This window comes from Geotrypetes seraphini, chromosome 2 (assembly GCF_902459505.1).
Source record: "Geotrypetes seraphini chromosome 2, aGeoSer1.1, whole genome shotgun sequence".
Taxonomy (NCBI): domain Eukaryota; kingdom Metazoa; phylum Chordata; class Amphibia; order Gymnophiona; family Dermophiidae; genus Geotrypetes; species Geotrypetes seraphini.
The window spans coordinates 398652976-399160184 of NC_047085.1; the positions used below are offsets into that span (position 1 = coordinate 398652976).

The 507209-nt window shown below is 41.6% G+C and overlaps 3 protein-coding genes and 1 pseudogene across 18 annotated transcripts; 2 read left to right on the forward strand and 2 right to left on the reverse strand.

Annotated features, from left to right (window-relative positions):
- Positions 1–22193: 22193 nt before the first annotated feature.
- SP8 (Sp8 transcription factor) lies at positions 22194–79092 on the forward strand. Of its 4 annotated transcripts, XR_004538109.1 has the most exons (3): positions 22194–22292; positions 23185–25112; positions 79045–79092. XR_004538109.1 is itself a non-coding variant. In XM_033930905.1 (2 exons), exons 1-2 carry the CDS (start codon positions 22272–22274, stop codon positions 24742–24744), a joined length of 1581 nt encoding a protein of 526 aa, XP_033786796.1. In that variant the 5' UTR covers positions 22194–22271; the 3' UTR covers positions 24745–25923. The 4 variants fall into 4 exon arrangements, 3 of the variants coding, with proteins under 3 accessions (XP_033786796.1, XP_033786797.1, XP_033786798.1); XM_033930905.1 differs by lacking the exon at positions 79045–79092 and having other exon boundaries at positions 23185–25923; XM_033930906.1 differs by lacking the exons at positions 22194–22292; positions 79045–79092 and adding an exon at positions 22401–22628 and having other exon boundaries at positions 23185–25923.
- Positions 79093–85619: 6527 nt separating this feature from the next.
- ABCB5 (ATP binding cassette subfamily B member 5) lies at positions 85620–230250 on the reverse strand. Of its 4 annotated transcripts, XR_004538110.1 has the most exons (29): positions 230131–230250; positions 223488–223584; positions 215043–215103; positions 207605–207755; positions 197048–197090; positions 193318–193509; positions 193041–193212; positions 187620–187744; positions 187353–187527; positions 185468–185581; positions 177481–177591; positions 172874–172999; positions 169984–170187; positions 168030–168200; positions 163105–163266; positions 160570–160725; positions 158136–158279; positions 155233–155337; positions 148218–148295; positions 144995–145078; positions 137191–137394; positions 134192–134292; positions 123657–123797; positions 116109–116265; positions 112710–112907; positions 110033–110239; positions 108636–108782; positions 100470–100652; positions 86258–86385 (listed from the first exon to the last, which is right to left on the reverse strand). XR_004538110.1 is itself a non-coding variant. In XM_033930908.1 (28 exons), the coding sequence occupies exons 1-28, from the start codon at positions 230174–230176 to the stop codon at positions 86188–86190; spliced, it is 3870 nt and encodes a 1289-aa protein (XP_033786799.1). In that variant the 5' UTR covers positions 230177–230250; the 3' UTR covers positions 85620–86187. The 4 variants fall into 4 exon arrangements, 3 of the variants coding, with proteins under 3 accessions (XP_033786799.1, XP_033786800.1, XP_033786801.1); XM_033930908.1 differs by lacking the exon at positions 100470–100652 and having other exon boundaries at positions 85620–86385; XM_033930909.1 differs by lacking the exon at positions 100470–100652 and having other exon boundaries at positions 85620–86385; positions 223484–223584.
- Positions 230251–239520: 9270 nt separating this feature from the next.
- Positions 239521–401081, reverse strand: LOC117354083 (ATP-dependent translocase ABCB1-like). 10 transcript variants are annotated; one of them, XM_033930912.1, is made up of 32 exons: positions 400953–401081; positions 399634–399739; positions 396940–397171; positions 394561–394723; positions 376349–376447; positions 365334–365421; positions 365185–365236; positions 363260–363413; positions 361586–361646; positions 349454–349645; positions 340952–341123; positions 334768–334892; positions 327869–328046; positions 318474–318587; positions 312423–312533; positions 307908–308033; positions 306094–306297; positions 304482–304652; positions 296183–296344; positions 290682–290903; positions 280871–281020; positions 274974–275078; positions 272522–272599; positions 269986–270069; positions 267012–267215; positions 264895–264995; positions 261331–261471; positions 256005–256161; positions 251240–251437; positions 249986–250192; positions 243327–243473; positions 239521–241075 (listed from the first exon to the last, which is right to left on the reverse strand). In XM_033930912.1, exons 5-32 carry the CDS (start codon positions 376395–376397, stop codon positions 240878–240880), a joined length of 3951 nt encoding a protein of 1316 aa, XP_033786803.1. In that variant the 5' UTR covers positions 376398–376447; positions 394561–394723; positions 396940–397171; positions 399634–399739; positions 400953–401081; the 3' UTR covers positions 239521–240877. The 10 variants fall into 10 exon arrangements, with proteins under 10 accessions (XP_033786803.1, XP_033786804.1, XP_033786807.1 ...); XM_033930913.1 differs by lacking the exon at positions 400953–401081 and adding an exon at positions 400750–400944; XM_033930916.1 differs by lacking the exon at positions 394561–394723.
- Positions 397288–418268, forward strand: LOC117354913 (annotated as a pseudogene).
- The last annotated feature ends 88941 nt before the right edge of the window (positions 418269–507209 follow it).

Here is a 507209-nt window from a genome sequence, read left to right on the forward strand (position 1 = left end):
TGTCTTGATGTATGATGAGTATGGCTGGGAGGTCATCGTAGACTTCAAAATGGTGGCATTCCTAATAGGTCTCCAAGACAGTTTTGCCAAGTTTCCCTACTCTCTGTTCCTTTGGGACAGCAAGGATAAAAGGCTCACTACCAAAAACGGAACTGTCCGCAGCTGACCATGTTCTCTGTGAGGAAAAACAACATCAAATGGGAACCGCTGGTGGACCTCCCCCCCCCCCCCCAGAAAGTGCTGATGCCACCACTGCACATCAAATTGGACCTAAGGAAACAATTTGTCAGAGCTCTAGATAAGGAGTCAACAGCCTTCAAGTATCTTCAAGTCACCTTCCCTAATCTGTCTGATAAATAGCAAAGCTGGTGACGTCATCAAAACACAGATAAAAACGATCCTATAGTGCAAGAAATTTCCCAAGAAGCTAACTGGGCTTAGAACAGCTTTGTCACAGTGGTTTGGGGCTTCCTGGGCAACTACAGGGCCAAAGACTATGTAGAGTTGGTGAAGAATTATAGTAAAATGGCATTTGGACATTTGCCCCCTCTTTTACAAACACATAGCGCAGATTTTAGCGCCAGCAGTAACTGCTCTAACACTAACACATTAATTTAATTTTCTCATTCACAGGTTTTCAACATAGCATTGTCATAGCGATAATCTAATATTGAAAATGTCCAAAAGAGAAACAAGACTGCAAGTTTGGACTCATTTACATCAATTTGGTGGGATCAGGCAGAGAACTACCTGTAGCTGAACTACCAGCTGTCAGGAGTCTCATTAGATATGGGTTGTATTTGAGAGACAGACAAAATTACAGCACTGATGAACTGGTCAATGGCCTAACTACTGGATTATTTGCTCAGTGGTATAAAGCAAATCCAAACTTCTGTGGTTCTGTTATAAACAGCCATGTTAGAATTAAAACAAAGTTGAAATTCATGTAGGAACAAAGCCAGCAAAGTTTATGTGGGCAGAGCAAAACTAGATTTATGGAGCTTTTTATACACTTATAGACATACTTAACTCTAAGTGTGTAATAAAGAGTTATACTGATGTGGTATGGAATTCTACCTGTGTCAATGGAATATACATACTTTGTGACTGCAGAGAGAAGAAGATTCCTGTGATTTTGTTAGGCTTTATAAAAAGTCAAAGAGAGAAAGTTGGGAATGTTGGACCTCTTCAGATTGGACCAGTCAACCTCCCTGAGACCAGAAGACAAGAAGGAGGATGAAGAAAAGCAGAGAATGAGATGAAAAAAGAACAGCAGAAGAGCAAGAGATTATGGAGAGATCTGTTCTTGAAGTGGAACAGGGAGATTTGGATGATGTAGGGGGAAGAACCAATGGAAGAACCTCAAGTTGCTCTTGAGAACATTAGGAAGAGACCAAAATATAATACTGAGGATAAAATAACATAGCCATTGTCAGTATAAAACACCATCCTGGACTGAAAGGACAACAGAGATTGCAACTGCTGCCTGGAATGATGCAGGATTCAACACTCGCTGGGACACTGCTATGGTGATTGATCAAGACAAGATGAAGAAGACTCAGGCAAAAATCATGAAAAAACTGGATGTACAGTTTAAGAAGGAACTGCAGCAGAATGGCATCAGTTGCATTTTCTTTGATGGTCATTGTGATGATACCAGGGTCAAATTTCAAGTTTAATAAAATTTGATATACCTCTTAAAAATTGTCTAAGCGGTGTACATTACATTTAAAAATTATAAAGACTTTGTGGTATATAATTAAGACGTGAACCAAAACAAGACAGACTGAAACAAATAGGAAAGGAGGGTAGAACTATAGTCCTAATAGGAAAGAAAGATAAAAAAAGGGCAACACAGTGGGGGAGGGAGGCTATGCTCTTCTGTATTTAATTTTTAAGGGGAGTTGGAGTCTAGAACAGAAAGGATATCAAATGTCATAGGTGTCCTTAAATAAAAAACTTTTGGAGTTTGTTTTAAATTTATTTATATTTTCTTCCTCTCTTAAGTAGAGTGAAAGTGAGTTCCAGGGTACAGGCATGGTAACTGAAAAATACGTTTTCAGGTAGTATCGTAGAAAAGGTGTCTTAAAGATGGAACATGGATTGCTGGATCTTAGAGTTCTTGAAGAGCAATAGGGGACAAGTAATCTTTCCATAAAACCCGGTGTATGTAAGATTTTTGTTTTGAATATAAGCAGTAAGATTTTATAGGTAATTCTGTGGGTGATTGGTAGCCAATGAGATTTTATAGGTCATGTTAAGGCAGAAGTGAATGGTAGAATGTATTTTAAGGAGGAGCATTATACAGTTTGTATGGAGCCAGGAAGCAGCTATCTGTGGCAAGTAAAGAGAAGACTCATGCAGAAATAATTGCTGATAATTTGGTTGCATGGTTGAGAGAAAGAGAAGACAAAGCTCTTCGAGCTATTGCAGATGATTCCTGTAATATAAACACTGGTTGAGAGGGAGGAGTGATGCATTATGTTGAGGAGAAGCTACAAAGGAAGTTGGTGTGGGTTATCTGTAACCTGCACACAGGCAAACTATCATTCAGGCACTTGGGCCCTGATACTATAAAAGACGCCTAAAGTTAGGTACCTAGATAGGCATGCTTAGCCGATCTAGGTGCCTAACTTAATTTTTTAATTAGCTTAATTCAGTGCCTAACTTAGTTGCACTATTTAGGCCAAGAAAATCCTGTACCTGTACCATGAAAAGCCCTTGATAGATCCAGACTAGCCATCACACATCCAGTCCATAGAAAGGTGTGTAAAAATGACAACTGAGGCTGTTAGTCATGTGTACAATCAGGAGAAGAAGGAACATTGTATCAGGGGTTAGCTGGTCAGCACGGAGCTCATGAGCTGAAACAAGCAAACAAGATATGGCCTTTTTGCTGGATTAAAAAAAAAAAAATAACATTAAGGCCCTTTTTTTTTTACTAAGCTCATGGCCCATGGCTCAGGGTGCTGAATGCTCCAACGCTCACAGAATTCCTATGAGCATCAGAGCATCCCACTCCAAAGATATGAATGAAACAGTACCAACCTGTCTGTATGACAGCTTCAGATGTTATGGCCAGATCTAGTAGAACAGAAAGCAGGTCTCTGGAGTAGCCTAGTGGATTTAGACTTTATATTGAAAATGCCCCTCTAAGTGTATTAGAACAGGTTAAGATTTATATTCTTAATATATCAAAAATTGTGATTGCACTTGGAAAAAACACTTTTTAATTGTTAGGTATTCAAGTTTGCATAAAATTATAAACATGAAACTTATTCTAAACTAAGGGGATAACTAGTATTTTCACATTTCCAGAATGTGTCCTTTCCAGTGGCTTCGTTGTCTTAGAAACTCAAATAATACTGTTGAAAGTATTTTTATTAGCCTTTATCTGCAAAACATCATACTAGCTTTTGAAAGTTAATGATGGTTACAACTCTGACTTGTACTTCCTTTGACCTATTCTATATAGAAGGCATTGCATGGGCCTAGTAAAATCTTAACTATAGAATAACCTGGAAAGAGTGCTTGATGTGGACAGGGTGGAAAGATTCCTTTTCACTCAGCCTCTCAAGAGTTTAATGCACTTGTGCTTTTCTTTTTAGACTTCCTCACACAAACATATGCTTCAGTAATCTTTTCAAACACTAAAATGTTTGAATAACTATTCTGTACAGACATCTGTGTTTTCTGGGCATCTTTTTAAGGGTTACACCATGATAGTCTAATTTACTAGATCATTTGAAAAGAGAACTATGCACAAAATACAGCAAAAAATTTGTCCAACTGTATGCAGGTTATTTTAAATTGTGACCCCTAAAGGAGACAACATTGCCGAATTTGGAGACTTACTATTGAATAAGTGCTAAGATTTCTGTGTCACTTAGCACAGAAGCATACACACAAAAATGGCTTGCTTCTAAGAACTGATTCTGGGGTTATTTAGCAGCAGCATTAAAGACTGGAAGAATGGCAAGTGCTCATGTCACCTTCCTTATACTTTGTAAGAACATGGGGTGGGCACTAAAATATGTTTTAAAAAAGAGCATTTAAAGTACATGCATAGCATTAACAAAATGACACAATGGGAGACTGTGTAAATTTAGTACTATTTAAAACCTAGGGCAAACTTCAATTTGCAATCTTTTGAAATTGTATGTAGGATGGAGAGATCAAGAGTGAGAAGGAATAAGAGTGTAGGGGGAGGGGGAATGCAAGTAGGAGAGAGTGTTGAATAAGGCAGTGATTCCCAACCCTGTCCTGGAGGAACACCAGGCCAATCGGGTTTTCAGGCTAGCCCTAATGAATATGCATGAGAGAGATTTGCATATGATGGAAGTGATAGGCATGCAAATTTGCTTCATGCATATTCATTAGGGCTAGCCTGAAAACCCAATTGGCCTGGTGTTCCTCCAGGACAGGGTTGGGAACCACTGGAATAAGGGGATGATGAGAAGGGAGGGAAGAGCAAAAGTAGGAAGAGGAGGGGTGGAAGGAGAGAGGGGCGGGGATTGCAGGATACAGAGAGGACCCTGGATTGGGAGAGGAAGAGGAAGGAGTCCATAATGAGGAATGGAGGAGATGGTGCAAGAGAAAGAGAACAGAAGATGGATGATAGAGACTAGTTAAGAAGAATAGGAAGACAATGAAAGCAGAAAAAAATAAAAAGGGATTAAAATATCCACAGAAGAAAGAAAGAAATAACTGAAATAGAAAAGAGGAATAATGACAACAGGGAGAAGCATAAAACAAAAAAAAGGATAGAGATAAAGTGGAAAGTATGAAAAAAAGACACAGAGACAGAAAATCAAGTCAAAGACACCAAATGTTATCAGGAAAGGAGTGCACACTGATTTAGAGTGTGCTCTTTTTTCTAAAGGAGAGTCCGAGAGTCTCGTCTCGATGGGCGGCTGTAACGCGGGGATGGAGGGCCCGCGCAGCCTCCCATGGAAACGAGCACTCCGCGCGAGAGGGGGAGGTATAGACGAGCAGGAGGCAGCTCAGCAATAGACGGGTTTGAAGTTCCCGCCGCGGGGCTGCCTCCTGATAGGAGAAAGGAATCGGGGCGGAGTTCATAAAGCCGGGACCTCGGAGGACCCAGCGTCTTCCTGGATCCTCCGAGGCGGCTTTTCCTGCCCGCCCTCCCGCCCTCTATTTGTCTGGTTTAGCAGAGTTTAGGTAGGCGGTTATCCTGAGCTACGGTATGGTACAGCTCATCAGGTGATGAGCGGGGGGGGCCGGCAGGGAGCCGTGCTCGGGTTCTGGTACTCTGGTTAAAGGGGCATGTTGGGACATGCCACCCCCCAGACCCTTGCTGGCATGGCAGGATCGGGGGCCGAATATTATTGGTATTGGTTTAAGGTGTAGCTCGGGAAACTGTTTTTTGTTATGTAAGTGTTAAATTAATGGTTTGTTAATAAACAGAGCTGCGGCTATTTATCCATATACGTGAGTGGTGTGATTATTGAGGGGAGTTTAGGTGTGGATGGGGTGGGGGAGAGAGAGCAGGCCAATACATATCCCGTAGTTAATAATGCACCCTTTGATCTCGAGAAACAAAAAAAAAATTAGCCAATGAACATTCCCAGAATTGACATGGGAAATGACATGGAACTAAAGGTTTTTGCTTCCAATCCCTAATGACCGTCCTGGTTGCTGTGTCTGGGTGTAACTATTGAAGGCTAGCTTGCTTTAAATAAACAGGAGGTGGGAGGCATAGAGGTCTCAAAGTACATGCCACAAAATTGCAGAGATGAGCAGAGTGATGAAAATGCAGTGTAGCTCTGGAGGTAAAAAGTATTTATTTGTTTATTCAATTTTCTATACCATTCCCCCAGGTGAGCTCAGAATGGTTTACTTGAATTTATTCAGGTACTCAAGCATTTTTCCCTATCTGTCCTGGTGGGCTCACAATCTATCTAATGTACCTGGAGCAGTAGGGGTATTAAGTGACTTGGCCAGGGTCAAAAGGAGCAGCATGGGCTTGAACCCACAACCTCAGGGTGCTGAAGCTATAGCTTTAATTACTGCACCACACTCTTCCATAACTACAAGTAAATGGTGAAGAACAGTCTTTCTCAACATGTGGTATGCGTACCCTTAGGGGTACATGGGCCAAGTAACTGGGTTGGCTTCAGGGGGGGGGACAGGCAGGGAGGGGGGAGGGATCAATCCCCAGAAGTAGCTTCAAAGTAGTTGGGCAGGCAGGGACCCTCAGCATACAACTTAATTTTGGGACAAAAGCAGAAAGGCAGGGAAGGGGAGGGGGCATGAACTTGACACAGAAAGAAGGGAGGCGGCATGAACATGAGACACAGAAGAGAGGTAGGAAGGAGGCACTAACTTGGGACATAGGAGGGAGGGAATAGAAAAGCAGAATTGTTGGCCATGAGTATGTGAGTGAGAGATTGTGCACATGGGGAAAGGAAGAAAGGAAAATTGGGCAGAGAGAGAGAGAGGGAGGAATGAGGTAGAGATGCATGGGGAATAGAAGGATGAGAAGGAGAAATATTGAATATGGTGGTGGAGAGGGAACAGAGGGACAGATTAAAGGGGATGCAAGGTGGGGGAATATTGGACATAGTGATGGAGGGAGAGATGTGGCATGGTGCTGGAGAGGAGTGATAGGAATGGGCATGGGGCTAGTGGGAGGGGTGAAAAATGCTGCACATGATCCGAGGAATAAGAGAGGGAAAAATGTTGGATGTGGCAGTAGAGGGTGTGGGAGAGATGCCTGGATCTCTCAAGACAGATGGACAGTGAGAGAGAGAGAGGGAGACATGTTGCCATTAGGGGTGGAGGAGAGAGGAAGAAAAGTTGGACACAAGGAGGGATAGAGAGAGATGTTGGTTTGGGGAAGTGAATGAGGTCTGAAGGAGAGGAAATGTGCAGGAGGCAGAAAGATAGAAATATTGGATGCAGTCAGAAGGAAGTCCAACCAGAGACTCATGAAATCACCAGACAACAAAAGTATGAAAAATTATTTTATTTTCAATTTAGTGATCAAAATGTGTCAGTTTTGAGAATTTATATCTGCTGTCTATATTTTGCACTATATTTGTCTATTTTACTATAGTTGCTACTAAGGTGACATTGCATATTTTAAAGTCATCTGCCTTGACCTCTTTGAAAAAAAAACTGAATATAAATGACAATTGACATTTTCTCTGCATACAGTGTGTTTTGTGTTTTTTTAATTTTGTGGTTACCATTATGTATTAATAAGATTATATTGTGTGTATATGAAAAATGGATGGAAGAAATTGCACTACAATTAGTACTATTGTAATAGTGGTGGAGTCAAGGGCAGAGCTTGGGCAGGTCTGGGGCAGAGCTTGAGCAGGTCTGGCGTGGAGCTTGGGCGGGGGTACTCAGTTGGTATTTGTTAGGCTTTGGGGGTACTTAGCTTGAAGAAGTTAAGAAATAGATTGAGAAGAATAAAGACCTCCCCATATGCTCGAAGCAAAGATGAGAGCTGATGCAAAGACTCCAAAGGTCGTGTCAAGGTAAGTAACACATCATCTGCAAAAAGCATGATTTTATGTTGAATATCCCCCACATTCTATTCCTACGATACCAGAGTGAGATCGAACCCTCTGAGCCAAGGGTTCTAAAGATAAAGCAAATAATAAAGGGGAGAGCGCACAACCCTGCCTGGTCCCCTGAAAGAGCTCAAACTCCATAGTATAGCTGCCGTTAACCAACAAAGGCTGATTATATAAAGAGCGAACCCAGCCAATATATCTAGCGGGGAATTTGATCTGTTCAATAACCTCAAACAGAAATGCCCACCCCACCCTATCAAAAGCTTTCTCCATGTCTACTGCTAACAACAAAGCCAGATCTGCAGAAAGACTGGCCTCATGTAAAATATGCAATATATATCTAATATTATCTTGCGTTTGTCGCCCTTGAATAAAACCAGACTGATCCTGATTAATTAAACAGGGGAGCACAGTTTGAAGGTGATTAGCCAAAAGCTTAGTAAAAATTTTATAATCTGTCCCCAATAATGATATAGGACTATAGGACGAACAACATTGGGGATCTTTACCTGGTTTTAAAATCAAAGAAACCCCAGCCAAGTGCCAAGAATGTGGCAAAACTGTAGTATCAACTATATCATTATAAACTTTGGTCAAAAGGGGCGCAAACAGAGTACCAAACGTTTTATAAAATTTATTAGTATACCCATCAAGCCCAGGCGATTTCCCCACAGGTAGATTTTTAATAACTAACAAGACCTCAGACACTAAAATAGGTTGTTTTAAAACTAACTTTTCAGCTTCCTTAAGCTGTGATAAGTGGGCTTCAGATATAAAAGCTGAAATGTCATTCCCAGAAGGGTTCACAGCAGCATGGTATAATTCCTGAAAAAAACCAAACAAACTCAGAATGTATAGCTGCCTCATCAGTTAACAAAGTCCCTGTCCACGACTCTGTCTTAGAGATATGATTACATAATCCCTGCTTACACAATTGATGGGCTAACAGTCTGCTAGATCGATTACTAAAGTCAAAAACTGCTGTTGAGTAAGATTAAGCTGATGCTGAATATCACCTAATTCCAGAGCAGATAATCGGAGCAAAACTTGATCTGAAGTAGGGGTCTGAAGTCCCTGTTTTTTGTCCCACTGTAAAACAGCCAACTGTTCTCTAAGTTGCCCCTCTTGAAAGGATTCCTCCTTACGAACATGAGCCTGTAAGGATATTAGGGCACCACATAAAACAACTTTCAGACCCTACCACAAAACAAAAGAAGAACTATCAGGAGTATCATTGAATTCAAGATACTGTAAAATTTGTTGACTTATAAATTTCACATTATTCGGGACATTTAAAAGCACATCAGAAAATCTCCAATATCTATTCCCAACTCTAGGCTCCCTAGGACGCAAAATCATCACCACTAGGGAATGGTCAGACCAAGTTTGCAAACCATTATCAGCTGACTGCACTTCCTCAAACAATTCCACTGCAACCAGCCACATATCTAGACGAGAATATGTACGATGTACAGAGGAATAATAGGTATAATCTCTCATCTTAGGGTGAAGATCCCTCCAAACATCCACCAATCTCCATTGTGTACAAAAAGCAGCTAAACTCTTTCCGCCTGAGCATACAGGGCAGAACTCATAGAATTATCCAGCAATGGATCCAGGGTTCAATTAAAATCACTGCCTATTAACACAGGACCCTGAGAATGCTTTAGTAAAAGTTCTGACAATTGATCAAAAAAATCTGATTGAGCACTATTTGGGGCATAAATATTCAATAAAGTACAGACCAAAGATCTCTGTTGAATAACTAATAGACGATACCTACCCTCTCTATCTTTCACTACCTTGGAGATTTGCCAATTTAAAGAATCAGCCAAGATTATTCCCACCCCATGTTCCTTTTTTTGAGCTAATGAATAAGATGCTAAATATATTCTGTTATATTTATTATGAGAAAGAAGGGATTCTCCAGATGGGAGTAGGTGGGTCTCCTGTATAAAACATACATCAATCTTCAATCGTAACATTTCTCTAAATAAAGATCACATTTTTTGTGGAGTATTAAGGCCTCGCACATTAAAAGACATCCATACAGTAGCCATTAAATCATCTGGACAAAAGAAAAGCTATACCTGGGCATCCACAGTGTACCTTGATATCTACATAATCCAACATACAAACATATAATAGGAAAAAAGTACAGTTGAGAGGGCACCAAAGGTAATATCATCAGTGCCATAAACATAAATGACACTGAATACAATAAAGAAAAGAAAAAAACACAAAATTTCCATCCCCCCCACTCCCCCAATACCCACCCCGTAAACCAAAGGCATAGGAAAAAGGAAGACCAAAACATATACTTCCCTGCCATGCCAAACAGAAAAAGTGATGTCAGAATACTAGGTCTTAGAAACATTTAAGCCAGGGGTGTCCAACCTTTTGACTTCCATGGGCCGCATTGGCCGAAAAAAATGTTTCTGGGGCCGCACAAACGCTGCAGCAAGACAGAAGAGGGAGCCGGCAAGACGGTAAACACCCGGGGGCAGCAGAGGAAAACACTGCATCGTCTTTGACCAGGGCCACACAAAATATTCATGGGGCCGCATGGGGCCCTCGAGCTGCAGGCTCCACCCCTGGAATTCCACCCCTGGAATCCTGCACATTTATATTTCAAAAGCTATCAGCCAATATTAACAGATTGGGTGCCAATAATCTCCACTAAAACCAACATTGGCAAACTATAACTCAAGGGTGACCGCAAATCTGATTTTTGGCATGTCAATCGCTTTTTACCACCTTCCACCCACTGCCACTTAGGTCACGGCTTCAGGGTAGGTACAGGTACTGCAACATCCGGTGGCGTGAGTCCCTCCACGCCTTCCAAGATAAGATGAGCTTCTGCACAGGTTTTAATAGAGTGAAGTTTGCCTTGATAATAAAATGATAGTGCAAAAGGGTATTTCCACTTATACTTAATGTTATGAGCCCGTAGATGTGTCACGGACCACAACTCATATCTCTGCTTTGATGTAGCTGCAGCCAAGTCCTGATAAACTTCCATGGAATAAGTATCCCAGATAAAAGACTCCAGGCTGCGCACTTTAGCTAAGACAGCTTCTTTTAGCTTGTAATCTGAAAAACAAGCAATGATATCTTTAGACAAATTAGATCGAGTATTACCCAAGGCTCGATGAGCACGATCAGTTTTTATTAAATCAGGCTCCATGGGTACACCATTATCAGCTAAAAGCTGACCACCAGCTTTTTCACAACTGACTCCACATTCTTATATTCCGAGGTTTCCGGAATACCTCGAAAATGCAAATTCGACCTTCTGCTTCTGTTCTCCAATCTTCCAACTTTTCAGCTAGTGTCACCTGGGAAGCATGTAGGTCTTTCACCGTATCACATAAAGTGGCCACCGCTCCATGTTGTTCGTCCATATGCGTTTCCACTTCCTCCACTCAGTTCCCCAAATCTTTAATCTCTGATCTGAGGTCCGATGCTAACAACGCCAACTCTCATCGAATAGCCCCCGTCATGCTCTCCAACGCCATAAGTACAGGAGAAGGCCGTGAGGGCCCTCATCAATATTAAGCAAGGATAACACAAAATTTCATGCAAGTTTAATGGAGTAATTCCCCTCCTTCAGTACAGTATATTTCGCTAGAAGTCGGCAAAGGTGAGAAAATGCTGAGAGTCTTTATGTAAGTGTTCAACGCTAGGGGAAAGTACCTCTATGACATTTTAGCGCTGACAGATCCTAATGCTTTTCCCTCCCTATGCTGAGACTAGCGGCAAAACTTTTGCCCTGAGGTCTGTGCCACTTTTAGTCTCGGCATAGGGAGGGAAAAGCATTAGGATCTGTCAGCGCTAAAATGTCATAGAGGTACTTTCCCCTAGCGTTGAACACTTACATAAAGACTCCCAACATTTTCTCACCTTTGCCGACTCCTAGCGAAATATACCGTACTGAAGGAGGGGAATTACTCCATTAAACTTGCACGAAATTTTGTGTTATCCTTGCTTAATATTGATGAGGGCCGTGCACAGCTACGGGTAGTTGAGGTATGAAGGACTATTAAATGTATATGGAGAGAGAGGCCTTAGATTTTTAAGGACCTCAGATTTTTAAGGACGTGCGGTTTTAGATCCGCGAGGTCCATAAGGTCCGTGTTTTACCCCTTCCCTACAATGTTTGTTCATCCAGAATTGCTACCAGTTTCAGCTTCATCTCCTCTTTAAAGTAACCCGACTCACCTAACCAGTTCAAATACAGGAAACTCCACTGTCTTTATAGGCTATATCAGGGGTAGGGAACGCTGATCCTCGAGAGCCATACTCCAATTGGGTTTTCAGGATTTCCCCAATGAATATGCATTGAAAGCAGTGCATGCAAATAGATCTCATTGGGGAAATCCTGAAAACCCGACTGGAATACGGCTCTCAAGGATCGGAGTTCCCTACCCCTGGGCTATATTCACTGAACAGCAACATTTAAGATGAGATGATCCACCGTTTGCATGTTGAGGTTTGCAATGGCAAAATCCTGTTCCCATTTTGCTTTTCCATTTGGTTTACTGAGGAATTGTCGTTTCCATCTCCCCCTTTTAACTTTGTAGTTTTAAGAGCAAGCATCAAATGTAACTCGGTAAAAATAAAAACTGACAAAATGACTTCAGTAAAAGTGACAAAAACTTTTAAGTCCAGCAATTAGTTACATTTGCTTAGTTACTATTCAACACTAGCAGGTCACTCGTTATTTGGATCTGGCAAGAGAGTGTAGTACACTTCCCCCTCCGTATTTGCTGTGATAGGGGATTAACAGACCCGCGACTACAGAAAAACCGTGAATAACTTTTTCATATGTTATTCGCTGTTTTCTATTCAAAGCCATCGTGAATAGGGTGAAACCGTGAATAACAAGGTGGGAGACCTGGCCTGTTCCTAAAGGAGAGGCAAAACACGGTGAAGAAAGTGCCGGGAATCGGCGGTTTTCTCTGTAACCGCTTGGAATGAGCGATTTATCTGTGCAAGCTGATGTAATTTGGGGGGAGGAGCCAACAAGCTAAAAAGCACGAATAATCAAAACTGCGATTGCTGAAACCGCGAATATGGAGGGAGAAGTGTACTGTCAGATCGCAGTGGGAATTCTGGGTCAACTAACATTCATCTGAATACATTGTGACAACTGGTTTCTCCTTGTTACTGCAGGGAAGGGATTTTTTTTTTCCCAAAACAAACTAAAACTAAAGAAACCTGTGGCAAAAATACATAACAGTATTTCAGCTTTTCCATTGAAGGAGCGTAGCAAAGATTTTGAATAATTGATGTCTTAATATTGCCCACACACAAGATATCTTTCAGCCCAGAGCTATTAAAATGCAATATCTCAAGCATCAGCATGTTATTTGATAGTCATTGTCGAAGTTTCCAGATTTTAGAAGGTGAAGGGCACATGCATTGGAGCTGCAGGCCAAGAGAAATCGAAAATTGATACAATATTTAAAGCCGTAAAACTTTTCAGTAAGCTGTATGCTTCTCATAATGTAGTAACTGTGTCTGATAATAATCAGACCAACACAAAACCTATTCAAGGTGCCTCGGGGTTTTCTTCCATATTAGGAGGGGCCGCTGAAAAGTTTTCAGCCAACCTACAAAGTTGGGGCAGTCTCCATCGAGGGCTAGTCCAGTAATTTTCCACTTTTTTTTTTTTCGTTCTGTCGGAAAAATACGGAACGAAAAAAGTGGCCAATCGCCCCAATTTTGTTGGTTGGGCTGAGAACTTTTCAGCGGCCCCTCCTGTTCAAAAATTGCAACAGTCAAGCATAGGTGGTTTAGTTAAAATCTAGAGACTGTATGACTTCAGTTGATTCAGACAGAAATGAAAAGACAGACTTTGATCTGTTCTAGCAAAGTAAAATTAAAAAAAAAAAAATCTGAAACCGGAAAGTACCTGATTTGCATTTATTTTGCAGCAAACCTTGCGTTTTTCTTTAAATATTTTCAGCTGCACTAAGAATTAAAATTGTATTGGATTCAAGATCTGTTACTCAGAATTATATATATATATATATATATATATATATAAAAAACCCACATCGGGTCTAAGTAATAAAAGCTACGAGTATTTCAAGTTTGCTTTGGAAAATTAATCTTTATTTTTGGAAGAAAATGTATACTTAGAACATAATCATCCAGCGACGTCGCCCTGCAACCTTGAAATACATTCATTTGCTTTTGGAAATTAAATACCGGGCAGAGAAAGGGCAGAACAATAGAGAAACTGAAAGAGGTGAGGTGAGGAGAAAGTAGAGGAAATTCGGAGAACGCGAGACCTGTCACGCACTATTTGAATAGTGCTATGGGGAAGCAAACCTGAGAGGGGTAACATCCATTCCAATTGATTTACATCAGGATCAATTACAGCAAAGGAGGAAATTGCATCTAGGCAAAATAAATTCGGACAGATGATAGCAGAGATGCGGCCAGAAAAAGAATGCCAGCTTTTTAAAAAAATGGGACATAAAGCTGCATTGTAAAAATCATCTGGAAAACAGGTTTCCCCATTGAAGTGTTAATTGCTGTGGAAGAGTTCTGCGTGTAAAGTGCCTGGAAGCCGACTGTCACCCCGCATATGCAAATGCACTAAAGCGTTGAATGCCAGCCAGAGGGGTTCATGTTCCGATTTATTTCCAGGCATGCCGAGACATTAATATGTGTTCTTGGAGGGTTCGTACAGTACGAGGTGTTATTTCCTTATAAAGAAACACCAGATCTCGCTTTCCATTCTCCTTACACAATTATCCGCATTATTTATGCTACATCGAGCGATCTAATTTCTGCGTGATAGTCAGCTAATTGCTCTGGCAGGTAATTAGAACCGGTTTACAACGCAAAGGGCTTTCGCAGTGCCCCCTAGATTATTAAAGTTGCTCTGTAAATTATCACAGATTTGGGGCACACATACACACAAATCTCTTTTGAGTAAGTTCTCAGCCATCAGAGCTGGGATACTGCTTTTTTTTTTTTTTTTTTCTGTATATTTATTATTATTCCTGGACCCAGAGTCGAATTTTTCTAAAGCAGGCGATATTAAATCCAGGTTTTTTTGTTCGTGTTCATTGGTCCAGAATAACTTGGGCCATTATGGTCGGGAAAGGGCCAGGTTTGAAACGAGATTCCAGGATGGCAGTATACAGCAAGCATGTGGGGGAAAAGAATGGCTTAAACTGAGACATCTGTTCAGCGTTGCTCATCTGATTCTATACAAGCGGGTCGGGCTAGCAGAAGAACCTGTTCGCCACTTTTTCTTCTAAGTTAATGGGACCATTAGGAGGGGGGTGGGGGGAAGCTAATTGAGCAGCAATAAGTAAATAGCTAGAAAAAGGGTACCTGCCGTGTTGCAAAAGGAACAGTAAATATATAAATATTTAGCGTATAAAAAGCTTGCAGGCATGGGTTTCAAGAAAAAAATAATCTTACAGCCTCCAGGACACAGAAGTATCGCAAGGGAGCCATAATGAGATCGATGTGCTACTGTTTTGAGAAGAATGCACAGGCCTGATTTGCATTTCCTTTCTTATATATATATATATTTTTTTGGTGCATATAAGGCACCATAGTTTCCCTTACAATGATTTGTTTTTCCACTAAGTCATTTCGATGAAATTCCAAGAGTGGGTGGCAGTCCAATGTGTCAATGTTTCCACTTGCTGTCTAGGCCAGGGGTAGGGAACTCCGGTCCTCGAGAGCCGTATTCCAGTCGGGTTTTCAGGATTTTCCCCAATGAATGTGCCTTGAAAGCAGTGCTTGCGAATAGATCTCATACATATTCATTGGGGAAATCCTGAAAACCCGACTGGAATACGGCTCTCGAGGACCGGAGTTCCCTACCCCTGGTCTAGGCTAATATACAGAATATATACATACGCCAGGGGTGTCCAATGTCGGTCCTCGAGGGCCGCAGTCCAGTCGGATTTTCAGGATTTCCCTAATGAATATACATGAGGTCTATTTGCATGCACTGCTTTCATTGTATGCTAATAGATCTCATGCATATTCATTGGGGAAATCCTGAAAACCCGACTGGATTGCGGCCCTCGAGGACCGACATTGGACACCCCTGACATACGCCCTTTGCTTTCCCCTATTTCTTATATTTTGAGAAACTGAGCTTTGGTTTCAATTGTCCACCGAAGAGCATCATATGTTCCCCTCGGAGTTATCAAACATTTACTGTATCACTCTCCCACTATTGTCACAGGCATCGTCCCTGAAGCTTGTGCAGTGGCTTGAACACATGTGTGGTTAAAAACCAGAGGACCCGGAGCAGCTTCTAGATTATTTGTAATTAAACGCAATTCCCAAAGTAACATTTATCTTCCCGAAAGTGCGATTGCAGTTGTCAGCCGTCTGGAGGAGACGCCGGGGTGATCTGGGAGCATTAGCTCTGCTGGTGACAGAACAGAAGGAAAAGAAATCAATAGTGCTGAGGATAGGAATTTAGTCGTTTAAGTGTAAGACCTAGCTGAGAGAAAGTGAGATATAATAGTAAATCAGCGAAAACAAATCTGTTCTTAAAAAAAAAAAAAGAACAGCTCCCTAGTTCTCTCTCTCACACACACAGGGCTCCTTTTACAAAGCCGTGCTAACGGTTTAATACGCGTAATAGCACGCGCTAACCGCTTCCGCCTCCTCTTGAGCAGGCGGTAGTTTTTGGCCAGCGCGTGATGAAAAGTCACGCGCGTTAAACCCGCTAGCGCGGCTTTGTAAAAGGAGCCCACACACACTTTATCATATACAGACTTTAGCCGCTCGGTTTTCATTTTTGCTTACCCGATTAGCCTTGTAATCCGAATCTAGCCCATCTGTAAAATTCAGTATATTAAATGCAGTGATTTAATTTGGATATATATTGAAGCACATTACAAATGCATATTGCATGATGCATCTGTACAGCGCTGTGTGCGTCTGGTAACGCTACAGAAATAGTAGTAGTAGTAGTGTATGTGTGTGCACGTATGCACATGCTTCTGAGTTATGCACTCACACTCATGTCGAGGAAACCTTGTCAATATTTTTTTTAAAATCTTTATTGATTTTCAAACTTTGACAGTGCAATATAATTAATTGAACATAAAATACTGCATAAAATGCACTATTAACTACACAAGTAATGCATAAAACAATCATTTTCTCCCATATGTTAATTTTTGCTTTTGTACTTACTCTGCCAGAAATAGAAAGATTCCCCATATGTGATCGTTTCAAATGCTGCAGTAGGCGAAGGCCACTCAAGTCTATAAAGAGCGATGACACTTTTAATAATTACTTATGGTTGAATGGAGACAATGAGCAACATCTTTCAGAAGGGGGAAAAAAAAAATCACCTCCTCGATTTTACAATGATATTGTCACACGAGGATGCTATGCCTAAAAAGGATAGAAAAAAAAAATAAATCCTAATATGTTATGTGAAAACCGCCTTGCACGTGGTAATAAGAGATATAGGTGTTGGAAAATAAAAGGCACTTACTCTCTGCCAAGATCCACGCACTGTGCCGAGCCGGAATCAACAAATTTCTTTCATTTTGCAACGAAGCCGTTTTCATCCAGCGGAACTGGTAATGTTTAGATACTGTAATCTTTTCTGCATTTATTTTTCCCTGCCATCTTGCCATGACCTGAAGTTCCCTCGCATTCACCAGACAGTAACCTGATGCATCTTCCCGGCTGCTTGAGCATAACTCATACCTGCAAGTATGTTAAGAATCCCCCCACCCCCACCCCAGTCGTACACATCCTTCCACTGGCACCTTTGCATCCCATGCAGAGGCATTCTTATTATTTTCAGCACGCTTTTGGAAACTAAAGCAAAACGGGGGTGGGGGTGGGGTGGGGTAGAAAGCTTAAAACCTGGCTGTGATCAGTCAAAACCAACCTTTAGCCGTGTTTTGTTTAACAAATCATTTTAGTACAGAAAAGTTTTCACTAGAAGTGACAATGAAGTGAGAAGGTCGGAAGCCAACCCAGTTGAAAAGTGGAAAACCGAATTTCCTCCAGGTTCCAAATCATACCTATCTCAGCCTGTTTTCCAATTATTTTATGCGCCATTCGGTGTGGCTATGTCTGTGCATGATTATTTTGCCCTTTACTTGTAACAGCTTTTTTTTTTTAATGTCAACTCAATGTTCCTGAACAAGTAGTACACTTCTCCCTCCGTATTCACGGTTTTAGCATTTGCGGTTTTGATTATTCACAGTTTTTAGCCTGCTGGCTCCTCCCCCAAATTACATCAGCTTGCATAGATAAATCGCTGATTCCAAGCGTTTACAGAGAAAATCGCCGACTCCCAGCACTTTGTTCACCGTGTTTTGCCTCTCCTTCAGCAACAGGCCAGGTCTCCCACCATGTTATTTGCGGTTTCACCCTATTCACGATGGTTTTTAATAGAAAACAGGAAATAACATATGAAAAAGTTATTCGCGGCTTTTCAGTATTTGCAGTTCTGTTAATCCCCTATCACAGCAAATACGGAGGGAGAAGTGTACTTAATTTTTTTATTTATTCAATTTTCTATACCGTTCTCCCGGGGGAGCTCAGAACGGTTTACATGAATTTATTCAGGTACTCAAGCATTTTTCCCTGTCTGTCCTGGTGGGCTCACAATCTATTAATTTTCTGAAAGGATATATGGAATAGTCCTACCTAAACCCATTGTGGGTGAGATAACCCTTTCCAGTGTGGGATTTCACAGTTTCACAAATTCAGTGCCAGCGCTTGAGTCAGTATATCATGACAGGAAACAAGGGTTACCCTAAGCTAAATCTGCTCAAAGTTCTAATTGCTAATGGATAGTGTAGCTGCAAGGTGTTACGTATACTTGGACAGGTTGCTCCCAGGATGTAAATTAGGTCCCGAAAGCTGTTGTCCAAATCGAAGAAACAGAGAAATTAATCTGGGAGACTATCCATCATAGCCTGTAATAAAGGGAGCGACATGGATGAGACAGATGATATGATTAAGGAGCTGTGGTCGTTTTAATTAACTTTTTGCTGTCCTGTAATGATCAAACTGGTCAACAGACCCGGTCAATAAGCATGTTAATATCAAACAAATAAAACCAGGGATGATTAAAAACCTCCTGGTTTATTAAATTTGAAATTCAAATGAAATTTATGCTGCAGATGCAGACTGAATGCTAATAGATTTAAGCTTTATTGAGACTGAATCTCACAGGTTTTCAAGAAACAACACAGACATTCATCTAGTATAGTGCATTAAACTTCACAAGGGAAAGAAAGTTTTAATTAATTTCGAAGGTGGGAGAAGAGAACAACTTGTGTGCCGTTATTTCCCAGATAGTTGCAGAGGAGACATGATAGAGACTTTACAAAATCATAGAGAAGGTGGAGAGGGGCAGATTCTTCAACCTATCGGGAACCACAAGAACAAGGGGGCACTCGGAGAAATTGAAAGGGGAGAGGTTTAGAACCAATGCTAGGAAATTCTTTTTCACCCAGAGGGTGGTGGGCACCTGGAATGCGCTTCCGGAGGCTGTGATAGGACAGAGTACATTACGGGGTTTCATAGAAGGATTGGATAAATTCCCGATGGATGCAGAGATTGAGGGATACAGATAGAGGTATAGATAGGATTATGTAAGGGTATAGACAGAGGGATAAAGGGGATTGAAGGGTTTTAGGCAAAGGATCTCCTTACAGGTCATGGACCTAATGGGCCACCGCGGGAGCGGACTGCTGGGCACGGTGGACCTATGGTCTGGCCCAGCAGAGGCAACTTCTTATGTTCTGTGGCACTGACGCAAAGGCAAAGCGGAATAACTTTCCTTATGTGATCTATGAAGGGGTGCTGAAATGTTCTCAGCCCAACCGAACAACTTCCTAAATTCTGAGGGTTATTTTGCCACTGTAGCTCGTAAAGAGTGTTATCTTATTTCATTAAGTGTCAATTTGCAAAAATGAAATTGTGTTTTTTTAAACATTGTTTCTTTATTTTTTTTAAAAAAATCTTTATTGATTTTCAAACTCAGTGCAATACAATTAATTGAACAAAAAATAATGCATAAAACATACTATTAATTACACAAGTAATACATAAAACAATCATTTTCTCCCACCTCCTCCCAATTATAAACATTGTTTCAAATCATTGATTGAACATATTCAGTCATTCTCTTCTTGGTTGGGCTGAGAAACATAATGCCAGTGATTTACTAAGAGCTCCTTTTACTAACCTGCGCTAACAGTTTTAGCGCACGCTACACACTAATGCCTCCCTAGAGCTGGCATATTTTCCATGTAGCGTGGGGGTTAGCACGCGCTAATCTTCAGTGCGCGCTAAAAATGCAAGCATAGCTTAGTAAAAGGAGCCCTAAACTCCTCTTTCTTAGATTTAGAGCAGCAAAGTGGGATGGAATGGAATAGAGAGGCATGTTACTCAAAGCAGTGATCCAGAAAGGGTACAATAGATTTGGCTTTATTTCTATTTTCTGCACATATTACAATTATTCAGCCTTCAAATTCACTTCAAATCAACACCACACTAAGTTGAATATTTTATATATAATTGATCTAACACTGTGACTTTTCTTTCAAAAGAGGCTTCTGATTGGCTGCAAAATTTTAAAATGAAGAAACTCATTTAATCTTTACCACAGATACGAATGAGATTAATGTTTGGTCTTGATAATGAAAAAAAAATGCTTCTTCAGTACTATGAACAAAGTAAAAGATTTGTTTTTATTTGGATGAATATAAGCAACTTCCAAATAATTAGTCCTGAGTAATAAAATGCATAATCCTTTTTGTGATTTCCCGGTCTAGTGTAAAAATATAATGTAAAAACGAAATAAACTTTTCATAAAATATTTAGCATAATATTTAAGTAGCATCCTAAGTGAAAAGTTTTATATATATCTATTACGGCTCAAATATTAGGAAGAAAAAACCCAAATATATGCAACTATCTAGTATCTGTCATACACATACATAAGGCATTTTTTTTAAACAAGCAACTGTATTGATCACAAGAAACCTGACATTTAAACAAGTGTGCATTAACTCTGGGAAATGAATATCATTACAGAAAGAGACCAAAGCAATGGAGTTAATTCTTTTTTATTTGTTAAACGGAGTTCCCTCCTTCCCCCACCCCTTCCTCCTCCTGGGCTGTCCTGTCACGCCTTCTCAACAGGCTAAAATCATTCAGAACAGCTCGGAGAGATAAACACGACATTTATGTTAACCGTCAACCTTCAGAGAAAGAAAGCAGTTCATTAATTTACTTCACACTTTCTTTAAAGTATGATAACATGTGTTATATACCTCGCCCCCTTAATAGATATGATGTAGAGTTAGGGCAATCAGACTAATAAAACGGATAAAACACCGACAATTTTGACTATCTTAATAAAATGTAGACGAATGATAACACCCGACTTTCCAGTTCATGAGATAGAACCAATAGTACCTAGCTAGATTATAGAATACTGCAACACCCTTAATAATTGAAAACGTGTTTGGGCAGTCAATACTGCATATTTATCTGTGGTACAGGGTCTTTACTGACGGAAACATAATGCTTGCAATCGGGCGGTAAAGATCATCTATTAAGACTCAACAAGATTATAAACGTATGGGAAAGCAAGCAGATCTCAGGTCCAAGTATTCTACAGAATCTACTTGAAGTGAACTTTAAGAAGAAAGATTATCACCTGGACTGAAATTTTAAAAGTATCTGAATCTCAAAAATTATGTTTATAGATATTTTAGATATATAAATATAGTTACACATAACAAAACACCCCCCCCCCCCGAGAATAGTCAAGACTGTGAAGGTTTTACGTGTCAGAAAATCTAGAGAAAAAGAACCCCCCCCAAAAACAAACTACTTGGGAAAACAGCGGAGGAAACGTGTGTGGTCTACCTGTTGCAAACGTCTTCAGTCGATAAATGTGGAAGACGTATCGTGACATTTATTAAAGAATATTTGTGTATGTTTTCAGTAACAGCTGTCCTTTTCTCCAAGAAGTAAAATCTACGCAAAAAGAAAAGTAAATCCCCTCCCCCCTTCCCCTTTGGATAAAATGAAGATTTATTTCATCACAAATTTACTCCGTCGATTAAGGGACAGAGATGCCAAAAACAATCCTATGGAGACAAAACTGCCCTCTCACGACCTATGTAATTTCTGTTCCGCTGGATCAGCTTCTAGAATGGGAAGACAAAAAGGGAAACTGCTGGAGACAGGAACCTGATGCACGAAAGAAGTGACATCCATACTGCAGAATTTGTAGACCGAGGCTGTGAGATAGGGATTGGAAAAAAAAAACAACAACAACCCTAAGAAAAATAAACGTTTTGTAAATAACTGAGTATTTAACTACTGTCCCTTAAAACTCTTTCCGTCTGTCTGTCTGTCTCTCTCGTTCTTTCTATCTCTCTCCCCTCCCCCACCCCTCCTTTTGGAGGCGGTCGGAGAGGGCTGCAGGGTACTGGAGCTGAAAGTGTTCAGTGTGTTGATGACCTCACGCAGCAGCGTGTCTGAGCGGTCCTGCGAGTACGCCGATTGGCTGGCTGGGACTCAGCGGTACTTCAAAGCCTGAGAGGAGCTACAATTGTGGTGGAATGGGCGGAACTGATCATTGTATTGCACACCTCTAAAAAAAAAAAAAAAAAAAAAACCCACTGCTCTGATTTATAAATATAAAAAAGATCCTCTGAGGAGGGCACTTTTGTGATGGCAACTTCACTTCTAGGGGTGAGTCTAAGGATTTTCTTGCTGGTTTAATTAGTTCCTTTATAGCCGATTGGAGGGGTTAAAATAGCCCCGGTCAAGACAGGGCTATCAGTCTCCTATTGAGTTTTTAGCACAAGCAACTGAAGAAAAGAAAGCGAAAAGGGGGCAGAGTCACTTCAGTCAGGATAAGGTTTTAAGGGCATTTGTACAAACAACCTACAGCGTGTTCCTACGGAGAAGCGGCCTGTTACGTGACTGCTGAAAGCTGCCCTGTGAATTTCTTTTTTTGTTTGTTTATTTTTTAAAGTCTTATCAATCTATCTATATATTATATATCTCACCCGTCTCGTTTTACAGGTATGTTCACCTCGTCGTTTGTACGTATTTTTCTATATCTAAAGTTTGTTTCAAATATATATTTTAGATTGGCCTTTCAAAGTAAAAATTTTAAACTCAGAATATGATTGTTATTAGAGGAGAAGAAGGTGGTAGTGGGTGGTAGGACTCCAGAAGCCTGGGAATGACATTTGGAGAACTGCTCGGGATAAAAATTATCCAACGCTTTCTGCTCCGGCTACACTCACGATTTCTTTCTATTTATTTGTTTGCTTCGTTTGCAATGCATTTGAAGAAAAAGGGCTTGGCCTTCCAAAACGAAAATGCCGAAGCAGAACTGCGTTTTATTAGTAATTAACCACGCTTCCAATGCATTGAGCTGGGTTTGCTTCTTGAGGGTGGGTCGGTTGCAGTAAGTTCTCTACTTGTGCGTACAACTAGAATCAGGGTGCGCCGTATTTTTGTTGTTCTTTTATTCTGCACGTTTTATTTTCCCTCTCCCCTCCCCTCCCCCCCCCACACACATTATTATTGTTGCTTAAACATCTTTCCTTTTTTTTTTTCCTTCTTTCCCCAGGAAGAACCGAGGTTAGGCTCGACTCCTCTGGCCATGCTGGCAGCCACCTGCAACAAGATCGGCAGCCCCAGCCCGTCGCCCTCCTCGCTGTCGGACAGCGCGTCCTCCTTCGGCAAAGGGTTCCACCCCTGGAAACGCTCCTCGGCGTCCTCCTCTTCCACGGGCGGCGGCGGCAGCTGCAACCTGGGCTCCAGCCTAGCGGCGGGCTTCGGCGTGTCCTCGAGCTGCGGCGGCGGCGGGGGCGGAGGAGCGCGGGGCGGCTCGGCGGCGGCGGCCGCGCTGGTCTCGGACTCTTTCGGCTGCGGCGCCTCCCCGGCCGGCTCCAGCGCCTTCTCGCTCACGTCCAGCAGCGGCAGCGCCGCCGCCGCCGCCTCCTCGCACTTCGCCAACGACTACTCGGTGTTCCAGGCGCCGGCGGGCAACTCGTCGGCGCCGCAGGAGGCGCACCAGCCCGTCTTCATCTCCAAGGTGCACGCGTCCGTGGACAGCCTGCAGGGCATCTACCCGCGCGTGGGCATGGCGCACCCCTACGAGTCCTGGTTCAAGCCGTCGCACCCGGGCGAGGTGGTGGGCTCGGCGGCAGCGGGCAGCGCCTCCAGCTGGTGGGACGTGAGCACGGCCACCGGCTGGCTGGACGTGCAGAACACGGGCGGCGCGGCGCTCCAGAGCTCCCTGCACTCGGCCGCCGCCGCCGCCGCTGCCGCCGCCGGCCTGCAGGCGTCGCTGCACTCGCCCCTGGGCGGCTACGGCACGGACTACGCGGGACTCGGCCACGCGGCCTTCGGCGGGACGGGGGGAGGAGGGGGCGGGGGAGGCGGCGCGGGGGCCGGGGGAGGGGGGGCTGGCGGCGGCGGCGGCACCCCCTCGCACCTGTTGGGCCCCGGCCATCACCACCACCACCACCACCACCTCATGGACGGCTTCAAGCCCGTGCTGCCCGGCGCGTACCCGGTCGATCCCCCCCTGACGGGCGGCACCATGCTGGGCGCCGTGCCCTCGGCGCCCCTCGGCGCGTCCCCGCGCTCCTCCTCCTCGACGTCCTCGTCCTCCGCGCGCCGCTACTCGGGCAGGGCCACGTGCGACTGCCCCAACTGCCAGGAAGCCGAGCGCCTGGGGCCGGCGGGCGCGAGCCTGCGGCGCAAGGGCTTGCACAGCTGCCACATCCCGGGCTGCGGCAAGGTGTACGGCAAGACGTCGCACTTGAAGGCGCACCTGCGCTGGCACACGGGCGAGCGGCCCTTCGTCTGCAACTGGCTCTTCTGCGGCAAGCGCTTCACGCGCTCCGACGAGCTGCAGCGGCACCTGCGCACGCACACGGGCGAGAAGCGCTTCGCCTGCCCCGTCTGCAACAAGCGTTTCATGCGCAGCGACCACCTCAGCAAGCACGTGAAGACCCACAGCGCCGGCGGAGGAGGCGGCGGCGGAGGCGGCGGCGGCGGCCCGCTGGGCAAGAAGGGCAGCGACACTGACAGCGAGCACAGCGCCGCCGGCAGCCCGCCCTGCCATTCCCCGGAGCTGTTGCAGCCGCCCGAGCCCGGCCACCGTAATGGGCTGGAGTGAGAACTGCTCTGGCGCGGCCGCCTTGGACTCCCTCTTGCGCGCTCTGCTCCCCCCTTCTCCTAGGCCGGGACTTTCTGATCTCTTTGCAAAAGACGCGGCCTTGTAAGTAAAACAAGACGGCGGCGGCAAAAGTATGACGGTTTCATGGATAACTTCGGAGTTTGGGCTTCTGCAAAAGAAACCTGAGAATAACAGCAAACGTTAAGGCTGGCATTTCGTGGAAGTTGTCAAAACATTTGCCCTCTTATTTGCCTGGTTGAAGTAGCCGAGGAGGTACCTAAGGACAAACTTTAATCTGTTGGTATATCTTGAAAGAGAGTGAATCCAATAGCCAAGTCCCAGTTGGGTTAATTTAATTCGAAAAAGAAGTATGCCTTATTCTGTTTTTTCAAGTATTTAGTTTAAATGAACATCAACATTGCTTTTCTTTTTTTTCCTTTTTGTTCTATTATTAAAATCAGAGGACCTACACACAAATGGTTGTGAAGCATGAATGTTTTTTCAACATATATTCTGAAAACCAACTCTAGCTGCTAATCCATAAAACGTCAAATAAAAATTTAAATCAATCAAAATGTGAAGGATCTCTTCCTTTACATTGTTTTAAACTGTGTGATTATCCGTATGAAATTTTGTGGATTAAAAGCTATAATGACTTTGATCTAAGAATGAAAATAAACAAAGGCTGTGAGATTGCTCAAATGCTTTGGATCATATTAGTCATCTGTGAAGCTCTGGAGATGAAAATGTTCAAAACGATATTTCTAGAGTACTTACATTACAATGAATTACAAAGAAATCTTCCTTTCAAAAGTCTGGTGAACCCATGGGCTTAAATTGTGCTTATTGGTTCACATCTGAGGTTAAGAGAAAGACCCAATTTTTTTCTGGTGGGACTAGACCGAGTGAGTGTATTCCGTGCAATTGTTTGCACTATCTGTCTACACGAATGACTTTTTTTTTCCACCAATGAAAACTTTTAATCTCTGCATCTGTTGTCAATAGAAAGCTATCCATTTATAAAGACCCTTCTGTACAGTCATGCAAAAGGTATTTGAAAAGGTTAAAGATGAAACTTTTATGTGATCTGAACAAATTAAACAAAACTAAAGAAGCTTTCGGTTACTTTCAAACAAAGCTGTCCTAACAATGCCAAAAAAGATCCTCCACCCCCACCACCATCATCCTTTTTTTTTTTTTTTTCCCCGAAAAGCAGCCTTTGATTTCTACGACGGGAGACCTAGATTTGTTTTAATTAAATATGTAACTCCACCAATAAATGAGTATGAGATGCAGTTGTCCAGGAGATGATTTTGGACAAATTTGTATAGTATTTTTCTTGTACATTACTTCCAGTAAATATTTGAAAATATATTAAAGTACTTTTGAGGGTTTTTTTGTCACAAGAAATTATTATTGTTGAAGCCCTAGTTAACTGCAATTTTGGGGCTTGTTTCTTGAGGTGTATATCAAAATAATCGCACTTTCAGGATATAGTTTTTGCTTCAATATGAATTTAGATAGGTATAAAACTGTAACTACACAAACGATATTGATAAATGTTGAATGACATTTAATTTAATGGAGCATGTACTTATTTACATTTGCAGGCCATTCAGTTTTAGTAAAAGTGAGAGTATTATTTCTTAAATGGGTTTGCCAAAACCCATGCATTAAATAAACTGTCAAGTGAAACTGAACTGACTGGCCTATGTGTATTTCCTGGAATTTTAAAAATATGAGAGAAGAATATTGGTAATTGTTTGTAAACACTCCTGATACAACTTTTATGGTTTGCAAATGATGCAAACTGTATTTCTCATTGTAATGCTGAAATAATTTGGATATTTCACATTGAAATGGAAAACCTTTTGCTGGAACATTTTAGATTGCATTTTAAATGCATGAAATGTAATTGGATTATTTGTAATATTTTAAATAATGGTATTAATAAACTCCAGATTTAAAAAAAATCTCAAGTGTAGGTCAGTTAATTGCTGATTTTTTTTTTTCACAGTAGCTCACGGAATGTTGCCAATGAGAATTTACTGCTCATAAAATAAAAACCATAAGGAATTTTATAGGTTTAAAATGATAGGGTGCTAGTAGAATCAACCCCAATAGCTTTTTAACATTTACCAAACCACAGAACTTACAAACCAAATGAAAACTAGGGACTGCTATTAAATCTGCCTTGAATGTATTTCACAGTGGTACTTTGTACTGTAAGAATATGCCAAAATATTAAATTTGAAAATTGCTATATTTATCATTTGAGATTTTTGCAGTGATTAAACTGCAAATTATTCAATTGTAAGGTCAGTTTTAAAAGACAAGTTATTTTTACTGGAAAGATCCATAATTATGCCCCCTCCTTTTTTATTAAGGGCTTTCTATCACTTTCATGCAGAACTGGGATCCCTTGAGCTTTTGGACTGTGTAGATGATAAATGATCCAAGTGATACCACTTAAGATGATATGCAATACTGAAGCAAACTGTGCCTGGAAAATCGGTTAGTTTTCAGCAATAGGAGTTTGGTTCCAGGGCCTAGGGACTGGGGGGAGTGAAGCTACAGCAAGTTGTGAGAAAAGGGTTGGGGGAGATAAACAAAGCACCACTTCGTTATTTATTGATTGCAAATTTGGCGCATGTCCCACAAACTATGTTATTTATTTGATTTGATCATCTTTAAAAATTATAAACCTGCAAATAAATTATTATTATTTTTATGTAGTTGGAATTGACCTCCTTCAAGTTAATTATCAATTCTGTGAAACTAATAAAGAAGAAAAATCCTAGAATCTCTATAGATTATAATATCTTTTATTGGTTCACTGCATTAAGTAGAAAGTTAGTGTCCCATCATTTATTGATAAGATTTCAGTGTGGGAATGTGTTGCTTCACTATCGTTCTTATCAGGCCTTAGGAATATTTTAGAATTTCAAAATATACCATATATGGTCACATTCAAAAATGTGTTCGGTATAACTGGTAGAACACATTATGGAACCAGATTTTGCTTGTTTATAGCTAGTAACCTTTAGTTTACTGCAATACTTCTGTTTAAAGTTCCCCAAAGCAAAATCCATTTTGCCTTACTTAAGTATAACATTTCATCCTAAAACGAATGTGGTATATGGTTAGGTAAAAGCTTTTTTTTTTTTTTTTTTTTTTTTTAGAGAGAGAGGGTGAAACGTTCTACTGCAGTTCATGAGTTTAGTAGATGCTGAATTGTCGCTGAACGAAGCTTATCATTTAAAATGTGTTCTTACCGAGGACTAATTTTAGGTGAAATTGAACGTGTTCATAAATGTATTCCAAATAGGAAGACTGTTTCTCTGATTTTATATCTATCATATCCTTTTTGGAGGGAGGAGATGCACTGCACATGCAAACAACTTTTGTCCCAGTTCTGCGGGATTAGATGCTTTGATGATGAGGGCAACCAGGATGTACATTTGTTCTGGCTGTTTTTAATCCGCCTTTTTTTATTTTCTGGAGTAGCTAACAGGTTTGTATGATTTGGAGAAGTATGAATAGGCCATTATTTTCCTACAATGTTAACGCTTTTACTTTCTTTTTCTCTACATACATCCACTGAGAGGCACTGAGCTTGTCTATAATTCAACATGATTTCATTTCACTTTAACCTAAAGGTTCTGTAGATCAAAATAGAGTTAAACTAGTAGTTGACCTCGAGGTCATACTGGTGTCCATCAACCGTTCGTTCTTATCCGGACCCTAAAATTACTGTTGCTAAACTTGTTGTTGTTATGTGCTTCAAACTTGTATCTATTTACACTTTTTGTTTTCCATATTTTCATAGTCACATTTCTTTGAATTGCCCCCATCTGATCCTTGAAAATGATTATAATGTGCCTGTTGTACTGGGAATGGCACAATACTGTCACTGATCCATTAGAGTACATCAAGCGTTTCAGCATTTATTAGAATGTTAAAAAAAACAAACCCCAACAAATTAAAGGTGAATCTCTGTACTTCCCTCATTTATGGCTATGGTGGTAATTTGATTGGAATTGTTTGAACGGTACCAAAACCTAAGCATGCTTTATACAGCAAGGCCAGTGGGCAATTCACCTATTAATATATATTTAACTTACTTGACGCATATTGCAGAGGGAAGCATTAAAAGTGTATGTATATCTACACAATTTATGATCGTTGAATGAATTTAAGTCTTTCCCCCGTCATTTGTGAAACTTAAAATATTAGTTGCAAGTGGAGCCACTTAATATACCAATGTTCTTTTGTATTAGTCTTTAGTAATTTTTATGGCACAAGACAGCCCTGAAAGAAACAAAGTGGTTGATATCCATCCCTAAAGGAATAAGTCCATTACATTTTTATTGTATTATACTGAAAAGTTGTTTTTTTTGGTCAAAAGGATACCTTACTGAAATATTAATTCAGAAATGTAAAGTATAATTTTAATTTTCTTTAACCTACTTCATCACTCCAGAGCACTTCCAGATTTATTCAAGCCTACCTTTTCCCTGAATAATTTTTATTTTAACCTTTAAGAAGTTTTCATACTTTAAAAAATTCTTGTAACTAAATCGCATTAAGAAAATAGGATGTCGGGGTTTTCTTTGGTTCACGCAATTAATTGTTTCTCCTTAAGTTTAAGGAGGGGGATGTCTTTGACATTTGACATCAGTGTACAAATCTTAATGCCCTGAGAGACGGGAGCTGACGGTCTTTCGCCTATTACTTCACTAAAGGCCCTATTCAGCAGGGCTTTCTCCTAATCTGTGCCCACGGGGAAAAATCCATATTGAAACAGATTTGTACAGAGCAATGTAGTAAGTCTTACTGGCTATAGGTAGTACTTAATATAATTTGACAGTTTTATATCCATAAATTCGTTTGAACTGAATTTGTTGTTGGTAACCCACCCCTGTCGCATCCAACAATTCTGTAACTAAAATGTAGATCAAGCTATTAGACTTTATAAACCCTTTCGTGAAATCCCAAGTGCAACCCCTGCCATTTTTAGATATGTTTTTCCCTGCCAGAATTGTTAGAGCATAATGCAAGTTTTTTTATTATAATGTCTACTTCTAATATATAAGTTCTTATGGAGATCTGAACATAATCACACCGCATTCACCAGAGTCTGCATCCCTGCGCTGGTCTAATTCTAAATATCTGGCTTCGGATAATATTTCTTATACTTTTCTAATGAAAAAGAAAAATATTCTATTACAGCTAATATGTCTTTGAGTGAATTTATATAAAAATAGGCACACTTAAGGCATAGTCCACCTGATAATCATTTTGTTTACTTGTCCTTCAAAAAATGAGAAAGACGGCTATTATTAGATCAGTTAAAAACAATTGTTTTTATTACGAACGATCCATATTTTTTGCATAAATCATGTATATGCATATGATGATATAAGGGTAGGAAAATGCTAATCCTGTTTTCCATGTTTTTTTTTACCACCTACCTACTATATACATTGCAGTGGTACGACAGCGCCACCCTATGGCCCCTATAGATTCTATATTTCCGTGCTCCTTAAAGTATTTACTGAGATATTTAATTGTATATAACAGTGACTTCTGTGCTTTTTATTTCTTCACAGATTCTGTGTTGTTGTTTTATTTATTATTTATAAGAGAGGCACGCTTAGAGTATGGTACGCATAAAGGCAGATAAATATAACAAGCTTCTATGATTCTTTGCACAGACTCATTGAAATGAAGAAATTTAGTAGAATTGCTGGCTATCCTCTTGCGCCATTTGTAAAATATCTTTTTATTAGATAGATAGATAGATAGAGCCAATCTTCTTGTGTTATGAGCCCTAATGAAATAATGTAATCCCTGGATATGGCTAGGCTCTATTAAATTGTAAATTGCATTTATTAGAGATCCATATAGAGAGGGTGGTTGAAAAGTTTGGTAAAAAAAAAAAATCAGGTTTAACAATCTAGCCTCCATGGACTGGGTGCTGAAAAGTTCTCAGCCCAAGAAGAGAATGAGGTGGCTATGGTTCAATCAGTGATCTGAAACAATGTCAAAAAACATTGAATTTAGTTTCTGCAAATTGGCATTTAACAAAGATAACAACACTCTTTTCAGCTGCTCAGAATTTGGGAAGTTGGTTGGTCGGGCTGAGAACTTTTCAGCACCCCTTGGTATATACTTAGTCCAGTGAGTTTCCAGGTTGTGGGGATGGTTTTTTTTCTCCTTCGTATGGTAGGAAAATTAGCTTATGAAAAAAACCTGGAAACAGCTGGACTTAGTATATAGGGATAGAGACTACGGTAGTTGTTTAACTTTTTTTTTTTTAAATCAAACTTAGCTGTGCACCTTGGCTTTCATATTAAAATTAAGGTGGACCTGATAAATGCAATTTAGAAGAAGAATTTGTACCTGCCAAGCCTTCTGCCGACTTCAAAGTTAGGGCTGTCAAAAGAGGATCATTTGTTCTGAGAGATTTAAAACACATCCTCCACTTTGATATATGTTTAAGTGAGACATTCAAAATTGTCCATTTGGGGTAGTTTTTGTAGGCTCCCTCTTTCTTTAAAAGCAAATGAGTTAAAAATTCTTCTTATTCCCCCACCTGTTCTTAATCTGCTTGGTGGCAGAGACCAAAGTAGAACTACAGACAGGCCAACAATAGTGCTATATAGGAGGGACCTGAAAAGTTCTTAATCCAACCAACATAGTTGGCGCAGTCTCCATCGAGGGCTGTACACTTTTAGTCCAGCAATTTTTCACTTTTTTCATTCCATCTTTAATATGGAATGAATAAAGTGGAAAATCTCTGGACTAGTGTATATCCCTGGACGGAGGAGACTTTGTTGGTTAGACTGAGAACTTTTCAACGGCCCCTCATATGATTAAACCCTAATTATAATTTTAACGCTGGAGAGCTGTGCAACTCTATTATAGATTGCTCTAAGTTGTATTCTGCTTCGCCCCATGCTACATTAGAGGCTCCCCTCTCTTATCTGTATTCATCTCCTGCCAGCTTTATACTGTTACACTATTTATTCGTATCATGTTTTTTTTTAACAGACATTGATTTCTATTTCCCATATGCCAGTAAGTAGTGCAGTAAACATCTTAGATTCTCCTCCAAGATATACCAGATTGTTGTACACTTTAAGCTTGTGGAATGCAGATAATAACCTTAATGCTAAAACCAATAGGGGAATTACTCGTCGTTTACACAAAACTTTATCAGGTCAAAATTTTCATGCACTTGTTTTCTGGTGTTATGGACTGTTAGAAACTCGATTATCTTTGTAGTCAGTTAACTGACGATTTCTACGCATGCGAGATCAGTTACTTTTCATATTGCCCTTTTAATGTGGTGTGTGTTTTTTAATGTTCAATAATTTTTATTGAGTTTTAAAAATAAAATATACATAACAAAAATCTTACAAAAGAATATCATCTCAACTCAGTTAATACATTGTAGCTATATAAATGCAAAGAAATCAGCAATCAATTATCATCACACTACAAACATGATAAAGTACCTCCCAACACTTCCTCCTCCCTTCCCATCCCCTTTCTCCCTTCCACACATCCCATTTCCAAATATTACTAATAAATTGTGTTTCACTTTATGAAAACAAATGTAATGAGTTCACTACAAAACTGGCGGGTGTTTTTAATGTGTTCTAGTGGGCTGTTGATGTTCTACTGTCCTGCTCTTGGTCCCTGTCGTACCGAACATTTCTGCTACCTTTCTACGTATAAGGACCTTTGAAGCCAGTAGGAAGGATAGGTCCAAAAACTGTCTAAATACCGTTGAAGCAAAAGCACGGTCTTTTTATTAGTTGTGCTTAAGTCCCTCCTGTTGCAGCTAGCAGCTATTTACTGCTGTTTTAATGTACTCTGTAGAGACATCCAATAGCAATGTCTTAAGCGCTTGGGAAAATGGGGCACGTATGTGAAAAAAGTAAGAACAAAACAACAATAAATCAAGCTCCAAAAGAAATCGATCCAAAATAAATAAGTAGGATTGTGTGTGTGTTGCTTCAAAGCTTTAAAAAAACCTTGAGTTGCAACGGAAGCGAATCTTTGCACTAACTGCTGTGACCATACATTCGTCAACAACTTGAATGCCGATATGAATCATTGTAATAAAACTAGTACCCAGTCTAGGAACGTAGAGCTCTTCCCCCACCACCATCTGCGAGTACTGTCCTTCAGACACCTTTTGAATTATGCTGGTGGCTTGCTAATTAAATTTCTTTCTTTGCGGATCATTTCTAATGGGGCCTAGGTAAGAGAATAATTATGCAGTAACATTTCATGGCTTGCTGGAGTGGGAATTCCCAGCGAGCTGTTTGTCAGGTCTCATAGTCCCAGGCAAAACTCCCCTGCCTGCCCGAGCACTAAATGAGACGTCACTAGCGGCCACAGGGGACAGGGCGCAATTACAAGAGAAGAGAAACAGGACTGGTACCCAAAGGGGGGAGATGTGATGGTTGGGGAGGCAGGGGTGGTGGTAGTGGGGAAAACGCTCGTGTTGCATGAGTGCTGGGGACTTGACGCAGAGGTCAGCTCTTCTCTCTCTTATGCTTTATGCCTTTCGTAGCCATTGGCACAGGCAGAAACTTTAGTGTGCTCTTAAAATTCTCAAGATGTTATTGCAGTAGCCTTGCAGATCGTACAGATTGTGGAAGGCCTCTTTTCTGTCATTTCAGGCGTTGTAGGCGTTTGTAGGTGTTGCAGCAACCCTGCTATTAAAAAAATGTTTCCATTCCCTTTGACCTCAGGCACTACTTGCATGGATATTTCTATAGGCTCGCTCGCTCTCTCACATTGGAAATTTGTACCAGGTTGCCACTCTACCCCCCTCCCCCAACAATTTTAAGAAAACTCTTTTAATAGAGCAGATAGAAAAACTGTCTGCAAAGGAGTTTGAAACAATTTCTCCAATAAGGTGAGACAGTAGCCATTTCTCTCTGGGAAGGACGATATATAATACCAAATTAAAAAAATATATAGATATATTTCTGCTTCGGATAGCTTGTCTTATCTTGGGCAAAGATGTCCAGAAATGTAATTATATAGTATTTTTTATGAGCCATATTTGACCAAAGCAACGTGGAACTGTTTTCAAGTCGTTCTGTAGATCTGTTGCAAACGTCTTACCAGAAGCAACGGGTAAAAATGTGGAACATTGCAAGTCTTGATGAAACTTAGAAGAACTAATACAACAGAATTCCCCCCCCCCATAAGATATTTTAGCATGTGGAGCTCCACACATTTTGGTACGTGTGTGTTTGCCATTGTTCAGGTAGGTAAACAAATTTTAAATTTGCGAGGGAGACTAGACTGTATCAAACGTGGTTAAAGCTCAATTCTATTTGTGATATGCAATACGTTGTAGAACCCAAGCCATGTACCCCTCCCCCCCAGCTCTGTGCACCTGAATTCAATTCCCAATTGCATGGCAGAGCAAAACATTACTATACAGAAAAGAGACTGAAGACTATCGAGTATTTAACCAGAAAAACAGTACAGCAGTCGCCCACAGTTAAGCAATCATACAATACATTTAGGGCTCCTTTTACTAAGCCACATTAGGGCATTAACGCGCAAGCTAAATTGCCGCGCGTGCTAGATGCTAACGCCAGCATTGAGCTGGCATTAGTTATAGCCGTGTAGCGCAGGTTTAGCGTGCACTAAAAACGCTAACGCAGCTTAGTAAAAGGAGCCCTTAGGGTTTCTTTTGTTGATGTTGTAACCTTTCCTTGCTAAAAATAGTAACAGCATAGTGTTACGGTACAATAAAGTCTTCTAAAGGTAATCAGAGCGTGTTAATACATTTATCCCAGGACAAGCAGGCAGCATATTCTTAACGCATGGGTGACGTCACCGAACGAGCCCCGGTACGGACCTTTTTAACTAGAAAGTTCTAGTTGGCCGCACCGCACATGTGCGAGTGCCTTCCCGCCCGATGGAGGAGTGCGTGGTCCCCAGTTTCTTTGTTTCCGCGGAGCGAAGAAGACGCATGTGTTTTCAACGGCCATTGAAAAACTAATTTTTGCCTTCCCGCTCGCGTATTTTCTCACTTTTTTCCTATTTTTCTTATCGGATTCCCTTATTTTTGTTTAAAAAAAAAAAAAAAATCGTCGAGTTTTCCTTATTTTTTCAGGCCGGCCCCGGCGGGGCCTGTTGCCACCATACAGGCCTCCGGATTCAATTTTGCGGAGGCCGTGTTTCCCTTCATGCCCCCTCAACTGGGTTTTAAGAAGTGCCAGCGGTGTCACGCCCGATCTCCCTCACCGACCCACACAATTGGTGCCTCCAGTGCTTGGGTCCAGAGCATCGGGCTGACACCTGCACCCGCTGTGCTACGCTTAAAAAGCGTACTTTGAAAAATCGGCAGATCCAGCAAAATATTTTGTTTGGTACCGGATCTGCCATGGAACCGGCTGCGACGTCGACGGCACCACAAAAGTCGGCACCGACGATTTCGACACCACCGGACCCTTCCTCGGGGTCGTTGGGCCCAGGTAAGCCGGCTAAGAAGCCTCCCACTTCCCTTGAGCGCCCTCCTGCCACGGTTGCGACATCGGCCCTCCCGGCACCGCACCGGCCCCGCAAACGCTCCGCTCCGATCTCGGTGAGTGCCTCATCATCGGCCTCCTCATCGCCGGAGCGTAGAGCGGCACCTATGGTACCGAAGAAGAAAAAAGCGGTACCGGTGCCTCCCCTGGACGACCGCATCGCGGCCATACTCCAAACACAGTTACAGGAGCAGCTGCAACAACAGCTCCAACAACTGTTGCCGGCGTTGCTGGCACCGCACCTTCCGGTACAGGACCGGTCCGAGCCTCACACTGTCCCATCGGTGTCGACCCCCCTCGGTACCGATTAATACTTTCATGCCGGTGCTCTTGGCAGAAACACCTACAGTACATACCCGTGATGCTGCCGACCCTGTCCGGTCCCAGGAACGACATCGGTCTTCCTCACCCGGTACCGCCTCGGTGCGGTCAGGCAAATCTCTTTCAAAGACCCGCCATGCCGAGTCCTCCACACCGATGTCCAAACGTACGCACCCCGACGTTAGGGACCCAGATTTGTGGGAAGACTCCCCTCACGGTACCGAGGAGGACGCTTCATCAACCGATGAAGAACCCTCCATGACCGACACCATCTCAAAACCAGAGCAATCCTCTTTCTCCAAATTCCTTAGGGAGATGTCAGCAGCTCTTTCCATTCCCTTAGAGTCCGACTCTAACAAGTCTCAGGCTTTCCTCGATGCCCTAGACTTTGAGCAACCTCCCAAAGAATTTCTGAAGTTGCCCGTCCACGACATCTTACGGGAAACTTTCTATAAAAACTGGGAAGCTCCCCTCACGGTTCCTGGAGCCCCTCGTAAATTGGATAGCTTGTACCGGGTTATTCCAATCCCAGGGTTTGACAAACCTCAATTGCCCCACGAGTCCCTCCTGGTGGAATCTACTTTGAAAAAATCTCAGGGTTCCAGTGTATATGCCTCCACTCCTCCTGGCAGAGAGGGAAAAACCATGGATAAATTTGGTAAGCGCCTTTTCCAAAATGCCATGTTAGCCAATAGAGCCAACAACTACACCTTCCACTTCTCCTACATGAAGCATCTGGTGCAACAGCTCTCCTCCTTACAGAAATATCTTCCTGAACGTAAGGTCCCTCTTTTCCAGCAACATATTTCCAGCCTCCTCCAACTCAGGAAATTCATGGTTCGTTCCATCTACGACTCATTTGAGCTGACCTCTCGCGCATCTGCCATGGCGGTGGCCATGCGCCGTTTGGCATGGCTGAGAGTCTCTGACCTAGACATTAACCACCAGGACCGCCTGGCTAACGCACCTTGTCTGGGTGATGAACTCTTCGGAGAGTCCCTGGACTCAAAAACCCAGAAACTCTCAGCACATGAGACCAGGTGGGACACTCTGATTAAACCTAAAAAGAAGACTCCACCTGCTCGCATCTACAGACAGCAGTCTTCCTACCAGCGCAGGTTCTCGGCCAGACCTCTCAACCCGCCTCAACAGCAGCCACGCCGACCTCGGCAACAACATCAAACTCAAGCTCGCTCTCAGTCTCACCAACCTGCCAAGCCTCTACCTCCGTCAAAACCATCTCAGCCCTTTTGACTCTTTTCTCCAGGGCATAGCCAGTCTCCCAACATCATTGCCTCTTCCTCAGCCTATCGGAGGTCGCCTCCAACTTTTCCTCAGCCATTGGGAGGTCATCACATCAGACCAATGGGTCCTCAACATCATTCGCCACGGCTACTCTCTCAACTTCCAGACTTTTCCACCAGACAATCCTCCCGTAGAGTCTGCTTCTCACTCCTCCCAAACCCCCCTCCTTCTGAGGGAGGTCCAATCCCTCCTTCTTCTCAATGCCATCGAAGAGGTGCCTCCGGACCAAAGGGGTCAGGGATTCTACTCCCGCTACTTTCTGGTTCCCAAGAAGACAGGAGACCTCCGCCCCATCCTCGATCTCAGGGACCTCAACAAGTGTCTGGTCAAAGAGAAGTTCAGAATGCTCTCCCTGGCCACGCTTTACCCTCTTCTCTCTCAACACGACTGGCTATGTTCCCTGGACCTCAAAGAGGCCTACACTCACATCCCCATCAATCTGAATTCACGTCGCTACCTCCGCTTTCAGATTCAGCACAGCCACTATCAGTACAAGGTACTACCTTTTGGCCTCGCATCATTGCCCAGGGTGTTCACCAAGTGCCTTATTGTGGTAGCGGCCTTCCTCAGGTCTCACAACCTCCAGGTGTTCCCCTACTTGGACGATTGGTTGGTGAAAGCAACTACGTCTCCACTTGTGCTGCAAGCCACTCATCACACCATCTCTTTCCTCCATCTCTTGGGGTTCGAGATCAACTACCCCAAGTCGCATCTGCTTCCCACACAGCGACTTCAGTTCATCGGAGCAGTTCTCGACACCACTCTGATGAGGGCGTTTCTCCCCTTCGACCTACACCGGACCCTGCTCCACCTCTGTCGTCAGGTGCTCCTTCATCAAACCATCCCAGCTCGACAGATGATGGTCCTCTTGGGCCACATGGCCTCGACAGTCCATGTACTTCCTCTGGCGCGACTCCACCTCAGGACACCTCAGTGGACTCTAGCCAACCAATGGTCACAGACCACGGATCCTCTTTCTCATCCCATCTCTGTGACATCGTCTCTTCAGCAATCTCTTCAATGGTGGTTGAACTCCTCCAATCTTTCCAGGGGTCTACTCTTTCATCTACCCCCTCACTCCATGATCATAACCACGGATGCCTCCCCCTATGCGTGGGGAGCTCACCTGGGAGATCTACGCACCCAGGGACTCTGGACCCCTCAGGAGCGTCAACATCACATCAATTTCCTGGAACTCAGAGCCATGTTCTATGCTCTCAAGGCCTTCCAGCACCTTCTCTGCCCTCAGGTTCTTCTCCTGTGCACAGACAATCAAGTCGCCATGTACTACATAAACAAGCAAGGCGGCACCGGATCTCGCCTCCTCTGTCAGGAGGCTCTCCGCATCTGGACCTGGGCCACGGACCACAGTCTCTTCCTCAAGGCTGTCTACATCCAGGGCGAACAGAACTCCCTGGCCGACAATCTCAGCCGCATCCTTCAACCTCACGAGTGGACTCTGGACCCCCCAACACTCCGCTCCATCTTTGCTCGCTGGGGCACTCCACAGGTGGACCTCTTTGCAGCTCCTCACAACCATCAGCTGCCCCAGTTCTGTTCCAGACTCTTCTCTCCTCACCGTCTGGCCCCGGATACATTCCTGCTCGACTGGACGGATCGGTTCCTCTATGCCTTTCCTCCACTCCCTCTGATGTTGCGGGCGTTATACAAACTCCGCAGGGACAGGGCCACCATGATTCTCATCGCTCCTCGGTGGCCTCGCCAACACTGGTTCTCCCTCCTGCTTCAGCTCAGCTCCAGGGAGCCCATTCCTCTTCCTGTGTTTCCTACTCTACTTACACAGCAGCATCAGTCTCTACTACATCCCAATCTGTCTTCGCTCCACCTGACAGCTTGGTTTCTCTCGGGCTGACCTCTCCAGAGAATCTGTCTCAGCCTGTCCGTCGCATTTTGGATGCCTCCAGGAAACCGGCCACTCTCCAATGTTACCATCAGAAATGGACCCGGTTTTCCTCTTGGTGTCTCCTGCATCATCACGATCCCACCTCATTGGCGGTGGAAACTGTACTGGACTATTTGCTCTCTCTATCCGATGCTGGCCTCAAGTCTACCTCAATCAGAGTCCACCTCAGTGTCATCACTGCGTTTCATGAGCCTATCCTCGGAAAACCTCTCACGGCTCATCCTCTGGTTTCCCGGTTCATGAGAGGCCTCTTCAATGTCAAACCACCTTTTAAGCCTCCTCCTGTCGTCTGGGACCTGAATGTGGTTTTATCAGCCCTCATGAAACCTCCTTTTGAGCCTCTTGCCACAACTTCGCTCAAACTTCTAACATGGAAGGTGCTTTTCCTCATTGCCATCACCTCTGCCAGGAGGGTTAGTGAGCTGCATGCACTGGTCGCCGATCCACCGTTCACTGTTTTTCACCATGACAAGGTGGTTCTGCGTACCCATCCTAAATTCCTCCCCAAGGTGGTCTCGGCTTTTCATCTCAACCAGTCCATTGTGTTGCCTGTCTTTTTCCCTAAACCACATTCTCATCCTGGGGAACAGGCGTTGCACACGCTGGATTGTAAGCGTGCCCTTGCATACTACCTTGACCGTACCAGGGCTCACCGCTCGTCTCCTCAGCTCTTTCTGACCTTCGATCCTAACCGTCTAGGTCGTCCTGTCTCTAAACGGACGCTTTCCAACTGGCTTGCTGCCTGCATTGCGTTCTGTTATGCTCGGGCTGGTCTCTCACTGGAAGGTGCTGTCACGGCCCACAGGGTCAGAGCTATGGCTGCTTCTGTGGCTTTCCTCCGTTCCACGCCCATCGAGGAAATCTGCAAGGCTGCCACTTGGTCCTCAGTTCACACGTTCACTACTCACTACTGTCTGGATGCCTTCTCCAGACGGGATGGACACTTCGGCCAATCTGTGTTACAAAATTTATTTTCCTAATGGCCAACCATCCCTCCTCCCTCTCTGTTAGCTTGGAGGTCACCCATGCGTTAAAAATATGCTGCCTGCTTGTCCTGGGATATTCTTACGTCCCACCCTCCTCCCCGGGTTGGCTTCTTAGCTGGCTTATCTTAACTGGGGACCACGCACTCCTCCGTCAGGCGGGAAGGCACTCGCGCATGCGCGGTGCGGCCAACTAGAACTTTCTAGTTAAAAAGGTCCGTACCGGGGCTCCGTCGGTGACGTCACCCATGCGTTAAGAATATCTGCCTGCTGTCCCTGGATATCACCTGTTACGGTAAGTAACTGTGCTTTATTGTCGACATATATTAAACTATACAAAGTAGGGTAAATATAATCAATTACTGATATTCAATTCATTAAAATGCTATACCGAGAATGCCAGTACCTGTAGCTTTTCCCAGCCTATGATTTCGCCATTAGTTGCACTCTGCACTTTGTATTGCTTGTTATTGAAGATTTTAAATGTAGATGAAATAAATTTTCTTAGTTTTTAGGATATGAATTGAATTAAATAAATTAATAAAGCAAATATTTAATTAAATTAAATATTTAATTAATTGTATGTTTTGGTATAGCAACATATATTAAACCACAAATACAATACAGTAGTACATTCTCGGACAAAGATTACAAGAATTTTGAGTAGTGCTTTCATAAATATCCATCGATCATGGAAGGGAGAAAAATGAAAATGGGACTTTCTTTCTACTCACTTCCCAACAGAAGCTCATGACTTGAAGTTGGTTTTCTCAGATCCACCAGATCTCTCTCCACTCCCCCCCAAAGCAAACTATAACTTTCATAATTTGTAACACAGATTGCATGAATTCTAAAATTCTATGCAAGCAAAACAAAATAATTTAAATGAAAACAAAAGTTAAAAAAGATGTTACCATTACATACCAAATTAACATGTATCTCTCACCCCCCCCCCAAAAAAAAAAAATTAAAACAAATTCCCAGTGGGAGTTCAGATGGGGAAACCATGTGCATTTGTACGTTTTTGCAAACAGTTTTACTAAAACATATGAACACTTTTTCTCGGTACAGCAATTTTCCCTACTGGAATTAAAAATGTCACTAAAATGATGTCGCCTAAGCAAAGATTGTTATTTTTCTAGTGGCAAGAACTTGTGCTCATACAAATGTTTCTTTCAATTCCAAATGTACATATCTAAATTCTGTAGGACAGATTTATTCGGTGCATAACGTTTGCTTTTTTTTATATTGTGAACATTTAAAAGTTCTTTAGATTGTTCTCTCTACAAGATTGTGTTTGTGCTGTTATTTTCCTTTGAGAAGTGTATGATGAGATTTTCACTTTCCTTGCCTCTTGTGTGTATCCACTTACTACATTATAGTATAGACCCCAGTAAGTCGTAAGTTGTTGAGGCGTCCTCTGTTTTTTTTTTAAAAAAATTGTTCACAACACTCACATGTACCATAAACAGCCGAAAAGAGTAATCTCTAGGCATGACCTTCATTATTTAGCACAATGAAAGCCCTGCTGTATAGTCTGAACAATAATTTAATGCACTACATAGTTTTACTATGTATGCCTAGTCCAGTTAATATTAATTTTTTTGCATAAATTTTTTTGCATAAATTAGTACATTATCATTGGATTTACAGCATGCAGTTTTTTTAAAAGCACATTATTAATTGCTCATAATCGACCCTTTCTAATAAACTTTAACCTTCATCCATTTAGTTCTCTCACCTGTAGCTATTAGAGGCTGCTGAAAAGTTTTCAGAGGGCCATAGTCCAGCAATTTTCCACTTTTTTTTTGTTCCGTATTTTTCTGACTGCCCCAACTTTGTTGGTTGGGCTGAGAGCTTTTCAGCGGGCCACTGGTAGCTAGCCAAGTTTTGAAAGTTTCTCATGAATGGAATGGCCACTGGTGCACTCATAGCAGTAAAATATGGACTGTAATATGGATACAGTTGACAATAATTAAACTGAGAGACTCATAGAGATGATATATGATCACCCAGTAGCTCATCTGGATCAGATGGGAGCCTGGGAAAAAAAAAGAGAATTCTACCTAAACCAGGTAGACTACAGTACATTTCAAATTGTGCTAAAATTTCTCATTTCCTCCTCCCCCCTTATATTTTATTTGTCCTTCCTTTGCTTTTCTTTTAAAAATATGGTTGCTGTTGGGGTGTGCCCTACAAATAAACCTTTTAAATGATCTGTAACCATCATTATATATTTTTGAAAATGCAGTTGTCATTGATGTGAAGGCCTAACACTCCACAGGATTGCAAGAAGATCTGAACAATTACAGTAAAGCTCGACAGAGCAAGATAGACGTCTAACATAAAATGTAATTAAATTACATTGAAGTAAAATATGATTTATGACTTTCTTCAAAATAATAAGTTTAACTCTCAGAAGGCATTATTTTATTTATAGGATGGTGTCTATTTTGTTCAGGTTAGTATTGAAGTGGTCTAAAGGTTCTAATTTCTGGAATACAGTTTTCTTGAGATGGTTTTGTGGTTTATAGGAGCCTGAGACCCCCGTGTTGATGGACAGAATGTAATACGGGGCTGGTAGAGCCCTCGTGTCGCCCATCGGTCGGGGTTTGTTAGGTTAGTTGGGGGGAAGTAATCGGGTGAGGATTGGATGGTGGGCCTGTCATGTTAGGTAGTTTAAAATGATTGGTGAGAGGCAGGGAAGGTCTTAAAGCCGGGACCTTGGAGGACTCAGCTCCTTCTGGGGTCCTTCAGGGTGGCTTTTGTCAGCGCATCGGCAGTTCCAGCTGGTGTGCAGTAGTAGTGGCATGGCGTCTTGGGTGAGGGCAGAGGAGGTGTCGTCGGGCAGCGAGGCTGAGCTCTCTTTTCAAGCGGGGGATTCCTTCATGGAGGACCCGGAGGAGCAGATGGGTGCCAGTAGAGCAGGGAGGCAAGGCAGGTCGAAGTGGCGATCTAAGACTGAGGCACTTTCAGCCCTCGTGATCGCCGGCTCAGTTCGGGGTGTGCGGCGGCTTTCTCTTCAAGTGTGTGCTGTGGGGCCAGTATTATCGCGGTGAGGGCAGGGTAAGTTGGGCGGGAAAGGTTCTGCCCAGCCGGTGGGCCGTAGCTTGGGTGCTCCACATGTTGAGCTGGAGCGGGAGGGGTTTGTGGTGGAGGCTGTGCAGGTTCCTGCTGAAACTGCCCGGGGGAGAGAAGAGCAGGCTGGGTTTCCTCTGAGTGAAGCAGGGTTTCTGGCGAGGGAGGTGCAGGCTAGGCCCCCCTTGGGAAGGGGAAGCTGGTGGTGGGTAGGGGGTGCTGCAATCCCAGCCCCCTCTGGGAGGGGGTGGGGCCCTGGTATCCCAGTTATTCGGGACAGTGGAGAGCTCCCTGGAGCCAGCCACTTTGGTGGACTGGGCCGCTTGGCTGGGGGCCTGGTTCAACTGGCCCTGCTTGGGGGGTCGGGGTATTCCCAGGGTGGTCAGGAAGCCCGGTGTCAAGCGGGGTAGTGGGTTAGGTTGGGGATCACCTGGGGGAGGTTTCCTGGGTGCTGCTCCTGGAATTTGTTTTTTCCCCAGGGTCCTGCACTGGCACCAGAGAGACCTGGCAGCATGGCGGGGATGACATGGGGCCCTTTATTCAGCGGTGGTAGAGGAGTGAGCGAGCGGCGGCGTGGACAGCAAGAGACTCCACGTCGAAGGTGGCAGCTGTTGGCTGTGGTGCTGCTGGTTCAAAGGTGGACATGGTGGCTTCTGGCTGTGGTGCTGCTGTTTCTGTGGTGGACATGGTGGCTGTTGGCGGTGGCGCTACTGGATCAACGCTGAGGTCGAGGATGGATGCAGGGATTGCTGCAGGTGGCGTCTCTGAGGTGGTGGATTCTGCTTTGTGACCTTCAACTACGGGTAAAGTGGCGCCTGCTATGGTTGCTGGGGGAAGAAGTCTAGGAGGTGGGGAAGGGATAGGCGTAGGTGGCAGCGGGAGTCGTCATCGGGGTCTACATCTTCTTCCTCTTCTTCTGTGGCTGCACTCGGCAGGGAGGGTGGTTCCGCAGGGGGAGGGCTGGGGTGCCCTGTGTTAGTGCTGTTGACAGAACTTTGGGAGAAGGTTCCGTGTGACCTATGGTGGAAAATTTGGTGCCACTCCTGCTTAGATATTTTTCAGCTGATAGAGGGCAGGGCACACCAGCGCAGTCGGAAGAAGGCAAAATGTGCGGCAAGCAAGACCAAACCGTTGCCGGTGGTGATGTCCATCCTCAATTGGATATTTTTCTTTATGCGGTTGGTGAGTGTCTGGGGGCGTGCTCATCCGGGGGACTATGGCTTGTTATTGGTCTATGAAGACTCCATGCTCGATACTTACCAGTGCTTCGGGGGTTGGGCGTGGTTGAACAACGACGAGGCGTTCAAGGACAAAATGGAGGACGCATGGGGCATGCAGGATGCCAACCTATGGCTCACTCATATGTCCTCCAAGTCCATGAGTGTTCCCGGGGTGGGCGGGCGAGCTTCACAGGGGATTGTGGGTGCTGGACAGTGTTCCCGCTAAGCTGCGCTGGCCTGCGCTCGCGCACAAAATATTACATCGCAGCGCACAAGTTTCTCTTCACAGCGCACACACGCGTCGCAAAGGTAAGGGGAGGTAAGGTAAGGGGACGCATTGGGGGGATTGCACTTCCCCACAATTGCCATGCTTCGGTTCCTCTTCTTCCTTCCTTCCTCCCCCCCCGCGGGACCCTGCGGCACCATCAACTCTTACTCCCTCTAATGTCGGCCCTGCAGCTCCAGACTTCCTTGCACCTTCTCCCCTCCCCCTTTGGATCGCTATTATTTTAAATGTTATAGCCGCGGAGCTGTATCCATCAGTGGAGATGTCTAACCTCGGCCTGCCCCGGAACTCTTACTGCAACAGTGACTTCCTGTTCCTGCCTAGACGGGCGGCTGCTGCAGTAAGAGTTCCGGGGCAGGCCGAGGTTAGACATCTCCACTGATGGATACAGCTCCGCGGCTATAACAGCTCCTGCAGCTCTGCACTTCCCCACAATTGCCATGCTTCGGTTCCTCTTCTTCCTTCCTTCCCCCCCCCCCCCCCCCGTGGGACCCTGCGGCACCATCAACTCTTATTCCCTCTAATGTCGGCCCTGCAGCTCCAGACTTCCTCGCACCTTCTCCCCTCCCCCTTTGGATCGCTATTATTTTAAATGTTATAGCCGCGGAGCTGTATCCATCAGTGGAGATGTCTAACCTCGGCCTGCCCCGGAACTCTTACTGCAGCAGCCGCCCGTCTAGGCAGGAACAGGAAGTCACTGTTGCAGTAAGAGTTCCGGGGCAGGCCGAGGTTAGACATCTCCACTGATGGATACAGCTCCGCGGCTATAACATTTAAAATAATAGCGATCCAAAGGGGGAGGGGAGAAGGTGCGAGGAAGTCTGGAGCTGCAGGGCCGACATTAGAGGGAGTAAGAGTTGATGGTGCCGCAGGGTCCCGCGGGGGGGGGGGGAAGGAAGAAGAGGAACCGAAGCATGGCAATTGTGGGGAAGTGCAGAGCTGCAGGGAAGAGTGTTGCGGTACCCAGCTGGAGGGAGAAGGAAGATGAGGGAGGGAATTAAAGGAGATGCCAGGGCTTGGAGCGTAGGAGGAAGGTATGCCAGTCTAAGGGAAAAGGAAGGGGGAGATGTGAGAGCATGGAGGGGGAGCGAAAGATGGAAGAAAAGGAAAGGAGAGAGATGCCAGAGAATCAGGGAAGGGGAGATACCAGACTATGAGGAGAGGTGTGGGAGAGGGAAGGCGAGGAGAGAGATGCCAGACCAATGGGGTGAAAGGAGAGATGGAAGGGGGAGGCATACAGTTTCTGGAAGGGGCATAGAAGGAGAGAAGATGCCATATAGGGGAAGAGAGACGGCAGACAGTGGATGGAAGGAAGAGAGTTACAAGAAGATGAGGAAAGGAGAAACCACAGAAGACAAAGATAGAAAAAAATTTCTATTTATTTATTGCTTTAGGAGACATGTGTCACTGTTTCTGTGAAGCATTGTATGCAGAGTCCAGCTTCTTGCTGGTTCAATTTAACCTTTGTCTATGTATTTTTATTTTATCCCCCCTTTTACAAAACTGTGAAGCGTTTTTAGCACCAGCCTTGGTGGTAGCAGCTCTGATGCTCAGAATTTTATGAGCATCAGAGCTGTTACCTCCGTAGCTAAAATCCACACTACAGTTTTGTAAAAGAGGGAGGGGTTAGTTTGTGATTACATATTCCTTACTAGGCGAAGGTGTTTTCTATGTTCTGTGTGTTTTCTGTTAGGATTGACGGTGTAGGATTGATCTGTGCTGGTCTGGCTTGTTTAGTTTTACAATGGGTGTATTGATGTACTGCTCACTGCAATATGTAAGATGCTGCCTTTTCCTAGGTACTCATGTGTGACGTGTGGTTTGTTACTAAAAATCATGTTTTTCTTACAGATGGGGGGGGTGCCAAAAAATGATGGGCCCCGGATGTTACATATGCTAGGTACGCCACTGTATGTAAAGATACCAGAAAGCTGGCGTAGCAAAAACTTCTAAGTTTTGAGTATTTAACCCTCCCACAATCTCACGGGCACTCGTTTCAAGTTTATTGAGATTTTGATTTAAACGCAATATCAAATATTTTCAATGCGTATAACAAAAATAAATTTGGGGAAATAAATAAAACCATTTGAACCAGTGTTCCCGCTAAGCTGCGCTGGCGCACAAAATATTACATCGCAGCGCACACGTTTCTCGTCACAGCGCACAATCGGAAGAGGCGTACGGCAGATGGCAGGGCGGCGAGAGGAGAATCGGGCGAGTTGGCTCATAACTTGCTGGCGCCCGATATTTTTGGCTCACGGTGAAAAAAGTTTGCTCACAACACCCGCCCGCTTAGAGGGAACACTGGCCACTGCTGGATAGCCATTTTGGGTGGGGGTGGGGGCGGGGACAGGAGTCAGACTTGTGTGGTCTGGTCTAATGTTATTCCCCACCCCTGGTGTCTGGCATCTCGCCATTGGACCAGGGGGCTGGCAAAGTTTAATTGGCAGGTGGGGAAGTGGGTTGAGTCAGATTTTGCTCGACTGGGTAGATGTGGCTTGCGAGGGTCTTTATCATAGGGACCAGGTTCATCTCTCTGAGATTGGTTAGGATCTCCTTTTGGATGATTTTGCCATGTGCTGTGAGAGGGTACTTGGGTTGGGGGGTAGTCGCAGTTCTGCCTATTGGGGGGGGACCTGTAAGGTTACAGGCCTGTGGCAGATCTCCCAAGCTACTGGGTCATGGGGCTCATCAGATGATGAGCAGTGGGCCGGCGGGGAGCCATGCCTGGTGGGTCAGGTGACCCGGATAAAAGCGGCATGAGGGACAGGCCACCCCTCTGACCTTGTTGTGGTGGTAGGGTCAAGGACACTGAAACTATGTATTTTTTGGTAGCGCGGGAGGAGCTCTTTTGGTTATGATGTTAATTGAAGTTAAGATATGTTTTATATGTTATGGATTATTAAACTGAGCTGCGGCTAATTTTTACCATCATAAAGACTATAGTGTGTTTGTGGTAAAAGTGGGTGGTGAAAGGTTATGATGGTAAGGGTGTATGTGTGAGTATATGGGCAAACAGCAGGGCCTATCCAGATCCCGCTGTTAATATATCTTTGCTTTCACTTTCTATTACTAAAACAGTCCAACTCAGTTGAATTTTAAAATGTTTTAAAACTTTTTATACATTTTTCAATCAAAGGCTCCTGGAAATGCCAGTCTAAAAGAAAGCAGAATTACATTATATTTCCAAAAGCACACTTCCTCCAGTACATTTTTCTTATACATACCTGAAAACAGAAAGACATAGCTAGCCTATTGTCATAATTCAAATTCAACAATATTTTCATTGCATGGGAACATTAATAATTCAACTTGAATATTAAAATTTAAAAATCTACAAAAAAATTTCTAAAAATAATATTAAATAATTAAGTTATTAAAAGTTATATGAATTTTAGTATCAGTTCCTCTTGGCCAATGATTGGAGCAAGGAGCAAAGCTACTACGCTGATCACTTGAGTTTGTGATAACACTACTGCGCGTAGGCTCCAGTTCTGAGGCCTGTGTAGTGAGATGCACTTCTTGGGTTGAACTGGTATGTTAGATTGCTACAATCTCAAAGGAGACATGAGTTGCCGTTCTAAATAAAGCCAATCCAGAAGATGTTCCATGAGCTCAGGAAGGATCCAATACATACCCTGTCTCATGATAAAAGCTTGATGGTATCTGTAGAAATTGGGAAAATTTACCCGACCCTCCACAATTGGTTTTTGCAAAGATACTAGAGCAAGGGTGCCCAATAGGTCGATCGCCAAGGCAAAGTGAGTCGATCGCAGAGCCCATCCCGGGCTCCGTGACAGACTCACTTTACCTTGGCGATCTACCAGGCCGATCAGCCTTCTTCTCCCCGACGTCAATTCTGCCGTCGGAGAAGAAGTTCAGGCCAGCCAATCGCTGCCTGGCTGGGCCGGAACTTCCTCTCCGACGGCAGAATTGACGTCGGGGAGAGGAATACTGGTCAGCCCAACGCAGGGAGAGCTTGGGGCAGCGGTGACTTTGGGGCCTGTTCCCCGATGGCAGTGGCGCCTTGGGGGCCTGTTTGAACATCTGAATCATATCTCCCCTGTCTCTCCTTTCCTCTAGGGTATACATATTCAGGGCTTCCAGTCTCTCCTCATACGTCTTCTGGCGCAAGCCTCCTATCATTTTCGTCGCCCTCCTCTGGACTGCCTCAAGTCTTCTTACGTCCTTCACCAGATACGGTCTCCAAAACTGAACACAATACTCCAAGTGGGGCCTTACCAATGACCTGTACAGGGGCATCAACACCTTCTTCCTTCTACTGGCTACACCTCTCTTTATACAGCCCAGCATCCTTCAGCCACTGCCTTGTCACACTGTTTTTTCGCCTTTAGATCTTCGGACACTATCACCCCAAGGTCCCTCTCCCCATCCGTGCATATCAGCTTCTCACCTCCCAGCATATACAGTTCCTTCCTATTATTAATCCCCAAATGCATTACTCTGCATTTCTTTGCATTGAATTTTAGTTGCCAGGCATTAGACCATTCCTCTAACTTTTGCAGATCCTTTTTCATATTCTCCACTCCCTCTTCGGTGTCTACTCTGTTACAAATCTTGGTATCATCTGCAAAAAGGCACACTTTTCCTTCTAACCCTTCAGCAATGTCACTCACAAACATATTGAACAGGATTGGCCCCAGCACCGAATCCTGAGGGACTCCACTACTCACCTTTCCTTCCTTTGAGCGACTTCCATTAACTACCACCCTCTGGCATCTGTCCAACAGCCAGTTTCTGACCCACTTTGGTCCTAACCACTTTGGTCCTAACCACTTTGGTCCTAACCACTTTGGTGGTTCACCACTTTGGGTCCTAACTTCAGCCCTTCAAGTTTGTTCAACAGCCTCCTATGAGGAACTGTATCAAAGGCTTTGCTGAAATCCAAGTAAATTACATCTAGCATATGTCCTCGATCCAGCTCTCTGGTCACCCAATCAAAAAATTCAATCAGGTTCATTTGGCACGATTTACCTTTTGTAAAGCCATGTTGCCTCGGGTCCTGTAACCCATTAGATTCAAGGAAGTACACTATCCTTTCTTTCAGCAAAACTTCCATTATTTTTCCAACAACTGAAGTGAGGCTCACCGGCCTGTAGTTTACTGCTTCATCCCTGTGACCACTTTTATGAATAGGGACCACATCCGCTCTCCTATAATCCCCAGGAATAACTCCCGTCTCCAGAGATTTGTTGTTTGTGGAGGAGTGGTAGAGTCCCAGATCGAGATGCAAAACACAACCAATGCTGTTCCATAGTTAGATGGTTGATTTTGGCCGGGCCTAAAGTAAAAATAGATAGACATAAAATTTCCTCTACCCCTTCCTTGCCCCTTCCCATGTAACGGAGCTTCTTTGTAGAAGATGGCAGGGATCTCCAAGCTTTGCTTGTTAATTCCTCCCCCAAAGGCACCCAAAACTTTGCAGTCTAGCTCAGCAGTTGGCAGCAGCTCCATGTGCTCAGTTTTCAATGCATGTTAAGTTTTAGGTGTGAAAACTGAGTATAGCAGTGTCAAAAGATCAAAGAAATACCACTGGATATCAAACTGGGCAGCAGAATTTTGAATGCCTTGGGGATCCCCAGCAGCTACCATCATGGTCCAACACTACTGGCTAGGCCTGAACCCAAAGTAGGTGAACCTCTTCTGACCCAGGCCCAACTGTGGCTAAATCACTGGTGCTCTAAGGGAAAGTAAGAAGAAAAGTAAACATAAGAGAATGGGATACTCTGGATCTTCCTAAGGCCTAAATTATCAAAATTTCACGTTAAAAACCGATGGACCGCTGTCACAGCTGTTATAGTAGCGATTTTTTTAAAAGTGAGTCATTCTCCAAAAAATGCTCATGGAAATGAGGTTGGGGAAAATTGCAAAGATTTGCTAAATTTGCATGTGCCCATCACTGGTGATAACAATAGGTACATGCGCAGAATAAACGCAAAAAACAACAACAATTCGAGCTGCTGATGTCAAGCAACTCTACCTGACAGCAGGAGAGATGCCCACTTTCTCCTGCCGCCAAGCAACATCCCTCCAACACCCCCTCAGCAGCGGGAAAGATATCTACTTTTGCCCGCCGCCAAGCAGCACCCCCAAGGCAGCGAAAGAGATGCCCACTCTCTCCTGCCACCAAGCAACACCCCCCCCAATACCCCATCAGCAGCGGGAAAGATGCCCACTCTCTCCCGCCACTACACAATTCCCCCCCTATGCCTCTGACAAACCCTGCCCTCTCCCCCTTAATTAGATGGCTGGCCAGCAGGCCTGCCTCTTCAAAATGGGCCTTCCTTTCCCGGTGCATACTGTTTAAGGCTCCTCCTATGGGAGGGGCCTTATGCGCCTGGACCAATCAGAGCCTTAGGCCCTCCCCAGATGCATCAGAGAGGGGAAGGCCCACCATTTTTAAGAGGCAGGCCTGCTGGCCAGAGGGAGTCACCATCCCTCTGGCAAGCCATCTAAGTAAGGTCGGGGGGTTGCTTGGTGGCGGGAGAGAGTGGGCATCTCTTCTGCTGCCTGGGGGGTGTTGGGTGGTGTGTTGCTTGACAGCAGGAGAGGAGATATAACGTTGGCTTTTAACAAGTGTGCATAATACATGCCTTTTCTCTTGCAAAAACTACTATAATTCATAAGACATGACTTTAATACACATGCTCAAGAAAAGTGCTTTTACTACTCCTCTTAAAAAAAAAATACTATAATTTAAGTGAATCATGTAAATTTTTTTGTTGTTTCATTAGCTACAGTCAAAACACATGCCATGAGATGCACATTTCACAGTGCTGGCAATGTACTGGCACCCTTGGACCAGTTTCTGATTTTTTGTCATCATAAGTCCATGCCGTTCTTGGAGAATGACTGCAATGTTGAAGAATCCACTGGAGTGCTCATTTAAATATTGAAGAGCCCATTTGAATGGCAGCGTTGGAGACTGCTAGAAAGCTCGCAATAAACTGTTTTGATAATCTGCCGCTAAAATGCATGCTGGCTAAACCGGCTGGAACCGGTTTAATGACCGGGTTAAAGGCAACCTTAAGTTTTGAGAATCTGGCCCTCAGTGATCTGCACCACTGCCCCTCCCTCTACCAAGTAAGAAATGTTTGTATCACTGTGGTGAGAGTACCGTATTTTTCATACCATAAGACAAACTTTTTCCACCCCCATAAGGGGGTCTTATGGACTGAATACACTGCATGCCTCCCCCCCCCCTTTTTTGTGCTTCCTGTCTGGTTGCGCCACTCTATGATTGACTGCAGTCAGTTACTGACTGCAGACAATCACAGAGTGGGGCGGGACCAGGCAGGAAGTGCAAAGGTCACACTCCTGCGTTGTGTGTCGCTCTTCTAAGACAAAGACAGCCATCCAGGAGACCACACTGGACCACCACCACTAAAGAAGGTACCGGGGGAAGGGCTTTGGGCAGCTTCAGGCGACTTCTGGCTGCAGGCTTCCCAGCATCAGACCACCAGATGCACCTAGGTGTAGAGGAGGAAAAACCAAGAAGAAAAAAATTCTGAACCAAATTTTTTTTCTTGGGTTTTCCTCCTCTACAGGTGGGTGCGTCTTATAGTTCAAAAAATACGGTAGTTAAAGTATTTGAGATGTATTTGCAGTGTCAGGTTTCGGTGATCTTAGAATGGGGATTTATTTGGGTTTCAGATACCTTCTACAGATCAGATTATTAATAATGTGATGAAGAATCCGCTATAATAAAACCTTTAGCACGCATGCACACTTCAATCTTCGTGATCCCTGCATCCGTGATCCGTGCCACACATGTGCAGTAGAGGTGTGCGACGCATGCAGCGGTGGAGCCTGTGCTGGTTTGCGGCATGTGTGGCGGTTTGCAGCGGGTGCAGTGGTGTCCTCCAGGTGACTTAAGTTTGCATACCACGGCGGTTTCCTTGATACAAGGAGCCTGCATTGAACCCTTCCAGAGCTGCTTCATTTTTACAAGGCAGAAGGGGGCTGGAGCTGAAGTGTCTCAGGAGAGAGAGAGACAGAAAGTGGCCAGAGAGACAGAAAGAAAGAAAGACCGACAGACAGCGGCCAAGGAGAGAGAGAGACAGAAAGAAGAAAGACAGACAGCGGCCAAGGAGAGAGACAGAAAAAAAGAAAGACAGACAGACAGCGGTCAAGGAGAGAGACAGAAAGACAGACAGCAGCCAAGGAGAGAGAGAGAGAGAGACAGAAAGAAGAAAGACAGACAGACAACGGCCAAGGAGAGAGAGAGAGAGACAGAGAGACAGAAAGAAAGACAGACAGAAAGCAGCCAAGGAGAGAGACAGAAAGAAAGATGGACAGCAGCCAAGGAGAGAGAAAGAAAGAAACACACACAGACAGTGGCCAAGGAGAGAGAAACAGAAAGAAAAACAGACAGACAGCGGCAAAGGAGAGAGACAGAAAGAAAGACACACAGACAGTGGCCAAGGAGTGAGAGAGACATAAAGAAAGACAAACAGTGGCCAAGGAGAGAGACAGAAAGAAAGACAGACAGACAGCGGCCAAGGAGTGAGAGAGACAGAAAGACAGACAGCATCCAAGGAGAGAGACAGAAAGAAAGACAAACAGATAGCGTCCAAGGAGAGAAAGAGACAGAAAGAAAGAAAGACAGATAGACAAACAGAAAGCGGCCAAGGAGAGAGAGAGAGAAAGAAATAAAGACAGACAGACAGCAGCCAAAGAGAGAGAGGCAGAAAGAAGAAAGACAGACAGACAGCGGCCAAGGAGAGAGACAGAAAGACAAACAGAAAAACAGCGGCCAAGGAGAGATAGAGAAAGAAAGAAAGAAAGAAAGACAGACAGACAGCGGCCAAGGAGAGAGAGAGAGACAGAAAGATAGACAGACAGCGGCCAAGGAGAGAGACAGAAAGAACATAAGAACATAAGCATCGCCTCTACTGAGTCAGACCACAGGTCCATCATGCCCAGCAGTCCGCTCCCGCAGCGGCCCCCCCAGGTCAAATGACCTGTAAGTCATCTATTACTCTAAAGCATTCCGTATTGCATAGTACCCCTCTATTTGTACCCCTCAATCCCCTTTTCCTTCAGGAACCTGTCCAGTCCCATTTTGAATCCCACAATCCCCCTTTGTTCTACCACTTCCTCTGGAAGCGCATTCCAGGTGTCCACCACCCTCTAAGTGAAGAACTTCCTGGCATTTGTTCTGAATCTGTCTCCCTTCAACTTTTCTGAGTGCCCTCTAGTTTTTGTTTCCCCAGCCAGTCTGAAGAATCTGTCCCTCTCTACTTTCTCTATACCCTTCATGATCTTGTAAGTTTCTATCATATCCTCTCTAAGTCTCCGCTTTTCTAGAAAGATGGACAGACAGCGGCAAAGGAGAGAGACAGAAAGAAAGACACACAGATAGTGGCCAAGGACAGAAAGAAAGACAGACAGTGGCCAAGGAGAGAGACAGAAAGAAAGACAGACAGACAGCGGCCAAGGAGTGAGAGAGAAAGAAAGACAGACAGCATCCAAGGAGAGAGACAGAAAGAAAGACAAACAGACAGCGGCCAAGGAGAGAAAGAAAGAAAGAAAGACAGACAAACAGAAAGCAGCCAAGGAGAGAGAGAGAGAAAGAAATAAGACAGACAGACAGCGGCCAAGGAGAGAGCGAGACAGAAAGAAAGAAAGACAGACAGAAAGAAAGAAAGAAAGAAAAGAGGCAGGGAGAGAGAAAGAAAGACAGACATACAGAAAAAAAGAAATGCCTAAGTCTACACATCTATTCTAGCACCCGCGGTGGTTTGCGTGTGGCGGTTTCCCTCTCGCTACAAAGAGCCTGCATCGGACCCTGCCAGAGCTGCTTCAGAAAACGGGAGACTTTTCAGATAAGCCAAAACCTGTGTGCTTGGGGCAGGGAGCAATTTTGCTTTGGTTTGGGGGAAGGAGTGTGCTGGGGGAGCAGTGACCGATCTTGCATTGGTTTGGGTGAAGGGGGTGTGCTGGCCAGGGAGCGATTTTGCTTTGATTTGGGGGAGGGGTGTGCTGGGGAGGGGGGGCAGGGAGTGATCTTGCATTGGTTTGGGTGAAGCCTGTTTAAAGCCTGGAAATCAACCATACAAAGGCTATTAATAATAATAATAATTATTATTTTTATTTTTATATACCACCTAATCAGCAGTTCATAGCGGTTTACACAATAGGTACTCAGCATACACTATAATAATAACATCGTACATAATAAAATTCTAAGTAATTAATAAAGGCATTAAAACTAATAAATAAGGAAAACACAATATAACTAAAATATGTATAGGTAAAAAGATTAAAAGTACATTATAGCCAGTTGATTTTGTGGCCTGTTAAGTCTACACATCTACTCTAGCACCCGTTAATGTAACGGGATTAAACACTAGTTCTCCATATTTGTTGACTGCAAGGGATAGTGGCAAAGAAGTTATGTAAGGAATTGTCATTAGGTAGAATTGTGGGGGATTCTTTGATTTATCTCGATGGGGTATCTGGTAGATTGGAATTCATGGGTCCACCTAGCTATTAATATGGTGAGTAGACATTTAGGGTTTTGATGATTATTTCCTTGTCTAGTGGCTTGTTCTGTGGTCAAGTTTAACCATATTTTCTACCTTAAATAGTATGTTAGTCCACTTATGTAGCAATAACAGGTAGCAAACCTATTGTTAGGCAACACCTTTTTAATTAGATTGACTCTAAACTTCTGTAACCAGTGTGCTTCCCTTCATCAATTCAATGATTTCCTTCTGAACACTTCAGCCTGGAAATCTTATGTGATCTGTTTCCTAAATATTATACCTTTGGGAAATGAGGTAAAACAAATTGTTCTAAGAATTGTGTATTCAAAACATTATTGCTGTGTTCTCTATCTATGTTTGATTTTTTTTTTAATTGTGCTCTTTCTCCAATGTCTGACCCACATGAACCTGAAAGCAGAACAAAAGACTGAGGTAAAAGTGATGAATGGGTGACCCCCAGTGGAAATGTGACAATTCCGAGAGCACCGTACAGTGTTCTTTGCTAGGATGGAGTACAGGTCTACTTACAAAAATCCTTCTTTCCAGTTATTAAATAAATTGTATTTTTTCCTCCAATCTTCTTATCCCAGATACCTAGAGTTTCTTTCTTTAGGTTTTAATCAATAAACACTAACCAAACACCTCTGATATATCTGTTCCCCCTCCAACTTACTTCACCTTGGAATCTACAGCCTGGAACATTTTTTCTTATCTGGTATCTATGGAATGCTCTTCCTCACAATTTAAGAAATTAGTGCTCTTATTTGCATCAAACATGGGAATAGTCAATGGCTTTTCATGCAGCACATGGCAGTAGAGAGATAGCAGCCAGGTTGTTTGTTCAACCCCTGACTGTACTGCTCCTTTCCCTGGTCCTCTTCTCCCTTCATGTATTCAGGTCGTTCCCTTCTCTGTTTGCCTCTTTCTCCTTTGCTGTTATTTTCCTTTGTTCTGTATATCAAGTAATGGTGGTATATCAAGTCAATAGACTAGACCAGGGGTAGGGAACTCTGGTCCTCGAGAGCTGTATTCCAGTCGGGTTTTCAGGATTTCCCCAATGAATTTGCATGAGATCTATTTGCATGCACTGCTTTCAATGCATATTCATTGGGGAAAACCCGACTGGAATACGGCTCTCGAGGACCGGAGTTCCCTACCCCTGGACTAGATTAATCTGAAGTAATCTAAACTAAAAGAGGATTCTAAGAAATTACAATTTGTGTCAGACCAAAGGAAAATCAAGCGCTACATGCAGTTTCTGACAGTATGGGAATGGGAAGACAGAAGTTTTTATTACGCTTTCCTTGTATCAAATCAGTAAGATTATACAAATTTCACAATAATAATTTATCTTATCAGTTAGCATCTACATGGAATTCTCTTCCATGTTTTGTAAATTGTTAAAAACATATTTATTTAGGAAATCTGTGCTGTGAGTAGTTAGATATGGATTTGATGGAATTCCTGATGGCTGTTCAGTCTTTCTTTTGTTAACTGTTTTGATCTCCAGGTGGTATTATGCGGTTTACAATTTCCTTTAATGTAATATACCCTGTTTGGGTTACTGGGAGGTACTTGGCAGAAATAAGAAGGGAAGATGCAGAAGTCTATATGGCTAACACATTCTCATGGACCTGTCCTAAAGCAACTAGTCATATTTGAGGAATGTGTGGCACAGTGGTTGGATCTACAGCCTCAGTACCCTGGGGTTGTGGGTTCAAATCCGCGCTGCTCCTTGTGACCCTGGGCAAGTCACTCAGTCCTCCATAGCCCCAGGTACGTTAGATAGATTGTGAGCCCACCGGGACAGATAGGGAAAATGCTTGAGTACCTGATTGTAAAAACCGCTTAGATAACCTTGATAGGTGGTATATAAAATCCTGATAAACTTGATTTGTAGCAAGAATTCAATAGCTTGACTGCAAAAAAATATTTTGTGAAACTGGTTAGTTTTATGACCTCAACTCATAATGAAAAATTATGTTCTTACCTGGATAATCTTTGTTAAGCTATTACGGGTTCTGTACTTGTGGTGATCAACCAATTTCCATAAACTGGACTTGCAGAAGCTTTGAGCACCTCCAATATGAAGGCAGAGCCCAGTGCACCCTCCAATTAAGTCCCAGAGCAATCGATCTCCACTGAAACAGAAAACAAAGAAGGAGGGGAATGGGGAATTTCCCTGCATTCAATAAATAATTCTGTTCTGTAACTCAGAAAACAAGAATTAGAACAATTCAACATAACAATCGGAAAACAACCATAGAGAAACAACTTGCTATGTACAACGGGCATGAACATTAAGTGAATCAGAGGAGGAGGAATACACTTACTCATACTTCTTCACCGAAAGGGTGATTGATCGATGGAATGGTCTTCCACGCCAAGTAGTCGAGGCCAGTAACGTGCTCGACTTCAAGAGACGTTGGGATAAACAAGTGGGGTTACTACAGAGTTATGCTTAAAAGATGGATTCTCATGGGAAAGGGGATCCTAGAGTGGGCAAATTTGCTGAGGGAGGGTTCTTGAGTGGGCAGACTTGTTGGGCCGCTGGCCCTTTTCTGCTGTCATACTCTATGTTTCTATACCGGATTTCTTGGCATTAACCATCTGGCTGACAGGAGAAGAATTCCAGACCTGGAATACAGAAATATCCGAGGCAGAAAAAGCAGGCGATTCAGAATAGACAGAGGGCGGGCTATACAGAATCCATAGTAGATTAACAGAAAAAATATTATCCAGGTAAGAACCTAATCTTTCATTCTCCGGATTCTGTTACTGTGGTGATGTACCAAAGCAGTGGCTGATGTCTAGGGTGGGACAGAAGAGCCTGCCCACAAGACTGAGGAGCCAAAAGTGGCTTCCTCCTGAGCCACCACATCCACTCTGTAAATTTTTTTTTTAAAAGTATGCAGAGTAAATCAAGTAGCTGTCTGACAAATCTCTGAGAGGAATTGTCCAAGTCTCCACCCAGGAAGAGGCAGCACTCCTTGTCTAGTGTGCCTTGAGAGAGACTGGTGGCTGATTCCTGCAAGGCAATGTACACCGAAGAGATGGCCATGTGAATCCATTTAATAATAGAGGCCTTAGGTGCTGGCTTGCCAAATCTGGAGTGAATGGTAAGCATGAACAGATAGTCAGAAAGACGCAAGTCATTTGTCCTTTCCCAGTACTGGAGCAAAACCCTATGGATATCCAGCTTCTTTAAACTATGTCCTATTTGGCAGACCCCAAGGATTTAAAAGCAGGCAGATGAGCCTCCTGGTTGATGTGGAAAGCCAACTCCACCTTTGGAAGAAAGGAGAGCACAGCACGGATAGTGATGTCTTCATCCATGATTTTGAGGAAACAGCCTGCAGCTCCAAGCAGTATTAACTGTGAGGTCCAAAAGGAAAGCATCCTTGAGGGGCTCATATGGAGCTTTAGTGGCCTGGCCTACCATGGGCCAAGGAGGGACAATGTAAAGGAGACCAGCTCGTGGTCAGGGCTGAACCAACATGTCAAAACCCGAGCTTCCTGGTTCTACTCTTCGACTGAAGAAGCGTTTGACCTTTTCTTTCTTGGCTGAAGTCATCAAATCCATAACTGCTCTGCCCCAGCATTGCACAATTAGATTGAATGCCCTATGCGAGAATGACTATTCTATCAGGTCCAGGAACTGTCAGCTTAGAAAGTCGACTTGAACATTTTCCACTCCGGCCAGTGGGCAGTGGAAAGAGCCTGAAGGTGTACTTCCTTCCAGTGGAAAAGCATGTGAGCTTTCTTGTACCTGTTCACGTACGTCACTGCTGTGATGTTGTTGGAGAACACTCTTACAGTTTTTCCCCTCTAGGATGATTTCTAGAGCCTTTAGGGCTAGTCAAATAGCTCTGAGTTCCAGACGGTTTATGGGCCACTTCGTTTGATGTGGGGGTCCACTGGCCCTGAACTAAGTAGTCTCACAAAGAGCTCCCCAGCTGAAAAGGCTGGCATCAGTTATGAGAGTCATCCAGTTTGAGATCCATAGAGGCATGCCTTTCGATAAGGACACATCCTGAAGTCACCAGTCAGTCATCCAGATAGGGGTGAACTTGAATCCCCATGCACCAGAGATGAGCAGAAACCAGCACCATAACTTTGATTAATCTGCAGGGGGGTGTTGCCAGTCTGAACAGGAGAGCCACAAACTGGAAATGCTGCTGAAGTATGTGGAACTGCAGATATCTTCTGTGATCTGGAAAGATGGGAATGTGCAGATATGCTTCCGTGAGGTCCAGAAAGACTAGAAATTCTCCAGGATCCACTGCCACAATGTCTGAGCGACTCATCTCCATGTGGTCATTTCCATGTGGCCCTCAAAAACACATTCACTGCCTTCAGATAAAAAATGGGCCTCCAGTCTTCTGTGCCTTTCTTTAGCACAATGAAGAATCTGGGGTATCTGCCTGAGCCCAAGTTGTCATTAGAAACAGGTTCTATGGCTCAAATGTCCAGAAATCTCAAGAGAGTATCTTATATCTTGATCTCCTTTTCCAGCCATCCAGGCAAAGGAACAAAATCTCGATCTTGTGACCCTCTCAGATGATACTCAAAAAGAAAAATGTGGAAGAAACGATGAAAGTAAATGAAAAATCCTTATTGCAAAAGGTCACAGAAATGTGTGAGCAATGGAACCTATTACATCTGTCTTGCTGGGGGAGAGTTCAGACGGTTAAAATGATGATTTTGCCTGTGGTTTGCTACCAAATGGGTATGTTACCAGTGTTTTTTCAGGGGTCCTTTTACAAAAAATTAAATAGTTTTCTTACAAAATTTATTTGGCTGGGGAAAGCAGCAAGAATTGCCTTAGTATCTTTACAAAAGCCAATTGTGGAGGGTGGGGTAAATTTTCCAAATTTTTATAGGTACCATCAAGCCTATATAATGCATCAGGATATGTATTGGATCCTCCCCAAGCTCATGGAAAATCTTCCAGACTGGTTATGGTTGGAATGGCAACTCCTGTCTCCATTGAGATTGTGTCACGTTTTGAGTATCAAGCTACCTAGGTTGTATAAGGACAATAAAATCTTATTGGAGACATTAAAATCTATAATAATAAAACCCTAAGCACGCATGCGCACTCCCACTTGCGTGTTCCGTGATCAGTAGGTCCCTGGCAGGTAGGAGTGCGCATGCACACCTTGGGTTCTGTTTTCCTGTAAGCCAGTTCATCCCCCCTCGCACCCGAACCTCCGTTGACCCTCCCACCGCGAGACGACCACAAACCTCCCGCCTCCAGCAGCGTCCACAGCACTACAAACATGCTGCTTCGTGGCCTTCCACCGTCCTGATTTCCTCTGCCGCGTCCCTGATGACATCAGCGGTAGTGGCGGGGGGAATGGAAACATGCTTCTCAAGGATTATACTGCAAATGGGGATGGGAAGGAAGCAGGCAGGCAGGCTGGCTTCGGAGGGTGGGGGTGGGACAAAGTCTGGAAGTCAGTGAGGGGCAGTGGCGTACCTAGGGTATGTGGCACCCGGGGCCCATCATTTTTTGACACCCCCCCCCCCCCATGTAAAATTTTTTTTTTTTTTTTTTGCAATAACCATGAAATGGAATAAATGGTCAGAATAGAAACGGCACCAAAAAAAAAAAAAAAAAAAAGAAACAGGCAGTGAAAATTTTCTTTTATTGAACCTCATTTATGTAACCATTATTCCAAACATAACATAACATAAATTATGTCGGAATTGTCATGACATCAGAAGTACATATGGAGTAGTTGCAGGTGATGCTTGGGACAGTTCTGATTATGTTAGTTTGGTTTTATGTGTTTTTTGAATAGAAGGGTTTTTATTTCTTTTTTTAAGGTTTTGTAGTTTGTGGTCGAGGTCAATAGGTTGTAGAGTTGGGGGTCAAGTGTTGCAGCTCGAATGGCTAGGAGGTTGTCGAACAGTTTTTTTCTTTTGACGTTTTTGGTTGGAGGGTGTGTGAATGGTGCGTGAGTTCTCCTATGTCTGTTTGAAGTGGATTGAATTATTTAGCTGAAGAAATTAGTTACCCCCCCATTCCACACACATTAATTCTCTTCCATTTTTGTTCCCATTATAAAAAAACACTGATAAGTTCCCAGGAAAAAAATACATTAAAATAAGAAGTGAAAACAAAGGCCCCTACAGATGAGAACATAACATAAGAATAGCCTAACTGGGTCACACCAATGGTCCATCATGCCCAGTAGCCCATTCTCATGGTAGCCAATAGTGCTGCCCGATTCAGAGAAAAATATTTCATTCGATTCGATTCACCCTGTTTTCGATTAGATTCACTGTTAATGACACCGCTTTTTAAGTTTAAACAAAGTATAACAATAAATTTCACAAAAACAATAAATTTCACAAAGTACTTAAAAAAAAAAAAATCACATTTTTCCATTAAAGCAGTTCTGGAGACATTTGCTTGAACAGTCTTTTTTCCCAGTCCATAAGCAAGCAATATGAAAAAGATTTCCTTAATTATCTACTCAAACATTTTTGCTATTTACTTTCATTGTACCTAGACTATTATTCAGTAGAAAAAATTGTTGCTGCTGAGTGCACCAATCCAGGGCAAGCAGACGCTTCCCCCATGTCTTAATAACAGACAATGGACTTTTCCTCCAGGAATTTGTCCAAACCTTTCTTAAAACCAGCTACGCTATCTACTTTTAACATAACTTCTGGCCACTTCATTTTTAAGCTTAGATCTTTCCTTCCAAACAGAGACCTTGCTAGATGTCAAATACAGCACAAGGTAACTTCACATGGACTTAACTGTGCAGGAAATGAATCTCCTCATACACCCACCATATAGTGCAAAAATGTGCAAAGGTCTGTTTTTTTCTTTCGATCACTACATAGCCTAATGCCACACAAGCAGCGCTGTTACAAACATATTCTGAAGGTCAATGCTAAGGTTGACAAAGTTTCCTTCCTTGGACCAGAAGGAGATACTGACAAACCACTGGAAGAGATTCTAAAACAACTACCCAGAAATAACACCCAAAGACCCACTCAGTGTGTGAACCAGTTGAGTGGAGTGGACTAACTGGGGGTGGAAATGGGCCCAGAGTTTGCTCAGCAGAATTTCCCAGACTACCTCTTCCTCTCAACACACTGACATGCTACCACCACCACCAACACTAGGAACACCTCACCGAGTATGCCAGCAATGCTTATAAACTTTATAAAACACATTATTATATTTTCTTATAAAGCATATATTTTAACTGAACTCAGCCTTGCCATTCACAAAAATAGAAAAGTTCCCATTTCAAGCTGTCTCATGTACACTTTTCAAATCTAACATATTGTAATCACAAAACAGAAAATAAAATTATTTTTTCTACCTTTTGTTCTCTGATCAATATTCAAATCTTGTTGGTCCCAGGCTCTTGTTGTCTTGCTTGCCAGGGTCTCCTTTCTCCGTGCTAACCATCCGTCTGCCATCTCTGTTCTCCCCTTCCGTTTCCCTTCCCTCTCCCGGAGATCTGGCATCTTTCCTTTTTTTTGTCTCCATCCACAGATTCACCTTTTCTCAACTCCCCCCCACCCCAGGATCCACCATCTCTCCCTTTCTGTTCCCAACTATCCTCCTATCCAGTATCTCTATCCCCCCTCCACACCATCCCCTGTTTCCAAGTTCTCTCCCTTTCTGTTCCTTCCCTCCCTAAATCCCATTATGCACCATCTCTCTCCCACTCCTCTGTTTTTAGACCCATTATTTCTAACCCCCAAAGTCTGGCATATGCACGTATCTTTGAACCCCCCCTTCCCTCTCTCCCTCTGTGTACTTTTACACCAGGACCCCCCTCCCCCGAAGGTCTGTCCCCCCTCAGAAGGGCTACACCCCACCCCTGAAGACCTGCACCCCCCGAAGGACTTTACCTCCCACCCGAAGGTCTGTCCCCCTCTGAACGCCTAAACCCCACCCCTGAAGGCCTGCACCCTCCCCGAAGGATTGTACCCCCCACCCGAAGGTCTGTCCCCCCCTGAAGGCCTGCACCCATCCCGAAGGCCTGCACCCACCCCGAATGCCTGCACCCACCCCGAAGGCCTGCACCCACCCCGAAGGCCTGCACCCCCGAAGGCCTGTCCCCCCCCCTTGAAGGCCTGACCCCCCCTTGAAGGCCTGCCTGCTTGTCCCCCCTTGAAGGCCTATCCCCCCTTAAAGGTCTGCCTGTCCCACCCCCTTGTAGGCCTGTCCCCCCTTAAAGGTCTGCCTGTCCCACCCCCTTGTAGGCCTGTCCCCCCCTTGAAGGCCTGACCCCCCCTTGAAGGCCTGCCTGCTTGTCCCCCCTTGAAGGCCTGTCCCCCCCTTGAAGGTTGGCACCCCCCCAAAGGCCTGCACCCCCTTGAAGGCCTGTCCCACCCCCTTGTAGGCCTGTCCCCCCCTTGAAGGCATGCACCCCCCTGAAGGCCTGTCCCCCCTTGAAGGTCTGCACCCCCCCCCCGAAGACCTGCACCCCCCCTTGAAGGCCTGCCTGCCTGCCTGTCACCCCCCTCCCACTGAAAGTCTGCCTGCCCGCCCGCCCGCCCCACCCTGAAGGCCTGATGCCCCGACCCACCCCGAAGGACCATTCGCCCCCCTGGCCTCCCCGCACTACCTATGAAGCAGCCGCAGCAAGATCGCGACGTCAGCTATCTTTGCGCTGCTTAGGAGCTGCTTCCTGCGCCGGGCTACCTTAAGCTACTGCCCCCCCCCACGCCCGAAGGACCGCTCGCCCCACTGACCTTCCAGCACACCTATGAAGCAGCCCGCAGCAGGATCGCGACGTCAGCAATCCCTCAGCTGCTTGGGCGCTGCTTCCTGCGCCGCGGTCCCGCCCCCTCCTCTGACGTCAGAGGAGGGACGGGACCGCGGCGCAGGAAGCAGCGCCCAAGCAGCTGAGGGATTGCTGACGTCGCGATCCTGCTGCGGGCTGCTTCATAGGTGTGCTGGAAGGTCAGTGGGGCGAGCGGTCCTTCGGGCGTGGGGGGGGACTGAGCGGCAAGGCCGGGAACACCCCCTCAGGGCTGGTACCCGGGGCGGCCCGCCCCCCCGCCCCCCCCTAGGTACGCCACTGGTGAGGGGGACATAGGAAGAAGGCACTGGGGCACTAAGGACATAGGAAGAAGGCACTGAGGCACTAAGGACACAAGACAGGCACTGGGGGCACTAAGGACACGGGAAGGAGACACTGGAGGCACTAAGGACATGGGAAGGAGGCACTGGAGGCAATAAAGACAGGATGGAGACAATGGGGCACTAAGGACACAGGACGGAGGCACTGGGGCAATAAGGACATAGGAAGGAGACACTGGGGGCAATATGGACAAAGGACAGAGGCACTAAGGATATAGGAAGGGGCACTAAGGAAACAGGAGGCACTGAGGGCACTAAGGATGGGGCACTAAGGACATAGGAAGGAGGCACTGAGGGCATTAAGGACATAGGAGGCACTGAGGGCACTAAGGACATAGGATGGGACACTAAGGACATAGGAAGGCAGAACTGGGGGCACTAAGGACATAGGAAGGCGGAACTGGGGGCACTAAGGACATAGGATGGGACACTATGGACATAGGAAGGGGGCCATGGAGAGACAGGCAGGCATGGCGCAACAAAGAAATACAGACAGGCAGGGGGCCAGGGAGACAGAGAAAGAAAGACAGACAGGGGGCCAGAGAGAGACACAGACAGAAAGAATGACAGACAGACAGCATCCAAGAAGAGAGAGACAAAAAAAAACCCCAGACAGACAGACATCTACTCTAGCACCCGTTAATGTAATGGGCTTAAACACTAATTTATTAATAATTTAACATCTATTCCAATTCATAAATCCGCATGTCAGTCTCTTTGGCTGAACTCCAAGATTCAAATTGGCAGGTTTAAGGTAATCTGGAAGCACTAGATGAAGGCGGGCATACAGACTCTAGATGATGTAATTTTTGAAGGAAAACTGCCAAATATTCGGTATTACTAAATCTCAAAGTTATAGGGGTTGCCGTTGAAGCAGGCCATTCAGGAGGGGTTCCCTGATTGGAAAAATCTTAACTCGGTATAGTTTGCCGTTCCTGTGCTTCCAGGCAGATTTCCTGGGTCACCAGGTTGCTCAGTGGTATAAATTAATATCTGGATTTTTGAATAAGAAACCCAAAACTGGTCTTTGTGACATTTGGAGCATTGAGATAAAGTATCAGATTACTGCATCTCAATGGCCACGAATTTGGATTTGGAGGATGAGATGTACGGTGTCTGCATCTTTGAGACAAACATGTTTTTTCTTGTTACATTTGGACTCCGGTTAGATTACAGAAATTAGATAGTTCCAAGTCTAATAGATGCTGGCACTGTCATCTTGAACCTGAGACATTGGATCATTTATTGCCCCTTGATATTTCAATTTTGGAGATCCATTTGGGATCAGGTGAACAAAGTAATGGAGAATCCAATGGCACTAACATGCGACACTGTGCTATTTGGCACTTTGATGAGAGCTAAAAGCCAAATATCATCTCACAATAACAAACTTCTCTTTATTACAGGGGTTGCCAAACAGCTTATTTTAAGGAATTGGAAAAACTGGGATCGATTGAACTATACCTTTTGGTGGGAGTCTCTGTGTCATGTCTTTAAAATGGAACGTATTATGGCTATACAACAGGGACATTATAAAAAGTTTCTGAAGATTTGGGAGCCATTGACAAAATTTGCCAACAGGTCTGAGCTCAGGCATTGACAGGAAAGTAAGGTCTGACAGCTCAGAACCCCCCTCCCCCCAGTACATAAATAAAATAAAATAAACAAATTGAAGATCACGTAAATACCTTATGATTTTCATATGTTGGTGCAAACATTAATATTAGGAAGGTTAGATTATTGTAATGCACTTTATTTGGTTGTGGTGAAAACGAAAAGTAGGGCATTGCAAGTTTTGATGAATTCTGCTGCAAGATTGATTGTGGGTGCTTCACAGATGGCCCATATTACACCAATTCTGAAGCAGTTACATTGGCTTCCTGTACAACAGAGAGTTCAATATAAAGCGCTCTCTATTGTACATCAGGTTTTATATCACACAGCCCTTGGATGTTTTCAAGATTTGTTGGAGTTGTATTGTCCAAGAAGCAAATTAAGATCTGCACAGGATAGATGAGATTGACATTGATGAAAGAGAGAAATGTGATACATAACAGGGTTGGGAAATCAATGTTTTCAATAGTAGGGGTGAAATTTTGGAACTCATTGACAGGTTAGTTATGATTATGTAAACCTAGGGATACTTTTAAGAAACTTTTGAAGACAGTTATTTGTCAATGTATTTATATGAACACAAATACAGTATTTCTGTAATACTTTTAAAAACTCAAAGATTTAGTTATAGGACAATGCATTTATATGAACAAAATGAGTAGTGGAGGATGGAGGAGGGTCTATAAGAACTCTATATGTTGTATTGTTATTATTTATTTTGTAAACTGCCTAGACTTTGGGGGGTCTTTTACTAAGGCGTGCTAGCCAATTTAGCGCATGCTAAATGCTAACACGTCCATAGAATATAATGGGCGCGTTAGCATATAGCGCACGCTAATATTTAGCTTGCACTAAATCGGCTAGTGCGCCTTAGTATATTGCCCTTTAGGCAATATATAAATTTTTAAAAAATAAATATTGGAAAAGGAGGATTGACGAAAGGATCTTCAGGGAGGCCTCAGGTTTCCAATACTGATTTCCAAGTAAGGTCGATTAATAAAGTTGTGTAGCCTTTTGTTATTCTGCTTTATTAGTGTCTTGTATGTTGGGGTTAGAGCAGGAGTGGGCAACTCCAGTCCTCGAGGGCTGGAATTCAGTCGGGTTTTCAGGATTTCCCCAATGAATATGCATTGAAAGCAGTGCATGCAAATAGATCTCATGCAAAATTCATTGGGGAAATCCTGAAAACCCAACTGGATTCTGGCCCTCGAGGACCGGAGTTGCCCATCCCTGGGTTAGAGGCTGGGCTGGGTTTCCTATCTTATATCTGACATAGCATTACTTTACTCTGTTTACCTCTAATCTCTGTATCATTTTGAAAATGCTATAGTTGATTTTTTTTTTTTTTTGCCATTCATTCTTCAAGATCTTTTGGCATCGTGTGCTCTGTATTCTGTACTTCTCTTTTCCTTCTTTCCCTAATACTGGTCTTCCTAGATTCAAAAATGCAAACTTGGGTTTTCTGAAAGACAGATCCTATGAAATGATTCTTCTCCTTTTTCCAGTCACTGGCACAGTATGTAGCTATAGAGATATCAGAGTGGCCATTTAAAGGACCACTATCCTGACAAGTCTAAAAATGATAAACCTCTATAACAACACCTATTAAATAGTATTCAAGTTTATACACTCTTCTTCCTTCAGTTGTGATGCCTCATGACCTCGTCAATGTCTGTTGTTTGAGAACAGTAATAATTACAGTAATTCTATACAATTTACAGGAACATGCTTGGTGCAGAGTGCCTGTGCAAGTGTAAATAATTTAGCAGCAGCAAGAGTGAACATTAATTACTTTGTAAAAAGTTCTGAGAGATATGAGAAGTGCAATGGATTAGTTTACCTGCCACTGAAAACACTGTAGTGGTTACAAGCAGATAAGATCTGTCACGAAATACACAGCCTCAATTTAAAAAAAACAAAAAACAACTTGCCCCCCCCCCCATCACTCCTTTCACTGATGCAGTGTTTGAACATTTTTCTTGAATATAGTTATTACAAATAATTTTTTTTATTATTAATTTCAATACAGTATTTCAAAAGATGGCAAATTGGACCTGTCTTTGAAAGCAGTTATTAATTTTTTTTAAAGAAAAATTATTAACCACATCTGTCACTGAATGTCATCAACATGGAAACTGTTGTTAAATGCTATTTTTTTTCTGTATCTATTGACATTTGATAATAACTGTAGCTAAGATTTTGCTTGAATAATGTTTTAAGAAAATTTATTTGAAAAACATAAAACCAATTGACAAGTTGCATCAACAGATGTAACAGCAAGTAAGACATAATGCTATTATTATTGTTTGCATTTCTTTAGAAGCCATCTCAGCACTTTTTATGCTTGATATTTTATAAGCTTTCAGATGGAGCAATATAAGTGGTACATAGATCAGGGCAATTAACTTCCCTAAAAACACTGATCTTCCTTTCTGAGCACGGTGCTAGGACCCTCATCACTTCTTGCCTAGACTACTGCAACCTGCTTCTCACTGGCCTTCCGCTAAACTGGTGGTTTCAAACTCGCGGCCCGCCAGGTACTATTTTGAGGTCCTCGGTATGTTTATCATAATCACAAAAGTAAAATAAAACAGTTTCTTGATCATATGTTTCTTATTATTATTAAGCCACAGCCAAAAGGAAAGATTAATAAACTATAAAGAGTTTTACCTCATGCAAAATTGTAATTTCTTTAATAAGACATTAACTATTTTTTCTGCGGCCCTCCAAGTACCTACAAATCCAAAATGTGGCCCTGCAAAGATTTGTTTGAGACTACTGTACTAAACCATCTCTCTCCCCTTCAGTCTGTTCAGAACACTGCTGCATGTCTCATATTCCGCCAATGTTGCTAAGCCCATATTACCCCTTTCCTAAAAGTCACTTCATTGGCTCCCTATCCGTTTTTGCATACATTTCAAACTCCTCTTAATGATCTATGAGTGTTTTCATGCTGCAGCTTCTCAATATCTCTTCTCTCTCATTCCACACTCTCCCCCAGGCACTCCGCTTATCAGGTAAGTCGCTCTTATCTATACCCTTCTCCTCTACAGCTAACTCCAGATTCTGTCCCTTCTACTTTGCTGTACCGTATGCCTGAAACCATAGGCATCAGAATGGGGAGGACACAGGGGCCATGGCCTCCCTAAACATTTTCAGTTGCCGATTGTTGCTCACACTCCCTCCTGTCTCCCAGTGTTATGATTTTAAATATTTGGGCAGCCACCACGCAGCATCAAACAGCAGGCCTGTCCCAGAACCCTTCATTCCACTTCAGAAGGCAGACCTGCTCGTGGAAGCTGTGCAGCGGCTTCCCAAAGATTTAAAACTATAGTGCTGGAAGGAGGTAGATGGGGGGGCTCAGGAGCTACTGAGAGGTCATGCACTAGGGTGGAGCTCCTGGCCTCCCCCCCTCCCCCCAAAGCTGTGTTCCACTGCCTATGCCTGGAACAAACTGCCTGACTCAGTACATCTAGACTCAAACTCCACTCCTTCCCCCCCCCACCACCCAAGATATTTATTGAAAAATATATGAATAAAGAAATACAACAACATATTTCAGTAACATATTTGAACATAAATACATATAATACAAGATAATATTGCGATAAATAATATAAAATACAAAATATGGAAGCATAGTGCATATAAAAGAAAAAAAGATTACACACCTCTTCATAAAGAGAAGAATTCAGTGTATCCCATAAGGACTGCAAGGTTAATTTTGTTGTGTTAGAGAAAGGTCACAAAATATAGATAAAAGGGACCAATATTTGTAAACTGTTCTAGATGTTCCAAGTTTTTCTGCTATCGCCATTTTGCATCTCTGGTGAAAAGAATTGAATTCCACCATACACTGGTATTAAGAAGATGCAAAGTTTTCCAATTGGAAAAGATTAATTTCTGGGCAATGGTGATTAAACTATCAAACAATTTCCTGTTCTTGGCAGAAACACTAACGTCTGGAGAATGTGATTTGAATATAACAATTGATAAAGATATCTGGGACGAAATGTCAAATACCTTTTGGCACCGGTTAGAGAATCTGGCCCCCAGTGACTAAGCAAGAGACACCCAACCAGCCATACTCCACGCCTGACTCCAAGGACTCCTTTTACTAAGGTGTGCTAACGTTTTTAGCGCACGCACAAGATTAGAGGCGGTAGTGGCTAGCGTGCAGCATTTTAGCACGCCTTTTTAAAAGGAGCACCAAATTGCGGCAAGCAGCCAGCCACAAAAGCTCTATATATGTTACCCATTTGAATTTTTCTAAGCTTAATATCATAAAAGAACAAATCTAACACAGCAATGTGAATATTTATACATGTACAGAATAGGACAATGCATTCAAGATTAAATATGAAAGAAATATGAATGGGAAGTAGGTTGATGGAAATAGGTATGGATAGTGTACTGATATGCACTAGGCCAGGGGTGTCCAATGTCGGTCCTCGAGGGCCGCAGTCCAGTCGGATTTTCAGGATTTCCCCAATGAATATACATGAGGTCTATTTGCATGCACTGCTTTCATTGTATGCTAATAGATCTCATGCATATTCATTGGGGAAATCCTGAAAACCCGACTGGATTGCGGCCCTCGAGGACCGACATTGGACACCCCTGCACTAGGCAGTAACTATCAATTGATAAGCAGTCTGAAATGACTGCTATTAGTTGTTGTTTAAAAAACTTTTTTCCTGGGACTTTTTGTTTTTATTTGAATGGGATAGATAATGGGGCTCATGTTCAAAAAAGAAAAACATCCAAAAAGTGTCACAAAGGGATAGATAATGACAACACAAAGAAAGGGATCTACAAATAAACAAAAAAAGCAAATAACACAAAAAAAGTGCACAAGCCTACCAAACTGGGACCAGAAATTCTTTATTTAACAAAGACCCGATACTGTCAGTGTTTCAGCCCACAGTCTGCATCAGGGGTCTTTAAAATTATCTGTCACATGATGCTTTTCTAGAAAAAGTTGGCCCAATACAAAGTAACACCTGTATAGAAATAATTAATAGCAGTAGTAGTAGTACTCGTGTCTGGTGTTCGTCGCTGATCCACGTTTGTTTTATACGTTATAATGGCAATTAATGATGATGTAAGCAATAATAGAGAATTCTAGAATGCTACCAATTTATCTCTTAATATCCATTTAAATATCCCCATGGTGATGCAGACCATGGGCCGAAACACTGACAGTGTTGGATCTTTGTTAAAGAATATCTGGTCCCAGTTCTGTAGGCTTTTGCACAAAGGGATAGATAGACATTTGTCTTGTCATAAGAATATTTGCCATACTGGGACAGACTGAAGGGACATCCAGTCCAGTATCCTGTTTCCAACAGTGGCCAGCCCAGGTCAAAAGTACCTGGCAAGATCCCAAGAAGTAAAAACGATTTTATGCTGTTCATCCTAGGAATAAGCAGATGTCCCCAAGCTATCTTAGCAATGGCTTATGGACTTTTAGGAAATTATCCAAACATTTTTTTTAAATCCTTCTAACAGCTTTCACCATATTCTCCAGCAACAAATTGCAGAGTTTAATTACCATATTTTTCGCTCTATAAGATGCACTTTTTCCCCTCCAAAAATAGGGTGGAAATAAGGGTGCATCTTATGGCGAGAATACCACCCCCCCACCCCCACCCCATACTTTTTTTTAGTCCTTTGGGTCCAGCGCTGTTGGTTGTTCGGCGATCCGCTCTCTATGCCTGCTCTCCTGCCCCATTTCTGCCACGCACTACTAGTGGGACCCGCCAGATGCAAAGGTACTCTGCTCTCCAGCAGAGTACAGCTGTCACGACTCGAGCCACTATCGCTGCCGGATGTAATTTTAAAACGCCCACTCTTTTCAGCCTCACCCCGACAGGCGTTCTGAGGATGCCTCACCCCAGCACGCATTCTGAGGACGCTGCTGGCTGCAACGTGGACCTGACACGCGCTTCAACTGGACATGCAGACTGTTCATTCTTTTTTTCTCTGCCGCTGGGGCTCTGCCTGCTCTGCTCTCCGGGACCGAAGGCCGAAGTTAAGCAGTTACAGATGCCACTTAATTAAAGCTCCCACCGCTCCTCCCCCCCACCTATCCCCAACTAGCTCCTTTCTCTCCGATCCTTCCCTGGTCCCCCGGAGCCTCTCTATCTTGTGGCAGCCCTTCACTATTCGCTCTGTGCTTCTTCTTCCTTGGATTCTTCCTTCTCACTTCCTTCTTATTTTATTTTTCCTTATTTCTCATTCAGTTTGCCTGCCCATACAGTGGAGTTGGTTTTACAAGTATTTGCAGAATGCCAGTTCTTCTGCATTTTATGCAGAATAGAATATCCCATCTTGCACTCACATTAAGGAAATAAAAGGACCAGGTTAACTACAACACCAGCTCTCAAGCATTTTCATTTGGGGTTCACTTTCATAAAAGACCTGAGTACAGAGGTATCTATGAGTCAGATCTTTCCTATAGCTATAGAGCAGGGGTCTCAAAGACCCACCTTGAGGGCTGCAATCCAGTCGAGTTTTCAGGATTTCCCCAATGAATATGCATGAGATCTATGTGCATGCACTGCTTTCAATGCATGTCCAAAAATGGTGAAGAAAGATAGATGCACCAAGGCCAAACACATCTAGAAATGGTCATTTAAAAAAAAAAATGTTTTGCGGTTTCAAAAATGGCCTTTTTCTCTACCCTATTTTTGGACGCATTTCTAAAAATATCTAAACTCAGATTTAGACATCATATTGAAAATGCCTCTCATATAGGAAATTATATGTCAAGGGTCAACTTCCATGACTTTCCATGGAAGGAAAATAAAACAGAAACTCATTTTATTCCTACAGAAAAAAATTGGAATTGGAAGGAAGGGGCAATTGCAAAATTGACCACATTTGCTTTGAACCACAGTAAAACTATTCCAGGTAGAGGTTTCAGGTTGATAAATGAACTTGCATATCAATCTGTTGACAGGAGAGGTGGTGGAGAGGAACTTGCAATTGAAAAGTATAAGAGGGTTTCACCTTCTATTTCATTTGAGCAACTTTATTTTTGGCCCTTACAAATATTTTTCGGAGAATTTGAAGAGTGGCAATAATACATAAAATATTTAGGTTAAAGTTTCTCTTTTGTCTTTTGGAAGCCAGGGATGAATCCACGTGATACTTTTAGAATTTTTCACTTTGTCTTTCCTCCTCCTTTGCACAAAACCTGTAATGTCATCTCTGGAAATGCTTGTTATCCTTTTATGGACACAGAAAACCGAAGGACTAATACTCTTATTATGTGGATGAATAAGTCTGTAATTTGATCTCCTGACTCAGCAAATCACGTAAAATGTCAGACAGACATTGTACACGGTCTAAAAAGTTTTCCACTGCACAGTGGTGTGCGCATGACCTCGCTTACAAGATCTGACTCATTCTTTCTATGGTTCCTAAAATTGAGCACTAACTGCATCTCAAAGGACTTAGTCGGAAATGTGCTGGTCCAGAATTTGATCTTTAGTCTCAGTAATTCTTTTTTAGGCTCCATAGGAGCTTGAATTTGTCATTGTTTATAAATAACTGGTGAGACTACAGTTCCACCAATTGAAGAAAATGCATAGTATCCATGCAGACAATACAATAACTGAGTTATGGACTTTCAATGGAAAAGCAAAGTAGCGGGTTTTCAGGAATTATTAATAGCTGTGCTAGAAGCAACTCCAAATACCATCACTGCATATTTTAAAATGTATCTAGTCAATTTATATGCATCACAGTCATTATCTGTTTACAATGCTGGACAGATATATTCAATGCCAATATCTAGACAGGCTGCAGCACTGAATATATGTGGACAGTGTTGAATGCTGCCACCAACACCCCACCCTGACACCCCCAATACCCCCTCATGCCTGTAGAGGAAGAGGCTTCCCTTTCCCGGTGCATCCTTTAAGATGCCCAATATCCTAATATTCTATAATGAAATATGAGATATCCATGGTAAACCCTATCTAGCCAGCTAGCACCATTTTCCTGCATTTAGTAAGATCTTCACATAGGTGTTGAACACTACAAACCAATCTAGCTTTTTAAGGTCATGGTAAGAGGAAGTAGGGATGTGCAGGCCACAAATTTTTATTTTGTTTTATTTCCAAAGTATTTTTGCTTTAGATTCAGTGCCTTTAATAGCACATGCACTATTGCTTTTTACTGTTCAAATAATATGTTCTGTTGCTCAAGAGAGTGCCATATCAACCAAATAGCACATACTATTTTTCTTATGAGGTTATTTACTGCTCCCAAGCCTAAATACAGTGTGGATGGTTGACAGGAGGTCACTCCAGTGCCATAAAAATGCAAAACAAGACAATGGCTGGAAAGACCAAGGAAATATGTGATGGTTCAATAGTTGTCTGGGTCAAGAGGAACATTCCGGTGTGTTAGGGGCTGTAGTGATAAACATACTACTAAGTACTGAATTAAAGAATGGGAGAAGTAGTTAAAATAATGAGAAGAGAGTGAAAAGGAGAAATCACCATCATAGAATGGAATGTGAGGACACTCTACCATGCTAGAAACTACAATCTATTACATCACATTACATTAGTGTCTTCTATTCCACCAATACCTTTCGGTTCTAGGCAGATTACAAAAGAATTGGTCAGGGCATACCCAGTGAAATTACAAGACAGATAATTAGAAGAAGCAGTAAAGTAAAGAGCGAGAATCACGATATGTATATGATAGGGTGGGGTTGTCCAGATTGGAACTCCAACTGCAGTAGAGAGACCAAGTTCCTGGATGCTGTAGGCAATTGCTTCCTGGAACAACTTGTCATGGAAAATACAAGAGGAAATGCAATTCTAGACTTAATTCTAAATGGACTACGAGGACTAGCACAAGGTATAGAAGTAGAAGGGATGCTGGGAAACAGTGATCATAACATGATCCACTTCAACTTAGACACAGGAACATAAAATTGATCTAGAACGACACCATGGCACTGAACTTCCAAAAAGGGAACCACGAAGGGATGAGAGTCATGGTGAGGAAGAAGATTAGGAGGAGGATAAGCACTGTAAATATGCTAGAGCAAGAATGGTCCCTTTTTAAAGACACAGTCACAGAGGCACAAAATTTATATATACCGCATATCAACAAGGGTTCCAAGAGGAAGAAGAACAAGGAACCGGCGTGGCTCACTGTAGCGGTGAAGGAAGAGATCAGAGACAAGAAGACTTCGTTTAAGGAATGGAAAAGGACAAAAACAGAAGAAAACTGGAAAAAGCACAAACAACATCAAAGCAAGTGCCATAAGGTGGTAAGAGGGGTCAAAAGAGACTAAGAAGAAAAAATAGCCAAGGAGACCAAAAACTTTAAGCCATTCTTTTGATATATTAAGGGGAAACGACCCACAAGGAAGTGGTGGGGCCGTTAAATAACCCGGGAATAAAGGGAGTACTAAAGAAGGATAAAGCCATCGTTGACAAACTGAACACATTTTTTGCATCTGTATTTATCGAAGAGGATATATCCAATATACCAGAAGTGACAGGCTATACACAGGAAATGAAGACAAGAAACTGACAGAGATGACGGTCAGTCTAGAAGAAGTATGCAGATTGATAGGCTTAAAAACGATAAATCCCCGGGATCGGACAGCATCCATCTGAGGTTAATCAAGGAACTGAAAGGGGTTATAGCTGAACTGCTTCAACTAATAGCCAATCTGTCGATCAAATCAGGAAAGATTCCGGAAGACTGGAAAGTGGCAAATGTTACGCTAATCTTCAACAAAGTTTCGAAGGGAGATCCAGGAAACTATAGACCAGTGAGTCTTACTGCGGTAACGGGAAAGATGGTAGAGGTGCTGATAAAGGACCGCATCATCGGACACAAACTGATGAGGACCAGCCAGCACGGCTTCAGCAAAGGAAGATCTTGCTTGACAAACTTACTGCACTTCTTCGAAGGAGTAAATGGGCAGATAGATAAGGGCGACCTGGTCAACATCATATATCTTGATTTTCAGAAGGTGTTCGACAAGGTTCCACATGAATGCCTACTTCGACAAATTGCAAGCCATGGAATCGAGGGTGATATACTCACGTGGATTAAAAACTGGTTGGTGGATAGGAAACAGACAGTGGGGTGAATGGACAATACTCAGACTGGAAAAGCTTCATGAGTGGAATGCCGCAGGGATCGATGCTTGGGCCTGTGCTCTTCAACATATTTATAAATGACCTAGAAACTGGCACGAATGAAGTGATTAAATTTGAAGACGATACAAATTTATTCAGGGTAGTAAGGACACAGTAGGATTGCGAAGACCTACAAAGAGACATATATACGCTCAAGGAATGGGCCGTGAAATGGCAAATATGGTTCAACGTGGATAAGTGCAAGGTGATACATGTCGGTAACAAAAATCATATGAGCGAATGCAGGATGTCCAGAGCTATACTCGGAGAGATCCCCCAGGAAAGAGACTTGGGAGTACTTGTAGACAAGTCAATGAAACTGTCCAAGCAATGTGCAGCGGCAGTGAAAAGGGCAAACAGAATGCTAGGAATGATTAAGAAGGGGATCACAAACTGATCTGAAAAGGTTATGATGCCGTTATACCAGGCCATGGTACACCCCCACCTGGAATACTGCGTCCAACATTAGTTGCCGTACATGAAAAAGGACATAGTACTACTTGAAAGGGTCCAGAGAAGAGCGACAAAAATGGTTAAGGGACTGGGGGAGTTGCCGTACAATGAGAGGCTACAGAAACTGGGCCTCTTCTCCCTTGAGAAGAGAAGACTGAGAGGGGACGTGATTGAAACATTCAAGATATTGAAGGGAATTGACTTAGTAGAGAAACAGAGACTGTTCATCCTCTCCAAGGTGAAGAGAACGAGAGGGCACTCGCTACAGTTAAAAGGGAAAAGATTCCGTACAAACATAAGGAAGTTCTTCTTCACCCAGAGAGTGGTAGAACTCTGGAACGCTCTTCCGGAGGCTGTTACAGGTGAAAGCACCCTTCAGGGATTCAAGACAAGGTTGGATAAGTTCCTACTGGAACAGAACATATGCAAGTAAGACTAGACTCAAATAGGGTGCTGGTTTTTGACTTAAGAGCCGCCAGGTGAGTGGACTGCAGGGTATGATGGATCACTGGTCTTACCCAGCAGCGGCAATTTTTATGCTCTTAAAGTTGGAGAAACTACTAACTGAAGTTTTTCTCATGAATTTGTATGTGCTTGTATGTGGTATATTGTATTATATGCCCCTATGATAAATTATATATTGGTCATACCAAAAGAAGCATCAAAATTAAGTTAGTGGAACATTTAAGTAATATTAGTTGTGGCCACATGTCGGCTCCTCTGGTCTCCCATTGGATAGATAAAGGTCATGAGAGTGAGGATTTATGTTATGCTGTACTGCTACATTTGCCCACATATAGGGGGGACGTCACACAGATTTTAATGGAGAAAGAACATTGGTTCATTTTTAATTGGCAAACATTAAGCCCTAGAGGGCTTAATAATGAAATCGATTGGTTCCAGATGTAGATTGCAATCCCCCTTAGATAGGACTATAAGTCGCTGACTAGCCATGAGTTAGAGGGAGGAGTTTAAGCATGTGATATCTGACATCTTAAATTATAGATTGTGGATCCGGGTTGATAACATTAACCCGGATCCACAATCTATAATGGTAACAATTGACGTATGCTCTTTATATACAATAATTCCACATAATGAGGCAGTCGATGTCATTAAAGAAACTTTAGACAAAAGAGTATGCCCTAAAGTACCTACGGAATTTCTTGTTCAATTAGCTAACACGGTTCTCACTGAGAGTTTCTTTATGTTTGAGGATTCCCTATTTCAACAAAAAACAGGTATAGCCATGGGGATCACTATGGCCCCCTCAGTGGCCAATTTATTTATGGATAAGTTTGAACGTTTATGGATATATCCTTCCAAATTTTTTGACAAGATTAAAATATGGATAAGATATATAGACGATATATTCATAATCTGGAATGGAGGTGAAGAAGATCTGGTGCAATTTCTAGGATTTATCAATTCATGTCACCCGAAAGTGAAATTCACGTACACATATAGTGATAAGGTGATTTCTTTTCTAGATGTCCAGATCACAATAAAAGACGGTAATTTTTACACTGAAGTATATTTTAAACCTACAGACTGTAATTCTGCCCTCCTTTTTTCAAGCGCTCATCCTCCTGCATTAAAGAAAAGTCTACCATATTCTCAATTCTTGAGAATTAGGAGAATTTGTTCCTCTACAGTAGAATTTAAACAGCAAGCAAAGATATTGAAGAAAAGATTTTTACAACGTGGTTATCCCCTAAAAACTGTTAATACAGCATACAAAAGGGCGTTGTTTAACCATCGGGAACACCTGCTGCTTCCAAAAACCCATAAATCTTTGCAAACTGAGGAACGAGTGATGACCTGTGTTTTAACTTATTCAAATAACTGTTATCAGACTGTACGTTCTCTTAGAAAACACTGGAATATCCTTAAAATTTCAGGAGTGTTTCAAGATTTTCATCTACGAATAGCGTACTGTAGAAAGCGGAACCTTAAAGAAATCCTTTGTCCCTCTATTTTGTCTGCTAAATCTGACTATACCGAAAAGGTTTCTCAAGGGCATACCAGCTGTGGAGGGTGCCAAATGTGCACTATTATGATGAGTACAGATACATTTATTAATCCTAAAGATAATAAAATCTATCAACTAAGACATACCTCCAACTGTAAAACACAAGGGGTAGTTTACATTCTACAATGCCCCTGCAATCTACTTTATGTAGGGCAAACTTCTAGGAAATTCAGTACTCGCCTGGTAGAACATAAGAGTAACATTAAAAATCAAAAAATAGGAGCCCCTTTAGCTCGGCACTGTTGTGAAAAAAATCATGAGTTTTTTTCACTTAAAGCAATCATTATAGAGGTTGTTACCCAAGTAATAGAGGGGGCGATTTCAAACGCTATCTAGCCCAGCACGAACAACCGCTGGATAAATCGTCTAGGTACAGTAGACCCTGAGGGCCTCAATGTTAATTTAGAGTGGCAACATTTCTATTAAAAGTTTAAATTGTTGCTTTTTTCTGCTAGCGAGTTATTTTATGTAGCCTTTTCCTCTGAACTGGTATATGTGCTGTCACTTTAATGCGTGAACACGTGTTACCATGGTAACGCGTGACGTATTACGATGTCGGAAGTGTATAAAATGGACGTCGGTGCCATTTTGCCAATGTTTGAGAAATTTGGCAGTTATAAAGCATTCAGTAAGTACCTCTTTGTGTTTTGTCAAAATCAAGTTTTGATATGGTATTAATTACTTTATTTTGTTGTAGATATCTTTTGGCTATTGGCCCTGACGCAGTGGACCAACAACGGTGTCCACGAAACGCTGGCCGCGTCGGCTTAGCCATTAAATAGGCTAAATAAAGAATCAGACGTGAAAGCCATAAAGAAAAACTGCTTGAGATAAGTAACTCAGCTGCCTATTAAATAAATAATACACTTTGTATATGGTTCAATCTTAAACTTTATACGATTGAATTTTAGTATAGTATTTAAGTTTCACTTGTAAAAGTTTTGGACTTTTAATCACAATATTTAAGCTTAAGAAAAGTATCAAAAAATCAAATTTAAGTTATTTGGTCTATGACTGGAGTATGGAGCTGTAAGAATACGCTGACTGTCTAGTCCATGATAGGACTTTGCGTATGCTCCGAATCTGAGGCCCGGTTTCCTGAATAGGATTATGATACCTACACAGTGTATTTTTCATATTAAGTGGTAATTACTTTGTATATGAGTATGCAGTTGAAGCAGGCCATTCAGAAAGGGTTCCCTGACTGGCGCAACTTTAAAAATCAGTACAGCTTGCCGGGTCTATGTTTCCAGACAGATTTCCAAGGGTATCAGGCTGCTAAGTGGTATAAATTAATATCTGAATATTGGTGAAAAAACCTAAAACAAGCTCAAGAGACATTTGGAGTATAGAAACAAAGTAGCATATTTCTGCTACGCAATGGCCACGGATTTGGACTTGGAGAATAAGATATACACCATCAGTATCTATGAGACAAATTTGGTTCTTTTTGTTATATAGAATATTTTGGACCCCCAGTTCATATACAAAAGTTGGATAATTTAAAATCTAATAGATGCTGGCACTGTCAACTTAGACCATCTGCTATTTTATTGTCCATTAATACTTAATTTTTGGAAGTCAATTTGGGCCAAAATTAATATGGTATTAGGTGTCTCTATTCCATTGTCTTATGATGTGGTTTTATTTAGGACATTGTTGAAACTTAATAGGCCAATTGACAAACATAAAACAGACTTTTTCTTATGACTGGGGTGGCCATGCAATTAATAACTAGAAATTGGAAAAATTGGGATAGGTTGAATTTTTCTTTTTGATGGGAAACATTGTGTTTATACTATAGATTTGAAAGGATGATAGCGGAACAATCTGGAAATAGTAAAAGTTTCAGAGAGATTTGGAGTCCATTGGAGGTATTTGTCAAGCAATAGAAAGATTAAATCCTTAGTTCATGGACTTATTAGATTTTTACACACATCCAGGTAGGGAGGAAAAGGGAGGGTGAGGGGAGGGGGTAATTTGTTTCAAATGTTTGCAAGAATTTAAGTGTTGTTATTTGTTATTATTGTGTGTATAGTTGTTACACTTTTTATAAGTTTTGAAAATCAATAAAGATTTATAAAAAGAAAAATTGAGCTTTATGTAATCAGTGGCTTTTTTTTAATCCATTTTCTGATCAAGCACAATCAAATTCATGGGAAAAATTTCACATTGCACAATTTTTCCAACTTTAGGTTTTTCTGGACAACCCTCAAGTGTGAAATTACAGGAAGAAAAGGAAGTAGTGAGGAAGCATATACAGTATTCTGTAAGCAGCAGCAACTAGAATAGAAGAAGCAAGGAAGCCAAGGAAACAGTGGCTGAGCAGAGAATCATTGAGGTTGGTCGAGAAAAGGAGTGAATTAAAGAGGCGAGTTGGAGCTGAACCAATATTGACAGGGAAGTATAAGGAGTTACACAAAGCCATCAAAAGTGCAAGATCAGATAAGAGGAAGATTGAACAGTAGTGTGATGCAATAGAAAAGAAGCTGTAAGACATGAGAAGCATTCAATCTGATTATGAATATGAAAGAATTCAATTAAGTCACGAGATCCATCCAGACAAATCAGGAAAAGTTCTCACAGACGATGATCAGATACATAGAAGAGCTCAGTACACATATGAACACTTATGGCAGCAGCATTTTGGAGGAGCTGAAGAAAAGAGACAGCAGACCAAAGAGAATTAATAGCTTCCCCATATAGATGGTGGCGTTCTTTTAATTTAAGTATGCAAAAGGAGCTTAAATTTAGTCAACTTATTATAGAAGGAGGGAAATACTAAATAAATGTAAGGGGGGGGAGACATGGGAGTTGCAGTAATTTACAGTATATTGTAATTTACGCATGCCCGTACCACTTTTAGGTGACTGCAGTTACACCAGGATATCCTAAATGTTTGCATGGCTTGTTCTTCCATTGTTTGTTAATTGTTCTAGGTAAGTGGGAGATGAGTGAGTGCAAGCTTGATATGGTCTCTCTTTAACAGACCAGTTAAGAAACACTATAGTTACATTTAGTTTTAAAAAAACTAAACAGTTCAAAGGGCCTGTATCTAATAATGAAAAAAGCGATTGTATCTTTCCAGCTTTATCTGCTAGCCTGCTATATTATATTATATTCTTGCTCAGGTAAATCCCCTCATTTTTTTTAGTTCCTTCCATGATAATTCATACAATTCATTATCTACCCAAACTTGGTCCAGGAGAGAATAAAATGTTCCTACTATTATTATATTATATTCTGCTGGCTTTATCTGCTAGCCTGAGGAAACATGACAGCAAGTGATCTTCAAGATCCAATATGGTATAGTCAAACAGCAGCCCAAACAACCCCCCCCCCCCCCATTTAACAATTTATTTATCACAACATGTACCATATTTTTCGCACTAGAAGATGTATCTGACCATAAGACACACCCTAGATTTAGAGGAGGAAAACAAGAAAAAAACCATTCTGAACCAAACTGTGTACTTATACAGATTCTGAACCCAGCCCCCCTCACTCCCTGCCAGGCTCTGCACCCAACCCCACACACCTTGGCAGGCTCTGCACCCTGTTTTCCCTCCCTGCCAGACTCTGTACCCCCTCTGGTGGTCTAGTGGTAGGCAGTCCCAGCCCTTAGGCAGTATCCCCCCCAGTAGTGTATTGGCAGGAGTGAACTTTCCGAGCTCCTGCCCCTCCCTCGCTGGATGGCTGCCTCCTAATTATTTCGGGGCCAATGGCGCACAAGGCAGGAGCAAACTTTTTGTGCTCCAGCCTGGGCCTGCACCACTCCCCGAATAATTTGGCTGCCGTCAGTTCTTGCGGGACTTGCGAGAACTGACAGCAGCCATTCAGGGAGCGGCACGGGGACTGGAGTTGGATTTGATTTTCATTTTGCTGTGTCCAAAATTAAACAAAATGAAAAAAATCTGCAAACACTAGGAATTTAAAACAAATGAAAATAAACCAAATTATTTTTGCTTACACACCCCTAGTGTAAATTTACCAATCATTGTGTACTTGCCATGTAACCTTTGCAAAATGCCCTCCCACCACAACCACATCTGTGCAGATGAAAATTATGAATCAAAGTTTAAAAAAAATAAAAATACAAAAACTGCAATGTTTCTGCTAAGCAATGAAGTTCTTCAAGGAAAAACCTAAGATCTGCCACTAGATGTCAGCATAATCATTAAGAATAAATGCTCTTAATGCATACAATGTAGTATTCACAATAAGTGGAAAAAGAGGCGTCAATATCCATTATTAAGCAATGGACTAGATTTCCTTTTTGGTTAGCCACAGCTGAAAATATTGAAGTGTACCAGTCAGGAGAATTAAAGAACACTTTTGTTATGTACTTATTTTAGCTTACATTAGTTTAAAAAATTTATGTATTATTAAAGTTAATTGATTTTTTTCCACGTTGTGATAGCTTTTCAGCCTTCACTCTTCCTCACTCCCCCACCCCAGCAAAGTCATTAGCTTTAAAGAGTCTCAAGAGTGGGAACAATAAAAGGACATGGAGCATACTGGTGTGGAAGCAGTCACTTGGGTGTATGTAGTTCCCCAAAGAAACAGAGGGGTTGATTCATAAGGATTTTTACTGGGCATGAGACACTCCTGCCCAATTAAACTCTACTGAGCTAGCTGGCTACTAATATTCAGTGACACTTAACTGGATAATGTCATTGAATATTTATTTATTCAATTTTCTCTACTGTTCTCCCCAGGGAGCTCAGAATGATTTACATGAATTTATTCAGGCACTCATGCATTTTTCTCTGTCTGTCCTGGTGGGCTCACAATCTATCTAATGTACTTGGGGCAATGGGGGATTGAGTAATTTGCTCAGGGTCACAAGGAGCAGTGTGGTTTGAACCCACAACCTCAGGGTTCTGATGCTGTAGATTTAACCACTGTGCCACACACTCCCCCATATCTCTATTAGCCTGCCATTCCAGAGCTGGTTAAGTCAGAGGTGGTCTTAAGAGGTGGTAGATATCCCACATTAATTCCACATAAACCAATTAGCACAGTTATTTTAATTTGCCGCAGCACACTAATGTGCCCTGGAAGATTCCAGGTGTATCCCGAGATGCCGGCGAGGAGGAGAGGCGTTGGCACTGGCTGACTGCTAACAGGATGTGCCTCTCCTCCTTGCCAATGCTTTTGCTCCTTCTCAATGCCTTTGTTCCTTCTCCTCACCTCTCCTTCTGCAGCATCCCCCACTGGTGATAACAGGAGGCTCAAGGCTGCGACTGGAAGACATCTGCGCATGCAAGTGATGTCATCGCATCGACATCCACGCATTTCCAGGTGCCCTCCAGCCACAGCCCTGAGATTACTGTGCCAGCAGCTTGAAATGTTTGTGGCACACTGTACTAGCTGGTTAATTCTCCCACGCTCATTCCCTGCCCATGACATATTACTTCCAAAAAGTACAGTAGACTCTCAGTTAACCGGCATCCATGAGGATTGATAGATGTCAGTTAAATGTAGTTTCTGGTTGCTTGAGAGTTACTGTTAAAAATAGGCCTAACTAATACTATACCCCATAGTATGCCATACCATAAACTGTTCCAGACAAACTTCCAGACATGTGGTTGGCAAAGCGTGAGCATTCTCAGGTGTGGTGTGCCAAGTTTACACTTAAAATTCTGCCAGAAATTGATTTTATTTTCATTTTTATTATGTCTTAGATTTTTTTTTCTGGTTGCTTGAGAGTTCTGGTTAATTGAGTTCTGGTTAACAGAGAGTCAACTGTATTTTGAAAAATCTGCCAATTTGCCAGTGTTCCCTCTAAGCTGTGCACACATGCAAGTCAGAAAGGGAGTGCACACATCTAGCAACTGCATACACAAAAGCTATGTTGGCTTTATTCTGAACACAGGATATATAGCATACACATCGAGTAGAGGCTGGAAGCATGCACAAAAGATACTTTTCAGAGAATGCATATAAGGTGGTTACTCCTTTTAGGTTACACAATATGTTTCCTTCAGTTTCTGATTGCTGCTAGTGATGTGGGAAGGGGTAGATGGGGACTTTCATATATGATTGTCTTGTAAACCTTTGCAAGATTTTTGGAAGGGAGTGTGTAGAGATTTATCTGCAGTGCTGTGTGTGGAGGCTTCCCCCCAGGAGTGTTTGTTGGTTAGGACTAATGCTTGGGATGCTGGTGACAACAATGGATTAAACGTCTGAGTCTACCTGCAGCATGATATGTTATTGAAACATATTGGAAATAAAGATTATTCTGGACCCTCTTTGCAGGATTGGAAATTATGAGTGAGGGAGTGAGAGAGCACCTTACAGCTCAACAGAAGGGACTCTCTCTCATGTCCCAACATGCCACTCTTCATCCTTCCCTCCCTCTATTCTGTGTCCCAAGTTTGTGCCTCCCTCTCGCGGCTGTTTACCTGTTCTGGCTGTCTTCCTTCTCCCAGCTGCAATTCTCTTCACAAAACCTCAATGGTGGTTTCAACAGGTGACCCAAGGGTGACCTGGATCAGTCGCGGGGAGCGTGTAGGAGCCACTGTTCGTGGCTTTGTGAAGAGAAGTGCGGCTGGAAAGAGGGAGCTGGCCAGAACCCAGGGACTGCCTGTAATGTATATAAAATTAAAATTTCTATGCGGCTCGGTTCAGCACAGCCCACAGCCCAGTACTAGTCCATGGCTCAGTGGTTGGGGATCCCTGAGCTAGAGTATTTATATTTTATGTTTACATTAGAAGCTCTGGTAGATACTCATTTACAAAGTATGCATTCTTCCCAATCAATATGTCCAAATTAATAAAATGTCTTTGCTTATTTGGAAATGTTAATTAGAAAGGATACATAATTTGTAAATTGGTCTCTAACAGAGCCTCTAAAAGTACTTCAGTAACATAATTAAATGCAATAACTACTTCTGAAATTTATAGGGATGGGCGCAGATGGAAGAGATTACTTGTGGGGACAGGTGAGATAGAATGGATCTTAGCGAAGACGGATGGGAACAGGTTTGATTTCAGTGGGGTTGGACGGGGACGGGTTTTATTTCTGTCCCCATGCAACTCTCTAATGTAAATTATTAGAATACAGGTTATATATATATAGAAATGATTAGAAATAAAGGTTCTATTGTATATGTCATGGAACAGGGTCAGGGAGTAGATTTAAGGGGCATGACCCATTAGCTTCTCTTATCTATTTTTCTTTAGCTTTTCATGCTCTTACACTATTTTTGTAATAGTTTTGTTCTTTCTGAATTGTTGAGTATATTATTAGTCTCGTTGATACATAGCAAAGGGAAGAATAAGAAGTTTTTAATAATCATAAAAATAAACATATGTGCCAATGTGTGCACATACACTTGTAATTGCCAAAAAGTCAATTAAGCACTTTTCTGGATCAAGTGCATAACTTACAGGGCATCTGTTGGACAGGTAGGCATATACATGGGTATTTTCAGATGTCCACATGCTTCAAAAATAAGCCCCAAAGCTTTAAGCCATCTAGGCAGCGTGTACTAAAACAAACAATAATGTGATCAGCAGCTGATGTTGCCAGAATTAATGCCTCTGAATACTCCCTCATTATGTACATATGATTGATGTGCCACTATTCTATCTTCACAGGAACAGGCAACCTTATCATTTCAGTGGAAATAATTTCAGTTGACAAACACTGCAGCTCTCAAGTGGTTTCCAGTGCTAGCAGCACCAGCTGTACAAGATGTAGGCTTCCTTTTTTTTTTCTCCCATCTCTGACCATTATCCTTGCAAAGCTCTGCATTTGGCATGGTCTGCTACACAAATATTTCTTGTGTTTGTGCAAGTTTCCTTTGAGAACTTTTGCTGAGATTTCCGGCGTTCAGCCCATTGTTTGTGCGTTCACCAAATTAAAGTATTGTCCCTGATTTGCAATGAGCTGTTGATGAGTCCCTTGTTCTACTATTCTTCCATTGTTAATCACGACAATCAAATCTGCATTCTGTACAGTAGAAAGTCGGTGAGCAATCACTATGCATGTCCTCCCTTTCCTGGCTTGGTCAAGGGCCTGCTGTACAACCTAAGGGCAGATACAAAATGATTATGAGCAAAATTATTTTCACAACTATTGATTCAGATAAGTGTGATAAAAATATTTTCATTAGACAATTAGCACCCAGTGCCATCTGTATTTGTTAATTTTAACTATAATTTCTGTATTTTTTTAAATGTACATCGCCTAGAAGTTTGATTAGGCAGTATAACAAATTTTTAATAAACTTGGAAACTTTTAATACTACCGTTATTGTAATAATTTCTAGCAAAACATCAAAACTTTCTCTTGGCCTCAATCAAAGCTTTTTGTTTATGGGATGAGAAAATAGGATGAGGCTCTTGAAGCCACTTTGGGCTATATTCACTAACCTCTGATCCATGTCCGTTTGCATGCAGGCCGACAAATTCACTAAAGGCCTGCATGCAAATGGAGACAATCGTTGGCATGCCCCCAGCCAACTGCACAGATCGCTAAAGCCCTGACAATAGGGACAGAAGAAATAGCTTCCTTCACTGCTGTCAGTGCTTCTACCGGCTTTTTTTAATCGGGCAGATATTTTGCGTGTATTACACACGTAAAATAACTGCTTGGTTAAAATAAAAAATCCCTCCCAAAGTGCCTCCTCTCTCCCCAAACCCCTAAAAATGCCCTGCGCGCCAATGCCCCCGCCCTCCCCCATGCCAATGCCCCGCCGAACACAAGGCAGGAGGGATGCCAACTCCCTCCTGCCATCTCAAATGCCTCCTGGCCGGGCCCGGCCCACTTCCCTCGCTGTAGTATGCCATCCGGCTGGCTGGACCCAGCCCACCCCCTTCCCATACCTTTAGAATCATTGGGAGCAGGAGGAATGCCCAGTCCCTCCTGCTCCTCAGGCCTCCTGTGATTTTTGGGAGCAGGAGGAAACGCAAAGTCCTCCTGCTGCTCTGCTGCGATATTGATCTTAGGCCATGCCCTAATCCATCATCTGATAAATGGGGAGGGGCCTAAGGCTCTGATTGGCTGAGGCGCCTTGGGTTCCTCCTTTGGGAGAGGCCTGGGGGTGCCTCAGCCAATCAGGGACTTCCTTAGGGAGGAGTCCTTTCACTCAGAATTCAGCTTGAGGCATGTGGCACCTTTAATATTGGACACTTGCAGCCACCCCAATGTTAATACTACTATAAAGGGTCAGGATAAACTAACTTTGATTGATGCAGGGATCAGGATCAGTTGTACAGATAGAACACCTCCTACTGGAGATCAGTATGAGATTCAGGGTATAAATGACACAGCTTCAAAGTGCGTGTCTATCCCTGTAGAAAAGGAACAAATGAAAGACATTGTAGAAACTACTGCTAGCACGAGTAAGAATGCAGAGACAGAAATAATGGATGTGGCTGATCTTGCATTGTGGTAGGACACAGGAATTCCAGTTCATGAGGTTATTCCTGTGCAGTTAGCCATGCAGTGTAGCATGCCAGCACAGCATGACCTTAGTGTTACTCACTCAGAGGCTACAGATGTTTCAGTTTGGGCACAAGAGAAGCTAGATTGTGGGAAAAGGCACTCTGAACTTTTGTTAACAAAACTGGTGCCTAAGAAGGAGGAAGGGGGTCTGAGTGGACCTATCTCTTCAGCATGTGGCTCTCCAGCCTGGTCATTTGCTAAACCAGGGTGCTCCAGTAGGCTCACTATAGGCTCCAGGCCCTAAATCAGGTTTCAAAGTCTATGGTACCAGTGGCAGCCTCTTACTCTGAAATTACTCTGAAATTTAACCCCAAATGTGCATTTTTCTCTGTCCTAGACATGTCTAATGATTTTTGGAATCTGCCCCTTGCCTCTGCAGCTGTGGCTCCATGTTACTGCCTTTGTGTCTCTGAGCATATTTTTGAATTCGAAGTGAGTGTTCCAGAAGTAATAAATTCTATTATTACATCTATTGAGTGATTTTTTGACTTCTGTATGTTTCCCTTCAGTCACTCTTCTTAGTAGAGTACCAGTTTCTTGGTTTCCCCCATATATATATTTGGACTTAATAATGTGAAAATAGCATAAAAGGAACAAATGTGGGGCTTTCCTCGGAATCAATCGCACGCCGTAAAGGGATAGTCCCATGATTGGCCTAGTCCATCAGCTGCCTGAAAAGGAGATTCCAGCTGTGAGGAGTGGTAGTGCTACAATCATGGTGAAGTTGTTCTAAATCATTTGGGCTTTGTATTTTACTGCTATGCAATTTTATCATTTGGGTTTTATATATTACTGCTATGCAATTTATGTAATAATTAAATTAGTATAATAAGCATTACCTTGTGTATGTCTTTTTGTATGCCGTGAAGTGCTGACTACCTAATGAACTCGGCATTACAGAATTTATGAATTGGTTTGAAGTTTTATTTCTGCCCTTGGTTATATTAAATATCAATTTTCAAACATGATGTGCTCATAGATGAATACTTCACAGAGGCGCCATGCGGTAATAGAATATTACCTGTGGTGCGTCAAATTCTGATCACATCACATTATAATCTAAGCACTAAGGGGCTCATAATCAAAATGGAAATACATCTAAAAACTGGCCTAAATCAGCACTTGGACGATCAGTAAGACAAGTCATCCAAGTGCCGATAATCAAACCGGGTTTTGGACGTATCTAAAAATGACTTAGGCCTTTTCAGTGCTGCTGTATGATCAGAGCTAAAAGGGGCATTTTAGGAGGTGAGGGATTTGGGCAGGATGTGGGCTGATCTAAACTTAGACGTACTGCAAGTATAACTGAAAGTTTAACAAAGCTGCCTGGATGGAACTTGTACGTTGTGACTTAGGCCATGTAAAACCAGGTCTAAGTGCCAAAAAGGTATCCAAAGTGACCAGATAACCACTGCAGACACAAAGTACAGACACACACACACACTGCCCCAGTGATCACTGACCCCCCCCCCAAATACCATAAACACTGGAATAAAAACGTACATACCTGCCTCCAGAACATCAGCACTTGGCCTAGCAGAGCAGCACAGAGGTGGCTTAAGTAGTGTGGAGGGTGGGCTAGTGAACCATAGAGAGGAGGACCCAGGCCCATAAGCCACTCTAACCACTGCATTTATGGTGGAACATGTGCACCCCCAAATCCTACTGTACTGCCATATAGGTGCCACCTACAGCTGTGAGGACTATTGGGGTGGTAGACAGGTGGGTCTAGTAGGTTTTGGGGGGCTCACCATGACCTATAAGGGAGTTATGGTGAGATGTTTATGTGGCACCCTTTTTGTGCCCTGTAAGGTTCCCACTACTTTGTGCCCTGTAAGGTTGCCATGCCTAGCTGTCCAGTCCATTACTTTTCTAGCCCCTCCCATGTCCAAAAGGTCCTTTTCTAGGCGTTTTTTGACATGGACAAATTTTTGGACAAGAATGGGGTATAAAGATAGATGACTTAGCAGTCTGGGCAATCAAACTACTGGATGTACAGTTAGACGGTTTTTGAAAAACAAAATATTTTGGACGTATTTTTCGAGAATGGACTTTATACACTGCCGACTTTGGGCGACTAAGGCCCACAATGGACTTAGATGTTTCTTTCGATTATGCCCGTCTATAGCTTCTGGTAGCATATTGAATAAACTTATTGATGTTACTAAGGTGAAACTAAAGCACATATCTGCTGATAAACCCTGGCTTCCTTTTTAGCATTGCATGGTGCCTGTGAAGAAACAATATGCTTTAAATATGCTTTGAATTAATCATACCAAAAATTCCATACCACTTTTATCTATAACTATAACTTTATATGTAAACATGGGTTAACTGGAAGGTACCTCAGTCCTTTGACCATGGCACTGTTGTATTTGAGAAAGCTAAGACGCCCCGCAAAACTAGCGCCAAACTGAGGCTAGAAAACCAGCAGCGGTGATATCACTGTAAATGCTGTGGGAGTGCATAGAACGTCTGACATGATAAGCATCAAAAGAAAAAGCTGGTATGCGAAAGAAACTATTTCAAAAATAAAATCTAAATGATGCAAATGGAAAAAGAAGATGAAAGAAAACAAAAATTCAAAAATTCCAGAGCTAAGCAGTCCCTGCGAGCGACTCGTGGGAAACAATCAAAACAAATCATAAAAACACACACCATTCTATCTCTCTATTGAGTCCATTGGGTTACATAGAATTAAGATAAAAAATCCAACATTGCTCAAGTCTCCTTAAGGCTCTGGCCAAATCCCCTCCCTGTAGCAATGAGACAGTCTCCAAAACCACAACCCTAGGCACCTTAGAACAGTTTTTGTGCTTTGTAATTGTGTTCTTAAAAAGCGTGTTTATGGAGCATGCCAAAGATATGATGGACCATTTCTTGGAAAGAGGGTACCCAGCTGAAGTGGTTAAATGGGTTTACAAATAGCCTCTGTTTGCACCCCATAAATGGTTATTACATCTGACAAAAGCGACCACCAATCCAGATTTAACCTGTGTGTTACCTTATTCTGTACAAGCCTTTGTATTGAAAAAGATTATTAAACAACATTGGCATGTGATGGGAATACATAGGGTGTTTAAAAATCCTCCGTTTTGCCTTTTCACACCACTGGAACCTAAGGGAACGTCTGACCAAATCTCAGTTTAGGTCAACTCCTACTAATGGTTTGGAGCCAAAGATGCATTGGGAGGGGCCGAAGGTTCTGATTGGCTCAAAATCGCCATTTTAAGTGAATCAGGGCCTTCGGCCCCTCTCACTACATCCCATGATGCAGTGTGAGGGGGAAGCTCTGGTCATTGAAGTATGTGGCCCTGTAGGCAGGAGGGAGTGAGCTTCCCTCCTGTTTGCTCTTCCAAAGGTATTGGGGGGGGGGGGGGGGCGGAGATATCAGGGGAGGTACGGAATATCGGGGGATATCAGGATGTCAGGGGGAGAGGTGTAGGGCTCCATGACTCAGCTGATCCTAGCAGGGAGAATCCCCATCAGCTGAGCCAACATGAATCCCCTGAAACTGGCTCAACTGATAGGGATTCCTTTTGACATAATCAGACAAGGTAGTTGGTGGGTACGTCTACAAAACTTGCTTTTGTATATTTTTCGCATGGATGTTTTTATTTCTGAAAATGGGTGAAAAAGGTAGATGTCCTAAGGACCAAAACTTACTCCTTGCTCATTTTCAAAAATAAAAGATAGACATTTGGCAGCTTTGAAAATGGACACTTTTCCTGCTGGGTTTGTGGACATTTTGCACAAAAATGTTCAACCTCAAACTTAGGTACATTTTTGATTATGCCCCTCCACGCTACCAGAAGCCGTGGAGGGGCATAATCAAAAAAATCGTCTAAGTCCCTTTTTGGCCTAAGGCCTTAAACATTAAAAGCAGAAGCAGGGAAAGTGTCCATAACCAAAACAAACGTCCTTGTTTTAATTATGGCCTGCCTCTACCTTCAGCTGTTTAAACGCCAGGCCAACCACTACGTCTACAAGTACAACCCCACGACGTCTACACTTATACCCCATAATGAACCAAAAAAACGCATAAGCCCAAAACGTCCAACACAAGGTAACCGCAAGGTATAAGCGGAATATAAATCACTAATGTAATGTAATGTAACAAGGGCTTTTAGGCGAAGGAGGAGCCAGTCCTTCGCCTAAAAACTGGATTCTATAACCGGTGTCTGTCAAAAACAACACCGGTTACAGAATCCACACCAACCCCCCCAACCGCACACAACATCAGGGCAAGAGGGAGCCCAAGCCCTCTTGCACTGGCGATCGTGCTTCCCCCCCCCCCCCCCCCCGCCGTGTACGATTGGGCCAGGAGGAAGCCCAAACCCTCCTGGCCCCTGCGACCCCCCCCCCCGACTGGATCTGGCCAGGAGCAAGCCCAAGCCCTCCTGGCCCCTGTGACACCCCCCCCCCCCCGACTGGTTCTGGCCAGGAGGGAGCCTAAGCCCTCCTGGCCCCGGCGACCCTCCTACCCTCCACCCCCCACTACAATATGGGTAGGAGGGATCCAAGGCCTTCTGCCCTCGACACAACCCCCTCCCCCAATGACCGCCCCCCCCGATTGGCCCCCCCCGGCGACCCCATGACGCCCCCCACCCCCACCCCCCTTCCCCATACCTTTCAACGTTGGCCAGATGGATGGGTGCCAAGCCCGCCCGTTCGGCAGGCCAGCCGGCTCCAGAATGGGGCCGGATTGGCCCAGGCAGCTGAAACCCCACCCACATGTGGGGCCTGAGGCATCTGGGCCAATCAGAGTAGGCCCGGGGGCCTTAGGCTCTTCTGTGGGCGGGGCCTTAAGCACATGGGCTGGGTTGGTCCAGACGCCTCAGGCCCCACCTGTGGGTGGGGTTTCAGCCTCCTGGGCCAATTCAGCCCCATTCTGGAGCCAGCTGGCCTGCTGGACAGGCGGGCTTGGCACCCGTCCGTCTGGTCAACATTGAAAGGTATGAGGAAGGTGGGTGGGGGTGGGGGGGTCGTGGGGTCAGCTGGGGGGGTCATGGGTCAGCGGGGGGGCCGATCGGGGGGAAGGGGGGGCGGTCATTGGGGGGAGGGGGGTTGTGTCGAGGGCAGGAGGGCCTGGGATCCTTCTTGCCTGTATTGTAGGGGGGGTGGGGGGTAGGGGGTTGCCGGGGCCAGGAGGGCTTGGGCTCCCTCCTGGCCAGATCCAGTCGGGGAGGGGTCGCCAGGGCCAGAAGGGCTTGGGCTCCCTCCTGGCCAGATCCAGTCAGGGGGGTTCACCGGGACCAGGAGGGCTTGGGCTCCCTCCTGGCCAGATCCAGTCGGGGCGGTTCGCCGGGCCAGGAGGGTTTGGGCTCCCTGGCCCGATCGTACTCGGTGGGGGGGAAGCACGATCGCCGGGGCAAGAGGGCTTGGGCTCCCTCTTGCCTCGATATCGGGGTTCGCAGCTGCCAAGGGGCAAGAGGGCTTGAGCTCCCTCTTGCCCCAATGTTCTGTGTGTGTGTGTGGGTGGTGATGTATCGTGGCAGGAGAGATGCCTCATCTCCCCTACCGCGATGCCATCACTCCTCTACCTGAACTTACGTGACCCGCGTCAGGAGAGATAGGGCATCTCTCCTGCCGCGGGTCGCAGCAATTCGGATAGAGGAGTGATGGCATCGGGTAAGGGGAGATGAGGCATCTCTCCTGTTGCGATGCTTGCGGTGGAGGGGTAGACAGGTTGCCGGGCCGCTGAACTGATCGCGCCAGTGGCCATCAACTCAGCGGCCCCTTTTTCGGCACTTAGACCTGGTTTGACTTCGTCTAAGTCAAAAAGGTATAAGTGCCGACTAGGCAACCTGCCTAAGGTTTTGTTTATACCTGCTACACGCCTAGGTGTAGATCGGCCCACCTCCCGCCAACCGCCCGCCCTTTCCCCTCCTCTAAACATGCCTCTTTTCTCTCTGTGCGTTTAGAGGCAGGGGAAAGGCCTAAGCTGGTTTTAGATACGTCTAAAAACCAGCTTTGGTTATGGGTACTTGGACGATCAGGCTTTTTGATCGTCCAAGTAGCCATTTAGGACACTTTTTAGACGGTTTTTTTTTTTTTTATTATGAACCCCTTAGTGCTTAGATTATAATGTGCTGTGATTAGAATTTGACACACCACAGGTAATATTCTATTACCGCATGACACCTCGGTGAAGTATTCATCTTTGTGCACATCAAGTTTAGAAAATTGATATTTAATATGTTTTATTGAAGAAGAGCATTTTCAAGAATGTAGGAATTTTTGTTGAAATGTGTCTCTTTTTGTCCCAACCAATTCAGTTGTTTGAAATGTAATTCCCTGTCAAATCTCTTCTAATAATAATAAACTTTTGCTCATTAGGACAGGGTTTGCCATACAGCAAATTATGAAAAACTGGAAAAATTGGGATTGGCTGAATTATAATTTTTGATGGAATTCATTATGCCAGATCTTTAAAATGGAACGGGTAATAGTCATACAGCAGGGGCATTTTAAGAAATTTAGGGATGTTTGGGAGCCATTAACAAAATATTGTACAGAATGAATATTATTTTTTCCCTTTATTCTTACACGTCCAGGGTGGGGAGGAGGGGAGGGAATATTTTTATGATTTATTATGCTTAAGTACAATTGTTGGGTATAAGGGGGGAAGGGATATTTGATGTGAGTTAAACTTTGATGGTATATTAAGTGATGTTAAAGTATAAAATGATTGTATATTATGTTACACTTGTTGAAAGTTTTAAAAATGAATAAAGATTTAAAAAACAAACATACAATAAATTCCCTCTTTGATCTTGATTATACTATGGCAAGTTGCCTCTGTCACCATTGGGGTAAATATTCAAAGGGATTTAAATGGCCAGAAATAGCTCCTGACCTGTTAAATTGCCTATTCAGGGCTAGCTGCTAATTTTCCATGGCACTCAGCCGGTTAATACCACTGAAAATAATTGGTTAGCACCAAACTGAAAACTGGCTATTTTAGCGCATTCCAGGGGTGGAACCTAAGAGGTCCTTTTATCAAGCTGCGATAAGGGTTTAACGCACAGAATATTGCGCGTTAAACCACCTGCCGCGCTAACCACTAATGCCTGCATTGAGCAGGCGTTAGTTTTTTAGCCAGCCACGGGGGTTAGCGCGTGATGAAATTTCCGACGCGCTAACCCCGCTAGCGCGGCTTGATAAAAGGACCCCTCAGTGGCCAGGTTAACCACATAAATAGGACCACATAAAAGTCAGTCCTATCTTTGGCCCTTCTTTACAAAGCCGCACTAGCGTTTTTAGCACTGGCTGTGGCAGTAAGACCTATGAGTGTCAGAGTTCTTACTGTCATGGCCAGTGCTAAAAAAGCTAGCATGGCTTTGTAAAGAAGGGGGGTTATGTGGTAACCCATAACTGGCTCACGTGCTTAATATCACACTGTTTATTAACATAGCTACCATTCTATTTTATCCTAAGCTAAAAATAAAATTAATTTTTCAACATTTTGTTGTCTGGCCATATGCTTTTTCTAATTGTGTTGGTCCTGGTCTCTGGTTTCTACTTTCCTTGTCCTTTTTTAATTCTCTTGCCAAGATTTCCTAGTTGTCATTTTTCTCTCCTTTCTTTTCCTTTTCCTTTCACCTTTCTTCAATTTATTTTTCTAATTCTTTCCATATTTACCCCCTGTTTTATCAAGCTGCAGTACTGAGTAGTGAGAGCTAAATGGCAAGCCACCCATTCTATTGCTATGGGCAGCAATGTATTTAGCTCGCGCTGCTTGGCAGCACAACTTGATAAAAAATAAAAGGGGTGGGGTAATTCTTTCCTACTATTCCATCTTCAATTCCCCCCCCCCCTTTTTTTTTCTGTGTCTACCTATAACTTGCCATCTCTTTCACTCACTCTGGCTCTCCTATTTCACTTCCTGTTATTTTCCAGTTTCTTACTAACTATTCTATTTCTTCTCCCTCCCATCCAGCATTTGTCCCCTCTCTTTCCCATTTCCATCCAGCCTGTGCCCTCATTTTGTTCCCTTCCATCCAGAATATGCCTTCCCTCTCCCCTTTCTCTCTTTGTCTGTCCTCTCTCTCTCTCTCCCTACTTCCATCCATCATCTTCTCTTTTTTTCTGTATTCCACCTCAATCCAGCATCTGCCCTCTCTCTCCCTTCTTCCATCCAACATCTGCCCTTTTTTGGTGCTCCCCTTACATCCAGCTCCTGCTATGTGTCTCCTTCTAGATCCAGTGTGTGTCCTCTTAGCATTTGCTTTCTTCCATCTATCATCTGCCCCCTCTCTCCTTCCCTCTTCCATTTAGGATCTGCCCCCCTCTCTTTCTTCACCTTCCATCCAGCATCTTTCTTCCCTCTGTCTCTTTGTCTCTCCCTATTCCATATAGCTTCTGTATCCCCCTCCTTTTCATCCAGCATCTTCCCCCCTCTCTCTCCCAATTTCCAACCAGTGTCTCCTCTCTTTCTCTGGTCCCTTCCTTCCAGCCTCTGCCCACCTGTTTCTCTCCCTTCCAGTAGGTATCATATACACACCCTTAGGTAAAAATATATTATTCACCGTTTAGGACCTCAGCGGTGCAAGCTGTGAGAGCAGTTCATTCACAGGATTATTTGCACTAAAGTCTTCATCGGTCTTGTTTTATATATATAGTTTTAAATATTTTTAAATCTTTAAGTTAGTTTAAAAAAAACTAACTTAAAGATTTAAAAATATTTAAAACTATATATATATAAAACAAGACCGATGAAGACTTTAGTGCAAATAATCCTGTGAATGAACTGCTCTCACAGCTTGCACCGCTGAGGTCCTAAACGGTGAATAATATATTTTTACCTAAGGGTGTGTATATGATACCTACTTGAATTTAACCTTAGAAAAGAAAAATATTTTCTATTGCCTTATCTTCTTGTATCTCTCCCTTCCAACCATTATCTTCTCTCCCTCTCTCCTCCTTCCATCTAGCATTGCTCCATCCCTCCTCCCCATATCCAGAATCTGCCCTCTTTCTCTGGTCTCTTCCATCCAGAATCTGCCCCTTTCTTCTTACCCCACATCCAGGTCTCCTCTCTCTCCTTCACATCTAACATATTCCCCCTCTCTTTTCTCACATTCAATTCCCTCTCTCCCTCTAACATCCAGGGTCTGCACCCTCTTTCCTCCTTTCTATCATCAGCACCTCTACTGCTGTTGTTGCTGCTGTTTCTGTAGACCACCAGTGGTGACAAAACTAAAGTAAAGAAATCATGGGACTGTTTTCTTCATATTTGTGGCTGCCAGTCTTATGACCCATTGAGGTCCTGATTAAAATAAGTTATTAATTTCATGAATGTTGCACAGAATATGCGCATATCTAGTGTGTAAAACAAATGCTCAAAATAATTGCTGACCGATGAGAAGGCTCGCTACAAAAACTCAAACTTCACATGAAATACGCTGTTCGAGTGTAGCTGCTGAGATCTGGTTGTGAAATGCTTTTGAATCATTTTGAACTGCTTTAAGTGATATATTTATAAAGAAATTATGAAGAATTTAGATATATTATACAAATTTGCTATGGAGTGAGGCAATGTTGGATATTATGAGTCCTATGACCCTGACATCACTTCCCTTTCCAGGATAGAGCCAGCAGCTGCGATTAAGAACAGTGTGGCTCAATAATCACTTTTCCTTTATTTTACCCTGTCCTTCCACAGATGCAGTGGTGATGGAGTGTGGAGGGAGTAGGGAGATCCTCTATTTCTCTGCTATAGTCTCCCACAGCTAAAGTAATTTATTTTTGGGGGAGGGGACAGCCATGCTTCCCCCTATTCCAATACCTATGAATTGTTGTATTTTTTAAAATATGTATGCATACCTATAAACTGCCCATAATCTGTACAAACTCCACTTCTGTACATTCTTACTGGCAAAGTACATGCCATCGTGACTTGGTGCACACTTTTATGCTTTTCAATATTTTATAAGAAGCCACATTCACATGATAATGACCTCCATTGCAGCTTACATATGTAACCAAAAATTGAGAACTTGTTACTAGGTTATTTTAAGAACATAATACTTATATATTTAGCACCCACTGCTGTCCAAATATGTGCTTTGAATATTGAGCCCATGGGATTCTAGACCAGGGGTGTCAAAGTCCCTCCTTGGGGGCCGCAATCCAGTTGGATTTTCAGGATTTCCCCAATGAATATGCATGAGATCTATTAGTATACAATTAAAGCAGTGCATGCGAAAAGATCTCATGCATATTCATTGGGGAAATCCTGAAAACCCGACTGGATTGCGCCCCTGAGGAGGGACTTTGGCACCCCTGTTCTAGACCAAATGTATACAAATATCTAATGAACATTCATTTTAGTTGTCATGAAATCTATACTGGTTGTAGTCAGGGCAGGATTAATTCTTTGAAGGCCCCTAGGCACACAAGTACACTGGGCCCCCTAGCCTTGCCCTCGCCCTGCCTCACCCCCATTTATTTATCTGTTTTATTTACTTCTTTGTTTCCACTTGTATTTCTTTTTTTCTTTTATTATAAAATTCAAAACAAACAACAAAGATTACTATCAGTGCCAGCGTACAGTTTTAGTTCTATGCAAGCCCCAAACATCTCTGAACAAATCCCGCCTTCCTTCCCTTCCCACCTACTTGCCCAGGACTTTAACTCTGAACCTTTTCCATACATATATAAAAGTGTTCAAATGCATTATACAGCAGTAATACTATCTAAAACATAAGTCTATATTAATAACCATCCAACTTTAACCCATATGTATGTATAAACAACCAAATCTGTAACTCCTCTGGTACATTCCACTCCATGTATGTTAATTTGCAAAAAAACAACAAGGCAAGCGGGTCCATCAAATAACCCAACGTAGAACAAAAGAATATGGGCAGACAATAAGGAGATTCAAATCAGGTTTATTCAAGGTGCTCCCAGGAACCATGCCTGATGTATTTCGCCAAACATGGCTGGTCAATACTAACAGAAAACCATGTCTTTCATACGCACAGGACAAAGAGCTACCCTCACTCAGTATGGAATAAGTAATCACAAACTAACCCCCTCCCCCCTTTTTACAGAGAGTGGTAGAAAACTGGAATGCTCTTCTGGAGGCTGTAATAGGGGGAAACACCATCCAGGGATTCAGACAAAGTTAGACAAGTTCCTGCTGAACCGGAATGTATGCAGGTAGGGCTAGTCTCAGGGTTCTGGTCTTTGACCTAAGGGCTGCCGCGTGAGTGGACTGCTGGGCACGATGGACCACTGGTCTGATCCAGCAGCGGCAATTCTTATGTTCTTAAAAGCACGGAAGAGGTTTTTAGCACTGACTGGCGGGCTGAATGCTCTGCACTATTCTGACGATCATAGGAATTCTATGAAACTTCGGAGAAGTGCAGAGCATTCAGCATGCTGGCTTGTGCTACAAACCGAAGGAATGGTACAATTTAGGGGATGAAGAAATAGTGGTGCATTTCCCCCAATACTGAACAAAATATAAAGATAGCAGATGTAAATTTGAAAAAAAGAGAAATAAATCATTTTACAAATTAACAAATAAAACAAAAAATGGAAAATAAAATAATATCATTTTATTGGACTAATACATTTTTTTAAATTAGGTTTCAAAGGTCAAACCCTCTTTCCTTAGGTCAGTAAAGTATCCTGTCCTGACCTGAGGAAGGAGAATTTGGCCTCTAAAAGTTAGTCAAAAATGTATTAAAATTAGTCCAATAAAACGATCACCGTATTTCCATTTTCTATTTATAAACATTTATCAACAGCTACAATACTACTTTATCCTTTAACAAAATAATTAAAAAATAGAATCTTTTTTTCTACCTTTGTCATCTTGATTTTCATATAGGCTCTCTATCAGCTGAATTATTTGCACTAGCGTTCTCCATAGTTTATTGTAATCCACACAAAAGGTTTGCTGTAGTCAATGAAGCAAAGGTATAGGGGATTTTGGTATTCTTTGCTGTTCTTCAATATTCATCTTACATTGGACTAGGACTCCAGCATGAGTTGATGGCACCTAACAACCTTTGTCTCCCAATTTTCTGCTTTCCTCATCTTGTCATTTTCTTCCTTCCAACCACTTTCTGCCCCTTCCAGAAACTGTCTGTCAACCCCCTTCCATCTTTCCATTTCTCCTCCTGCCCTCTCCAGGCCCCCTTGCTCTGGCATCCATCGTCTTCCCTCTGTTCCCCTCATGGTCTCTCCTTCCATTTCCCTCTCTCTTCTCATTCCCTCCACTAAGATCTGATATTTCTGTCTCTTTCCCCCTTTCCTCCATGCTCTGGCATCTCTCTCTTCTCTATTTTCTGATTCTGTCTAAATTAAATTCTCTCTTATTATTCAGTCCTCAGTTTCCCTCTTTTCACTTTGCCTACCCACAGATTGCCACCCCTTTCCTTCACCCCTCCACTATCTCACTAACTCTCTTCTTCCCCCCATCCAGCATATGCCCTTTTTCTTTATCCCCTCCTTTCATCCAGTATGTGTTCTCTTTCTCCACTTTCATTCAGCATCTGGTCTCCCCTCTCAACTGACATCCGTCTGTCCTCTTCTCTCTCTCCCTTCTCCCCACTTCTCTCATCTGCCCCTTTCTCTCTCTCTCTCCCACTCCACGCCTTCACCCCAGGCCCATCTTTCTCCCTTCCTTCGCGGGGGTCACCACTTACATTATTCATTATTCTTTGGAGGGTTTGCAGCCTGTAACCCTCCCCAACACCACCTTCTCCTGTTCCTCCGAGGGTTTCCGACCTCTGCTCCTCCACTCCTCTCCCTCAGCTCCTCGGGGTGCTTGCAGCCCGCACTCCTCTCCAGCTCCTTCTTCCCTACTGCATCCAGGCCCTGCATTCACTCTAGAAACATAGAAACATAGAAGATGACGGCAGATAAGGGCCATAGCCCATCAGGTCTGCCCACTCTACTGACCCACCCCCAAGTCTACTATCCTAGGGATCCCACTCCTGGTGACAGGTTCCCTTGGCTTAACCCTCTAAGGGATCCCACATGGGCATCCCATTTGCTCTTAAATTCTTGCACGCTATTTGCCTCGATCACCTGCATTGGGAGCTCGTTCCAAGGATCAACCACTCTTTCAGTGAAGAAATATTTCCTGGTGTCGCCATGAAATTTCCCGCCCCTGAGTTTGAGCGGATGCCCTCTTGTGGCTGAGGGTCCTTTGAGAAAGAGAATCTCTTCTTCCATCTCGATACGGCTGATAATATACTTAAACGTCTCGATCATGTCTCCTCTCTCCCTACGTTCCTCGAGTGAGTACAGCCGCAAATTTTTCAGCCTTTCCTCGTACGATAGATCCTTGAGCCCCGAGATCATCCTGGTGGCCATCCGAATGTCTATGGACTCCTCGGAGCGGCTGCAGTTTATGGTACCCTTCGCGCCACCAGCTACTTCTCTTCCTCCTTCCCCACTGCGCCCAACATCTGCAGCAAACACCCCTCCCGAACTCCCTCTTCACGTATCCCGGAGCCGCCCCTCCCACGGCACTCACCTGCTGCGAAGGCTCCTACTTCCATCCCATAGATGCAGCGAAGAACGCTCGTACAGCCAGCGGGCAGCAAGATTGCCCTCCCCCTGGCATTGACAGCAAGATCAGCCACAGCACATGCAAATGGTGCTCAGCCCAAAGCTTCCCTCTGATACGACCTGCCCAGGCAGAAACAGGAAGCTGCGTCAGTGGGGAAGCTTTGGGCTGAGCACCGCTTGCAGGTGCTGTGGCTGATCTTGCTGTCGATGCCAGGGTGGGGCTGGATCTTTCTGTCATCGGGGGGAGGGGCCTGATCTTGCTGTCATTGGGGGGGAGGCCCGATCTTGCTGTCATGGCCATTTCAAAAAATAAAAAATGGAAAGGTGACGGTGAGTGGGCCCCCCTTCACAATTTCGGGCCCTAGGCATGTGCCTACTGGGCCTATCCTTTAATCCGGCCCTGGTTGTAGCTGTCAAGATGAACCAGACTTGCTGCCTCTGAAGCGACCCCACCCCCTATTGTTTTATTCCACAGCCTCTTACCTCCCTTTTTCTTTTTTTAAATCTCAATATATTTTTATTTTCCTGCCCCCCTTCCCCCAATGTTTCAGTAAGTGCAAACGTCTTGGCTATCCCCCACTTATTTTAACCTTTAAATGTACCTCTTTTTAAAAAAATTAGTATTGTGACCCATTTAAGTATTTTTTTATATAGCGGTATATCAAGCACTGAATAAACTTGGAAACTTGGGGCTCCTTTTACAAAGGTGCGTTAGGGCCTTAACACGTGGAATAGTGCACACTAAATTGCCATGCATGCTAGACTTTAACGCCAGCATTGAACTGGCGTTATTCTAGAAGCATACCGCGTGGTTTGGCTTGCGGTAATTTTGTGCGTGCGCTAAAACCGCTAGCGCACCTTAGGAAAAGGAGACCTCGGTAAGTAACCCTGGGTTTCATATATTTTCATCCCCTCACATTAAGCAGCATGAGTTTGAGTTTTAAAACAGAAATAATGGTCATCCAACCTATAAACAAAATACACTGCATGCCTTTAATGATTGCGATATTGTTGAATATTGCCTCATTTGAATAAGAATTCTGCTACGGGCTATAATTGAATTATAGAACAAAAATATTGCCATTATAATTTGTGCAAAGCTGGTGCAAGAGTACTGAGCGCCCCAGGCAAAATCTCAGCTTTATGTCTCCTCCCTATTAATTTTCAGGTCCCTAGAACCCATTGGCTCCCCCTCCAAGATTTTGATAATTAAATTCTACAAACATGATCACCCTACAGCAATTCTATAAGACACATAATTGGATATTGCGCATTTAAATATAAATGTTGCTTTGAAGATAAAGGTAGGTGCTGGTGGTTCTTTGAGTTCTTCTGGCAGTCAGGATTTTGCAGATACTATTGCTGCCCCCTTCTCCCACCCAGAAGTTACTGTTATAGTTAACCGACTAGTCTTGAGATGGCCCTGAATTCCTGGCATCTATTATGAAAATTACAGACATGAAAAAGTGTTCTAAGTAGTCTCATTATCCAAATTCTCATCAGGAAAGATAACTTTTCCTGTGGGACACACTTCAGTCATGATGGTGGTAGGCCTACTGTATGAATTATCTTTGTCAATCACATTAGAGAACTTTGATATGATCACAGCATGGAACGGTCTAAAAGACAATAGTGAGAGGAAAAATTTGCCTGTGAATCATCTTCTGTAAAAACACAGTGGCAACCTGTGTTCCACCCTGGATTTTAACTTGCTTCACTAGTCAGAACAAGTGTGGTCTTTCTTTGTGCTCTCAGACACTTGTAAAAATACTCTAAAATGTTTAACCCTTTAATTGGCAGATGGTGAAGCAGCTGTTATACGTAACTTAATGTTGAACGTGAGCAACAGTGCCAAGTAAACAGGCATTTGGAAATGCAGATCTCCCATAAGAGCCATAGAAGACACATGTTGCTTCTGAGCAACACTGCCAAATAAAGGGTTAATAGAAGAAAAATCAATTGTTATGTTTCCAACTCATCAAGTAGGCAAGTATGAATTTGTAGTGTTGAGTCATTACAGCTTGGAACAAGGCTGACACATTAAAATAATGGCATAATTATAGATGTAATTTTGGTATTAGTTTGCAAATATAAAATGGGCGGCATGCTTAGGGGCTTACTCACTATGACATTTCTCCTATTGTTTTTCCATTGGAAAAAGCTTAGTGAACCAGGCCTTTAATGATTGTTTGCATCTATGTAAACCCCAAATTTAACTTTATTATGTTATCATAAGTGTCTTTTCCCTTTTTATAATGGTAATTCTTTTAAAAAATGTATTTATAATTCTGACCAGAATATTTAATCTTGGAATCTATGGTTTTATCGTATTTTGTGGCTTTACGGAAAAGGATTACCACATAAGGCAGTTGTCTTTGCTAATTTTTAAGTTATGGCCATTTTGGGTCCAAAAGAGCTAAAGGAGAACTGACAAATATCTTCCTCTTTGGGGCCATGACATGAACCAATGCTTCTTGACTTTCATCCCTACCAGAATATGTGGCCTTGGTCACACATGCAGAAAACAGATAACCCCTCTTCAAATTTATTTATTATTTAAAAAATGTATTACCCTTGCCATCTACTAATTCGGAGCGAGTTGCAATAAAAATATATATACAATAAAAAATACAACACAAAACAACAAATGTAATAAATCATCAATCATATAACTGAAAGTACTAAAACATTTCTCCCTCTGTATTCGCAGGGGTTAGGGGCAAAGCCGGACCGTGAAAAGTGAAAAATTGTGAATAACTTTGTGCCAACTCTGACCCACCCCCGGACCTTACCTGGTGGTCTCCGCCTCCGATCACCTCCTTTTGTGTATGTTGCGTGTTTGCAGAGGCCAGTGTAGGTGCTTCGGTCTCTTCTTTCCCTGCTTCAGTGTCGGGCCGGGCAGAGCGAAGATCGTTCCTCTCTGGGCTGGATAGCCTGTGCCAGCCTTACCTGGTGGTCTAGTGGGCTTTCGGGGCAGGAGCGATCTTCCTATGCTCCTGTCCCTTGCAGATCGCCAATAGGAAATGGCTGCCATGAAGTCCCGTAGTCTCTTGAGACTACAACGGGAGCTCACTGCAGCCATTTCCTATTGGCGATCTGCACGGGGCAGGAGCATAGGAAGATCGCTCCTGCCCTGAAAGACCGCTAGACCACCAGGTATGGCCGGGATGCTGGGTAGAAGGTGGGAGGGAGGCGGGGAAGGTCTGAAATGAAGCTTTTTTCTTCCCCCCCCCCCCAAAATCGCAAATAACCGAATCTGCGGATGCTGATACCGCGGATTCAGAAGGGGAAGTGTATATACAAATGAAACCCTAAGATGCTAGACCACATACAGCACAACACCAGAGAAATAGAAAGAAATGGGTTTCTTCATGAATGTATAAAATATATAAAATATAAAAACAACAGCTGTAAATTCTCAGAACTGACATATTTTAATTACCATATTGAAAATAAAATAATTTTTCCTACCTTTGTTGTCTGCTGATTTTATTTTTCTGATCATATTGTTCCCAGTCTCTAGTTGTACTTCCCTCTGTCTGTCTACCTTTCCATCTCTTCCCTTCCTATCTATCCATGAACAGCATTTCTTCCCTCTCTTCCCTTCCCCTCCATCCATGTGCACCTCTTTTCCCTCTCTTTCCCTCCTTTCCCCTCTTCTCTATCCATGTGCAGAGTGGGTCTTAGGTAGGTGCAAGAGGTGTGGCTGCACAGGGCCCCATGCTCCCAGAGACCCTGCGGCTAGGGTTGCCAAGCTGCTAGTTTTAAGCCACCTTTCTCCCTTCCCCATGCTACTTTAATCTTACAGGTTGGTGCTGGCAGCATCCGTCATCAGTCAGTGGCCTGGAAGTTTTTACTCTCTTGTATTGTCAGGCCTCTGTGGCGACAGAAAGTTACAGCAGAGGGAAAGCTTCCAAGCTGCTGAAGACTGTTCAAGCTGTCTGACGTTGCCAGCATTGGCCCAGAAGATTAAAAGCTTCAGCATGCAGGGAGGAGAAAGAAGAGAGAGGTACCAGATCTCAAAGGGGGAGGGGATGGAGGAAGAGAGAAATGCTGCTTTGGCTTGAGACAGGGTAAGGAAGAAAGAAGCCAAATTGCAGGGGGGAGGGAAAGAAGAGAGAAAGAGAGGCCAAATCATTCATTTATTTAAAAATTTTCTATCCCGCTTATTAACTAAGTGAGTAACAATTCTTACATACATAAAATATTGACAAATGCATCAATACGATAAAAAGACAGGTTACATTTGACTACCAGTCTCCTGTTCCTAAATTGCCCAAGGAAGCTGAAACTTCTGCCAATCTTCGGACAATCAGTTATGAAAAGCTCTCACAAATTGTCTTTAACAATCGTGAGGAAGGAGAAAGAGGCCAGACTATGGTGGAGGAGAGGATAAGGGAAAGAGAGGAGAAAGATGCCAGATTTTTTTTTTTTTTTTTTGGAGGGTGGAGGGGAGAAAGGAGAGGAGAAAGACTGGCTTTCTGCCCTATTTTCAAGAAGGAATTCTTCATCTTCCTGCCACACCATCTCCCTCATGTTCAATTTTACACCTCTGTGTCTCTGCCCCATTCCCTCTTTCTTCCCCTCCTAAGGCAACACTACCCTGTGGCAAGGGGGAAGGAAAGGAGGTGTCAGTCTATGAGGGAGGATGGAAGAAGGGAGAAATGGAAGTGAAGGAGACAGAAATGCCAGACCTGGGGGTGAAGTGTAAGGGAGGGAAGAAAGAGAGAGAGATGACAAACCATAGGGGGGAGGGAAGGGAGGGAGATGCCAAACTACCGTGGAGAGGGGAAAGAGAAAGAGGGAGAGATGCTGGCTGCAGGGTTAGGGTGCCTTAGGAGGGGAAGAAAGAAGGGATGGGACATAGACACAGAGGTGCAAAGTTGAACATGGGGGGATAAGGATACTGAGATGAGGAACATGCGATGAAGACAGAAAGAGGAACATCCTGAAGATAGAACAGATAAGGGACACAAAGGGATGATGGGTGGTGGGCATGGCGTGAGAAGACTTGTCAAATGGACAGGAGACCCAGCAAGAGAATTAGGGAAAACAGAGAAAAACAGAAGAGAGACACAGGGAAAATGGAAAAAGAAAATGCTCAGACAACAAAGGTAAAACATGTATATTTTATTCTGAATTTAGTAATTGGAATGTGTCAGCTTTGGTAAATGTTTTTCTCTGATATTTTGCATTTCAGTTTCTATTTTTCTACTAGTGCTGTACATCCAGAGTCTGACTTCTTGAGGTTTCCAGTTCAGTTTTTTGCTTTCATATCTCTCTTACTGATGTATGGCTCCTAGTTTTAGATTTGTTGAGGGTGTCATGTTTTGTGCATACGATCAAGGTGCAGTATTCTGTTAGCATATATTTTCTGTGAGGTATTCTGCTAGTGTTTAGTTTCTAAGTAGGACGCTATAACAGACTGATTCACCAGTAAGGACTATTGATATTGATATTTTAGAGCAGGGATCTCAAAGTCCCTCCTTGAGGGCCACAATCCAGTCAGGTTTCAGGATATCCACAATGAATATGCATTGGAAGCAGTGCATGCACATAGATCTCATGCATATTCATTGGGGAAATCCTGAGGGTAGGGTTGTTGCTATTTGAATCCTGAATATTATTATGCCAGGTCCCTCTGCTGTGGTCTGCTTAGGAAACAGTATGTTGCATCAGAGAGAAGCAGGCTGCAGTAGAGGGACAGCACCAGGAAGGTCATCAGTAGTGTTTCAGAGTCACTGGCACCAATGATCCCCTGCTAGGGTTTCCAAGACACCTGCACAGCAAAATACCTTTTTGAAAGTGGAGCAGGAAGGTGAGGAGGATGGGGGTGGAGAGAAGGGGATGACATGCCAGATCAGGAGTGTGGAATGCAAGATCAGGAGTATGGAAAGGTAAACGGGCAGAAATGATAGGCTTGGAAATAGAAGAGAGGGAGAAAGATGGTGGACAATGGGATGGAGCGAGCAAAGAAAAAGGAAGAGAAGGATGAGGAGTGGTGTGGAGGGAGAGAAGGGAAAGAAATAATGGATGGGAAGGTAGTTGGGAAGAGAGTGGACCCAGGAGAGGTAGGAGTAGGAGGAGGAAGCGATATGGGATAGGAGGGCAGTTGGGAAGAGAAAAGGAGAGATGATGGACCTGAGGATGGTGGGGAGGGAGGGAGAGAAGCTTGATGGGAGGGCATTCTGGAAGAAAAAGAGAAAAGTTGTACCTGGGTAGGGGAGGAAAAGAGAAAAATGTTTGGTCTGGAAGGGGTAGGAAGGAGGGAGAAATGCAGCACCTCTTTCCATCCCATTGTTCAGCATCAAAGAGGGGCAAAGAAGAAGTGAAAAGAGAGAGAGACCATGGGGGATAGGGAGAAAGATGAAGAGAGGTAGATACACGGGGGGCTGGAGGGAAGAGAGATGGGACAGTAAGATGCTAGGGGTTGGAAGGAAATGGAGAGGGAGGTGTCAGGTAATGAGAATGGGATGGGTTACAAGAATAGAGAAAGGGAGAGGGAATTCTGAAAATGGTGGAACCATGTGGGAGAGTTCAAAGGAGGGGTGATAAGAAGATAAATGAGAGGAGAATGGTGAGTATAGAGGTAGAAATGCAATAATGGAGAGTAGATGGAAGGAAATAAGAGACTGGGAAAGGAGTGAGATGGGAAATGGGAGAGCTAGGGACTGAAGAGATGGAAAATGTATAGCTGAAAATTAAAAAAAAGAAGGGTAAAAAAGAAAGTGAAATTTGGGTGGACAGAGGCAGAAAAAAGGGAGGAATGAGCTAAAAGAGAAAAATGAATGTTTTAGAGATAGGCGTAGTAAGGGAATGGAACATGAAAGAAAAGAGGAGTAAAGAAAAATGGGTAGCAGACATTGGAAAGAGAATTGGCAGAAGACATGTAAATGTGAGTGATTAAGAGCAACAGTGATTACCGTAGTCTGTAATGTACAAATGAGAGCGCCAGCTAGTACAGTCTGTGCTCCACTCCAGTGTATGCCCCCCTTAAAAATATGTGCTATGTAACTTAAGTGGGAGATGATGTTTTATTAAGACATCTTCTACTGCCACTGGAAGGGGAAGCTGCTCAGCGGGAGATCCCGGCAGGACATGATCCACAAAATGTCCTACTTAATGTGAGAGACTTGGCAGGTCTGTTATAGGCACACAGTTAAATAATTACATGCTAGGTGCTCAATAAGGCACATTAACCCCTTAACGTCACATAGTCTAAATTTTTAGTGAACCCCCTGAACTGTAAATTAATGCAGCCATCTGTAACATGATCTTATATTCAGTAAAGTCACCTTTTCACTTTCATTGTCCAGCGCAGAAGTGGCTTCGTCTAACAACAAAAGCTTTGGCTCTCGAAGAAGAGCTCTTGCAATAGATATCCGTTGTTTCTGGCCTCCTGAAAGCTGCGTTCCCTTGCTGCCAACATAGGTACTGTATTTCTAGCACAAAGACCAAGAATTTTAGAAAATAAATTTTGAGATATTTAATTTTTAACATTTCACAACAGTGTGGATTTCCATGTAAGTAGAAATTAACTGAACACTTTCAAATTTTGAACATAAGCAGTGCCTCTGCTGGGTCAGACCAGAGGTCCATCATGGCCAGCAGTCCGCTCATGCGGCGGCCCATCAGGTCCAGGACCTGTATAGTAATCCTCTATCTTTACCCTTCTATCCCCTTTTCCTTCAGGAAATTATCTAATCCCTTCTTGAACCCCAAAACCGTACTCTGTCCTATCACACCCTCTGGAAGCGCATTCCAGGTATCCACCACCCTTTGGTTGAAGAACTTCCTAGCATTGGTTCTGAATCTGTCCCCTCTTAATTTTTCTGAATGGAGAATGACACGGTGACAGAATTCATCACTATTCTCATCGTTGTGGATAACCGCAGGAAACCATCCCATGTCATTCTTTAGTGTCTATCTCAACCTCAGTCCTTTTACACCAGCATTCTTCAATGCAATGCTTGAGGGTCAGTGATTGTGCCCATTCATACTCTGACTCTTATTTGAGCCAAGTATAGGATAATGAAGCCATTGAGACATCACTGAAGAGGTTGGCTCTTAGGCATTGGTGGAATGAAGCATTATGACATCACAATATCTGCTCTCGATACCAGAGACTGTCAGTGTCTATCTTAACCTCAGTCCTCCTATACCAGCATCCTTCAAGGCTTGAGGGTCATTCATACACTTGATTCTTCCTTCTCTCCTTAAAGAATGACATGGGGATGGTTTCCCGTGGTTATCCGCGGGACGGGAACAATGATGAATTCTGTCACTGTCATTCTCTACTCAGAACATAATAAAGAAGCATTACAAGAAGTCAACTATTTAGTTCATCTAGATCAGCTAAATTTGTTTTTGCAAAAAATATTTTTAGACCATGCCACAAATGTTTTAATTACAAGTAAACTCCAATGGTAATGCAAGAATGCAGTATCTTAAAAACTCTAATTAATAAAACAAAAAAAGCATTTTAACATAATATTCTGCCTTCTCTGAGCTAAATGAATCTGAAATTAATTATAAACATTTGACCGTTAACCATGCAATTTTCAAAGACATTAAAAAACAATTTATGTACATAAATTTGCTGTCTAAAAATTACTTTCCCTCAATACTACAAACAAATATGCATCAAGAAACGAAAAATATACAGTAGCCAAATTTCGAGCTAGTCTATTACCTCAGGAAGTTCTTCTATGAAAGAATGAATATTTGCTGCTTTTGCTACTCTTTCAATCTCTTCCTGTGACACGGTCCGACTGTGATCTCCGTATGCAATATTTTCAGCTATACTGCTGTCAAATAGCACTGGCTCCTGGGAGACAATCCCCATTTGAGAACGAATCCACTGTACATTCAATTCTTTTGCATCCAAGCCATCAAAAAGCTGCAAAGAAAATTTTTTTATAATGTTATAGAAAGTTCTAGTACTAATGAATGATTGCCACTGAACTATGAACAGTGTACATATTAATATTTCTACAACCTCAAGTACAGATTAGAAAAAGGTTCACAATTAAAGTAAAAATTGTAAATAATGTCATTTCAACAGCATTAGACTTTGAATGAAGCATACTACTTTACACCAGTGGTTTTCAACCCTGTCCTGCAGGACCACCAGGCCAATTGGGTTTTCAGGATAACTCTAATGAATATGCATGGAGCAGATTTGCATGCCTGTCACTTCCATTATATGCAAATCTCTCTCATGCATATTCATTAGGGCTAGCCTGAAAACCCAATTGGCTACTTTACACCACTAGCATATTACGAGAGGGTGCTGAAAAGTTCTCAGCCCAACCAACTAACTTCCTAAATTCTGAGTGTTATTTTGCCACTGTACCTGAAAAGAATGTTATCTTATTCTGTTAAGTACCAATTTGCAGAAACAAAATTCTATGTTTTGGCATTGTTTCAGATCATTGATTGAACCATATCCATGTCATTCTCTTCTTGGCTGGGGTGAGAACTTTTTAGCACACACTCCCACCCCTTCGTATAAATATCCCCTATATTGTCTCATTAAGGCTTTGTTTGTAGAGATATGCATGGAACTCTAAATCACGTTTACGATTGCGAGTCCTGCCCACACTCTGCCTATGCGAATGCAAAATGCACATTTATTGAATAGCACTTATGTATATATGTGCATACATATATATATATTCATATGGTTGATTTCAATTTGCTATACCACCCTTCCTATACATATCACAGGGTGGTTCACAATCCAATAAAATTAAATTGGGATGTGGAGAGGAATGCCAAATAATCATAGCACAGTCAGCAATCATTCCAAGCAAGAGAGAAAATAAGAACTAGAAACAAAGGTAAAATAAAGTAAAAGAGAGTAAAGGATTGTCATTGACCTCTCAGTACATTACTCTAATCCATTAAGACATCCATTCGAAAAAGATGCATTCTTTTTTTAAAGTTCAAAAAGTTTTATTTATTTTCAAGCATAGAATGACCAACAAGTACACTTCTCCCTCCCTATTCGCGGGGGTTAGGGGCAGAGCCGGCCCGCGAATAGGAAAAAAAATCGCGAATAACTTTTGGCTGGCTCTGACCCACCCCCAGACCTTACCTGGTGGTCTAGCGGTGACGCGGGGCAGGAGCAATCTTCCTACACTCCCTCCCCGTGCAGAGCCGTGCTGTGAGTTCCCGTGGTCTCACGAGACAACAACAGGGAGTTCCTTAGCATTTAGCACATGCTAATCGTTAGCATGCGCTAAATCGATTAGCGCGTGCTAAATCGGTTAGCGCGTCCTAGTAAAAGGACCCCTTAGTATAAGAGAGAAAGTAGGCAACTACTTAGGTACTATTTTATATGGTGGACATATATAATTTACACCTGCCCTGGAGCAGTTGTCAATGTCTGTACCTATAATATTTAAGTAAGCACATTAATTAATGCATTTTATAATCTGCACATGCACTTGCAAACTCTGCTCACATCACCAAAACTTCACCCTTATATATACCTGCCAGCAAAGTACCAACCATAATGTCATGGTTTGAATTGTTAAGCCAATTGCTATTTTATATGAGGCCATTTACATGCATATGTGGCCATACACCCACAAAAATGATTTTACACAATCAGCTCTTTAGTGTGACACAATGGTATACTACTTCTTGAACTATAGGGCCAAAGGAAATGAAAACAAAGAGCAGATTCCTTCCAAAATAACTCTCCCACATTCTCTTACACACATATTTTCATTAAAGTAGAGTCTGGTTGGAGAAGGGGTGGGTCAAGATGACTCTTGAGTAGGATGCTGATGTGTAGAGCGCTCTCCTTATCTTGTTTGTATTTTTCCTATTTTGTAATTTCTTGATTATCAATGCAAAAATGTAAGGGTAAACTGAGAGGATCTCTCTCTGCAAAGTTGGATTCCCTGGAGATATGTCAGTCTTTGAATACTGAATATGTTAACTTTGTGCCCGTGGGGGGAAAAAAAACCCCCAAACAACCTAGAAAGCAAAGTTTTGCTCAGTCCATACAGTCCCTCAGATTAACCAGCAGCACAGGGCTCTGTGGAGCTTGAGTCATTAGGAAGGGTTGGGGATCCTTTCCCTCTATGATCATATAAGGACAATTGACATCTGGCCCTGTGTGTGATTAATCTACAGTACTGGATATGGAAGCACTTTAATCGGAGACTCTTTCTCCAGCGCCATTGATGGCTGGACCTTTAGGAGGACATGGAGATATTTGGGCCCATCCCAGATCCTTCCTCAGGAGGTAACCTTAGAATCGCTTTGGACAGCGTTAGAAACCCTTCACAAGGTCTGTGCCACTTTTGCTATTATCTCTATCTAGTTCCAGGAGCAGTATCCCATGTATCACTTACCACTTGTCCTTGAAAAGGGTCATAGAACCTTTGTAAAAGTTGAATAGAAGTGCTTTTTCCACATCCACTGCTGCCAACAAATGCCACAGTCTGTCCTTGATGAATCTTTATGGACAAACCTCGAAGAACAGGAACATCGGGGCGAGCTGGATACCTGAAAGAGATATCATGGAATTCCACAGTGCCGTTGAATGTGTCCTGTTGAGAAAAATGAGCATATCGGTATTCCAAATACACAAAAAAATTTCAATTAAAAATGTGATGCTACCACTACAGAGCACAGATATACAGTAAATATAATTATAGGACTAGAAGTAGTTATAAAAACAAATGCCCCATCGTCTTAGGGAGGGCAGTGGCGACAAAAGGGCCAAGGCCTTTGCCTGTGGGAGGGAAATGTGAAGGGGATGGTCAGGAGGGGACGAAGGAGAAGGGGCAGAGTGAGACAGGCAGGGGGAGGCCAATCAGGGATAGGGACGTAGGCACAAAGGGTAGGGAAAGTGAGGGTAAGGTGGAGGCTGCAGTTCGGCCTTTATCAAGGGAGTGTTGCAGCATTTCCCTCCCTCCTGCCCCAAGGAAAACCCATCGCAGCCATAAATGTAGCAGTGGGTGATCATAGTGGGGTCATAGGCACAGCATATGGCCAAGAAAGAACACAGCGTTACATTTGTTGATAGGAAAAGAAGTGGCAAGTGATGTAAACACTCAGAGGCTTGACTCCTTACTTGGACGGCAGGAAGGCCATCTGGCATGACTTCAACAACTGACAGGTGAATGGCCCCTTCCTTGAACGGGATGGGGAGAATGCAGGGCCAGCTTGAACGGCTCTCCCAGGAGAATGACAGTAGCCCAGCCTGATATACTGGGCAATCTACGGATGAGTTGCTGGTTATAAGAACAGATATGCAGCAATATGATGGTGTGCAATGGTATCTAAAATGTTCATGGTTAATGTTTTGGTATGTTGGTATTTGCTGTTTGAAGATGATTGTAGTTGGGCATTTATGGCTGTGGACATTTATAAATCCACATTTTGTCGAAGAGCAGCGGGTCTGTGCGGTACCTGCAAGTGTCCTGAGAGGAGGTGTGAGGGGGCAAAAAGTGCTGAGTGCCATTTTTCCTGGATGATTCTTGTAAATTTGAGCCTTGTTATTACATTACATTAGAGATTTCTATTCCGCCATTGCCTTGCGGTTCAAGGCAGATTACAAAAGAATTACAAAAAAGGTATTACATGAAGAAGATATCTGGTAATTTCTAGAGGAGATACGGAGTAGATGAGGTTGCTTTGGGGAATCGGGAAGGTATTAGGGAGTAGTATTGGGAAGTGGGAAGGAGCTAGCGGTATTAATTCATTTGCAGGAATTTCTTGAAGAGTGGAGTGGGGCTGTGCCTTTCACCAGTGCAAATGAAATGCATATAAAGATGAATGCTGATATGCTGGGGCATAACAAATTATTTAAATTGGTTTGGGGCCCTTTGACATCCTTTGTTACTTCAACATACTTGTCTTTGTTTAAATTTTTTGTTTATTTTTATACATAACCAGGATGGGATAGATGTGTGGGGGGAGATATCTTTCTGGTTTATTTTTTGATTAAATGGTTGGATGGGAGGGGAGGGGTTTTTTTTTCTTCTACATTGTTACTAATGGAATTTAAGTGCTTACGTTGATTATTAATGTCTGTATAATTCTTGGCACTTTGTATTAGTTTTGAAAATTAATAAAGATTAAATAAATAAATAAATAAAGGAAGGCAGAGGCAGAAAAAAAAAAGAAATGCATATGCAAATTTTCTGTTCACTTTTGGATCACTTTCCAACTTTCCCCCAAATTTAAAAAAAAGTCAGTTGGTTTTACACTTTTGTTTTAATAACATTTTTAGCAAGTGTTTGAACTTGATGATGCATGTTAACTGACAACTTATATTGATTCTTTGGTTAACATGCACTACAGTGACTCACTGTAGAGTAAGGGGGACAATTTTATGCAATTTTATAAGTGGGCACCACCATTTTGGTGTCCCAGTGCCATGCAGGGAGGCCCTGGTTCTAAAAATGGTGCCTGAAGTTAGTCCCCTAGATTGGCACACCTAGCCAATCTAGATGCCTAACAGAATTTTCTTAATTGTCTTAATTGGTGCTATTAATTGAAAGCACCATTATAAAACAATTAAAAACCATTAGAAATTAATTAGCAGGTAGGTGCTTAACTTAGTAGACGCTTACCACTTCGAAGTAAGCATCTACACTGAGGCGCCTACCTGCAAGTAGGCAGGTTAGGGGCAGATTATGGGTGGATTTTGGGCATAATTTAGGCACAGTCATTTAGGTCAATAAAACCCTGGCATAAATGAGAGTGCACTTAAGGTTTCAATGCCTACTGGCACCTAAAACTGCTTTGGTGCCGCTAAGTGAGATTTTATAAATGGTGCCTAGCGGATGATTGACAATTGCACTAAATGGGCCCTAGGAGTTAGGCATTGTTTATAGCAGTGTATCTCAAACTGTGTGCCATGGCACACTTATGTGCCCCAAAGAGATTCTGGGTGTGCCATAAGAGATTCCAGAATTTTACTTTATTTAAAAAAAATTCCCTTCACAAGTATACACTAGAATAGATGACGTACATCACGTATGCAAGAGCCTGTCAAAGTTATGAGCGTCTAAGTGCCTAAGATTACAACTGCCCAGAAAAGCATCATTCTTTGACATGATTGGTCCTTGGAAAACTAACAGCAAGTCATTTTCGTTTTATTTTTTAATGCAATAGTTATCCTAACTTGAGCAACAAAGCAATCAAGGCTTTGTTACTTTTTGGATTTTCTTATCTTTGCAAACTTGGATTTTCAGCTCTGACAGAAATTAAATCAATAAAAAGAGAATGGCTGCAGGAAGTGGATGATGAAATGCATGTTTTCATGTCGACTTGAGCCACGTTTTGAATTAATTTGCACTACAAAAACCAAGCAGGTCCATCACATTGATAAGCAATTCTATTCTATCTACCTTAGTTTCACCATTGTTACAAATATCCATACATAGCTTAAAAAAACACTTTAAATAAATAACTCTCAAATTGTATTTTTTGTTGGTTTTGCAATTTTATCATTTCAATTATAATGTGCCATGAAAAACATTAGCTCCGTTTGGTGTGCTGCGGCTAAAAAAATTTTGAGAGACACTAGTTTATAGAATCCGAGCCTGAGAGCCTATTCTACTGTGGCACTTGGGCACCCAGATTTCTTGATAGAATACTAGTGTAACCAATGTAAGTGTATTACTTATCCTGTTATGTTTTGATTCTTTTGTTATTTTTTTGCTAAGAAGAAATTCAGATCAGTATAGCTAGCTACCATAATAGGGATCAGAACTGACTGAAGCCTCAGTTCTGCGTACCAGTTTCTGTCCTTCTTGGCTGTAGCTGTCTATAGCTGGAATTCTTTCAAACAATGCAAATAAGTGTGCGGCTGCAGATTTGGCTTTTGCATAGTCAGGGGCAAAGGACAATGTTTGTCCAGCTGCCATAGCTCCATATGCCAATAAAGAGAACACCCTATAGAGAAAAAAAAGAGAGTTTCAGGCTACATTGGCGTCTCATAAAACCTAAACTAAGAAGAAACTAATACAAGAGCAATGTGCAAAAATGACTTTTATCATTATCTAAAGATCTATTCCTCTGCCTTCATCTGTTTGTCCAGTTATTATTATTATTTTTAGTTCTAAGCTTTTAACAATATAACCAAGTGAGAAACTTGTACAGTAAAGGGATCCATAAGAGATTGAAATACAATAATTTCTCGATAAAGGGAAAACAAGCCTAAAGGCTAGGAAATAAATCACTCAAGTCCACAAACAGGTAATCTAAAATTTAAGATAAGAATTTAGGACACCTGTTTGTGGACTTGAGTGACTTATTAATGGTGGTAGATGCATCGTATGCCCTCCCTTGGAAGGTGGTAGAGATGAAAGCAGTAACTGAATTGAAAACTGTTTGGGATAAACATAGAGGAATCCTATATGGAAGGCATAGAACCAAAGAAGCTTAGCGGTGATTAGATGGCTACACTAGTAATTGAGCAACAAAGCCAATGCTGGGCAAACTTCTACAGTCTGTGTCCTGAAAATGGCAAGGACAAATCAAGTATGCGTATGTACGTAATATCACATCATACTTTATGAATTTATCATACTGGGCACACTGGACGGACCATACAGGTCTTTATTTGCCGTCATCTACTGTTACCTTAAAGGTAAATATTCAGCCAGTGTCAGTGAGCAGAGTTTTAGCTGCCACCAGCTTTATGCCCCAAAATTTAATGCTGGGCCATGTCTTGGCACCTGCATTGAATATCTGGGTATATGTGTTTGTCCAGTTAATCCAATATTCAGCCCTGAAACAGGTAGGTGAACCCAGACAAAGGTAGGACATTGCTTTATGTGGTACAGCTTATCTGGTTACATTATGCAATTAAGTGCTGAATATCAGCACTTAACCACATAGTTGCTCCATCTGCAGACCCCCCCTCCCCCCTCCCCACACACATACACACAATACAGCCCGTTTCAGCTTAGCTGATTAAAGGGAATATTCTACTATTACTACTACTTATCATTTCTATAGTGCTGCTAGACATACACAGCGCTGTGGCACTATCCACTTGAGTGCTGCAGAATATCAGCAGATAACCCTGCATAGCCACTTTAATCATCCAGGAGCCTCTTCTTCCTTGTTAAATTGCTTTCAGTATTGATCCCTTAGGCCAAGATTCCATAAACAGCACCATTAGGTACCCTCAAGGTACTGGATTTAATTGGTTTAATTGCCTTTAAGCGATTCAATAATTGATTGTGCCGTTTAAAAGCAATTAAAATGTCATTTGCTATGACAAACCACATAAAGATAGGACTGGATTTTATGTGGTCCTATTTATGTGGTTACCTTGGTTGCATAAATAGGACCACATAAAATCCAGTCCTAACTTTATGTGGTTTGCTATAGCAAGTTAAGGACTGAATATGGTTTCACTGGTTCCATAAACCTGGAAGTTTAGTGCTGGAGCCTGGACATGGCCCAGCACTGAATTTTTGGTAGCAGTCAGTAAAATGCTGAGTGCCATTGGCTGAATGTCGACCTCTAAATTTATACCTAAAGTAGTGGAGCCATCATGGGATTTGGACAAAGCTTCTCTTGTTCCTAGGATAAGATCTCAGAGTAGGGGACAATGCCATAGTTAGCAATGGTTCTAATAGAATAGAGGTCATTAATTCTCTCTCACATTCCAACCACCTAAGAAGATTGCTCAGGTGCTCAGAACCATTAGCCTGTGTCTTCATTCCATTTCCTATGATATGTTCTCAGCTTAGCACATCCTGGCCCACATGCTGATAACGTCATGCCTCGACTACTGCAATTCTGCTTACTCTGGAATCAGGTCCATTCAGCTCAAATAACTGCAGAATTTTTAATTATAGCAATTAAGATTCTCTCCAACTCACCTAAATTTGACAATGTGACACCACTTTTTTACTTCAGAACTGTTGGCTCCCTGTTTTCTTTCAGGTTCATTTTAAGATTCTCCTTCTAGGTGATAGGACTTCCGTCCACTCTCCTTGTCCAACCTACTTAATTTTTATACCCCCATTGTTCCCTTTGGTCTCAGAGCTTCTCATCTATGCCCTTGGTTACCCACCCAAATCTCAACATCAATAGATACTAAGCTGTCTTTATTGTGGCCATTTCTCTCTTTATTTTGGAGCACGTTATCTTGTAAGAATTTGAAAGTAGACCTTAAAAATTATCTTTTTGATTTGGTTCTCAGTGGTTATGGCTCAACAGGAGCTTCTGGTCCCCACAGGCAGGTAAGATAGCTATATAAAGTGGAACCTTTATCACACATAGCTTCTCTACTCTTTCCCCCTTTTTTTGTCTCTAATTTGATGGACTTCTCTGCTTTTTCCTCATTGTTATTATAATTTTGCAATATGTTTATTAAATGTAAACCGATATTAAGGCCCCCTTTTATCACGCTGCATTAGGGTTTTGATGTTAATAGAATTCCTATGAGCGTCGGAGCTTTTACTGCCACGGCCAGCGATAAAAAACCCTAATGCGGCTTGATATAAGGGGCTTAAATCAATAAAAAAAAAACAAAGCAAATAATAGCAAAAACAGCAAGAAAACTGAAGGGTACAGAGAAATGAGGCATTAATACAAAATACATTATGTACTTAATAATTAGTACAATTTACATGAAAGCATTCATAGGTTCTCAAGTTTTATAATTTGACCTCCATCAACCATGATTTTCCACTGCAAATGATTCATATTTAGCCACAAGACAAACCAAATTTCACTATACACAGGATAAGCTGTAAAACTATTGCAAAAAGAAGATAAAAAATTGTTTATATTTCAACATACTTTGGCGAGGAGCTACCTTAATCAGTGGCACTTCACAAATCTTATCCCTACCACCTTTAAGAAACTTGTAAATTGGCATAACAAAACAACATACGAGATAAAGTGCCTACTTTCTGTGCACAAAATCAATATTTATTATTAGAGTTAGCAACTTTACATATAATCCAAATTGCCCTATGGAAAACATAAAATAGAATTTGTGTTAGTGAGACAGAAAGACCCGAGACACACCATGCTAGTATATTATCCATACATCATCAACCACTGTGTTTCCCAGGCTATTTCAATTCCAGCATCTCTCTTAAAGCATACCTGTTACAGCAAATTATAAAAAGTAGAGGCCAATCTAGGTAATGACAGATTGCAACACAGCTGGGTTTGTCAAGAAGTGCCTGAAAGCTAATACCAGAGGTAAGGAGACAATGCTTCAGTTAAAGCCATTGGCAAGTTATACTTCTCTTTAATACAATGAAAAGTCATAATTTTATGCCATCCAAAATCTACACTACTGACCAACCTGCCTCCAAGACCAATTAAAAACGTTAGACTGGATCTACAAAGCAGCATTCTCCCAAACAGACATATTGGCAGTCTGCAACCACTTAACTTCTGGCAGCTTATTCAAGACTTGAAAAGCTTCCAGAGTCAATGCCAGTGTCAGATGCAGTCTCAGAGTATAGGGAAATGTCATAGCCAGAATGGTTCAAATGGAATAGAGGTCATTAATTCTCTCTCGCACACCAACCACCTAAGAAGACTGCTCAGATACACAGAACCCCAAAAAAGGCAGATGATACTCATACAAATCATCTCATTGTTCTTAGTTCCCTTAAGCCTATGTAGGACTGTGTGAGGAATCTTAAGGTGCTACAGGAATTTTACAAAGGTCTGCTTATAAAAACATTGATGAAACAGCAATGGCAGGATGCCCAAAATACAATTGAGCTTAAGAAATCTATCATTTTTATAGCCTCTAGCCAACCCCATTAGATGAACTAAAGCAGAGGCCATTGACAAACCAGCTCCTGCACTTTATCCAGAGTAATTCAAGGGCCATGGTCCCAGGCATATGCTAAAAAATTACTAAACCAGGCCCTCCGATAGAGGATACCCTGGGATGACCAATTACAGGCATAAAGCTGTATCTCTTACCTCAATACACTTAAGGGGCAACACTGGTTTGTGATAAGATTACTTTGTATCCCACACTTCTGAGAATTCCTCAGTGGTCCAGAAGACATGTGCTACGGAGAATGGTATAGCAATATTCGCACATATGGATAATTTATTCTCCGCTGACCTCAGGTATGTCTGGATAATGCTAAACTGCAGTGGCCAGAGATTCTAATGTGTTACAGAAATAAAGGGGGGGGGGGGAGAGAGAGTGGGCATCCTTGTGGGTCACCCTCAAGAGGGAAAAAGCAAGTTAAAAGTTAGTTATTAACCTTAATGCTAGTTGTTGGGGCTGTATACAGTTCTTTAACCATAAGAATACACTGCAGATTGAACCTAAACTATTTATGCATGTGGAATAAATATAGCTATTCCATCCAGTGGAAGGCCATTTCAGCATCTAATGGCAGGGTAACTTGCTGTACACAAAATGGCTGAGCTACAGATAGAATAGTATACAACAATCAAGTGTTATCAGCAGACAGCCTACCAAGCATGATTCTTTTCTGGCTTGCATGATCAAGACTTCTTGTAGTGCAAAATTCTGTATCAAAATTGGTGATTAATGATAATCTGTGGCATAGTAAGGGGTGTGTAAAGTACCCTGGATGCCATCTTAGACAGAATGCCACTCAACAGCAGCACAATAGTGATGTGGCTGGCGGAGATTCCCAAGCCCCACCAGCTGAAGACTCCCAGCAACTCTCCTCTCCCCTCCCAATGATAGGGGGAGGTCTCTTAACTACACTCCCTGGTACCTCTTAAAGCTTTCTGTCCTTCATTGGCTCCCACTGCTCATGCTGGCTCCAAGCCCTCACTCTGACATAATTTCCTGTCCAAAGAAGTATATAGCACTGGATGAAGAGATAGATATAATAGGCATCTCAGAGACCTGGTGGAAGGAGGACGATCAATGGGACACTGCATTGGCCAATCAGGGACTTCCTTAGACTCCTCCAAGGGCCTAATCCCCCCCCCCCCATGCATCACATGATGCACCGGGGCGTGGCCTAAGGCCGGTATTACATCGCGGACATGCAGAAGCAGCAGGACTTTGCGCTTCCTCCTGCTCCCGAAGATAACTGGAGGCCTATGGAGTAGGAGGAACTGGGCACCTCTCCTGCTCCCAACATTTTTAAAGGTACGGGGGTTCTGGTGGGCCAGTCGGGGGTGGTGAGGTAGGCCTTTTGGAAGTGGGACCCTCGCGTTGGGTCAATTTTTTGGTTCGGGAAGGGAGAGGGGAAGGGGAACTTGTCGGGAGAGGGAAGGGGGTTTAATTTTTTTTTTTTTAAATCGGGCTGATATTTTGTGTGTGTAAAACACGCAAAATATCTGCCCGATTTTAAAAATATTTAAAAAGCCGTCAGAAGCCCTGACAGCAGTGACAGGAGGCTGCTTCTCCTGTCACTACTGTCAGGGCTCTAGCGATCCATGCAGTCATTTGGGGGCATGTCTCCAATCGCCCCTATTTGCATGCAGATGGTTGAGGAATCGGTTGGCCTGCCTCCAATCGCATACGGATTGGAGGGTTAGTGAATCTAGCCCATAGTTTGAGAATCTGGCCCTTAATTTAAAAAGTTGATAATTGGCAATTCTCAACTTGTAATTAGGGGCAAGATTGTGATTGGGCATGATTAGGGGCCACCATGAGAATGGGCTACTGGGCTTTATGGACCATTGGTCTAACCCAGAAAGGCTATTGTTATGTTCTTATGTATTTTACATGTAGGTGCCTGTTTTGGACTTAGGCCCAAACAAACCCCTGGCATAAATATGGTGTGACTAAGGTTAGGATGCCTATCGATGCCTAAGACCACTTTAGGCACCACTAGGTGTGATTCTATAAAGTACGCCTAACTTTTATAGTGCCTATATTTTAGGTGCTATTTATAGAATCGGGCCCACTGTGCAAGTTAAGTGAGTATTTGCAGAATAGTGCTTAGGCACTCTGTTACCATTTACATAGTCATATGTACATAAGAACAAGTATATGACCACCAGATACTAAACTATTTCGATACATGACTGAGCTCCCTACAAACCGGGAAAGTGACACCCATACCAGAACCCGTAATATCCAGACAACAATACCAAATACAGCCAATCTTTTCTCCAAACCATATGCCATAATCATACGCCTACACAAACACAAACCAAGTTATCTGTGTCATGAATCCTAGTGAAATAATGTAATCCCTGGATATGGCCAGGCTCTTCTAAATTGTAAATCACATTGAACTCCTGGGGCATATTAGCGATCCATAAATACTAACGCTGTGTAATGTAATATTCTAGACATTTGTGCAGGTAACGTGTGTAAATGGGAGCACCTAGATTAGAAGATCGCCCTTTCAGTAGCGTTGAGTGACATGATTAACCCCTCCACATAATGTAGAAGACTATAAGGTGCTTGTTAGAATAGTCAGACCTACCCCAAGTGACTGCCCCTTTGCAGCTACACACTAGACAATTTATATACAGACGGCCTGATTCTCAAAATGTGCGTCCCGAATGCAGGTGGCGGTAGGCATCGTACCACTCTCTGGCAGCCAATTGGGACTCACTTTTTTATTTTTAATTGTGTGATGAAGGACTCCTAGATTGCAGGTGTCTGTAGCACATCTATGAAGATGTGTAGGGATGCTTAAGCACGCCCAAAGCAGGTTTCGTCTGGAAATGGCCTTGGGCAAGCTTAAGCATCCCTATGCATCTCCTTAGGTGCGAGAAAGATGCCTTAAATAAAGGCCTGCAAAATGCAGGCCTACATTTAAGGTGCCCGCTCAGCAATACAGCTGCGATTCTCTTTAGGATGCCGATGCATGATTGATATGCGATTGGCGGCCACCTCCTAGGTGTCCGCCGAAATCGGCATCCTATGGATAATCAGGCCAACATTTTATAGAATAGGTTTACACACATAGCTGCAAATTACTGCCAACGAATGCTAGTTAAGAACATTTATTGTAGTTGGCATCATTTAAGCACCAATTAACAACCAATTAAGTAATAAAGTTATGCATGTAAGTGGTACTATTCTATAACTACTCATGCAGTTAAGGAATAGGGGAATAAGACTTCTCATTCTCAAGCAAAAGGCCAAGAAGGGGCTTTCCTTTGTTCATAACTCAGACCTTGCATTTCACACTCGCCTAAAGAGAAGCAGCTGCATGTAAACAATTCAAACTGCTCTTAACCAAGAGTTTATTGATGGTATTTGATTAAAGTGCAAAGAATGAGCTCATGATTTTAAAGAGGGAAAGCAATGTCTACTTTACAATGTCTACTTACAAAGCAATGTCTACTTTAATAAAGTGTGCTAGAAAAATGTTGCATTTAAATGCAAGACTTACAAGAAAATGTTTTCGGCATTCATTCTTCCAATGGACATCAAGTAAGCTCCAAAGCTATAACCGGCTGCATAGGCGAAGTACACGAATGACTGGCTGAATGCAAAGCAGAAACCATAGATCTGGGCTTTCCTTTGAGCATTTCTGTAACACAGAGCACCCATCACAATTTTTAGTTGCTAAATAACTAGAGAATTACAACTTTTATTATGACAGACATACTGGCACCAAAAAGATCTTCAGCATATCCTGGGAAAAGCAAATTAAACAATAATAGTACTTAACAAATAAAGGGATCCTTGTAGTAAGATGCAGTAAGCACTAACGCATGCTTACTGCAACTTAAAATGTCTTAAATGTGGAACGCTCAGGAGGCATCCAGTGATCATTTTGGCATCAGTGCACACTAGCCACATGCTAAAAAAAATAGATTGTACTTTTAGCGCTGGGGGGCGGAGAGTAAGCCTGTATTATGCTAATCACCAAGTGCAGCCATATTGCTGCAAACTAACTGATTTGCATGTGGTTAGCACGTGAACCCTTAGGGCCATATTCTGTAAACAGTGCCATAATTTAGGTGCTGGTAGCTGCCTTGATTGTGTCTACTGTCCCCTAACTTAATTGCTTTAATTGGCTTTAATCAGCACAGTAACTGACAGTATCGTTTTTAAAAAAGTAAACACCACTAGGCACCTGCCAGGGTAGATGGAAGAATCACACCTACAGCATGGTGATTATCAGTGCCTAAGGTCAAAGTCGGCAAGGTTAGGGGTGGAGATGACCTTAGGCGCCATAGGTGCCGAACCGAGTCGAGCTCTACCACGAGATGACCTGGTATATAAACCAAAGATTAGACTAGACTAATGTAGTCTTTTAAAACCCTGACCTACATTATTGGCGCCTAAGTTTTTTCTTATGCAAACAAGAGAGCTATTCACAAAACCAAATCACAATCATTATCATAAAATTTATCTTTATTATCACAATATTTATTACCCATAAATAAACAGTAAAATCACCTTATCCTACAAATATATAATCAGTGATAGGACTGGATTGTTGTATTCAAACTGAATCTGTTATGAGCTGTCAAGTACTTGAGTAGACGTTTGAAATTGGAGGATTTTTGATAATCAGCCATTTTGGACATTGGCAACAAAGAAGATCATGCCGTCTTGATGTTGATAATTGATTCACAGGATATTAGCATACTTTTTTGCAGGGATGAAGATATATGGTTGTGAGTCTCCTATCACTGATTATATATTTGTAGGATAAAGTGATTTTATTATATTTTTATGATATTGTGATAATAAAGAGAAATTTTATAATGATTTGGGTTTGTGAATAGCTCTTTTGTATGTATAACCTGTATGTATCTTTAAAAGTGGGGCTATATTGTTATTTTGAGTACCCTGAAGAATGGGTTTTAAGTTTTTTCTTAGGCGCTGGTAGCCACGATTCTGTTAATGGCGCCTAAGCGTGATTGACACACGACCAGCGCCGTTTTTCTAGGTACCAGCCAATATAGGTGCCATTTACAAAATCTGGGCCTAACTGCCGATAAAATAGGTGGTGGTAAGGGCTCATGTGCTAGTGAGAAAATTAATGTGTGGCCATTAACAGAAAATAGTTCACACAAGAATGATGCCCGTAAGCAAATGCTAAGGCCACTTTTTTCTACAATTTGTTGATGTATTTTTTTGATATTTTATGTATGTTCTAAAATTCAACAAAAATTATTGAACTAAAAAAAAAAAAAGGGGCCCAGAGAGTGCTGGTTTTGCATATCCAGTTTAGAAAGAGATAAAGGGTTTGGGCAACGATGATAGAAATCTGTGCTGTGATTATAGTGACAATGTATTTTCTTTTCTATCATATACTGTATTTCCTTCTCATTTTGGTTTTTATAGTATTTTGTAAACTGCTTAGAAAGCACTCTGAAAGGGTATTAAGGCCCTCTTTTACTAAGCTGCGGTACATGTTTCTACCGCATCCCACGGCGTTAAAAGTTCCAACGCTGCTTCATTACTCATAAGAATTCTATGAGCATCAGAGCAACGTCGGAGCATTTAGCGCTCTGGGCCGCAGTAGAAACCTCTACCATGGATTAATAAAAAGGGGGGGGGGGAATAAGTTTTTAGTAAACACAGAAACATAGGGCTTCTTTTACAAAGGTGCGCTAGCGGTTTTAGCGCGCGCTTAGCATTCGCTAAAATGCCGCACACGCTAGCCGCTACTGCCTCCTTTTAAGCAGGTGGTAATTTTTCAGCTAGCGTGCGCTAATCCGGTGCGTGCGCTAAAAACTCTAGCGCACCTTTGTAAAAGGAGCCCATAGGCTTGAACGTCAGCCAGGGTGACATTTTAAATTACCATTTTCCAGCTGCTCACTGTTAAATATTCTTGCTGCTGAGATAGTTCACCTTATCCCTACCTGGATTCAAGACTTTCCAGTCAGGCCACAGTGAGTAAATGCTTTCAAGAATTAGGGGAGGAGGAAAAGTACTTAGCTTTTTAGGCAAATTCTTAAAATCTATCTGTTCTTTGAATTGTTTGAAGATAGAAACATAGAAACATAGAAGATGACGGCAGAAAAGGGCTACAGCCCATCAAGTCTGCCCACTCTGCTTACCCACCCCCTATCTAAGCCCTAATGACCCAATTTTCTTATCTTGACCCTCGTAGGGATCCCACATGGGTATCCCATTTATTCTTAAAGTCTGGCACGCTGTCTGCCTCGATCACCTGCACTGGAAGCTTGTTCCAATGATCAACCACTCTCTCTGTGAAGAAATACTTTCTGGTGTCGCCATGAAATTTTCTGCCCCTGAGTTTGAGCGGGTGCCCTCTTGTGGCCGAGGGTCCCTTGAGAAAGAAAATATCATCTTCCACTTCGACACGTCCCGTGAGGTACTTAAATGTTTCGATCATGTCTCCCCTCATGTCTGATCTATACTTTTCCTATGTGATGTTAGAAGTTTTTGGTTTGCTGTTAGGGTTTGATGATTTTCAGATTTTAGCTATATGAGGTTTTATTTTGGGTACAGTTTGTTATGTAATTGTTTTTATTTCATCTTAACAGTATCCTTGATTTTTGTTTATGTTTTGGTAATACTCCAAGAGAAGGATTCTGGGCTCCTTTTACTAAACTGCGCTAGCGTTTTTAGCGTGTGCTAAATATTAGCATGCGCTAAGCCCCGCGCTACGGAAAAAACTAACTCCAGCTCAATGGGGGCATTAGCGTCTAGCATGCACGGCATTTAAGCGCGCGCCAAGCGTGCGCTAAAACCGCTAGCGCAGCTTAGTAAGAGGAGCCCTCTGTCTTGGATAAATGGACTGTAAATCTGAGAGATGGATAGGAACACAATATCATGCTCTTTTCAAAAGGTGAACATTTTATTTACCTATACAATAGGAGCAATTTCAATAAATATGCTAAAAATAGCCAACTTGTGTATCACCTTTACAGAAAAGAACTTCATTGCGAAAAACTTCTGTCTTATGTTATGTGCAACCTTATATCCCACTAACCAAAAATGTGAGGTGTGGAGGAGGATAATGACCACAAATTAAACAAAATCACTCCACAAAAGATAGTCAAATTTAAACACCAAAGGCATTAGTGCACATGAAAGAAAAAGCCTCAGTACTGGGTGAGTCTTATGACCCTACCTCCTACCCATCATTGGCATAAAAAACCTTCATGAATGCCCTAACTGTCCCTTAGTACATCTTTTGAAAGAAAAAAAACCCCAAATACTTTTCTATTGACGATACACTAATCTGTTATGAATTCAGGTTTATTTAAAATTTGATTGTAACGCTTATAATACTTCTAAGCGATGTACAGTTTAAAAATAGGGCTACAATACTACAAGTTAAGAACATATACCAAACCACAAAAGGGACCAACATGATACAATAGGGGCAGGGGTTGAATTACAATAAATATAGGAAAGAAAACCAACAAAGGAAACACAAAATGGGCTACCAGGGAAAATGTCTAAAGCCTACTGAGGTTCGTGTTTCTTTAGAAAGAAACATCATACATTTAATATTTAAGTTTGAAAAACATCTTTAGATAGAAAGGACTTAAGGGAGCTCTTAAAGCGATCAAGATTTTGTTCTTCTCTGAGATAGGATTTCAAGGTTCTAATCAAAAATAGGTCAACAATCATTTTGTGGCATTCTACTACTGCCTCAGGGCCACTGAACCTGACTAACCAGTGCCATCAATTGATCAGTAAACTCTCTGCTTCCTGGTGGACAGTTTAATTTGTGGTCAATCTTATATCCCACCAAATTTTCATTAATTAGAGTGCTAGGCAGATTACAATCAACATATTGTTACATTGAATTTTGTATAGAGTTAAATATGTTACAAAAAATTATAATTCTATATTGAGTTACCACATTGTTATCAAATTATACATACAGTATAGTCTGAGGTAATATTACTCTTCTGAACATTTACTGATTTTGGTCAAGATTCTTACGTACTGAGACAAGTTTTCAAAGATAAAGGTGGCCACCTTATGTTAAGCACATATCATTAATAAGAACTTGGAGTACATTTTAAACAATAGATGCTGAGTTTTCCACCTCTGAAGCAAATGAGTTTTACATCTTACATTTTGGATTTAGCTCATGTTTTTTTCCCATAATAGCTCCAGGTGAATTACACTCAGGTACACTAGGTACTTTCCAGTTCTCAGAAGGATTAAAGCCTCAGTTTGTACCTAAAGCAATGGAGAACACTGCCTACATATGTGCAGACTCCAGGAGTAGTTTTTACCCATGGGGCTTACTGCAGTTATCAAAGGAAGAGTTGATGCAACCATCTTAAGCCATTTAAACAGAGAAATAAATCTAAATCAATGAACAAATAAATATGCACATTGTGACAAACCTGTAGCCAGCTTTGTCTCTGTAATGGATTAAAGCAGAGCATAGCCCCTGGTCAGGAGAGCTGACCAGGTTAAAAGTAAGGATTTGGAAAGGGTTGACTACCCCTCAGACAATGAGGTAGAGCAGGAAGAGTTCAAACCTAAAGGTATCCAACAGAGAATGCCATATCAGAGTAAGTTCATCAGTAAGCCTGTTAGGACTTTTACTGAGAAGTGGAGACCTAGTCCTGCAAGGTATTCACGGAGAAACCAGAGTTATTTCCCTAGGGATTTCCTGCCCAACCTCCCTGCTCCTAGGAGAGAGGGATGGGGCTATGACACACATAAAAGCAGAGCCCTGAATCACAGAGAGGAAGGCAGGGATGGAAGTGAAGCAGGGGAATCCAGGCAAAGGCACGAGCAACCAAGCAAGCAAGAAGGTGAGGAGAGAAGTCTCTCTCCTCAGCCTTACAGCAGTGAGGACTGGACATGGCAGAGGCCTTCCCAAGCCTAAGCCCAGCTTCTGAGAAAGCTGAGGCAATGGACACCACTGAATTGCTTCTGGAAGCTGGCTATAACCCAGAGGGAATGGAGGGTAGTCCATGAGGGGAAGTGCAGCAAGGAAGCTGTCTTTCTAACCTGCGTTTGTGTGCTGGCTCTCTGTAACCTGAGACCAGCTGGCCTTGATTAGGGAATGAAGGAAAACTTCTCCATTTTGCTCAGAGACTGCCCGGAGGTGATTGTGTGATAAAGGAACTGTATCTGTGAACGTGTGAAGCCTCTGTGTTAAAGCCTCAGTAAAACTAAGGGCTAATCCAATACCCTGCTGTGCTCCGACGGCTGGAAAGCTCAGCTGATGCTGATGAGCTGGAGTGCAAGGCAGAGATCTGTACGGACCCTGAGCTGGGGAACTTTATTTTTAAAGTTTGCTATTCTTTTCTACTGGATAAGTTTATGCAGTTTACTTTCATTGTTTGGAAGTTTATTTTCATGGCTTTTCTGTTTATTTAAACCCTGGTGAAGAGGACTATCTTTAAAGCAGAGAAAGTCCAGGGAACTGGAACTGTATGCCATACTTGGTTCTCAAGCCATTCTGACAACTGTATGATATTTTTGTTTTGTGCTTAATTTATGCATTCCACAAGGGTGGCTGATAGTGTTTAGAACCTCTATCAAATAAAGCCTGAGAATGAGATTTTGACCATACCTGAATTGTGTCTCCCTTTTATTGGCAACGTATCTCAGTGTGGCCTGGCAGACTAGGCAGAAGCCTAGGTCTGTTTTACCTGAAAAGCCTTCTTCTTTCCTGGGGGAAGCCACACCGACAGGTCAGGATTCGGCACAGCTAAACCGCCTGCCGGTCAGAGCAGGGGACAGCTGTGTGACAACATATATTTTCTTTCATTATGCATCATGACAAAACAATTGCACATATTTGAATCTGTCTTTTATGAATATACTTTTCTAATGCAAAACTATGAGACCCTTTTACTAATATATGTTAAGTTTTGGGCTTAAATACATGATTTTAACACAAGGCAAGCTCAAAACTAACTCCATCAAGAAGGGGTATTCTTATTATTTTTTTATTGCAGGTTGAATGCTTAGTACCTCATCCAGGTTAATGCAGAAACAATTACCCTCCTAAGGTGCACATGCAACTAAATTGGCACAATTCAATTGACACCAATAATTGGGTCCTAACAATCAATTATTGGTTTTCATTGTCAACATTTTGGATTTTCACACACATCTTGCTAAGCGCTATTCTATAAAGATCCACATACAAATCTTATAGCATGCAAATCAGAAAGGGGCTTAGCCACGGGAGAGCCATAGGCGGGTTAGGAACATTTATTAAAGATGGGTGCAATATTACTGAATACCAAGAATCCACATCTAACTTATGTGCCAGGATTTATATCAGGTTTCAGTTGGTGTAAATCCTCGCATCCAAAGCTTGGGGTGGAAATCAGATTTAAGCGCCAGTCTATAAATGGCAAGCAACTTCAAGCTCAGTTTAGAGAACAATGCTCTGCGCAAATTTTTTCTAGCGCTGTTTTATCAATCTCGTCAGACTGCTGCTGAAACTTGCAGCAGCCATTTTTAGTACAAAAACCACACTAGCATGAGTGTAGGAGAATTGCTCCTGCCCTAGTTCAACACAGGACCAGCAGGGCTGTAAGGTAAGTCCAGGGAGGGTTAGTGGGTCAGAAGGGTTCTCATTTTTACAACAGGATGGAGTGAATGAGTGGGAGTTTCCAGTTTGGGAGGGGGCTGGGGGCCGAGCGGTTGCAGTAGAACATCTCAAGGGAGGGAGAGAATGGCAGGCGTGCTGGATGCTTATATTCAAATAGAGGTCACTAGCCATGCGCAAAGCCACAAGGCATGAGCACTAGACATCCATAGTGTCTCCCCCACGGTGATTACATTCACACGATAACAGAAAACAAATTGTTTTACCGGCCATAAACATCAAAACATTAACTAATGGATAACCTGAAGATTCTGTTGTAGTATTTTTATTTCTATATACTTTTTAATTTTTTAAGGTTGCAAAAGATGTCTAATATAAGAATAATCTGTGGTTCCCCTGTACATCAGTCACGGCTCCCCAGGGAGCCATGGCTCAGTTTGGGACCCACAGCCTTAACACCTAATTCAGGTCAGTTGCACTGTTAGCTCTCCTTCTGGCAAAAACAAAAAATAACTTTTTCTTTTAAGATAGAAAGTTTGAGCCCTTGCACTGCTACTTTCTTATTTATACTCCAGACATAAGCAACTCTGGTCCTCGAGGGCCGGAATCCAATCAGGTTTTCAGGATTTCCGCAATGTATATGCATGAGATCTATTTGCATGCACTGCTTTCAATGTATATTCATTGGGGAAATCCTGAAAACCCGAATGGATTCCGGCCCTCGAGGACCGGAGTTGCCCATATCTGCTCTAGACTATTACAGTTAAGTTTCTACCTCTAGGCAGAAAGATTCCATTTCAAGCTATGGGGAAAAGGATTATAAACTTATAGAAACTAGTAAATTAAGTTTACCTATTTGTGTTTGATTTTTTTTAAAGATTGAACTAGGCCCTGCTTTGTCTTCTAGAGGCTATCACAACAATTATTCTGTCTTCTGATGTTACAATTTGAAATTGATGCAGGACTTTAGATGTTCTTTGTATTAGCTATATTCCTAAATTTGCCATTCATGATTATAGTTGTTTTTTGCATCAATTAAAAAAAATTTGTTTGATCATAAGTTTCTATCTTTAACCCAAAGCTTAACTATAAAACTATGGGCAAAACTATAATAATAATAATAGTTTATTTTTATATACCGCCAAACCATCGGCACATGGGCCCAACCCGACCATGTGCCCAAGGTCCCACCCCCAGGAGGGACCTAAGGCTCCCGGGCCTATTCTGATTGGCCCAGGCGCCTTAGGCCCCACCAGTAGGCGGAGCTTTGGGACGGATGGGCCAATCCGGCCTCATTCCGTCGTTGGCTGCCTGCCGGACAGGCGGGTTTGGCTCCCGTCTGTCCGGCCAACTACACAAAAGTAAGGGGAAGGGGGGTGGGGGTGTCGTGGGGGTCGGCCAGGGGGGTCGCGGGTTGGCTGGGGGGGGCGGTTGGAGGTTCTTGGGGGGGGGCGGTCATTGGGGGGAGGGGGTTTGCGTCGAGGGCAGGAGGGCCTGGGATCCCTCCTGCCCGTAATGTAGTGCGGGGTGGGGGTAGGGGGTCGCCGTGGCTAGGAGGGTTTGGGCTCCCTCCTGGCCCGATATTGTCGGGGAGTTGGGGAGTCGGCAGGGCAAGAGGTCTTGGGCTCCCTTTTGCCCCGATCGTGTCAGGGGGGGCAAGAGGGCTTGAGCTCCCTCTTGCCCCGATCGTGTCGGGGGTGCCGCAGTTGGCTGGGGCAAGAGGGCGGGAGTGCGTGCGAGCGGTCCTTCAGGGTGGGGGTGTGGGTGGGAGTGCGTGCGAGCGGTCCTTTAGGGTGGGGATGCGGGTGCGGGTGGGAGCGTGTGCGAGCGGTCCTTTGGGGTGGGTGTGCGGGTGCGTACGAGCGATCCTTCGGGGTGGGGGTGCGAGTGGTCCTGCGGGGGGAGGGTGAATCGGACGTCGGGGGGGGGACTATGTAAAAAAATTATTGTACAACGCGCAAGGTTATGCACGGTTTGTAAAAACACGTATAATGCGCGCGTTATATGCGTGAAAATATGGTAATTCTAACAAGTAATTAAAATACAGATCCAAATAACAGTGTTTTATAAAGGAAAATAACACAATTCAATAAAAATACTGACTAACAAAATGTGACCCTAACTTATTCAAAGTAAGATATGCACAATACAAATTATTTACACTAAAGTAGGTAAAAAACTGTAAACATTATTCCATAAAATAATAAAAATAATCCACTTATGATAATTTTAAAATTGATTAAATTTTGTATTGTTTGAATAGATAAGTTTTAAGATCTTTCCGAAACTGATAATAAGTAAGGACTGGAGAAATAATAGCAGTCAAACATGAATTCATTACTCCTGCTTGAAACGCCAGAGTCCTAACTATGGAAACTAACCAACACATATAAAATCTGTGGGCATTTGCTTTTATTCAAACTGTCTTTAGCAATAAACCTACACTTTTCTCTTTATCTCTTTATTCCCGGAATTTAAATCAACAAAACACAGAGCAAAGTTTTTACTTACCCAGAGAAATGTCCTCTTCTCCTAGAACTTCTCAGAAGGAAGGTAACCTGGGATCTTTCCTCTCTTTATAGTTTTGATTCTAAGGGGACTGCTTCAAAATGACCCTTTGAGGTTAATCAGATTGCACTAGTAACCTTTGCAGCTATTCTGTATTGGTCTATTCAGATGGATTTTTCAGCTTACTGCTAACCATATGAGGGCTGAAAATCCAAGGCTAGTTTAGCTATACATTCACCATCTGCCAGTGAATGCATAACATTATTTGAATATAAACCTTATAATTCCTATCTAAGCTTTTGACCATATAGCCAGAATTTACGAGAAGGTGCTGAAAAGTTCTCAGCCCAACCAAGAAGAGAATGATGTGGATATGGTTCAATCAACGATAGGAAACAATGTCAAAACATAGAATTTTGTTTCTACAAATTGGCACTTAATGAAATAAGTTAACACTCTTTTCAGCTACAGTGGCAAAATAATGCTCAGAATTTAGGAAGTTGGTTGGTTGGGCTGAGAATTTCTCAGCAGCTCCTTGAATGTAATAAAAGTGAGCCAACGAAAGGACAATCTAGCCTTTGTGACATCACTGATGCAGTTGGCTCTTATTGGTGGAATGAGGCATTATGACATCACAATCAGCTCTAGTTACCAGAGACTGAAAGTCTTCACACTATGAGGGGGTGCTGAGAAGTACTGAGCCCAACCAAGAAGAGAATGATGTGGATATGGTTCGATCAATGATATGAAACAATGTCAAAACATAGAATTTCATTTTTAAAAATTGGCACTTATTGAAATAAGATAACACTCTTTTCAGCTACAGTGGCAAAATAACCCTCAGAATTTAGGAAGTTGGTTGGGTGGGCTGAGAACTTTTCAGCGCTCCTTCATATTGTGAGCATATATTACTGAGTTTGATAGGACAAGCCAAATTCACTTCTCACTTGAATGGCTCCTGTAATTGTTCATTGTACATTTCTTCAAAAGCTCTTTCTCTAGTTAAGGAAACAACTGTCCGGATGTTTTCCACAGCTTCAGTTGCTATCTGGTTGTAAGAAAGAAAGGAAAAAAAGGGAAATTTGATGCAGTGTTCTCGACCCATGTCAAGTAGTGATCAAATCAACTTGCATAACGATTTTGGCAAGGTTCATTTAAATCTGATTTAGAAGATATACCAGATACTGCATACCTGAGAACATACAATTAAACTATTGATCCAAACAGCAACATGTAATTATGTACTTTAAAAACATTCTTTTGCTAGCATTGTATTTATAATTACTATGCCCCTGTGTCTGACAGTTTAAGAAACTGTAAACCTTATATGATTTCTTAAAATAGCACTATCATAATATTCACTTTTCAGCAAATGACAAAATTAACCTCAATTTTGATTAGTGGTTAATTGTCAATATCCAATGGCACTACTGCCTGTTATTAGAAGTCCTAGCAAGCAGACTTGGATATTTTGTGCTGACCCCTATCCAATACCAGCACTCAACATCCAGATCTGAGGTAGCCACCTGAGGCTTCCAAGCATCGCTGATATTCAGTAGCGATATGTGGATAGCTACCTAGCTAACTTAGGGCAGCCTTTTTGTTGTCCGACGTTAACATACGAGTAGCTATCCAGATGCTTAGTTAAACCATTCTTAATATCGACCCCCCTTCCTCTTCACTTCATTATCATCATATGTTTTAAGGGCATTTCTATGTCTCTAAGGGCTCTTTTTACAAAGCCTCGATAGTGATTCCCAGTGCAACAAATGTGATGAAGTGCATAGGAACTGAATGGGCATCGTCTCAATTGCTGCACTGGGACTCGCTATCACAGCTTTGTAACATTAGATTTAAATAAATAATTAAAAATCACAAATATTTATTTTCATTTGTATGTTGCCTAATCTATTAGCTTGACTTCTCAACTCTTGACTAAGATTCAGCTGCACTGTGTGAGTCATTGTGTGTATGTATGCGTGCTTTTATGTAACCTACTATTAATATAGTCTCTTTTTGTTAAGATAGAAAAATTTTAATGTGTAGGGGGTTAACCCCTGCCACCTTACTGGACACATAAATGTCTTCAGATTAAAGTTAACAAAGGAAGTTGTGATGTCCAATTTTATATTGATAACATAGGATGGAAAAGGGACGGCCAAATTGGAACAAAAAAATTTGTGACTTATTTTATAAGGGCACAGGAAAAACATACAAATTTTGGTTACACATATAGCAGGAACATCCAGTTTACAAAAAAAAGTTTAAAAAAAATAGCATCACTCAGATTTGTGTGTGTAAATGTCAGAATTTACACTACAATATGTTACAACCGAGCACAAAATTTCTTCAATAAAATATCAATCTTAAATTTTTACTATGTCAGACCTCTGCATTTCACATTTCACACAGGGAACACAGCCCCATGACTCGCTTAGTTCATCACTGGTCTTATTGCTTATTTAAATTATTCCCAAATCACATCTTTGGCACTGTTTTTCAGGACTAAGCCCTGATGCAGTTTAAGCTAAGCATGACCCATGCCGGCCTGTGGTCCTCATATTAAAAAGATAAGTAAATTGTTAAAAGATTTTAAATAATTGATCAAAATAAGAGGAATACCAATTAAAAGATGTGATTTGGGAATAATTTAAACAAGCAATAAGACCAATGATGAGCTAAGTGTGCTGTGTTCCCTGTGTGAAATAAGTTGCTGCAGAAGTCTGAAATAGTAAAAGTTTAAGATTGATATTTATTGAAGAAGTTTAGTGCTGGGTTGTAACATTATTTTGATGTAATACCCACTACCCCCTTTGTAAGAGTGAGACATCATAAATGTTGATTTAGCGTTCACAGCAAAAGCAGAAGAGTTTGCAACCTACACGTGTTTAAGTACCAGAGTTTGCAAGTCCAGGGGGAGCCAATTAAGGAACTGAACTCCAAAATGTCATTTGTGTGCATTTGAGTTTGTTTTGAATACTACAGTAGAAAGTAAGCACAATTTCTCTCTCACTCCTCCCCCACCAAAAAAAAGGAGTTCCACATGACCGATTAAAGAAATAAACATTTCCAATAGCCCATAACAAAAGTAATATCTTCCACCCACTTTCTATAATTTTTATCAAAATATAACAGGATACTAGTCCCGTCAACTATACTGTCTCTACTGGACTACTGCAATACACTACTTTCAGGAATTTCTGTGAAACTAGTGAAAAACTCCAGCTGATGCAAAACTTCAGCAAAATTCATATATTACACATCAAGATTTGACCATGTCACACTGCTGCTCATGGAGCTGTTTAGAATTCTAAATGCTAATAGCTTCCTCAGGTTTATTGAACTATTAGGTAGATTTCCTGATCATCATAACTCTAACCGCTTGATCCTATCATTCCCAACTCTGAAAGATATAATATAAAAGATGCCTCATAGCAAGTCATTTAACTACCAAATTGCAAAAGTGGGGAACTCACTCCCCATCAAAATTTGTGCAACAAGTGTATATGAACTGTTTCACAAAAACCTATAAACATGGCTTTTCAAGAAGTCCCAGTTACTGTATAGAATGATGTTAGTAGTTACTTAGGGTCTCTTTTACGAAGCCGCGCTAGCAGCTGTGCTGCGCTAATGGCCCCGAAGCTCATAGAGATTTAAAGGGCTTCAGGGCCGCTGCCGTGCGGCTTTGTGAAAGAGGCAGATACTGTTTTAGATTTCTTATCTTACATTGCATGTATAACTCTATGTAGCTATATGCTTCTTGTAACCCACCTAGAACTCCGATTTGAGAGGATTCGTTGGCATATGATTGCACACAGCTTAACAATTTTGCAGGTGACTCCTTTGTCATGTACCTGGTTCACATCTACATCTCTTACATAATCCAGAAAGCTTTTTTTTTCTGTGATTGTACCAGGAGTATTAAAAGCTATATATCATGTCTCACCTTTCCAGCACTTTGAAGCTGTTTTTTATCACGGTTGGCAAATCCAGCCAAGGCTCTGACCTCCAGCATTCCAGCTACAGCAAGAACAGGAGACATTACCATAATCAGCAGACTCATCTCCCAGCCATAGATAAATGCGATTATGATTGACAGTCCCATGGTGGAGACATTCTGTGCTATTAAACCAAGTCTTGAGCCTGTTGCCTGAAGCGAGAGATAGGAAGAAGCCGCACTGTTTAACCTGTCTTTTAAAAATAACTCTACCAGAATGAAAACATTCAAAAAAGTTAATGAATAAAAAGTTACTAATTAATAAAGATCCCAATTGTTTGTTTGTATATTATATTGCACTTTGTATTTATTTCAAAATTAATAAAGAATTAAAAAAATAAAGTAAATAAAGATCCCTGATCTTTAAGCACTTTTTTGTAAAAGGTATCTCCAATCTCATATATCTTAAATTGCAAAGTTTCAGAGATACAGTTCTGCTACTGTCTGGATCTGTTTATTTATTTATTTATTTTGCCTCTTTATATGAGTTGTCTACTAAGTAGGATTGCCAGAAAGATCCAGATTAGCCTGACAGGGTTGATCCAGTCCTGGGTTTACATCATTGCATGCAGGGTCTTGAACTTCTCATTGAATTTTTGGGAAATTGATTGAATGGTGGGGGGGGGGGGGGTGACAAAGGGTAGGGGTAAATGTTCATGCTAAGAAAAGGGGTATTACTGGTGGTGTGCCAGAGAGATTAGTCTATGGTCTAGCTCTTTTCAATATTTTCTTCAGCCGTACTGTAGAAAGAACCGCAGGGAAACCACATTTGGAAACAGAATAGATACTCCAGAAGATGTGAAAAACACGAGTAGGGCTCTGACAAAGCTCAACAAATGGTCCAAAATTTAGCAACAAAGATTTAATATTAAACTTGTAGTCATCCATTTTGGGTTGGATAAGAAGGGATAAGTTCTGTGCATAAAACAATAGCAGCATCTGGGGAGCCAAACAGATAAAGCAACAGTAGAAGTCAGGAGGATGCTGGAGTCCAAACAGAGAAGAATGACCAGCAGGAAAAAAAATGACGAGAATGTTTCTGATAACTATAGTCTTTGGCAAGACCTCATTTGAAGTCCTGCATGCAATTACAGAGACCACACCATCAAAAGTATATGAAGAATCACATTAGAGGGTGGCTATTAAAACATATGGGGATGGTCTTTGAGATCTCAATATGTATACTTTGGAAGAAAGGCAGAAAAAAAGGGAGATATGACAGTGACAAATACCTCTGTGGTATAAATGCACAAGAACCGGGCTTTCCTTTCAATGGAAAGGGGAACTCTGGAGCAAGAGGGCACAGAGTAAGGGGATAGACTCAGGAGTACCCTAAGGAAATACTTATTTTCAGTGAAATGGTGGTGGATACATAGAACAGCCATGGAGATGGTGGAGACCAAGGCACAATCCCCCTGATATTCAGCCAGTGGTGGTCAGCATTTTTTTAAACACTAACCATTGCTGGACATGACCCAGCACTGAATATTGGGGGCTAAGTTTGGGTGGGTGGGCTTCCAGAGTTTTTTTTTTTTTTAAAGAAGCATTTGGACAAGATTTAATTCAATCTGATATTACTCATATATTCTAAATGTTCTAGATCTTCAGTTAGCAGTCTGGTGAAACTTTAAAGCTTAATGGTATTTATACAATTTTACTTAGGAGTGAATGCTTTTTGTAAGAGTGAATGTTTCTTAGTACGCCTGCTGTATATATGGGTACGTCTATACTATCTAATAATGGAGTTCTTTTTTATATTTGTTTTATTTTACTTTTATTGTATTTTGTAAACCGCTTGGACCAGTAAAATGAACGAGCGGTATAACAAGCTTAATAAACCATAATCCATATACAGGCTTGGCCGATATTCAGTCAGGCTTAGTGCTACCAGATTTTGCAACAGTAAAATCCGGACATGTGGCCCCACCCAGTTCTACCCAGCCTTGCGCAAGCCACACCCCATTCAGCCCCAGCCCTGCCTCCCAAACCTCTTCTCCTCGAGCTTGCAGCCATGTGTGGAAGGCATCCGAGCATGCACCGGTGTGATGTGATAAAATCACAAGCATGCATGTGACATCATTACTTTGCATCCGTGCATGCACAGATATCCTCCAGCCACGGCCCCGAGCTCAAAGCTTTTCAAAACCCAGACAAAGTGCCAGGTTTTGAAAAGCTGTCCGGACACCTGTACAGTCCTCTAAAAAGAGGACATGTCCAGATAAATCTGGACATTTGGTAACCCTAGCCAGGCCCACATAAGTGAGTTGTTTCTTAAATACCCTCCCCGAGCCTACAATTTCCCAATTCCCCTCCCACCCCCACCTATGTTCCCGTTAAGTGGAGCGCATAATCAATCACTCATACATTTTACATGATCGCTCACAAAATTACCGACCCAACCTGACTTTCAATCAAAATTAAACTATAAAAAAATTAAACTAAACTAATTCAATTACTAAACGTGTGATGATTTTGTGTGCTCTATACAGAGATGCATTGCTAATACTGGTAAAAAATTGTTGGGTTTTAGAGTTTTTTTGCTTATATGAAAAAAAAAAAATTACATGCGCTCGGCCACTCTTTAGAGGGAGTATTGCCCTCCACCCTTGCTTAAATCGCTCTGAATATCTTGGCAGGAAAGATAAATTAGTTCCAGGCTGAGGAAAGAGAGGGTGGGGTCCTGAAGTAGCTCACTGCATGCATTAAGGAATTGTATGAAAAGATTGGGGAACATAATTGAAGTGTTTCTGAAGTGACTTTATCATAAAGAGCTTGTAAAACAGTTTCAGTATTCACCCCAGATGAAATTGGTTTCAGTTATCAATTGCACCTTGGTCTCAGCTTGATTACTTAATAAGTGGTAAGGTAATGACTGAGTGATCCTTTGGCCTAGTGGAGTAAGTCCGGCCTTGGCCTACACCCAGTTCAGAGACTTATAAATAGTAGCAAATAATTTTCTTTTTGTAAGCCCTGATTGTGGGTACCTGACCTGAAGAGCTGGTTGGTGCCCTTGGACTGTGTGTAAGCGGGACCAGGGGTTACATAGATATCCCATTATAGCAGTGGTTCTCAACCCAGTCCTCAGGACATACCTAGCCAGACAGGTTTTCAGAATACCCACAATGAATATGTACAAGGGTCCTTCAAAAAGTTTCTGTATTTTTATATTTTTGCGGGAAATGGTTGGGGCGGGAGAAGAGATAAGAGGGTGTGTCATAGAATGACATTTGACTAGTCAATCTGGCAAGCTGGCTCACCTTGCAGGTAGTGATGTAATTTGCTTTTGAGATATTTAATAAATAGTGTTTAAAAAAAATAAAATGCAGAAACGTTTTGAAGATCCATCATATGAGATAGATTTACACACAATGGAGGTAGAATCCTCAATTTATAAAATTGTGCTCTTGCTTCTGTCTTTCTTGATTGGTCAAATACTTCTATTATTCTCTTCCTCCCTGCTGTACATGTCCAAACAGTTTCACTCCCATTTATACATTTATGTTCCATTTGCAGCCCTTGGTTCCTCCTTCATCAGCATTATAGACTAAAGTTGTGCTATCTTTATGGCATATACAGCATCCCAAGTGCAGAGTGGAAGTCACATTGTACAAGACAGAGCAAGTTCAAGAAGAAATTTAACACACATGCATGATTCAGAGTGAGAGTGCTAGAGGAGAGCCAGTGGATGACTGACAGATTTAAATCCTTACCAGGAATGTTAGACATTTCCTACAATGCACTTTATTCATGCTTGCTACGGAAATATTTAAGTTTCTTTTTGGCAAGCTTTATCGGAACATGTTATGGATTCTAGTCTAAGTAATAAATATTGTATAATTGTCAACAACTTGAAGATGAGAGGCAATTGATAGGCTTATAATTAAGTGATACTATAAACATGCTGATGGCATTTTTCCTACGAGCATTCAAATATTGTTTAAATGAACCTGTTCATCAGTACTAACATGCTTTATTTTGCTTACATTTGTAGCCTGATGAAAAATGTCTAGGAAACAATATTAATTTTCTTTTGTTGGAAAAATATAATTATACCTTTCATTAAAGAGTTTGTGGTGAAAGCAGATAGAGTAGCTGGTTTTAAGAAGGATTTGGACAATTTCCTGGAAGAAATATCCATAGTCTATTATTGAGAAAGACATGAGGGAAGCCACTGCTTGCCCTGGATCGGTAGCATGGAATGTTGCTACTCTTTGAGTTCCGGAATCTTGCTACTCTTTGGGGATTCCAAATGGAATATTGCTACTCCTTGGGTTTTGGCCAGGTACTAGTGACCTAGATTGGCCACCATGAGAACGGGCTACTGGGCTTGATGGACCATTGGTCTGACCCAGTAAGGCTATTCTTATATTTTTATGATTTTTGACCATACAAGCAATAATAATTGTTGTGACTTTAGAACAATGTCTTTCTTCATGGGTTTTGTTTTGTTTTGGAGTTTTGAATCATTTTCAGTTTCTAGTAATAAGAACATAGGACATGCTGAGCCAGCCCAACATCCATTGAGCCCACAATCCTGTCTCTGACAGTGGCCAGTCTGAGTCACAAATACATGGCGTTTCCGGAGAAGTAGATCTACCGTATATACCGTACTTGCCTATAAGTCAATTTCCTGTATAAGTCAAGGGCAGTTTTAGGACCAAAAATGGCCAAAATTGCTTTGACCAATGTACAGTATAATTTGAGGCTAGATTCTTCATTTCTCCCTCTCTTCCTCCCGTCCGACATCTCCCCTGCCTTTCCCAAATCGAACCCCTCTTCCTATAGCCCACAACTTCACAAATTTCAAAAGCCAACTTAGCCAATTTCAATTAGCAATATCAGTGCTAAATGGCTTGTTATTTAATTTGTGCACATAAATTGGGTACACCCCCAAATCTGGAAGTGCAACTCAAAGTACCATATGAAGAATTGGGGGGGATAATGCCAATCTTCTAGCTAGGTGCCTAAATGTGATGGCTCATAGTTTGAGGCTGGGTGTTCGAATAGGCGAAGCACAGGCAGAACACACAGAACTCAAGTTATAGAATAGTATAATCTAAGGGCTCATAATAATAAAAAAAAAAAAAGTCTAAAAAGTGGCCTAAATGGGTACTTAGACGATCAAAAAGCCAGCTTAGAGGACTTTCCTTTGCCTCTAAATGCATAGAGCGAAAAGAGGCATTTTTAGAGGAGGGGAAAGGGCGGGAGGTGGGCCAACCTAGACCTAGGCATCCAGGAGGTTTAACCAAAACTTTAGGCAGGTTACCTAGTCTGCACTTATATGTTTTGACTTAGACCGAGTCAAAACAGGTATAAATGCTGAAAAGGGGCCAATGAGCTGATGGCGGCTGCTACCATCAGCTCAGCGGCCCGCCAACCTACCCACTCCCCAGCGCAACCATCGTGGCAGGAGAGATGGCTCATCTCCTCTGCTGCGATAGCGATACCACCAAGTGCTGCCATACGTGGCACTTGGCTATCGCGACAGGAGAGATGAGCCATCTCTCCTGAAGTGATCCACCCATCCCTCCCCGCCCGATAATGATCATGGCAGGAGGGAGCTCAAGCCCTCCTGCCCGCCAAAACCCCACCCGGCCAATCCGATCGGGCCAGGAGGGAGCCCAAGCCCTCCTGGCCTGGCGACTGCCCAACCTCCGACTACAATCAGGGCAAGAGGGAGCCCAAGCCCTCTTGCCCCGGAGACTCCCCGAACTCCCGACTAAGATCGGGGCAAGAGGAAGCCCAAGCCCTCCTGCCCTGGCGAACCCTCTACCCCCCCACCCCCACTAAAATACGGGCAGGAGGGATGCCAGGTCCTCCTGCCCTCGACGCACCCCCCTCTTGGATGTTTGTTTTTTTTATAATGGACATTTTCCCTGCTTCTACTTTCAACATTTAAGGCCTTAGGCCAAAAGGGGACTTAGACTTTTTTTTTATTATGTCCCTCCATGCCTTTTAAAAAATTATGTATTTCTTTATTTTTGCGATTTAGGTGTGATCATTTACTCCAGCTCTACAACTAGTGGAAGTGATCGCATTTTAATTCTAGGCACAAGTTTGGCATGTAACACTGGTACTCTAAAACAAAATATATCCAAGATGAATGTTAAAATATCAAAACAAAACACATTAAAAAAACTGGCTGGTGAGAGAGATAAACGCTATAGATCAAATATAAGTGGAGATAAAGACTAATTATGCAATTTTTGAAAGTATCAATATGTTTTTTTATGACCAGGGATGTGTCTTTTTCTTCAAAATTTCTTTTGAAGTTGGATTGTCTCCTGGATATGCTACTTGACTTATCCTATGTGACACTGAGGTCTTTTTCTCTACTTATATTTGATCTATAGAGTTTCTCTTTCACAATCCAGTTTTTTAATGTGTTTTGTTTTGATACACTGGTACTCTATTCAGAAAGGTACATATATCCTTCTCTTTATACTGTAGAATAAGCTCCAAACAGACCTAAATGTAGGTGCCCCTTTATATATAGAGATGCTCTCCACAAAAGCCTCTTTTTTAAAGGCAAATTGGCATCAGTACAAAATAGGCATTCTTGTACTTATTTATATGGCTGATAATTGTATTTATTTATTATGATTTATTCACCATCTTTATGAAGAGAATCACTCAAGACAGGTACAGCTTGACATAAATTTTACAATTTAACAGCAAAACATTAACATGACCAATGAGATCCTAGTAATAGGACTTAATAATTCAAATAATTATAATAGGGTCAAGTAATAGGGTCAATAATTCAAAGCTATTTAAGCAGGAAAGGAAGGCTTCTGTCTCCTTATATCTTACTCTGCAGCCTGGCTTTTGATATTTAGTGGCACTTAAATGGGCAGTGTAGCTGAATATCAGTCCTAGGTAGCCATTTAGAAATGGGGCTAGAAAGAAGCATCCTGAGGGCGGAGTCAAGAAAGAGCTGGCAGCTCTGTAGATGCCACAAGGAAAGATTAGGTTCTTACCTGGATAATCTTCTTTCTGTTAACCCTCTCAAGAATCTGTATATATGGTGATTAAGCCATTCCTACAAACTGGACTTGCAGAAGTGAGAGTACTTACAACTTTGAGTACCTCCATCATGGAGGCGGAGCACAGAATCCCCTCTCAGTTATATCCCAAAGCAATCAAGCTCCAGAGGAACAGAATACAAATAAGGAGGGGAATGGGGAATGACCCCGCATACATTGCACAATTCCGTTCTGAAACTTAGAAAACAAGAATTAGAACAACAATGAACAGAAATTTGTATAAAACAACCTTAGAGAACCAACCTGCTGAGTGTAACTAGCACGAACAATAAGAAAGCCAGAGGCCATCCTGAGACCATTGTTCCACCTTCTTTTTGATTTTGTTTACTTACCCACTCCTCCTTTTTACAAAACCGTAGCAGTAACAGCTCTGACACTCATAGGAATTCTATGAGCATCGGAGCTGTTACTGCTGCAGCGGGGCTAAAAATCATGCTACGGTTTTGTAAAAAAAAAAAAAAAAAAAAGGGGAGGGAGGGGGAAGGTTAATTAATGCATGGAATACAGGTCTTTTTCTTTTTTGTTGTTGCTTTGGAATTGAGTTTGTGGCCATTTACCCAGAAATTAAGTAAATGTTTTTATTTAGTTCAAAGGGAAGAAATCTAGTGCTAAGTAAACAAAGTCCTCCCCCCTTCTCCCCACTACGGTTCACTGTAATTGTAAGCTTTATTCACAGTCACTAATCGGATATGAAAAGTGTTACCTACTGTCTGAACTTGTGATGCATCTGTTGCTAGTCTTGTTGTCAAAGCTCCTGTGTTATTTTCATTATCATCATACCACGATATTTCCTAGAGAGAGAGAGAGTCTTAATTTACTCAAAATAAGAACTTAAATTCTAAAAGAAAGTACACAGTGAACCAGACAAAAATGATGCATTTCACATTAATAAGGGTTCAGCAACCCTACATATCTGAAAGTGCCTCATGAACTCCTGGCCACTTTTCATGGCTTTCTAGACTGAACTTCACTTGCAATAGTAAATATTTATTTCGTTACAGCATATAAGACTGTTATCTAGTGCATAGGCATTGGAACAGGGGTAGCCACAGGGGCCATGGCCTCCCCAAAAATTGGCACTTTGATCCCTGGTGGTCCAGAGCTTCAGCAGGCAGGAGCAAGCTTTCCGCACTCCTGTCCTGTTGCTAACCTGGTTGGTGGCAGCAGCCGCAGGATCTAGTTTCTTCAGCTGCTGAGCGGCAGTGAGCAGGAGCATGTTTGGCGCTCCTGCTCAGTGCTGAGAGGCTTCTTGACTAGCTCCTGCAAATTCTTGTGAATCGCAAGAATTCACGGAGCTAGTCAAGAAGCCGCTCAGCGGCAGAAGAAACCAGATCCCACGGATGCTGCCACCGACTGGGTTAGCAGCAGGACAGGAGTGCAGAAAGCTTGCTCCTGCCCGCTGCACCTCTGGACCACTAGGGATCACCAGAGGAGGTAGGAGGACAGGGCAGGGAGGGAAAACAGAGTGCAGAGCTTGGGCAGGAAGGGGGCTGGGTGCAGAACCTGACAGGGAGAGGGGGGCTAGGTGTAGTGCCTGACAGAAGGTGGAGGGAAGGGGGCTGGATGCAGAGCCTGACAGGGAGAGGCTGTGTGCATAGGATAGAAAGTTGGGAAGGCAGGGAGGACAGATGCTCAGGGGGTTGGGAAGACAGATACTGCACATACTGGGAAAGGGTTGGGAAGAACAAATGCAAGAGCTTGGGGGGGGGTTAGGAAAGGAGGAAAAGAGAGATGCTGAACAGGTGAAATAGTGGGAAGAGAGAAAGAAATGTTGTCTATGGGGGAGGGAAAAGGAATGGAGAATTGTTGGACATAGATGTGTGGTGTGAGAGGAAAAAGAGATGATGTATATGGGGAAAGGAAGAAAGAGGGAGAATTGTTGGACATGATAGTGGTGAAGAGGAGGGAGGGAGAAATGTTACACTGGGAGGGAGGAGAGAGGACCCAAATAAGGGAGAGATGTCAAACCACTGAAATGGGAAGGAGAGAGAGAGAGATGCTAGATCATAGAATGGAAGGGAAGGAAGGGAAAGAGAGATGCCAGACCGCAGAAAGGAGGAGAGAGATATTAGACCTCGGGAAGAGGGAGGGAAGGAGACAGAGATGCCAGATCATGGGAGAAGAGAGAGATTCCAGGCTATGGGAAGGAGAGGAGAAAGATGCCAGACCATATGAGAGGGGAAGGGGGAAGACAGAGATGTCTGACCATGGGAGAGGGATGAGATGGTACACATGGATAAATGGGAAGGGAAGGCATGGAAAAGTAGATTTTGAGAAGAAATCAGAAAAATGGAAGAAAGCTGAATGTTAAAAGTTAATGCTAAAGATGGATGTAAGGCAGAAAGTGAAGGAGGGAAAAACAGAAAATGGATGAGGTGGTCATGGATACACAGTTAAGAGTACAGACAGAAGGAAGTGCAGCTAGAGACTGGGAAAGATGGTTTGAAAACCAAAATCATCAGGCAACAAAAGTAGGGGAAATGATTTTATTTTCAATTTAGTGATCAAATTGTGTCAGTTTTGAGAAATTACATCTGCTGTCTATATGGGGGTAGTACTATTATGGAAGGGTGGTCTGGGGTGGAGTTTGTGGGGCCCCCGAACAAAAAAGTGTTCCGCTGCCTATGATCTAATGTTAAAATCAGCACAATCAACAGCAGCATCAAAAAAGGCCAATTAACCACACTTTGGTCATCATTCTGCCACATACAAAGATGCTCTCAGAGTCTTACATATTAGTGGGTGATGATTACACTTATGTTACAGGCAGTCCCTGGGTTTTTAAAACCGTTCTTAAGTTGAATATGTATGTAACGCGGATCATGTGAGAATTTGTGTGTATTTATGTTCTCCTGTACAGTATACAGTCTATAAAAACATTAAAGAAACAGTCCTCAAAATAAAGTGCTGTAGTTTAAATGGAAAGAAAAGATAGGAGATTGCTTCATAAAGCTGTGGGCAGCATTTCTTACATGTTGCCTGTGACTGACCCAGAAGCCTTCCTTCCAAATATAAAGTAGTGTAAAATTTTATTTTTCCCTCCCAACGTCTGATCCTAGTATTCTTCCCACCTTCTCCACCTTCTTGAGACCCCTCTTGCATCCCTTTCCATCTGTCCCACTGTTCCCTCTCCACCACCACATCCAACATTTCTCCCTCTCATCTGTGGCTTCCCCATGCATCTCTACCTCACTCCTCTCCCACCACCACGTCCAAAAATTATCTTTCCTTCCCTATGCCCAGCAATTCTCCTCTTTCTTCATTTCTCTATGTGTGCCATCTCTCTTTCCCTCTCACTCTGACCATCATGCCCAACAATTCTCTCTTTCTATTCCCTTCCCCACTTCAGCATCTCTTTCCCTCCATTTTTTTCATCCTATGTCCCAAGTTCATGATCCCCTCCCTCCTTCCTTCCATCCTTTGTCCAAAGTTTGTGCTCCCTCCCTTTATTGTGTCTCAATGCACTCCTCTTCCTTCCTTCCATGTCCCAATGTGCCCCTCCCTCCCATATTTAGAAAGAATGATAAGCCTATTTACTTCTTACTTGTTTTTAAAAAGAATATCACTAACCCCCCTCCCCTTTTACAAAACCACGCAAGAGTTTTTAGCACCGGCTGTGCAGCTCTGATATTCATAGAGTTCCTATGAGCGTCGGAGCAGAGGAGAGTATTCAGCAGGCCAGCCGGTGCTAAAAACCTCTTACGTGATTTTGTAAAAGGAGGGAGTGGGTAAAATTGGTGAACATTTTATTAAACAGTAAAAAGCACACATGGACCTCATTACACACGTCTTTTGTGATAAGGGAACTCATTCTATATGATAATTTGTCTTTCTATAGTTTGTCCAATATTGTAATTTAGGCAAAAACATTTGAGAAGCATGAAAAGGCTATTCACCAAATGGATCACATGCTAGAGATTTTGCACTAACCTGACGCAGCATAGCTTTGAATGCCAAATGCCTCAGCTTCATAGTCAGAGCTTCTCCTGATCTTCCATAGAGGAATCCCTGGAAATGAAATAAGAAAGAGATGAAAAATATACAGGCATTTTTTGTATATCATTTTATATATTGTACATTTGGGATCAAGCAATTCAATTTGATTGAAAAACATTTTTTAAAAAATTTATTATGATGCAGGTATATTGGAAAGTACTGCTCTTTTTTCATCTGTGATTTGTACTTTAATTTATATTTGTACCTATATGAAATAGGCATCAAAAACTCATTTCGTTTTTAGGTTCTCTGTTATGAAATTTTCATCACTATGGGCAGTGCTGGGCAGTGGTCTTCGCTAATTTTTAAGCGAGGGCTGTTATGGGTCCAAAAGGGCCGAAGGAGAGCCGACAAATATCTTCCTACTCTAGCCCATGACACCAATAATACGTCTCAATATTCATTTCCATCAGAACACACGGCCTTGATCACACATGCAGAACACAGATAAACCTTATGGAAAAATCAGGGTCACAGACTAAAGGCTTCTTCTATTAAACCGCGCTAGCAGTTTTAGCGCCGAGAGCCACGCTGAATGACCCACACAACACTCATAAGAACTCTATGAGCATCGGGAGCAGCGTGGGCCATTCAGCGAGGCCCCCCCCGGTGTGGATAACTAAAACAGTAAAAGAAGCGATAGGCAATAAGAAAAATTCATTCAGGAAATGGAAAAAGGACAAAACCGAGGGGAACTAGAAAGAGCACAGGAAGTACCAAAAAGAATGTCACCGTGTGGTTCGAAAAGCCAAAAGAGAGTATGAAGAGAGGCTAGCCAGGAAAGCACAAAATTTCAAACCGTTCTTTAGATATGTTAAAGGGAAGCAGCTGGCTAAGGAGGAGGTGGGACCGCTGGACAACAGAGACAGGAAGGGGGTGGTGAAGGAGGAGAAAGAAGTGGCAGAAAGACTTAACATGTTCTTTTCATCTGTATTTACAATTGAAGACACAACGAACATACCGGAACCTGGGCAAATTTTCAAGGGAGATCAAGCAGAAAAATTAAATACATGGAAGTGAGCCTTGAAGACGTTGCAGGCAGATAGAAAAATTAAAAACTGACAAATCCCCGGGTCCGGATGGAATCCATCCAAGGGTTCTGAAGGAACTAAAGGAGAAAATAGTTGAACTACTGCAGCAAATTTACAATCTATCCCTGAAAACAGGCGTGATCCCGGAGGAGTGGAAGATAGCCAACGTTACGCCCATCTTTAAAAAGGGATCAAGAGGTGACCCGGAAAACTACAGATCGGTGAGTCTGACCTCTGTTCCAGGGAAAATGGTAGAAGCACTGATTAAAGAAAACATCGATGAACATCTTGAAAGAAATGAACTACTGATAACCAGCCAACATGGTTTTTGCAAGGGGAGATCGTGCCTAACAAACTTATTGCACTTCAAAGGAATTAACAAACGGATGGACAGAGGAGACCCCATAGACATCATATATCTAGATTTCCAAAAAGCCTTTGACAAGGTACCCCATGAACGCCTACTTCGGAAACTGAAGAACCATGGGGTGGAAGGAGATGTACATAGATGGATCAGAAACTGGTTGGCGGGCAGGAAACAGAGGGTAGGAGTGAAGGGCCACTACTCGGACTGGAGGAGGGTCACGAGTGGTGTCCCGCAGGGCTCGGTGCTCGGGCCGCTGCTATTTAATATATTCATAAATGATCTAGAAACAGGGACGAAGTGTGAGATAATAAAATTTGCGGACAACACCAAACTATTTAGTGGAGCTCGGACTAAAGAGGACTGTGAAGAATTGCAAAGGGACTTGAACAAACTAGGGGAATGGGCGACGAGATGGCAGATGAAGTTCAACGTTGAGAAATGTAAAGTATTACATGTGGGAAGCAGAAACCCGAGGTACAACAACACAATGGGAGGGATGTTATTGAATGAGAGTACCCAAGAAAGGGACTTGGGGGTAATGGTGAACATGACAATGAAGCCGACGGCACAGTGCGCAGCGGCTGCTAAGAGAGCAAATAGAATGCTAGGTATAATCAAGAAGGGTGTTACTACCAGAACGAAAGAAGTTATCTTGCCATTGTATCGGGCGATGGTGCGTCTGCATCTGGAGTACTGCGTCCAATATTGGTCACCGTACCTTAAGAAGGACATGGCGTTACTCGAGAGGGTTCAGAGGAGAGCGACACGTCTGATAAGAGGTATGGAAAGCCTTTCATATGCTGAGAGATTGGAGAAACTGGGATTCTTTTCCCTGGAGAAGAGGAGACTTAGAGGGGATATGATAGAAACTTACAAGATCATGAAGGGCATAGAGAGAGTAGAGAGGGACAGATTCTTCAAACTTTCAAAAGATAACAGAACAAGAGGGCATTCAGAAAAGTTGAAAGGGGACAGATTCAAAACAAATGCTAGGAAGTTTTTCTTTACCCAACGTGTGGTGGACACTTGGAATGTGCTTCCAGAGGGCGTAATAGGGCAGAGTACGGTACTGGGGTTCAAGAAAGGATTGGACAATTTCCTGTTGGAAACGGGGATAGAGAGGTATGGATAGAGGATTACTGCACAGGTCCTGGACTTGTTGGGCCGCCGCGTGAGCGGACTGCTGGGCACAATGGACCTCAGGTCTAACCCAGCGGAAGCAATGCTTATATTCTTAATACCGCTAGCGTGGGTTTAGTAGAAGAGGGGAGGGGGTAAAAGTCCTAATATAGACAAACGGAGCCCTAAGATGCCAGGCTCTGCATGCAGCACAATACCAGAGAAACAGAAACAAATTCATTTCTTCCTAAACAGTGCAAAATATAGATAACAGATGTAAATTATCAAAACTGACACATTTCACTAACTAGATTGAAAATTAAAATAATTTTTTCTTATCTTTGTTGTCTGTGATTTTATTTTTCTAATCATCTTTTTCCAGTCTCTGCTTTCACTTCCTTCTGCCTGTGATCTTTTCCTCTGTTTCCAGGACTTTCGGTGGCCTTGGAGGCTTTCCCACAGCTTTTCACCTATGTGGGGACAGGAAGCCATAGCAGAGAGAAAGCTTCTGGGGCCATTGAAGGCAGTGGCATAGTAAGGGGGGAGGGGGGAGACTGCCCCGGGCATCATCTTGGTGGGGGCGCAGGCAACTCTCCTCCTCTTCGCTCCCCTCCGCACCTTCCTTGCTGCTCCCCCATCGTGCATGCACCTTGCTTCCCCTCCCCCCATGCCTCTAGCTCTTCCCTGGCACGAGCAGCAGCTCCAGCCTGCTGCTTGCGCCGGCCTCGGCTCTCCCTCTGAAGTCAATTACTAGGTCACAGGAACGAAGTTAAAGAGACACGGGGGAAGGGAATGGAAGGGATGTGAGCACACAGCGGGGGGAGGGGGGAGCGGGAAAGGAGCAGGGGGAGGAGAAGAGGGAGGGGAGTGCCGCCATAATGGGCGCCTTCCATCCTCACTAAGCCACTGGCTGAAGACTGTGTGTTTACTTCACTCAAACTGCCCGCAGCCCGAAGAGGGAAAGAATGCAGCCCAATGTTCCCTCTAAGTTCATGTGAGCAAAACCTTTTTTTTCGCAAGTAAAGAACTGAGTTGTTGTGAGCAAAAATTTTCCATTATGTTATCCTGATGGTATTTTGCGCACTGTACATTATAAATGAAGGTCCCCTTTTTTCAAGCCGCTTTAGGGTTTGTTTTTTTTATCACCAGCCGCTGCAGTAAAAGCTTTGACACTCAGAATTTCCATGAGTGTTGGAGCTTATATCGCAGCAGCCGGTGATAAAAAAAACCCTTCATACAAGGGGGGCCTAAGAATTACAAATATAAATTTAAAAAATAGTAAATAAGATGATATTTCATTGAAATGACTTTCTTTCAGTTAGCTTTCAGAGACCAACACCTCCTTAAGAACATAAGAATAGCCTTACTGGGTCAGACCAATGGTCCATCAAGCCCAGTAGCCCGTTCTCACGGTGGCCAATCCAGGTCACTAGTACCTGGTAAAAACCCAAGGAGTAGCAATATTCCATACTACCAATCCAGGGCAAGCAGTGGCTTCCCCCTGTCTTTGTCAATAACAGACTATGGCCTTTTCCTTCAGGAACTTGTAAATATGAGAAAATGAATGCTGACATTCTGGGGCATAATAAGATATTCAAATTAGTCTGTGGTTCATTGACGTCTTTTGTAGATTTGCTATAGTTGTCCTTATCGTTATCTTTATTTTCCGTTGTTTTTCACCCACACATCTGGGGGAGGGGGTAGCAGGAGGGGGGTATATCTTATGTTTTTGTATTATTCCTGATGGTAATGATGGATAGGGAGGAAATTTTTATCTTTTGTATAGATACTGATTGATTATAAGTGCTTGGTTGATTATCATTATTGGAATATAAATTGTATTGCACTTTTTGTTGGCATTAAAAACTAAATAAAGTAAATAATAATAATAATAATAATAACAGACTATGGACTTTTCCTCCAGGAATTTGTCCAAACCTTTCTTAAAACCAGCTACACTATCTGCTCTTACCACAACCTCTGGCAATACATTCCAGTTATCTTTCAGAGGCCAACACCTCCTTCCCCAGGTCAAGACAGTAAGCTGTCCTGACCTGAGAAAGGAGGTTTTGATCTCTAAAGGTAGAAAATATATTAAAATTAGTCCAATGAAAAGATATCATCTTAATTCTGTTTTCCATTTATATTTATTAACCTTTATAAATACTGGTATCATATTGTTTTATCCCGAATTATAAATAATTTTTTTTTTCTACCTTTATTTTCTGGCCATTTACTTCTCTGGTTTCTGCTTTCCTCTTGCCAAGATTTTCTCCCATCCTTTTCTTTTCAGCTTTTATCAGTTTATTGTCCTACCTCTATGTCCAGATTTAACTTATTCTTACTATCTAGTCTTCAAGTTTCCTCTTTTTTATGGTCTACCAGCATCTTTCCATCTCTTTTCCGCACCCTGGCTCTCCTATTTTATTTCCCCTTATTCTCAGTCTTTCACTAACTCTGCCCTCTTCTTCTCACTCTTCCATAAAGTATTTGCCCCCCTATATCTGCCCTTTCTTTCGCCTTCCATCATTATCTTCCATATTTCTGTCTCCTTCCCCAAAATATCTGCTCATTACTTTTCCCTCTTCCATCCAGTATCTTCCCCCTTCTATACAGTGTCTGCCTCCTTTCTCTCCCTTTCTAAAAGTGTCTCCACTCTTTCTCTCTCCCCTTCCATCAGTATCAACCTCCTCTGTCTCTTCCCCCTTCAAAACAGTCTGCCACCCTCTCTCCCCTTTCACTTCCATCATCTCCTTCCTGTCTCTCCCCTCTTCTATCCAGGCTTCTGTCTCCCTCCTTCCATACATCTTATTTTCCCCTCCCCTTTCCAACCAACATTCCCCTCTCCCCTTCCATCAATATTTTCCTTCTCTTTGTATCTTTCCCCTTCCATACATTTGCCGCCTTTCTCCCCCTCAGCTTCCATCCAGCATCTCCCCTTTCACTTTCCCATTCCATCATAGAAAACATAGAAACATAGAAAATGACGGCAGAAAAGGGCCACGGCCCATCTAGTCTGCCCACACTTGTGACCCACCCCCTAACTTTCTCCATGAAGAGATCCCACATGCCAGTCCCATCTTTTCTTAAAATCTGGCATGCTGCTGGTCTCGATTACCTGTAGTGGAAGATTATTCCAGCGGTGTCGCCATGAAATTTCCCACTCCTGATTTTCAGTGGATGCCCTCTTGTTGCCGTGGGTCCTATAAGAAAGAAGATGTCTTCTTCCACCTCGAAACGGCCCATGATATATTTGAACGTCTCGATCATGTCTCCTCCTTCTCTGCGTTCCTCTAGTGAGTAACGCTGTAACTTACCCAGCCGTTTCTCATACGGGAGATCCTTGAGTCCTGAGACCATCCTGGTGGCCATTCGCTGAACTGACTCAATTCTCTGCACATCCTTTTGGTAATGTGGTCTCCAGAAGAAGAAGTGATGTTAGATAGGGTTGTTAGATAAGTGATGTTAGATAAGTGATGTTAGATAGGCAGCTGCAAGTATGCATAGGAAGGTCCCGCAGCTGGTCTGTTTCAATTTGCTCTGCTGCTGTTTTGGGAAAGCAGCAGCAGTGGCACAAGGTAGGAGAGTGGTACCGGAGGGAGAAGGTACTGGTCCACCAGATGAGGCTGAATGGCTGCGCAAACATGCAGCTTAGCGGGAACATTGGAGGGGAAACTAGTACAAGCTATGCGGGTCACCCAAGAGGTCTCAGAGGGCTACTGAATATAGATAATACTTGATTTCTGTACTGCTCTTATGCTTGCTATTTCATGCTTTCTTTTTTTCCTTATTTGATTTAAATATCTCTCTAATTATATTGGATTCCCATATTTGAGGACGTGAACATTTTCTGTTTAGATATTTTCTTTGATAAAACGGATGAATTTCCAATTTGCTAAAATTAATTTTATATAATGTCAAAAAAACTGTTTATATCCAAGAATTAAAAAGTAGCTAAAAGCAACGTATTACTTTCACAGTAACTTAACATATTACTTTCATAAAACAAGTAACTAGTAACTGTAATATATTACTTTTTCCTTGCAGTAACTAATAACTTTAATATGTTATTTTTACAAAGTAACTTGACCAACTCTAACTACGGAACCCTTTTAGTAAGCAGTGCTAAAAATTGGACTGTGCTATCCCTTGTGTGGGTCTTTCCCACATGCTAAGCCACTTTTAGCATTGCCAATAAATGGTTCATTTTCCTATTTCTGAAATACTAATTTTCCCATTTTTCCACTCACTAACCGATTAACATAGCCACTCCCATTTTCTGTCCTCAAACACGCCTCCAGTGTACTCCCATGGGGCATCAGTACATGTGCTAGTGCTCACCACAACTTAGTAAAAGGGCCCCATGTTTAAACTGAAACTGATATACTGTAGAAGTACTAAGAAATAATTATTTTATTATGGAAGAGATTACCTGCATGAAATATGTAATAAAGCAAACAACACCAATAACCACAAATATGATGGAGAATATATTAGTTTCGTGTCTTATCTGGTCATTATCATCACTGGCAAAAATCTATGAAAAGAGAATTAAAAATAGAATATAGGTGTTAATGTACACATAGTCTGAGAAACAGAAACAGAGAAAATGATGTCAGACAAGAGCCATGAGGTCACGATTACAATTTACTTCTTTTCTCAGTCCTCTGATATTAGTTTATTCCTGGTTCTTAGTGATAGTCCTTCACTTTTTTTTTTTTTTTTTGCATCTAGAAAACATTCTGGTTATTCCATGCTTTTTGACATTTAGGGGTCCTTTCATCAAGCCGCGCTAATGGGGTTAGCGCGTCAGACATTTTATCACGCGTTAACCCCCGTGGCCGGCTAAAAAAATAACCTGCTCAATGCAGGCGTTAGCGGCTAGCGCGGCAGGCGATTTAACGTGTGGTATTACGCGCTTTAAACCCCCCTACCGCAGCTTGATAAGAGGACCCCTTAATGCGAGCTGACGCATGCGGGAATGAGGAACCGGAACTATAGCTATGTGATGCAGGGTTCCACATTAGGAGTCATTGCCCTGGGAAAGGATCTAGGTGTCATCACTGAGGATATGTTGAAACCCTCAGCTCAATGTGGGGCAGTGGCTAAGAAAGCAAATAGAATGCTAGAAAATATCAGGAAAGGAATGAAAAACAAAGATAGAAATGTTATAATGCCCTTCTATCACTCTATGGTACGGCTGCACCTCAAATACTGTGGTTGCCATATCTCAAAAATGATTTAGCAGAATTAGTAAAGGTGCAGAGAAGGGCGATGAAAATGACAAAAGGGGTTGGGATGACTTCCCAAGAAGAAAGGCTACAGCGGCTAGGGTTCATCAGCTTGAAGGAGAGATGGCTCAAGGGTGATTTGATAAAGGTCTATAAAATACTGATTGGAATGGAAAGGGTAGATGTGATTCGCTTGTTTACTCCTTCCAAAAATACTATGGCTAGGGGGCATGCAATGAAGCTACTAAGTAGTAGATTTAAAACAAACCGGAGAAAATATTTCTTTAACATGTAATTAAACTCTGGAATTCATTGCCAGAGAATGCGATGAAATCAATTAGCTTAGTGAGGTTTTTAAAAGGCTTGGCTAATTTCCTAAAAGAGAAGTCTATAGGCCATTATTGAGATGGCTTGGGGAAATTCACTGTTTATTCCTAGGACAAGCAGCATAAAATCTGATTTACTACTTGGGATCCAGCTAGGTACTTGGGACCTGAGTTGGCCACTGTTGAAAACAGGATACTGGGCTTGATGGACCTTCGGTCTGTCCCAGTATGGCAAATCTTATGTTCTTAAGTGGGATACAGTACTATAAACTGCGCTTAAAGTTAGGCACAGTTTATAGAATAGTGCTTAAGTCTGGAAAGCACACCTAACTTTAGGCACAGCCACTTGCACCAGTGATACTGTGGCACAAATGTCCATGCCTGAATTTAGACACAGATGCCTTTACAGCAGGGATCTCAAGGTCCCTCCTTGAGGGCCGCAATCCAGTCGGGTTTTCAAGATTTCCTCAATGAATATGCATCGAAAGCAGTGCATGTCAAAGATCTCGTGCATATTCATTGGGGAAATCCTGAAAACCCGACTGGATTGCGGCCCTCAAGGAGGGGCTTTGAGACTCCTGCTTTACAGTATAATTATGTGCATGACTTAAGGGAACACCCCCGATCCACCCATGACCTGCCTATTTCTGCACTCTTTTTGACTCGTGTGTAAAATTTAGACATGGATGCCACACCTAAATTTATACAGAGAACTTGGAACTGATTCTAATCGGTGTCAATGATTTTTTTTGTCAAAACGCCAATTATTGGCAGTAATTAGTTTGTTACTGAATTAAATTGCACAGGTAAGTTGGGTATATGCCAAATGTGCATGCACAATTTTCCGTGCTTTTCATAGAATTTGGAGGAGAGTGCCTGATATCCAGTGGGAAGAAATTCACTTAAAATTAACTGAATCCTTATCTAGTTAACTTTTAACACATTTGCAGCCGATTTGTCTGCTTAAGTTAGGCTGTTGAATGTGGTCCTAAGCTTAACAACAATTTTTCTATATCAGATGACTATATTTGTATATGGATGCTCTGATGTTTTTATCTACTATGCTACCGATACCTGTTTCGAAATTTTGAGCTGCTCTTATTCTGTTCTTGTTTTGCGCCTGTTGTGCATATGTTTCTTATGTGTCCAGTGTGTTCCCTTGGGTGACTTTAATAAAAATGATTTGCAAAAAAAAAAAAAAAAAGGTACTGCTACCACTTTAGCATAACATTAGCATTCACACCTTGCCGCCTCCCCCCAATCAACCTTTCAAGCTAAGCCTAAAACAAATAGTTACACTTAACCCATAAATGTGGAATAATAATTTTGGAGTTTTCAGCTCTGATACGCTTTTACAGCACATTTCCGCATTTTCACTTCTACACACTTCTCACATTCCTTCCTAACAACTGATTAGCTCAGCCAATCATTGTTTACCTTGCATCCCATATCTATTCTTCCCTCCCCACATCCCCCATCCATACTCCCTGCCTATTACCCTATTTTTACCCCCACATCCCCCCCATAAGAGGTATCAGGCTCAACTAATGTTATCAACTCAATCCTTCCTTGTCACACCGAGCACTGCTTACAGTATGTTGGGCATTTGCAGAGCAGACTGATAAGAGAAGTTTCAGGCCTTGCCTGTTAGGATTGTATTTATCATGAGTTCTCATGTGTCTTTACTTGTGGTGAACTTCTCTCAACAGCAATCAACTTTCGGCTAGTTTTATAGTATTTATTTAATGGCTAAAATAAGAATGAATTATCAAACTTACTGTTATAACTTTTGCAAATATGATGCAAAAAGCAGGATGGGAACCACCATTAATGAAGGCTGCCATTGTCCCTAATGTTATGGAAGGCCACTTTGATTTGTTCAATTTTAGAAGCCTGAAGAAGGAAACTTTAGGAATATTGTCCTGTAAAATAATAGTAATAATTATAATTGTCATTATCGTAAGAAGAAGTGATCAATATTTGGAAGACAACACATTTTTATATCACAGTATTCGAAAACAATACTAAAGAACAAAACACAAGAATTAAAGACAAAAAAATGGGAAAAATTAACAAAGTATCAAGACCTGATAATAGAAATGGCAAAACTCTGGAACGTCATATCCCTATTGTTATCCCTATTGTTGTAGGAGCCTTAGACAGCATTATACCATGTCTAGACAAATCTCTTCAAAACCTTGATTTGTCAGATTTGTCAACAGCAGACTTACAGAAAAAGTTATATTTTACAAAGAAAGCTAGGTAATTCCTAAGCTTCAGAACGAGCTCAAATTTTCCAGTGATAACAGACCCCCTCTTTTACTAAGTTGCGATAGCATTTTTAGCGCACGCTGCGCCCCGCATTACGCACCAAGAACTAACGCCAGCTCAATGGTGGCATTAGCGTCTAGCGCACGTGACAATGCAGCACATGCTAAGCGTGCACTAAAACCACTAGCGCAGCTTAGTAAAAGGAGCCCAAAGTTTTGTTTTTGATATATACCATGTATCATATTAATAATAATCATAGTAATAACACCCTTGCAAATACTCTTCACATTTCCTTCTATTACTGAATTAAATTTTATATATTGAAAGGGGGCCACTGATCTTACAGAAATCACTGAGGTTTAGAATGTACCATTTTAGCACATGTTACACAAACTGGACAAATATATATTAAGGACACTTTGTTGATAGATTTACAGCAGTGTTTCTCAACTTCTTCAAGCCAAATACCTCCCAAGTCTAACAAATATCAATCAAGTACCCCCACCCAAGCTCCACCCCAGTCCTGCCAAGCCCCGCCCCTGATCCCACCCCATAATAATAGTACAAATTGTAATGCAATTTCTTCCATCCATTTTTCATATACGCACAATATAATCTTATTAATACATAATGGTAACCACAAAATTTGTAAAAAAAAAAACACAAAGCACACAGTATGCAGAGAAAATCTTAATTATCATTTATATTCAGTTTGTTGTTTTTTTTTCAAAGATGTCAAAGCAGATGACTTTAAAATATGCAATGTCACCTCAATAACAATTCTAGAAAAATAGACCAATATAGTTCAAAATATAGACAGCAGATATAAATTCTCAAAACTGACACATTTTGATCACTAAATTGTCTGGTGATTTCATGAGTCTCTGGTTGCACTTCCTTCTGACTATGGGGCATCCAATATTTCTTTCTTTCTGCCTCCTACATGCCTCATCTCCTCCAGACCTCATTCCCTTCCACAACCAACATCTCTCTCTGTCCCTCCATGAATCCAACTTTTCTTCCTCTCTTCTCCACCCCTATTGGCAACATTTCTCCCTCTCTCATCCCCCGGATCATGTGCAGCATTTTTCACCATTGCCCACCAGTCTCATGCCCATTTATCCTTCTATCACCTCTCTCCAACACCATGCCACATCTCTCCCTCTATCACTGTGTCCAATATTCCTCCACCAAGCATCCCCTTCAATCTGTCCCTCTGTTCCCTCTCCACCAGCATATCCAACATTTCTCCCTCTCATCCTTCTCGCCCTATGCATCTCTACCTCTTTTCTTTCTATGCCTAATTTTCCTTTCTTCCTTTCCCCATGTGCGCCATCTCTTTCCCTCTCACTCACAATTCTCCCTTTCTATTCCCTCCCTCCTATGTACCAAGTTAGTGCCCCCTTTCTCCCTCCCTTCTGTGTCCCATGTTCATGTCCTGTCTCTTCCTTTTCTGTGTCATTTGTGCCCTTCTCCCCCTCCCTGCCTTCCAGCCTTTATCCCAAAATCATGCTCCTCCCATGTCCCAACGCGCTCCTCTCACCCCCTTTCTCCCTTTGTCCCAGAAAGATCATGTCCCCTTACTTATTCGAGCTGCACTCGCTCCTTCTGCCTTCAGTGGCTCTTATTGCAGGCAGCGGTTCACACACTGCATGTGGCTGACCCACAAGCCTTCCCTCCGACATCAGCTCTGAGAAATACTGTTTTACAGTGATTGCTATTTAATAAAATTCTGAGTAAATCATGCATAGGTCTAAAGCCCTATTCGACACAGACAACCAACTCCTGAGATGGCTCAAATATCTACCTTGCCACATAACAAAATAGGGATAGGCTTGCAAATTTCACATAGCAAGATACAGATATGAGTTACAATATGTTCTCATTTTGTGAGAAAAATTATTCTTGAGGAAATCTAGGAACACATTTTGCACTGCTTACTTCTTCGCTCTTGATTTCTTCTTCTTCATCCTTTTCTGTCACACGTTTTATGCTTAATTTCTTCAAAAGCAATCCATTTATTGGAGATGCCGCCTTCTGTTCATCCAAATCAAGGGTGATGACTGAGTGCTCCTTATTATTTTCTATAGCTATAGACTAAACACAGCATAAGCACAACATTAGATCATCGCATATTGCTCAAGAATTATTTCATACGGTCTAACCGTACTGCAGTGCAGTATCATTACAAACTGTAATCCCTACTCTAATTCTACAAATGGTGCAGCATCCCATTGTCTGAAAGAGGACCTTTAGCTTTCTTCTACTCATGGCCATTGACAGTACATGTTTGTTTATGTTTATTAGGTGTCTTAATATACTGCCCTTCCAACTGGCAATCAGAGCTGTTTAGATTCTACTGTAGGTATAAGATAGGATAGAAAGGGACAACAATTTCATGGTCAGGAAAGGCAGATAGTGAAGGAAGAAGGAAAAGGGAGGGTAGATTAGAAGTTGAAGGAATTAGGGGTTGCTGCCTGCTCCAGTCACTGGGGTTACTGCTGTATTTCAGCCACCATTCCAGGGAAGGCAGGGGAAAAAGATATATCTTTCGTTAGGCCTTAAATCTGGAATAAAATAACTCACTACGAAGTGAGAGGGATAGGGAGTTCCAAACAGAGTGAGACACAGAAGAAAGCTTTCTGTCTGGTTGAGGCAAATTGGGAGCAAAAAACATAGGGGATGCCAAGCTGGTGTTCAGTTCCAAATCAAAGGATTCTGATGGGGATATAGGGTGAGATGGCAGAGGTAAGGAAAGGGGGTGGGGGTGGGGAAGACGGATACAGAGTACATTTTAGATCAAGATGAGGAGCTTGTGTTATATGCTAAAAGGACTCAGTAGCCAGTGATAGGTATGAAAGAGAGAGGTTATAATGTCAACAAGGTTGACCCTTGCTAGTCCAATGGATGTTTTGGACTGTCTGTAAGCATTTTAGAAGATTAGACTGGAGTCCATCATAAACTGAATTACAGTAATCTAGTCTGCTCGTGACAAAGGCACAGAGAAGTTTAGCACAAGCCAAATCATCTAGACAGCTACAAACTGAACAAATGAGTCTTAATGCATTACAACACAATTTTGAAACTGTGAAAACTTGAATCTAGAATAATAGTTGATAGTTCAAGTACACTTCAAGGTAACAAAAGGAGTAAACAAAAATCAATGGGAAGAAATCAATGGGCTGCAAAAGATGAGGGCGGTTATAGCCTTATTGGGATTCAGAACAAGATGATGAAAATATAACCAGGGTTAGACTATAGAAAGGTAGGATTAGATAGTGGAAAGATTAAGGTTATCTCGGTCTTGTGGGGAGATTAGAAGAATATTGTCAGAGTAAAAGTAGTCAGTGGGGAGAGTGTGGCGCAGTGGTCAAAACTACAGCCTCAGCACCCTGGGGTTGTGGGTTTAAACCCACGCTGCTCCTTGTGACCCTGGGCAAGTCACTTAATCCCCCCATTGTCCCAGGTACATTAGAGAGATTGTGAGCCCACCGGGACAGACAGGTAAAAATGCTTCAGTACCTGAATAAACTCATGTAAACCGGGGACATGGATGATGGGAGGGAAACGGAATTAAGTGGATTTTCAAACATTTTAGAATACCTTCACAGCTGTGTGTTTTACCAGACTTCATAGCTGTTTCCATGAAGCACAGCAGAAGATGAAATGCTTATAAGGACATCCTTAGACTTCAATACCTGCTGTACCCATGAGGTACTCTTGGCCTTGAGAATATTATTTCCTACCTCTTCAATAATTAGCATGATAAATAGATTTCCTGGACCATCCTCAGCTATCCAACATTCAACATCTGATTCTGGAAATCCCTCCCATGATGATTCATCAGATTCCGAAACTACCAAAATCTGCTATCCTACTCTGTTGGAAGCGGCTTTACCTGCTTATTTATTTATTTAAAAAAATTTGTCAACCTAGGCAGAATTACAAAAGTAAGTAAGTTCATGTAAACCTTTTTTTCCCTTCAATTCCTATATTTTAAGTTCTTGTAAACTGTGCCGAGCTCCACATCCGTGGAGATGATGCGGTATATAAACTTAAGGTTTAGTTTAGTTTAGTTTAGGTGCAGTGGGCAGGAGTGAGCTTTCCACATTCCTGCTCCACTGCTAACCCGGTCGGTTGCTGCCGCAGCTGCCCCGAATTCTGGCTTCTTCAGCCACTGAGCGGTACCGAGCAGCAGCGCACTTTGGCACTTCTGCTCGACGCTGAGTGGCTTCCTGAATGGCAATTTGGACATTTCAAGCACATGGATATGCATCTGGGCATTCTGAGATGTTCATATGTTTCGAAAATAAGTGCCATTGAGAATCACTAATAGATAAAAGTATTGCTCAAGCACTGCTAGGACAAAGGAATAAGAAGAATTAGGAGCAAGACAAAAAGAAAGCAACAATGAGCTAAGAAATAGACAAGTTGACATTCTTACAAGACAAACGTTTGAGCAAATCTTCAATTTACCTGTGCTGTGGCAAGGGAATAGTATAGGCCTTTTATCTTCATTAATTCAGAGTGCGTTCCCTTTTCAACCACAGATCCATTCTTTAACGCCACTATCAGATCTGCAGTCCAAATGGTGGAAAGGCGATGAGCTATAACAATAGTAGTGCGACCTTCACTAGCCTGCAAAACAAGGATCAAGATTTATACTGGGATCATTTAATACGAAAAGAACACATGCCAACATATATTTTAAAAAAACAGAACTGATCTCAGGAAGGAAGATATTATAAATGATGATTGTTTTCTAGGTCCAAGCCTATTTACAGTACTAAAGAAATACAGAATTTGATGACACATAAGGACCAAAAGGTCTACTTGTTTGTCTAATGCTTCCCAAACTTTAAGTTCACTTTATCAGTTGAAAATGTGTATGAACCTAGATGACTTCCAAAACAAATTCCCAGAGTTAGGAGGAGGCAAACATCTCTCTAAAAATCTGACTCCCCCCCCCCCCCCCACACACCTACTCTATTGACATTCCTGTCCTAAAACATTTATTATGTTTCTAACATTTGGAAAATTGTGTAATACATAAGAACATAAGAAACGCCTTCACCGAATCAGACCTTTTTGGTCCATCCAGTCCGGTGACCCACACACGCGGAGGCCAAGCCAGGTGTTCCCCGATGAAAACCTGTTTACCCGTATCCATCGATGTGATTTGCAAGAAGGTGTGCATCCAACTTGCCCTTGAAACCCAAAATGGTGGTCTCCGTCACAACCTCCTCCGGGAGAGCATTCCAAGCGTCCACCACTCGCTGCGTGAAACAGAACTTCCTGGTATTGGTCCTGAGCCTGTCGCCTCTCAACTTCAGTCCATGACCTCTTGTCTGATTCACATTTGACAACGTGAATAACGATACTTTTCGCTCTATTTTGTCGAATCCTTTTATTATTTTATAAGTCTCTATCATATCCCCTTGCAGTCTTCTCTTCTCAAGGGTAAATAAGCCCAGTTTTCTGAGGCGTTCTTTGTAGCTCAAATTTTCCATACCTACTACTAGCTTCGTAGCTCGCCTCTGTACCCTCTCCAGCAGGGTCACATCCTTCTTTAGGTAGGGAGACCAGTGCTGGACACAGTACTCCAGGTGTGGTCTGACTATTGCTCTGTAAAGCGGCATTATGACGTCCGCCGATCTACTCGTGATTCCCTTCTTTATCATGCCCAACATCCTATTTGCCTTCTTCGCCGCCAATGCGCACTGTGCCGACGGCTTCAGGGTCCTGTCAATCAGTATCCTCAGATCCCTTTCTTGTTCGCTCTTGCCCAATGTCACACCTAACATTTTATATTCATGTTCCTTGTTTTTCCTTCCCAGGTGTATCACTTTGCATTTCTCTATATTAAACTTCATCTGCCACTTTTCCGCCCATTTCTCTAGCTGGTTCAAATCTCTTTGGAGTTCTTCAATGTCCATTAGTGACCCTACTGTCCGGCATAGTTTCGTGTCATCTGCAAACTTGATTATATTACTCGTTGTTTTCTCTTCCAGGTCATTTATGAAGATATTGAACAAAATGGGCCCAAGAACCGAGCCCTGGGGCACACCGCTTGTCACCTTTTCCCAGTCCGAGAACTTCCCATTTATGCTTACCCTCTGCAATCTGTTCTCCAGCCATCTACCTATCCATCTTAGGATGTCCCCCTTTATTCCATGGCATTCTAGTTTTCTCATAAGCCTTGCATGTGGGACCTTGTCGAATGCTTTCTGAAAGTCCAAGTATATTATGTCCACCGGGTCTCCTCTATCGATGTGTTTGTTCACCTTCTCAAAAAATTGTAGCAAGTTCATCAGACATGACTTTCCCTTCCTGAAGCCGTGTTGACTGGTTCCAACCACATCTATTTAAGTTGACTGCTTTCCTCAATTCCTTCCCTCCAACTGGTCTCTTCTCTCAACTTCCCCTACTCAAGCCAATCTTCTTGGTCACCCTTTCTCACTAACCACTTCATTTTCCCTATCCAAATGTTTACAAAATACTTAGTTCCATAATGATCACCTGCATTTACATGCTCCTTGCAGGGGTAAATTTACAGAATACTAGTGCTTTAGTGGGTAAATGTACACTTACGTGTGTAAGTGCCAGTAGGATGGAGGTGACTTGAACAGGTCTAGAATAAAATATCCCTTTTGGTCATTTTTTTCCCATTTGAAAATCACTGTTGGACATCCTAATTTTGGGCTCTCTTTAGGCCTGCCCAAAACATACACACACCACATACTCTTCGGCAGTTGTGAAGACATTACAGAGTCTGGGATGGATTGTGAATTTTTGAAAGTCACCTACTTACAACACAATCCCTGGAATATCTGGGGGTCTTATTCAACACAGCAAAGGGTGCATGGTAGAAGTCTATGCTACAAAGGAACGTAGGCACCTACTTTTCTTTATAAAATAATGGCATAATCAGTGACATCTAACATTTAGGTATGAATACATGCAAGCCAAAGAACTGGGTGCCTATTTATGGCAAGGAGGCACATAAATTACAGTATTATGTAAGTTATGTGTGTAAGTTATGCATGTAAGTGGGAGCCCCGCCTATGTCCCACCCATGCTCTATCCCATGTACATAAGTAGCTCTTATTGTGCATGTGACCTGAGTAATGAACCTATTAGTGCCAAAAATTAGAAACAAATATAAGAACATATGAGAGGAGTTCCATCCCCTTTATCATCTTGGTCGCTATTCAGTTATATATTTCTTGAGATGTGATCAGAATTGAATGCAATACTCAAGGTGAGGTTGCACCATGAAACGATACAGAGGCATTATAACATTCTTAGTCTTGCTAACCATCCCTTTTTTAATAATTCCTATCATTTTGTTTGCTTTTTTGGCTGCCAATGCTTATTGGGTGGAAGGTTTCATCATATTGTCTACGATGACACTCAGATCTCTTTCTTAGGTACTAACTCCAAAGGTGGACCCTAGCAACTGGTAACTATGATTTGGGATATTCTTCCCAATGTGCATCATATTGAATTTGTCCACGTTAAATTGCATCTGCCATTTGGACACCCACTCTTCCAATTTCCTAAGGTCTTTCTGTGGTTTTTCACAATCTGCAGCTAATAACTTTGAACAGTTTAGTTTCATCTGCAAATTTAATCACCTCACTCATCATTACAATTTCCAGATCATTTATAAATAAGGTACATAGCTCTGGTCCCAGTACAGATACATGTGGCACTCTACTATTTACCCTCCTCTAGTGAGAAAAATGGCCATTAAAGCCTATCCTTTGTTTTCTCCCGATAACCAATACTCAATTCACAATTGAACATTGCCTCCTATCCCATGACTCTTTAATTTTCTCAGGAGCCTCTCAAGACGAACTTGGTCAAATGTCTTCTGAAAATCTAGATACATTACATCAACCAGCTCACCTTTATCCATATGTTGATTCACACCTTCAATCAAGTATTGGCATTAATTAGCAACAATTTAGATTTACACATGCATCTTCCTAAGTGTTATACAAATGTGTGCAACTGGAAAAGCAGCATGACCATGGGCAGGGGCATTCACTAAAGATGCACGTACTATTATATAACTTGGAGGATCCGTGCCTAATTGAGTGCAAGGATTTACACCAGGGTTCAATCCTGAGATAAATCCTTGTGCCTAAAAGTTGGGTGCAGATCCAGGCAGTAGCTGCTGTTCTATACATGGCATTCAACTTGGAGGACTGTATATAGAATAGTGCTCAGTGTGCACCCAAATTTACTGAATTTAGTTTTATATGGGGGAAGCCACTACTTGCCCTAGGATCTGTAGCATGGAATGTTGCTACTATTTGGGATTCCACCAGGTACTTGTGACTTGGATTGCCCACTGTGGATACAGGATGCTGGATTCGATGGATCATTGGTCTGACCCAGTATGACTATTCTTATGTTTTTCTGTAAATTATGCAGGCATTTGTAGAATTGCGCTTAGGCAGTGTACTAACATCCATGTGCATTAGGGTAAACATACAGTACCCATGTATGTTATAGTATTGTAAACATTTACAGACATAATGCTTGCAGAAGTATTAGCATCTTGTTTATAGAACTGCTCATTTACATGTTACAAAGTAACATAGTAAATGACAGCAGATAAAGATCCGGATGGTCCATCCAGTCTGTCCAACCATACACACTATAAATTAACGATTTAAATAAATTGTTCTTTTTCTTAGATATTTCTGGGCCACAAATCCAGAGATCTGCCCGGTACTGTGCTTAGGTTCCATCTACTGGAGTCTCCGTCAAAGCTCACTCCAGCCCATTTAAACCATCCCAGCAGTCAAAGCCCTCCTTATCCCATTCTCAACTGAATGGCCATATAAGGGACACAGACTGGTCTAGTCTGCCCAGTACTGGCCTTGGTTTAATATATGCCCATTATTTTCTGATTAGAAATCCTCGGTGTTTATCCCATGTTTTTTTTTAACTCTATCACCATTTTCCTCTCCACTACCTCCCTCAGGATGACATTCCAGGCATCAACCACCCTCTCTATAAAGAAGAATTTCCTAACATTACTCTTGAGCCTACCACCTCTCAATCTCAAATTATGCCCTCTGGTTTTACCATTTTCCTTTCTCTGGAAAAAATTTTGTTTTATGTTAATACCTTTTAAGTATTTGAATGGCTGAATCATACTCTTATCTCCCCTGTCACGGAAACTTACACTTTTCTCAGAGCAGGTGTAGGGCTTTTGGGGTAAGTTATTTTTTAGAGACACATAGGTCATAGGTTGGCTTTAGAGTATACAACATATGTGCCTTTTCTACCTAGCTGCCTTGCTAGAAAACTACCCTTTAAAAGTAAATATATGATGTAACATGAAAAATACAATCATTCATTCAGTATAGTACCACATTTCTTACTTTTTCCAAGGCAGCCTGAACTATTGATTCACTTTCTGTATCCAGAGCAGATGTGGCTTCATCTAGCAGGAGAATCTTGGGGTTTCGGACCAAAGCTCTGGCTATGGCTATTCTCTGTTTCTGGCCACCACTCAACTGTGCACCTCTTTCTCCTACAAGTGTATTGAATTTCTAAAGAAAATTAAGAGATCTAGAATTAAAATATGGTTTTATATTTATTAAAAGTTGTGAACAATGGCAGCTCAGATAAAATACTTCCACCCCTATCCTTGCCTCCATTCTTCATTTCCTTTTCCCTTCCAAAGTTGTCATTAGTCATATTCTCTCCTTCCAGTTACTCATCATTCCCAACACTGCTGCAATTCCTGCCTGCTCTGTCACCTTGAATCATATGGTGCCTCAAGTCCTGCAATTCTCAGTGATCATCATGAAATAAATAAGTGACTATGGGCACTGCATGACTCAAGCTTCCTAAGGGCCACACAGAACCTTGAGTTGACAGCAGAATGCTGAAATTGCTGCACTTTGTCTCTCCCTACCAAAACAGCTGGAACAGGCATAAGGATGAGAAAGAGAATGAAACAGAACCAGAGTCATGCCCTAGTTACTGATGTGCCATAGCCTAGTACTGGGTTGTGGTTCTCAGTTTGACAAATAGAGCTTCAAACTCATGGCTGCCAAAGACTGGGTTCATTTGCTACTTATCAGCATTATGCAATTATACATGATACCTTATTGGAGATAGTTTATTTATAGAACCATCATTTATTGTTCCACCTTCAATTCTCATCCGGATAATTTCACATCTAAATTCTACTGACCCTCAGAAACACTACCATCGACTCCTATAATTCATTGTCTTAGGCTTTAAGTGTTGTTTATTCATCGGATCCTGATTGTATTAACAGTGCTGTTTAGATATATAAATAGATTAGCTTATGCTTATTAATAGCATGACTTATCTTAAGTATGGTCTTCCTTTCCGAGATAACTTTGCCAACATGTTTCACTAAGAAGATTTTTCAAGGCCATTCATCCCTTAAGAAGCTCAGTGCTACTCCAACCGACCAGTTAACTCATGTGGTGTTTCTGAGGGTCAGTAGAATTTAGATGTGAAATTATCCGTTTGAGAATTGAAGATGGAACAATAAATGATTGTTCTATATATAAACTATATTGATTGTTCTCATTCAAAATCAAATTCCCAAAACTGGTGCTTTATTAACCTTATTGGAGATGACATATGCTCAGCCTAGTAGTAAATGAAAACAGTTTATAATCTCCAGCCAGATTCCCCTTTTCCTACCTTCCACTGGGCTCCCAATGCTAATTTATTGATTGTGGATTGATTGGTACTCCTGAAGAAAGCTATCTGCCCATGTTGGGTCCTTAATTTTTTAATACTATACGAATATTTCTTACATTGGATGCTTTGATTATGAGTCCATTGTGTTAATAAACCTTTTTGTGTTCATCTGGATACTGGATCTTTTTCCCCACCTTGTTGTGTTTGGTTTTTCCTTCTCTGTGGGACTTTGACCCTTTTCTTGTGACTCATAATAATATGAAACATGGGGCTCCTTTTACTAAGGTGTGGTAGCATTTTTAGCGCGTGCTGCCGATTAGCATTCGCTAACCCCCGCGCTATGTATAAAAATTAATGCGAGCTCAATGGTGGCGTTAGCGTCTAGTGCACGTGGCAATTTAGCGCACGCTAAAACCGCTAGCACAGCTTAGTAATCTGTTCAGCCAAACTCAGTGATGCCATAATGAATAAGTGTCTGCATCACCATTCCATACAGTACCATTGCCATAAAGCACTAAGACTCTTTGGCATGGCTAACTTCAATAAAAGCGACAAAGAAGGGTAAGTTTGAGAGAAATTTAAGCTAAGCTTGAGAGAAATCTATTGAAAATCTACCTTGAAATTCTCCATGTTGGGTTATAAACTTACATCAGGTAGTTCCATGATAAAATCATAAGCGTTTGCTTCTTTTGCCGCTTTCTCAATTTCTTCATCACTTGCATCTTCTCGCCCATACCTTATATTGTTTTTAATTGTTGTCCCAAATAAAACAGGCTCTTGACTGACCACACCAATAAGTTCTCTGTGATGCTTTAAATTAAGGGTCCTTATATCATGGCCATCCAATGTTATCTATTGATAGAAGCAACACCAATTATTTCACCATGAAGATACAGTGATTAGGGAAAAATTGGAAGTTTTTGATTTAGCTCCTATGTCTTTCGGTAGCAACTCATAGAAATTTATATTCAGGTATAATTGATATTCTTTTTTCCTGGGGGGGGGGGGGGTTATAGTCTAAAAGCTTACTATTTGTTGCTAATAAACAGGGTAGGAAAAACTCCTACCCAATTAACTAGTGCTGACTGGGTCACCAGAGGATCAGCAGTACATAACTGGATAGGACTCCTAAATATCCTGTCTGACCACCACAGCACTCACCTGTTAGATGGGCAGTTCTATAAAGTGGACATACACAATTAGGTTCCAAGTTCACATGCAAATACCCAGAATACTGGCATATATTTGCATATGTGTGGACATATATGCATAAATGCTAAAATTTCAACTATGTGGTGAAGGTGAAGGTGCCTAAATATAATGGTGTATAGTTTGATGCTGGGCTTACACATGGGTAGAGCCTGAGTACAGTCTGAGTAGGTTGCACTTTTACACACATAAATGGTAAAAGAGCATTGTTTAAGTGCATATTTTAGCAATTTAGGTGTGAGCACTTATACCAGTTCTATGTCTGGCATAAATGCTTGTGCCTTAATTATATGCACATATCTAACCTAATCTACACAAGTATTCTATAAAGGAAAGTTGGCACCTACTTTATAGAATAAGCATTACATGGATTCTTCTTAGCTCCAAATTAGTGGTGTATCTGTTTTAGACATGCCCTCCATGTTAGAGCATTTCAGATTAGAGTCAGCATGGAACTGGGAGTAACTCAGGTAATATCAATATTCAAAATAGTGCAATTTCAGAATAATTATCCAATTAACTTATTGTGTGTTAGGTGCCATGGACTCATGTTTGAGTCCTAGTAACTGATTAATTAAAGATCTAAAAAGAAATTGGTTTTGTGATAGTCCTCTAAGGTCCTTCAGCGTCAACCCCATGGTTGTTTAAAATGTGTTCGGCCATCTGGTTGCAGGTTGTCCTCTTCGTCTAGTTCCTTTGATTTTCCCAAACATGGTGTCCTCCAATGATCTTTCTCTACTGACGGTTTGACAAAAATTAGACAATCATAACTTCATCATTTGGGATTCAAGTGACATAGCCAGTTTGATCACTTCCAGAATTGTTTTCTTAGTTCTTCTGGCAATCCACGGCACACATAAAATCCTTCTCCAGCACCAAAGCTCAAATGAGTCAATGTTCTTTCTGTCTTCTTTTCGTAGTGTCTAGCTTTCACATCTGTAATTGACCACAGAGAAAATGATTTCATGGACAAGTCTGATCTTCATTAGGAGTATTATTTCCTTGCCTTTGAATACTTTGTCAAGAGCCATCATTGAAGGATGACCAAATGCTATTCTGTGGAGCATTTCTTCCATGCCAGTTGTTTACAAAAGAGCCCAGGAGGGTTCATGATCTTTGTCTTATTTATGTTCAGTTCTAATCCGATGTTATGACTTTTGGCTTTGACTTTTCTCAGTAGATACTGCATGTCTTCTTTGCTGCTGGTGATGAGTATTGTATTATCTGCATAGCGCAGGTTGTTTATATTTTGGACACTAACTTTGAAACCAATGCTCTCTTCTTCCAAATTTGCTTTTCTGAAGATGGCTTCACCGTAAATGTTAAACAGGTAAGGTGACAAGATGCATCCTTGCCTGATGCCATGTTTTATTGGAAACCAATCAGTGTTCCCATATTCAGTTCTCACTGCAGCTTCTTGATTTTCATAGAGCCTCTTTATCAGCTGAGTTATGTGTTTGGGTATTCCCATGTGTGCTAGAGTTCTCCATAGTTTATTGTGATCCACACAGTCAAAAGCTTTTCTGTAGTCAATGAAGCAAAAGTATAGAGGCTTTGGCATTCTTTGCTCTTCTCCAATATCCATCTAGCATTGGCAATAATGTCTCTTATTCCTCAACCTTTTCTGAAACAAGCCTGAACTTCAGGTAAGATCTTGTTTAATGTATGATTGTAGCCTTCATTGTATTATTTTCAGCAATATTTTGCTGGTATGTGGAATTAATGCAATCGTTCTGTAGTTGTTATAGTCTTTGGCGTCACCTTTCTTCAATATAGGTAAGAACAGTGATCTTCTCCAATCGGTTAACCATGTTTTTTCCTTCCAAATATGTTGACCCAGTCAAGTGAGGGCCATGATGGCACTTTCTGAGACTTTGATTAATTCAGTTGGAATGCCGTTGACACCAGGTGACTTGTTTTTCAATAAAACTTTAATTGCTTTATCGAAAAACAAGTCACCTGCATTCACGGTATTCCAATTAACTTAGTACAGTCTCTGAATGTTGGCGATACTCTGGCAACTCCCAACAGGCCGCTGAACACTCAGAAATTCAGTGCTAGTATCCAGCTAGGGACCAGTGCTAACTATCCAAGTCTAATTCAGCTGGCAGCAACCAGCATTTAGAGAAACACTGACCACCACCAGCTGAATATTGTCCCCTAAGTTTGTAACTGAGGCAATGGAAGATTAAGTGACTTCCCCAAGGAGCAGCAGTGGGATTTGAACTCGGTTTCTTTGGTTCTTATCCCACTTCTTTAACAATTATGCTACTCCTTCATAGGTAGTTATTTAGTAATTTTGGTAGATTGATATGAAATTTATTCTCACCATGCCCTGTTGTGGATCATATAATCTCTGTAATAGCTGAACTGTTGTACTTTTTCCACATCCACTGCTTCCAACCAGTGCAACTGTTTGCCCACATTTAACCTGCAGACTAAGATCATTTAAGACCTGGAAGCAGAAAAAAGTAAATGCTGAATGCAATTTTATTCCTAAAAGCTAATCTTTGCAGATGTTGCCATTTGAAGGCATGATATGGCACCTAGGGCCCCTTTTTCAAAGCTGCGGTAGCCAGTCCCAGCGCAGCAAATGTGATGCAGCCCATAGGAATTGAATGGGACGCATCACATTTTCCATGCAGAACTGTGGCTTTGAAAAAGGAGCCCCTAGGCCAGACATGGGCAACTCCGGTCCTCGAGGGCCAGAATCCAATTGGGTTTTCAGGATTTCCCTAATGAATATGCAAGAGATCTGCCTACATGCACTGCTTTCAATGCATATTCATTGGGGAAATCCTGAAAACCCAATTGCCCTCGAGGACCAGAGTTGCCCATGTCTGCCCTAGGCTCTTATTTTAAAAACATCTCCATTTACACATCAAAATCCATTGACTATTCCCTCATTAAGATACATTTACACTATGAGAACCAGTATTTTTTCAGTTACGGCTAATACACTCTGGAATGCGGCATCTAGCCATTTATGAGAGCTTGCATCCCTTGACAAATTCAAAGCTAGTTTAAAAGCATTCCTTTTTAAAAACCCGTATGGTCGTCCTTTTAAGGACATGCTAAGGTAGTTTATGTGCTTTCTTAATCCAAGCCCCTCTGGCTGATGTACCTGCTTCCCCCCCCCTTTGTTTTTTTCCTTCCCGTTCTTTTACTATCTAAATATTGTAGTTCTCCCCAGTTTCCTTTTGTACTAGTAAGTCATTGTTTGCCAGTTGGTATTTTTATTGCTGTACTGATAATTATTTTCAATGTCTTTTTTATACTCTGTAAAACCGCTTTGATATTTGATAAGGAGGTATATGAAATTTTTTTTAATAATCTTTAATGATTTTCAAACTTTGATAGTGCAATACAATTAATTGAACATAAAATACTACTATTAACTACCTACACTATTAACTACATAAATAATACATAAAACAATCATTTCCTCCCATCCGCCTCCCAGTTATTAATACAATAATACACATGATGTGATTACAATATTATAATTAAGTAATTTAAATCCTCAAAATACATTTCCCTCCCTCCACCCATCCACCCTCCCTGGATGTGTAAGGAAAGCTAAGAAAAGGAAAAACACATGACCCTTATTGCGATGCAACAAATGTAGTCAATGGACTCCACACTTTTAATCTAATATAATAAAACCCTAAGCCGCGCATGCGCACTCCCACCTGCGTGCTCCCGTTTTCCATGCGCTGTAGGGCATGCGCGCAAATCTCTCTCTTTTTCCCCGAGGCGGATGTCAGCTGCGGCAGCTCTCGACAGCTGCAGGCTGCGGCGGGCGAGCACAGAGCATGGAGCCACCAGCAGCGGGTGGCGGTCAGCCCGAGAAACCCCTGACCTACAGGCCGGGCCGAAGTTTAAAGTAGTGAGAGTAGGAAGGGCAGGAGAAGCTAGACTGGGAAAAAATGATGATGCACAGGGAAATGGAGGGAGAGGAAATGCTGCGGCTGCTGCACATGGAAGTAGGGAAGGAGATAGGAAGAAAGACACAGGGGCAGGGAGAGAGACAGAAAGACAGACAGACAAAGGTGGCCAGGGAGGGAGAGAGATAGAAAGAAAGAAAAAGACAGGGGTAGGGAGAGAAACAGAAAGAAAGACAGACATATATTCTAGCACCAGCAGGAGGAAGGGAGACAGAAAGAAAAGAAGAAAGACACAGGGACAGGGAGAGACACAGAAAGATAGACAGACAAAGGGGGCCAGAGAGAGAGACAGACAGAAAGAAAGACAGCAGGACAGAGAGAGAGACAGAAATAAAGACAGACAGACATATATTCTAGCACCCGTTAATGTAATAGGCTAAAATACTAGCTTTTAATAAACTTGAAACTTAAACCTAGATTGCAAACATGTGCAAACAGTGATTACAGAGTTACCATTTGCAAAAGGAGATCTGCATCACACAGATATCTGTACTACATCTGTACACTGCTTTCATTGTATGCTAATAGATCTCATGCATAATCATTGGGGAAATCCTGAAAACCCGACTGGATTGCAGCCCCCGAGGAGGGACTTTGACACCCCTGAACTAGTTGAAGTTGTTGTTTGCAGCGGTCAACAACATGCTCCTCGTGACCCCGTCGGCTCTCCCTCTGATGTCACTTCCTAGGTGCGGCGTCCGGAAATGATGTCAGCAGGAGAGCTGACAGGGTCATGAAAAGCACGTTGTTGACCACCGTGGACAACAACTTCAACCAGCGGTATGGGGGAAAGGGGCATACGCATGGAGGGGAGGAATGGGAAGAGGCGGGGGAATTGCAGAAAGGAGGAGGAGGGGTGCCGGCACCCCCACCAATATGATGCTAGAAGTGAACCTCCCCCTTGTACCCCCATACTCAGCCACTGAGAAGTGGCATCTTAAGAGGTACATGTGCTCTACCACACTTTTCTTTACCCAAACAAACTACCGCTAAGGGAATTTTTACGCACATCTATAAATGAGTCTCCTCAAACAAAACTGTTGCACATCATAGAGCCTCTTTAATCATTTTTTCCATGCCTCAGAAGGTACACAACATGGCATTTAATCTTGTTCTAAGGTATTGGCATAATTATATGGAAGGCTGACCCCCTAGTGGTAGCACCCGAAAACTACTACTAGGGGTCAGCACTGCCATTTTGAGACCTGGAGCCAACAGAGGCTCATCCCACTAGACACCAGAGATCACCCAGAGGTGAAGCAGGTACTGGGGACAGAGTGCAGAGGTCAGACTGGGAAGCATAAAGGATTGGAGCAGAGTAGGGGAGGGGGAATCAGATAATAGGAGCCATATCAGGAAGCTGGGGGGATTAGAAGAGAGTGTGTGTGGGGGGGGATTGGAGAAGAGATGAGATTTGAAAGCAGGAGAAGCTCAGAACTGAACGGAAGAATCATGGGAGGAGGCAGAGATTTTATGTGGGTCCTGTCTGAATGTTAGCTGGTACCCATATAAGTGCCAGTGGCCAGTACATGTCCAGTCATAAGGGAGAGTGTGGCGCAGTGGTTAGAGCTACAGCCTCAGCACCCTGAGATTGTGGGTTCAAAACCCATGCTGCTCCTTGTGACCCTGGGCAAGTCACTTAATCCCCCCAGTGCCCCAGGTACATTAGATAGATTGTGAGCCCGCCAGCATAGACAGGGGAAAATGCTTGAATACCTGAATAAATTCATGTAAACTGTTCTGAGCTCCTTTGGGAGAACGGTATAGAAAAGTGAATATTCAATGTCAGTGCATGGGTGTGGCCTGGCATTGAAAATCTGGATCTAATTTAGTAGGAGATGGCCAGTGCCTATAAAATGATGACCACTGCTAGCTGAATATTGACTGGTATGAGATCTGTTGTGTAGTTCATGTAGACATTTACACTGTGGTGTTTTATGCGTCATTTTATATATATATATACAGGGCCGGATTTTCCTATAGGCTAACTAGGCTTCAGCCTAGGGCCTCAAGATCAAGAGGGGCCTACATTCAAATTGTTAGCAAAATTAAAATTACATTATTCAAAAAACAGTGAACACTAAAACACTGAACCGAACATAAGGAGAAATTCTACGCTTCGGGATCGGAACCGGCTCCGGCCGCAACGGGGCGCCGACTCGGCTTCTCCCTTTCTTTTTCTTGCCCTGGGAGGAGGATCGGGGAGGGAAAGACGTCAGTCCGGAAACAACTGGGCAAAGCCCAGCCCCACGGGGAGAGAGGTAAAACGTGGATCCATCAGGACAGGGCGGCCCAGACTGGCATCGGAGGGTGGGAGGGTGGGGGGGTTTAATGGAAGGCAGGCAGGATGGCATGGGGGGATGTTCAATGGAAGGGGGATGGGAGGCAGGCGGGCATCGGAGGGGGGTGAGGTGAGGAAGGACGCAATGGGGGCACTATGGACATAGGAAGGGGCAATGTTGTGTGTTATGTTTGATTAGTTATTGTTACAAGTAGTATATATGGTGCTGAGAATAAATGTCCAAATAAGCGTTCTCGACTTTTTTTTATTTATTATCCGTGTCACATTTTTTATAAAGGTTAGTACCAATAACAACATGTTTCATTTAACATATTGATATATATCACAGTAATGATGTATTTTATTATCTCTCATGTAATTTACAAACTTAAAAATGGGAGGTGAAAGGGCCTCATAAGTGGAATAGCCTAGGGCCTCTTTTCATCTGAATCCGGCCCTGTATATATATATATATATATATATATATATATATATTTATTTTTTTTTTTTAAATAACTGGCAAGAATGATATAAATCCTGTTGCTTTTGTGCTGAAAATGAAATAGAAAGCATACATCCATCTCATCACCTCCTGATAGATCTATCATAATCATAATAAAATGTCATCTCACACTTATGGTAATATCTGAAACTTTTATGCTAATGATCCAAAAACCAACAAAGGAGGAAGTAAGGTTTGTTCTGTACCTGAACATCTGGTCTTGAGGGATAACAAAAGTGCACATTCTTAAATTCCACTGTTCCCTTTACAAAATCAAGTTTATGTCCATCCACTGCAAAACTGTCTATATAAGGTTTCTAGAAAGAAAACCAGAAAGAATAGCAGTAAACAGTACTGTAGCAATAAAGCTGTGAGCCATGAACAAGAAATCATTAGTCATGATTTTCATTTCAGCTAACTTCTATTTGGTAGATTTGATATTTTTCTGCATGGGGGAAGGGGACACACAGAATTGCCCTAGCAGTCCATTTTGCCTAGATCAGTGGTTCCCAACCCCGTCCTGGAGGTCCACCAGCCAGTCAGGTTTTCAGGATAGCCTTAATGAATATGCATGAGAGAGATTTGCATGTAATGGAGTGACAGGTATGCAAATCTGTTCCATGCATATTCATTAAGGCTATCCTGAAAACCTGACTGGCTGGTGGACCTCCAGGACAGGGTTGGGAACCACTTGTCTAGATGGTTTGTATTTGTGAGTGGATAAAGGTTTGATGCAGCATCTGCATATCTCATCTCCTGGGCAAACTATTAGCCAAAAAAAAGGGGCAGTGGTGATTAAACATCATTATTCTCCCCCCAAAAAACTCTGTGTATAAATATAGTCACTGTGCATATATAATCAAAACTTATTCATCACTTCCTAACAAATCTTTGCAAACAGCTGGCAACTAAAGGTGGAAAGAGGAAGAGCCTCAGAAATTATCAGGGTTAACTATTTATATCCAGTACTCCTTCTTTCGATCATCAGCATAAAAACCTCCTTCTTTCCACTTTAAACGTCTTGAATGTCGCACTTTGAACCACAGGGAATATCATTGTATCAATCAGTTCACACAGCTGCACAGGAAAAGAAAGCAGGTCTTAGCACCAGTGTTTTAAGGAAATCTGGACTCACACACATGGGGGTGTGAGTTAGAGAACAACACGGAGACAAATTTTTCCCTGTCCCCGCAGGAATCATTTTCCCGTCCTGTGCCGGCAAATTCTTTTCCTGTCCCTGCCCCATTCTTGAAAGCTCTGTCCTCATCTGCACAAGCCTCAAACACTTTAAAAACATAAGTGTTCGAGGCTCGTGTGGTTAAGGCAGAGCTTAAAGGAACGGGGCAGGACAGCGACAAAGCTTGCGGCGATGGGAAAATTGAGTTCTTGCGGGGATAAATTTGTCCCCATGTCATTCTCTAGTGTGAGTATGGTTTCAGTGAAGGTCCTGATGAGGGGATTTGTAGGAGAGATGTACCAGCTAGTCATCTTTGCCATTTTTTGTGTATAAGAAAGAATTTTATGGGAAGGGTTGAATGTTGCAGTCCTTTCTGTTGTCATAGAATCATAGCAGAGCGAGTGTACTCTCCATCTCCATTAAGAAAAAAACCAAAATCAACCCACAACTTCTGTCAAATCATATTTTAATTCTGCAATGAAAATTAAAAAAACTAAAAGTAACTTGATGACAGAAAAAGATCACAAGGCCCACTTAGTGATGCTTTATGAACCACATTATTGATTTTCTGAATGTATAAAACCCAGTGGAGGATACGGAAAAAGTAACAATGCTATTAGAAATATTTGTTCCAATATGGGACTGTAATAGGAGATCTTCAAGAAATAATTAGAGCTAAAAGCTTCTTTGTTCTTTAGAAACATCATCTCAAGGGCACATAAAAAGGCTTTGAGCAGAAAATCAATATTTGTGTGTAGCTACAAACAGGCTAGTAAGGTATAGAGTGCATCACAGAAACAAAAAAAGGCCATTGTTGAGGATCAGAGGATAGGAAGAAATATCAGAAAGCGCCACAGATCTGTCAGTCAATTTTGAAATAAACATCATTAACTCAACATTTAAAGATTTTTTTGCAATTTTGGAAAGAAAAAAAAAAAACCCCAAGAGAAAAAGACCTTGCAAGTGAAAGCTGTGATTTTTTAATTTGAGGGGAGAGGGAAGGGTGGGATCTGGCAGATGAAATTTAATGTGGACAAATGCAAAGTGATGCACATTGGGAAGAATAACCTGAATCACAGTTATTCGGTACTAGGGTCCATCTTGGGAGTTAGCGCCCAAGAAAAAGATCTGGGTATCATTATAGATAATACGATGAAATCTTCCGCCCAATGTGTGGCAGCGGCCAAAAAAGCAAACAGGATGCTGGGAATTATTTAAAAAGGGATGGTTAACAAGACTAAGAATGTTATAATGCCCCTGTATCGCTCCATGGTGCAACCTCATTTGGAGTAATGCGTTCATTTCTGGACTCCTTATCTCAAGAAAGATATAGTGGCACTAGAAAAGGTTCAAAGAAGAGCGACCAAGATGGTAAAGGGGTTGGAAATCTTCTCGTATGAGGAAAGACTAAAACGGTTAGGGCTCTTCAGCTTGAGAAAGAGACGGCTAAGGGGAGATACAACTGAAGTCTACAAAATCCTGAGTGGAGTAGAATAGGTACAAGTGGATCGATTTTTCACTCCATCAAAAATTACAAAGACTAGGGAACATTCAATGAAGTTACAGGAAAATACTTTTAAAACCAATAGGAGGAAATATTTTTTCACTCAGAGAATAGTTAAGCTCTGAAAAGCATTGCCAGAGGATGTGATAAGAGCGGATAGCGTAGCTGGTTTTAAGAAAGGTTTGGACAAGTTCCTGGGGGAAAAGTCCATAGTCTGTTATTGAGAAAGACATGGAGGAAGCCACTGCTTGCCCCTGTATTGGTAGCATAGTGCTACATCTTGGGTTTTGGCCAGGTACTAATGACCTGGATTGGCCACCGTGAGAATGGGCTACTGGACTTGATGGACCATTTGTCTGACCCAGTAAGGCTATTCTTATGTTCTTAAGTTCTAAAATAACAGCACTTAAGTAGTTGCAGACGATCCCTATTATCTACTATCTTTTTTTTTCCATTTCAGAAGCACCAATTCAAAACTATGGGCCCCTTTTACAAAGCCAAAGTAGTGAGTCCCAGTGCAGCAAAACAGTCCATAGGAATTTAAAGGGTTACATTGCATTTGCCATGTAGGAATCGCTTCCATAGCTTTATAGAAGGGTCCCTATGCTATCATTGTAAAGGAAGAAAAAATTAGTGACTTGCTATATTGTTTTGTGTTGTTTTCTAATCCAAAATGAATTTTTAGAAACTTGAAAAATTCAGCTTTTATGAATTTTTTCCTTATTAGCAGGTGCCAAAGCTCTTAAGCACATGCTGTTAGCAAAATTTAGTGAATCAACTGCATTGGAAAATGTGTGCATTGTAAGGGTCAACCCTAGCCAAATGAAACAAACAATACAGATTGATGATATACACATCCATAATCAATTGATGATTTTCTGTTCACAGGCCTACGGTGCAGCTAGATCTATTGCTTCCTGTACGTTGGATTGGGAAGGGGCAGTTTCTAACATGTATTAATGGAATAATTATAAAATTTGTGCAAAATAACATTTGTAAAATGACAAAAATGTGAATTATTTTATCTTAAATCAAGTCATTTTACTAAAATGAAAAGTAAATATTAATGAGATGCAAAACAGCAAATCAGATTATTATTATGCATACCAAATAATACAGCTTCTGCTTAACTTTGCAAGCACAAATACCATGCCACACCTGGTTACTGGTCTAGAAAATTATATGAAATTGAGGTTACTTCTTTGTCAAATTTTAGACCCCACATTAGGGGTCTTTTATCGCCAGCCTCTGTGGTAAAAGCTCTGATGCTCATAAAATTACTATGAGCATCGGAGCTTTTACCACAGTGGTCAGTGATAAAAAAAAAACCCTAATGCAGCTTGATAAAAGGGAGCCTTAATGACTTATTAGCTAAGGGGCTCATAATAATTTTTTTAAAAAAGTTTAAAAAGTGGCCTAAATGGGTACTTGGACGATCAAAAAGCCTGATCATCCAAGTACCCATAATCAAAGCTAGTTTTAGACGTATCTAAAACCAGCTTAGGCCTTTCCCTTGCCTCTAAACGCAAAGAGAAAAGAGGCATTTTTAGAGGAGGGGAAAGGGCGGGCAGTGGGCGGGATGTGGGCCGACCTACACGTACAACACGTATAACCAAAGATTTTGACAGGTTGCCTAGTCGGCACTTATACGTTTTGACTTAGACCAATTCAAAACAGGTATAAGTGCTGAAATAGGGGCCGCTGAACTGATGGCGGCTGGTGCGATCAGTTCAGCGGCCCGGCAACCTACCCCCCCCCACCACAACCATCGCGGCAGGAGAGATGCCTCATCTCCCCTACCGCAATGCGATCACCCCTCTACCCGAACTGCCAAGACCTGCGGCAGGAGAGATACCCAATCTCTACTGCCGCGGGTTGTGGCAGTTCGGGTAGAGGAGTGATTGCATCACAGCAGGGGAGATGGCCAATCTCTCCTGCCACAATACATCACCCCCCCCACACACTATCGGGGCAGGAGGAAGCCCAAACCCTCCTGCCCTGGTGAATCCTGCCACTGACATCGTGGAAAGAGGGAGCCCAAGCCCTCTTGCCCCATGATCCCCAACCCCCCCCCCCCCGCCGAGTCCGATGGGGCCAGGAGGGAGCCCAAGCCCTCCTGGCCAGGCGACACCCAACCGGCCCATGTGCCTAAGGCCCCAGCCACAGGAGGGGCCTAAGACAACTGGGCCGATTCCAGTTGGCCCAGGCACCTCAAGCCCCACCTGTGGGCTGGGTTTGAGCTGCCTGTGTCAATCAGGCCCTAAGACCAGCCATTCCCATGCTTGTTGGGAGTTTTCATTGTCTTTTCTCCTTGACCGACTCCTGCAAAGTGATCGTTGTGTTAGCGTAACTCTCCCCGGTTAAGGTTATCTTGTATGGCATGAAGTTCAGAGGCAAAAGTTCATCATCCCAGAAGTTGCCGTGACTTTGCCTGGATGAAAAGTTTTTAAATGAAAAATCCAATATTTTTCCTGCATCAAAAGGTGTGTGGTCTTGACACCATTAAAGGTTGCGGGAATTTGTTCTATAACACCCCATTGCAGTTGAGAAAATGTGTGATTATTAATAACATTATGAGATACCATTGGTGCAGAGTATTTCTTGGTGTTCAAGCAACTACGATGTTCAATTAGTCTCTTTTTAATGGGTCTTGTAGTGCAACCAACAAAAATCAGACCACACGGACAAGTAATTCTATATACTACAAAAGAACAAGATGTATTAGATCTCAATTTATATGTATAGCCTGTACGTGGATGAGTCCATGTGCTCCCTGAACATGAAGCATCACACACAGTACAGTGGCCACAAGGGCCATAATGGCCTGTTCTGTCAGAATTTTACAGTCTGAAGTAACGAGATGGTCCGATAAATTCTTTCCTCGGGTGTAAGCAGCACACGGACTCTCTGAAAATGCTTGATGTAATTGCAGAACATGCCAGTGCTTATAAATACTTTTAGCAATCATATGTGACTGAGTAGAATGAGACAAAACACAGACCTGACCTTTGTTACCTTCCTTGGGTTGATCTGACAGAAGTAAATCCCGATTAGCATAGAGGGCTCTTAAATATGCATGACGCACTGTTCGTTCCGGATATCCTCTAGCCAGGAATTTATTCTGTAATACCTTTGCTTCTCTCTTGTCAGAATCTTCTCTCTCAGTCAGAATCCGTGGTAATGATTCTTCTAACCCGTAGAAATTTACCAATTGGGATAGCTTTTTTCAAACGTTTAGGATGACAACTGGTATAAGCAGTTATTTCATTGGGAGCAGAGTATCAGTTAAGATTTCCTTGTAAATGTTTTGTAACTTATTAGGGTAATACTGTAGATATATTTTATATGATCCTGCTCAAATGTAGTTTTTTCTAGAGGGTAAAGGAGTCTCTATGACAACCCATGGTGAACCATAATAATTTGGTTCTAATATCAATATTTGTTAGATTCTTGCTCTATTTATTAAGTTAATTTTTTTGAATACATCCAATTCCAATGGATTTTTTTCTTTCTTATCCCCTCTAAAGTAGTGGACTATAATTATTAGAGTTTTTATTCTTTGTTATTGCTTGCTAATGATGAAATTGGCTTTAAAAACTTTGTAATTTCTTTTCAAAGTTTGTACTTTGAATTATTAAGTAATAACAGAAAATAAAAATAAATAAAAAGCTTCCCTACTGCTATTAGTTTAGTTTAGAATTCAAAGCATTGTACATTAAAATAAATGGGGGGGGGGGAATAATAGTAAGACAAACATGACTTAGCACCAATCTACTAACATAACATAGAGTGGGATATAAAACAAGAGGAAAAGGAGGGAGAACTTCATTATTAAAGAAAAGAGAACAACAAAGGAAATAACATCAAGGAAGGGAAGGGGATAAGTTAAAAATGATAAAAATATGTCCTTGCTTATTAACTGCAATATATACAACTAGTCTGTTTCATGTTTCAGTTATCTTTTGTATATTTATAATAATTATCTGTATACTTTGTATATTTATTTTGAAAAAATAAAAACGATTCTTTGGAAAAAATATAACTAAAAAAAAGATAAAATATCAAAATGGTAAATTACTTTGCTGCTTATGCCAGTGCTGCACTGCTGCCATCTCATACTTCAAAGCCTGTAGGCCTGTACGTTCCTTGGGCTTCTGCAGTGAATGGTAGGATATGGAAGCAAAAACAGCGCAAGAGAGCATGAAAAGGAAAAAGATCCTGGATACCTGGCAGTGGAGAGCAAAATAGGGAGATGGACACTTTGGGAGAGAAGAGAGGAGGATAGGGAGGAGGGAGGGAAGGGGAGATGTTGGACTATTGACTAGGTGTGTGTGGGGGGAGGGAGGGATGGAGGAGGGCACATGTTTGTTGGGTCACATAGGGCGTCTGATACCCTTGGGCTGGCTGTGCATATCTGAATTTTTATTTTTTATTTTTTCCTACAGCTCAGTTTTCTCTCTGTCTTCGAACTAGTGACAAAGTGGCTAGTTCAGTATTGGTCTTTCAGTTGTTGTGACACCAGTACTAAGCTACCGTAATGTTTAAGTTTTTCATTCTTAACAGGGCGGATGATATCTCTCAACTTAAATCTGCTACATTTCTTCAAAATTTAAAGTCGTAACCAGCTTTTGAGTTGGATGTTCCTCAAGGTAAAAATGTTACCAAGCAAAATCCTAAGGGACCTGCAGAGAGTAATATGTGATCTCCAGAGATTCAAGTATGTTTCTGTTGAGTAAAAGAACCACGGAAACTGATGCTAGCTCTCTGTCACAGTAACATGATTCATCAAAGGTTTGTGGGGTGAATGCTCAACCTATTCGGACAAAATTATGATCAGTTTCAGTAGAAAAGGCTTAGGGCTCCTTTTTCAAAGTCGCACTAGGGCCTTGACGCGCGGAATAGCGCACGCTAAATTGCCGTGCGCGCTAGCCGCTACCGCCTCCTTTTGAGCAGGTGGTAGATTTTCAGCTAGCGTGCGCTAATCTGGTACGTGCGCTAAAACGATTAGCGCAGCTTCGTAAAAGGAGCCCTTAATATTAAAATTATAAATTAAGCACAAGAGTTTTCAAGTGATCTTCTTTGCATGGAAGTTTGTCTTTTATCCAAGGATTTAGTGTTATACAATTTTAGGATAGGAAACACAAGCAAAGAAAACCTTGAGCTAGGGCAGATATCTGCAAACATTTTCAAACAACTTTTCAATCAGAACCGAAAAATAATAATAATAACTTTATTTTTCTATACCGCCACAATCAAATGACTTCTAGGCGGTTCACATTGAAAGAAGGCTGGACAATCAGCGAATTACAGAATGCATTAAGAGGAAATGTTACATAAGAGATTGGGGTAATATGGGGAAGGAAAATACGAGAGCTTGGAGATACCTGAGAGATTTCTTCAGGAATTGCAGCGGGGAAATAACATAGTAGGAGAAGGTCATCTATTTAGGTAATACATTTGTCAAATAGAGTGGTTTTAATTAATGGGATGGAGGTCAAAGAAAATGCACTACCTGGTCGATTATTTTAAAAATGTTAAAAGCTGCACCTCTGGCAATGGAGAAGGCTTCAAAGTGAGGGGATGCCTGTCCAATACAATAACTACTGAACATCACACAGAACAAAACCTACAGAAAGAAAGAAAACTTAATTACAAAAAAAAAAAATAATCAGATCTTTATCAGAAATTCAATATGCATAGTTATGATTTAAAAATATGTACAAAAAGAATGAGTTACTTGAAAAACAGATGAACACTTAAGGCTCCTTTTACAAAGGCACGCTAGTGGTTTTAGCGCACGCTTAGCGCGTGCTAAAATGCCACGTGCGCTAGCCGCTACCGCCTCCTTTTAAGCAGGCGGTAATTTTTCAGCTAGCGCGCGCTAATCTTGTGCGTGCGCTAAAAATGCTAGCGCACCTTAGTAAAAGGCGCCCTTAATTTTTCATATGTCATAATACTGTGTACATTATATGGTGGTCACGGTTCTTATGCACAGAGAGCCTTAATTCTCACTGGTGCTGCCATTTTGTAGAATTCAGACATACGCCCAGATTATTGATGAGTAACTTTCCATGGATCCAATCCGTACATCCTCCAAATCAAGTAAAATATCATTTCTGCATCGTTTGTACAAACCTATTGCATATAATGTTTCCATCTAGTTCTCTGGTCCTATAACTGGAGCCTACCAACTAATCCACACATTAAAATGGGCAGGTGGTGTGCGATTTTAGCACCCGCAGTAACAAACATCTTAATCCAGCAACTGAATGAGATGCAGAGTGTGGCTGCATAAAATGATCATATTAACATGAGCACAATCATTTTAACACAGCTGCCGTCTTTCCTACAGCTTGCATCAATCGATCTGGAGATAAAGGCTTGATTTGTATGGATGGTTTAGATCAGGCACAAACAGGATAGGTATTGCAAACATAATAGATAAAAGATAAACATAATAGATCCCCCCGATGAAAACAGATCCCCAGGCCTCCACATGTGAATGTTCCCAACTCATCCTATGAAAACTCTGCCGCACCACAAACCTTGCACTCCTCACTCCCACCAATCCCATTTGGTCTGTCCCAGTATGGCAAATGTTATGTTCTTACACTTCCTCCATCCTGGCAGTGTCTTCATATTTTCAGCTACTGTATTTGTTTAGAGGAACGCCCATGCTCTACCCTTTCTTCATCACAAAACTATCTTGATATTGCTGACTATATGGAGAGTTGGAAGAATGCTCATACTTCACCAGGGACCAGCCTTGATATGGCTATTTGTAGGGTTTAGATTACAGGAACCCCCATTAGTCAGCCTTCCTCCACCTGGGAACTGTGTTGGTACTGCTGTTTCTTTGTAGAGTTTAGAGGAAACCCTCGATACAGCCTTCCTCCAGCTAGTGCTGAGGTGATCTATAAGAATTTTCAGTGGTCTTGAATATTGAGCTGGTTATATGCATAATTTTTGCAGTAATCATTTATACTTAATCATTCTTACCTTATGTTCTCAAAATGATGTTTTAGTTTTTAACCCAATGTTATTATTTAAAGTGTGTATAGTATTGTTGTTGTTTTTTTTTTAAATAATGAATGTATTCTAAATTGTTCATCGCTTTGAAATATGATTAATCAAGAGAATTATTAAACTTGAAATTTAAACTTGAAACTCGATAGGATAGAAGAAAGATTAGCCTAATTTAAAATACATACCTACATATGGATAGTGGTTGATGATCGCGGCAATCTGTAAAGTTAGTGGTGGCCACTACTATTGATGTGTATTAAGAGACCCTCAATATCTAGGTAGCATTGCTGAATACACAACATTAAAAAAGCACTGAATTTCTAGAATCACACATTTTAAGGATAAGTCTTTTATTAGACTTGAGAACTTACCACAAGAACAGACCCGATAGTATAACCATTATTTCCAAGGATCAAGGTAGTTCCATACCAAAATGCGAGCCCATAGCATGCATGTATAATTAGATATACAAAACCAAGGGAGAGTTGAGCAGCAATAGCTTTCTTTATGCCAAAGTTTTTTGCTTCACTCAGATTGCTTGTGTATCTATTTTTTTTAAAAATGACAGAGGTGTGTAAGCTATTAGCAGTATTAGGTAAGCAATGCAAATAAATGTTTTTCCTTTCCCGGGTATTTACCTGTTGATCTCTTTCTCTTGTCCCCCAAAGGCCACGACTGTTCTGATTGATGAGAGAACCTCCTCTGCCACTGCCCCTGCTTTTGCATAGGCTGTGAGCTCTTTGTTGGTCAATGAGACAAGCATCTAGTCAATCAATACATGTTGCATTTAACAATAACGAAATGCCAAGATTATTAGCATCAACCTTTTCTCCAGTCAAAAGCTTTTATTCTCGACAATAATTCCCTTAATGTATTAGTCCATTCTCTAGTAATCTCTAAATTGGATTATTGCAATTCTTTATTAAAGGGGGCATATTTAAAAGATATAAAACATCTCTAACTTATTCAAAACACAGCAATTAAGATAATTTCAGGCTCAAAGAAATTTGACCACGTCACCCCATTACTACAAAAAGCTCATTGGTTACCTGTTATACATAGGATAACATATAAAATTGCTCTTCTAGTTTTCAAGACTTTACAAACCAACACCCCAGCATTTATAGATAAACTTTTGATTCCGTATGACCCCTCGAGAGTTCTCAGATCTACTTCTCAGTTTACCCTTAACGTCCCTTCCCTGAAAATAATCGGAACTCGCCGTGCTCTTATTTTTTCTGTAACCACTCCAATGACTTGGAACTCTCTTCCCCTATATTTAAGAATGGAACGAAATTTGCAGAAATTTAAAAACAGTTTAAAGAGCTTTCTTTTTAAAGATGCCTTTAACTGAAAATACAATGCTTTTAGCTAAAAACATATTACTTATCAATTTTAGCAATTTCTAAAATTGATAATTTTAGCAGTTTCCAAATTTGACATATATCTTTTCCAGCAATCTTTCTTTTCCCACCTCCCTTATGTATTTTCCTTCTATGTACTTTTTCTTTAAAATTGTAGTTCTCCCCCTCTTTCCAATTGTTTCTTGTGACCTTACAAAGCAGTTACCCAAGTATGTCTCATAATGAATCATGTACGTTTAATTTCTTAAAATGTTAATGTTCTTTTATTTTTTATTTTATTTTTTTTACTCTTTGTACAGCGCTTTGCATCTTTGGATAAGCGTTTAATCAAAAACATGAATAAACTTGAAACTTGATATAGGTTTATCCCCCTCTTCTACAAAGCCACGCTAGTTGCTGCAATGCGGCAACAGCCCCAAAGCCCTTTAAATCTCTATGGGTTTCAGGGCCATTACCGCGCAGCTTTGTAGAAGAGGGGGTATGTTTATTAAAGAACTTATATACATAAGAACATAATAGACTTACTGGGTCAGACCAATGGTCCATCTAGCCCCTTACTGCCTCCCAAATAAAAAGTCCTGCTCCTTAATGCACTCCTTTGTGCGCTTCCTTGGTGCGGTTCCCTATAGAAACTAACATGTTCCAAGATAAACCTTTCTCTGCTTATTCTAATCTCCCTTCAGCTATCTCTAATACCAATGGAAAACATAGCTCTTCTGATCCCAACCTTCTGGGGTAATAGACTATTGAAAGAGGGTAAGTTTCTATCACACCGACCAGCATATACTGAAATCCCTCTGACTCCTTTATATTTCAATCAAACAACAAATTTAATTAATGTAAGATCTATTAAAATCAAATCTCATATAATTAATGATTTAATACTACAATCCAATTTGGATATATTTTATATAATAGAGACTTGGCTCTCTACGGGAGATGAGGTATATCTTTCTTTCGCGTGCCCTCCAGAATATTCTTACATTTATAATCACAGAATAGGAAAAAAGGGTGGCGGATTAGCTGTCATTTTTAAACATGAGACGCAATATCTTTGACTCCTTACAAGCACTATTATTTGATTTTAATTCATTATCAAATAATGTCATACTACTTGGTGACTTCAACATACATTTAGATGACATATGTAATCCTTTTACAGAAGAATTTCTAGAATTAATCTCAAATTTAAATCTTACTTCTTTGATCAAAGTACCAACTCATTCTGCTGGTCATACATTAGATATGATTCTTACTTCTACATCCCTTAATGAAGCCATTTCAAATCTCAAAATTACCTCTGTTCCATGGTCAGACCACTCACTAATTACCTTGAATCTTCTTTTTAAAACTGTTAGGAACAACTACTGTTCAAAATCAATCACCTATCGAGACTACAATAAAATTGAACTTTCCTCAATTATTGCATCATTCAACTTAAAAATAGAAGACTTTTGTCTTTTACCAATCAATGAACAAATCAAAGCTTGGTCCACTGCAACAGAAGAACTAATGGGAAAGTTAGCTCCATTATGCACAAAAACTATAAGTCAAAAGAAAAGAAGAAACCCTTGGTATACAGAAGAACTCACTCCAATCAAAAAACAACTTAGGGCCTTAGAACGGAAATGGAGAAGAACTAAATCACAAGAGAATTAGAATAGCTATAAAGAACAACTGCTATATTATAAAACCAAAATAAACTTAGCAAAATCAACATATTAATTCTTAAAAAATTGAAAGCGTTAAAAATTCCTCTGCCCTTTTTGCCATTTTAAAAAATCTTACAGCGCCAAAAAGAATAGAAAACCCAGAATTAGAAGACAAACCAAAAGCACAAAATCTAGCAAACTACTTTGTAAACAAAATTAATAAAATTAGAGATAGCATTAGCTCAAAAAGTAATTTTAATGTACATATGGAACCAATACAAACTTTGCCCATTTCAAAATGTACCAATTTTCAAATACCAACCTTAGAGGTCCTTAAACAATTGCTACAAAGTATCAACATCAAAGGTGCAGACTCTTACTCAATTTCTCCCTTTTTTATAAAACGTTTCTTTTCCTTCTTTGGTCCTTTCATTCGGACAATGATTGAAAATAGTTTAACAACAGGAATTATACCAAAAGTATGGAAAGAGGCAATCATCCGTCCAATAATTAAAAATCCTAAAGACTCAATCTCATCTGAATCAAATTATCGACCCATCGCCAACTTATCATTCATCACTAAGCTAATAGAAAAAGTTGTTTTCAATCATGTAAGCAACTTTATTGAAAAAACTCATACACTATATCCTAACCAGACAAGTTTTAGAGCCAATTATTCAACAGAACATTCTATGATAGGTCTTACAACCAACATTCAATACTATTTGGATCACCATAAATCGGTACTTTTGATTTCAATTGACCTATCTGCAGCATTTGACACTATTGACCATCATTTACTCATTAAGAGACTATCTTCCATTGGTATTTCTGAACAAGTCCTAAACTGGTTTAATTCATATTTTCAGGACAGGTCAGCTAAAGTTATTTTCAATAATTCTTCATCAAGTAACTATGCAAACTCTTATGGTATTCCTCAAGGTTCTATTTCTCCCCCCTTTATTCAATATTTTCTTAGCTCCACTTCTCACACTAAGTCATTCCATTGGATTTTCTGTTTTTGCTTACGCAAATGACATCCAGCTTTTACATCCATTAAATACTGCCAATTCTAATGAGATAATGAACATAAACAGTAAGTTAAAACAAATTAGTCAATGGCTAAAAGACAACATGTTGGCTCTGAATCCATCTAAATCTTCAATAATGTTTTTTCCATGGTTAAAAGATCTTACATTTGCAGCACAAATTTTCTTGGACAATTTCCCACTACAAAAAGTGATGACGACAAAAACTGTTTCTATAAACTACGTCTCATTAGATACTTAGCCAAAGTCTTAGAACCCAAAGCTCTTAATGTCCTAATTCACTTTTTGGTTATTTCCAGGCTGGATTACTGCAATACATTATACCATGGCATAACTCAGAAAGAAATAAGAAGGTTACAAATTATACAAAACACAGCAATAAAAATTATTACTAACTCCAAAAAATATGATCATGTTACTCCTCTTTTGCAAAAAGCACACTGGCTACCTATCTCACATAGAATAATATATAAAATTGCATTGCTAACATTCAAAATTCAGCAAACTAATACACCAACATCGTTATTTAATACCATATTCTCCAGCTAGATCTCTAAGATCAACAGATCAGCATCTGCTGACTATTCCATCTCTGAAAATAATAGGCACTAGAAGAGCTACAATCTTTTCTATCTTGGGACCCCAGCTTTGGAACAAGCTACCAATTTATCTATGCGCTGAAACCTCTTTAGAAAAATTTAAAAGCAGACTAAAAAGCCACCTATACAAAGATGCATACGAGTCATAGATTGGATAACTTTTTCTATCAACAATCTTAGGACTAAATATTTAAATTTAACCTTAAATATAGGTCATAAATTCTCCTATTCACTTTTAGATCTAGTCTTATCTAAATATTTTTAATTACCCTCCTGATGCTGTTTCTCCCTAAATGTTTTTCTATTTTCTTAAACAATTGTAGTTCACCCCTTCCTTCCTCATGTATCACTAATTAATTATGTATATCGACTGTATGTTTATTGGTTTTAAATTGTTTTATTTGTCTCCCAAAATTATTATTGTTATACGCATTGAAAATACTTGATATTGCATTTACATCAAAATTTTAATAAACTTGAAACGATAAGTAGTCACATGTTAACATCTTGCAGGCAGTGGCATTGTAAGGGGGTGGGGAGTGGACTGCCCTGGACTCCATCTTGGTAGGGGCACCGGCCCCTCTCCTCTTCTCCACCTCCACCCCTTCCCCGCCGCACACGCGCCTTCACTTCCCTGCCTCATGCTTCCATCTCCTTGCCAGCACAAGCAGCAATTCCAACCTTGGCTCTCCTTCTGATGTCACATCCTGGTCACCTGGTGGAGGTGGAAGTTGGTGGAGATGAAGGCAGGGATGCACCACCGCCCCGGGCACCTGCCAACCTCGTTACGCCACTGCTTGCAGGTTAATGCTAATGGCTACATTCATGCATGACCTAAAATAAAAACTTGACATAAAGATCCCAAAAAGTGCTGTATTAAATCTTGGCTTTGTGTACAGTAGAATCCTGCATTGCAGTGCATTAAGCCCAGATTTTATTGAACTTCAGTAAAAGGGCACTCGATGAAGTTATAGGGAAATACTTTTAAAGCCAATTGGAGGAAATTTTTTTTCACTCAGAAAATAGTTAAGCTCTGGAATGCGTTGCCAGAGGATGTGGTAAGAGCAGATAGTGTAGTTGGTTTTAAGAAAGGTTTGGACAAGTTCCTGGAGGAAAAGTCCATAGTCTGTTATTGAGAAAGACATGGGGGAAGCCACTGCTTGCCCTGGATCGGTAGCATGGAATATTGCTACTCCTTGGGTTTTGGCCAAATACTAGTGACCTGGATTGGCCACCGTGAAAAAGGCTATTCTTATATTCTTATATGATATTGTATTAATTATAAAATATTCTTTACCAAATTAAAAGGTAGAAAGGGTCTGCTTTTTCTCCTTATACCCAAATATGAATTTCAGTTTGTAATATACAGAACCTATTTTTTTCAATCTCACCTACCTTAGAACAGAATCCAGCTGATATAGCTACAAGGGGACTGGTGGCTAAGATGGCGAGTGTGAGTTGCCATCCTTTTATAAATCCAATGATGATACCTGCTACAAAAGTTGAAATATTTTGGAACAGATGTCCAATCTTGTCTCCAATGCCATCATTGATTTTGTTAATATCTCTAAATGAAGTGAAAGAAGAAATGTTCTCAGTTTCCAGTAGAACAAGAGAATGAACATCAAGCTCTTGTTTTTACTACTATACCAGCAGGAAGATAGCCACTCACTCAATAATCCGGGTGTTCAATTCTCCTGGTTTGTTGACATCAAACCAGCTGATCTCCTGGTTCAGAACTGAATGAAAGAATGCTTTCCTGATTTTCCTTGTCTGCCGCGCTGCGGTCAATACCCAAAGCGAAACCTGTGCATATCCAAAAATTAAGACCGCGACTCCTATTCCAGTATAGTACAGTGCAAACCTGAAAAGAAAAACATTTTTGCAAAATCTTATATTTATAGGGAAGGACATTTTCTTTTTTCTTTTTTCTAAAGATGCTTTGAATAGCATCTGAACTGTAAAAACTGTCTGTATTATTATTGATTGATTATAAGTTCTTATTATGATTATTATTAAATGTATGTATATTGTTTTGCACTTTTGTTGGCTTTGGAAAATTAATAAAGATTATAAAAAATTAAAAAAACTGTAGCCAAGTATTTATTTAAAAGGTTGATTTTAAATGCTTTGCATGTGCCAGAAACTGTGTATATGCAAATTATCTTATGCGTATTTATTCAGTATACTGAAAAGTATATTGGCTAGGGAGCTACCATGTTTGGGAAGCCTTGAGATAGAAACCAAGTGAGAGTGAAGAAAAACCGCACAGAATTGACAAGAAAATAGCACAGTGCTTTTTAACATAAATTATTTTTTTAGATGACTTTGTTGTGGAATTTTTATTTTCCAGAATCTGCAAGAAATTGCAAGTTCAGATATAAGATGGTCTATTTCAAAATTATACAAATATACTAACTTGCAGGCTTTCTATCCATCCATCTATCTATCTATCTATCTATCTGTCTATCTATATGGGACAAATATCGAGGTGGGGAAATATCCATTTTCAAAACCTCAAGACATCCACATTTGTTTTTTTGAAAATGACCTATTTGGACGTCTTGGCCCTTAGGATGTCTAACTTTATTGGCCATTTTCAAATACAAAAATGTCCATGTTCAAAACATTCAAATCAAACCCTTTTGTCGTGGGAGGGGCCAACATCTTAATGAATTGGCCATGCAGACATCCCAATCCAGGGCAAGGAGTAGATTCTCTGATGTCTGTCAAAATAGTAGACTATGGACTTTTCCTCCAGGAACTTGTAAAATCCTATTTTAAAACCAGCTATATTAACTGCTCTTACCACATCTTCTGGCAATGTGTTCCAGAGCTTAACTATTCTGAGTGAAAAAATATTTACTCCTATTGGTTTTAAAAAGTATTTCCCTGCAACTTCATCAAGTGTCCTAAATTCACCCACTTATCTCAAGCGGGCCTAGCTGAATATTTTAGCCGGGGCCTGCATGAGCATGGCCCTCTCCTGGCACCCCATTGCTGCCTCCTCCCTCTGCCCTCATCAAAGCACCCCTCCCACCTGCCCACCATGTTCTATGTGTATGTAGGTCCTCCCCTGCACCTACCTAAATACCTGGTGGTCCAGCAGGGGTCTTCGGGAGCAGGAGCACAGTTCCCTCACTCCTGCCCCCTCATGGTGGCCTTTCAAAATGGCTGCTTTGACCTCTCATGGAAGCTCATGTTGTACCACAGCAGCCATTTTGAAAGGCTGCCATGAAGGGCCAGGAGCAAGGAAGCTGCGTTCCTGTCTCCCGAAAAGCCCTGCTGGACCACCAGGTATGTAGGCAGAGGGAGGAGGAAGGAGGCAATGTTGAGGTGGCAGGAGAGGGCACATTTTTTTTTTTTACTACTCATGCTGGCCACGGCCCAATATTCAACTGGGCCCGCTTAAGATAAGTGGGTGAATTTAGGACACCTGTATTCAGTGCTGCTGATTATCTGGATAACTGTATTGAATATATGCAGAGAGATAGGTGGGGGCATTGGCATCTCTCCTCCCCCTTATAGTTTGGAGGGGGACTCTTAAGGCATTCCCCCACCTCCCTCCCGGTATCTCTTCTAGATATTCTGGACTGTGAACAATGTCTCCTCCCCACTGCTCGCTTCAGCCTCAGCCTTCCCTCTAACGTCTCTTCCTGTTTGTGGGATCAGGAAGTGACAGAGGGCAGGCTCAATCAGTGCAAGCAGCAGATAGGAGACCTTGCTCGCTGCTGGAGACATCTAGAAGAGATGGTAGGGTTACCAGACATCCGGATTTCCTCAGACATGTCCTCCTTTTTGAGGACATTTCCGGGTTCCAGATGGCTTTTCAAAACCCGGCACTTTGTCTGGGTTTTGAAAAGCTTCCTCAAATCATATTGGGCAGGAGGGCATTGGCACATGAGCGGATACCCTCCTGCCCAACGAGAACAGGCAGTGGGAGGCTGGGCTGGGTTAGGGCTACGGCGGGATTGGGGTGGGACTGGGGTGGGGATGGGTAGAACTGGGCGTGCCTGGGAGTGGGTCTAGGGGTCAGGATTTTACTAAAGTAAAATCTGGTAATGCTAAAAGATGGGGAGGGGACGAATGCATTTAAGAGAGACTCCCCCACGAGGGAGGGGATGCTGGGTACCTCTACAGCTTCCCTTGCTATGCTACTGTATAGCCATAAAAAATTCCTGACACTAATGAATATTGACCCAATATCTGTTTAAAGATAGCAAAAATGGCAAAGAGGCTTGTGGCATCTAGACTAACCTATATTTTGAAACTAAACTAAACCTTAGGTTTGTATACTGCACCATCTCCACAAGCGTAGAGCTTGGCACGGTTTACAGAGTTAGGAAGAAAGGAACTCCAATGAAGGTTTATAGGAAAAGAACAAGAAGAAAGAGAGGGACAAGGGTCCCAGAGAGCAGGAGGTGTTAGATTTTTGAAAAGAGCCAAGTTTTCAGGTGTTTGCGGAAGAATTGGAGGGAGTTTGAATTTCTGAGCGGGGATGTGAGGTTGTTCCAGAGTTCTGTGGTTCTAAAGGGGAGGAATGTTCCTAGTTTTCCTGCGCGGGATATACCTTTTGTAGAAGGGAATGATAGTTTCAGTTTTTGGGAAGATCTGGTGGAGTTAGGGTTAGAGGAGTTCCAAAGGAGTGGAATAATGGGAGGATTCCGTGTAGAATCTTGAAGGCTAAGCAGGCACATTTAAAGAGGACTCTGGAGTGTACTGGAAGCCAGTGGAGCTTGGACAGGAGTGGAGAGACGTGGTCGAACTTGCCTTTTGCAAAAATAAGCTTAACCGCGGCGTTCTGAATTAGCTGAAGTCTATGGAGGTTTTTCTTAGTTAGGCTTATAAAGATGGAGTTGCAATAATCCAGTCTAGAGAGGATGGTGGATTGAACAAGGACGGCGAAGTGAGAATGATGAAAGCAGGATCTCACTTTCCTCAGCATATGAAGGCTCAGTCTTCATATGAAGCATCAGTCTTTGAAAGCCTATGTTCTAAAAAATCACTTTAGTCTATCAGGTACTACCACAGATTAGCTTTCTATTCATGTTCACTGGGGCTGGACTTAAAATGTTGGCACTCATAGGCATGATCTGACCACAGATACCAGAGAGTGGGGAGAGGAAATGAGCAGAGCAAGGCCACAGTGCCACAATGGTGCTGTTTAGAAACAACACATGCACATAGCCCTAAATGAAGTAGAAGCAGGCTTCTATTTGGCTTGGGCTTTTGCCATCTTCAAAATCTGGTGCCCAGGGCAGTTGCCTGTGTTGCCCCTGTCTAAATCCAGGCCTGATATTCAGAATATTCAAATCAACATGGCCCTTCACAGTACCTCTGCTATACCCTTAGACTGCACCAGTAAATATATAACTTGGTTCACAAAGCTGCCTTGAACTTACTCTGTCATTTGTTCATCAAAGGGCTTGAATTGAGTACAGTTTGCTGTTGAAATAAAAAGGTCACAGATGGAGTTAATTGCTGCAGACTCCACCCTTCCTCCTGTTAATGATTTTTTGTTTGTTTGTTTAAATCTTTATTGATTTTCAAACTTTGATAGTGCAATACAATTGGCAAATCATAAATACTGCATAGAACGCACTAATAACTATACAATTATTGCATTAAACAATCATTTACTCCCATCCTCATCTTAATTATTAATATAATAATACATATGATGTGATTTCAATATTATAATTAAATAATTTAACTCCTCAACGTATATTTTCCTTCCCCCGCCCACCCACCCTCCCTGGATGTTTTAAAGAATCTAATGAAAAGGGAAGAAACATGACCCTTATTGTAATGCAACAAAAGTAGTCAATGGACTCCATACATCATTAAAGGACTTACTAGTCCACAAATGTTCCACCATCATTCTTTCATACTTATATGTGGTACACACATTTACCCACCAAAAAGTATAATTAATCCTGTCATGGTTCTTCCAATTATGTATTAATGATTTCTGTCATCACCTGTTAGTAATCTTGCCAATGGCAAAAGTGAGATAGTTAATTGTACTTAAAGGGAAAAGTGGCACAAAAATGTTCCTGTTTAACAAAACTTAACAATAATAAAAGCATACCTAACACAAAGAGGTGGATTTTTTAAAAGATGATTCTGCATCAGGGTGTATTATTTATCATAGTCCCAGTTTATCCAATGGGAACTATTTACTATATCCCCTCCCCACACACACACACACACACACACTTTAATCAAGCTGTGCTAGAGGTTTTTAGCATGGGATGGCGAGGTAAGTGCTCAGACGCTCATAGGAATTCTATGAGTGTCAGAGCATTTATTTATTTTAATTTATGTATTCAATTTTCTATACCGTTCTCCCAGGAGAGCTCAGAACGGTTTACATGAATTTATTCAGGTACTGAAACATTTTTCCCTGTCTGTCCCGGCAGGCTTACAATCTATCTAATGTACCTGGGGCAATGGGGGGGGGATTAAGTGACTTGCCCAGGGTCACAAGGTGCAGTGTGGGTTTGAACCCACAACCCCAGGGTGCTGAGGCTGTAGCTTTAACCAATGCGCCACACTCTACCGCACCAGACCACTTTAATGCAGCTTGATAAAAGAGGCCTTATATGCATTATTTGCGATGGCACACTTTAGTAAATCCAGCTCATATTTATTTATTTATTTTTAAAAAATTTTATATCTTGCTTATACCTAACTGGATTACAGAATACATACAAAAATATAACATAGAAACAGCAATATTCAAAAAATTTTAAATAGAATTTGCTTCTTCTTTGTCATGCACCTCATATCTTTAGTTACTGCTTCTGATTTACTCATAAAAAGCCTCAACAAATAAAGCTGTTTTTTAAAAGTTTTTTAAAACTCAACATATTTTGTTAACCATCAGAATTAATTTAGAACTATATCTTCTAAAGTAGTGTTTTCCAAGTTGGTATTGGAGTACCGCTCGCTGGTTGGATTTTCATGACATCCACAATGAACATGCATAAACTTGATTTGCATTTACTGCCTCCTTTTTATGCAAATCAATCTCATGCATGTTCATTGTGGATATCCTGAAATCCTGACTGGCAAGGGGTTACTCCAGGACTGACTTGAGAAACATTTTTCTAAAGCATAAGCACAGAAATGTCTGCACTGCTGGCAGATGTGCATGATTTTAATTTTTTTTTTTCAGTAATACATGGAAACATTTATGCATAGTGCATAAGTAGTATAAAAGGTCAAAATTATTTTTAGTATGGCCCTAGGAAGCTCCTTTTATTAGTGTGTTAAAAGTTTTGCAAGTTAATAACCAATATTAATGTATGGTAACTTCAAAGCCTTTCTGTTACGGTTTGGGGACATTCTCAACATCTTCATAAAAACTGGACACGGAGACAATACACTCATTGTATATTAACAGGATTGCAGATGTGGATGCAGCCAACTACCTGATGAATGGGTTGAAAAATATGCACATAAAGGGCTCCTTTTCCAAAGGTGCGCTAAGCGTTTTAGCGCACGCACCGGATTAGCACGCGCTAGCCGAAAATCTACCGCCTTCTCAAAAGGAGGCGGTAGCAGCTAACGCATGCAGCAATTTAGCGCGCGCTAATCCACATGTTAAGGCCCTAACACGCCTTCGTAAAAAGAGTCCAAATTCAATTGACGCATAAAGTCCTCTAAATCTACTCTCATCTGAAACTGATCATGATGTACTGAAGGGACAAATGTCAGGCAAAAAATAGTAAATTCATCTACATTTAAATATCTTGAAGATAAATTCACCACTGTTGATTTTGTATCCTCTGAGATTTTGTTTGTGGTCTTCTTTGATATGTTCCTTTGCTTTCTCAGCAGAGTTGAAATCCAAGCTAAAGGCCCACTTTTTTGAAATGGTTTTCAACTCTTAACTCCCATTCACTGCTGTCAGATACTTCCCCAACCCTGTAATGTTCTGCCTAAATTAGATTGTAAGCTCTTCTGAGCAGGGACTGTCTATTGTATGTTAAAATGTACAGTGCTGCGTACTCTTTTTCAGCGCTCTAGAAATAATAAACAGTAGTAGTAGTAGTAGCAGCGCCAAGATCCTCCTCTTCAGATGTCAAAGATTTATCTATGCTTCCATTACTAGATGAATCTGATAATGCACTGATTTATATGCATTATATGCATATAATGCATTTATATGCATTATATGCATTTCTCAAGGGGAATATATCTACATGAGCATACACAAAGATAGCCGTAACTAAGTAAAGATAACAATTAAGCTCTTGAAATAAAATTAAGAAGACTATGGGCTCCTTTTACGAAGGTGCGCTAGCGTTTTTAGCGCACGCACCAGATTAGCACACGCTAGCCGAAAAACTACCGCTTGCTCAAGAGGCGGTAGCGGCTAGCGTGCGTGGCATCTTAGCGCAAGATATTCCGCGTGTTAAGGCCCTAACGCGCCTTTGTAAAATGAGCCCTATAAAATTTAGAAAATCAGATACAGTGACGATTGGACACATAAATCTTAGGGCAATGAGAGATGTTGAGCCCTATGCAACACGCTGAGGATCTTTACAAGGGTTGACTATATGGTAGCTGAAAAGTTACGGCTATCTTTGTGTATGTCCATTCCTAGATGAACATGTTGTATCCATATGGTTAAAACACAGTGCTAGAGTGGCAATCATTTTTTTGAAGATATTAAGAATTCATTATAGATTTTAAAAAGCTGAATTCATGGTTATGATTTGTGTACCCCCACGTGTGTGGTTTGTTTTGCTTGTTTTTCTGCGATTAGAAATTGAGAAAAAAATTGAAGTTTGATGACATCATCATTAACCACCTCTTCTACGAAACCACGCTAGTGGTTTTTTTTAGCACAGAGAGCTGCGCTGCTCCCGACACTCATTGAGCTTCTTTGAGCATCGGGACCAGCGTGGCTCCCTGCAGTAGAAAACACTAGCATGGTTTCGTAGAAGAGGGGGTAAGTGCTTTCAAATAATGGTATTTTTTTGTAGTAGCCACACCCATTTTGGAATAGTGCTGATGAGCCGTATGATGTGCTGAATATATATATTTTTTGAATTATATTTTCCCATGATGCAGCTCAGTGTTTGAGTGAAACAGGAGTGCTTATGTCAGGAGATTGGTTAGAACAGAAGATCGTTTTGAAGCAACGAGAGAGAAGTGATATTTTTTGGCTATGTATGATTGTTTGACACATTGTAGAGTTTGGTAGCTTGTTCTTACCTGTTTTATAGCACACTGTGAAAAATTCATCAAATGAGTTTTTGAAAATTGGGAGTGTATTATTATGAACAATACATAAACTCAACATTACTTATCAAAGAAATAATATTATTTATAAATGAATAAGTGAGAAGAACGTGAATAATGTAAATGTGTAAGTGGAGGGTTTTTTTTTTATAATGACCAATGATGACAAGAGTCCTATAAGATTAATTGAAGATGTACAAGCAATATTATTGAGGTCTATTTTCTCTACTTTTTTTGCATGATTAAGAAGACCTCTGTTTTTTTAACAGAGGGAGGATGAAATTGGAAGATCCTTCCATTAGTCCGGAGGGATGGGGGTAGTGAAGGTATAATGGTAGGTATAGTGGTAGGAAGGATAGTTATATATTAAAAAAAAAAGTGGGAAGGAAGGCTAAAGGTTGGGAGTTGGGGGAAATGGAAAGGTGGTCAAAGTTATAGGTTGTGAAAGTAGGAGGAGAAAGGGTTACAAGAAGCAATTGGAAGCTAGGTTGGAAGAGGGAAGATGGTGATTGGTTGTTTCCTGTGGAGAGTGTAAGGGAGGAAAGGGATTGGGGAAAATGATAAAAGGGAGCATGATTAAGGGGATAGAAGATAGAAGGAATTAGGCGGGAAGGGATTTTTTGGAGGTGGAGAGGGTGACGGGAGGCTGTGGCGAGAAAAGCTGTGTCACCCAGTCTGCCTCCCTTTTTGTGTGAGAGGTTTTAGAGGAGGGTTGGATTTGGTTGTAGCATGTGGAAAGAAAAGGCTAAAGGGCAAGTGGTTTTCCTTGATTTATTTAGTAAAATACATAGTTCAGGGTGGCAAGTTGGGGCTCATGTGCAATACCGCCATGAGACGGAATATGACCTTGTGGTACTGCAGATCACTGCATGTCATGTATTTTGGGTGAAAGAATTAAAGTTGAGGGGGAAGAACTAGTGTGATATCGCCTGGCTGTGTGGGGAAGCAATTTGTATTTGCTATGATGTCGTGTTACTATGACTATTAATTAATTAATATGTTATTGAATAAAGCTGTGGCTAATGTTTTGCCACTATTTAGTTGAGCTGAGGTAATTATTTTTATTTTATTTGGTGGGGGGGGAGGAACGAAGAAAGTAAGGGCAAGTTGAAGTGTGACTAACAATGTTATGATGAATGTTCATTTGCCCCAATAACACTTCATAAGTAGAGGAAGATTATGATGGTTTGTGAAACTTTTGATCATCTGCGTCTAAAATTTGGGTTGGTACCTCTAAGTGCCAGCTTATAAAATTGCCCTGTAAGAGGGTAGTTCTATAACAGGCACTGCTAAAAGGCTTGTTTATGCTGCTTATTTTAAGCCTATTCTATATAGGTACAAAATGGCCAAAAACACATGCAAGGCCCAGTCTCTTTCACCAGTCCTATAGCTAGGTTACTGTACACTAAAGATGGTGAGTGAGACCAACCAGAAAAACTCCAAACTGACAAAAAGAATCCCACTCTTCAAAGCATAGAGTATAAACAGGGGAAGGAAAAGGATCTCAGAAACCTGCTTGAAGACCAGGGAATAAACCTCAGCCAAGTCTGACAAGGTTCCACATTTAAGATAAGTACCTTGAAGATATATTGAACACTATTCACATGAATATAGTTTTAATGAAGATTCAATGGAGAAGTTTTTCAGATAAATCATTAATAAAAAGATTAAAATTACTGTAAGAAAAAAAAAAAAAATAGGAAGGAGGAGGTTTTTCAAGATCAATGAATGAAACACAGAACCTTGTCACACTTGGCTGAGGTTTATTCCCTATCACCAAGCAGGTTTCTGAGTTCCTTTTCCTCCCCCTGTTTATATTCTCACACCCCATTGTTAGCATATTCGCAGGGGTTCCGTTCCAGGACATGCAGCTCCTGATTAGTGAGGTCTGACTTTAGTACAGGAAGAGGCGGTCGGAGCATACTGCGAGTGATTTATTTTACTCGTCGGCGCTCCGGCTGCCCTCTCCTGCCTCTCCGGCTGCCCTCTGCTGCCCGGTCATTCATGGTCGGAAAATATCACGAATGACTGGGACCACAAATCGCGGACTGCAAATTCACGGGGGAGCCCTGTATACATATTCCCAACAGTGACGTTCATGTCAATAAATCACAACACTCACTTTTCTGCTGGTCAGCATTCTATGAGGTCATTTACTTTTCTATATTGTCACTAACATAACACATGAAAATGACTAGAGTGCAGCCATTTACATGCCTTCCTGCCTCCTAAAACTAGATGGCTTCATATAGAATTATTCCCTGTGGGAATAATTTAATAAACTTTTTTATGTGTGTAAAACCATGCTTTACATGTGTATAAGGACTAGCCTAATGATTACGCACATAAAAGTATGTACTTTGAAGGAAGACATGATCAGAGGCAGACTCTGGATGCAGCATAGGTGGAATCATGAATCACATTCATTTTTATAACAGACTAACCTAAGTCAGAAGACACTGAACATGATGGGATTCTAGTGATATTGTGAAATCAGGACAACGTCATGTATACGATGACTGGTGAATGGGAATATTATTTGCTCTCCATGGATAGGTGAGACTGCTTCCAGGACACTCATTTCAAGAAACTATCGTCAGACTAAGCCACAGAAGTTGATACAACACTTTTAATACATAACAGTTGCTGGAGGAGTAAAAAATGCAAAGCCCGACTTAGCTAAGTTTCGTTTTGATGGGCTGATTCATGGTCTATAAAACTTTTCTCTCCTCACAATACACACTGTTGTTACTTATACTCTAAGGGAGAGAAAAGTTGTATAGCCCCTAATAGTGGCGTACCTAGCATATGTGACACCCGGGGCCCATCATTTTTTGACAACCCCCAATCTATATGAAAAACAGTGAGCAGTAGAATATCAATACACCCATTGTAAAACTAAATAAGCCAGACTAGTACAGATTGATCCTGCACAGTCAATGCTAACAGAGAACCATGTCTTTCATACACACAGAGCACAGAAAACACCTTCGCCTAATATGGAATATGTAATCATAAAACTCCCCCCCCCCTTTACAAAATTGTAGCGCAGTTTTTACTACCAACCACGGCAATAACAGCTTCAACGCTCATAGACTTCCTATGAGCGTCGGAGCTGCTACTACCATGACCGGTGCTAAAAACCGTGCTACAGTTTTGTAAAAAATAGAAATATGTAGACAAAAGTTGAACTGTAACACCAAGAAGCTGGACTCTGCATAGTATGTAACACCACAGAAACAGTGACATAAGTCCCCTAATATTATGCAAAATATAAAGATAGCAAATGTAAATTTGAAAAAAGCTGAGAAATAAAACCAGAAACATGATGCCAGATAAAGGTCATATAGCCCATTTAGTCTGCCCATCAGCAGTAACCATTATCTCTTTCTCTAAGAGATCATCATTTTACAAATTAACAAATATCCTCACACACACACACCTTTTATGAAGCTGTTTTAGGGTTATTTCAGGCCATGGAAGTAAAAGCTCTGGCGCTCAAAGAATTCCTATGAGTGTCAGAGCTAATATCATCACGGCTGGTGATAAAAAAGCCTAATGCAGCTTCATAAAAGGGGGCAAGGGGGAGGGGAATAAAACAAAAATGGAAAATAAGATAATACCATTTTATTGGATTAATACATTTTTCAATTAGCTTTCAGAGGCCAGAACCTCCAGGTCAGTAAAGTATACTGCTGTTACATCAGTGGTGTACCGAGGGGAGGGGGGCGGTCCGCCCCAGGTGCACACCTCAACGGGGTGCACAGCTGGCTACCCACCGGGGAATAGGCTGCCGCCAGGGAAAGGCTTCCACTGCCGTCATCGGGAACAAACCGGCCGAGTTCTCCCTTTTTTCCTTCCCTGCAGGGCCGACCAACTCTCGCTGCCCGACGTCAATTCTGACGTCGGAGAGGACGTTCTGGGTCAGCCAATCGCTGCCTGGCTGGCCCAGAACGTCCTCTCCGATGTCAGAATTGACGTCGGGCAGCAAAGAGTTGGTCAGCCCCGCGGGGAAGAGAAGCAGGGCGAACTCGGAGGCATAGGGGAGGGGAGGGAGAAAGAAAGAAACGGGGGAGGGGGGAACAGGGAGCTAGAAAGAAAGGGGGAAGGGTGAAACAAAGAAAAAATGGGGTATGGAGAGAGAGAGAGAAAGACAGACAGAAAGAAAGAGGGCATGGAGAGAGAAAGAAAGATGAGGGCAGGGTGAAACAAAGAAAGAAATGGGGCACGAAGAGAGAGAGAGAAAGACAGACATACAGAAAGAAAGGGGGCATGGAGAGAGAAAGAAGGGGGCAGGATGAAAGAAAGAAAAAGTTTGGGGAAGAAATGAGGTCTGGAGGAGAGGAAGCATACAGGAGGCTGAAAGAAGGGAAGAAATATTGGATGCACAGTCAGAAGAATAAAGTGCAACCAGAGACTGATGAAATTACCAAACAAAGGTAGGAAAAATGATTTTATTTTCAATTTAGTGATCAAAATGTGTCCGTTTTGAGAATTTATATATGCTGTCTATATTTTGCACTATGGCCCCCTTTTACTAAACCGCAATAGCGGTTTTTAGCGCAGGGAGCCTATGAGCATTGAGAGCAGCATGGGGCATTCAGCGCAGCTCCCTGCGCTAAAAACTGCTATCGCAGTTTAGTAAAAAGGGAGGGGGTATATTTGTCTATTTTTCTATAGTTGTTACTGAGGTGACTTTGCATAAAGTCATCTGCCTTGACCTCTTTGAAAACCCACGGAATATAAATGATAATTAACATTTTCTCTGCGTACAGTGTGCTTTGTGTTTTTAAAATTTTATTGTTGGTAGATCATTTTGACTTGACCACGAAGGTAAGTGGGAGGGAGGGAGGGGAGCTGCTGAAAGACATCTAGTAATCTTTGCAGGCTTGACCGCAGGGAATTATTTTAGTAAAATCATGTTTTGTTATGTGACTGGCATTATTTAGACTTTAATTTCTATGAATGAATAGAATGAAAATGATATAAAATTACTTGCTTGTTTTTATGTGCGTGCGCTGAAGGAAAGTGGAGAGAGAGTAGGCTGAGGACGCTGAAGGGAAATGGGGAAGAGAGAGTGGGGAGAAGACGCTTATTTATAAATTGAAAATTGTACAGAATATTGTTTCTTTTTATACTTTAATATAATAAGTTCAATATAAAACAATTCAAGGCTTGTGTGGATGGAATCAATAATAATAATAATAATAATAATAACTTTATTTTTCTATACTGCCATAGTCAAGCAACTTCTAGGCGGTTCATATTGAAAGAAGGCTGGACAGTCAGCGAAATAACAAGAAGTCTAGAATAGAAAAGATACATATTAATTGGGGTTCCATGGGTAAAGAATACATGAAAATTGGAGCTTCCTGAGAGACTGAAATAGCGTTTAGAAAAGGGAATATCATAGTGAGAGAGGGACATCTGTTTAGTCAATGAATTTGTCGAATAGGGCGGTTTTAATTGATTTTCGGAATGCGTTGTAGGTCAGTTTGGGTTCATTTATGCAGTTTCTCAGCCAGACTTGCTGTCTATTCGCTTGGAACATGAATGTTCTATCCAGGAAGGATTTGTATCTGCAGCCTGTGATCTTTGGGTATGCGGGGATAGGGACCGAGTTTACGGGGATTAAGTCCAATAAAATGGTATTTTCTTATTTCTCATTATTTGTTTTATTTTTATTTGTTAATTTGTAAAGTGGTGATTGTTATGTATCAGTTTTTTCAAATTTACATCTACTGTCTTTATATTTTGCACAGTATTAGAGGACATGTATTACTGTTTTTGTGGCGTTGTAGTGTTGCATTATATGCAGAGTCTGGATTCTTGGCGGTTCAGTTTAACTTTTATCTACATATTTCTATTTTTAGTTTGTGATTATTCCATATTGGGCGAGGGTGTATCTGTCTGTGTGTATGAAAGGGACATGGCTTTCTGATAGCATCGACTGTACAGGATCAATTGACTGTACAAGATCTGGCTTGTTTAGTTTTACAATGTATGTGTTGGTGTTCTAGTGCTCACTACAGTGTTTAAGATGCTGCCTTTTCGTAGGTACACTCTTGTGCGATACGTGAATTGTTACTAAAAATCATATTTTTCATATAGATGGGGGGGTGTCAAAAAATGATGGGCCCCGGGTTTCACATATGCTAGGTACGCCACTGTGTTACAGTATCCTGTCCTGACCTGAGGAAGGGAGCTTTGGTCTCTGAATTAGTCAAAAATGTATTACAATTAGTCCAATAAAAGGATCACCTTATTTCCATTTTCTATATATAAATACTATACTACAATACTACTTTATCCTAAAGCAAAAAAATAAATAATTTTTTTTTCCACCTTTGTCTTCTCTGGTTTCTGCTTTCCTCATCTTCTTATCACTCTCTTCTTTCCATCCACTGTCTATCCTCTCTCTGCCCCTTCTATATGGCATCTTCTCTCCTTCTATTCCCCTTCCAGAAACTGCATGCCTCCCCCTTCCATCTCTCCCTTCACCCCCATTGGTCTGGCATCCTTCCATCTTCCACCTCTCCTCCAATGGTCTAGCATCTCTCTCTTCTCCTTCCCATCCCTCTCTCACACCCCCATGGTCTGGCATTTCACTCTCTCCTCTCCCTTCCCTTTTCTTTTCTTCCCTCATCTTCCTTCTTAATTTATCATACATGGTAGACAACGTTAAGAAAATAATATTTTCATACAGGAATGAGTTGAGGATGAAATATTGCAAATAAAATTATCGCTCATATCACCGAAAACAAGCATCATTATAGGAAGACAGCTTCCATTTCCAAGAGCTCCGATTGTTCCTATTATCATAAGAAAGATATCCATTCCATCTGCGTATCGAAACTGAGAAGACAATAAATAAAGTATGTAAATAAAAACATTAAACCCTCTACAGATTATTTCTGTATTCTTTGTAGAGACAAACAGTAGCATCAGGCCAAGAATAGATTACAATACTGGAATTGAATACTGGGGATAAAAACAATCTGGCCGATATTCAGCCGGCAGGTGGTGGTCAGTGTTTTAATTTCTGCTGCCAGTGTTTTAATGTCTGCTAGGTCATGTCCGGGCACCAGTTTTAAGTTGATATTTAAATCTTATGGACCAAATTCTATAAACGCACCACTAGTTATGCGCATTAAGCGCCCTAATGGCACCAGTTTTAATTAGTTTAATTGCCTTTAATCAATGCGATAATTGATCATATTGCTTAAAAGCAATTCAAATGTCATTTTAAAAAATATGGTGCCTCCATAAATGGCACCAGAACCACAATTACAGAGGTGCCTTTCAGCATCTGAGGGTAAAATAGGAGTACTGAATGCCAGAAATACCTTTAGGTGTCGGTAGGCATCCCCATAGTCACGATACTTATCACAAATAGGCATTGGAAATGTAGGCCTTGAAAACCATAGCCTACATTTCCGATGTCTATCGGTGATATAGCTGCAATTCTATAAACGGCGCTGCCACGTGATTGACATACGACTGTCGTCGCTTTTGGGGGCAGCTGCCGATCACAGCATTATTTATAGAATCCGAGCCCATGTGGTTAAGTGCAATATTCAGCCCTTGTCCACATAAGCTGAACCACTTAAAAATAGGACTGCTGTATATGCAGCCCAGTTTAAGTGCATAAGTGCCAACTCCACCCTAAATGCCCACAAGTTAGCCAGCTTCAGTACAGGTGCTAACTGCAAATATTCAGTGGAGCTAACTGGTTAAGTGTCACTGAAAATCGGTGGTTAGCCTCTTCTGCCTGCTTTAATAATTTTGAATATTAACCAGAATTTTACCCAAGAAATTCAAGCCTCTGTGAAACAATTTGGCTCAAAAGAGTCTAAAGTACCCCCCCCCCCCTGAAAAACAAGGGGGAGGGGAACTATTCCGATTCTAACACAAGGATAGTGTTTATTATGCATCCATCAAAAAAGACTTTATACAGAACTGCGTTTTGGGGCAAATCGCCTCCTTCAGGAGCCAGAGTCAGTTTTGATGGAACTATTCAAAAACCTATACAAGAGTATACCGCCCAAAGTATCATGAATATGCAATAGCAGGAATAACAGAAACATCAGGAACACACTGTGGCAGTGTGCAGTTGCGTACATGACACCTGGGCCACATCATTTTTTGACACCCCCCATCTAGTAACAATCCACATATCGCACAAGAGTGTACCTAGGAAAAGTCAGCATCTTAAACACTGCAGTGAGCACTAGAACACCAACACATACATTGTAAAACTAAACAAGCCAGATCCCACACAGTCAATTGATCCTGCACTGTCAATGCCAACTGAAAGCTATGTCCTTTTCATACACCCTCGCCCAATATGGAATAATCACAAACTAAAAATAGAAATATGTAGACAAAAGTTAAACTGAACCGCCAAGAAACCAGACTCTGCATACAATGCAACACCACAACACCACAACACCACAAAAACAGTCACACATGTCCTCTAATACTGTGCAAAATATAAGACAGTAGATGTAAATTTGAAAAACTGATACATAACAATCACCACTTTACAAATTAACAAATAAAAATAAAACAAATAATGAGAAATAAGAAAATACCATTTTATTGGACTAATCCATTTTTAAATTAGCTTTCAGAGGTCAAATCTTTCTTCATTATACTGCTGTTATGGTATCCTGTCCTGACCTGAGGAAAGGGGTTTAGTCTAAAAAATTGCCTTATTTCCATTTCCTATTTATAAACTTTTATCAATACAGTTACAATACTACTTGATTCTAAGTAAAGCAACAAAAAAAAAACCCTTTCTACCTTTTGTCGTTTCTACTTTAATCATCTTCTCTTTGCTCTCTTCTTTCTATATAGCGTTTGTCCTCTCTCCCTTCCATGCAACATCTGTCCTCTCTTTGCCCCTTCCACCCAGCTTCTGCCCTCTCTCTTTACAAGTTTCAAGTTTCAAGTTTACCTTTATTTGATGAATCGCTTATCACAATACCTAAGCGATGTACAATTAAAAACCATCAGAGTGTGGCAATACATTTAGTTAATAAAAATCAATTAAGATACATTTAGTTAATAAAAATCAATTAAAAGACAGACATACATTTAGTTGACAAAAATCACTTAAGAAACTGACAAAGATTGACGAACATGAAGGGGTGGGAAGCAAGGGAAGAAGTTACAATTTTGTTATCTATTAAAGTTTAACATCCAAGGGTAAAAACACATTGGGTGAAGATGGGTTAAGATGAAAAAGAAGGGTATGGAAACCTAAAAAAGACTATGTTTTATAGGTCAAATGCGTCCTGGAATAAATATGTTTTTAAAATTTTCTTAAACGCAACAAGGTCTTTTTCGTTTTTAATAAAATTTGGAAGGGAGTTCCACAGTGTGGGCGCTTTTACAGAGAATATATCATTGCGTCTTGTGCCTATGATTCTTAATGAAGGGACTGATAACAAATTTAATGAAGAGGATCTTAGTGAACGAGCAGATTTGTGTGGGACAATCATTTTTGCAATAAATTGGGGTTCATTGAAGCTTAATGTTTTGAAAACCAAAAATAATATTTTAAAGGTAATTCGGTGGGTTATAGGAAGCCAGTGTGATTTAATTAGTAAGGGGGTCACATGATCAAATTTCTTTGCATTGAATATTAATTTTACTGCTGTGTTTTGGATGATTTGGAGACGTCTATTTTCTTTTTGAGTTATGTTAATAAAGAGAGCATTGCAATAGTCCAGTTTGGAAATGATAAGAGAGTGAATTAAAATATTGAGTGATTTTGCTTCCAAAAAAGTAGAAATTGAACGTAAGAGACGTAATCTATAAAAACATGATTTAACTATTGCGCTGATATGGTCATGAAAAGATAGATCAACATCGATTATTACCCCTTCCATCTACTGCCCACACTCACTCTGCCCCTTCCATCTACTGTCTACCCTCTCTCTCTTCCATATGGCATCTTCCCTCTTTCTATGTCCCTTCAATAAACTGTATATCCTGTGTCCCTTCTCTCTTTTGCACATGATTCATTTCGGCTTCACCCCTCTCAGTTTTTCTGTCTCCACTCCCTCCCCTATGCTTTGGCATCTCTCTCTTTCTCTTCTCCTTTCCTTCCTTCCTTTCCACTCCACACCATGGTCTGGTATATCTACCTCCTCCCCTTCCCTCCCCCTATGCCATGGCATCTCTTCAGGATTGTACACCTAAGGAAACCTGACAGTAACTTTGTAGGCTCATTCTCAGATAATGCCGAACTACTCAATAGCTACTTCTGCTCAGTCTTTACCTGTGAAGTGCCGGGATCCGGACCGCAGCTACAGACAAGGGGGTGCTCGGAGGACCCATTCCGGGATTTTGAATTTATCGCGAGCAATGTCTACCACGAGCTATCGAGGCTAAAAGTGAACAAAGCATAAGACCGGATAATCTACACCCCAGAGTACTTTGGGAATTGAGCGATGTCCTGGCAGAGCCGTTAGCTGCGCTTTTCAATCTTTCCCTAAGCAAGGGAAAAGTCCCCTTGGACTGGAAAACTGCTAACGTCATTCCACTACACAAAAAGGGATGCAGGTCAGAGGCTGAAAATTACAGACCGGTGAGTCTCACATCAATAGTGTGTAAACTTATGAAAACGTTAATTAAAAACATATTGGATACGATTCTGGATGACGAGAGACCGAGGGATCCCCACCAGCATGGATTTACGAAGGGAAGGTCTTGTCAATCCAATCTGACTGGGTAACGAAACATCTGGATAGGGGAGAGTCCCTGGATATCGTGTATTTGGACTTCAGTAAGGCTTTTGATAGTGTCCCACACCGTAGGTTATTAAACAAGATGAATACGAAGGGACTAGGAGAAAAATTGAGTGCATGGGTTAAAGACTGGCTCAGTGGTAGACTTCAGAGGGTGGTGGGTAAATGGTACTCCCTCAGAAACGTCGTAAGTGACCAGTCCGAGTGCCGCAGGGCTTGGTCTTGGGTCCGATACTATTTAATATCTTTGTACGAGAGCTGCCTCAGGGACTTCGAGGTAAAATTACATTATTTGCCGATGACGCTAAGCTATGCAACGTTGTGGACAGTGCAACCATGCCCGACACTATGAGGCAGGACCTACTTTTACTGGAACAATGATCTAATACTTGGCAACTGAGTTTTAATGCCAAAAAGTGTAAGGTTATGCACCTTGGTAGCGGTAACCCCTGCAGAACATACACCCTGAATGGTGAAAACTTAACAAGAACTGTCACAGAATGGGACCTGGGTGTAATCATTAGTGAAGATATGAAAACTGCCAATCAAGTGGAGAGAGCTTCAGCCAAGGCTAGACAAATGCTGAGTTGCATCTGAAGAAGTTTTGTCAACTGAAAGCCTGAAGTTATAATGCCGTTGTACAGGTCCATGGTGAGACCTCATCTGGAGTACTATGTTCAGTTTTAGAGGCCACATTATCAAAAGGATGTGAAGAGAATGGAATCAGTTCAGCGAATGACCACTAAGATGGTCTCAGGACTCAAGGATCTCCCATATAAAGAACATATAAACAGGCTGCAGTTATATTCTCTCGAAGAACGCAGGGAGAGGGGAGACATGATAGAGACATTCAAATATCTTACATGCCGTACCGAGGTGGAAGAAGATATCTTTTTCCCTACAGGTCTCACGGAACAAGAGGGCATCCGCTCAAACTCAAGGGTGGGAGACTTCATGGTGACATCAGAAAATACTTATTCATCGAAAGGGTGGTTGATTGCTGGAATGGTCTTCCATGTCAGGTAGTTGAGGCCAGTAACGTGTTCAACTTCAAGGGACGATGAGATAAACATGTGGGTTCGCTCCGAGGAAATGCTTAGGGTGAGGGTTCTTTTAGAGGGAGGGTTCTTTGAGTGGGCAAACTTGTTGGGCAGACGGCCCTTTTCTGCCATTATACTCTATGTTTCTATGTTTCCTACCCCTCCATGGTCTGGTATCTTCTTTCCTTTTTTCCTTTCCCTCCCTCCCATGGACTTGGCATCTCTGGTTCCTCTCCCTTGTCTTCCTTCTCCCTCCTTCCCTCTCTCTCCCCAATTGGGTGCTGCAGTAGCAGCATTTCTCTCTCCCCTTGCCTGTGCAGCAGCAAAAGTTCTACACCCCCTCCCTTCTATGTGCAGCAACATTTCTCTTCCCTGTCCAGCATTTCTGGCCGGTTCCCCTGCTCAAAACCCTGAGCAACTACACCTCACACAATCCGCGGCTGCGTCAGAAGCCTTCTCTCTGATGTCATGATATCAGAGGGAATGCTTCCGACGCAGCCGCGGATCACGCGAGGAGCTGACGTCCGTGGCTTTGAGCAGGGGAGCCGTCCAGAAGCTAAAGAACCGCCAGAGTGAGCACCTGCAGACACCACTGTTTTCTGCCGCTGCTGCTGGTTAAGGAAAGCAGCAGCGGCAGAATAGGGAGAGTGGCCAGCTGTGCATCCCCTTGGGGCGTGCACCCGGGGCGGCCCTCCCCCCCCTTGATACGCCACTGGCAGTGTGTTTCTGGTATTTAAATCATTTCTGCTACTGCTTATTCAAGATATTGTGGGTGGTTCTTGCTACACTCTCTTGTATAGGTTTATGAACAATTCCATCACAATTGTGGGAGGTGCTTGTTACACTTTCTTATATAATAAACATTACCCTTGCATTGGAATCAGAGTGGACCCCAAAGTTATGCAGTCTAGCCCTTAATGGTCACAGTAACAATATTGTAGAATTAAGAAAAAAAAGAATAGTCAGACTAGTGTGCTAAAATGGCAAGAAGCCAAGACTCAAATGTGTCCTGGTGTTACATGCAGTTCATGGATGAACTTATCGGGCCCAACAGTCAAAGCCACTTAGGGCTCCTTTTACTAAGGTACGCTAGTGTTTTTAGCACATGCAGGAAATTACCGCGCGCTACACTTCTAGAACTAACGCCAGCTCAATGCTGGCGTTAAGGTCTAGCGCGCGCTAAAGCCCTAACACGGCTTAGTAAAAGGAGCCCTTAATGTAGTCAGTAGCAGAATGCTCACATAAAAATCTTTTAGAAAATATTCAGTAGCTATATATATATATATATATATGCTGGTGTTTATCTATAGAAAAAAGGATGGAGTTGAGGGCAGTTCACTTGTCTGCACAAAAGTTAAAGTGGTGTAGTAGTCATTTTAGTCATTTTTGTCTCATTTTTAATTATTAGCTCAGAAGTTATCAATCACTGTTTATATAAACATTTTAGACCAGGGGTCCCCAAAGTCCCTCCTTGAGGGCCGAAACCAGTCGGGTTTTCAGGATTTCCCCAATGAATATGCATGAGATCTATGTGCATGCAATGCTTTCAATGCATATTCATTGGTGAAATCCTGAAAACCCGACTGGATTCGGCCCTCAAGGAGGGACTTTGGGGACTCCTGTATTAGACCATCAAAACGACAAGTCTGACGTATCCACTGAAGCAGAAATATGGTTGCTGCTTACACATATATTCAGCTGCACTACTTAAATGTATAGCACAACTAAATATATAAAGAGCTACCTTCACAGAGGAATATCAGAGCTATAGTGTCCTATGAACTACAAATCCATCCACACACTGGAAGTAAAGCCGAGACTGATTTAGGGCTCCTTTTACTAAGGTGCGCTAGCGTTTTTAGCGCACGCACAAGATTAGCGCGCACTATAGCATGCGCTAGACAAAAAATTACCGCCTGCTTAAAAGGAGGCGGTAGCGGCTAGCACATGCAGCAATTTAGCGTGCGCTATTCCGCGCGTTAAGGCCCTAACACACCTTTGTAAAAGGAGCCCTTAGTTTGTCCCTTTTTGTCATGGGGTTATGGATACCCACTGGATATAGATTTTGCAAGTCCTAATTAACACCCCCCCTCCTTCCTTTTACAAAACCGTAGTGCAATTTTACATGCCGGTCACGCGCCTTTGACGCTCATAAAATTCCTATAAGCGTCAAAGCTGTTACCGCCGCAGCTGGTGCTAAAAACTGCACTACAGTTTTGTAAAAGGGAGGTGGAGGGGTAAATTATGAAATCACTTTAAGTTAAAAAGTGTACATGGCCTAAAGACATAGACAAACACGGTCACTATGTAATATTTTGGTTAAAAAAAAAAGTTCTGTTACTTACAATTTGGATTGAACTGACAACACTGGACTTTTCTGCTTTTTTCATTTTTTCATCCTCTGTCCTATAAAGGAAACATATATATTATCCCTCCTATTCAAAATAAGGATTTTAATATTGCTGCAGAAAATAAGAATCCACTGAGTTAGACCATGCTGACATGTTATTTTTTTTTTTTTTAATTCTTTATTCCTTTTTAATCATTCAACAAGTGTACAATAAAAAGTAATACATAGGCTCAAAAACAACACTTGATAAATCCATCAAGATAATAACAATTGTATATATATATATATATATAAACCCATCACCTACCCTCCCTTTCAACACTATTCTTCTTAATATTTGCTGACATGTTATTAAGGTTACAAAGGTTGGGAAAATAAACCAACCAAAAAACCCCCATTAATTTACAAATGCTGAAAAAATAATAGCTGGGAACTATAGGCAAGTCCAATAAGATTAAACTAAACTAAACCTTTAAGTTTATATACCGCATTCTCTTTATAAAGATAGAGCTCGGCACGGTTTACAGGAACTTTAAAATAAGGAAAAAGAAAAAACATAATAAGAATTAGTGATTATAAAGAGAGCAGCGAGATTTACGTTTTTGAGAATGCTAAAAGATGCTGGGAACAAATATGTGGAGAATGATGAGGAGAAAGCAAATGTGCTAAACAAATACTTCTGTTCTGTGTACACAGAAGAAAATCCTGGAGAAGGACCGAGATTGTCTGGCAAAGTTACACGAGAAAATGGAGTAGATTCTGCGCCGTTCACAGAGGAGGGTGTTTATGAGCAACTTGAAAAACTGAAGGTGGACAAAGCGATGGGACCAGACGGGATCCATCCCAGGATACTAAGGGAGCTCAGAGAGGTTCTGGCGAGTCCTATTAAAGACTTGTTCAACAAATCTCTGGAGACGGGAGTGATTCCTGGGGATTGGAGGAGATCGGATGTGGTCCCTATTCATAAAAGTGGTTACAGGGATGAAGCAGGAAACTACAGGCCGGTGAGCCTCACTTCAGTTGTTGGAAAAATAATGGAAGTGTTGCTGAAAGAAAGGATAGTGTATTTCCTTGAATCTAATGGGTTACAGGATCCGAGGCAACATGGCTTTACAAAAGGTAAATCGTGCCAAACGAACCTGATTGAATTTTTTGATTGGGTGACCAGAGAGCTGGATCGAGGACATATGCTAGATGTAATTTACTTGGATTTCAGCAAAGCCTTTGATACAGTTCCTCATAGGAGGCTGTTGAACAAACTTGAAGGGCTGAAGTTAGGACCCAAAGTGGTGAACTGGGTCAGAAACTGGCTGTCGGACAGACGCCAGAGGGTGGTGGTTAATGGAAGTCGCTCGAAGGAAGGAAAGGTGACTAGTGGAGTCCCTCAGGGTTCGGTGCTGGGGCCAATCCTGTTCAATATGTATGTAAGTGACATTGCTGAAGGGTTAGAAGGAAAAGTGTGCCTTTTTGCAGATGATACCAAGATTTGTAACAGAGTAGACACCGAAGAGGGAGTGGAGAATATGAAAAAGGATCTGCAAAAGTTAGAGGAATGGTCTAATGCCTGGCAACTAAAATTCAATGCAAAGAAATGCAGAGTAATGCATTTGGGGATTAATAATAGGAAGGAACCGTATATGCTGGGAGGAGAGAAGCTGATATGCACGGACGGGGAGAGGGACCTTGGGGTGATAGTGTCCGAAGATCTAAAGGCGAAAAAACAGTGTGACAAGGCAGTGGCTGCTGCCAGAAGGATTCTGGGCTGTATAAAGAGAGGCGTAGTCAGTAGAAGGAAGAAGGTGTTGATGCCCCTGTACAGGTCATTGGTGAGGCCCCACTTGGAGTATTGTGTTCAGTTTTGGAGACCGTATCTGGCGAAAGACGTAAGAAGACTTGAGGCGGTCCAGAGGAGGGCGACGAAAATGATAGGAGGCTTGCGGCAGAAGACGTATGAGGAGAGACTGGAAGCCCTGAATATGTATACCCTAGAGGAAAGGAGAGACAGGGGAGATATGATTCAGACGTTCAAATACTTAAAGGGTATTAATGTAGAACAAAATCTTTTCCAGAGAAAGGAAAATGGTAAAACCAGAGGACATAATTTGAGGTTGAGGGGTGGTAGATTCAGGGGCAATGTTAGGAAATTCTACTTTACGGAGAGGGTGGTGGATGCCTGGAATGCGCTCCCGAGAGAGGTGGTGGAGAGTAAAACTGTGACTGAGTTCAAAGAAGCGTGGGATGAACACAGAAGATTTAGAATCAGAAAATAATATTAAAGATTGAACTAGGCCAGTTACTGGGCAGACTTGTACGGTCTGCGTCTGTGTATGGCCGTTTGGAGGAGGATGGGCAGGGGAGGGCTTCAATGGCTGGGAGGGTGTAGATGGGCTGGAGTAAGTCTTAACAGAGATTTCGGCAGTTGGAACCCAAGCACAGTACCGGGTAAAGCTTTGGATTCTCGCCCAGAAATAGCTAAGAAGAAAAAAAAAAAAAAAAAAAAAATTTAAATTGAATCAGGTTGGGCAGACTTGATGGACCATTCGGGTCTTTATCTGCCGTCATCTACTATGTTACTATGTTACTATAGCCAAGTTTTTCAGATGTTTTTGGAATAATTGGCAGGAGCCCAGATTCTGCAACAGGGCAGGAAAGTTATTCCAAAGATAAGTGATTTTGAAGAAAAGAGATTTCCCTAATTTTCCAGCATAGAAAATGCCTTTTGAAAGACAGTTTAAGTTTTTGGATGGATCTCGCAGAATTCCAAGATAGTGGAATTAGAGGAGGAAGTGTGCTATGCAAGATCTTGAAGGTTAGGCAGGTGCATTTAAAGTGAACCCTAGAAATTACTGGAAGCCAGTTAAGTTTTGACAGAAGTGGGGAAACATGATCGAATTTGCTTTTTGCAAAGATCAACCTAGCCACAGTATTCTGGATCTGCTGAAGTCTTTGAAGACTTTTTTTGGTTAGACTTAGATAGAGTTACAATAGGCCAGCCTGGAAAGAATGATTGATTGTACAAGGACAGCAATATGTTGTTGGTGGATGCAGGATCTCACTTTTCTCAACATATGGAGACTAAAAAAACATTTTTTTTTTACCAGAGAGTTGAGATGGTCATTAAATGAAAGTGTGGAGTCAATAATGACACCCAAAACTTTGCTTGATAATTCAATCTGCAGTGTGGGTCCAGAGGGTAATGAAATGAGCGAGGGTAGCTGATCTAGTTTTGGGCCAAGCCAAAGTAGTTTTGTTTTGGACTCATTCAGCTTCATTTGTACAGTGAGGGCCCAGAATTGGAGTTTCATTATATATGCTATTATATTCACAGCGAGGTTAGTAAGATTCGAATCTATCTCAAGAAGGACAAAGATGTCATCTGCATATGTATATAATGTTTCAAAGGGAGATAGTTGGAAAAGTTTCAAAGTAGACATATAGATGTTGAAAAGAATAGGGGACAGAGGTGATCCCTGCGGGACTCCACATAACGGCTTCCAAGGAGGTGATACGGTGCCATTCATATTAACTGTGTATGAGCGAGATCGTAACAATTTCGAGAACCAGTCCAAGACTGTGGAATCAATGCCTATTTCAGAAAGTTGGTAAATTAAAATATTGTGGTGGATGATCAAATTGTAATAGGATTGCAAACTTATTACAAGAGTGTAGATGTTGAACTTTGAAATTAATGAGGCCAGTAGGGATTCGGTGCTGAAATTGGGTCTGAAGCCATATAGACAAGATAAAAGAATGGAGAATCTCTCTAAATAAGATGAGAGCTGAGTAGATATGATAGACTCTAGCATTTTGGTCAGGAGAGGAATATTCGCTATAGGATGATAGCTAGATGGTGAAGATGGGTCTAGATCGGCTTTTTTCAGTAATGGGAGTCAGAGCAATGTGTCCCATTTCTACAGAAAATAGGCCTGATAGTAAGGCAGTGTTTATAAGTCTGGTGAGAAATGAAATAGCCTATGTGGGAATTTTCTCATATAGGTAAGAAGGAAACGGATCCAGGGTACATTTGCAATATCTTAATTTGTGACACAATTTTGAAACCTGGGCCTCAGATACATACTCAAAGACTGTCCAGGTTCTGTCTACTGGGATAGGGTTAGTGTCGCTGGACACCAGAGAATTGTAAGTGACTAATGATGGAAAAGAGCTTCTTATAGTAGCAATCTTTTCACTGAAAAATTTTGCTAGATCGTCTGCTACTGGAAAGGAGAGGAATATAGAGGAGTCGTTTTTAGAGCGCCAGGTGTTAATTGGATCTGATGATTTTATCACCATAGAAATTCTTCCTTGCTTTTTTTAATACTGTATTATAGAACCTAATACTATCCCTCTAAGACTGTCCATCCACAGGGGATTTGGATTTTTTTCCCATTTACGCTCCAGTACTTGGCATTTCTGCTTCAGTTCTCTGTGGTACGGAAGATACCAGGAGGCCTTACGGGAGTAGGAGACAGTCTTAGTAGATAGAGGAGCAAGAGCGCAGTAGGTAGTCTCAGAGAGGTTTACCCAGTTGTGCCAGTTGGCTTCTGGTGCATCAGGCTTAGTACAGAAGGAAAACTGATTAAGAAATTGGGTCCAGAACTGTTCACTCGTGATTTTTTTGCAGAAGGTAATAGATTTTGAGGCACGGGATTGAACCCCAAGGTGAGACATAAAAACAGGGAGGCAGAAAGTACCTAAAAAGTGGTCGGACCAAAGGACTTGTTCCCAACAAACATTTTCGATTAAAGTTTTATAATCAGTAAGGTCAAGGAAACTGATGATATCTAGAGTGTGCCCCTTTTTGTGGGTTGGAGAGGACTCAAGAGAGGGAAAGCCCAGAGAAGTGATAAAATTGATGAATTCAATCATATCCTAACTAGTGTTATTGTCTAGGTGGAGATTAATATCACCAATAATCAGTAATCTTTGAAATTTTAGGAAAGCGCTTGTTATGGCTGTGCAAAGTGGGAAAAAAAAAAAAAATTGAACAGGCTAAAATTGACAAGTAAGTGACAGCACTGTAGTGATACTTTCCAATCCCACCAGAAATGACACTGACCCTGATGACAGGCAGAATCACATCTATTTCCACAGTGAACTGAGAATTGTGGTTGCTTTGTTAGTCCACTCAGGTATGTATAACCAAGGGTGAACCCTTTGTTCTTGGCTAATTTATACTGTGCGAAACTTTTGAGAATTATCATGTCAGTGAAAAAACAATGTAGTTACCCTTACTTTTAAAAATAGTACAAGTTCAGCAAAAAAGAAAGGGGCAGAGGGAAGGGGGTAGACAGAGATGATGAAACCAGAGCACTTTACTGCTGAAAGGCCAAGATCTGAAAGAGCCAATAGTGCTCATTTTTTAAGATGAATGTCTCAAAATGGTCAAAAACTGTCCATCTACAGAAAATGTCCAAATTATGATTTTTGAAAATAACAAGGGGATATGCTGGTGGCATGTTTTGGGTGGGACTAGGGAGGGCCCAAAATTAGGCCATCTTTCAGTGATAATGACAAGGAAGAAAGGTTCCAAGGCAAAAAAGAAGGATGTTTTTATCAAGCACATCCATCATACAAAAAGATGCCTTGATTGAGCAAATGACCACTGGAGGGAGGAAAGCACATCCCCCTCCATAATTTAAAAGTGGTTAATGACTTCTTCCACCCCCCCTAAGAAGTGAAACTGACAGTGTATATTTCAGGATCTATGACAGCTTCAGGTATTTTATGATCATTCTTAATAGAGCAACAAGCACGTGTATGTAGGAGCCTAGCAATCAGTGCAGTGGACTTTGAACAGAACCCAGGGTTAAATCCCATTTTAACTCTTTTATTTCTGTACAAATTTGTGAACTCTCCTAGAACACAGAAATAGCTACTGTACCTGAATTTTTAAGGCATCTGCTAGTGTGATGGCTATTGTATTGGCATACCTTCATCTGTTCCTGGAGGGCTCACAATTGCGTATAAAGGAAAAGAAGTGGGATTTATACCTGGATTCCATTGTTTAATGTCCATTGCACAGACCATTAGGTTGCCCCTCAGCTCTTCAGGGATGACTGTGTAGCTGCTTTTTGGCATTCATAGTTTGGACATTTTGGATAATGGTTGTTCAGTTTGGATACTTTTAGCACAAGAAGGTCCTTCCGATGTAATTTTGACTTTTTCCTGTTCAAAAATTTCTACAAGATAGACTTTATTTTTGGACATTCACCTGAAACTCCCTGACACGCCCCAACATCTGACATTCCCTAACACTCCTCAACATACCACGACATTCCCTCATACCCCAATATCCCCTTGATACCTCACAAACTCCCCTCCCCCGTACCTTTAAGAGATGGCTGGCAAGAGGGATGTTTGTTTCCTCCTGCCGGCAGGTGGGCCTCCCCCTTACCGGTGTATTCTGGGATTCACCAGGGAGGGGAGGGGAGGGGAGGGGAGGGCCCCCCCACCCCACTCCACCATCATCTGCTCCTTTCCCATGCCCTTCTGCCGCGTGCAGCTGCGCCTCTTACCTTCCCCATACCTCTTTAACATTCCCAGTGTGAACAACAACCCCAAGCTGCTGCTCACACCAACGTTGGCTCTTCCTCTGATGTCACTTCCTAGGTGCGGGTCCAGGAAGTGATGTCAGAGGAAGAGTCGACGCTGGTGCGAGCATCAGCTTGGGGGTCGTTGCTCGCGCTGGGAACATTAAACAGGTATGGGGGAAAGGAAGGGGCACGTGTGTTAGTGAGGAGGGAGGGGGGTGGAGAGGACAGGTGCTGGTGCCCCCACCAAGACGCTACCTGTGGCAGACCACCACCCATCCTCCTTATTATGCCACTAATGTGGAGTATGATCTTAGTCTTTCAAATTTACTGCTAACATTCACCATGGCTTGCATTGTGCTAAATAGAGTTTCCTTCTGGAGTTCATACGATGTAACAAGTATAGGCAACTTATCCAAGTATGCTTGGAAGTTCTATTTGATCAAGCCTGTGATGCCCAAAATGATGAGAAATATTTCTGTATCTTTCTACCACATTATCTTGATCTGAGACTGCATTTCTTGGTACTTGAGGATCTTCTCTTTCTTCACACAATTCACTTAGTAATCACTTGGGACCAACATGTCTATATGCAGTGCCGTTCTGGTGTTTTTCTCTTTTACTACTATATCCAGTTTTGTACATTCCTCTTTTTATCATTTAGGATAGGGATGTCTCATGTGATCATAACCTCTTAAGAACATATGTATAGCCTTACTAGGTCAGACCAATGGTCCATCTAGCCAAGCCAGTATCTCATCTTCATGGAGGCCAATCCAAGTCACAAATAGTAGCAGCATTCCATGCCACCAGTCCAGAGCAAGGTTTCCCCCATGTCTGTCTCAACAGCAGACTATGGACTTTTCCTCTAGGAACTTGTCCATACCTTTTTTTAATACCAGCTACATTAACCGCTCTTACCACATCCTCTTGCAACGGTATTCCAGAGCTTAACTATTCCACAGTTCTCTTAGGGTCATGATCCCAATGCTTTTCTGGTACACTGAGTTTCCAGTGAATGAGATGTGCCACTTGGTTGTGCTTTTCTGTTTAAAGTTTTTCTGCCATCAGCACAGCAGCCAGCCACAATATAAGCAACAGTTTTTCTCTCTTTCTTATAGGATCTATTGATAGCTGTTAAAGCTTGTTATAAATCATATCATCTGTAATCCGCTGTCCTGGGCTACAACTATCAATCGCTCTTAGATTTCAACTCACCTCTCCTTAACAATTCAAGAATCCAAGTTTGATCTATGAATGGATCCTGGAGTAACACCTTGTATTTCCTAATGTACTTATGCATTTGCCACTCTCAGTTTGCCCATCCTATTCCTTGAAAACTTTTTTTCGGTGCTTATGGAAATTCTTTTTGTTTCCTTCCCTTTTGGTACCCATAGATTGTCACTATTACTGCTACTTATCAGAATGTTTGTCCAAGTTTACTGGTTTGGGAGTGTGTGGCGCAGGGGTTAGAGCTACTGCCTCAGCACCCTGAGGCTGTGGGTTCAAATCCCTCGCTGCTGAACCCACAACCCCAGGGTGCTGAGGCTGTAGCTTTAACCACTGCACCACTCTTTCCCCAAATATAGTAGATCATAATGAATTAATCATGATATTTACAAAAAAGATACGTTTTTTCAACATTTTTCTGAAAGCTAGATAGGAGGTAAAAAATGATATATAAGTACCAATTTGTTTTGCCCATAGAGCCGCCCGATATGCCAACATTTTACTAAGGAATCGTTTGTAGACACAACCCTTTACTGATGGGAAATCAAAGAAGCGTACTATACGTAGATGTTTCCTGTTTACAAATTTGAAACAATCAAAAAGATAATAACTATTATCAATCCAATCACATCTATCTTTCTAGACTGTAGCTTAAGTGAGGACCCCAAGTTACCTACATGGCATCCTCAGACACATCATTTTCTAAAGAGGCTTTTTTTCTTCTTTTAGTCAGCTTAATGTCAGAGTTCTTCCCCATGTTTCCTATTTCTTCACCTGAAATATGAGGAGCAGTTGTCAGTTCACGTTCATTTTAGTCACAATTATTCTAATCACACGTTCATTTTAATCACCATGTCATAAAAAGTCACAGAATGTGCCAGAAATATCACAGTGTTCAAATTATTCAAAAAATTTCAACTTAAAACCAGTGTTGTTCATCAATGGCCCTTGTCGTTTCAATATTAAGAAAGACCGATTGATGAAATATTATTATAGTCATGGGTCTATTGTTTATATAAAATAAAAGATCATACTTAGTATTTTGAGAAATGGAGGGGGAGTGGCCTTATGGTTTGAGCAGCAGGCTGAGCAGCAAAGATACTGAGGTACAAACATAGGGGTTAATATTCAGCATATCTTAATGGGGTAGGAACTGTTTCTACCTAATTAATTCACGCTGTTTCCTGCCCAGATATTCAGTGACATTTTAGGCTCCTTTTACGAAGGTTCGCTAGCGTTTTTAGCGCACGCACAAGATTAGCGTGCACTATAGCACACGCTAGCTGAAAAACTACTGCCTGCTTAAAAGGAGGCGGTAGCGGCTAGTGCACATGGCAATTTAGCGCATGCTATTCTGCACGTTAAGGCCCTAACGCACCTTTGTAAAAGGAGCCCTTAACCAGAATGAACCACTACACTTTTCCCTCGTCATTCGCGGGGGATACGGGCAGAGCCGGACTGAAAAAACGCAATTATCTGGCTCTGATCCACCCCCACCTCCCTGCCGCTTTCCCGGCCTTACCTGGTGGTCTAGAGGGCTTTCGGGGCAGGAGCGATCTTCCAACGCTCCTGCCCCGTGCATATCGCCATGAGGAAATGGCTGTAGGGAGTTCCCGACATAGTCTCGAGAGACTACGGGAACTCACAGCAGCCATTTCCTCATGGCGATCTGCATGGGGCAGGAGCGTAGGAAGATCGCTCCTGTCCCAAAAGCCCTCTAGACTACCAGGTAAGGCCGGGAAGGCGGCAGGGAGGAAATAAATATGGGTTATTTTAAAATTAAGACTGCTATTTTTATTTTCCCCCTCCCCAGAAAAAAATCACGATTATATGAAACTGCAAATGGAGAAACCGCGAATGGGAAGGGGGAAGTGTAAATATCTGTTCTGACTTTCTCAGCATTATCCACTTAGAGCCAGGTAGGTTTGGGGGTGTAGTGTGAGCAGTGATTTTCAGTGCATTAACTGGGGAACTATCTGGATATAATTAGGTCCTTCTAACTTTATCCAGGTATTGCTGGTACTCAGATAAGAGGCAGGCAGCCTGCTAATCCCCAAATATCCAACACCAACCCAGTGCTGAGAATTCGGGTATAAGATGCCCACGGCAGTCAGCATTTTAAAATATATTAATAATTGTAGGCTACATATCACCCATTTACATTGAAAGCCCTCCAGGGACAGAAAAGTATTTACTGTACCCAATTGTAGCTCACCTTGACCTACTGAGAAAGGTATGAGCTAAATCCAATAATCATTTACCCTCAAGTTAAATGATAAAGCATATTGCCACTGTGTTTTACAGGGAAGTTCTTCCTAATTTATAAGCCATTGTCTTACTATGTAATCTTCCATTCCTTAATTAAACTGGAATAAGCACTACATCATGTTATTACTATGAGTTAATTATTAATATGAGTGAACTATGGTAGCTTTTCAGGCTTCAGACAGAATCACATGAACTCATTTAACCCCATAGACCACATAAAACTCAGGGACAGTGTCCTCAAATCCCTGGTTCCTTTTTTTCTTAGACTAGTATAATCTTACTACATACTGCAACTAATGTGTTCCCCTAGATTTTCACTGTCCAACATCTGCACATGTATTTTGTCAGAGGTTAATATTATTGATTTGTTATTACATCTGCCATAAAAGCTGAATCCACATTGACTGAAAATCAAACATCTGGCAAATCACCCTGTGTATGTCTCACTAGATGCTATGTCCCTACTTCACCTTCCACTTGACAGATCTGGTAATGGTATCTTTTAGACTATCCCTCCCTCCATCCCATACATAGCAGATTGGAAAAAAAAATTGGCACAATCTAACAAAGCTTGTGATTCCACGCTGGGTAAAGTACAACATGGAAACAAATGCAGATCATGGAGAAGACAGTGCTGCATCCTGAAAGCCAGGTGGCAGTCTTGGGAATTTTCTTATATCTATTAATGTCCCTGGTGTATATAGCGCAGCCATTAGACTAATATCGGTAGATTATGTGCACTTTGGACTTTGATGGAGAAGCCAGTCACAATGTGTAAAATTGTATTTACGTTACATCGAGAGATAAAAAGAAAATCCATGTAAATTGATGACATTTAAAGAGATCATAATTAATATTAGAATATCATTAAAAGGCATAAGCAGTCAGTATTAGAATTTAAAGTATATCTTCATTTGCAAGGGAAATCAATAAAATATATCACTAATCAAACACTGCCAGTGCATCACAGAGTTGTTTACAAATGCTTCTTTTTATCACCGAGATATCATGACACTATACTATTTTCCCCCATATCCTACAGCTCTCTATTGGGCTACCAAGGAAACTCAATCAGTTTAAGTGAGAAAGAAGAACCTGAACTGTATAAGAACATAAGAATTGCCATATTGGGACAGACTAAAGGTCCATCAAGCCCAGTATCCTGTGGCCAACTCAGGTCTCAAAAATGTTTTCCCTGAATCGGGCAACACTAGTAAGCAGGGAGTGAATAAAGTAGGCACTGACTGCAATATTACTTAACTTAACCATGCAAGAGCTATTTCTGGCCAGTTAATTCACAATGAATATTGACGCCATAAATTTTTACAAACCCCCACCTGGAATCCCTTTCTGAATTTGCCAATCATTTCTTCCAGTTCCCTCATTCCAGAGCCTCCTTTCCATTAACAGAGGCCTGATTCCATGAATTTATAACATCAGCATATTTAAATCTCTTTATCAAATCACCAGTTTCTGCCTCCCCCTCTAAGATACAACACAAAAAGTTCCTTCATAAAACTATTTAAGGAACCATCAGACTAAAGGGCCTCAGTACAATACAGCAGGTATAAACTGAAACAACAACCCAAACTTGTCAGTCATCAATCCCAGTGTTTTTCAGATTAATCCATAACTCATATTATCAGTCACAATAAAATAATAAACATAGCCTGCATCTTGTACGCTCATCTGCAGTTTCCTTTGTTTTTGTTTGTGCTGTCTCTTCTTCACTGCAGATTGTGTTGGATTTTCTTTTTTGGGCCTGTTTTGCAAAGCCCCGAAGCCCTTTAAATCTCTATGGACTTCGGGGCTGTTACCGCGCTGCAGCCACTAGCCACTTTTGTGCAGGCCTTTTGTTTTTCGTAAGTGTAATATACAGCACTTAACCAGCTATGGGTTATTACATAAAGATATAACTGACTTTTTTGCTGTTCTATTTATGTGGTTAACCTGACTGATTAAATTCTGAAAACCTGCATTCCACCCTCAGATCACCCCTCAAAATAACTGGTTTGGTGCTAACTGGTTATTTTCAGCAACACTATCTTATTAAGTGACGCTGAAATGACTGGTTAGCCCTGAACAGGCAACTTAACCATGCAGGAACCATTTCTAGCCAGTTAATTCACATTAAATATTGACCCATAAATTTTTACAAGCCCCCTCCTGGAATCCCTTTCTGAATTTGCCAGTCATTTCTTTCAGGCTTTTCTGTCTTCATCTTGGGGCTTCAGGACATCACTCATTTTGTCAGAATAATTCAGTCCATTTCATTTCCCAAGATTCTAGTTACCATGGATGTGGAATCTTTGTATTCTTACATTTCACAGCAAGCAGCTTTGGATGTTGTCAGGGTTAGCTATTACAGCCTTATCCAATCAGGAGCTGCTTTGACACGCAGCTCCTAATTGGTAAGGCCCAACTTAGTGCAGGAAGAGGCGGTTGGAGCATACAGCGAGTGATTTCCTGCACTCGCCGGTGCTCCGGCTGCTCTCTCCTGCCTCTCCCGCTGCCCTCTCCAGTCTCCCCCATGAAAAAAAACGTATTCACGGTTTTTCAAGATTCACGGGGGTTCCTGGAACGGAACCCCCGCGAATATCGGAAGAGTACTGTATACGTATAAATAAATATTCATTTCCTGGTCATGCGTGTGTTCTTAATTTCCCCAATTTAACTTCAAAGATAACTGCTAGCATTTAATCACACTGGTACATCTGGGTTTTCAAATTTATCTCTTGGGAGAAGCATAAGGGATATGGCTATTTTATTTATTTATTTTAGAATTTATAGGCCTCTTATAGCCTAAGTGGTTTACATTCATGTACTATCTGTCCTGGTGGACTCACAATCTGATTAAGGCACCTGGGGCAATGGAGTGTTGGTGACTTGCCCAGAATCACAAGTAGGGTTACCAGATTTTATAAACGAAAATCTGGACCCATTAACCTGCCCCCAGACCCTGCCTGTTCCGCCCAGCCATGCCCCATTCCGCCCGAATTCTGCCCCCAGTCCTGCCCCCCTGAACCTGTTTGCTCATCAGGATGGCATCTGTGCATGCGCAGTGTGACGCGATGACATCATGCGCATGCGTAAGATGACACCGCATTGCATCCGCGCATGCGCAGATGCCGTCCCTACGTCGCTCGTTGCTAGAAGCTTTTCAAAACCCGGACAAAGTGCTGGGTTTTGAAAAGCCGTCTGGACCCCCGGACATGTCCTCAAAGAAGGAGGACTTGTTTGGAGAAATCCGGACGTCTGATAACCCTAGTCATAAGGAGCAGTGCTGGGCTTAAACCTGCAACCTCAGAGACTGTGGTTCCTCTTCCTCCTCCTCCATCATTGTTTCCTTTTCTATTTCCAACACTGTTTCTTCTAACTGTAGTTATCGATCTTGTGGCAGTTGAAGATTTTGTATTCAGACATTGACATTATTAAATGATGTTATCCTACTTCCAAGACAATTTGGCCCTGATTCCATAAATGACTCTTAAAACATAGGCGCTGAGGAGTGTTGCGCATAGGGCGTGCCAATCATTCTAGATGCCGTTTATAGAATTCCTCCTAATGGCACCTAAATTGGACTTAGACACTGGTAGGCATCAAAATCTAGACTTCTCCTAGTTATACCAAGGTTTTCTTGGCCTAAGTCCAATTTAGGTGCCTGAAAGCAAATATTGTTTTTATGCTGTTTGCCACACTACATTTGTCTCTCCAAGCCATCCAGAATTTGGCTGCACAACTCGTATTCCAGGAGAGCCGTTATTCTCACGTTGTCCCTCTCCTAGAGTCACTTCATTGGCTTCCTATCCGTTTCTGAATATTAATTCAAACTCCTCTTACTGACCTACAAATGCATTCACTCAGCTACCCCTCACTATCTCTGTTCACTTATCTCCCCCTATGTCCCATCCTCCCCTCCCCCGTGAGGTCTACTCAGCTAGTAAGTCCTTAAGAACATAAGAATGGTCTTACTGGATCAGATCAAAGGTCCATCAAACCCAGTAGCCCATCCTCACGATGGCCAATCTCGGTCACCAGTACAGAAGACAGAGAGAACCTCTGTGTTAGCACACAAAAATTACATCTTTAATTGCTAAATTCAACGGAACATTTGGAATTTTGTTTGACACAAAATTATGTATATATAAGTGTCTTTTAATTTTTTTTAATTATGTATGTTATGCAATCCGCCTTGTATAAACTATAATAACTATAAACCAGTTTTGTGAGACATAGTGATCAAATAGGGCTATGCTTATGCTGTTTCTTGAATATCGGGCCCAGAGGCCCGTTTTTTTTTTTCTTTTTTCATTTTCACTGGACTGCTGGGGGGGGGTTCCTACTAGCTTTCTTGGTTACATAGTCAACTTATAATAAGTGTTCTGCTATAAATAGCAGTTAATGTTCTTCAGTTATAATTCAGGTGTTTCTGATATACCACTGTTGAGCTGTAGAGCAGAGAACCAAACCACAGGCCATACAGTAAGTGAGATATGGAGCTATTGTCAAGCCTTAATAAAACCACAACATCTCTTCCGTCATTTAGAAACTGTAAGTGTTGTGCTGTAGCACGGGATTGGAAATACTAAGTAATTTCTAGATAGTCTTTTTAAACAAGAAAGTAAATATTTTCTCCAGTATGAAATGGACTTTAAGTTACATTATCCTCATTTCATATTCAGATATCTCTTAGGAAAGATTGCTAATCCAATATTTAGTTGTAGATACATTAATATGTCTTCCCTCCCTGAATTATTTACATTGTGAAACTATGTCAGGATAAAACATTGATTAGTTTCTGAATTTAGTTTCTCCACTAAATTAATAAGTATAATACAAATGCCCATTTATGTAAGTGTGTAGCCTGTTTCAGAACTATCCTGATCAAACAGGCCAGTATCTGATGACCACTAACGTTCTCAAAATTCCATTTCTACCTGGCATTATAAGTTATTGCTGAGTAGCCGGTATCTGTTAAAAACCATAATATAGCTTAACATAAAATTCCCACTTAAATAAAGCAGAGTAACTTTCTTGAAATAGGATACTCACTTGATGTAGAATGGGCTGAATGGAATGCTTCTTTCTTCTGCAGCATGCTGCCTGGGCACCAAAGAGACAGAACTAGGCTCAACTCCGTTAAATATAGGCTGTGGGGCTATGCTACGTAATGCTCCGATGAGTCACTGCTTTCTGCTTGCCAAGTGCAATCAGAGAAAGGTTTAGCAATCATTATATTGCAGTGCACTTCAGACTTCATCGTTGGTTGTTCACAGAGACGAGAGATTCACCCCTGTAAAAAGTATGATGGCATTTCCTTGCAATCGAAGCTCAAACAGTAATGAAAAAAAAAAGTATCCAAATTTATTCTATACTGTACTTGATATGCCGTCTATCAACTTGTACCTAGACGGTTTACAATGTTAAAAAAAATTTAAAAGAAGGTAAAAAATAAAATAAATGTTCAATAGATAAGACATACATTCAGAAACATGAGGATCAAGGGTTAGGCAAGAATAAAATACATTGAGATAAAAAAGGGTGGTAAAAGGGCAAGGGGGGGATGACACTTCTTGAAAGTGGTTGGTATTCATTACTGTGAGTGGAGAGTGTAGGTTAGATGAATCTCCTATTCTCATGTTAAGAATTGTGTCCCTAAATAAGAAAGTTTTTAGTTTGGCCTTAAATTTGTCCAATGATTCTTCCAAGCACTACACAGAGCCCAGCAATGGCCAATAAGGCTATTCTAATGTTCTTATGTTTAGACATTCAGAGGAAGTTTGATGTCAGTGAGATCCCTGTGCAGTATGCAATCGAAGTGAGTAACAGATTCAACCTGCTCAGGCAAGAAGGAAGGGGCCCAGATGAATTGTGAGCAGAGATCAAAGGAATCATCACTGAAACTGATCAAAAGCATGTGCCATACATGAAGCCAGTATGTGATAGGAACTGGTTAACTGCAACCACCCTCCAAATTGCTAACAAGAGAACATAATAATATTACCGGGTTAGAATAATGGTCCATCTAGCCCAGTAGCCCTCCCTCACAGTGGCCAATCCAGATCACTAGTACCTGCCAAAAACCCAAAGAGTAGCAACATTCCATGCTACCAATCCAGGGCAAGCAGTGGCCTCCCCCATGTCTGTCTCAATAACAGACTATGGACTTCTCTTCCAGGAAATTGTCTAAACCTTTCTTAAAACCAGTTATGTTATCCACTCTTACCACAAGCTCTTGCAATGCGCTCCAGAGCTTAACTATTCTTTGAGTGAAAAAATATTTCAGTTTCAGTTTGTTAGTTGGGTTATGTTTTGTTATGTTATTTCTTTACTTTCTGTACTTGAAGCTATATCACTGACCGATCATATATGCAATCTGCTGGGTTATCTCATAGCTATGTGGTCACTGTCTGTTATATTCTGTAACAAAAATATTAATAAAAATGATTGAACTGAAAAAAAAAGTATTTCATTGCAACTTCGAGTGTCCCCCTAGTCTTCAATTTTTGTCAGAGTAAAAAATCGATCCACTTGTACCTGTTCTACACCACTCAGGATTTTGTAGACTTCAATCATATCTCCCCTCAGCCATCTCTTTTTCAAGCTAAAGAGCCCTAACCTTTCTAGTCTTTTCTCATACAAGGGAGTTCCATTCCCTTTATCATCTTGGTCGCTCTTCTTTGAACCTTTTCTAATTCAATTATCTTTCTTGCGATAAGGCAATCAGAAATGAATGCAATACTCCAGGTGAGGTCGCACCATAACATTCTTAATCTTGTTAACCCTCCCTTTTTAATAATTCCTAGCATCTTGTTTGCTTTTTTGGCCACCGCTGCACATTGGGCAGAAGGTTTCATTTTATTGTCTACAATGACACCCAGATCTTTTTCTTGGGCACTAATCCCCAAGTTGGATTCTAGTATCTGGTAACTATTATTTGGTTTATTCTTCCCAATGTGTATCACTTGGCATTTGCCCACATTAAATTGCATCTGTCACTTGGATGCCCAGTCTTCCAATTTCCTAAGGCCTCTGTCCAATTGGTACTGCTTAGGCCCCTCCCAGTGTATCCCAGAATGCACTGGGATCCTTAAGTCTCCGGTTGACCCAGGTGCCTAAAGCCCCTACTATGGGCAGGGCCTTAGGCACCTGGGCCAATCAGGGCATTAGGCCCCTCCCTGGGGAAGGCCTGCCATTTTCCAGTGGTGGTCCTGCAGGCCAGTGGGTGTATGCCTACCTCCAGCTGGACCTTCTATTTACAAAGTAGTGGGGGAATTAGGGGGGGGATCATCAGGTGGGTGAGGGTGGAGGGGTAGTCAGCGGGTAGAGGGGGTGGGCATCCTTCCTGCCTATCGTGGTTGGGTGAGGAGTGTTTGGAGAGGGTTCCAGCAGGAGGAATTGGGCACTCCTATTGTTGGGGGTTGCTTGGGGGGGTGGCAGGAGGGAGTGGGCACTCTTCCTACTGCCCGACCACAGGGGAGGGGGGATTCAGGAGTTCCCTGCCATTGCAGTTGCTACTGAGCTGATCATGGCAGGGAGATTCTCTTGCCATGATCAGCTCAGTGGCAATGCAATGCTCTAACTGGCACCTTCGACACAGATGCTGGTTAGAGAATTAGGGTGATTAGGCTACACTGTAGGCATCTGTCATAGGTCAGGGAGGCACCTAGGGATGTTTAAACTCATTCAAGGCTGGGCATGAGTGTGGTTTCACCCAGAAATGGCCTTAGGAGAGCTTAAGCAGCCCTAGGCGTCTGTATAGGACGCCCATGTGCAATTCTTAAAAGCCCATAGAATCAGGCCCATATTGTATACAATGTACCAATTATAAATTATTGTCCCTTAATAAAGGATTATCCCAGGGAAAAGCAGTACCATTTTGTTATATGTATATAGGAAAGAAACCAGAAATGTGAAGTGAGGCTTTCACCCTTGTATATTGTTATGTGGAAGCTAAGGAGGGTCTAACCAAATGGGATTATGGCAATGTATGGTTTGTGGTAAAATATGTGAATAAATCCTAGACGGTTGGGTGTCATAAAGTTGAACACACATGTTGTTTCACACCTTTCAAATCAATTCATAACTCATTTCATAGTATTTGGAAGATTTCATATTTTTATTTAAATATAAAAATGTTTACATATGAGATACTTATTTTTGACACGCACAGCATGAAACGTGTATAAAAAATTTTGAGAAAGTTATATTAATAGAATTGTTAAAGTAAAATAGTAGTTAGTGCACTATAAGGGCAGTCAATGTAGATGCTAAAATTAGTAGTGGAGGAGTGGCCTAGTGGTTAGGGCTAGAGCCTGAGCATCCCGAAGTTGCAGGTGCAAGTCCAGCGCTACTCCTTGTGACCCCGGGCAAGTCATTTAACACTTCATTTGCTCCAACTACATTAGATTGTGAGCCCACTGGGACAGACAGGGCGAAATACTTGACTGCCTGAATGTAAACCACTTAGGCTATAAGCAGTATGTACATACAATACTAAAAATGAATAAAATAATAAATACCACATTAGATTTTCAAAACAGCCTTTTTAAGAGGCAGTGCACGGCTGTCTCAGAGTCCATACCCCTAAGGAAACAGAAGCCATGATCAGTACCCGTGGTTGCTGATCAAGTTCAAATAACAGTCTCGATATTTAAATGCAAGCATACGCTCTTATTTTATAAGAATGCTACAAGTCGCAGAATTGTTTAGGATGTGCCTTCCTTTAATGATAAGCACAGCTTATAACAGAAGAGAACAAAGCCGACTACACCTTGGGATGGTTGGATTTCTCACATGAGGCAATGCTGGGGACATTTTTTTCAGGCAGGTGTTCACAGGTAAACAACTTTTGAAATTTGCCCACCCTTTCTGTGGGTAGAAATTTGCGCACATACTTTATCCCATACAAAAATAACAGACAGATTCAGAGGATAGGTTTGTGCACATAAGGGGAAGTTCTCTAAATTGCCACATCAGTCTAGACACCTCAATACCATACACTTAGTACCAATTCTATAACAGCATCTTGGGGCTTCCAAATTACAAGAGTACACCCCCAATCGCCTCCTCTGCTTAGCCACAGAAAAACGACTGTGCATCCCACAAGGAAAATCTCTCCAGATGGAAATGGCCTGGAAACGCTCATACAGTCGTTTCATCCCTCAGCTCTGTAACCAGTTGCCTGATCATATAAGATCTCAGAATTCACTGACATTCCGAAGAGCAATGAAAACCCTCTTTTTCAGCTAAACAGACTCCGACAGACTGCCTCTCCCTTTCTCTTCCCTCCTCTGAGCCCCTTAGTCTCTGTGAATTTTCAACACTTTTTCCCCTATGTACCCACTACCCTTTGACCAGTCATGATCCTCATTCTCTGTAAAATGTCTGCATTGTGAATGTTCTTATGTAACCCTTTCTGAGCTTCAGGGAGGACGGGCTAGAAATTGAAGTAAATAAATACATAAATTCTATTATAGAACATTAGTGTAAGGTGGGAATTGATGCACCCATCTGTAGGCATGCCCTATTATGCCATGTAAATAGCAAGAGTAAGTTGGCATGGCTAAGTGAAGCAAGTTCTTTAACTATGCACATAACTGAGAGACATGCCCATATCCTGACCATGCTCCACACACATGCAACCTTACAGTAAAGGCACTATGGGGCTCATAATTGAAACAGAAATGTCTAAAAACCTGCCAAAAGTCAGTACTTGGATGATCTAGAAGACAGGTCGTCCAAGTGCCAATAATCAAAATGGCTTTTTAGACATATCTAGGCTGATTTTAGGCCTCTGAATGCCACTATGTGCCCAGAGCTGAAAGGGGCATTTTGGGAGGAGTGGTGAGAGAGGGACATGGGCCAACCTAGATTTAGTCATACTGCAGGCTGCCTGGATGGAACTTATACGTTGTGACTTAAGCGATCTAAAACCAGGTCTACATGCCCAGAAGGTATCCAAAGTGCCCAGATAACCACTGCCGACACAAAGCACAGACCCCACCACCACACACACACATTCCCCCCCGTGATCATTGACCCTCCTCATACCACCATAAAAATCAGAATAAAAACGTATATACCTGTCTCTGGAACATCAAGAGCTGCATAGAGGCCTCTTAAGTAGCCTAGGGGGTGGGCTAGTGAACCATACAGAGGAGGACCCAGGCCCATAAGCCACTCTTACCACTACATTCATAGTGTAAAATATGAGCCCACCAAAACCCTACTGTACTGCCAATACAGGTGAAACCTGCAGCCATAAGGGCAATGGGGGTTGTAGACAGGAGGGGATAGTGGGTTTTAGGGGGCTCAACATTACTTATATGGGAGTTCTGGTGAGATGTTTATATGGCACCTTTTTTGTTAAGTTCACAGCAATGCCCTGTAAGGTGCCCCACTGTTCTGTTGCCATGTCTGGGTGGCCAGTCCATCACATTGTTGGCCCATCCCATGTCTGGGCATTTGGGATTTGGATGAGTATGTGGTATAAAGATAGATGTAGTGGTGGTCTGGATGATTAAACGCCTGGACGTAGAGATGGCCGATTTTTTGAAAAAAGTATACTCTGGACGTATTTTTCAAGAATGGTCATTTGTGCCCTGCCAATTTACGACATAGTTTTTGATTATGCCCCTCCAAGGCACTTAAGGCTCCTTTTATCAAGGTGCGCTAGCGGGGTTAGTGCATCGGACATTTAATCACACACTAACCCCCTTGGCAAGCCAAAAAACTAGCAATCAATGGAGGCATTAACGACTAGCGTGGCAGGCGGTTTAACATGCGGTATTCCATGCATTAAACCCCTACCGCGCCTTGATAAAAGGACCCCTTAGTCTTCACCAAATAACACAAAGACAAATTTTCCCCATCCCGATGGGATCTCTCTATTCCCATCCTATCTCTGCGAGCTCTGTCCCTGTCTCATTCCTGCAAGCTCTGTCCTCATCTGCACAAGCCTCGAATACTTTAAAATCAAGGCTCGTGCAGATAAGGCAGAACTTGCAGGGATGGTACGGGGATAATAATAATAAATTTATATACCGTAGGGCTGTAAAGTTCCATGTGGTTTACAAAAAATTAAAAAGATTACAATTAAGAGACATAATTAGATAACCAAATAATTAGAAAAAAATACTATAATGATCTAGGTAGTTCATTACAATATCCATACCAATTAGTTAAATGTTCAGGAACAAATATGTGTTTATTTCATGATACTTAAAGAAGTTCAACATTCTACACGACTCTCAATCAGGATTTCACACAAACTACAGCACGGAAACAGTCCTAGCCTCACTGACAGACTACCTCCTTCATATATTCTCCCTGGGAAAAAGCGCACTAGTACTTCAGTTTGACTTGAGCAGTGCCTTTGACCTTGTCGACTATGACATTCTGCTCAGATGCCTCGACTCTATTGGCATCTCTGGACTGGTCCTAACCTGGTTTATAGGCTTCTTAAAAAACCGCTCTTACCAGGTCCACAGCGAAGGAGCCTTTTCCCATTCCTGGTGTAAATCCTGTGGAGTCCCACAGGGCTCCCCTTCTCTATTCAATGTCTACATGGCACCACTGGGACATATGTTATCTGATTTAAAATTGAAATTGTACATATATGCAGATGACATTACAATCATCATTCCCATAACCTCACTGATACAAGAGACAGAACAATTCACCTCATCTATCCTTACTAGGGTAGAACAATGGACTACTCAATTAAAACTAAAACTGAACCCAGAAGAAACCAAGATTTTCCTGGCAAGTCCCAACCACAAACTAACAAACACCTCCTTGAAATTAAACAGGTTAACTTACCCAATCAACCCTACCATCAAAATCCATGGAGTCATCCTAGACCGATGCCTGTCTTTTGAAGACCATACTAACACCCAAGTTAAAAAATGCTTGGGCACCCTCTGGAAACTTCGTACCATCAAACACTATTTTGACTTCCTCTCTTTTCTTTTGTTGGTTCAATCCCTAATCCTAAGCACCTTAGATTATTGCAATATCTTATACTTGGGTTCCTTCAAGAAAATCACCAAACGACTGAGAATCGTTCAGAATACAGCCGTCCGTCTCATCTATGGTCTCAATAAATCCGATAATGTAAGCCCATACTACAGAAAACTACACTGGCTGCCAATGGAGGCAAGGGTCATCTTCAAGTTTGTTTGTCTTTGCTTCAAAACCATAACCTGTTTATGCCCTATCTACCTCTCGCATTACTTTGAATTTCCAGGCACCACTTGCACACGTAATGCCTATCTATTCGCCTTCCCCTCCCCGAAAGGCTGTATCTACAAGAGATTCCTTGATAGAACACTGTCATTTCAAGCAGGCACATGGAATAAATGTCTAACCACCCTCATTTCTAACTCACCTTCCTACCAATCCTTCAGGAAATCAATTAAAACCTATCTCTTTGACAAATTCCTCCAATTCCTTCCTGCCTTGTAACTTCCCTGAAACACTTCCGGACAGACCTAGCTACTCCCCGCTTATCAATGTAACTAGAAATTTTCTCTGTAACATTACTGTGTACAGTCTCTTCCTCTGTACTGCTCTGAACTGCTTGTGATATTGTGGTATACAAAAATAAAGTTATTATTATTATTAAATGTCTCCTAAACCCTGAAAGTAGAAGCAGGGAAAATGTCCATTCTAAAAAAAAACCCCACCATCCAAAAGGAGATTTTTTTTATAATGGCCTGCCTCTATATTCAGCTGTTTAAACGCCTAGACCACCACAACGTCTACACTTACCACATATAATCAATGAAAAAAAAAGACTAAGTCCCAAATGCCCAACACAAGAGCTTTTAGGCGAAGGAGGAGCCAGTCATTCGCCTAAAAGCTGGATTCTGTAACTGGTATCTGCCAAAAAGAACACTGGTCACAGAATCCCCCCCCCAAGCAATGATCGCGGCAGGAGAGATGGCTCAACTCCCCTTCCGCGATCCACCCCCTCCCCAACACGGGCAGGAGGGAACCCAAGCCCTCATGCCTGAAGAACTGCCACCCTCCCTGACATGATCGGGGCAGGAGGGAGCCCAAGCCCTCCTGCCCTGGTGAAACTCCCTACCCCCCACCCCCTCTAAGATACAGGGAGGGATCCCAGGCCCTCCTGCCTTCATCGTACCCCCCACGATCACCCCCCAACCCCCACTCAGCCCCCCTGAACTCCACGAAGCCCCCCACCCAGCGAAGCCCCTCCCCCAGTATCTTAAGAAAATTGGCCGGACAGACGGGTCCCAAGCCCATCCGTCCAGCAGGCCTGCCATCCTCACCTCACCCAAGCCCCGCCCTGAGACACCTAGGCCAACCGGCATAGACCTAGTTGCCTTAGGCCCCTCCTGTGGGTGGGGCCTTAGGCACATGGGCTGGATTGGTTATACCTGCTGTACGACTATGTCTAGGTCGGCCCACCTCCTGCCCTTTCCCCTCCTCTAAAAATGCCTTTTTTTGCTCTCTCCGTTTAGAGGCAGGGGAAAGGCCTAAGCTGGTTTTAGGTACATCTAAAAACCAGCTTTGGGTATGGGTACTTGGACGATCAGGCTTTTTGATCGTCCAAGTACCCATTTAGGCCACTTTGTAGACTTTTTTTTATTATGATTATTATGAGCCCCATAGTCTTTAAAATATGGAAGCCCGAGCGGACAAAAAAGTAGTAGTAGTATTATCAGATCTATTGAAAAAAATTAGTGCATCACCTTCTACCAGCCATTGTAGTTTGTGCAATATAAGGGTAAACTTATAACAGGACACTTAGGCCAGGAAGTCACAAAGATGCATATATTGTACCTGGAGTATTTTTTATAGATAACTTTTACATTTATGAACCTTTTAAAATAGCCTATTCCCAAACTCCTGTACTAAGTTAGACTTTTTCCCAAGCATATATACATTTGTGTGTGTATGTGCTGGTAGAATTTGCAAATTTCATATAAATTAAGGACTGGATTCTCTAAGCGGTGCCATTAACAGCGGTCACTTAGAAAAGCAGTGCCAATCACACGATGACTACAGAATCACAGCCACATCAAAAGTAGGCACCAGAAATGTAGACTAGAGAATGACATGGGGGACAATTTTGTCCCTGTTCCCGCAGGAACTCAATTTTCCCATCCCCATGAGTTTTCTCACTGTCGCTGTCCCTGCCCCATTCCTGTAAGTTTTGCCTTAACCACACAAGCCTCGAATACTTATGATTTTTTAAAGTGTTTTGAGGCTTGTGCAGATGAGGACAGAGCTTGCAGGAATGAGACAGGGACAGAGCTTGCAGGGATAGGATTGGAATAGAGAGATCCCATCGGGATGGGGAAAATGTGTCTTTGTGTTATTTGTAATCTTCTGTGTGTTCCTAGTCTTTTTTGGATCCCAGGTATCAGGCCTCAGAGGCAGTAGGAAGTAAAATGAGACAAAAGCCAGGTGTGGTTTGGAAAAGGGTATATTATATAGAAAAAGGTTTATTACAAAATATAGAGCATTACTTGGTTACAAAGCAGCAACAGTGTGTGTATGTCTTAAGGAAAACTGTGGCTGTTCTCTGGAGAGACAGAGAGAGAAAGAGAGACAGAGAGAGAAAGAAAGAGAGACAGAGAGAAAGACAGGGGATTGAAGCCTATCTTTTCTAGACTTGAATTCTCTGTTCTAGTATTTGCCAGTACCTTTCTATGTCACAATTTTGTTATTTTTTTGTTTTTTATTTAATGGCCCTCCACTGACAATAAGGTGTGACTTTTGAAGACCTGGTAGATGGAGCCAGGCTGTTTGGGTTCCTTTATTATATTCAAAGCACCTATCTTTACCATATCTTTTGAAAGTCCATGGCTTGAAGGATATTCCCAAGCACTGGGCTTAAGACATGTAGATAGACTGAATGGCCCCAATCTGAAGACATCACCCAAGGGTCAGATTGTTTAATATCCCAGGAGCCTTTGCTGACCCTCTGGATATGTCAGCACAATGTAATGCTGAATGTTAATGTTTACAGTATTCTATAATGACATCTGGGCACTCACAATTTATTCCACATCAAATAAAAAGTTGGTATTTTATAAACACAATCACTTATACCAGTGTTTCTCAACTCAGTCCTAGAGTAGCCCCTTGACAGTCAGGTATTCAGGATATCCACAATGAATATGCATGAAAGAAATTAGCATATAATGGAGGTAGTGTATGCAAATCAAGTTTATACATATTCATTGTGGATATCCTGAAAACCTGACTGGCAAGGGGCTACCCCAGGACCGAGTTGAGAAATACTGACTTATGCCACATAAAGGCATGTGTAAATGTTAGCATTCAAGCACACATCTTACATTGTTCTATATGTTTTGTGCATAAGTTAGTGGCTCTTCCATGGTCTGCCCATATTCTAGCTCCATGCAAGCCTCTTGCAATTACGCTATAAAGCACTTAGGCACTGTTCTCTGAGGTAGCACCTAAGTACATTTACACAACTTCCATTTTCCCCTATTTGACACACAAGTTATATTTTAATGACAAAAATTACACGCCAATTAGGTTTTAAAATGTCTATGATGAAGCTGTTCACAATTTTTTTTGACAACTGTTTTGACCAATGAGAGTTCTGGATTTATAAACGTACAGCTTTGAACACTAGGGTAAGTAGAAATGTTAACTATACAGTCATAACTTATATTTACATATGTACACATAGCCCAAAGTTTGTTAGTACACAAAAAAAAAAAAATCAAAAATCCTTCATTTCTATGCACATCTCTTCTTCCATACTATAAAATGGAACACACAATGTCAATGACTAATGCGAAACTTGTGCATTTACAAGAGCATAATATGCCCCTTGTCTAGCAAGAAGTTGATTGTGAGTCCCTTGTTCCACCACTCTTCCATTCTGAATCACTGCTATTATGTCCGCATTCTGTACAGTTGACAAACGATGTGCAATAACGATACAGGTTCGACCTTGTCTGGCATTGTCCAGAGCCTGCTGGACTATCTGCATTTGAAAAAATAAGACGGACATCATTCTTCCATTACTACTTTAACATAGTGAGATACGAGGTTTAAAACAGTAGTTACTATATGATGTGTGTATTTCCTGAAGTATTGCACCAATGAAAGTGCATTATAAGAACAAAGTTTTTATTCATATTTTCAATGCAGTGCCATGCATTAAAAAAATAAAATAAAATAAAAATCCTGTGCTTTTATATGAATACTACCACACACAAATGTTACCAGAATGGGTGGAGGAGAGTTCCAAACTGGTGCCTACTATATACATTGAGGGACATTTCTGAAGAACGCCCAAGTCAGAATTGGGACATCCTGCTCATAATAGCTAAAAAAAAAAAAAAAAAAGTCCATCTCATAGCAATTTTTGAACTGGAAAGACATCCAGATTTCCTGTTCAAAAATACATGAGAAGGGCATCCTTACACTGAAGATATCCATTCTGAACAACGATTTTCCAAACTGAAAAGGTTAAATTATAAACGGGGGAAAACAAGGCATAGAGCTGTTTGTTCTAGAGTGGCCGAATGGTTAGGGCTGCAGCCTCAGCACTCCAAGGTTGTAGGTTCAATCCCAGCACTGCTTCTTGTGACCCTGGGCAAGTCACTTACTCCCATCACCTCAGGTATGTTAGTCAGATTGTGAGCACACTAGGACAGTACCTGAATGTAAACCACTTAGGCTATTAGTGGTCTATAAATGCTAAAAAAAAAAATAATTAATGTCTGTGTGGCCATTTTAATAAGAACGCTGTCAGACAGAGGAGTAGCCCAGTGTTTAGTGTAGTGGACTGTAAACCAAATGACACAGGCAGAAACAGAAATATACTTACTGTACCTGAAAAGACACCACTTCAATAGCCTTTAGGCTTGAAGATGTCTTATATCTTTAGGTACAGTAAGTATTTTTATATTCCTGGAGGGATCCCCGAAAAACAAAAAAATTAGAGTTACAGGGAGATTTGAACCCAAGTCCCTTGGTTTACAAGTCCATTTCACTAACCACTAGGCTATTTCTCTAATGTGCTTGAAATTCTGATAGTAACCACTGGGAGATTAAAAAGGGGTCATGCCTTAATCCCTCCAGTGGTCAGCATCCTTTTTAGACATGGATGATTTTTATTTGATTTTTTTTTTTTTTAAATCCTGTCCTCCCAAAGGAGCTCAGAATGAGTTATAAATCAGGTACTCAAGAATTTTCCCTCTCTGTCCCAGCAGGCTCACAGTCTATCTAATGTACCTGGGGCAGTGGAGGATTAAGTGACTTGCCCAGGAACAACGTGGAGTTTGAACCCACCACCTCAGGGTATTGAGGCTGTAGCTCTAACCACTATGCCACTATCCTCCTCCTACCCATTCAAAAGTCCCTATTGGCCATCCTACTTTTGGGCCCTCCCTGGTCCTATCCAAAACACACCCACAATATACTCCCTTGCTATTTGGACAAACTACAGAGGCACGATTCACATCAGACAGATTCCGGAAATGTAGGCCAGGAAAACCCTGGCCTACATTCAAGGCGCCTACCTTTGCTGGAGGCGCAATTCTGTACTTGGCGCCATTGCATGATTGACATACAATTGGCAGCTGCTTTTAAGACAGCTGCCAACACCAGGGCCAGTTACAGAATCCAGGCCTATATACATAAGTAGATAATCATAGCATTGACTAGTGAAATGTGCGTCATACTGTCCTCTTTATTCAGGGTGTGGCTGAAAATACTCAAGTAGCGAGTTAAAAAAAAAAAAGAAGTAAAGATAGCTAATCTCATGTGGAAAAGCCACCCCACGATTCCCCCCCCCCCCCCCCCCCCAATTTTCAGCCAGGTTTTTCAATGCCAGCTAGCATATAGCCAATTAAGTCAAAATTCAGACTTAACTGTCCATGGCTTAGTAGGCAAAGATAGGCCTGCATTTTATACAGCCTTATTTGCCCACTAAGCCTGGGCGATTAAGTTCCAAATATTGGGAACTAAGCAGTCACATCCCCAGAATTGCTGGCAGTTTTCTTGGTACTAACAAGTCATTTTTTTTGCAGTGATAACTGATACAATGCTGCTGAAAAGGACCAGCTTTCCGCCCTGATGTGAGCTAATCTATTGGCGGCCTTTCCCATCCAGTTAAATTGCTTTGAATATCGACTAGCCAGATTTTAGAATGTGCATTTTTCAATAAGATACATATACAATACTCTCGTATTCTTTTGACGCATGACCTGAAGAGAGTGCTCACCAACCTTTTCACTTTCTGTATCAAGAGCAGACGTGGCTTCATCTAGTAGCAGGACTTTCGGTTTTCGAACGAGAGCTCGCGCAATTGCTATTCTTTGCTTCTGACCTCCTGAGAGCTGTGTTCCTTTATCACCTACACGTGTGCTGTATCCCTGCAAGTTGAAAAGATACAAATAAATACCCATGGTGAAATAATTTGGCTTCAAAAATTGCCACTGTGTGGTCACTCATATCTAAGACTAACATCTAAACTATAAAGTAAGAAAATTTAACTGCATGGTTACATTGGTTGGATTTGACATCCTCTTCTTGTTGGATTTACATTGTATATAGCAGTGTTTATCAACTTCTTCAAGCCAAGTATCCCCTAAGCCTAACAAACACCAACCGAGTACCCCTGCCCAGCTCCACCCCAGACCCCACCCCCATATTAATAGTACTCATTGTAACGTAATTTCTTACATCCCTTTTTCATATGCACACACAATATAATCTTATTAATACATAATGGTAACCACAAAATAAAAAAAAAACCAAAAGGCACACTGTGCCTACAGAAAATGTTAATCATCATTTATATTCAGGGTTTTTTTTTTTCAAAGAAGTCAAGGCAGATGACTTTAAAATATGCAATGAGTGACAACTATAGAAAAACAGACATATATAGAGCAAAATATAGACAGCAGATAGAAATTCACAAAACTGACACATTTTGGTCACTAAATTGAAAATAAAATTATTTTTCCTACCTTTGTTGTCTTGTGATTTCATGAGTCTCTGGTTGTACTTCCCATATTTCTTTATTTCTGCCTCCTGCATGCTTCCTCTCCTCCAGACCCCATTCCCTTCCTCAACCAACATCTATCTTTCTCTGTCCCTCTATGACTCCAACTTTTCTTCCTCTCTTCTCCACCCCTATTAGCAATATGTCTCCCTCTCTCTCACTGCCCATCTGTCTTAAGAGATCTAGGCATATCTCCCACCCCTTCTACTGCCACATCCATCATTTTTCTCTCTCTCATCCCCGGGACCATGTGTAGCATTTTTCACCACTGCCCACCAGTCCCATGCCCATTTCTCCTTCTAGCACCCCTCTTCAGCACAATGCCACATTTCTCCCTCCATCACTATGTCCAACATTCCTCCCCCTTGCATCCCCTTCAATCTGCCCTCTCTACCACAATATCCAACATTTCTCCCTCTCATTCTTCTATTCCCCATGCATCTCTACCTCACTCCTCTCTCTCTATGCCCAATTTTCCTTTCCCCATGTTGTGACAGTCCAGACCTTGTAGTCAGACCTGACACCCAGGAAAAGAGAGGAACAGTGCTTCCAGGCAGGATGGAAAAACAGCCATACACTAGAAAGCCATTCAATGCACCCAGAGCTGTCTATCCCCAGCCTAAGCTTAGGCAGAGCCCTTCTATGAGAGAGGAGGAAATTTTCATAGGTGACCACCAGGGGAACCAAAGGGAGCTGAAGCCTGCTTCCCTCTCAGCCAGGTTAGGGTGTGGTCCTGCTAAATTTAAGCCTAGCTTACAGAAGCTAAGCAGAGCAGTGGCTGCAGAAAGATCTCCAAGCCAAGTGGCGGTCAAAGGAAAAGGAACGGATAGAATGGCAGGGTTCTGAAAAGGCACTGACCCCAGAGCCATGTGTAGAAGTTGAGAGAATGGAGGTTACTGAACCAGAGCCTGCACTTTCAGAGTCAATGGAAGTGAATCTATCGGTGGTTGGCAAGTAACCATTTTGTGGAGGGTTTTTTCTTTTGAATTTGAGAAAGACTGAGGCCTGTTTTCTGAAAAAAACCTTTACAGTTTAAAGGCCTGTACTGCTGGCAAGCTGTTAGCAAAGGGCTGCTGGGACAGTTTCTTTTGGTTCCCCCCCCCCCTCTGTTACCAAAGCCTTAAACTATATGACAACAGATTGCTGGGGATCATATGAAGTTGTGTGTGTGTGGGGGGGGGGGAGGTGCTGTGACAACTGGGTGGGAAATTCTTTTTTGGGGGGATACTTTATGTGCTATCAAAGAAAAAGTAATTTAAAGCGAATACAGCAACTTTTGCCCCACAATTAGCTCTGTGGAGCATGCCAATGCTTGATGAGAGGCAGGTAAAGAACTGAGTTATGTGACTAACCCTGATAAACGATTGACTTTTATTGCATGCAAGGGCCCGGTGAAGAGGACTTTGGAAGGACTGCTAAAGTCCGGGTACCTTGCTGAGCTGAGGCCTGTTGCCAGTCCCAAAGTACTGTTGTAGTATTTTACGTTCCTTGGAGAAGTGTTTTTTTGTTGCAGAGAAAGAGAGAGAGAAAGAGAAAGAGAGAGAGAGAGATCCAGCCTCAGTTGGAGGAGGATCAGCAGAGGGCCAAGCGGCACAAGGTGGTGTTAGAGGCAGAGGAAGCACAGCACATCAGCCCTAAACTAGCTCTCACTATGTTTGGGGCCACTGGAGATTCCAGCGGACCAGAGGCAGAGTTGGAGGAGTTGAGGGGGGGCTGAAGGGGAGGATCCCTCGGCTCTGAGGCTGTTCCATAGAAAGGAACTGATGGCATTTATTTCCAAAGCCTTGGAGTGCCTTCGTATTTCTCAGCCAGACCCAGGCTTGTGCAGTCAAGGCAGAGCTTACAGGAATGGGGCAGGGACAGAGAAAAAACTCATGGGGACGGGTCGGGGAAATTGAGTTCCTGCAGGAACGGGGACAAATTTGTTCCCGCATCATTCTCTAGTCCACATACCAGCAAAAATGACCTCTTACACAATACCAATTAGCAGCAAATGCACTCCATGTTTTGATGATGTGTATTATACAAGTGAGCTTGTGCCATGGGTGGAGTTTGAACATTGTGTGGGCAATGTTCTTTACTATGCATATAGGAGCTGAAAATCAGACCAAGGAGTTAGCCGGTCTGATCCCCACTGTCGGCACTGAGCTGGTGACCAGCATTGAATATCTGGTTTATTTTTGGCCGATATAAGCTTAGCTGGCTGCACTGAATATCAACTTGGCTAGCATCTAGGTGCAGCTACAGAACTGGTGTAAGTGGTTGCATCTTAAGTTTAAGTGCATTTTCTGCCATTAATGCTAGTAGCAAGGGTGGTTGGTATCAATATCTACAGTAGAGGTCTGCATGGGAACGGGGATCCCCCTAGGTCAACGGGACTCCCACGGGGACCCCTCCAAGGCTGACAAGACTCCCATGGGGATGGACCCGGGGTTCCTTTCCCGAGGCCTACCTAATTTCCGGTCTGGGTCAGACGCCAAACTGAGCCCCAAGTCCCGACGACTCTGTGTGCCTCCATGCTGAGCTCACTGCCTGTGTAACAGAGACTGTTGCTGATTCATGGGGAGGTGTCACGTGCAGGCTAGAGCGGGCGGACACAGTTCTCCTCTTCCTTCCCCCCAGGACAAACCCAAAATGAGCTAACTTCGCTGGTCACGCACAGCATGCACTAGCCGCGATCTGTGGTTCAGAGCTTTACGGGGATCGGTGGACGGTGAGGGCTGCTGAGCCGAAGCTGCAACAACCCAGTGAGGAGTTGCGACCTGGGATCTTGGACTGCAGCAAGAGGATGAAAACTGCTCTGCCGCTACCAGAATGATCCAGCTTTCTGAAGCCCTGTGAGCTTGGATGATCTGCTTTGTCTATCAAAACTTGCCATTTCTTTCCCTCACTCTGGCTGTCTTATTCCACTTCTTATTTCCTAGTCTGTAACTAATTCCATCATCTTTCTCTCCCATCATTCAGCATTTCCCCCTCTCTCTCTGCTCCCCTTCTATCCAGAATTTGTCCTCTCTCTCTTTTCTCTCCAGCATCTTCCCTCTCCTCCATTTCCATCCAGCATCTGCCCCTCGCCCTCTTTCCATCCAGCCTCTGCCCCTTTCTCCTGCTTCTGCCCAGCATCTGATCTGTCTCCCCTCTTCCTCCTTTCTGCCCCCTCTGTCACCCCATCCATCATCCACCCTTCTCTCACCCCCTTCCATCTAGCATCTGTCCATCTTTCTCTCCCCCCTTTCAGGCCAGCATCTGCTTCATTTCTCTTTCTCTCCTATTCAGTGTCTGCCCCATCTTTCTCTTTCCTCCCTTCCATCCACATCCTCCCCCTCTCCTCTCTTCCATTCAATGACTTCCTCCCCTCTCCTTTTCTTTACATCCATCATCTGTCTTTTTCTTTCTTCCCAGGCATTCCAGCTTGCCTGTTATCTTTCCTCTTTCATCCAGTGTGTCTAATCCCTCCCCCTTTCTATCTACAGTCTGTCTCCTCTCACCTCTACATCCAGTATCTAAACCCTCCCACCTGACACCTCAGCTGCCACCAGACTGACGCGAAGCCTTCCCTCCAACGTCAGCTCTGACTTCGGGGTAAGACTTCCGAGTCGGCTACATATGGCGTGCTGCAGGCTGCCTACAACCCCTGCTGTTATCTGGACTCGAATGAAGGGGTGGGAGGGAGTGCATTTTTTGGACACAGAAGGCATGAACTTGGAAGAGAGGATGGAGGAAGGGAGGGAAACAGATGCTGAAGTGGGGAAGGGAATGCGTTTTTGGACATAGAAGGCATGAACTGGGGAGAGAGAAAGGGAGGGAAAGAGATACTGAGGTGGGAGAGGAATAGAAAGGGAGAATTGGGCGTGAGTGTGTCAGTGAGCAGGAAAGAGAGATGGTTGTGTACACGTGGGGAATAGAACAAATAGGAGAATTTTTGGTCTTAGGGAGGGAGGTACAGATGATAGGGAAGAGAAAGACGAGAGTGAGAAATGTGGTGGAAAGGGAACAGTGGAACAGATTGAAAGGGATGCTAGAGGGAGGAATGTTGGACATAGTGGTGAAGGGAATGGAGGGAAAGATGTGGCATGGTGCTAGAGAGGGGTGATAGAACAGAAGGAGAAATGTTGAGCATGGGGCTGGTGGGCAGGCACGAAAGATGAGAAAGAGATAAATGCTGGACCATGGTAGGAGGAACCAATGGACAGCAACAGAAGAATTTACAGAAGATTGGAAAGTGGATAAAAGAAATTGGGACCAACTCGATGGAAAAATAAGTTTCTAGATAACAAAGGTAAAAAACTGAATTTATTGACTAAAATATGTTAGCTTTGGGAAATGTATATATCAAATATCTTTGTACTGTGTTCAAAAGAAAAGGAAAAGTTGCTGATCCTTGCTGTGACTGGTGGGGATCCCCAAGCACCGCCAGCAGAGGACCTCCTCTAGAGATGAGCAGAACTCCCCCTCCACCAAGCACAGCAGTCGCTGGCAGCATCCATGAGCCACTGAGGTGTCTGCATCTGTGACTCAGGGATGCTACTGCTGCCTGCCAAGCTTGGTAAAAGGGACCCCCAGCCAACTGCGGAGGAACTCCTCATCAGTCGAGTATTTCTATTTTATATTTACATTAGAGGCTCTGGTAGAAACTAGAGAGTTGCGCAGGGTCAGAAATCCCACCCATCCTCTCCGTCCACACCCGTCCCCGCAAGGAATTACCTCCATCCCCACCCGTCCCCATAAAAAGCAGCAATTACTTCTGACAGGATCATCAATTCCACAGTTTTTTTTTGTGTTGGCACTGCTGTTTTCCTTGTGGAATCTCTTTGGTGGAACCCTTTTTTGTTTTCTGTTCAGGTAATTAACTTATAAACTCCCTCTTTTACTAAGGCTGACGTGTCCATTATATTATATGGACGAACCCTGCTTCTAAAGCCTTCCATCCCCATGGGAGTCCCATTGGCTAGAGGGGGGTCCCCGTGGTAGTCCCGTGGGCCAGAGGGGGGTCCCCATGGGAGTCCCGTGGGTTAGGGGGGATTCCCGCGATCCCCGTTCCCGTGCAGACCTCTAGTAGAAACCCGTTTACAAAGTATGTATTCTTTCCAATTAATATTTCCTAATTAATAAACTGTCTTTGCTTATATGTAAATGGGTGCTTACCAGAGCCTTTAATTCAGTAGCATAATTAAATGAAATAACTATTTCTGTAGTTTATAGGGACGGATGGGAATGGAGGGATTCCTCGCGGGGATGGGTGGGATTTCTGTCCCCACGCAACTCTAATCTACAGTACATAAACCAGTTATGTCCAATTTGTCTGTCTTGACTAGATTGTAAGCTTTTTTGAGCAGGGACCATCTCTTCTATGTTTTAATGTACAGTGCTGCGTATGTCTAGTAGTGCTAGAGAAATGAGTAGAAGGAGTAAATAACATAACATAAAAACACACTTTTATACCGCAAAACTGTTAAGTTCTAGGCACAAAAGATAAAAAATCTACAAATTAAGTATAATTAAGAAAATATATCTAACTTCCAAAAGATTTAATAAAAAGATAAGTTTTTAAAGCACATTTAATTGTGACAGAGGACACAATTAAATAATTTGAATCCTTGTCCCAAGAAGCTGCTTGAAAGGACAAAAGACGCTGATGAAATCTTAGATTTACAACCCTCGATGGATGGGAACGCAAATAGCGCATGAGATTTCCTGAAGTGTTTGAAATAGTAAATACAAATAAGTTCAAAAGATATTCAAGTATTAAACCAGAATATGCCTTAAAGCAGATACATCTTAACTTAAACGTGACCCGAGCCTCCACTGCCATTAACAATGCTTTTAGTAAGTGCCTTGTTATAGAATTACTCAAAAATTTAGATTAAATAAAAATGTGCTTACATCAGGTAGGTTCACTATGAAAGTATGGATATTTGCTGCTCTAGCTGCTTGTTCAACCTCTTCTTTGGATACAATTCTGCTATTGTCTCCGTACTGAATATTTTCAGTAATGCTGCAGTCAAACAGAATCGGCTCTTGGGACACAATACCCAGCTGCGATCTGAGCCATTGTAAATTCAAAGCCTTGGTGTCCACTCCATCTGCAACCTAAATAGAAAAATGAGGAACATTCACTTTGCAATAATTTAATTTGTGAGGACAGGCGAACAGAGTACAGGGATTATATTGAAAAAATGAGGATATGACCTAGACCAGTCCTCAGGATACCCACACTGAATAAGCATGGGATAGATTTTCATACAGTAGAGGTAGTGCATGAATGTTTATTGTGGGGGATAGTTAGAGAACTTAAGACACAAACTATATATAATTACTAGAAATAGCCATTAAAACCTTGTACTTAATGTGTAATAATGCATTATCTACTATTCTAGGCGGATTACATTCAAAGCAGCATAAAATTGAGACAGGGATGTGTGACTTGTCCTTGATCGACGCCTTGACATATCCTCAGGCTGGGCTGAGGATAACCTGACTATAGGAGACTGAAAACAAAAATATTTTATCTACCTCTTACACAGTAGAGGCTGGCAGAAGCCAGTTTTGTTGTTTGTTTTAGCTGAAAACAGATCTGCAGCTGAAATTTGCCACTCTGTTTCAGTCGAAACCAAAACTGGCCCTACCCCAGCCTGGCCTCAAAATGGGAACAGTTCCCACTCCCTGTACTCCAAAAGAGAAGGAGCTTCCCACCTAAACAGAAGAGGCATCCTTCCCCTTCCTCTGAAGAGGCGACCTCTCTCAAACCCACCCACAGACCACTCCCCCCAAAAATGAGTCCCCCCCTTGGACCTATACATAAATCTCCCCCACTCCCAGTCTAGCATAATGTTGGTGTAGTTGCTTTTGACCACACTAGTTTCTTGGTTAAAATGGCTGCTGAGACCTCCAACAGCAGGTCTCGCAAGGCTGCTACTGAAGATCTCAGCAGCCATTTTGGGATCAGAACCAGCATATGCAGGAGTGATTGAGACTGCCATTTTGACTGAGGATCCAGTGTGGGCAGGAACAACTGGGGATCTCTCCTATTCTGGCTTGCCATTATGTCACCTGTGAAAGAGTAGGCCTGGAGAAGGGTTGCATTCCTTCTGTTTGGGGGTAAGGGAGAATTTTCACAAGGTTTGCATGCATCCTTACCACGTGTCCTTCCATAGGATCGTAGAATCTCTCCAACAACTGAATCGAGGTACTCTTCCCACATCCACTGCTTCCAACAAGTGCAAGTGTCTGTCCTTTATTAACACCGATACTGAGCCCCTGTAAAACCTGAACTTCTGGTCTTGTGGGATACACAAACTGGATGTTTCTGAATTCAATATTTCCATTGAAGGTATTCTGAAAATAGTAGAAAAGACCAGTATATTATAGACAATGACAAAATGTAACCTAAGTTTGAAAATCAAGAAGTAGATTAAAAAAAAAAGGTCTGGATTTAGCTCACACCTTTTTTTCCAGTTATAGCTCAAAGCAAGTTACATTCAGGTACAGTAGATATTTTTCTGTTCCTAAAGAATTAAAGGGGTCCTTTTATCAAGCTGCGGTAGGGGTTTAACGCGTGTAATACCGCGCTTTAAACTGCCTGCCGCGCTAGCCGCTAACGCCTGCATTGAGCAGGCGTTAGTTTTTTCGCCAGCCATGGGGGTTAGCGTGTGATAAAATGTCTGACGCGCTAACCCCAATAGCGCGGCTTGATAAGACCCCAAAATCTTTCTTTGTACCTGAGACAATGAAGTGTTAACGCCTTGATTCTATATATGGCACTGAGATTTTGGTACCAATTGAAAATCCGCACGCAACTATATTGGTTAACTATCAATTAATTGACTTTAACAATCAGTTATTGAAGTTAATTGAAACTAACACTGGGCATCTAAGAGAGGAGCCTGTAGCAAGTTTGTTTTTTGCAACGGGGCGTTTAATTTTGTTTTAATGGTAGTATGTTGTATTTTTGTCTTTTCAGCTTCCTCCTACCTTGACAAAGAAAGCGAAACGCGTTGGTGAAGGGGATTAATACTAACAGCTGAAAAACTAAGTAGTGAAACTAAATCATAAATTCATACTACTAAAATGATTTAATGAATTAAGTTATATATTTATTGATGAAACATATATTTATGCAATTTAATAAGAATATCAAAGTAAGAAATTAATGAAGTTGTGCCTTGAGGGAAGAATGAGGAACTAACCCTATTGAGTATGGTGGCTCAGAGGGTAATCTGATATCCTATCGGCACTTTAATAGAGAAGTCATTCTGTCTATATCTGGACTGTATGTTATTGTAATATTGGAGATATCATTAAGAAAAAATAGAAGCAAGAGAAGATGGCTCGAATGCAAGTAAATCAGCAGCTCAAGAAGGGGCAGGCTGAAAATCTGCACACAACATTATAGAATAGTGTCATTTATGTGCTGGGGAAATCCAGATGTCTGGTAACCCTACTTCTGGTGCCCAAGGTGTCAGGTCAAAAGCGCGCCGGGACAAAGGTGCGCCCAGACAATTGAGCGCAGCGCGGAGGTGTGCGCCGCTCAAAATTAATGTTTTCAGGGCTCTGACGGGGGGGGCAACCCCCCCACTTTACTTAATAGACATTGCGCCGCATTGTGGGGGTTGTAACCCCCCACATTTTACTGAAAACTTCACTTTTTCCCTGTTTTTAGGGAAAAAGTTAAGTTTACAGTAAAATGTGGAGGGTTACAACCCCCCAAACCCCCCATAACGCCGGCGCGATGTCTATTAAATAAAGTGGGGGGGTTCCCCAACAAAACCCCCCGTCGGAGCCCCTAAAAACAGTAATTTTGAGCGGCGCGCGCCTCCACGCTGCGCTCAATTGTCTGGGCGCGCCTTTGTCTTTCGCGCCGTTGTCTATGAACCGGTGCCTAATGCCACTTCCAGTGTTAAGTCTCTGGTAGGTGCCTCCAGAGGCACGATTCTGGTGCCCATTTGTTTAAGCACTGAAATTTTTATTTAAGTACCATTTGAAACAGCATTGCCTTCTTAATTTAGGCACCAGTAGGGTGCCTACCAGCGCCCTAAGATAAGTTGCCAATATTTATAGAATTTCCTCTTAAGTGTTCACATGGTAAATTACTTAATGGCCGCACACTAATGGAAACATTAGGTCATGGCCATTAATACAAAAAAATTGGAAAATTAGCCATTTCACTGCTTTGTTTAAATTACCTTAGCATGCAGGAAAAACCCCCACAGGGGCACACTAAGGCCAGGTTTTGCCACAGCTTAATAAAAGGATTCTGTGTGACCTAATTGAATAAAATCATGCCATATAACATTATTTTAAATACAAGGTTGATCATTAGCTCTCTATTTATAATGCACAGATGTGCTAGGAAAATATTTTGTTTATTTTTTAATAACATTTGATATGCCGCCTAAGTTTGTTACAGATCTAAGCGGTTTACAATAAAATACAGGTACTTAGAACTTCCCTATCTGTCCCGAAGGCTCACAATCTAGCTAAAGTATCTGAGTAAACAATTATTAAAATAGAAAAGATATAACAAAATGCCAAGAATTGTGAGGGAAAGGTACAATTTAAATAATAAAAAAAAGAAAAGAAATTAAAAAATAAAAAATTGTCTTCCATATCTAATAAAATATAGTATAAATATACTATGTTCTTATTCTACAAACCTCAGAGAATAGTTAAGCTCTGGAATGCATTGCCAGAGGTTGTGGTAAGTGTGGATAGCATAGCTGGTTTTAAGAAAGGTGTGGATAAGTTCCTGGAGGAAAAGTCCATAGTCTGTTATTGAGAAAGACACTGGGGAAGCCACTGTTTGCCCTGAATCGGTAGCATGGAATGTTGCTACTCCTTGGGTTTTGGCCAGGTATTAGTGACCTGGATTGGCCACCGTGGGGAAGAGAGGAGGAGGATGATCCAAGATGGTGGCAGCTTAATTTCGGCATCTTCATTCTATCTGCTGCAGGCGATATTCTTTGTTTCCTTAACTCTTTCTTTTTGCGTCGATATGCCGCATTCTAAACGAAAGGGAATTGTTCATGCCGAGCCCCCTGCGGCTCGAACTTCTACCCCTACCCAAAATCCATGCTGGATTTTGTCAGAGCCAGGTCCCGTGGGGGGACATCGGAGGAATGTCTTGCAGTTCCCTGAACTGGAAGAGAGGTTGGGGCCTTAGACTTGGAGGTTTCTCTCTCCCCCCCAATATTCGTTCCACCTCCACACCCGGAGACTACTGCAGCTGAGCAGGAAGTATCTCCCGATATGCTTTCTCTGAGGGAGACACCTGCAGCAGGGGTTGTAGCCGCGTTAGAACTTCCAGAGGTAGGAGAAACCAGGCAGGTTTCTTCTCAAAGCAGAAAATTGTCAGCGGTCTCATTAGAGAGCATTTGGGAAGCTCTCATGAAGATCAACTCTACAGTTAACAAATCTTCCCAAGAAATTGCGACGCTTGTGAGTACTGTAAATACTCTTTCAGAAAAGCTCAAAGGCACTACAGAACATTTTAATGCAGAACTTAACCAGGTTAAGAGTAAGGTGACGGAACTACAGATTCTATCCACAGAAATGGTTAAGGACAAAACTAATCTAAATAGGAAAATGGAGCAACTGGAAAATTACAATAGAAGATTGAATATGCGTATTCTCAATTTTCCAAGATCAGTGGGAACATCCCCTATAGAGATGTTTAAAAAAATATCTTATGGAAATTTTGAAGTATTCCTCAGACTTAATTCCACCAATTAAATTGTATATACTATATCCTCCTAAAGAAGGAAATAGGGGCCACCCCTGTTCAAGGAGCTGGAGCTACGGATTTACTGAATCTCACTGAAATACTTGAAACTTCTGTTTCAGAGACCACAGAGCGAGCTACTTTACTAATTTCCTTTGGTTTTGAGCAAGACGCAAATTCTTTCCTACGAATATACTTTTGGAATTCTCAATCTCTATTTCTGGGAAAAAGAGTCTGGGTCTACCCAGATGTCACGAGGCAAACACAAGAGGGGCAAAAACTTTTCCTGATGATAAGATCTGAAACTCTGACACTTGGGGCAACTTTTCTTTTAGCCTACCCATGTAAATGTTTAGTAAAGTACCTTGGAGTTAAATATGTTTTCTTTGCGCCTGAACACTTGCGAGCATTTCTTGATATGAAGAAGTTGGGTACTGTTAGTGTTTAATGTTTGGAATACATACTATGTAACGGGAATCTCTGTTAAACCTTTTCCTTTTATCTTATGATTTTTATTGATATTAGTTTCTCTTCACTATTTTTTTGGATCCTTCCTATTCGTTTATAGTGATCTAAGAAAATTTATCTTATTACCTTTGGACTTTTGATACATTATAGGGTTGTTTCATCTGTTTTTCTTGTGCAAGGATATCTTGTGAATTATGTGAAAATTCAATAAAGAAATAAAAAAAAATAAAAACAAGAGAATGGGCTACTGGGCTTGATGGACCATTGGTCTGACCAGTAAGGCTATTCTTATGTTCATAGTCATACAAAGGGAATAGGGGAAATAAATTGTTCTCATTTGTAAACATATGGAAATAAAGAGGTCTCAGAGTGCTGAAATCTTGTATGCACCACACAATTATGTGCAAAGCCTATTCATTAACCGCTGGAGGGCATAGGATAGGCACGTGGAATCTCAGAGAGAAGAAGAGCTAATGGTTACTGCGGATGGGCAGACTAGATTGGCCATTTGGCCTTTTATCTGCCATCATGTTTCTATCTTCCCACAGAGATTTTACCACATTGTAATGGCAGTGACAGAACTTTCCTCTTCCTATATAGGTTCAGCATTCAGCCAAATAGAATCAGTCAATCACCAAAACCTCTGTTCCATTCAGTTAATGGACAAATTTTGCTACATTTAAGAACTGTATCTAGTAATAATTGCTTGGTTCTTACCAGTTTTTGACCTTCTTCACTATAGCTATCAATTAGTGGCTTCCTACTTAGAAGCTTAAAAATTCGTTGAGCTGAAACTTTTGCTTTTCCAAAGTCTGGTGCCAGAGAAGTGGACTGTCCAACACTCATAGCTGCGAACACGATAGCAGAGAATACACTACAAATGAAAAAAACATTTGGTTAAGGAGTTGGCGATCACATAAACTTAATATTTTATGGTTGCAGGTGGCATTAATCAAAATAAAAAAGGATTTCAATTCAATATTTCCATTAAAAAAAAATTTGCAATATATTCCATGTGAACTTCAAATCTGTAATTAAGTTTTGGGAATGTTTAAATAATGTTCCATTAGATTTATTATTAGTCATAGCTTAATGCAGGCCAACCACATTTCAGTTTTGATTTTGGCACTGAAACCAACCCAAATTTGGTATTCAGCCTTTTTCCTTCCAGATTTGGCAGAAAAATAATTAATTTATTTATTCACATCATTTTGATATGGGCCATTGCTGGTTTTATGCAGTTTTCAGAGTAAAAAAAAAAAAAAATCACAGAAAATGAGAGAGATAACAAATGGTGAAGGAAGGGAGTTGAAAAGAAATTAAGTGTTAGGGAAGATTAAAGTGAATAGCTTGAATTTGGTTTAGGAGGGTTCTAAGTGGAATGGAACCAGGAGGGATTTCTACAGTTTGGGTCCAGCATAGCTAATGGAACAGGCATGTGTAGTTATCAAAGTGGAGGACTGAAGGGGATGTAAATGCAAATAAATATTTCTCAAGAGAACAAAGCATAGGGAAAGTATAGAGGATAAACAGATGGGATTTATAGTCAGATGCAAGAGGGAGTCAACCATTAAAGATAAGTGTTAGGGCATTCAATGTTATATGTAAGAGCTTATGTATGTGCTTTTAATATAATCCGCTTAGGTTTAAGGTGGAACATAAATTTTAAAATAAATAATAGGAGCCAGATTTCATGCTGAAGGAGTAGAATGATGTGATCAAAAGGTTTGGATTTATGAAGTTAAGTGAATGGCAGTTGATTGTACAAGTTTAATCCATTTATGAGTACATCGGGAGACCAATGAAAAGAGACCTGAAATAGTCAGGGTGAGTGATGACTAAGCCTAGGAGAAGAAAAACTGCACCAATGCAAAGAAGAGATCTAACAGTGTGAACATGGTGCAGGGCAAATAATGAGATGTGAAGTACTGTATATTCTCAATATGAGATTTGAAGAAGAGATTAGAGTTGAAGGTCACACCAAGAATTTTGATGGTATCATTGAAAGGAAGAGGTTGATTGCCAATATAAGGAGAAGCAGACGTAGGCACCCATGGGCTGGGAAAATGAATAGCTACACATTTACTGGTGTTGAGATAAAGATGGTGGTTTTGAAACCAGGTGGATACTTTCTACAAATATTGGTTGAGCTCAGAGATGTTGGAAGAGAGATGGTACAAGATCTGAATATTGTCCATGTAGCAGAAAAGAAGACCGTTGTTAGATTGAATCAGAGTGAGAAGAGGTACAAGAAAAACACTGAAAAGAAAATGTGCTGGAACAATACCATTAGCTGAAGTAAGGATGGGTAAAAATAAAGGGACACTTGAATAAATGAGCTGGCCAGATGTCAAGAGGGGAGTCAGAGGAATTCATGCCCTGGAGTTTTGAAGGAGAAGAGAGTGATAGCATTGAAAGTGCACCAGAAAGACTGGAGTTGGACAGAGCTTTCTGGAGGAGGGAGGAGAATAAGAAAGGGAGAAGTGACAATTAAGGAGGAATGAAGTATAATCAACTTGTTCTGCCCAAAACTGGCAAGAGTATCAAGCAGCAGGATGGAAGAATCAGAAGTGGGGTCTTCTGAGCTCAGGGGGCCTAGAGTCCTACTGATATTGAAGTCGGTGCAAAGCTTATTTAAAGCAGTATGGATCAATTTAGAATAGTGTTCAGTGTTCTCCCCAGGGCCATTTAGCCGGGCGCTCCGCTCGGCTAATTTAGATGACCGCCCGGCTGTCATCTATCGGGAATCCTGCTGCTGCCCCGCTCAACATAAAAAAAATCCCCCCAAAAAACCCATCTCTCACTGGCTTGGAGATGTGAACTCATGCTTCGGGGCTCTAAGGTGTGTGTGCCGGCTTTCCTTCTCTTCCCTCAGAAACCGGAAGTTACGTCCGGTGGGGGGGGGGGAGGGAGGGGAAGTAGAGAAGGGAAACCGGCACGCACACCTTAGAGCTCCGAAGCATGAGTTCGCTATGAGCTAAGGCAGGAGACTGGTCAATGACGGATAGAAGCTTACAACTTGCTTTGGGCCTTCCTCGCTGCCGGGTCCTGCCTACTTTCTGTTTCCGCGAAAGCAGGACCCGGCAACGAGGAAGGCCTGAAGCAAGTTGTATGCTTCCCTCAGTCGCTGACCTATGTAATATAGGTCAGCGATGGAGGGAAGCTTACGATTTGCCTAGCGACTTTGCCAACGGATGTGTGAGCTGGGAGGGAAGGGGCGGCTGGGAAGGGCTGATGCTGTCGATGCTCATCTCGCCACCCTTGTTCTTGTTGTGCAGCCGGTGGTGGAAACAGTGTAGAGCTAGAGCTGGCCACCATGGACTAGGAGCGGGCGTTGCTGGCTCAGCGGCGGTAGTTGCACGTGCTTTTCTCACGCTACAGTGACAACAGCTCGCTGACGGTGCAAGGCTTTCGGCAGCTCCTGCGCAGCATATGTTTGGGGCAAGTCAAGTGGCTACCGGAGGAAGAGGAGGAGGAAGATGCCCGGCACCGGGGCTGGCACCATGGCGGCCATGGCTCTGGCTGCCCAGCTCCTGTTGCCCACCGCAGCTTGGCTCTGGCAGTGCCCACAAGCCCCGAACCGCTAACTAGACACAACTATCCCAAGGCCGATATAGCCAAAGCCCCAGGAGGTGAGACGCCGAGTGCCAAAGTGACTAAACTGATTCATTATTTGCCTGTGACTTTCTGGTATTTAGGATTAACTCTTTCCATTCAACCCTTGACTTTAAACACACACAAGTCTGGAAGTCTACGCACATTTATTTATTTATGTTTACAGGTATTTGGGAACATAAAACATAGTGAAAGCTACTTCCGACCGGTGATAGGACAAAAACGCACGAGACTTCGGCGCAAGACCCCAGCGCACCGCCTAAAAAGTTACTTTTAAAGAGCTCTGATGGGGCTGTGTGTGTGGGGAACCTCCCCACTTTACTTCATACTCTTCGCGCTGCCATTGAGGGGGGTGTCATTATAGAGAAATCTGAACTTTTTCCTAAAAAGTCATGAAAAAGTTAAGTTTACTCTATAATGGAGAGTTCCTACACCACAACCCCCCCCCAATGGCAGCGCGAACAGTATGAAGTAAATTGGGGGGGGTTCCGACACACACCCCGCATCGGAGCTCTTTAAAAGTAACTTTTTAGGTGGCGTGCTGGAGTCTTGTGCTGATTTGTCTGCGCTGAAATGTCGGCGTGCTGAAGTCCCGCACGCAAATGACTATGAACCATTGCGACCTTGCCCCCCCCCACCCCTGGAAAAAAAAAAAAAAAATAAAAGATTCTGCAGTGGGAGGGTCGTAACTGGTGTTATTTAATAGAGCAGGGACTGGATGCTTGAAGAATGTCATAATTTTTAACTGCCCAATGTGAGCTGTAATCAGTATATAGGCGATATGAGGTTTTAAGGCATTATGGTCTTAGATATGCTGATTTGTTGGAGGCAAGGGATGGCAAAATGTTTTTGTGCTTAGTTTTATAGTTTATCTGTAGCAGGTTGGTACAGCATGGAAAAGGATGCCTGGCGTAGACAAGTGCATTAGACTATGACATCTGTGTTTTGAATGGTGTACAAAGTTGTAACGTGGAAGGATGGGCTGTTGAGGAAGATAGAGGAAAAACTGTAAACCCTGAGCACGTTTTTTGAAGGATGTGTTTTGTTGGGGTTTTTTCTGAGCACCATGAATAGAACTAGTGTGTATCTTTCTGTTCTGCTGCACCTGAATGAACATGTTTTCTCCTTAATATCCTTTGACTTATTCAAGGAAGGTATTGTTTTCCTTGTATGGTAGTCCTGGGGTTATTGCTGCAGTTGCAGTGCTGTAGAGAAACACTTTTCTAGATTATACATCTTATTGTTTGGGGGTGTATTGGGGGAGACTTATCCTTGCTTTTAAAGTTGGACTTATAAATATATTCTGCATTATTATTATTATTTTTGTATTAATAGGATTTTTATAATTTTGACTTTGGGGAGGAGTATTTTAATGGTTGTACAGTAGGGTTGTGTGTACATGAAAAGTGAATGGAAGAAATTGCATTACAATTAGTACTATTATAATGGGAGTAGGGTCAGGGATGGAACTTGGACTGAGGTACTCAGTTGGTATTTGTTAGACTTAGGGGAGTACTTGGCTTGAACAAGTTGAGAAACATTGGTCTTTAGGTGACTAGTATGGAGTTCACTCAGTAAGGATCCCTTTTACAAAGCCACAGTAGCAATTCTCCCATGGCAAATGGACCAAAGTCCATTCAATTCCTATGGGCTTCAGTGCATTTGCTGTGGCAGAATTGCTATCGCAGCTTTGTATAAGGAGCCCTAAGGCAGGAACTACTGTCTCTGTGCTGTGTCTTAAAACACAGATTGCCGGGGATGCAAAGCATTAACTGATTCAACATGAGTTTAAAGTTGATTGAATACCACTCTCAAGTACGGTAGTTTTGAAAGAAATGGAAGGTTTATACTGGCCAGTAGTTATTCGGAATAAGAGGATCTGCATTACTTTTTTTCAAGGGTGGCTTAAACGCTACTAGAACACTGCCAAAAAGAAAGTCATATTGAGCACTGGAAAATAATTAATAACAATTAACTAATAAAAATAGTGCACATTTAGTGATCTTTTTACTAAGGCATACTAGCTGTTTTAGCGCACACTAAACGCTAACGCATCCATAAACTATAATGGACACATTAGCGTGTGTTAAAATGGCTAGCAAGCTTTAGTAAAAGGACCTTTTCATTTTCCCCACCACCAAATTTCCCTATCCCGCCCCACCCAGCTATTTCTTCATGCCACCCGGCTGGAAAAAATTTCTGGGGAGAACACTGGTGTTCTTTCTTCGCTGAATGATGAACCAAGCAATAAGCTTTGAAAGTGGGCATTGTATACAGCCCATAAGGATGCAGAGTGACATCTACGCCATCTTGTCTGCATATGTATATCACTTTTCCACCTGTAAAACAGGCGTGACATGTACATAAACCTTGATTAAATTATCACCAATATGTCCAATTGTTAGTAAGATCAAGCCAGGCTACTTACATAAACACATTTTCAAATCCTGTGTAACAGTGTGCAATAAGCCAAGCTCCAAATCTGAAAACAGCCGCATTAACAAAATAGTTGCAAGACTGTGATATTCCGTAGGTGAATCCATATAATGGAGCTTTGATCATGGCATCCCTTTCAATAAATAAATAAAAATTAGTAAATACAGAAACCAAGATATTAAAATCACCACATAAGAAGCTGCATAATCAACTGCAGTCCATTGAGAATACCTGTAATGTTTCAAGTACTCTTAATTTCACTGACCAACATTCCTTCATTAATAGCCAATAAAAACCTGGATGGATTGACTTTAAACTCAAAGTGGGAGAAGTTGGATTCATGTATTGGATTGTGAAGTATATCAACAAATCCTCAAAATATAAAGTCGTAAGACCAAAAAACCTCCTGATGAGATGAAAGTAAGAGGAAATTCTTTTTAGATAAAGACTAAAGAACCTCAAGTGTTCACATCCAACTGACAATGGAATGCAACCAAACAGATGGACTTAATGTGAACTATCACTGATCCCAAATGTCAGTTTTTCTTTTGCCACTCTAACAATCTTTAAATTAGCTGTTTTTAATTTAATTGGCTAATTTTAGTATGCCAAGGAATATAGCAACCTATCATTGCACCTGGAAAAATATCCCTGGATAAGCGTCTCAAAACCTTATAAAGCCTACAGTATTTAGCTTTTATCCAGGAACCAGGGCAACACTTAGCTGTATATAGTGATTAATTCAATGGACGCTCAGCACGTCTTTATGGTAATGCACTGAAGGTCATTGTCTCTTCATGGGCCTATAGCTTTCAAAACAAGATGATGGTGACAACAGTTTGTGCCTATCATCACTGGCAGCACCATCAAAAGGCTAGAGATCTAATTGGTATGGAAAGAAACATGCACATCACATTAAGGTGTTAACAGGCATTTTTCTCTCAATATTTAACCAATGGTAATCAGCATTTTGCAGAATGCCATTGGCTTTTTTTTTTTTTTTGTAAATCTTTATTAATTTCCAAACTAATGCAAACAATTTCAATATACATAAGTTTACATGAAATGCACATTAACTTACAGACATTAATGTACAACCATTTCCCCCACCCCCATCAAATAATCAGAAAAAGTACATACCTACAGGAAACCTCCATATATTCCCTGAATGAAATTCCAATGCAAAACCCTCCCCTCCTCCCTGGATGTGTATGCTTAAGGATCGATTAAAAAAAAAAATCAATTATCATTCCTTACAGAACTTAGTCAATGGTTTCCAAACATCCATAAATTTCTTATACCGTCCCTGTTGTATGGCCATTGAACGTTCTATTTTAAAAGAATAACAGAGAGATTCCCACCAGAAAGTGTAATTTAATCTATCACAGTTCTTCCAATTCATTGGCTTTAAACCTAGAAATTCAATGCCATATCCAGGCTCAAGCATTGAATTTCTGGGTTTGTGGAGCTGGATTACACAGTGGTGTAAGGGAGCCCGGGGAGGAGAGGGGGGAGCCGTCTTCACTGGGACACCTGCGCCCCTCTGCCCCCCTCACACGCAGCTCTTGGAATATTTGCCGGCATGAGTAGCTTCTTCCGCCTGCTGCTCACTCTGGCCTTAGCTCCCTTCTCATATCATTTAATAGTTGCAGGGACCAGGGCATAACGTCTGAAGGTGCTCATGCCGGCAAACGTTTCAAGAGGTAAGCAGGGGGCGGGGGAGGCGCCCAAGCAGTAAGGGGCACATGATGCAATAAGGAAGAGCAGGGGGGCCACATGGCTCAGTGATGCCGGGCACCGCACTTAACTGACTACATATAACAGCATAGATAGAACTGTCAATGTGTATAGTTAACATAAGAATTGCCGCTGCTGGGTCATACCAGTGGTCCATCGTGCCCTGAGTCTAGCCTTACCTGCGTACGTTCCAGTTCAGCAGGAACTTGTCTAACTTTGTCTTGAATCCCTGGAGGGTGTTTTCCCCTATAACAGCCTCCGGAAGAGCGTTCCAGTTTTCTACCACTTTCTGGGTGAAGAAGAACTTCCTTATGTTCATACAGAATCTATCCCCTTTTAACTTTAGAGAGTGCCCTCTCGTACTCTCTACCTTGGAGAGGGTGAACAACCTGTCTTTATTTACTAAGTCTATTCCCTTCATTGTCTTGAATGATTCCAAATGTCCCCTCTCAGTCTCCTTTTTTCAAGGGAGAAGAGGCCCAGTTTCTCTAATCTCTCACTGTACGGCAACACCTCCAGCCCCTTAACCATTTTAGTTGTTCTTCTCTGAACCCTTTCGAGTAGTACTGTGTCCTTCTTCATGTACGGCGACCAGTGCTGGACACAGTATTCCAGGTGAGGGTGTACTATGGTCCGGTACAGCGGCATGATAACCTTCTCCGATCTGTTCGTGATCCCCTTATTAATCATTCCTAGCACTCTGTTCTTGTCTTTTCGTAAATGAACTGTGTATGTTTAATTGTAACCCGCCTGGGTGTTGAAGTAAATACTTAACAGAAATGTTTATTAGTGGGAAGGGAAAGGGAAAGCACTTTGCAATTAACATTCATTGCTAATAAGGATGCTAACATGAAACAGTCAACTACATTTCTAGAGGTGTAGAAAAAATTCATTCCACATTAGTAGCCATGGCTTTAATGTGCAGCATTAACCATTAGTAATACAGCTGCCTTCTCTTTAAATGTTAGGTCTGCTCCCTGTGTTAATTGTGCAGGTTTGCAGATTCTGCCTTTTAACTGCAAAACCCTTAATACGTATAAGTATATAAGGCCCTCATGTTTCAGTAATTGCTTCAGTACTTTTGCTTTGGAAGAAGTACTGAGGAGTTGCCTAATCATTAGTGCAGTGGACTGAGAATTTGGAGAACTGGGCTCAGGTTCAACTGTGGCTCCTTGTGATCCTAGGCAAGTCTTTTAAACTCTCCACTGCTCCTGGAGCAAAAAGTGAAGATTGTAGGCCCACTAGGGAAAGTACCTGCATATAACAAATGTAAACTGCTTTGATTGTATGACAGAAAGGCAGTATTGTATATCAAATCCATGACCCTTGACCTTCTATTCCAGGAATCCCATTTGAGCAGGTGCTTGAACCAAGCCACTAGCCTTTCAAACTTCATACCAATCAGGGCTTTGACAAGAGCATCTCCTCTTTAGTATGGCAGTCCTTAATAGAAAACGTGCATGCTTTATGTGAGCAAAAGAGCAAAGTACAGCAAAAGAGGCAAGAGAGGAGTCCAATCAGCCAAGGAAAACTGTCTTTATTCAGAAAAATACAAGTCCCGACAAGGATCCTAGTTTTGGCATCCGAACGACGCCTTCCGCAGGGGACACCGACGTTGAACCTTGAAGTTTCATACTCAAACTGTGACTTGGAGAGAACACTAGAAAAGCGAGCCAGAACATTTTGCTTTGATCTAATGAAAGACTTATGAGGCCACTGTCTAGTTAATCGACCCCTGAATGGCCCACCACATCATACTTTGGTACAAAATGGAATAGGCAAAAGTTGGATTTTATAAAAGATTTAGTACATTTCTCACCTGTAAGGTCCATCTAAACTTGTGGTATATTTTACATAAAATGTATCTTCTCTTGTTAAAGAAACTACCGTTCTTATATTTTCTACAGCTTCAGTGGAGATCTAAAAAGTAGTAAACAAGAAACACAGATCATTATGCAATAAATATTCTAGATGAAATTGATAGACTAGGAAAATATTAGACTATAATATTGTATAATGAATTTTATCCATACTAATTTGCAACTAATGAAAATACTGAAGGCTTTTGAAGTCAACTTGGCTTTTGAAGTCAATTTCTCTCCACTAGTTATGTGCATTTGTTATAAACTGTTTATAAACCTTAAAAATTATAGTGCATGCAAAACGTACATATTTTCACATGTACAAATTGATTGCCATGTGTTAGAAAGTTCTATTGCACTCATACAAGTGGAGGGCAATTCTATAAAGGGCACCTATATGGAGCTTTTTCTATTAAGCAACTGGATATATGCGTGCCTGTGTGCTTAGGCATAAGCTTATATACCAGCCAAAAAGATGGTGCGAATATTTGTACCCAGATTCAGGAGATATAAAAATATCTTATAGCAATCTATAAGTTATGCATGAAAGTATACACCACACTCTCACTCTTCCCAGACTCTGCCCGTGTAAATGGCCACCTGCAAAATACATTGAAGATACAGTATGAGGGGCATTTTTGAAACATATGTCTTAAGTCTAATTTGGAATTATGGTGCTAAATGTCCAAAGGCAGCACTAAGAAAATGCCTATTTTTGAAAGGCAAACCATCATATGTCTAAAAATAATAATTATTTTTTAATCCTCTATCTGGATGTCCAGGCCATTGAGACGCCCAGACCACCAGGAAGTCTGTCTTTATACCCCTTTTTTTTTTTAATATTCTTTATTAATTTTTAAAACTACAACAGTGCATACAACCAATTCAACTCATAGTAATTACAATAAAAGCACATTCATCTTTCTCATGTTCATAATCATCCATTCCCCCCCCCAATCCACTCATCTATCCACCCAAACAATTATCATTCCATATAACACAAACATATATTATCATAAATATCCTATCTATTCTGAATAATGATATCTTCACACCCATCCCAATTATAAATATTCAAAAATCAATTTATGACATAAAGAATCCCTCTCCCCCTGCCCTGGATATGTACCATAGTAAAAAACAAACTGATTCACAGTCAACAAACAATTACAATGAGGTAACATAAGATGCCAATGGGCCCCATATTAATTTAAATATATTACCATGTCCTAAATTTTCAGCATTTATTCTTTCAAATCTCTAACTAGAGCAAAGACTTGCCCGCCAGAACAAAAAATTTAAACAATCACATTTCTTCCAATTTCGGGTGATCATCTGGATGGCTATCCCAGTCATAAGGAAAAGATGACATTTTCGACCAAAATTCTGTCCACGTCCCATTAGGCCCATAAGGCCATTAGGATATGGGAGGGGCAAGTCCTGTAAAGGACTGGTCACCCAGACTATCTACCAGACAATGATATCCAATGTCGAAGACTTTAAGCAATGCCTCATCTCTGGGCTGAGCTTAAGCACAGCATCATTGACAAGTCCATACATTAATGGCAGCCAAGGCTGAGGGGATGCCTTCATGCAAAGGGGGCGCACTTTGGAACATTTGCTTAATTGAAACATTACTTTTTGGCTAAATTTTTCTGCAAAATACACCATAAAACTTTTTGATCTGTTTTTATTCAGTTCACAATTAATTTTCACAAAGTAGTGTTGTGATGGTAAAATTATTTACAACATTTTACATCAATTTCATTCAGGATACAACACACTAACCCCCTCTTCTACGAAACTGTGCTAGCAGTTTTTAGTGCGGGGAACTGCGCTGAATGGCCTGTGCTGCTCCCGACGCTAACAAGAACTCAATGAGCGTCAGGAGCAGCGCGGGCAATTCAGTGCAGCTCTCTGCTCTAGAAACTGCTATCGCAGTTTCATAGAAGAGGGGGTAAATTTCATAAGAATTGGCAGACTTCTGTGAAAGAGGCTATAAAAAACATTTTGGTGTATTTTTTTTTTTTTGGTTCACAGTGTGTGTTTATTAATAAGTGAATTATAAACTTACTCTTCCAGCTTCCTCCAAGGCTTTTTGATCTTTAGAAGCATGACCAGCCATTGATTTCATTCTAATAAAATTTGCCCCAGTCAGAAATGGAACACAGGCAAGGATCATCAGCGTCAGCTGCCAGCTATATATAAAGGCAATAATAATGGCTGCCAGTAAGGTGCAGATAGTCATGATAATCAAACCCATTCGAGTCCCAGTAGCCTGTCATAAGACAAAAATTTAATGGATTAGTAAAAATGTATCATATGAAAATGAAATTATAATCAATGATGCAGGAGGAGAGGCAAACTAATAGAGAAGGGAAAATCTGTAAGACAAAGTTTAAAAAAAAAAAAAAAAAAAAGTATATTTGTGGAGAAAAGTTAGGCTGTCCAAATAGAGCCAAATACTGTATCAATTTAAATTTTAACACGAATAGTCTGGGGCTCTACTGTGCAAAGTCCTACTGCAATAAATGCTTAATAAATGAAGCAATGTGACATCAGAAATCGTTTATGTTCAAGCTCAATGCCCATTATTCGTAATAGGAATATATGTTTGGTACAGTTCTAGCAGAGTAATTTTTGACATGTTGCCTAGTTGCTAGTTAGACTGTTTTATATAAAATACCCATAAGTAGCTAGATGTTATTATAAAAGTGCTCCAGAAAAGCTGCAGAAATTACAGCTAGAGTGAAGCCCACCATATTTACAGTATTATCAATTTGGGACCTGGTTTAACTGTATATATATATATATATATATATATATATATATATACATTACACACAACGAGGTCCTTTTACTAAGGTGCGCTAACCAATTTAACACATGCTAATCAGCGCACACTACATGCTAAGACACCGATAGGGATATAATAGACATCTTAGCATGTAGCGTATTTTAAAGTCAGGTGTTTATCCACTTTATGATCGGTACCCAATGAATCTCTGTTTTGCTTTGGTTCAAGCAGTGCTGGGGTTTTTTGGGGTTTTTTTTTTGTCAATTTCTGAGTTGGAAATAAGGCACACAGTCAGTTTACTCAACACTATGGATAGATTTGGTACAATGGGTATGAGCATTTGCGTATAATCGGCATAGATATTTTTTATCCAACAACCGAAGCAGCTCAGCCAGAGGCTTGATGTAGATACTAAATAAAAATGTGAGACAGCAAGGATTAGAACTGTGGCATCCCACAGTTCAAATGCTTTGTAAATACTATATCACTTTGACACTGTGGATCATAAAATCAAGCTTCAAGGCTGGCAAAACCAAATAGAAGTGTCGCTACGACCCTATGCCAGGCTTTCCAACTGAGTATGTTATCTGCCCTAAGACACTTATGATACAGGGTCCCTTTCACTAAAGTGTGTTAGGCTATTAACGTGCAGTTGTGTGTGTGGCAAAACAGGTAATACACAAATGCAGTAACAGGTTTTGTGGTATTTTTATAGTTAGGGCCCGATTCTATAAATGGCACCTAGGAAACGGCACCTACCGCACGCCATTCAAAGTTAGCCGTCGTTTACAGAATTGTGCCTAGCGGCACCTAATCAAGTTATGTGCTACTAGGCCCTGGTATATTAGGCCAGGGTTTTCTTGGCCTAAAATACCAGCGCCCGACTCATTCCACGCCCATATGCCCCTCACCACACCCACTTTTGGGGTAGACGCCTCGGTGTAGATGCCTACCTGAAAATTAATTTTTTTTTAAGGGTGCTGTCGATTGAACCAATTAAAAAAGTTAGATGCCTAAATCGTTATAGAATCAGGCCCCTAGGGTGCACTAATTCATGCGTTGAGGGAACCGGTCATGGTTGCAGGGTGTGTGGCAAAACTAGCTCAGGCATGGAGTGGATAGTCTTCCTGCTTCTGTGCTTGAAGTAGAGAATGACATGGTGACAAAATTCATCACCGTTCCCATCCCTACAGATAACCGCAGGTAATAATCCCATGTCATTTTTCTAGTGTCTATTTCAACCTCGGTCCTTCTACACCAGCATTCTTCAAAGCAAAGCTTGCGGGTCAGTGGTTGTGCCCAATTATACTCTGATTCTTCCCTCTCTCCTTAAAGAATGACATGAAGATGGTTTCCCGCGACGGGAACGGTGATGAATTTTGTTACCGTGTCATTCTCTAGCTTGAAGCTCTGCTTGAGAATGGAGCCACTCCTCTCTAGCTTCAGGGCTGGTGCCTGTTTAACTGCAACTCCAGGTGCAGCTAAGGCTCTCTCAGGCAGCCTGACTGTTCCGATTAGAACCTGTAGGGGCCGTTTTCTCCACCCCCACCCCCCTCTCTGTGCTCTGCCTAGAGCAGATGATGTGAGGCCAGGAGATGGATTCTGGCTAACAGGATTCTTACCTAAAAGGCAAATAAGACTTAAGTTCAGGAACATTTTTAACTCCTGTAGCCTTTTGCTTACTCTTAGTGACACCACTGCCGGGTTTCTTCACAGTGACCGGGCATGACACAGAAACTGTGTCTTTTTGTCAGTTTCTGGCTTCTTCCTGTTACAGAAGCTACCATTTCAAAAGAGGGGAGTTAACAAGTCTAAATAAAGTTGGCCACCTTCCCTCTCATAACAAACAGTACATCTCTAAAGTTATTTCTACTACTATTATTTCTATAGTGCTACCAGATGCACACAACGCTATATGTTAAACACACCAAGAGACAGTCCCTGCTTGAAAGAGCTTACAATCTAGTTGTGATGGACAAAAACGGTGAATCTAAACACACTGCTATGGTAGGGAATTACAAAGGGAATGAGGAGGTAGGTAGAGACTATAGATGGAATGCCAGACAGATATGGGTGCTTTACAAGCGAGTTAGGTTAGGATTTAAATACAGCTTCAAAAAAGTGGGCATTCAGCATGGATTTGAACACTGCCAGAGACGGAGCCTGATGTACCAAGTCAGGGAATGCCTTTGTTCCAGGAATATTGCTGAACATGAATGACTTCTGATACATATTTTACATTTTCACTTACCCCCTTGACTTGGGAAGCATCTGTGGCGAGTCTTGTAAGCAAAACGCCTACAGCATTCTTGTGATCATCAAACCATCCAATTTCCTGTTAAATACAAGTACCACTGATTTAGCACATCTTCTAATCTAATCTGGGATTTATGAGCTGCACTATACCTACAGAGGTTCAAGGCATCTTACAGTACAGTTGGAGAATTAGATATGCATTACAATGCAGGTATGGATAGTCGTTGCAGTTCAAGGATGCATTAGCTACAGTACATCTGTCCGACCCCCAACCCCGGGAACTGGCTTTGATTTGAAATCTCATGAGAATCTCGGAGAGGGTGAGAGCCAGAAGGCCTTGAGCATGCACAGATGCTCAAGGCCCAGCAGCAGCCTAGCAAGGAAACTGGCAGCAGGCACTTTCAACACCGGCGGCACACGGGTAAGGATAGGGCCGGTCAGTGGGGGGGGGGGGGGGGGGAGGAGGCGATCGCGAAGGGAGAGAGCAGCGCCAGTGGCCTCGGGGGAGCAACAAAGCTGGTTCCGGGGGTTGGGTCAGGGGCTCGCAAATCGAATCAATGCTCGGTTTGCGAGTTAGTTTGCTTGAGTGTTTTGGTCGTCTTGCTAGCAAACCGAGGCTTGACTGTAATTTAAGACCTTTGGGAATCTTTGAGATAAAGATTGTCATATTATGCAATTATAGAGGTAGTTTGGTACAACTCAGCAGAGCTGCTGAAGGTACAAATACAAAAAAAAATCTGGTACATTTTCATTAGCCTTTAAGGGGTCCTTTTACTAAAGTGCAATAAAAATGTGCAGTTACAATACTCCCCTGATATTCGCGGATTAAGTGACTTGCCCAGGGTCACAAGGAGCAGTGTGGGATATCTCCAGAAACAGAAAAATACCTATTATACCTGAATGTATACCACTTTAATAGCCTTCATGCTTAAAGGTTAACATTTAAGTACAATAGGCATATTTCTATTTCTGGAAGGATCATAATTAAAAAAAAAAAAAAAGTTAACATGGGATTTGAACCCAGGGTCTTGATTTAAAGTTAAATGCACTAAGCAGTAGGCTACCATTTAGAAAAAGATAGCTAAGGGGAGATATGATTGAGGTCTACAAAATCGTAAGTGATGATACGTGGAAATACTTTTAACACAAAATAGGAGGAAATATTTTTTTCACTCAATGACTAGTCAAGTTCTGGAACTTGTTGCCAGAAGATGTGGCAACAGTAGTTAGCATAGCTGGGTTTAAAAAAAGGTTCGGCCAAGCTCCTGGAGGAAGCATTGTTGAGAGAGCCCTGGGGGAAGTCACTACTTGCCCTGGGATTTGTAGCATGGAATGTTGCTACTGTTTGGGTTTCTGCCAGGTACTTGTGACCTCCATTGGCCACTGTTTAAAACAGAATAGTGGGCTAGATGGACATTTGGTCTGACTCAGTATGGCTATTCTTATGTTCTTTTTGAATAGAGTCAAATCTTTATTTCACCTCTGGAGGTAAATTAAAATTTAATATCCCAGTTACTTTGATAGAAAACAGGCAAAGACTCAAGATGCCCAAATTGAGGATCAGAGAGCCCCACCTAGGCCCCAAGACCCCTGAGGCAGTGAGACTCTGACCCGGAACCAGAAAGACCCAACTACCCCTCCCCACACTCAAGTCTTTTCAAAACTGTCCCTCCATGCACCTCCAGGAGTCATTTTTTGTTTTGGTAATAGATGCATTTTTCAAAAATGTATTTGGTGTTTTAATTAAACATTAACCTCAACCGGCTATCTGATAAAGAATTAGTGACCCCAGCCACTTTACTTTTGACAGTAGCTCTCGCACCAGATAAAAACTGGTTGCTGAGACTTTTCTTTAAAAATAAACAAAAAGAATTTTTAGGTTGTAAAATTCAGATGTTCCCAGATTTGGCTAAGGATACGCAGAGAAGGAGACGAGAATTTTTGTTAAGGAAACCTGATGTTATATCTCTGGGGGCGACCTTTTACTTGCGACATCCATGTAAATGTGTAATTAACTATCATTCTCATAAATATGTTTTCTTTGAGTCATCTCAACTGACAACCTCTCTCTCAACTGCATCTCTGGAGAAAGAAAGTGCTTAGTTAAAAGAAAGGGTGCTTTAATCTCACTCAACTAGTTATTGCTTGGTTTAATACAATTACTTTGATTCGCCTATTACCCTTCTTGGATCTGATTGAGGACTTGAGTTGAAATTTATGCTTATATTTGACATTCTTTTATATACGTTTTCATTTGTATCAATTTTTGCTGAATTTCCTTTCTGTACAAGTTTTATGCTTGATTATATTGAAAAAATTCAATAAATACTAATTTTTTTAAAAAAAACCTCAACCGGCTATATTTTTATAGTCAACTATCGGCATAAATTTAACAAGACAGTTAAGCAGCTCAAAGTTAACTTCCAGATAAAGTTATATGAATACGAGTAGAACTTATCTGGATGAGTTACCACACACCAGATTTGTCAGTACGGGGCTTGTGTCTATCTCCATATTTGAGACATATTTACCTGTTGAAGCAATGCCTTGAATGATGAAGATCGCAGCCTCATAGTAAGATTCTCTCCAGACTTGCCAAAAGTATATCCCTAAAGATAGTTAAACAAAAACACGAAAAGTACAGTGTGCTTAATTTAGAATTTGTTGCATTATATTATTATTATCTTGATTATTTATTTCAGATGTAAGTAAAATTATACAAGAACATTTGTGTCTATATGGCAGTGCATGTATAGAAAAAGCCACTTAAGCAAGCGCCTTCAGTTCCTTCTTTTCCTTTATCCTTACGGATTTGATTTCTATAATTGGTTTGTTTTTATTAGAATATGTATGGACTCCTGATGCAGGTGTTTTAGCTGAAACACGTTGCATGTCAAGTCCTATGACTCATCAGATGTTTTTATGATTCATTGACTCATTAATTTGAATTGTACCTCTGGTTGCTATTAAAGTTTGAAGACCTGGCTCTTTCTGCTCTTGTCTATTGGATTTCGTCTGGGCAGAGGTGTCCGTCTCCTTTGTTTCTTGCATGAGGATTAACACCATGTTTTAGCAGGCGTAAGTCCTCATGCATGCAAGAATTCACTCTAAACCATTATTCTATGAAAGGTTACTTAGCCTTACATGATCTTTTTAGATCTGGCACTTAGTGCAGATCTTAACAGCGCCTATCTTTGACTCAATCACAAGTGCATTAGTGGTAGAACGTCTATGTATTCCGCTGGTTGACTGTCTTTACAACTATGAAGATAAGTATCATGCTGCACAACTGGATTGCAAAAAGCTTTAAATAAGTTTTGGCAGAGTGTTTTTAGAGAACAATGACTGTGCTAGTTCTCTTACAGGACTTAAATGTACTGAAAATAAGGAGCAAAAACTTTTGAGGTCTCTTTTTCTCCACTTATTTTTGGACTATATAGGTCTTTATCCGCAGGGTTCTTTCTGACCATAGATGTCTGATGCTACTATACTAATGTATTTCTGATTGAGATACTAATGTATTTCTGATTGAGATAATAGTAGGAGTTGTTTGAGAATTGCCTAACTTTGGCACCATTTATGGAATCCAGCCCTTTGTATACATTTTTGTTCTCACAATGGGGCAAATGTTCAAAAAGCCCATTTCCACAGAAAATTTTACAAGCCGTTTCCACAGGTAAAGTAGTCTTGCAGAGAGTGGACATACTGCCAAACAGGTGAATGCGTTGCACCCAATGGCATAGTAAAGGGGGCAGGGGAGAGGGTGGTCCACTCCGGGTGCCGTCTTGATGAGGAAGCCGGCACCCCACCTCCTCGCTGCTCTCCCGCTCATTCCCACTCCTCCTCCGCCGCAGGCGTACCTTCACTTCCCTCCCACCATCCCTCTATCTCTTCTCTGGCACGAGCAGCAACTCCAACCTGTTGCTCATGCCAGCATTGGCTCTCCTTCTGATATCACCCTGGTTAACAGTAATGTAACCTGTCTTAATGGTAGCCTGACTTGATAACATATCTCCTCCCCCCCATCCCCCCAAAATTGCCCATTGATTTTTTTTCCCCCCAGTTTCAGGCACGCATGCAATGGTCTAAAGGTCTGAATCCAACTCAATGTATTATAGCACACACATGGGATATAAGAGGTTAAATATAAATTATCTACAGTAATTCTGATCACATTGGTTCAGCAGGAACTTGTCTAACTTTGTCTTGAATCCCTGGAGGGTGTTTTCCCCTACAACAGACTCCGGAAGAGCGTTCCAGTTTTCCACCACTCTCTGGGTGAAGAAGAACTTCCTTACGTTTGTACAGACTTTATCCCCTTTTAACTTTAGAGAGTGCCCTCTCATTCTCCCTACCTTGGAGAGGGTGAACAACCAGTCCTTATCTACTAAGTCTATTCCCTTCAGTATTACCAAGTTTCCAAGTTTAATATATATTTGATTGATCGCTTTATCAATTTCAAAGCGATTAACACAAGTTTAAAATTACAATATATAAGATTTACAAAAAAACAAACAAACACGACAGAACAATTTCATTACAGGACATTACATTGATGGCTTCTATCCCCCCAATACCTTTCAGTTCTAGGCGGTTTACAACAAGAAATTAGCCTGGGCATTCCCAGGGAGATTACAAGGTTGATAGCTATAGTATGCGTTGGGATCTGGGAAGGGAATAGGTTGATGTGGAATGCCTTTTCTCGAGCAGACCACACACCCCGAGTCCTGAGACCATCTAGGTGAGCTCCCCAAATATCTTGAATGTTTCGATCATGTCCTCTCTCTGTCTCCTCTTTTCAAGGAAGAAGAGGCCCAATTTCTCTAATCTCTCACTGTAGACCAATTTCTGCTTCAGCTTCTTTAAATTTTATAATGAAGTAGTCAAAAACATAACATTTCCTTAAAAAAAATATCACTAAAGCTAGTTTTTGTCTGCTTAAATCTAGCTCATTCTATTCTGTTTAAGACTGAAGAAACTTACCATGATTATATATACTAGGATACTAATAATTCCCAGTACCAAAAACATTAGAGAAAGCAAATTTGTATTCTGGCTTCTTTTGTCACCATCAGTTTCTTGAAAAGACTATAAATAAAAACAAAAGCTTGATTACAAATTATCTGCTCAAAACACTTATATCTTCAACTAAGCAATGGAGGTCATTTTAGAACAGTTACCTTGCATCTATATTTAACAATCCTCTCAGGATGCTCAAGTATTCAGAAAGAGCCATACCAAGTCAGAGGAGAGAGGTGTATATACCGTGTGGTTACAGCACCCCCTGCTGCCTGCCGTGATATAGGGCTCAGTGTTTGGTTCTACAGTAGTTGAGTTTCTGACTTGTTTGAAACTTCCCTCCCCTTTTCAGTTTCCATTCACTGTGAAATACCTGTGATTTAATTAAGGAGTGGAGCAGCAGCTTGAGCCTCAAAGTTAAAGGGACAATGAATAAGAGGAAGTACCGTATACCAAATAATTTCTACTTGGAGAAATCTGTATAGAACTGGATCCCAGAAAGAAGAGACTCTGCTTATTCGGAATGGAAAAGGCCTTGCCTTGGTACAATGGAAACCTTTTACCCTAACAGACCAATAATTGAGAGGAAATCACAGAAACAGATAAAGGAAAGCTGTGGAGTATTCCAGTATTTGTTGAATGCTGTACAACCTCAGGACAGAAAGACTACCTCAAAGCAATGCATTGTATATATTTTCAGTAATGAAATTTGGAGCACCACATATCTGTCCGAGCCACAATTTGAAGGGTCCTCTACAACAGAGCTTTCAAAGGAAGTCCCTTACCCTGGAGATAATTTGTCCTTTGATAGGAATGCATGTGCACTGAGTACATACAGGGGAGAGGCCCAGAAGAAATAAATGTTCTGTGAGGACCCACCAGCAATAAAGAAACCTGGAGTCAAAGGGAATACTTTTTTTTACAGAAAGGATGGTAGATGCGTGGAACAGTCTCCTGGAAGAAGTGGTGGAGACAGAGACCGTGTCTGAATTAAAGAAGGTGTAGGCTAGGCACGTGGGATCTCTCAGAAAGAGAAAGAGATAATGGTTACTGCAGATGGGCAGGCTAGATGGGCCCATTTGGCCTTTATCTGCCATCATGATACTATATAACATAGTAACATAGTAGATGACAACAGATAAAGACCCGAATGATCCATCCAGTCTGCCCAACCTGATTCAATTTAAATTTTTTCTTAGCTATTTCTGGACAAGAATCCAAAGCTCTACCAGGTACTGTGCTTGGGTTCCAACTGCTGAAGTCTCAGTCAAATCTCACTCCAGCCCACTCACACCCACCCAGCCATTGAAGCCCTTCCTAGCCCATCCTCCCCCCCCCCCCCCCCCCCCCCGTGCAAGTCTGCCCAGTACTGGCTTTAGTTCAATATTTAATATTATTGTCTGATTCTAGATCCTCTGTGCTCATCCCACACTTCTTTGAACTCCGTCACTGTTTTCCTCTCCACCACCTCTCTCGGGAGCACATTCCAGGCATCCACCACCCTCTCTGTAAAGTAGAATTTTCTAACATTGCTCTTGAATCTACCACCCCTCAACCTCAAATTATGTCCTCTCGTTTTACCATTTTTCTTTCTCTGGAAAAGATTTTGTTCTACGTTAATACCTTCAAGTATTTGAACATCTGAATCATATCTCCCCTGTCCCTCCTTTCCTCTAGGACAGGGGTGTCAAAGTCCCTCCTCGAGGGCCGCAATCCAGTTGGGTTTTCAGGATTTCCCCAATGAATATGCATGAGATCTATTAGCAAACAATGAAAGCAGTGCATGCAAACAGATCTCATGCATAATCATTGGGGGAATCCTGAAAACCTGACTGGATTGCGGCCCTCGAGGAGGGACTTTGACAACCCTGGTCTAGGGTATACATATTCAGGGCTTCCAGTCTCTCCTCATACATCTTCTGGTGCAAGCCTCCTATCATTTTCGTCGCCCTTCTCTGGACCGCTTCTTACAGTGTTTTTACAGATTTACAGATTTTACAGTTATTTATGTATGTAGATACCATGAGATACACAGATTCTATGGGGGTTTGTTCTGGGTGTGTTTTGAAAGGCCACAAAATATATCAGTTTTGTATGAGAATACAGACATATTTTAAGTATGTCCCTATTGGCTTTTGCATCCCAAGGCATGAACTAGTGTCAGCAAATTGCTTGTTTCAGCCGCTGAGAGGGCAATTGTGCCTAAATATCCGATAACTAAAATGTCTTAAAATGGAAGAAATTGACTTTAGAAACTTATGAGATTCTGTGGAATATGGTACTCAAGTGAGAGTAATTAAATTGTAAGCTACAGTACCGCACTGGCGTTATATACGTATAAGGTGTATAAACTCATTGGCATACAATACGCCGTCCACAAAGCACTTTCTGTCATAAAAGGAAAAAGCTTATCAACAAATTATGGTTCAGTCACAACCTCATTCTTTGGCTCACTTTATCCCCTTCCTTTGCTAACGCGTAGCGCCGGCAGCAGTGGCAACTGCTCCAGCGCCCATAGGAATTCTATGAGCGTCAGAGCAATTACCGCCACTACCAGTGTTACAAGGAGGGGGGTATATTACCACCAGTAATTATCTTTTAGACAAGGACATAGAGACCCCTTGAAGTTGTTTTCTGGTTCAAGGAGTCGATCTATAAATATTTTCCTCCAAATACTTTTATTCAAAGCTTCATTTTTTTAATCTTTCCAATGAGCGTGTATATATATTTTTTTGCAATGTGTATATTTTCATGTGTTCTGGGAGAACTATTGGCAGGGCATGGTTAGAATTGCTATTTACACATAGACTTTATCAAGTACATGCAATTGTGTGTATCTTTCCCCTGGATTTTATATATCATGTCCAAAATTGCATGCTCAAATTGTACACCAATTTAACTGAATAAGAAGCTAACTAGCTGCTTTTAACTCCTAACTCCAACCCACTTGTAAAGTACGCATGCCTATTTTGCCACCCCAGTTGTCCTGTTTGTCTGTCTGATTAGATTGTAAGCTCTGTCGAACAGGGATCGTTTCTTCATAGTTAATGTAATATATAGTTAGAACAGGGGTCTCAAAGTCCCTCCTTGAGGGCCGCAATCCTGTCGGGTTTTCAGAGTTTACAAGAATTGGGCAAGAACGGAGACATAACTCACGGGGACGGGATGGTGAAATTGAGTTTCTGCGGGGACAGGGACAGATTTGTCCCCATGTCATTCTCTAACTCAGGGATCTCAAAGTCCCTCCTTGAGGACCGCAATCCTGTCGGGTTTTCAGGATTTCCCCATAGATCTCATGCATATTCATTGGGGAAATCCTGAAAACCCGACAGGATTGCGGTCCTCAAGGAGGGACTTTGAGATCCCTGAGTTAGAGAATGACATGGGGACAAATCTGTCCCTGTCCCCGCAGAAACTCAATTTCACCATCCCGTCCCCGTGAGTTATGTCTCCGTTCTTGCCCAATTCTTGTAAACTCTGCCTTAACCGCACAAGCCTCGAACACTTATGATTTTAAAGTGTTTGAGATGGGCAGATGAGGACAGCTTGCAGGAATGGGGCAGGGACAGGAAGAGAACTCATGAGGATGTAAAATAATTTGTTCCCGTGTCATTCTCTATATACAGGTCCTCGTCGACTTACGACCTAGGCAACTTACGACGGTTCAACTTTATGAAGCGTTTCCCCCTTCTCTCATCCCAGCCCACAATAACTATTTTTTACCCCTCACCGCTGGACCACCATGGAAAAGGTACGTGGGGAGGGGTAAAAAATACTGTAGTTAGTATAGGCTGACTTATGTCCAGATCGACTTGCGACCTGTCAGTCGGAACCAATTGCGGTCATAAGTCGACGAGGACCTGTACAGTGCTGTGTGCGTCTGGCTATAAAAATAAGTAGCAATAGTAACTAGCAACAATTGTAGTTAATTGGCTCCAGTTAAGATTTGTGTGCACATCAAGCGCAAATATTTTTGCACACAGCTTATAAGGGGGCGTGGCCATGGGTGTGTCAGTGGCGTTCACTACAGATGCGCACAGTGAATACGGGGGATCCACACCAGGTTTCAGTTAGCTTAAATTTTTGCATCCAAAGTTGGCCACTGATCCTGGCACTACACCCTACTCCATGGACGGCACGCAACTCAAGAGCTCGTATTTTTTTTTTGTGCCCAAATTTGGCCACCATTAACTGAATCTAGTCCTTGTATAAACATTGGTCCATGCCCTTATTTGGGGCACTTAATTTGCCAGATCGAAGTTGGTTTTTTGTAAAGACACATAAACCCCTATGATTCTTTAGAAAATAAGATTATAAATAGGCACCTTCTTGCCCTCTCAATCTAGGTGATTTGTTATAAAAATTACCCTCTTAGACCTTGGGCTTTCTATTTACACTTTGGACGAGCAAGAACATAAGAGCTGCAAATGCTGGTGAACTTACATTGAGTATTTGCCAGGGAGTGGCTGCATTAATGAACCTTCCACTTAAATTACACATGCCAGTTACCCGTGTATATGAAACATTTAGGGCTCCTTTTACTAAGGTGCGCTAGCATTTTTAGCACACGCTAACCCCGCTCTACGTGCCAAGAACTAATGCCAGCTCAATGCTGGCGTTAGCATCTAGCACACTTAGTAAAAAGAGCCCTAAGTATATGCTCCTCTTTGCTACTTTTGGTGACATCGCTCGATTGGCAATGATTTAGCAGCACACAGTATTTTGTTTTGTATATTTGCAATTCATTGCTTGTGGTTTATAGAAGCACTGGACCCCGGAAGGTCTTTTGTGACTGAAACATGGCCCGTGTCAGGTCTATACCACAATTCATTTACTGTGTATTCTTATGTTGTTTTTTTTTTCTGGACTGTACCATGTACAGTAAGATTGGTTGAATATGGGCCACTGCATGTTTGCTGCGGTGAGGACGCCATCGATTCTTAATCATACCTGCACTAAATATGCCAAAGAGATGGGGCAGGACTGCCCCTTCGTTAGCGATTGATGATCTTCTTCGGCGTCTGCAACAGGAGCAGGAAGCGTCGGGGGCTAGCCCGCTTGGGACACCGCCGGGGAGTAGTGCGGTGGTGAAAACCTCAGGGCTCGACGTTAATCTAAGCCCCGACGTGAGGACGCCACCCCATCAGCCACTGCCGCAGGCAGCCAGCTCTCCACAGTTGTTTTTCTTGTATTTGCTTTCCTGCTCTTTGTGAGGAACCTTTTTGCTGGATTTTTTACTTGTTTTCTGGTCTGCAACACTTACTTCATCTCTAGGGCTGATATGTGTGTTTATATATCCAGTTAGCATGAATTCTTAGTAGATACCTATAGTCCTTCATAGTATATGCTCCTACTAAGCACCCTGTTAAAGAATTGCCTTGACATGTACAAAGTAATCAAAAATGTATCCACAAAATCATCACTGCTTTTTTTAAAGCCATTTTTTGATCAGTGCTGCTGTCTATTACACTTTTGGGCTATTGTCATCATTGTTGAGTTATGATTGCATATTCAACAGTCTGATTTATATGGATAAAATGGCTTAAAGTCTGCATAACTTATCCATAATAACTAAGTGGGGACTGCCATGTTTGTTGAATATTGATCTCGTATGTCTCATATGCTACATTATGTTATGATGCTCACTCAACTCATCCCAAAAAGTGCTTCCCCTAATTGCCTTTAAAAATTATGCATATTGTTGAACACTATACAAATTTGGAGATGCAGTATATCTACAGCTTTTTAGTATAAATGGTTTTGAAGACTGCTCTCTGTTGACATACTGAACTTTAATCCTCTAATATACTCCACACTAGTTACAAGTGAATGTGGATTAAAAGAGCTGCAATTAAACTTACCCCAATCACTTTCCCAAATATGACAGCAAACGTAGGATAAATGCCACCTGCTATTGCAGCAGCAATGACCCCAAATATAATATAGGGCCATTCCGGTTTATTCAGAGCCAGAATTCTGGTAAGGCCCACTTCAGGAAGTTCTTCGATGTCCTTTAAAATAAAAGAATTGCATAGGCAGGTAAATTACCTCAGAGAAAAGAAAGAATTCTTGCATAGACCAAAAAACACAGACTTTTCAGAAGATGAGGGCAGAGGATCTGCTAAGGGCTACAATGCTGCATCAGGAAGTACAGTACATTGGGTAGGTTGGATGAGACTTTCCATTTGCCTTCAAATTACATAATAATAAGAGTCATTTAAACTGGATTTAACTTTGGATGTTGCTGCACCAGCCCCCACCAACACATTTCAAATCTTCATCAGAGTTGGGGTTAATGCCAAAGCAGAATAATAAGTTCAATCACTCAACCTTTTCAAAATTACTGCACTTCAGAAAAAGGAGGATGATTGAGACATCTGAGTTTCACTTCCATGGAAAGCAATGGAAGTAAAACCTAGATGTCTCAATCCGTCCTCAACCCTAGGGCAGTGAGAGCCATTCTGGGTCCAAAAGGGCTGAAGGAGTGGACAAATATCTTCCTACTTGGAACCATGACACCAATAACGCTGTGGTTAAAGCTACAGCCTCAGCACCCTGGGTTCAAACCCATGCTGCTCCTTGTGACCCTGGGCAAGTCACTTAATCCCCCCATTGTCCCAGGTACCTTAGACAGATTGTGAGCCTGCCGGGACAGACAGGGAAAAATGCTTGAGTACCTGAATAAACTCATGTAAACCATTCTGAACTCTCCTGGGAGAACGGTATAGAAAAATGAATAAATTCCTACCAGAACACCTGGCTTTAGTCACACAAGCAGAACACAGATAAACTCAAGTTTCAAGTTCATTCGTTATTTGATTGATCGCCTATCACAATTACTAAGCGATTTACATATACAAAAAATACATGATAAAACAATAACAATAATATAGTAAAAATATAAAAATCATTTTAAAAAACTAGACAAATTAGAACAGGAAACATTGGGATAGAGGGGAAAGAAATACAATTTATAATAGGAAAGGAGGGACCGTTAAGGGTAAAACACAAAAGGAAAGGTAAAACAAAATAATTTTTGGAAATAGTATACATAGCTGACTAAAATGAAAGGGAGATATAAAGAGCGATTGGCAATTCAATTAAATATTGAAAGCGTCTTTAAAAAGAAAACTCTTAAGTTGGCTTTTAAATTTATCAAGATTTTTCTCCTCCCTTAAATAAAGTGGGAGAGAATTCCATGTTTGTGGTGCTGTAACAGAGAAGATATATTGTCTTCGGGTATTTATGAATTTAAGAGTGGGAATGACCAATAAAAGTTGTTGATTGGATCGTAAAGTTTTTTGAGAGGAGTATGGAATTAAGGCTTTATAAATAAATGATGGAGTTTTGTATAGCAACGATTTAAAGGTGAGTAAAGATAACTTATATAATATTCGGTGTGCAACTGTGCAACTCTATGCAAATACAGGACCATAGACTGGGAGTGTATGGCGCAGTGGTTAGAGCTACAGCCTTAGAACCCTGAGGTTGTGGGTTCAAACCCACGCTGCTCCTTGCGACCCTGAGCAAATCACTTAATCCCCCCATTGCCCCAGGTATACTAGATAGAGTTTGAGCCCACAGGGACAGAGAGGGAAATATGATAAAAGTACCTGAATGTGAACCACTTAGGATATAAGTGGTATATAAATAAAATAGAAGTACTAATATACACAAACAAAACCTTAAGATGTCAAATCCTGCATGCAGTACACCACCAGAGAAATTGAAACAAATGCATTTCTTCCTAAATAGTGGAAGATATACAGTAGACAGCAGATTGAAATATGTTAGTTTTGAGAATTTACATCACTAAATTTTTCCCACTTTTTTCTGGTGGTTTTATTTTTTAAATCAATTTTCACAGTTTCTGGTTGCACTTCCTTCTGTCTGTTTTCTTAACTCTGTTTCCAGGGTCTTATCATTTTGCTATTTTTCTCTCTTTCTTCACTTTTTGCCCTACATCCATCTTTAGAACAAAACAACAATGTACATCCCCCCCCCCCCTTTTCCTCAATACTGGGCAAGTCTCTCAAATTGATTTCACCAAGTAACACTTTAAAGGCTTTTTAAATGTTTTTAAATGTGCACATAAGCTCTTTGAAGGCGCCATGATAGCGATATAATGTCGCTGGGAAAGTGCTTAGTTTGTAATCATCAGTACTATCACGCAGCCAAATGTATTCATACTATATTTCAATCAACTGTTCAAATCACCATAGAATCATAAAAATTCATTACATTATAGCAAGGTCCTCAGAAGTGCCAGTATCAGCCAAGTGTTTTCAATGGCTACAGTACTTACGGCACTGTCCTCCTCATTGGACCCGCAGTGTATTCTTTTAGTATTTTAATTTTTTATAAAGTGCTTTTCTATAAAGTGCTTTATATACCACAAAGTGCTTATTTGCTAAAGTGCTATATTCAATAACTTAATCAGTTTTAAAAGCTCAATGAGCTAAAAACTTATCTTTTTGTTTTTTCGTTGTTAATCACGGGAAGGGACCTTTCATTCAACATGTTTCGACAATAGGCTGTATCAAGAACTGTCCCCCCTTATCGTCGAAACATGTCGAATGGCAGCTCCCTTCCCGATATGAACAACGAAAAAACAAAAAGATAAGTGTTTAGCTCATTGAGTTTTTAAAACTGATTAAGTTATTGAATATAGCACTTTAGCAAATAAGCACTTTGTGGTATATAAAGCACTTTATAAAAAATTAAAACACTAAACGAATTCACTGTGGGTACTTTATCATATTTCCCTATCTGTCCTGGTGGGCTCAAATTCTTATCTAGTATACCTGGGGCAATGGGGGGGATTAAGTGACTTGCCTAGAGTCACAAGTAGCAGCTTGGCTTTGAACCCACAACCTCAGAGTTCTAAGGCTGTAGCTCTAACCACTGCTCCATACACTCCCCGTTTGTGGTCCTGTATTTTCACAGAGTTTATCTGTGTTCTGCTTGTGTGACTAGATAATGCTCATGTAGTATGCAGCTTAATGCATGCTATTTGGATGTGTATTAGTATTGCATCAAAGAACCAGTCATAATGCTAACACAAATGACCCTTTTACAAAAGATCAATAGCCTCATTACTGTCTCGATGAAAGTACTATTTAGCATTTATACCTAAGGGGACAACATAATCCAACCAATCCACCAAACTTAATTATTACATTACATTACATTACATTACATTAGTGATTTCTATTCCGCCTGTGCCTTGCGGTTCTAGGCGGATTACAAATTATAAGAGATCTGGACATTACCGAGAGAATTGCAAAACAAAGATTATCCAGAGAAATTACATAACAGATTATCTAGAGATATTACTTAATAGCTTATCTAGGGAAATTGCATAACCGTGATTCATGTACTTTACATGGTGTGGTAGAGGTTTCAATTATAAGAATTACATTCAATTGTGAGAATTACATTTAAGAGAATCAAGTGATAACAGGATATAGTGGAGAATATCAGTTTATGCGGGTTACAGACGAGAAATTACCTAACAATGACGTAAGAAGTTTGATGGAGAGTGAGGTAAATGCTTATTTGGGAGTGAGTATTTTTGGAGGGAAAGGTTCTAGGAGTTGACTAATGTGATATTCAGGAGAGGGAGAGTTTGTGCGAAAGGGGAGGAGACTAGTTAGTAAGGACGTGTTTTTTGAATAGAAATGTTTTGATTTCTTTTCGAAACACTTTGATGTCTGTTGTGTTGATCATTAGTTTGGTGATGGTGGGGTCAATTTTCGCTGCCTGTGTTGCTAGAAGGCTGTCGTATAGTTTCTTACTTCGGATACCTTTATGAGGGGGGAAGGTGAATAGGTTTTGAGCTCAGGACATGGTGTTAACATTCCCAATTTATTTTAGGAACTCCGATTTATGTTAGGAACTCTTTATTCAACCTCAAAATATATTTGAAAACCTTTGTTTTCCTGCTCTGCTCATTTACCTTTCTGAAATTCAATATTATGTGTTGCCTGCTAGATCAGAATATTCTGTACAGATGGGTATATACCTCACTATGACCAGCAAGTGGAGACAGACAAAAACTTGGTGTAGTATATTAGCTGAGGCTTCCTCTACCATCCCAGTCTTTCACACTTTCAAGCAGGTAGCGGTAGGAAAAATCTGGCTCCCTCTGTTAGGCCTGTTGGAATTTGTTGTAGGACTCCGGGTACCCCTTTTAGTGCCGGATGAAGCTTGGACGGGTCCTGTTTGGGGATCTGTCTGACCTCGGGGGTGTCAAACCGTGCTGGGTTACTCCCCCCTTCCTCCACCTCCCCACATTGGCACTTTTATTTTAGCTAGGTCGTGTCTGGAGCAATGAGCAGTTTTGCAAGGGGAAAAGTGCTCATTGTAATCCAGCCGCAAAGCACTCGCTGCCAGCCTGTTCGAGTAAGGCAGGCCACTGCGATGGGGAATCCTCATCGGCATCGGGTGCTGGTAGCCAGGGATCCACCTTCGCGAGTTCCTAACGGCCAGCAGCTGTTCGCTGGGAAGCCAGGGCTTTCTCCACCACTCGCACGAGATTCCCTTTCTGTTAAACAGCTGGGGACTCTTTACAGTTGGAAACTGTGCGGTCTGTGATTCTGGCAGTTCAGCCAGGGGAGTATCTGACTTTTCTAGTTCTGATGTAGGCCTACTTGCTTATTCCAATTTGGGCCTCTCATCCTCGTTTCCTGCGCTTTGTGATCTTGGGGCAGCACTATCAGTTATGTGCGCTTCCCTTTGGCCTAGTCACGGCTCTGGACGTTCACCAAGGTTATGGTGGTCATCATGGCAGCATTGTGCAAAGAAGGCATTCTGGTTTATCCCTATCTGGACAACTGGTTGATTCGAGCAAAGTCGTTGCAAGAGAGCACCCGGGTCACAGCTCGGGTGGTGGAGTTTCTGCAGTCACTAGGATGGGTTTTCAACCTTTCCAAGAGCTGGTGGGCCCCTCTCAGTATTTAGGAGTATTTAGGAGTTCTGTTCGACACCTCCTTGGGGAACGTCTTCCTCCCAGAGGCCCGGGTAAACACATCATCTCAGATTCTCCTGCTTTTGGTGGCCCGGTGTCCTCAGGCCAAGATTTCCTCCAAGTCTCGGGGTCAATGGTGGCTTCCCTAGACATAGTGAGGTGGGCTACTGCCCATATGTGTCCTCTTCAGTATGCTTTCTATGGAGGTGGTCACCTCAGAGGCACAGTCTGGATCTTCTTGTCCTTCTGTGGGGCTTGGCTCACTGCAGTCTTCGTTGGTGGCTCCAGACCTCTCATCTAGTGCAAGGGGCGAGTCAGGATCAGCCGCAGTGGCCGGTGCTGCTAATGGATGCCAGTCTCCTCAGTTGGGGAGCACAGCGTCTAGGTCACTCAGCTCAGGGTACCTGGTCCACGAAGGAGGCTTCCTGGTCGATCAATGTTCTAGAGACCATAGCCATCCGTCTAGCGCTGTTAGCCTTCCGGTCCTTTCTGATGGCCAAGTCAGTCATGGCTGGGCAGTCTCATCTTCAGGACATCTCGGCCTTCCATATAGCAGGCATGGCATCGTCACGCCCTAGATCCCGGAGAGTGGTGCCTAAGTCACACAGCCTTTCAGCTAATGGTGCAGTCTTGGGGTCATCCTCTCATGGACCTGATGGCCACAAGTGTCAATGCCAAAACATACCGCTTCTTCGGTCATCACAGAGATGGTCAGTCCGAGGGGCTAGATGCTCTGGTTCACCCCTGGCCAACGGAGGGTCTGTTGGATGTGTTCCCTCTGTGGCCATTAGTGGGTAGAGTTCTTTTCCACATTGTTAGACATCCAGGCCTGTTGATTCTGGTGACTCCGGATTGGCCCAGGCGCCCGTGGTACGCGGTCCTGGTGAGACATCTGGTGGTGGATCCTCTTCCTCTTTTGACCGACCTTCTGTCTCAGGGCTCCATTCCAATGTTCGATCTGGGTCCCTTTTGTCTTACGGCTTGGTTCTTGAAAGGGACCGCCTAGGTAAGAAGGGGTATTCAGATAAAGTGATCTCAACCCTCTTGGGCGTCACGGAGATTTTCCACTTCTCGGGCTTATGTGCGGGTTTGGCATATATTTGAGGGGTGATGTGCTGTGCGTAGAGTGGTCTCTTTTCGTGCTTCCCTGCCAAACATCTTTGAGTTCTTGCAGGATGGCCTGGACAGGGGCCTGGCTTGGTCTTCTCTCCAGGTTCGGCTTGCGGCCTTGTTAGTCTTTCGTGGGTTGTTGAGAGTTCAGCGTTTGACTGCCAGTCCTGATGTCATTCGCTTCTTGTAGGCAGCCAACTTACTCAAGCCTCCCGTGCGACCATCTGTTCCATCTTGAGCTCTGACTCTGGTCCTGTCTGTTCTGGTGTGTCCACCTTTTGAACCTTTGGGTGACTGCTCGTTGAAAGACCTTACTCTTAAAGCTGTGGTCTTGGTGACTGTTATGTCTGCTACGTGTTTCTGAGCTACAGGTTTTCTCTTGTAGGCCTCCCGTTCTGGAGTTTTCCAGGGAGCGGGTTGTTTTGCGGCCTGTTCCTTCTTTTCTTCCAAAGGTTGCTTTTCCTTTTCATATCAATCAATCTGTAGTCCTCCCGGTGTTGGTTAGTCGGGAGGGATCTTCTGAGCAGAAACAGTTGAGCAAGTTGGATGTCAGTTGTGTCTTTTGCTTTTATGTGCAGAGGACCTGGGAAATCAGATCATCTATTTGTCTTTTTAGTGGGTCCTCGTATGGGGGATGGCGCTTCCAAGGCTACTATTGTGCGCTGGATCACGTAGACTATTGCTTCCGCTTATCTTCTTCAGAAAAATGCCTGTTCCTGAATTTCTCAAGGCTCTTTCCACTTGGGATCAAGCAGCTTCTTGAGCCGAGTCTTCTCTTGTGCCTCCGGTGGATATTTGCAGGACTGCAGTTTGGTTTTCTCTACATTCCTTTGTTAGCACTACCATGTGGATGTTCAAGCGTATTTGAGACGCGGTATTCGGTGAACGTGTTCTTGTGTTAGCCCTTTGAGGGTCCCACCCTTGAAGGATACTGCTTTGGTACGTCCCATCTGTACAGAATAATTATGCTGGTCTAGCAGGCGACACAGAAGGAGAAATGAAGTTCTTACCTGGCAATTTTCTTTCTGTTAGCCTGTAGACCAGTATAGTTCCCCACCCTTTCTGTCTTTATGTGGTGCTTGCGGGTTTTGCTTGCGTGCAGATTTTGATTTTTCTGCGGGTTCTATTATTTTACTAGGGCCGGGGAGACATAAGAACAGCAGCTATGGCTTAGCTGGTGAGCTGTGGGGACATTTTCACTGCAGGAATTTAGTTCTATGCATGTTCCAATAGTGTTTGTTATTTTTAACCTCCTGTTTGGAGTGTTTTTACTGTTCTCAGTTAGTATTTTCCTAGGTTCTGCTTGGCTATTCGGCAGACTGGGAAGATAGAGGGAGCCTCAGCTGATATACTACAAGTTTTTGTCTCAGTCTCCACCTGCTGGTCATAGTGAAGTATATACCCATCTCTACAGAATAACTATACTGGTCTACAGGCTAACAGAAAGAAAATTAGCAAGTAAGAACCTAATTTCTCCATGTTTCTTGTATGGGCCATGAAATCCAACAGAGAAAAACTCCCTCCACTTTCACTAGTGTCCTCCAGTTCTTCCTGCTGTTAATATGTTTTGGTAATCGAGTCATTAAGGGATGAATTTGGATCTGGAAATTGTAGGGGCTTGAATGCAAGACTGTTAGGATGAAGGGGAGAGCACTATTAAAAGCTCACATGGTTGGGTGGGTATTGAGCCTGCAGGGCAACAGTGGCGTTTGGGAACGGCTAGGTCCGGTTCTTTGGAACATGGGTGCTTGCGTTTGTATTGGGAGAGAGATTAAGGGGTACAGGCTAGTCTCCTGCAGACTACATTAATGGCTCACGCTTCTCAGAGTAGTTTATTGAAGGTTGCAGGAAGCAGTGAACAATGTATTCCAACAGCCATATTCAGTTCAACATGGTCATTTTATCAACATTTTATTCTACTTATTACTTTTATAGAGGCAAAATCTCCACTATATGCAGTTCTTTGAAGATGTAAAAAATGCATATATGCTGTGTGTTTACTACTACTACTAACTTCTATAGCTCTACTATACATAGCCAGTCCTACACATTATCCCCTGGACTGTATATACAGCATGGTGCCCAAAATTAGACGTTGATATTTGGATGCTGATTCAAGATGTCCACCCTGCCACAATCTCTCATCCAGGTTTGCAGCTGAATGTTTACGGTACCATGTCTTCCATGCTATGCACACTTGCTTTACCGTTTTTGCCAAGTTTTTTCTTACTCTGCTAGCCATACTTGTAATATTATCACCGCTGTGCTAAGCTCTGCCTTTTAATGCTCGCCATACCATGTTTTGGCATTTTATGTTTTACCTTGCTTTGTTAACTATGTTTGCCATCTCTATGAAACAAGGGTTACCTTGCTATTTTCTACCTTATGATGTCTGAAAGTGTGGTGCAGGGAGTATAAATACAGCCTCGATAGTCTGTAGTTGTGGGTTCAAGCCCACATTGTCCCCTGTGACCCTGAGAGGGCCACCAGGTCCCCCATTGCCCCAGGTACATTAGACAGATTGTGTGCCCACCAGAACAGATAGGGGAAAATGCCCGAGTACCTGAATAAATTCATGTAAACTGTTCTGAGCTCCCCTGGGAGAACGGTATAGAAAATTGAAAAATATAAATAAAATGTGCATCCAATTAAGTCAACCAGTGAGCCATTTAGTCCCAATAATTGGGTAGTAATTGTGACTGGCACCAATTTGTATTTGCACACACGCCATTCTTGCCAAAAGGGGGCAAGGCCATGGGAGGCCAGTAGATTTGCACCCTAATTGGATGCCAGGAAAAACAGTCAATTTCAACAGGCATAAGTATTGGCATCCATATTTGGGCACTGAAATTGGCACTCAGTGCTATTCCAAAACATGCGCTCATCTTTGCGCGCCCATTAGTGTAAAGCATTAAGTGCCAATTTTTATCTGCACTGAATTTTGAATGTTATTTACTGAATCTAGCCAATATGCAGGTACTTTCTCTGTCCCTAGTAGGCTCACAATCTAAGGTGGGGGTTTTTTTGTACCTGGAGCAATGGAGGGGATTAAGTGACTTGCCTGGGGTCACAAAGACCTACAGTGGGAATCAAACCCAGTTCCCCAGAATCTCAGCTCAATGTACTAGCCATTAGACTCCTCCATATAGTTTATAAAACTATGTACATATACAGTAACTCCACCCCAGGGCTACCTCTTCCCTACCCCCAGGAATGCCTACTTGTACGTGCAGTTCAGCCACTCAAACATACAAGTCCGTTTCTGCTTGTGGAAGATCATCATTGTACTGGAGAGAAGGGAATGGTCTGTAGTAGGCTGTAGTTAAAAAGAAAGTAAATAGGGCCTAAACCAGGGGTGTCAAAGTCCCTCCTCAAAGGCCGCAATCCAGTTGGGTTTTCAGGATTTCTCCAATGAATATGCATGAGATCTATTTGCATGCACTGCTTTCGTTGTATGCTAATAGATCTCATGCATATTCACTGGGGGAAATCCTGAAAACCCGACTGGATTGCGGCCCTCGAGGAGGGACTTTGACACCCCTGGCCTAAACTGTTCATCTGGGATTGCTAATATTTTTCCTAGTAACACATACCTCTTTTTCATCCGATTTGGATTTCTTTGTTTTCTTGACTCTTCTCTTCTTCATAGTTGATTTTCTGCGTTTCTGTCTACTTGATTGCCTATGAATACTTGTTCTTTCAATACCTTCCGTTTCTGGGAGATCAGGAATGATCTCGAAGTCGAGCTGGTCTTCGTCTTCTGTATGATCAGTATATTCATCAGTTTCTTCATATTCATTGCTACTTGCATTATTCTAAAAATAATAGCGACACACAAAGAGGAAAAAATCAAATAGAAGGAAATGTATTGATTTCATTTATGTAGGGGCTTTAGGCAAAGCACAATTAACAAAAATTAAAAATAACAAGGAACGGTCAACATCAGATTTATCAGACAGAAAAGAGACGAGTATCCAGATAATAATCCAAGGAGGAGAAGCATTAATTGAGCATTAAAGAAACTGAAAGAAAGAAGCAAAGGAAAAAAGAAAATGAAGCATCGAAGAAATAACAGAACAGAAACAAAGACTGAGAACAGAGGGGAGGAGGGGAGCAGAAAGCTATGAAATCTGCATTACTCAGGGGTGAAAGATGAAAATGGGGCTGAAACAAACATGCAGTTAGGGTTGCCAGATTTTCCAATCTTCAAAAGTCTTTATCCACTTGTGAGGTCTGAAACAAAATCAGATAAGTCCGACACTGGCTGCGTTTCACAGTAACAGTAAACAACAAACTGCGTTGTCCATCCAGCCTGCCCAACAGTCACACTCATCTTGAAGGCAATGTTGAACCAACCATCTAGCAATCATTCATTTCACTTGCTAAGTTCCTCTAGAACAGGGGTAGAGAACTACGGTCCTCGAGAGCTGTATTCCAGTCGGGTTTTCAGGATTTCCCCAATGAATATGCATGAGATCTATTTGCATGCACTGCTTTCAATGCATATTCATTGGGGAAATCCTGAAAACCCGACTGGAATATGGCTCTCGAGGACTGGAGTTCCCTATCCCTGCTCTAGAAAATATTCTCCCCTCCCCCCTGCGATAGGCAAGACTTGTACTCTGATGTGGTAAAAAAATATGCATATTTACTCCTGATCCGTCTTGCCATATAGAGGACACAGACGTAGAAGTCCGTCCGACATCAGCCAAATTGTCCCAGTGCTGGAATCATCGTCAAAGCTAATTCCAACCCATCAAGATCTGTCTTGCCATATACAGGACAAAGACCATAGAAGTCCATCTGACATAAACTTCATTTCTCTACTGAGGAGTCTGCATTTAAGCATCACTCCTGTGCATCATAAATGAAGTTTAGTCATTGATCTGTTGAGTTTTATGTTGATCCTATCTTTCTATTTAGAGGTCCTTTGTGTCTATACCATGCATTTTTGAACTCGCCGATTTTGCTTCCACCACCTCTACAGGAAGAGCATTCCAGGCATCCACTACTCTCTCCATGAAAAAATATTTCCAGGCATTACTCCTAAGTCTACCATCCCAAAACCTCATATTATATCCTCTAGTTTTACTGCATCTCTGTCTCTGGAAAAGATTTGTTTGTAGATTAATATAATTCAAGACTTTAAATGTCTATATCATTTCTCTATCCCTTCTTTCCTCTAGGCTAGGTGTACATATTCAGGTATTCAAGTCTCTTCTCATATGATCTCACTGGATGTTCCTTCTTCTAAGTCATTGATGAAAATATTAAGATGGGCCCAAATACCGAGCCCTGGGGTACACCGCTAGTCACTTTCTCCCAGTCTGAGAACTTTCCATTTATGCCCACTCTCTGTTTTCTGTTCTCCAGCCATTTGCCTATCCATCTCAATATATCTCCCTCTATTCCATGGCTTTGTAGTTTCCTGAGAAGTCTTTCATGTGGAACCTTGTCGAACGATTTCTGGAAGTCCAAGTATATTATGTCTACTGGTTCTCCACTATCAATTTGTTTGTTTACTGTCTCAAAAAAATTGAAGTAAATTCATCAAACATGATTTCCCTTTCCTGAAGCCATGTTGGCTGGCTCTCATCAGGTTCTGTGTATCCAAGTGCCAGATTATGCTATCTTTAATCAGTGCTTCAACCATCTTTCCAGGGACAGACGTAAGACTCGCAGGTCTGTAGTTGCCCGGTTCCTCCTCTTGATCCTTTTATGAAAATTGGCATGATGTTCGCTATCTTCCAGTCGTCCGATATCTGTCCAGTTCTAATTGACAGGTTAGCAAGTTTTTGCAATAGTTCTCAGATTTCAACCTTCAGTTCTTTTAAGACTCCCTTTAGTGAAATCATGTTGTCTTGGACCTTATAACCCATTTGATTCCAGATAGTTTACTATTCTCTCTCTTAGCAGAACATCCATTATCTTTCCAACCACTTAAGTGAGACTTACCGGCCTGTAATTTCTGACTTCTCTGTTACCAATTCTGTGAAGAAGGACCACGTTCACTCTTCTCTAATCCCATGGAACCTCTCCCATCTCCAAGGATTTCCCCCCCCCCACCCCCCCAATATTTATTTATTGAAATTTTAATTATGCATAAGACACATCACTCAAAAATAAACAGTAACAAGAAAACAAACAATATTTTCCAATTACAATATAATTAACCCCCCTTTTACAAGACAGTAGCGCAGTTTTTAGCACTGGCTGTGATGGTAACAGCTCCAATGCTCGTAGAATTCCTATGAGCAGAGTTATTACCACCACGGCCAGCGCTAAAAACTGTGCTACAGTTTTTAAAAGGGGGGATAAATCACAAAATGTTTTATGTACTATTACTTAGCCCACAATTAAGGAGGGAGAAGCAAAAAGAAAAGGTGGAAAAATACATAATTATTGAACATAATATCAAGTCAAAGTAAACCTGAGGTTGGACCAATTATACTCATTGCGAAGACTGTGGATGCAGCCAAAGGAGTACTTGAGGAAGCTGCTACTTTACCAGAAATAAATTTAGCTAGTTGTGAGGAATCAAAGAAACCATTATCAAACGCCTTGCAGAGTAATTATACAAGGGTATTTAAGCACAAAACGTTGCACCTATTTGCTAAAACTGTGGTCATAAAAGTAAAAATTATCTCCTTGGTAACCCTAGATACATCCAGATACCTTTGAATTTTATAAGTCATAAAGAAAACATCTTGGTGCCTAAAAAACAATTTATGCAACCAGTGTGTGGTGCAGTGTTTGGTGCAGTGGTTAAAGCTACCGTCTCAAACCCATGCTGGGTTCAAACCCATGCTGCTCCTTGTGACCCTGAGCAAGTCACTTAATCCCCCCATTGCTCCAGGTACATTAGATAGATTGAGCGCCCACCGGGACAGACAGGGAAAAATGCTTGAGTACCTGAATAAACTCATGTAAACCGTTCTCGGCTCTCCTGGGAGAACGGTATAGAAAATTAAATAAATAAAGTCCCAGCATCCAATGCCAATTGAACTAGCAATGTGGCTGGAACCACAGCCTCAATATCCGATCTTGCTAAGAAATTAATCAAATCCAAACTATTTACTGAAAGATTTTGTTAGTTAGAAACAGTTTCTTTTTCCTCTGAGGTAGGTAATATTCAGATGACCAAGGTTCAAAAAATATATATCTAATACTCTGATAGGTAACGCAGCATTTGCAAGGAAAACGTAACTGAAAAGTTGCTCCCATACTCAAAGTTGGCTGACGATAAGCCAGGAATTCCTTCCGTCTGGCTTGCGTCCATTTCGAAACATCAGGAAACATTGACATTTTGAATCCATGAAATTCCACATTATCAGTTCTATAGAATAGATGAAGAATTGCCTCCTTGTCCTGGAGAAAACCGAAGGTTACCAATAAGGTAACTCTAGTAACTATTTCTTCTTGTTGAGATGCTTCTAGTAAGATCCAAATCTCCTGGTATTGTTCCTTTGCTTTTATCCTCTTTAGGAATATTCAAATAATATAGCTTTTGTAAAGGTGGCATGTTATTTTCAGGAAAGTTTCAATATCTTTTAGTCTCAATTCCATTTCTAGTCTTCCTCCTTTCTACAATATACCTGAAAAAGTCTCGTCTCCTCTTATTACATCTCTAACCATTTCTTTTTCTGCTCATGCAAGGTCTGTGCCAGGGGCTAAATAATACTATCAAACAGTACAAAACCATGTTAGTAAAACTATATAAAAACTGAATACATACAAGAATAAGTATATAGTTTTATTATATATAATCATAACACATAATAACCAAATAAATAAATTAGTGAATCAGGTTAAAAAAGAAAAGGAAGACACCCTACCTATCTTGGTCAGATCTAAAAATCAATAATAATAAAATCCTAAGCGCGCATGCGCACTTAGGATTTTGTGATCCCTGCCGCCGTGTTTTCTGTTCCCTGGCCGAATTCTATTATAGAACAGGGCAGCAGGGAACACTCTGAAGCTTCCCCCCCGCCCTCACTCACCAACCGTTGCCGCCACCTTCAAAGGAGCCTGGTGAGGATCGCGGCCGGCTGTAGCAAACTTCACAGGCTGCACAGCACATCGGTAGCACATTTCCTCTGATGTACGCAATCGCATCAGAGGGAACGTGCTATGGAGATGCAGAGCGGCTTGCGAGGTTTGCCAAAGCCAGCCGCGATCCTCACCAGGCTGCAAACGACCTTGCTGGACCGTGGGAGCAAGTAAGGGGTGCTGCTGGACTGGGGGAGCAGGGAAGAGGGACAGAGGGAGCATGGAAGAGGTGCTGCTGCACAAGGAAGTGGGGTGGGAGAGAGAAATGCTGCTGCACAGGGAAATGGAGGAGAAGGGTAAGCTGCTGCTGCTACTGCACAGGGAAGTGGGGTGGGAGAGGGAAATGCTGCTGGTGAGAAAAGGGGGCTGGGGCTGAAAGGAAAAATATGGGAGAAGGGGGCTGGGGGAGTAAAAATGGGTTGGAGCTGGAGCTGAAAATAGGGGACATGTGAAGGAAGGAGGCTTTAGTAGCACCCATTAATGTAACAGGCTTAAACACTAGTGATAGATATAGCATAGTCACATAATACACAAACTAAGAACAGCCTATTCTCATAGCCATAAATGATTAAAAATAAATAAATAAATAAGTCCTCTTACCAAGTCTGTCCAAGAGATGGCAGTATCACACAGCAATTCAGCACTATTGATTCTGGCAACATAACTAATGCTCCTGAAAGGAACTTGTAAATACTTTCTGCTCTGGGTTATAGGTCACAAGCTCAGATCAAGAAACCAAATATAACTTATATATATATATTTTTTTACTAACATGTTTTTATTTTGTTTGTTGATTGTATTATGTAGCTTCTAGCCCTTGACACAGCCCTTTGCTTGGGCAAAACACAGCCGGTGTCGGGCTTGTTTTTATTTAATGTTTCAGTCCTCAGAAAAGAATAAAGAATTTTGAAGAATACTTACATGATCTGATTCTTTCTGTTGCTATTTTGGAATTTGCCCTATGTTTTCTTAGACCAACAAATATTTATATTTTCTGCTTAAAAACAGTAATAAAAAGCCATGTATTATTGTATAGAGTTGGTACCTGCTGCATTACAAGAGAATAATAGACTCCTTTCTGTGCCATGAGCTCACTGTGTGTTCCCAACTCAACAATAACACCATTCCTAAATCCAGCAATCACATCGGCCGTCTTGATTGTAGAGAGGCGGTGAGCAATCACAATTGTTGTACGCCCAGTCCTTGCCTAAGAAAGCAAAATGAATTCAATCAACACTCAACCCAAACTTGTTTTTGATATGTACTCAAGGTTTAGTAAGGGTAGGAAGTGCCTTGGGCAGTAGCACCCTCTTCTCTAAACCCCGCTCCTTCCCGACCCCACCCCATACGCATCTTCCCTTCCCCTCTAACTCTTCGCCAGAGCAAGCGGCATCTCTAACCTGCTGCCCACACCAGGTTTCAATAGGCATAAGTCTGGTGCTCGAAACTGGGGCACAGGAATCTGCACTAAACACAACTCTATAAAGGGTGCTCCCCCTTCTTTTCCAGTGCCCATTGGAATCCAGCCATATTTGTATAAGTAGGAGACACACCCATGCTTCATCCACATGAATGCACCCTCCCCTTGCAGTTAGGTGCTATGGCACTTAGGGCAGTCTTGTAGAACAGTGTTTACTACAACTACTATTTATTATTTCTATAGCGCTGAAAGGCAAACGCAGCGATGTACATTCTAACACACAATAGACAGTCCCTGCTCAAAAAAGCTTACAATCTAATTTAGGCAGGACATTTCAGGGTTGGGGAGATTATAGTGGGTATAGATATCTGACAGTAGTTAGGGGGAGTTAAGAGTTGAAAAAAATTTCAAAAAAGTGTGTAGGGGCATAATCGAAAGGAACGTCTAAGTCTGTTTTCGTCCAAGTTGCAAGTCGTCCAAAGTAAAAAAATAGCTTAGGACACATTTTCGAAAAATACGTCCAAATTTTTTTTCGTTTCGAAAATCGTCTAACTATACGTCCTGCTGATCTGATCGTCCAAGCCGCTAAATCGTCCATCTTTATACCACATTTTTGTCCAACTTTTCATCCAAGTCAAAAACGCCTAGAACAAGCCCTGTTGGACGTGGGAGGAGTCTGCAAAGTGATGGACTGAACACCCAGACATGGCACCTAAATAGTGGGGTACCTTACAGGGTACCATGTCATTATTTCACTACAGCTCCCTTATAGGTCATGGTGAACCTCCCAAACCACCTCCAGAATCCCCTAGACCCACTTATCCACCACCCCAATAGCCCTTATGGCTGCAGGCGCTACTTATATGCCAGTACAAAAGGGTTTTGGGGGTATATAGGGGAGTGCACATGTTTCAATATCAATACAGTGATTACAAGGACTTATGGGCATGGGTTCTCCTCTCCATGGATCCATAACCCACCCCCAGGACGGTTTAAGATGCCTCCGTGCAGCACGACAAGGCTTTCCTATGCCAGGCTGCCAGGTGATGATGTTATGGAGGCACAATTTTCAAGTTGTGATTAATATTTTTATGGTGGTGGGGGAGGGGGGGCCGGTGATCATGTTTTAAATGGTCTAAGTCACAACCAGGGCAAGATTAACCAATAGGCCTAGTAGGCACATGCCTTGGGCAGGTGGGCCCAATGAAGAAGAGCATCAACATTAGCATCAACATTGTTTTTTCCAAACGGCGATGCACCCCTCCATCATATATCAGCAACGCGCCCCCCCGATCGGCAACACGGGCTCCCCCATTGACGGAAAGTATGACAAGCAAGCAACGCAGGTAAGAAAGACAACAGGAACTGTAATTTTGCAAGTGGTGCTGCTTGCCCAAAGCTTCCCTCTGATGTAGCTTCCTGTTTCCACCTGGGTGCATGGTGGGGTGGGGCGGGACAGTGTACTTGTGTGCCTAGGGGCCCTCGACGAATTAATCCTGCCCTGGTTACAACGTCCAAGTTCCGTCAATTCTGTGCTGTATAACTTTCGGTTACACATGCAGTACGACTAAGTCTAAGCCTGCCCACCTCCCGCCCAAATCCCGCCCTCGCCCCTCCTCCTGAAACGCCCCGTTTAACTATGGCTGTTCAGCAGCATTATGAAGGCCTAGGTCATTTAGAAATACGTCCAAAACCCGTTTTTATTATAGGCACTTGGACGTATTTTGACAATGTTCGTCCAAGTGCCGACTTAGGCCGGTTTTCTGACGTTTTTCTCTTTCGATTATGAGCCCTTTAGTGCATACAGGTGTCTAACTATTGATTAATAATGCTTTGGATGTGCCTAAGTGATGCATACCTCTAAGCACTAGTTTATGGAATTGCCCTGTGTATTTTTATTTATTTTAATTTATTTACTGGAATTTACTAACTGCCTTTCTGAAAATATTCACCAATAGGCAACGTACATCAGGTACAGTTTAACATACAACTTACAATTTTCTTGACAGCATAATGATAGCATGACAAAATATAAACATAAGTACAATTAATGAAGTAAACTTAGAAATGGTTAATATAATACAGTATCAGAAATATAAACATTTAACAGCACTACAGAGTATGAATGATATCCTATAACAGACAGCATGTCACAACAGTCAAACTACGAAGGTCCATCAAGCCCAGCAGCCTGTTTCCAACAATGGCCAACCCAGGTCCCCAAGTACCTAACTAGATCCAAATGTCAGAGTAATACCAGTGAACCTTCCCAAAAGGTATTTTAAAGTGAGCGATATCTTAAAGTCTTAGAGGTTTTACTGGACCCCTTTCTTACATATGAAGATCAGAACATTCACCTATGGAGGAAGACTTTGGACATTACGAGACAGCTGAGATTAGTGAAGTCCTACTTCTTTGAACATCATTCTGCAGCATTAGTGCAAATGCTAGTGTTACACTTCATTATTGTAACTCTTTGTAGTTGAATTTAAATTTGAAGCTGGTTAAAAGGTTGCAGTTGATTCAAAAATACTGCTGTGAGGTTGATATATGGACTGAAGAGATAAGACAGTGTTTCTGCAGCACACAAAAGACTTTATTGGTTACCTATTGAAAAACGTATCAAGTTTAAAACTTCGACCGATTCATCACATTTTACAGGCTGAGGCTTCTGATCATTTGTTTTGATTTTCTCTCATTTCCATTACTCATCTAATAGGTTAAGTGGTACTGTTATTGCACTTTGCACAATCTATTCTAGAGTACACTTCCCCCTCCATATTTGCGAATTCTGTATCTACGGATTTGCTTATTCGCGGTTTTAAATAAAAAAATTTATTTTCATTTTTCGGGCTATTTTAAGCCCTGTAAGCTCCCCCCCCCCTTTAAGCCTTACCTGGTGGTCTAGCAGGTTTTTGGGGCAGGAACGATCTTCTCACGCTCCTGCCCCGTGCAGATCGCTCACAGGAAATGGCTCAAAAGACTATGGGAGCTCAAGGCAGCCATTTCCTGTGAGTGATCTACACGGGGCAGGAGCTTGGGAAGATCACTCCTGCCTGAAAACCCGCTAGACCACCAGGTAAGGCTTAAAGGGGTGGGGGCTTTCAGGGCTTAAAATAGCTGGGGGAAGCGGGGGTTAGGGGCAGAACCAGCCCAAATATTATTTGCGTTATTTTAATATTCGCGGGCCAGCTCTGCCCCTAACCCCCACGAATACAGATGGGGAAGTGTAATACGATTTAGAAACATAGAAACTTAGAAGATGACGGCAGAAAAGGGCCATAGCCCATCAAGTCTGCCCACTCCATTAACGTCAGTTTAACTCTTCTTTTGTAAATGTTGCTATTGTTATCTAGAAAAGTCTACCAAGAACTAAAGTTAGTTATTTGAGGTTCCACAAGATGTTGAAATTTTTTTTATATGATATTGTCTAAATGTTATTTTATTCTGATTTAAGGTGCCTCTATTGGGCTTTGGATTTTCACTTAGATTATATATGGCTTCTTTCGATGTTAATTAACTCTGCTGCAAGACTGATTACTGGGGTTTCAAGAATGACTCGTATATCCCCAGTGTTGAAACAACTGCATTGGTTACCTATGCAGCAGACAGTACAGCAATCGTACAGCAATCAATCGTACAGCAAATTTTATATCATGTTTCTCCAATGGCACTAAAGGAATTTTTTTTTTTTAATGTATCAACCCAGAATATGTTTGAGATCTGAAAATAGTATGAAGTTGAGTTTGGAGGGTAAGATGTTAAGATTGGGGCAACAATGCTGTCGGTAGCAGGTGCCAAGCTCTGGAATGCGCTGCCTGGCATTCTGCGATTCTGTGATGGGAGACTGATCTTTAAGAAAATGTTGAAAACGCAATTATTTGGCAATGCCTTCATGTGCTAATGCTATTTTCTGTTAATGCTTTCCCGTCCTGTAAATGTTTTTATGGGTTTTTGTCTTTCCATCTTGTAGGATGAATTTAAAAGAAGGTTTTAATAATGATATTGTTAGCTAATGTTTTATTGTGTTTGTCTTGTTTAAACATGTTTAGCATTTTTAATATGTATGCATGTAATTTTGTAAACTGCATCGTTTTTATGCGGCATATAAATTTTTTAATAAATAAATTACCTTGAACTTTCTGGTATTGGTGCAATTAATAAATCTTGTATTAGATTAGATTAGATACTTGTGCTAGGAAGCCACAGAATCTCTGATTTGCTTGGGTTCAAGTAGGAGTGTGCATGTATGTGTTCATTTCTGGACACCTGAATTCCATTATAGAATACCATCATAACCCAGCACTGGTGTGCCTACATGCATGTGCTTGCAGTTACATCAGCCACAGAAATGATATAACTGTGGTTGCATAAATGTGATAGGGGCATGTGTAACCGACAGCCCTGACCTCCCATATGCCACCCATGTAAATGCTTTCTTGCATTTACATGTGGTGCTACAGATTAGGGTAGAGTTACTAATTTGGGGGGGATTTGCCAGGTACTAGCGACATGGATTAGTCACCGTGAAGATGGGCTACTGGGCTAGATTGTCATTGGTCTGACCCAGTAAGGCTATTCTTCTGTTCTTATGTACCTTTGGTGATCTTCTTTCTGTTAATCCCCAATGAAGTCAGTACGATAGATGTTTTATCTCAACCCGCGAACCAGGTTTTGCAGAAATCCACACATTTTTTTATCTATTCCTCCCACTTAGCTGAGGAACGCAGCCTCCTACAGTTGAGTCCCAAAGCAAACAAACATCACTGAACAAAGCATACCACAAAAGGGGGCACAGGAAACTTCCCTGCAAACACATTATTCTGTTCCGCAATATATAAGAAAATTAATAAACAGGCAAGAACATGGTGGTAATACAGAACCAACCTGCTGTGTGCAACAAGCACGAACTGAAACACAGCCAGTGACTGAGATACATACTCGCATATGGAAAGCGATTCCCTACAGGGTCCATCTGCTGGTTGGAAGATACTCAGGCCTGAATGGAGAAACATCTGAGGCAGAAAAATTGGAGGCATTACAGAGAGAAAAAGAGTAGATAGGGCAGGCCGCACTGACTCCATCAGGGATTAACAGAAAGATTACCAAGGGTAAGAATCTAATCTTCTATTTTGTTACATCCCCTCTGGAGTCAGTACCAAAGCAATGGCAACATATAGGGTGGGACAAAAGAGCCTGCCCACAATACCAGTCAAATGGACCCCAACCAAAACCTCTGCCCCCCTCGGAACCTCGCTATGTGACCGAGGGCAGGAAAACACAGCTTGCGCTGATACCCCGAGGCCTCTTACTCAGGGTGCAAACAGCCTGCACTTAAGCCTCTGACAAGGTCAAGAGGCAAGCTAGCTCCCAAGGGAACAGACCCCAAGCCCGAGGTAACACACAGCAGGCTGGCTCCACAGTTCCTCCTGAAGCCTGCCCTGTTTCCTTTACCAGGTAGAGAACCCCTCCAAAAGGGGTCTCAAGTCACCAAAGCCACTGAAAAAGGATTAACTTATGATAAAACATGAAAAAAGAAGCAAAGCAGATCAGAAACACTTATGCATGGTTTGCTTGTAGAAAAAAAAAATAGAGGGGACTGTGTTCCTAAGCTAAGTAGGAGGAGCAAAGTAAAAAAAAGGAAGTGTGTGGATTTTTGCAAAACCCGGTGCACAGGTTGAGATAAAGCACCTATCGTACTGACTCCGGAAGGGATGTAGCAGAATGGGGATTTAATAGCCCTGCTGCCACTTACTTGCAATCCTGTACATTTACATCACAAGGGGTGTATAACCGAGTGCCCAATTAGACAATTGGCCTTCATATGTGGAGCAAAGACAATGTTACACACAAAAGAGAAAGAGGGAGATGCTGGAATTGAGAGAGAAATTGGAATTTTGGGCATGGGGGATAGGAGATAGGGAGAGAAAAAGAGAGGGAAGAAAGTAGGAGGCAGCGAATGAGGGAAAGATTCTTCAAAAAGAATCTTTTTTTATTTATTTCATTTTCTACCCCGTTGTCCCCAAAGAGCTCAGAACAGGTTACAGTATATATTGCTAGATTTGTTTATATCATTCAGTGCTATATTGGAGAAACAAGCCAGATGCTGAAGACTAGTATTAATATACACAGATATCATATTAAACATTGCAATGCCAACCAAGATATCACCTCCATGGGACTTTTCAGAAAACCAGAACATTGCATCAATGATTTTATGGTGAGAATATTAATAGGAAATTTTAAGACAATCCAGGAATGCAAGACCTTTGAGATCAAAATGATAAAACATTTTGAAACCCAGACAGGACTTAGGGCCCGATTCACTAAAGTCAGTGATCGTCACTAAACCTGTTTTCACAGGTTTAAGGACAATCGCTGCAATCCGACCCAATTCACAAAACTGTCCACCGCGTGTTTTCCCCCTCGATCACCATTTCCTGATCCGGCCATGCAAATTTATAAAACCCCATGCAAAAAAAGCCAAGCGATTGATTCACTAACATTTGCTTGGCTATTTTGCATCAGGCTTTAAGATCCTAAAACCCGACCGCTGTAGTCCTGTTGGTAACTGTGTTACCGACAGATCTAATGGTTTTTTTGACAGGTCTGCCTGTTGCTTTTCTCATTTTTTTCTATGGCACAGATATTTTGCGTAAAATATCTGTCCCATAAAAAAAATAGGCAGACCTGTCAAAAAACCGTGCCCTCCCCCCCTCCACGTGACAACCCAAAAATGGTAGGAGGAATGCCCACTCCATCCTGCCACCTGGTGCTCCCCCCACTGTGCTCAAAAATATGGTAGGAGGGATGTCGACTCCCTCCTGCCATTGGACCTGCCTGCCAGACAAACACCCCCCCCCGTGCCATACACCCCACCCTGCACTAAAATAGCAGGAGGGATACCCATTCCCTCCTGCCACAGCAAAACCCACTCCCCTTCCCTCATCTCATATCTTTTTAGTTGGGAGCAGGAGGAACTGCAAACACCTCCTGCTCCTCCACCTGGCCACGACGCCACTGGGCCTTAGGCCCTGCCCTGGTGCATCAAGTGGTGTCGTGGCTGGTGGAGGAGCCGGAGGTGTTTGTGTTTCCTCCTGCTCCCAACTAAAACGTTATGAGATGAGGGGAAGGGAGTGAGCTTTGAAGTGGCAGGAGGGAGTGGGCATCCCTCCTGCCATTTTGGCATGAGGTGTTCGGCAGGGGGAGGTATATAGCACGGGTGGGTGTTCGGCCGGCAGGTAGGCAGGTCTGATGGCAGAAAGGAGTGGGCATCCCTCCTGCCATTTTTGGGGGTTCGGGGAGGGTGGAAGGGAGGGAGCACTTGGTCGGGGGGGAAGGCTTTTTTTCTTCAATTTTATTTTTATTGGCCAGATATTTTGCGTCTGTAATACATGCAAAATATCTGGCCCATTATAAAGAAAAAATCTCCTGTCACTACTGTCAGGGCTCTGCACCGACTCATTTGCTCAGTGAGCGATTGAGTCGGGGAGTTTGCATGCAAATTATTTGCACCTCCAAGACTGTCATTTGAATACTTTGATATTATACTCTTATACAGTATACTGTTAGCTTGTCTTCATTTGCGTATTTCTGATATGAAGAAAGATTACCTTTGAAAGCTAATCTAACCATGATCTAGTTAGTCCAATTAAAAAGGTATCACTTGGATTCATTTTGTTTTATTTCTTTTTATTTCTACATATTATCTTTAAAAGTGGACTAACAAGGGTACCACACCATTTCTCTCAGATTTGTTCACAATGCATACCCACTTTGCTTTGCAACTAATTTCCTTACACAAAAACAACCCAAGTGTTTGAAATATATTTGTGTAGTCTACCAAAGTAAAATGATTTCTACAGTATTTAGAATTGTCATTAGTCATTTAATTTGTACCAGATCTGTGAAACAGGATTTTTACCTTATCAAGAGCTGCTTGCACTATGGATTCACTCTGAGTATCCAGAGCAGACGTCGCTTCATCCAGTAACAGAATCTTTGGGTTCCTCACCAGGGCACGAGCAATTGCTATTCTCTGTTTCTGACCTCCACTCAGCTGAGCTCCTCTCTCGCCCACCATAGTATTGAATCTCTGAATTTAAAAATATGCAAAGATTTTAAAGATTTTGTTGATTAACTGGTTGGGGGAAAATTAAGTTTTCTTATTATCTTTAAAAGTGTATTGTGCTATAAAATTATTCTTCTATGTAACTATATCGTTTTTTGTGCACAATTGTAGTTTTAAAAATGAAAAGTTAAAAAAAAAATTTGTATGAATAACCAATGAATTATTTGTTATGCTTTATTATTTGTTTCACAATATAGAATCCAAAATTAGCTTCTAGAAATACTTAAGGTCAAACAAAACTAAGAGCTCCTTTTATAAAGGTGCGTTAGGGCCTAAACGCGCGGAATAGCGTGTGCTAAAATGCCGTGCGTGCTAGCCGCTACCACCTCTTGAGCAGGCGGTAGTTTTTTGGGTAGCGTGCGCTATAGCGTGTGCTAATCCGGTGTGTTTGCTAAAAACGCTAGCGCACCTTTGTAAAAGGAATCCTAAAACTAACCTATATTTCTTCAATTTGTATGCAAATCATGGGTAATAGTCTTAAATATGTGTTCATATAGAATACCAGCCTAAGCTAGCATTAGTGACCTTAAATGAAGCATTTATGCATATAATTTAGTGAACTGTAAACAATCCATGTTAACGTCATCCATGCATAAGACATGCTCATGCCCCTCTCCTGTGAAGGCTCCCTTTGCATTTATGTGCCAAGACATTTTAGAATGGCTGTTCTCAGTACACTGGATTATTGTAATGTGCCCTCTCTTTCGATATCCAAGAAAAATTTCAAAAGGTTGAAGATCATCTAGAATATTGCTGTGCTTTTGATTTTTGTACTGAAAAGATCCGATCAAGTGGTGCACTGGTTGCCATAAACTGCACTGGTTGCCAATAGAGGCAAGTGATCTTTAAGTTCGGCTGTATACGTTTCAAGGCTCTCATGGATCATTTTAAATTTGTCAATAGAAAACATCTACATGATCTTTGGATCTTTATGTTTCCTTCTGCAAAAGGATGTGTGTACTGTGCAAACGTTTCTTTAGTAAGAGCATATCAGGCAGCATTACGGAATACACAAGTTAGTATATACACCTTTCTATCTCTACTCCTTATCTGGCATTTAGAAAATCTATGAAAACTGATCTATTTGACAAATATTTTGATTAATTGTGTTAATACCGTGTACATTTGTATTTTAATTTTTGTTAACCGCACAGAACCATGAGGTAGCTGCAGTATATAAGAAATTTTATTATGTTATGTTAGGCACCGTTGCCATTTGTGAGGGCCACATGTTTTTATTAAAGTGCAGATGTTAATTATTAATTTACATATATACTATGTACTGTATATTAACGGAAATTTACCAAATGCATCTGTATGTTTTTCTTTTAGTCAAAATAAGGAAACTAGTTCAACAAACAGAAAATTATAGCCATATTTACTGTACAAAATATTAACAACTTACATCTGGTAGCTTTGATATGAAATCAAAAGCATTGGCTTCTTTAGAGGCTTGTTCGATTTCAGCATCAGTAACATCTTCTCTGCCATAGCGAATGTTCTCTGCTATTGTTGTAGCAAACAATACGGGCTCTTGACTCACCACCCCGATGTGTTCTCTCAGCCACTTCACATTGAGGGATCGAATATCCTGTCCGTCTAGCATCACCTTGGGAATAAGGCAGAACGGCAACTCAATGCATTGGCAATGTCCTATTCATCTAGAGCAATGGTCTCCAACAATGCTCCCTCTAAGGAGTGGCCAGGTGTGTGTACTTTTTTTTTTCCACACGAGTTGACAAATTCTAAAAACCAACAATTTCTGATTCCGGTATTAACAATGCATTTCTGTATAAAGCCTACATGGCAACTGATGCAGTTTAATAACTTTTTTTACTTTAATTTTGATCTGGTCAGCATTTTTGTGAGTGACCATATAAAATATATGAGCAATCGTTCACGTGCTCCACTTAGAAGGAACGTACCGGTAGGCCTCCAACCTTTTTCATGTAAAGGGCCACAGTATGAATACGAGAAAGCTCCGAGGGCCACCAAGAGATTTCAAGTTTACACCTACTACTAATTTTGTAAACCACTTTGACCTGTTTGTTCAGACTGGGTATTAAACATTAAAAATGAAGACTAACATCGATTCTACAACATTTTCAAGGATATATTTTAGAAACTCATTTTAATTTTGGATTGGTAATGGTAGCAAATTCCATTAATGAGGCAACCGAGTAGCACACTTACGAAATTGTTTACAGTTAATGTATCAAGTGGGCAAGATTTGAAATTAACACATTTGCAGGATCTGAAGAGCATTTCAGCCAGCTGTTTGAGGGCCACACACTGGAGACCAGTGATCTAGAGCAGTGGTTCCCAACCCTGTCCTGGAGGACTACCAGGCCAATCGGGTTTTCAGGCTAGCCCTAATGAATATGCATGGAGCAGATTTGCATGCCTCTCACTTCCATTATATGCAAATCTCTCTCATGCAAATTCATTAGGGCTAGCCTGAAAACCCGATTGGCCTGATGGTCCTCCAGGACAGGGTTGGGAACCACTGCTCTAGAGTCTGGCCATCTAAGATACATTAAGAGGTGGTTTAAAATTACCCCACCAAAGCATAAATTAGAGGCATTATTTCTACTGTTTTGAATACTTTCAGATATTTAAACCTAAAGGATAAGTGTACTTACATTTTGAATGAAATCAAGATGGCACATTGATACCCTCTCTCCTTCAAAACTATATAATATGAACTCTGAACAATTCACTGTTTTCAGTATAAACCGAATACATACCAACTAGAGGTGTGTAGAACAAAACTTTTGTTTGGTTTCATTTCCCATGTAGATTTACACAAATTTTGGGCTCCTATTACAAAGGTGTGCTAGCGTTTTTAGCGCATACACCGGATTAGCGCGTGCTTGCTGAAAAACTACCACCTGCTCAAGAGGAGGCGGTAGCAGCTAGCGTGCGCGGCATTTTAGCCCGTGCTATTCCGCGCGCTAAGGCCCTAACGCACCTTTGTAAAAGGAGCCCTTTATTTTGGCTGTTTTCATTTGGTTAATATCATTAGTAGGGCTCACTCTTTCATGAAGTTTGCATACTTATGACAAAAAAACACAACCCTATTTTTCTGTTTTGGGCAAAAAAAAGCCCACAAACGTGCATCTCTAATACCAACACAGGTTATAGGATTTTTTCCTAAGCAGGAAATTTGGTAATTGAAAGATAAGGATCACCCCCACCCCCCTGTTAATACCACCTCACCTGTCCCTCCATGGGATCATAAAACCTCTGTAAAAGTTGGATTGTAGTACTTTTCCCACAGCCACTGGACCCAACGAGAGCAATGGTCTTCCCAGTTTCAACCTTTAAGTTCAGACCTTGGAGTATCTGTTAGGTGGATAAGAAGAAACAGGAACAAAGACACAAAGATAATATTGTTCAATGTAATAGTGCCGAGCTACAATACAATTATGTTATCCATTGAAAATATCCGAGTTAACTCTGCATCATCCAATTAGCATACACTACTCAGAATGTGCTAGCCTGATAACGCAGAAACACCCATCCCCTTCCCTTGCCACACCCCCTTCAGAAAAAATATCCCCCAAAATCATTAAAGACAACCTTTTATCACATGGAAATAGCAAAAATACCACAAAATGCTGTATTTGTATTGAATATTAATTTATGCAATCTGCCTAGAACCACAGGATAGAGTGAATTATAAATATTTAAAATAAAAATTTTTTAAAAGACATCTCTGCAGTACTCTGTTTATACATGCTAAAAGCGTGTTAAGTACTTAACGCTTTTTAGTAAAAGGGCCTCTTAGATCTAATCCAAAGAAGGGATTTATTTGGACTCAAAAGGGCCAGGAACTTTCTGTCATTTTAATAACATAGTACCTGATCCATATTCAGCTTCTACAGCCAGCATTTCATTTAATTGCCGGGAGCAGCACTTTAAATTGTGTCATATATATACTATAACAAGTTTTAACCTCATGCAAAGTTGTCATTTCTTTAATAAGACATTAACTATTTTTTTCTGCGGCCCTCCAAGTACCTACAAATCCAAAATGTGGCCCTGCAAAGGGTTTGAGTTTGAGACCACTGAGCTAGAATATCCAACAGATAATCACTGATGTCATCATAGCTTTTTTTTTTTCACTTTCTTGGATTCTAGTTCAGTAGAAGGGCAGCACCTACCTCTGTTTCACTTTGCTACTAAGACTCTGCTTTCACTGCACCACTTAAATACACATTTTCGACGCAATTTTAATCTGTTCCATACTTTTCAAATTATCCAACAATGGGATGGTCCCATTTATGTTGGATAATCAAGACTACTGTATACATTTATTTATATGTGTATGTATTCACTATTCCCTCTAAATGTAATAATAATAATAATAATTTTATTCTTATATACCGCCAAAGCCATGAAAGTTCGAGGCGGTTTACAAAAAGAAGTGCTGGACAATCAGCAAAGTGGTCACAGTCTAAAGTCATCAAATACAAGCCATAGTAGTTCAAGGCAGTTAACAACAAGAGGAGCTGGAAAACAGCACCATGCAAAGACATCGGATAACAAGCTTACAGAATGAAAGAAGTGAAAACTAACAAATTTCTTAGGATACAAATCGGTTAAACAAATTTGTTTTTACTGATTTTCTAAAATTAAAGTAGGATGAGGAATGCATGATGATGTTACCCAGCCAATCGTTCCATTTGCCTGCCTGGAAGGCGAGAGTTCTGTCCAGAAATCTTTTGTAGTGACAGTCCTTTATTGTCAGATAGGTGAACAGATGAATTTTACGCGTGGGCCTAATAGAACTAGCCAGATTAAATTGAGACACCAAGTATGTGGGGGCCAGGCCAAATATTGATTTAAAACAGAGGCAAAAAAATGTAAATAAAATTAGTGCTTCCAGGGGCAGCCAGTGAAGTTTTTGATAATAGGGGCTTATGTGTTCCCATTTCTTCAGCCCAAAAATCAATCGAACTGCCAAACTTGATATGCATGCCTCTTAAAATATGAGAATTCCACATGACCTGACTTGGAAGTTTGAATTCCTCTTTTTATCTACTATCTTAAATCTGCTTGCGTATATCTGCAATTTCTATTCATAAACTAGGCTGGCACTTGACTGTAGAAAATAAAGTGGATGCATAAGTTAGTAAACAATATTCTATTTTTCAGTAGCAAGACCACATAATTCAGCTTCACTTCTCTTATAAACATGGCAGATGTTTCTAAGAGAAACAAATGGCCCATCCAATCTGCCCATCTGCAGCATCCACTATCTCCTCCTCACCCTAAGAGATCCCATTCTGACTCTTCACTCTTGGATTTAAAGAGAGAGGGAACAGATCCCTGCTGGGAATAGAGAAGTTTCTCCTTACCTGAAATAATGCAGGCATTGCCGCAGATGCCATCAGCATCTGACATCAACCAGACCCTTATCAAACTTTACTTCTACAGTACCCTTCTGCAGAACATGGCTCAGGGCATATGGTTGTAGGCACATGCCCCTTGAAAGCTCTTAAGAGACTTTTCTTCCTTCAGGAAGGTCTCCTCCCCCTCAGCCAGGTACTTTGATTTTGGGGAAATCGAAATCTATGTTGGAAGCTAAGTTCTCCTCAGATGTTGATGTTAGGTGCCATCAACTCATGTTTGAGTCCTAGCGACTTGATGAATTGCGGATCTAAAAAGAAACTGGTTTTGTGCTAGTCCAGAAAGATCCTCCAGTATTCATCCCCATGGTTGTTTTCAATGTGTCTAGCCATCTGATTGCAGTTTGCCCTCTTTGCCTGGTTCCTTTGATCTTCCCAAAAACATGATGTCATTCTCCAGTGATCTCTTTCTTCTGATGTGACCAAAGTAAGACAGTTGTAACTTCATCATTTGGGCTTTGAGCAACAAAGCTGTTTTGATCTCCTCCAGAATCGATTTGTTAGTTCTTCTGGCAGTCTATGGCATGCCTAAAATCCTTCTCCAGCACCAAAGCTCAAAGGAGTCAATCTTCTTTCTGTCTTGTTTCCATAGTGTCCAGCTTTAACATCAGTAATTGACCACTGAGAAAATGAGTTTGTGGACAAGTTTGATCTTTGTTTGGAGTGTTACTCCTTGCCTTTGAATATTTTGTTGAGAGCCTTCATTGAAAGATGACCAAGTGTTATTCTGCAGAGTATTTTCTCCCTATTAGCTGCTTCTTTGTTTACAAAAGAGCCCAGGAGATTGAAATACCTCAGATAGTTTTCTTAAATTTGATGTTGTTATATTATACAGGTTCTTTCTATTCCGCTTTACCTAATTAGTTCAAGAACGGATAACAAAAGGTGTTAAGATACTGGGTGAAAAGGGTAGAATGGATCAAAAAGCATCACCTGACAGTCTTGATAGTTCCATTCTTAGAACCCTCAAAAAATAAAAAAAAAGTCTATTATGAAGTTGAACTTTGCTAACTGACAAATTCCCTTAGTGGACAATTAGGAACAAATTTTCAAAATGGTGCCGTTAAGTTAGACAGCAGTAGGTGCCCTACCACTGCCTAACTTAATCATTTTAATTAGTTCAATTGGTGCAGTAATTGACTCCATTTTATAAATGGAGGCACCCTTAGGCACCTCAAAAAATGGCACCTTTGTCCCAACTAAAAAGTCGTCTAAGGGCACCTACAGCCACTGTAGGCGTGATCAATGCTGGAAGCAGCCATAGGCACCTCTGTAGATGTGACTCTCGTGGAAGGTGGGTGCTGGAGATGTAGGCCTTTATTTATTCAATTTCTATACCGTTCTCCCAGGAGAGCTCAGAACGGTTTACATGAATTTATCCAGGTACTCAAGCATTTTTCCCTGTCTGTCCTGGCGGGCTCACAATCTAGCTAATGTACCTGGGGCAATAGGGGGATTAAGTGACTTGCCCAGGGTCACAAGGAGAAGCATGGGTTTGAACTTCGGCCTACATTTCCAGTGCCTACATTTCTCATAGGCGCAATTTTCCAAATGGTGCCATTGCCATTTTATAGTCAGACGTCAATAATGACAGCATTTGCAGAATCTGGCTCTTAGTGGCTGTTTTCTCAGGCAAACTCAGGTATGTTAGAAAGCTTTCCTGCAACTAAAGCCCCCAAATTTTAGAAACATGTGGAACTTTTTTTCTTAGATTTCTATGTAAGTGCCTGATTAAGCATTGGAATATGAGTTACATTTTGGAATCCAGTTCAATTACAGAACTTTTAAGTGCAAAAAAAATAAAAAAATAAATAGTGGTTAGATAATTTTCCACTTGGTAGTTATAGTTTTTGAAGACTTTAAATGAAAATATTGGACTTGATTCCTGCACTGCTGACTCTATTGTTTTGACTTATTTCTGTTTATATACCCTACTAGTCAGTTTCAGTAATTTTTTGTAATGTGGCTTAGGGCTTCTTTTACAAAGCCGCGCTAGGGCCTTAACACGTGGCATAGCACGCGCTAAATTGCCACGCGCGCTAGCCACTACCGCCTCCTTTTGAGCAGGCGGTAGATTTTCGGCTAAAGCGCACACTAAAACCACTAGCACAGCTTTGTAAAAGGAGCCCCTAGTCAAGTGTTTGATAATTGTAGTGTTTTCTTTTATTATTTCCTACTTTCTGTTTATTGTACATATCTTTAGAAATGTCAAATAATAAACAAAGAACAAGAGATAGAAGACTCTGCTAACTCATCTATTGAATTAAGTCATAATCACATCAACAGAGGAAGTACTGCAGTTTATAAACGAGAAACTTACTGTAATATCAGGTCTAGATGGGTATGAGAAAAATATGTTCTTGAATTCAATTTGTCCTGTCAGCTTGTCCGGTTTGTGTCCATCTTTGCAACCACTATCTATGGGACGATGCTGGAAGAAGATTTCAAAAATATTTCATAAGTAATAATAATACTCTCTTAGCTTTCCGCGGCTACCATCATGATTGTTGCAGTTTTCTGGGTCTTGCCACGTCTTTATGTATAGACTGCTACAACCAACAAGTTTAGAGTGGTTTATAATATCAGACCAACATTTGGGAAATATATTCACAACAAATAATTACAAAAAAAAAAAAATTTTTAAGCAGCAACCATTATATAAACCATGTCTTAAACAAGTACAGTGGTACCTTGGTTTACGAGCATAATTCATTCCAGAAGCATGCTCGTAATCCAAAGTACTCGTATATCAAAGCACATGTCCCCATAGGCCACAATGATGTCCTGCGTGCTTGTATGTGGTGCGTGTGTTGTTGGAGCGGTGCCGGCTCAACGGGGGAGTTCAGAGGTCCTGCGCATGTGTCTGGAGGATGGCCGGCTTGAACTGGAAGCCGGGAGGCGCTGGTGGACGGCAGAGGCATCGGCCGAAGAGGGAGGAGAGCCGCACGGGGACCCCGGGGAAAGGAAACCACCACACCGCAAAGGCTGCAGCACCCACAGGCAGGTACCCACCCCTGGGCCACCATAGTGAGAGCTCGTGTAGCGAGTCAACACTCGTTTTGCGAGACAAAAGTTTGCCGAGTGTTTTGCTCGTCTTGCAAAACACTCGCAAACTGGGTTACTTGCAAACCGAGGTTCCACTGTATGTTTATAACTCCACTTTGGAAAGCTACATAAAAATCAGCATGGGGACAATAATCCTTCCAAAACCACACAGTTTGAAATGCTAATAATTTTTCTATGTGTCTACAGCATGATCAACCACAAATAGATGGAAAAGCAAATTGATTAGTGCTGTGGGTGGCTCGCTGAGGACATGCTAAAGTAAATCGCTCTACCACATATAGTGGAGGTAGTCCATGCAAAAACCTTATAGAATACATGTACAAATTTAAACATAATTCTAGTTCATATTGGTAACCAATGCAATTGTAAATAAATTGGTCACCTGATCATATTTCTTCAGTGAAAAAATTAACTGAACTGCTGTGTTCCATGTTATCTGTAGTTATTTAAGTAGATACCGAGGACAACCCAAATAAATTAGGCGCGATTCACTAAAGAACTTAGGGCAGGATTCACTAAAGTCCCAAAATCTATCCTCTTCGTATCCTATCCGTTAAAGATTTAGGGCCAACATTAACAGCAAGATCATATAAACATAAAGTCACCATAGCAGCCTTCACTGTTGTATTGTAGAGATGATGCTAATAGTGCAGCCCTAGCTTTGAGGTTTGAGTCTTCATGTCTAAATGGAAATAAAGATGCATACAATGTAAGTCATTTGATAATGAATTGTAAGAACAGAGCCAATAGTCATATGTAATTCATCAAGATGTACAGGGATAAGGCGGCAGACTCATACTCCAATCCTCGAGCTATTATGAACGTGAATGGGGAGCTTTCACTCCTCTTTGATATACGCAGGGGTACATGGCAGGGATGCTCACTTTCTCCATTGCTGTTTGTCCTTACTTTAGATTTGTTGAACAGGGACATTAAAGTAAATTCCGAAATTCAGGGAGTAGAAATTCTGAAATTTCATTTTACGGTTTCAGTATTTGCAGATGATATTTTAATGCATATTACAAATCCTCAGGTTTCATTGCCTACTCTGATGGAAACATTTCCAGAACAGAGATTACTCAAGCTTTGAATTATGATAAAACCTTAGGGCCTCTTTTACAAAGCCGCACTAGCAGCTGCCGCGTGGTAACAGTCCCGAGCTCTTTAAATCTCTATGGGCTTCAGGGCCGTTGGCGCAGCTTTGTAAAAGAGGCTGTAACTGGAATGATGGAGTTTCTGAGTTGGCTTTACACACTTCAGATGTTACTATTGAAATTGTTTAAAAAAAAAGACACCCTACAGCAAATTCATAAATTACTAATCAAATTTTGCTGGAATGATAAAAAGCCAAAAATACCTATGAAAATACTTTTGGGATTTTAGAGTAATGGTGGGACGGGAATGGCAGACATTAAAAAATATAAATCAGGCATGCTTGCTTCGTTATCAGGGAGACTGGATTCTAGAACATCGGGACTCTACCTACCCCCCTTTGCAGATTATTTTAACCTATAACATTTATGTTATTTATTACAAATGCTGTCATCTCAGATTTCACTACACTTGAAGCATAGCATATTCCTAGTCCCCTTGCAAGTTCTGTAGTGTGAATTAACAAATTGGTAGAGTTCATTGCAAATTTGAAATTTATTGCCTATTCAAGACAATGGCTCTTTATCTCCCGGAACAGATAATGGAACATTTATCGTATTTTTCGTTTCATAAGACATACCTCACCATAAGACGCACCCCAGATTTAGAGAAGGAAAACAAGAAAAAACCCCATTCTGACCAAATTGTATACCCGACACCTTTAAATTCCGTCCCAGCCCCCCCTCCCTCCCAAATCAATCATTATTTTTACATACCCCCAGCACCTTTAAATTCCATCCCAGCCCCTCGGCAGAACCTTTAAATTGTGGAGGTCGGTGGACTGCTGCCTGCTGATTGTCGGGCCCCACAGTGCAGAAGCGCTTTGCTGGACAGCTGCCTGATGATTACCGGCATGTCAGAGCCTGTGTGCCACTTCTGAATGGCTGCCTCAATTCTCGTGAAGAGCTTGTGCACCGCTGGCCCCGACATGCCGGTAAACAGCAGGCAGCCGTCCAGCAAAGCACCAGCGACTGGCACAATTAGGAAGTGTCGGGGCCCAGGCATTAGCACGCTTGTGAGCCGCAGGCCCCGACAATCAGCAGGCAGCTGTCCACCGACCTCCACAATTTAAAGGTACCACCCGGGTGTGGGGCGGGGGGGGGTATATTCACTTCATAAGACGAACCTTATTTCCACCCACTTTTGGGGGGGGGAAACTGCTATTTCCCTAGGGATTTTCAGCCCAACCCCCCTGCTTCGAGGAGAAATGGGTGGGGCTATTCCACATGTAAAAGCAAAGCCCTGAATCACAGAGACAGAGGCAGGGACGGAGGTGAAGCAGGGGAATCAAGGCAAAAGCACGAGCAGCCAAGGGGGCAGGAAGGTGAGGGGAGGAGTCTCTCTCCTCAGCCCCACAGCAGTGAGGATGTGGATATGATAGGACTTTCCCAGCCTGAGCACAGCTACTGAGAACCTGGAAAGAGCTGAGGCAATGGACACAACGGAATGGTTTCTGGATGCCAACTGTAACCCCGAAAGAATGGAGGTTAGTCCATAAGCTATAGGGAAGCAAAGTATCTGTCTCACTAAGCTGCGTTTGTGTGCTGGCTCCCTGTAACCAGAGACCAGGTGTCACTGATTAGGGAGAGAAGGAAAACTTCTCCGTTTTACTCTGGGACTGCCCAGCCTTTGTTAAAGAAGCTGTATTTCTGATCATGTGAAGCCACTGTGATAAAGCCTTTGTAAATTAACAGCTTATCTAATACCCTTCTGTGTTCCGTCAGCTGGAAAGCTCAGCTGATGCTGATGAGCTCTATTGTAAGGCAGAGCTCTGAACGGCCACTTTACCCAGCAACAATAACTGGGAAGCCTGTGACTTTATTTTCAAAAGGTTGCTGCTTTATTTGCCTGCTATGTTATACAGTTTTTGCTTTCATTGTTTGAAGTTTATTTTCATGGCATTTGTTTATTTGAACCTTGGTGAAGAGGACTATCTTTAAAGCAGAGAAAGCCCAGGAGAATGCAATGGACTTTAAGCCATTCTGACAACTGTATGATATACTGTTTTATTTTTCTTTTTGACTGATGTATGCATGTCTTGAGGGTGGCTGACGGTGTTCAGACACCCCATCAAATAAAGCCTGAGAATGAGATTTTGACCATACCTGAATTGTGTCTCCCTTTATTGGCAAACAGTGTGGCCTGGGCAGACTAGGCAGGAGCCTAGGTCTGTTTTACCTGAACAGCCTTCCTCTTTCCTGAGGAAGCCACGCCAATAGGTCAGAATATAGAACAGCTAAACCGCCTGCCAGCCAGAGCAGGGGATAGTTGTGTGACAACGTTTAACATCTTTTCAGCCTGTCTATGGCATATTTGATTTTGATTTCACTGAGCACACATTTCTATTAACCATTTTGTTTATACTTTTTTGTATGTGTTTTTTTTTTTTTAATTTACTTGAATTCTCTTGTTTTGTGATTGTATTAATATTTTGTAATCCACACATAACTTCTTCATGGGTCTATTTGTGGATGTTGACATTTGTATTTGTTTGCTACATTGTAGTTCATAACTTTATAAAAACAAACAGATGTTTGTGGTTTATTCATTATTAAAATAAGTATAATACATACATACACACTTTACACGTTTACCATTATCTTAAATGAAAACACTGCTTGAATAAATCTTGATTATGGCTCCCTTTTATTACAATGCAGTAAGAGTTTAGGAGCTTTAAGTGAGAAGCCTATGTGGGAACTGTAAGTTGTGAGCACAACATCTACCTTGCATTTAACTCAGGACAGACATATATCACACTGACACGTGCTCCATTCCTCAGCAGATAGTGTGTGTACACCCTTACTTGCTGAAGCATGCACAAAAGTACAAAAAAAAAAAAAAAAAGACACACACAAAAAGAAAGCACTGCAATGGCAGTTGAAGCACCACTGGCACAAATCCCTCCTGATCCCTCCCCCAAGCATTTCAAAATCCAGCCACATAAACATGGGAGTAACGCTGTGGAACAAATTAACTGGACTGCTAAGTACGTTACCGGATATTCAGAAGTTAAAAAAAAAAATCCTTAAAACAACACTATTTTTAGAAGCATTCCAAAAAAGCTGAAACGCTGAATGCTGGCTTTAAGATGAATACCACTATGAAGTTCTATTTAAAATGTGATAATTCAACTTTAAAACAACACGTTTGTAAAAGTCTAGTTTGTCATATTCTGTGCATGTCATTGCTGTAAGGCCGCCTAGATCTAGGCGGTTGATAATTTTTTTAAATAAATAAATATTTATATCTGTGCCATATCTTACAATTCAGGGCGGCTAACAATTAAGAGCCGAGACATAACCAGGAATTATAAAATCTTAAATGATAGAGAAAAATTCACAGTGTGGCATATAAATTCATAATTACAAAGGTAAGCAATATCAAAATAGAACAAAATTCTTGGACAGATAAGTCTTGATATTTCTACGACAGTCTCCCCAACAAGCACAAGCCCCTCCCAGCACATACCCCCTAAACCGAGCATAATGCAACTCCTCCATCTCATCAGGCACTAGCAAAACAGGGCAGGAGCAGTCCCCCCTCCGCTCCCACCCTATATGACTCCAGGTTTCAAAATGGTAATTATGACCCATAGCAGTAGCCCCACACTACTAGGGAGTCATCTTTCCTCATAAAAGCCACATTCCTTATATGAAAGGATGACCCTTAGCGGTGGTATCACGAGACTAATACTAGGCGTCAGGAAAGCTATTTTGAAATCTGGAGCCATCTGGGACAGACGCAGAGGAGGCATGCTCCCAGTCCCACCTCTGTCTCAGTAGGCTACCAGGAAACCTCCAGATGGGTTGGGGAAGGGAGTCAGGGGGGGATGTGTTGAGCTATGCCAGTGAAGGGGTTGTGCTCCAGACGAGAGGGGGGAGTTGCAGTGGCAGGGGACTGGGCAGCAGCTTTGCTACTGTACTACAGGTAACATGGTTGTAGCTGTGTTATTGGCACTAACCCAGCTAGCACAAGTCTTTCACCATGCTGACTTTTCACACAGTAGCCATTACTGCAGGTGCGTGCTAAGCCACTATCTAATTAGTTAGTCCTCAATATCATGCTGGGCCCAGGTCATGGAAATTAACCAGAAAGGAGTGGCTCCTCCTGCTATCAACCCCAATGTTTCTGAATGCTGAATGCCATGTACCTTTTGGATAATTCTGTACACTTCATAGGCAGCACCACGAGCATTAGCAATACCTTCTAAGTTGGGAGCAGCTTGACCAATAGAGAATGTACCAATAAGAACTGAGAAGAATACCTATAAGGACAAAAAGTAAATTAACATAAGCCATTATTTAAAATCCACTTTCTTTTTTACAATGCACATAGTATTAAGATATTGTCAGAATGCTGAGCTAGCGAAATATCATTTCTCTTCAGTTCTCATCCCCACAGCTCATACACTAGAAGTTTCATCCTACCAGTCTTGGGTGTCTCTGCAAGTTTCAACAAGGCTTTAGCTGGGTCTATTCACCGAAAGCAATTGGAAAGATTGAAGCAAACATCACTAATATTTAATTAAGAACTCTGAAACTGCAAAGAGTTGCAAGTGGACGATAGACAAATAAAGAAAAGAAATATTTAGAAATAAGAAAAGGGGAGTGGAAAATGAATGGCTTGGTATTAACTTTATTGATATATCCTTTTCCAGACTTGAAACATACAATATCTCACTGTAAGACTTCCATTGCCTTTCACTACACTAGGGGCCCGTTTCACAAAGCCCATTCAATTTCTATGAGATTTAGTGTATTTACCATGACAGCATCAGTGTCACGACTTTGGGTCATTCCAAGTCAAGCGGGCCAATTTTTAAAATTGTCCACGCTCGAGCTCCTCAAAATTGAATAAAATTTTGTGTAGACACTCACTAGGGTCTCAAACTAAATCATGCAAAACTTTTCAGCTGGATCTCTGTCGGTTCAAGACTTACAAGCAGCCCATTAGGAGGTCTCCTTCAGAGTGCCATGCTCCACATAACACAAATAGGCCACTTTGTCCAGGCACTGCAGTCAACCAAAACCTGTCAGGGGACTGAAATTTTCTGGATTAGTACAACCCTCGGTACTAAGTTCCTGTGAAGAGGTTGGAACCTAACATGAACTTGCCTTCCTTTTTATGAGCCAAAAAACTATGTGAAAAATGTTACAATAAGAATTTAAGACCTACTTTATCTCCTCATTGCACCTGACCTATATAGGTACTTTCATTCAGGCCATCACTGGATCACTAGTCATGGCCCATGATGTACATCTAGGATTTGCTTTAGGAGGTGTTGCAGCCAACTGGAAGCAAAGATATAAGGACAAACATGTGATATCACTTTTATGCAAATTTTCACCATTTCTTTGGATGCAAATCTCTATTGTGTAGTTTTTAAATTTTGCATCTATTTTGCTACAAAGGTCACCCTGTTTCATCTTGGACCCAGTCTTGCTGTGGTCAGAATTAAGGTCTCAAAGCCATGCATCATTTACATGCATAGATACTAGTGCTGCCCGATTCGAATTGGTTCACCGATTCACTTCGGGTGAATCAATTCGAATCGATTTAAAACAAAAAAACCCGGCTTCCCGATTCGGTAACTGACCTTCCCCTCCCCCCTAAAGGAGGAGCAGCAGCGCTGCCTCTTGCTGGCCGGCCACTGTCGCTCCTGCTTTAGAGGATGAGGAAGGATAGTCAGTCGGGAAGTGCTGGTGTCCGGCTTCCCCTCTGGCCTCCCGCTGGTGTCCAGCTTCCCCCCTGGCCTCCTGCGCACCATTTACCTACTAGCAGCAGCCTGCAGAGAAGATCACTGGGGCTAACGATCTCTGCAAGCTGATATAGATCTTTGGAGCTGTTTCCTCTGCTGCGGTCTCGCCCCTCCTCTTGACATCAGAGGCAGGATTGCGGCAGAGGAAACAGCTCCAAAGACCTATATCAGCTTGCAGAGATCGCTAGCCCCAGCGATCTTCTCTGCAGGCTGCTGCTAATAGGTAAATGGTGCGCGGGAGGCCAGGGGGAACACACAGGCCTTCCGGAGGAGGGGGATATGCAGTCCTTCAGGGGGGAAACAGACCTTCAGGGGTGAGATGCAGGGCTTTGGGGGTGAGAAAAGACCTTCAGGGGAGAGGGGCCCTGGTGTAGAAGTACACGGAGGGAAGGAAGGGGGTTTCAAATAAATGTGCATATGCCGGACTTTGGGGGGGAAGAAATAATGGGTCTAAAAACAGAGGAGAGGGAGAGAGATGATGGACAATGGGATTTAGGGAGGGAAGGAATAGAAAGTGAGAGAAGTTGGACACAACGGATGGTGTGGGGGGGGGGGGAAATAGAGATACTGGTTAGGAGGGTAGTTGGAAAAAGAAAGGGAGAGATGGTGGACCCTGGGGTGGTGGGGGAAGGAGAGAGAGAGAGATGCTGGATGAAAGGGTAGTTGAGAAAAGGTGGATCTGTGGATGGAAACGAAAAAAAGGAAAGATGCCAGACCTCCAGGGGAGGGAAGGGAAACGGAAGGGGAGGACAGAGATAGAAGATGGATGGTTGCACAGAGAAAGAAGAAAGAAGGAGACCCTGGCAAGCAAGTTATCAGACGACAACCAGAGCCGGGGACCAACAATATCTGAATAGACCATACAACCAAGGTAGAAAAAATAATTTTATTTTCTATTTTGTGCTTACAATATGTCAGATTTGAAATTTGTATCCTGCAAGAGCTAGTGTTAGACCGCAAATGTGAGCTAGGATTTAACAGAGAGAGGAAAAGTCATTTTTGTTTATTTTGTTTACACCAGAGGCAGTGTGGTTAGGAGAAGGCAAAGGGGATGAAGAGGCTTTAAAATAAGCCCACCAGGATGTTCAAAAAATCAATTCAGTAGGCTGAATCGAATCAAATTTTTTTTCCCCTGAATCAGGCAGCACTAATGGATATACTATTAAGGGCACTAAAAAAAAAAAAAAAGAGACATCCAAAAGACAGCATAAGCAAGCTCTTTGATTTCTTATTAGTCAAAAAACATCCAAGTGGGCATTCTCAAAATAGACTTTCTAGACATTTTTCTGGTTGTTTTGTCTCCAGTACATCCAAATCATAAGGGGGCGTATTAAGAAGTGTGTTTTGTGCAGGCTTAGGACTTAGATGCTCATCAGGCATAATCAAATTTAACAAAAGGTCCTGGGCTTTTGGTTTTGTTTTGTTTTTTAAAGACATTTGGAGATTTAAAACAGGTCTAAAACAGGTCAAAGTGTTTAAATGCTAAAAATGTGCCCAAACTGACCAGATGACCACTGGAGGGATTAAGGCATTAACCCCCCCTTACTCCCCCAGTGGTCACCTCCCACCACCCAAAGATGTTAAAAAACAGTACATTATAGCCTGTATTATGAAGGAGTGCTGAAAAATTCTCAACCCAAGGTGCAGATGTAAACACAGATATTTGAGCGGAGAAAGCACTCTACATCATGATAAACTTTTGGAATGCCTGGCAGCAATTGGAATACAAAGAAAAGTATACAAAAGATCTTCTCATTAGTTGAATTGATGTCTCCCTTGCCTTTTCTTTGGACTGTCTATATCTCAAGGCAAGGTGTCATTCTTCATTTTGCCATCAATAATAATAATAATAATAACTTTATTTTTGTATACCGCCATACCCAAGGAGTTCAAGATAAATAAAACATCCAGATGGGCCCAGGCTCTGTCCATAAAGGTAGCCATTATACTATAAAGGGTCAAATGATGTCACAAGCCAGGGCATGTTCCCCAAATTTCTGCCTCACCATACTGCTAATATGACATCACCGTTTCTTGCAAAGTGATACTTTTGCATGTCTAGGCTTGCATGCAGTAATAACACAACTTAAGGTCCATTTTCAGGGTTGTTTATAAAAGTACATGGCAAAGCAAGAAAAGTCGTAAAGCAAGAAAAGTCATAAGCTAAAAGCACGGTATGCACAAGCAGCTTAGCAGCCTTGTAAAATGTCACATCTCTAGCTCATTTGCATGTTACACAATAGGGCAAAGATGGCTCTATATAACAGTGCATCCGTGCATGCAAATGATGCCTATCTTTGGGATTTTAATTCTGACCAAAGCAAGTCCAAGATGAAATGGAGTGACTTTTGTAGCAAATAAGATGCTCTTTTAAATGACGTAAAAAAGAACTATGCAATAGAGATATCTGCAACCAAAAATGATGAAAATTTGCATTAAAAAAGCAATATTATGTCTTTATGTCATTAGATCTTTGCTTCCAGTTGGCTGCAAAAGCCTCCTAGTGCAAATCCTAGACATACATCATAGGCCATGACTACTGATACAGTTATGGCCTGAATTAAAGTATAGGTCAGGAGCAATGAGGAGTCAAATGAGGCCTTAAATGTCTTATTGCAATATTTTTCACATAGCTTGCTGTCCCATGACAAGGGAGGCAAGCTCATGTTAGGTTCTTGTGTTCCAAATTTTGCACAGGAACTTAGTACCAAGAGCTGTACTTATCTGAAAAACGTCAGTCCCCTGACAGGTTGTGTTGGGCTCTGGCACCTGGACAAAGTGGCTGTTTTGTTGTTATGCAGAACATGGCACTAGACTTCCATTCAGCTGCCTGTAAGTCTCAAACGAACAGAGATCCAGCCCAAAAAATTTGGATGGTTTTGTTTTGAGATCCAACCTAAACTTTTGATCAACTTGGGAGGTCAATCGTGGATCCCTGGTCCACTTGATATAGAATGACCCCTTTGTAAAAGGGGTCCAAGTTAGTGAGTAAAAATACGAGTCTGACTATGGAGCATATACAGTTCTTGTGAATGTTTTAGATTTTCAGGCCTTCTATAGAGTTATTGAGTGATGTGCCCAAGTCATTGGTGCCTCTAAAGGACTCCTATTCTAACAGATAGGATTAATAGCTCTACTGGTCACAGAAGAAGAAATGTTTCAAAGACTGCAGAAGATTCTATCAGTGTAATTTAAGAATTAAACATGCTACGGAGCATGAGCATTTTGACACAGACAGTCCCTGGGTTAAGAACATCCGACTTAGATCAGACTCCTAATTACGAACTGGGCCTGCTTCTCCCTTCCTGTCCCAACGTGACTCTTCCTCCCTTCCGTGCCCCAATGTACCCCTCCCTCTGCGCTGCGTCCCAAATTTACACCTCCCACCTTCCCATGGGTGTTTACCTTGGAGAGAACGAGAGCCAGAAGGCCTTGAGCATGCGCTGATGCTCAAGGCCCAGTCGGAGGAGAGGCACGATCTTCGGGCACCGGCAACTCCTGTGGCTTGGTGCTGCGTGCCGGTGTCACATTGGGGGGTAAGCTTGCAGTTTGGGCAGGCGGGGGATGTCAGTTTGTGCGGGGGAGGGGGGCAGGCATTTGCGAGGGGGGGGCGATGCCAGTTCGCAGGGGGGATGTAGAAGCGCACCAGTGGCCTTAGGGGGTCTTTTGGGGATGGGGTGGGGTGGAACATCGTCACTCCATAGAGTATTTTTTTGTTTTCTCTGGATTTTCTTCTTTGTGGATATTTTGGGGTCAATTCCTTTTGTTTTTTGTTTGTGGGGTGGAGCAGCGCCAGTGGGGGGATGGGAGGTGGAATGAATCAACCTAGTTTCCCTTACTTTCTATGGGGAAACTCGCTTTGATATACGAGTAAATTGGTTTACGAGCATGCTTCTGGAATGAATTATGCTCGTAAACCAAGCAAATACTGACTTGAAAATTTAGCTAGTTAAACTCAGTTGGATATACCTAGAGATAATGCTGTCTTATTTTAATTCTTCATTAACTACACATTTGCTAAACTAAAGGACACAACACAAATCTGTAAACTCTACCCCCCCCTGCTTCTCTAAACACTTGTTGGTCTGTGAAACCACTGCTGTCAGAGAGCTTGAACTGTGTACTGCCCAAAATTCAACATTGCTTGTACGAGTCTAAGAGAACAATGTAGGAATTTGGGTGCCAAGAAATGCATGCTCACTGGGAGTCATGTGGTGTAAGAAGATATGGAACTGTGAACAAGCTTGTGGAAAAGGTATGAAGGAGAATTTAAACAGTTGAGAAAGAGCTGGTTTGAAGGGTTTTACTTATTAGTTCAAGACACCGCCATAAAACGTAATTATAAATTATATTGCACTATTGCTAAAAAGTGAACCATAATTACCAATCTCATTAGAATACTCTATGAAATTATAATTCTGGTTTATAATTCACCTGTGTTAGAAGAATTAAGGGAAAATCTATGTATCCTAATCCTCTATCAACCTACTCGATCTCTGCATTACTTTATCTTTCTTAGAATCAACTATCTGGAATCTATTCGTACAGCAATTTTTAATGCACCAGGACCTACGTTTGGAATCTTTGCTACTTAGCACATGACTTGAATCATCTTATCAAAAATTTAAGTCACAAATAAAGTTACAACTTTAGGAGAAGATTTGAAAGCAAATATGGATGTTTGGGACAGTTTAGTACAGAAAATGGCGATGGGACTTTGAGACAAAGCAAACTTAATTTCATGCATATTCATTTCAGAAATCTCAAAAACTAAACTGAGTTGTGGCCCTTGAGGACCGTGGTTGCCCATCCCTGACCTAAATGGTAAATATAGGCAGCACTTCAAGGTTTTTTCCTCCACTCCAATGAAGATCTTATTCTACATATACTTCTGAATGACGGAGAAGAAATTTTTGTTTGGCCAGAAGGTTTAATCCAGTAGTCTCAAACTCGTGGCCCGGGGGCCACATGTGGCCCACCAGGTACTCTTTTGAGGCCCTCGGTATGTTACCATTGTTCTTGAACGTTGCCTGCCTCACTGCTGTAACCTCACGCAAGCGCTTTCCTGCATCTATACTTAATTGTGAGGTAGAGAGGAGAGGACAATCACGTACAGGCGCAGGAAAGCGCTTGCATGAGGTTACAGCAGTGAGGTGGGCAACATTCCAGAGCGTAAGGTAACCACTGGAGGCAGTGCAGCTTGTGCGTGCGTACATAATCTCGTGAACTCTCACGAAATTCAGTACCTCTCCTGGCTGTGACTGCTTGATGTAAGATGGCAGTTGTGTCCGGTGCTGGAGGAGGTGAGAGCTAAAGACGGTTGCGAACGTGACCATCGGACACTTAGGCCCTGATTCTCCAAAAGTGCGTCCCGATTTTAGGCAGCTGTAGGCGTCCTACAGCTGTCTAATCAGCCAATCGGGATGCACGTTTTTTTTTAAAAATGCTCCCCAGGCAGGCCTGAAGGCGCCTCCGGGAGCCTAGGGAGACCCGCAAGACGCCTAAGCTCGCCTAAGGGTCTTAGGCGGGCCTTAGGCGAACCTAGGTGGCCCTACGCGTCTCCCTAGTAGAGGAAGAAACCTTAAAATGTAGGCCAGCAAAATGCTGGTCTACATTGCAAGTAGGCACAGCCGCTATACTTATCGCGGCAAGGGATCTCTCTGCCGCTATAAGTATAGCGGGCCGCGGCCTGTCCAATCGGATGCCCCCTCCCCTCCGACACTACCGACCGCCCCCCCCCCCCGACACTACCAACTGCCCCCCACAACCCCCCCCCCCCGACATTACCGATCTCCCTCCCACCCCGACACTACCGATGGCTGGCAGGAGAGTGTCCAATCCCTCCTGCCCGAAGACGCACTCCCCCCCCAGCACTAACAACCCCCAAACCTCCAAACTAACCTGTTCTTCAGGCCAGACGGTTCTTGCCCATCTAGCCGGTAAGCACGCCTCATCGAAATGAGGCGGACTCGCCCCTTCCCGGCCCATCCCGCCGAAGGCTAAGGCCTGATTGGCCCAGGCTCTAGAAGCCTGGACCAATCAGGCCTTAGGCATAGCGGGTCCACCCATCCCCACTTAATCTAAGGCCTGATTGGCCAATCAGACCTTAGACTTAGTGGGGATGGGCGGACCCGCTATGCCTAAGGCCTGATTGGTCCAGGCTTCTAGAGCCTGGGCCAATCAGGCCTTAGGCTTCGGCGGGATGGGCCGGGAAGGGGCGAGCCCGCCTCATTTCGACGAGGCGGGCTTACCGGCTAGACGGGCAAGAACCGTCTGGCCTGAAGAACAGGTTAGTTTGGGGGTTGTTAGCGCCGGGGGGGGGTGCGTCTTCGGGCAGGAGGGATTGGACACTCTCCTGCCAGCCATCGGTAGTGTCGGGGTGGGAGGGAGATCGGTAATGTCGGGGGGGGGCAGTTGGTAAGTCAGGGGGGGTCGGTCGGTAGTGTCGGAGGGGGGGCATCCGATTGGACAGGCCTCGGCCCGCTATACTTATAGCGGCAGAGAGATCCCTTGCCGCGATAAGTATAGCGGGCCGTGTCTAATCTAACCCGATTCTCTAACCAGCGTCTGTAACATGGACGCTGGTTACAGAATCGGGGTTTTAGTGTAGGCAGATTCTGAACAGGACGCCTCTCCCGGGCGTCCTATACAGAATCAGGGCCTAGGTGTCTTGCGGGCCTCGCCTTTAATATAGGCGGCCTGCCTGGGGAGCATTTTTTTAAAAAAACGTGCATCCCGATTGGCTGATTAGACAGCTGTAGGACGCCTACAGCTGCCTAAAATCGGGACGCACTTTTGGAGAATCAGGGCCTTAAGGTACAAGTTTTCCAGGCACAAGTCAGATATTGATTCTCCCCTTCTACAAAAAAGCCTAGAAGACTACACCAAAATCTTGTGTCTTGCAGTTGATACTTTAGATTTGAATCTAAATCACAATTTTGCATGAGGTATAACTCTTTATAGTTTATAAATCTTTGCTCAATTGCTTCTGATAATTTCAGCTATACACAGCTGAAAGCAGTGCAACACGCAGAAAGTGAAAAACTATCTAAACTTTACTTTCTGCGTGTTGCACTGCTTTCAGCTGTGTATAGCTGAAATTATCAGAAGCAATTAAGGAAAGATTTATAAACTATAACGAGTTTTACCTTATGCAAAGTTGTCATTTCTTTAATAAGACATTAACTATTTTTTTCTGCGTCCCTCCAAGTAACTACAAATGCAAAATGTGGCCCTGCAAAGGGTTTGAGTTTGAGACCGCTGGTTTAATCTGAAGTGTTTTGTACGATAAATGTAAATCTTTTATTTTGTATGTTAATACGTAACTTGCCCTGGATAAGGGTGGGTGAGAAATAAACAAACAAGCAAACCCTTAAAAAAACCTAAAAAAAAACCCAACTATGTCTTTGTGTACTTGCATAGTAAAAACAAAGATAAGGTAAGGGTCATGTAGTTGACATACTGTTTTTTTTTTGTGGTACATAGTACCTAGTATGGAATATGTAAATTGATTTTTTCGTGCCTAATAGGCTCACAATCTTTTGTGGGGCAATGGAGGGCCAAGCGACTTGCCATGGGTCACAAAGAGCCCCATTCCCCTGAGCTAATCATTAGGCTTCTCTTCCTCTCTATAATCATTGAGAGGTTTTTTTCTTATTATTTTGTACCTGTTCTATTTATACATCCTGTGGAATAATTAGTTCTCAAAACACACTGTAGTTTAGCATTTACAGACAAAAGTGAATGTAAAAAAATATCACGAAAAAGCTACGACCTGATAAACTTACAATTAAAACACTGCCAATTGTATAGTTTTGGGGTTCCTCCACAGTGAGCTTTGTACCATACCACAGACCCAGGGCATATGCTCCAAATATAAGAAACTGAGTCAGACCCATCGATATGTTGGTCGTGAGCGATTTTTTCACACCTACAGCTTTAGCTTCTTCTAGGCTAACATTGTACCTACAAAAGAAAGCAGGGAAAATTATTCTGGATATCAACTAGCTTGACCCTCCGAGTCGATACAGTTCAGTTGGCAATTAAAACAAAAATCACTGTGATCCTAATTTCCCAGGTAACCCTGGGTTAAATGAAGTAGAGGGTACCATCAGGTACTGCTAACTCCCAAACTGACTGCAATCTAAGTGTTATTCTACAATGGTACATGTACCTTAAATGGCTCATATAAATGCAAGAGTGTATAGATGGATGGGCCATGTGCAAGGTTCCCATGTATGTATATATTAAAAAAAAACCAAAAAAAAACTTACAGAATACTGTAAGTTCCATGCATCCTTGCTGCATTACACAGTCAAAATTATACCAGGTCTATAGATGGTGTTAACTGCAGGTATAAGAACATAAGAACTGCCATCTCCGGATCAGACCCATGGTCCATCGAGTCCGGCGATCCGCACAGGCGGAGGCCCAGTCAGGTATATACCTGATGTAGTTTTAGTCACCCATATCCCTCTATGCCTCTCATAAGGAGATGTGCATCTAATTTGCCTTTGAATCCCAGCACAGTGGATTCCTTAATAACCTCCATTGGGAGAGCATTCCAGGCGTCTACCACTCGCTGCGTAAAACAGAAGTTCCTGACATTTGTCCTGGACTTGTTCCCCCTTAGCTTCAAACCATGTCCTCTTGTCCGTGTCGCGTTGGTATATTAATGTACCACAAGGGTCTTCACTTTCTGTATTATTGTTTAATATATAAACAGTACTCCCCCGATATTCGCGGGGGCTCCATTCCAGGAACCCCCCAGAATGTTGAAAAACCGCAAATACGGTTTTTAGCAGGGAGACAGGAGAGGGTGTGTCAAAGCAGCTCCTAATTGGTGAGGTCCGACTTTAGTACAGGAAGAGATGGTTGGAGCAAACCGCGAGTGATTTCCTTCACTCGCCATCGCTCCGGCTACCCTCTCCTGCCCAGTCATTCGCGGTCAGAAAATACCGCGAATGACCGGGACCACGAATCGCGGAATGCGAATTCGCGGAGGAGCACTATATTGCACCACTCTGTAAAATTCTGAGTTGTTTAGTTATGCACTATCAGCTTTATGCAGACGACATTCAGTTTTATTTTCAGACCCATGAGTCAATTTCTGCTACATTTTCATTATTGATGTTACATCTTAACACTATTAAATCTTGACTTTCAGCTAATAAACTACAGCTGAATCCATCGAAAACTTTTGGCAAGATCCTGCTAAAGGACCTCGGGACTTGACATCAGAGAATAATACCATGTAGAAATACGTATGAATATCCAATTTTTCTAATAAAGGGAAAAAATCCACTTATCTGATAACTACATGCCCATGGTGCAATAATGGTGTAATTGGAATTAAGAAGAATAAACACATTGAGATTAAGTATCTTTCAGATTTACCAATCAATACTCTTTGATCTCAAGGAGTCTCTAGTAGGTGTAGTGTTTATAATTAAACAGAGTATAGAAAAACATACCCTAGATTGTTTTTATTTTGAGCTATTTTACCTATATATTGTCACATGCAGGTTAAAAAAAAAAACACCTTTTTAAAATTACCACCTATGTATACCCTCTTCTGTATACAGATACGGATTTCTCCACAGCACCATTTGCAAATGTAATCTCCTCCTGTCTGGAGTTCTTCAGGGGGGGGTCGGCTAGCAGATCGCCCATGCCACCCACTCATCTCTCAGACTTCACCTGGCTCAGAGTCTGGCTTTATTTTTAACTCTAAAATCATGATCAGCAATGTATGACAACACTCCAATGTTATTATTACATTACATTAGTGATTTCTATTCCGCCTTTACCTTGCGGTTCAAGGCGGATTACATAAGAGTTGATTAAGATATTAAGAAGTACATATTACTAAGATATTAAGAGATATTAGGGAAAAGTTTGAACATTTCCTGGTTGGTTGATGGGTAGATGGTATTGCAGGTTTGTTGATGGGTAGATGGTACTGCAGGAGGAGTTCAGGGCTTGTTTGGTTGAGTTATATTGGTTTTATGTATTTTTTGAGGAGTAGGGCTTTAGTTTCTTTTTTGAAGGTTTTGTAGTCTGTGGTTGAAGTCAGCAGATTGGTAAATTGTCGGTCTAGTTTCGCTGCTCTGGTGACCAGTAGGTTGTCATACATTTTTTTTCGTTTGACATTTTTGGTTGGTGGGTGGGTGAATATTGTGTGGGTTCTCCTGTGCCTGGTTGAGGTGGAATGAGTTAGTCTATTGTTCCAGTAGGTAGGGCTGTCTCCGTTTATAGCTTTGAATAGTAAGCAGTGGAATTTTAAATGTACTCTGGCTTGTATTGGGAGCCAGTGTGAGTCATGGTACGCCTCTGTGATGTAGTCATATTTGTTTAATGAGTAGATAAGTCTTAGGGCTGTGTTTTGTATTGTTTGAAGTTGTTTTATCGCGGTTGTTGGGCAGGAGAGATATAGTATGTTGCAGTAGTCAATTAGGCCAAGGATCAGTGATTGAACCACTAGTTGGAATTGTTTTCTGCCGAAGAATTTTCGTACTTGTCTTAGGTTTCTCATAGTTGCGAATAAAGTTTTTATTTTGCATGGTACAGCCCCTGTCTATCATCACTCCGAGGAGTTTTAGCGTGGGATGGATGGGGTATGAGATTGTGTTTATCACTAGGTTGGTCAGGGTTGGGGCTCTGCTGTTTTCTAGGAGGATGAAATTTATTTTGTCAGGGTAAGTTTTAGTTTGTGTGCTTTCATCCATGTTGCTACTGTTTCAAGTGTTCCTTTTATTGTTCTTACAATGGAGGGTTCATGTTGATCGAAGGGGAGGAGTATGGTGATGTCATCTGCATAGCTGTAGGAGGTAATTCCTATTTTGTCTAAGTATGAGCTTAGGGAGGCAATGTATATGTTGAAGAGTGTGGGAGATAGGGGTGATCCTTGGGGAACTCCACATGGGTTGGACCATGGTTCTGATTTTTCTTTGTTTGTTTTGACTCTATAAGTTCTGGTTTGTAGGAATCCTTTGAACCATGTTAGTACCTTTCCAGTAATTCCTATTGAGTCTAGAATTTGTAAAAGGATGTAATGGTCTACTAGATCGAAGGCTGCGGAGAGATCTAGTTGTATGATCAGCATTTTTTTGCCTGGGCTGAGGTGTTGTCTCGCAATATCCATGAGTGTTCCTAGTAGGGTCTCCGTGCTATAGTTGGTTCTGAAGCCAGACTGTGTGGGGTGGAGTACATTGTGGTTTTCTAGGTAGTCATTTAGGGCTTTAGCTACAAGGCCTTCCATCAGCTTAACGTAAAGTGGGATTGAGGCAATGGGTCTGTAGTTGGAAGGTTGGTCCATAGCTCCTTTGGGGTCTTTTAGGATCCGAGTACCGTATTTTCTCGCATATAACGCGCGCGTTATATGTGTTTTTACGTACCGCGCATACCCTTGCACGTTATACGCGTGAGCACGTTGTACAAAAATTTTTTTTACATAGTTCCCCCCCCCCCCACAGGACCGCTCGCACCTCCACCCCGAAGGACCGCTCGCACGCACCCGCACCCCCACCCCGAAGGTTGTTGGGGGGAGGGGGGTTTGCGTCGAGGGCAGGAGGGCCTGGGATCCCTCCTGCCCGTAATGTGGTGCGGGGTGGGGGTAGGGGGTCGCCGTGGCCAGGAGGGTTTGGGCTCCCTCCTGGCCCGAACAACTAGCGGGGGGGGGGGGGTCGCCAGGGCCAGGAGGACTTGGGCTCCATCCTGGCCCGATATTGTCGGGGAGTTGGGGAGTCGGCGGGGCAAGAGGGCTTGGGCTCCCTTTTGCCCCGATCGTGTCGGGGAGTTGGGGGGGCAAGAGGGCTTGAGCTCCCTCTTGCCCCGATCGTGTAGGGGGTGCCGTGGTTGGCTGGGGCAAGAGGGCTTGAGCTCCCTCTTGCCCCGATCGTGTCGGGGAGTCGGGACCGCCAAGAGGAAGCAGCAGGACACCGGTAGGAGCTTCTACATGATTGGGGGGTCGGGAGGCTGTGAGGGTGTGAGCGGTCCTTCAGGGTGGGGGTGCGGGTGGGAGTGCATGCGAGCGGTCCTTCGGGGTGGGGGTGCGTGCGGTCCTGCGGGGGGGGGGTGAATCGGACGTCGGGGGGGGGCATGAGGCTTTCAGGGTGGGGACAGGACTTCAAGGGGGAGAGAAGAGTCGGGGCAGGCGAAAGGAAAGTCGGGGTGGCCAGAGGAGAGTCGGTATACGGGTGTGCGCGGTATATAAAAATTTCTGTACATAAATTTGTGTTTTTCACGTGCTATACCCGTGTGCGCGTTTTACACGGGTGCGCGTTATCTACGTGAAAATACGGTAATGATAATTTCGCTGAGGTCTTGTGGGAATTGTCCATCTATGAGTCGAATTTGCATCCATTGTAGGAGTAGGGTGTGGAATAGTGTACTGGAGGTTTTCAATAGGTATGGTGGGCAGTGATTAAGGTCAGTACAGTACATAGATCAGCTCATTGCTCTACATAACCCAACATTAAAGAGAATATTGGAGTAGAAAGTGAAAGTCATTGCAATTAGTGCAGTTAAGGAGCCTCAAAAATCCACTTAGGTTATATTGAATCACCTGGAGTCCAGCCTTGGAGGAAGGTCTACCTATAGGTCCTTGCAGTAACCTGGGTGACTCAGAACTAGGACATGGACCATTGCATGCATAACTACCCAAACAGGATGATTCTCAGCTGTGTAGCCTGCATGGGCCATTTTGATCTTCTACCATCATTCGTTTTATCAGTGCTTTGCAATCTAGTCCTCCTGGAACATGCAATCAATTAAGGTTTTCAGGATATACATAATGAATATCCATAAGATTGATTAGCACGCACTGCTTCCTTGTTATCAAAATCTCTCCCATGCATACTCATTGTGGACATCCTGAAAACCCAAATGAGTGCAACCTGGGACTGGGTTAAGAATCACTGCACCAAGGTAAACATTTATAGTCACACACCCCCAAATTCTGTATATGGTGTTAAAAGTTTTGCACAACAGATTTGCACACACAACTTGGCCTAATCGGCACCAATAACTGACAATTAACACCTCATAATTGACGCTAATTAAAAGTTATGTGCATGTTATAGAATACGCCCAATCCATTAATAACTTAGGCACAAGCATTTAGGCCTGGTGATTGCTGGCCTAAATAGGTGTGCCTAAAAGGCACACAATGAACAGGCACTTATCATGATTCTATAAACGGTACATACACCTTGTAGAATCATGCTAAAATCAGTGCTGACTTTTTTTGGACACTATATATCAGGGGTCTCAAAGTCCCTCCTCGAGGGCCGCAATCTAGTCGGGTTTTCAGGATTTCCCCAATGAATATGCATGAGATCTATTAGCATACAATGAAAGCAGTGCATGCAAATAAATCTCGTGCATATTCATTGGGGAAATCCTGAAAACCCGACTGGATTGCGGCCCTCGAGGAGGGACTTTGAGACCCCCGATATGTATAGAATGTGGGAGTTACTGCCCGATATTAAGCATTATTTAACTGGCCAGGAATGGCTCCTGGTTGATTAAATAACATTTGGACAACTGAAGCTTTAATATTCAGCAGATGATAGGTGGCTATCTCCAATGAATATTAGTGTTTGCGACTAAAACATGGCCAGCTATATTGTGTTGTGTGTACCCTCATCACTTGTACTTTCAGGCCTCTCTGTGTGTCCATCATAATGAGATTGTAAGCTCTTCTGAGAAGGGACCATCTCTTGCATGTACAATGTACAGCTCTGTGTGTGTCTGGTAGCGCTATAGAAATAATAAATTGTTGTTGCACTTACCTCCATGTTGCTGCACTGTTGGATGGCCGTCTTCTTGTAGAATTAGGGTTACCAGATTTTATATCAGTAAAATCCAGACCCCTAGACCCACCTCCAGGTCTGCCCAGTTCCACCCATCACCGCCCTGTTATGCCCCAGCTCTGCCCCCAGCCCTACCCCCACGTCAGACAAGAAGGCATCCGCGCATGCCCTTCCCAACGCAATTTCTTTTCAAAACCCGGCATGTCCGGACCCCCCGGACATGTCCTTAAATGGAGGACATGTCCTGAGAAATCCAGATGTATGGTAACCCTATGTAGAATTAAAATCAGTATTGAAACATCTGTAAGCCTAAAATCTTTTGGTGGACCCCGGAGCTTTCTCATGTCCACTTTGTGACCCTTTACAAAGAAAAGCTCGGAGATCACTGGTGTAAGGAAAATTTATGTTTGGATTTTGTCAAGGGAATTTTTGTTGTTTTAGGGCTCCTTTTACGAAGCCGCGTTAGCGGCTTTATCTCATGCACATTTTTAGTGCACACTAACCCCCTGCACTAGCCAAAAAACTACCGCATGCTCAAGAGGAGGCGGTAGCGGCTAGTGCGGCCGGCAAATTAGCGCATGCATTACGCGCGTTGCACCGCTAACGCGGCTTCATAAAAGGAGCCCTTAGTGTAATGGATTTGATATTGATGCAAGTGATGTATAGTTATGTATTTTTTTTTATTTTAATATCTCTTGAAATATGCTAAACATACTAATAAAAAATAACCACCACACAAGTAGATAAAGTTTGTAGCAAACTAGATTCCCTCCAACACATCTCAAGTTTCCTGCATTCTGGCTAACACTCCCATTTTCCAAGAGCCAAAGGAAAAAGAAAAAAAAAAAAAAAAATTTGAATCCAAGACTCACTTTGCAATTGCTTTCTGTTGCCCATTAAATGCGACCACTGTCCTTATTGCTGTCAGGACCTCTTCTGCTACAGCTCCTGCTTTAGAATAAGAAGTCAGCTCTGCAGTAGTCAGGGTGGCTAGAAGCTAGAAAGGAAATCACCACATTAGAACAAGTTTCCCCAACATAACTTAGGCATTCACAATCACTTCTCACTAACCCCCTTTTACCCCAATAAATAAAGCGACTTCCATACAATTATAACTCAGCATACGATTCCATTTCAAAATCTGTAACACTGTAAATCATCAGTTACCCCATTTGTCAACAGTCCAACTAGACCAGGGGTCTCAAAGTCCCTCCTTGAGGGCCGCAATCCAGTCGGGTTTTCAGGATTTCCGCAATGAATATGCATGAGATCTATGTGCATGCACTGCTTTCAATGCATATTCATTGGGGAAATCCTGAAAACCCGACTGGATTGCAGCCCTCAAGAAGGGACTTTGAGATCCCTGAACTAGACGGTATCAAACTAGCTGTTACGTAAACTTTTCAGGACAAAGGCCCCCAACTAATCCCCAAATCGCTCAAGGCGATGTTACCCTCAAGCTTACAAGCATAACCTTTTAAATCCAAATTCATGTCTTTTCCCTAACATCTCCCCCTTTCAATTCATGCACGCCATGACCCCAGCAATTCCCTCCCACAACAGGCCTCCTGCTTCCCGAACTGCCAGGGTGGGAAGGTGGGACAGTTCCTCCCCAGCCTATCATCCCAGAAATAAAGCCTGCCAAATCTTTCCCTTCTGTTCACCTACTTTCAGCTCCACCCACTTAACCCTTTATTTTCCCTTTTCCCATACTGCCCCCCCCCCCACACACACACACACACCTTCTACTCTGCTCTTGTATGCTCAGCCAAGTTAATATGCCCATGAGCTTCCCTTACACTACAACTACTATTATTAATTATTTCTATAGCACTACCAGACATGTGCAGCACTAAACAGAGTCACGAAGATGACAGTCCCTGCTCGAAGAAGCTTACAATCCAAACAAAGATGGACAAATAGGTGCCATGGATACAGTTAAGGGAAATGGTTTAATCTGCTGGCTATGGTGGTAGGCAGTGGGGAGTAGGGTTATGGATTGAAAGCTACATCAAAAAGGTGGCTTTTAAACAAGGTAAGAAAAGGGACGTGGTGGGCAAACTCAGGTAGTTTATTCCAGGCATACGGGCAGCTAGCTAAAAGGAAGGAAGTCTGGAATTGGCAGTGGAGGTGAAGGGTGCAGCTAAGAGCAGCTGATCTGAGGAGAGAGGAGAGATTGAGGGGCAGCAGAATGAACACGTTCTCATTTTCCCCTTGGGTTTTAGTTAAGGTTATATTTAACAGAAAAAAAAAGCCTTTCATGTCTTTAAAACTGTTTATACATTCAACTTAAACTGTAGTAGTACAAAAGTTGTTTTTACGAGTTTCACAATAGTCAATTAAAGGGTCAGTAAAACACATGACCGTTTGTGCCTCTAGTTGGTAAATAACAACGGAATAATCAAATGTCATTGGTATAGTCTGCTACCGTTTCATTACTTGAGAAATTGGAGAAAATTATTTGAAAAGGCCCCAAAATATTCAGAGTGTGCAGGAGTCAAAGCCCAGCTATTCTACCCATTATTAGGTGCTGCTTCGCCTCAGTTCCCATCTTCAAATAGCTAGTCATCCATCTAGACAGGTGGCTTTGGAAGTGCTTTGCTGGGGCCTCTACCACCAACAAGAGTTCAAGCAGCTGAATCAGAACGAGCAGACTTCCTTTTATTCTGTAGTCCTCACTATTTCATATGTGAAGAAATATTTTCTTCATCATTTTCTTTTCCACCATGGAAAAATCTGAAAGTTTCTCAGGAAAAGTGTAAATTTATCCACTGACATTTTGCATGCTGCAGGGACTGGTGCTGGGCATCTACGCTACAGAGACATATGGGGAAGACTTCTATAAACAGATCTGTGCTTATATACGATGTGCTACCCAAAAGTTTGGGGAATGTGAACAGCGCGCACGAACTAGATATGGTATGCCCTTCCACCGCTAGAGGTGTCTAGTGGTATCCTTTGTGAATAAGTGTGCCAATGGGCGTGTAGCTGAGTGATCGCGTTGTTTTGTTCTGTGTGATTTTGTAAGGTTGTGTTTTGATGACTCGGCGGATTTCAATAGGACTGATTTTACTGAGCAAAGAATCTGCATCAAATTTTGTTTCAAACTTTAAAAAACTGCTGCAGAAACCCATCATATGCTCCAGGAAGTCTTTAGAGATAATGTCATGTGCCAAAGCAAAATCTCGCTTTGGTACAAACGCTTCAAGGATGGACAAACATTCCAGATGACTGTCAACAAGCACAACTCCGGAAACCATAACAAAAGTTCATGACACTATCCTTGCAGATTGTAGGCAACCTATCCATGATGTGTGTGAGATAGTACGACAGTCATACGGGACAGTTCAATGAATTTTGTCGGACAGATTGAACATTAGACGCATTTCTGCGAAATTCATGCCAAGACTGAACAGAAGGCCCATCGCGTTTCTGTCTGTTTGGAACTCAAAACAAGTCAGAGACGAACTCAAAACAAGTCAGAGACAACCCCAACTTCATCTCCCATATCATAACTGGTGATGAATCATGGGTTTACGGTTATGATCCAGAGACTAAGCAGCAGTCGTTGCAGTGGTAGTCGTGGGGTCCGCGGCCAAAAAAAATCACGTCAACTACCCTCCTATCCAGTATCTCTAACCCCCTCCACACCATCCCTTGTGTCCAACTTCTCTCCCTTTCTATTTCTTCCCTCCCTAAATCCCATTATCCATCATCTCTCTCCCACTCCTCTTTTTCTAGACCCATTATTTCTTCCCCCCAAAGTCCGGCATATGCATGTATCTTTGAACCCTCCCCTTCCATGTAATTCTACACCAGGACCCCCTCCCCTGAAGGTCTGTCCCTCCTGAAGGCTTGTTCCCACCCTGAAGGCCTATACCCCACCCCCGAAGGTCTGTCTTCCCTGAAGGCCTACACCCCACCCCTGAAGGCCTACACCACACTCCTGAAGGTCTGCACCTCTCCCGTGAAGGCCTGTTCCCCCACCCCACCCCGGAAGGCCTGTGTGTTCCCTTCTGGCCTCCTGCACCTCCCTTTACCTGATTGCAGCCTGCAGAAAGGATCGCGGGTACTTTAGTGATCCTTGCAGGTTACCATAGGCCTCAGAAGCTGTCGTCCTTCTGCCGCAGTCCCACCCCTCCTATGACATCAGAGGCAGGATCGCGGCAGAGAGACGACAGCTCCGGAGGCCTATGGCAACCTGCAAGGATCGCTAAAGTACCTGCGATCCTTTCTGCAGGCTGCTCTTTGCCGTAGTCAGGTAAAGGGAGGCGCAGGAGGCCAGGAGGGAAGCTGGACACTGCAGCACTTCCCGACTGACCCTCCCCCTTCTCCCTCTAAAGCAGGAGTGGCAATGCTTTAGGGGCGAGGGGGGAGGGTCAGACAGTAAATCGGGAGGCTGATTTTTTGGGGTTTTGAATCGATTCACCCGTAATGAATTGGTGAATTGATTTGAATCGTGAATCAGGCAGCACTAGTGATTACGCACCCTCCCTATTTCGCCTGACCTTGCCCCCTGTGATTTTTTTCCTATTCCCCAAAATGAAATTACGACTGAAAGGGTGCCATTTTAACATAACTGAAGAGATCCAGGCAGAATTGCATGAGGTCCTCAAGGCACTCACCCAAGATGACTTCCATAGACGCATGGACTCATGGAAAAAACATTGGTAACGCCGTATACATTTTCAAGGGGACTACTTCAAAGGAAACGGTGGAAACCAGGAGTTTTGGTAAGCATATTTATTTTTTTTTACAATTGAATTCCTTGAACTTTTGGGTAACACCTTGTAGCATAATGCATAGTGCGGATTTCTACGCCCGACTTTGAGCTCAAGGACTTATACCTACTAAAACCTGGTGTAAACGCTGGTGCACAACACTACACCTAAATTTTTGGAATACCCCTTCCCTATCCACGTCCTCTTGCGAGTTGTACATAAGACAATTTAGGTGCACAGCGTTATAGAATAGCACATGACACGCTTAAGTTCTAATTTGTGCCAATTGTTAATGACTCCTTAATGAAAGTTTCTGCATGGATCTGTGATCCACATCCAAATGTGGGCAATTTTTATGGAATCCAAGGGATAGAGGTAGCAACATCTGCAAGTTCTCAACTCTAGAACTGTCTGTACATTGTGGGATTAATATTTATTAACCAGGCAGGAGCAAAAAAAAAAAAAAAAAGACTATCCACAGAGCCAACCGGGCACTGGTCTGAATATTGGCAAGTGCCCAGTTAACTTCCAAGTGATAAATACCTGAAGAGTCAGGGGGAAATTCTATGGAGGTGCCTAAAGAGCCTACATAGGCACCTAACTTAAAAAATTGGCTTCAATTATGAGCTTAAACAAGCTCATATTTGGAAAAAAAAAAAAATTTGGGAGACAGACGCCTATCTTCTTAGGCACGATTCTACAAAAGAGAGGAGCCCTAACACCAAACTCGGCATGTTTAGGGGTGGAGAAGAACTTAAAGCACCTGTAATATAGGTCAGGGTTTTAAAGGCCTACATTATAGGTGCCTAAGTTTTAAGTTAGGTGAGATTCTGTAATAGGCGCCTAAGTGTGATTGACAAGAGATAGGCGTCTATCTTTTTAGATGCCATTTATAGAATTTCCCCCTAAGTGTCAGAGGCTGCACATGGCCCTGCATTGATTAAGCAGGCTTAATTCAGCCCATGACAGTCAGTGGCTTAAAAACAACCAACTGCTGTTGACTGAATATTGGGACCAAAACCAAAACAGCAGTGTAATGTGCAAGGAGCAGGATTTTAATAAAAAGTCATAAAAACATATATAGCATACATAAAAACCTGGTTGTAGTATTCTTGTGGTTCGGACCAGACTTATGTTTGCTATATATGTTTTTATGACTTTTTATTAAAATCCTATACCTTGTACATTACACTGCAGTTTTGTTTTTTGCTTTGCATTTTTTCCTGCATTTTTTGTTGGTCTTGAATATCGGGACCTCCATATATTTGCCTGGTAAGATGAAAAGCGCAATCTATAAAGTAGGTGTCGACATTTACCCAGCATTGGACATGTAAATGTTTAGAATACATAACAGCTTTTGTACAAAGTTCTTATTATTATTTAATATAATTCAGGTCTGTAATATGGTGATGTGGTATAACAAATGATAATAAACAAACATAAATTAATGTATGAGCGCATACACCCAAATATACCAATATTCTGACTAAGCACTATACTATAAGTACATGCATATCTTCCATAGCATGTCATTTGCGGGAGGGTAAACACATGGGTGGTATCATGGGTGAGGAGTTCTGTATGTTATGTGCATATTTCCCAAAACTAGTCACTAGAAGAATAAGTGGCAACACTTGAGCACCTAGGATTCTATAAGAAAAAGTAGGTACCTGCTTTCCTTTATAAAATATGCAGCAATAAGGTGCCCTCTGGGCTCCTCTATATAGATGCAGTGTTATATAATTGTTTAGAGTAACTCCTTAAAGGGATGCCTTTTTAAGGGGCTAAGAATGTGCCTTTTTGGAGGTTATTCTAGAATAAAATGTAGGCACCTACTTTTCTTTATAGAATGATAACGGATCATACACACATGCTGTATTTTAGGCACAAGTATTTACAAAAGCTATACAACTGGTGAAAATGCTCACTCCGAGATTGCATAAGACCACCAGTGCATTATAGTATTCCATAATCTACATATACACCCTGTCCAAACCCCACCCATGTGCAAAATATACACCATTAAATATTACTGTGTACCATATTTACTGAATAGCTTGTAGTGGGCCTAAATCTAGGTGGCTCCTTACAGGAGGACTTATTAGGAGGGCAACCAGAAGCATGAAAACCAGTGCAGGCTTTGCAGGTGTGAATGGAGAGGAGTTCTTTACATCATGGTATATAGACACTATATGAAAAGGCAGCCAAGCCTTATATATGTAGGTATGTTTTTCGTTGTCACCGATTTCTCTTATATTTTTAATCAAACAGGTGAAAATCTACTTTTGATTATTTGTGTTACTTTTGTATAAACATTTTTGCTGTTTGTACTTACTTTTGACCAAACTGCTGCCGATAGAGCAAGAAGAGGACTGACAGACATGATCACCAAAGTCAGTTTCCAACCATATATAAATCCAATGACAATGCCAGCCACGAAGGTTGAAAAAAATTGTATAAATATACAAATCTTGTCTCCAAGACCATCATGTATAGTATTAATGTCACTAAGAAAAAAAAGAAAATTAATCTAGATCCTTAGTAGATATATAAACAGAAAAATTTTCTAGCAACTCAGGCAGCAAAAATTGACCCCACCATCACCAAACTGATGATCAAAACAACAGACATCAAAGTGTTTCGGAAAGAAATCAAAACATTTCTTTTCAAAAAACACGTCCTTACTTAATATTCCCCTCCCCAATCGCACATGCACTCTCCCCAGCAAATAACACACTAGTCATCCCCTTGAAACTCATTTACCAAAAATATCCAAACTCCTAAATAAGCACCTCCCTTAGGTATCTATTTAACCTTCTCCTAAATAAGCATCTCCCTTAGGTATCCACTTAACTGATTCCTTCAAAATTAGGTACCATTCTTTAGTTGCCTATATTGTTTTCCCCACTGAACCTTGTAACTACTTGAACCCTGTCAAGTTATTCTATCGATAAATCCAGATATCTTATACTTGTATTTCTATACCACAACATGTAATTTACTTAAATCGTTGTAATGTAATTCTCTCGGTAATGTCCTGATCTCTTTTAACTGTAATCCGTTTAGAACCGCAAGGCACAGGCGGAATAGAAATCACAAATGTAATGTAATGTAATGTAAAAATACCCCCAAAAAACCACATACACAGAGCAAGGAAAGACATGATGCTGTTGAGTTAGAGAACACTTTCAATCCTATGTGTTATAGAAGGTTGGGGCAAAATGTGTTTTGGGGGGCAGAACATGTGTGTGTCTATATCCGTGCCATGATATTTCAAAGCTTTCTCTTCCTGTATTTTTCCTAAGCAAAAAACAACCGACATCTCACAACATTACTGGCATCTCAGAAAGCATCTCAATCATTTTAGCTTTTATTGGAAATATTACATGTGTAATATTAATGGAGATATGAGCATGGTACATGAAGAAAATTATAGTACTACATTTTGTACATATAATAACTCTTGCAGGATCCTCACCAATACTGTATTCTCCTGCATTCTGGACATACCATCTGGTTGAACCATTGTCTTTTCTAGGATGCCTGCAAAGGTACTTGTTTGCCCTTTTACAAGGCAAGATACCCCTAGTGAGAACATGTGGTGGTTTCCTAGTAGATCAAAAAAATCACAAGAGGGCTATCCTCACTGAAATGTACATGTCCTTGAATGCTGAAGAAGTAATAAATTATTGAGTTTTTTTGAACATAATACAGTCAAACCTCAAGGATTGAACGACTTTATTGAATGGATCATCATCTAATTAATAGTTGTTCAAATCGCTCGTACTAGTTTATGACAGTAATTGTGTGACATGTCATCTCTCTCCCGAATGTACATGAGCGATATGAGACTCTGAAATGACTAAATTACATATTTAATGAGAGTTTATATATATATACATACATTTCAGCATGTTTAGCAGTATCTCAACACAAGTGAATAATTAATTTCATTTACTTTTGGTAACCACGCTTTCCTCATGCTGAGTGACTCTTGTGCGTCTTTTTACATAAAGTGCTATGTTCCCTCTGACATTTCCCCTCAGCTGGAAACAATAGACTTTCATCAGAGCAGCGGCGTCACGACTTAATGCTATCTACTTTAGATGAATTTAAGGTCTGAGGAAGGGGGTTTTTTTCTCCCCTGAACAAGCTGGGTCAAACTGGAATTGTTTTACATACGAAAAGAGTCATATAGACCACCACAAAATGGTGGTCTTCTCTGTGGAACTGAAGACACTTTTTTGTTTTTTTAACTAAAGTTCAGCTCTCATGATTTTTATTTATCTTGCATTTCCCAATATTTTTGGCTGATTTATCTGGGGGGCTTTTCTCACAAATATAATCTGTTGCTGTTGAATATTTAATTTGACTCACTTTTGTCACAGTTTAAACACATGCTTTCACATGCACACAAGTGAAATTCTATGATGGTATGCAGCCAAAATTGTGAGAAAGATTCTCAAGCTGGCCAACTCTGGCCTAGTAGAGCACTGAGGCTTTCCCCCTTTAGGGTGATTGCTTCTCAGAGCTCACTACCTCACACTGAGGATTCACATTATACTCAAAATTTATTGCTTCTTCAGCATTCAAGGCCATATGCATTCAGTGAGGATGGATATCCTGTATCATATTTCTGTGAGATTTCCTAGTAGTGTCATGTGGTGTTAGATGCCTCAACGAAATGTGTATATCAGCTCATGGGCTTTCTAATGTGTTGGTCTTCTGCAAAGATTCCCTTGACCCATGTGAATATGACAGAGCAAGAGATTTTACCCATCCCTCTGGCTGTTGTTCGATAGAGTGGAACAGCTGATTAACCCTCAATCTGATAGTACCAAGAAAGAAGCAGCCTCATTCAGAGAAGGAGAAGGAACCTTTTTATCTCTAAAGTGTGTACTCTGAAGGGAACTCGGGAGACCCATTGCCCTAAAAGACTAATTATTACTAAAGGGATTGCAGACAAAGAGAGATAGGGTTATCATATTTGTGGAGACAAAAAAAAAAAAAAAAAAGAGGACACATGATCCCCCCACCCCACCTACCTTTCAGCCATTTTCTTGGCCCCCTTTCCATCCTCTATACCAGGGGTAGGGAACTCCAGTCCTCGAGAGCTGTATTCCAGTCGGGTTTTCAGGATTTCCCCAATGAATGTGCATGAGATCTATTTGCATGCACTGCTTTCACTGCATATTCATTGGGGAAATTCTCGAGGACTGGAGTTCCCTACCCCTGCTCTATACATGCTTTTTTTGTTTTCTCTCTCTCCTTTTAACCCCCTCTCCTTTCTTTCTTTCTTTTTCCATCCCCACAAATCTTTCTCTCTTTCCAACCTCCTCTCCTGCTGTTCCTGTCTCTCCCTTCCCATCCAGCACTACCCTACTCCATGCTCTTTTCTCCAGCCTTCCCTACCCCCTTCTATGCTATTTCTCCAGGCCCCCTCCCCTACCTCCTCCAACTTCTGATGCCGCTTCCCCTCAACCTCCTGACTCCCCCACCTACCTCCTCTCTGGCAGCTGTAATTCAATATTCAGGCAGCCGGTAGCAGCAATGAGATGAGCCTGCTGCCACCTGTCTGTCTCAGAAGCTGCCTCTCTGCAGGCCTGCCTACATGGGAACAGGAAGTCGCTGAAGAGGCGGCTTCCGGGGCAGGCCTGTGGCAGCAGGCTCACCTCGTTGCTGACACCGGCTGCCTGAATATTGAATTACATCTGCCGGGGAGGAGTTAGATGGGAGAGTTGGGAGAGCCGGTTAAAAACTCAGACTTCCCATTTAAAAAAACAATCTGGCCACTGGACAGTCTTCTAAAAAGGAGGACATGTCCGGGTTTTCCCAGACATATGGTAACCCTAAGGACAGAGGAACAGCATGGGGGGCTTTACAGTATTTATGCAATGCTGTTCAAGCTCAGGACTGAAAAATTACTTCAGAACTGTAACTGTTTTGCAGTATAGAGAGCTGGAGCAATCCACTTCAATTTGAGTTCTTTGGGAGTGATTTCTATGCCAGTGCCAGGGTCCTGGAGAGAAATCCCTCCAACCTCCCCCCCCCCAAAGAGAACTTGCTCCATCAAAGAAGTATATGTGTATGTACTGAGAGCAATGTGGGGAGAGGACTGGGAAGAAATAAGAGTTCAGTGAAGGGGGGGGAAGAGGGAAGAGGCCCTGGGGATTCAAATCCAGAAGTGGACCACATCAAGATCAGGTCCCCCTTCCCCCTTTACTTATATAATTTAATTTTTGAAATGTTCACATTATACATTTTTTTATATATATTTACAGGGTTTATTTATTTATTCATTCAATTTTCTATACCATTCTCTCAGGGGAGCTCAGAACTGTTTACATGAATTTATTCAGGTACTCAAGCATTTTTGCGTCTGTCCCAGTGGGCTCACAATCTATCTAATGTACCTGGGCAATGGGGGGGATTAAGTGACTTGCCCAGGGTCACAAGGAGCAGTGTGGGTTTGAACCCACAACCTCAGGGTGCTGAGGCTGCACCATACTCTCCCACTAACGTGCATTTAAAAACCCTTTAATATGCATTTTTAGATGCATAAGAACATAAGAACTGCCATCTCCGGATCAGACCCATGGTCCATCGAGTCCGGCGATCCGCACACGCGGAGGCCCATATCCCTCTATGCCTCTCGTAAGGAGATGTGCATCTAATTTGCCTTTGAATCCCAGCACAGTGGATTCCTTAATAACCTCCTTTGGGAGAGCATTCCAGGCGTCTACCACTCGCTGTGTAAAGCGGAACTTCCTGGCATTTGTCCTGGACTTGTCCCCCCTTAGCTTCAAACCATGTCCTCTTGTCCGTGTCGCGTTGGACAATGTAAATAATTTATTTTCCTGCTCTATTTTATCGATGCCTTTCAGCATTTTGAAAGTCTCGATCATGTCCCCTCGCAGCCTCCTCTTCTCAAGGGAGAACAGTCCCAGTTTCTTGAGTCGTTCCTCATATTCCAAGTTCTCCATACCTCTTATCAGCTTCGTTGCTCGTCTCTGCACCCTCTCCAGCAGTTTTATATCCTTCTTTAGGTTGGGAGACCAATGTTGGACACAGTATTCCAAGTGCGGTCTGACCATTGCTCTATAAAGCGGCATTATGACTTTCTCCGATCTACTCGTGCCTAACATTCTGTTTGCTTTCTTTGCCGCTGCCGCGCATTGTGCCAACAGCTTCAGGGTCCTATCTATCAGTACACCCAGGTCATTTTCTTGTTCGCTCTTACCCAGAGTTGCGCCTGACATTCTATACTCGTGTTCCTTATTCTTACTACCTAAATGCATTACTTTGCATTTCTCCACGTTGAACTTCATCTGCCATTGCTCTGCCCATTTCTCTAACTGATACAAGTCGCTCTGGAGTTCCTCGCTATCCTCCTGCGATCTGATTGCCCGGCATAGCTTTGTGTCATCTGCAAACTTAATGATCTCACTGGATACTCCTTCTTCCAGGTCATTGATGTAAATATTAAATAGGATCGGCCCAAGAACCGAGCCCTGGGGCACACCACTAGTCACTTTCTCCCAGTCTGAGAACTTCCCATTTATGCCCACTCTCTGCTTTCTGTTTTCCAGCCATTTGCCTATCCACCTGTGTATATCTCCCTCTATTCCATGGCTTTGTAGTTTCCTGAGAAGTCTTTCATGTGGAACTTTGTCGAACGCCTTCTGGAAGTCCAAATATATTATGTCCACCGGCATTCCACTATCAATTTGCTTGTTCACGGTCTCAAAAAATTGAAGTAAATTCGTTAAACATGATTTCCCTTTCCTGAACCCATGTTGACTGGGTTTCATCAAGTCGTGTGTATCTAGGTGCCGGACTATGCTATCCTTGATCAGTGCTTCAACCATCTTTCCAGGGACAGATGTAAGGCTCACAGGTCTGTAGTTGCCCGGTTCCCCTCTCGATCCTTTTTTGAAAATTGGCGTGACGTTCGCTATCTTCCAGTCTTCTGGTATCTGTCCAGTTCTGATTGTCAGATTGGCAAGTTTTTGCAATAGCTCTCCAATTTCAACCTTCAATTCCTTTAAAACTCTCGGGTGAATTCCATCCGGTCCAGGGGATTTGTCACTTTTAAGTTTGTCGATCTGGTAGTATATCTGGTCCAACTCCACTTCAACTGTGGTGAGGCTGTCTTCTATTACTCCACTAAACACTTTCACTGCTTCTGGTATTTTTGCGGTATCCTCCTCCGTAAAGACGGACGCAAAGAAGGAATTTAGTTTGTCTGCAATTTGTTTATCCTCTTTGATGTACCCTTTTCTTCCCTGGTCGTCCAGGGGTCCCACCGCCTCTTTTGTGGGTTTTTTCCCTTTCACGTATCTAAAGAAGGGTTTGAAGTTTTTGGCCTCTTGCGCTATTTTTTCCTCATAGTCCTTTTTGGCATCTCTCACCGCCTTGTGACATTTCTTCTGATCATCTTTATGTTTTTTCCATGCTTCGGTTGTTTTCATGTGTTTCCATTTTTTGAAAGAGTCCTTCTTTTCTTTTATGGCTTCCCTCACCTTTCTGGTAAGCCATGCCGGTTCTCCCTTACCTTTTGTTCTCCCCTCTTTGGAGATCCTCGGAATGTGGAGATTTTGTGCTTCTGTGATAGTATTTTTCAGTAGGGACCATGCCTGGTCTACCGTTTCAAGTTTGTCCACCTTTTTCTTGAGTCGTTTTTTCACCATGGCTCTCATGTGATCGTATTTGCCCTTTTTAAAGTTTAAGGTTTTGGTTAAGGCTTTGGCATGTTTTCTATTCCCGATGTCAAGCTTAAAGCTGATCACATTGTGATCGCTCGTCCCCAGCGGTACCGTAACTTCTACTTCTTTTGTCGGACCCGTGAGGCCATTTAGTACCAAGTCCAGGGTGGCGTTGCCTCTTGTCGGCTCTTTTACCATTTGTTCCAGGAAGCAATCCCCTAGCGCCTCCAGGAACTTGGCCTCCTTGCCGCAGTTGGCGGTTCCTAGTTTCCAGTCTATCCTCGGGAAATTGAAGTCTCCCAATATTATTACATTGCCCGTCTTGCATTCTTGTTTGATTTCCTCTATCATTTCTGAGTCAGTTTCCTCCGCCTGTCCTGGGGGACGATAGTAAAGGCCAATTTTTGTGTCTGCGCTGTTTTGGCCAAGAATCTTGATCCAGAGGGACTCTAGCTTCTCTTTCATTTCCGTCGTAGCCACTTCAACAGATTCTACTCCTTCCTGAACATATAGGGCAATACCTCCACCTTTCTGCCCTACTCGATCTCTTCTATATAGTTTGTATCCCTGTAGCACTGTGTCCCATTTGTTTTCTTCATTCCACCATGTTTCTGTTATGCAAATGATTTCCAACTTATCATGTCTTGCTATTGTCTCTAGTTCCCCCATTTTGTTTCCTAGACTTCTAGCATTCGTATACATACATTTGAGTTCTCTTCGTGTTACCTTTTTGGACTTCCTACTCTTTACTGTCTCTACTGTTTCTTTCACGGTTTCCTTAACCGCTCCAGTGTTGTCTCCCTTGTTTGGTGTACGGTCATCCCCTCCTGTGTCTGAGTTGTCCCTTCCTGCCTTGTCTTCCTTATTTGCTGTGAGGTCGTACCCTCCTGTGTATGAGTAGTAGCCCATGGTTTCTTCATCGGGGCATCCTGTCGTCCGTGCCATCGACTGGTGGTCGACTGTCGGCTTTCCCCTATTTGTTAGTTTAAAGCCTTCTCGATGGCCTTCTTCATGTTGCCTGCCAATACTCTTGCTCCTTCCTTGTTGAGGTGTAGTCCATCCTTTCTGTAGTACTTGCTTTTTCCCCAGAATGCCGTCCAGTTGCGCACGAAGTCAAAGCTTTCTTCTTCGCACCATCGTCTCATCCAGGCGTTAATAGCTTGCAATTCCCCTTGTCTCTTTCCATCCGCTCTTGGTACTGGGAGGATCTCGGAGAAGGCCACCTTCACCTCCCTGATCTTCAGTTGTCTTCCAAGTGAGCGGAGCTAGCCCTTCATCTCTTCCCTGTCATGCACTTTAGTTACTGCAGTATTCACTCAGCTGTGTAACTCACAACTGCATTTTACAGATATCTGCAGTAAGGATTGCTCCTGCATTGCAGAAAATACATTGCCAGTCTTGGTGATATTCACATTATTGACCATTTGATGTAAGAACAGGACTGAAGGCTTGTCTCCAAATCTTCCTTGCACAGAAACAACCCCAGCCTGCTTTATATCCTGCTTTCAAAAGAGCACACATCTGCAGGCCTTCCTTTTTTAACAAGTGCAATTTTGTAAAGCCACCTCCAGCAAAATGAAAAAAATAAAAAACAAAAAAACTTGCACATACCTTCGCCTATCCCTGTACAATTGAAGACATATTTATTTGTCAAAGCTTTTTAATAGCCGGGTAATGCTAGAACTGTTTTTAGAGCTCTGTAAAGAGCAAATTTTTATTAGTGTATGCTGCTTTTAGCAGATTTCTTTAGGACTGGTGGAGAGGCGTCTGGAGATCATGTTTGTATGTTTTTGAATATGTATGTTTATACTGTAATTCGCTTAGGCATTAAGCAGAGAAGACATTTTTAAAATAAAACACCTAGTTGGTAATGGGACAGGATTAATCCCTAGTTACTGTTGCTTTGCTGGCTCCATAATGCAACTAACTGGCCTGAGGCTTTTATTCACAAAAGAGTAAAATACAGTTTTAATTTCAAAGTCAGTTCAATATTCATGTGGTTCATACACACCCAGGTTTCTGTTCATGTGGTCCACTGCTGAAAAGAAACTTGGATAACCCTGTTTCTATCAGCATAAGAATTGTTTAGATTTTGATCACAGTAGCAGGTCAATTGTTAATAACATTCTTACTCTGTCAATCTGGTGTTCAGAGTTCCAATCTGGTTTGTGTCAAACCAGGTCATCTCCTGGTGGAGGACTGCATAAAAAAAGTTGTGGCGAATTCTTTGCGTTTGTCTTGTAGCAGCGAGCAGAAACGTCCAGACTTGTATTGTACTTAATACCAATACGGCAAAACCAATTCCAACAAAGTAGTATGCAAACCTATTTCACAGGACAAAAACAAAAAAGTAGGTTTTATGTAAATCAATGGCATGACAGAAAAATAGATGAGAAATGCAGCGATTTGTTATAATTTATTGCTTCGAAATTCTACACATGGAAAAAAATAGGACTATTTTGCTTTATACAGTTGAGAACATGATGATATGCTGCACTTTAGAAGATAAACACTAGTGAAAATAAGGTGATGTAAGACTTCATGCTTTTGGGTAGGGTATCGCTGGACACATTAAGATGTACTACATTATAGGAACTTTGTCAGGCTTATCATGGAATGAGATTAAGCCGCTTATAACTCATCTGTAACAGTGAGGGCCTTTTGGAGACTACCAGTGCAATTCGATAACAGGGTACCAAAAAGGAGCCTATTCTATTGGGAAACATAGGTACCCACTTTTGTTTATAGAACACTAGCTTAACCAGTTATATAGGGCTCAGTTCACTCAAGGGTGTCAAAATTTGGGCTTGGTCGTTAGTGCCAATTCTAAAATGGCAATACTGTGTGTAGTTGTCATTATAGAATGCTAGCGTTAAGTTCGTATGAGCGCTTATACTAACTGGTACACATTAATATGAATAATTGATTCTTATCACATTATTGATATTTAATTGTTCATTGAGCAATTAAGTTACCCACACATCTCAGGGGCATCATATACAAAGGTGGTTTGAAAAGTTTGGTTAAAAAAAAAAAAAAAAGCACGTTAAATAACAGTCTCCATCAAGGGTTACACACAGTCCAACAAGTTTCCAGTTTTCGAGAGTTACACACAGTCCAACAAGTTTCCAGTTTTTTTTCAAAAGCTATTTTTCCTACAATATGAAAGAAACTGTAAACTTGCTGGACAAAGTGTGTAACCCTCGATGGAGACTACGTTATTTAACTTGCCTTTTTACCAAACTTTTCAAACCATCCTCATACATCATCTGGGGGAATATATCCTGCCTGAAAAGCTTAGTCTAAGCCAGGGCCTTGGGGTCCACAAGGCAGACCAGGTTTTCAGGAAATTCACAATGAAATACATGAGAGAGATTTGCCTACCAAGCCGGCAGTGCATACAAATCTCTCTCATGCATATTCAGTGTGGATTTCCTGAAAACTTGGCCTGCCTGTAAGACCTTGAGGACCAGAATTGAATAGCCCTGGTCAAAATGGTCTTTTGAGGCAATATGAGAACATGATTTGCCCAAAGTCGCAAGAAGTGTATGTGGCAAATCCAAGATTTGAACCCTAGCTGTACTGGGTCTTAGCTTGTTCTAGCCACTAGGCCACCTCATAAAGGTAATGAGGGATATTTCAGTTTGAGACATCTAGGAGTAGGTGGGGGGGGGGGGAAGGGAGAGAACACAGCCACGGCCAGCTACTGTACTGTAGATAGAGAAAGGTTAGAACTAAAGGAAGAACTAGATTCCATAATCTCAGGGATTCCCTACTGAAAGAAAAGGAATGGATAAAATAACCTGGGAGCAGGGATGTTGACTGCTCAGCCAGAGTCATGCCAAGGAAAAAGTCTGAATTTGAAGAGTGCACAGGCATGGAGAATTGCTATCCATATTTCTCAAGAGATGAGCTCTCTTTCTTTGGAGTAAGGGACTAAACCCCCCCCCCCCCTCATTCTTTAGCAGGGCGCCTAAATTTGACCACATGTATGCTGAATTTCATAGAACACTAGCACTTGCGCAGATAAATGCACACAGGCCCATATTCTATAAACAGCGCCTACTGGCACCTAAGCTAAGTGAAAACTGATTTTCATAACCTAACACAACTTTTTATTTATATACCGAAAAAGCCTTTCAGTTCTAAGCAGTTTACAAGAGAGGTAAGGCTCAGAAGAGTCAGCAAACTACAACATAAATTGGCAGGCAGATAACAGAGGAATTTACAATGTAATAATAAAACAGATCTTTACAGAGAGAAGAAATTTTCAAAGCGGTAGAGGTGACCAATGTCAGTGAGCTACAACTTAGAATGGAAGGAGCGATAATAATGGAGAACATATCCTAGGAGACCTAAGGTGGATTGCTGAATTTCGAGGTGTGTTTGTAGGAGCTTTCTAAAAAGTGCATGTATGAGGTTGATGCTCTGACCAGTTGGTTCCATTCAGAGTCTCTGGAGGCGGCTTGGGATTTGAACCCTAACTTCTTTGGTTCTCAACTCACTGTTCTAAACACTAGTTATTCCTCCACTTCATATGCAGCCAATTAGGTTTTCCGGATAACCAGCGTATGCAACTCTTTATCTCATACAGATTCACTTTGGACACATCCATCAGTGGTTGGGTGTGTCCTAAGGACTGAGCTGAGAACCATTCTTCTCTACAGTATTTACAACTGAAGCTCACCAATAGTGCCCTACATAACACAGGGTAATGCCAGAGATAAGGGATGGCAGGATTTGAGTGCACAGAGCAGAGCCATCAGACTTATATCCCCATACACACCATTACGCACATACAAATACAAAACCAGCACTGGAAGTGGGCCTCTGTAGGCGCTTTAAAGCAACTAATACCACTGTACACATGGCTAATTCTGGAAGTGGCGTTAGGAGTCATAAAAGCGCCTACAACAGCGCGATTCACATCAAAGGTAGGCAGAGGAAAAATAAGCCTTGAAAACACTGGGCTTTTGATAGCGTCCCACACCGCAGGTTATTGAGCAAGATTACTTCGATGGGATTAGGTGTAACATTAACTGCATGGGTTAAAGACTGGCTTAGAGGTAGACTTCAGAGTGTGGTGGTGAACGGTACCCTCTCCGAAATTTCGGAGGTGATCAGTGGGGTGCCGCAGGGCTCGGTCTTGGCCCGATCCTATTTAACATCTTCGTAAGCGATCTGGTTCAGGAGCTTCGAGGTAAAATTACATTATTCGCCGATAACGCCAAACTATGCAACATAGTGGGCAATAGCACAGTGCCAGACAGTATGACGCAGGACCTACTCTTACTGGAACATTGGTCCACGACTTGGCAATTAAGTTTCAATGCCAAAAAGTGTAAGGTCATGCACCTTGGCAGCAGAAATCCATGCAGATCTTACACCCTAAATGGTGAGACCTTAGCAAGGACTACAGCAGAACAAGACTTGGGGGTAATCATTAGTGAAGACACGGAAGACGGCCAATCAAGTGGAGAAAGCTTCATCCAAGGCTAGACAAATGATGGGTTGTATCCGTAGACGTTTCGTCAGCCGAAAGCCGGAAGTCATTATGCCATTGTACAGATCCATGGTGAGATCTCATCTGGAATATTGTGTACAATTCTGGAGGCAACATTACCAAAAAAGATGTGCTGAGAGTTGAGTCAGTTCAGCGAATGGCCACCAGGATGGTCTCGGGACTCAAGGATCTCCCGTATGAGAAACGGCTGGGTAAGTTGCAGCTATACTCACTCGAGGAGCGCAGAAAGAGGGGAAGACATGATTGAGACGTTCAAATATGTCACGGGCAATATCGAGGTGGAAGATGATATCTTTTTTCTTAAAGGACTCACGGCAACAAGAGGGCATCTGTTGAGAATCAGGGGTGGGAAACTTCATGGCGACACCAGGAAGTATTTCTTCACTGAAAGGGTGGTTGATCATTGGAATGATCTTCCACTGCAGGTAATCGAGGCCAGCAGTGTGCCAGATTTTAAGAAAAAATGGGATAAGCATGTGGGATCTCTTCATGGAAGAAATTAGGGTGGGTGGGTCATTAGAGTGGGCAGACTTGGTGGGCCATGGCCCTTTTCTGCCGTCATTTTCTATGTTTCTATATTTTTCTATGTTTCTACAATTCAGCACTTACGTTTGCCGGAGGCTCGGTTCTCTAAATGGCACCGTTGCACAATTGACGTGCAATCAGCAGCTTCCCACAACTGTGCCATTTAAAGAATCTGGGCCATAAGTGCTAGCAGAGTGCTCGGCTGTATTCTATGAAGCATGCATACAAATGCCTTGTAGCCACATTTCTTGTTTGGAATTTTGTAGTCTCAAGAAACTTTGGTTGAGAAATGATCCATGAAAACCAAACTCTGTCCTTGGTATCCCCCACATTAAATTTCTGATAAGCAGGAGTGCTATAGGTGGGAGAGAGCCTGGAGCAAGTCAGGTAATAACATGGATAAGGCTGTATAAAAAAAATGCAACATCTATGGCTAAGAAATAATATTACGCTGACTTGGTTGTTACTAGTTTTCTGACCAGAGGATGTCTTAAAATTGGTCAAGGTTCTTATAACCATTTCTGGTTCTTCAGGTCTTTTGGATCAAAATGATTTTGCTTCATATTTGTCTGATATAGCTAATCAACTCAGATGTTCACTGCGAGGGATAAATTGTTCACCTGTTTCTTGCAGAGGACCAAGGTGTTCCCATTGATATACTATAATCTGAATTTGATCAAAATGATCTTGCTTCATATTTGTCTGATATAGCTAATCAACTCAGATGTTCGCTGCGAGGGGTAAATTGTTCACCTGTTTCTTGCAGAGTACCAAGGTGTTCCCGTTGATATACTATAATCTGAATTTGATCAGATTACATTGGCAGAAATCAGTTTGCTGTTGCAGAGGTGTTCCAAGTCAACCTATATCATAGACACTTGCCCAGCCATTCTTTTGAGGAATCCCACACCCACTAGGATTTTTACATTGGTCCGTTTTGTAGCGTGATCGTTTAATGGCTAGGACAGTGAACTGAAAACCTGAACATGTGGCTTCAGTTTCTACTGTGGCTCCTTGTGATCCTAGACAAGTCATTTAACTATACATTGCCACAGGTACAAAAACTTGATTGTGGGCCAACTAGGGACAGCTGGATAGCCTACTACAGGGAGGGAGGTGGGCTGGGCCAGGCCCGGCCAGGTGGCGTTTGCGATGGTAGGAGGGAGATAGCATCCTTCCTGCCTTATGTTTGGCAGGGGCATCAGTGAAGGGGGGGGGCAGGTTAAAACCACAGGCTGGCAATTATATAGAATATATAAAAAAGGAATAATTCCTTTTTTATGTATTCAGTAAAAATTGCCAGCCCGTGGTTTTAAAGGGCAGAAGAGGGTAGGAGACTCGGCCAGAGAGATGAGCTCTCTTTCTTTGGAGCAAGGGACTAACCCCCCCCCCCCTCATTCTTCAGCAGGGCACCTAAATTTGGTCACCACATGTATACTGAATTTCATAGAACACTAGCACTTGTACAGTGTTCCCGCTAAGCTGCGCTGGCGTGCGCTGGCGCACAAAATATTAGGTCGCAGCGCACAAGTTTCTCGTCACAGCGCAGGACCGGCAAGATTGACTCATTTGAACTTCTGCAAGATCAGCATCGGAAGCGTGCGCTGGGCCGGAGAGATCTTGGGGAGCCTCCGACAGTGGCTTTCTCCCCTCTCTGCAGCTCTCCTTTACTTCCCAGCGCAGCGATTCACGAAGGCAGCCTCGGGGCTTTTGCTGAGTCGCGGCTGCCTCTGATGATGCAACTTCCTCTTTCCTCAGAGGCGGCGCGACACAACAAAGGACCCGAGGCTGCCTTCGTGAATCGCTGCGCTGGGAAGTAAGAAGAGCTGCTGGGAGGGGAGAAAACCACTATCAGTCTGGGAAGCTGCTGGGCAGGGGAAAAAAGGGACAGCTGCTACTGGAAAGGGAGAAGGAGAGATGCTTCTGGGAGGGGAGGAGGGAAAGGAATCTGGGAAGCTGCTGGGCCAGGAAAAAAAAGGGACAGCTGCTACTGGAGAGGGAGAAGGAGAAGGAGAGATGCATCTGGGAGGGGAGGAGGGAAAGGAATCTGGGAAGCTGCTGGGCCAGGAAAAAAAAGGACAGCTGCTACTGGAGAGGGAGAAGAAGGAGAGATGCTTCTGGGAGGGGAGGAGGGAAAGGAATCTGGGAAGCTGCTGGGCTAGGAAAAAAAGGGACAGCTGCTACTGGAGAGGGAGAAGAAGGAGAGATGCTTCTGGGAGGGGAGGAGGGAAAGGAATCTGGGAAGCTGCTGGGCTAGGAAAAAAAGGGACAGCTGCTACTGGAGAGGGAGAAGGAGACGGAGAGATGCTTCTGGGAGGGGAGGAGGGAAAGGAATCTGGGAAGCTGCTGGGCCAGGAAAAAAAAGGACAGCTGCTACTGGAGAGGGAGAAGAAGGAGAGATGCTTCTGGGAGGGGAGGAGGGAAAGGAATCTGGGAAGCTGCTGGGCAAGGAAAAAAAGGGACAGCTGCTACTGGATAAGGAGAAGAAGGAGAGATGCTTCTGGGAGGGGAGGAGGGAAAGGAATCTGGGAAGCTGCTGGGCTAGGAAAAAAAGGGACAGCTGCTACTGGAGAGGGAGAAGGAGACGGAGAGATGCTTCTGGGAGGGGAGGAGGGAAAGGAATCTGGGAAGCTGCTGGGCAAGGAAAAAAAAGGGACAGCTGCTACTGGAGAGGGAGACGGAGAGATGCTGCTGGGAGGGGAGGAAGGGAAGAGAGTTACTGCTGGACAGGAGGCTGGGAGAAAGAAAGAAAGGGGGCAGGCAGGGAAACAGAAGGAAAGAAGAGAAACAGAAAAAAAGAAAGAAAGGTCAGGGAGAGAGGAAGAAAAAGTTGGGGGAGGGAATGAGGTGTGGAGGAGAGAAAGCATACAGGCTGATAGAAGGGAAGAAAGATTGGATGCACAGTCAGAAGAAGAAAGTGCAACCAGAAATCACCAGACAAGGTAGGAAAAATGATTTTATTTTAAATTTAGCAAAGTGGAGGCAGTATTACCACAGTTTTCAAAGGAATTTGCCCAAATAACTTAATAGTTAACTGGGTAAATTCCCAGAGATGAAAACTTCCCTTCACTTACTATGCACAGTTCTGAATTTATATCTGCTGTCTATATTTTACAATATGGTCCCCTTTTACTAAACCGCAATAGTGGTTTTTAGCGCAGGGAGCCTATGAGCGTCAAGAGCAGTGCTGGGCATTCAGCGCAGCTCCCTGCGCTAAAAACTGCTATTGTGGTTTAATAAAAAGGATGGAGGGTATATTTGTCTATTTTTGTATGCTATAAAAACCAAATACAGAGAGAGACTGAGAGCTGTTGACGAAGAGCTACGTGTGTGTCTTTCTTCCATTCCAGCCAGAATATCAGCTTTGTGTTCAGCCAAACAGGCCCAGGTTTCGCACTGAATAAAGTATTTTATAATTTTTATAATTTTTATTTCATAATAAAGTAATTATAAAATACTTTCTTTGTGTTTATTTGATTCCTATTCAAGAGAATTACTTTATATATAGTCAATATAGGCAGAGAGTTAAATTTTTTAACATTTTCTAATGGTGGTGTGCCTCGTGATTTTTTTCATGAAACAAGTGTGCCTTTGCCCAAAAAAGGTTGAAAAACACTGGTCTAGAAATTGAAAGCATCAAACGTATTGTCTTCTGGACTGTTTTTAATTTACAGTTTACACATATGGATGTAACAGACATAACTACATTTGTTGTAAAACATTTATTAAGATATCATTTCATCCCTACAATTTCTGTGTTCTTAAAAATATTATTTAACGTTATTTAATTTAGCGTGTAGGCCTAAAATTCCTTTGAATTCCTCGTCCTCATGTATCAGCAACTTTGACAACATATTTATTTGGCTCATAACTTGCTGGCGCCCGATATTTTTAGCTCACAGTGAAAAAAGTTTGCTCACAACACCCCCCCCGCTTAGAGGGAACACTGCTAAGTTGTGCAGATAAATGCACACTTATGCACATAGGCCCATATTCTATAAACAGCGCCTACTGGCACCTAAGCTAAGTGAAAACTGATTTTCATAACCTAACACAACTTTTTATTTATATACCGCAAAAGCCTTTCAGTTCTAAGCAGTTTACAAGAGAGGTAAGGCTCAGAAGAGTCAGCAAACTACAACATAAATTGGCAGGCAGATAACAAGAGGAATTTACAATGTGATAATAAAACAGATCTTTACAGAGAGAAGAAATTTTCAAAGCGGTAGAGGTGACCAATGTCAGTGAGCTACAACTTAGAATGGAAGGAGCGATAATAATGGAGAACATATCTTAAAAGACCTAGGGTGGATTGCTGAATTTCGAGGTGTGTTTGTAGAAGCTTTCTAAAGTGCATGTATGAGGTTGATGCTCTGACCAATTGGTTTCATTCAGAGTCTCTGGGGACTGCTTGAGATTTAAACCCTAAATTCTTTGGTTCTCAACTCACTGTTCTAAACACTAGTTATTCCTCCACTTCATATGCAGCCAATTAGGTTTTCCGGATAACCAGCGGATAACTGCTGAAGACCAGTCGCTTCTTTTCTGATCGGCAAGCCCAATCGGTGTTAGCTCCTTGTCTAAGCCTCATTTATTCAAGGAGAGACACAATCTTCTCCGTCAAGGCTCCTCAAATCTGGAATTCGCTCCCAATTAATATAAGGGAAGAAAAATTACTTAGTAAGTTTAATAGTCTCCTGAAAAGCTGGCTTTTTAAGGATGCTTTTAATTGAGTTATTTAAATTTTATAAATTCAGGATACTTTTTAGCGGACTAATAATGATGTTAAGTGAAAATTGAGCGGGTAACCTTTTCCCCATCCTATTGTTTCATTACCTATTCCCTTTTCATTTGTTTATAAATTATATTTAATCCTTTTTTTTCTTTTTACCTTCTGTGTTTGGTTGGTCAAAAGTTGTATTAACTGTCTGGTTTGATCAATGTGTTTTTCTTTTTCCCCAATTTTATAGTTGTTTGTAAATCGCATCGGATTATTTTTTTTGCAATCAAATCAAATTTTTAAATAAACATGAAACTTTAGTGAATCACTGCTCTCCCAATTTTGCATGCCATTTCCCTCATTTGCATGCACAGATCGAGAGGGGATCACTAAACACTTTAGTGAATTGGGCCGGAGCAAAATCAGGTCGCAAAGGGCTCGCAAACCAATCGGTACTGTAGAGGTGTTTCCTTATTTGCACCTGAAGGTTAGGCCTCTCTGACATCAAGCCTGAACCATTGTTTGCAAGAAATCTTTCCAGCATGAACCTTGCAAGAAGAGAACCTTGCTGTTTCTGCCTGATGCATTCTGGGTATGTACCAGAATGGTATTCTAGTCAAGGACATCCATGTATGCCTTCATGCTTAGACTGTGTGAATCTTGGGGGAGTTATACTCCTATGCTGTGCTTATCTCGAATGGCGCCTGTGTCTCCCAGCCTGTATGAGACTTTATACAGAAAGGCTATTCATGTAAGTTCTGTTTCTGGATTGGTCCGAGAAAGTCCTCTGACGTGATCCAAGTGAAAAGGTGCTAATTAGAATTAGTCTGTGTTTTAGGTGTGGGTGAACTCACATCTCATCACATGTGTTCTGCACGCATCTCTTTTAAAATAATTAAGACCTGAACAGTTACCTCATGTGACTCTCTGCCTGAGAGAGAGTGGATCGGACCTGAAACAGATCTGAATTCCATCACCTCAAGGAAACTTTTGCTGCCGATAAATTACAGCTTTACCAGTGGCTGACGAACACTTGTTCCTGTAACCAAAGGATTTCTACATCTGCTAAGCTGAGGAGACATTTTTCCATTTCACCTAATTTTGTGCTGAGGTCTAATTGAATGGTGAGGATACGGAATTTTATTATCTTTAAGCTGGGGTCAGATAAGTGCATCCAATTGTGATAAAGGATAAGGCTTGTAAAGCTACCCTCGGTGATAATCTGTAATAGTTTGCTGCTAATCAGGAATAATTATTATTTATAAAGAATTGTTTAGTGTGTGTAAGAAGTAATTTTACTTAGTTATCTAGCAAGTGTGTTGTGATTTATGTACTGAGTTTCATATATGTAATCGGATATTTTGTGAACAATATTTAGATATTGCTGCTGGCTTGTGAATTATATTTTTCTATTTTCATAATAAAAGTATTTCTCATTAGCCTGGGTCTTGTGTCGTATAAATAGACAAAGAAATTTGGACCTGGCAGAGATATTAGGGTATTCCCTAGAAAAACTAACAGGCATGTAACTTGTTTATGTAACTGATTAGTCTACCGTAAATCTTTCTACAGTACACTATCGGCTTGCTTAGTGAATCTAGCCCTAAGTGTTTTTTAAAGATATTTTGTTTAACCAGATCAGTTAACAAGGATGTTTACACAAATACAAGAATAAATACTATATTATTGTTCTGATTAAATAAAACTATTTAAATTGCTATTAAAGGTAAAGATTATTTTTCTCCTTTCAATAAAGTACAGCAGAAAAGTTGTTCAAATATGAATGCTTAACTTATTAAACCAGAGAAAAATAATAATTATGAAATTATTGCAAGGTGAACTATGTATTTTTAATAGTATATATATATATATATATATATATATATATATAAATCACTGATTTGGTTACAACTATAAAACTAATCTGAAAGTTATTTTTCAAGTTTCAAGTTTTATTTATATTTGATTAATCGCTTAATTAAAATTGTTTCTAAGCGAATTACAATATATAAAAGTGACATATAATTAAACATAATACTAAAATAAGAACTAACATATAAGATACTATAAAACTAGCAATTTATACAATGAATACAATTTTTAAAAAAAAGGGAGGATTCAGATAATTAAGCCTTCATCTGGTTATAAATATTAAGATTATACCAGCAAGAATGAAGCGTCCACAAAGCCTGTTTATGAGTGTTGTTGGTATTATTAACAACATCTTTGTCAATGCATGTTTGACCCCTGAGGCAGGCGTACAATACCCTAAATTTAAAAGCAATATGCAAACATGATAGCTATTGTAGTGACATACCTTTAGGTACAGTTCATTTTTATCTGTTCCTAGAGGGCCCACAACAACTTATAAAGGAATAAAAGGTGAGATCTGTATCTGGGTCCCATTGTATAAAAGTCCACTTCACTGACTACTAGAACACACACACCTTACCCCTCTGTTCTGGAGGGATCCGTGTGGCCATTTTTGTGCCTGTTTTTTTGATGTTCATATTTTGGTCATTTCATTTTGGAACATGGCTAATCATTTTGGACCTTTTCAAAGAACATCCTTTGCACATATTGTCAAACAGGAAATCCCAACATTTTTCCTCTGTTTGAAAATGACCGAGACGGACGGGTTTTTATTTTGGATGTTATGAACAGGATGTTATGTCCCAATTCCAACTTAAAAAACAGGGAGGAATGGAGGGAAGTATAGTACAAAGATTCAAAATATCACTCCAAAACAAAAAGCACCACACAAGCCATGAAAGCTAGCTTATTACTTAAGCGAAAGAAAAGCCTCAGACAAACGGAGAGGTGTACCCACACTCTTCCACCAAAGCGTCATAGGCAAAAAACTTTCGCACAAGTTTAAAGTTAACAGGTGGGAGCAAAAAATAGCCAAGAATGATTAATGGTAAAAACCACCAAACCTGGCCTGTTTGTGTTCAGTGGTTTTTACCATTAATCATTCTTGGCTATTTTTGGCTCCCAACTGCTAACTTTAAATTTGTGCGAAAGTTTTTGCCTATGACGCTTTGGTGGAAGAGTGTGGGTACACCTCTCCATTTGTCTGAGGCTTTTCTTTCGCTTAAGTAATAAGCTAGCTTTCTTGGCTTGCGTGGTGCTTTTGTTTTGGAGTGATATTTTTGAATCCAATTCCAACTTAGACATTCTTTAAAAAAATGCCTCTCCATAGATAATTGTCCAGTAACTTAGATTTTATTCTTTCTGAGAATGAACAAGAGGTGTTTTCATAGCACATTCCCAATGTAAGCCAACAATGAAATAGATTCCTACATCTAAACATAATAGTCAGGATATGAGCTCCTCCCCACCCTCATCCCCAAACACATACACATCTTTGTTCTTATTAAGGGGTAAAGGAAAAAAACCAACTTGAAAGAGCAGCAAAGAGACTCTGGAGCTTTAATGATAGAAAGGATAATTCTGATACTAAAGAACATGAAAATAAAAAGCAAAAATCCTTACCTTGTCATTTGACCTTCTATGTCCATATGTGGAATTCCGACACATTCAGACGACATGTTGGCTACAAAATGAAATAGGAATAGTTTAACAATGACAAAGAAAAAAAAATTTTTTAATCCTTTTCTGTGTATAAAAATATGCTGTTTGTGTAGAAACAGACATTTACGAATTACAAGGCCAATACCCACTTAATTTATTTATTCATTTTGATTTATTTTCCTGTCCTCCCAGAAAGCTCAGGGCAAGTAACAGAAGAATAAACACAGATTCTGAGAACAAGCTTACAGAAAAACTGGGAGGGTAACAGAATAATAGGGGGACCTAACTATTAAAGGCTAACAATTTATCATCAAGAAACAAAGGCGTAGAGGGTCATAATCAAAAGATATGTCTAAATACGTTTTGGGCCCAAGTCACCAGTCGCCCAAAGTCAATGGAAAAAGTCCATTTTCAAAATTTACATCCAAAATATTTTTTTTCTCCCAAAAATCATCTAACTGTACGTCCAGCCGTCTGATTGTCCAGACCGCTAAGTCGTCTATATTTATACCCCATTTTTGTCCAAAATTTCATCCAAGTCAAAAACGCCTAGTAAAAGACCTTTGGCGTGGACGGGGTCAGCAAAGTGATGGACTGAATACCCAAACACTGCACCAGAGTAGTGGGGTACCTTACAGAGCACTGCTGTGAACTTCACAAAAAGGGTGCCACATACACATCTCACCATAACAATCTTATAGGTCATGGTGAGCCCCCAAAACACCCCAGAATCTACTAGACCCACCTGTCTACCACCTCAATAGCCCTTATGGCTGCAGGTGCCACTTATATGGCAGTACATAGGGGTTTTGGGGGGTACACATGTTTCAGTGTAGAGTGGATTATTTTTCACACGCATTGCACTTTTTTGTTGCACTAGTTAATCACTTCTCATGTGGAGAGAGCCCAGGGATGTTCCGCAGTTAACACTCTTTTGGGTGTAACCTCGCGACAGCTACACTCTGGATTTTCCAGCGGTGGCTGTGTGACTGAGGGCTCTCCTGCTTTAATTAATATTTATTAATCTTGGTTATTATTATTTTTTCAAGTTTCAGTTGGTCTTTGTCTCTTTCCCCTAATCATTTTCTAGTCTTGGGGTTTGGGAGGTTTTTTTCCTATTTCATCCCAGGACAAGCAGGCAGCATATTCCTTACATGTGGGTGACCTCCAAGCTAACTATAATGGGATGGAGGGAGAGTTGGCAATTCAGGAGAATAGATTTTGCAAAACAGATTGGCCGAAATGGCCATCACATCTGGAGAAAGCATCCAGACAGTAATGCGAGGTGAACGTATGAACAGAGGACAGGATGTTTTCTGAGTGCCTTCCCTTTATATATTTGTGTGCAGGGGCAACTTTAAACCACTAACTTGAATGCATAAAACCATAATTCTACAGGCCAAGACGAGATACCACAAATGTTTATTTTTAAACATTTGTAGATTTAAAAAAAAAACAAAAAAAAAACCCCACAACCCCACAAACAATTCCCTTTGATGCAGTTCATGTTTAGATTAAGCTCTAATTCATGAGGTACTTTCTCATAGAGATAAAAAGCTGTCATGAATCTGGCCCCATATGCGTCCGAGCAGCTTTAGAAAAATGTTTTCACTTTGCTATCAAATTAATACGCACCTGATGAATTATATTCTTGTACACCACTTTGAACAAAGCTGTCAGTCATTTCACCAAAAACAATGATCATAAGTGGAAGTGCAACACCATTAGCTACTGCACAGATCAAGCCCACAGTCATTAAAACTTTATCCAAACAATCAGCATAAGCAAACTGAAAAAGGAAACACAAAATTACACATTTTGTAGTTCTAATTTTTCCTGTATTTTTAATATCACTCTTAAATCAACCTCCTTGATTGAAGTAAGTCAAGAATAACTCAGGACGACAGAAAGTTAAGGCAATGGCAATGAACAGTGCGTTCAAGTAACTTGGATAAGAAATGGAAGAGGGAGAAGGTGTGATAGTTGGAGGGGCAGGTAGGGTCCAGTGAAAGTTTTTTTAGGTGTAATTACGGCATGTTTGAAGACATCAGGGACAGTTAGAGCAGTGGAAAATTATAGATTGAGGATGTGAAAGATGTGTACTTTCCTCTTCAGTGATTTCAGGAAAGGAAGAAAAGACGGCAGGGGCCAATGGAGGGTTGACAAGAGTAGGATGGTGGAAGGAGAGGTGGAAGTGACTTGGTTGAGAACTTAAGGTTAATCTTCTGAATCTTGTCATAGAAGTACTCAGCAATAGTCTGGGGGAAAGTAATGGAGGGGTTGGCGATAAGGGCACTCTGAGTAGAGAGTTCTGTGTGGCAAAGAGACAATAAATGTTGAAGTCAAGCGAGTTAGTTAGATGGGTATAATTGGCAATTGAAAGAGCAGAATGGAAGGAGGTCAGGAGGAATTTGAAATGAATGAAGTCAGTGTGAGGAGGGATTTGAACCAAAGACATTCTGCAGACCCGGAACAAGAACGTAAATAGCGGATTTTTGAAGTCTGCCCAGGCTGGGGTTGGCACGCCTTGGGGGAGGGGGAGTAAGGGTATATAGAGCAGAAGAGAGAATGGTATTATAGGAGGAGATGGCCTCATTGACAGATTTGTGTAGCAGTAGTTAAGAGAAGGTATGAAACAGTGGTGGAGAAAGTGCAAGGGTCAATAGCCTGAAGATTCCGCTATGTATTGGTGGAATTTGGCCAGGTCTGAGGAGAAGGATGTTATCAGAAGGTCAGAGAGAAAGAACTGTGGTGGAGAAATTTGTGATGGAGCATCTGGAAAAGATTTGAAGATCAAGGCAGTGACCATTTTAGCGAGTAGTAGTGGAGCACATCTGAAGACTGAGCAAGGATGTTAAAGGTTAGAAACCTAGAAACACAAAAGTCAGAGGGATCATTAGCATGATTGTTAAAAATCACCAAAAATAAAGGAAGGAGATGAAGGTTCAAGAAAGGAGGAAAGCCAAGAGTCAAAGTCGCTGAGAAAGGAAGAAAGAGACTTATCAGGGGGTCAGTAATTGACTGCTACTTGGAAAGGTAGCGGAGTGAATAGACGAATGGAGTGGACTTTTGAAGAAAGAAAAACAGCCAGACTGATGTGGATGAAGAGGTGAATATCTACACAAGTAAACAGCCCAACACACCTCCATGACCTGAGTGAGGTGTACTGGAGAAAAGGCAACCTCTATGACACAGGGCAGCAACTGAAGCAGTCTTTAGGTATTGCAAGGATAATGCTACTCTGAGTTCATCAGATAAAAATAAATTTATAAAGGAAGGAAGAGAGGTTTTAGGGGATGGTTCTTTCCATCTTGTGAAATCCGCAAATGTTGCAATTCTTTGTTGGAACATATGGTCACCACAAGAAAAGATATGCAGATATAGTTTTCTTTTCAAAGTAATGCCTAACCTATAGTATGCTTAACGGGCTGTAGCAATTCCTGTGTGTATTGCTTTTATTGATAACCATGCTTGTATGATTATTATAAAATGCTTTCACCTCAATACTAAAATGGGTTTTGTAGGTAAAAATGCTAAGAAATAAAAACAGCATCACTTACCAGCTGGAGCATTCCAACCAGCTTTGCTTTCTCTTTATTTACTTTTTCTTTCCTGAAAAGATGATTACAAAACTGGAAGGTAAATTGGGGATACATACTCAAAAAGCCAAAAAAATAAGTGTTTTTGCGTAAATAAGTAAATCCCTTACTTTTTCTTGTTTTTCTTGGGCATGTCATTTTGTGATGGTTTTTCATCTGTTGTGAAGGCCAGATTGTTGTATCCATTAGCTGGAAATTCTATTATGGAAGACCAAAGCATTGAAGATTTGTTACATCATCTCTTCCAGAATACCACACTTCATAGGCAATTATCAAATCTATATCTATACTGTGTTCTGCTTTACTGATGTTTGATATACAGAAAGGGGAGCATTGCGTGCATGGAATTAAAAGGGTTATGTTACCTTCTTATATCCCCACAAATTTTCCTATGGTGGACTTTTAAGCATGTTACAGATATTGTTAGTATTACACAGGACTATTTATAGAATACATAATAATCATCATAAATCTTCTAAGGAGGCACTGCTAGCCTTTCTACATTACTTGTGACTTTTACCTTGAATTATTTTAGGGATTGGATTTTGAGACTATGGGCTCCTTTTATGAAGCCGCGTTAGCGATTTAACACGCGTAATAGTGCACGCTAATTTCTGGCCGCGCTATCAGCTACCGTCTCTTCTTGAGCAGGAGGTTGTTTTTTGGCTAGCGTGCACTAAAAAGGTGCGTGCGATAAAGCCACTAACGTGGCTTCGTAAAAGGAGCCCTATATTTTAGATTTTGGGCTCCTTTTACTAGCATGATTAGCATGCACTATAGCTCACGCAAGCTGAAAAATTACCGCCTGCTTAAAAGGAGGTGGTAGTGGCTAGTGTGCACGCTATTCCGCGCGTTAAGGCCCTAACGCACCTTTGTAAAAGGAGCCCTTTGTGTTTCTATGTTTTGTTCTCTGAAAATACAGATGTTTCCAGATGTAGCAAAGGCCACACAAATATCATAAGCAATTCCTATCAACGAGATCCTGGGTCTTGGCTCTATAGGAATTTTTTTTATTTAAAATTTCCATGCAGGTGTGTGTTAAATATTGGTCACAAACTTTTTTTTTTCAATCCCTCTCAATTAACTTTGGCCCCATTTTATCAAGCCAGGCAAGAGGTTTTTAAAAAAAAAAAACAAAAAAACAACAATCACAGGTCACCGCAGTAAAAGCTCCGATGATCATAGAATCCCTATGAGCGTTGGAGCTTTTACTGTAGCAGACAATGATTTAAAAAAATCCCTAACATTACTTGATAAAAGCGGGCCTTTGTTTCTTAGTAATAAAATAGTAGAATCTAGGCATCATCTTGTTCCTCCTGTGGTAGAATTCCAACCGTAGGAATGAATTCCTTACATGAAAATTCAGTTTCCGTTTTTAGGATTATTTCCTTTTTGTATTTAAAACAGGAATTTTCATTTTCTTCTATATACGTTTGATCTCTTGTCTCCTTAATTGAGGACTTGTATGGAATTACCAATTAAGTTTATTTTTTATTTCTTATAATTGACATAATTTGTTCTATTATGCTATTTTCTGTTTTTCCTAACACGTATACGAGCATGCTTCAATATACAATTTTTCAATAAATTCAATAAATATAATTTTTTTTAAAAACCCCACCCAATTATAATTACTTAGAACTATTTATAGAATGCATAATAATGATCAAGTTGCCATTTTGCATACACTTAAGTGATACCAATTCGACCATATTATTCCATTCTATCAAAAGCTGCATTGGCCAACAAGTGAAGGTCGCGTGCTCTTCAAATTCAGATGCTTCTTTTACAAAGCATTATATGGCCTACTGCCTAACTACCTCACTAATCAATTCATATTCATCAGACCTGGTCAATCCACACGTCATTCATCACCCTCCCCTCAAAGGCCACACTCAAGAGATTCCTCAGCAGACTACTACCTTACCAAGCTGCCTCCAAAGACCCAGAACTGAGCCAATTGTTGAAAGTATCGGCCTCCTAAAAGCGTACCTTTTCCCAAAATTTAGCAGTTGTCCTTAGATATTCTCACATGATACCTCAACTGTTAACCTCGCTTATCACTGATGACATAGCTCACTGATACTGACCAACTATGCCTCCTTTGTAAACCTCAACTACCTACCTTTAAACCTTACTGTTCACAGGGGCTGCCAAGTTATAAGGAAGCCCCTTGTCATTTAGGCTTTTCTACCACATTGTACATATTATATACTGCCTACCAACCTTGTAATTCCGCTGCTAATCTCCTTCTCGAGTCTTATTGTAGCTCACCAATACTGGTCAGTTTTGCCTCTTTTGTAAACTGAATAGAACCGCAAGGCTTATGCAATATATAAATGCAAATCTGTTATATTTATACTATGCTAACAACTAAGAGTCCCATTTTCCAATGAACCATGGGGTCCTATTGCAAAGGTGTGGTTAAAAAAATGGTCTAAGCATGCCAAGGCCATTTCTGTTGTGGCTGTGAAATAACCTATTTTTTAATATTTTCTTTATTATTATTATTTTTTCTATTAATGGCCATGCATTAATGTTGCCATTAACATATATTTGTGTGTGGCTGTGTGCCATCTGATTCTGATAAGAGAGAAAACAACAAGGTGCACGTGACTGTACCTCTTCTTTACAAGTTTCAAGAAATTTAATAAGATCAAAATCAACATTTTGAAACTTATCATACCTTTCCCCTTCTTCCACCTTACTAAGGAATCCTTTATACCAAGCTGTGGTAAGCACGAGTGCAGGGCATGCTCAGGTGTCCTGTGGAAAGTTCTAGGTTTGTGTGTGCCCACCGGTAACATAAGTAAAGAGCACGGGACAAATATGCACCGACAATCACGCGGCAACAATTCCACGCAGGACATATGCGCGCAGCCTTAAAACAGTTCCTGTTAGAGCTCTGAGGGTGTGTGTGTGGGGGAACACCCCAAGTAAACTTACAAGTGTTCGTGCTTCCATTAGGGGGTGTAGGGGAGGGAAACCCCCCCCCCCAATTTATTTTTCATACACACACACGATATAATCTTAATACATAATGGTGACCACAAAATTAAAAACACAAAGCACACTATACGCAGAGAAAATGTTAATCATCATTTATATTCCTTTTTTTTTTTTCCAAAGAGGTTAAGGGAGATGACTTTAAAATATGCAATGTAACCTCAGTAACTGCTACAGAAAAATAGACAAATAGAGTGCAAAATGTAGAAAGCAGATATAAAATTCTCAAAACCGACACATTTCAATCACTAAATTGAAAATAAAATCAATTTTCCCTACCTTTGTTGTCTGATGATTTTATTTTTCTAATCATCCTTTCCCAGTCTCTGGTTGCACTTCCTTCCATCTGTGCTCTTAACTGTTTCCAGGGTCGTCTTATCCATTGGCTATTTTTCTCTTCTTCACTTTCTGCCCTACATCTATCTTTTCAACTACAGTAAGGCAGGGTACTATAGTTCAAAAAATGGAGGAAGTGAGAAAGATATACAGTATAACTATAAATGAAAATTCACTCGTATCACAGTGTAGTTGAAAAACTCTTTCATTGATTAATGATACTCTCATACGCTCAGAAAAGTGGAGCTCTAATGGAGAGTGTTATCCCCCCTGGCGGAGCTCACCATCCAGTCATGGCATATGGTTTTTCACAAATCTCTAGAAGTTTTTCTGTTAGTGATGATTGTTTTTGTATTTTTGTGCTTTTCTTAGTTATGTTTAATTTTTCTTGTTTGTATTTCATTATCAAATAAAGAAACAGCAATTCTAAGTTAATCTTTACTTAGTTTGAATAGAATATGGGAGTCTCAACGTGGCCCCGTTCGGAATCTGCTTCAGGAGATCCGACATGGAAACTCAAAAAGCTCACTGGCAGCGATACTGCCAACAGGAAGATTTGCTTAGAACTTCAATAATTATCATTCACATTTAATGATTGATCAGTACTTGCACACTGCGCCTTAAAAATAACTGACATAAATATATAAAAATCATCACTAGCAGAAAAACTTCTAGAGATTTGTGAAAAACATATGCCATGACTGGACGGTGAGCTCCGCCAGGGGGGATAACACTCTCCATTAGAGCTCCACTTTTCTAAGCGTATGGGAACATCATTAATCAATGAAAGAGTTTTTCCAAGTACACTCTGATACATTAGGCGTGAATTTTCATTTATAACTACATCTATCTTTGGCATTAACAGTCAACTTTTTTTCATTTTTCTGCTTTCTTCTCAAAATCTGCTTTTCCATGTCTTACCTTCCTTTCTTCTCCCTCTTCTTTCCCATGCTCTGGCATCTCTCTCTTTCTTCACTCCCCCTTTGTGTGGAGTGACATATTTCTTATCCCCCTCCCCCCATGGTCCAACATCTCTCTCCTTCCTTTAACCCTTCCCACAGTCTAGCATCTCTCCTTCCCTCCCCCTTCCAGTGGTCAGACATCTCTCTCTCGCCTTCCTTCACCCTTCTCTGGATCCAACATCTCTGACTTCCTTGAGTTCTCTCCTCCACCCCCCACCCCTCAGTGTAACATCTATCAACTCTCTATCCATGTGCACATTTTCCCTTTCCTTCAGTTCCCCTTTTTATATTTCCTCCTCTTTTCTACCCTTCCTCTCCATCCCTTATGCAGTATATCCCCTCTCTCCTCCTCCACCCATGTCCAGCATTTCTCCTCTCTTCCCTCCCATTCACCCAGCCTTACCAACTCTCTCCATTTCCCCACCTCCCTCAGTCCAACATCATCCCCAGACATGTCAAGCACATCTCCTCTAACCTTCTTCCGCCCTCCTGCTGTCTGACCTAGAATCTGGAGTCCATACAAGGCCCGGCACCAGTGCTAACTTCAAACAATGAAGAGTATTCCCGTCTATGTGCTCCGTGTAAAGGAAAAAAGTCATTGAGGGCCAAATCAGGTGAGCAGGGAGGTGTTCCAATACAGTTATTTGTTTTCTAGCTAAAAATTCCCTCACAGACAGTGCCGTGAGAGTTTCCAAGTTTATTAAATAGTTTGATTAATCGCCATATCAAAATTCAAGGCGATGTACAAAATAAAATAAAACACAGTTATGAGACATGGGTAAAATATTATATACAATACATACTGTTATAAACACAAATCACAATATTAAAGTAAAAATAGATTATTGGACATTGTTAGAAACAAAAGGAAAGTTCATTAAAGGTTACAATGCATATTAAATTCAAAATAATAAAAAAAAAAAAAAAAAAAAAAGAAGGTAATAACATAGGGGGAGGAAAATTACTAAAAATATAATATTAAAAGATCGTTAATCGCTAAAAGCATCATTAAAAAGGAAACTTTTAAGCTTACTCTTGAATTTATCTAGATTTTTTTCTTCTCTTATATATGTTGGAAGATCATTCCAGGATTGAGGAGCTGTCACCGAGAAGATAGTAAGACGTCTAGTATTGATGATTTTTAAAGAAGGAATGGTTAATAAATGTTGGTCCTGTGATCTCAATGTTCTAATAGTGGAATATGGAATTAAGACTCTATGGATGAAAGCCGGAGTTTGAAAAATGAGAGTTTTAAATGTAAGTAGACATATCTTGAATAGAATACGGTGTGCTATAGGTAGCCAATGTGATTCTTTAAGTAAGGGAGTGACGTGGTCAAATTTTTTTGCTTTATGAATTAATTTAATAGCGGCATTCTGAACAATTTGTAGACGTCTAATTTCTTTTTGAGGTAAACCTTTGAATAAGGCATTACAGTAATCGAGTTTAGAGATGACAAAAGAATGAATCAAGATATTAAGTGATTTTGCACATAAAAATTTAGAAACTGAACGAATTTGTCGTAATCTGAAGAAAGTGGATTTAACGACATTGCTTATGTGGTCGTGGTATGACAATTTATTGTCAAATATAATACCTAAGATCTTTATGTTGTGTTGGGTCTGTAATGAATTGCCATTGATAGAGATTGGAGTAGTAAATGTACTGCTATCCTTCCATGGGAAAAGCATAGCATTGGTTTTTTGAATATTTAATGATAATTTGTTAGTGTCCAGCCAATGATGAATCTGATCCAGTTTGTTATTTATTGCTGTTATTTCTTGTACATTCTTGGGGTCAATTGGGTGTAATAACTGAATATCATCGGCATAAGCGAATACCGAAAAACCAATGGATTGACATAATGTCATAAGTGGAGCTAGAAAAATATTAAATAAAATAGGAGAAAGTATTGATCCTTGTGGAATTCCAAAAGGTAATGTGAAATTATTAGAATTTGTATTGTTAAAGATAACTGTAGAGGAACGGTTTTCAAAATAGGATTTAAACCAGCTAAGAACTTGATCGGTTACACCTATGGAGTATAGTCTGTGAATTAGGAGGGTATGATCTATGGTGTCATGATCCAACTTTCACACAGCCTTTTCAGCACTTTCAAATAGTACACTTAGTTAACTGTTTGTCCAGTTGATAGAAATTCATAACGATCAATCCCTCCGATATCAAAAAATGTTAGCAACATTGCTTTGAATCTTGATTTGGACTGGCAGAACTTTTTTGGTTGTGGAGAATTGACTTCCATTGTGCACTTTGATGCTTTGTTTCAGGGTTGTATTGGTACACCCATGTTTCATCACCAGTGATTACATGGTCAAAACAATTGTCTAACCTCTCCAAAAGTCTTGGCAAGCATCGACTCTCCTTTGCTTTTGTTCATCAGTGAGCTCCTTCAGGGCCATTTTATACCTTTCTCATGCCAAGATTTTCAGTTATGATATTTCCCAATGTTTACTCGGTCTGCTATACTTCTCACAGTCAGTCAACGATTTTGACACACAATTCAACAAATTTTTGTAATATTTTAATCAGTTCTGCTCACTACTGGCCACCCTGACCTTTCTTCATCAGTAACACTGTCTCTTCCCTCAGAAAAACATTTAATCAATTTGTACACTGACCGTTTCTTCCTGGCATTATCCCCATAAACTTGGGCTAGCATATTCCTGATTTCACTTCCACTCTTGCAAAGCTTAACAAGAAATTTAATGTTTGTTCTTTTTTTTAAATCTTTATTCATTTTTAAAACTTTCAACAAGTGTAACATATGATACAATCATTTTATACTTTAACATCACTTAATATACCATCAAAGTTAACTCACATCAAATATCCCTTCCCCCCTTATGCCCAACAATTGTACTTAAGCATAATAAATCATAAAATATTCCCTCCCCCCTCTGGATGTGTAAGACAAAGGGAAAAAAAAAAATTCATTCTGTACAATAGTTTGTTAATCTTGAATTATATATATATATATATATATGTTACCTGTACAGATATTAGTGTAATGTATGTAATACCTACTGTTTGTTCATTTGTATGACACTGTTTTAGATTAAAAATCAATAAAAATTTAAAAATAAATAAATAAATAGTTTGTTAATGTCTCCCAAACATCCTTACATTTCTTAAAATGCCCATGCTGTATGGCTGTTACCCATTCTATTTTAAAGATTTGGCATAACGAATTCCACAATGTTGTTCTAATTCAAGCGCCGATATTCTTGCAATAGCGCACAAAAACACATAATAGTGAATGCCACTCAAGACACTGCCACATGTCAACACGAACACAGCTGTGAGACACTGATATACCAAGGTTATGAAACATTACCAAGTTATTTGTACAGTGCTGCCAATGTAAGTGCACAAAGTTTGTGAACTTAATTGCCAAACTCTGTACGACAGTTTTATCAAGATGCAGTTTACGACATCTTAATTCATAGTGACTTTTTTTTTTTAATCTTTATTGATTTTTAATCTAAAACAGTGTCGTACAAATGAACAAACAGTAGGTATTACATACATTACACTAATGTCTGTACAGGTAACACATATCATTCAAGATTTTCAGTTTTCCTACATATAACAATAATATAATATACTAGTGTTTAAGCCCGTTAGATTAACGGGTGCTAGATGACCGTGTCTCCTGTTTTTGAACCTGAGCAGAGGCAGAGGCAGAGCCAGGGCGGGAGGGAGTGACGGTGGGAGAGCAATTTCAAAGCCTCGGAAGCGGCGGCTCCTTGACCAATCCGTGCTTACAACATCCCCACACTCGCAGTCTGGCTGGCTCCCCCACCAAAGCCCTTCGCAGTGGTAGCCCCTCCCGCATCCGTCCCCGCGTCCCAAGCCTCTCCGAAGGCCGGCTCCCATGAAAATGGTACCTCTCTGTCCAAAGCCGCGGCGGCAGCCTCCCTCAAAACACATTTCAAATCTGACATATTGTAATCACAAAACAGAAAATAAAATTATTTTTCTTACCTTTTGTTGTCTGGTCATTATTCATACCATGTAGGGGTCCCAGGCTATGGTTGGCTTTTGATAACTCGCTTGCCAGGGCCCCTTCTTTCTTCTTCCCTCCCTCCATCCCTGCAGCTAAAGACAGGCACCTCCCTCCAGTGGTCTGAGACAGGAGGGAGCAGTTAGGAGAGGGTCTGAGGGCAAAGAGGGGCTCAACAGCGCCCAACCACCTTTCCTTCCCTCCCTCCATCAGGTGCAGTGAATTCAGCAATGTTAAAAGGAGTTGCGTCGAAATCAGAGGCCTGCCACTGCCGTAGCACGTTCCCCTCTGCCTTGGTCCCGCCCCTTCTCTGACATATTGGACTGCGGCAGAGGGAACGTGTTACGGTGGCAGCAGGGCTCCAATTTCAAAGCAGCTGCTTTTAACATAGACGGAGCTGAACTGACGTGATGGAGGAAGGGAAGGAATGGTGGGGCAAATTTTGGCAATGGCAGGAATTGTTTGGCGGGCCAAGCACCGGTTTCTTTAGGTAGCCCCAGTTGTTTACTTGGATTCAATGTGAGCCGGGTGAGGAAGGCCACCGCAGCCTCGCGCTAGGTAGGGGGACAACAATGGCGCTTATGCTCAAGCCCCCACCGCAGCTCCTCTCTCGATCCTGGTGCGGTTCGAGAGAGGAGTAGTGGCGGCGGCTTGAGCATAAGCGCGATTGTTGTCCCCTACCTAGCGGCGAGGCTGCGGCGGCCTTCCTCACCCGGCTCTCACGGCTAGCGGCTGGCGAACCCTAATGCTGACATTGAAGCCAAGTAAACAACCGGGGCTGCCTAATGAAAGATGGTAATCATATTCTGTTCTGAAAGCCCCCGCCGTAGCTCCTAGGCGGTTGAGGGGGGAAGGTTGTGGTTGGAGTTGCTAGGCTGCAGCGGATGTGTGAGTTGCGAGTGTGGGGCCTGTAGCGGCGCGAGGTGGAGAGCAGGCTGTGGTGACGTAGTAGGCGCGCATGCGCACTCGTGTTTCCGCGACGGGATCAGGGAACACGATTTTTTTAGTGCGCATGCGCGTCCTACCATTTTATTATATTAGATAGTATAAATGAAGAATATAGTTATCCAAATGTCACCATCCATATTTATTCCCCTCCCTCCCCCCATGGATGTGTAAAGATGAATGAACAAAAGGAAAGATAAGATAAATATACATTATTATAATTTTACAAATTTAGTCAATGGGCTCCAAACTTTATTAAATACACCACTAAATCCCCTACACTCTGCATTAATTCTTTCATATCTGTAAGTGGTACACACGTTCACCCACCAAAAAGTATAACTTATTCTGTCATGGTTCTTCCAGTTACTCGTTATCAATTGAATGGCTATACCTGTCATAGTGACTTTAGATTTACCAAGGATAATTGCAACTTGCACCAAGCTATTGCCAGCATTCTCTCAAATGTACCTCCACTAAAGTTCTAGCATAACACTGGCTAGATTCCAGCATGACTTCAACATAGCTCTAAAACAGTGGTCTCAAACTCAAACCCTTTGCAGGGCCACATTTTGAATTTATGGGTACTTGGAGGGCCTCAGAAAAAAATAATTAATGTCTTATTAAAGAAATGACAATTTTGCATGAGGTAAAACTCTTTATAGTTTATAAATCTTTCCTTTTGGCTAAGTCTTAATAATAATATTGTCATTTATAGCTAAAGAGACAAATGATCAAGAAACTAGTTTTATTTTACTTTTGTGATCATGATAAACACACCGAGGGCCTCAAAATAGTACCTGGCAGGCCGCATGTGGTCCCCGGGCCGCGAGTTTGAGACCACTGCTCCGATAAGAGAGAAGAAGAAATACTAAAATGGGACAAAAAAATTTCTATTAAAGCACTCTAACACTATGAATCAAATATAAAATATTAATTTCTGTAAGGAAACCCTCAGTTATTAACATTAATAACCACACTGGCGGTATAGCTTTAAAATCAGCAATAAGCTCAGAATCTTGCCCAGGTTGTATTCAGAGGTTTATGACCTGCCCATCATCATCCCTGGGCTTTCCTTATTTTAAACACACATGAAAAGTGCCCTTTAAAGAAACCCAACATAAGAGTGAAAAGTGAAAAAAATAAAAATAAAAATTGTCATATATAAGAGTGTTCAATAATAAATTCACTTATCTGTCTCAAGAGACATTATGACATTATGGGCTCCTTTTACTAAGCTGCAATAGCGTTTTTAGCACATGCAGAATTTTAGCGCACGCTAAACCCACGCTACATGGCTAGAACTAATGCCAGCTCAATGCTGGCATTGGGGTCCAGCGCGCAGCAATTCAGCACGTGCTAAAACCGCTATCGCAGCTTAGTAAAAGGAGCCCTATGTAACGAGGAGCGCTTCTTTTATCAAACTACAAATGCTGCTGTGAAGTGAACAGAAAGTTCCTGAAGTAGTAATGAAATAGGGCACCTCATCGAGCCTATTTGAATGCATTACCTTTCTGTAGAGTTTTTGTAAACAGTGATGCAATCATATTTAAAAGGTAGGGCAGGCAAGCCTTTTCCTGCAGGATTAAAGGATGAGTAATAGAGGGAGTAGGGCACCCTAGTATCAGAGAAGCCCACTCCTTGCTGCAATCCACAGCTCTCTGTACAAGACTTCCTTACTTATTTACAAGACTTACTCTACAATAGGTCTGAGGGTTTGAAGTCATGTATAAAAAAAAAGTCATGACCTGAAAAAAAAAAAAAAAAAAAAAGTTCCCCAGGACTAGTGCATGCAGCAATTAGTACAATGTGCTAATCCCTCAGAATAGGAATATGAACATGTTAGACTTACCAACGCCGACCTGGTCCTGTCCGGGGTAATTTGTGAAATCATCCTTCATCTTGCTATTTTCTTGTATCCAATTCCACGGTATTATTTAGTATATAAAAGCTGTACAATCAAGAGATACTCAGTAAAGACATACTAAGGTTTTGTTTTTCAGAATTTAAAAATACCGTAATGAGTACATTTTGTTATGATTGCAAAAGAATACATTTTACTCTCTTCCACAACTGTACTGCTTTTGAGATTTTTAAGCAGTAGGTCCCTTGCCAGAGAACTTTAGGGTCCTTTTACTAAACTATAATAAAAATAGGCCAGGTGTTCCCTTATGTGGGTCTTTCCCCCACGCCATTTTTACCGCAGCTGTGAAAACCCCAACTTTCTTTTTTTTCGCATTAATGGCTATATGTTAACATTGCCATTAGAACACAGCCATTTTAACAATTAACACAGAGCGTGTATCGACATCTATTTTGCAGGCAGACTCCTGCATTATCTGTGCACTAACCAGTAAGTGGGTAGTAATATAGATATGCTAACTGCTTAGCACAGGAATGTCCACTCTCTATTCCTGATAGCTCCTCAAAAAAACCACCAAAAACTGCAGCAGGCAATTAGTGCATGCAGATTGCCAAGTTACTGCAGGATACCCAAGTGTGTCCTGTGATATTTCATTTTTTTGCTTCATTAGGTGCATGCTAGCTCTTAATGTAGCTTAGTAAAAAAAAAAATAAGAATAATAAAGATCCAACACAACTCAAAATACAGTGTGTCAAAGGCTTAAGACAATGTCGATTACTAAAGGTACAAGTATCATTTGAAAATGAATTAGAATACTATGCTTTGTTTCTTTTTCTTTTCTTATCTCAGAAAGGCAGGTTTGAATCTTTTCTATATCATTTCCAATAGGTGCTGCATGTTCAAATTCAGGGTCTCCCAAGATAAGGAATCCTTTATTAAAACTGCAGGTAAAATGTGGCCTTAGCACATCCTTACGTGGGTCATTCTTGTATGCTAAAGTCATTTTTACTGCTGGGGTAAAATGGTTGGCTAATTTTCCCTTTAGCACATGGCCATTACCATGCAAGTCTCTACAGCTACCCATTTTGTAGATGGTAAGGGGCTTATGTGCTAAGCATGCACTAATCAATTCGCAGGAAGCAATATAGCAGCGCTAACCGATAAATGCAGAACACACCCACTCTGCCCTCAGACCCAGCAATAGCATGCACAGAGGCTGCCTCAGCACACCCCATGGCAAGCCATTTTTTTTGCTGTTTGTAAGCATGCGTTAGTGGTTACTGCATCTTGGTAAAATGGCTTCTTAAATTATGCTGAGGATATCCTAAACCTGAGGGCCAGGGAGTGAGAAAAGGAGCTCCCTCATCTCCCCAAAGCGTTAAGTTTGACAATAGATAAATATGACACACTCTTAACTATCTTTAACTGTTGCTGCAAAGTCATGATCAGTTCAGCAGCCACAGCAGGGAACCCGTCAGGAGGGTTGCCTAGTCTCTCCTACCCCGGATTGTCCACCCCACCCCCACACCCAAATGTCCACGGCAGGAGTGCCCATTTCCTCCTGCTGGAACACTCCCCCCAAACACCCCACCAACCCCACCCGGACCACACAGTACCTTTTATAAGTTGGCCGGCCAGAGGGATACTTCTTCCCTCTGGCCAGCAGGTCGGCTTCCACTGAATGGTGGGTCTGCCCCTTCCTGGTGCATTGTGGGATGCACCAATGAGGGGCCTAAGGCCCTGATTGGCCCAGGTACTTAAGGACCCTCCCATAGGAGGGACCTTAGGCACCTAGGCCAATTGGAATCTTAGGCCTCTCTCCTCTGGGCATTCTGGGATGTGCTGGGAGTGACCTAAGACTCAGGATTGGCCAAATCCCTTAGGCCACTCCCATTCAGTGGAGGTGGGCCTGCTGACTGGAGGGAGGAAGCATCCTTCTGGCCGACCAACTTAAAAAAGGTACTGTGGGGTCCAGATGGGCTGGGGGGGCATGCTCTTCAGGGGGGGTTCCGGCAGGAGGATAGGCATCCCTCCTGGCGATGATCTTTGGAGGGGAGGTTCTGGCAGGAGGGAGTGGGCACCCCTTCTTCTGGGGGATGTCGGGGGGAGGGACTGGGCACTCCTCCTGCTGTGGACATTTGGAGGTGGGGGGAGGATATTCCGGGATTCCAGCAGGAAGGACTGGACATCCCTCCTGTCGGTAGTCTTCACAGGGGATTCCCTGCCATGGCTGCTAAACTGATTGCAGCAGGCAGATTCCCTTGCTGCGATCAACTCAGCGGCAACCTGATTCTCTAACCAGCGCCTGTGATATGGATGCCAGTTAGAGAATCTTGGTGTTAAGCGGGCTTAGGCGTCTGTCCGTGAGGACAGACACAATTCTATATAGAATGCCTGTGTGCAATTCTCAGAAGCCGCTTTGGCGGCTTCTGAGACCGGGTGTCCTATACAGAATCTGGTTAAGCATAGATCATGTGAGCTCTTACCCTTTTTAAAAAGTAGCTGTGCAGCAATAGCAACATTATTGCTTAGCCTTTAATACACAATACAAAATTATATATACAGTATAGGCTTTTTTTTACAGCTGTATTAAAACATCCTTAGCAAACAAAATTTCTATGTCTCTGTAAAGCTCTTAGAAATTTCTCCGAGTATCTCAACTGAAACTGAATAAACATAATAGCATTTCCCTGATTTCCATTTGTACCTTACTGCTTTTATCTGGATCATACGGTTAAAAGATAAGGTTGAATTGCTTAACAAATATTTCTGTACTGTTTTCACAACTGAAGCGCCAGGGGCAGGACTGCATTAGACAAAACAAAAAAAATAGTGATAAGAGGTGTGGCAGATCCCAGTTGATTTTCAGAGGATTGCGTTTATGAGGAGCTACTAAAATGAAGGTGGACAATGCAATGAGGCTAGTTGGTGTATATCCAAGGATACTGAAGGAACTTAGGGAAGTTCTGGGAGCTCCACAAGCTAACCTTTTCAATGCTTCTCTAGAATCAGGAATGGTAACGGAGGACTAGAGAGGGGCAGATACAGTCCCTCTCCACAAAAGTGGAAAGGAATAGCTAGGGAACTACAGGCTGGTAAATCTGACTTCTGTGTTAAGTAAATTAATGGAAATGCTTTTCAAGCAGAGAATAGTAGTTTCTGAAATCCAGTGGATTACAGGATCTGAGGCAACATGGATTACCTAGAGGCAGGTCTTGTCAGACAAATCATATCAATTTCTTTGACTGGGCGACCAGAGAACTGGATAGAGGGAATGTGCTAGATGTGTTAAATTTAGACTTTAGCAAAGCCTTTGACAGTATTCCACACAGGTGTCTAAACTGGGTGCCCCCGGGAAGGGCCCCAAAGTGACAGACTGGGTCAGAAACTGGTTTGAGTGGAAGGCAATAGAGGGTAGTGGTCAATGGAGATCTCTCAGAGGAAAAAGGATGTTACCTCAAGGTTTGATTCTTGGGCCTTTAACATTTTTGTATGCAATATTGCTATTAGGTAAGATTTGCCTTTTTGCAGATGATACCAAAATCTGCAATAGAGTAGACCCCCCCCTGATGATGTGAACATCCTGAGGAAGACCTAGTGAAACTTTTAGAATGGTCTGAAATTTGGCAGCTAAGATTTAATGCAAAGAAATGAGGTCAAATATTTGGACTGCAAAATCTTGAGTTTAAAGGGTGAAGAACTTTTGTGCACGAAAGATGAGTGGGACTTGGGATGATCTTAAGATGATCTTAAGGTGGCCAAACAAGTCAAAAAGGTGACAGCGAAAGCTAGAAGGATGCTAGGATGCATAGGGAGGGGTATGGCCAGTAGGAAAAAGGAGGTATTGGTGCCCCTGTGTAAAACTTTGGTGAGACCTCATTTAGAATATTGTGTACAATTCTGGAGACTGCACCTTCAAAAAGATATAAACAGGATGGAGTTAGTCGAAAGGAAGGCTACTAAAATGGTCAGTGGTCTTCTTCATAAGGCTTATGGGGATAGACTTAAAGATCTCAATAGGTATACTTTGGAGGAAAGGTAGGAGAGGGGAGATATAGACACATATAAATACCTACATGGCATAAATGCGCATGAGGCACATCTCTTTCATTTGAAAGGAAGCTCCAGAATAAGAGAGCATAGGATGAAGTTAAAAGGCTCAGGAATAATCTAAGAAAATGCTGCTTTATTCTTTCTTTTTTTTTTTAACAGAAATTGTGGTAGATATGTGGAATAGACTCCCAGTTGAGGCAGTGGAGACAAAGACTGTGTCCAAATTCAAGAAAGCATGAGACAGAAACATAGAAATAGACGGCAGATAAGGGCCACGGCCCATCTAGTCTGCCCACCCCAATGACCCTCCCCTACCTTTCTCTGTGAATAGATCCCACGTGTCTATCCCATTTGGCCTTAAAATCAGGCACGCTACTGGCCTCAATAATCTGAAGTGGAAGACTATTCCAGCGATCAACCACCCTTTCAGTGAAAAATAATTTCCTGGTGTCATGTGGAATTTCTTAGGAAGAGGAGGAGATAGTGGATGGGCATACTGGATGGGCCATTTGGCCTTTAATTTGCCATCATATTTCCTTTTTCTATGTTACATCCTGCATCACAACTGCCAATGAGAGGAGACAATGGAGCTGGGAGCTATTTTTGTGACACACACTATATGCATTCAGTGCTGGCTTTTATATTCAGAGAAAACAGCAAAACATTTTTTTTTCAGTTTGATACAGAATACATATGAGAGCGATATGGTAAGACAACTGCTCCCGAGAGGTATTAATAAGATTCTGCCTCCAGCCTGTTGGTGCCTCTGCTTCTAAGGGAATTTCCAATAAGTGAACTTCTGCCCTCCCAGCAGTAGGTATCAATATGTTTCTATAGGTTTGATCAATTCTTCTTGCTCAATGATTCGTCCATCTCTTCCCCCCCCCCAAAAAAAAATAAAAATGCTATAGTTAATTTATATTGCTAGGAAACAATATGTCTGAGCTGCAGGACTTAAGAAGTAAGGGGATGTAAATGCCATGAAGAGACCATCACAACCAGGAAAATGACTGATCATCTACGGAGTCAGGCCATCAGTCAGTGAGGAATACATGGCTTGAAATGGTATTATCTTCAAAGGATTTGGCAAAACGGAGATGTTAGAATATCCCGGAGAGTGGCTGTGGTAAAGGCTGAAGTAATTTTGAGGTAGAAAGCAAGCAACTTCCCCCCCCCCTAAATCCATCAGCTAAAGCACATTATGGAGTAAAATTTATCACTTAACTGTTTGGCTTGTCATAGTTGTAAGATTAAGCCCATGGTGGTCAGCAACTAAGAGCTCTGACCATTGCAGGTTAAAAAAAAATAATAATAATAATAACCCAGATACTGATTATCTGAGTCTTCAGCAACAGCCAGATGTGATCCAGGTACTAGCTGATATACAGACTAGTGCCCAGATAAAGTTGGGAAAGCAAAAAGACTGTTCTAACTTTATCCAGGGACTTACCCAGTTAAGAGGACCAAAAGATTGCTACTGACCAGGTTACGTTCTGGCTCTGCCCCGACTCTGCCCTGACACTAACTATAGCTGATTTATTTAATTTATTATTGATTAGGATTTATTAACCACCTTTATGAAGAGACTTGCTTAAGATGGTGAACAAGAAGGCAGAGATTGCTGGTAATAGTTTTCAATTTTAATTTTTAAGTTCTTTCAGAGCCCTAGGGTATATACCCAGTCTTGGTGATATTTTTTGCCAGTTTGCTCTATTACCGCATATACTCAAATATAAACCAATGTATCCTTTTAAAGGGATGATAAGGGTTGATTTGAATATAAACCATTTTGGGTTATCATGGTGAGCCAATCTATAAAGAGATGGCTTACTCTCCCTCCCCACCATAAGAATATAAGAATAGCCTTACTGGGTCAGACCAGTGGTCCATCAAACCCAGCAGCCCGTTCTCACGGTGGCCAATCCAGGTCACTAGTACCTGGCCAAAACCCAAAGAGCAGCAACAATCCATGCTACCGATACAGGGCAAGTAGGCTTCCTCCATGTCTTAATAACAGACTATGTACTTTTCCTCCAGATATTTGTCCAAACCTTTCTTAAAACCAGCTACGCTATCCGCTTTTACCACAACCTTTGGCAAAGCGTTCCAGAGCTTAACTATTCTGAGTGAAAAAATATTTCCTCCTATTGATTTTAAAAGTATTTCCCTGCATTTTTATCAAGTATCCCCTAGTCTTTGTAATTTTTTGATGGAGTAAAATCGATCCACTTGTACCCATTCTACTCCACTCAGGATTTTGTAGACTTCAATCATATCTCCCCTTAGCCGTCTTTTCCTTTTATCTATAAATTTATTTGATAAATACAGAGTTGTGCTTAACATGAAATATAAGGAAACTAATACATCCAATTACCTATTGGGTTAAAATAAAAATAAATCAGGCTGAAAGCTGGCCTCAGGAAATAAATACAACTTATACATAGTCCTCAAAGAAGTGAGGAGAACAAGAGAGAAACTCTTCCAGGAAAGAAAACATATTGCAATTATTTAAAGGAAATTAGAAAACGTCGGTTTTAACAACGTACTAGAATTACTCCAATAATCACTGGTGTGCAAACGAAACTCCTATTCCTTCTGAAAAAACGCAACTGATCTGGGTCATAAAAATTATACTTATTTTCTTGGTATGATATAAAGCATTTACAAGAAAATCTTAACTGAAAAGAAATCACTTTATCGCGGTATGTAAAATTTTTTTTCTTCTTGACTGAATCCATTTAGAAACGTCCGGATAAATATATATTCTTTCTCCCAAAAAAGAGACTTGCTTCAAATTATAATAGAACCTCAAAATCAGATCTTTATCCTGATAAAATACTAAGGAAACTATTAATGTGGCTCGTCCTGTCAATTCAATATCTGATGACTCCAAAATTGCTGATGGTTCTTGTTCTGATACTGTATTCATTTCTTTTATAGTCCTTTTTAGGAAAAATCTTTTGCAGGGGTGGTAAATTCACTTCTGGGACTTTCAATATAGAAATTAGAAAATCTTTTGAAAATCTCTCTGGGAGCTTTAAATTTAGGCATAGGAAAATTCAGTATCGTTAAGTTTAAACTCCTATTTTGATTTTCCAGATTTTCAATCATCCGGAGAAGAAAAACTTTGTCCATTGCTTGTTGTTTAGTAACCGTTTTTATCTCCACCATAGACTTTTGAATTTCCCCGATTTGCTTTGTATGGTCTTGAATGTCTGTCTCAAAATTGTTTAACTTTGGTTGAAACATTAGCCATAAGAAAAATAAAAACCGTACATACCAACTGTAAGTTCTCTATAGCTCCCCAAAGTGAGTCCAAAGTAACCACTGCCGATTTCACAAGCGACTTAAGCTCAGGCAACCTGGGAACCCATTCTCCTTCCCAGGTCTCACTTCCCCCGAGCTCACCACCACTCGACTGCAATGCACCTCCTCCACTAGAAATCCCTTCCGGGGTTGCCAGCAATGGTTTCTCCTCCACTCTCGGCTGCTCCCGAGGTCCCTCATCTCGAAGGCCGACATCCATTGCTACTCCCGGAGGTGGGGGAGGGTCAGGTCCCAGCGGGCTCAGTGATGTCTCGCTTTCCAAGATGAACTGCTCCTGGGGCTCACTGCGGATACACCCAACGCCATCGGTACTGCAAAAGCTGCGATTGCAGGCTGACGCGATGTCAAAGTCGCTGGCAGAGAGAGAGGAATACTTCTCTGCCTTCCCCTTCTCTTAGGCATCACAAAAGTAAGTAGAGAAGTTTTGTGTTTTTTTTTAAGGAAAAAGTAGGCCACTGGAACAGGAGCTTAAAAACACGCGTGCACTCAAATTGCCTTCAGCCGTCTCTTTTCAAAGCTGAAGAGCCCTAACCTTTTTAGTCTCTCCTCATACGAGAAGAGTTCTATCTCCTTTATCATCTCATAAGTCACTAAACATAATAAAAAGATCTGTGATGTATATATCCCAAAGCTAACATTCACAACAAGATCCTTACATAGGAAAATTTACCAACTGCTTAAAAGGAGGTGGCTAGCAGGCACGGCATTTTAGCGCGCGCTATTCTGCGCTTTAAGGCCCTAACGCACCTTTGTAAAAAGAGCCCACAGTGTTGAGTTGCTATTGGTCTCTATAAGGGATGTTTTGAGGATGGGTACGGATCAAAATGTATCTTACTGTATGATCCTTTAGGATGTGTCTGGAGCGTCTGATTCTGTGGACTTACAGTTGCTGTTAAAATAGGAACGAGAGGTGATATACTACAGTGGTTCTTATTTCACTGGTCGTACATTCCAGGTATGTAATGAGCTTGAGGTATCTACAGAGGCCCCTGTTGGAAGAGGTGTTCCCAGGGGTCGGCCTTATCAGCATTATTGTTTTAACATCTATATGGTGTCTCTTGGGATAGTGGGTTAGGTAATCACGGTCCTCGAGGACCACAACCCTGTCAGGTTTTCAATATTCCCAGAATGAATATGCACGAGATTAATTTTCATGGACATCTTCCATTGTATGCAAATCAATCTTATGTTACTCACTGTGGAAATCTCGAAAACGTGACAGTTGTGGCCCTTGAGGACTGCGATTGCCCACCTCTGTATATATACAATAAGCAAATGACATTTTGTTCTTTTTCCCAGTCAGTACATGGGGGGATGAATGTTCATTGAGATTTCTGAATGATTAAAGTTGTAGACTGGATGGATTAAGTCATGGTTTAAGTCTGAAAGTAGGAAAATCAGAAGTGTTTTTTTGGGGAAGAAGTGGGGAGAAGTTGTGGCCGTAAGTTATTACTGTATTGGGAATCTATCACTAAGGAAGGAGATGACCATGTTGGGAGTTAGACTAGATTCTAGTTTAACCATGAAATGTCAAATAGAAAAAACTCAACACACAATGAAAAGGGAATGCAAAATATACAACAACAACAATAGAGTGTAAATGCTTGAAGATCTGGGACATATATTTCTTTATTCCAGAGGAAAAAGATCTGACACTGTCAGTGTTTCGGGTCTCTTTCCTCTGGAATAAAGAAATATATGTCCCAGATCTTCAAGCGTCTACACTCTTTATAGGGTGATAAAGGATTCTTCCGGTTTGTTTTGGTCAACTCCACCTGCTGTATCACCTAATCCAATGCTTGACCCTTTAATTTTCAAACCGTGGTACAAGGGATGGTTATATCTAGCTTAGAGTACTGCAATGCCATTTACCTTGGTATATCTAAAGCATGGCCTTGGGTGTTGCAATTGGTTCAAAATGTGACAGCACAGTTGTGCTTCAGAGACTACATTGACTACCGGTGATGTACAGAGTCCAATATAAAGTGGTTTCTATTATTCAGACTCTTAGGTCATACAATGTCATCATATTTTAAACAAGTATTGACGTTATATTGCTCTGGTACACTGATAATAGAGCAACCACTTGTTCAATTGTGGAATGCTTTGTTGGGTCAGCTGCATTTGTTGTTGATGTAACTGGAGGTTGGTTTTGACGTCTACTGTGCCACTTTTTTTGTTGTTGGGTTTCATTTTGAGGCTTGTAGTCTTCTCTTTTTGTTGGTTACAATAAATTGAAAACTTTTTCTATCTGTGTTTTTGTAAAGTAATATTTACCCTGTTCAAGTTACAGGTTAATCTGGGGGGAAAATGTCAAATGAAGAAACAGTTTTGTTTTTGTTATGTATGTTTATATGGCAACATCTGTTATAGACTGTATATAAAAATGTTTAAAATAATCTTTTCTAATGCATTACATACTGTACATCTAGTGTGGATGTCCAAGATGGTGTTTTTAAACAATGTGCATACCACATGCAAATTGTTAAAACCTTTGTAAGTGATCCTTTTAGGTTTTTTTCCCCTAAGGCTCAAAGTTAAAATAGTAAATGATGGCAGATAAAGGGCTAGATTCACAAACCTGACCAATCGGGACCACTCCGTGTCCGATTCGGACAGGTCCGATGAATTCTTGAAACTCCAATATGCAGATGGGGGCGATCGGAGGAATCCAATATGCAGATTGTCTGTGCATGCATTTTGTGTCCGGATTTTTTTTTTTTTTTTAATTGCTGGTTTGTTTGGGTTTTTTACGCGCGCCGACTCTCCTGCTCTCCCTCTTCCAGCCAAGCCCTGCTCTTGCCACCCAGACTCTTCTGCTTTCTGCCACCTTCCCTGCAGTGCGAGCCCGCGGGTTTAAAGTGGCATGCAGCTCTGCTTTAAACCCGTGGGCTAGCACTGCAGGGAAGGCGGCAGAGAGAATCACAATTTCTCTTCCTGCCTTCTCTTTCTTTCCCTGCAGCCTTGCTTATTGTTTTGAAATCGGCTACAACGCGCTTTTGCTTCAGATAACGCCGTGGCAAAGGTGGGGGAGTCTGACTGAAACTTTTCAGTTATTGGCGATAAGGGCAGAAAGCAGAGCAGGGATAGGAGCCCCACGAGGTTGAACGTGTTTCTTCCCCTGGTGCTGCAAACCTCTTCCTACACAACAAGATCGGGGCAGAGAGCAGGGCAATGGAGCAGGAGAGTTGGCATTCTATTCTTGATCGGCCAGCCCAATCGGTGTCCCAAATTTGTTTGATGAATCGTGTCCCTGCCTACTTTGCATGCGTTTCTCCTCATTTGCATGCACAGATTCAAAGCGGATTGCAGGAGAGGTTAGTGAATAGTGCAGAAGGGAAATCTGGTCGCAAACCGATCGGTACACGATCGGTTTGCTTTGTGAATCTAGCCCAAAGACCAACATGGTGTATCCGGTCTGCCCAACATACCAACACCCCCTCCCACAGCAAGAGCATACACCTCTCCACTTCCACATCACAACACCCTGGAGAAGGCACCTCCCCCCCCCCCCGATCATAAAGCTGAATCTTCCATTGTATGCAAATTACACACCTTCACAATCAAACTCTAGGATCACAAACAGAGCAGTCAGTAGTAATTCATGCCAACTTCGCATAGCCAGTCATAGCCAGTCATATCTAATGTAATCTTGTAGCACAATATCATATCATCAAGCCAAGAATCTGGTGTGTTTGTTATTATGACCTCAGCATAGTCACATACGTTACGTACCACTGCAGTAAATTTCCTTAATGGCCTTTCATGGATGATTATGTTAAATTTGATTATATTATGATTATTTAAACAGTTTGAAATCTCAAATACATCAGAGCACACAGTAATAATCAATCATCTGAAGAAAAATAAAAGCTATCCTGCTGTGTGCAGATGTTTGTACCAAAGAGAGAGGCTTAATAATGGTATGTTCATTCCTCCCCTCATTTCATTTTGTATAATCATCCTTGTACTAACCTGCCTGCATTTCTAAGACATTGCTTTCATTATCCCTATTAGTATGAACAGGCTGTACTGCTAGTATTATATATAAGCTAGATACACACATTTTATATTGTATTTTTTTCGTATTGATACTCATTAAAATCTAAAACAAAAACAGAAAAAAAAAACCCCTCTTAACTTTCCTCATCTACAGCCCGAAGGTTTCCCCAAGGAACAATGGCAAGAAATGTAGGACGAGTTCACTGAAAAAAGGGCAAACATGGATTTTTATATAGATTACATCTGTTTCTGCTATTTATAAAAATGTTGTTGCTGTTAGGTATCATTGAATCATGTTCAAGTCCTAGCGACTTGATGATTTGCGGCTCTAAAAAGAAATCTGTTTTGTGCTAGTCCGGAAAGGCCTGCCAGGTTGTTCTCAAAAACAGGGGGAATAAAATATTCAGCCAGCAGATAGCCAATACCAGGCCATGTCCAAACACTCTTTTTGTAGATTGGACATCAAAGATCTGTGGTTGGGGTAGGGCAAGTAAAAGATCATCAGCAAAAGCCAACACTCGCAATTGAGAAGAGCCCTCCGACAGCCCAACCAAGTTGTCATCTCTCTGGATTGTACGAAGAAGAGGTTCTAAATAGAGCAAGAAGAGTAAGGGCGACAAGGGACAACCCTGATGCGTCCCTTTACCAACCTGGAAGGACCTAGTGAGAATCCCGTTAACCAATACAGACGCAGTGGGGGCAGAGTATAATGCACGCAGGAAGACAGAAACCATCCTCCAATGCCCACAAAATCAAGCACCTGAAAAAGATAGGGCATCCGGAATAATTTCAGGGACGTCCAAGAAACGTAGATTGCCACGACGGGACCTATTCTCAAGGTTGTACAGTTTGTCAGCCTGAAGACGCACCGTTTCTTGTAGGGCCACGATATCCAGCTAATGAAAATTGAGCGTGTCTTCCGCCGCGGGCACGCGCTGCTCCAACTCGGTGATCCGGACGGCTGTGTCAGTCAAAAGTTGCTCTAAGCGAGTCATTTGTGTCACTAGCGTGTCCATTTGTGGTCCCAAAACCGGCACCACCGCTGTTTTTATATCATTGATCGCCGTGTCCGTTTACTCCGACACCGCGGTACCCGATGCGGCCGCCATCTTAGGCTCGCCAGGTTTCAAGCGGTCCCGTTCTTTACGATCCGGTTTCATGTGCGCTGCCTCTTGTGAGCGGGTTAGTTATCTGTCCATGAGATCCCGAACTCAATTGTACCAAAATGCGCCAGCCAGGCTGCTGAAAAAAGAGCTAAAAGTGCATAAGGAAGAGCAGGGCCCCGGAGCCGATCAGGAACACGTCCTCACCCGCTCATAGCGTCATGTGACCTTTTCATAAATACTTTAACTAATGAGGATCCCCAAGCTCTGTCAGCTGAAGGATCTAGGATCAGGACTGGTGTTAAGATATGCTGGGGTAGAAAATAACGGAGGGTCCCCCCTCTCTAATTCTCTCTCCTGTTTCCCCTCCAATTTCCACACCTATCATTACTAACACACTGACAGACCCTCAAAGATAGAACAAGGGATCACAAATTAGAAATAAAAATATTTAGACAAAAAATGAACTAATTCCAACTAGTTAAACTCAGCACATGTTGCAACACTAGAGAAATAAAAACAAAATGCATTTCCTTTTCTACTTAACGCAATACAGACATTTGCTATGCACATTTCCCAAAGTTAACATATCCTATTTAAAACATTCAAAATAAAATGCTGTTTTACTACCTTTGTTGTATAGACATTTTATTTTTCCATCATGTTCCAGTTTCTCTTTTCTGTTGTCTTGCCTATTGTCTGCTAATTCTCCTTCAAACGGCTGCTATCCATTTGTATTTTTTCCTCTTTCCTGTCTATCTGAATGTAACTTACCTTGAACTACAGCTGAAAAGGAAATGAGCTAATCCAAAATTCCTTCCCTCCTCTTCTCAAACGGGCAAAGATACTCGGGGGCAGAGAGCTGCGCAATAATGAGGATTGCAGGAATCCTGTAGAACCCGCAGGATTCCCACAGGTGTGTAGTCAAAATCCCTGGTGACTCCAGAATGAGGCTTGGAATGCCCGGGGAGGCAGCTAGAACACCAGAATGAGGCTTGAATGAATTGGTTGAATAGTGAATACCATCCAAAAAAAACATAGGAGGCTGTCAGGGTTGGGAGGAAACCAAGGGCTATATGAAAATAAATAATAGTGTTGACTCCTGCAGGTACAGGTAGGGATGGTTGAGGATGGACTGGATCTTACTGAGTATGGGTTCAACTCTGGTCAGGGATTACACAGCCAGCATGCAGTCATAGTCCCTTAGTTCAGCCTCTAGGCATTGCTGCTGAGTGACATCCAAGGCTTCTATCCTGCCTGGGACATAAATGGCATCTGCAGCAGTTCCACACCTGACATGATTTGACTAGCCTAGGAGGTACAGTACTGTTCTGAATCAGAAGCAGATCCCTACACGGTAGCATTAGAACAACTGTTGCCTGGGGTCAATATTATATAACTCTGTTTGTAATATTCTAACAGGCATTGGAAAAAGAAAAACTACTTGCATTGAAAAGAACTATGGATTGTACAAGTCTCTGAGGTGCCCCATCAAAGGCCCAACTCATAGATAAAAATTATTGTTCTCTTGGAAATGCAGGAATTTAACCATTTTCTACTACTACTATTATTATTATTATTAATTATTTCCATAGCGGTACCAGACGCACACAGCGCTGTACATAGTCACAAAGAATAAGAAAACAGTCCCTGCTCGAAAGAGCTTGCAATCTAAACAGGCAACACAGACAAACAGTTTAGAGCTGGATTTGTATTATTGGGGAATTAAGACTCTTTGCCACATAATTGTTGCAAGAATCATAAAATACAGATCAATAATTCCATGTTCGCCTGTATTGTGCTGGCCTATTGCACAGTAAACGTCTTTGACCAACCTTATGAGCAAGAAGGGAATCTAAGCTCTACGGTATAGTCAAGGGGAAACAGAAGCAGTGTTCTTGTCATGATCCAATGCCCAGATATGTTTGGATCTTTTATGAATTTTTTTTTTTTCTGATTTTCTTCCAATTACAAGAAGATCCTTCTCCCTCCTTCTTGACAATCCAGTGACTAATCTGACAAATATCCCATCTCCCCCATCCAGGAGTAATTTAGCAGATAACCCCAGTAAATTCTAAACATCTAAAAATTCTAAAAATACAGTTAAATCTATCTTCCACAAAAAATCTCCATTACAGGCGCTTGTTCCACTCCATGCTTACATTCATAGGAGTAAAAAAAACCTGGAATAACCTGCCAGAAATGATCAGAAAGAAAACATACAACATTCTGGAAAAAAACTGAAAACCTTCCTCTTTGACAGCTGACCCTACTTGACTTCTCAGAAATGAATTTTCCACCTCTTTCTCTAGATGAAGCTCCTAGACAACAATGATTTCTCGCCCTCCTCTTACCCTCCCACCTTTTAAGGCCCCCTTTTATTCCCTCCTCCTGATCCCCTTTCACCCCCTCTCTGAATGGCGCTTAGAACCTGAATAGGTATGTTCGACACACAGATAGATACCCAGTTCACATAAGTCCACAGTATAATCACGTCTTTAGTAGCTAGCTGTTCAGATAGGAAGGTTATATCCTGCAGTAGAGAGTGTTTGAGCTGGGGATTTGTGAAATATTTGCTTGTGTTCTCAGTTATTTAATTTATTTGTTTTCTGTCCAATTCTCCCCAAAGAGCTCAGAACGGGTTTGAACATACATAATAAACCTACATAATATAAAGTCCACATGTGAATGTCCTAGTATACCAAATACAGATGGTCAGGTCCTAATATACATCTCTTTTTAACCATATGGTGGTAGGTTCCAATATACATTTCTCTTTATAAAAAAACCATTTAAGCATACAGTAGTAGGTAAGGAATTATGTGAAGAGGTATGTTTTTATTGCTTTCCTAAAGTTCAGGAGCCCTTCGAGGGATCTGATTTGAGGGGGGTAGTTGGCTCCAGTAGTTTGTTAGTAAATGGAGAAGGATCGGCATCTGGCGTTTTGTAGTTGAAGGGCACGGCCCGCGGGTGTTTGGAGGCGTTTTTTTCTTTCTGGGAGCAGAGTAGTCTGTTTGGTACGTATGGAGCGAGTTTTGGTTAGCATGTAGCCTGGCACTTTGTTGTGCAGAGATTTGTGTTCTAGCATCAAGCCCTTTAAAGACACAGCGTTTGGCTACGGGTAGCCAGTGGGCTGATGAAAGAGCACGAGCTACAGGATCACAGGCGTTAAGGTTCTTCAGAAAGTTTTATTCCAGTGTCCTGCAAACTTTTGTCGAGCCGCAGCACATTAAACATCATGGCTGCTTCTCAAGGCATCCGTAAATGTGCAGACGTCACTGTGATGACATCACATTTATGCATGACATCATCATGTCAACGTCCGCACATGCATGAAGGCCCTCCAGGCGGGCTCTGAATCGCCAGTAGGGGTGCCAGCAGGAAAGAGGTACCCAGAGGAGAGGTGCTGGCTGATTGCCTATAGGATATGCCTCCCGCCGGCACCTCTCCTCCTCCTCCTCCTCCTCTGCAGTGTATCGCAGAACACCTGAAATCTAAGGAGGCACACAGTTTGAGATACACTGTCTTATTCAAAAGCAACAAGACCGTGTTCAGATGCTTGTAAATGTTTTTTTGCAATTAACAACACTTGCAAACTTTACACCTAATTTCTTTTTAATGGATCTTATGATCTTAAATACATGTGGCAAATTTAAAAGCTTATAAAATATTAATGCTATGTTTCCACAGGGAGCAGTACTATTAATAAAGAAACAGAGTTCAAGATTACATTAAAAACATACCTGCGAGATAAAATAGACTTGGGGCCCTTTTACTAAAACGCATTACAAAACAGGCTTAACAGATTGTAATATAGGACTTTGCTGTGTGCTAAACTCATGTAATACTAGGCCACTAGGACTTAATGAAGGCATTTTTTCAAGGTGTGTGATAAAATGTTCACTTCAGCACAGGAATCTCAAAGTCCCTCCTTGAGGGCCACAATCCAGTCGGGTTTTCAGGATTTCCCCAATGAATATGCATTGAAAGCAGTGCATGCACATAGATCTCATGCATATTCATTGGGGAAATCCTGGAAACCCGACTGGATTGTGGCCCTCAAGGAGGGACTTTGAGACCCCTGCCTTAGCATGTGTGACCTGAAAAGGAGTTAATGCGGGAGCACTTACTACCTCCTGTTTAGTAGATAAGTGCTCCATGTTGCATCTGAATTATTCAGTTAGCACAGGATGAGACTGCACAATGCATTCTCATTCTCCATTCATGCTCTATCCCCGCTGAAAAATATATTTTTTTAAATATAATGTGCACTTATAGCCTTTTTTTTTTTTTTTAATATATATAACCAGGCCACGTGGCAAATGAACCGACGCTTTGGTGCATTTACCTTGTTGGCCCACTCTATTCAACTTGATTAAAAAAAAAAAAAAAGCCCCTAAGGTAAAATTAACAGAAAACACTTTTGGGACCTTTAAAAAAGCTAAGGTAAGCACTATCATGTGCTTACCACAGTAAAAAATGAAGTACCATCGAACACACTGAGACATCCGGTAGTAATTTCTCCATGCACGTTCACTATTCACATGCTGAAAAATAATTTATTTTGGGGTGCAGCAGCAGGGTCTAGGGGCAGAAAGTGGCCATATTCTGCACAAATAAGTTCAGCTACATTGCCACATGCTAACCAATAAGCCCATAATGGATGGCAATAACGGCTCACACGCTAATCTGTTATAATAGCCATATGCTAATAGCAAAATTAGTGCATGGCCATTAATACAAAAAAAAAAAAAAAAAAAAAAAAAAATCCGTCATTTTAGCCCAGCAGTAAAGATGGCCTTAGCATATGAGAATGACTTGCATAAAGGCACACTAAAGCCACCTCCTACCACTATTTGGTAAAAGGTCCTTTTAAGTGGAAAGTCTTTTCCTGCATACTTAACATCCTTTGGTAAGAGAATCCTTAAGAACAGGGTTACCATATGGCTCCAGAAAACAAGATCGAGCCATCTGGGTTTTACTTCCATTGTAAGCAATGAAAGAAATACCCGGATGTCCCACCCGTCCTCCTTTTTCTGGAGCCATGTGGTGGTAACAGTACCAAGATGAAATTAGTACTAATTTCACTCATACCCTAACATTTACTAAGAAAATATAAACACGCAGGAAGCATTTCAGGGCGATTTAGACAAAGCCCCCCCCCCCCAAAAAAAAAAAAAAAAAGCTGACATAAAATGCATAATACAGCAATCTACTAATCTAAGATCGATTTACTTAAATTATGATAAAGTTCAGCAAACCGACAGGGTCATGTTTATGCTGAACTAACTTATTTGCGATTCGGACCAAGGAACGAAAAACTCGTGGGGGGAGAAATCTAAAATAAATCTTGGTCATTTTTTTTTCACAAGAGTTATCACCCACTACATATTTCCTGACCTTTATTTCTAAAACACGTCACTCGAACAGAGCTTACACTACACCCTACTGCATAAAAATGCACTCTTGAATCAAGAAATATTACTTTCAAATCGCATAACTAGTCACCAACCTACTACGACAAAGATATTCAGCTTTCTAAATGAACCTCTTAAAAATTAAATCAAGACGGTTTTGTTTAAAATACTTCACTTCTTTTGAGACAGCAAACTATTCCCCCATCTTTTCAAGCATCCTATTCCATCTTCAGTCGTTAACAACGCCCTTTACTGCTTAATAAAAGCCACCCCATGCGAATGTGCTCTTATTATTCACCTGGTTTCACTAGTAGCCTGAGTGCAGGTCGGCTCTCCCCCAGCGCCGAGATCCTTTCCACCTGGTACCTGTCTTACACTGCTGTGCTGTTAAGCATCTTGCTTAAATACTACACCACACGCACTTTGACACCCAAGTGCTGTCCAACCTGTTTTCTTTTTCCCTGGTAAGATGGAAGACAGGTTGTGAAGAAGGTGCTTAGTCAATGCCCCACCCTGCCCTCCAGGTCGGGTCAACGGAGTTTACAAGATAAACTGCAGTGAACTTACCTTCAGCTACCTCCCCCACCCCCCACTTCCCAAACTGGTTCCAGAGTATGCACAGGGAGCGATTGCACTTGTTTTGACGTTGAACATGGGAATTACTTAAGCAGGCTTAAAAAAAAAAAATCATTTTTCTTGGTCATGCTTTAAAATGAGAGCAGTTGTGGGCAAATCCACAGCCGAATGACCGCTATTAAGGAAATATTTAAGAGTATTTGTTACAGGCTCTCTTGCTGTACTCTTGGGATGTTTTGCTGACATGTAAGTTTCTTTGACCCATAGAACATTTTATTAATAATCCTTTTGAATGTTGCTGTATTTCAGTGTTCTATTTTTCATATTTAATCCTACAGAGTTTAGTGGATATAATGTTAAGGCATTTTTCTGTCAGACAAGTTACCATGAATTGCTCAGATTTGTTCATGTTATTTGAGGGTTTTGCACCTGGAGGCTAAATACCAAAGAAAATGGAATGGCAATTCTTATAGAAGCATGGAAAACAGATCTGAAGGACATAGAGGAGTAATCACCATGAGGGGCTGCTGAAAAGTCCTCAGCCCAACCAACAAAGTTGGGGAAGTCTCCTATTGAGGGCTATACACTTAGCCCCAGCCACCCCCCCCCCCCCCACACACACACACCATTTAAAAAACCCATAGTACAGTTTTTAGCACCGGTTGCTACGGTAACATCTCCAACACTCATAGGAATTCTGTGAGCGTCAGAACTGTTTACCGCCGCAGCTGACGCTAAAAACTGTGCTACGGTTTTGTAAAAGAGGGAGTTAAGTCCAACGATTTTTCCAATGAAATGAAAAAAAAAAAAAAGTGGAAAATCACTTGCTGAGAACTTTTCAGTAGCCCCTCATAGGCAAGGCTTTTCCATAGCCAGCTTGTCAATACACTTATATTTCTTCACTTAATCACTACAAATAACAATCTTCTTCCTCAGGTGATGCTATAAATCAGTATACAAGCATACATACTCAGGCAGATCAGGGAGCTTCAGAGGTCCACCCGAGTGACATATTTCATGGTGGTAGAAATCCTCATTACTCCCAGCCTGGCATTTTTAGCTTTTTTTCCAATAAATACTTTTCAAACTGTTATAAAATATAATTTATACAAATCTGAACTTAGCTTATATGTAGTTTATATCCCCTTGCCGACATGTTTCACAATACTTTTTCAAGGACAGGGGAACCTTCAATCATAATCATTAATTCATGTTGCCGCTGGGAGTACTGAGGATTTCTACCACCATGAGATATTTCACTTGGGTGGATGTCTGAAGATCCCTGATATGCCTGTGCATGTATGCTTATACTGATTTATAATATCACCTGAGGAAGAAGTTTGTTATTTTCCATAGCCAGACAGATTTTCAGAACTCCAACATAACTATGCATGAAACAAGTCTGTATGCATTGGAGACTTAATATATGTTAACTTGTCAGCCGCATATGTTTACTGGGGTGACCAGGATAGGTTTAGGAATCACTGTCAGAGACACCTTTCATTCTACTCAGACATTTCACATAATTTTGACCTTTACTCACCTCTTATAGCCCTAAAGTGATCAACTTCTACTCCAGGCTGGACTAAGTTGGAACCTTAATGCTACTGCAGCCCTGCAACTCCTGCTTCCAATCTGAGAGAAAGCACGGTTACTTTTCTGTAACAGGTGCTAACCAAGGCAGCAGGCAGTTCTTTTCACACGTGGGCAATGTCTGTGATGGAGCTTCTGGTGCAGACATTCAAAAGAAAAAGTGCAATGCAACTTTAAGAGCCCCAGGCATGCCCATGGCAGCCGTGTGTCTGTTCCTCATATCTCGTTGCAGCTTGAAAGATCCTCAGTTCATTTACAAGCCAAGAAGGGGTAGTGAGACTAACAGCCTGCTGTCCTTGGATAACACCTATTACAGGAAAGTAACTGTGCTTTATCCAAAGACAAGCAGGAAGGAGATTCTCATATGTAGGCCTCCCTAGCTGCCAGAATCAGGCCTCTGAAAAGAGGGTATTACCAACTACCATGAACCTGGTAAGACCATGATGGCTGGAGGGACATTGACTTCTAGGAGGAAATTAAATTTTGTAAAACAGCATGGCTGTCTTACCTGGAATGGTTCTCTAGGCAGAAGATGGATGTGAAGGTGTGAATGGAGGACAAGGTGGATGCCCTGCAGGTCCGCAATGGGAACAGAGTGGAGATGAGCCACTGTAGTTGCCATGGTTTGAACTCTGTGTGCCGTCATATGACTTCCGAGTAGCAGTCCAGCACCAGCCTAGCAGGAGATACAGTCTGTGAGTCATGTGGAGATGGTCCTGTTGATGGCAGGAGCTCCCAGTCTATTGGGATTGAAAGACAGGAATAGCTGAGTGGAAGTCCTATGAGGCTTGGTGCAGTCCAAGTAGTAAGCGAGAGCTGGCTTGCAGTTCAAGGTGTAGAATGCCACTTCATCGGGATGGGAGTGCAGCTTGGGGAAGATGACTGGGAGCACAATGGACTGGCTCAAATGAAAGTCCGAGATCACCTTCGGGTGGTTGGAAAGAACGACCTTGAGATGGTAGAACACCGTATAGGGTGGATCCAACACAAGGGCCTGGAGTTTGTTGACTTAGCATGCGGATGTAAGGAATATGTTACGTACATGTATGTTACGTTAATCAGATTTTCTATTATGCCTTTACCTATTCAATTCAAGGTTAGATTACATTACAAGAAGTAGGGTCAGTTACCCAGGAAGTAACAGTGGACAGATTAATGCAGACATTCAGTAGGGTTACTAGTACAGGTAGATTAGTATAACTATTCAGTTAGATCATAGTTTCAAATATATAGTTACAAATACAAGTAGATCATTGCTGTTTTTTCATTTTGTCCCAGGAGTTGCATTAGACAGTTTAGAAATAGGCTTTTACAATTACTGTTTCATTTACTTCAGGGTTTGCTCCCTGTCTTGGTACAGAAATGCTTTTTAGAAGTTTACTGAACCTGAGGTAGTGGTCACAAGATCGTAGTAAAATGGTAGTTGGTCTCAGCATTTTGCTAATTGATATTGGATGGATAAGGTAATTTGTTTTGTAGACTTTATATTGTTGCATGCTGGGAATTTTAATTGGAAAATATTTCTGTTTGAATATCTGTTGAAAGCACCTTGGAGTAGAACTGCCAGCTCTGTTAAGTAGTCACGGACATTCCATCTCAGGATCTTAAAGGCAGTGATGCCTAATTTAAACTTGATCCTTGCAGTTTTTGGCAGTCAATGTAGTTTTATATAGCTGGGCTGTAGGTGTTCTGATTTCCATAGTCCATATATGAATCTTACCACTGTGTTTTGAGCTAGTTATAGACGCGATAGCATCATTATAGAATAAAGATCTAGTGTTATATTACAGTAGTCTAGTCGAGATAGGATTAGGGATTGCACTAAAATTTGGAAAGCCTCTATTTTGAAGTATTTTCTGATAGATCTTAGCTTTATCACCAGGAATTTTTTTTTTTTTAAATTCTTTATTGATTTTCAAAACTTCAAAATTATTAATTATAAAAAAAGACTATTCCTCTCTCTTTCAGGCCCTAGTTCATGCTTGCTGTCTTAACAAGAGCTCTGGCAGGATACACATTTCAAATCTGACATATTGTAATCACAAAATAGAAAATAAAATAATTTTTTCTACCGTTTGTTGTCTGGTCATTATTGAAATCATGTTGTGGTCCCAGGCTCTGGTTGTCTTCTGATAACGCGCCTGCAAGGGACTCCTTTCTTTTTCCCTTCTGTTTCCCTTCCCTTTCCCAGAAGTCTGCCATTTTTCCTTTTGGCCTGAGATTTGGCCCTCTTTGCCTTCCCTCCCTCACATTAAAGCAGCCTGCAGAGGATCGCCAGTCGGCTGTAGCGATCCTAGCAGGCTGCCGTTAGCCTCTGCAGCATGTTGCCTCTGCCACGGTCCCACCCCTCTCCGATGTACGGGACCACAACAGAGGAAATGTGCTGCTGAGGCTACGGAAGCCTGCTAGGATCGCTACACCTGACCAGCGATCCTCTGCAGGCAGCTTTAATGTGAGACTGGGAAGCCATCTGAACCTACAGCTGATGCAGTGCTTGTAAAGGCGGGCCAGCTTAAGTGCAAATTAGAAATTGTCTGGCCGGCCAAATTTTATTACACTGCGGGCCAGAGTTTGGCATGTCTGACTTAGGGGTACTTAGCTTGAAGTAGTTGAGAAACACTGCTGTAGGCAATCAGCTGGCGCCAGTGCCTTTCCTTCTCTCCGGCCCTCTTCCCTGCTGGCACCCCCTACTGGTGTCTCAGGGCCCATCTGGAGAGCCTCTGCAAATGCATGGACATTGACGTGATGTCATGCGTATGCGTGATATTATCACAGCGATGTCTGCGCACCTCTAGGTGCCTTAAGCCGTGGCCACTAACTTTAGTGTGCCCCGGCTTGAGAAAGTTTGAGAGACACTGCTCTATTGCTTACATGGACTTTAGTTCCGATTGCCCCACTGAGTTTCCCAAGAAAATCAAATTTACATTCCATGCATTGCAGACGCTAAGACCAAGATTGGATTAGCTTCTTCCTTTCAACATGGAAATAGGTGACAACCATTATGCCTTCTAAACTGAACAGGAGTCCTCCAACTACATTGGTGCTTGCCGGGAGAGGGGTGGGGGGTGGGAGTTGTTTCAATATTACATTTTCAATCTCTAGAGACAAGCAGGTTCCTTGGAATCCTGCATAACTTGCCTGTCCCTCGCTATTGTAAGTGGAGGACTCCCATTCAACGTAAAGGGAACAGTTGCAAACCCACCTTAGAATCTATTGAATATTCAATTGGAGAGTAGAAAATGGCACCTCAGAAATTCTCTTCCAGTAACGATGAATTTTGAAACAAGCTCAGATCATAAGAATTCCACCTGTGTATTGAAAGAAGTGTGTCAACACAGTTCTTAAAAGGCTGAGTTTGTGATCCTGGTGGGAAAGCAAGATCAGGGGTTTTCCACCCAGTCCTTGGGACACACCCAGCATATCTAGTTTTTAATGAGGTAGTGCCTGCAAAACTCTCTCATGCATATTCATTGGCCAGTAAAAATCATGATTTGAAAGGTAACTTCATGGTATCCTATGGAAACTGATGATCAGCTATTGTGGCATCAGTACAGAGAGCTGACCTCTGCCACTAGCGCACAATCCAGTACTCCTTGGAGGGGACACAGGGTAATGACTGGTTAGTAAAAGAAAAACTGAGTCTTCCAGCCAAGTCCAAAACAAAACATTTATTCTTCAAGCTTAGAATTCACTTAAATGTGACTCACAAAAAGAAAAACCTTTTCCCAGTGTACAAACCACAGACACATTGGTCAGTGTTTGAATGGCCCAAACAGTGTATTAGCATTCCTTTAACTTCCACATACTTTGCTCCTTTTCACACAGCACTCGCAGCTCACTCTTGCTGGCAGGAAAAAGTCTCTGGAACCCTAGTTCCTTCAGCTAGGCACCAGGGCCGACCAAGGCCTCCCTGCTTTTGCTTCTCTTCTCTTGTGCTTTTGCAGCCAACTTAAGCACTTTAAAAATCAGAACTAGGAAGCTCTCTCTAAACCACACTGTTCACTGACCCTATCTCTGGGTCAGTGGGGTAGGGGAAACCATACCACCCATATACTATGATGATGCTAGCCCCCCCCCCCCCATCATGGTTTTCTGGAAATTCAAGGACTTTTGTTCTAGTATAGGGCACTAAACTTCACTTGAATCCCTCCCCCTCCTTACACAGCAATCACTTTCTTTGCTCTAGGTGGGGGGGATAGGTTCCTATTGCAAATATTATAAGTCCTTGCAATCATTCCAAAGAACATTGCTTACAATAATCTTTAGAACCATCTGCATTCATATTATACATTCTCACAGACAATAAAACATTACTCACTCATGCATTCCTCCTGAGGCTCAGGCTCCCATGCCATTGGGGTTTCTCTTTCTACCATGTCTGGGAAACTGTCCTTTATTTCAGTAAGCCCGTCCCCCTCCTCTGAGAAAGAATGCCAAGGATCCTCCTGGGCAGCGTCTAACTGAGCCAACACCCATTGCCCTTGTCTCCTAGCTGTGCCCTGCTTCTCTCAGTTTTGCTACCTTGCTGTATAAAGCTTCTCCTCTGGAAGTCTGTGCTTTCTCTGAAATTCTCTGGCTTCAATGTTCCTGGCTGCCTCCCTCTGCTCCCAGGTGTGCTCAATTTATTACTCAAAGGCTTTTCCCTTGCAGGTCTCCCTGAGCAACCAAAGGCTTTGCTCTCTGTGTCTCAGCCCCACCTCCACCTTTAACCCTTTATGTGTCAGCTTTACATGCTGACCAAATTGAGTGCTAGCACCTTGTTTATAAAAGGAATCATAGAAATAAGTGGCTGAAATCCTATTCTCCCCTGCAGTATCCCTTCTCTGCTAAACTCTCTGCACACCTCTAGGGCTAGGTACAGGTTTGTTCCTCTCCTTTGAACTGGGACAATTTTCAAGGAATTAGGGTTTAAATGGGTGTCTTCTCTGCTACACCAGGGGTTTTCATACCAGTTCTCAAGAACCACCCGGTCAGTCAGATTTTCAGGATATCCACAATAAATATACACGAGAGAGATTTGCATACTAAGAAGGTAGTGCATGCAAATCTATGTCATTCATATTCATTAGGGATATCCAGAACAACCTAACCAGCCAGGTGGACCCAAGGGATTGGGTTGAAAACCACTGATTTCAAGATTCACTCTTTTACTGAAGAACATTTAAGTCATGAAAAACTTACTATCTGGAAAGCAGCATTGAGTGCTGATTGGTAATGCCAAATAGAAATAAATTTAAGAAGTTTCTCTTTATCCCATTTAGGAGGCCAGCCTACAATACACACCTAGCACAATGTGACCCTGCAATACTGCCTTCAACATTGCATCAGGCTGTGTGCATATTTATACTGTTTACAGACTAAGGAACATCTGTGATTTGTAATAAAAACAGAAAGATTACTATCGTAACAGCACTTTTTTCTTGTGCACCATTTCTCTTTCTCACACATTCTGTGGCCTTGAGTACAGAACACTAACTTGCTGCTCCTACTTTAGACTACAGCCTATTTTCTACAAACCTAACACTTCTGCTCAGAAATGAACTCCTGCTTTACTCATGGACACTGGGCTTAAATTCACTTTATTATACAGAGGCTTTTTCTTGAATTTTTTTCTTATGATAGTAATTCTGAAGAACTTTTGATATACACGCAGTCCCCGAGTTACAGACACCCGACTTAAGTATGACTCGTACTTAAGAACGTGGTTACAGCTTCATTTCATTTCACTGAGCAGTGTTTCCAGTGGCATAGACTCCTACACTTCTCCTGTAGCAGATTCAGGAATGATGCATGGCCACATTAAGAACAGTGTGTGGTATTTCTCAATTTTTAGAATCATCAAAAGATTTTATAGCCAAAAGAGCAACATTGTTGGTCACCTTCAGGACTCAAATAGAAAAACAAGCTATTCGTAGATTATATTTTAGAAATAAAAATGCCCTGTTTTCTGGGCGACAGATAAATATCTTTCCAGACGTCTCTGAACAGACGCAACACAGGAGAAAACAGTTCCTGCAACTCAAGACTCGAGTCTTGGCCGTGGGAGCTTTATTTTTTCTTAAGTTCCCATGTAAGTGTTTAGTGACATATCAGAATACTAGATATATTTTTGTTGATCCGGCTCATTTGGAAATTTTTCTTCAAGATAAACCTAAATTAGATATAGTGCCTGTAACTGATTCAGAGGTTGAGAATGAGTGAAAATAGAATGATTATTTGTCTGACTTAGAGGATTATGGCATATTGCTTTCTTTTTTCAGTGATGTCACTCCTACAGGACAATCAGCCCCTATAATATGGACTTGATAAAGATTTTCTTTTAGTTTGATGTATTTTCTTTGAATTTGTTTATTGCCTGAAGTTGTTATATGTTGTAACAAATCAATAAATGTATTTTTTTTAAAAACAACAGTGTGTGGTTGTGCAGAGGGCCCTTCATTAATTATATTATGGCTACTTAGATCAGTCAGCAGCATTCAAAAACCTACAAAGGCGTGGTGGAATGTATAGTAGTGTAACACTCTATTCTTTTGTTACTTTTTCTTTATCTAAAGCAGGGGTGACAAAGTCCTTCCTCAAGGGCCGCAATCCAGTCGGCTTTTCAGGATTTCCCCAATAAATATGCACGAGATCTATTTGCATGCGCTGCTTTCAATGCATATTCATTGGGGAAATCCTGAAAACCTGACTGGATTGTGGCCCTCAGGGAGGAACTTTGACACCCCTGATCTAGAGGATCTTCAGATTGCCATTAAGGTAGCTTAACCCTATATTGGCTATAGTCGTCATTGATCCTCACAGAGATTCTTTTTGAAATTATTGTTCATTTTTCTTTATAACTTATGGTTCTAGTGCAGTGTCATCTTAATCAATAGAAGTGAAAAATTAACTTATCTTGCAGCAACACCTCTGCAAGATAAGTTAATTTTTCATTTCTATTGATTAAGATGACACTGCACTTGAACATGGGTAGGCAATTCCGGTCCTCGAAAGCCACAGGCAGATCAGGATATCCACAATAAATATGCATGAGATAGATTTGAATCTCAAGGAGGCAGGGGAAATTACAGACTGGGAAGCCTGACTTCAGTGCCAGGCAAAATGGTGGAAACAATTATAAAAAATAAAACTGTGGAACACATAGACAAACATGATTTAATAAGACAGAGTCAGAATGGGTTCAGCTTAGGGAGATCTTGCCTCACCAATTTGCTTTGACTTCTTTGAAGGTGTGAATAAACATGTGGATAAAGGTGAGCTGTTTGACAGTACTATATCTAGATTTTCAGGAAGCTTTTGAAGTTCCTCATGAGAGGCTCCTGAGAAATAGGATAGGTGGAAAAGTTCAATTGTGGATTAGGAATTGGTTATCAGACAGAAAACAGAGGGTAGGGATAAATGGCCATTTTTCTAAATGGAGGAGAGTAAACATTGCAGTGCCACAGGGATCTGTACTGGGACCGGTGCTATTTAACTTACTGTATTTATAAATGATCTGGAAATTGGAACAACGAGGGAGGTGATTAAATTTGCAGATGACAGTAAACTGTTCAAAGTTGTTAAAACGCATGCAGATTGTGAAAAATTGCAGGCAGACCTTAGGAAATTGGAAGACTGGGCGTCTAAGTGGCAAATGAAATTTAATGTGGACAAATGCAAAGTGATGCATATTGGGAAGAGTAACCCAAATCAAAGTTACCAGATGCTAGGGTCCACCTTGGGGGTTAGCACCCAAGAAAAGGATCTAGGTGCCATTGTAGACAATACGATAAAACCTTTCACCCAATGTGCATCAGCGGCAAAAAAAGCAAACAAGATTCTAGGAATTATTTTTTTAAAAAGGGATGGTTAACAAGACTAAGAATGTTATAATGCCTCTGTATCACTCCATGGTGTGACCTCACCTAGAGTATTGAGTTCAATTCTGGTCTCCTTATCTCAAGAAAGATATAGTGGCACATGGCACTAGAAAAGGTTCAAAGAAGAGTGACCAAGATTATATGAGGAAAGACTAAAAAAGGTTAGAGCTCTTCAACTTGGAAAAGAGGCGACTGGGGAGGTATGATTGAAGTCTATAAAATCCTGAGTAGAATGGGTACAAGCGTATCGATTTTTCATGCTGTCAAAAATTATAGAGACTAGGACACACTCAATAAAGGTACAGGGAAATACTCTTAAAACCAATAGAAGGAAATATTTTTTCACTCAGAGAATCGTTAAGTTCTGGAATGCATTGCCAGAGGTTGTGATAAGAGCGGATAGCATAGCTGGTTTTAAGAAGGGTTTGGACAATTTCCTGGAAGAAAAGTCCATAGACATGGGGCAAGCCACTGCTTCTAACACCAGCTGCTGCCCTACAACTCCAGATAATCACTTTTGTAGGATATTTCACTGACAGATCAAGACACTCTTGTTTGAATTTCTCACCTGCAAATCATCTTGCACATGCCTTTCCCTGATTTCCCAAGATGTAAAATGTACCTTCGTCACTAAACAAGACCTTCTACTACATTTCCTTGCTCCATTTTCCAAATTTTATAGCCCAAGCCATTCTTTTCCCTTGTTCAACTGTCAGCAGTAGTTTCCTCCTGGTCTTGCACCTTCTCAAACCAAATTCTAGGCATCTTCATCTTCTGGTGTATGAACTCATTGTAAATTAAAATTTCTCTTGCCATTCTCTTAATAGCTGAGGCAATGTAAGCTTCCTATACATGAGAGATGTCATTCTCAAAATATGATCCTTCTTGACAGTCTTATTTTATGGTCACCTGTTCTTTGTAACTCAAATCTCCATCTTCTTGAGGTACCCAAATCACAGTATTTTCTTTGCACCCCCACCCTTGATCTAATCTTCAATTTCTGGGTCACTCTGTGCCTATTTAGGTTCAAGAATAACACAATCTAATTTTCACAAGGGTCCTTAATCAAGACTATTTCACATATGGTAGTATAATCATTCCACCATTTGAATACCCTTATGGTTTTTCAATTTTTACATACAGTTTTAAAGGATCCTCAGCGGCACCACTTGGAACTCAATAGTGTTTCATTGTTCCAAGCTTTATGTGTCAACTCGTCATCGGGTCCTAGGACCCGATGACGAGTTGACACATAAAGCTTGGAACAATGAAACACTATTGAGTTCCAAGTGGTGCCGCTGAGGATCCTTTAAAACTGTATGTAAAAATTGAAAAACCATAAGGGTATTCAAATGGTGGAATGATTATACTACCATATGTGAAATAATATTTAGGTTCAAGGCCACTTTCAAATCATTTAGGAGTTACAACAATGAAATATCAAGTAAGCAGTATACTATGATCTCCCTATTTGAATTGCCCTCTTCATGAAAAATGACTCTTCTGACGTAGTTCTCCTATAACAAGTACTGAAATTTGGATTTCATTGTTTTTGGTATGCTGGCAAAACACAGGGATACCATATGGCTCCAGAAAAAGTAGTACGGATTGAGATATCTGGATTTTACGTCCATTGAAAGCAACTGAAGCAAAACCCAAATATCTCAATCCATCCTACTTTTACTGAAGCCATATGGTAACCCCCAAACAGTATGAAGTTTGCCAGCATCTGATATCATGGAAAACTCAGATTAGAGTCTAATTATGATTGGTTGTTATTATTACTTCTGATTGGTCAGATACTCTAAGGGCCAAATTCTATAAATGGCATCCCCAACTGTAAGCGGCCAACTGCTGCCTTATCAGCCAATCGGGACGCACGTTTTCTTAAAAAAAAAAAAAATCCTTCCAAGACAGGCCGCCTACATTGGAGGCGCCTCCGGTAGCCTAAGGAGGCATGCAAGCCCACCTAAGCTCTTCAAAAGGCTAGGCGTGGGCGTGGCTTGGCCCGGAAGTAGCCTTAGGCAGACCTAGGCAGCCGTACTGGTTTCTCTAGGCCCGCGGAAGACGTGTACAATGTAGGCCAGCAAAATGCTGGCCTACATTGTACACAGACGCGGCCACTGAGCTTATTGTGGCAAGGGATCTCCCTGCCGCAATAAGTTTAGCAGCTGCCCATCCCTCCCCCTCATACATCACCGGCAGAAGGGATGACCAATCCCTTCTGCCGGAAACCCCCTACAACCATCCTGGACGATTGCAGCAGGAGGGATGCCCAGTCCTTCCTGCACGGCACCCCTAAACCCACCCCAATGTTCCCCAGCAGGACAGATGTCTAATCTCTCCTGCCGGACACCCCCCCAATGATCATGACAGGAGATATGCCCAATCTCTCCTGCTGGAACCCTCCACCCCCACCCCGAACAATCACAACAGGGGGGATGCTCAGTCCCTCCTGCACGGCACCCCCGAACCCACTTCAATGTTCCCTGGCAGGAGAGATGCCCAATCTCTCCTGCTGGAACCCCTTTTCCCCCCTGAATGATCACGGCAGGAGAGATGCCTAATCTCTCCTGCTGGAACCCGCACACCACCACCACCACAAAAAAAAAAGTTCCCTGCAGAGATTCAGAAACTTAGTAGAAGCCTGTGGAGAAATGTATACTTTGCTTCAGAAGGCTCAAAGTATTGCGGAGTTACTATTCTACTGGGTAAACACCTTCCCTTCACCCTATATGAGATGTTGGGGGGGTGGGGGGTTGCTGAAGGTAGATATGTATGGATCACGGGAACAATTGATACATGGGAATTTACGCTCCTAAATTTATATGTGCCCACTGGTCATAAGGGGTCTTTTTTCACTGATGTTCTCCCTCTTCTTCATCCCAAGGTGGTGGGAGACTTAATTCTGGAAGGGGATATGAACATCACATTGAGTAAATTAGACAGAACTAGAAGACACACTAGAGAGGAAATTAGACAGAGCACTGTGGTCTAACGCCTTGTGCTCAATCACGCGTTGGAAGATGTATGGTGCATTCATAACCCCCCTGTTAAGCAATTTATATGTTTCTCAGGACATTTTCAAGCTATAGATATAAATGATAAATTGCATTTAAAAAGTGTTAATACAGTCAAGCCAGGATTTTATGCTCACCACTGTAGTTCATCCATCTGTGAATCTGCCTGAGAAGGCTCTCATAAAGCATGATCAAGCAAAACCTTTTCAAAAACCTGCTTAAACCATCCACATTCCCAACCTTTAAATAAGTCACAATCACTCTGTGTATACTCTGGAACAGTCTGGAATTGGATGCATAGGGTGAGGCAGGTTAAAGGATGAACTCCTTTGAACTAAACTTCCTTGACCCGACCTGAATGGCATGGCATTGACTGTACACTTCCCACTTGATTCTCTATCTGTCTTCCATCTTACTGGTGTAAAAGAAAACAGGTTGGACAGCACTTGGGTATCAGAATGTGTGCCTAGCAGCTTACTTAACACATCAGGGAAGGAGATCTTGAAAGAGAACTACAGTAGACTGGAGTCACAAGGACAGGTTTTGGCCACCACTACTTCAGCAGCAAAAAGCCACGATTTTTCAGCTCAGGACCACTATTTCAGACTATTTGAAGGAGTCATTTACAAACAGAACTTACTTTCTGGGGGAATGGCCTGGAATAATTCTGTCACTTCTTCCCAGTCTGCAGAGCAGCAGGGGTATTCTGTTCTAGTGCCTCTTTCAGGGAAGACATGAGTATGCAGCAGAGTGGAAAACAGTTATTCTAATCCTAATCCAGACCCTTTTCTCCTATTGCTTCTGGCTGTGGCTTGTCCATTCCCTCCCTTCCCCTCCCCCATCTCCACAGTTTGACTTCTTGTTTTGTCTACAAATTAAGGCCTGTTTATAAGTACCTATTAAAATCACTGGCCGTTATGGCCTGATATAGGAACATTTATAAAAATAACATTGATCCTTTAATAGGTAGGTTTTATGCCATATCTGATCTTATCAAACTATTACTTTTGGCTGGGTATGGCGAGGTGGAGTGGTTATAGATACCTCTGTGATCCTGACCCACACAACAGGTAGGTGCCTGCTTTATAGGTACTTTTGTAGTCATTTATTTACTGCCTTGATTTTTAAAGGAAAACTCATTACCCTTTGCAAATGGGTTTACTGACCTGCTGTCATGGATCTGCAGCCTCTGTTTGGAAACTGAAAATTACCAATATTCGGTCCCCCGTCCCCCCAATTGGAGCAGGCCACTTTTTCTGGATGTTTTAGTAAAAACCTACAAGCCATGGTAAGAGGAATTGCAACTTAAAATATAACCTCCAGTTCTGTAATGCACATTCAAAAATTCCCGAATATTGGAACGATTCTCCTTATAACTTACCATACAAAAAAATATTGATGTTGCCTTAGGAGCAGCAAACATTTCTCCCAATGCCCAGATACTTTACAAACAAACAAAAAGCAACAGAGCAAACTTACCACACTAAAAGAGCCCAACTTCTAGGGCTCACAGTAACGCAACTTATGAAAATTTCCTTTATGTTACTTTATGTTCCTCTACCACACCATGTAATGTACACGAATAACTGTTATGTAATTTATCTAGATAATCTTTATTACGCAATTCTTTTGGTAATTCCTATAATTTGTATTCCGCCTTGAACAATATATAATGTATAATGTACTCGAAATTAATTTTCCTATGAACTGTTTTCCTACCTTCTTCTACTCTATGTTTATAACCTAACTAATTTATTTTTCTCAAGTACTTTAGCAAGAATGTGAGCCTTTGGGACAGTCAGGGAACTCTAAGTACTTTCTCTTCATCTTAATTAATCTTATTTATTGCATTTCTTCTGTTTCTACTGTAAACCGCTTAGAACCTCATGGTACAGCGGTATATAAGAAATAAAATTATTATTATTATTAAAATTATTATTATTATTACTTATACTACTACTTCCACCTTATTTCTGCTCAGGACCAGCTTAACCATTGGACCAGGTGACACTCTGGCCCAGGGTGCCAGCCATTAAAGGTGCTAAAATACCCAGCCTCTGACCAAACCTGATCTACAGGTTAAGCCTTTTCTTCCCTTCTTCCTTTCCTTTCAATCTGGCACTGCTCTCTCACCTCCTGTGTCTCCCTCGTGGTCCTGTAACGTTTACAGTGGTTGCTGGTGGCAGCAACAGAACAGACTGCCTTCAGCCAGTCCTCAGGTCTTCACTCTATCACATCCTGTCCACAGGAAACTGCATCAGAAGAGGCAGGATGCAACAGAGGGAAGATCCAGGGGCTGGCCTGTTATGCTGCTACCGCCACTGACCAATGCAAACTTTATAGGACCGCAGGTGAGGAAGCAGTGCTGGGGCTGCGGGGAGGGGGAAAGGAGATATAACTTGGGGAAGAGATGTGAAATGATAGAAGACTGTACATTTTCTCTTAAACTGTGTATTTTAGTCTCTAGACAAGATGATAATTTCTGAGCAATGAGTAAGTGGGGTCTGAGCAGAATGATAAATGATAAGTGTTCTCAAGGTATTTTAGAAATAGGCAGTATTTAGTGCCTTTGTGATTTAGGCTGTGTAATATGTTATCTTAGCTGCTATGAGCTCTTTCTTATGAGTTTGCAATGTTTTTGCAGGCAGAAAGTGAAGCAGGTGAGGGAAGGTGACACTTGCATTCCGCCTGGTGAAGCTGTCTTTTTGATAGTCCCAAGTTTCCAAATTTATTAAAATCTTACTATCCCACACCATTTGCAATCCTTCTGGGTGGCTTACAATCTAAAATTCAATAATACAATTAATAAAATCCAAACAAATCACATATACATGAATTTAAGGTTAAAAGGTTGAACTATATTTTAAAGTAAAAGAAAGGGAAGGTAAATACAATTTGGTAATCTTGTAATTTGCAGAACTCTTCCAGCGCAGCTGAATCCATTATACAATTCTTCTATATTAACAAAATATACTATTTGTTTTATAACCATCTAAAAATAGAAAGGTTTTAAAATCAGTCTTAAATTTTTCAAGAGAACTTGATAATCTAAGAGATAATGGTAAAGAATTCCAAACTTTAGGGCAAATTACTGAAAAGGTAGCAGCTCTAACATATTCATGAACTATTTCTTGATATATTGGAATAGTAAGATGATTTTGAGTTCCTGATCTGAGTGGTCTTAATGGTACCCCTCAATTGACTTTACCATCTGCCCTGGCTTCAGAATCCCCACGTTGTTACGCACCAGAAACCATCCCTCCAAAAAAAAAACCCTCGAAGAGTCAACCATGCTCTTTAAAGCCTGTTTCCCCTGCCAATCTCCCCAACCTTGCCTCTGACTCTCTCACCCCAGTCCCAACACTCTATTGCAACGCCAGATCCGCTTGCAACAAGATTCAAATCCTGAAGGACCTACTCAAGGACTCTGACCCGGGATTCCTATGCATTACGGAATCATGGATCACAAATGATGACATATTTACTCAAAATGAATTCTGCTCCCACGGTTACCAAGGTCTCTTCTCTCCCAGAACTAACCGAAAAGGAGGTGGCCTGGCCAGTGTTCCCGCTAAGCTGCGCTGGGGTGCGCTGGCGCTCAAAATATTACCTCGCAGCGCACAAGTTTCTCGTCACAGCGCACACAGTGTAGAGCACAGTTCTTCAACCGCCGGTCCGCAAACAAAATCTTGCCGGTCCGCGAAGGATTCGGTCCCCGCCGCAACGAAAGGCCGGCGTCAGCTGACTTGCAACTTCCTGTTGCAGTCGCTGTGCCGGGACTCCTGCCTTCGCCGGGACTCCTGCCTTCCACCGCGTTTGCCTCCTGCCTTGTCTCCGCACCTCCAGACCAGCAGCGGCAGCTGTGTATGCTTTTAACTTCGGCACAGAGCTGCCCCTAATCAATAGTTTAGCGCGGTTTCATAAGGCAGCCTCGGGGCCTTTGCTAGGCCGGCCCACATCGCATCATCGAAGCGGGCCGGCTATCAAAGGCCCCGAGGCTGCCTCATGAAACCGCGCTAAACTATTGATTAGGGGCAGCTCTGTGCCGAAGTTAAAAGCATACAGAGCTGCCGCTGCTGGTCTGAACTCTTGGGCCGCTGAAGGAGGGCAAAAAGCAGCTGTCCTGGAGGTTTCCCTTCCTCTCGCCTTTACAGGTTCCTTTTTTCCACCTTTTTTTTTTTTCCTTCAAACGGCAACGGGCCCCAGCATCGACATCAAACAAGTAAGTTCCACTGTCAATCAAGCGGTTCTGCTCGGCCAAAGCTTCCCCTGTGACATGAGCCACCCTCAGGGGAAAGAAAGTGACCCACAAAGGTGAGGGGAAGGGGGGCAGATGATGGAAGTTGGGGGGGGGGGGAGAGAGAGAGAGAGAGAGAAGGGGCAGATGATGGAATGGAGGAGATGAGAGAGAGAGAGAAGGGGACAGATGATGGAAGTGAGAAGAAGGGAGAGAGAGCAGAAGGCAGATGGATGTCAGTTGAGAAGGGAGAGCAGATGCTGAATGGAAGTGGGGAAAGAACACATACTGGATGGAAGGAGGAGATAAATAAAGGGGGAAGAAAATAGTAAGATAATGGAGGGGTGAGGGAAAGGGGTGACAAGCTGTGTGTAGACACAGTGAAAAGAGGGAAACGGGACTAAATAGTAAGAAAGAATTTAATTTAGATGGAGGCAGAAAATAGAGAAGGAAGACCAGAGAAGAAAAGGGAAGAGAGAGCAGAGAATGATCAGATCTGAGTGGAGGAAATGAGAAGAGAGATATGCTAAAAACCACAGGGGGGAGGGAAGGATAGAGATGCCAGACCATGAGGGGAACAGAAGGAAGATGATGGATGCTAGACCAAATTGGGGGGTGGGGGGGGGGGCAGGAGGAGAGATGGCAGGGAAAGACAGACAGTGAATGGAAGGGGCAGATGCTGGACTGAAGAGACAGAGAAGGTTATCATGCTGCTGTACCGGGCCATGGTACGCCCTCACCTGGAGTACTGCGTCCAGCACTGGTACTTTAAGAAGGACACGGTACTACTCGAAAGGATCCAGAGAAGAGCAACTAAAATGGTTAAGGGGCTGGAGGAGTTGCCGTACAGCGAAAGATTAGAGAAACTGGGCCTCTTCTCCCTTGAGCAGAGGAGATTGAGAGGGGACATGATAGAAACATTCAAGGTACTGAAGGGAATAGACTTAGTAGCTAAGGCAGGGAGAACGAGAGGGCACTCTCTAAAGTTGAAAGGGGATAGATTCCATACAAACGTAAGGAAGTTCTGTGGTAGAAAGCAACATATTTATTTGGCTCATAACTTGCTGGCGCCCGATATTTTTAGCTCACAGTGAAAAAAGTTTGCTCACAACACCCGCCCGCTTAGAGGGAACACTGCCTGGCACTACTTTACAAATCATTCTTCGAAGTCCAGCTCATCGAAAAGAGCAGCCACACCTCTCTAGAATACATGCTAGCCTCGGTCAATGACGAACTCCAACCTCACCCACTGGGTATCCTGCTTCTATATCGCCCACCTACCCCTTGGAACAAATCTTCTGATCTCGTCCTCGAAACCATATCAAACGCCTTCCTCAAATTTCAAAGATTATTGATCATTAGGGACATCAATCTCCACCTTGACAACAACACCAGCAAGGATACAATTGAATTTAAGAACTTCCTTACCTCTCTTGGTTTCCCCCCCCTACACCATCCCCAACCCACGAAAAGGGGCACACACTAGACATCATTAGTTTCCTGAATCTTAACCCTTACAAAACTTACATGACACTCGCTGGGAACATGTCCCCTGGACCGACCACTTCCTTGGGGCCTTCTGCCTCCCCATTTTCATGTTGCATCTTGGGCTCCACCCCGCCCCTCTAATTCCATTACCTTCCGCAAAAAAATTTCAAGCGACCTGTTCTGGACTAAATTTCTCAAATAATTCTCCTCTGCCCCTAAGCCTGCAGACTCAGAAACCGACTGGCATAACTGGATTGCCCTCTCCGAGTCCACTTACCACTCCCTCGCCCCCTGTTCCACCAAATCCATCTCCTACCCTCGTAAAGCGCTTTGGTACTTCCCATATCACAGAGAACTAAAGCAGAAATGTCGAGCTCTGAAGCGCAAATGGAGAGCCAATATTAAGTTCTACAATTCAGCACTAAAAAAAGCAAGGAAGAACTTCTACGGTGACAAAATCTCCAGATCCAACAACCAGGGTAGTACACTTTTCAACATCTGGTGTTCCCTAACTTCCAAAAAAGACTCCACCTCTCTCCCCTCCTCTCCCTCAGCCGAAGTTCTAGCAAAATTCTTCAATGAAAAGGTCACTACCTTACGATGCTCCTTCCCATCTGTTCACTGACTCCAACCCTACTCTAATGGTCTCTAGCCCTATCCCAGTCGACAGATCCTGGACTGCCTTTGAGCACGTATCCGAATCCCTCATCCTTAAACTCTGCCTCAAACTGAAATCCTGCAATTGTTCTTTAGACCCTTTCCCCTCCTACCTCTATGAGGAAATACCCACCCAGGCCATCTTTTCCATTACCAAACTCTTAAACTCCGCCCTACATTTGGGCCTTTTTTCCCCAGAAATGGGCCATATTGCCTTAACCACAAAACTGAAAAAACCCGACCTCGACCCTTCCACACCATACAGCTATCGCCCAATAGCAAACATCCCTCTCCTAACCAAGATGCTCGAGTCCATCATATCGACCCAACTCTCATCCTATCTAGAGAGATTCTCCATTCTCCTACCTTACCAATATGGCTTTCGTCCCAACTTCAGCACCAAATCCCTATTGACCTCGCTAATTTCTAAGGTTCAACAACTTCACTCTCGCAATAAGTTTGCCATCCTCCTGCAATTCAGTAGTGACACCAGGAAGTATTTTTTCACGGAAAGGGTGGTAGATCACTGGAACAAGCTTCCGGTGCAGGTGGTCGAAGCCACCAGCGTGCTTGACTTCAAGAGTAAATGGGACATTTACTTGGGATCCCTACGAAGGTCACTAGCATTTAGACTTAGTAGGGTGGGTCAGTAGAGTGGGCAGACTTGATGGGCTATAGCCCTTTTCTGCCGTCATCTTTCTATGTTTCTATGTTCTTTCTGCTGTTTTCGACGTTGTCCACCACGATATTCTAATTTACCAACTCTCCGAGATAGGCATTACCTCTACAGTCCTTGAATGGTTCTCAAAATTCCTTCGTTCACGATCCTACATTGTCAACATGAATGGCACCTCATCCTCCCCCTGGAAACCAATATGTGGAGTCCCGCAAGGTTCACCTCTATCTCCTATCCTTTTCAACATCTATATGTCCTCTCTAAAACTCCTCCATCTATCCCCCCCTTGAAACAATTTACACTTATGCTGATGACATCCTTGGCCTCCTCGAGACCGACTCGAACCTTACTAACCTCTCAGAGAACATATCCTCTTGTATATCGAACCTCCAATCGTGGGCCCACACCGTCCAAATGGAATTGAATGAGTCCAAGACAAAACTGCTTTGGCTCGGCCCAAAATTAGATCAGCCACCCACCTCAATCCTATTGTCCTCCGGCTCCACTCTGCAGCTCGAATTCTCCAGCAAGGTCCTGGGCATCATCATTGATTCTACATTGTCCTTCAATGACCACCTCAACTCCCTGATAAAAAAATACTTTTTCAGCCTTCACATGCTGAGGAAAGTAAGATCCTGTTTCCATCAAAAGCATTTTGCCGTCCTCGTCCAATCCATCATTCTCTCCAGACTGGATTATTGCAATTCTATCTTCATAAGCCTAACGAAGAAAAACCTTCACAGACTCCAGCGGATTCAGAATGCTGCAGCTAAGCTTATCTTTGCAAAAAGTAAATTTGATCACGTCTCACCGCTCCTGTCCAAGCTTCACTGGCTTCCGATAATTTCCAGAGTCCACTTCAAATGCATCTGCCTAACTTTCAAGATCCTTCACGGCATCCTTCCTCCCTTTATTCCAATTTTTTGGAACTCCTCTAATCTTAATACCACCAGACCTACCCAAAAATTGAAACTATCCTTCCCCTCATTAAAAGGCATTTCCCATCTAGGAAAGCTAGGGACTTCCCTCCCCTTTAGATTCACCGAGCTCTGGAAAAACCTCCCCTCCCCTCTTCGGAACCTGAGTTCTCTCCAACTTTTCCGTAAACATCTGAAAACCTGGCTATTCACAAAAATGTAACACTCCCTCCTCCTTTGATATCCTAGACCTCTAAACATTCTTCTTTCCTCCGATCTTCATCCTTTCCTTGGAGTTCCTTTCTCATCCCAATTCCTGTAAACCGTGCCGAGCTCTACGACTGTGGAGATGGTGCGGTATACAAACCTAAGGTTTAGTTTAGTTTAGTTTAGTTTACATATGGACTCAATAAAAGCATTAGATATAAAGGTTTTCCTATATTTAAAAAACCAATAAGAGAATGTAATAAGTAATTTGATGATGTATAGGTAGCCAATGTGATCAAATTTACATAGATTGTAGATCAGTTGAATGGCCGCATTTTGAATTACTTGAGGAAGAGGGAGCCGGCTCGAAGATAACACCAGGAGCGGCATAAAACAGCCATGCGGGAGCAGGCCAGAAAGCAAAGCAAAGCACAGCATAGAGGGAGGGAGACAACAATGGTAGGGGGAATTATTTTAGTTTTGAATTTAATGATTGATTTACATCTGCTGTCTGTTCAGGAAGAAATGTATTTGTTTCTTTTTCTCTGGGGTTGTACTGCATGCAGAGTCTTGCAACTTAGGATTTGTTTGTATATATTAGTACTTTTAGTTTTTGGTCCCGTATTTGCATGGGGTTATCTGTGTTCTGGTAGGAATGAATATTGAGAAGCATACAGTGTGCTTTGTGTAGTTTAATTTTGTGGTTAACCATTATGTGTTGTTAATACGATTATATTGTGTGTGTGTGTGTATATATGAAAAATGAATGGAAAAAATGGTGTTACAATTAGTACTATTATGGGGCGGGGTCTGGGGCGGAGATTGGGTGGAGATGGGCGGGGTCTGGCCCACAACTTAGCCCATTGTTCTTCAACTGCCAATCCACGGACCGTTGCCGGTCCACAAAATAATTATTTTATTTCCACCGGTCCATAGGTGTCAAAAGGTTGAAGAACACTGTTGTAGAACATTTATACATACATAGTAACATAGTAAATGACAGTAGATAAAGACCTGAATGGTCCATCGAGTCTGTCTAATCGTACACGCTCTATAAATGAATGATTTAATTTAAATTGTCCTTTTTCTTAGACATATGTTTATGTTTATTAAAACTTTATATACCGCATATATAACCAAAGAGGATCCAAGCGGTTACAATATATATTTCAAAAAATTTTTGAAAAGAACACCATTCAAAAATAGGAAAGGAAAGAAAAGAAGAAAAGATGGTTCTTTTTTAAATACATAAAATTCTATAACAACCAAAATATCGATGACCCATCATAACCGTGTGGGACAAGCGCGTGCCGACAATGGTGCACAGGACTTGTGGGTGCCGGATTAAAACAGTTACTGTAAGCGCTCCGAGGGAAGGTGTTGGGATTTAGAAGTGTTTGCACTCCCATTGCACTCCCAATACAGAAGAAACTGCCGATTACCCCCCAACAAGGTAAAACAGTAGTTTCCTCTGTAATTTATTTATTTTTATTTATTTATTTATTTAGATTTTTATTCCGTCCTCCCAGTAGCTCAGAACGGTCTACAAGTGAACATACACAATGGAGTGTAATTAGACATATAAGATATACAATAGGTTTAAATGTTTGGACATACAAGACTGTGCAGTAGTTTAAATACAGGGAGTATACAGCAAATTAAGAGTAGAGTTTAAGTATAAGTAGTTTAGTTTAAATACAAGATATTTGAGTTTAGATACAATTTATCAGAGTACAGACTAAGAGAGGACTATACTGAAATTTAGGGAGAAGATAGACAGGAGAGAGAAGAGAGAGGTGGGGCTTAAGGGGGGTGTAGACAGAGGTTTCACCCCCTCCACCCCCCAAAGGGAGCATGAACACTTCTAACTTTAATGGGAGGGTTCCCCCACACACAATACCCTCAAAGCACTTACTGTAACTGTTTTAATCTGGCGCGCACAAGTCCTGCGCGCAATTGTCAGTGTGCCATTATCGGCACACATTTGTCCTGCACATTTTAGTTAGTGTACCAAACTAAAAAATAATAAAAGTTAACTAATTAATACAAACTGAAAATTTTATTAAAAATAAATAGCTACATAGATACAGATTGCTTTCCCAAACTTGTTTCTTCAATTTAAAAATGTCAATTGAAAAAAATGTGCTTTTAGATGTCATTAAAAATTTATAAGCTGCAAGGAGAGAATCTCCCCACCCCCAAATTTATATACAGAGCAGCAGTGACAGGAGTCTGCCATGAGCAGTGGCAGCGCCAAACTGCCATAACCGCCCGCCTTGGCCCCCACGTGGCGCGGCTGGGCCTGGAAATCCTGCAGCGGAAGTCTCGGCCAACAGAGACTTGGGAGACCGGAGAGCTAGCACTCCTATTTGTGCTGCAGCTGCCGCCCCTATTGAAGGATCCATGTCCAATGGGGTCTATATGCATCCAAGTGTGGCAAATGGAGATGTGAAACCTGTCATCTTCTGGTGGATTTCTTGATTCAGCTGGAAGATTATACACCTACGATTCCTGATGCTGTGACCGGGTATTACCTTAACTGAGCCGGCTTTGAGGCCTCTGACCCACGCATAATCTGTGTGATTTCTCTGGCTGCTCAGAAGTTTATTTCAGATAATGCTAATGATGCCTTCAGCACTGCAAGATGAAGGGTACAGCCTCTGGGAGTTCCCGCAATAAAAGCAAGGACAAGAAATATACATTGACCATGGAGGACCTGACTCCAGCGCTGACAGAGTATGGGATCAATGTGAAGAAGCCTCATTACTTCACCTAGACATATAGCCACCCAACATAGACACTAACGATAATTACCAAACTGTCACCAATACCATTTAGCAAGCCAGAGGCAGTCGTGGATCCTTCGGGGCCCAGCAAACTTGGTTCAGGTCGGCATACTGCCTTGATTTGATACTTTCCTGTTGCTGAAAACCTGAAAATAATGCCGGGTAAGGAGGATTCCCAGCTTTTTCACAGCCTCCCAGTGCAGCCCAGCTGAAGTGCCTGCATGTCCTCTTTCTCCAGGATGGCATATTGAATGGAAGATGTGAAGCCCCCTTCTCTTCTCATCATGGATAGAGAAGTAATAAATTAGAACTCTCAATGTGTACTGGGTGAAATGTGGAAAATATTGGAATATATAGCTCTGAAGCATGAAGATCATAGGAGAGAAATGTATTCAATCTGATACTTGCTTTAAATCACAGGTGTCAAAGTCGGTCCTCGAGGGCCAGACTCCAGTCGGGTTTTCAGGATTTCCCCAATGAATCTGCATGAGATCTATTTGCATGCACTGCTTTCAATGCATTTTCATTGGGGAAATCCAGAAAACCCAACTGGATTCCGACCCTCGAGGAGGGACTTTGACACCCCTGCTTTAAATGATTGGCTGTGGAAATGAATCTTTGTCAACTGTGAGGCTTTTGTTTGTGCTTAGAACCTGACCCAACCCTACTCCCTGCCTGAAGCAGTGGTGCCTGAGCCTTTGTTCCCCCTGTGTGACCAACAGGGGATTTTTCTTGTGAGCCCTTCCCTGTATATCTTACCAATACTGGTGCAGCTTAGGGATCATGGTTCCTGGGGCATTTTTACCTTAATACCAACAGAATGCTCCCAGTCAATAAAGTTGATACATGTCTTAAAAAAAAAATTTTTTTCATAGCCATGGAACTAAGTAAAAAAAATGCACAGTCTTTAGTTGAGACAAGATGGGCTTCGAGATATGGGGAATGGCTACCCTATTATCATTCAAAGATTGTAATAAACGCCTCGGTGCATAAAATAACACCAAGTTAGAAAGATATGATGGTTGTAACTGAAATAATGCTTGATGTTCTAACATTAAGATCTTAAATTTGAACCTAAATTCCATTGGCAACCAATGGAATTTTAGATACAAAGGTGTCACTTGATCACAAATATATGCATGGCCTAACAACTGAATCACAGCATTTTGTAGTTTGTAGGCACTTCAGTTGTCCTATTCCTATACCTGCATATACTAAATTACCATAATCTAATTTAGATAGTACAAAAGCATGAATTAGCTTATGTAATGATTTCTCATCCAGAAAATCTTGAATGGCTCTAAGCTGTTTCAGTGTCCCAAAATCTTTGGCAACCACGGATGAGACCTGTTCCTCAAAATCCAAATGACAATCAATTATGATCCCCAAGTACTTGAAACTATTTACTAGCTTTATACTATAGTTATTTAAAGAGAGATCTAATTGTGGTGTCACCTTATCTCCTGAGATACAACATGATACTGTCTTTGGCATATTTTAAACCAATTTATGTTCACTCAACCATTCTTCTATTCTTTTTAAACCATCTAAGAAAGGACCTAGATCTAATGTTGGAGGGGATAGTCTATAGACCAATAAAATGTTGTCTGCATAAATATACGTACTAATTCCTAGTTTCTGAATTCGTATTGCTCAGAAATATATTAAATAGAACTGGTGATAAGGCCAATCCCTGAGGTACCCCACAATCTAATGATCTTTCCTGAGATGTTGATCCCTCAGTGGCTACTCTAAAAGTACGTCTTCGAAGAAATGCTGAAAACTAATCCCAAACTACTGATAGGTCAGAAACCCAGAGCTCTGCCTGGTACTGTGCTTAGGTTCCATCTACTGGAGTCTTCATCAAAGTTCACTCCAGCCCATCTAAACCATCCCAGTCATCGAAGCTCTCCCCAGCCCATCCTCAACTTATAGGGGTGTTTCCTTATTCACACCTGAAGGTTAGGCCTCTCTGACATCATAAAGCCTGAACCATTGTCTGCAAGAAATCTTTCCAGCATGAACCATGAATGAAAGAGAAAGAAGAAAACATCTTTGCTGTTTATGTCTGATGCATTTTGGGTATGCACCAGAACTGTATTCTAGTCAAGGACATCCAGCTATGCCTACATGCTCAGCCTGTGTGAATCTTGGGGGAGGCATTGCTCCTGTGCTGTTCTTATCTCTCCGAAAGCGCCTCTGTTACACAGCCTATGCGAGACTCTATACAGAAAGGCTATTCATTCAAGTTCTGTTTCTGGATTGGTCCTGAGAGGTCATCTGACGAGAACCAAGTAGAAGGTGCCTAATTATTGATTACTCTGTGTTACGTTGTAAGGAAGCTTTCATCTTATCATAGGTTTCTCTGCACATCTATAATAATTAAGACCTGAAAAGTTACATCTTGTGACTCTATGCCAGAGAGAGAGAAACCAGACTTTTATACAGATATGGATTCCATCACATAAAGGAAACCTTTGCTGCCAACCTAATTTAAAAATGCCAATTGAAAAAAATGTGCTTTTAGTGGCTGACGGACTCTTGTTCCTGTACCAAGGGAATTCATATCTTTCGTGCTGAGAAAATGCCTTCCGTCTCCCGAGTTAAGGCCTAATCAGATGGTGAGATAAGGAAATTATCTATCTTATCAGCTGGGGCTAGATAAAAGTATTCCATTGTTGTATAGGATAAGGATTTGTAAAGTTACTCTTGGTGATAAGCTATTTTTTAGAGTTGCTGCTAATCAGGAATTATTATTATAAGGAATTATTTAGTGTGTAAGAATTAGTTTTACTCATTTATCTAGCAAGTGTTGTGTAATAATTATGTAATGAGATGTATGTATGTACAGAGACATTTTTATATTTCTAATAAAATACTTCATATAGCCTTGGTCTCTATTAGTATAAACTGGCAAAGATAACGAACCTTGGGTAAGGAGTTTATAGTTTCCCCTAGAGAAAATCAGACACATGTAACTTGTTTATATAACTGATTAGTCATCCATAAATCTACTGAATGGCCATACAAGGAACACAGACTGTGCAAGTCTGCCCAGTACTGACCTTAGCTCTTCAATATATACCCATTATTTTATGATTAGAGATCATCTGTGTTTATCCCATGCTTTTTTGAACTCTATCACCATTTTCCTCTCCACCACCTCTCTCAGGAGCAAATTCCAGGAATCAACCACCCTCTCTGTAAAGAAGAATTTCCTAACATTGCTTTTGAGTCTTCCACTCCTCAACCTCAAATTATGCCCCCTGGTTTTACAATTTTCCTTTCACTGGAAAATATTTTGTTCTATGTTACCTTTCAAGTATTTGAATGTCTGAATCTGCCCTGTCCCTCCTTTCCTCTAGTCTAGGGTATACATATTCAGGGCTCCAGTCTCTCCTCATTCGTCTTTTGGTGCAAACCTTCTACCATCTTCGTCACCTTTCTCTGGACTACTTCAAGTCTTCTTATGTCCTTTGCCAGATACATTCTCCAAAAATGAACACAATACTCCAAGTAGGGCCTCACCAATGATCTGTACAGGGGCAGCAACACCTTCTTTCTTCTGCTAGTTATGCCTCTCTCTGTACAGCCTAGAATCCTTCTGCAACAGTCACCGCCCTGTCACACTGTTTCTTTGCCTTTAGATCTTCGGACATTATCACCCCAAAGTCCCTCTCCCCATCCATGCACCTCAGCCTCTCACCTTCCAGCACATACTTATATGACTCCTTCTGATTTCTAATCGCCAAATGTATTATTCTGCACTTCTTTGCATTGAATTTTAGTTGCCAAATATTACACCATTCCTCTAACTTTTGCAGATCCTTTTTCATATTTTCCCACTCCCTCCTTGGTGTCTACTCTGTTACAAATTTTGGTATCATCTGCAAAAAGGAAAATCTTTCCTTCTAACCCTTCGGCAATGTGGCTCACAAATATATTGAAAAAATAATCACCTTATTTCCACATAAATAAACAACCAAATACTTTTATGGTCACACAGTGACTCTAGATTTCTAAGTGAATGCTCAGATCCATAACCAAACTCTAGTGAAAAGTCACGGAGTCAGTTATAGAGACCATCACAGCAAGTTCCCTGTCTCTGCCACCTGCTAATAACATACAAGGAAAAGATAGATAACTTATCTGAATAGAGGATGGCACTGCTGTTGCTCTTTCACTGCTTCGGGTACATATTTAAAGTGCTAACACATTGCAACTGCCATAAGCTGTTAAACCCGGGTTTCACGATTGGCTTCCTCAGGAGGGGCACAGGGACCGGACACTCTTTCACCCGGCTGACAGGCAACTCTAGCGAAGTAGTGTCCATCCCTGTGCCCCTCCTGAGATGAAGGAGTGTCTGGTCCCTGTGCCCCTCCTGAGGAAGCCAATCGTGAAACCCGGGTTAGGGGGTTTAACAGCTTATGGCAGTTGCAATGTGTTAGTACTTTAAATATGTACCCGGAGCAGTGAAAGAGCAATAGCAGTGCCATCCTGCATTCAGATAAGTTATCTATCTTTTTCTTGTATATTATTAGCAGGTGGAAGAGACAGTGAACTTGCTCTGATGGTCTCTATTATAACTGACTCCGTGACTTTTCACTAGAGCTTGGTTATGGGTCTGAGTGTTCACTTAAAAATCTAGAGTCATTGTGTGACCATAAAAGTATTTGGTTGTTTATTTATGTGGAAATAAGGTGATTATTTTTTGAATTGTTATATGGTTATTACCTTTGAAGAAACAAGGTCCCTTATATTTTATGTGTCACAAATATATTGAACAGGATTGGCCCCAACACCGATCTTTGAGGGACTCACTTTTTCTTCCTCCAAGCGAATTCTATTAGCCACCACCCTCTGGTGTCTAGCCATCAACCAGTTTCTAATCTAGTTCTCCACTTTGGGTCCTAACTTCAGCCCATTAAGTTTGTTCAAGAGCCTCCTATGAGGAACCATGTCAAAGGTTTTGCTGAAATCTAAGTAAATTACATCTAGCATATGTCCTTGATCCAATTCTCTGGTCACCCAATCAAAAAATTCAATCAGGTTCGTTTGGCATGATTTACCTTTAGTACAACCATGTTGCCTTGGATCCTGTAATCTATTAGATTCTAGGAATGTCACTATCCTTTCTTTCAGCAATGCTTTCATTATTTTTCCAAAAACCGAAGTGAGGCTTTCCAGCCTGTAATTTCCCACTTCATCTCTGCAACCACTTTTGTGAAAAGGGACCACATCTGCTTTTCTCCAATCCCCAGGAAACATTCCTGTGTCCAAAGATTTGTTGAACAGATCTTTAATAGGATCCACCAGAACCTCTCTGAGCTCCCTCAATATCCTGGGATGGATCCCGTCTGGTGCCATTGCTTTGTCCACCTTCAATTTTTCAAGTTGTTCATAAACACTTTCTTCCGTGAATGGCATGATATCTGCTCCATTCTTGTAACTTTGCTAGACAATCTCAGTCCCAGGATTTGCTTCCATGAACACAGAGCAGAAGTATTTGTTTAGCATGTTTGCTTTTTCCTCATCACTCTCCACATATTGGTTCATAGCATCTTTTAATCTTGCAATTCCATTTTTTATCTTCCTCCTTTCACTAATATATCTGAAAAAAATAAATTGTCTCCCTTTTTTACGTTTCTAGCCATTTGCTCTTCTGCTTGCACTTTCGCCAGACGTATCTCTCTCTTGGCTTCTTTCAGTTTCACCTGACAGTCCTTTCTGTACTCCTCTTCTTTTTTTTTATATTTCATCCTTTTTTAATGATTTAGGACCACATCTGATTGTGCAAACTTGATATCTACATATGCAATAAGCATGAAATAACATGCAGAAAACCTAAAACAAAACCAAAACTGATACAGTAAACTCTCAGTTATCCGGCACCCATGGGGATTGGTAGATGCCAGATAACTGTAGTTTCTGATTGCTTTGAGAGTTACTATAAAAACAGTTTTGTCTTCCTTTCCACCTCACTCTCTTCTTCTCTCTCATCCCTCCACCCCCACAGCAGAGGCAATGCTGTAAGCAGGCTGTTAACCGTCAGTCCCGGCAGGACCTTTCCTCTGCAGCATCAGAAGTGACACATCAGAGGAAAGGCCCTGCCAGAGCTGGCTAAGAGTAGCCTGTTTTCAGTGCTGCCTCTGCTTATGAGCTGCTGCTGCTGCTGCTGCTACTGCTTTGGGTAAGGGAAGGAGGGATTGAGGAAGGGATTCACTTCACAGCTCAGGGACCACTGCTTCGGGGCTGGAGGGAGGGCTGGAGAGAAGGGGGTTCACGGCTCAGAACTGCTGCCGCTGCTTTGGGGCTTGTTTTGGAGTTGGAGGGAGGGGGATTTGTGGTGCAGGATTGCTGCTGCTGCTGCTGCTGCTGCTGCTTCAGACCTTGAGGAAAGGAGAGGGTTCACCGCTCAGGACCACTATAGCTGCGGCTTCGGGGGCTGGAGGGAGGATGATTTTTTTTTTGTCAGTTGGGTGAGAGTACTGGTTGCTGGAGTACCAGTTAATCGAGATTCTACTTTAAGACCAAATAACTGAATATTAAAATACATTGGTTACCCATTTGAGCTAGCATACTGTTTATGTGCTTTTTAAGGTATTGCATGGGTTGACTCCATCTTACTTGGTTGAGCGATTTTCATTAGTGTGGCATTCGCGGGTCACCCGTAATACTAATCATTTTGTTTTTCCTTCTATTTGTGGTTGACCAAATCAATGACAGAGAAGCGGTTGCCATTTCAAGCCGTGTGATTTGGGAGGGAAATATTATATTATTGTTTAAGTGCTGAGTCCTATTTCTTTTAGACATCAGGTAATAAGCATATTTGTTTAAAAAATTGTTTATATACCGGTAATTATTGTAGTTAACATTTTTTTAATGTAATTTGAGAATGTATATTCCCAGTGTTATATTGGTCTGTTCTTATTTTAAACTGCTCTAAATTTACCGATTGTTGCAGATTATTATTATTAGCAATGAATTAAATTACTAAATGCTATGTAGCAATTGCATGACCTTAATACCATTAAAACATTCCATCATTGCTTCAACTATTATATTCTTTTAATGACTCAGAACATGTACATGTTGTACTACAGAGATATAAGGCATTATATTACCAAAAGATTTTGTAACATGAAGGTAACACAAACAGTATAGGAGACTCACATAGGTCAGATATTAACTCAGGAAGGCATTAAAATCTACATGTCTGGCTGCATCACTAGCTCAAACACTAGTTCACATTCATCACCAAATACACTGGGCTCCCAAAATACTTTGTAAAATAGGTTATGGGACTAATGACAAATGTTGGCAATGTCATTTATTAACAGGAAGAAAGCATTCTGTACTCGGTCATTTTTGGAAAGCAGTATGGGCAACTATCCAAGAGGTTTGTCAGTTTGGAGTTCGGTTATCATTGGCCGTGATCATATAGGGCTCCTTTTACGAAGGCACGTTAGGGCCTTAATGCGCGGAATAGCACGCGCTAAATTGCCGAGCATGCTGGCTACTACCGCCTCCTTTTGAGCAAGTGGTAGATTTTCAGCTAGCGCGTGCTATAGCACGCGCTAATCCGGTGCGTGCGCTAAAACGCTTAGCGCACCTTTGTAAAAGGAGCCCATAGTGTTAGATCAATTTAACTATTCTCTCTGAGCCTATCTAATGCAAATTGGTTGATTTGATGTTATATTTTAGTGATTTTTCTTGGAAAAATGCAGATAATATACATCATGGACATTGGTGGAACTTGCTATGTCTCACAAGGAAGCTAGAACTGGCTGGTGCAAATAATCATAATAGGCTCCTGGCACTGAATAAACACAAAATATACTAGAAGTATACAAGGACATACAGGGATCTATTTAATTACTGTCTATCATTTGTATATTTGTTCTAAGTTTTGACTGCTCCCAAGTACTGTATACCCAAACATTTAACTTCTGCTGTTCCTCACTGAATATTAACATGTCTCAGAGTTGCCTTGGTGCATATCGAAGGAGAAGACAACAGACTCCCGGCCATTTTATAGCCAGATATTTTAGAGAAAAGATTGTATGACCCGAATCAGTTGTGGGAGGTAGTTTTGTACGTCAGAGAGATATATTACTATACCATCAGCATATAAAGAAAACTTGGTTTCTGTCCTCTATTACTAAATACCTTTGTTAGTTTTGACATTAAATGATATTCGTCGTTGATGCGATGTATATGTTATATGTATTTTGATTCGATATGTAAGTATGTAATTTGTTATAGTGTGTCCTTGAAATGATTTGTACGACAAATGTAAATGTTTTATTTTGTATGTTATTATGTAACTCGCCCTAGTTTAGGGTGGGTGAGAAATAAACAACAACAAAAAAATGATATAAATGACAAATAGCTATTGCAAATGTCTCTAATGCTATATTAAAGAGGAACAGTGATAATAGGTATTATTGATGCATCCTTCGAAAAAAGTTGAATTCATTTGGGAAAGCTACAATACAATTAATTCTCTTAACTAGAATTTGAGCATACATATATTTTCACCTCCACACTGAGTAGAGAAATAGGCCTGTAGTTTTTGGTTTCCATAGGATCTCTTTCAGACTTGGGGAACACTACTATAATAGCTTCCAAAAATATGGATCTCAGTGTAGATCCATTTTGTAAAGAAGAGAATAATTACAGTAATTTGGGTAATAAGAGATGACTAAAAGTCTTATAAACTTTAACAGGATAGCCATCCATTCCTGGTGTCTTATTTGTACCCAAAGCTTTAATTGTTGCTTCAATGTCATGCAAAAAAAGTTTTAACTAAACTTTACCTATCACTGTCCAATATACGCATTGTTGACAATGAAGAGAGAAAGTGTTCTGTGCCTTATACTGTAGCATAGATTTCTGATGAATTAAGATGTTCACAAAATGATTTTTTTAAAAAACTATTATAAGATCTCTGTACCTGAAGTTACAGTTGTACCTGCTTGGGTTGTAATTACTGAGATAACTTGATGAATTTTCAAATAATTAGCACATATCCTACCACTTTTATTACCCTCTGCATAATAATGTGGAGGATTTAAATACTGTTTTAACTGCCTCTTCAGAGCAAAACTTGTTCTATTAATATTTTTGATGAAGCTCCAGTTGTTTCGGTCCAGATTATATGAAGGCATCCAAATATGAGCTTAAAAAAAAAAAGCATTGAATGCTATTTTATAAGCACTACTGCTTGTTGGGTACTATTTATAGAATAGTTCTTATTGCCAGGTCCGCACTCAATTTTGGGCTCAAGAATTTACACCAATTTAAACTTGGTTTAAATCCTCATGCCTAAATTAAGCATGGATCCTTCAGATTCTATAATAGTGCATGCATCTTCAGTTAATGCCCTTGATTTACCCATTCTCCTCCCATGGCTACACTCCCTTTTCAGTTGCACACTAACAGATTTATGTATAAGAACATAAGAGTAGCCTTACTGGATCAGACCATGGTCTCATGGAAGCCAATCCAAGTCACAAGTACCTGGCAAAAATCCAAAAAGTAGCAACATTCCATGCCACTGATCCAGGGCAAGCAGTGGCTTCTACCATGACTGTCTCAACAGCAATTTATGGACTTTTCTTCCAGGAACTTGTCCAAACCTTTTTTTAAACCAGCTACATTAACCACTCTTACCATAACCTCTGGTGATGCATTCTAGAGCCTAACTATATGGAAAAAATATTTCCTCCTTTTGGTTTTAAAAGTATTTGCCTGTAACTTCATTGAGTGTCCCCTAGTCTTTGTAAATCTTGACGTCAAAAATCGATCCACTTGTACCTGTTCTACACTACTCGGCATCCTTCCTGCTGGTAGTCTTTGTGGGGAGGCATGGGTTCCCTGCCACAGCTGCTAATCGGATCACAGCAGGGAGATTTCTTGCCTTGATCAGATCAGCAATGAAACTCTGAAGAGGGAGAGGTAACCCCCTCTTAGGAAAAGAGTTTATCTTCCAATCATTGCTTAATCAATGTTAAAAGCGAGTCCAGCTCAATGGTGTGAAAAAGGTTTCAATTATGTAAGAATATCTTAATTGAAATACTGTATATGCTCAATTCACAAAACTTTTGCATTCAGGTTAACACTGAAATTTCTAAATGCACTTAGCTCGGTTGTAAAAAAACTCATCAGGGTCCCGACGCGGCCCCGTTTCGGTGTCTACCACTTAGCAAATATCAAACTACAGCGTGGCGGGGTCTGTAGACACCGAAACGGGGCCGCGTCGGGGACCCTGATGAGTTTTTTTACAACCGAGCTAAGTGCATTTAGAAATTTCAGTGTTAACCTGAATGCAAAAGTTTTGTGAATTGAGCATATACAGTATTTCAATTAAGATATTCTTACATAATTGAAACCTTTTTCACACCATTGAGCTGGACTCGCTTTTAACATTGATTAAGCAATGATTGGAAGATAAACTCTTTTCCTAAGAGGGGGTTACCTCTCCCTCTTCAGAGTTTTATTTCTCTGAGCTGAGTTTTTTTTTTTTTTTTAAGTCAATCGATTTTTATTAAAGAAAAGAAAAGAAATACAATGTACAGAAGAAAAAAAAACATAACAGTAACATTATCAGTACAGGGCAGCACATATAACATTCCAAGAAGAATAATCAGGTACGACATATTGGCTAAAACTCGAAGGCATGACTCGAACAAACATTATTCAGGACTCAGTGGCACTAGGTGTATACACTACTATATAAGGTACATAGTAGAAGAACATTTCAGGACAGGTCAGGCGGTACAATCACAATAGGATATCAATGGAGCCCATATATTTTGGAAGATTGTTTGAGAACCCCTGCACTCAGCCACTCTGGATTCGTATTTATAGGCAGAGAGAACCATAGCCCACCATTGAGAGGTAGACACTGGATGTGATTTCTTCCAGTTGAGTAATACAGTTTTAATGGCCAGTCCACATAGAATGTCAAATAAGGTCTCCATAGGACGAGAAAGAGGAGGTTCAAATACTGCGGAATGCAATATAACCATAGCATAAGTCAGTACTGCAGGAGTGGGGATAATATGGCTCACAATATCACCAACCTCCGTCCAAAAAGCAGAAACATAGGAACACTCAAAGAGCATATGTTGTAAAGTTCCAGTAGACGTAAGACATCTCCAACACTCACTAGAAGAAGTGGATACAGCTCGCTGTTGTTTAATTGGAGTCCAAAGTGATTTATGCAGAACAAAAAACAGAGATTGTCTAATAGAGGCCGAGTGCAGGGGTCTATTGCAACGCCGCCAAACCTGAGTCCATTGACTCTCGGAAATAGATAGATATAAGTCCCTTTCCCACAGTTTTTGTACAGGCAGTAGTGTGAGCGGACCCGCATTCCGGAAAACATTATATATCATAGACATGACATGAGGCTTATTACTCCAAGCTGACAGCAAAGGAATGATAAGGGATTCTCGATTACGGTGAAGGCGTCGCAAGTCAGCCCCAAAAATAGCATACATGCTATGTCTAAGCTGTATATATCTATACGATTGAGTGGGGGGTAGTCCGTATACGGACTGTAATTGTGAAAATGTCATCAAAGTGCCTGACCTCAATAAGTCACGTATAGACCATATCCCACAGGCAATCCATACAGACCAATAGATCATGCGGGAGCCCACAGTGATTTGAGGGTTCCCCCATACAGGAGAGTATAAAGATAAATATAAAGGATATTGCAGCTCACGACCAAGATGCAGAAGTGCCTTCTGAGAACCAGATAGGATCACCCACTTTTTGAAACATAGAAACCCAGAGGAAAAACAAATTTTATCAAGAGGATAGGGAGTCAGCAAGTCCCTCTCAAGCTTCCCCCAGTAAGGTAATTCAGGACTTTCCGGAGGCAAAAACCATTTACTGACTCCTCGTAACAACGCTGCCAAGGCATATGTAGAGAAGTGAGGGAAATTCACTCCACCCAGGTGCCAGGGCTTTTTGAGGGTAGACAGTGCTATGCGAGATGGTTTCCCATTCCAGAGAAATTTTACCAGAATCTTATCCAGTTTTTTGAAAAAAAGAGGTGGAAAAGGAAGTGGAAGCATTTGTAATACGTATAGAATTTGAGGAGTCATCATCATGCGTATAGATTCTAGTCGCCCCCACCAAGTCAAATGCAAGGGGGACCATTGAGAGCATAAAGTTTGAATTTTGGAGAGTAAAAGCGTAACATTCAAGTCTAGTGTATCCTGCCATGAACCACAAAAACGGATGCCCAGGTATTTAATATCATGGGGACACCAAGTAAGGCCAAAGGGAGATATCATCGCCTGAGTGCAATACGAATTTAGAGGGAGTACCTCAGTTTTGTCCCAATTGATGGTATAGCCAGATAAAGCACCAAATTTTGACAGCAGGGTAAGCACAGCCGGCAAGCTGGTTTCTGGATTGGAGACATAGAGAAGCACATCGTCCGCAAAAGCAGATAGATGTACCTCTCGGGGACCCACCATTATACCCTTAATTGCAGCAGAGTTATCTAGTCGCTGTAGCAAAGGTTCTAGGGCCAGATTGAACAGGAGGGGTGATAGGGGACACCCCTGACGAGTACCTCGGGATAGTGAAAAATAAGAGGAAAAATGTCCATCCACATTCAACCTGGCCCTAGGATTGGAATACAAAAGGCTCACCATATCTATGAAAACATCACCCAGCTGGAACCAGTGTAAGGTGTAAAATAAATATCTCCATTCCACATAATCGAAAGCCTTTTCGGCATCAAGTGACATCACACATTGAGGAATGGAGGCATTACGGGTGGCCTGTAGTACATGACAGAATACTCTAGAGTTATCAGCCGTAAGACGTCCCTTGACAAAACCACACTGAGTGGGATGTATGAGTAATGGCAAAACCTTGGCAAGTCTATCTGCAAGTATCTTAGCAAAGATTTTACAGTCATAATTAAGTAGGGATATTGGTCTATAATTTTTGGGTAGCAATGGATCACGACCGGGTTTGGGAAATACCACAATGTCTGCTTCAGCGAAAGTTCCCCCACTGGATCCCTTTTCCATGAAGTCAGTATAGAGCCGTAAAAGCAAAGGAATCATGGTGTTTTGAAAGGTTTTATAAAAACCCAAGGGGAGACCATCACCTCCCGGAGCTTTACCAGTGCGGAGTCCACTAATGGCCATATTGACATCAGAAGCTGACAAGGGTTGATTAAGCTCCGCAAACAGTTTAGGTGGATAAGAAGGAGGCATCAAATCCCTAAAGAATTAATCAAAGTCACTCTCAGAAGGAGCAACCCCCGAGGTATATAATTTCTCATAGAATGAACGAAATTGGTCAGTTATGCCTACAGGATCAGTGATGAGTGAGTTCCCCGATTTAAGGGCAGTAATATGACGAGCTCTTTTCTTTTGTTTAAGATAGTTAGCTAGTAGGGTACCCACCCTGTTTCGATGTTCATAATACAAAGCACCCTCATGGAGCAACAGTACACCAGCTTGTTCAGACAGGAAGGTATTATATTAAAATTTCAACTTACGAATTTGTATTAGATCTGAGGTCTGTGAGGATAGATGGTATCGGACCTCCAGGGATTTTATCTGAGCGTCTAAATCTAATAAGGATTTTTTCCGTAATTTAGCTAGATGAGCAGAATAAGCTATAACTCTGCCCCTCAAATACGCCTTGTAGGCATCCCAGACAGTCTGATATGATACAAGCGGCGTATCATTGTGTTGGAGATATTCCGCTGTCCACGTCTCCACTTGGGATATGTACTCTTGGTCCTTTAATAGAGCAATATTTAGGCGCCAGGAAGATGTTGTAGGTGTGGAAGCTGAGAGATCATAGTTAATAGAAATAGCTGAGTGATCCGAGAGAGGACAGGAAAGTATAGATGATGATTGTACAGAGCATATAAGTGATTTAGAGATCAAAAAATAGTCCAGTCGCATAGCAGACGCGTGTGGCGCCGACCAGAAAGTATATTCCAAGTCCTTAGGGTGAAATAGTCGCCAAACATCAGCGAGGTCATATGACTGGATAAGATTAAGCAAGAGTGGATGTGTCATCGGTGGACGATAAGAAGATTGAGATTTGCGATCCAAGTGTGAGTCAAGAACCAAATTCCAATCTCCACCTATTATGATATTGTCAGTAGAAAGGGAAGCCATCTCTTTAGATATGTCATGAAAGAACTTTGGGTCTGCATTATTGGGTCCATATAGCGAGATGAAGGTATATCTACTAGAGGCTATGTCAAGGGTGGCCGAAACCCATCGACCTTGAGAATCATGGGAAGAACCCACTATAGTGTATTGAAGGTGTTTAGAAAGTAATATAGCTACCCCACCCTTAGTGGAAATAGCTGGGGAGAAAAAGCAATGAGAGACCCAATCCCTCTTTAGTTTGGCTGATTCAGTGGTATTCAGCTTGGTTTCTTGTAAAAATACCACCTGTGCAGAGTGATGTTTACAATATAACAGCATTTTTTTCTCTTGATTGGATGATTTAAGCCTCTAATGTTCAAGGATAACACTTTACACACTCCCGCCATGGAAAATCATTATCAGAATCAATAGTAATAGCAGGACAACACCAGTGCATAAACCTTCATGCCAAGCCAATATCATATGTGAAAGCTGCTGCCGTGAGCTGAACCCAAATAGAAAAACCCCATACATACACACAGTCACACTACCCTCCATCCCCCCAACACTCATAACAACTCCCTCCCACCCACAAGACAAAGGCCTTGCAACTATCCCGCCCAACTGGCGACCCAAGGGCCTGTGGAGGGGAAGAGAGACACACGACAGGAGGGCTATAAGTCAGCAGCCTCCCCTCCAACAGCCCCGTAAATCAACATGCTGGCAAATACAGTAAAATATAACAATAGAACCAGACACTCATAGCAAAATATAGAGTAATACAATAATCTCAGTCAACTTCAAATACTTCCCAGAATGGTCAGGAAGTGGAAATATAAAGATGATCAAGCAGTGTCAGTAGATCGATCAAGTATCCATGCGATGCAGATCTTCTTGTTCCTTCAGGAAGCGATCAACTTCGTCAGGATCTGTATAAGTCTTTGTTCTGTTTTGGTAAGTAATCTTAAATCGAGCAGGGGACAAAAGGCCGTAGCGCGCCTCAATAGCTCTCAGACGAGGGCGCAGGGCCAGGAACTTGCGTCTCTTTTCTGCCGTAGCTTTCGTGTAATCCGCTGAAATGTAGACAGTTTGACCCTGCCATTCGATTTTCTGCATGGTTTACATTTTGTCCAAAATCAGGGCAACATGAGGAAAACGTAAGATTTTCAACACCACCGGTCTCGCCCGTTGGGATCCAGTCGGGGCTTTAAAAGGCACCCGATGGGCCCTTTCTATCTCCAGGTCTCGGTCAAAGGTGAGAGATAGCACTTTAGGTAGCCAGTCTTCGAAGAACTTACAGGCATTAGATCCCTCGATCCCCTCATGGAGGCCGTGCAGACGTAAATTATGGCGTCTGCCACGATTGCCCAGATCTTCCAGCTGCGCTTCTAGCACAAGCAGTGCTTTTCGATCCATGTGCTGATTCGTGGCGATCTCATCCACCCGCATGCACTTCCGTTCTAGCACTTGCATTTTCGTGTCCATGGTTGAAATTTTCTCCGTCAGATTCATTATTTCATGTTTGATATCTTTGATATCGTCTTTACTTTCGGACATCATGTTAGAAATGAATTGCAGCTGCTCCGATATCGTGGCCTCCGAGTCAACACGTGGCCTGTTCGTTTCTCCCTTAGTCGGCGTCGGGGGATCCTGTTTTGGTCGTTTAGCGCCGGAAGTACTAGCAAAGGCTGCCTCAATCTTACCCTGCTTGGGTTGAGGCATCTTTGCAAGTATTGATAGAGGAGATTTGAAGCAGATAAATGAGTGAAAAGTTCAAAATAACGGGGCTGTGGACGGGAGCTCGCCACTCAAGCCACCATATCGATCGGGCTCTCTAGCGCCCCCCTGAGCTGAGTTTTTGTACAGCGGGCTCTCCTCTTTGGTTGTGCTAATTACTGAGTCAGTCTGTCTTTTTTACAATTTAGCATTTTTTCTGACTCCTTAGCTACTTTTCCCTGCTGAAGTGGAAACATAGTTGATCAGATCAGCGGCAACATCTAACTGAAAAGTAGACCAGCATTTTGTTGGCCAACATTTCAGGTGCCTATTATGGCCCTAGGGAGATGTCTAGGGCCACCTAAGCTCACCTAAGGACACTTCCAGGTGAAACCACGCCCATACTTAGCCTTAGGCAAGCTTAGGTGCCCCTACGCACCTCCCTAGGCTCGTGAAAACATCTACAATGTAGGCGACCCTCCTCGGGGCTTTTTTTTTTTAAACGTGCATCCCGATTGACTGGCTAGACAGTGGTAGGACACCTACTGCTGCCTACATTTGGGATGCCATATATAGAATTTGCCCCACTGAGCACAAACACATATTTTTAAAAAACAAAACAAAACCATGATAGACTTTTTGCAGTTTTGAAAAATGGCATGTTTGGTACTGGATTTTTGTGCATGTTCTGCAAAACGTTTAAACTCAGATTTAGACATCATATCAAAAATGACCCCTGAACCATCAAAGGGAATTAAAGTAACTATTGTATTTTCATCTATGTCTGGAGGAAGGAAAAAAGAACTGTAAATAGTACTACTTGATCAATAGAATGTACTTCAATAGGATGTTTAAGTCTGAATTTGAACGTTTCCCACAAGACGTCCAAAGTCTTAAGTGGAGACATGTCCATTTTTGAATGGGACATTCAAATATATATTTTTTAAATCACCTATTTGGATGTCTTGGCCGTCAAAATGTCTCTAGACCGACAGGACAGCTAACTTTATTTGCCGTTTTCAACTACAAAAACAGCCAAGTTAGAAATGTCCAAATCAGCACTATTTATATGTGGGAGGAGCCAGCATTCTAATGGACAGGCCACTTAGACATGCAAACAGAGCAATGGGGCACTTTAGAGGGCACTGCTGTGAACTTCACAGAAAGGGAGCTACTGACTCATGACAACCCTGTTATGTTTCATAGCAAAGTACAGGAATGGTTTGCCTTCTCCTGTGCAGTGTGTGGCTCCACTATGTCACTGCTGCCCAACATAGGGCCCCTTAGCATATAGTGCCTGATATTCCCAGGCAGACTCCCATCCAGGTACTAGCCAGATTCAACCCTGCTTAGCTTCTGATAGTAAGAGCAGGCTTACTCAGGGTGGCCAGGATGTAGGCTAGAAGCAAAGCCTATATAACATAGGATTTCCTGGAGGAATTCAAGATGGTGTCCTGAACAGACATGTCTACTGGAGCTCCTTGCTAGCTCGGCGTTTGATTGTTTTTCAGTGAGTTAACCTCAACTTACCTGAAATGGGGAAAAAGAGGAAATGAATGATGCAGCAATTCCTTACAATGCCGACAATTAAGCCCTCACTGAGGCAAACAATGCTGAAGCAGTATCGTGTTCCAGTTTCTATGTCAGAGTCTTCGCATGTGGTCGTGCAGGAGCAGAACTTTTCTGGCGGCAGTGTAAACAAGGTTTCTTTGAGTCTCCCACAGAGGCTAGCTCCACTTCAGCCAGGAATTCCTCGCACTATAGTTTGTGGGGGGGGGAGGCTCCGTAAGCTCCCTTTCTCCACAGGAGGGAACTCCACTTGATGTTTCTTCTCCTCAGCATCAAGAACGTGAAGAGGAGCAAAGTCATCTATTGCAGTCAACTGTGAGGAGCTCCTCTTCTCGAGGAAAGTCAGGAATCCCTTTGCTGAATGTACAGCGATTGCAAAAACCCATAATAGTCACATTGGACAATTTGCGGGACGCTATGCAGACCCTTAACGCTTCTCTTTATGTCATGGCAAATATGGTGGGAGAAATGAGTAATTTCATAAGTACCATAGAGGGTTAGTTCCAGGAGTTGGGTCAACGTACCACTAAGATAAGTTCTCTTGAAGCTAAAGTTAAAGATATTCAGGAACTTAATACCCTGATTATTAAGATCAAGGAGTTTATTTATAGGAAAATGGAATATTTGGAAATTTAAAACTGCAAAAATAACTTGCGCTTTTTTAAATTTTCCTAAATTTCCTTTGGTGTCTCCTGTAGAGATGGCTCATAAATATATGTAAAAAATTAGATGTAGCTTGTGTTCTCCTCACTCCAGCGTTCGAACGAGTGAGGAGAACATACACTGCATCTAATTTTTTACTGCATTTGGACAAATTATTTTAAAGAGAGAAAAGACCCCTGAGGCAGACGAGAACTGAAATACTGTCAGTGTCGGGTCATACGTCTTGGTTATATATTGTGAAATAAAGTACAGTGCTCCCCCGTGAATTCATGGTCTGCAGTTCGCGGTCCCGGTCATTCGCAGTATTTTCTGACCGTGAAGGGGAGGCAGGAGAGGGCAGCCGGAGCGCCGGCAAGTGAAGGAAATCATTTGCGGTATGCTCCGACCTCCTCTTCCTGTACTAAAGTCGGGCCTTACCAATCAGGAACTGCGTGTCAAAGCAGCCCCGGCTACCCTCTCCTGCCTCTCCAGCTGCCCTCTCCTGTCTCCCCTGCCTAAAACTGTATTTGTGGTTTTTCAACATTTGCGGGGGTTCCTGGAATGGAACCCCTGCAGATATCAGGGGAGTACTGTATATTTTTCATCCCAGTTCTGGAGGCAGTTTCACCTTTGTTGGGTGTTGTTGGTTTTCGTTGTGTTTTTGGACTCCCTTTCTTTGCATGCTGTCATAAATATATGCGAGAGATTTTGAAAATTCCATTAGAAACTATGCTACCTATTGTTAAAGCACAGTACTTGACATTTTCATCAAAGTCATCTTATTGTGTGCGAGTGCAAAAAGGGACTTCATCTATAATGAATGTTACAGAATTTCTGGAATCTTCTCTTGAGATGGTGACTCAGAGAACCACTCTGTTGGTGACATTTGCACTGGAATTAGATAAATCCCTGGTGCTTTCCTGTTATGGATGAAAAGTTTCAGAGCTCAAAAATTTGAATATTTCCAGACATATTTACAATTACTCAGAAATTACAACAGGAATTTTGGGCTTTAAGGCCTAGATCCCAATCGTTGGGACTGAAGTTTAATTTGTGTTTTCCTTGTTCTTTTTTGATACAAACTGAAAATAGATTCTTTATGTGTTTTTTTTAAACCTAAGCAACTAATTGAAGCCCCTTTTTATCAAGCTGCGTTAAGGTTTTTTATCGCCAGCCACTGTGGTAAAAGCTCTGATGCTCATAGGAATTCTATGAGCGTTGGAGCTTTTACTGCAGTGGCTGGCGATAAAAAACCTAATGCGGCTTGATAAAAAGGGGCCTGAATTTCTTGTGTTTAGAGAAGAGTTAAGGCTTCAAGTAAACATTCCAGACATCACTAGAACCAGCTTAGTGAAATGTGCTGACAAGACGTATCTAAATTTATTATTATATATTACCTTTATTGATTTCTGTTCTTGAATCTTTCTAGATTCTGGATGAAATGTTAGTATGATTATTTCCTTTTATTCTTTAGGAAAAGGGTAAATAATTTCTTTATTTCAATTATCATGTTTTTCTTTTGTGATTGTATATTTAACGATTATTTTTTAAAACCAAAACCCATAGGATTTCCTGGACATTAGCCAGTGAGTATGGGGAGTGAAAGCCAGAATGAGAATGGAAGCATTACAGAATGTGAGAGAGATTTGGAGTATGTGAGGAGAAGTGAAATTCAATCCTGCAGAGGAACTGAAAATATATGCCATGGAGAATGATGGTTTACTTGAGTGGGGGAACAAAGATGTCTCACTGGGTAGAGGTGAGAACTCAGTTTGAATAGAAATTTAACATGAATAAAAATGTTGCAATAGGGAAATTCAGCTTTAAATCAGACTCTTTTTAGAGCAGTACTAATCTAACAGCAGCTAGCAAAGTTTAAGTCCATTCACTAAACAAGGGGTAAGCGAGAACAAATATGTGGTATTTGTGTGGAAACATTAGACATACAAAAATCCAAAAATAGCACTCCAAGACAAAAGCACCACACAAGCCAAGAAAGCTAGCTTATTACTTAAGCAAAAGAAAAGCCTCAGACAAATGGAGAGGTGTACCCACACTCTTCCACCCAAGAATTATAGGCAAAAAAACTTTTGCACAAGTTTAAAGTTAGCAGGTGGGAGCAAAAAAATAGCCGAGAATGATTAATGGTAAAAACCACTGAACACAAACAGGCCAGGCCGATGATCGTTTCGTGGCTGGTAACCACTGCTTCAGGACCTTAGCGCCAAATCCAGGCTATCCTATAACACAAAACACAAACCCAAAAGGGAAATGAAAATGCTCACCTGCTGAAAGTTGAAAAAGAGCAAAAGCTCATTCAGCTACTTACAGTACGCAGCTCCTAACTGTTGCTTTCAACCACAACTTTCAAAGCACTGTTGTGGGGCTTATAACCACGTCCAGCCCTGTCAGGAGAAAAATCACTTGACAGTTCTAGTATGCTCTCTTTGTGTATCAGCTGTTTCTAGCCCATGTAATTTTAATCATTCTGTTTTGTGAATGAGCCGACATGGTCTGCCCGGATTGGCTGGTTCACGTTCAGCTGACCTGTCATGTGATTTTTCTCCTGACAGGGCTGGATGTGGTTATAAGCCCCACAACAGTGCTTTGAAAGTTGTGGTTGAAAGCAGCAATTAGAAAGCTGCCTACTCTAAGTAGCTGAATGAGCTTTTGCTCTTTTTCAACTTTCAGCAGGTGAGCATTTTCATTTCCCTTTTGGGTTTGTGTTTTGTGTTAAAGGATAGCCTGGATTTAGCGCTAAGGCCCTGAAGCAGTGGTTACCGGCCACGAAACGATCATCGGCCTGGCCTGTTTGTGTTCATTCTCAGCTATTTTTTTTGCTCCCACCTGCTAACTTTAAACTTGTGCGAAAGTTTTTTTGCCTTTGATGCTTGGGTGAAAGAGTATGGGTATACCTCTCCATTAGACAGACTTTTCTTTCACTTAAGGCTTTTCTTGGCTTGTGTGGTGCTTTTGTCTTGGGATTTTTGGATTACATTTCCCCCCCCCATTCCTCTGTTTTTTTGTGAAACATTAAACATAACATCTTACTGAGACACAGAGATTGTAAATTTCTACACATTTCTTTAATCTGTCCTTAATTAAGATTGTTAATTAATTTCTATTGCTATTACATTGAACTAAATAAAAGCCATACTTTAATTCCTAAGCACCTCCTGCTTATATAAAACATAGCATTAAAGGGGTATATAGGTACCACCTAATAAGGTAAAAACAGATCTAACATGGAGAGCCCATAAATATATTTGTCTAGGGCCCAATATAGTGTTAATGCAGCCCTGACTACACTTCTCCCTCCGTATTCGCGGTTTCGATTATTTGCAGTTTTTAGTTTGCTGGCTCCTCCTCCCATTACATCAGCTTACATAGAGAAATTGCTGATTCCCAGTACTTTCTTTACCGTGTTTTGCCTCTCTTTCAGGAACAGGCCAGTCTCCCACCATGTTATTCGCGGTTTCACCATATTCACAATGTTTTTTAAATAGAAAACAGCGAATAACATATGAAAAAGTTATTCACGGTTTTTCTGTATTTGCGGGTCTGCTAATCCCCTATCACAGCGAATACAGAGGGAGAAGTGTACTACTCCACTCTGCCAGATTGCTATTTAGTCATATATGCACTATAAGAGTTCTTTGCGAAGGGCCTTGAGAAGGGCCTCCAGTAAGCCGTATCCACACTCTAAAACCTAAAAAAAAAAATAAAAAATTTTTGCATTCACATTCTAGACTCGTATACACACTCACTCTCTCCACATACGCTTTTCTTACACACTCTCATCCAGGCAGATAGCCTTCTCCTGACACCCTCTATTCTCTCTGCAACTCCCTATTCTCATTGATTTTCTATTTCACACCTAATCTCTCTTCCTTTGGATATGGCAGGGAGGACAAGAAGTACCAAGACTACCATCCAGTTCATCACGCCAATGTCCGGCGAGATCCAGGGGATGGTGCAGAAGGAGAAGGATGGCACTGGACGGAGGGCAGAGGTTGCTGTGCAGACCGAGACCGCCCCCCTAAACCACGCCACAATTTCTACGCAGACAGAGGAGATGGAGCAGCTGAACAAGGACATCCTACTGGAACTATGGAGTCTCAGGGAGGAGGTGCAGCGCTTGAGGAGCATCAGGGAGGATGAGGTCTTCATCGACGAAGCCATCAAAGAGGTTTCCCATTTGGCAGAGCTGACCCATGACAGATCCATCCTCGAGACACCCAGGTCTCCAGTTACAAATTCCACGATCGGGGTGCAAGAAATGATAGGAGATACCGGTCCCTGGCAGCTGGTAACCTCCTCCACGGGAAAACGTAACCCCCCCCCCCCTTTTCTCACTTCCTTTTTCTTCTTTTTGTCCCAAACAGGGCAGCTCTACTTCTTCACCACAACTCAATCTGAACAACAGATACCATGTCTTGCAGGATATTACTACCGAGGAGATAGCGGAAGAAGCTCGAGAAGACACCCAGCGCACAACTTTGACTCCAAACCACGCTGATCATCCCCCCCGGAAGGAGCGCAGAGTGGTAGTCATCGGGGACTCCATGCTGCGAGGAACCGAGGGTCCAATTTGTAGACCAGATTTGCAGTCGAGGGAGGTCTGCTGTCTCCCTGGAGCCAGGATTCGTGACGTCACCACCTCTCTCGATAAAATACTAAAACCTACTGACCACTTCCCTATGCTTCTTATCCATATAGGTACAAACGACACTGCAAGGAACACCGTAGAGAACATACCCGATGACTTCAGAGCCCTGGGTAGGAAGCTGAAGCAGACGGGTGCACAGGTGGTCTTCTCATCCATCCTCCCAGTTAGAGACAGAGGAAGAGCCAGGGAAGAACGCATCCAACGTACCAACGAGTGGCTTCGCAACTGGTGCATTGAGATGAACTTTGGATTCCTGGACCATGGAAAGGCACTCCAGGGACTGCAGGGACCAGACGGACTTCACTTGACCAAAAGAGGTAAAAACGTACTGGGACACCGTCTAGCCCGCCTACTTCGCAGGGCTTTAAACTAGGTAAGTTGGGGGAGGGTATCCACTCACATTCCACAGCAGTAAGGAACCATCCAGTGGAGGCGAGACACAACCGCCCTTTTGAGCCCAAGGTAAGCACCCATAGCACGCATGACAGCTCTAACAAACACAAGGGATGGAGGGCCATGTATGTCAATGCACACAGTTTAGGCAATAAAATTCTGCAATTGGAAACCGAGATAGTGAATGCCAACCTAGATGTAGTGGCAATATCCGAGACCTGGTTCACGGACTCTCATGGGTGGGATATGGCTATACCGGGTTACAGTTTACTTCGTCGAGACAGAGAGGGCAGATTAGGCGGAGGGGTAGCGCTATACATTAAAGAAGGAATCAAAACCACCAGAATCTCGGAAGTCAAGTACAGCGGGGAATCCCTCTGGGTGAACCTGGCCAGAGGGAGAGAAAAATGCCTGTATCTTGGTGTGGTATACAGACCACCAAGACAACCGGAAGACAAGGACACGGAACTAATCGAAGACATAGAAAATATCGCGCTAAGGGGGGACGTTGTACTAATGGGAGACTTCAATATGCCGGATGTAGACTGGAGCACACCTTCAGCAACAACCAGCGGAAGCAAGAGGCTATTAGCCTCCATAAAAGGAGCACGCCTCAATCAAATGGTAATGGAACCCACTAGGGCCCAAACGATCCTTGACCTAGTACTCACCAATGGAGAAAGCGTCTCAGAAATCTTCGTGGGAGATAAGCTAGCCTCCAGCGATCACAATATGATATGGTTCCATCTGAGGAAAGGTTTCCATAGATCAAACACTAAAACAAAGGTACTCAACTTCCGAGGAACAGACTTTGCACGTATGGGAGTTTTCGTCCATCAGGCACTCCAGGACCAAACGGAGACAGAGAATGTGGAGGATATGTGGTCATCCCTGAAATCTGTCATACACGAGGCAACCTGCCGTTACATAAAATCATCACATAAACAGCGAAGAAAGGACAAACCCCAGTGGTTCACCGCAGAGATCTCACGTCTCGTTAAGGAGAAGAAAAACGCATTTGCTTCCTTCAAACGCACCGGGAAAAGCGAAGATAAACTGCTACACAGGATCAAGTCCACAGAGGTCAAAACGGCAGTCAGGGAGGCCAAACTTCGAGTGGAAGAAACTCTAGCAAACAACATTAAGAAAGGGGACAAATCCTTCTTCCGGTATATCAGTGACAGGAAAAAGAACACAGACGGGATAGTACGCCTGAAAAAAACAGACGGGAATTACGCAGAATCAGATCCCGAAAAAGCAGAAATACTAAATAAATACTTCAGCTCGGTCTTCACCTGCGAGGCGCCAGGGTCCGGCCCTCAATTGAAACCACAGTCAAACACAAAAGACCCGTTTCGGAGTTTTAAATTCACACCCAGCGAGGTTTACTTTGAGCTAACAAAACTCAAGGTGGACAAAGCCATGGGACCGGACAATCTGCACCCCAGAGTACTTAGGGAGTTAGGTGATGTCCTGGCAGAACCGTTAGCCGTACTATTCAATCTCTCACTGAGTACAGGGACAGTCCCCTTGGACTGGAAAACAGCTAACGTCGTTCCTCTGCACAAAAAGGGTTGCAAGACAGAGGCTGCAAATTACAGACCGGTGAGTCTGACATCAATAGTATGCAAAATCATGGAAACACTGATCAAACGCCAGTTGGACACGGTCTTGAACGAAGGGAATCTACGGGACCCCAATCAACATGGATTCACCAAGGGTAGGTCCTGCCAATCAAACCTCATCAGCTTCTTTGACTGGGTAACAAAAAGACTGGATGAAGGAGATTCACTGGACATAGTGTACCTGGACTTCAGTAAAGCTTTTGACAGCGTCCCACACCGCAGACTGTTAAACAAGATGAAATCAATGGGGTTGGGAGAGACTCTGACGGCATGGGTCAGAGATTGGCTGAGTGGCAGACGTCAGAGGGTGATGGTTAACGGTACTTTCTCTGGGACATCGGAGATGACCAGCGGGGTGCCTCAGGGCTCGGTCTTGGGTCCGCTCCTCTTCAACATATTCATAGGAGATCTTACTCAAGGGCTTCAAGGTAAAGTAACATTATTCGCCGACGACGCCAAACTATGTAATATGGTAAGCGAGGACAATTTACAAGATAGTATGGCGCAGGACCTGCGCACATTGGAATGCTGGTCCTCAACCTGGCAGCTGGGCTTCAATGCTGGAAAATGTAAGGTCATGCACCTAGGTAACAGAAACCCGTGCAGAACTTATACCTTGAACGGGGAGACCTTGACCAGGACTTCAGCGGAACGAGATTTGGGAGTAATCATTAGTGCAGACATGAAATCTGCCAATCAGGTGGAGAAGGCTTCCTCAAAGGCAAGGCAGATGCTGGGTTGCATCCGTAGAAGTTTTGTCAGCAGAAAGCCTGCTGTCATTATGCCATTGTACAGGGCCATGGTGAGACCTCATCTGGAATACTGCGTGCAATTCTGGAAGCCACACTACCGCAAAGACGTGCAGAGGGTCGAGTCGGTCCAAAGAATGGCCACCAGAATGGTCTCAGGGCTTAAAGGTCTCCCGTACGAAGCAAGACTAGACAATTTGCAGCTCTACACTCTAGAGGAGCGCAGGGAGAGGGGAGACATGATTGAGACGTTTAAATACATCACCGGACGTATAGAAGTGGAAGATGACATCTTCCTTCTTAGAGGCCCCTCAACCACAAGAGGGCACCCGCTCAAACTCAGGGGCGGAAAGTTTCACGGCGACACCAGGAAGTATTTCTTCACGGAGCGAGTGATTGATCGGTGGAACGGGCTTCCAGTGCAGGTGATCGAGGCAAGCAGCGTGCCAGATTTTAAGAATAAATGGGACGCCCATGTGGGATCCCTAAGAGGGTCAGGGCAAAACACTAGCTAATCTTAAGGGGAGGGTCTATAGTGGGCAGACTTGATGGGCCTTGGCCCTTTTCTGCCGTCATCTTTCTATGTTTCTATGTTTCTATGTTTCCCTGATTTTTGAAGAATATTCAGGAGCTCATTCGTGTAAAGATGGAAAGGAATAGAGTTATTAGAAAAGGGATGGTGAACAAGACTAAGGGCTCCTTTTACATTAGTGGCTTTATCGCACACACCTTTTTAGCGTGCGCTAACCCCCGCTCTAGCCGAAAAACTACCGCCTGCTCAAGAGGAGGTGGTAGCAGCTAGCGCGGCTGGAAAATTAGTGCGCGCTATTACACGCGTTAAATCGCTAACGCGGCTTCGTAAAAGGAGCCCTAAGAATGTTATAATATAATGTTTTTGTATTGCTCTATGGTGCAATCTCACCTTGAGTATTATATTCAATTCTGGTCTCCTTATCTCAAAAAAGATATAGTGGAGCTAGAAAAGGTTCATAGAAGAGTGACCATGATGTTAAAGGGGATAGAACTCCTCTCGTATGAGGAAAGACTAAATAGATTACGGCTCTTCAGCTTGAAAAAGAGATGGCTGAGGGGAGATATGATTGAAGTCTACAAAATCCTGAGTAGTGTAGAATGGGCACAAGTAGATCAATTTTTTACTCAGTCAAAAATTACGACTAGAGGGACACTCGATAAAGTTACAGGGAAATACTTTTAAAACCTATAGGAGGAAATGTTTTTCACTTAGAGAATAGTTAAGTTCTGGAATGCATTGTAAGAAGATGTGGTATGAGCAGTTAATATAGCTGGTTTTAAAAAAGGTTAGAAAAAGTTCCTGGTGGAAAAGTCCATAAACTGCTGTTGAGATAGACATGGGGGAAGCTACTGCTTGCCCTGGATTGGTAGCATGGAATGTTGCTATGATTTGAGTTTTTGCCAGGTACTTGTGACCTGGATTGGCCACCATGAAGACAGGATACTTGGCTAGAAGGACCCAATAAGGCTATTCTTATGTTCTAAATTATTATTGTTTTTTCTATTCAAGTACCTGCTATGCAATTTTTCAAAAGAAATAGTGAGTGGTTTTCTGTTTGAAATTTTGCTTACATATTGGTACAAAAACCTTCCTGTACTCTTTACCTCTTCCCCCACCCCTTATGGGTGGAGAAAATGTGGAAGGAACACAAACATGCATTATAGATCTGAAAATACCATTACTTTACTCCCTGATCTAACCACACCCTCACCTATAGTCTATTCAATGAAGTTAAAAATAAGTGTACCGCTGCAATCTCCACACCTACTACTTAGCTGCTCTTTGAAGATACATTTTCATACATGCCAGCTCAATCAAATAAATCACCACTACCCTGTGAAAGTTGTTTTTCCCAGTCCATAGGAAATATTGTATTTAGAACATCTAGTTCTTGGAATTATTGTTTTGTTTATACTATGTTCAATTAGTCAAGAGGAACAAGCAGTAAAAGCTACAACTGCAACTTCAACAAGTATAGACATTATTATAATAGTTTAAAAATACTTAACACGCCACTCTTCTAATACAAGTCAGAGTGGTTTACAATCTAAAAGACACAAAGGAAGGCCAGAAACTACTTACAAGAAAAGGTTACGTAAGTTCCTGCTGAACCAGAACGTACGCAGATAAGGCTAGACTCAAATAGGGCACTGGTCCTTGACCTAAGGGCCGCCAAGGGAGCGGACTTCTGGGCACGATGGACCACTTGTCTAACCCAGCAGCGGCAATTCTTATGTTCTTATCCATATAGGGATCCTTTACTAAGGCGCGCTGGGGCGTCTTAGCACACGCTAAAAATTAGTGTGCGCTAAATGCTAATGCGTACATATGGGTGCGTTAGCATTTAGCACATGCTAAGACGCACTAGTAAAAGGACACCATAATGTTTAATGCTGTATATTCCTTCGCGGAAGCTGAGATCTGAGAATCATCTATTGCTGGACAGAAAGAGAGTGAATGATATCTGGTATGTATGAACAAAGAGTTCTTACTTCTCTCTAGCCGGTCCATTGATGTGGCATGCCTTTTCAGGAACGTTACGTCTTTGTCGAAACCTCCTGCAATTTAGGAAGTTGCTTAAAACCTACCTGTTTGTTCAAGCGTTTTTTTTAAAGTGAATACAGTAAAACCTTGGTTTGCGAGCATAATTCGTTCCAGAAGCATGCTTGTAATCCAAAGCATTCATATATCAAAGCAAATTTCCCCATAGGAAATAATGGAAACTCAGATGATTCATTCCACAACCCAAAAACTTTAATACAAAATACTATACGTACTCGTATTGCAAGACCTCACTCTTTTAGAACAGTCACTACACTCCTGCAGCGTCAGAGAAGAACCATCGGCTCAGTTGTGTTGATGTGACACGTGTATACTGTATGTACTCGTATCGGAAGACTTTGCTCGTTTAGAACAGTCACTACACTCCTGCAGCGTCAGAGAAGAGCCATCGGCTCAGTATACTGTATGCACTTGTATTGCAAGACATTGCTTGTATAGCAAGTTAAAATTTAATAAAATGTTTTGCTTGTCTTGCAAAACACTTGCAAACCAAGTTACTTGCAATCCAAGGTTTTACTGTATATAACAATGATTGAGTTATATTTTTACAGGTAAATTGAACAACGATGATACTTAAGAATAGTTTGAATGCAGTCATGTTATGGATATGCAGATAGAATATTGTAATTCTGTATTTTCCTCTATTTGAAGTATGTTTTTTTTACTATTTTATTATGTATGGAAATTTGTAAGCCGCACTGGATAAAGGCGGATTAAAAATGTTTTAAATAAATAATGCTTTATTGCATTTTTTTTTCCAGCTTTCCACAAGTAAAGGGCAAAGGTGAATAAAGGTCAGTTGCTGTCATTTTGAATATTGACGCCAATGCAGTAGGAGCGATCATTCCTATCCACTAAGGCCCCCAGTTTCTTTCTTTAGGCAGAAGGGAAAAGAAGGTAGGGAAGTAAAATCACTGGGAATTGGTTAAAAATGGGTTCAATTTAACTTAAACATGTATATTCCATGGGTACATGTGCTGTAATGTACAAAGCAAATCAAAAATTGAATAAAACTAAGGAAACTAGTGAAGAGTTTAGTCAGCTTTGCCATTAGGCAAAACTAAGGCCTCCTTTTATGAAACTGCGATAGCAGTTTCCAGTGCAGAGAGCTGCGCTGAATGGCCCGCGCTGCTCCCGACATAAAAGAGGGGGTTAGCGATCACCTAGGGGAGCAACTTCTGGGTTGCAGCAACATTAGCATCAGTGAAAGCAAAACAATAGGTCCTGATAGCCGAACAAACTCAAAAGAGCCATCTGCACATCTTTGACCCACAGAAAAGGGCTTTGGGAAATTGTCCTCGGTCCCCCAAATTCTGTAAACATGTATATCTAAATTTACACGTGGTGTGCAAATTTGCATGCACAGTTTATAGAATAGTGCTGTTGTGCATGTAATTTAATATAAAAATTTGATATTAATTGGCATTAATTACCAATTATTGGCTATAATTAGTCTTATTTGGCATTAATAGTTGGTTACATACATACCTGCCATTAGTCACTATTTTATAAGTTGTGCACAAAATCCATCATAAGCAACTGCAAGGGGGGTGTAGATTAAATGAGTCAGGGGCATGTCTGGCAGTTAGGTGCATTAGTTATAGAATATTAGCATTTACAGAGCTGATTACCTAGAGTTAGGCCTATAATCAGGCATGCAAATGCAGACATAACACTAGTACTGTATTCTATAACGGCAATTCTTAGAGATGAGAATAAAGCAGAAACAGATAGATGGCTTATAACAAACTCATTCTTCAGCATACAGTATACAGTCCATCAAGTCTTTACCTTTTGCAGAAGCAATTCCAATTTTCTTGATGCCCTCACAAGTATTGGAGGGCAGTAGGGGTAGGGCAAGGAAATGGAGGTGGAGGTTTTAAGAATTCACCCATTTCACATCAGATGGGTAACACAGGGCAGTTGAAGTGGATGTTGACAGCAGATGATGAGCTCCAATTTTACCTGGAGGCTTCAAGTTTGCTCCACGGCAGCAAAACTCAAAGTAATCTGCAATCCAGGTTGAACGTGTCCTTATAGACACTGGAAGACTCGGTGTCATTGATTAAAAGAAAGAAAGAGCTGTGAGTATTTTGAACAAACTTTTTCCTGTCTAGATGCTCTAAGAGTGGACGTCTGCAGTTTAGGGTGTGAAGTGAAGCTTCCACCACATGAGAATAAGGTTTGGGGAAAATACTGGCAAAAACAATATACAGCATTGTTTAAGATGGAAATGAGAATTTGCCTTTGTTAGAAACTTAGGTTGGGTGTTGTTCTGCCACTTATTTCTATCAGATGGGATGATAGTGACACTCAGAAAAGCACACAGACAATATAAAAGCATAAACAATAACCCTTTATTATATATATATATATATGAATATAAGAATAAAATAGCATCACCGTAATCCCAGGCAACGACCATCTTCACAATTGGGAATCCTGCAATTGATAGGTGGGTGGACACGGGAGACTATCCCTTTAGACGTCTTGGATTCTAATGTTAGGGGCAGAATTCCGTTCTTATATAGGATGAAAAACTGCTGAGTTCATAGTAAAAACAGCTGGTCCTGCTATTACGATTCAGGCACCCCCGGTCCTGGTCTTTTGTTCCTTGTTTTGACAACACCTAGGTCAAGGAGGTGTTGCAGAGCCCGGTTTCCCATCTGGCTTTACTGTCCTTTTGATGTTATCAAGGAGGTGTTTGCAGAGACTGGTTTCCCATCTGGCTTTACTGATGTTATTTGAGCGACACGCAGGTAAAGGAAGTCAGGATGTCAGATAAGTATGCTTTGTTTATTTTAATACTATTGTTTTCTGCATCTAGCATTTATGTACAACGTTGGACTGTTTTTGTTATTTCAAAGTTTTAAATTTTTTTTTGTATTATATATGTATATTTCAGTATTCCCTGAGGAAGGTGTTGTTTTAAAATGCCGAAACTTGGATCCTTGTGTGGGACCTTTAGTTTGAATAAAGATAATCCTTTTGGCTGACAGGACACCTCCCTTTGAGAATGTGGATTCTACTTTAAGTTGTTTGGATAAAAGATTAAGTGTGGTTGAAACTCAAAGTAATACATTGCAAGCTGTCTCAGTATCTGCTGTTAAGGATTCAACGGTGTTACATTCTAAAATGGAAATGTTGGAAAATATGCATAGAGCGAGGAATCTTCACTTGGTTAATTTCCCAGTGAATCATTTATTATCTCCTGAAATTTTGTTAAGGAAGTTTCTTAAAGAAATACTGGGATTACCCAATGCGGAAAATTTCCCAATAAATAATTGTTATTACATTTCGCAAAAGAAAATACAATCCGATCAGGAGGTGGACCACCTGGTCACAGACAAAATAAATCTGACAGTTTTTGGAAGATACTCAGGATGTGATCCAGAGTAGGTCCACTATGGTAATAACATGCATGAGTGAGATAGATAAAAATGCTTATAATGAAACTTTATTTTAAAAATAGGTTGACAAAATTTTGTGGAGATTTGGTTCGAATTTTTCCCGATGTCTCAAGAGCTACGCAACTAAGAAGGAAAGAATTTCTGAAACTAAGAACAAGAGTCTTAGCTCTTGAGGCATCATTTTACCTAAAATTTCCATGTAAATGTCTTGTTAAATTACAGGACATTGAATATGTATTTTGGGATCCTATTCAATTGCAACAATTTCTAATAGCTCGAGAACAGAAATGAGTTTGTTCCTTTGTTTTAAATGTTTCACTACTGAGAAATTGAAGGATGTAAGAGTCCCAAATAGTAGGGAATGGTCAATATTCATATGAATCAAGAACCAATCCTTTAGTTTTCTTCTTATTTTTGTTAGTTGAAAAGTAGCATGTCTCCCCATTGTTGTGGGCTTGAAAAGGAATTTTGTGTTGTATGTATAAGCATTGTTAAAACTTTGTGTAAAAATCCCTTTTTTTTCCTGGTATCATTTGATATTGTAATTATTCAAATTTATAAATTAAAAAAAAAATGTTTCCATTTAAAGGAACAGTATTTTCAGGTAGAAGCTTTATTTGCTGCAGTGATTACATCATTGATTGAAAATGGGAGGTCTCCTATCTTGAATCCTTGAGACTCCAGCCTGTCAGAGCACAGTTTTTGAGAGTGGTTTGCCCTTTTTATTAAATCTGGGGTGTTGGCTAAGGACCAGTGACAGAGGTTGATCTATGCTATGGGGAGGAATGCTAGCCATAGGAACCAAAGTTGATGAGGCCAATAAAAGGCTAGTAGAATCAAATCTGTTGAGTCTTGGATAGTCTTTTTGAAGAACTTTAGATATCAAATGAATGGAGTGAAAGGAATACAGGAGTTCTGTCATCCATGGATTTGTGAAAGCATCTGGAAAATATTATGAAGAGATAAAATTCTAGAGCAGAACAGACAACACTACCAGCTGGAAGTTACATCAGAAGGAGGGACTTGGCAGCAAGAAGATTCTGGTCCGAGCAGCCCTGTGTCACACGTGCAGGCAGCTTCCGTTCCAACAGACTGGTATGCCCGACCCAGGAGGTGCAAAGGGGCTGACCCAGGAGTCGCACTCACAGGTTTGTTTGTTGTTATTTTTTGTTTATTTTTTACCATCCGCCATTGGGAAGGAGAGTGCAAGGATGGGGGGGCTGTTGGACCAGTGATATGGAGGGAAGGAGGGGGGCTGTTGCTGCACCCACGAAGGAGGGAGGCAGTTGCTTGGGCTACTGGACGTGGGCCAGCTGGAGCTGAAGGGAAGGGAGAGAGTTGCTGGATCTAGTCTGGAGATTGAAGGGGGGAAGGGGCCCATATGGTGGATGGAGTGGAGCAGGAGGGAAGGGAGATATGCCAGATTCACACCTGGGCACTGAAGGGAGGGGATAGAGGTGGTGGATCCATGGAATGGGGGCTAGAGGGAAGGGGGAGAGGTACAGGACCTGCAGGGAGGAAGAGAGAGAGAGAAGGAAAGGGAAAGAGAAAAGCTAAATCAAGGGGATGAAGGAAGAGTGAGAAAAATATTGAACATAGTGGAGGGAGGGAGGAAAGAGAGAGTGTGAGAGGCACATTGGTGTTAAGGAGTAAGAGAGGAGAGAAGCTGGACACAGGGAGATATACAAAAAGAGGGAAGATGGTGGGCATGGATGGGAGCATAGGAATAGGGCCAAAAAGGGGAATGCTGCATTTGTATGGGGGTGATATATAGGCACAGAGGAGTAATGCTAGACATGGGAGGGTATATGGACACAGAGAGAAAATGACTAAACATGAGGGAGAATAAGAACACAGAAGGAAAGTGCTGGTCAGGCGGGGCATAGGGATATAGAGGAGTGATACTGTACACAGGAGGAGGGGATCATAAAATGGTGAGATGTTGAAGACAGGGGAAATACTAGAAAGGGAATTATAGAAGACAGAGAAGGAAGATGCTTGCTGAACATGGGGGAAAACATACACAGAGATGGAAGATGAATGGTGAGCATGGAGAAAGAAGACATGTCAAATGGTCATGAGACCCTGGCAAAGTGAGTTAAGAGTAGACAGATGGAAACAGAAACCAGAGCCTGAGACCAATGTGATGTGAAGAAAAAATTGACCAGACAACAAAAGGTAGAAATTTTTTTTTCTATTTTGTGATTAGAATATATCAGATTTGAAATATGTATCCTGCTAGAGCTGGTGTTAGACATAACTGTGGACCGCATAGCCCAGGCCGTGCTTCTTTAGCTTCCAGCCGGCTTAGTGGTCTCTGACCGTGGCAGTTGCCCTAGTTGCACTCTCCTAACACTATTCCTGTCATGCGTAACTGCGGTATTCTGTTAGCATGATTTTTCTGTGTAGCATTCTGTAATATTTTGGCTTAGTCAGTTTTCTTGATAGTGGAGGGGATATTTGTGAAGGGGAGGGGAGACAAGGGTTTTGTTGATCCTTGTTCTGTATTATTTGTGTTTATAAAATGACAATTGTACAGAATATTGTTTCTTTTTATAATTTAATAAAATAAGCTCAATATAAAATCATCAAGTGGCTTCCTTAAATAAGATGATAACAAAATATTAAATTAGTATACCTTTCAACCCTGTATAAATGGAAAGAGGTCCCTGGTTATTGTAGCAGAAACACAAACTGACTCCTGCTCCTTTCTTTTAGGAAGCAACTGGTTTAGTTTTGATTTTGTCGCTGATCCTTCTTGAATCCTCGCTCCTCTATCAAGTTCCTTTAATGGCCAACCTGTGAAGATAGGCTGCTGCTTCAGGTACATTTATTGTGTTTGTGATTTTGAAATCTGCCTTGTTAAAAGCAGACTATGAGTAATAAACTATAAACTATGCGAAGGGACCTCCTTGTAGCTGGAAATCAAAGGCAGGAGATGAATCTAAGACAAAGTGAGAACATCTGGAAAATATACTCTGAGGGAATGGTTCCATTGCCACCAGAACCTTCTTTTCTAGCATGGTAAGGTCTTCCCAGGCTTCTACCAGATTCCAGAACCAGCTTCTAAACTGTAAGTTCCAGAGTTTTCCTATAATGGAGCTTTCTTTAGACTAGCTGGAGCCTTTCTCGACAGGTGCCGGATGTACATAATTCAGCAAGATCTCAGGAGTATTGCTGGGATAAAATGCAGGCATCTCTCTCCTATTGACTAGCTACCTTCTCCCTACTATAGCCAGAAGTGAGGGCACTGACACTAACATGACCTTTAGGGGAGAGGAGTGAGAAATTCAGGCAGAGTTAACCTGCTAAATCTCTTATGATGTAACCAGAAATTAGAGCTGTACTGAAAAGTAAATTGTACTATCCAGCTGAATGCGAATAATAAAAAATATTATTCAGCTGAACACAAATATCGAATACAAATAATGGGCATTAAGATTTAACATAACAAATAATGAAAGAAGCAATGTGAAATTAGAGATCATGTGTTTATTTCAGTAGGATTTAGCACAGTAGAGCGCAGGAATATTTGAATTTGGATTTAAAATACTGTTCAGAATTGGTTGAGTGGAAAGCGACAGAGGGTAGTGATCAATGGAGATTGCTCTGAGGAAAGAGATGTTACCAGTGGTGTGCCTCAAGGTTCTGTTCTTGGGCCTGTTCTTTTAAACATTTTTATTAACGATATTGCTAAAGGGTTGTCGGGTAAGATTTGCCTCTTTGCGGATTATACCAAAATCTGCAATAGAGTAGACACACCGGATGGTGTGAATAACATGAAGAAAGACCTGGCGAAACTTGAAGAATGGTCTGAAATTTGGCAGCTACAATTTAATGCTAAGAAATGCAAGGTCATGCATTTGGGCTGCAAAAACTAGAGGGAACGGTACAGTTTAGAGGGTGAAGAACTTATGTGCACAACAGAAGAGCGGGACCTGGGTGTGATTGTATGTGATGATCTTAAGGTGGCCAAACAGATTGAAAAGGTGATGGCGAAAGCTAGAAGATATAAAAAGGATGGAGTCGGTCCAGAGGAAGGCTACTAAAATGGTGTGTGGTCTTCGTGATAAGGTGTATGGGGACAGACTTAAAGATCTCAATCTGTATACTTTGGAGGAAAGGCAGAAGAGAAGAGATATGAGAGATGTTTAAATACCTACATAATGGAAATGCACATGAGTCGAGTCATTTAAAAGGAAACTCTGCAATGAGAGGGCATAGGATGAAGTTAAGAGGTGATACTTTTTTTTACAGAAAGAGTGGTAGATGCGTGGAACAGTCTCCCAGAAGAGGTGGTGGAGACAGATTAATGTCTGAATTCAAAAGGGCCTGGGATAACATAACATAACAAAAGGGCCTGGGATAACAATAGTGGGTCTTCAGAAACTTATGCAAAGCCCACATGCTCTGCAATATAAAGACTGCATAAAGTTGCCAATTTGATCATCATTAGCCTCCAGACTTTTATGAAATATTGTAACTCATGTGCTCAATATCTCAGTATCTTTAAAACTTATTAGTTTAGTAATAGCTCTTGAAACATAAACCGCAAAGCTCCTCTTCACAATAAATACACCAAATAGCTCTATAATATGATGTTCTAAATGCAACCAGTTTCATTTATCTGTAGCCTAGCCATTTTCAACCCAGTCCTTGAGAGAACGCTAACGCAGGTCCGCGTTAGGAGGGGCTTGTGTTAAAATATGCATAAGCGCACGCTGATCTATGTACTAATGCATAACGCATACCTGGGTGTAGGCGAGGTGTAGGTGTGTACAAAGAAGTTTGATAACCCACCGCTATGCTCGCCATTAGTGTGTGAGTTAGTGCGGCCAGTGTTAACACCATGAAAAATGTAGAGCTAGTGTACAGTTAGTGTATTTATTGGTGCCCTGCAGTGCACATGCAAAATAACGCAAGGCTTGCGCATGCCTAACCATTCTACCTACAGAACCTTCAGCCAATAAAAGGCAAGCAGACACCCAACAATGTAGTACTTCTTAACCGCGTAACTAAGAGTTCTATGCGGTTTACAAAAGATCATAAACTAAAAACAATTTAAGGTTGTTAAAAAAAAAATTATTTGACCAAGTATTTTGAAAAGAGATAAGTTTTCAGTTGAGTTCTGAAATATTTATAAGAACAAGCTCCAAGCAATAACAATCGAAATCCTCTCTCGTGTGAAGCTGCTTGGAATGCTAAAGTATGGTCCATGTGGGATCTCTCGGAGGGGAGAAAGAGATAATGGTTACTGCATGGGCAGACTAGACGGGACATTTGGCCTTTATCTGCCATCATGTTTCTATGTTTTTGGGGCACTACTCGAGGCCAAATTGAATTTTTAAAAAACCCTTTTATTAATAGAAGCGCAAGCCACTTTTTAGCGTAGCTTAGTAAAATGGTCCAAAATGTATCACAACTGCAATGAGCATTTTACTTGTTTTACCTTACTTCCTTGGCTCCTCTTACCTTATCTCCATTTCTTCATAGTTTTATATACATAGCAACATATTTTATTAGGTTAGTAAACAGCTGCGTGATAGTCTATTAAGTTTAATCTTCTTATTGGCTAACAGCTTTTTCTAGTTGCTAATCCAGGTGAAGGTGCCAGAATTCAAGCAAAGAAATAAATCATTCCCAGCCTCAAATATGATAACCAATTGTGAGTTGCTATATTAGCATTTCTCTGGTGTAGAGCCCTATGTGCTACCTAAATATTGGGCATTTTTCCTTCTACACACACTTGTGCAATTTACTTTTGATTGTAACTCACAGCCATAAAAGCTGTCGCTAACCAGTATCACTTTTAGTCTCCTTGACCTCTCTCCTTGCTAATAAAACAAAACAGGAAGTAGTTACTTGCTTCTACAGAAACTGAGAACCCAACATGGACCCAACAAATTGCCTTCCATAGGGGTAAAACACAGGATCTCATGTATTATGACACTCTAGTATAGATGTTAACAACCATAGATTAAAACATGCTATAAAAGCACACTGTGACTGTGTCTTCTAAAAAGCTGAGAAAAGCAATTTGTTGTCAAAGCATGGATCCATGTTGGGTTCCTTATATATGCAATAGTGTTTCATTTACCAGCACAATAGCTGTGATTAGCTGTGAATGTGACTTTGTTGTTCAATATACATTTGGGACACAGATGACACATTTAAAACTGATTTCAGTACGACTGTAGCATGTATTGCACAGAAGGAAGAACACTGTTTTGTTTAAACACTTAATTTACACAAAAGAGAGGTCCTGGGATGTTTCACATGGTTGGGTTAAAATTGATTCAACAACTCTGAGTAATATGATTTTGAAAATTGCTCCCTCTACTAATTTATTAAACATTCTGAGAGTATTTGATAAACTTACAGTCTTATTATTGGAAGAATTTCTTGCTTGTTGAAGATATATCACCAGGCTTGGAGTCATTTCATTTACCTTGCTCTTTTGCTTTTCTGTACTTTTGCAAGACTTTGTTGTTCTTTATTATGGAACTAGTCTTATAGCCCGTTACATTAACGGGTGCTAGAATATATGTATGTGTGTGTCTCTCTCTCTCTCCTTAGCCGCTTTCTGTATTTATGTCTTTCTTTCTTTCTTTTTCCTTGGCTGTCCACCACCACCCCTTGCCTGCTTCCCCTGTCCATTCTCCCTTCCTTTTACCTCCCCCTTGTGTCCACTACCACCCCTTCACTGCTCCCCTTATCCAGATGCAGTAGAAAAAAGGATGGTTATGGGTGAGGTTAGAGTTTTGAAAGTGGTCACTGAGGGAGAAGTTGAGAAACAAATGAATTGGATGGGAGGAGGGAGATAGTTTTGGTGTCCCAGTGGAAGGAAAGAGCAATTGAGTGAATGTCACAGCAGTCGAGGATGGGAAACAGTTTGGAAGTGTGTGTGCCACATGGAGCCAGGGCAGTAGAGAATCTGGGTCATTAGCCTCCCTTCCTTTTTCTGCCACCCCCTGGCCTTATCTCCTTTCGCTGAGGTGCTGCGGCCTGCAGGCACCGACAGCCACCACGCACGCCTGAAGCCAACAGCTGCCTCGCCTCAAAGCCCTCCTCCCAGCAGCCGCCGCCAGCGCCGCTCCGCGAAGTCCTCCTCCCGGCAGCTGCAGCTCCGCACCGCCTTTCATGCTTAGCGTGCATGTGCACTCCTACTGGCCACAGTTCAACAGATCAGATCTCAGGGAACACAGGGTAAGAGTGCGCATGCGCGCTTAGCATTTTATTATTATAGATGCTTATAGATTCTCCTATGCAAGAGGCACCCAACAATTCAAACTATCCCTTCCTCCAGTGAAAAGAATCAAAGGAGTCAAGAATTTCAGTCAATCCTTGGTTTTCAAATTTTTTCAACTATGGAATGAACTTCCTCTTATTTTAAGGGGTCCTGGTCCTTTTCAACTTTTTCATAAATCTTTAAAAACTATTTTATTTGCCAAACTTTGGAAACTATTAATATTTTCTGATTGTTACTTTTTTTTAGTATTTTATTAGTTACTGTTAACCGAGTTGAACTCCTTTCTGGATGAAGACCCGGTATATAAAGCTAAGTTTTAGTTTAGTTTAGTTCTCTGTTACATACTATTTTTATTGAAGGTTGTGCGTTAATGTTCCCATTTGCATATGGTAACTGCTGAAAGTTAACGCAGAACTACTTACTGCCTTCTAAAAATGAAATTGTTCAATCGATTTGTAACTTAAAAATTCTATAGTTTTTACTTCTTCTATTCTGTATGCATGTATCTGACGACTCTATATTGTGACTATTTCTCTGATTGTCCAGCACCTTTTGTTGTAAACTGCCTCAAACTATTATGGCTGTGGCGGTATATAAGAATAAAATTATTATTATTATTATTATATATATGGGGCAGTAAGTGGTCCCATGTTAACTCTGCATTAGCCAGTTGGTGCAAGGTAAGTGTAACACACTAGCTGCCTAACGCTTCCCTTGCACCAACTGGCTAATGCATCTATACCACATCTCCTGACAGAAAAATTCTGGAACAAAAAAAACAACAACTCAGTAATGTGAAAATTACTATGAAACCTCTTAATCTGATCAACTGGCAGCCTGTTTCCATGTATTAACTGTGTATTAAGGGGCTGATTCTGTAAGCAGTGCCTGCTGCATGTCAATCATGGACAGGCACTGCTTCCAGAATCGTAGCTGCCAAAGACACTAGGTGCTGGAAATGAAGGCCAGGGTTTTACAGGCCTATATTTCCAGCGTATAGGGTCCTTGCACAATTGCAACCAGCAGTACCTACTTATGCCAAAATCCGGCACTGCCCCTAAACATGCCCACCTCTGTGCTTCGGGATCACTAAGCATTGGTCCCAGAGGCTGCCTAGCGGTGCCTAAATTTTTTTTTTAATGAGTTTTTAGTTGGTTTTCAATGGTGCAACTAATTATCTTGCCACTTAAAACCAAATAAAATGCTTAAATTAGGCGCCAGTAGGCGCGATCTAGGTTTCTGCCAGGGCCTAACTTTCAGCAACATTTTTCAGAATCCAGCTCTAATAAAAGAGTTTCATATTGCTTTATAGTTTGAACTAAACTCATGTCATAATAAATTTATTTAAAATTTTAAGGACTGTTGATGTGCCCATAGCACACAATTTAAGATATAATGATTACTCAGGTCCTATTTTCCATCTAAGTTGAACTTTGCATAGGAAATATGTATTGTTTGTTGGGGTAACCCACTTTTCTTCTCATTTTGTGTGTGTGTATATTTTCTAAAATATAGAACTCCTACAAATTCTCAGAGTACATACATAATAACATAGTAACATAGTAGATGACGGCAGATAAAGACCCGAATGGTCCATCCAGTCTGCCCAACCTGATTCAATTTAAATTTTTTTATTTTTTCTTCTTAGCTATTTCTGGGCAAGAATCCAAAGCTTTACCCGGTACTGTGCTTGGGTTCCAACTTCTTTACATCTATGTACATTGCAGCAATATATATATATATATATATATATATATATATATATATATGTTTGTTTCTAAGACAGCTACTTATTATGCACTGCCAGATGTACACATGTGAATCTATCTTTTATATGGGTGCTTATGTAGGGTTACCAGACGTGAGGATTTCCCCGGTTGTGTCCTCTTTTTGAGAACATGTCCTGGGGTCCGGACGGCTTTTCAAAACCTGGCACTTTGGGTTTTGAAAAGCTTCTATCAAATCGCCGTCTGGCAGGAGGCCATCCACGCATGCGCAGATGACACGCGATGATGTCATGTGCACACATGATGTCATCGTGTAGTATCCGTGCATGCGTGGATGTCTCCTGTCCGACAAGAGCAGGCAGTGGGGGGGGGGGGGGGGGGCGGGACGGGGTAAAGAGGGATGGAATTGGGTGGATCTGAGGGCAGGTCTGGGGGGGTATGGATTTTCTAAATGGAAAATCTAGTAACCCTATGCATATGCCTAAGTGTTCTAAAATTCAGTCCTTTATGTCATAATATAGCCAGCTCAAAGCATTGTTCCCTCTAAGCTGAGCGGGAGTCTTCCACCTGCAGTCCTGCCAGTGTGTATTGTGGGGGTGCAAATTTTTTTTTTAAGTTCAACAGTTTTATTGAGTTTTAGATATATATAATGAACATTACAAATGGTAGTAATGCTTCCATGAAGGAAGCATAAACAAAGAGAACACAAGCCTAGTATACAAGCTCTGAACTTAAGTATCTTGCTGTAAACATATGTCTCTTGTGTAAACATATGTTTCTTGTTGTAAACATCGCATTCTCTCATTGCATGAATCTTGTTGTAAACCGCTTTGAACTTATGGTATAGCGGTATATAAGAAATAAAATTATTATTATTATTATTATTATTAAAATGCAACATAAAGAATGCATGATGGTCAAATATCAAAGGGTTTAACATATACTGCCAAAAGAAAGCAAATGCACACAGAATCATAACAATAGTAATACAAGCCAAAATATCAGTTATAGGAGATATAAATCTAAATAGGAAAGTGGATGAAATAGTTATAGTGAAAGACAGGCAACCTGCCTTTCTGTAGTGACTGAAAACACGAATCGGGCACGGAGAGTCAGATTAGTGAATCTAGCCCTAAGAGATCCCACATGCCTATCCCAGGCTTTCTTGAATTCAGACACAGTCTCTGTCTCCACCATTTCCACCATGCGAACCCACAGAAATTTTAGTTCCTTATATTCTTACACTTACCTATCATATGTGCCACATCCAATACCCTAGGATTTTTGTATGGTTAGTACACATAGCAATACTCGCTTGAGTGTGAAAAATTCACAATGCAATGTTGATCCACAAGTGTATCCACTTTCAAGCTGTTCTATTGGTTGTTCTTCCCTCTCAACCACTGACCAAGGACAGGCTGTTGGATTGTTTCAAAGGGCTTGAAGACCATATTAAAAACAATGGGGATAAAGGATTCCACTGCATGGTGTCTCTGTGAAGATAAACATAAATTCATACATAAAGTGCAAAACAAAAAGGATACATTTTGTCACCACTTCATAAAATATATATAGTACAAAAGTGGGTCTTCAGAAACTTATGCAAAGCCCACATACTCTGCAATATAAAGACTGCATAAAGTTGCCAATTTGATCATCATTAGCCTCCAGACTTTTATGAAATATTGTAACTCATGTGCTCAATATCTCAGTGTCTTTAAAACTTATTAGTTTAGTAATAGCTCTTGAAACATAAACCGCAAAGCTCCTCTTCACAATAAATACACCAAATAGCTCTATAATATGATGTTCTAAATGCAACCAGTTTCATTTATCTGTAGCCTAGCCATTTTCAACCCAGTCCTTGAGAGAACGCCAACGCAGGCCCGCGTTAGGAAGGGCTTGTGTTAATATATGCATAAGCGCACGCCGATCTATGCACTAATGCATAACGCATACCTGGGTGGAGATAGACATATGGTGTAGCGCGTGAGTTAGTGCGGCCAGTGTTAACGCCATGAAAAATGTAGAGTTAGTGTATTTATTGGTGCCGCGCGGCGCACATGCAAAATAGCTCACGACTGCGCATGCCTAACCATTCCACCTGCAGAACCTTCAGCCAATAAAAGGCAAGTAGACACCCAACAATGTAGTATTTCCTGTAATGGCTTGATGCAGCCATGCTGGTCCAGTGGCCATTATACTTATTGCCCAAAGAAATAGTGAGGCGCAGGGCCAAGCCCCACCACAAGCACCTGGTCACGCCCAGGAACTGCTCCAGGCAGAAACAGCACAGGAGGATCCAGCACAGGAATGAAATGTAGGCCAGCACGATTATTACCGTGCACAATGTGTGTGTTTGCTGCATGATGTTTACTAATACGGAGATCAGCGCATCACTAACTTTAATGTGTGACAGGGCGTGCCCACAGTAGAGCAGCGTTGACATTAGGGCACTGGTCTGTGACTAAGGGCCGCTGCGTGAGCAGACTGCTGGGCACGACGGGCCACTGGTCTGACCCAGCAGCGGCAATTCTTATGTTCTTATGATCTCTCCTTTAGTAAACACCACGCAGCAAACATACAAACTTTGAGCACGGTAATAGTCAAGTGCTAAAACTAGGCCTATTCTACTTAAGGACATGGAGAACTCCAGTGCTCCATAAGAATAAGGCCTAGGTTTAGCACATGACTATTACCATGCACAATGTGTGTATGTTCGCTGTGTGGCATTTACTAACACTAACGTTAACGCTGCTCTACTGTGGACACGCCCTGTCACACATTAACATTAGTGATGTGCTGATCTCCGCGTTAGTAAATGCCACACGGTAAACACTCACACACATTGTACACGGTAATAATCATGCACTAAACCTAGGCCTTATGGAGCACCTGAGTCTTACATGTCCTTACACAGAATAGGCCTAGGTTTAGCCCATGACTATTACCGTGCACAATGTGTGTGTGTGTGTGTGTATATATTTGCCATGTGGCGTTTAGCAACGTGGAGATCAGCGCATCAGTAAAGTTAATGCGTGATGGGAGTGGGGGTGGGGTGTCCACTGTAGCACAGCGTTTGCATTAGTGATGCACCGACTCTGCATTAGTAAACACCACACAGCAAACATATAAACATTGCGCATAGTAATGGTCATGCGCTAAACCTAGGCCTATTCTACTTAAGGATGTGGAGAACTCCAGTGCTCCATAAGAATAGACCTTGGTTTAGCGCTTGACTATTACCATGCGCAATATGTGTGTGCTTGCTGCGTGGCATTTCCTAATGCAAAAATCAGTGCATCACTAATGTTAATGCTGCTCTACTGCAGACACACCCCAAATACGCGCTATTCCTAGCTACATGCATCTGTGCGCTAATTTTTTAGCATGCCTTTGTAAAAGGACCCCTCAGGGAGTAGAGAAGGCCAAGAGCAATTAAATTCCCTGCCCCCAATTATAAAGCATCAAATTTTGCCTATGCAGGAGGAGGAAAATTAAAAAGTACAGAGGGAGATGAAATTAGGGAAAAATGAAAAAATTGGGGAATAGAAAGTTGTGTAGATAGGCTGAGGGAAAAGAGGAAAAAAGTGCTATAAATGGCTTGAATTGGGAGGGGGGGGGAATTAGTTGTGAGTTATCAGCTGAGCACCCCCAATCATTTTCAAAAGTTGGCTACTATGCTTGTTTTTATTCCTGTTCTACCAAAGCTGGAGATATGTTGCGGATGAAGACATAACGGTTGCTGGTGGAAAAGTTTAGAGAAGTCCAACATTTACCCACCTTGCCTATACATCACTTGACAGAGATCTGCAGCTGAAGTGGTGATAAATGAGATGATACAATGGATATTCTGAGTCATCATCCTTAAGAAGCAAACTTGAGTACAGAAGGCTTAACTAACCACTCCCTCCCCCGCCTGTGACATACAAGAAGCACTTTGACAAACTGCTAGAGTTGAGCAAAAACCTCGTGCTAGAGCAGCAGGCTAAAAGCCAGGGAGGTCAAAGTTCATATCCTTCTACTAGTCTCTGGGCAAGTCAATTTGCCATCTGTTGTAATTCTATTATAACACATATTTTAAACTCTTTGGACAGGGATTTTTTTATTTTATTTTAATTAATTTATCAAATATTACAAGTTATAAACACTTGTTACAGAAATTCAGAACCATTTCCAAAGGAAAAATTCAATCAAAAGAAAATAATTAATAAAACTAGCAAACATAATAATGGATTCGGACTCTTCCTTAAACCACTATACAAGTATTATTATTCTTTATTATTCTTTATTCTTATATACCGCCATACCCAGTGAGTTCTAGGCGGTTTACATCAATTAGCAAATGATCTGCATTGAATAGCAGATTTACAACAAAATTAGAGGTAGGTTTACAAAATTAGAATCAGATTTACAGCATTGAATAGCAAAGCATTGAATAGCAGATTTACAACAAGATTAGAAGTAGGTTTACAAAATTAGAAGCAGATTTACAGCATAATTAGAAGAATTTTTGACAGAAAATTGCAGGCCGAATTACGATAAATTACAGTGATTTGCCGCAGTCAGCCATGAAGTTACAGCGATTCTTAACTGTCTGCACAGAGGGCAGGTTTACATCAATATTACAGAAATTGCAGGTTTGGCCGAGCTAGGTAGGGGAGGTAGAGGGTGGGGGAGGGAGGGGGGGACTGGTGAAGGAGGAAGGGGGCAGCGGTGGGGTAAGTGTCCTGTGAGGTGAATGGGTTATTAAGGGTCGTGTTTGCTGAAAAGGTACGTTTTTAGTAGTTTTCTGAATGATAGGTAAGTGGGGGCCTCGAGTATCATCTGTGCTAGCCATGGATTCGACTTGGCTGCTTGGAAGGCAAAAGTTCTATCCAGGAATCTTTTGAGAGGGCAGTGTTTAGGCGAAGGGAAGGCGAACAGTTGAGTTCTCCGTGATGTCCTGTTGCTGCAGTAGAGGTTGAAGTGTGTGTTTATGTAACTTGGGGAGGAGCCGTTAACCGATTTGTAGCAGAAGCATGCAAATTTAAAGAGGATTCTAGATTCAAATGGTAGCCAGTGTAGTTGGTGATAGAAAGGGGTGACATGTTCCCATTTCTTTAGGCCAAAGATGAGGCGCACCGCGGTATTTTGGACTGTTTTTAGTCTCCTGGTAGTTTTCTTAGTGGCGTTAAGGTAGATGATATTGCAATAGTCGAGGATGCTGAGGATGGAGGACTGTACAAGTAGGCGGAATGCATTGTCATAGAAGTGTTTTTTTATGGTGCGAAGTTTCCAAAGTACCGAGAAGCTTTTCCTAATTATGAGGTCGGTATGGTTATCTAGAGATAAGTTTTTGTCCAGCGTGACTCCCAGAATTTTTATGGTCGGATCAAGGGGGAAGGTCTTTCCTTTTAGTTGAATTGTGGTTTCCTTAATTTTATCTTTGGGGGAGGCTAGAAAAAATTTTGTTTTGTCTGGGTTTAATTTCAGTCTGAAAGTAAGCATCCAGAGTTCTATCTGGTTGAGAGTGTTTGAGATGTGGTCGAGTAGTTCTTGTGAAAAGTTGGTTAATGGAATGGTTATTGTGATATCGTCTGCATAAATGAAGAATTTGAGATTTAGGTTGTGTAGGAGTTTACCTAGTGAGGCAAGGTAAATGTTGAATAGGATGGGGGATAAGGGGGAGCCCTGTGGGACCCCGCAGGTGTTGTCCCAGCAGTATGAGAAAGAGTTATTCTTGAGTACCTTGTATGATCTATTTTGTAGGAACCCCTGAAACCAATTGAGGACCTGGTCTGAGATGCCTATGTGCGCTAGGCATTCCAGGAGAATGGTGTGGTCGACCAGATCGAAAGCACTGCTCAGATCGAGTTGTATGATCAGGGCACTTGAGCCTTGACTGAAGAGTGTGAGGAGGTGGTCGAGAAGGGAGGCTATGATGGTTTCAGTGCTGTGGTCCGCCCGAAATCCTGATTGGTTGTCACTTAGAATGTTGAATTTTTCAAGGTATGCGGAAAGTTCCGCTTTTACCAGCCCTTCCGCTATTTTGGTAAATAGGGGGATACTGGCGATCGGCCTATAATTAGAAGGGGAGTTTGGTGGTTCTTTCTCATTTTTTAAAATTGGGGTGATCATTATTTGACCCTGCTCCGATGGGAAGTTACCTTTGGATAATAGGTAATTAACCCATGTCATCATTTTTGCTTTAAAATGGGGAGGGGCCGTTCTCATGATTTTTGGTGGGCATGTGTCCAGATGGCAGTAGGAGTGAGTATACTTGTTGTAGTAAGTATTGAAGGTTTGCCAATCGGTTACTGCGAACTGTTTCCAACTAAGGTCGACTTTGGCTCCCGGGTCTGGGTTTGGTGGATTCATGTCTGTGAGGATGGGGTAGAGCTCGAGGGGGTTGGGGCTGGCTGGTAGAGTTGTTCTTATTTTTTGGATCTTGGTATTGAAGAAGTCAGCCAGGGTGTTGGCGGTTAAGGTGGCTTCTTCGTGTAGGTTTGTGTAGGTTTCTATGTTGTAAAGATCATTGACCAATCTGAAGAGGTTATTGCTATTGGTTTTAGGATTACCGATTTTGTTGGAGTAGAATTTTTTTCTTTTTTCACTAGTGAGGGTTTTGTACTGTTTTAATTTTTGTCTCCATGCCAGTCTGTGTTCTAGCGTTCCGGTTTTTTGCCATGATCTTTCGGCTTTTCTGAGGTCCTTCTTGCATTGCAGCAGTTCAGAATCGAACCAGCCTTCTTGGTTGTGGTTTCTTATTCTGCGGGTTTTTTTGGGGGCAATCTCGTTTAGTATATTGGTACTATCTTGTATCCATGAGGTCATGATTTGTTCCGTATCTTCTATTGGATTGGTGTTGATTTCGAAGTGGGACCAGAATTCCATTGGGTCAATCTTTCCTCTGGTATTGTGGGTTTTGACTGTTCTTGTTTTTTCGCTTTTAGGGGGTTTAAGTTGGCATCCAATGGTGAAGCTACATAGGCGGTGATCTGACCAAAGGGAGTCTGACCAGTTGCCTTGTTTCCAATAAAAAGTGGGATTGGTCTGTTCCTTGGAGGATAGAGTTACCAGGTCTAACTGATGTCCTCTTTGGTGGGTTTTGATCGGGGGGTGTTTGTCAAAGCCTAGTTGTGAGAGCAGTGACCAGAAGTCCGCGGTTTCAGGTTGGTCAGTTTGCTCGAGGTGTATGTTGATGTCCCCACACAGTAGGTTGTATGGGCTTGTTAGCGAATTGGTAAGAAGTAATTCAGCAAAGTCGTCTTTGGTCGTGGTCCATTTTTTGGGGGGTATGTAAAATAGAGTGATGGTTAGTGAGGAGGGCAGAGATGTTGATGCTAGGGCGATGGTTAGCATTTCGGAGTTAGGTGAAGAGGTTGTGTTAAGAACGGAAGCGTTGAGATGGTCTCGGAAGATTATTGCTAGTCCTCCTCCTCTTCCCCATGTTCTGGCTAGGGAGAGTATCTTGAATTTTGGTGGTAGACAATCTTTAATAATGATGTCTTTGTCTGAAAGCAACCAGGTTTCTGTGAGAAGGACGAAGTCAGGGTTGTTTTCAGTTAGCCAGTCTTTGATTAGTGTGGATTTATTCCTCATAGATCTGATATTCAGGTAAAAGCCCTGCAGGGACTGGTGGTTGGTGTGATTGGGTGGGGAGTAGTGGGAGTACGCCAGTTTTTTTAGGGTTCTTAGTTTTTTTGGGTGGGACTTGGTCAGTTTGTAGTGGTGGGGGGGGTTGTTGGGCAAGTGGGCGTGTGGGTGGTCTTGTGTGGTGTGGAGAGTGTATGTAATGGTTCTGGGTTTTACCGATCGGTGCAGCGTGATGTGGATGGGAATGGGGGATGCATTGGAGTTGTCTGCGTTGCAGAGCCTGGAAGAGAGCAAGAGGAGTGTAAGTAGAGCTACGCATTGTTGTGTATTTGGCTTGGCCATTGTGAGGGGCTCGTCCCAGCTGTGGTTGGAGACGTTGGGGTGTTTCCTGTGATTGAGGACAGGATTAGTGCAAGGGGGGAAAAGTTAAGCAGTGTAACAAGGATAAACAATGTGGTTTCAATACAGTGGTGCTATGATCTGTATAGGTCCGGCAGGGTTATACATTAGAGTTTTTTGTAACAGGAACGTATCCGGATTGGGGGTTTCAGGGTTCTGTCCACGAGACCCGGAGTCGGTGCTGTTGGATCTGTCTGGGAAGGAGTTCCTTTTTGGGTTGAGACGGTTGAGTCTTTGTTGGAGTGCTGGGGCTGTGACTGTAGTGGTCTGGGCAGGTTCTGTGGTCGGTGGGCTGGTATCGGAGGCTGCCTGTGCTGGTGTCTTCCCGCAAGTGCTTCGCGGTTGGGTTCCTGCTGGTTAGGGAGGGGTGTCCGGCTGAGCAGGCTGGGTGTTGTTGGGATCCGGGTGAGAGGATCGGGCTCGCCGGTTCAGGAGTCGTTTGAAGTCGCTTTGCAAAGGCGCGTGCTAAGGCGCACGCGCCTTAGACGTGCGCCTTCGACGGCACGCCGAACGGCTGCACGCCGTTGGCGCGGCGGCTTTGAGGCGTCGGGTTCGTTCGGGGGAGGGGCGGAGCAGGGCTCGCACGCTCCTCTCCTGCTAGTGCCCGGCTTTGAGGCCGCTCTCCGGGGGGCGCGGCGGCTTTGAGGCGTCGGGTTCGTTCGGGGGAGGGGCGGAGCAGGGCTCGCACGCTCCTCTCCTGCTAGTGCCCGGCTTTGAGGCCGCTCTCCGGGGGGCGCGGCGGCTTTGAGGCGTCGGGTTCGTTCGGGGGAGGGGCGGAGCAGGGCTCGCACGCTCCTCTCCTGCTAGTGCCCGGCTTTGAGGCCGCTCTCCGGGGGGCGCGGCGGCTTTGAGGCGTCGGGTTCGTTCGGGGGAGGGGCGGAGCAGGGCTCGCACGCTCCTCTCCTGCTAGTGCCCGGCTTTGAGGCCGCTCTCCGGGGGGCGCGGCGGCTTTGAGGCGTCGGGTTCGTTCGGGGGAGGGGCGGAGCAGGGCTCGCACGCTCCTCTCCTGCTAGTGCCCGGCTTTGAGGCCGCTCTCCGGGGGGCGCGGCGGCTTTGAGGCGAAGTAGAGGGAAGGAGATAGACTATTGGGAGATGTGGTATATAATACAATTCAAAGAAATTAGGCTTAAACGGCTTTTTTTCGGACTTCATTTTAAACTTCCACTGGGTAACTTTTAAGGTCCAAAAGGGATCTTTGATGCTCAGGGAGGAAAAACACATACCTCATTCCCAAAACTATGCATTTACAAGGGTATGCCAATAAAAAGGTAGTTCCTAATTTCCTGGTTTCTTCTTTCATAATAAGAAACTCTCTTCGTCTCTCTTAAGTTAATTTTGTCACATCCGGATTTGGACAGGGATGTTTTGACTCTACCTGACCATATAGCTTGCCTTGATTTGGAAATGCAAGTAGATAAATATAAATTTTGCTATATTTTTAGGAAGAATAATTTAAGCTGAATCTTAGTTCTATTTAGAGATCTCTAGTACTGTATATACAAATATCTAGATATGTGTGTAAATATTGTATATGCTATGATCTGATTGGCTTTCTGAACTATAATCATAATAATGTACAATATTAGTTTATTTGGATGACTTGCTACTGTTCATATAACTAATTCGCAAATTGGTGACATAAGCTCATCTAATTCACAAGGGTATATACAACTAAAAGGAAAGCTTTTACTCATTTTTATTAATTTTTCATAATTCCAGGTCATTTCTTTGTGGTTGTTTCACCTATTTGTGCATTTGCTATATGTAGTAGAATTTTGTAAATTGATTGTATGCATTTGTGTGTACAAGAGATTTGTGTGCACTTTACATTTTTAGGTACCCTAATGGGCTGTGCATTCATGAATGTATTCCCTCTACTAATTCATTCACTCCCCCCTTTTACAAAACTGCAAAAGCAGTTTTTAGTGCAGGCCGGCGTGCTGAATGATCTGCGCTGCTCCCAACGCTCATAGAGATCCTATGAGCATCGGGAGCAGTGCACAGCATTCAGCGTACTGGCCTTCGCTAAAAAACACTTTTGCAGTTTTATAACAAGGGGGTGAATTTAAAAATCTGATATGAACCTATTGAATCATCAGATCGGCAACAGCATCTAAGCAGAATCTCCTTATTTGAAGGGTCCATGGCAGAAATATTCAGTTTCCTGTGAGTTTATTTAAAAATTTATTTAAAATTATTTATAACCCGCATATGTACAAATCTAGGCGGGAAACAAAATAACATACAAAATATGCTAAAAACTATGAACAAATACAAATCAGCAAGATAAACACAATGTAAACCCCACCCCCCCACCCCTGAAAAGCTCAAGCATTCAAATGGCCCAAACCAAAAAAAGCACTCAAGCAAAGTTTTTCACCCCTTTTCTAAAATGCAAAAGCATGTTAGATTGGCACAAAGACAAAGGTAGGGCACTCCACAGCATCTGGCCCTGGCCAGAAAACATCAACGTAAGTTGATAAAATTGTGGTGAATATACCCCAAACCAAGTTGAATTTCTCTTGAATTTGTTGACCTTCAAAGTCCCTGTCCATTGCTTGAGAATTATCGCTTTATGAAATGGGACCTGGTGATTCTGAGAAAACATACATACCTTTTACCTGATTGAAAGAAATGTTTTATGGGTTGATATGATGTTTGACTTTGTTTAAGGGAAAACATTCATAAAACTAAATTAGTCAAGTTCACATCTGATTGCATTCAGATACAGTGGCAAAATAACGCTCAGCATTTAGGAAGCTGGTTGGTTGGACTTAGAACTTTTCAGCATCTCCTCATAAAAGTTATTCTGGTTTGGTGAATGTGTATGAATTGTACTTGTAATATGTAGAAACTTATATAATCTAAGTTTTGCCTCATGTTCAGATTACATAACAAAGCAGCACCACCTTTGTTAATATGTAGGATGAGCTTCCTACCAGGGTAAAGTACTGTATTTTAAAATGAGTTAGAAATAAATGTGAATATCACAGTCTAAAAAGTTTAAGGGACAAAAGTGAAAGAAGGTATATAGTTTTGTACTATTATACATACTCATTTATTGCTGCTACTTTATTTATTTGAAAGCTTTTGTATGCCATTTATTGAAGTAAAACCAAAAAGCCACACATTATTACATACTGTAGTTCACATCTTGATTATTGCAATGCAGTATATGCTAGTATTTCAAAATCTGCTCATGTTAATGTAATGACCTACATAGAGACCATATTACTCCATTGTTTTGTAACCCTCAATTACTCCCTATAGAGCAACATATACAATTTAAAATTCTCTGTCTATCCCACAAAGCTTTATATACAAAATCCTGAGTGTTGTAGAACAGGTACAAGTAGATCAATTTTTTTTTCTCCATCAAAAATTACAAAGACTAAGGGACACTTGATGAAGTTACAGGGAAATACTTTTAAAACCAATAGGAGGAAATATTTTATCACTCAGAGAATAGTTAAGCTCTGGAACGCATTGCCAGAGGTTGTGGAAAGAGTGTTTAACATAGCTGGTTTTAAGAAAGGATTGGACAATTTCCATTGTCTGTTATTGAGAAAGACATGGGGGAAGCTACTGCTTGCCCTGGATCGGTAGCATGAAATGTTTGAGTTTTTGAGTTTTTGTCAGGTACTAGTGACCTGGATTGGCCACCGTGAGGATGGGCTAGATGGACCTTTAGTCTGACCCAGTAAGGTATTCTTCTGTTCTTGTACTAATCTTTCTGGCTATCTTGCCAAGTTAACTATTCTCTATTTGTCAGCATGATTCTTACACTCAATGAATGACCATAGGCTGGTCTTTCTGGAACTATCTGAAAAGCGGGTAACGGTTTCTGAGAGGCAGTTGGAGCAATGCGAAACCGATCACAGGTTGGTGTCCCGACTAGAGAAGGAGTTAAAAGACTCTAATAACTGTAGCAGGAGGTCTAATGTTAGACTTCTAGGTATGCCTGAAGGAGTGGTAGGATCAGTACAATTATTAGAAGACAATATCCCTAAGTTACTTTCAATAAACTTCATTTTCCATTTGAAATCGAGAGAGCTCACTGCATTCCATCACAGTCTGGAAATAAACAGAGTGGCCCTAGACCTTTGATTTTCAAAGTCCTCCAGTTCTAACACTGACTGCATGGGTAGAAGAATGGCATAGCGGTAGACTCCAAAGGGTAATGGTAAACGGTATTCTCTCAAAAACATCAGAAGTATCCAGTGGAGTGCCACAGGGCTCGGTCTTGGGCCCAGTACTATTCAATATCTTTGTAAGGGATCTGCCTCAGGGACTTTGAGGTAAAATTACATTATTCGCCGATGACGCTAAACTATGCAACATTGTAGGCAGCGCAGCAGAACCTGAAAGCGCAATCATGCCCGGTGCTATGGAGCAGGACCTACTTTTACTAGAACAATGGACCAGTACTTGGCAACTGAATTTTAATGCCAAAAAATGTAAAGTTATGCACCTTGATAACAGAAATCCATGCAGAACATACATCCTGAATAGTGAAAACCTAACCAGAACTATAGCAGAATGGGACTTGGGAGTAATCATCCGGGAAGATATGAAAGCTGCAAATCAGGTGGAGAAGGCAACAACAAAAGCTAGACAAATGCTGGGCTGCATCAGAAGGAGCTTTATCAGTTGTAAGCCTGAAGTTCTACTGCCATTGTACAGATCAATCGTGAGACCTCACCTGGAGTACTGTGTTCAGTTTTGGAGGCCACATTATCAAAAGGATGTGGAGAGAATGGAGTCAATTCAGCAAGTGGCCACTAGGATGGTCTCAGGACTAAAAAAGCTCCCATATGAAGAACGTTTGAGGAGGCTGTGCTTATATTCTCTCGAAGAGCGCAGGGAAAGGGGGGACATGATAGAAACATTCAAATACATCACAGGCCGTATTGATGTGGAGGAAGAAATCTTTTGTCTTACGGGTCCCACGGCGACAAGAGGGCATCCACTAAAACTCAGGGGGGGGGAAGATTTCATAGGGACACCAGGAAGTATTTCTTCACCGAAAAGGTAATTGATCGATGGAATGGTCTTCCACGTCAGGTAGTCGAGGCCAGAACCACGCTCGACTTCAAGGGACGATGGGACAGACAGGTGAGGTCGCTCCAGAGGAATGCTTAAAAGATGGATTCCCAGAGGAGGGAGGGTTCTTGAGTGGGCAGACTTGTTGGGCCGTCGGCCCTTTTCTGCCATCATACTCTATGTTTCTATGCTTACTTAATGCTGCCAAAAAGATGAGGGATATTAAATGGTAGTAATCTAAGATTTTGTTCTTCCCTGATTTTGCTGAGCTTACAGCAAATAAACGGAAGCAATTTTTGAGCATGAGAGTTTAGTTGAGAGATTTGGCAGCCACTTATGGATTACTGTACCCTGTAGTAATTCGGGTGACTCATAATAATAAGACTCAGCATTATGACGATCCAAAGATGTTGCAAGATTACATAGACAAGCAAGCACCTGGGTCCAGGTCCAGTGATTTAAACATAATATGTTGCCATGTTTATTTAACAGCTTTTGCTATACTAAGGGCTCCTTTTACTAAGCTGCAATAGCGGTTATAGTGCACGCTTAGCACACGCTGAATTGCCACGTGCACTAGACCTCAACACCAGCATTGAGCTGACGTTAGTTCTAGCCACGTAGCGCGGGTTTAGCAAGTGCTAAAATCCTATGTGCACTAAAAATGCTATCGCAGCTTAATAAAAGGAGCCCTAAAATCTTGAGTTAGTTATCATTTCACAATGGTCTCCTGGGTTAGATACTGTGACTCGTTTTCACTTGGTTTCGATTTTTTTATTTTAAAGGGTATATTGTTTTTAAATATAAGAGTTTTTCTTTCACTGGACCGGTGGTACATTTGTCAAGATTCTATGGTGGAGTTCCCTTTTCATTGGGCAGAGTGTTTATTTCAGTGATAGCAGAGTGTTTATTTCAGTGAGGTGTTTTGAAAGTGCTGGCACTAAGACCACGAGGACAGCTTATTCTCTTGTTATGCTAATTGTATTCATCACATCTCACAGTTACGTGCGCCGGAACTGTATGTCAGTCCTGACTTCCTTTTCTAAGATGGTGTTTTGATGAGTTTCGGTGACTCTTAAGTGGAATTACACTGATACTTTGCAAGGTAAAGTAAGAAGATCTGGATTTATCTTTTGAAACATTTGGTGACACTTCTAGAGCGTCTTCTACTTTTAAAGTTACTTAGCGCTTACTTTTACATTGTGTTTATAAAGCTCAGAGTTGAAAGGTACATCTCAACGGACTTTGGCATCATCTTTTTCCAAATTTTATGATGTGGGTTATGGTTGAAATATTGTATAATGGATTGTGGATTGCTGAAACACACAGAAGCAAGACTATGTTGCTGTTGATGAGGAAACTATGGGGTCCATTTGGAGATGCAGGAGCATTGAGACATGCACCACTTTTCCTTTGATAAATCACGTTCTGGACACCTTCTTATCAATATATTCACCAAACTGCTCTTTTAGACTACGCCCGGCCGCAGCCCTATTTGGAGTCCCCTGATCCTGCTAGACATTCAGGCCCGAGGGTTGGAAAATCTTGTCACAAACCTCGGGAAACCAGTAGAGCTAAGACCCAGGAGAGCAAAGCCAGAACTGAGAGCCCTCAGAGAAACCACTATCCAGGTCACCACCGGGGGAGCCCAAGAGAGGAGCAGAGCCTTGCTGACTCAGTAAGATCAGGGCGTGTCCCCCACCTAGAAAGGCCAGCAGTCCTTCACAAACTATTAGGCAGGGTAGGAAGAAAGCTGAGGTGGCCCTCTCAGGAAAACCTGCCTGGCTCAAGCAGGAGTAATGGCTGTACACCCATGGAGGTTGATGAAACTGGAACCTCTCCAGATTTGACAGCAGCTGATGAGGAAACTCCCATGGAAATTCAAATGGAGCTTCCTATTGAAGGGGCATGTGGAACCATGGAACCAATGGAGATGGGAGTAACAACCAGCTTGGACTAAGCGAAGACAGTGAGTTTTGTGTGTTACTAATTTTTTGTGACTGGATTCTTTTACCTGCTTCCAGTCATCTTTCTGCACTGTGTTTTGCTTGTGAAACTCAGAGAGAGTTGGGGGGAGAAATTTGCTGACACCCGGGAGGGAGTTTTGAAAACTGTGTGTGCGCTTTTTGAAAAGGCAAACTTAGACCACTCCTCTGTACCCAGCCTGGATATTTTGTTAGGCTGGGTTTGGTTTATAGTTTGGGACCAGGAAGACTGAAAGTTAAAAAAACAAAATTTTTGTAGGAGTGTTGTGAACTGCACTTACTTGAGCTCTGCATGGGAGCAGACTTGGGTGAAAACAAGCTTTGGTAAAAGTAGGAAATCCTGAGGGCTGTCAGAGTTTTTCCTCTGGCCATTTTTTGTTTTGGACAATTATTTATTTTGTTCAACTTGTAGCTATTTTGATTTGTGGAACAGACTGACTTTATTTTGTATAGTAAATTTTTCATATTGCCAGTCTACAGCTGTGTTTGTGTTTGATGCCAGTTCCTTGATAAAACCTGCAGGGTGACTCCAGTCCAGGTCACACGCCGGGGCACGTTTTTTATGTAGCCACTGAGAGCGCTTCTGAGTCCCGGCCTAGGGCTGCAGTGGGGCTACAATATTAGGAAACGGCTAAAATTAGAATTTTCCAATTTGGAACAAACTATTTTGACTTTAGAGTCACAATTGGCCTTGAAATGGGAACAAGAAACCTTGAATGCCCTGTTAAAAGCTAAATATAAATATAATGAGATTTCCTCACAATTGGCTAGGAAAGATTTGTTTTCGCAGCAGGCTCTGTATTATGGAAACTCAAATAAAGCGGGAAGATTATTGGCTAATTATCTTAATGCAAAAAAAAAAAAAAAGAAAGAAAAGTAAAGATAGTGGCCTTTAAAGATGGAAACGGTTCAATTCATACCCATATTAGAGATGTTTTAAGACAATTTTTGGATTATTATAAAGCTTTATATTCTTCTGAGCTTTATTCAAATAAAGAAATTGAAGGTAGAGAATTTTTAAACTTAATTAATAGACCAAAAATTCCAGAGCATATAAAGAGAAATCATGAAGCGCTTATATCATTCAAGGAGTTCCAGACAGCATTGAAGTCTCTCAGAGCTGGATCCGCTCTGTGTAGTGATGGTTTTACAGTGGAGTTTTTCAAATCCTTTCAAAATTTATTATTACCTCATCTTTTAAATTTATATCAATCACAACTGACTAAGGGTTGTATATCAGGTACTATGGCAGAATCGTTAACCATTGTTTTGCCAAAGCCAAACCGAGATCCCATGTTGGTTTCAAACTACAGGCCTATATCTTTAATTAATGTGCATGAGAAAATCCTGGCAAAATTTTTGGCTTTAAGATTAGCCAAGGCTCTCCCTTATATGATTGGTATGCACCTAACGGGTTTTGTTACTCAAAGACATTCTTCAAATAATACTAGATTGGCATTTTATATGCTAAATTTAGCAAAACAATGGAGGATCGAGCCTTCTCTGTTTCTTTGGATGCAGAGAAGGCCTTTGATCATGTAGAATGGACTTTCATGTATCAAGCAATGGATTGGTTTGGTATAGGATCCAGATTTATTCAAATGATTCAAACCTTGTATAGTTCCCTTTCTGCCAGATTATATATTAATAATACATTTTCAGAAGAGGGGAGTTAGACAAGGATGTCCCTTATCTCCTTTACATTTTGATATTGTTTTGGAACCCTTGTTGTTGGCTTTACAGCAGGTAAAGGAGATACAGGGAATTACATATGCAGGTCGAGAATATAAGGTCTCTGCTTATGCAGATGATATCTTGCTTCATTTGAAGAATCCTGAATCTACCATCCCGCATTTACTGGAACTGATTGATTGATTTGGCAAATTTTCTGGTTACAAAATAAATTGGAGCAAATCAGAGGTTCTTCCACTAAATGTGCATTGTGTAAAAGGTTTATTTGACCCATTTCTTTTCATTTGGAAGGAAGAGGGAATAAAATATTTGGGTATTATGATTCAAAGAACTTTGGAAAGTACAATGACAATAAATGAAAAGTCTTTATTGCTGAAAGTCAAAGAAATGTATGAGCATTGGAATCCATTACATCTTTCTTGGGGGGAGAGAGTCCAAACCATCAAAATGATGATTTTGCCTATGGTTTCTTACCAAATGAGTATGTTACTGGTTTATTTTCCAAGTTCATTTTATAAAAAACTAAATGGGATGCTTACAAAATTTATTTGGCTGGGTAAAACTGCTAGAATAGCCTTAATATCTTTGCAAAAACCAATTCTGGCAGGTGGGGTAAATTTTCCAAATTTTTATAGGTATCATCAAGCCTTCATTCTGCATCAGCATATGTATTGGATCCTTCCTGAACTCATGGAGCATTTTCCGGACTGACTAATATTAGAAAGTCAACTCATGTCTCCATTACGATTGAGGTCTTTTCTCCATTTATTGTGCATGAATGTCAATAGTGCGGGGTTTACTTGGATGCAGTATGAGTATTGAATTTTTGACATCCTTTCTTGTGTGGGAGTTTTTCCATTACGATTGTGCCATATTTTGAGTATTTATAAGGACAATAGTATTTTATTTTCCACCTGGAATACATTTAAAATTTATTAATAATTTAATATCTAATCCAATGCAACAATCCATGTGTCAATCCCTATGGTTAAACTCTAAGGGCTCCTTTTACGAAGCCGCATTAGGTGTTTAACATGCGCTAAACTGCCGGCCGCGCTAGCCGCTACCGCCTCTTCTTGAGCAGGCGGTAGTGTTTCGGCTAGCGCAGGGGTTAGCGCGTGATAAAAAGTCACATGCGATAAAGCCACTAACGCAGCTTCTTAAAAGGAGCCCTAAGATTCAAATTGGCGAGTCTAAGATCCTCTGGAAACATTGGCTGCAGGCAGGCATACGTATGTTAGATGATGTGATTTCAAATAGGAAAATGCTAAATTTATTACAACTGCAACAATCATTTGGCATATCAGAGTCTCAAGCTTATAAATGGTTGCAGTTGAAGCAGGCCATTCTGGCAAAATTTACAAAATCAATATAGCTTGCCGGGCTTATGTTTCCAGGCAGATTTGTTTGGGCATCAGGCCACCAACTGGTATAAATTATTATCTGAATATTTGAATAAGAAGCCTAAAACTAGCCTAAAAACATTTGGAGCATTGAGATAAAGCAGCAGATTACTGCTACTCAATGGCCATAGATTTGGACTTGGAGGATGAGATGTACAACGTCAACATCTATTAGACAAACTTGTTTTTTTCTGTTATATACGATTTTTTGGACCCCTGTTCGTTTGCAAAAATTAGATAGTTCAAAGTCTGGTAGATGCTGGCACTGTCATCTTGAAATAGGGACACTGGATCACCTGTTGTTCTATTGTCCCTTGATACTCAATTTTTGGAAGTCTATATGGGGTAAAATTAATATGATATTGGAAGCTTCAATTCCATTGTCATATGACATAGTATTATTCGGGACTTTGTTAAAACCTAAAAGTCCAATTAATGCAAGTAAGAATAGATTACTTTTGATTATGACGGGAATTGCTATTCAGCTAATTACAAAAGATTTTACAAAGGTGCGCTAGCGTTTTTAGCGCGCGCTACCTGAAAAATTACCGCCTGCTCCAGAGGAGGCAGTAGCGGCTAGCGCGCATGGCATTTTAGCACGTGCTAAAACCGCTAGCGTGCCTATGTAAAAGGAGCCCTAAATCACATCGTTTGGTTGGAAACCCTGTGCCAATTTTATAAATATGAACGAATGAACTCGGAACAATTGGGGTACTATAAAAAATTTAAAGAAACTTGGAGGTCCATTAGCAAATTTAGTAAAAATTGATCACTAGTATAAGCCTTTGATTTCTGAATGAATTTTACACACATCCAGGAAGGGTGGGAGGGAGGGAAGGTATGTGTGTGGGGGGTGATATGTACCTATATTATTATTTGTTAGATATAAGTGCTGATTATTGTACCAATTTGATTATATATTCTATTGCACTTTGTGTTTGTTTTTGAAATTAATAAAGAATTTTAAAAAAATTAATCTCTCTCAACTATTTGGTTGTCATTTCTGTAATGTTAATATTGTTTTTTCAAAACCCTTCTCTTCAGAGCTCTCCTATCAAAGAACTAGCAGTTTTATTTACATTAAGAAGTCCTTGACAAAGAAAAAACCTGCTTCTAATACTGAACAGGAAAGGGTACTTTGTCCTTTTAGTACCCATAGTATCAGTCCTCAAAAGATAACCAAGTAGTTCAAAATCTTTTCACTCAATATGTCTAACACACAACCATCATAAGTCCCACAACGGCATTTAGTAAACTTTAAAATACATAACTTATGAGTGCAATTTTGTAGTTAGTAAATTATTTGTTCTACGGTCTTCAGTTCCAGCCAACCATCAGCCAAACTATTTGAAGGCTTACTTTGTTTTTAGGCTTTTATTCATCATCAGACCTTAATTTTGTTTAAAGTGCTTTGTACAATTCATTAGTGCTTGTGTTCGAAGAATTCATTCATTTTTTAAAAAATTCATCTTTGAAGGTTCAAAATTTATATACTTAGCTTTAGCTATTTCTGCATTCTTTATGTTAGAACCTCGGGTAGGACCTTAAGGTTCAACAAGTTTCGTCCGAAGGCTTTTTTAAGAATGGGTCCCCCCTTTTGATTTGCTCCACTACATCCTGATATTCAATCTTCTATACAAAGAACTACAATAATTGATTGTTAATATATTGAAATAATATTGATTGTTAATATATTGAAATAATATTTCAATGAACTGCAATAATTGATTGTTAAGATCAATTTATTGTAAGTTAATGGTTTGTTAATTCATTTGCATGCACATCTTTGATCTGCATGTAAATTTTGGCGTATATTTTTGGCAAATACCACTACAGATTACACATATCATGTAATCAGAGCAGGTAGAACAGGTTCATAGTCAATAAACCCCTTATCTATAAGCCAACAGCTAACAAGGCATTCAGAGAGCCTTAGGGCGAAACCCTTCTGAAGACAATATGTACAGGAATTTCTATGTAAGGAGCAATAAAAAGAAGGCTTCTTCATGGCACAATCAATCTAGAGGGGTGTCCAACCTTGGTCCTCACCAGATTGGGTTTTTAGGATTTCCCCAATGAATATGCATGAGATCTATATGCATACAATGGAGGCAGTGTGTATAAATAGATCTCATGCATATTCATTGGAGAAATCCTAAAAACTTTGGATGACGGTCCTCGAGGATCAAGATTAGATGCTCCAGATCTATGATGTCTTATGAGAGGACAAATCAGATGTTGCCATTTCACAGGTTGGAGTCAGGCATCAAGATAAAAGAAGAAATGAGCCTAGTATCACTTCGTCTTTGGAGCCTGGGTCCTTTGAGATAAGGGATAAGCATTGTGATAGTGAAAACAGTGGCTTACCAAGAATAGGAGGTCCCCCTCCTCCCGTGCCCTCATCTCTGCTCTTTCTGCTCCCCCCCTCCCACTCCTTCTGGTCTCCTCACACCACATCCACACCCTCTCTTCCCCACCCCTCCCGTACCTCTTTAAAATCTTCACCAGTGCAAGCAGCTTCTCTGGCCGGTATTGCCTTTCTCTCTGATATCACTTCCTGGCCCCGTGACCTGGAAGTGATTTCAGAGGGAGCCAGGCTGGCATGAGCAGTAGGCCAGAGTAGTTGCTTGTGCTGGCAAAGATTTTAAAGAGTTATGGGGAACAGGGAAGAGAGGGCACAAGAGTAGTGTTGGGGGCAAAGAGGTGCCAGTGCCCCCACCAAGACGATGCCTGGGGCAGTTCATCCTCCCTGCCCCCCTTGCTATGCCACTAAATGAAAGGGCTAATAATACAAAATAATCTTTTACATTTGCTAATGCATCTGTGTTTTACAACAAACAAGATTCTGTCCTGAAATAAACTGATCACATTTTACATCTTCCAGTCTAGTTTCATCCTGACTGCATAGTTAATTTATTGAGAAGGTTCCAAAAACTGTAGTTAGTTTAGTTAATGTTTACAGATCTTGATTGGGCCATATGAGTTTATCACTCACCAATAAATGAAAACTAGGCACACACTCTGACATTTTTATATTAGTAAGCATATACCCTTGAATTCTATAAGATAATTGAAATGTATGAGTCAAATTTTTGATGTGATGCTGAGATGAAATATTGTGGAATGCTCTGCCAGAAGAAATTAGACAAATTAGCTTAAGAAATAGCTGAAAGCCTACTGGTTTGTTTTTTTTAGCACACCAGGATTTATACCAGGTTTCACTTGGTGTAAATCTGTGTTGCAGGAATTGGTGCTAAGTGCTGTACTAGAAAGAGCCATTGGTGCAGTTTCAGTGTGGATCCTTCTGGCACCTAATTTTCAGCACCATTTTTCTGAATCCAGCCCATAATACTTTGTACATTCATGCACTGAATAACTCGAATATTGGGATTACAGAACATATAGTATGGAGGGAGCATGTGTACACTAGAGAGCTGCACGGGAACGGGGATCCCATGGGGACGCCTCCGAGGGTCACGGGATTCCTGCGGGGCTGGATGTACTCAGTCGCGCGGCTCTTCTTCTCCCTACCTGCTCTGCTTTCAGCACAGAGCCGAAAGGAAGTCTTCCCGACGTCAGCGGGGAAGGAGGGCTTAAACAAAGCCCTCCCTCCCGCTGACGTCGGGAAGACTTCCGTTCGGCTCTGTGCTGCAGGCAGGGCAGGTAAAGAGAAGGAGAGTAGCCTCGCGGCTCGAGTGGCGTACCAAGGGAGGGGGGCAGACCGCCCCAGGTGCAGCACCCCTTACTTTTATGGTGCTTCCCCGACCGACCGACCGACAACAGCCCTGGTCCGACAAACCTCCCTGCCCTTTAGCCGCAAATCTAAATTACCTTCTTATAGCAGCTGTAAGAAGGTAATTTAGATTCGTGGTTAAGGGCAGGGAGGTTTGTCGGACCGGACCTGTTCTATTGTCGGGCGGGCGGGGAAGCGCCACGAAGGTAAGGGGGCAGGGAGAGAGAAAGGGAGGAAAGGTGGAGTGGAGAGAAAAAGACGCTTAAGGGAAATGGGTAAAACTGAGGGGGGAGAAGGACGCTGAAAGCACTGGGGAAGACAAAGGGGTGGAGAAGGACGCTGAAAGGCCATGGGGAAGACGGGGAGGGGAGAAGGACGCTGAAAGGACATGGGGAAGACAAAGGGGTGGAGAAGGACCTGAAAGCACATGGGGAAGACAAAGGGGTGGAGAAAGATGCTGAAAGGACATGGGGAAGACGGGGGGTGGGGTGGAGAAGGACGCTGAAAGCACATGGGGAAGACAAAGGGGGAGAAGGATGCTGAAAGGACATGGGGAAGACAGAGGGGGGAGAAGGACACTGAAAGCACATGTGGAAGACAGAGGGGGGAGAAGGACGCTGACAGGACATGGGGAAGACGGGGGAGAAGGACGCTGAAAGGAAATGGGGAAGAGAGAGTGGGGAGAAGACGCTGGCAGGGAAGAAGACAGAGATGCCAGACTATGGGGGGAGCGGAGGGAAGAAGATGGGTGCCAGACCAATTTGGAATGGGGAGAAAGGGAGAGGCACAGTAACAGAGCAAATGGAAGACGCAGAGAGAAGAGAGACAATGGATGGAAGGAGACCATGAGGAAAGCAGAAACCAGGTAACAAAGAATTCTATTTCTTTTTTTTCTTTTTTTTTATTTCAGGATAAAGTAGTATATTAGTTTTGTTGATAAAAATTTATAAACATTAGAGGCTCTGGTAGAAACCCATTTACAAAGTATGTATTCTTCCCAATTAATATTTCCAAATTAATAAAGTCTTTTTGCTTATTTTTAAATGGGTTTCTACAAGAGCCTTTAATTCAGTAGCATAATTAAATGAAATAACTATTTCTGAAGTTTATAGGGACGGGCGGGGATGGAGTGGATTCCTCACGGGGACGGAGGGGATTCCTCACGGGGATGGGTGGGGACAGAGGAATTCCTCACGGGGACGGGTGGGAGTCCTCACGGGGACGGGTGGGACTTTGGCGGGGACGGGTGGCATTTCTGTCCCCGTGCAACTCTCTAGTGTACACATTTATAGACCTCCTCAGGATGGTGGAGGACAGAGAACCAGTGAAGCCAGGATTCAGATCCTGTTTCTCGCTTTGACTCTCCTTGAGACCTTGAGCAAATCACTTTATTTCCTCCATTGCCTCAGGTATAGGGTTACCAGATGTCTGTAAACATCCAGACATGTCTTCTTTTTAGAGGACTGTCCGAGTTCCCGGATTGACTTTCCAAAACCCAACAGTTTTTCCAGGTTTTGGAGAGCCCTGAGTTCAGACCGCATCTAGAGGGCCTTCAACAAGTATGCGCGGATGGCGTTATACACATCCGCACATGCTGGAAGGCCCTCAGACGTAGCCTGGAGGTCAGGAAAAAAGAAAAAGGAACAGGTCTGGAGGTGGAGCTGGGAGGGTTGGAGGCAGAACAAGGCAGGAGTAGGGCCGAATGGGGCGGGGCCATGCATCCTTGTTTCTCCATCATCAAATATGGTAACCCTACTCAGTTATAACTTAGAATGTAAGCCCTCTTGGACATGAAAATAACTCACCTGAACTCATCTGTTTGTAATTCACCTGCTTGTAACTCACCTGAAGCTCTATGATTTGGAAAAAGCAAGTAATTAAATAGCTAATCCAGTTCTGTTTTATGTTCTCATTGTATAGCATTTTTATTGTGGATCATAGCACATTTTCATAAAATGCAAGCACAAAGTAAACTTGTTTATGCTCATGTGCTTTAATGTAAGATGCTTGAGCCATTATATGCACAGACTGCATGCTGCAGACACTGCAAGTTTGGTAAGGAAAGAGGAGAGTAGCTGTGCTGAATTCTGACTGCTTTTGTTTAGTGCTATTTGCTTTCCCTAGCTTTTCTCATCTGTCCTCTGTGGTCTAGATATTCAAAAGCTTGAATTTTTAATAATGGCATTTGGTAACTAAATATATTGGTGCCCTATCCATTGAATTTTCACTGTCACTATACATGTGGGAGGTAATTCTGCAAAGAAGTGCATACTAAAGGCTTCGGTTCTGGTGCCTATTTCAAGTTTATTCTATAAAGAAAGCTAGATGCCTACTTTCCTAAATAGAATGTCCCTATCTAATTGTGTGCTAGAAGGTATGTAAATAAAGTGGTCTTAATTTACATTTGTACTTTTATGCTCCACACAAGCATCTACCAAAGCGCATGCCCACTACATAGTTTTACGAGATCATTTATGTACCTAAGTGGCCAGTTATATACATAAATATTTAGAATACTATCATTTACTTTCTTGCCACCTACAGCTAAGGTGGCTTCTTATAGAATTATCCCCATTGTGCAACTGAAAATTCTTATACTACCCTGCACTATTCATTTAGTGCTAGGGTGGAGCACGACAGCAATAGCTAGCCAGTGATATTAAGTCACTATCCATTGCGGCCGGGCCAGATCCTGAGTAGGTGGGAAACCCCGGCTCGGACCACAGGTAAGAATTTTTGTAGCGCCTTTTATGTGTTTTGGTGAAGGAAAATCCGGATACTGGATTTCGGTGAAACTTTCCCAGGTTTATTAGTGTCCAAAAGAAAACATTCTCACTTAATGCCTATGGCTCCTATATCCTGTTCATGTCATTTTCAGAGTCCCACTGGCTTTAACTTTGGAATGGGTTGATTCTCTATTTACAAAAACAAAAATCCCCAAAATACTTTCAAACAGTAACTCAGTGACTTCACTGTCCCATATCCCCGTTTGGGGCTCGTTGGCTTCTCTGAGCCTCAGCTCCTGAACTCACAGCTGAGCACGGCCAATGTCAGCTCTCTCCTAGTTACACCTCCTCTCAGCAAGAGCAGAATCAAAATTAACTTTGTTTTTGGTTCTTTTTTTCCCCCACTTTATCACGCTGTCCTCACTGGAGAACATTCACAGCCCTGCCTACCAGGCTGTGTGGGACAAGCCTTCCTTAGTTTAAGGTCTACAGACCCTCCCAATTATGCCCCTTTATCTTCCTTATCTCCTGCTCCCAGAGAGTCTTACCAATGTGTTATTTACAAAAGCAGTTCCCTTAATTCGGCAGAGCTGCCTTAGCACTCTCAGCCTTTCTCTAGCTCAGGTTTAAATAAACAGCTGGCTTCCTTTATAGGATAGGACACAATCCTCATATACTGTACTCTCCTAGGTCCATATCCTCATCATACACACTTTCCCCAGGGTCACTACACATTTTCCACTCAGATTCTGGGTAACCCGGGTTTTCCACTTCCACATTCATTCCAGGCTTTACATCCCATCCCCCTCTCTGTCTGCTAGCTCCCCTGCAGCATTTCCATAAGGTTAACCTCCCTGCTTTTCTCTCTGAGGCAGGGTAGCCAAATCACTGTACCTACCGGGAATTACACTGCCTCTCCTTGTGGTCTGGCTTCTTGAAACTCATCCTTGCTGGAGATTAGGCAAAGTGTTGGAACAAAGCTCTCCGTGGAATGTTTGACTCCCCCAATCAGAGCCACCTGAGCTTCTCCCCTGCTACCTCTGCTTGTTTCCCATTTGAGGCTTCCCAGCCTGCAAACTATGGGGTCTGACTCTACCCCTCTCCAAATTGGTCTCCGGTTTTTCCCTGACTTGGGGAAAGGAGTGATAGGGGAAATTATCTGCTTTCAGTGCCCTCCCCACCTAGTCTTTGGGCTGTGCTACAACCAGCTTATGCACTCTCCTTCCTGGCTGAGCCGGCTGTCCGGGCTCCATGCCAGGTTTTCCAGGGACCAGGGCTGTGTGCTTGCTGGGCTGAGTAGTTCTTTTAGCTGGGACAGGAGCTTCCCTGTCACACCATACATCTAAGTAGTTTAAATTTAGGCTAGTAAAAAGGTTGTCCTAAATTAAACCACTTACCTATAAAGATGCAGCAGCCTAATAAAGGGGAGAGTGTGGTGCAGTGGTTAAAGCTACAGCTGCAGCACCCTGGGGTTATAGGTCCAAACCCACTCTGCTCCTTGTGACCCTGGGCAAGTCACTTAATCCCCCCCCATTGCCCCAGGTACATTAGACACATTGTGAGCCCATCAGTACAGACAGGGAAAAATGCTTGAGTACCTGAATAAACTCATGTAAACCGTTCTGAGCTCTCCTGGGAGAACGGTATAGAAAATTGAATAAACAAATAATATCACCACCATACACAGAACTCAGTGATCATAGATATCTTCAGCTCTGTTGACTATACATACAGAACTAAACGCAGTAAATGACATATTTTATAAACAGCGCCTTAAGTTAGGCACCTATAAGCACCCTACCCGTGCCTAACTTAATTGGCACCAAAAAATGTAGGTGCCTTCATTGCGTCTACAGAGGTGCCTTAGAATGCTTAAGGTTGAAGTAGGCGTGATTAATGCTGGAAATGACCTTAGGCATTCTTAAAATGTGAACTTTGGCACTGTGTTAAAGTCGATTCAGATTGAAGAAGCTAAACTATATATAATCTTCAGCAGAGAGAAACTATCTCACGGCATTAATACCCTTCATTCAGCTGTTCATTCATAAATTGTTCACTGTTCCTCAGCGGGCCACCACACACTCAAATATTCTCATAGTGCATGGCTTTATGCTCCCACTCCTCATTGGAACCAGTTAATATTTTGGTATTATACTTTTTTGCAACGATTTATAAATAAGTGAGTAATAAATACTAAGAATACTTAGCTTATAGCTTTTAGCTCTTAACAAGACGCTGTGCAGGGGAGTTTGTATAAATACACCGACATGTTTCGCCCGTGCAAATTAAAGGGCTTTCTCAAGGTTCCCACTCCCTGTAAAATATAATATAAAATTAGAGACTAAATCACACTAGTCCACCTTCCCAGCTTCTTTCAGCACTGTTGCTAAGTATAATTTATAAAATATACACTCAAACTCTTCTTACCTCTCACAAACATGCAACCACCATAGCGTCGAAACTAAATGGCTGGCCGACTCTACATCACGTGATTTATAAGCTCCATCCCCCTACGTCGACCGCCCACCATTTTGTGGACCGTGACGTCAGGGGACGGAGTTCATTCCTTCATATAATAGTTATATTTAGGGTACACTGAATGACTAGAAAACGTAGGGGAACCCCAGGATCAGCCGAATCTTATATTAATGAAGCCCACTCTAACTCGTTGTTAAGTCCACAAGGGGCCACTGAGTTTAAACGGTAAATCCACCGTTGTTCAAGTAGGTTAAGTCTCTGTTCCCAATCCCCTTTTAAATCGCTAGTTTCTATATGATCAATAACTCTCCACTTTAATTGGTGGACCCCATGGTGAGGCACTCTTGCATGTCTAGTGTGATGGTGTCTTATCAGTCTTGGAGTGAGCTTGGACTTAATGATGATGGCTACACCTCCACCTCTACCTCTAGTATCAGTGCATGAGCAAGCTATGTGAGTGGCAGCCACTTTTTAGGTGGCCACTGATATCGGCATCATTTGTAGAAGCAGCCCTAAATGGCCTTCAAATTTGGGCACCAAAAAATTGCACAGAGTGCTATTGTGTAAGTGGCACTCAAAGTTGGGTAAGACTTACAAAATAATAATAAAATTTAATTTTATATACCGCCATACCGAAAAAGTTCTAGGCCCAGAATTCATGTCCAATTTTTAGAAATGAGAGTTTACACCAATTGAACCCAGTGTAAATTTTCATGTGCAAATTAGATATAAGCCCCATTCTTATATGGGGTGCTAGGTGGTTGCCTAGACCCTTCCCATATAATGGCAAAAGAGGAAGAAACAGTAGCAGAAAGTTGAAATGGTCAGCTAAGTAAGTTGTACAAATCGGTCAAGAAATTTCCATGGTGATGCAACAGTAAAAGTATTCAAAAAATGGTGGTTAGGTGGGAGGGAGGGATGGAAAATATTTTTTAATTTGAATGCAATTTTTGAATATGAGTATGGGGGTGATATATCTATGTCATAGATTAAAATTTGTTTGATTTTAAGTGCTTTTATAGTGTTATATGATTGTATAATATGTTGCATTTATATATAGCTTAAAAATGAATAAAGATATTTTTTTAAATAAATTCTTTATTCATTTTACATCTTACAACAAGTGTATCAGACAATATCATTTAAACTTATACAATATCACTTGATTAACTTTCATATACAACTTAAGTTATAATATTTAAACCCACCCCCCTCATCCCCACTATTTCAAATGTCATTACATATATAACATATTATATAATATTTTCTGTTTGCCTAAATGTTTAATAACAAATCTGAAATCCCTTCCCCCTCACTTTACAATTGTAGCAATATGGGAAAAATGATATCTACTCATCACAAAATTCCATTAATGGACCCCAAACCTCCTGAAATTTATTAAAATTTCCTTTTTGTGTGGCTAAAGTTCTTACCATTTTAAATATATGGCACAGAGAGTTCCACCAGAAACTGTAATTAAGTCTGCTCTAATTTTTCCAATTAAATGTTATTTGTTGAATGGCTACTCCTGTCATAATAAGTAATAACTTATTATTTGAAGAAATTTGACTTTTTTTCCTCATTGACATTCCAAATAATATAATAATCTTGGAGTTAGAAACATAGAAACATAGAAAAAAGCAGCAGAAAAGGGCTATAGCCCACCAAGTCTGCCCATTCCAAGTATCCCCTCCCCTGAATTTACTCCCTTAAAGATCCCACGTGAGTATCCCATTTTCTCTTAAAATCCGTCACGCTGCTGGCCTTTATCACCTGGAGTGGGAGTCTGTTCCAATGATCCACTACTCTTTCGGTGAAGAAGTACTTCCTGGAGTCGCCATGAAACTTCCCTCCCCTGATTTTCAGCGGATGCCCTCTGGTGGTCGAGGGTCCCATGAGCCAGAAGATATCATCTTCTGACTCGATGTGTCCCGTGATGTACTTATATGTTTCAATCATATCTTCCCGTTCTCTTCTTTCCTCAAGTGAGTACAGCTGCAATTTTTTAAATCTTTCTTCATATGTGAGATCCTTGAGCCCCAAGACCATCCTGGTGGCCGTTCGCTGAACCGACTCGATCCTCAGCACGTCCTTTCGGTAGTGTGGTCTCCAAAACTGAACACAGTACTCCAAGTGAGGCCTCACCATGGCTCTGTACAACGGCATCATAACTTCAGGTCTCCTGCTGACGAAACTTCTGCGGATACACCCCATCATTTGTCTTGCCCTGGAGGAAGCCTTCTCCACTTGATTGGCAACCTTCATGTCCTCACTAATGATCACCCCTAGGTCGCGTTGCGCCGTGGTCCTAACCAAGGTCTCACCATTTAGTACATAAGTTCTACGCGGGTTTCTCTTACCCAGATGCATTATCTTGCATTTTTTAGCATTGAAGCCTAGCTGCCAAGTAGTTGACCATTGTTCCAGCAACAGTAGGTCGTGTGTCATATTATCAGGTAATAAGCTTTTGCGTACTATGTTGCAAAGTATGGCACAGTGATACCCTTCCTCTAAGTCCTTGCGTCATATCTCTTATGAATAAGTTAAATAGAATCGGGCCCAGGACCGAGCCCTGCGGCACTCCACTGAGTTGAGCCATATAGTTTGATTTGTTGATTTATGTATTGGATTAGATGTTAAATTGTTCACCACTCTTAAGGTTTTCCATGTATCAAATAATATTCTATTTTCTATATATAACCTAGGCATCTTGATAAACATGGTTTAATCTCAGAGGAAAAATGAGTCGCCATTCCAACCAGAACCAGTCTGGAATATTTTCGATGGGTTATGGGAGGACCCAATACATTACATTACATTACTGATTTCTATTCCGCCTCAACTTTGCAGTTCTGGGCGGATTACAAAAGAGACAACTGGACATTTCCAGGACATACATATCTTGGCGCATAATATAGGCTTGATGGTACCTATATAAATTAGGAAAATTTACCCCTCCCTCTATAATTGGCTTTTGTAAAGACACTAAAGCAATTCTAGCAATTTTACCCAGCCAAATAAATTTTGTTAAAATATTATTTAATTTTTTGTAAAAAGACCCCTGAAAAAACACTGGAATTATACCCATTTGATAACAAACCACAGGCAAGATCATCATTTTAATAGTTTGGACTGTCCCCCACCAAAAAAGATATAAAGTATTCCATTGCTCACACATTTCTGTGACCTTCTGTAATAAAAATTTTTCATTTACTTTCATTGTATCTTCCAGTGTGTTTTTAATCCAAATACCTAAATATTTTATTCCATCTTCTTTCCATAGAAAGGGGAACGAATCAAATAAACCTTTTGTACAATGTACATTAAGTGGAAGAACTTCTGATTTACTCCAATTAATCTTATATCCTGAAAATTTTCCAAATTTATCTATTAGTTCAACTAAACCTGGAATGGTTGTCTCAGGATTTCTCAAATGTAGCAGTATATCATCCGCATATGCAGATACCTTATATTCCCGTTCTGAATAAGGAATACCCTGTATTCCCTTTGCTTGCTGAATAGCCAATAACAAGGGTTCTAATACAATATCAGAAAGCAAAGGAGACAAGGGACATCCCTGTCTAACTCCTCTCTGCAAACTAAAACATTCTGAGAAATTATTATTAATATATAATCTAGCATTCGGGGAGCTATACAAGGATTGAATCATTTGTATAAATCCTGAACCTATACCAAACCACTCCATTGCTTGATACATGAAGGTCCATTCAACACGATCAAAGGCCTTCTCTGCATCCAAGGATACAGAAAATGCCGGATCTTTCATGGCTTTTGTTAAATATAACATTTGAAAAGCCAGTCTAGTGTTATTAGAAGAATGTCTCTGAGCAACAAATCCTGTTTGATGCATACCAATAATATGAGGGAGAGCCTTGGCTAAGCTTAACGCCAATGTTTTAGCTAATAGTTCTCCTCAACATTTATTAAAGAAATAGGCCTGTAATTTGAAACCAACGTGGTATCTTTATTTGGCTTTGGCAAAACTATAGTTAACGATTCTGCCATAGTGCCTGTAATGCAACCTTTATTGAGTTGAGCCTGATATAAATTTAACAAATATGATAAAAGGGTATTTTGAAATTCTTAAAAAAAACTCTACTATAAAACCATCACCACCTGGAGCGGATCCAACTCTAAGGGACTTCAACGCCATTTGTAATTCATTTAATGATATAGTCTTATCTAAACTTCCTTTTATATGTGCAGGAATTTTGGGTCCTTCTAATAATTTCAAAAACTGAATAAGGCTCAGAAGAATAGTCTTATAAAATTTTAAAAGTTGTTCCAAAATAGGACTAATTTGAGAGTGAATATTTCCTCTCTCATCTTTAATTGCAATTATTTTTGTCTTTTTTTTTTCCTTTAAGATAATTCGCCAGTAATCTTCTGGCCTTATTTGAATTTCCATAATACAGAGCTTGCTGAGAAAATAAATCTTTCCTAGCCAATCTAAAAGAAATCTCATTGTACTTGCATTTAACTTTTAAAAGAGCTTGTAATGTAGAGTGCTCCCATGTTCCAACCAGTTTTGATTCTAAAATCTTAATCTCCTTTTCAAGATTAGAATATTGTATTTTAACCTGCTTCTTAATATATGCTGATAATGAGATAATTTGACCTCTCATGGTAGATTTAAAAGCATCCCATAAAGTTTCCATAGAGATTTCCTCTATATCATTAAGTTGAAAATATTCGTTCATTTTTAATTGAAAATCTTCACAAAAGTTTGGGTCTGCAAGCAATATATTAGCAAATCTCCATACAGATCTACTATTATCCTGATCAACAATTTTAAGTTCAACCCACACCCCTCAATGATCAGACAGAATAATTGGATCTATAGAGGCTTGTGTTATCTGTTGACCCAATTGATCTGAAACAAATGTAATCTATCCTTGAAAAGGATTTATGTATATGAGAACAAAATGAAAATTCCTGCCCACCAAAATGAAGTATTCTCCATATGTCTTTTAAATTACAAGATTGTACAAAATACATGGAGATGATGCGGTATACAAACCTAAGGATTAGATTAGATTAGATTAGATTATCTAATCCTAATGATTTCATAATTTTACTAGAATTTTTATCCATCAAAGGATCCATAACGGCATTAAAATCCCCCACCACTACTAAATTAGAAGCAGCCAGTGGTAAAATCAATTGTTGTAGAGATTTGAAGAACTCAATCTGATTAGAATTAGGGGCATATACATTAAAAAGCGCCATGGTAGTATTTCCCATGCTCATGTCTATATGCACCCATCTTCCTAAAGGGTCTGAAGCAACCAATTTAAATAAAGCATTACACTTTCTATTCACTAAAATTGCTACTCCAGCCTTTTTCCTTACAGCAGGGGCATAAAAACAATTTTTTACCCAACCTCCCTCTAGTTTTGTAGATTCTAAAGCAGACAGATGTGTCTCTTGGATATAACAAATAACCGCATTCTGTTTTAAATATAATAATGTTTTTTTTTTTCCTTTTAATCAGATGGTTGAGTCCATTAACATTTAATGATAGTATTTTAAAATCCATTATACAAATTATACTTAATACATACCATTATCATACAGTAATTCAAATTGTAATGAGTACATACCATTTCCCAAAATTTAAAACATTGAGCATAAAACCTAACTTCCCCTATCCATCTCTCCCTAATCCCCTTTCCCTCCTCATCCCCTGCCCTCCCTATTATATATTCTGACTGCTTGGAAGCATCCATTTAGAACCACTAATCCAAATTTCCCCTCCGAGTGCCGATGCCATACAAATTATCTGTTATATTATAAGATCCCCACTAAAACTTGAAGATACTTGATAATATAAGAAAGTTATGCATAACAACATTTCAAGAATTTTGCCTTTAATAACTATAATATTAGAAAAGCTTATCATTATATGTCCCATTTCTATAGTAATAACCATAAATTAGTTATTATATCTCTCCAACATTCCTCCCACATAAAATTTCTATTATTTAAATCATAGTACATTGTGAACACATTTATAATCACCTTAATATATCCCTAGAACCCCTTACTCCAGGAATTTATGTAAATAATATAAAGAGATATCCTCAAATTCATGACCTTAATTAAGTTAATTGTTAATAATTAATGGGCACTATAGAGTTATACATCATTAGATTATTAACTGATTACAAGGTCATTCAAGAATTTATATAAATATTCTAGAGATATCTTCAAAACTCATGAACTTAGTATATACTAAAAAGTTCCAAGCCTAAATGATTTTTAATTTCATTAAATATACTTTTTCATACGAATATGAATAGACTAATTTCATCCCCTTTCTGTTAAACAATGAGCTAAAAACAACATCCCCTAAAAGTTTAGCAATTGATAAATGAACCAAGTAATACTTATAAATTTAAAAAAAAACCAAATTAATTTTCTTTCTTTTCCTTCTACTTTTAAAAAAAATCAAATCACATCAAACCTTAACATATTGGGTATTCTTCCTTTTTCCCCTCTCTTTTTCCCCTTCCCCCCTACAATTGTACAATAGATGAAGCATTTATATCATATTAATATTACAGCGCAATAAACTTATTAGAACATATTGTTATTTACCAGCATCCAATGAAACTTTGAATACAGACTTGAGCCTTATAAAACTGTGTAATAGAATATGCCTTGAATAAAGTGTCGTTAAAGTGCCACTGTATCTTTCACTCTTGTTTTCAATTTGCAACCAGATGAAAATACTTTGTACATGAATCCAGTGTTGTTTTTAAAATACTCCAAAGCCCCTCTTTTCTTCTTCCCTTTATCAGCTCCAACAATTCAACCATCCACTTTTAATCTGTTCTTTTCAAAATATATTTTCCAGTATAGAATGTTAAGAATTATTCATCCATAGGTACTTTCTGCTGCTGCAAGAACTCCAACAATTTTTTGGGTCCTCAAACAGTTGTTTTATTATTGAGTGTGACCTGCATTATAGCAGGATATAAGAAGCCATATTTAGCCCCTAGTTCCTTAAGCCTTGGTCGACATTGCAGAAACTGTTTGCGTTTATTGGCCGTGGTTTTTGCAAAATCAGGAACAAATAATAATCTTGACCCTTTATATTTTATTTCATTGTTAGCTTTAACCAGATTCAGGATTTCAATTGCATGTTGAAAGCGTAGCACTCTGAAAATCAGTGGTCGAGAGTATCCCTTTCCATTTGATTTTATTGGGATTCTATGAGCTTTATTTCTAAAGGAAATCTGGGGTTTAAGGGGATCAATTTTTGAATTAGACCTTCTAAAAAGGCAACTGCATCTTTCCCCTCTAACCCCTCTGGTAGCCCCAAAATTCTCAGATTGTTCCGTCTGGATCTATTTTCAGAATCTTCAACCTGTTTTACCAGATCTTATATTGTAGTATGATCTTTTTGACATTGCTTTAATGTCACTTCCGCTACCTCAACCCTCGTTTCCAATTGTGCTGCTCGAACATTTGCTAACTGCATTTGTTTGGCCAGATTGGCCATCTCCTCCCTCACTTCCAGCATTAGATAGAAACATAGAAAATGACGGCAGAAAAGGGCCACGGCCCATCCAGTCTGCCCACACCAAAGACCCACCCCCATCTACCTCCATGAAGAGATCTGACATGCCAATCCCATCTTTTCTTAAAATCTGGCACGCTGCAGGCCTCAATTACCTGTTGCGGAAGATTATTCCAAGTTCAGATAAAGTGGTTGCACTTTCATCCTCTTTTGGAAACGGAGCTCTAGAGGGAGTCGGCGGATCCACCTTCATTCTCTTTGCATTATTAGCAAATGCTGCATCCAACTTATTTTGATGAGACGAGCTCATTTTCCCACTCTTCCCACTACCTTCCTGTACTGAGTTCATTTACTAGATGCTCCTTCTCACACAATGAACTTTTATTAAATGCAGATCTTGTACAGAAATAACTTATCTGATGATACTGTCACTTTACACTCTTTATTATTATTAGCTGATATCCAACTCTGTCTTCTTTCAAAAACTTTTCCAACTGCAAAAACCACAACCAATTATATTTGTATATTTATATCCCAAACAGTTTACTTCATTAATCCACACAATAGATGCTTTTTTTTCCTCTTTCTTCCTCTTCTTTTCTTCTCTTCAAATAGTGTGCTGCTTTTGTCAAACCCTTATTTAAAACACTTCCTTTGTATCTTCAACGGATCCTCAGTTAGATTAGATCTTTATTTTGTTTGTTTGTTTATTTTGTTTTACCCATTTCCTCTTACTTTTCCTTTTAAACCTTTCTTCTTAGTAAACCACTTTATATCTTAAAACTTCCAGCAATTAAACTGTTAAGTAATTATCTTCTTTCCATACATTTTATTATATTTCTTATTTTAGTTCAGAGTAAAATATATAAGATCTTGACTGACCAACTGCTGTTTATTTCCCGTTGGCATTTAAAAATTGCCAGCTGCTTCTAAACTCTGCCTGAAGTCCATCCAACTGACTGGATATTTAATCAGTGTTATTTCTTAGTTTTCTTAATAAACAGCAAACTATTCAATCATTACAGAAGCTTACTTCCTTTTCAGGGTTTGGTTTTGTTTTTTCTCCTCGTTCCCTGTCACCTTCAATACAGCCATTATTCAGACACTCCTCCATTGTAATTACACTTCCTTGGAGAGGCTATATCGTATATGGTGTCTTATTTCTTATTTAAGCCTTCCCATTTGCTGACTGTTTCTTTTCCTGAGACTGCCGACTTCAGCTTCAGCTTCCCCTTACAATTTGTACCTTCAGGCAGTTTATCGATTGAGTGAAGCCACAGTTCAGTTTACTTCAACGGCTCTCTGCTCAACTGCCTCAGTGTTAGCAATTTTTTTTTTCAACTCTCACTCCTCACTTTCTTTATTTATATAGCTAATGCATTTTCAGCTCCTAGAAGGGAACCGTAACTTTCCTATACCGGCAAAGGGCACACGAAGATGAGGAGAGAAGTGATTAGCCATCCGACATGTCAAGCTGCTAAGCCACACCCCCTGAATAAAGATATTTTTAAAAAAGTATTCAAAATTATTCTGGAGATTTGACATTTTTCAACAGTGTATTGTTCATGTTTGTTGTAAAGACATAATGAGTTCCACCAGAAAGTGTGATCTAAGAGAGACTGATTTCCAGTTCTTGAGGATGTGCATGATAGCAGTTACAAACATAGTATCAATCAGTTTTGAAGGGCAATCTGAGTTGGGTGCTGTGAACTTGTAAAGACATAATGAGTTCCACCAGAAAGTATGATCTAAGAGAGAGGCTGAACAGTGCAAGTTTCTTAAACAATGTTTTTGCTTTATTGTATAGTAAATAAGTGTGAACACATTTAGATGACAAATATAATAGTTACAACAATTCTGTTAGAAAAATAAACATTTCAATGTTCTACAGCTCATTAATAAATAGATCACAATACAAGTTAGTAGTCACCGGAAACTGACTGCATAAACTTATTTTATTTGAAACAAAATACTAAAGTACTGTATGTTCACAAGAATCAATTACATTTTGCTAAACAGGCAATGAAAAACTAATAAAAAGTGGAAGGAACAATAAACACAAATGACCTCTGTCTCCCCCCTCATCAATAAAAATGATTAACAAAAAAAAAAAAAAATAAATGGAAGGGATTAGTTAACTTGATACAAAGAATTTGGTCATGGAGTTCACTGAACAGTTTTTTTCAGTCGGAAAAGTAAAAAAAAACCCTGAAATACCAGTACATTGCTCTGTTTTGACATTTCTTGCTCATGAACATAGTTTTACATTTAAAATAAAAAAGTAATTTACACATATAGAAAAGTCTATGAGAAGCCTCTTAAATTTAGACAGCATGTACCCATGTAAATGCCAGCATTCTAGTTATTTATATGCATAGGTAAACACATAGGTACACATGTAAATTACAATAATCCAACCAACATGAGTATGCTTTCAACAGCATGGTCTTTGAGGTGGCTGTTCACTTCAATGAAGCCTGGGCTTAGTCTGAGTGAATCCTAAGCAGGGTACAAACACATGCATATATACCCAGATATGCTAGCATTCCATAAAGTAAAAGTAGTGCCTACTTTTTTTTATTATTTTTTTTTTTATTTATATAGAAGAGGCTACAAATAAGAACCCCTTTATAGAATTGTTTTCACACAGTACATAAATACACAATTTAGGCTAATATATATTATACACAGGAAACAATTGTAAATCTAGACAAGATGAAATAGACAAGATAAAATAGAAAAAATATGCTGTCTAAATTTTGCAGTCTTTAATAAAGCATTGTTTTTCACCTCTAACAGGTGCTTTCCATAGGCAGCAGGACTAATGAAGCATGCAAATGGAGTGATGTCATGATGGCACTAGAGGAAAAACAGCTCTTCCAGGGCTCAAAACCAATGCATGGTTCTGAGCAAGAGCAGTCCTTGCCATAATGCAATTGTCTCCCTAGTTTCTCTGAATTCTATAACTCAAAAGGGAATACAACCGTTGGTGAAGCGAGAAGGCTATGTGCCGATCAGTCTTGCTGTCTATGGAAAACACCTGGAAAAAGCAAAACTTAGGGACTAAGGAGACCACTACGTATGGAAAGTGCCAGACATACTCAGAACTTTTCACTAATTCAATTACAACAAAACAGTTTTAAATGAGGCTTGAGCTATAAGACCATATGCCCTTTTGTGTTATATTGAGGTCTTTTACCTCATTTAAAAAAAAATTATATTTACTATCATCTTTACACTAGTGTTTTCCACTTAATTCCTTCTTTAGATTGATATATTGCAAACTAGAGTTCCACCTATTTCCTTTTTGATATCCTTCTACAGCCTTGTGGCCAAGGAATTTTACGTTCGATGAACTATAAAGACTGTTTTCTAAGTTGCATGCTTGATGCAATTAACAGAGGCATAAGAATTCTACACTCTCTCATGGAGTTTACTTTTAAGGATGCCATTTATGCACTTGCCAATGCCTTGAAAGATGTAACCAGCATTAAAATATACTTGGCATAAACTTTGGCCATTAACAATGTTCGATGAAAGTGAACCTGAAGAGGAAAGCTTTGAAGGTTTCCAAGTCAGTGATGAAACGGTGATGATATCAAACCTCATTGAATATGCCAGAATATCATCTGAAACCATTAATGAGTTATAGGCAGCAGATATTGATTAATTGTTGAATATTGATAATGATGTGCTACTGTGCATTCCTTCATTGACAGCAAGATTGCTGAAATGCCTTGCCAAGACTCCACCCATGTGTATGAAGAACAGAAAAGAAGCAGACCATATGAATAACAGTCTTTATTTGCCACTTTTAACTCACTACAAGCTAATCCAGCTTGGAGACACTATTTTTATCAGTTTGATGAGGCTTAAAATTTCAGACTAGCTACTAAATTTTGATAACTTCCCTCTGGACCTAACTCACAAAGGTGGGCACAGTTTAGACTTCATCTCTACCTTATCTGAAGGCCTAAACTTTCCATTAATAGATCACATTAGTTGGGAACTAATTATTTGGTCTGATCAACATCTCCTAACCTTCTATCTAATGGTAGCTAAAGTGAAAGTAATAGCAACCAAAGAAGGGGTATATATAGGGAGATGCAGAGTAAGATACCAGCAGAGACATTCTGGAATGAAGTATGAACTAGTTGGAACCTATGAATGATGATATAGATAAGACCATAACCTCCTGGCAGTACCTTACATCTTTAGTCCTAGACAAGATAGCCTCAACTAAACTTGTAAAAGTAAAACAGAAAAACAATCCCTGGTTCACAGACCGACTATTAGCCCTATGGAAAAGAGTAAGAAGACTAGACAGGGACAGGAGAAAAAAACCAAAACAAAAGAGAAACACTATGCCAATTGGAGAAGATGAACAATATAAACTGGCAGTAATTGAAGCTAAAAGAATTCATTACGATACCTTGATTCAAGGAACTCATCCAAATGTCTTTTCAGGATCTTTAATACTCTAATATCCACTAGAGATATTACCACAGACCTCCTCATAACACCCTGAAGACAGCCTAGCCAGCCATTTCCAGGACAAGATCAGGACCAAAAAGGAATAATTTACCCATACATTAGAAGACTGTATAGATATGAGTACTGTACATGCCGATGAGAAAGAAGGAATACCTACAGATAGGTGCTGGAAACAGTCTCTACTGTTACCATAAATGAGATCTCTGGCTTACTGAAAAGGCTCTCAAAGAAAACATTGCCATCTTGATATCTGTCCCACTAGCATGCTGGATCGAGCACCTGCCAAGTTTCTGCTTTGGCTGGCAGATCTTGTCAACAGGTGACTGACAAAAGGGATCTATCCAACAACATTATCGGCCATCTCACTGGACCTAACCAAGGTAGAAAACTTTAGGCCAGTAGCAGGTATACCGTGGCTTGCTAAAATTGGTGGAATTCTGCATCACTACGCAACTATCTGAATTCTTAAACCTGGTTAATGGATCCAATGCACAGCACCAAATCCCTACACCTAAAATTAACATCAAAGGCAATGACCTAAGAAAAGACAAGCAAGCCGTTGTGTTGCAGTTTGATATTTCAGCCACCCTCGATGCATTTGATCACGTGCTATTATATCTAAAATTGAAAGAGCTAGGTGTATACGGGATAGTATTGAAATGGATCACATAATTCTTAGGCAAGAGAATAGATATGAAGTTAAAAAGGATCATAGGAAGTCCCAAACATGGAAATCCTTTTGTGGTGTTCCACAAGGCTCCCCACTTTCACTGTCCTTTGGTGAGCAATTCTCCTTCCCACAAGTTCCTACTTTTTCCTATGTAGATGACATGTTTCTTTTTGTTTCCAAAGACTCCTTCACTAACACATTGCAGCACATATCAAAACTAATTGAGGATCTAAGTGCATGGTCACAAAGAAACTTCCTGAAACTGAACAGAGGATGAAGATGCTTTGGTTCTGGGACTACGACTCACTATCGCATTCAGTTCTGTATTCCAAACACGGGAGTAAGATTGCCTGAGCTACTATTCTAAAGCTGCTCAGACTCAGGGCTGATCTTTTCATTCTCAGTTGTCTCAGTGTGAAGAAAAAATTTTTGACTAGTGAAGGCAGTCTGCTCTCCCTTAGTAAGTCCGGAGTTCAGGACAACACCTAGCACCTTTGTCGTTTTGTCTATTAGTTTTTTGCCTATAGACGAAAAACTAATATTATTATTGGTGCAGGCATTGGTCCTATCTATATTGGATTATTGCAATATTGTCTATTTGGGTGTACCTAAAAAAATTCTGAGAAAATTGAGAATAGTACAGAACACGACTGTCTGTTTGATATTTGGGCTAAAGAAAAGTGATCATGTTAGTCCCTACTAGTGCTGCCCGATTTAGGAAAAAAAAATTTGATTCGATTCAGCCTACTGAATTGGTTTTTCGATTCGATTTGATTTGATTTTCCTGCCCAATTAGGTGTTTTTTTCAAACATCCTGGTGGGTTTATTTTATAGCCTCTTCACCCCTTTGCAGAGGAGGGGCGGGACTGCAGCAGAGGAAACAGTTCTTTGCACTGCAGTGCAAAGAGCTATAACCACGATCTTCGGCTGAAGCTGTAAGGTAAACGGTTCAGGGAGGCCAGGGGGAACACGGAGGCCTTCCCGTGGGGATGCGCAGCCTTTCGGGGGGCACAGTCTTTCGGGGGGGGGGGAGTCCTTCAGGGAGGCCAGGAGAGAAGCCGGACGCAGCACTTCCTGATTGACCCTCCCTCCTCACCCTCTAAAACAGGTGCGGCAGCGGCCAGCAAGAGCAGCGCTACCGCTCCTGCTTTAGGGGCGAGGGTCCGAATCGGGAAGCCGATTTTTTAAAAATTTAAAATTGATTCTAATCGATTCACCCGAAGTGAATCGGTGAACCGATTCAAATAGTGAATCGGGCAGCACTAGTTCCTACTATATATAGACTGTTGCTATGGTTGTCGGTGGAGGCACAAGTAATATTTAAGTTCTCTTGTATATGCTTTAAGCTGGTTTGGGGATTGGCCCCTACCTATCTTTTGTCTCATTTCATGCTATACAACCCTACGAGGATAACCAGAAATTGTAATTTATTTGCCTATCCAAAAATTACTGGTCTTTTTTGGATAGGACTTTTTTGTTTCAAGCAAGTAAGCAGCAGTCCTGGTTAGGTAATTACATCAGTGGAGCCAGGCTTTCTTATGGCGCATTTCAGAAAGAAATTAAGACTGTAATGTTTGATAAATTCATTTCCTAAATAGAAGTTATATTAATAACAATAATTTTACTCTATCTACTCTTAGGAAATTGTTGTATTCCTGCTATTTGTATTTTGTACTTCGCCGATTGTCCACCTCTCTTCAGTGTAAACCGCCCAGAAATCGTCCGATTGTGGTGGTATAGAATAATAAAGTTATATTATGTTATGTTAAAAAAGAAAAGGCTACCAGGTTAAATAGAAGTGTTACCAGAAGAAAAGTTATGGAAACACGAGCATAGACACCTGAATGAAAGCTGTGAAATGGTAACTGTTGCAGTGCTGTGTTTGGGAAATTAAGTTGCAACAGTATTTTTGCTAACCCTTAGTTAAGGGATATTTAAAACAGGAGACTTCTAGTAGTGCTGTCTTGCCTGAAGCTAAAACTTTATTTAACCACTGAGGAGTGAAGCTGAGGAAACCTAAGTGCCTTGAACCAAAGGACTGTTTATGAAAGATGTAGGAACATGAAGTTTTTCCTTACGATTATAACCCGAAGGGTTTCTAGGCGGGTTCACTACATCTACAAATCAGGGAGGTAGAAACCCACACTCTTGAGCTTATGTACAAAAGGCTTAAGGGTATTTTTCAGGTTTGCTTAACAAAGCAGAACATGAGACATATTGGTGGCAGAGGTTGTTAAGGATTTTGCCTGCCACTGAAAGGAAAGTATACTGGGCTGGCTGAGGCCAGTTCCCAAAACTTGGCATTTATGCTAAGGAAAAGAATATGATGAACTGTATGAATAAAGTGATGGCAGCAGTGTAACTGAACAGGTGGCCTGCCATTCTTGTAAATGAAACCAGAACTGCCTCAGGTTCCATTATTGGAACGGTAGTAACATCGGAGTTATTTATAGTCATGTGGAAAAAATTAGCACACCCCATGGTTAAATGCGCACCGGGACAAAGGCGCGTGCAGACAATTGAGCGCAGTGCGGAGGTGTGTGCCGCACAAAATTACTGTTTTATGGCTCCGACAGGGGAGGGGGGGAACCCCCCCACTTTACTTAATAGAGATCGCGCCGCGTTGTGGGGGCATTGTGGGGGGGGGGTTGTAACCCCCCACATTTTACTTTTTCCCTGTTTTTAGGGAAAAAGTTAAGTTTACAGTAAAATGTGGAGGGTTACAACCCCCCAAACCCCCCACAACGCTGGTGCGATCTCTATTAAGTAAACTGGGGGGGCTCCCCAACAAAACCCCCCGTCGGAGCCTGTAAAAACTGTAATTTTCTTCGGCGCGCATCTCCATCTTGCGCTCAATTGTCGGCGCGCGCCTTTGTTTTTCGCCGAATTGTCTATGAACCCACCCCATGAATTATTCAGTTCTTTCTTATGAAATGTTCACATATCAGTGTCAAATATTTTTTTTATATTTATCTCTGGAAAAAAAAAGTGATGTAATTGCAGTAAACAACAAAAATTTTCCTTGATTTACTCATGAAACAAAAGATATCCACAAAAATGTGTATTCTGAGGAATATATTGGGACACTCCCACATATCCTCCCACTTAAAGTGGCTCAAATCACACACAGGCGTATCACATCAGGTGCACATGATTAGAACATTATTGCTCAGCATTTTGAAGGAGGTTTGCCCTACTTAAATCTCAGAAATTTAGCTTAGTGTACTCATGACTGCTGTGGTGAGAGTGAACGCCATGGTGAGATCAAAAGAGCTGTCTGAGGCTTCAGAAAGAAGATTGTAGCAGCTTATAAGTCTGGTAAGGGATTTCAAAAGATCTCAAAAATTTGACATTAACCATTCAACAGTCCAGAAAATAGTGTATAAGTGAAGGACTTTCCAAACAACTGCCAACATGCCCAGGTCTGGCTGTCCAAGCTAGTTGAGCCTGAGAGCAGACTGCAAGATGTTAAAAGAAGTCTCCAAAAAGCCTAAAATGTCATCACGGGACATTGCTACTGTTGATGTGAAAGTGCATACCTCTACAATCAGAAAGAGACTGCATAAATTAAACTTGCATGGGAGGTGTGCAAGGAGGAAAACTTTGCTCTCTAAGAGAAACATCAAAGCCAGACTGAAGTTTGCCAGAGAGAAGATAGACAAACACCAGGACTTCCAGAATAGTGTTCTATGGACAAATGAGTCTAAAATTGAATTATTTGGACACCAGAAAAGAGGACATGTTTGGCGTACACCAAATACAGCATTCCAGGAAAAGAACCTCATACCAACTGTGAAGCATGGAGGTGGAAGTGTCATGGTTTAGGGAGGCTTTGCTGCAGCAGAACTTGGCCAGCTCACCATCATAGAATCCACCATGAGTTCTACCATGTCAAAAAGTGATGTTGAATTTTCAGAACATTTTTGAAGAACCATCCAAAAAAAAGTAAATACAACAGGGAAAGCAAACACGGTGTGCTGAATGTCAGAAGACCATTGCTTTTTGATGTGAAAAATGTGATGTTGCCTTACATGTGAAGTGTTCTGTTGATTATCACACTGAATAGGTGTTACCACCTTCTGACATAAAGTATAAAATCATGTTTCTTACATATAATGTAGCAGTGTTTTTGCCTAGTGTTCCATTTTTGGAACATCACGTAATAATGGAATATAATTTTTTTTTCTCTTCAAATTCATGTTCCTAGATTTTTCTAGGTAACATGAATTTCATGCACAAAATTCAAAAATTGCAATCTCCGACATAAATGGGTTAAGGCAGAGTCACCGTTTTCCCAAGGGCCTGCCTGTAACTAAATTGAAGGTTGGCCACAAAGAAAAGTGGGGTTTTTTTTTTGTTTTTCCTTTTTGCTTGCTGGAAATAAGAAGGCAAGAGATGCACAGGACATCTTTGAAGTGAAGGGACTAAGTTCTGTGATTGAAGAAAACTATTGTCAGTATTGTTTGAACCGTATTTATATTTTTGCCTTCAATTAAAAAAAAGAAAGAATTTGTGCTGCACTTGGAAAATATTTGTAGTTCTGAAATTTTTGAATGGGCTCTACCCTCCTCTCTACCAACCTCTACTTATCCGCTTGGTCTGGTGCCTGCCTTGCCTATCACCAGGTTACAGAATCTACCTTTAAGTTCCAAGGTTCCAAAATTTGGAATTGCCATCTAGCCTTCTTGCGACAGAACCATTCAATTCAAGAAATCACTAAAGATACATCTGTTCTCACTGTAAATCTAAGACATGAACTCTTTATTAACTGATCCTTGATGTTACTGTTATGAATCCTTATTAATCTTATGTAAGCCACAATAATTCCTTGCTGCTAAATGGTATTCATTTGCCCTTGAGGCAGCTATTTGACAAAACATGGCTATGTTGGGCAACCTTGTTTAGACCTGGGAGATAAGTGGCAAATAAAGACTGTTTTTCATGTGGTCTTCTCTTGTCTTCTATATTGGATTTCATGAACTATTTGCCTTGTTTTGTCAGCACCACTGATGTGTATGTATTCCTGAAAACTATGTGCTATCAAAGATGAGCATGTACTGTATTAGTGTGGTAACATATGTAAAACTGTCATGCCAATAAAGTTATCTGAAATTTGACTGGAGTGTTTCCCTTTTCTATAAATGTTCAAATTGATTACCCATTTTGCAGCTTTGACACAGAGATTTTAGAAGGTGGCACATATAAGGTAAAAAAAAAAAAAAAAGACTGCTCTTCAAGAGTTTGAAGATGATCTTTGGCATGAAAACACCCTTTGCAGGAGACTAGAGGTCATTAATTCAGAAAATTATTAATGGCTATTATAGGACGCTGGAAAAGAAATGAAAAATCATGTTGCATCATATTTGTCCGTCTATTACAAAAAAAACAACCTGTTCCTCCTATGCCCCTGGTCCGCAGCCACTTGCCACAACTCCAGGAAGGTAAAGGAAGGGCCAGCGTGCAGCGATTGCATGTCGGCAGCCCCCAAGCCTTCTCTCTGATGTCAGAACCGACGTTGGGGCTTGTGGACCAGCGACGTGAAATCGCTGCATGTTGGCCCTTCCCTTCCTGGAGTTGTGGTGCAGCAGCAGCGGCAGGTGGGCAGGGAGTAGCAGTAGGAGGCGAGTGGCAGTCAGCCCAGATACCCCCAAAGAGTGGGACATTTAAAAAGGTACGACGGGGTGGGTGGGGGTGTTTTAAAAAAGTTAATCTTTGCTGCATAAGACGCACCAACATTTCCACCCACTTTTGGGTGGAAAAAAAAGTGTGTCTTATGGAGCAAAAAATACAGTAATTATTTCCAGCAATTCATAAGACCTGGGTAAGATTTGACATTCTAGTTCTGGCATTGAATCAAGACAAAGTTTTCATTGGTTATTAACAAAGCTCTTTAAATTTCCATTACAACCATGAGACATATTGGAGAAATGACACAGTAAATGATGTGGATAAAGACTTGCACGTCTATTCAGTCTGCTCTACAAAGTGGCCGGAGCCACACCCACCACCCTAGGCAAGTTATATTCCTTCATTATTGAACACTGGCATCATAGGGTAGTAAGCAACTCACTACTACGCCAACTTCATATAACCCCCCCTTTCTTTAATCAAGCCAAGCTGCTAAGCAGTGTAAGCTAAATGCTGAGCCGCCCATAAGATTAAAATAGGCAGCTCAGCATTTAGTTTGCGCTACTCCGCAGTGTGGCTTGATAAAGGGGGAATGGGGGGGGGGGGGGGGATAGGCAGAAGAAATGGGCACCCAGAAAATTTTAATTTCATGTTATTTAAATTTTCATTTTATTTTTTTTTCCTGGCCATTTGCCATTTTCTCAGTTTTTTATACTAATGTGGACTATGTGGAAAGAGGAAGCATTGCATATGTACATTTGTTTGCACTTGAACAGTGTTTGCACCCAAGTGCATATTTCTGAATATATGATTGCCAAATGAGAAACATACAACATGCTTTGTCTGCTCATTTTCATCTGACAATGACATGCAATGAAAATGCATACGTATGTTATTGTGCCACTTCCTATGTTTTTGCAAATGATTGTTTCATATATAGCTTCTTATTAGGCCCAGACTATCTTGGATCACAATATCAAAACATCAAGCTAATAGTCCAAAGACTATTCACGTATATCGGGTGGGCTTATATTTTATGAATGGTGATATTATGCAATCTCCTAAACTGATAATGAATATAATTAAATTTTTGTCTTCACATCATGTTACTTGAAAGAGGACATAAGATCTCAGAACAGTAAGACAAAAAGGGTAAGGGTTTGAAACAAGATAAGTGTTCAGTCAGCTCATAGTCCATCGTTTGGTGATTTTTATACATTTGATTTGCATAAGTCATAAAAAGTTTAAATACTATAAATACACGAGTTACATTTGACATCACATCATTAAAAACACTTGGGAGATTTTAAGACCAATGAAAGAAACTTGAACTGCTTTAGAGACAAAAGAAAAGTTAAATGGAGATATTTTTGTCTTGCAGTTTGAGGTCTTTTTTCTCCTTCAATAACATGTGAGAATAAAAATTCAACCATATTCATTCTCAGTCCTTATTGGAGACTATAGTTTCACAAATAGTGTGTGACAGATTTGCTGCATCATTTGTGGACATTATACAATCCCCATACAAAATATGTCTGTTTTGCTTTTGTCTAGGCAAAAGCTGAAATAAACTGAAGGATATATGCATTGTATTACATGCTTAAGCACAAAATGAATTGTGTTAGATTTCTGTAAGACAAAGTGTACACAGAGAAGGTATATATTTTGCCATCACTAGTGCATGCTATGGCTCCAGGGTACCTAGTGGACCATTTTAATTTTTCTAGTTTTCAACATTCCTCACATATCTCAACAATGTTTGATTTCCCATTGGTTAGAGCAGTGCTCTTCAACCTTTTTACACCTATGGATCGGCGGAAATAAAATAATTATTTTGTGGACCGGCAAACTACTAAGACTGAAATTTTATAAACCCATCTCTGCCCCGTCCCTGTGAGCTCGGTCCTGCAAACCATCTGATCCCATCCGTACAAGCCTCAAATAGTTATGATTTTATATTGAGCATATTTTATTAAAGTATAAAAAGAAACAATATTCTGTATAATTGTCATTTTATAAATACAAAAAATACAGAGCAAGGATCAACAAAACCCCTGTCTCCCCTCCCCTTCACATATTTCCCCTCTACTATCAAGAAAAATTAATATGCCAAATTATTACAGAATGGTACACAGAAATATCATGCTAACAGAATACCGCAGTCACACATGACAGGAATAGTTTTAGGGTAGTGCAATTAGGGCAACTGCCCCTGGTCAGAGAAAGCCCCCAGTTACGTCAAACACTAGCTCTAACAGGATACATATTTCAAATCTGATATATTCTAATCACAAGATAGAAATACAATTATTTTTTTTCTACCTTCTGTCATCTCTGGTTTCTGCTTTCATTGTCTTTTCATTCTCTTCAATCCAGCGTCTCCCCCTTCCATATGGTATCTGCCTTCTTTCTATGCCCCTCTCCCCTTTTCCATCCATCCAGCCTGTGCCCCCCTCTCTCCTTTTTACATGATTCATTCTGCTCATTTTTATCTCTCCTACACCAGATCTAGCATCTTTATCTCTCTCTCCTTATTTCTTATCTGACCCCCTTCTCAACTTCAATCTCTACACTTTCTCATTCCTCTGTTTCTCCCCTTTTCCTCATCTGATCTCTCCATTCCATCCTAACTCTTTCCTCTCCTCTAATCTCCCTGCCAGCTGTTTCCTTCCTATTTTCCTTCCTCCCCTGTCCAGCAGTATCCCTTCTCTCTTTCCTCCCCTCCTTCCCTTTCCGGCAAATGTTTCCTCTCTTTAGCCTAGCGGCAGCTCCGTGTGCTTTTAACTTTGGCACACAGCTTCCCTTAAGCAGTAGTTTAGCCGCGCTTTCATGAGGCAGCCTCGGGGCCTTTGGTAGGCAGGCTCACATCGCATCATCGAAGCAGGCCAGCCTAGCAAAGGCCCCAAGGCTGCCTCATGAAACTGCGGTTAAACTACTGCTTAAGGGCAGCTGTGTGCCGAAGTTAAAAGCACACAGAGCTTCCGCTGCTGGTCTGGAAGTGCGGAGACATACGCGGCAGGAGACCTGTCAAAGGCAGGAGGCAGCAGTCCTGCCATATGCGATG

Bases quoted from the DNA above. Each gene is read 5' to 3' on its own strand.
- SP8 (XM_033930905.1), top strand. From the start codon at position 22,272: ATGGCAACTTCACTTCTAGGG. The intron at 22,293-23,184 runs GTGAGTCTAAGG...TTCTTTCCCCAG, and splicing joins TGGCAACTTCACTTCTAGGG to GAAGAACCGAGGTTAGGCTC.
- ABCB5 (XM_033930908.1), bottom strand. From the start codon at position 230,176: ATGCTGCAGAAGAAAGAAGCATTCCATTCAGCCCATTCTACATCAA. The intron at 193,213-193,317 runs GTGAGTGGCTAT...CACTTCATTTAG, and splicing joins TTGAACACCCGGATTATTGA to AGATATTAACAAAATCAATG. The intron at 110,240-112,709 runs GTAAGTGATACA...TTTTCTTTGCAG, and splicing joins ACCCTTTTCAAGGACAAGTG to CTTTTTGATGGCTTGGATGC.
- LOC117354083 (XM_033930918.1), bottom strand. From the start codon at position 376,397: ATGAAGGATGATTTCACAAATTACCCCGGACAGGACCAGGTCGGCGTT. The intron at 272,600-274,973 runs GTAAGTTTCTTC...AACTATCTTTAG, and splicing joins TCCTAGTATATATAATCATG to GGATATACTTTTGGCAAGTC. The intron at 270,070-272,521 runs GTAAATATGTCT...TGTATTTAACAG, and splicing joins TCAAGGCATTGCTTCAACAG to GAAATTGGATGGTTTGATGA.